This window comes from Grus americana, chromosome 1 (genome assembly GCF_028858705.1).
Source record: "Grus americana isolate bGruAme1 chromosome 1, bGruAme1.mat, whole genome shotgun sequence".
In the NCBI taxonomy this organism is placed as follows: Eukaryota; Metazoa; Chordata; class Aves; order Gruiformes; family Gruidae; genus Grus; species Grus americana.
In genome coordinates this window covers 37,292,127-37,868,842 of record NC_072852.1, presented here as the reverse complement: position 1 = coordinate 37,868,842, position 576,716 = coordinate 37,292,127, and the positions used below count along the sequence as shown (strand labels likewise).

Here is a 576,716-nt window from a genome sequence, read left to right as displayed (position 1 = left end):
GTTCCAAAATGTCCTTGAGAAACATGCTTTTTCAAAAGCAGCTATTCTTGATGCAACCACTAGTTTTGACTGAAATGGCCAGGTTAATGGTAACGATGGAGTTTAAGTCTCAGCTACCTTAATCTCTGGGCATGCTTATCAACTGAAAATACCACCAGTAACCTCTCAAAGGAAAATGTCACTTTGATCTGGGTGGACTTCATTAATCTAATCTTTTGGCTACTAAACAGTTTTGTTGTACAAGCTATTTAACTTGTCTTTTTGGACTCAATAAAACCAATACAAAGTCCTGGGATCCAATGTAAACTCTATGCCATCCTTTCAGACATGTTTTTACCACATCAGGCCTTTTTTTTTTTTTTTTTCTTTTTACCAATTTCTCAAATCATACATTGCTTATTTTGGTCAGCATGACAGCTAGTGAAACACTGCTTCAGCTGAAGGGCTGGCATTAACTTTTTTCATTACAGAAAGTTAGTATTTTTTATGGAACAGATGAACATTAAAAAAGTTTCTGCTCCTTTGCAGTCTCAAATTAAGACAGATATTCTTCTAATGTTATTATTTTTGATGGATCACTGTTCTACTTCCCTGTTGGTTCTTTTTTTGTAAGAAAAACTATACCCTGATCCAAATTCTCTACTGGTTTCAAAGGTAGTCTCTACTTTATTTCACAGTGATTCCTTCATTGCTATTAATGGTTCTCTGAAGATATATTCACTTTGTTCATCGTCCCAAATTTTGATGGAACAGTCCTTTCCTAGTTCTTCTATGTGATTAATATTAATTTACTTTCAGAAAACCATTTTTTCTTCATGCCAAATATTTCTGCAGGATTCTACATTTTTACTTTCCTATTCACTGGGAAAATCTGGCACATTTGCATAACTTTAACCACAATTTTTACAAGTGTTGGTGTGCAAGGGCTGCAAAACTCCATTCTGATATCTGACCTATCTTTCTCCACCCAGCTTTGTACCCTGGTTTACTGTTGTTGTTTTCTATTATCTGTCGCCTTAATCTTGGCATCTCAAAACTCAACTTCTTTTTGCTTAGGAACTTCCAATGCCATCAATGCTCTGACACTATCAAGAATCCAAATTTACTGTATTTCAATGACACTGTGAGCAAGTTCAAGTTATGCATAAAAACTCCATACAGTTTGCCAACTGGCTCAATACAGGATATTGAATTCAAATTCAACACAAGATATGAACAAAATTCTGTATTCTTTTTATCTTATATTACCATAAGTAGCTAAAACACCATTAACTCTGTTAATAAGGAGTAAGGTGGAAAAAAACATATCTAACTGAACCAAATCTTTATCTACTCTACATAAATAGTTTGAGCAGTAAGTATAACAAAAATGTTTTTGTGAGTAAGCAGTTAAGCCAGACTACATTACTGCGATACTGTAGTATATGAATTCCAAATGTAAGGCATACAATTTCCTTTTGAGAGCCACAACAGGGGTTAAAAAAAATTACCACCGGTACCATCCCTTTCCTTTCCTAAACAAGCAGCAGTTGGAACCTAATTATATAAATATCTTTTAAATTCCCATGTCACTGGTACATATTATGTCAGCAGTTATGATGAATCTCAAGAGGAAAACCTACTGCAGAAAAAATAAACCAATGGAAAACCCCAGCAGATACAGTTTCATTTTTTAAAAGCTTCCTAAATCCTAGTATTGTTTTCCTCTATTATAATTTTTATCGCTAAATGCAATTTCCAAAGATTTCAATGCTTGATTTAGAAAATCATTAATAGGATCAAGTGCTACAATTTACTTACTGTAATTGTTTCGGGTATCAGCAGTAACATTCAGATGTATTTTCCATACCTCATGCATAACAGTTAAATTTCAATTGTAATTTGTATCTATAGCACTTACGTAGCTACTCCTAAAGGCCACTGGAAAATATCTTCCTCATTTACCAACGCATAGTCATATGTAACAAAGAGTAGATTTACAAATCCTCCATGTCTTTTCAGGTATGGTTGAATCCATTCATTGTTGCACTGCTCATTTCCAAGCAGCACAACCGCTACATGCTGTATTTTGTGAGTCTGAATTAATGTTTGTGCGTAATGCAACCACTGAGTGGCGTAAGCGATCTTTGCTTTTTCTCTTCCATTCAGAACTAGCACAACATTTTCAGCTTCAACTGAGAAGTAGCCAGGAACTACAGATGGACCAGTGACGAAGCTGTGAAAACCAAAATACAAACAGTAAACACCCTTAAGACAAATTATTGACCTTACTCCTCTAAACATCCTTACTACACAGTCTGCACTCCAGAGATACTTTTTTCTTCAATAAAGTAAATGCAATATATTGCAAAGTAACTGTGCAACTGTAATCGTTTCTGTTGTTAATATCTACAGCTGTAACACAGGAATAAAGCTGCCTTCATCTTGATTCAGGAAAAAGGAGATTTAAAGTTAAATGAAAATAAGGTATTTTGTAAATAAATCAGGACTACTACCATATTCAAACATAAATATGTGAGTAATTCAATCAACTTTAAAAGAAGGATGTACTTTGATGTTCACTAAAGGCCAAACTTTTTATTAATTCCAGTAATAATCAGTGAATACAGTATTAGACCAAGAGAGATGCCCTCCCAAAAATCTGTAAGAGTATACTAAACCAGGTATCATTATGAGGGACAACTGGCTGGTCTGGCATACTACTTTTCTCTGTAATTTTGGTTAAGTTAAGGTTAGACCAAAAAAAGACTGCATCATCTGATACTGAGTAGAATCTATAACACAAGAGCTAGGTATCTAAATGTAAACTTAAGTTGCTTGTGTGACCCAGGTCAAACTTGAGGCTTTCATACAAGCTAGTTAGCAGAAACATTTTAGGTAGAAAATTGCATTTCTAGATCTTGCATAACTTAATTATTTAACATAGGGATTTCAATTATATAGCAAAATCATTACATCACTGATCCTTTACAAGTGTCTGACAACAGCCATTGATGAACTGCAATGAAGCAAACTAGTGTTTGCCAGCTCTTGCTCTATAGTTAACTGCTGTGTTAACAGACTGTTGACTGAATTCAAAGGATTAGTGATTACACAGCTTGGGAAAGAGAGGGGAAAAAAACTAGCAATTTTTTTTTCAGGAGTCAATGAAATGTTAGTTTTCTAGGTCTTCTGCATTACTGCAGTTTTTCAGCTGCCAAACAAACTCAATTTAGAATGAGCATAAGCTTTAACTCACCAAGTGCTGAGATTGACAGCTAGTTTCAGTTCAAGTGTACCTCATGAAGAAAAGAAAATTTACAGCAAAAGCTGTAAGAACTACTCCAGTCAGGATATCTGAAGCAGACTGACCTTAGGCAAGCATACTCTAAACCTGAGTTAAGCTGACATGCTGCTGGCTCAGTGGGAGTGGCATAATTTGGAACCCAGATTCATGAGACTCATGATTTGGAATCAAGACTTTTAATAGATTAAATGTAAGTCAGGTCAAGACTTAAATCCAAAGTTTAACAATGAGAAAAGATCACTGGGATTCATAAGAGAGAACACCTTGAGCATCAGAACACCTAAAATAGTGAACAGGTTACGTAGTTGATCCAATGATCGCCTTGTAAAAACAGACCTGAGGAAAAAGGGTTTTATCTGTGGACGCAGTGCTATGAGGCTATCAACTTTACAGGAATAATAGGATGTACAGGTGGGGAAGCAATGACCTGTGTGTAAGAAAATATGAAGCTTAACAGCATAAAACTACAGTGGGGAAAAAAGAAACCCTACAGAAATCCCATACTTGAATAATAAAAACATAGTGCTAAGGTTGTACTATTAACTCCCAATCTGAATACAGCCTGGATTGGGAAATGTGAGGGAGATTACAGAAACTGCAAAATTAAGAGAGTAGTACTAAGAGATTTTCACTACTCATATGGCTAGATCGATGCCTCATCAAGATGATATGTGGAGATTACATTTTTGGACTCAATAAATGACTTGCTTCCTATAAAGTCCTTGTATTTCCTTACTAGTCTTAGAGCCCATACAAAAAGATGCTACTCCAGACTGGGTCTTCCAGACCTAATTGCAAAGGTGTTAATCAGACAGCTATTCTGCAATAGCAATATGATTAAGTTTAACACTGCAGCAGGAGAGAACGTACCAAATACATCCAGCATACAGATACTTAATATGCAATAAAGAAATTACTTAAAAATGAGACAATAAAGAAAAGAACTCTGAAAGGAGTAGCCCAAATAACAAGAAGCTTGCAAGCAGCTTATAGGTTGTTCAAAAACACTAAGAAGCCCGGGCACGTTGTGTGCCTCAATCCAAAAAGGAAACAACACGACGTGTCCGTGTGTCCCCCCCCCCCCGCCCACCCCAAACCCATATGGCTTAACAGAAAGGTTAGGGAGGTTGTCAAAGGGCAAAGGTCAGCACTGAAAACAATGAAAAGCTTGCCCAAACAAGGAGGACAGCAAAACTCATAAAATACTGCTGACAAAATGCAAACAGAAAATTAAGGCTAAAAAGTAATTTGGAAAGCACCTTGTAAAAGGACGTTCTGGCTGACAGGTAAGTGCTCTTTAAAGATATGAAAACCAAAATATGAACCAAAAAATAAACCAAAAAGACAACTACAGAACTGGACAGACTACTTGCTGACAACAGTTTAAAAAGGGTTTAAAGAGGGATGGCAAAGCCATAGCAGAGAAGATTCCCACAGCTAACTCATTCTTTTCAGCAAGACATGCAAGGTAAAATGCCACAAGTATTATATCAAATGGAGAATTTGGACCCGGATGGGATTCACATGAGAGCTCTCAAGGAATGCAAATAGGAAAATTACAGAACCGCTGGCAAAGATATGCAGCTGTCATTATGAGGTGACATTGCGTCTGATGAGAAGGGGTCTGCCAGTGTCACTCTTGTCTACAAAAACAACTTGAGAGGATTCTGGAGCAGAGAAGTATGACCTCCCTCTCCGGCAGAGTATATAATAAAGAGTAAGATCACTGGATCTTATCAGAAGGTATGATCACTGATCACGTACGTGGATAAACGCTGCTGGAAATGAGTAATCCTGTCTTACTAATCTGATGGAGATCTATGAGAGTGTCAACAAGAACAGAGATAAAGGGGATCCAGTAGACATAGCGTATTTGGATTTTCAAAAAGCTTCAGCAAAGGCTATTAAGGAAACTAAGTTGCCACAAGCTACGCTTGGCAGAATCCTTCGGCAGGTAAAGAAATCTTTGCTGGCTAACTTTGTTGACCAATATGCTTTCATTCTGGCATGAATCAAGACAGCTGCCTTTTGCATAAGGAGGACAGAAGAACGGGACGGAAGAACTGCTCAACAACTGAGGCTAACAGGGACTGGGGGAAGGCAGCACTGAATGTTAAAACAGAGGGTGTGACTCTCAGTAGAACAGAAATTTAGGAGTGCTCTTACTTTATGATTAGAGATAACAAATTTGGCACTCCCTGCTCTATAACATCCTCCTAGTTGACAGGAGAGAAGGATGTGAATTGCTTCAGGCCAAGGAAAATGTTAACCTCTGCTCTCCTACTTCTTGTATGAACGTGCCAATGTGTCACTAAAATCCACAGCTATGCAGTTCCTTCTCCACCCGTGTTTTTAAATAAGTGTCCCTGCATTTCATGTAAAGTTGATACTTTTAGTAGTCTTTAGGCAACTTCTTTGGTAAAAACTTGAAGCCATCAAAATCTATATTAAGTATGTGTATTCTCTATCATAAATATACAAAATGAGTTTATTAACGCAACTGTGTTTGATACTTTGGCATTTTTGTGTCTTTAGATTTGATATTCTTTAAAAACATTCATGAGAGCTCTAGGTTTTAACAATCATTAGACTTACCACAAAAAACTGCACAGCAGCACATATTCTCCAAATATGCCACCTCAGCTAGTCCCCTCTAGCCTCATCTAGTAATCAAATGGAGATAATTTACCTCAGCCAGACAATAAAGAAGTCAACAATTCTAGAAAATCTTATAACCAGTGAACAGCCAAAATCATGTACTAATTCTTCCTCACAAAAAAATGCAAAGCAACATTTCCAATTTGACTAAAAAGTAGCACTTCAGCTATTTCATTTCAGAATCCTAATCATTAAAATACCCTTTACATTTGCATATTTTCTATATTTTGCACAAGTTCCTACTAACCTGTCAAATTTTAATCTCTGTTATGTTGGTATCAAATTTCAACTTTATATTTTTATAGGATCTAGCATCCGAGTTGGTTAAAATAAAGACTCTATTATCCCTAGTTCCCCTAACACAACAAGAAGATATTTAAATGCTAGTATAGAAGTCTTTCTTTGACAGATGAATACCCTAAGGAACCATGTGAGGTTATTATTCATCTGAAACAGGCACACCAGAGAGAAAATAACCATAATCAGTCAAGTGACAGACTCATTAAGTGCAGCAAATTATTTTCATATTATAAACATGAAAAGCAAGGGTTTGGAAAAAATCCTCATGTCTATACCAAGAAGACAATTTATCTGGTAGAATGTCATTGATTTCTATAGCTTCTGAGATTTTAATTCTAAAACCAAAAAAGTCTCTTCCCACCAAGCTAACACTACAACCACTGCTCCCTATTGAAAGAAAATATTGCACCCTTTCTCCAAATCCGTGAATGGAAAGCTCTACTGCTCTGCCAAGGAGACTACCAAGATGCAGTAGCATCATTCATAGTTGATTCTCTAATCTTGTAGGATCAGGTTATATTTGGAGACAAGGAATACAGCTATTTTTAAAGAGTATGTAATTTCATCTATTTCCTTAGATGTAAGACAGACTCTTTAGTAATTGCTACGTTTAAATCAAGCCTATGTGTCTTTCTAGAAAATGTTTTTTGATCACTTATGAATGTGATGTAGGCATCACTGAAAAGATTTTATGGCCTGTACCATGTACACAGTCAGATACATTGATAAAGAATTCTAAGTGATAAAAAACTTTTGTGATCACTTAAAAAAACCCTTTCAATTCACAATCACATATTTACTTCAAACATCATCAGCAAAATTCAGCTAGAAACGCCTGTCTTAATTGTGCGAGGAAAAAACACCCTCCTGAAGCAACACATTTTTCAGAAGTTAAATCCACTTAAGTGTGTCATTTATGCTTTTAAAGAAAACTTTTTTAACAAATGGGTCCTGGTGCAAGTGACTAAATGTAGGAGAGCTACTACTGCAAACTGGTTAAATGGATTAAAAATCCTTCAGCTTTCACTGTATCTTTACAGAAAGCCTTAAAGATGGTATTAAGTAGGACCTTAGATAAAAGTTCTATATCATTCACTAAATAATATAAAACCCATGACAACAGTTTTAAAACATGCATGATCACAGATCAAAATCCATTTTTAAAGCAAACAACACTTCAAGTGTCATCTTCCTTTCTATATAACATTTTGTTGCAAATCAAGTAGTTAACCAGATGCTAGGTCTCACAGACTGTTTTTGTTATAAATAGAAACAAATTATGGTTTTGATACAATCCTATTTATGAATGAATGGGTGAAGTCCCTTTTCCCTGAATACAACAGAAACCAAATAGCAGGAGACATCTTCTTGTCTCACAACCCCAAGCTTCTTTCAGTCAACTGTCAGCCCCAAACTCTAGGTCTTAGACTTTTCTCAGGGTTGTATTTCCGCCCCCCCTCCGAGGTCTTTTGGCTGCCCTCCCTCTCAGCATTTGTAAGTCTTTCCATATTTCTTTCAAATACACAAGTCTTCATAAAACAGCAGATGAAATTGCTCCCTAGTTTTCTATTTTTTAATAGTGACATGTTCGGGCTAGAATTTGCTGGTTTTATTAAGTAGGTGTTTCCATGAATAAACGTAACCGTCCCTTGTGATAATTTTGAATGAGAAGTTGTGTGCATATTCCTTAGTTATCAAAACATAAGAAAATTAAAGTATTTGCAACTGATATTAAAGTAACTGCAACTCTGTGATAGACAAAATAATGCATCTGTGCATCTTACCATGTTCTTTAACTTTCCAATGCATCATCTGTTAAAGTTAACGCAATTGAAGTCAACATCATGCAGCTAGTACCTGAAATATGTTTTTCCTGCTTTTTGGCTTCCTTCTCTCCATTGTGCAGTCACATCAGCTGGCTGAAGGTGCCCTCCGAAAATATGCTGCCAAAGGTAAAGACCTACATAAATGAAGACATGATGGAGAATTTGAATGCATGGATCTTGCCTACTCTATACTCCCAGCAAATAAAGAAAAAGTATTTCTGGGAAATGAAAAAGCATAACAACATAAGGACTTGAGCAAAAAGTGTCAGAGCTTCCTATACAATATGGACATTGTTTCCCACATTCTGTATGTGTTGGAATTAATTAGGATGAATTTTTCACACATTGGGGCATTTAAAAAGATTCTTTGGCTGTCAAAATATCAGTAGATGAAGATATACCATACTACCACATATGTTAGCATCTTTTTCTGGTACACCTGCCACTTAAAAATGAGCAAATATTAATCAGCATTTTAATGACAGGCATAGTTCTCTTAAGCTTTTGTGAAGCACATCAAATTTTTGTGATAGAATGCATCGCCATGTAATATATCAATGTGTTCTACAATGCCACATGAAAGTTCAACTGAAGCTTGAAATTTTACATTTTCAGAAAAGCTAAAATAAGAACAATGATATGTCTTCAGCAGTAGTTAAAGAGCTTGAGAGGACCTCGGCCCGCAGTTTATGTAGAGATTTGGTGTCTTCTACAACAAAAGAATTCTAAGTTCATCAGTGGCAGAAGTACTGCAGTACAGAAAATGCCTTATTTCACACAGTGTAAACGTGACAAAAATAAATACTCTGTTATGGCCAAGTAGGAGGCCTGCCCTTGTGTTGTATTGTAAGGTAGACTGGATTAAAAAAAGTAACTGTTTCTCTGGCATTTGAACCATTTTCTTGAAAAGAACTGATACAAAGAAACTGGAGTCTAACTTCTCTTATATTGGTATTAACATAAGTTTGAATAACAGCTACCACTTCCTTAGTGCTCTTCATGTACAGATACCTATAGCATTTAATCATATACATAAATTTCAGTCATTAAAAAAAAGAGAAAATTGCTATATCAGAAAGGTTAAGTGATTCATAGACATTGATTACATCTGCTTACCAATTGCTGCTTTGCCCCAAATCTGTACTCTAAGACTGGTTTGTTCTAGGTGAGATCTTGCATTTTTTATCATCTTAAGATTAGCTTCATATCTCTGCTGAGAAGCAACCAGTTCATTTTTCTCGTCCCCTTCCCATGGATTCCACTCTTCATTTCCCAAGGCGACATGATCTAAGAAACCCCAAAGCGTAATTTATATAAAAAGAACACATTTACAACTTTAGAAAAATGACGAATTTTCTTGAATTCAGAATTTCAAGCGGCACCTGACAACCCCCCCGCCTCCCCCGCCGGCCCCGCGGCCCAGCGCCTCACAACGCACCGGGGAAATGGCCGCCGCAGCGCAGGCCCGGCGGGGCTAGGGGAGCTGCGGCCCCACTGTCCCTGAGGTGCTGCCTCTGGGCCCCGCCCGCCATGGCGCTCCCGACGAGAGGCGCTGGGAGACGAAGCGGTGCCCTAGGCCTGGCCCAGGCTTTCCAGGCCGGGGACAACAAGGCGGGAAGGCGCCGCCGCTCCCCCACGCCGGGGGCGCCAAGGCCTCTCTGGCACAGGCAGGAGCTAACAAACCGCGTCGGCCCCGCATCAAACCCGCCGCCCCCCGTCCCCGCGGGCTGCACCGCCGGTCGCGGCCAGGCCGGCCCGCCCGCGGCAGGACGGCGCGGAGCGGCCCCGTTGCCGCTCTCACCTCGCGGGCCGCGACGGTCCCGGTGCGACGGGCGGCGGGCGGCCGGGCGGCGGGGCCGGAGGAAAACGGTGTAGGCCGCGTAGAGGGAGAAGAGGCCGTAAGCGACGATCAAGGCGGAGCACAGTCGCTTGCGAGCGCCCCGCATCCCGCCCGGCGCGGGCGGAGGCCCCGGCGGGGGGCGCCGTGAGGCGGCGGCAGCGCTGTGAGCCGCGCCCGCTGGGGCGGGAGGAGCCTCCGCCCGCGGCCCTGGGCTTCGTCCCCTGGTGAAGAGGTGTAGAGCCTCCCGCACCATGACCTGCCCCTGCCCCAGCAGCCCGCCCTGAGCATTGCCGTTACAGCCTCAGGTACGCGGTGAACGCGTGAAGACACCTGGCGGCAGCTCGGCCCCTGGAGCCGAGAGCTAAGACCTCCCGGCCTGGTCCTTCCACGGCCGTGCTGATGCACGGTGTCCGGGTGGTGCCGGTGCCTTCCTGGCTGTGGCTGCCACCCCAGAGGCTCGGAGCAGCATGTTCTGCAGTGTGCTCTCCTCCTCCTCCTCCTCCCCTGAGGGCTTCCAAAGGCTTTTGAAAATAATCGATACGCACTGAGGATTGGTTCAGGACCGTCAAACATCTTCAGGCTGTTGAACGTCCATAAATTGACGTCACCTTTAGCATGCGATATATGCAGTCCCAGCCTGGGCTGAAGCTCCTGTGGTCCATGCCCGGTGGTTCGGTGCCTCGGTGGGGGAGGAAGGGTGGTCCTGACCAGCAGCTGCTTCTGTGGGGAGCTGTGGGATGGTGGTGTGTAACCAGGTTGTAGGTGGATAGGTCAACCGTGCTGTTGAGTCATGGGAATTTTATATGCTACGGGAAGCTGCGGACCAACCAAACTGAGTCATGCAAGAGAAAGTCAGGATTTTTAGGTTATCCATGAGTGCTTTCCAAGGCTAGATGTTACAACTTCTGTAAAGCCTCTACCGGCCTGTTGACAAACACTATGATCCTAACAACAGCCAAAAGCACAGTGACTGTCACCTACCCTAAGCAGAGAGTCAGTCTAGTACAGTATAGATTGTAACACAATGCACAGCCCCACAGCCTGCTCTGGATCTGAGTGTTCAGGGGGTTTTTCTTGATCAGTTTTTTTACTCCAATGAACTTTGCTCTAACCCTAACTCAAAATTTATTCAATGGACCTCGCTTCCTCCAGACTAAAATGTAACTAGTTACCTTAGCGGGCCTTCTGAAATAGGCTTACAATCACAGCACTGTCAAATCCTAAACCTGATTTAATGACCTATAGACTCACTGAACTAGAAATCTAGCCTGATGACCTACAGTGGCAGCAATGAGTCCTTTATTCAGACATCCCTCTCAGATTGTCTGCATTAGCCCGACTCATCACTTTCTTCCAGCCCAGCTCTTAATCCTAAAAGTAACCCTGATTTCATAGAATCACAGAATAGTTTGGATTGGAAGAGTTGGAAGGGAGCTTTAAAGATCATCTAGTGTCCAACACTCAGCCATGGGCAGGGACACCCTCAACTAGACCAGGTTGCCCAAAGGCCCATCCAACCTGGCCTTGAATACTTCCAGGGATGGGGCATCCACAGCTTCTCTGGGCAACCTGTTCCAGTGCCTCACCACCCCATTGTAAAAAATGTCTTCCTTATATCTGATCTCTTTCGGTTTAAAACTATCGCCCTTCTGTCACTACAGGCCTTGATAAAAAGTTTCTCTCCATTTTTCTTATAAGCCCCCTTTATATATTGATTTCCTATTCATTTAAAACCTGCATATAATGCAGGGTACTCCTGACAGTATTAGCAGTAATCTGTTGCAGAATTGAAGGTCAATACACTTGTTCCTGTTATGCACCATGGCCACTTTGCTTTGTTTATAGTGATTTATAATTTTTTGCAAAAATTTCTTTTGAAATGAAGACTGAGCTTCTCTCCTGCCTTTCTAGCTTAGTGCATCTGTGTGAATGCGCAGTGAAGTGGTACAGTCACAAACTTCAGGAAGATTAGAGACATGATATCTACAGTGATTGATATTAAACTATGTTTCAGATTTAACTGCAGTCTGTTTTCTAGACTGTATCAGTAACTGGATCTGTGTGCTGAGTTGCAAAAATTCATAGAAAACCCTTGTACAAAGACTTCACTACTTCATTTAAAACAGAATACGATAATGAAAGTATGATAAACATACAAGCAAAAGGAAAGAAGAGGGTAATAGAAATTAATTAAGGGCAAAGAAGAAAGTAAAATGTTAAATCATTTGGGACCACAGGTTTCCTATTGCAGAGCTTCACTGCTTTGAATGATGATTAGAAAGTTCTCTCTTGTCCCCACACAGATGCAGTTAATTTCTTATGAAAATGACAGAAGAGGCTTGGAAAGCAAAGGTCAGGAAGGATTAATCTAAGACTTTGGATTATAGGCCATTTCATAAATAAAGTGTCTTGAAAGCCTGCATTTGAATGTGTGCATTTTAGAAAAAGATGCAGAAAGCAAATGTAATTTGGAAGAATAGTGATCATGGCTCAGCTGGTCTTTCACAATAGTGATGATACAGTCATCTTACTGACAGCAGAGGAGAAGGCATACCAACCAGAGATAAACAGCCAATATCAATCAAAGTCTTAGAACAACCATAGTAGATTATGGCCTCATAGTAGATGATAATGATTGTTTGGAAAGAAATTCAAATGCAGTGAAAATGTAGTGAAAACATGTGTGAGAAGGAAGAGCATATACTTCCTGAGCATAATACCTTAGTCTTATATTTTGCAAGTTACATTGGCTCATTTCTTGGGCAACACAAGATGATAAAAGCTATACATAATGTAAAAAAGGGCATTCATTTTATAAAAAGAGCTTTGGCTCCTGTTCAAAACATCCAGCCAGGTCAGGGCAGACTCAAGTAAATGTTTTTCCTATAATGCAAACTCAAATCACATAGAAACTAGTGGGACTTAAGAATATATTTAATGTTAAGAATGTACTAAGGAGCGGTGTGAGGGCATTAACAGAATGCCTACATGAATTTGGATCTTAGAGTAGGAGCTTTGTCTATGGACTATAGAGGTAAGGCTTATAGGAACATAAAACTGGAAGGAACCACCTTAACCACCTTGAGTTGCCTGAAATCACTCAACAAATACCAAATTTAGGAAATGTTTGTACTTCATACAGTGTATGTGGGGGCCTGCAAAGGCCTAGCAAGTACTTCTTCCTAGTACTGGAAGAGCACCTAGTACTGGCTGGAGCACCTCTCCTATGAGGACAGGCTGACAGAGTTAGGATTGTTCAGCCTGGAGAAAAGGCAGCTCCGGGGAGATCTAATTGCGCCTTACCAGTACCTGAAGGGGCCTACAGGAAAGCTGGAGAGGGACTGTTTATCAGGGAGTGTAGTGACAGGACAAGGGGTAATGGGTTCAAACTGAAGGAGGGTCGATTTAGATTAGATGTTAGAAAGAAATTCTTTACTGTTAGAGTGGTGAGGCACTGGAACAGGTTGCCCAGAGAGGTTGTGGAGGCCCCCTCCCTGGAAGTGTTCAAGGCCAGGTTGGATGGGGCTTTGGGCAACGTGGTCTAGTGGAGGGTGTCCCTGCCCATGGCAGGGGGGTTGGAACTACATGGTCTTCGAGGTCCCTTCCAACCCAAACTATTCTATGATTCTATGATTCTATGATTCTATGATTCTACTCTATAACAAACATCAGATATGTTGTAGAAGACCAAAAGCCAGGTGATATATCACAAGAAGGGAGGAGAGCTCAAGAGCATCAGTGATGTCTTAGACCTCTGTGCAAACAAGATAATTGTATCTTCCAGATGATACTAAGAAGCAGATGTATCCTACAGTGTAGGAGAGGGTGAAAAGCCCAACACTAGCAGCTAATGAGACTTGGACCCGGATCTGAACCCAGATCTGGTAAATTAGGAGGCTTAGATTCTTTCTTAGCTCTGAGATAGCTTGCTGTATGATCGTGGGACAAACTATCTCATCTTATGGTGCTCCAACTGATTCCTTGTAAAATGTTCATAACAGTGAACTTCTGGGAGTGTTATGAATCCTAGTTGATATAAAATAGTTGAAGTTTTCTTTGAATGACAGGTACTCAATAAAGACAGGAAGAGATGTAACAAAAAATTTATTTAATAACAAGGTCTTTGAGCAGTAAACAGTTAAACATTACAAGTTCTTTATGTTATAAGGCATCATAAATTAGGAGATACAGGGGAAAAATGTGTCATCAGGCTCAATAACTGTGTTTAGAGATAGGAAAAAGAACACAAAAAAGCATGGAAGAGTCAAGTACATTAAAAAATGCCTATTCTGTTCAAGCTTTCATTACAACAAATGAAAATTAACCTGGAGGTTCAAAATTAAGATTATGACTGTGGCTGGATGCCTAAGTCAAAATACACTCTGCTATACGACAGGTAATTTGAGCCATAAAAGTAACTACTTTTGTCTATGAAAAGTATTTTTTTCTGTACACATTATGATAAAACCAACAATTTCTGCATTTGTTTTTACTATTCATGACTGCTTATACACCCTTCCGACAAAACCTGTTGTTAAATTCTGTGGCATTGCTTGTCTTATCTTAGTCTCAGCTCAGTGGCTGTTGGATTGGAATTGATTGACAGATGTCACTGGGAAATTCTAGAGAAGTGTATTGACCAAAACATAACATTTGCAGATCTGAGCAAGGTTTTAGGGCACAGCTAGGAAGGAAAGAAAGCATCGGTTAGACATGGAATGAAGACAGTTGTTGCCAGAATCTCTGCAGAAAGGTTAATTAAGAAGTTTGCTGGGTTTCCTACTGCCACCTGCAGAATGTAGTAGGCAGCTGCCGTTACAAATTTTTTTTCTACAGCAGCCCAAGTCTCCCGTTGGGCTGCACCGTGCAAGGCTGAATGAAAGGGAGAAGTCTGCAGGAGGCAATTAAAGATACGTAGCCAGAGAGAAGCTTCGCTGCTGGCAGCAGATCACAGCACCCATTCCTGGGCTTTGACAGAGGTTCTCCTCTGGATAGGTGTCTTGTGATGAGAGACATAACGGCCCCTGCTTGATTAATAGGAATCTTCTTTGCTCTACTGGCTCTGGTTCGTGCAGCCTGACATCACCCTTCAGGCAGAATCAGGCTCAGATTAACTTCGCTTTTACCTGAAACTAATTATGGTGCCTGAACTGTAACCTCAATGGGGTGATTGCCTGAGGCAGAGAGGTGATGGTAAGGGACTGAGTAGTGGTGAAAAATTTAGGGCAGTGACCTCTTTTTTTTGGTACAGTGGGAACCTATGGCCTTACAGATTCTTAGTTTAAATGAGAACAACCTCTTCCTGAGAAATTAATGCACTGCAGGAGCATCCAAATAAAGTCTTCTTTCAGCCTAATGAAATGACAAAACCAACTGCTGCATTTAGTTCTGCTGTTTGTCTCAGATACAAGACATACCTATCTGAAGACATTTTTAGATGTTCTCCTCCCATGTGGCACATGGCACATTTAGAGTATCTCCAGGCTGTTGTTTGTATAGACAACTGTTCTGTTTTGTTCTGTTCTGTTCTGTTCTATTCTATTCTATTCTATTCACCTGGGGATGGATGAGGAGTCCTCCGAGAGCCTATGGGTCAGGATTAAAGGGAGGGCTGGGGCAGGGGACATCATAGTGGGGGTCTGCTACAGGCCACCTGACCAGGGGGACGGAGCAGATGAAGCCCTCTACAGGCAGATAGGAGCAGCCTCATGCTCACAAGCCCTGGTCCTTATGGGGGACTTCAACCACCCTGACATCTGCTGGAGGGACAATGCAGCTGAGTGCAAGCAACCCAGGAAGTTCCTGGAATGTGTCGATGACAACTTTCTCCTCCAAGTGATAGAGGAGCCCACGAGGAGAGGTGCCATGCTGGACCTTATTCTCACCAATAAGGAGGGCCTGGTAGGGGACGTCAAGCTCAAGGGCAGCCTTGGCTGCAGTGACCACAAAATGGTGGAATTCAGGATCCTCAGGGCAGCGAGGAGGGTGCACAGCAAGCTCACTACCCTGGACTTCAGGAGAGCAGACTTTGGCTTCTTCAGGGATCCGCTTGGTAGAATACCATGGGACAAAGCCCTGGAAGGAAGAGGGGCCCAAGACAGCCGGCTAATATCCAAGGGTCAACTCCTCCAAGCTCAGGAGCGATGCATCCCAGCAAAGAGGAAGTCAAGCACAAACACCAGGAGGCCTGCACGGATGAACAAGGAGCTCCTGGGCAAAGTCAAACACAAAAAGGAAGCCTACAGAGGGTGGAAGCAAGGGCGGGTAGCCTGGGAGGAATACAGAGAAACTGTCTGAGCAGCCAGGGAGCAGGTTAGGAAAGCCAAAGCCCTGATAGAAATTAGTCTGGCCAGGGATGTCAAGGACAACAAGAAGAGCTTCTATAGGTATGTCAGTGATAAAAGGAGGATGAGGGAAAATGTGGGTCCCCTCCGGAATGGAACGGGTGACCTGGTTACTCAGGATATGGAGAAGGCTGAGGTACTCAATGACTTCTTCACCTCAGTCTTCACCGGCAAATCCTTGAGCCACACTGCCCAGGTCACAGAAGGCAGGGACTGGGAGAATGCAGAACCGCCTACTGTAGGAGAAGATCAGGTTCGAGAATATCTAAGGAACCTGAAGGTGCACAAGTCCATGGGACCTGATGAGTTGCATCTGTGGGTCTTGAGGGAACTGGTGGATGAAGTGGCCAGGCCACTTGCCGTCATATTTGAGAAGTCCTGGCAGTCTGGCGAAGTTTCCACCGACTGGAAGAGGGCAAACATAACCCCCATTTTTAAGAAGGGAAAAAAGGAAGACCCAGGGAACTACAGGCCTGTCAGTCTCACCTCTGTGCCTGGCAAGATTATGGAGCAGACCCTCCTGGAGACTATGCTCAGGCACATGGAAGATAAGGAGGTGATTGGTGACAGCCAACACGGCTTCACCAAGGGCAAATTGTGCCTGACAAATTTGGTGGCCTTCTGTGATAGGGTTACAGCATCTGTGGATAAGGGAAGGGCAACTGATGTCATCTACCTGGACTTGTGCAAGGCATTTGACACTGTCCCGCATGACATCCTTGTCTCTAAATTGGAGAGACATGGATGCGATGGATGGACCACTCGGTGGGTAAGGAATTGGCTGGATGGTCGCACTCAAAGAGTTGTGGTCAACAACTCAATGTCCAAGTGGAGAACGGTGACGCGTGGTGTCCCTCAGGGGTCGGTACTGGGACCGGCACTGTTCAATATCTTTGTCGGCGGCATGGACAGTGGGATCGAGTGCACCCTCAGCAAGTTTGCCAATGACACCAAGCTGTGTGGTGTGGTCGACATGCTGGAGGGAAGGGATGCCATCCAGAGGGACCTTGACAGGCTGGAGAGGTGGGCCCGCGTGAGCCGCATGAAGTTTAACAAGGCCAAGTGCAAGGTCCTGCACGTGGGTCGGCACAATCCCAAGCACGACTGTAGGCTGGGCGAGGAATGGATTGAGAGCAGCCCCGAGGAGAAGGACTTGGGGGTATGGATTGATGAGAAGCTCAACATGAGCTGGCAGTGTGCGCTTGCAGCCCAGAAGGCCAACTGTGTCCTGGGCTGCATCAAAAGAGGTGTGATCAGCAGGTCGAGGGAGGGGATCCTGCCCCTCTACTCTGCTCTTGTGAGACCCCACCTGGAGTACTGTGTCCAGCTCTGGGGGCCCCAGTACAGGAGAGACAGGGAGCTGTTGGAGCGAGTCCAGAGGAGGGCCACGAAGCTGATCAGAGGGCTGGAGCACCTCTCCTATGAGGACAGGCTGAGAGAGTTGGGATTGTTCAGCATGGAGAAAAGGCGGCTCCGGGGAGATCTAATTGTGGCCTTCCAGTACCTGAAGGGGCCTACAGGAAAGCTGGAGAGGGACTGTTTATCAGGGAGTGTAGTGACAGGACAAGGGGTAATGGGTTCAAACTGAAGGAGGGTCGATTTAGATTAGATGTTAGAAAGAAATTCTTTACTGTTAAGAGTGGTGAGGCACTGGAACAGGTTGCCCAGAGAGGTTGTGGATGCCCCCTCCCTGGAAGTGTTCAAGGCCAGGTTGGATGAGGCTTTGGGCAATGTGGTCTAGTGGAGGGTGTCCCTGCCCACGGCAGGGGGGTTGGAACTAGATGATCTTTGAGGTCCCTTCCAACCCAAACTATTCTATGATTCTATGATTCTATGATTCTATTCTATTCTATCCTATCCCATCCTGTCCCATCCCATCGCATCCCTTCCCATCCCATTCTATCCAGTCAAAGCATAAAGCCATTCAAAACACTGTGTCTCTTCCTGTACACAAAAAAAGGACTCATAGCTGCTGTTTCCAAGACTGTTTCACATCTTACACATTTTTTAATATCTGTGTCATTTATTAATATTTGTGTTTGATGCTAGCCATGCCTACCTTCAACCATGTTCCCCATTGTTCCCATAATTGTTGCATCGCCAGTATTTTGTTAAGTGGGTATAAAATGAAGGAAGGCAGTAAAGTCAGTTGTTTGCTCCTTCAAGATTTCTTTGGATGTTTGCATGCAGATAAAAGCTTTATGGCTCATTTTCTATTGCAATAGGCTAAATACACCCTCTTAAAAACTATTTTCACAATCTTTTATAATCTTAAGTACAATTCTAAGACAGATAAATGTGTTAAGTATATTTATAAACCCAACACCATTACATTGGCCTTTTGCATAAATCTTCAAGGTTTTTCGATAGTATAAATGATTTCTTTGTGGATAGATGGGATAATAATCTTTCCTCCCCCCCATTCTTGCTTTGAGTAACATAAAGACACATATTTGTATATCACATTCATCTAACAGATTCCAAGGGGAAGAATTTATTCTTATAGGAAGAACTGTAGTAGGTTTTATACTAGCAGGAATTTTGGCCATATTTTAAAATAAAACTGTATTAGCATATCACACTGTGGTGTGAGTCACTCTGAGTTTCTGATTCACGACTTGCATGGGAAAGAAGGGATCATTTAAAGTCTACAGTGTTAATTGAGGTGGTTGCAGTGCCATTTAAAAATCACTTGAAACTGCAATTTCTTTAGAAAATTAATTTCTGGAGAGCAGCAATGTAATCTCTCTAGGAATTCTAGAGCTGTAGTTCGTGGTTCCCTCTGGCATGTGAACAGTTGTGGTTGTGCTTCTGGCACTTGATCAGACTATCTCCTGTGATATTCATGTATGGGCCTCATTTACATGGCAGTTACGCAGGTGATAAGAAAAGGAACATAGAGCACTTGGCAAAGAGCGGCAGTGTGTGGCCTGTCTGAACAATTCAGATGAGCTGCAGTTTATTCACTGCCTGTGTCCGGGGACTTACCAGGAGACAGGGCAGGTCTGTGTGAAAGTTGTTCTGGCTCAAAGGCTTAGAGGTAGGGTATCATGGATTTGCAGTAGGCTTCATTCAGTGTAGGTTTGGAAATTTCATTTAGCTGTCAGTGGAGAAATATTTCATGAAATAGATGAATTTGTGAAATTGCATCCATATCTGGCTTGGAACTCAGTCAAAGTTTCTGGATTTTAGGACTCAATACTTCTTTGGCTGGTGACTTCAACACTGAAGAATTTAGTCTATTCTTCAGCTCAAGTTCTTTTAAAAAATGGCTTTTGAAAATTATTTAGAGCAATGAATTGCTTAAAAGCTGAATAAAGGCTAGAATGGTGAGCTGTGGAGTTTGGACTCTGATCTTCAGCAGAGCAGACTTCTGTTTGTGTAGGATATTGCTAGACAGGCTCACCTGGGAAGCTGCCATAATGTGGAAAGGTGCCTCGCTATGGCAGGCTAATCTTTAAGGAAAATGTACTAAGCACTTAGAAACAAACTATCCTCTTGTGCAGGAAGACTAAAATTCAGCAGAGGGCCTTCTTGCCTAAAAGTAAATTCTTAACTAAAAATCAAGGGAGGAGCATTCAAGAAGTATCAATCAATGATTCTGTGCCCAGTTAGTGTTTGATAATGAGCAAAATTACCCAGGGATCCATGCCAAGGACTGTACTGTTCCATTTCTTAATCAATGACCTGAATGACGAGATAGCAAATTTGCAAATGCTACTGATCTGGGCAGGAGGATGGGTGGCAGGCTGAACTTTCAAACGCCAAATTGACCATCACTCAACTGAATGTTTCCCGTACAAACAAGGTGAACTGCATACTGGGCAGCTCTAGAGGCAGTGTGACCAGCAGATCTAGGGAAGTCATACATTTTCTTGACGTTGATGAAGCCATGCAAAAGGGTAAAGGGAGATTTAGTAGCAACCTACAACTACTTGAAGGGTAGTTAGAAAGACGGTGGAGCCAGAATGTTCTTGGTACTGGCAGATTACATGGAGAAGGTGAGAGTGCTACTGGCTGCAGCATAGGAGGTCCAACCTGGACATTAAGAGAAACCATTTTGTTAGAAGGGTAGTGCAGCACTGGAACAAGTTACCCAGAGAAATTGTGAGTCTTCATCCTTGGAAATTTTCAGGACTCAACTGGGCAAAGCCCTGACTGATCTTACAGTCCTGCTGTAAGCTGGAGACAGGACTAGAGAACTCCAGAGGTACTTTCCTACCAAGATTTTTATTATTCTTCCCACCAGCGTTTCTAATGATTTTCAGGTGGAACATGTAGGGAATGCCCCAGATTCAATTTTTATCTTAAAATCCAGACCTCATTCTTAAGTGGTGACTTCTGATTTAACGTTTCTTTAATGGCATCAGTAATGGCAGTTTTGCAGTTTGGGGGAAGGGGAAGAATTAGCTGTTGCTAATTGGTCAGAGTCTGTTGTTGCTGGAATCTGATTTCACTCACATAAAAACAGACACAGGGGTTGCATATATGGCACCATGTCTTATCCAAAACTTCATTGCCAAAAGTTGAATGAATTAAAGTCTATTGGGACCTGAAGACAGGCTAACAGAAGTTGTGGTTTTGCTAGTCTCAAGCCTGAGCACAGGGCTCTGTTGTAGAGATTTAATTTAACTCATCCTGATTTCAATATGCCTGGTCTCTGGAAAAAAATACAATGGAAGAAGTTAGGCGTTCAAGGGCTCCCTGCCTCCTTATTTTAAACATTCTCTTTAAGTTGCTGTCTTTACATTTAAATCAAAATCTTCTGAACTAGATCTGATCTGAACCATACCTTCCTTAGGCTTCTTCCAAATCTTGCGTACTGTTTGAGTGCGACCACATTCTCAGAATGAAGTGTGATTATTCCCCAACACCGATGTTTTCACCGGTGCCTGTTGACCATGCAATGAACCTTTCAACAGATGCAATTAGAATAAAGGCCTTTGGGAGTACTGAGCATTTAGAGACCTTGGACTGGATCTGCAGCAGAGGTTAAGCTTCGCTTCCTTCATCAGGAAGGGTGGGAAAGTGATGATTTGGTTCATGTTTGAGCAAGGAATGAAAAATATATCCAAGCATCAGCTTTCCCCCATGCTATTTACAGCAACTTTAAGTTAAGGCAATCACTTTAGAGCTTAAAGGAAATTCTGGTACCCAGCGCTGGTACAGCAGTTCTGCCACTCCTAACCAGTAGGTCTTTACAGAGCCAGCCCTGGGTGTAGGCAGAACTGAGTTTTGCTGACCCCAGGAAGAGGACAAATTAAGGAAACAGTTCAACTTTGCATTGGCAGCAGAATGGCTCCTATACCAGTCTCCCAAAACAGTCTCAAGTACCAACTCAAACGTGCTCTTTGGCTCCCAGTAATGGTCCTGCTTTTTGTGTGCCTTGCCCTTGCCAGTACTGAGTATTTTGCAAACGGATGGCATCCTGCAGCTGGTGGAGGGGAAATGAAAAGGAGAACGATCAGGCACCTCATTCCTTCTTCAGCTCTGGAGCAGGGTACTCTCAGCACAGCCTCTCCCTGGGCTGGAGCGCAGCCTGACGCAGACAGATAGCTATCCACGCCTCACCAGCTGAGTAGAAATGATGGTATCAGAAGAAGCTGCTCCTTCACTAAGTTGATGTTAGACAGGCACATAGCCATTACATTACATTACATGTCAACATTGCTTGTTGTAGTGCCCATATACAATTACCAGTATAAGGTGCTTCTCCTTTGGGTTTTAAATGAACAGTTTATTCTATAATTTCAAAATAACAGTGCAAAGAAATAAAATAAATTACCTTCTGGAATGAGATTGCTTCATTCTGGGCTCAATAAAAATTTATTTTGAAGAGAAGCTATTTATTTGTGGCTTTTTTTTTTTTTTTTTAATCTGTAGTGATAAAACAGAAGAAAATCATCTGAGATGAACCAAAATAAACTTCTCTTCTTCCTTAAGCATAGTAGGTTCACTCCTCCACGCGCTAGTTGCGCTAGCTACCAAGAAGAGTTACTGTCACAGCTCTGTCTGAGTTTCATGTTAGTGGTCAGCCTGAAGGTGCTTGAAGTGAATCTTGTTTACTTCCCACTGCGTAAGTCTTAAGAAGACACACAAAATCAGTTAGTTACTGCTTCTTAACTGACAAGCAGCAACTTTCAGAGGAATAAAGATAATTTTCTGAAACACTAACTCATCTTTTTTGTGATTGTGAGCATTGCTGTCAGTTATTTATACCAGAATTACCTAAGGAAATGCAGCTGTGCCCTTCTTCTTATGTATGCAGTCTAAATCAAATCCTTTGTGTCTATTTTATCTTCCTAATTTTTATATTTTTTTCCTACTAGACATGGAAATAATGGAAGCCCGAGGCTTTCTGAATATATCCCAGTAGGAAGTGAGTTAAAAGAACCAAAAAAGAAGCTAATTATGAAAGCTGTAACAAGTAGTATGATTTTATATTTAGAAGCCACCTTTTTATTTTTGAGCATCTGATTTTTCCTGTTGAGCTCTTTCATCCCACTGAAAGGTTTTAATTATATGGCAAATTCTTTCAGAGTCCTCAGATAGTAAATGGAAGACTGTTAAAACTGCTCTTTAGCTTCAGAACTGCTACTCTTCTGAAACTTTGAATATGAATCTGTAACAAAATTAATTTGCTCCTATTTTCAGAGATTTGTATGATTCTCGTATTATTGGCCCTTTACATGACCTGCCATCTACTGTTGCTTCTAAAGCGGCTTGCTTGGCCTCCAGGCATCTGGCTGTGTGCTGGGCTGAGAAATTATGTGAATTGTACTTTGAAAGTCTGCTTTCAGCAGGGTAATTTATTGTTTGTTAGGATGGAATTTCAAGATATGTTATCTTTGCTTATCATCCTTTCAGATGTACTCTGCCACAAGGGAACAAATCAAAGTGACTTCAGTGTTTATATTCTGAATGGCATCTATTTATGCAATCTCACAGTTCCCTAATGATTTAGTTAGTTATGGGGGAAGTGAAACTATTTATATCAGAATAAAATGTTTCTCTTTTAATATGGGGCCTCTGCCTGTCTTCTCTGTCCATCAGGTGGGGCATGCTCTAGCAGTAGGCCAAATCTGTTCTCCTGTTGAAGCTGCTTAGGCACCCTGGCATGATGAATATACTGATTTTTTGACACTGCATCTTTTGCACGGGCCAGAGGTAACAGGATTTCTTCTCTGCAAGGACCTAATAGGTGCTGCTGTGAGACTTGTCACTCAGGCTTCGTTGACAAGAAGGAGATCTGATCGAATGAAGCAATCTACCACATTTCTAGCAGTTTAAGGAGAAGCTTTTGCTACATCTCTGTGACAGCCTCTTTACAGACTCCAGGAAGTGGTTAAATCTCAGATGTCCACATATCAATGTTTTAAGTTTTCCTAAATCTGAAGTCCAGTTCTGATCCTCTGTGAATATTATGTGTCTGCTCCAGAGTGAGATCCTAACCCACCATCTGCTGTCATGAGAAGGTAAAATCCAGCCCAGCACACTGGACCTGAGGAAGGGCAGTCTTTGATCATACCATCCTCAGGTGAAGACAGCTCAGACAAGTCAACAGTGCCATTCCACTTTTTACAGGCAGTGAGTTACACAGCCAGCACGTAGTGCCCTTCAGAACGGGAAAAGGATGAGAGTGAAAGTGTTTGTGCACTGATTTCTAATCCATTGAAGTGAGCTTATGCACCAATGTTGCAGTCTTTAGCATATGTTTGATCTACTCATTTTGTATTTTTGATTATATGTTTTTGATCCACCTGTATATATTTGCCCTTAGCCTTCAGATGGACATGTCCACAGTTCACTGTGCAGGGAAGTAGATTGTTAGCACAAGGATATTGCCTATTGATTTAATGGGCCTAATGCATATCAAAATACCCACATTTGAATACAGATTTATAATTATTGGTTACAGAATTTTTATTTCAATTGCCTATGGGGGTGGCCATGTCAATATGGCTGACATTGCGGGTGCTCGTAGTAATTCAAAAAGGACAATTGCCATTTTCTGAGAGATTAATTCAGCCAGTCACTGTTGGTGGGAATATCCATAACCTCTGCTGGCTTGAGCAAATATTTAAGGAGAATTAGATTACATGCTGTCAGGTGCCTGATGTCAGTGCTTCTTGTCTGAGGCCTCTACAGGGAAGTGGTCCAGAGAGGAGACACAGGATGAGCACTGCTGTCGAGGGAGAAGCAGATGAATCTGATAAAATATTTAGGGAAATTTTCCAGTGCTGCTTGATTTGGAAGTCCTTGGGACTTCTGAGAATAGCATAGTTGCAAATTTGGTAAAAGAGCTGCTCAGTGGTTGTCATAAGAAATGAAATGATCAAAACTCAAGAAAATTGGATAGCAAATATACAAGCTAGGCAGCCAAGATAGAAAGCAGAAGGAAAGATATTGTGTTAGCGCTGAGTCTTCTAACACATCATGTTGAGGGTGATCAGGGATTTATTCTAACCTGTTTAACACCTTATTGTTCTCTATATTAAAACATTTTTCAATAAAAGAAGAGGGAAGAATCCATATCCTAGTCACTGTCTTGATCCCCATGACTGTATATCTGGTCTACCTGCTAGGGCACCATGACCTGCATAAGAGAAATCAGCAGTGTTAAGCATTGCTGCAACAGGAGTAGCAGTTGACTTTTTCTGCTAGAAGGTAGTATCTGGCATATATTTTTTCTCTTTTTATTTTGCATGGTAGCAGGAAGTCGTATGGTACATACTCATTTACTAGGACTGAAAGCAGTGTGGCCCCATAAACATAAAAAATTTCGGCTTGAAGCTGGCAGAGAAGTGCCAGTATGGGGTCAGTGACAGTGTCCTTCAGTCACTGCTGGGACTGATTGTTTTAAATGCTTGTTCCCTTATTTCCTCATGCAACCAATAAAACAACCTTTTGAACATTTCCATTATTATTAACACTTTATTTTTATCAGTATTCAGTAAGATACAGCTTTCTGAGAACTCTATAGATTTTGTTCATTAACAAATACTTTATAGCATGAACACCATTTATCTATCTTCTAACAGTAAAATGAATAGGGTTTTATTTCTAATTTTTTTTCATATGAAGTAACCGAAGGAATGCAGCTCATTAAATTTGAAATGTTTGGTGATACTGAGAACAGCTTGGTGATGTTTTTGAATATGAGATCCTCTTCTGGAATATTCTGTGAAAGAGAGAAATCCACCAGGTAACAGGAGAGAAACAGTGAGCGAGTGAGAGAAAAACAAAGATATATCTTTTTCTTTGGGTTACATCATGTTCAGTCCTTTGAATGACTATAATTTGTGTTGAGACTGCAAATTCCTACCTTTGGTTCTGCTGTGTTTTACATGATGTCTCTACAATGATGTTATGTAGTATTGGCTTGTTTGCTTGATGCGTTACAATATGCTTCATTTAAGGTAGAGAAGACCTCATCTGAATAAGTGCACAGCGATATGGCAGATGAATTTCAGTGCCAAAAAGGGCAGTTAATGCTTTTGGTTTGAAAAAAGAAAGAATCTTTCTAACTAGAGATGCATAGTGATTGTCTCTGAATAAGTTGTTATGATTCATGGAGAAAAGATCTGGAGTTATCACAGCTAGTGCTCTAAAAACATCAATGTAATGCTCAGAGAATGTCAAAAAGGCCTCACATTAGAGATCGTTAGGGAAGAAGTAGAAAACAAAACAGTACTGTCATTACCACTGAATAAATAAATGGTACATTCACAGGAATGAATCTGTACAATTGAACCATTAATGATAAAAAATACAGGACTAGGAACCTACCATGATTCCTCTCCGGGCATCCGCTAGCCTTTTTATCAACATAATTTTCAGACTCTTGTTTAGTGACACCCCACCCCCCCCATGACAGCAGGAATCATAAGATGACAGGGATAATGTACACGCATTTGGAGTGCTGCATGAAGCTCCACAGTGTCACAAGACAGAAACCATTCTGTGGAGACACAGAAGCCAAATAGATATTGGCAACCTCTGACTGCCACAGGAGCCTGGATGACTCATTTCAGAGTAGCAAGTTGTCCGGTTTGGCTGTGGGTGACTGTCTGCAATGTGACTTTAGAAATGGATTTTGAACTTCTAAAATACTTTTTTTTTAATCTTGTAGTGCTCATAAGTAGTCAAACTAGGCTGTTGGCAGAAAACTTTTGCAGAAAATTTTTCTATGGTTAATGCTGAGACCACTTGAACAGACCAACAGGATGTAGGTAAAGACTTGCTTGTTGATGCTTCTATTAAAGGAAATTTCTGTTTGCTAAAAAGCATTTGTAAATATTGTCTGTGGCAAGAGAAGCTTTGAGACTGGAACCTGCCTAATTTGCTCATTCCAAAAAAAAACCCAAACCAAAATGGGGAGACTGACTGGAGGCAGTCTGTTTTGTAAGAGACCCCAGAATCAGATCAAAGCATTGGTCATCAGACACTCCTATCTAGGGGCTGACCTGTTTTTTCAGACTTTCTTCTTCCAAAAAAACGCTGAGGACGGAGTCCACAGCAGCTGGAGCTGCTAGTCTTGGGAGGAAAGACAGAGACTTAATGACTGTTGATAGGTTTCTTAATCAGATACTGAAGCCCCACCACAGGCATTCACTTCCCTTTTATAATAGTCCTACAGCAAACTCCCCAAAACAGTTATCTTACTGCTCATTTATTTATTCTGCTTAAAATTAGTGTTCTTGTTACTTGATGCTATCCTAAGCAGACTGCAAAGCAAATTTAATGTAGTGAGCAGGATTTAAAACTTAACTTCCCAACATGTTCCTTATACCACATGTCCTGCCCTTACACTGATGACATCTACATTGATATATGACTTCTACTTCCAAATTTATCATAGAATCATAGAATGGTTTGGGTGGGAAGGGAACTTAAAGATCATCTAGTTCCAACCCCCCTGCCATGGGCAGGGACACCCTCCACTAGACCAGGATGCCCAAAGCCCCATCCAACCTGGCCTTGAACACTTCCAGGGAGGGGGCATCCACAACTTCTCTGGGCAACCTGTTCCAGTGCCTCACCACTCTAACAGTCAAGAATTTCTTCCTCATATCTAATCTAAATCTGTCCTTTTTCAGTTTAAACCCATTACCTCTTGTCCTGTCACTCCATGCCCTTGTAAACAGTCCCTCTCCAGCTTTCTTGTAGGCCCTTTCAGGTACTAGAAGGCTGCTATAAGGTCTCCCTGGAGCCTTCTCTTCTCCATGCTGAACAACCCCAGCTCTCTCAGCTTGTCCTCACAGGAGAGGTGCTCCAGCCCTCTGATCAGCTTCGTGGCCCTCCTCTGGACTCACTCCAACAGCTCCATGTCTTTCTTGTACTGGGGCCCCCAGAGCTGGACACAGTACTCCAGGTGGGGTCTCACAAGAGCCGAGTAGAGGGACTGAATCACCTCTCTTGACCTGCTGGTCACACCTCTTTTGATGCAGCCCAGGATATGGTTGGCTTTCTGGGCTGCAAGCGCACACTGCCAGCTCATGCTGAGCTTCTCATAAATCAACACCCCTAAGCACCTCAGGGCTGCTCTCAATCCATTCCCTGCCCAGCCTGTATTTATGCTTGGGATTGCCCTGACCCACATGCAGGACCTTGCACTTGGCCTTGTTGAAATTCATGTGATTTGCCTGGACCCACGTCTCCAGCCTGTCAAGGTCCCTCTGGGTGGCATCCCTTCCCTCCAGCGTGTCAACCACACCACGCAGCTTGGTGTCATTGGCAAACTTGCTGAGAGTGCACTCAATCCCATTGTCCATGTTGTCGACAAGGATGTTGAACAGCACTGGTCCAAATGCCGACCCATGAGGAACACCACTCATCACTGGTCTCCACTTGGACATCAAGCCATTGACTGCAACTCTTTCAGTGAAACCATCCAGCCAATTCCTTATTCACTGAGTGGTCCATCCTTCATGTCTCTCCAATTTAGAGATGAGGATGTCATGCGGGGCAGTGTCAAATGCTTTGCACAAGTTCAGGCAGATGATGTCAGCTGCTCTTCCCTTATCCACCAACACTGTAACCCTGTTGTAGAAGGCCACCAAATTTGTCAGGCATGATTTGCCCTTAATGGAGCCATGTTGGCTGTCACCAGTCACCTCCTTATTTTCCATGTGCCTGAGCATAGTTTCTAGGAGGATCTGCTCCATGATCCTGCCGGGCACAGAGGTGACACTGACTGGCCTGTAGTTCCCTGGGTCTTCCTTTTTTCCCTTTTTAAAAATGGGGGTTATGTTTGCCCTTTTCCAGTCAGTGGGAACTTCACTGGACTGCCACCACTTCGCAAATATGATGGATAGTGGCTTGGCAACTTCATCTGCCAGTTCCCTCAGCACCCACAGAGGCATCTCATCAGGTCCCATGGACTTGTGCACCTTCAGGTTCCTTAGATGGTCTTGAACCTGGTCGTCTCCTACAGTAGGCGGTTCTGCATTCTCCCAGTCCCTGCCTTCTTTGCCGTCTGCGACTTGTGTGGTGTGGCTAGAGCACTTGCCAGTGAAGATTGAGGCAAAAAACTCATTGAGTACCTCAGCCTTCTCCATATTCCGGGTAACCAGGTCTCCTGTTTCCTTCCAGAGAGGGTCCACATTTTCTCTCATCTTTCTTTTATCACTGACATACCTATAGAAGCTTTTCTTGTTGTCCTTGACATCCCTGGCCAGACTAATTTCTATCAGGGCTTTGGCTTTCCTAACCTGCTCCCTGGCTGCTCAGACAGTTTCTCTGTATTCCTCCCAGGCTACCCGCCCTTGCTTCCACCCTCTGTAGGCTTCCTTTTTGTGTTTGACTTTGCCCAGGAGCTCCTTGTTCATCCGTGCAGGCCTCCTGGTGTTTGTGCCTGACTTCCTCTTTGCTGGGATGCATCGCTCCTGAGCTTGGAGGAGTTGACCCTTGAATATTAGCCAGCTGTCTTGGGCCCCTCTTCCTTCCAGGGCTTTGTCCCATGGTATTCTACCAAGCGGATCCCTGAAGAGGCCAAAGTCTGCTCTCCTGAAGTCCAGGGTAGTGAGCTTGCTGTGCACCCTCCTCGCTGCCCTGAGGATCCTGAATTCCACCATTTTGTGGTCACTGCAGCCAAGGCTGCCCTTGAGCTTGATGTCCCCTACCAGGCCCTCCTTATTGGTGACAACAAGGTCCAGCATACCACCTAATTCACAGATTCCCCCATTCCTTTATAAAATTTTGGGAAGACCTCTCTTGCAGTACGTTGTAAAGGTCAATATGTCCAAAGGCAAGATTGCCTATGTATGGATCAGACAAAAGATTCACCTTGTCAAATATCCTGCTGGTGATGAAGGTCATCAACTGGGACATAGTAAGACCCCGCAGTGGATAAGACCTTATCAAGTTGTCTGCAGCACTCAACAGACCACCCTGAAGAGCAGTATGCAGCTTAGCCTCTTCCTGAGCACAAAAGCACATGAGAACTTCCTGAATTCAGCCTCAGCCCAGACTGCCTGTAAATTATAGCCCTTCCAGCAGGAGTGGCCAGGGACTTTCATGGAAGGACCCTTTGTCACTGAACTATCTGATATTGTCACCTCCAGGACAGGTGGCCACCACATTGAGCATCAGATGCATATGTGGGGCAAGTAGGGAAACCCTAGAAGTGCTGTAAAGCATGCTCTCAAATTCCCTCTCTGTTGTCACCATGTCACGACATACCCTGCAACAGACAGTAGACAGCAGCAGCTAATTTGGCTCTGAGGCCATGTGTGCGGCTGGCTATTCTGCACAGCAAAGTGTTTGTAGCTGCATGATCCAAGGTGGCAAAACTCAGTAACCTTTCAGCATAAAGTGCACACGTGCCACCTTCTTCGTGGCTGTACCAGAGGCAGGTGGCTTCAGCAGCTGTGGGGGCTGCAGCTGCCAGCACATCCTGCAAGGAGGCACGCAGATGTGCACCGCCAGCGTCTCATCAAGGAGAAATGCAGGTAAGCAGAATTTAGCTGCGTGTAACTTAGCAATGTAGAGTTTACAGCTTTTCGTGTCCATCAAGCATGTGAGCTTGTCTCCTTTGTGTACCACCAAGCTGTGGAAGTTATCGCCTGGTTTAAATGTTAAAGCCACCATCTTTCAATATATTCAGAATCCAAATGGCAGCTGGCCCAGCTGACAGGGCACAGAGGCCGAGCACTTGCAGTGGGAAGCATCTGTTAATATATAAGACAAGGCAGAAGAGTCTTTGCTGATGAATGCTATGTACAAATTTCAAATCATTACGCTGATCATGAGGAGTCTCTCTGTGGAGATATTCCAGCAGCAAGAAAATAAAAGCTTCTAAATTGCTACTTATTTTAGCTCGTGTTGTTAATAAACTGTAGGAGCACTACCATAGCCTACTGGGTGGGAAACAGGCAACATTAGTATTTTTAAATAGATTTTCACAATTGAATACTTTAAGGTATAATTATGGAGGGCTTGTTTTATTTACAGGTATCAATATCTGTTTACCTGTCTAACCTGTCAGCTGTGGTCTATACTTTTTGTTTTTCCAAATAGATATTGAATCTATAAAGAATACCAGCAGGATCCTCCACAATACCATTTTGACCTTTCCACAAATAAGATGAAGAAACATTATCTTTTTGAGAACCTCTATGAAGAGAATAAAAAGCTTTCGATAATAAATCGCAATACTGATATTCACACAGTCATTAAGTGTTGATTGAAATACAAGTATCTAGAAATACTGAACATGTAAGGACCCAAATGGCATATTAATTAGATAGCAAATGTCACGGGAATGTTTTTGGGGTGGAGCATCTGCCCTCACGACACAGAGTGCTTTGCTATCGCAAACAACCCTGATCTAAGCCATCCTCACAACTCTTTGGCCAATCCTGTCTGCTTGAAAGGTCCTTGGAAATCATGAAGCTGGCTGCAGAGCAGCACCTCTGCATGTGAGGTGATGACGAAGGACAAGGCAGTTGTAGCAAATCCAGCCCTACAGTCTGCGAAGCCGGGTGTTGATGGAGCGGAAGCATTACTGGTAACCAGCAGCTGTTTCCCTGGCTGCTCGGGTGAAGCCAGGCACGCCGCTGCCACAGGGTGAACCATGGCCAGTGCCACAGCCTCGGCAGTGCTGCCTGCCGTTTCCATTGCTACCCTCTGAGAAACCACACTGTCAAAGGGGTAGATTTCCCTTGCTTTTGTCAAGGTCGATACAGAGGATTTTGTACCAAATTTCTATTTTATTTTTTTCTGTCTCCACACCCTCTGCAAATCCTGTCTCCTCCCACCTGCCTCAGGAGTTTAGCAACATCAGACAAAAAGAGAAAAAAAACCAGCCCAGTATAAGATGTCTTGCAGGAGCAGGCTTGCAATGCCGTCGGCAATTTCAGGGGCACACTTCTGGTAGAAAGACTTACAAAAGGCCCCCTTGCAGGCGGGCCTTTGCTAATGCATTACAGTGATGCGGAGCCTCTTAATTAATCTTGGCTGTGAAGGCATTGACCGCTGATTACAGTTCCTTGCTGGAAATGGACTTGCCAGGACAGCCTGCCAACTCCCGGTCCCTCACAGTTTGCAGTAGGCTTACTGCTCTAGTTGCAAATGATCAGCATTCCTCTCAAGCCTCTGCCCTCTGTGGTGGGAACTGTTCTGGGATAGATGATGGAGAAATTCTGATTCAAAAACAACAACAAAAAAGCTTTTTTTACTTTTTAAAGACCTTAAATGCCCATAAATGAATACTTACTGATAATGTTTCCATTATTCAGCTTCATCGCAGAAGTTAACTCTTGGAAATTAAAGGGTTTTTGGGAGGCTTGTGGCTTTTTAGTGCAATATCATAATATTTCAATATTCAGGAGATGTAAGAGGATTATTATATGATGGAAAGATCATGTTACTGTGGTCAGGAAAAGCAAAGTGTGTGCACCACAGTGTACACAAAGCACTGCAGGAGGGAAAGGTGTCTCAGAGGAATACCACAGACAGTAGATATTTAGGACTGAGACTGCTTGGAAATGTGTTCACATTTTGGTTTTACACCTTGCGTTGGATTTTATACTGTTACAAAGGCACTTTCTAATTCTTAACTGGCAGCTTGTGTAGGCTTTGTCTCACCTTGATACATCAGTTGATTCAACAATCTGTTATTTCTGTACTGTGTCGTCTGTCACCCATTCCTTATGAGGAAATTAATTACTCTGTATTACCAAAAGATTTCATTGCGCTATCATAAAACACAGAATCATTCATCAAACTAAATTATATGAGTCCCCATGAGTCAAAACCCGCAAATACAGAGATTTATAGTTAAATGGATAGAAAGCACAGATAAAGCCTTTTGTCAATAGGGACTCATAAAATTAGTCAGGCACAATATACTCCCAGTCTCTTCCCCCCAGGCACATCTACACTATTAAAAAAACCCAAGTGCTATGCAAAGTAATTAAGTTAAAGCATATCTGGTGAGTCAGGCCAGGGTGGCAGAGCAGCCTGGCGTCCCCAGCCTTGTCGCAGTGCTGCCGAAGCACGGTTCGACTGTGTGCGCCCATACGGCAGGCATGTCCGCAGCCCGCTTTGGGAAGCATTTGCTGCTCGCCTCGCAGACGCTGTGCAGAGCCTGGCTTGCAGCAGTCTTGTGGGGATGGCTGCCAGCCGATGGCCTCCTGCAGGCTCTGCCCAGCCTTCAGCCTGCTCCATGCTCCTGGTGCATCCCTAAGTGCTTAGAAGCCAAGGGAATTTCTTGGAGTACAAAGCTCTGGGGGCTGGTGCCTGGTTCGGTTCCCAGGCATGCCTTTCCAGCGGGAGTGGTGTCCAGAAAAGCTATTTTTCAAGATTCCTCTCTCTGCTCCGCTGCTCCAGCTTTCTGTGGACTTCCCTTTGGTTTCCTACCTTTCTTGCACACAGACACACGCATGCCGAGAAGATCCGTCCCTTAGTTTCTGCACCTGCAAGAGCTCATGGTTATATCTCTACCCATGTGCAGACACAGGGATGGACAGGCAGCCGTGGGTGAAACCAGGAGAGGTCTAGGCCAGCGATATGTTGGCAGGGACTGGGCCATGCGGAGGTATGAGGGAGAGTGATCTGTGGTAGCAGATCCAGTGTGAGGGTAGAGAAGGATGGCAGCTGCCTTGTGTGAGCTCATTCCCGCTCTAGCTCGTACAGTACAATTCTGCATACTGAGGTTGAATTTTTTTCTCCACTAAGGAACCAGCTGGTAAAATGGCAATGATACTTTTTTCTGCTTAAAAGATAACAGGAGAACCTAGGAATTGACACATTTTTAAACTGAGACTGTTAGAAAAAGCACCAAGATTGCAAATTTAGGCGCTTGATAACTAGGAAACACCAGAATTGCAGAAAAACTCTATACAACCTCATGGATGTGCATCATACCATACATTTATTTCCTCACTCTGCATCGTTTTCTCATAGGACCTTTACAAGACTGACTGTGGTGGCAGGATATATTCTAAGGATGAACTGGGGTTCTGCAGTGAAGGAGACTGTTATTTATTATCCCTACCTCCTATGCTACAGAAGCAAAAAGGTCTCTACTGATCCAAGGAGGGGATTTCAGAATAGGAAAGGTTGATGTCACAATTAATTAAGTCTTTGAACGTTGCCCTGTAGAATTGGGTTTGGACATTGAGTTCCTGCAGTTCTCTACTGCAGGAATCATTTGAAATAATTTTTCATCCAGAAGTGGCCATTAACTGTGTGATATTCATTTCTGAGTTTCCATGTGAATTGCCAGGTTTTGATTTGTGGAAGTACAGAGCTTTCAGAACCGTGACTGATGCCAGTAGGAGCTTTGCTTTAAATATGTGAAGAGAAGTGCAAGGTATTTTGAAGGATCAGGTAGAAGCCTTTCAAACTCTGCATCCACAATTAACAGGTGCTTTCAAATGTAATCTCTCTAAAATACCAGTAATTCCACTCCTCCATCTCAAACTGGCCTGTTGTACAGATTAATGCTGGTGCAGCACCCTAACAATACAGTAAAAGAAATTCCATGAAAAAAAAAGAATATTTTATAACCATATGAGGTTTTGAATAATGCACTGTAAATAAGACATGCCCCCCTGCCCCCCCCTCCAGCAATGAAATGAAGCAACATAATCTTAGATCCTAAGTTCAGAGATGATAGTTTATTCTGACCTCCAGTGTAGCACAGGTCAGTTCTTCCCTGAATTGTTTTTTGTTTAACTAGGCTATCAGTTTTTAAAAGATAGAAAATCTCAATTTAAATATTTGCAGTATGGACAATCTGTCATTATTTTTGTTAAATTATTGAAGTGATTAATTTTCATAATACTAATGCATGTAATTTCTGAATGTCTCTACTTTCAACTTCTGGGCACTCGATCTTGTTATGTTTGTGCTTTTGAGACTGAAGAGCCCTCAATTATTGAATTTCTATTCCCCCTAGAGGTAATTAGAGACTGTGATCAAGGCACGCTTTAGCCTTTTCTTTAAGGTAAACATACTGAACTTCAGTTTTTCACTAAGACAGGTTTTCCAATCCTTTAATATTTCTCCTGGTTCATCTCCGAACCAGAGAGATCAAATTTATTCCTTCTTGAGCTGCGGGTGCCAGGACTGTGCACAGCGTCTCGGAAGAAGACTTGCTAGTGCCAGGTTGTGTAACCTTTCTAACCCTTTTAGGTATTATTTTGCTCGTTTATCCCAGGACTGGGTTTTTGTTTTGCTGTTTTTCCCTTTGCATACTGTACAAGGAGCTCATCTCCAGCTGACTGACATGATGCCCCAATTATTTCACTTACTGTTCCCAAGATAGTGTCTCATTATAATTCCTGAATATTGTTGAAGTACAATTATCTGTATTGATTCACATGTCGTTTGCTTGCAGCAGCTTATCAACTCATTTGTTTCAGTGCACCCTCTTCATGTGTCACATGTACGCTTTAATCCGTAAGGATTCTCTGATTTCTTCCACACCATTAATAAAAATGTAAAGGGCAAGAACTGACCTCGGTGTGGCCTTAGGACTACATGCCCTTAATGAGGCTCCACTGTTTACAAATGCATTTTGTGCCCTGTCAACAGCTTTTTAAAATTCATTTTCCCTGTACAGCATTGCTTTTGTTTTAATTATCAAAATGTTGTATCGTACCAAGTTTAAAGGATTCTGACTATTCCACATAACCTCTCTTCCCTTTGTCACTCACTGAATGAGAGCTTGTTAACTGTGCATGGAGTGAAGGAGGCATCTGATGGGAAAAAAGGATGTGATCCTGTAATTAAAGACTGTATCACTGTGCATTATGTAAGACAGGCAAATTGAAGATGCTCAAGCCATCATAATTCCCACATATCTAAATTTTTGGATGCTGGATTTTAGGTCCCAATTTTCTAATATAAAGGGCTTTTGTGCGTGTGTGTATGTGAGAGAGAGTGTTTTGATATACACAAAAAAAGAGGGAGGTGCATATCATCAGCTTTAAATATTTACAGATGAGCTAGTCACGCAGTCTCCCGCTTACCTAATTGAGGGAAATAGGCATTTCCAGAATATTGCTCACTCATTCAAAAGTAAATGTATAAAATAGATTGCATGAACTGCATTCCCTAAATGCATATTTTTTGTTGCTCGCTAGAGAGAGACTGTACAACCAACTCAGATGTAAATGCTGATGTGAGATAGCCCAGGTTAGATAAGATCAATCCCAAACAAAGCACATGGACTTCCATCATGATTCTTTTCCATTTTGATAATGAAATCTGTATAACAAATTCAGTTTTATGCAAACTACAAAAAAGAATTCAGAATGTTTTTCTTTACTAAATAGGATTTTTTTTTTTGTTAATCCAGCAGCTATTTACTTTAACAACTGGATTAGTTAATTCATCACCATTCATTTTAATTGCAGATTTAGGATGTTTCCGATAACCTCCCTTGCCTGCTGTATAGCCCCAGGGCCCACAGCAAACAGAGGTGTGCCTGCCTGTAGAGCTCCAGCTCCCTTTGATCATTCGGGAACTTGGGCCAAAGAAAAGAATGACCAGGTTGAAAAAAAATTTAGGAAAAAAAATTGAAGGTCATAGGATATGTACTTTCCTAACTTTTCTAAAATAACTCTTGAATTCTTGAGTGAGAGGTGTAAAAAAAAAGAATTGAAATTTTAAATATCTCTTTGTCTTATTTGTGGGGATAATTTCCTTTCTCTAGCAGGGTTTCTGTTTTCAGTAGCTTGATTAAGGAACAATATCTCATGAGATGGAATGATCTGGGCACATTTGCATATGAATACTAGATGACATGGCATAGAAACTGATTAGGCCTCATCTGTCTCACATGCCTGGAGATTAATGCTAATAGCACTTAATACATTAAGATTTGGATTAAACTTGACCAGAGAAAATTAAGTGAAAAAGAACTTTACTAAACTTTTTGGAACCTCATGAATTTTTTTTTTCTTTCACTTTGGATATGAAAGTTTCTTCATCTCAGCTATTGCTAGTTTACACATTCTTAGAAATAATAACCTTCTAATCACATATGCAGTCTAGAAGTGACATGAGGAAGATAACAGTGTTTACGATGGGAAGGTCTGTGAACATATCTCTGACTTTTCCATTCTTATGTTAAGTCAGGCAGTAGGAGTGAGGGTACTTGCTTTCAACAAACTTCTCATTTTCCTACACACAAGAGAAAGCAAGATTTTTAATTTTCAAACCTTGACAAAAAATGCTGAGGAGTTACATTACATCTTCGATATCATGATAATTTGTTTCTGATTTAAACTCTTGAGGTGCTTACAGTGGTGTGTACTATTCGACATCAGGATGCCCTGAAAGTTTGCTATTTGAAAATTCACTGGACAGGCTTCAGAAGAGCGAGCTCGAATAGAAACAGGTTTAGATTAAAATTAATCAAATAAATTGAACTGCACATGGCTCTCACCAGTGACCAAACTTTACCTCTGCAGACTGCTTCATGGTAAGAACAACCTGCCTTCACTGACATGAGTAGCTCCTCTGTGACCTCTGAGGCTCCCCTTCTAAAGTCCAATCTTGTATAAAAGACCCGGCGGCTGCTCGTGTATTAAACTTGGCTTGAGCTCAAAACACCAGATCTCATCACTCCTGAATACTCAAGCAGTTGATGTGCGTGCCTGGCATTCATCCCTCTCTCTGGATAAGCTGAAATCTTGGATGCAAACATCTTAATACACAAAAAGTTCAGATACAGACAAAATTCAGCTGCTCATTAATTCTGAGATTTTCTCGTGTTCTAGCAGAGATGATTTTTGCATTGCAGCATACGTGTACCATGCAGCATACATGTAGCCTACACTCCAGTGCAGAAGAGCATTGGTCTCATCAGGGTTCTCCCACTGAAGTTAATACAGCCTGTGGGGAAAGGTAATTCACATTTTAACTATTATAAGCCTAGTCACTGCTGACGCAGTGAAGAAAAAAATGCCTGAAATATCTTTAAGTAAAACATTGATTGTTTTGTGAAACACAAAGCACTAAAAATATTTTACAGCAGCAATTTAGTTATTTTGAGCATAGAAGTGTATGTTATTTATTTATTTTATTCAGGTTCTGCAAGTCTTAACAGCTATAATGGTGTTTTCAGTGTTACTTACTTTTGAAGATTTTGGGTTTTTTCATTCTATTAAACCTTGGTCACCTTTTAATAAAATGCAGTGTCCTATCTTAATGTGACGTGAATTAATATGGTATCCACAATTATGTGATAAATATGCACCTGCTTTGTATATTTGAAGTACTGTTGCTATTTTCTTCTTCCTTTGCTGTCCCAGTAAACTGTCCTTATCCCAACCCACAAGTTTTACTTTCTTCTTCTGATTTTCCTCCCCATCTCACTGAGGAAGGAGGGCTGAGCGAGCGGCTGCGTGGTGCTTAGCTGCCGGCCAGGGCTAAACCACGACACACGTATTTGGACGATGCAGAGGACACTAACAGCTGGCAATACTCTGGGCGAGTGTCTGTGCAGCCCTGACGCACAGCCCTGGAGGATGAGGAGCCCGTTTTAGCCTCTGTGCTGGCAGCTGAGGCTGGACACGCTCCTGGTGCGAGCTGTGCTGCTCCCTTTGTCTCTTCGGCTGGCAGCAGTACTCAACATTTTGCAGAGCCTCATGCCGTGGCACTGCCATGGTCCCTGAGGGCTCCTTTGTGATCTCCATCCTTCTTTTGTACCGTGAAGGGCTGGAGAAGAAGCAGAGATCTTAGCGTGAAACTATGAAGTTCGAGTTTTTCCTGTGTGATTCAACTAAAATTGCAGCATAAACAGAACGCTGCAGACCGATGGCAGAGTAACGAAGCTGAAGCAATCATCCTCAAAGCTCAATGGCAGGGCATGAACTCAGATGTGCCCTGTAGTCCTCAAATGGCTGACAGCAACGATGCAGGCACAGAGTCAGTATATTTCTCTGAAGTCCGAGAAGGGTTGAGCATCCATAAATGTATCATGTTTAACCAGAACACAGCATTTTCCACATTTTCCTGAAAACTTGAGGCGAACTCATAGCAATTGACAGGAGACTGTATAACATTCTGTGTATACTTTTATATAACTGCTTTTGTACGCTTGCATATAACTCCTCTAACCGCAGCTCTAATCAAATGAGAATACTCCACTGAAGCTTCTGAAATAAACATATATATATATATATATATATATATATATATAAAAAATTGGAAAAGATAGTTTCTGGTAGATAGATAATAAAGAAATGAGAAGGTTTCACAATAGAAATGCAGACAGTGTGTTTCTGTGTGCCACCTTTCCATGACCCTTCTTTCTCTTTCCCTCCTTTCTTCTCTCCTCCCCCTCACTGTCAAGGAAAGTCATTTGAACCAGCAATAGCAGGGACTTGCAACTTGTCAGGGCTAGTGAAAGAACTCTGAGCAAGAAAACTTGCCCACTTTTTCCAACCGTATCAACTGGTTTAAAAAACGTAATGTCTCTCCCTGAAAAACCTGCTTAAATGACAGGAAGCAGTTTAAAAAATATGTAGTATACCCTATGAATAAAACATGTCATGTGGTAAAACTGGAACTCAATTACGTTTGTGTATGCTATGTTCTGTCTCTCATCATAGCAGCTGTGGCATTTAGGGGATACCTCCCCACCTCGTAAAAGTCCTTCTGGTGTCTCCAGCATCTCCTGGTGACCTCTGTCATTTCTGGCATTGGAATGACAGAGACAGAGGACTGGAATCAGATCCTCGCAAGAGGCTGGAAATACGTAGGCATTTATGAGAGAGATTCCCATCTGTCTCGCACCAGCAACTCCCAATGGTCTCATCTTTTTCTCCCGGAGGCAAAATTACCCGAGCAAAGCGATGGATGCTCTTGGAAGCTTCTAGAGTTGTGCAGAATCAGAAAAAAAAGAAAAAGTTTTGTCGATTTTCACATTTGCGTCTTAACACTCGAAGAAGTCTGGTAGTAAATGGAACAAAATTACCCTTCTACACACTCTGGGGTGATCACTTTTGTCTTTGCTGGAAGGGATATGAGAATTTACCTGCGTATCTAAGATCTCTGTGTGAATTGATTTCAAAAGCAATTATGTAAATTATGGTGATATAATGAAATAGCCCAAATCATCTGTAGTTAGAGCAGTATGGTTTTGGTCTCATAAAAGTAAAATAGTAATTTCTGCCTTGTTTTAATTCTGCATTATGCCAGAAGTAAGTTATGAAGTAAATGTTTACTCACCACCATCAAACTGGGCCCTTAAGGAGGTGATGTTAAAAAGATCTGGCTTCAGGCAGTGAGCTACATGCTCTTTCCATAAGCCCTGCGACTGACTGAGGGAACAGACCTCAGAGCCAGAGCCCTGATTACGCTAAACCCACTTTACATGGATCTAGCCACAAAAAGAGGCCTAAGAATATTCACCCTCATTGATTGAACAGATTTTATTCTCTAGGAAGCAAAGCAAATTAATTACAAAGAGGTGCATCAGGCGAAAGGCGGTGTCCAATGAAAAGCAGAAAAAAATCCCTCTAAGGTAATTTCTATATCAAAGGTATGTGTCAGAAACAGGCTCAACGTTTTTTATCAGTGTAGACAAGAGCAGATAAAAGCCACACACTTCTTCAGACTGACTTTCTCCCATCCAGCAGGTCATCCCAAATCCCCTCTGGGGTGCTTCTCCTGCGCTGGTGAGCGCTTGCGAAGAGGCACTGGGATTCCCAGCCAGACCAGCTCCACACGCCTACCGCGTCGCGCTGCGCCGGCATCTCCTCTCACCCTCCCTGAGACAACCCCCCTCCTGCCTGCACCGTGAAGTGGATCTGCATAGCGGGGACTGTCCATAGCTGCGTGATAATGATAACGAAGGAAAACTCACCTGTGGGAAACTCGTAACTGGTCTCTGTAAATCACCACATTAGATGTGGAATTAGCTGCGTGCAGGCAATGGAGCTGTTCCTTTAGCAAGCACAAATACAAACAGGATGTAATTTGCACAGCATGTCCCCAATCCTCTTAATAGTAACGCAGCTACTGGGAATGGGGAATAAAAATAATCACCTTGATCCATACCTTTATATTTAAGAAAGCCACAACTGACATGTTTGGGATTATGCCTGGAAAAGCAGGCTGGTGTCTGCCTCGAAATCTTCAATGACGTACTCAAAGGCTACAACTACCTTCAACTACCTGCTATCTGCACTCAAGCATCACATGCATCCTTATCAGCCCCAGTCTCTTCTTTGAGAAACACTGGTTTAGATAATGCAGGCATGAATGATACACCACCCCTTTCAACCGGAGGATAAAAAAATTCTTGTCTGCCTTCAGGAAACAAATACTGATCCTTATGGTACACCCAAGAAGTCAGAGAATAATACACGGTAGAGAGGAAAGGCAAGTAACAATAGTCTGGGGACATAATGGAAATGTATTAATTCACAGATGCAGCTTTCCTTAGAACAAACCAGAACACTGTATAGATTTCCTCATCTTTTTTAAATAGTTCTGTTGAGTTTCATTATTCCCAGGGCAGTAGAAAATGTGCATTCTGAAATTCAATAGTAAATAAAATCAGGAAAATTGAGGCTGTAATTCTGTGACCTCATTGCACTTTGACATCTCATTATGCATTTCAAAACAATGTACAGAAAAAGGATGCATACAAAAATGCGTACCAAAAAAAAAAAAGGAAAAAGTAAACAAAGAAACAAATACCACAGAAGCAGCAGCATAGCATTTTATGTAGGCTACTAAAGCACTAAGCATCATACACTGCTGCAATCATTTTCAGGATTCAGCTTCAAATGAGTCAGGAATATAATTAAGGAATGAAGTGGGAGAATTGGTGGCACTTAACACATTTGATTTCTACTGGAATGAAGCGTGGACTACCTGCTCTCCTAAGATTCAGGGTGCAGTCTCCAGCTGTCTGCTCAGCTGACTCCCATTTTCCTCACCGTATCTAGTGATGTGCTGTTCATATCATCAGCTGTACATTCATACAGCAGCAGCTCTGTGTCACTGGAAACATTGACCAAAAGCTGATACTAACTCCCATATGCAGATTTTAAATATGATATCTCTGGGCTTGTCTGACATTCATCATGAGAGTGGACTACTGAAAGGGTTGCCTGTTGTATTGGGTTTATGTGCCAAGGTTTTGGTGGTGGGGAGGCTATAGGGGTGGATTCTGTGAGAAGACATCAGGAGCTGCCCCTAAGTCTGACAGAGCCAATGACAGCCGGCTCTGTGACAGACCCACTGCTGGCCAAAGCCGAGCCTGTCAACAATGTTGGTAGCACCTCTGTGATGACATATTTAAGAAAGGGTAAAAAATGCTGAGCAGCAGCTATAAGGGAGAAGAGTGAGAAAAATGTGAGAGGAACAACTCTGCAGATGCCAAGATCAGTGAAGAAGAAGGGGCAGGAGGTCCTCCAGGCGCCAGAGCAGAGATTCCCCTGCAGCCTGTGGAGAAGACCATGGTGAGGCAGGCTGTGCCCCTGCAGCCCATGGAGATTGATGGTGGAGAAGATATCCACCTGCAGCCTGTGGAGGACCCCAGGCCAGAGCAGGGGGATGCTCAAAGGAGGTTGTGACCCCATGGGAAGCCCGCGCTGGAGCAGGCTCCTGGCAGGACCTGTGGCCCCATGGAGAGAGGAGCCCATGCTGGAGCAGGTTTGCTGGCAGGACTTGTGACCCCGTGGGGGACCTGTGCTGGAGAAGTCTGCTCCTGAAGGTCTGCACCCCCTGGAAAGGACCCACGCTGGAGCAGTTGGTGAAGAACTGCAGCCCATGGGAAGGACTCATGTTGGAGAAGTTGGTGGAGGACTGTCTCCTGTGGGAAGGACCCCACGCTGGAGCAGGGGAAGAGTGTGAGGAGTCCTCCCCCTGAGGAGGAAGGAGCGGCAGAGACAATGCGTGATGAACTGACCACAACCCCCATTCCCCGTCCCCCTGTGCTGCTGCGGGGAGGAGGGAGAGAAATCAGGAGTGAAGTTAGGGCTAGGAAGAAGGGAGGGGTGGGGGGAAGGTGTTTTTAGATTTATTCTTATTTCTCACTATCCTACTCTGTCATTAATTGGCAATAAATTAAATGAATCTTCCCCAAGTCGAGTCTTTTTTGCCATGATGGTAATTGGTGAGTGATCTCTCCCTGTCCTTACCTCGACCCACAAGCTTTTCATCATGTTTTCTTCTGCCATCCTGTTGAAGAGAGGGAGTGAGAGAGTGGCTCGGTGGGCGCATGGTGGCGACCCAAGGTCAACCCACCACGCCTGTAGAGCCTTTCTCCCCTCACTTTACCATTACCATCGTCTGTGCAGGGCACAGCCTGAACGGTGTGCAAGGGAGCACAGTGCCCTACTCCTGTGTTCTCAGCCATAACCTCCTCTGCAAAAAAAAAAGAGAAAAGATAAAAAAGGACAATATGGTGACTCGTTCCCATGCTTTTTCATGTTTCAGTGAGCATGATGCAGCAGAAAATGCTGCATGGCCTGATCAAAGGTACCAGAGCCTGATCAAAAGAGTTTGTCGAAGTATTTGTTAATGGCGACTTTACTGCATTGCATAATGCCTGAAATCTGGACATACTTAACTGCCAGGATACTCCCTAATATATACTGAGATCACTGGGCAGAGTAACCTGTCATTTATTATAGACGCAGGAAAGGTGCTACATTTGAAATCTTCTTGTTCTCATGTAGCTCATTTACATTGAAATTGCCTTTCAACATCACACCATTGGTTATATTTATGTCATCCATTGACAGGCAAAATATTCTTTGGGGAAAATAGATGCTGGGCAACATAGTGAAAACAGCACCTCATGACAGAAAATTAAAATTTTTTGTATCCATGGTCGTATGAAAAATGTGTGATGTTCAAGGAGACTGTGAGAAGGACAGGGCAAAATGAAACCTGCATCAAATGTCTTTTAGTTCTGCGTATCTACCTCCCCAGCCTTTGAAAATGTCAGATCCACATGGAGTATTATCTATTTTGAAGAGGAATCATTCCTGCTGGTAGTGGTATTTTTAAAAAGATGGGACTAGATGCATCACCACTGCAAAGCAGGAAATTTCCATTGACTTCAGAGAGAGTGGGAAGATAAGGAGAGGCCCCTTAGAATATTGTACAGGAAGAACTGAAAGGATTTTTCTGGCTGTATGACTGATGGATAAGAAGACAGAAAATCACACCGCAAGGTTTGTGAAGTAGGGATCTGGTATTTCCTTGACATGCCTTGCCTTTTGGACTGATGATCAAATATTAACTGTAAATAATGACTGTGATGAACGTTGATGTTTCTCAATGCCTCCTCTGATGCTGCACTGTAAGTCATCATTAATAATACATAGCTTGAAATAAAACCCCTTTCTCTTCAATAATTAAAAATAATAGACAGGAATTTTAAATTGGCTGATCTCCACTAACTTACCTTTTTTCTTATATACCAGGTTGTCTTACTCATTTCACCGCAAATGTTATTTTTCCTCCACTGACATTGCCTTTGCGGATCACCTCAAGGTCTGACCTTCATCCTACCTTTCAGGTATCTTTTATGTATGTGTAAAACTGCTTTTGAACTATAGTATTTGTGAATAAAGCCGGGTGTCACTTCTTGTACCAGGATTGTCATTAGAGTGACTGGCCCAAATGCTACGCTCTGCTGTAATTTTTTTTTTTTTTTTGTTGCTCGGCCTTTGCACTGAGGCAGTGCAGGGAAACGCGACAATCCCTACGCTGGTAGCCAGCTTCGGGTCTGTGACCGGAATGCATTGCTGGTTTTCTGCCTCTGAGTAGTGTGTGGGTAATAAATACGTGAAAGGATTCTCCCATTTTTTTTCATCCTATTGCGATAAAACCCCAAACAGAATGCATTTCAAAATTATTTGGTGAGTGAGTGGTAGTGAGGGCATACCCACGCTAAAGGTCAGTATTTCCAGCATGTCTGGGCAGAGCTGGGGGTGCTGGTGAGATGGGGCCCAGGGGAAGACGATGGGGGTCTGGAAAGTTGTATGTCCTGGAGGAGCCGTTCCACTCCCCATGTCTGAGGTGATGTCCCCAGTGACCTTGTCCTAGAAAAGGAAAAACATAGCAAAATGCCTCTTTGCAGTGTTTTGACATGTGCATTTTGCTCTCTCTACTTTCTTTGATGCTGATAGGGCTAAGAAAAACAACTAGGTATATTTTTTTCCAATGTAGAGAGAGTCAGGGAGCTACAGCAACTAGTAAAAGGCTAAGGCAGTCCCTTCCAGCCTAGACACACTGCTTCAGTGACAGCAGGAATATCCAATGTGGTCAAAGGATTTTCATTTCATCTCAAGGAAGCAAGATTGAAGCTACACAGAAGCAGCATATATTATAATAAAATTTTGGTAGTGTTTGCACTACTTCAGAAATAAAGAATAACATAGGTTTTTAACCCAATGAATATATCCAGTATATCACTAACATCCTTGTTTCTTAGGTATTTTGAAAATGAGCTCTTTCTTTACGGCGTACAATATCTTCCTAAAACCAGGAGATGGAGCTCTGCAGCCAAAGCGTATCATCAATTGCCTTTACATCCAGAAGAGATAATGCTTCGTGTTGTGTTTGAGAAGAACATACATCGGTTCTGCTTCCCCATGATACGATTTGATGTGTGCCGTCGCTCAGCACATTTGTGACTACTTGGTAAGGAAACGGGCTGATGGGCTTCTGTGCTCAGCAGACGGCCAGCATCTGGAAGAGCGAAGGTAGCAAACTCTTCAGTTTTATACACGTAGCTTCTGACGGTGCTAATAAATGCTCTGGGTAACGCTAACAGGGCTGAGATGAAGCTATCTGCTGGGTGAGAGAGGGGAGTAGAGCAATCCCCAGTGCCAGGGCAGCGGGAGCCCTGGGCTCACCCCCCCAGCCCCCCTCTGGGGGCTCTGGCATGGGATGCCTGAGGGGGCATCACCCAGCACCAGGGGGGTGGCACAGCTGGGCTCACTGGCTTCCTTGTGTGTGTGCGTGCGTGCGTGTGTGTGTGTGTGTCCCGGGCTTCAGGGTCTCTGAACCCCGGGCACCAGCTGTTTGAGGCTCTGCTGTTGGCATGGCATTTATATTTGGCCACGCCGTGGCAGTTTAATCCATTAGCAGGGCAATCAGGCTGGGGGGGGCCAGGCTGCGAGCATCTGGCGCGGCCTAAAAGCCCTCTGTGTACTCAGTGCTCGATTTACCCAGCTTGTCAAAGTCTGCCAAAAATTGCGGCTTCCCTTTTTTGCTTTACTAGTCAGTTATTAACGAGGACGGTGCTTAGCAACTTAATTCAGCAGCTTTAGCCGAGATCTTCCTGGAATATAGGTGCCTAAGTCCCACTCATTACCTACGCTACTTGATTTCAGTGCGGGTGATGCACCTCGGTAGAGTTTGCTGCCCAAACAGTGCGACCAGCAGGGACTTTTCATGGCATATATATATACATATACATATACAGGCACACACACTATTTCAAGGAAAACTATTCACTTCATTGAATATATACATGCAAAAGAATCTTGCAAAACCATTTGCTTCGTGGACTACGTATATATACAGAAAAATACAAAGCAAGGAAAACCATTCACGGCAGTTATTTTGCTTTGTTTCGGCAACAGAAAAAGCTGGATGCTAGCTGGCTCTCTTGCCGGTTCAAACGAGTGCGGGGCTGCCGGAGCAGTGCAGAGCGGCATTTAGTGCACCAGTGACCCTCAGCTAATTCTGCAAAGGAGGCAAAGGACAGCCCCAGGGTCAGACTCCAAACCGACTGGGAAATTTTCAGCTAGTAATTTCTTCTGTTTGAGTAAGGTCTTCAAATTCACAGCAGTTTAGAAGAACACTTTCAAGATTGTACTGCTACTGGTGTTCAATTAATCAATTCCTCGGTCATACCAATACACTGTATGGCAGCTTCCATTGTGGTATGAATAGAAAACAGTGAAAGGTAAATTAAAAAATGGAAGCTTGAATTGTGATGCTTGCAAGACCCACAGCTGGGGCCTCCTGAGCCTGATGGCACTGGAGGTTGCCAGTGTCCTAACTGCACCAGGCTTCCAGCTCCTGCAACGCTCGTCAGCACGGCACAGAACTAGGACGTGCTGCGCAGAGACTTTTCCTGAAAACGCTCTTTTAAAAGACAATGAAATGTTACATTCTGGCTGCTGGTGCCCACGCTGGGTATGGAAAGAGTCCGGCGGCACCGAGTGGCTGCACTTCTCCGCACCCTGCTTCCCCCTTCTGCAGCCGGCAAAGAAATATGGCACAGGGAAAAGAACAAGGATGTAGTTCATCAACCATTATTAATTAATATTTAAATTTCTTGCCTCTGTCTCAGTTTTAGAAATGAGTTGTTGGCAGTCGTGCACAGAAACAGACTTGATTTAATTGTTTGAGTTTGAGGATTTTACTTAACTTTACAGCCTGTAAAGGGCACTTCCCCCGCAGACTCGCCGTCAAGAACACCCCAAATATTTGAAGTGATGCTTCAAATTAATTTGGGAGTGGGGAATTGTCTCAAAAAATAATGCTTAAAAGCGATTGGCACAACAGCCTTCACATACCAACTTGTACCGTCTGGCTGTAGAATAATTAACTCAATAATCAGCTCAGGTCTGCGCGTGCCAGACTGACATCCAGAAACGACAGGGCGTTTGCAGTGCTCCCTGGATGACTCTTAGGAACCAGGAGGAGTTCGTCCTCCTCTTCCCTGTTTATTTTGGCTGTTACAGAGATCAGCCGGAAGGATAAAATTACCCTCACAAATAGCCCTAACATGTACCATTATGCATAAACTGTAAAGATTTATTGTGGGTAGAGGTTGGGAGGGTCTTTCAAAAAGTGTGTTTATCATATGTTTAGTGGAGTTGGAGTTGCCAGGAGAAGTAATATCTTTTATTGAGTCATCTGACGCAGCTGGATAAAGAAGATGAACTTTTGGCATACAAGCCTTTTTTCACTTGGCCGTTCCCAAGTTTTGATGTAGTCTCAAGGAAGAAACAACAACAACAACTAATCTTTAAAAAATGGATATATAGTGTATGAAATATGTACTCTAACATATTTAAAGAACATGGCCTCATGCTCCACTTCTTGACATATTTCATGGGAATTTTAAAAATGAGGGGGTGCTTTCTCCATTGGTTTGTTGGATTTGTGTCAGATGATTTAAAGCAGCCTTGTCAACTGTGGGGTGTTTCTATTAGAAATAATTGGTCCATAAACGCAGCTCCACAGCATATGGATTTCTTTGGAGAGTGTCAGGAGAAATTCACTAAAACTGACTGTTTTGCAACTGAATAATTAAAACCTGTGCTTTGAAAAGGATGATCTTGTCATCAGCCAAGACAAATAAACCGGCATTTTAGTTAGTTGATACAATGATCAAATGCTTTTCTGTTGCTATTTATAAAGTGCCTCTAACCCCCATTTGATCGTTATCCGGGAGGATAAGAAGAAAGAGCTGCCAACCCCCTTGCAATCCCCACAACTTCCAAACAAACAAAAATTTCCCTTTGGCTGCCTTGCTGTATTTTTGGTAAGAGCACATTAAATTTAAGTGAATGGCTTTGGGCTGAAAGTTGTGGATTTAATACATTTAGCTGCAATGAACTCTGTTCAGACAAACGTATGCAGTGAATAATGTCATGCCGTAAGGTGTTTGGATTATCCCAGATTTACAGAGAACAAATCTCTCCTCCTTTTGCTAGGTGGTCCCTGGACATCAATTAACAGCTGTTTTGCTTCAATTTCAGAATTAACCGAGTGGAGCTCTTCACCACCTCTTTTTGAAAGTCTCATAAAATGCCAATCCCTGAAATGATTTTCTATCCATGATCATGTTTAAAATGGATACATGTTAGTATATATAGGATATATTTTCAGTACTGGACTATAAATGCTATTACTTGTTCTAACTTTCTTGGCCAAATTCCTCCATACCTCTTTCCGAATTACTAATACCTTTATTTACATCCATTATTGAAAGTAAAAGTGAGCATAAGCATTTTCACATGATATTTCTGAGCGGACCATGCTAGGAAACAAAAGGAAAGCTAATGCAACTAGTATGTGATGCTCACAACAGAGCTCTACGACTTTTCAGAGCACTCTGCCACTCTACACTGAAGGAAGATGCAGCCCCCCAGCTGAGTTCACGGTGAGAGCAGGTAATATTGAACTACATGGGATTTTCAGCTTGGGGGTTCATCTTTATTACACTACATTAATTTTCCCGAGAGAAGAAGGAAGGCATATTCTTGCCAATATTAATTTGGAACAGTGAAATTGATTACATATGGGAGGACACTGCTGGGAGCTGAAGAAGGGTGAAGAAAGGTAAGACGAAGAATGAATGGTCATAGATGTGGTCTTGAGTTGCTGTATGTGGTCTCATCATGGAAGGACAAGTGTATTGGTTTGATGCTGGGTGAAAGTTTGTCGGGGTTAATAATAATTAAATATATATATATATTTAAAAGTCTTTCCTTTATTATTCCATTCACAGCAAAAGGCAGTCTAAAGTTTCCTCTGACACAAATTCAGGCAGAAGACTTTTTTAAAAAAAGATTTGTTAAATTTTCTTCAGCTTCTTTGTTCTTAAAAACATCTCTCCCACACCTCACCTCATTTCTGGGTGCCACTGTAGCTACCTGGGCAGGCAGCTGCTGGTCCCAAGGGCCTTGTCCTAGAGATCATTCTCTTGGCTGAGACAGGGTTAGATGAGTTGCCTGGGTACTCTGAGAAAAGCAATCAGTACAGAAATCCTCCTCCGAGCTCGTGAGGCTGAATGCCCTGCCCAGCAGGCGGGAAGGAGCTGCTGCTGCTGCTGCCTCACTGATTTCTCCTGCCGACATGTCTGTGCCTGCCCATACTTATGATAAAAGTCTGATAGCAGGTCTTCCAGGGGTGTTACTCCTTCACCATTAAGGTTAATGACATAGTGCTCTGCCCTCCCTTTTTTGGGTCTGATTTCTAGGATAACATTTTTTATTCTAAGGGGTAGTAGGGATTGTGAGACAGCATCCAAGAGGAAGGTTGGTCCCTCCATATGGCAGATGATTCAGACTGTTTTGTCTACATGCAGACTTAAAAGCCCAAGAGCATGTGTATCCGATGCCCTGATACTGTGCAAGGCCTGGGATATTTAGCAACTCTTGCTAAAGGTTACTTGTGTACATTGAGGAATCATGAACACTGTTTTGGAAAACTTTTGATGGTGGAAATGTTATTTTCCCTTTTTTTTTTTTTTCTCCTCATTATAAGAATAAAAGAACAATTTGTCTACTGTGGTCTAGATTACATGGTTTGGAACAGTGTTTTTTGGTGATAACCAATGTGGTATATATCGTGTCATGGTTATCAGTGATTATGTTGATATATTGGCTCTACTTATGTTGATTTTCTTCTTACTTTCCTTTGATTTCTTAACGTTGCTCAGGCACTGACTGCAGTATGAAGAAAAATGTGCAAAGTGGTGATATGTGCCTAGGACTGATATTTAGCAAAGTTTTCTTTAAAAATGGAGGAAAGGAAAGAAATCTCTCTACTTCCTTTGCTTGTCATACCCCACAATGCTAACCTTCTGAGTTTGAGAGAGCACATAAATAACAAACTCTGCCAGTCATGTTTTTACAAATCTGCTGGCAAATTATGAAGACACAATATTGCATGTAGAGACTAGGGCGGTTTAGTTAATTGCCTTTTATATACATTTTATTTTCCCTACTTTTTATTGAGTTCAATAGATGTTAGATCAGAAATTTCATATTTGGAATTATTTCCTCCAGTCCCTCTTGGATATTTCTTTGAGATCTTCTTTCTTATAGTGATATTTTTCTGTATATATTCTGTAAATATTTTTATTATATTAAGGTAAGACCTAAAGGTGTCAGTGATGGTTAGGATGGCACTGAAGAATTTGCACGCATTGATTTCAAAGCCCACGAAGATCACTTTGTCATCCAGCAAGTGTAGGTGTTAAGGGGCAACAACATTTCCAACAGGAGCACATGCAACAGTTGGAATCATTCTGTTGGGCTCTGAAAGTAAATGACATAAGCCTAATAACTTAAGGTTGAAACAAATTAAACATGTTATTGCCTGATAAAATATGCTAATGGTGCCCTTCACAAATTAAAATTATGTTTCTCATTTCCATTTGAATGTCCTATTTCATCTTCTTGTGGTTAGATTCTTCTTTGTATCATATTATGATCAATAAGGCTACACAAAAAGAAGTATCCCTGTGGACCGCATGTGAAAACAGAAAAATAAAATTTCAAAATACAGTTTTTGTTGGTTCCCACTATGCTTCTCATCTTGGGTCATAGGTTAGTGTTAGACTAGACAGTGTGTAGACTTGACATTATATGCATGCTTTTTATAGAGAAGGGACTACACATACATATTTCAACAGTAGTCCACAAAACGCTATGCAGGAAAAAACCCCAACACATTCCATATGTTTTACCTTCTAAAAATATGCCTGAATAATGAAACATGAAGTTCTTCAGTTCTGTGCATTCTCCTGTAATGTTTATAGAAAGTTAGTATGAAACATTTTACAGGGACAAAGTGTGAAAACCAATCATATATTAATATTTTGGGGTTTCTATATATGTAAGATAGCATAGAAATATTTTAAAAGTGTAAAAATACTTACTTTAACAGTAAAGCTCTGTCCAGTCTTAAAGCCCATTTTGGAACTGACCTCTCTCAAAGAGAACATACTGCATATTTGGATTTGCCCTGGAGTTACAATCTGACTTTCTCAAAGCTAACATTGGCAAAAGGTTGATAAGGAAACACACTAGCTTTGAGGAACCACTGGTTAGAATTTATTCTAGAGGTCAATGGTAAAAATAATTAGATTTTAAAATACTGAAAGTCTCATGCTATGTAGAGAACAGTGAAAAAAGGTCTTGCACATATGAATTAGGATGTTGTAAATTTTACACACCCCGTGATTAAATGCACTAAAATCCCATATAAATATAGAGGTCGTGTTGGACTGCCAGTTTGAAGTGACCTTTCCCAAAACACTCAAAATGGCATTTAAGGTGCAGCTGGTATAAATAATCTCTTCTGTTTACTAAACTTGCTTAGTTTTTTTTGTAAACCTGGAGTTCATGTCCAGCCTGCAGCTGAAGCCCAGAGAGGCTCCCTGATAAATGAATACCTGTACTGAGAAGGGAAAGAAGAGAAGAAATGTTTGAAACTGTGGCATTCCGTGCTTTCTGCCGGGGACGTGGCCTGCAAGGGAAAGGGCTGATGGAAAATAGGGAGAAACATCTGTGATGAGAGGGATTTGTAAGGGCTGGACAACACTGGAAATTTCCCCATCATGGTCACTCTCCACACAGGGTAAGCAGCTGGAGGGGCTTTTCAAGTCACCAGGGCAGATACCCAGGGTTTTCATCAGTCACAACCCACATATTTTTCCAACTTTGACTGTTTTGACCAATTCCCTCTAACTACCCCTGAGTCTGGCTGATTACTCTGGGAGATGTTTCTCAATTAGAGACTCTGTTTCCAGCAACAAAATAACTTTCTCCATTTCCCCAACCACAACTCCAAGTGAGTTTTAGTGAAGCTCAACAAATGCACCATGCATGTCTTTTAAAGACTATAAAAACCCAAACAACCACCAAACCCACAACTGTACACAGTTGTGTACAGTCAACTTTCCTTGCTTCAGATAGCCTTAGTCAGGGAAGAGACATGACTTTTTCCTCATGCTATAGTTGTTAACATTTAATTATCTATTCTGAATGATGAGGACTTGAGTTGAATTATCTTTACAATGGACACAATAGGGGAGGTGCCAAGCTAACCAAATTAAGCCTGAAGACTTTCATCCTTTATAAAAAGTTGTATCTGTTGTTGGCACAAAAAAGAATCTGCGAATCCTTCCTCCAACTACCAATGGTATTGTTGAAGTGGTGCTTCTAATTAGAAGAAAGGTATTCAGTTTCTTAGAATATTCTTTTAATATTTTTATGGAGCAAATCCAGTCACATGCATAAGAAATACTAAAAAGAGAAGAATCAAACATTATAATGTGTTGTAAATACAGTCTTGCACTTGTGAATTTTAATGAAGTTTGGCTACAGATTTAAATGGAGTATGAATTAGGCCTTATGTACTCTACTGAGAAGATGTGGATAACTTTTAATGTAATGGTTATGTTCAAATATATCTAAAATGTTTCACAAGAGAAAACAGATTGTATTTAATTAGTATCTTTGAGAATCAACTGACTTCAATCGGTGATTTATTGTTTAATCGTTATTACTCAGAAACACATTTCAGAGCTAATGAGGCATTTTCATGTTCAAAGAAATTTTAAATAATATTTTTCAAGCATAGCCTACTATTTTTTTTTCTTAAAGGCATACTTCAATCAAATTAAGAAGCTGAAAGAACTAATGGTGATTAGAAGTCCAATGCATCACAAAGTTATATTTGCTCTTTTGCCACAAAAATCCAATAATCAGTGTTTGGTCTGCTCTGACACTTAGTCAATAGTCTTTAAAGACTTTCATCAGAATTCACATATCTATCAGTCCAAGTTTACTTTGAAAATCCTGGCTGTGAAAAATACATTGTCTTCAACATACTGATGGAGAAACCAGGAAATAAGTAAACTCAGAATTTATGTACTTCTTTTGAAGTCAAAAAAAACCCAAACTTATTTTTGCCACATGAAAATGTTACAACTGCTAGAAAAAGATAGAATAATTTCAAGTTTTAGGAGAGAAATTAAGGAGAATTGAGATGGGACAGAAAATAGAAAACAGTATTTAGCAACGCAGATTTGCAGGAATGTTTCCTGACAGCCTGTATTCTTGTTTTTACCAGTAAAAGTAGAATTCTACATAAACAGTTAAACAACTGTGATTTTTAGTTACTGACATGAACTATTGCTATTTAGTACTACTTCAAAGGCATTGAACTTCAAAGTTACTGATCCTTCAGCCCCTGTTCTGGCATCCTTTTTCTGCACCATCTTCTTCTGTTAGCTTGTTCTGTTTTTGAAATAAAAAATAATTTAAAAATAAAAGAAAGTTGGAAAAAAAGTCTTCAAAATATTGCTGTTCAGATGAATTTGTAGTTCTCTTGCCAGCCCAAATGCAGTTTCTAAAGACAGTACTTTGCAGTTTTAAGGCAGTGTTTTGTAGCTCTTTGAAGTCACTCAGTCCAATCTGATTACTAGATTAGTTATAAAGGATGAAAACATAGCATGCATGAGTACTGAGAGACCCTAATTTTCCTTGATGAGCACATAAACTGCTCTTACTGTATACTAGAAACTCTTGCATAACTTTTCCTTTGCGAATTGTGGCCTTTATACAGCAAATGGAATGGGATACAGATGCAAAGATACTATATCAGATGCAAACACGTAACAAGAGGATATAATACGAACATGAAAATAGAGAGGATCATAAAATTGAGAATTCTGTGATTAAAGATGAGTGTCTTCTGGTAGTCAATACAAATGTGACATCTAGGGCACCTGCTCTGTCCTCACCTCAAAGGAGAACTACAGATTACTACGCCCCATACTTCCCCTACACCGTATAAGGTACTTTTGTATACATATACATTTGTGCGTTAGTACCAAAGACCAAAGGAAACTCAGAATACTGTGGTATAGGAAAAAAAGCAGGACCTAGGTGTTTCCAATGCCTTAAATCCCCCTGTCCCTAGAGGTGTTCATCATCGGAGTATACCCTACATTGACGTGTGGGGTTATCATACTAATACAACATAAAGGGTGTTGCAGCAAGGCAAGTATTTGGGTACACTAGAAGTTGCCTGAGCACCAGGATGGCTGTCAGTTTCTGCGTGAATGTTAAGATCTTGACCCTAAAATCACATAAGAATGATAATCCCACCAATTTGAATGGGATTTTGAAAAAACTCAACATAAATAGGATAGAAAGAAAATTAATATTTGAGGTATTTTTGAGCTTAGATGATTATAATGGAGAGGAATATTTTAGTGACTGACAGAGATTATCATTGCGCTTTGTGCTAAGGTCCACAGGCCATTGGGATATTTCAGCCTATTTGCAGCTTGGGATGAAAACCAAACCTGCCAGTCATTGTAACTGAGTTGTTGCCTCCTGCCTCCACTGTGGCTACCAGCTTCACCAACCTCCACTGCTACAAAGACTTTCTGAGGAGCATGCAAACATTTTTACTAATTTAGATTAAGACTGAGTTCAAGATTTTGTCTAATGCTAAGGCAAATCCTGAAACTGCAGGTCATTTTTAAAAAAATTGTCCCCACAGATGTCTCTTTGCTTCTTTTCTGTGAAGGGCTTATGTTGGCAAAGGCCATAAAAGCTCTGGGGAGAGACCCAGTTTGATGATAGCTTAAGACAAAAGAGGAAAGGCTTTGTAACTCCATCCCAGACAGAGGGAGGGAAGTTCAGGTGCTGTAGGTGCTCCATGTCTACACAGGTTTCTCTTCTCCAGCAAAGCTGGCAGAGATCAGTTTTGGTAAACAAGGATGGATCCATCTGGGTTGGTGGGTACGTACCCACCCAACAGGGGAAAACCAGCTCTGGGACAGGCAGCTCTGTTTCCCTAAGGGATGTAAAGCGACAACAGAGGGTTGGGAACATCATGCTTGAGGCCAAGTTCTGTGGCCACATCTTACTGGTCAGTCGCTCAACACCTGGGAGTCAGCTGAAGGAGAGCATGAAGCTCTGGAAGGTCCTGCCCATGGCAGAGAATACAACAAAGGTGTTGGGTTGAGCTCCATCCTCCTACTGCCAGCTGCACCGTAGATGTTGCTGTCTCTGGAGTTTCCCTACTTTCATATTGCGATGACACGTCTGGGAAAGTTCAGTCTATTTTTCTCCCCAGGAGGAAAGGCTCAGCAACTCAGAACTGGGGGCGCAAACCATTGGATGTGCAAGATAAATAAAACAAGAACAGAAGGACAAAACAAAAAAGACAGAATATACTCTTTCAAACCAGCCCAGTGGTTGAGAAAGTCTGCTTAGAAAATCTGCACAGACTGTAATCAAGCTGTGGCTATATATTCCTCCATGTTGAGAAATTGCTTTAGAGGAAAGGGGTTTTCTGTCTTTAATTTTCTCAAGATATTAAGAAAGTTTTGTGCTGTTGTCCTAGTTCCTGCAACAGATTGCTACGTACTTAATGCTCCCAAGCATTGGAAATCATTCAGGCATAAATAAAATAACAGTCAGTAAGGGATATTGTAGATCATTTCTCTTTTTCTGACCCTCTCTAGACCCTCATTTTGTGAGACCAAAAGGTTTCTCAGTGTGCATTAGCTGAAACATATCTTGAAATCATGAAGTATCCATCTTCCTTGTACTCATGGCTTGCTATTTCTAAGGGGAGAACTTGTCACCTAACTGTAGAGGCTCTTCATAGGTATCCAGTCATAATCTCCCTCCTGAAAACGGGAAGAAGAAATAAAGAATAAGAAATGGAAGCTTTTTATTTTTAAGCTGAATGTTCTTGCATGCTTTCACAAGTGAGCTAAATTTGAGTAGATGATAATGCAAGTTTGATCCCTCCCATCCAAAAAAAAATTCATGACCTGAGGGCTTTCTTGAGAGGAAAAAAAAAAAGAGAAAAAAAGTATAATTTTTATTTTGGGTGCAGTTATGATGACAGAAACTAGTTCTAAGCAAAAATGCCTCCAGTAGCTCCGTTAATATTTGTTCTCCACTGCCTCCGATCTAACAGCAAATGTCCCAGCTACCCCTGGCTGCGTGGTGCCAGGCATTGCCAAAGAAGAACCAGAAAAGCCAGCTCTGCTTTTGAACAAAGAGCTCGCTGATCATTTCTGAGCTTGTCAAAAACTACCATTAGGCAAAAACTCTGGAAATTTCAGGAAAGGCCACAAGATGTGCAAAATCATCTATGGTTCATTTACTGTTGGGACTTTACAGCCTGCTCCATATTCTTTCTCCAGCTTCGGAAAATTGAGGACAAAGGGAGTAAATTGTATCTGAACATTCAAGAGGAGGCTTGTTAATTGATACATCAAATGAATTAAATATTGCCTTAAAGCCCTTTATCTGGGCTGTACTGTGATTTAGAGCATCTTCCAATTAAAACCACGAAGCAAATGCAGACAGCCCGTTCCCTGCAGCAAGCACGGTGCTATACGTGGTTAGTTCCGGAGAGAAGCACAAGGTGGGGGCTGGCAGCTGAGGGTCTGCGTGAATTTTTCATATGCAGAACTTGTTAAACTGTGCCCCACGAGAATGAGCACCTTTCCATTAAATATTTTCACTGTTACCTCTGTAAGCCTTGGACATCCCTGCCTGTGGGCTTTGTCTCCTCTGGAAGGACCCTTCTTTGGGTGAGCACTCCTGGGCTGCCCAACTATTTAGTTCAGTCTCCCCAGCTGCAAGAAAGGGTGATTGTAATTAACATTGGGCTCTACTCAAAGGAAAAAATAGTTTAAGTAAGGTCCTATACATTCATAAAAGCCTTCTGTAATGATTTGTTTCTGCCATGATATTTTAAATCAGTCGCTAAGGCAGAAACAGTCTTAGGTTTATGTGGACTACCATGAATGCCCAGCGGTCTAGCGGAGCTCCTGGGCGATTTTACCTTTGGGGGATATATTTCACTCTGACATTCATGGAAAGGTCAAGTGGCTGTCCTGCCAGCACAGTCCCACTGGATACAAAATTTAACATACAAATTGCAGTTTGATTTGATCGAAGCATGGACGCAAGTGAGTCAAAGTATTGATGAGGAGAGACAGTATGTCATTTGGCTGTTTGTTGCATTTATTTCTGACATTCAAAGGGTGATAGCTTATCTTCCCACAAGGACCTACTAATATGTTAAATCAATAAAAAAAGGGAAAGCGCCAACCTCATTATTTGTGTTTGCTATAAATAGCTTGGCCCAGGTTAACAAATCAGTCAGTTGGATATACAGTATCAATTTCTCAAATATTAATATTTACTCACAATGGTAGGCTTTCTCTCTATAATTAGGCAAGAAAACAACCATAATGGCTGACATACCAATATAGGTAGCAATAATTAGGAAATATTGTCTTTTTAAATTTTATACAGCTAAGTGATTAGATTGAATGGAGTTAATGGGCTATTGATTATAAAAATCAGTGAGGCTTAAATTTTGAGTTATCTTTCAGAACTGTGTGCAGTCAGTATTTGGTGACTTGTACAGTCACTGAAAACCTAAGCCTCTACGGCTACAGCTACTAGAGAAATAAAGGCAGTTTCTAAAGACTTCAACAAGTTGCACACAATATCAAAGGTTCAGGAAAAGCACCTCAGGCTCTACAAAAGAAAACCTTGCTGACCACAGAAGGGAAAAGGATTCTGAAAACGGCTGTCAACACCTGTCTTTATCACCACGACCAAGGAAAAGAGGGATAATGCTCATAATTGAAACTCAGCTGAATCACAACCAAGGGCGTGGCAAAGATCATCCATCCCAGCACTGCTATCAGTCCCTGAAAAGATGTAAGTTACAGTCTCTAGCAAACAATGTTACCTAGTTCCCATTAATTTCAGATGGATAATTGGGCAGAATATAGGCTGTGTAATTAAGGGGAGAGAAGAACATATGCTTTTAAATGCCTTCCGTTGCACAATGCTGCAAGATACAGTAATCTTGCTGCTCAGCGTGACCCATCTCATAATTTTTTCAGACAAATCAATGAGTGAAAAAAAAATGTTAGCCTTTTTAGTACTACTTACTGCCTTTTTAAAAAGAAAAGGTGGTACATTAACAAACTGCCTGCGTGTTGACTTTTTAGTACTATACAGCTTTTAGGTGATTGATGACACAAGGAATAGGTACTTTGGGCCGATCACTGGGGGGGAACTTAGGAAAATTTCCCTGTATTAAGTAACAGCAAGCATTTATAGTGGATCAGTTAAACTGCAGTATGTTCTGTATGTCCTACTGAAATGAAATGGCTATATTCTATTTCCAAAGCAAAAGCCAAATTAATTCAGTTCACTTTAATTCCCATTAAAAGCACAATCTCCCAAGAGGATTTGGTTCAGTTTAATCAGCCCATTCTAAAAATTAATTCTGATCAATTTCATTGAATGTCTTCATGTCAAGAAGCCCTTTCTTCTTAATGAGTAGCTATAAAAAAAAAAGTATGTAAAATAAATTGAAATCAATAATTAAATCTACACAAGTAATTAAAAGCAAGACATATTTATCTCAAAATAATACTGGATCTAGGAATATATAGGCAGTAAAATGTTATAACAGTTCAGTGACTAACTTCCACAGAGTTTAAGCCATCACTGTCTCAATGACTGAATGCCGAAGAACCTTGATTTACCAACAAAATCCATAGTGTGACTGTGCCACTGAGAGTCTTGGCTCTGTGGAATGAAACTGTTTTTTCATTTGCTCCCTGAAGTGATACCTGGAGAGATCAGGCTCTCTGGGCCATGGTGGGAATGCCTGATCTCTGCCCATGGTCTGGAAAGGAGCAGACACGGTGATCTGTCAGAGAGAGAAAGAGAATGAGAAGCTCAGGGTGAGAAAATAGATCCCAACCAGTTAATTTGCAGTTGATCTGCTCAGGGGACTTCTCTTCACAGAAGCAAGAATAATTAATTTTGTCATTTCCTCTAAGGTTTCTTCAGACACTTGCTAATGTTGTTTTGTACGTCACCGTCTGTGCCAGCAAACGGCTCGCCAGCTTGTCCTGCCCCTTGCTTGCGCGCAAAGGGGAATGCTGGAGGGGAATGCCGGAGGGGAATGCATTTGGCCATGGGGGCTGCTGCTACTTTGCAGGACGGTAAGCCAAACAGGCTCTGCCTCTGTACTGTAGCTTATTGATGAAAGCATTTGCTTTGGGCCTCTGCACGTGATCCGGGATCAACAACAGAAAACAGTTACTCAATATTACTTGTACTGCTGTTTTCTTGAGGGTAACTTAACGAAAGTTTTGTAAGAACTACTTTACCCAAGTTAATTCAGATGAAGTCCCAGTAGTCATTTTGCCCAGTGTTCACTTCATGACTTACAGTCGAATTGATATTTTTGCCCTATGAACTTACACGTAAAGACAAATTACTATCGCATAACATTTTGCTCACAGAAAAATTACCTGCTTTTAAGAATAACTTTGTTTAGGTTGCACCCTGGTGGCTTTCTTCTTGCTGCTTAAACTTCTGCTTTGGGTGTAACATTTCCAAACTAGAGTAACCTTTCCTCAGTTTTAATAGAATTTGAAAATAAAGAGAAATGGCTTATAGCTAGGAGTTCACAAGTGTTTTCCTCCTAATGCCAGGGCTGAGGCCATTACAGCCATCAACCTGCGGGATTAACAGCATCATAATAACGTTATTAGTTTTCTGAAAGATCTATTTGTAAAAAAAAATTGATGTAGTGAAAAAAAAAGGTAAAACTTATCTGTTATAGTTATGGATACCAATGCAAAACCCTTTGATAAAAAATAAGAGCTTCAACTTCAGACTTAAAAATTATATTCATATTTCGATCATGAAAAATTTGTATTGGGAAGAGTATTGGCATACTTCTCTTTTAACTGATTTTGGATTCTAAAAAATTCTGACCAAACTGCAGAGGTCTTGTACCACTTTCTGCTAAGGTACAGAAAACTTCTGTCGCAGATGAAAGTGTTTGACACAGTTACGATTTAGTTGATTCAGAATTTATTAACAGTATAAGGTAAATCAGAGGTTAAATGTTAGCAGTACTTAATGACTGACTAATTGTAAAGATTTATAAGTAATTCAGTAAAATATATTATGATCAAAACAGCGACTTAATTACAGAGTCAAAGATGACAAGATTCACACTAACTCACTATAAAGTATCTTAAATCAGACTGTATAGATACGTATATATATAAACATAAAGCATAAGACAAACAGATACAAGCAGACAGAAATATTTGGGCCCAGTGATATATGCCAGCCACACTCGTAAAGGCAAATGTATGGATTTAAACACACATGTAAGTAGAGAAGTGGATGAAGGAAGCTGGCTAATAGTTAAAATTTCCTTTTTCGAGTTTAGTGTAAATACTCACAACGCATCGGCATCCCTCAGCAGGCGATGGTTGGGACTGGAGAAGGCTGGCTTCGCCCCGGCAGATGATTCTCACAAAGTTTGTGCCTGAGGGGTGTCCCAGCTCAGGGGGGTACTGGTCACAGCCTGCTGCGATCCAGGAGAGCTCTAAGGGTCTCAGAATCTCTCTTTATAAGCTCCGAGGTAATTGACTTTTATAAGGTACTTTTCCACTTCGGCACAGATGGGATGATGAAATATTCTGTTACTTTCCACCGGTTGCACAGACTCAGAACTTTTCTGACATCTCCCTATTTTGGGCCACGGCTCACGTACAGGTATGCCAGCTTGTCAGGAGGTGATCGATTACACTATTGTTCCCAAGTAATGAGGGAACAAGAATGTTACGGTTCAAGCACAGATGTACCAGGCCGTTAATGTGACCAAGGAAGCAAGAACCAGGCACATCAAGGGGGTGCCTCAACACTCCGGTCTGCTGCTGAGGTATGCGGCCCAGAAAAGGGGGGAGAGATCGCATCAAGTGCCAAGTGGCTCAAGAGAGGGGTGGGGGGTTGCACCACCATACCTTCCAGAGACATGCGCCACATAATTCTACAAGACACATGCGTTCTGACGTGGTCTTTACAAGTATGACCACATCAACCAGTTTGACTTGCATTCGGTAAATGAGATAACATTTACGCCAACAAAGGAAAAGTTCAAAATTTTTTATCAAAGCAAAAGACTGAGCAAGACAATAACAAAGTTTAAGGCATTTCTGTCATCAGGGTTTTCAGAAGCCAACTTGTTTTGGACTGTTGGGGGAGCTGCAACCCATGGTGGCAGTCTGAGAATGAAGCAGGGTCAGTCCTGCGTGGCTCAGGAACATGTTTCAAATACTCGTCTCAGCTCAGCAAATGCTCTTTGGTTTAACAGTGAATGATCTGCACTGTTTACTTGTGTTACTGGGCTATAAGATCTAGCTCTGCAATAGAGAAGCCTGCAGAGACTGAGAAAATAATTGGATTTTAATTCTTCAGAATGTTTTCCCAATCATTTTCACTTCTGTTGGGACCCATGCATTGCCAGCCCGATGTAGCTTTGTGTTGCAGCCCTGTGTGCAGGCGGCCAGAAACTCGTAGGTAATTACTCTTGCCGTGGTGGAAATGCTCGAGCCGTAACTGGGCATTGCACCACCCAACTCAGCTGAGGTGGCAGAGAGATTAAAGCAAACCAAGTGAGGATGGAAGCGAGTGAAGTTCTCCCTCGTGCTGATTAGGGAATCAAACTGTCACTGCTGCAACATTGTTTGGTTTCTACCCTCTTCCTGGAGCAGCATGGCTTCTCCACTGACTTTGCAAGGGTTTTCACCATAACTGCTTCTTTCTTTTATCAGCGGACAGCAAGCTTGCTCCAGAAAGCCCTGCACTGTTGCCATCAGTGCGTGTCCCTGGGGTGCGGCTTTGCGGGGCAGTGGGCTCTGCTCCCTGTGCCACAGAAGCTGGGTCCCCGTGGGGGTGACTGGCTGCCGAATGCAGCACCCCGTGTACAACACCGACGCTGCAAAGATGTTCATTTGCAGTCTCAGACCTGGAGCTGTTATGCTGGCAGTCACCCAAGGCAGATTTTTTTTCAGCAAAATTACACCCTGTATGAAATGTATTTTTGCTTGCTGCTACTGAAATCTCAAAGTTCTTCTTTGTTTGTTAATTTTTGCCCCCTCAGAAGAACGCTTCAGAGCATCACAGGCAGTAGGCTACCAGCTATTTCTCATTGATTCTGTCCAAACGTGGAAGCAATCAGAATGTAGTAATCAAATGTATTGACCACCACAGAACATAGAATTCAGCAGTCAAAAAAAGGTTAAGAGAGTCCTTATATACAGCAAGTACTCTAATACTATTCTTTCTTTTATAACTTCTGGATGAACTGACCTTCCAGAACTTGTTTAAAAGTACTGTTTGATTCCTTTGGGTATCACACTGTGGCACAACTGGTTCAAATGATGGTTCCAAAAACTTTTGTTATTTCTCTTTTAGTGTACTTTAATGTAAATAGTTGTTGCAGAAACCCTCAGAAGGTTTATTTGTGCATGTCTGTGAACCAAAAGAATAACACTGCATGATGTTTTGTAAGAGACTGAACCAGAGGTTAAAGTTAGTAATAAGGAGATTAATTTTTTGGTTGGATAGAAGGTAGTCTGACAGAAATGTGAAAACTGGGCAGGTGATATAGAAATTAAGGAGGGGACATGGAAGGTTTTATGACTTTGCTATTACTTTCAGGAACTGCTCAGCGTACAGGGCATATACTGCACTTATGCAAAACAAACCAGGGTTACTTAAATTTGAAGACAGAGATGTCTGTTTATTACAAACAGAACTGGCCAGGTGTTTCATGAGAGATGGTTCATGTTGAGCACTGAAAGTCTTCCCTACCATTATTTTTAATGAAGCATTGAGCAGTAGAAGAAACATTTATATTTAGACACAGCAAATCTTAAAAACACTATCTGTGCTTCAGGGCTGATTGAAAGAGAATTGAGTAACATTACAAATGTCTGTTTCTAAACATAGTCATTGATCTTAGTGATATCTCTCTCAAACTGCCTTCACCCTCCCTTACAAGGTCTTCAAACATTTTAATTGGTAAATGATATTATTTATTACTATTTTTTTGCAAGGATGGTTCAATAAAACAACCTGTGGAATCTCACAGAGCTGGTCATCCACAGTAACTTTTATAATGGAAAGATTCTCATTTGTCTAAATCATCTTCCCTTTCTATTTCATATGTTTTACCTCCCTCCAAAATAAGAGCTGTATTAGAGTTGTGGCATTGTAGCAACATCATATAATCAGTAACAGCTTGTACGCATACTAACTTTGCAAATATTTAAAAGACAGTCTGGCGCCAGCACAAATAGGGTGATGATGATGGCCAAATTTACCAAGTTCTAGGTAGGGCTTCACTGTTTTTCTCTTCTGCATTACAGCCTAAGCAGATTCTTCTCCTTTGGAGGCATGAATTTGGAGGTAGGATCATGGGATATTAAGGTTATAAATGGTTTGTAAAGAGATAACCGATGATTAATAACTGTTGATAGCAAGTTGCAAATTTCAGCAGCATGTTTTACATGCTTTAGTGGAAAATGCTCAGGGTCTGTGGTGGCCAGCCTTTTGGCCAGGAAAGCATCAATATTTTTGAGTGGCAGAAAAGAGCCACGTGCCCGTTTGCGGTCCCCCCCCCTGCACGGGGGGCTCGCTGGCTCCCGTGGAGCAAGGCTGCCACCCTTCCCCGGGGCTCTGGGCTGCTGCGTGGTCTGGCCCGGGAACCCTGCGCCAGTGCCGCAGGACAGGGGCTACTGGGGAGAGCTGGTTTTGCAGTATGGCTTTCTTCTGTGCTGGCTGCACTGGGGGGGGAGGGTGACTGGGGAGAGGTGGCTGCTACCCACCAACGTGGGCATTTTGGTCCTGGTCCCTGTCTGTCCTGGGGGATCTCCAACAGTGAGCAGGATGGATTCCAGACCCGCAGAACTGCCTGTCAACAGCTGCCCAGGCTGAGACACCATCTTTTCGTGGATCCTTTGGGATTTCCAGTAGAATCTATTGCTGCTGGTTATCCCCTAAGCAAAACATATTAATTGGCTATTACTCTTCAACTCAATTTTAAATACACATAAAAATAGAAACTTAAATAGGACCCTTTGTTGCTATAGCATTGTCTTATTTCCGCAATATATAATACATTTATCAGATCAGTCTGCTATATTATGATTAATAAAATCACCTGTCAAAATGAATGAAGAGAATATACTTTTTGCGTATTACACTTGTTTTTCTAATGATCTTTTTTTCATCAGTTGTGTGGCTCAATTATTATAGTGTGCCTTCTAGTCCTTACTGTTAACTATACTAAGATCCTATTGTTCTTTTCCAGAGAGACTTCTTAGAGTGGGTAGTCAAAATAGTCCTAAGTGATATTTTCATATATAAGTAGGAGCAGCAACGAAAAGCTTTTCAGAGTAGCCCCTGAAACAGTGCTGTGAATAATCCAATGAAAACTGTAGCATAAACCAAAGTGGTATCTGTACTACCTTGTAAATTATTGATTTGATTGTAAAAAGAACTACTTTGCTATAAATCACAATGAAAATGTCAGCACTGTAAAATTTAATTTTGAAATAAACATCTGGTTTTTAGCTGTGCCTTTGCACAGAGACTCCAGCTAGCAGAGTTCACTTTTGCGGCAGCATCAGGCTCCGTCCTGAGGATGTGAATTACAGCACAGGATCCTTATCAAAGGGCTGGATTCTGCACAGAGTGTCTAGACAGGAGACCCATTAACTGCATTTCAAAGAAAGAAAAAACATTAAGTCTCAATATCTAGCAGCTTATGGGTGATAATATTTTCATATAAGTGTCTGAAATTTAACTTTCATATAGAAAAGTCCCCATTCTGACATATCCAGAAAGATAATGCCTAAATTTAAGCACTTGCATAGCCCCACTTCAGCACATACAACCAAGCACTTATTTACATTCTCTTCTGAACTAGTATCTCCATTACTATTCTATCTCACTGTTTTTCTGCCCTTTTTTATGCCATCTATGGTTTCTCAAAATCTTTACCTTTTTTTTTCACCTCTTGATGGTATTGATATCTAAACATGGAGCTGACTACAAAACTACCTCTGTGGTTATTCCACATATAAACAAAACTGGTTATTTCAGATTTAACTGCAGATTAGTTTGGAAAAACTGTGGCATAGGTGTCAGCATACAGATGGGCTTGCATGCTTAAATTGGCAAAACTAGAAGCTGCAGGACAAAGTATGAATCCAAATAGCCACCACACAGCAAAGTATTAAAGCATGTGTTTAAACATAAGAATGAATTTGATGCTTTGCTGAACTCGAATCAAAAAAGAGCTGTACTAGATACTTGCTAGATCAATTCCTTTTACGGTGACTGTCTGGCTAAGCAACATAAAGACAGTCTGATCCTTGTATTATCTTCTTGCTGACCTAGTAGTGCCACCTTCTTTTCCACATTAAATAAGCTCCTCTTACTTGACATTTGTTCACCTTTTTTGGCTGAACAGCCATCTCCTCTCCATTCTCAATTGAAAGGGTTGGGGATTTTTCTCCCAAGAAAAATTTCCAGACCTAGACAAAAACAAGGTACAATCACTTTATCATTACAATTTACAGGATGCTCTACTGCTGAAAATTATTGTGTGTTTTAATCATCTTAAGTAAACTTAATTTCTAATGAATGACAACATAAACCTCAAGGAATTATTTTCCTTAATTATCTGCATCTGTTTCCCAGATGGTGATCATTACTAGCTCTTGCACAGCTTTTCATTCAGATGACTCAATAAACTTTTTTATAGTGAAATCTTAAGGGCTTTTTTTAATCCTTAGCGTAACATCATCCCAGTAAAAATGTTACAGAAAACACTTTATCAATGTTTGTTCTGCAGTCCCACAACTTGGTATTGTATTATATGCACAGTAGTTTTTGCTTTAGTTTTATCATCTGCTCATTTTCTGCTTCAAAGCTGCTTGTTAATTGTAACTGAAACAGTTTGTTCATAGCCCAAGACCACTTGTGAAACCAAATCCTACTCTCCATGCACAAATAGTGCCTTTCATTACACGGACAGATCACATTTTCAGCAAAATAGCAGCTTAAAGCAACTACACTGTTGAAATTATTGGAGTTGCTCTTGAGAAATGGGTCCTAAATAATTTTTGGCACTTTAGAACATTCTATACAAAACTGTGTACTAAGCCCATGGAATTTTTTTAGTATCTGAATAGGTGACTATGCCATATCAAGGACAAATGTGCAAGGTGGTGAAGAGGCATTCTATTAGCATATTCGTAGAGGTGGCAGTACCTTGAAATGTAATGATTGTTTCATTTCCTCCCCAGTGGATTAATTTAATCTTTTTCTTGATTATTGTGGATATTAAAACTAAAATAAACAGCAGCGAATTCCAGTGTGCCCGCAGTCAGACTGACCAACATTGCAAATCCTGGATTGGGCTAGTTCTCGAATGTAACATTTTTATGAATGATGACTATCTAATTCCCTTGGGGAAAAAACTGAGTCCTTCTGATGTTGGGTGAACTAATTCTGTTGTTTTACCTGCCTACGAACCTAGATGGATTATGAGATGAATCAAATGCAGAGCTTCTTTCTTCTAAGCCTCAACAGTCATTGATCCAAACGATTACTTTGCTTTGAGCTGTAGCAGAGAGGTGATGTCAATATCTGTTGATCTTGTGGCGCATAGGCCATGAAAGTCTTCACCTAGACTTCAAACTTAATTATTATGCTCAGTCATTGGAGTCCTTTAAGACTCAGTTTTATTCCACGGAGTGGTCTCCTCAGTAGACAGCAGGGATGTTTTTAGGGTGGCACCTGAATGGTTCCAGTCATCCCATCTGTACACATTCATGGGGGAAGGCACAGCAGTCCTGCAGGCAGATGAAAAAGCCACCATCAGAAAAACATGAGAGGTCTTCCCTCTCCTTTTTGACCCACCCCAAGCAGTGGGAGCTGCAGGAACACAGATGCAGCTCTGTCTGGAGGAGGAAGCTGGACCAGCAGGTTCTGGTGACTCCTGGACCCAGCTGTGCACCCCCTCCCATGGTGTGTACCAAAGATGGGCCTCCTGCTCTGACCCTGCACAGATTTATCACTGCCTGACACCCCTCCCAGGGTAGCACTGAAAAAAGGAGATGCCTTTGCTCACATGCCACACATACCACACCAAACCCGGAGAAAGGAGGTTGGTGGAGTAAGTAGGATGTCATCCCAAAAAGGTTTTATTCCCCCCAATGTTCCTTTCTGATAGTCATTTTTATGTGTTGCTTTATAATATTGGAATGATGTGAGATCATGATGGGAAAGAGCAACGTTTGTACGTCATGTTAATAAAAATGTTCTGAGACAAAGCAGCTCTGGTTTGTTTCTGGTGTTTCTCATATATCTTATGTGTATTATTTATTCATATATAGCCTAGGCTGAGGAATTTTCTAGGTTTCTTTCTTGGAATGTGAAGCAAGAATAATAGGATCATGAAAGTGCCATTTATTTTTTTATTACCTCCTCTTAATGTAACTGGGAAGAGTAATCAAAAAAATACTTCACATCTTCTACCTTAGGTTTAACACTGTTGGGTAGGGCAGGGAAGCAGGGGGATCTGCTGCTCCACATTAGTATTGTAGGAATCATGATTTTACAAGCAATGTCAATTTATAAAGAATTTTCCTTAATTTTATTGTTGCCATTGGTCATGGTCAAAGCAAATGCTTCAGATGATAAGCACAACTATCAGCTGCAGCTTTCAGGGCTGTAGTTTATGCAGTCTGAAAATGATACAAAATGAAGTGGAAATGAGAGATAGAAGAAATCTTCACTGAAAAGCAAAGGATCACACACATTCACTCACCGAAAAAAAGATAAAATTACAGAAATTTTTACCTGCTATTTTATTGCTAAAGTTAATACTACCTTTGTTAGTCCCACCTCCCCAGGCATTTGTAATGCCTCAGAATACAGCAGTAAAACAGGGTAGAAGGAGCTGGGTAAAATAAATGGAAGACCAGAAGCTCATGAAAGAACTAAATGTTCTCCAGACACAGTGGTGAAATTTCTCTGCTTATGCCTATAACAGACAGCAGGCTCCAGAGAAACCTTAACTGGCTTCACTTAGTACAGTGACCTAATCAGTTGTTTGTCAAATCTGTGTTTTCATTTCAAGTTAACATTAAACTTTAACTTGAAAGTATGGTTGAAGCATATAGAAACTTGTGGTGAAATAGCGCAGCAGCCAGAGCATCTTTGTGCAAATGGGAGCAAAACCTCAGCCCAGGAAGCTTGGGTCAGTCTGCAGTAGCTTCAGAAAAGGCTCCATGCTGCAAAGACTGTAATTTTCTAAACACCCTTGACTGTGAATGAAGTGATATTTATAAATCTTTGCTTTAAAAATCTCAGTGAAATTTCTGCAAATGCTCAGCATTGGCCCAATCTTATTCCTGCAGTTGCTGAGTTGTCCCACTGAATGAAAGCCTCACCGAGCAGCTTTGGACAGCAAAGCCCCAGAAAGACAATATTGCCTTCTTTATAAGGTCCTGCACTACCTGCCAATTTTCATGATAAAAAGTTTATGACACCCTAAATCTGAGATTCTCCTTTGAAACAGGAACTACAGGCTGGTGGGTTAAGCTTTTCCAACAGTTATCCTCTTCAGCTTTGTGCTCCATCCCCGATTTCCCACATGGACGTTGGCGAATCACCAGCACCGCACGTTGCATGCACACCATGCAACGGGGTCGTGCTCACCTGAGCTGGCAAGTCCCCTGCACTCAGGCAGTGCTGCGTTTAAGCTGTGCTGCTTGGCTGTCTCAATCCTGTGAGCACCGAGGTACTGCTTCCACAGCCAAGTGCTACACGTGGACACAGCTCTGGCATCTTGGTGTGGTGCTCCCAACGTGTCAGGTCACCTTTCTCTGTCCCAGCCGAGTAGACATGCCCTACTCTTTGGCTCAATGGGGGCTTTGGTGCATTGAGTACAGAGCTGAGAGTCTCCAGGCTCATGTAGGGTGATGTTTGAATGATAGATGCAGTAAGAGAGTGCTGTTCTCAAAGAACCTGGCCTGCACAATTGTTTAAAGGAGAGCAACACATTTTGGTAATGTCAAATGTCATTTTAACAGAATTTAATAAGCTGTTTGTGGATACACTGAATTTATCAAAAGTACTTGCTAGGTCTGACTAGAATTGTAATGGCTGGAATATTCACAGGGGAAGATCAGATCATTAAATAAACTCTTGCGCTTGTAACCATCACTTGCCAGAAGAAGATACTAATGAGCATCTGTGTCATGGAATAAATTATTACAAAAAATGAAATCGACAATATTAAATGTGACTAACAATTCAGCAAGTGAATAGATGGTACTTTTGTTGCCTTGCTGGTAGGGGCATAGAGCATTATTCAGGAATAGTAAAGCAAAAGAATAGTGGCTGTGCCTGTTTCTCATGCATGGATTAAGGCAGAAAGAACATCCTTATTTGATGTTGGAATAGTCTCTTCCCAAAACATCATATTACTCATTCATTCTCAAAATATCAGTCACATTAATTATATGGAGACATAGAAGGGCTTCACATTCTTTGGATTACTACCTAACATGAATTATAAAAGAACATGTTACTGATGTTCTATAGCGTAAATATTTTGATTGATAAGTCACATTTAGATTTCAGAATTGAACTGGTTATAATTCTTGTTTCACTTCCAAAAGATCCTGTAACGCTGACTTTATGCTGGCCAATAGCAAGGAGATCAATGGGTCAAAGGACATCCTGAGATGTTGCTGGAGGACAATCTCAGGTGGCAGGAATGAAATGTGATTAATTCACAAACACCAAGTTTCCCTTCTGGGTGCTGTCTGGCTTACCCCAAATTCAAGTGAAGTACCACTGTGGGTAGTCTGGTTGACTGGGGGATCTGTAGTGAAATAGAAATTGAACCAGAACAAAGATCTAACAAGGACGTTATTGCTTTCAAGAAGAACAGGAGTGTTGTACAAAAAGTAGCAATTTTTGCATAAAACTGTGATCTGGGTCTGACCCAATATTTATTCTTCATGTGGGAGGGTCTAGGGTATTACTGTGGCAGGAGTTTTCACGGTTCAGATACATGCCCCAAAGGAGGACAGAGAGCACCCTGCCAGGTACTTTTTATTAACTTAAATCTATTTAAGATCATTTCACTGTCTAAAAGAGAAATTCTGTAATCCTTAAGTGAGGCAGAAATTAAAATCCTCAACGATGTGTTTTTTTCTGCAGTCCATGTGCTTCACTGCCTGTTCTACTTGGTCAAAAGATTTTTTTTTCCGCTTTAGGCAAGAATGAGTTTGTGTTTACTATGCATATACTGATATGCTTTTGAATGTCTGGGATCAAACACTGCAAAGATAGCTTCTCAGCCTCTTCTCGGTGCATAAGAACAGGGTAAGTAGACATGTACACAGAACCTAAAATACCCTGAAAACTTTTTTTTCCTGAAAATTAAGTATTGTTCAAGGGTCTTCTTACTGCACTCTACAGAAAGTCAGCAAACTACAAATCCTGGTTTATCTGGCTGGACATAACCCTGATATACTCACTTTTCTGCATTTGCCAAACATTTTGGCAAGAATCTCCGTGTCAACATTTATTAATAAAATTGGCTTATGTAGAAAGCAGCTAGTCCAGTTTCTCCCCTCTTTAGGCATCCGAATCATCCAAGCTGCTATTAAAGAGGACTAAAGCAACTTCTTATTGTTTGATTTTGCTAAATAAATAACTGAATGTGCACATTAAAAAGCCTGTAAAAGCCTTGCTTTTCTTTTCTGCAATAGAAGCTATGCAGGCATTATATATCTTCTGTTTTTAAATAAAGAAAAGATAGGTCTTTGAGGTAGTAATTTTCTTTGCTATTCTATTATTGGTTTGAGTATTACTCTGCGATACCCAGGTTTTTATTAAATTTTCCAAGAGTGTTCTATACCTCATCTGTGCTAGCTGTCCCTTATCCCTATGGGCTTGTCATCCTATGAGATTTTTTTTTTTTTAACGTTTTCTGCCTAAGCTCTTATCTGCCCTCTTTATATTGGCACAATTTCATGGGAGATCCCATTTTCTTCAACTTCCAGTATTTTCTCACAAAGTTTGGGAATTCACGTATTTTGATGCTTAATTGCAAAACTGAAGGAACCTGATTCCTTTTCACTTTGTTTCATTTACCAGGACAGAAAGCTTTAGTAATAATACTTCATGCTATTGCCTTACTTTTTCTTATCTCTTGGGTCCTTACTGTTTTCTCATGGCCATTTTTAAAAGTCTGTAAATATCTTAAGCAGCGTAAGAAGTTACTATGTGTAGGTTAATTCCTGGCTGAATAATGCCAGATATAGTGATGATTAATTAGATCACCTCACTCTCTGAAGGTTGCAGCTGAGTGATCTTCTAAGGTGCTGGAGAAATGAGGTATATTGATCCTGGAATATGAGTCACGTTGTTGTATCCTGGCAAACACAGTCCCTTGTGTTCAAAATCCTTCATTCTCTGACCACCATTCAGGTTCCGTCCTAACAATGTGCCAGCTGTCGAAGTCCACCTCTATGGCCTCATTCAAATTCTCTTCCTTTTCCCTTTCCACTTCCAAAATTTACTATGACTCCCCCAAAAATATTAAGACGGTTGTCCTTACGTATGGGTGCATGTAGAGGGGTGATTGTCAATGTTCTCTTCAGGGTACCTTTGATACAAACCCACCTGCTATCAGTATCTAACAGCTCATCTTTTGCAAGAAAGGGCAAATGACAAAATAAAGAAAATTTTGCCCCTCTCTTACTGACAGTCCTGAGGATTGATATAAGTGCTGTGTGTGTGTCATCTTCAGGTATTTTCCATCACTGGTCTGGGAAATTGGTTTATTGTAATGGGTTACTGCTGTATTTACGTTGCTATTATTTATTACTGTTATTTTAAAATTCTCTTTCTTTCTGACAGGGTCCCTTAGTCCTTTAATGTTTATAGAAATAAATGTATGTTGGCTGACTCACCGCATTGGAGTTTACCAGGCTTTCTGCTTTCTGTGTAGACTTCTCTCCTGTTAGCCACCCAGGATGGTTATACGTTGGTGAATACTGGCACCTGTAAGTGTGCTGGTATTCACCTCGTTGAATAAAATGGCCTTTATCCCCTTTAAAAGATAAGAGATAATTAATATGCAAGGCAGCTTTTGGTATGTTGCAAATACTGATATTAGTTTTTGGTCCCTGTTTATTGAGTAGAAAGGAATGTTTCACCCTTCCTTACTGTGTAAGGAAGATTTTCTTGCAGTGCCAGCCTGGGTTAACTTGAGGGAACCTGCCTGAATATTCATCAGAGATTCATTTCTCAAGACCCTTGCTTAGAGCCATAACTCAAGTCACCTGAATTATTAACCCAATGGCACAAGATAATTAGAGATCTTTCAAAAATGACATGCTTATGTATCCTTAATTAATGTAATGTTGCTCAAGACAGGGAAACAAAGGAATGAATTATAAGGAGCAATAAAAAATAGAAAAGTGTAATCATTAAATTTCAATCTATTTGAGTTACGTGCACCTCTCAACCATGTTCAGCTTCAGGGTGACGAGAGAAATGCATGCCATTCTGTGCCCTTCCCTTCAGACATCTTGGTTCACACAAATTTGACTCTCTTTGAGCTGGTTCTGGAATTTCTGAAGTGCTCTGTGAAACTCAGCAAAATCCCAGACTTGACTGTTATTACTGAGACAATGTGACATTGAAACATTCTCCTTTGATATAAAGGTTTGTCATCCAAATGTAAAAGTGGCCGTGAAAATTTTGGTGTTCAGTGGTAAAGCCCTAGGTACCACTAGGTACGGAGCTGACACTAAAGAGACTTGCTATCAGAAGAGAATTTAACTTAGCATCCTCTAGTCTCCAAATGATGCAGGAAGAAATACAGATGCGAGTCAGCTGCTGGAGAGAGAATTAAAGCAGGTCATGTTACTGGAGGTTAAGAGGTAGATTATAAAGTCTACTTGTTTACAACATCCCTGAGAATTGTCTGAAACGGCAGGGGTCATGGTCAGACCATCAGCTCTATTCAACAGACTATCCTGGCCTGGATCTTTCTTTGTTTATTGCTTACATCATTGGCAGGCAACATCTCCGAATAGATCAGGCTCTGTATCGTACGCTCGGTATGCAGCTGGTTGGTTTAGCAGCCACACAGCAGGAAGCTTAGCTTCCCGTTGATGCGTGTGTTGCATTCAGATTCTCCAATGTGTTTAGCATACGAGTCCCAATGAGTATTCCCCTGCAGCTGGTCAGTCATAGCGTGTCCCTCCTAGATGGATTGTTTCTTATATGGTCTCAGATATTTATCATGCAGATTGCTTTAAAGGTCTAGCTACCTATTTACAGGACATGAAGAGGAAGGTAGTATCTTTGAGGTCTCTATTCTGCTGCCAAACTTGCCATAATTGGCCCATGGACTAATTTGGGAGATAAACAGGTAGAGAGATACATGCAGCATGATCCTCCCACTCCTCATTTCCTTTGCAATCAGTGCTAAAGAGAGCAGCTGCACCAAGGAACGTGCCATCTCATCTAGTCAAGACAAATCTTATTTGTTAGTTTTCTCAGAAGTGCCATCTGAGACATCTTTTCTTCTTTTTCCCCTCAAACTCCTATCTAAGAGCAACCCTGGCTACCAGCTCATCAGGGTGTCTGAGTGATCAGTGCTTCCTGAGCTGGCTGCATGTCCAGCAACACTGTTTGCCAGGTCCCACAGAGGGGACCTCCTCAGCATGTTGATCTATGAGCCCACTTGGGGTGCATGTCCATGCTGGATTGGGTGCTGCCGTAGAGTGAGGCATCCTCCCCTGGATCCTCCAAAAAGAATTGAGATCTCCTGTATGGAAATGGCTCTAAGACCTGAACCCACACACAAGGCACTTTGAAATAATCTGAGGGCTTGTGTTTATGCTCACTTTAGGTCTGAGCCACCAGAGTACCCCAGGCAAAGCAACAAAAATAGACTTCTCTAGGTTTCAGAGGCCTCTAGAGCTTCACAGAATGCATAGTGATTGCATTGAGATCTGTGGGTGCTTTCTAGTTTTAGTTGTAACTCATTGCATATTATTTACGTGCATACACATTATGTCTATGCATTATTTATAGGTAATAATATGCATATTGCATATTATTTATTTATATATATTGTATTCATTGTTATGAGATATTCATACTGTGGCTACTACAGAGTTTGATGGAAATCCAGAATAGCACTGTCTGTATCATTTTTAATTGGACAAAGAAGAGTCTTCAGACTCTAATTAAGAAAATGGAAGCTCACTGTGTCTTATTAGTAATTCCAGAATGAACTTCACTAATCTGACAGCCCGTGCCTATGTCTCATCTTTAGCTTTATCAACATTATTTATAATAGGCTACATATACTCTTCTTTCAGACACTTCTTTCTTCCACTTTAACCAAGGTATAGCAAGATAAGGTTTAAAATATCTTTTCAAGAATTAAAGAAACCACAGCTGTTTGCCCTATGTACCTTACTGTCAAGGTAACAGTACTGTAAGGGTCCCCTTACAGTATAAAAGACCAAGATTTCTGATTTGATTTGTGTCAAGATGTGTCTGGAGGACCAGAGGAGAAGGTGACTGTTATGTGACAAAGTTTTTACTAGCTTTTGATTGCCTTGAGTCCCGCCTAATCATTTAATTTAACAAAAGAGCAGAAGATTAGGAATAGCTGTAGACCCATACAGCTAGGACAGATTTAGGGTAGGCATTCCAGAATTGCAAGGCAGTATGAAAGGAATTGCATATCTTTTGAGCTGGAGGTGAAGACACTAAAATAGAAAATATGGTTTATAAAAGAAGGCAAGTTCACTACCATAGACATATGCTGCTACACGACAAGCCTTCGAAGCAAGGGCTCTGGATCTGATGTACAGAGCACTGAGGAGCTAGAAGAAGTCCAAAAAGAGGGGTGCGAGGGTGAGTTTGGTGCTGTGTGAATAAAGAAAAGGCAAAAGAATGCTTAGCATGAACCTCTGGAAAATACATAACTTGAGGAGGATTGTAATAGCTAAATAAACAAACCTTCAGCATAATCACAAGGCCTGGACCCATTTCAGAGGTGATTTTTTGATAATATAAACAGGCTTCTGATGATTCACAAGCTAGCTTGGACAGAGTAGTACGTTACCGCAAGTCACATTTGTTAATATTTGGATTATTCCTTTTAACATAATCAGGTAGTGAGGTACTATGGATTTACCTTAATAATCCCAAGAGAGCCGTGCATGTTCTTAACCGGCTGTAGAGCTTACAAACAACCATATATCACATCCATTTTGTGCTGCAGTGTGACAAGGGATGGCCTCTGTAGCAGCTGAGGGTTCTCTCTGACTTGGAAAGCCCAGGCTTCTAAAACAGCCTCCTGTCAGGTCTGTGTGATGCTTACACCAGGGTACAAGTGGTGTGGAGACTGGAGGCTCTAATTAGATGCAGTACCGATGCAGAAAGGTACTCGACCTGGTATGCCCTGTTTTTCCCATTTTGAAAGCTGTTGTTTCTGTGGGAAATCACAGCCTTGTATTGACATAGTGGAAATGGCTTTTCCATAAAAGCAAAAAGCAAACAAGGATCTCTCAGGGATAGTTGCGTGTCTTCACAGCAGAGCTATGAGTAGGTGACGCAAAAAAAAAAGTAGTGAATGAAAAGACCCAGTTGGCTAGCAGAGCCTCTCATTGATCCGAAATAGTAGGATGAGATCAAGGATGTTTGTCCAAGGACTGTTGTAGGAATGTTTTTCAGAGTTCAGAAGAGCTCTTGGTCCTCTGAAATGAGCTAATGGAAATATCCCTTGGGTTTATTTAATTTGTGCCAACATTGCCATAAGAATTGCTTGTCTTTTTCCACCCAGCACCTCTCTTCCCTTCACAGTTTAGCAAAGCACTTAGCAACCAGAGACAGAGGTAAGTTCGGAGAGAGAGAACTGAAGAACATAATTGCACAAGCTTCACATTTAAAAAGACTCAGTGAATTTTATGCTGTAAAATGCTGGAGAACGAAGACTGATTAATTCAGTAACTATAGCCCAGAATTTACCAAATCTGCTGCTATAGCTGCAGAATAAGCAATGCAGCACATGCACTGCAGAACTCCATCATTCTAACATGTCCAGCTCAATGTACGATCCTCTTTCTGAAGGATTTTCTTTGCCAGACTCTAAATCCTTCCATCTAGGACAGTTGTAATGACTTTAGTTTACAATTAGAAGTAAAAGGCTCCTGATTAATGATATTTCACTTACGGTGAAAGATTTTCTTGTGGAGGAGAGTTCTTCTGGACTTAGGTCTGACAACCAATATAAAGAGCTTCAATTAGAGGCAGAGAAAGCAGGGCCATTCAGGAGAGAGTTTTCATTTCCATTTTAGTAGAGAGAGAGCAAATAGGAATGCATTTGTGGAGAAAGCAACAGCTGAGATCAGCTGGGAATGTCTAATGCTTGTGCAGATGGAAGTAGAAACTGGGAGATAATTTAGCTGGTAGAGAGCTGTCCTGTAGCTCAGAAGTTAGGAATTTTTCTTTTCTTCTTTGGGGGAAGTAAGTTTCTTTCTCAGAAATTGCAAGCACAGGGACACAGGCGCAAGATACCCTGGAGTCTCAAAAATGCCAGTTTGTGTGTCTTAGCCACAAGCTTTTCATTTAAATTAATTGGCAGGTTTTGGGTATGGACAGAGATTTTCCCTGAGGTTAGGCAAGTAGGTTTCATTGTATGTTTCTGTCTTGTAAAACTCATTCTGTAACTGGAGGTCTGGCTTGTTCCCCAGTATCACCTGGGAATATTGTGCTTGTCAAAACACCCACAAATGCATTTTAATAGATCAAGAACCTCCCTCCCCCTATAACCTTGTTCTCCTCTCATCTGCTCCCACTTGAGAGTTTGTGAAATGGTCTTGTAAGAAAAACACTTTTATTCAGTTTAACAGTTTTTAAAACTATCTCTGATGTGGCAACCATAATTACATCCAAACATCAAACATCCTGCAATGCTCTAGAGTGTGAGGGGAAAAGAAAAATGAGTCAGACAGAAAAGAAGTGGTTTCATACAGCTCAAGTTAAGGCAATCATCTAATAGATCATGACCTCTACTCTAAGCACTTAAATGTTAATCAAGGAAGTAATATTTCCAAGTTTCCAGAGTCAGAAGGCTTTAGGAAGTATCAGTGTTTATAGTGATTTCTGTTCACAAAAATTATTTCCCTAGAATATTTTGCTGACCCCTGACATGAAATTGAAACCATGTTCAACTGCTCAAGGACTTAGCTGCAGAGAAACCGGGTGCTGGAAAGAACTGATTTATAAAAAAATTTTGTTGAAAATGTTATTGATGGGCTACATCATAGAATCATAGAATCATTTAGGTTGGAAAAGACCGTTAAGTCCAACTATTAACCTACTACTGCCAAGTCCACCACTAAACCATGTCCCTAAGCACCACACCTACATGTCTTTTAAATACCTCCAGGGATGGTGACACCATCACTTCCCTGGGCAGCCTGCTCCAGTGCTTGACAACCCTTTCCATGAAGAAATTCTTCCTAATACCCAATCTAAACCTTCCCTGGTGCAACTTAAAACAATTTCCTCTCATCCTGTCACTTGTTACTTGGGAGAAGAGACCAACACCCACCTGGCTACCACCTCCTTTCAGGTAGTTGTAGAGAGTGATAAGGTCTCCCCTCAGCAGCCTCCTTTTCTCCAGGCTAAACAACCCCAGTTCCCTCAGCTGCTCCTCATAAGACTTGTGCTCCAGACCCTTCACCAACTTTGCTGCCCTTCTCTGGACATGTTCCAGCACCTCAGTGTCCTTCTTGTAGGAACACAGTACTCAAGGTGTGGCCTCACCAGTGCCATCACATCAAATCAGTTAAAACCAGTTTTAAATTATTACGAAGATTACATGAAAAAGATTCCTAACTAGTATAATTGTTATAAATTTAAGAGAGATCTGTATTATGATTTCCAGATTTTTTTTAAAGTGCTGGAGAACCATCAGGTGTTCCGAATAAATCTCATCCAATTTTCAGATAACAAGTTGCAGGGAAGAAAAAGTTTTTCTGTATGGGTAGGCTGGACTGGAGCACAGACAGCTAAGCACGGAGAGGAGTTCCATATCAAGGCAGAGCCCTTCTGTCAAAATTTAATTACTAATGAGGAAAAATGTATAACACAAGTACAGCAAAGGAGATGTATTTAATTTATCTTCCTACTCTGAAGGGACTAGAACTAACCTTTAGCCTATTTTCAATACCTGAACCAGTGTGATCTTTTGTGATCATTTCTAGATGTTGAGGTGAAAAGTTCATTGCTTTTACTGCCTGTCATCCGTGATCATTTTTTTCAAGTCGTTTTTCTTTCACATTTTTTGTGCGCAAATTACACTAAAAATTCTAACTTAGAAAGCAAGATTGTTATATATCTCCTAGCAGGATTTAGGAATAAGGTTTAATGCTTTATAAAGTGTATTAACATCGCTAAAACCCCTCTAGCATTCTTTGTATACATTTTCTCTTTGATGTCTAGGTAAGGAGCAGTCTTTTATCCCTGTAAAGCACCCAGCGTACTGAAGCCGTGGGGTATGCCTGGAGTCTCCCACAGAACTCCAAAGAGCCTGCAGTATAGGCCCTGATGCTGGCTGTAGGCATCACTCTCTTTAATTCCTCTTTTGGTGTTCAGTTTTCATGGTTTGCTCCTTTTTTATTGAACTATGGGTTTCTGGCAATGCATTATTTCACATATAAATGCACAGATCCTGAACTGACTGTTCCTGCCTGTCCAAAGTTTAGGAATTAATACAAAGCCTTCTGCTGGCTTCCAAAACTTGAGTCAGTGGGATGGACATCATTTGATCATCCCTACAGGAATTTTGTTTTTTGATATTGCTGTAAACCCCAAAAAATTGGCACAGTGGAGCTGTCACCAAGGCTTTAATATGCCTTCTTCTCTGGGGAGCGAGTCTCACTGCCTGCCACATTGAGGGGAGCATGCGTTGCCCAAGCCTGTCCCTTGCCTGCATGAGAGAAAAATCTGTGTTAGCTGTTCTGCCCAGGAAACATTACCAACTTCTCAAACTTGTTGCTGAGCCTTTGTGCTGGGGCCAGGTGTGCTGCCACAAGGTTGGTGCCATAGGGTTGATATATCTCACCACCCTGTAGGCACTGGTTTTCCACAACGTGGAGGAGACTGATGGCCACCAAGTGATGGACCAGTATGTCTGATTTTCTGTTCCTGAGGGACAGCCCTGGCCACCATTTATGGCCACCTCCCCATCAACAAATGGGCATTTTGGGCCCAGATAGCACTACAGAATGCTCTGCTGGGAAGTGTTCCTGCTCCCCTACAGTAGCATTGCCCCTCCTGGGGCCTGTGCCAGGGGAGAAGATGTTTGCCATACCGTCTGGTGCCTCATCACCCTGACCCCACAGAAACCTTGCTGAGATGGAGGCCTGAGAGGCCACCAGTTGCAGCCACTGTGGGTGGGAGGCCTGCATTTCACAGCACTGCTGGGACTGTATGGCTGTCCGATGATACTGTAACAGACACTAAATTAATGGTGGAAAACTGTAGACTTAATTAACAAGAGAAATTGCTGATTCAGGGCGGATGTCTGCAGGCGAGACTGAACCACCTCCAGATGTAGTGTTCATATTACATGACAGCAAAGAGTATGTGTAATGTGCCCAGAGGCACGTCATGAGGGTATGGAGCATGTGAATGTGCAGAGCCCCTCAGGATCATTTCGGAGGCCTGTGTTTGGTGGAAGAAGTCAAACTGCTGTTATCTTGACTGTGTTGTTTATAGACAACAGTTCCCGAAAGACCCCTAAATTTGTCATCTCTGACACAGCTAATTGGTTTGCTATGAAAGGACCCAGGAGCAACAATTTGTCCTCACATCCGAAGTTTGCTCTCTGGTGCTGCCACACCGTATCACATCCTGATATGGATTCCATCTTTTTTTCCAGCTGATAAATCTCAGGTTGCAGCCATTACTTCCTCAGGAGGCCTGAGCAGATCCAACACTTCTGGCATGCTCTTCTAAATTACTGCAGAGATGGAAGATTGGGAAGACCAACTAAAATCAACATTGTGTCATTTCCAGGTAGATGAGAATGCTGCTTTGCTAGCCCAAATGCTGCTTATGTTTGTTTGGCTAATAAATGGTTGTTTCACTATGTGGGACAAAACATCCTCTTGCATGTCTTAAGATTAACAAAGCATGCTCCATTCAGTGTCAAGTCTCTTTTTCTTTTTTTTTTTTTAATTTATTTATTAGCAATCTACACATTAATAAACATCAAACAAATTTAAGACTAGTCCTCAAAGAGAAGTTGATTACCAAATCAACCCTCCTGCATGTAATTTGATTAACTGCCAAAATCCCTCCCACACTTCTCTTCTGAGGATACTGTAACAGACCCTGTTAATGATGGAAAACTGTGGCCTTAATTAACAAGAGAAATTTTATTTTTGCCATTTCCCCATTTAATAGGGGCTCTTATCAACAGGAGACACATAAGAAGCTCAGATATATAATCTTAATCAGCTTTTATTTCTGTATTATGGACAATATATGCCAGAAAATCCTCTAGGATCCTACATCTCCTCTAATCTTTATGGTATTGCCTCTTCAAAGAGACAGTGGCAGCTCTGTGTTGTCTGTAACACATTCCAAGTGATTAAGAGCAGTTTGAAGATGATCACTGTCATAGGATATTCTTACTGTGCAGGAAAGATGTTAGAGCCGTTATACAACTTGGAAGAAGATGGTATCAGCTGGACCCCAGAGTCCCTTAGGAACTTCTTGCTCAAGGGACTGCCCTCACACTGCTGTCTCTCCTCTGCCACTCCATCTGGTTAGTCAGCACGCAGGTCCTAAAACATCCTCCATCTTCACAAAGAGAAGTGAGCTCTGCTATGAAGAGATGGGAGACAGGGTGACTTTATGTGTACAACTGGGTCAGTCTGACCTGACTTCCTCAGTCTCTGATGGCTATTTAGGATCATGCTTTCTGGAGAGAATAGTTATAGGACTCTGGTCATAAATGCAACATAGGGCGCTTACAACAAAGTGGATTGAAGAGAATGACAGATTATAGGAGCAGCACAGCTATTCTGCTCCCAGCTCAGGTGAGCTAAGAGATGGCCTCAACAGTGGCTTGCAACTCCTTCCTGAGTCCTTTTCAGCTATCTCAGACTGGTGATTTTGGAAAGGTGATCCGGCAGTATGGCAGCCCCTAGATCATGGGGAGACAGGCAGAGCAGTGATACCATTATACAAGTCAGCCATCCAGGGCAGCTGAACAAACTCATGGTAACTATGAGAAGCTGCACTTGTTTGATGCTTTGCATCCCCAGCCCACACACAGGCCACTTAAATTTTTGAAATGTGCTCCTGCACAGCGCTTGTGGAATGACCTGCATCCACTGCCTGGAACATGATTTTCTTGTAGAGAGGATCCAGGAGGAACGTCCTATTTCTGGGCCATGTCCTCTATATCCCAATAAAGCATCTGCCCCTCTGGGGCATCACATATCCCTACAGTGTCCTTTGGATAAGGTTTCTGTTGCTAACCCTGAAATCCACACAAATAACAGAAGGGCTGCTTTGCACCCCTCAGAGCATTATTTTCACAGCGCGGCACTGCATGTGCATGCAGTGTGCTCTGCGTGGTTTGAGTGTGTGTATGGGAGAGATGTTGGTATGAGAGGCTGCAGCACTTGCTGGGATTGCCAAGGGAAGAGCTGATAATTTGTTAATAACAATAACAAAGTCTTTAAGGTGCATTGTTCTCCTCGTAGTGCCCTTGCAGCCATTTGCTGTTCTCTGGCTAAGGAACGTCAGTGACTGCCTTTGAACCCCTGGTATCTCTCTCTTTTCCTGTAAGGAGAAGCCTGTGAGGCTGTGTTTCTCCCCAGCCTTCCCACAATACTGGGATGCAGTCCCATATGTATGTGGCCCCCAGGCAGGCAGCTGCCCCACAGTGCCTCGTGCCAGCTGGGCTGCCTGCTGCCCCTGGCCGGCTGAGCTTCTTCAAGCAAACAGCCCACCGCCGCTCGAGTGGCATGGGGAAGCAGAGAGGGAGTGGGGGAGAAGGAGGTGTCCTTTGAGGGACACAGGTAGGGTAACTAGCTGCAGGCAAGCTGCCCCTGGCCGCCCCTGGTCTATCCAGCTGCAGTGGCGATGGGGACCGTGAGCCGAGTTGCCAGCGAGGCACCTCTGCAGGCTGGACTGAAAGTGTCTGGCCACATTGAGGTGGTGGTGGTGAAGGCACTCGAAGCTCTGTGAATGCAGACACGTGCTGCTGCTAGCTAGCTGGGTTGGCATGAGGGACCCAGCTGGAGCCATGTGCCCCCACTTCTGGTGCACAGACACTGGTGACATGCCCTGAGTGGTCCAGCAGCGAAGGCTGAGACTAAACCAGCAATTCTGCAGTGTGGGTAACTGGGATTTTGTGCTCCAAAGCACAGCCTGGTGCTGTTTTACTCAGCAGTGTGGAAGTGTTCATGCATGCACCATACAAATTTAGTGGAAATGTCCATAGAAGACATAGCTGGTTATTTAGAGATTGCAGAGGTGTTCAGTGCTTGCCCTGTGTAAAGTCAAAGATGCTCTGGCTGGCTTCCAGACATTGATTTGTATACTCCCTACCTCCCAGAAAGCTCTTTTGTAGTATAAACCGTGCAAGGTCTGGTCTGAGACCTCTAGATCATGGGGAACTGGATAAAGCACTCTTAGCTACCAGTAGATGATGGACATGGGGACATGGGATGAGACGCCAGCAGCCTGACTGGCATGGGGCAGCCAGGGAGCTTCTGAGTTGAGCCGGGAGCCTGCTCTTCAGGGGAGTGAGCATGCCAAGCATTTTGCTTTGCTTCTGCAGAGAGCTGGCTGCATCCCTGGACTCCCTAGCAAGGTGAGTCATCTGCTTTTAGACTGTATTCTGTGAGGAGTCATTTCCTCAAGCTGAAGGGAGCAGAGCTGGAAAATCAAGGAGAGAGGTTGAGGCAGACTTTCCAGGGACCTGCCCTGCTCTTTCCTAAACACGTTGCTGGGGCAAACATTGCTGTTTGTCTCAGAGCTGTGCAGGGGAATGGCTCCTACTTGAAAATCGATTCCTGGAGCTTTTTGGCGCCCCATTAAGCAATATGGGAGACCAGGGAATAGAGATATCGTGGTTGTGTTTTCATTTTGGGACCAAATAATGAATAATGTCACCGCTGTTCCTGTGCTGCTGCTGTTTCCCCTAATGGCATACTGATTTAATAATGTTAATGGCCTTCTACCTAAAATAAGATTTACTGGGATTAGAATCAGTTTCTACTCAGGATGTATAAGCTATATTTTGGCCACTATAAAAGAATATATTGTGGTTGCCCTCAACTGTATTCTTAAAAGGGGTGTTCAAACTTTGCCTCTACAGATTAATTGCATCCTTTGAGAATAATATAGAAAAGGGTACAGTTAAAGCAACATGTTTCGAAAGTTAATGGCTTAAAAATGGAAGATCACAGTTCCTTCAAAGCATTTTGCTATTTTGGCTGTACTTATGAAACATCCATGCAGTATAAAAGGAGCAAAAGAGATAATCCTGTAGCCTGACTGTAAGCTGAGGAGACATCAATTTATTTCCCTACTTTGTTTATCTTGCTGCAACAATTAGTCTGGTAATATAAAGTTTCTTCATCAGCTTGCAAAGTTGATATGTTAATAATGTATTTCAAACACAAGATATGCACTCAAAATGTTTATAAATTATTTTCACATCAAAGTGTCAAGCTTCCAGCAATTATGTACAGAAAGCTACTAAATCCAAAATCCCAATAGTACTGGAATTCATGTCAGTAGAAATTACTTTGCTAGAGGACTCTACTGAGGAACAGCATAAAGTTCAATACACAAAGTTCAAAACAAATTAAAATTTAATTCTGTATGAGCTGAAAGATCATATGTTAAAATACTTTACTCCCCTTCCCTCAATATGTATGTTTAGTACCTTCACAAATTTATGCTGGCTGAATCAATGTTTGCTGATGGAAAAAAATCACATTTGTTCCATTACACTTTGGGAACCATCTCTGTTTTTTGGAGTAAGGCAAATGTTTCAACATGACACTTTTTGCTGTTTGCTTTCTGGTTTTCCCGAGAGCCTTCACTTGACACTGCTGTGAAGTGGATATCTAGTAGCATTTGGGTTGTCAGTGTCAGCTGGCAGGCTCCTACTCCTGTATTTGCTGGCCTAACTTTTCGCTCTGCAAACTTACAACCGGCTATAGACTCTGTTTGTGGACAATGAGATGTGTGGCACTTTCATTTTGCTGTACTAGCCCATCTGCCTAGCAGAAGATCTCTGTAGGAAGCTTTAGCCAAATGTCCAACACAAATACCCATCACCAGGGTGGGAGCACTTGGGTGCTATGTGCTGGAGGCTGAAGGGCCGAGGGATCCTGAAGGGTCGAAGAGCAGGTTAGATATAGCCAGTAGGTGAGGTGACTACTGGTTGGCCCAAAGACTTTGTGTTGATGATGGTCACTATTCTTACAGGTTCCTCTATGGGGAAGTTTTGGATGTGGACAGGAGAAGTGATGCTGTACATGGGATAACTCACAGTGGAGCTGAAACTTCCTTATGGAGAAATGCATTTTACAAACTTTTCTGAAGCTGCTGTGGTGAATGAGTCCATTCCTCTTACTAAAAGAGGAGCCATTGTTTTATGGAAACTTGCAAACTAAAGCTGCTGCAACTATAGCAACAAATTCATATTGAGCTAGAGAAAGCTGCGATGACTGTAACTGTAGGATAAGAACTGTAGAGAAATATTTTATGATGGCTCTACTGGCAATTAAATAATTGTACTTAGCACACTGTAAAGGCAAGTAGTAAACAATGTAAAGATTTCTTAGTCTTACACTTGTAAGTTTTCAGTTCAACTGCAATATGCTATGTAATTTTTTCAGCAAAAATGGTTAGGTGAATCATTGGTTATTGAAAAGGAATGAAAAAACTCAGCCTTGTTGTGTATGGTCCTTCATGTAGCTGTGAATCATTAAATTATACAGACAAGACTGCTTAGTATAACCCTCACAATGTAGAAGCCTTTTGCAGACAGCATTTCTATGTTAAAAGTTATGATTATAGCTCCTTTAGTTGAAAACCCTGGAATTACTGGACCAGATTATACAAATTTTACTTAAGAAATGTAGCCATTGACCATAGAAATGTGTAGGTGTCAGGAAAAGTGGATTTTTGAATGGGAAGTCTAATGGAGTGAAAAAATGAAGACATCATTTTTTTCTAAGAGATTTTTAGATGGGATTAGTCCACAGCAGATGCTATCAGAACAGATCAGTACAGAGAGTTGTCAGAGATGTCCTGGAGGCTTGATAAAGGTGATTCACATGTCTGAATTTGACTGTTTCTCACAGGATTTATTGCTGTCGCCCTACAGGTGGCCATTTCTGCTCTTCCTCTCCCTGTCACACTCTCCCCTCTCCCCAAACTGTCCCTTGGCACTGCCCTGCTCAGGAGATGATGTGGCCTGGCTGCCAATCTGACCCTTCTTTGGCTTCGCCTTGTCTCCACGTTTGCCTGGTTGGCTGGAAGCCATTTTGTATTGCTTTGTCAGAAGAAGACACATTGTACTTGTGTAGGTGCCTTTGTGCTCATCACCAGAGTTTTGAAATGAGTCACTTCTAAATAAGATGCCTACAGTGTGATACTGTGCCAGTTGTGTGGACTAGACACCTGGTGGTGTCATCTATGCACATTCCTGCCTGGTGCTCAGGATCCTGTCTGAGAGAAACTCTTGGGTTCAGATGGGACTGTTTGGTGAGCACTCTCATGGAAAACTCATGGTTCTGTGTTATAGGCATGAAAGAAAGAGAGAAGAGGGTGAGGTTCAGGAAGTGCGGGAATGCCTGGCCAGAGGTTGACTTTTATGGTGCCAATGCTGAGTTTTGTGATGGGGGGGGACACAGATGTGTGATGTGCATCTATGTGTTTCATTCACACATGTCTGATACCTGAAGAGTGCTGCTGCTTCTCTGAGCTCTTCCCTTGGCCCTCCTCTCTCTCATCACCCAGATCTCCTGTTTCTCCTTCCCAAATTCTGGAAATACTAGTGAATCTCTCTAGTGAGCGTGTGCAAGAAGAACAAAAAAAAAAAAGACAAATTCACAGTCCTGCCAAAGACAAAGCAAAACAAGTGCTTTAAGAAAAAGATATATCCTCAATGCACATTCTTTCACTCAGGACTCTAGGGGAAAGTTCAACCTAAGACCCTCTCAAGCATAGAAGGCTGCATGAAAGAAGAAGGATCTATATAGTTGATTCCTAAATCTTCAATAAGATGGATCACACCTTACAAAATGCTTATTTTGCTCTCTTGACTAGAAAGGGATCCAAAGTCTTTCCTGGCAATCCTGAAATCAACCATGCTATACAAGATTTCCTATTCTTCATTCAAAAGAGTGTGAAATGGGTGTCAATGGTCCATTGGCACTTGCATCTGTTGCCTGAAATACAGAAGAACAGGTCAAGTCTGGTTTAGCAAATGAAGTTCTTACACCATACCTCTTGCCAAATGGATTGCTTAGACACTTAATGACTTATGAGCTAGCAGAAATGAAAATAGATTCAATACTCCAGACATCAGCACAACCTTCTCCTAGGAATGGAAAAGTGTCTATCCTTGAATATGCAAAAAATATTTTTAATTATGCTGGAACATTACAGTAGGTAGTTGAAATGCTTTTGAAATGAAAAACAATTTGGATATCAACATTTGTAGGAAATTACTTTAATGCCTTAATTGTAACTCACTGCCCACTAGTTATTTATATATCTCAAACTAACCAGTGCTTTACAAACCTTTAGACATTAAGAAATGTCTGGCTGAAGTGTCTGAGATTTGGAAGTTGCAAGCAATGGTATGGAAATGCATTGTTCACTGTTAGTGCCATGGTAGATAAAAATCTTCCCTGTGCTTGCATTTAGGACAGATTTTTTTATGCTGTGTGATTTTCTGTAAAATTCGCTATGACTTATAAAAGTTGTTTCTTTCCATTTCCCCACAACAGCTTATGATCAGAGATATTACTGTTGCTGTCTTATCTTAATCTTTAATTATAAAGATAACAGCAACCTAAATCTGCTGTAATGAGGAATGGAAAGGAAGTATTTTTGGCATGAAGATGTAGGGAAAGCAGGGAAGGGAGAGCTCCTTGTGCTTTTTTAAAATGGAGGACATCTTGGCATCCTGAAGCATGCCAGTGCTATGCAGGGCAGACGATGCCTGCGCATATTCAGCAAGGAGCTGTAACAACTCCATTTGCTATACATAAGAGATTTTTTAAAACCTTTCTCAAGTCTGTAACATACAGCATCATAAAGATGGGAGGTAGGTTTTACCTGTGAAATGAAGATTTTTGGCTTTTAACATGGTTTGTGGTTTAATAAAGAAGTTGGTTTCAGTATTAATATATTCTGTGAGACTACAAAAAATAGATATGTATCTCCATAGTCTGACATCTGACAATGTCTAGACAAACTTTTATGTTCTTATTAACTTTCTCTCATATAATGACTGGAATTTGATGCTTATACTGTATTAATTTTAAGCTAATTGTAACTTGTCATAACTCAGCTGTATTTGCTTACTTGGTAGCTTCTTATAAGATAAATACTATGATTTTTTTATTGCTTCTAATAAAACCTTTAATTTCCACTTTTTATGGCTCTGGGTGACTAGCTGTTTTTGTCTGGGCCGAGAAGAGAAAGACGCCTGGGGGATACTGAGGAAGTCTTGGAGTCTGAATAATTCCAGGGCCCTGCAGCAGGCGAGGGGAGGCCTGAGGCTGGCTCAGGTATCTACCAGGGGTGCAGCACGACCACGAGGAGACAGGACCACAGGACCAGCTCTTCCCTATGCAATGGTTAACTGCATGGTAACTGGTGCAGTGCAGCTGGTAGGACCATTGCTAAAGGAATGGGGGAAAGGATGAGGAGGGGCAGGTGAATAGTCCCTGTCGCTTCCTTTGAGCACCCAGCAGCATTTCAGATTTCAATGTTCTGCTTGTCGCCCATCTGCCAAAAGCTGGTTGGCAATTTGCTGGGCAAGGGACGTGACAGGAGCAAAAATAGTTTGTTTCTTCCACTTGAACACAGTGGATGCTGCAGGAGCTGGTATTACGTCATGTGTCTGCAAGTTGTGGCAGCCCTGTATGCGCTGGCGTACTTCTTGTATCCATGGCCAAAACCCAAATTCAGTGCAGGCAAGGCAGTCTGGGCTAACTCCAGCAGCTAAGACCATCAGAGCACCTTGCATGGAGTGCTTTCTTCCTGGTGATTCCCAAGAAACAGATGTCAGAGGGATTATCACTTCAGCTGCACAACCACAGCCCAAGTTCAGAGTCTTGACAAACTCAATAACTAATCCATAAGACTTCCCAGTGGTTTCTGGCTGGGATTCATCTGGTCTAACTTAGGCACTCAGAGATGGCGCCCTTAAAGTGGTCCTCTGCATTTCTCTGCTGTGTGCTCTGGGATTAACAGCAATTCCTCCACATATTCACAAGGACCTGTCCCAGTTCCTCATCCCTCTGACACGACTCCCTTCAGTCTTATCTGGGCCTATGTAACCTATTATGCCTTCAAAGTGATATTACACACAGTCCATGACAGTGAAGGTCAGCAAAAGCTGCTCTTCACCCAGACCAAAGATATCCCCTCCATAGGAAGACCAGGGAGGTGATGAATTCTCAGAGAAGGCAGGCAGCCGAGGCTGTATCAGTGTGGTGCAGTCCTGGAAAGTGCTCATGGATATTTCTTCACTATCTCAGACTGCAATTCAGCATTGCAACTCTTGCTGCATGATTGAGGTTGGAGACAGGGGTAGCTGAGGTGAAGGACGTGGGTCCTGTCTAGCTTCAATTCACTGCATGAAACTCTTTTCAGAACAAAACATGACTGGTTCATTGTCTGTATCTGCGCTTGCCTTCTTACAGTTGCTGCTGTAGAACTGTAAGCAGCAAAGCGAGCCTCTTTCCTTGGATGGTGGCAGCCTGCTTGGTTTTGCGACCCTGGATATCTTATTAGGGTTTTTTTCCATTCAGAGAGTTTTAATCTCAGGAGGCCATCTCGCCCCCAGTGTTGTCCATTCTCCTTTTCCTTCTGTCCCTTGGTATTGTCCATGGGCAGAGGGATTTCCCAGGTGCCCCACAGAGTTGTTGTATGTTGCATACCTATGTCTTGGCTGAGGATGTGACTGAGCTCTTTGTGGCAGCCGCAGGACAGCCTGCTGCTCTTGGTCATGCCCTCAGGGCACTAGCCACAGCCCCGTCTAGTTCGCAGACTTCTGTAGGGAGGTCTCCATTTGCACTGGAGTAGTACAGTAAGTAGAGTCTTAATCACACAAGCACAACTTGCATGAAAGATGCTTACTTTAGAGTCTGAGTAGGCCCATTACTCCTAGATGTAGTTGGGAATGCAGGAGGTATTATTTGAGAAAGAGGATCTCTGAGAAGGCATCTGGCTAATTGACAGTGCCATGCTTTTGTTGGGTTTGCTTAAATTAAACTGTTTGGTGCTGAGATGGTTGAGCCAGGTAATTGGAAAGTGAGCGAAGAGATGGTCAACTGTAGTGAACACTGAAAGAAAAGACTGACTATGTAGCCCAAAGTCATGTATGAGAAATGATAGCAGCATTCAGGGAAGGAAGCTGGCATGCACACTCACAGACTAGCTGAGGGAGGTTGAAGCAAAGAATGGGGAGAGTGCTTAGTACCTGTTTTGGTATGAACTGCATTGGACTAATTACCTCCCTTCAAAATGAGAGCTTCCGCTCTGTAGTACAATACTGAACTCATAAATTTCTTAGTATAACTTCATGCCCTGGTTCCATTACCAGCAGCTTTATGAGAACATGCCTTTCTCCATTGAATCAATTTCAGTATTTCTTGAATGATTTAAGGAGGTGGCCAGTGCTCCAATGATTGTGTGAACTTCTACACACTGTGTGACGATTGTGCAATGACATCTATTTTTAAACTGCATTTCTCATATATTTTGCAGGAAAGCAGCCTTCTGCAGCTATCTGCCCCATGCAGAAACACTTGGGTGTCATTAGCAGCAGTAATTCCTGTGTTACCTAGGTGGTTTATACACAGTTCGTCAAGTTACTGGATTTGGCCAAAAGGAAACATTTAAGAAGTCACTTTTGAGGATGCAGTTTTACAACTGGCCTAACTTAATCTAAGACTGCTCTGCTACTGTAAGTGGGAAATCCTGGGCTACCAGGGTTGGGGAGGGCAAAGCTGCCCCTTTTGTTGGCAGACTGGTTCAATACAGGGTACAGTTTCATCATTTTCCTAAGCATAACTGCACAGATGAGACCAGAGTTCCTCTCTTTGGCTTCATTTATCCCATCATTCACAGTCAAAGAATGAGAGAATTTCTTTGACACTGTGCTTTGTAGACATAAAAATAATGTGCACCTTTTTTCTTCTTTTTTTTTTTCCCTCTTCCAAGACTTCAGGTAGAATTTAATTTTATTATAATCAGCATGTTAGATGTAATATCTTGATAGTTTTCTGCCTTCATCTGTGTCCCAAAGGTTCTTGTCTGATCAAAATTCTTCATGATGCAAGCATTCCTTTATCTGTCTACTATTTATTACACATGATGGAGTTCCTGTTTAATTAAGTGCACTAGTTATGTCACTTAATAGACTTTAGTCATTCTCTAATTGCCCTCTGAGAGCATCTTTTATCTTGTGCGTGAAAAACCCTCTGCTAGGTATTATGGCTATGTGATGAGAACAGACTATGTGATCAGACAGACTTTGTCACATTTGATCAATGTAACAAATCAATGATCATTTGTTACATGAGGAGCGGCTGAGGGAACTGGGGTTGTTTAGCCTGGAGAAGAGGAGGCTGAGGGGAGCCCTTATTGCTCTCTATAGCTACCTGACAGGTGGTCGTAGCCAGGTGGGTGTTGGTCTCTTCTCCCAAGTAACAAGTGATAGGACAAGAGGAAATGGCCTCAAGTTGTGCCAGGGGAGGTTTAGATTGGATATTAGGAAAAATTTCTTCACTGAAAAGGTTGTCAAGCATTGGAACTACCTGACCAGGGAAGTGGTGGAGTCACCATCCCTGGAGGTATTTAAAACACACATAGATGTGGTGCTTAGGGATGCGGTTTAGTGGTGGACTTGGCAGTGTTAGATTTACAGTTGGACTTGATAATCTTAAAGGTCTTTTCCAACCTAAATGATTCTATGATTTCATATGTCAAATCAGTTTAAGTCCTTTTCTTTAAATATATCAATATTTTACAGTTTAGAATTTAAAATACTGAAACTGTAGATGAACATCAAAACAGGGCAGCCAAAACTTTCTGTTTGCAAATGTCTATTTTTGGATTAACAGAGGCGAAAATACTTAATGCTTGTCTACACTGCTTACAGATGAAGGCTTATATGATTACCTTTTTGCACTTTCATATAAAAGTTACTCTTGTAAATGTATTTTGTATATTGAGTTTGTATACTGTTTATTTTTTCCCAAACTGTGTTGATTTCCCACTGGTTTTTTTCTGCAAGAATTGACTAGAGCCACAGCTAAAGGAGAAGAGGGGAGCAAAGTTATATGTTAGCTATTACAAAAAATTGATTTGAAGAGGGAAGTTTTTATATTTTATAAGGCATGATTAAATTTCTTATGACTCATTTTCAGCCTGAAGCTTTTTAACCAGACTGATGTGAAGTCTGACTGAATGCTTTCAGTCTTCCTCTTTGTAGGATGAAACAGCATCTCCAAAAAATGTGATACGGGTCATCTGGAGCCATCCTGCCATGCCGCTGCAGAACGCTTTCTGCGTTAAACAGGGGCTGGTTTCACTGCATTGTCCTAAACCCAGGCTAAAGCCTTGTTATAAGGGCAAAGCCCAATTATAAATAAATCCCCTATTTTAGTAGGAAGTTTGGTTTGGGAGGAGGAGGGAGAGTTAATTGTCGTTAATCTTTTTTCATGGAGGTCCTGCTAATTTAACTCCAAGCATTTCAATAAAACAAGCGTTAAGAAAAGTTGTTGGCTCCAAGCTGGTTAGTCAGGAGTAGTAAGTAAGGTGTACACAAAGGGACAATACGTATAAGCCTGAAAGATCCCTCTAGGTGAAGAGCGTTTTCCTGCTAATGAAGAACAGAGGGTTTTCTGCGCATCTCATTTTTCAACCTACATGTCTGCTTACCCATGGTAGTCCCAAGAATCTAACAAATGACGAAAACAGGGAACGCCTGTATTCTGTCTCCAGTCATGCCTTAATTTAGAGATTGTATGGTTGTTTATAAAGGTTGCTTTAAGGGTGTTTACAGACGTGCACACAGTTAAACAATCAAGGTTGTTTCTGATGTCCCCAAGGTTTTCTTCCTCCATAGACTGCCACAGTTATCTGGAAGACTTAAGTGCTGGACCATAATGATCTCCTTGAGCTGTGGGAACCCTTGGCTGTTGGCTCTGTGCACTGGTGACTGGAGGAGCAGTTCTTACATGCATTGCCAATGGGTACAAATTATTTGCCAGACACTGGTGTGGACAGGGACATCAGCATGAAGGTTATGAACCAAAGGGAATATCTTGTGTATTCAGCCTAGATGTGTGCAAGTTGAGTCTGTCGTCCTCTAGGTGCCATTCTTAACTTCCAAAAAAACAAGTTTGTGCATCTTCTGAGAGCCACCATAGCTTATAAACTGTTATATGCATGGGGTTCTAAGACTATGGCTGTCCAAATATACACCAAGATGTATTCTTCTGGCAATATGTACTTTGCCTGAATTACAGGCTATAGGGATGATCAGCCAGCTCTTTTACTCATCCTACATGTTCTTTCTCTCACATAATAAATGTGTATGTATAGTCCATGGTATGCCTACTTTTATAACATGACATAACACTACTTTTTTATTATGAATATTTTGTGTTTTACAGCACTTGCACATAATGATCTGTAGTTTTACATCTGTATGAGTTTTGCCTTTACAAAGTAGGGGGCTCTCAAACTGAGCCCATAATTGACCTAGTAGAGTAGGATGTGCACTCCTGACAATATATTACAGAATTTCAGCGCCGCAAAGACATTAGTACCTGGTGCAACAAGGATTATTTAGGCTTGAGTTCACTTAAATTCCTTTCCTGAGGGTGTATCAAGGGAACGAATTGAATGATTCACTGGTAGGCAACTATCAATAAATACTAATGGAAAAATACAACAGTAGTGGGAAGAACAAACAAAAGACCCTTTTTAGGAATGTAAGTTGCTGAGGGAGAGAATATTTTTCAACAGTCAGCTTTAAATTGATGCTGATTCCCAAGTGAAATATAGTATACACTAGAGCTGCTGGATTAAATGTCAGGTCTCAGCTTTAATTCACAGTAATGTATTTGTAGTAATATAGCTGGTATATGCATTCACACAACCTAGAATTGCAGTATTATGAAACATTCTTGGTTTGGTTTAATTAGGAAATGTATTAGATTAAAAAGGCAAACAACACTGTTCTGCCTGAAACCATAGGTCTCCTCTCCAAAGGGACACGTGTCCAAATTCAAGGTCTCCCAGTCAGTTACTGGATCACACCTCTTTTTACAGTGATCTTTGGCCATGCTGTCTACAATAGACTTCTGCCAGATGTACCTCATTCCTCATGCCATGCTTTGCCCAACTCATTATGCCTAGGCTACTAGCCACTATATTAAATCATAGCTTATGATGTACAGAACCCCTAACCTGGGGGCTCAGCGAGATGTAGCTATTTGCTTGCTTGTTATGCAGACTTTCTGACCCAATTGCTGCAAGAAAGAATGAATCTTACTGCTTTTAAACATATCTTGCCAGATTCTCACCAAGAGGGAAAAGTCTCTTATAATGTTTTTGCCTGCCCATTAATATAGCTATCTTTGTAGTCACCATTCAATTTTCTTTCTATAACCCAGAACCTGACCCCTTGATACACCTGAATGAGCCAGGAGTATCCTTTTTCCTTTGTGAAATCAGTGCATCACAGCAACTTCTTTAAATGGCTCCTAGAAGGAAGCCTACACACCATCAACCTCCTTTCTGTGCTTTTTGTAACATTGATGTGTTTTTCAGCTCCTGCTGCTATTTGAGTTTTGACAGGTTGCTGAAACAGCCACAGTTGAACTGCCTCCAGAGAGTTTGGGGCATTTTCCTTTGGATCCTCCTAGCTCCCTCTCCCTGAGCACATCCTGAGTTCACTCAAAACCACTCTTGACCAGTTGCTTCCAGCAAGGTGGGAAAGGGGAATTACTTTGTACTCACTGCACTCTTCTGCAATAGCACTGCCTCATCCTTGTAGGACTCTTTCTCCTGGTGTAGCATCCCTTGCACACTGTCCCAGCCTTCTCTTGTCTCCATGAACCAGCCAACAGGTTTTTGGGAGTATCCTCCTTCAGCAGTCAGACTATGTCTGCAGTTGGTATCACAGTAATCTGATCTGTCCTGGCATCATATTTTCCCCAGAGTAGGCTGGGAAATGCATGGACAGGCAAAGAGGTCCACATTCCTTCATTGACAGATGAGGCCAAAGAAGACCTTGTACATGTCACTTGAACAGCAAGGAAAATACTTGTGCACTTTTTTTTTTTTTTTTGAGAACTTGCCTTTTCTCTTTCAGGTTGGTTGGATCCTTCTTGAATAGTTGCCCTTTTATCATTAATATACTTAGTCTTGATGATCCTTTCCGATGACATATTGAGGTCTGACAAATATAGGCCCTGGAGCAACCCAGTAGGACTAAGATTTGTTTGGTTCTCAGATCTGGAGGCAAATGGCTGAGCCTGGAGCTGAAGCTAAGTAAATCCCACCTGGGTGAAGACATAGTGGTTGATTCAGCTAGGGCTGTATTACCTGAACACTGGGCGATCACTATGGATGTTTCACCTACTTTAATCTTGGCTGGTGAGAGAACTGCTTACCCTTGAAGGCAAGATTTTTCCAGAATACACAAGCAGAGCAATGCCAAAACCATTACAGGGAATCTGATTGGTGAAAGCAAAACTCCAGACAGTAAAACTCACCTTCCAGTGATGGATGATACCTGTACATAGCAGTGGGGGACTAAAAGTACTCCTGCAATGCCTCATGGCTTGGCTGGATCTCAACAAGATAAACATTCATGCTATTGCTGCATGCTTGATATAACAAAATGCTGCTGAAGTGCAAAAGGAAAGAATTACTGGCTAGGCAGAGAGTAAAGTGGAATAATACGTCTGGCTGTTTAAGGTCAGCAGACAGACAGCAATTCCAGCTATGGCTGAGGAGAGCATTGAAAGTGTTTTTAACAATGGGCCATAGAATTGACTGTTTTTCCTGGTGCCTTATTTGGGAGCAGGGTTTGATTTAAATGCCTTCTTACAATAACCACTTACTGACCCGTCAGAAGCTGTGGCATTCACCAGTAAATCTGTTGTGAAGCTGAACATTGTTGCCATGTACAGGTAAAAGGGAAAAGTAAATGGAGAGGGTAGTAAATGTTGTGGGGCATTAGGCATCACTAAAAGTGAAAGGTGGTTGTTGGCTCTATGCTCAGCACTCATGCTTGTGCTGTGCTTTCCATCTACACAGAGGACTCTTAAGGATATCTGACATAGTTCTGCTTTGTGTCAAGGAAGGTACACAGTTCTCTGAAAAGTGCCTTGCGCATGGGGTACAAAATGTGCTGGGAAGGGGATATATTTACTCCAGTGTGGTCAGTTTTCTGTTCTTACCAGTGGTCACTAGTGCAGAGGGAACTCAAAGCTCAGCCCTTCAAGAGCTGTGGTATGCTATGTCCTGACCATGCCTGACCTGTCCAGAACATGTGAAAGAGATCTCAGGTGATACATCATGGCTCGAGCTTTCCCTTTGACATTCCCCCCTTGTTCTGGACCTTGGTTTAAGTTTATATCAGAGCAGAGGTATAGGGGTAATCCACGTTTATGGGGGCAGGTATAGGTTTGGGAGTGGGTTATTTGCCACTGTTGACCCTACTACCACCATCTCCAACAGTGCAGTTCAAGTTAGCACCAGAGTGGTCATCACTTCACAAAGCAGGACATTATCGTGTGGTTATTGAAAGGCTGTTACAACCAACATGGCTAATCCTGCCCTTTCCATCTTACGCACATGCAGCTGAGGCCTTGTGCCTTTCTAGGAGGGAGTCTTGCAGGATGTAAAGGTTATTTTTACAAGCCTAAATCAGATTTGTCTGTCTGCCTGTGGTGACCATAGTTTCATCTATTTCCTAGGCCCTTCGATGACTATAAGGCCTGTGGGAAATGTTCACACATTTTTGAACATTGCAGCCCTAAAACCTAGCAACTGCTTTACAATAAAGTTAGAAAAGCTTCTGTAGCTCTAATTGGTGATTAGAATAAAAAAATCAAATGACAAATTTTAGTCAAAGCTTTTTTGTCATAGATTAAATAGTTGGTTTTTTTCAATGCTATATTTCTGTCAATCTATTTTGAGGCTTTTGTGTGCTTGTTTTTTTAATTCAGCACCCTTTCAGCAGAAACCACTGAAAGCATTGCCCCTGCCCCCTCCAATTTCTTCGTGTTTTAGGCTGGTCTTATTTTCTGAACCTTCTTTTTACTGACTGAAATAATTGAAGCACTTCAGTGGGAAGCTTACTGCATCTGTAGCTCACGCCTCCATTAGTTCCCATCACAAGTGTCCTCTTCATATAATAAAAAATCAGACTTTTCTTAAGAATAGCTTTAGGTAGAATATGTCACTTACATACATAAATGTCATCAGTACATAAAAAAATCCTTGTCTAGTGAGTGTAGGCAGAGGGAAAATGCCCTTACAAGGGCATGTAGTGATAGTTCAAGAGATAATGGCTTTAAGCTGAAAGAGGGTAGAACTGGATTTGGATAGTAGGATGAAATTCTTTACTGTGAGGGTGGTGAGGCACTGGAACAGGTTGCCCAGAGAAGCTGTGGATGCCCCATCCCTGGAAGTGTTCAAGGCCAGGTTGGATGGGGCTTTGGGCAACCTGGTCTAGTGGAGGATGTCCCTGCCCATGGCAGGGGGGTTGGAACTAGATGATCTTTGAGGTCCCTTCCAACCCAAACCATTCTATGATTTTGTGATTCTATGAAAAACTGGCATGAACAAAAACCTAAATGCAAAAATGACATCTACTTTACTGAAATGGTGAATGTCATAATAATTGGACAGCAGATAAGGCAGTTGATATAAGAGTATTTCAAAGAAATCCCTGTTCTTTCCAGTTCCCCTCACACCCACTCCAGCACTGCCCTATGCAGCACCTGTTCAGGAACGACTGAACATCTGGCTGTTGATAAACTGCATGACTCATATCTGAGCTTATACTCCTCTTCATTTTGGTCATTTGGGTACCACTATGCATAAGCAGTTGCAGGACAAGGATTGCGTTCTCCAGATTCAGTGATTTCCCCCCCCCCCTGTGATTTCCGTATCTTCATTGCAAACTTCAGGATTTTCCTCCAGTTCTGAGCAGCTTCTCACAGGCTTTTGGGGAGACCCCAGCTAGTGAAGAGAGAAGAGGGGATAGAAGGAGAGCACATTAATTCATGGGATTAGACTAGAACAGATGTTAAGGATGGGACTAGCTAAGGGGAAATGAGGGCTGTAGATGGAGGGGTTTGGGGGAAGGAAAGAGTGGGAACAGGAAAGAGCTTGTGGGGAGCATCTTATCCCTGGGAGCTCTAGCGAAAAGGCTAAAAGGTGCTGCTCACTGGAGGTATCCTCAGAGGCCAAACCTACTACAAGGCATTGCAGCAGTGAAGAGATAGTCTGCTGCATCCAGGTGCTCTGAGAAGTTTGAAGAGTTTTTGCATGCTGGGCATTTACCCCAGCTACTGACATATGGTCTGCAGCTCCCTGGAGGAAAAGTGGGAGGAACAAAGCTCAGAAAAGATGACTGCTCTGCATTCTCTGCCTTTCACTTCAATTCACCTGCCATGTGGCAGGAGGGATCTGGTCCAGCCACCACAGAGGACTTGATAAATGCAGTGTCCACTCTTGATGGCCAGCTCCCCCATCCACCAAGCTGCTCTGCCTCCCTCTCCCGCTGCAGTGACTGTGGCCTGCAATGCCTTTCTTGCCTCAGGCTGCAGGCCCCATCCCTCCTACCGAGGTCTTGAGGACCTGAGGTCTTTCCATACCCCAGTGCTCAGCTTCTGGTCTGATGCACTCTGGGCTCTTGGGTCCCTGGGCTGACCTGGAAGGGGCTAAGTTCCTACATAAACAGGGAGAGATCCCAAGCACCTCCCTGACCTTGTCACTTGCCCTGCAGCAGGCTGCCCTCCAGGTGCTGCTGGCAGTGGCTAGGTGCAGAGGTTGTGGTTGGAGATGGAAGTACTTGGTGATACCCTTGCATTGCTTATCTAGTCCCAGTTTTCATATCCTACACTGGTTGCTTTTGAGTGTCATGAATCTGCTGCTCTGAACACATTGTTCCTTCACTAGTTGCAAAGTTTATACATAGTTTTGTCCAATTTCATAATTGCCAGTTAAATGTCTATGAGTTTTGAATCATTTGGGGTTTGGAACTAGATGATCTTTAAGGTCCCTTCCAATCCAAACCATTCTATGATTCTAAGATTTCAAAGCAGCATAGGGAAGGTCCTAATCCTGGCCCAGCTGCATGTGCCCAGCACACATTGTCATTACCATTTCTGGAAACACACACAGTCAACATGCAATTGATTGGGCTAAAATCAAATCCAGGGGAAAAAATATCCTTTGCTGTTTCTGTTGAATGACCCTATTGTCTTCTGGAGTCTGGCAGGAACTGAGTGACAAGTTGTGCTTCCAAAAGGATTTAAAACTAAGACTTGGAGGAATAAAAGGGGAGGTTCTCACATGGATAAGTGGTTGGTTAAAAATAAGAAACAAAGAATTGGAATAAGTGGTCAGTTTTCACAGTAAGTTATTCTTGCAGGCCCATTGGTACCTTTATTGTCTCAGATATTCACAGCGATCTGGAAAAAAGTGTAAGTAGAGAGGTGGCAAAGGCCTCTGAAGACATTATACAGGACAGCCTTACACAGAGATGGGCTAAATGTGAGGAACTCCAGAAGAACATTGTGAGATTGAATGACTGAGTGATAAAAAGGCAGATGAAATTCAATACAGATGCACATACTAAAAATAGTCACGAATTCACATACATGGTGGTGTGCCACGATCTGGAACAAGGTTTTGGCCTTACAATGATCCTAGAAAACTGTTAGCTTAACTATTAGGTATTAGGATTGGTCAAAAAACACTTGAATGTTAGGGGTGATTAGAAGAGGAACAGAACAAAACAGCTACTCCACTGTAAATTGATGGTGTGTTTTTATCTGAAATGCTATGTTACATTTCTGTTCTTCCATTTCAAAATGGGCGATACAAATGGAAAAGTTATAGGGATAGGCCACAAGAATGATCAAAATACGGAATATATTCTGTACAAGGAATGACCAAATTGACTGGAAAAGACCAGTCGGGGGCATGAGATTACAGAAGTTTCTGAAATTATGAGTAGCATTGGAGAAACATTCCTTCAGTGTCTATTGTAGTACAAAAATGAAAGGCACTGAGAGAAACTAGTCAGTACAATACAAAATAGTCCCGGGTTTTGCTTCTTCCTGCATAATCAAGCAGCAGATGCCTGGCCACCCTAGGAGTTTATGGAGCTTGAATGGCAACTGGACAAAATTCATAGTTAGTACAGGCAACATGGGGAAAAACTATAAGATATATATGGATATATGCAAGATATATGGACAAACCAAGACAGAAGGCTAAGCTAGTTTAGCCTATTTTCACAATACACCATATAATCTGTGCAGATGGTTACCAGGGACTCATAGACTGTCAAGCTGCATGAACTTCTGGTATGGTTTCACACAGGAGAGTGGAAGTTATATGTAGGTAGACTTGTTATGACATGTGAACCTACTATCCTTCTAAACGAGCTGCATGTGCTAGTACTTGTGCAAATGAATCAGAAGCATTTAAGTTGAGAGAGACCTTTTAAGATCATCTGGTTCAACCCACCTGGTCAAGTAGGATCATCTAAAGCATGTTGCTCAGGACTGTGTCCAGTCAGGTTTTGAACCTCTTCAAGAATGGGGAGTCCACAACCTCTCTGGGAAACCTGTTTGACCCCACTCACAGTAAAAAAGTGTTTTCTTTTATTCAGAACACCCCAGATTGCAGCTCGTGGTGCCATGTCACGAGTTTCTCTGTGTTTTGTGTGTGTTTTGCTGCGGTGCATTTGTTTTGTATCCAGTTGTGCAGATGTTTCAAATATAAACACTTATGATGGAGCTATATTTAGCTTTTGCATCCTTCCTCCTGCAATAAGTTAGCAGGTAACTGCTCTGCTGGCAGACAGCACAGTGAGCAGGTGGTCTGGAGAAAAGGCTCTCCAAGTTTTTATGCCAGGTAGATAGCCTACCAGCTTATTTCCAAACTTCTCTTGAATCATTCATTTGTATGGGGATTTATATATATGTATATAAAATATGATATTATTGGTAGGAAGTTTCTTTCCCCCAAAAAAGTTTCAAGTTATTAAATCATGCTTGGTTTTGGTTTCCTTCCCTGCTGAAAATAACACAGAGAGAAGCGACGACTGTATTAGAAGTGAGTAGAGATATAAATGATTATCCTGCTTGCTTAGTTTCCTTGTGTTGACAACAGAAGTCCACGTGCATAATTGCACCTACAGCAAAGTCAAGGCAGTACTACCTGGCATAATAATGTAACTTCTTGCTTAGGCTCGCCTTATGGCATATCATGGAAAACAGTCTTCCTATTTTGCCCTGACTGTAGAAATCTGCTGTAATTTGTGGTCTGTTGTGCACGCTTGCACTGATAGAAAAGTGCTGTCTTGTGAACTTGGCATTTTAAACCACTCTGTAACACACTCATGGCTTGAGAAATTCAGCTGTGATGTGCTGGTTTTGTTTCTGCCACTGCCAGCTCAGGACAGGCAGGTATTTGGGTATGTCCCTTACTCCGAAATGCCAGGTCAAATTCAATCAGGAAAGTCTCTCAGAAGTAAGATATAATTGTTTCTTCCAATGACCAGGTCTCATAATTTTCACAGCCACCTTTCTGAACTCCAACGTCAGCACCATCAGCCTTGGAACAACAACATACTTTTTTCTTGAGTCATTCTATACTGGCAAAAATTAGAGCATTCAGCTACTTTAGACACAAAAATTGTCCTTCATGCCAGAAGTGTGGTATCAGATTTACCATCTGCGAAGAAAGTGTTGAGGATATGTCTTGTCCTTTGGTTTGAAGGTCACGTGGAAGCAAAGTAGGTTTAGTGCCTCGTTTAGTTCTTAGAAGCTACAAGTACCCTGTTTTCAAATATTCTGATGTAAATATGAAAATTAATTGTAATCTGCTGCAGGGTTTGACAGGATGGTGTAGGTTTGCTGAAGGGTATGAGAGACCTTTGGCAGTTTGCGGTGTCATGAAGTGGAAAGGGTACATAAAATTCAAACAGGTTTCCTACATATGCGAAAGAAAACTACAAATACTGCAAGGCAGCAGTATAGTACAAGTGCCCACGGTGTTCTGCTTTTCTCTTTTGATATCTGGATAAACAAGCAGAAACTTCAGGTCTGACAGGCACCAATACTGGACACGATGTGAACTGAATATTTAACAAAATCCTGGATGAATGAGGACAGGAATGGTCTGGCATTTCTAGAATTTCTTTTAAAGCTTGGGAAACTTGCTTCTATCATGTTTGATCATACAGAGAAACTTCAGTGCAAGATCCCCCGAAAGCAGATGAGGAGATGCGTGAGGGGGAAGGGGTGAACACAGTCCCATCCCCTGAACTAGGTTGGTTCTGGAGCTACAGGTGATAACTCTGCATGGCAAGCCTTGATTTCACCAAAGGAAATGAGTAAGAGCGCAAGAGGCATGAGCAAGAGCCAAATCCTGGGCTCCAAACAAATCAGCCTAGAAGATCTCTTCCATGCCAGCCCAGATGGCAAACCAGTAACACATTGGCTGAACCCTTGGATGGCCACAGGCAGAGCCCCAGGTGACACGAAGGAGTGTCATTGCATCCAGGTCCCAATTGTTTTTGCAAGAGGGATGTTAGGAGCATTTGGAAGAACGTGTGGGTTTATTGGTCCTTTTACTCTTCTCCATTGCCCCTTCACCCCATGAGCAGTTTTTCTGAGAGAAAAACCGGTGCTGCACACTGTCTGGGGAGAAGCATCACCCAGCTCTTCCCCCTCAGCACCACACAGAGACTTCCCACCTTTGGAGGGGCTCCTGAGGAGGCAAAAATCTCCATCTCCATGTGCGTAGGAGTCCTGATGCTTTGTGAGATGCTCTTTACTGAGACCTCTAGCAGATTCTCTGTGCTCTGTGATTTAAACACATCTTGGGCCTAAAATTTGAAGCTGGGAGATTTCTTCTTCTGGCAGTGGTGCTGGTCACAGCATAAGCCCTGTTTTTCTTTGGGACAAGGGTGAGAGCCAGCCCTTGTGCATGCTATCTCCAAATACACAAGCGATGGATTTAAGCTTCTGTTTGTCTTTATTTCCCGGGTCCCAGCAAACAGTTCAGGAAAATGGTTATTATCACCTGACAGCAGAGAAACAGGCAGAAGCAGGGAATGGGTGAGTTAGCCAGGAGCTGTAGGCCAAGGAAATACAGGGACAGAGACCTCAGTTTTTTCAATATGTACTAATAGAAAACCAAAGGTTGCCTCTTTTCTGGTGGTGGAGGAGAAATGAGGAAGACTGTAACTTTAGTGGAAAAAAAATGTAGGAATTTTTATGTGTGAAACAATCTGCCTTTCAGTAACAAACCGTTATGTTTCTGGTATTATTAATATGAAATCTTACTTAAAATCTTCTAAGTAAGTCATGCATATAAGTGTTAACAGTCTAGAAACTGCAGGTGCATCTCAAACCCCAGGAACCTGGGTTGAGGATGCTCATGCAGAACTGGAAGGTGACCAGGAATACTGATAGGGGAATTAAAATATTATTTAGTGCTTGTCTGCAAAGTTATTTAGATAATGGATGGATCTGCCTCTCCTTACTGTGGCAGTTATCAATCTTTCTAACAAAGCATTTGGGTGTCAGTGAATCTGCTGAAACTGACTGAAAGAAGAAATCTGCGTAAGAATTTGGGACGTGGCAAGCATTGACTTTGCTATATTTATTGATGTTGAAAGGGGTTTCTACATACAAAGGGCATATTTGATCTTAGCTCTTCTCTATCTAGAGCACTGACAAATACTTGTTTTATTCCACAGTGCAGGAGGATAACATTAATTTTAATTTAAATAGCACTGACTTGAAGTATTTCAGCTTATTTTAATGCTAACTGAGAAGCTATCATACTCCTACTTGAACAGCAAAGGAAGGAGATGAAATATTGTGTTCTTGGCATAAGTATTTCCTCTCTGATCCAGCGGAGTTGCTCCCTGTGAGCCAAGCCCTGCACACATTTCCATGATCAATGTGTCAAGCAGAAGAGAAGAGACAAGAACTTGAAAGAAAGTGTGTGGGTGCATGTTGTGTGCATGTGCACTTGACCTTCACCTGCTATTCACAAAGTATCTCCTTTTTTCCCTCCCTCCCCTTCCTTGCCTTTCCTGGGTTCTGAAAGGCTGATGTGGAGTAAGACAATGCTTTCTGCTGCGATTGCTGCTACAGTAGTGCAACACTGTACGTACATACATTGCTGTCACTTTCTCTCCAAGCTCTACACTGACACAAATGGGATACAGAGCAGAGCTCACAATCACTAAACTAACCAAAAACTATTTTATATTTTATATTCTATATTTAATTTATTTTTTATTTATATTCTAGATTTTAACCCCTTTGGAGCTCCTAAAGAAGGGACAAAGGTGATGAGAAGTTCAAGGCAGCACTTTTTCATAGGTGATGACTGAAGTGAGCCAGCAGAATGAGCTTGGTGGCCCCCACACAGGTGGACCAACGTAGGGATCTACTGAGAGGAGTTAAAATCAGCCACGGGGTGGACTGGAGGGTGATTCTTTCCCAGGTAAACTCAGCTGCCTGCAAGGGGACCATCTCTGTAACCATACTGGTAACCAGAAGGAGCCTGACAGCGATTTCTGACCATATGGCCAAGAGGTGAAGCTTAGCCTATGTCTATGTACTGAAAATTGCTGCCCCCAAATGAAGGTGGCTACATCCAGACTATGTGTCAACCTGGCAGTGACCCTGGCAAGAGTCCTACCAACTTCTGAGCCCAGGCCACTCACACAGTGAAATTGGACCCTGCATCCTGCAGGGTCTCAGTAGAATGGAAATTTGGGCAGCCAGACACAGACACTGGAGGACAGACATGCTGTAGTCACTGCTAATGCCTGAACAACCTGTGGAAGCACCTCATAGCAGAAGCATTTCTAATGCCTTCCAGACCCTGCACACCTTCTCTGGCCTCGCTTTCCTCCCTTGTCTCAGCAACAGACACCACCAAGAAGTTCATGAAGCCACCTGTTGCCATCGCAGCCCTAGCAAACACTGCAACAGAAGCCACAACGTCCTTTATGCCTTGCCCTAAGAACAGCCAGGAAACAGATCTATTTTGTCTCCCTTGGTCTGTATTCTCGACATGTGCAACCTCAGCCTCTCCTCACCCTGCCCTGTCCTACTTGTGCTGTACTTTTTTTTAGGCAGTTTCTTGCAGCCCGCCATGGTCCCTCCATTCCCACCAGACTTTCCACTTTTAACTCCCTGCCTGCTTCCAGCTATTTCTCCCCCTCACTATTTGCTCTCTTCCTGCACTTTCTGTGATGATTCTCTGAACTACACAGCAAAAGCAAATTCACAAAATATTTCCTGTCCCCTTCATGTAAGACATGTTTTGCTTGGCCTACTGTCATCACCAGCTTGCTGAGTTACTTTGTGCCTTGATGGCCCCCCAGGATTCTTTGAGCTCTGCACCACTGCAATCCCCACATTGCACCTCCTGATCACTATTGCAGCCACCCCTGCGGCTTGTCCTACCTCAAAGGCTCTGCCACAGCAACCAACAATTTTTCATGCCCTCTGCATAGGCACTTCAGCTGAGGGAAAGGGATGAGGGAGAAGGGCGGCAAAGCAAGAATAAAGTGCTCCAGACTCACTTAATCAGAAAAAAAAAAAGAAAGAAAAAAGAAAAAAAAAAGGAAAAAAGGAAAAAAAGGAAAAAAAAAGAGGGTGGGGACCTACCCTAGTCTGTGGGTCCCTCTCCCTTGTTGGGACATGGTATCTGAGGGCCATAGTGCATTAAAATAAGCTGAAATACTTCAAGTCAGTGCTGATGGCAGGGATGGTTCAACTGCATGGTGCTCTGGGGACACCCTTCCTCTGGGAGGTAGAAATGATCAAGCAGAAGAGGACATCTAAAGAGGTTCCTAAGAAGTTTCTGCCGCTCTTCCCTTCTCCAGCTCTGCTCCCTGTCTTGCTGGAGGGCTGCCATGCAGGCAGCCTCACATGCCTCAGACACAGCCCAGTGAGCTCTGCTCAGGACCAGTGTGCCTGGAGGATGACCTGGCATGGGGCTGTCATCTTCTTGCCTGCTGCCATGCCTCACCAGGAAAGCCTCTATGTAGTTGGGCTCTGGCTTTCCACAAAGTGCCCTCTTCAGAGGGCTTTTGTAGGGAAGTGTATCAGAGGAGACATGTCACTCCAAAAGAGTGTCTGGAGGCACACAGGATAGCATGCTGTACCTTTATTTATTTTTAATATCCCAAGGCAAAGGGGGCCCAAAATGTCCCAGTGGAAATAGACTTCTGAGCCTTGTCTTCCCTGGACACTGAGCTTGCCACATCATCCACAGGGAGCCACATCTTGCTCCAGGATGACGGATCATGTGCAGACATTCCCTCTTTGGTATGCCAGGGCAGCAGAAGCTCCACAAAGCCCAGATAAAGCTGACTCCGACTCTGATCCTGAGTATCATTGGAGGATGGCTGGGGCTTAGAAGATCCCCAGCCCCAGCTGGGGAAGAGATACTAAGTAATCATCTGCCTTTGGGGTAACCCTGAGCAAAGTAGGGGTGCCTGATGGGATCAGTCTTGTTTGGGAGATTGATGCACCCATCTGTGTTCCCTACATGCACTGGGGACAGCATCTTGGTGGCATATCTGGTCACTGTTTGAAATACTCTTCAGCAGCTGGTTTCATCTGCTGTAGTTTCTGTAAGAGACTTTGTAAAGCTGCAGTGCAGCTCCTGCCAGCGGGACCCCTATTGCACAGCTCTCGGGTATGTTTAGGGTGATGCCCCTTCCTCTACACCTTTTTCTCTTTGTCTTCAGAGGTGGTGGTAGGAAATGGTCACAAATGAGTACAGCAGTTGGGCAATAAGAGAAGTTATGAGCCAGGACAGTCCTTTCAGGTAAACAAAGATCTCTATTGATTCAGTGAAGTTAGTTGCTGATATTTTAAACTTTTTGCTTGATAAATATTGTCATGTTTGATGTCACTCAATGGAAAAGTATATGTATTGAAATTATTCAGCAAAAGGGGATGTTAATTTTCAGTGATTTTTTTTTGCTGCCATCACTGTTAAGTTTTTCATAGGAAAATGAAAAGTTTGAGGGGTTTAGGTTTAAGCATTTTCCACAATATCATGAAAAAAATTTGAGATGAACATTTCCTTAATATATCCTCAAAACCCAAAAGCAAACAGAAAAAAAACCCAAGCCAGCCAAACCTTCTGACAGAAAACTTTCAGCTATCTCTGGTGGTTATCAATATGAGGCCACATTTGTAGGCAAACGTAATATGATTTATTAAACCAACTGATATAAATCATTAGTAATGATATCACCTACAAATCTTGCCTCTCCTCTATCCTTTGGCCATTACAGCTACAAAGCCACAGCTATTTCATCATTATGGGCAATGCCCTCTATTTGTGTTTGATCTTCCCTCACTTCCCCTATTCTCGTTGCCTCCCTCTTGCCTGTTTCTTGTCTCCTCTCCTGTCACTCCTGCATTTCCTTTGCCACTGCACTCTTCATTCCCTCCCTAAAATGGACTTCACCAGAAACAGCTTGTTATCCCTTATTAAAATGATCAACAGTGAAATGCTTGCATATTGCCCCTTAACGTCATAATTGGGCTTCAGATTGGGAGTCTTTAAAGACAAACTCTCTTCTCCAAAATCCGCTGTTATACACTGTCCCCAGACTCAGTTTATTAGTTAATTCCCATGCCTGAATAGAATATATTCTCATACCTACAAAATCTATTAATTTTTTATGTGTAAATGAAAGCTTGAATTCTGCAAACTCTACATTACAAGCAGGACAGATTTCACTTGCTTATATAAGTGGCATTTGAGTTAATGTATTAGGCACAAGAAAGGAATTAGGACATTATATTTCTAAATTTGGTTCAGTCCCCGAAATGCTAGGCATATGTCATTCTGGCAAGTAGTTCACATCTCTCTGTAAGTGCATTTCATCTCTACCATGCTCCTTATCTACTGCATGGCGTCGGTTTAGAAAATAAACAGCATTTATGTAGGGGTTGGTTATCAGAGTTCCTGACTTGGGAAAGCACCTCTGTTCTACAGGAGCGTTTAGACACCTGTCCCACTGCCTTCTTGAATCAGGGCACAAATGATAAATAAGAGATAACAATTCAAAACTCTTGGTCTATTCTACATATTCTTCTGCAAAATGCAGGCACACAAGGAGGCTGCTCCTGTGGCATCTGCAATGCACATACCAATTGATCCAAGTCCTTGTATGGTTTTTTACAAAACCAGAGAGATAGAAAATCTATGCAAGAGAAGCAAAGGGAAAATGCTGCATGCATTTGTTTTATTAATGGTTGTATACATTTATTAATTTTGTTTGAGGAAATTAATTTCCTTGTGAATTCTCATTCAAAACATTTGGATGTGGTCACTGTATCACATGAAAATCTGCAATGTTCCTTAGCAAATGTTAGACAGCACATACATGGGACAGCTCAGTCTGCCTAGCTTTGTACCTTGTGCAGTCACCTTTTATGCAAATGCTCACTTTGTATCCATAGATCCCAATTCACTCACAAAAAATTCAATTTACAGTCTAGGAAGTGAAACAAAACCACCGAGACTTTAACTTATATTAAACTCCATTCTGTTTCTTCCTATTGCCCTGCATACCTGCATGTTTCACTGCAATGTGCAATATGCACAACAGTTCCTTGGGGATTGTCTTATCATTTGGTTCCAGAAATCTGTATGTTCCAACATAATTTTTATCTATGTTTATTCTTACTACAGAAGATATAGATGCATTCTGCAGGTAAACCAAATCCTTTCAGAAATATGCTTTTGTTACGCACTGAACCTGGTAACGGACACCTGAGAATCTTCCTCTTCATGCAGAGCAATCAGGCAATGATCTTGCACAATGCGCTTCAAAATCGAACTTTTTGCATATTGAACTGAACTGCGTAGAAGAAAAGTGCATAATAATGCTCTGAAGGACTGGATTGCTTAATTAATCTACAAGCCAATACTAATTTGGCTATCTGTCGTCTTGAAAGAACATCTACAGTACAATCAAAGAAGCTAAAATTTATGAAGACTAAACGAGCCCTTACTGCACATTCTGAATGTATCTGGAGTAGTTCTCTGCTGATTTCAATAGAAATAGGATTAAGGCTGCCAGGCAGGTGAGGATGTGTTAATGCAGTGCAGAGTAATTCTATTCACATGTAGGAGCAGCATCCAGAGAAGCAAGAAAGAGCAAACTAAATCTTAATGACCTCTCTGAATGCCTATTCAGGCACATGTCTCTCACTTTGCTAGTTATAACTAATGTTCTCCAAAATATCTATGGAACTGTGTAAGGCAGTCGTTCCAAAGGAGATGGTCAAAGAGCTTGTTCAGCAAATGAATAGCTGCTGAGAATTTCTGCTGAGATTGGTTTGTGTCAGCTTTCAAAATATAATTTTGTTAATGGGCATTGCTATTCAGGCTTAAATGAAAGTGGTATCTTTTACATCATGCTACAATTGTTAAAGGAATTATTTAACCTAATAATTGCTGTACTGTGTTTTGGCAAACTCATCTGGGATGTTGCAGCCTAACTAATACCTCTGAGCTGAAGAAATAGTGCCAGCTCAGGTATTTGTCTCATCTTGGTGTTCCATAGTTGTCCTCTCTTTTCCTGCCTTCCTTGTAGAAACAGGTTGTATAAAGAGGAGAAGGTGTGATGAAGAATCACTTTTTTAGCTCTGGAGTTTCTGTACCTTTTCATCTCACAGTATTTTGGGAGTTGAAAGCTCATATTGATCTTATAGCTTGGCTTGATTTTAAAAAGTCTCTTTTTGCCCTTTTTGTCCTTTCAGTAGTTCAGTACCTCCATGGGAAGCTCATGAATATGCAGTCTGTCACTAGACATTCACCAGACTTGTAATTTTTCCTCAAGTTAATGGTTATACTGCTTTTATCCTTGCAACAGGAAATTCTTAGGATGCTTTAAGCTTAGCATTTTCCTTATTCCAGCCTTTTACAGTTCTGCTGGAAATTATTATAGCTTAAAATTCTGGTTTAAGTAAGTCCCAACACTTCTAGATTCTTCAGAAATTATAGAAACTTTGGCATAATTTTTCATTAGTCATCAAGATCTCAGCATTTTAAACTTGAGTAGTTGCTCCAAATTTGTAAAGCCTTTGAAAAGGTGGCTCTGGCTCTCGTCTCTCTGAGTTTGGTAAAAACTTTTTCCTATTGTCTTTTAAAAACTAAAGACTTTCCTAAAAAGTCTTTCCATTCCCTATCAGATTTTCTTGACATAAGAAGCTGATATTATCTTAAAAAACCTGAAAAAGAGAAAGATATGCCTCAAGACCAAAAGTAACTGATTTACAGCCTACTATTTGCAGGTTGCATTCAATTTGCAAATGAAGCTCTCTCTTACATATTTTTATCAAGCAAATGTTCTCTAGTAATACATTTTTCTAAACAAATCATAAAAGAGTATGATATGGAAGGTAGCAACAAAATGTGTCATAAAAGCAAAATTTTCAAGTCTATATATGTCAATGAGTTTTATGGGAAAATGAAATGTAACCTTCCCAATACTTAGCTGTCCTAGTATAAGGCAAAGGTGATTTTTTTTAATTAGTTAGAATAAAATAAGTAATCAAAAATCATGCAAATGCAAGTTGTTATAATGTCCAAGCATCAGAATATTTTAGTACAAGATTGTAGAAATGTAGAGCTGGGGGAATATCAGGAGTCTGACATGAAACCACAGAATACTGTAACAAAAAGGTCCCAGTTCCTTGTTAAAGAGAGATTTTTCCCAAACCGTACCTGTGGACTTGCTATATACTCCTTTTCAGAGCTTTGGCAGTACTCTTTAGTGCTGCACACAGCTCATGTAGCGACTTAAATCTCTATCTTGCAATGTAGTCATGACAAACATGAATTTGCTGTAGGAAACATCCAAGTTGCAAACTGGGTGCTAATGTGGGCAGGGTGCTGTAAACCTTTAATGCTCTTGCTTATTGAAGGGCATATGAGAATCTGGAGTAGATGGCATGACGGACCATGAACATCTGTGTGATATTTTAAGATCCATTGCGGCCAGTCATTCAGGATGAGAAGGAATCGAAATGAAGATTTCTCGGTATTTCAGGTAGTCTTTTCCAGGATTTATTGTATCCAAAGTATGTGACCAGGGTCTTGTCCAGAAACATTCACTAGCAATGAAGTTCTTTACATCATTCATACACGTGAGTTACCCAGTCACATCTCTAGCCACCACCACCAGCTACATTTATTCCTATAATTTCCAGCCTGAACTAGTTTAATACTATAGATGGTATCCAAATCCATTAAGCCTAAAGAGTAACAACATCTTCATGTTTAAAAACATGACTTAAAGCACTGTCAACATAAGGTTTGTTTGTTTATGGGACTAGCAGCAGCTGCCTGGATCATCCTTCAGCCTGTTGTTTCAGGAAATCACAGAGTCCTTTCACAACTGTATCATATTACTATGTTTGGTTTTTTTACTGTTCTATTGTGACACTATTCCAAAAGTGCTGGCAGAGATAAAAAACTGTTTTCCAAGGACATCAGCTGGTATTTTAGGGTCTCATTGATGACTGAGACAGCACTACACTATCATAAGCCTTGGAAGTCTTCCTGAACTTGGGATTACGCTTCTCTGGCCTTTTTTATTCCTGAATTTATTGCATATACAAATTAACTTGTGAATTGGCTGATCAAACCTTTTTCTAGAATTCCAGGTAAATTGATATGTAACTCTTGCATTACCAGCTCTTAGTTCCTTAATTTGCCAGATTTAGCTCTGCTAATTTCAGAGAGCAAGCCCAAGGCTTCCTTCTGAGAGCTTGAAAGCTGCAATAATTCACAGTTTGAAAAAAATAATCTTCTAAAGACCCTTCACTAACCATTAAGCCAGCAGAATATAAACTTAAATGACTTAATCACTTGTTGTGCTAGGTTCTTTGGTTATACTAACTCAAAATTAATTTGGGTCATGATTATCGTATTGCTTCAGTCCGTAAGGTGGCAGCTTGACAGTTCTAAATTCCTTGACAACCCATTTTAAGAAACTTATCCTTTCTGGTTGTTGATTTTGCTATCTTCTGTAGCTACCCTGAAAGTTTAGAGTTCCTCTAATGAGTTGGCCAGAAAAGACTTACTTCTCTACAGAGCTTCTTATTTCTGCTGGTAAAGTGCCTGGTAGTTCCGTAACTCAGCAAGGTTTGTTATGCACAAGGTAATAATGAAGCGGCAGAGGGAGAGGCTCTATCAAAAGGGCACTACACTAAATCACACTCCACCAGGAGCTGTATTCTTACAAGGGCTGGAGACATTGTACCATGTCCAGGAACTGAAAATTGCAGTCTACTTATCTTAATCAATTTGAGGAATTAGTAGGTAAGTAACATTAGTACAAATTTTAACCAGAAATACATTATAAATATTAATTGAAAGTACTAATGTAATAGGCAGTGTAATTACTTTACTAGCGATAGGCAAGAGAATAGCTGTGTTCTGTGGCAGCTGTAGGGATACACTTGCCCCCCAAATAACAGTCGCAGCCTCCGGGGGAAGATCAGATCATCTCTCCTTAGCTGGATCTCCTCTCATAATGGTGGTGGTGGCGGTGACAGCTGCAGAAAGAGATGAAGGATGCTGACTTGTTCAAAACAGGAACAAACATTTCCTTGAACTCACTTGAGGTAATAAGATAGTGATGACCCATATTATTCAGGGTGAAAGAAGTAGAGAAAATCAGGATTGTCACAAGTAGGGGCATAAGTGTTAAAAATAAAATATAAGGTTCATTGCAATGTTGTAGACAGAAGATACGAAGGACTGAAATAAAGAAAAGCAGCTGATTTAAATCCAATATGTTAAATAATTTTCTTTCGGATTGTATATTCAATTTGTTCAAGCTCTGACCTCTCTAAGAACTTGAGCACAAATGTGGTTTTAGATCACATATTTTATTGCCATTCCTGTGGTTGTAATGTCTTGAAATTAACTAGTGCAATGTTTGAAGGCTTGTTCTGGATGTCGTTGCTATTGTATTTGTATGTGAACTACACTCTTCCTTATACATACTCTCCTAATTCCCAGGGCTTCCCTAGATGAAATATGTAACACAGTGACTTCCACACCACTTTTAGAAAAGATTAAGAAAAAAATCACAGCCAGTATGAAATAGTGCCATTTACTTTTCAGGAAATGATGCAGGTGTTCATGAGAGGCCGTCGAGAGCAAACACTGATGGAAGCCTTCCATAAGGATCAGTTCTAGGAAGATTTCATTTTTAGTTTTGGACAAATGCAATTAAAAGTTTTCTCTCCTTTCCTTTTGAAAAGGATCATATATAAATCCTCCTGGAAGCCTAAGAAAATTTCAGGAAATCTCCATTTGCTGGCTTCTAACTCCAGAATTCTGTTTCAAATTCTCTTTACTCCTCTGCCCTATCTGTATGCGAAGTGGATCTGGCTGCACTACTATCATCACCTGTGTTCCTCCCTGTACAGCTGGTAGAAAAATGAAGTTATAAAACCTATTTTCTGCAGTCCAAACAAGCCTTTTCACATGGTTTACTAATCCTGCTATTGGCAAATTAAGCATAAGCGATGCAATGGCAAAACTTACCAAGAAACCATTAAAAAATGTTTATTCACTGGACATAAAATTATACACTTTGGCTTATAGCTTGGCTGTATCTCAAGGGAGTGCTTTTCTTCTCTTGCCATGCTAGTTGCTTCATTAGTACCTCCTATCCCCTCAATTTATTGCTTTATTATCCTTCTTTATCCTAGAAGCACAGAAATTTTCCTCTGGTCATAAAGGGAACAAGTAAAATGTTATATGATACAGAGCTGCTAAATATGACGATGATGAGGGAAGTGCAAAGAGAGACTGCTTAAAACTGTCAGGTAGAAAACTTGTTTGGAGTGAAGATTATAAACTGTACTAGTTTAAAGTATAAAGCGAGAATACCTCAAAGGGTCCTGAAGCTGCAATAATTAACATCAGGAAGTTCTCCCTGTCTAAGTACTTGCCATGACACAATTTAACTTCCAGCAGTTTGCATACCTACACAAAAGTCTTGCCACATTTGACCTAGGGATGCTAAGCACCATTCTCCACCCACATGCATTTAAAAAATAACAGACAAGGAAATAAGCAGCCAAGCTACTCAATGCACCATCTAAATACCATTAATACCCCTTTTCCTCTCTGCTGCTTCTGGTCGTCTTCAACTCCCAAATCGACCTCATCAGTGTGAGAAACTAAGGCTGAGGCACCAGGGCATCTCTGCTGTGCCCGTGCCTGAGACACAGGGCTGCCTCTCATCGCCCAGCTTGGATTCTCCTTTCACGGTCTCTTGCGTTACCCTGCAGACTCTGCTCCATCTACCTCCCTGCCCTGTATTTCAGCTTTCTTCTCTCTACCTTTTAATGTCTGATCCTTCTCTGCCCTCCTCAGTACCACTATTTATTTTGTTTTATCTCTGGAGAAGCCTGAGCAGAGGAGAGCCTGTGCTGTCGGCATTGCCAGCTTGTTGCTGGCTCAGATGGGGACAGCAGATGTGATAAGAGAAGACACACGGGAAGCAGGTAGGGAGTGTGCTCTTTGCTTCTTTTGCATGTTGAACACGCTGCCGGCCCCAGCTCAGGTTAAAGACTGCAATGCATCTGCAGCCTTCAGGGTCCTAAGCCTGTGTGTTAAGGCAATGATGAAATATACTCTGTATTGCCAGGTCTCATCCATCCAAGGAATTTATCACACAGCTGCAAGGGCTAGAACAAATTATGCATTACACATTATATTTGGATTTGAAGAAGCCTGTGCCAGTCCGTACAATTATCAAAGTTTTGAGTAGAGCTGTGGCAAACATGGACTGGAGTCCTTTTCTTTTGGGGACCCCCTGGAGGCACAATGATCACCATGAGCAAAACCTGGATAACATCACGTGTGAACTCTACTGAGCCAGCTGGACTGCACACCTTGTTCCTCCACAGAGGTTTCCTCAGTCAGCCATGCAAAGCACCATCCCAATAAAGTAACATCAGAAGATTCTGCCTGCAATATGGAAATGATAAAAAAAATTACCCTTAGGGCATATCGACACCTCTTTCCATCTCCCTCAACCTTTTCAATTTTGTCCAGCAATACGTGTTGGAAAGAAGCAGTTTCTTCCCAAAGCCATTATACAGATGCCCATGAAAAACTGCTGCTTTGACAAACTGGTATTCTAATGAAAAAGCATTTTGATGAAAACATTTTCAGCTAGCTCTGTTCCAGAGAGGACTGGGCTTTAGACTGAGAGGACAGTCTCACAGAGGATAGTCCCGTAGATACTGGAACAATGAATGTCCCATAAACATCCACAGGACTAGCCGGCATTCGGACCTCCTCCGGTGTGTTAGAAATACTGGAGGCTATTTCTGAGTAATGCAGTGATAAAATGACTGTGGTGTTAGCGCCCTGAACTACCAAGCTTGTGAGAATGCAGCTGCCACGATATTTTCAGTACAGATGATTTGAGCGATGTTTTCTTTATATTAACGGTTGCATCAGTATTCTGCATCAATCACAAATATTCCATATTGGCAGACTCTTTGAAACGATTACCACGAGAATACTGACATAGGCGGTTTCAAAAACCAGTTAATTTTAAAATGTTTTAGAATATGTTTCTTACGGATAGCTACTAAAATAAATTTTGTCATGATCAGAAGCATTATTCCCTTTATTCTATAAATGTTAAGCGCCTCTGTCTTTCAATTAGAAATATGAGGCAGTAACACTCTGCCAGCGTGTTCTCAAATACAGTATGCTTTCAGTTCTTGGCATGGTTCCAGGATTAAAAAAAGGCAATTTTGTACAATAACTAGCTTTTACACAAATATTTTGGAACATTTCCTAGAATCAGTTGATAGTGTCGCTGTCAGTCGCAGTTAAATCCCTCTGAAAAATTATGTCATGCACAGATTGTCTGTATTCCTTCTGACTGATTTAAATGCCTGAAGAGAATTTTTACTAGTGTTAAATATTTCTTTAAAAGACTCACATCTCACTATGTCAATTGTTTTCTAAGAAGAAATCACATGAATAACTGTAAGTGTTCATTTCACTTTGTTTTTACTTATTATTCTTGCCACCAAACTTTATAAAATGTTTTCCTTTGGTTTGGCTTAGCATATGTTAACTAGGAGACAACACAAAGATCATTATTAAATTGCCCCTAGATGAATCAAAACGTGTAAAAGGCATAAGGAAGCATAAGGTAGGTGTTAACACAGTGATAGAAACAGTAGGTTACAGATGGAATGAAACTCGAGATAGGAGTAATTTAAAAACTGGCTCAAGGCATACGAGATCATAAATGAGAGCCTTTAATGTCTCTGAAATAAGAGAACTGAGAGATAAAACCACCGATCATGTGCTTAAAGCAATAACACTGATGCAGTATCCGTAGAAGTGCAAAATGTATATTAAGTCTCTGTCACGTCTGGAACGTCTGAGCTTATACTATTTCACAAGGTAGATACAACATGGGAAAGCTCAGTTCTAAATTCTTCCTTTTCTGCCAATGACAGCATTGAATGAATCTGTGGATTTATGCCCCGATGATTTTAAACCTTGAGATTAAATGAGAGATTGCTGGCTGGGCCTCTAGTTAAACTGTCTCAGAGAGATTTTATTGTGCCGCGGATGCACTGAAAGTCTGAGCAACCTGACGCAAGGGGGAAAGGCAGAAGCTTTCACTGTGGTTTTTGGTCCATTCTTTCCCCAAGGTTATAAACGTGCAAAGGTCCATCGTCCCTTCAAATGCCCGTTTCCTTCACCACCTTCAAAGCCAGCCAGGCTGGGAAGCTGCTGTGTTAACATTCCTGCGAGGGAATGGCTGAACTCTGAGACTCCCAAAGGCCCTGATTGCTATCAGGCAGGTCAGCAAGGCTGCAAGGAAGGAGGCAAAGGGAGAGGGAGGGCAACGCGCTGCTGCGTCTGGTGACATTTAGCCGTATAGGCTGCTCTGTGGTACTGCTCTGGGTATAGCACTCGACCTCCAGTATGGAAAGAGAGAAATGCCGTAAAACAGAGATGGTCTGATACGATTTCCTATGTGTAAAAATACTAGAATCTGGATGCGGTTTCAGTTAATAAGCAAAGGAAAACTTGGAGCGTAACCTTAAGGTTCTGTGTTTCCTGGCCACTTTTAGTCATTTCCAGACAATGAACTGGGTTTTTGCAAACTGCACCCTGAGGGCTAATCCTGAAGGCCTGTCTCCTGCGGCAGGTGTCTTAATTCCATGTTTTCCAGAGTGGGAGTTTGTCCTCAGTCTTACTCATTTCTCAGTCTTGTACTACAGCCTTTTCAGAACCCAGAATTCGGACGTGTAATCTGTTCTGAGAGTCGTTTGCGGGCAATTCTCCTCTTAGTTGTGCTCCAGTAGCCAAAAAGCTAGACCAATACAGGTTTTAAACAAGGCATTTTTTCAGGAGGCCGCACTGAGTCCCAGATGTCCTCCTGCCTGCCTTCAGGTGACATTCCCTTCCTGGGGATGGTAGATGGACGGGACACCAGCTTGCCGCCCTGGTGTCCCCAGCTTTCAGCAGTCCGTCACTCGGCACACAGGCTTTCTCCCACAGTCGGTTCCCATAGCTGTGATTTTAAAGGTTGGGGTCTGCAGTATCTAAGTCTTGTGGCTCTGGGAAGGGCTTATCAAACTCAGCTTTACTTACTAAATAGTGTGTGTGGAAGGGAGCAGTACAGATACTTCACACTTGGAGACAGATCAGAGGAGACAACTGTTTGTATCTCTGTAGATGGTTTATATACTATTTAACGAGACAGCTGAATCCTCTACAAATAAACAGGCCTCCTTTTTTTTAGCAGTGCTTTAGCCCTCATCCTGCATGAGGAATTTATTTGATAAAAAAGCTTGACCTTCTTTTTTTTGCTTATATTGCTTTTTTGCAATTCTAATGACTAGAGTAACTCTTTACAAAAGCTGGCAGACAATCATGTTTTGACTATGAGTAGCTACAATTCGAAACTGCCAGTTTTCCTGAAGAAGATTATGCTGAAAGCCCCCTACTTTTTGGTGGAAAGTTATCCAGCAAAATACAAAACATCATCAATTTCCCAGGATTAAAATCCTGAGCTTTTGACTTGCTCAAAGCATTTCTTTAGCCATGGAAGAAGAGACTAAGACTGTCTAAAGGCAGCAAAAGTCACCACCACAGCAGCAAGGGATGAACGTCAAACAGCTGCTTTTGGCCACAAACCAGGTCATATTCCAATTAGGTTTAAGAGTATTCGACAGTCATCAATGAATTCAACATACAGAAAGATATCTGCCAACCTTTAAGCACTTTTACAGAAACCTATATGCCAGCAGAGAATACGCTAGAAACCCTTGCCATCCTTAGATAGTTTTATAGAAAGCTGTGTGCCTAGCGAGAACAAATAAAGGCTTCTTGTAACAGCAACTTCAATTTTCTTTACTGAGACTTCAGCTCCAAGCTGAGCTCCAGGTGAATCACAGGGCAAAGATGTTCATTTTCTCTAGCAGCATTCCCAGTTACAATTTTTCTCTTTAGAAGGGTATTCTACAAGTTTTCTGTTTCTGCTTTTTCCCCACGTTGCTCCCTGTGTTACAGCTTTCTGTGAGCAGAGGGACGCTCTCCATGTCTGGTCAGATAGGAGAGCATTACTTGTTCAGCTTGATAAAGGACACCTACCTGGAAAACTGAAAACTCTACTGATTAATTTGAACAACAGCATTTTATCTAAGACTTACCCTATCTACACACTGATACTGCTAGAATGGAGTAAACAAGACCAGGCTGGAAACCTCAAGAGACCTGAATTTATTTAATATCTAAAGCAGGGAGCACATTTTTTAAATACCAGATATAAATAAAATTCCCCACTGAATTACCTAGATCTCTTGAAAGAAACAAATTTGCAACAGTCTGGTTAGATATATTATCTATAAAAACATAGTGACTAATTTGGGGATGGGGAAAAAAAGGCCTAAGACTAGCCCTAGGCTACTTCTGTCTGACAGAGTACAATGCAGCAAAAATCAGTATCAATTTCATGCTTAACACTGCACGTAATCACCAGGTGCAGCCTTGTGCAATGATGCTGAGGCAAGTTTCCAACCCTTTGCTCTGGAAACACTCTTACAAACACTATTCAGAGGAACTGAGTATGCCTTCAGAAGGGATATATCTGAGATGATGTGGGCTTGACAGACTCTCAGTACTCTGAACTAGCACAATCACCCTTATCTCACTATTTGGCTGTTACAAATATGTTTTTCTTAGGCCTGAATTTTTCACCTCTTCTATTAATGGAATTACATACCCAGTAGTGAATAGAGCTTTATGATCCTTACCTGGTTTGCACAGCAGAAAACCTGTCAGCAGAGTTTCCTGAGTAACACCATTCGTTTATGCAGTGTTCAGCTCCTGTAAAGCACGTTGGAGAGGCAGGCAAGGAACTCTTCTCATGGCAGGGTATGATGCTTTGGATGGGAAAGCAGCCTTGCTAGCTGTGTGGTACTGTGAGATTTGTGGTATGTGGTTTTAATTTCCCTCTGTATTTGACCTGAAACCTATAGTCACACACACTGATGTGCTGCGTGGTTCATGGGGTTTCCTAGGTCTAATACAATGTGTAGCTAAGGTAACATAGGGATCTGTTGAAAAGTTGTGAGTGTGTGTGTGTGTGTGTCTATGTCTGCATGTGTGTGAATGAATGTGAGTTTGACTTACAAAGTTTTTGACTCCACAAAGTTTTAATTTCTTACCAATACCTGCAGTAATGTTCACTGTGTAAGATGGAATAAGCACTAAGCTGTGAATAATACACTGAACTGTTCATAAAAAATTAGGCTTTGGAACCAAGGCATCTTTAAAGAAAGAAAGAAAATTAGCACAGCCACATGTTTTGTCTGTATTCCATTGGGGGGGGGGAGGTTTGCAGCTTTTTACAGAAAACCTCATGCCAATTATTTGCACTGTTGGAGCAGGTGTCGCCCTAGACTGCTGCCACTGACCCCCAAGCAAAGGAAGGGTAGTGGCAGGCTGGTGTGGGTGCATGTACGCTCTCACGGGCTAACAAGCCCAGAAGGCGGCCTGGGATAAAGCCTTGCACAATTCTAGCATGTTCAGAAGCATATCAACATCTTGTATGTTAAGCTGGAAGACTCTCCTGGAGTCAAAATTTTTGGAAACATCTTTTTAATCCAGAAGTATGAGTTAATCTTTAATTCTTCACCCTTTTTCCTTCTCCCTGTAAAACCGGTAGGAAAACCCCCACATCTTTTCTGCAGCTAAATTTAACTGCAATCACATATGAGCAGAACTAGAGAGTTTTATTAAAAGTAAAGTAGGATAGGCATCTAATGTACTATTTCTTTGTTCTAATCTTAGGCATTTTTGTGTGACTGAAGGAAACAGTTGCTAAATGACGGTGCAATCAGGGTGCAAATCCACACTCATGGCAATGGGACCAGAATTTGCACCAAGTCCACTCTACCAAGAGGAAGAAACCTCTTCAGCTCAAACATGTTTAAAGTGGACATTTAATTGGCCTGCTGCCAGGAGTTCGCTAGGAAATGAAGAGATTTGGATTGTACTTGCAGAAATGTCTGGGGGATATTGTCCCAGATGAAATCCTGAAACCTTTAAAAACATTAGCTTTAGCGGGTTGCTTTCCAAGTCCGTGCAATTCTTCTAACAATTCACCTCGCTGGGGTTTATCCCAGCAGGACTGCGAAATGCGAAAGGCCCTGCTGGGATTCCTTTTGGAGCCAAAGCTGCACTTACAGACCAGCCCCTTTGCCTTGGGGAGAAGCAGGTTCAGGGACATGCAGACCGATACCGACAGACCTCCATCTGCTCTGCGTGGTTACAGCAACATTTCGATTCTCAGTTAAACTTTTAAGAGCTGCTCTAGGTGGCCGTGAGGGAGCTCTCCGGGCGCAGCGGTTCGGCCCGAGCAGCTCTTCCCGCTGCCCCTCGTTTCTTCCCCGCCCCGCCGGGCTCCGCGGAGGCAGGGAAGGGGCGCCCGACCCCGTTCCCGCTCGGAGCAGCACTTTCCGGGCGGAACGGCCCCGGTGCCTCGGCGGGGCGGTCCCGTGCAGGGCGCGGCGGCACGAGCCTCCCGGGCCGGCGGGGGCGGGCGGGCGCGGACGGGGCGGCGGCGGCAGCCGGGGAAGGAGGGGGCTGGCGTCAGGCGCTGGGCAGCCACTGGCACGGGAGCTCCCCCCCTCGCCTCGCCTCGCCTCGCCTCCCGCGGCGGGGGGATAAAGGCACCTGGCCCGGCGCTCCGGAGCGGCGAGGCGGCGGGCAGCGGCGGCGGCCGAGCGGGCGTGCGGGGGTCGGGCCGGGCCGGGCCAGGTCCCGCCGCGCAGCCCCTTCCATGCGCCTCGCCGGCGGCGCCGGCTCCCCCCGGGCGGCTCCCTCGCCCGGGAACGACAGCCGGTGGCGGGCGGCGGAGCCCGGCGGCGGCAGCAGTCCCAGCCCCGAGGCGTGGTCGGGGTCGCCCAACGGCAGCCTGGGCGGCTGGGACCCCTTCGGGCGGGACGAGGAGCTGGCGAAGCTGGAGATCGCCGTGCTGGCCGTCACCTTCGCCGTGGCGGTGGTGGGGAACGGCAGCGTGCTGCTGGCCCTGCGGCGCACGCCGCGCAAGGCGTCCCGCATGCACCTCTTCATCCGGCACCTCAGCCTGGCCGACCTGGTGGTGGCCTTCTTCCAGGTGCTGCCCCAGCTCTGCTGGGAGGTGACCCACCGCTTCCACGGCCCCGACGGGCTCTGCCGGGTCGTCAAGCACCTGCAGGTCTTCGGCATGTTCGCCTCGGCGTACATGCTGGTGGCCATGACGGCCGACCGCTACATCGCCGTCTGCCACCCGCTGAAGACGCTGCAGCAGCCCACCAAGCGCTCCTACGGGATGATCGCGGCCGCCTGGGCGCTCAGCCTGCTGCTCAGCACCCCGCAGTACTTCATCTTCTCCCTCAGCGAGGTGGAGCGCGGCTCGCAGGTCTACGACTGCTGGGCGCACTTCATCATGCCCTGGGGGCCCCGCGCCTACATCACCTGGATCACCGGCGGCATCTTCGTCGCGCCCGTCCTCATCCTCGTCACCTGCTACGGTTTCATCTGCTACCACATCTGGCGCAACGTCCGGGGCAAGACGCGCCCGGGGGAGGCGGTGGCGGCGGGCGGCGGGCGGCGGGCGGGCGGCGGCGGCGGCCCGCGGCGGGGGCTGCTGCTCGCCCCCTGTGTCAGCAGCGTCAAGACCATCTCCCGCGCCAAGATCCGCACCGTCAAGATGACCTTCGTCATCGTCTCGGCGTACGTCGTCTGCTGGGCGCCCTTCTTCACCATCCAGATGTGGTCCGTCTGGGACCAGCGCTTCCCCTGGGTCGGTAGGTGACGGGGGTGGGGGCCCGGCGGGCACCGGGAGGGCTCGCCGCCGCTTTCCCCCCCCCGGCAGCACTGGCAGTCGGTGGGGTGCTCCGGGGGCGCAGCCGGCTTTCCCGGGGCGCCGCGCTGTCCTGAGCCGAGCGTGGGGGAGATGGGCGCGGCAGCCGAAAGCGGGACCGGGACTCCCGAAAGCCGAACGGGACTCCTTTGCCCCCCCCCCCCCCCGAGGCGTAGCGGCTAAAAGCTGCCCGCCCCGCAGGCGCCTTTGTGCGGCCCCGCCGGCACCGCTCGCACTCCCGGACGGGGCGGCCCCGAGGAGCTGCGGCGCTCGGCTCCACCTGTCCCGGGAGCAGCCGGAGCGGAGCGGCTGCTGGTGGCAGCCGGGGCCCCGGAAAGGAGCAGCAGCCGCTGCGTTCTCGTCTAGAGCAAAATTAGAGGATGGGGACTGAGATATTTGCTGTGTAAATTTGAATCAGCAACATTTTCTTCCATTTGAAGCTGCCGATTAATAAAACTTTAGAAACCTTTTGTGTTATTATTAAACATACGCACGTATATGTCACGAGTAATTGCATGAGCAGGGAACTTACTAAACCTGCTTCCCTGTAACTGCTTTGCATGTGCATTCCCTGCTGTCTAATAATGGGGTTGAGCACACCCCGAACCCTTCATCTCAGTAGGACAGTCACCGCTGAGTAGCTCCTTTAGTCAGCCACCAGTTCTCATGAAATAGCGGCAATTTAGTGTTTTGGAGATCCCTGCCCCTCTATTAAATCTGACTGAAAATAATTTATGAGTTATTACATCGGTAATGACAGGCAACATAGTGATATATACCCTGTTTCCTCATAATGAAAAAGATGCAAGTCAAGTTGGAATTCATAATTTCTTGGGTTTTTTTACTATCCCCCAAATTATCACTTACTATAGTGAGAGCATTGATTGCCCCTAATAAGGGACTAAAGGCAAGCCTAAAATGCAGGTTTCTTCAGAGAAATAAAGACAGTAGACAGATTTATTAATTTTTTTACTTCAAGAGAAATGCAAACATAAATGAACAGATGGGTATTTGGTAGGTTTGTTTGAAGAGATTCTTTAAATCTACGGAACTGCGTAACACAGCAATTACACTTCTTTGGAGATTCAATATTTACAAAGAAAGGTCACTAATAATTGATTAGACTAAATATATATTTAGAGTATTTGATAATTTAACTAGTTATTGAAGGTAGAAGACCATAACTGTTTTATGGCATAGTGCTAACTTCCATTTTTCCTTTAAGTGAAATTTGTTCAACCTCTGAAATCCAGATTTGATTCACAAGCCAGTAGTTACTTGAGCATTCAACACTTTTCAGCTTGCAAATGTATGCAGCAAAATTCAATATTATTGTAAGCAGTGGGAAATCAGTGGGAATTTTGCCATTGCCTCCCAGAGTAACCAATTTTTAAAACAAAAGTCTCGATAAAAACTGTTCAGTATTTAAAGCATAAGCATCAACACGTGGATAAACATCAGTGGAAACGGGACTAAAGCATTATTTTGGATGGATTGCCCCATAACTTCTTCTGTCACAGCTTTTTGAAGACTGTTCGGACAAATTCCTGTTGACTTCAATGGCAGCCTTATATAAATAAGAACTTTCCTGATTATGTCCTCAGTATTCATTTCAAATGCTGCTGCTCAGCTTTTAGAACTAGAATTATTCAGGAAAATAAATCCAACAGCTAATGAAGCAATTGACTGAACGGTGTGAATGTTCTTTTGATGATTAAACCGCTTTCTTCCCCTCTCCCCAGATTCTGAAAACACTGCGACTACCGTCACGGCTCTGTTGGCCAGTCTGAACAGTTGCTGTAACCCGTGGATCTACATGTTCTTCAGCGGGCACCTCCTGCAAGACTGCATACAGAGCTTCCCTTGTTGCCAAAAAATAAAGCAAACGCTGAGTAAAGAAGATTCAAACAGCAACAGCAGGCGACAGACTTCTTTTACCAACAACAGAAGCCCAACCCACAGCTTGAACACCTGGAGAGAGTCGCCCCACTCCAAATCGACCAGCTTCATCCCCATTCCGACCTGAGACAGGCCCCGGGGCAGGCAGGGCGTGGAGCCCCACAGCAGCGCTTGGGAAGGTTACGGCATAGCGCTTTACGCTGGTCAAAGGCACCGGTCGTGGTAACAAGGAATGACTGAGATGGCCGTAAGACAAAACGTGCCGCATTGCTCACTAAGCTATTCTGCAGCGTGTAAATTATTTTCTGAAGGGTATTTAGGACTTGGGCAACTGATTGGGAAGGCGTGACAACAATAAAGCAATTATTTTTCTAAATAGAATTTATTATTTTAATTTTTGTTGTTGTTGTTTCCAAAATGTTAAGTGCATTGTTTGCTTGTTGTTCAAAGCAGTAAAAATAGTGGAGCTGGCATGTGTTGGGGTAACTCCGCTCTCTAGTGTTAATGCCTAAAACTTCTCATCGTTGTCACATGAAGTCACAGGAAAAGAAGATGATATGAGCAAGATCACAATTTAGTCTTAAACACAACAAGAAAAGAGTTGGGAGAAAGGCCTGACTGTCCAGATAAGGAACATGGCTAGACAGGTGCTGAGTTATTTGGAATTTAATTATCATACTGCTTTGTCTCGTAAAGGTCTAGCAATTCTCAGTTAAGGAAATTTAACAGCCCTTGTGAAGGCAAATCCTTAAGTGCTGTTGATGTCTATTTGAGTACTGTGGGGTTTCATTTTTAGGGTGACATTTCCTCTTCACTTCATGTTGATGTAAGTTATACAGCATTTTTTTGTGTGTGTTGTTGCACCTACTTTGATTTTTTTAAACTAATTTAAAAAAATATGTTGACAAATAAGTATGATAGTTTCGGACTAGCTCAGCACTGTTACAAACAGATGCACCAAGAAAACTCATCGTAACTATCAGAACCACTTGCTCTGTGGGTAAGAATTGCATCTTTTCTTTTTTCTTCACTAAGACAGCTAGGATCAAGTCACATTTGGTTGTCAAGCAAGTAGCCCCATAAATTTGGGAGAATGTGGCCATTTGGTAAGAGCTGAAGAATTGGCATATTCCAAGTCACAGATTTGAGAATCAAACTTACAGGTCTTCTGGGAACATATAAAATTTGTCAGTGTTGTCGGTTTGGGGTTTTTTTTGGCAGATCACGACAATATAGGCTTCAAAATTGGCAGTAAACTGCAATAAAAAGTCATCACATTTGCTAATTATAAAGCATTCGAGGTGTGCTTGTTTTCACTACAATGCATTCCGAGCCAAATGTAGTTCCTATGGCCGTAAAGAACCCTGTTATGTCCTGCCATGGAGTCTGTCTTTTACCTGGAGGCTGGGTTTTGAAGCTCCTTGAATAAGTTTTGCTGGGGTTTTAAATTCCTGAGGATCTCTTTGAGAAGTGCAGCACCCTGTCCGCTCCATTTTCCTGAGCTCTCTGGGTGCTGAAACCCGGGCGTTCCCCTGGCAGCGCACAGGGCTCCTGACGCAGTCCCAGCTGGATCGCTAGAGCCACGGGACACGTGCAGGGCTGCACAACGTGCACGCTTATGTTTGCAAGGAGGAATCTCAGCAACAGGTTTCTCTCTTTCCCACTAAAACCCGGACAAACAAGATTGCTTTTCTAATTGCTTGAGGACAGAAAAAAATTGGGGCCACAACTGCAGCTTTCACCGAGGATGGTGCTGGCCCCGTGCCTGTCGCAATAATGGGAGCAGGGACTGATAGAGCTAGATGCAGGATACGATCATATGCAACCTGTTGTCCACTCCAGAAGCTCCCAGACATATCACTGACTATTCTGGGCAAAGAATAGGGAAGATTATAGTTAAAAAAAAAAATTGGATTTTGTTGTCACTAAAGAAAATCTTAACTCCTCTCTCTACATTTCTCGTTATCATTTTCTGCTCTTCAGGAGAGCAATCTGCTCTAATGTTTTGTTGTTGTTGTTCAAAACACTAGAACCCAAAGGACAGCACGGCGGAATGGCTTGTATTTAACAGACTACCTTTTGGACCACCTTTAGTACACAGATATGACTACAGCTCTCACCAGTTCTGGGTGAAGGTTTGTGAACCTGAAGTTAGATTTTAGTCCCAAAAAATGCATGCAGTGGAGTTGCATGTGTGTGTATTTGTGCTTATTATATGTACTGCATATATTTCGCGAGTAGGTAATTCACAATTACTGAAATTGCAAATGTTTCAAGTTAAGTACACTATCCTTTGCCTCGTTTTCTGTTTGTGTTACTAATTTCTTTGTACATAAAATATATATTAAAAAGCAATTAGCTGTACTAACAGAATTTTCATGTTTGTGGAACTGAATTATTTTTCTATTACACGTTATATTCAAACAGAAAAGATGACAACAAAACAAATGTAGAACAATATTGATTATAAAACTAAGCTGGATAATGACCAGTATGTATATAAAAAAAAGTAAACAGACTCAAAATTATAATTTCAGTTTCTTCCAAATATGTTACAAAATCTAGGCTTGCACTTGGCGTTTGTCAGCAGAAATGAACCCTGTGAGTGTTCTACAGTTTCTGTAATTAAATCGATAACATTATTTAGCAGTATTTGGATTCCAGGCATTTTTTGTAAATACTGACTTTGGGGTTGGTTTGGTTTTTTTTCCACATAATTGTAACATTGGAAGATACAGCCCATATTTTTTAGTTGTTCAACTGTGGAGATTTTTTTTTTAACAGCTGCTTTGGGTTATCATGAGGGCACACTAATGAAAACAGAAAGAAACAAGAAATTGTGAAACCACTGCACATTTAAAACATGGAAACCTGCTCTAATAAACCTGTATATTTGTTTGATGAGAAGCACTTTGTTTCTTTTGCAGGGCCACAAACATTTGGTGATGCTCCATATGTTTTACAAAATGTTAAATTTCTTCATTAATTTTGATGAGTTGTTTCCATTAAAAGCTTTAAGGAGTGAACAAAACCGAAATGTTTTTCTATTACACATACTGCATGAAGGACATGTGCGAAGAAGTGCAGTCGGCTTTCCACTTTATGCTGCTAGTATTGTTAAAACACATAACATAGCACTTATTCATGTTCTAGAGGGGCTGTTTTGATATTTTTGTTTTAATTTTGGGGAACAAAATATTTAGCTTCTAATGTAAAAGAGCGTGCACTCTGCTGTTTGGGCTGGTGTTACTAGAATTGCAGCATTTTAAAGACAATTAGGTGGCAGAAGTGGAGCGCGTGGGATGATACAGAAGATGGAAACAACTTTTAAATAAGAAACATAAGATGCCCAAAAGCTTTTTTTTTTCATTCATTTCTTTTTAAATTTGTAGGCAAACATTCGTTGGCTTAGAAAAAGGTTTTGTTTTTTTCTGTATTACCACATCAAGACTAAAGTCTACAAGAAGACGAGTTCATGTGTGCCCAATCCTGCAAAGACAGAGGTTTAGCCTGCAGCAAATCTTGTGGCCAGTTCCAAATTGTGCAGATTGAAGGGCCTTATCCAAGTGCATGTGTGCTCCTTTCCAATTCGTGCATACAGAAACCAGAGCAGAAGAAGGAAAGGAGCTGTGCAGCTGGACGTCGCCCCAAGGCATGTACCGGTAACCCAGCTTTGGGAAGTGAACCCAGATCTTAGAGTACAGCTATTGCTGAAATACAGATTTACTTGCTGCATAGGGAAAGCTCTTACAGACTTGTCCCAGACTGAGTTCCCCACTTACACAAAGGACTAATTAAATACAACGTCCTCTTCTAAAAAGTGTCTGCATGAGTTTTGGTTGCACAGTCCCTTCTATACAGGATGGGAAGAAGTCCCTTCTGTACATGGAACACTGGGGAGGCAGAAAGGAGTGACTTAATGTGCTCAAACACTAGTTTGGAGCTTTAGTTACTGTTACGAGATAGTATTACGTGTTTTTCTTTAAGAGTGATATTTACTGGAAAATGTAGCACTTGCTACTTGGGTAAAGGAATTACAGGGGATATAAACGAACAGGTTTCAAGGTCCAGGAATAGATCACGGTGGCTCCACTGAGAGCAGTCCCGACTGGTTCACGTAACAATCCCTCACACAAGAGTAGGTCCAACTAGTCTTGAAAAAGGCAGGGAACTGCCAAAGGTAATATAAGTCATGCAGAATGGTTTGTGCAAAAAGCAGTCACGACTAGTCCCTGCTGAGCTTTGTTAGAGCCGGCCAGCATGGGTCTGCCTCTCCCAGGACTGGTCCTGCAGAAAGTCCTGGATCGGTACCGTGTTAATGGATTAATACTGTATCACTGTTTTGGTACAACTGCTCAGTAATTTGCCATGTCTTAGTATAAACTTGCTTGGAGTAACACTTTACATGCAAATTAGCCTTAGGTCTTCATAAAGACATTTTTAGCTGAATTCCTGACACAGTCCATTGGGTTACTCCGTTTCTGAAAAGCAAGGCGGTGAGGCAGCATCGAGAGTGTAAAGCTCTTTTCCCAGCTGTATGGCGAGGAGACCAGCAAGTCTCTCTAGTTCCAGGTGGACCATGCTATTGTTGGGTACAGGTGGACTTTCTTCTAATCACAGAAGATTAGAAGAATCTTTTGCACATTTCCAATAATTTGCACATTTCCGACCCATTGACCATTTTCAATTTTATTTTATTTTTTTTGGAGGGGCGGGGGGCAGGATTAGGGATGTTGCACTTCATCAGTGTTCTGCAAGCAAAGGATCGTTTTGAGAAAAATTTGTCAGGATCAGCAGAAGGTCATCTACAAATTTCCTGCCTCTTCATTGGCTTAGGTTTTTTCCTTGTACTGATAAAGTAAATGCAAGCATGCCTTCCATTTCATGCCGAATTAAGCCATTCCCAAGAACCGTTTTGAACAGATGTGGTTCATTATGAGTTTCTGTAAGGTGCTAATACTATTAACAACTGCATAAGCAGGAATTAAGATTTAATGCTCTCTGATTGCAGAAATAAGGTCTATCATTTCATGACTGTCTATTATTAAATTGTGTTCCTACTCTGCAATAGGACAAAGTGCTATTGAAATCACCATCCTCTTTCCATGGCAGTATTTTATATACTTAGGACTATAACATTTTCTTTTTCCTGCTCAAATGTGGCAGGCCTGTGTGTCATGGTTTTAGCCCAGCTGACAGCTGAGCCCCATGCAGCCGCTCGGTCACTTCCCCCCCCCCCCCCCATCAGGATGGGGGAGAGAATTGGAAAAGTTAAAGTGAGAAAACTCATGGGTTGAGATAAAGACAGTTTAACAGGTAAAGCAAAAGCCGCGTGCACAAGCAAAGCAAAACAAGGAATTCATTCACCACTTCCCATGGGCAGGCAGGTGTTCAGCCATCTCCAGGAAAGCAGGGCTCCATCACGCATAATGGTTACTTGGGAAGACAAACGCCATCAGTCTGAACGCTTCCCCCCCTCCCCCCCTTCCCCCAAGCTTCTTATAAACTGAGCATGACGTCATATGGTATGGAATATCCCTTTGGTCAGTTTGGGTCACCTGTCCTGTCTGTGTCTCCTCCCAACTTCTTGTGCACCCCTAGCCATCCCATCCCGCTGACAGGGCAGTGCGAGAAGCAGAAGAGGCCTTGGCTCTGTGTCAGCACTGCTCAGCAGGGACTAAAACATCCCTGTGTTATCAACACTGTTTCCAGCACAAATCCAAACACAGCCCCATACCAGCTACTATGAAGAAAATTAACCCTCTCAGCTGAAACCAGGACACTGTGAGACCTGCTTAACCAGATTTATGAGCTTTACTTCTGCTACTGGTCAAAAAAACCCCAGCCTTACCAGAACTGAAGAAAAAGAATCCACATGATTTGGATCCCATTTTGACTTAGGAATGACTTGTTAGGATATGTTTCTTCTGTGTTGCCCCATTTGACAAGAATCATTCCAGGCTGTTGCCATTGAACCAAGGAGTTTTCAGTCTAACTCAGAAAAAACCCCAATAGCTGAGCCTTAGAACCAGGCTAAGAAAGATTACTCCCGCAGGGCATGAATATGCTGGGCAATGACATCATATGGACAAAAGTTTACCGCAGAAGCCATGCTACCATTGCTGTTCCCCTTTGTGTTCACCTGTCTCATTCCTCTCTAGCCCGGCTGGCCGGCACAGGTAGGGAGCAACTGCTCATCCATGTTCTCTGTTGTCTATTCCCTCTTACAAAGGCTGAGGCACTGGCACCACACTGGGAGGTCTGGACTGTACCTCCAAGTGACAGTGGCCACATATCCAGTACTGGTTGAGTTAATTTACTGGTGCCTGATTTATCCATCAGTAGTTCAGAGTAATGATGTTTATCTCCCTCCGTAAGTTCTTATAGGACGCATGGATAGGCAGTGCTATGTACAAGTTCAATATTCCTTTTCAAGCAAAGCACTGGAAATGCGGGCTGTAGGTGGCCCATCAGCTTTTACACCTTGGAAGCAAAACATGACAAAATTTGCATTATAAACTAATTGGGTCTCCAGAGCATGAAGCCCATTCTGGAAGATCAGGAATAGGTAACCAGAGACTGGCACAGTGGTTTCCCTGGCCTCTTCCACCACTACCGCTGCAATTGCTCTTGCCATAGTCTCTTCTGTCCCTAGTGATGATGGCTGCATCAAGAATGGGGACAGGGACCACGGGAGCATCAGCAGCAGACAGGGTTGTGATTAAAACACATTCATTTTAAACTCCTTTTGGAGGGAGGAATGTGGATCCTCTAAAATAAAGAAAGATACAGTGAATATTGGGAGAGAGATGAGCTGGTGACTCAGAGAGCAAATAAAACATGTCTTAGATCAAAGATGATGTGAAAGTATCAAGCTGCTTTCCATTTTACAATTGTAAGATGTGTTTTATACATTTAGTAAAGGAGCCCCTTTTGTCCTGGAACTGTAACTACATGAAGCTCCTTGCAAATCTAATAAGTATCTGTGTAGCTGTGGCTAGCTACCAGGCTATGTCTAAAAAAGAACAACGATCTCTTCAAGTTATGTATTCAACATGTGACTTGTAGGGTCTTGGCCCCCAGAATACAGATGTGTCCTGTGGGAAATGTGGGCAGCCACAGAGCTTTCAGGGAGGAGAAAGGAAGAAGCCTAAATACCAATCCCCTTTTTGGAAAGAGGTGATAAAGTCAGGTTAAATGTCATAATAGATGCCTAAATCTTCAAGCTAAAAGGCAACAGGCTTCCTAGCATTTTAGAAAGCTTTTGGTTGGAGATGTTGTGGAAGGAGGAGCAGTGGATGAAGAATCCGTAGGATTAGGAGGCATTTAATGTTGTAACATTCTTATCAAAAAAAGAAACTTGCCTAGGCACTGCTCAAATCTTTTTCTAAGTAAGAAAACTAACTGTACAAAACAGTGGTAAAAGTAACAAAAAATTGGGTAGCAAATGCTCTCTCCTGGCTCACTGTAAAGCAGGCAGAGTTCTGCAGTAGATATCCACCAGCTGGGGTAGGCACAAAGGCATCCTCTGAAATATTGCACGTGTTGGACACTGCAGAGGAAACCACTGATAACGATTCGCTCTATCGTTGGCTGAGATCAGAAAAAACAAGGAAATCAAATCATCAGACTAATTTGCCACGCACTTCATCTAAATAATTTCTTCCAGAGAAGGAGAAAACATTATTAAATAGCCGCCATAATATTTTCTAAACGTGAGACATTTCAGTGTTTCCATGGGAGCAAAGGAGGGCTTCCAAGTATTACATGAGACACTAGAGCTAAGGACTGAGTTTAGTAAAACACTTGGACATTCGTGTGGATTTCAGTCCTTCTGCACTCCCATTATCTCCAGTACTCCAACACTGTGAGGGCAGTTGGGGCAATACAGAATTATATGCAGTAAATAATAAACAAAAGGAAGAGATACATCTGTGTTTCTATATATAATCTCATTTCCCAAACCAAATTGTACTTGTCTTTTTCAAAAGAAATGATCAGGGATTAAGTTATGTACCATGATAACCTAGTTCACCATGAAGCTGATGTTCAGAGGCTTGAGAATCCTGAGTTCAGATATATGGTTCTTTATTAAAGTGATAGGTTTAAGGCTTATCAGATAGCAACATGTTATTAAATTGAATAGAAGCTCTGCCTTTGTTCTCTCTCTCTCTCTTCCCCCCCCCCCCCCATCTATTATGGCAATTTCCCTGAAAAGCTGTGTTTTAAATATGCTGTACTGGATATGAGATGATCCAAAGCACCATGAAGAATCTTGGCTTGACTCACTCTTTCAACATAAGATTTATTATTAACACTTGCTCTTCTGTCTCACAGAGACCATGGTGTGAGGCATAGTGTAATTAGACAATGGATTCTCATTTCTTCCCCAATTTATGACCCAAGTGCCTCAATATAGGCACTCAAAGGTGGAGGACACAAAGGTGGAATTCATCTGTGTGAAGGTACCTACAGTGCAAGTGTGTCCATCTGAGCAAGAGTGATTATTTTTGTAGCCAAGGCAGAGCTAGTTTTTGGAGTTCAAGGAGTCATCATATGGTGGATGTCAACATCTGATCAGAAGAACGCCGCCCTTATCTCCATTGATATATAGACCAGAAGACTATTTATTCATTGATTGTAATGGCAGGTAGACAGCTAGCTCAAATTGGTACACCTGTACTGCAGATAGTTGTCTACAAGTACGATTGGTTTTATTGTCAGATCTCAGGAGACACCTCCACGTTACTAGTTCAGCATTTTACTTGATTTCAGGGCAACTGCAAAATGTTGCCATCTAATAGCATCATATTAATCTGAATGGAGCTGATGATGCTATCAAAGGGTGGCTCATATTGCAAAGGTTCTGCCAGCTGGCTGCCTTTGTTAGTCATGTCACAAGAAAGACCAAAACCAAAATGAGCCTAGAGATCAATTTACCTCCTTACATCCAGATGACAACTCTGACCTTACAAAGAGGGAATGATCTCTACATCTAATCTCTCCATGTGTCCCATCTGTGTGTGCTAAACCTTTTCAGGTTTCATCTCCTTTGTGCTTAAAGGTGGATTTGCGAGAAAATCCTTAATTAGGCAGAACTCTCGAGATACTCAGTTAATACAATCCTAAGGGTCAATGTACAACATAGAAAGATATATCTTATTACACAGAGAGTTAGGACTGGAGAAAAAACCGTCAGGATAATACCTAAAATTCTTAGTAATATTGTGTGGAGAAAAAAACAATAATAAGGAAAGCGAGAGTGGCATGTTAGGTATCTCTGCCACGTACAGCACGTGAAGTCCTGCTTTCCTAAGAGACTGCACAATTATAAAAACTTTGCAAATATAATATGTGCGAAATGATTTGCACCTGATGCCGCCAATGACTCTTTTCCACATGAGCAGAAGTACTGCAAGAAAAAAGGAAGCAACGATTCTGGTCAACACCTTTCCCTCCCAAGTATTTAAATGAAAAGGGAAAGCGATGTAATGATTTCATGGAAAAAAACAGATTTGACCCTTTTGATGAAAAGTGTCCTTTTTCCATCAAAGACGTCAGGTTCACGTAAAATAAAGAAACAAACTCTGTGTGCCTCCAAGTCCGTGTACCCTGTGGCCTGTGTGGGGAGGTCAGGGGTGTCTCTGCCTTCCCGGGTGCATTTCCCGAGTGTAGAGAAAACAGGGAGCATGAACCAGCCGCCCCAGGAGCCTCCTCAGCACACGCCAGCTCCTGCTGGGAAAACACTCTGGTTTGACAGTATTAATTCTGCTTGTACCAACATAATTGAGTTCCTGAGTGCATCTTTCCATTACAATTTTTAAATTATCCTGAAGGCAAGGATACAAGGGAATGCAGAGACTCACTGGGACACTTGCAGAGTACTTGGCATCCTTCTCCCTAGACCCAGGAGGAGGGTACGAGCAGGGGTTACCTGCACCAGCTGCTGGACTGGCAGAGGGCATAGGACCCGTGCCATCCTGCACTCCTCCAGCTCCAGGTTTGCAGGCTCTGGGAAACCAGGCAGGCTGTCTTCCCACCCTGGGAGTACGCTGGAGTACCTTCAAGTGAGGTCTTCCAAACCACCAAGGTAGGTACCCATCATCTCTTCCCTGGATGTGGCCTTAGAGGGAGTCTGGGTCTCTTTTGTGAGACAAGTGGTTAAAATCCCTTTCCACAAGCTGCTAGCTGGGATGGGAACATTTCCAAAAATGGGGGCTGAACCTCCTCAGCAATGAGAAGCTAGATCATGGAGGGATAGGTGTATAAAGTAGAAAAATAGCTTGGAGATGAGATGAGAAGTAATAGGAGTTTCTTTCTCATTTTTTATAGCACATGTGGTAACTGAGACTCCTTTCAGTGAGCTCGTTAGCAGGAGCTGGGAAACACAGCGGCAGTAGGCCTGTCTCTTGATGTCTGGTGTTTTATAGGAGAATAACAATTATTCTGGTTCAAAACATAGCACTAACACATCTCAGTCTTGCTGAGCTCTGTGCTTGACCTGGCACCATTACAGTATCACCATCTTCTCACATTAAGAGCTGCCTAAAAATGAGTCAATATATCTACACGTACTTTCACTTTAACCTTTTTGGGTTTTTTTTACCAGCCCTAATCATGACACTTTCAATGTAACATTTTAAAGCATCATTTTCTGATGATAGAGGTTTATCATAGGATAATTTGTTAAGACAAGAATATAAACCACTTATTTAATAATAATCTCCTCTAATGTTAGTGGTTTATGACTAACCACACCTTAGTCGTCTGGTTGCTTTTTCCTTTATTTTGATCTCTCCAACTTGATCTGGGAGTATAATTTCCAGCAGGTTTGGAAATGTTCTTCTAACTAGACTACAAAATAAAATAGCTGGTGTTTTAGCTGGTATGAATCCTCAAGCTCAGATGCCTGCTTTCATTTAAGTGAAAAAGCCAGAGCAAACCAACATTTTGCTAATTAGCAGAAACACTGTGATAACATATGTCAAACATTTGGATTAATCAGTTATAAAACAAATATTTTAAAATGTGCTTTCTTCAGACTCTGTGATTTATAAGTATTATACGACAGAAAGAGGGAACTCATTTTTCAAAATTGAATTAATCTGAAATGAAGAGCATTTGAAACTGTTCATTCTTTGTCTTTTTATTAATCTTCTTAACTTGAAATTCTTTTCTGTCTTGCAATCGTGTACTAAGCATGACAGAATACTTCCATCATATTACAGAAATATTTTCCAAGCATAATACAATGATCTTTATGCTCATCTGTCCTGTAAATTACAGAATCCTGTGCATATTGGAGATACCAATTATAAGAATTAAGCCGTGCAAGCACGCCTTCAGTTAATTTACCTTTGATCTTTTGTGTAACTATGTTTGTCATCAGAAAGGATTCATCTCTTCATTTCAGTGCTTTTCACTGAAAGCATTTGCACAAAGGACACTCGCTCACGAGACAGACCTGTCCCTGCCATATCGCATAGGCACCCTTGTCTGCCTTCAGTGCCTGTCTCAGTGTTACGTGCAATGAGGCAACAGCAGAGAAGGGATGAGAAATCACAAACACTCTTTGTCACAAAAGGAAATGGCTGCAATTCTGTCGCTTTAATAGTGGGAGAAGAAACACATGAGAGAAATAACACCAGCTCCGACACTTCTGCGTGACCCCAAGGACTAGAGAAGGCCAGCACACAGCTCCTCCCTGCAGCAGACTGTGTCCGATGAGCCAGCCCTAGTGTTCCTGGCTTCTCAATTAACGCTGTTTTGGTTTTGGGCAGCTCGTGTACCTCTGGAGAGCAATACTAACCCACTAAAACCATGGCTTTACGTAGCAGCCCCTTAGGCTCCCAGGATGGGCATCTTCCACTTCTCTGGCAGGCTGTCCCAGTGCAGTTCGTGGCTGTTGCTCCTCTGCTGGGAGTGTGGCAATCCTGAAATGAGCTGGGTTTCATCCTCTCTGCAACCAATCTTTCAAGGATGTCAGAGCGCCATGTGCTGCTACTGGAGCACCCTGTGGCTCCTCTTTGTCAGAAGAAGGCTCTGGGGAGATCTAATTGCGGCTTACCAGTACCTGAAGGGGCCTACATGGAAGATGGTGAGGGACTGTTTATGAGGGAGTCTAGTGACAGGACAAGGGGTAATGGGTTTAAGCTGAAGGAGGGTCGATTTAGATTAGATGTCAGAAAGAAATTCTTGACTGTTAGAGTGTGAGGCACTGGAACAGGTTGCCCAGAGACGTTGTGGATGCCCCCTCCCTAGAAGTGTTCAAGACCAGGTTGGATGGGGCTTTGGGCAACCTGGTCTAGTGGAGGGTGTCCCTGGCCATGGCAGGGGGGTTGGAACTAGATGTCTTTGAGGCCCCTTCCAACCCAACCCATTCTATGATTCTATGAAGAAATAAACCCACTCCCTCAGCCTCTCCTCACACCACTGAGTACCTTGGCAGCCTGCCACTGGACCCTCTCCAGTTCCTCCACATCTCTCTTCAGCCAGGGGCCCAAACAGGACACCATTCCAGCTGCGGCCTAACCTGCAGCAAGCAGAGCTTGATCTGCAGACCACTCTTCCTAACATAGCTCAGTTCCCCATTTCTGCTTGTTCCCAGTCAGAGCGCGCTGTTGGCTCGTGTTTGCCCAGGGCTGACCACCCTGGGCAGCATTCTGCATCTCTCCCTCCTGAACTTGCCTTCTCTCTGGCAGGGTCACAGCAGCCCCCTTCCCCAGCAGGTTTAGGTAGCCGTGATGGCATTTCCCGGAGACTGGAGCACAGCCACATGGCCCACAGCCACAGCCAAAGGTGTCCCTATCAACACTGCCCTCCCACCAAGGACCTTTGTCTGCTCTACAGTCACATTGGGGCACAACCCAACAGTGACAGGGCTGAAGCAGAGCTTCCTCAGGCCACCTCTGTCTTGCCCCTGTGTTGGGACATCCATGCTCTCCCTCAGCATTGTCACCTGTTCTGCTTGGAGGCAGGGGGAAGGGTAAAGGGCTGTTCACTCTCACAGCGGCACACATGGCCACGCTAAAGCTTGGGGTGATGGGACAAGAAGTGTGGGGAAGGTTGTCTCACGTGGATATTCACCATGAAAGTGCTTCTACTCAGCTCTGTTTCTACTTGGTACCTTCAGCATTTGCAGGTCAGGGTAGAAGTAATGAGGTTGCTGGGGCAACTAGAAAGGCCAGAGGTTTTGCAAGCAGGTGATCTGCTTTTCTGGCTTCCTCTGTGTCGGTAAAAAAAAAAACCAACAAAACATATCAGGTATCTCTCTCCAGCCCTAAGCTCTGCCTCCATGGTGAAGTTCATACAAGTAAATTTGCTTTCCCTCCAAAACATCCATTGTGCCTCTGGTCCCTGACTCTTGCTAATCCCTGAGTTCTTACTGGGGTTGCCACAGACCACAGTTGTGTCAAGGTCAATGGCACCAATTTCCCCGCACAGGTAACGGTGTGTTCGTGCTAGCGTCCCGGCACAGGATGGCTGACAAGGGCAGACGGGGTCTCTCTGCAGACCTGCTTGCCTCGTATCCTCCTTGGACACAGCTAGGCTGTGCCACAGCACTGACACTGAGATGGGACCTCTGCACCAGTCTCTGCCTACAGGCAGCGTGTACTGGGGAGCTGTTGAGATACCCCAGCACAGACACCCCCTGCTCTCTGTGGGGTGGTTGGGTGACCCTGCTCCTCACCTGTGGCTTCTGCGAGAAGAGCAAAGGTGTTTTGTGTTGGGCAGCCTCTGAAGAGTTTTATCTCTGGCCACAAAGCAAACATATGGTGCTTCAAAACACATGGCTGATAGGGATGTGTCTGGGGGAACGAGCTGAACTCTAGCTCCCAGGAACAACCCCATCTGGGATCTCACCAGGCTGGGGGTACCTGTGGGTGCTGGTGGTGATGGTGTGGTTATGGGAGCGCGTGTGGGTACTGGCAACTGGGAAGGAGAGGGGTAACACCACGTCAGCACTCAGCATTTCTCAGCGCAGGCTCCCCCTTTGCCCCCACCCTGCTAAGGGGTGCTAAGCGTGAATAGCTGGGGCGTATAAGAGAGTGCTGCAGCACTGGGAGGGAAAGTAAGTCCTTGCCAGAGATGTGCAGGAGTCTGTGGCTGTGCTGGAAATCAAACCAAAGCGTCTGATTCCCAGTACAGTGCTTTAAACTGTCAGACAGTCTCCTCTCCAGAGAGCTAACCTATTGTTTGGAGAGAAAATGCCTGAGAAGCTACAAATAAGCACGGAAGGGTATTCTTGACGTTTTTTCCCATAGGTTGGTAATTTTATTTTTTATAAAATGGCACTTTGAGGACAAAATTATCTTTCTTCTATGACATGCACTCTCAGGGGTAAGTAAAACTTCAGTTTTGATGACCTGGCAAAGAATTAAAGGGATGCAATACGTGTGCTGTTTTCATTTGTTCTCAGAGTTGTTCTCAAATGAGTGTCATCTGAAGTGATGCAGTAGGTAAATATATAACTAACAGGCCAAAGGGCTTTCCAGTCTGTTGTGTACCTAGAGTGAGGACAGCATGAAAATTCATGCTTACCCACTGACCCCTGACACTCGTGATAAAGCTGCGGCAGTGCTACGAAGCACAGCCTTCCTGATAGGGACTTCTCCGTTTCCAGTTTGATTGCCTCAGTGCTATCTTTTAAAGATGTTTTAAAGAATCTTTTAAAGAACAGTCTTTGGTATGTTACTTTTTAGTATACTTATTCTTTTAGCCAGGCTTGGCTTAAGAACTGAATAAAAGTATATGGCCAAATGCAGCATTTGCCTTACTGGTTCCAACATGATGCATTTTTCTGAGCTTTTGCTCAGCTGTAGCTGTGAACGAATCACCAAATTTTAGTGCTTTTCTCAGCCATCTGAATCCAGGTGTGGTTTTATATGACCTTTTGTTTACCTTACCTTTAATGGGGAGTCATTTCCCTACCTAAATCCTGTGTGTCAGGCCTATATCCTGTACATAGGCCTCTTCCTGAAGGATGTTCCAAAATGAGCAAATCGGTCTCCCACAGTCTTCTGTATTAAATCAATTGGGGATTAAAGAAAAGAGATAATATGACAAATTCAAGGATGGAAATGCTCCTCGCTTCCTACTGATTTGTGTCTGGAGGTTTGCCGAGAAAGTCTCTTCTGGAGTGCAATTTGTGGCCACGCAGATCTGTATTGCACAGTCCCTTCATCAGCCAGGGTCCATGAGGTCACATTGGCACGAGGCAATGGGGTGACACGCTGCAACCAGCAGCTGGCTGCAGTCCTGGGTGGGACATAGCAGCATTAGTGCAATACTGCAATCAAGTGAATTTGTGGAGATTTGTAACAGAAATATTAAGATTGATATTAGTAAATTATGGATTGAAATGTTTGTATGAAAGCCACAGATGAAACAATAGAATAGAGTTTAGAAGGAGAGGTAAGATTAATAGCTCTATGTGTGTGATTTCATTCAAAGGAAGAGGAGGAACAAACTGACCTTAAGATAAGGTGACAAGAAGATGAACAAGAAGACTGGAGCCATAAAATAACCATAGAAGGAAAGCAAGACTTATGAGGGGTGAGTTAACATACTGCGGCAAAAGATCCCAAACAACATCCGCTTCTAAAGGGCACCAAAGCAAACCCACATCGGTTCCTGATTGCTAGCCCTGGACATGTATATCTTAGTGCTTCTGAGCACATGTGTGTGAACATGTGAATGGGTAAAAACCAACCTGGAGATTTTGTAAATGAAAATCACCTTTCCCTTCCATAAGATCTCACAGTGAATTTTGTTATAGTAATTTGCTCCAGATTGGCCTTGCTGAGATGCAGGAGTAAAAAGCACTCAATGATTCAATAATTCTGCTTTCAAAAGGATCTCTCTCTGGGCCTACGTCACATGTGAAGGTATAGCAAGTTGATAGGTGTCACCTCAAGGGTCTGGATGCTATATCCCACTGAGTTTGGTACCTGTGATCTGAAATATTTGAAATAAGGATTAAAAGACTTCTGGATAGTATCTGAATTTTGTGCTGTCTCACTGAATATTAAGGGTAATGAAAGGATACCAATGTCAAAACAGGAACAGATACCATACTGTGCTGGTTTTGGCTGGGATAGAGTTCATTTTCTTCATAGTAGCTGGTATGGGGCTGCGTGTTGGATTTGTGCTGGAAACACCCCTGATAACACAGGGATGTTTTAGTCCCTGCTGAGCAGTGCTGACACAGAGCCAAGGCCTCTTCTGCTTCTCACCCCACCCCACCAGCGAGGAGGCTGGGGGTGCACAAGGAGTTGGGAGGGGACACAGCCGGGACAGCTGACCCCAACTGACCAAAGGGATATCCCATACCATATGATGTCATGCTCAGTATGTACAGCTGGAGGAAGAAGGAGAAAGCGGGGGGATGTTTGCAGTGATGGCGTTTGTCTTCCCAAGTCACCATTACACATGATGGAGCCCAGCTTTCCTGGAGATGGCTGAACACCTGCCTGTGATGGGAAGTGGTGAATGAATTCCTTGTTTTGCTTTGCTTGTGCGTGCAGCTTTTGCTTTAGCTATTAAACTGGCTTTATCTCAACCCACGAGTTTTCTCAGTTTTACTCTTCTGATTCTCCCCCCATCCCACCACCGGGGGGAGTGAGCGAGCGGTTGTGTGGTGCTTAGCTGCCAGCTGGGGTAAAACCACGACACATAACCAATCTCCCACAAAACCATTTTAGACTTGAGAAATAACAAAGACACATTGTCATGGGCCTTTCCAGTAACCTGCAACTGTTCTCTGTCAAATTTAATTCAATCCAACTGACACAGGCCAAATTCTAATTTTGGCTAGTTATGTTCTGATTTTGCTGAAACCTGGAATGATTTTGGTCCCTCAGCTCCAAATTTTAGGTTTCTCTTAATTTATAATCAAACTGGAGATATTAGCAGGCAGTCTTTTAAATGACGTCAGTTGCAGAATTAGTTACTGAAAAGGGAAGAATCTGGGGACAAGAAACAGACGGAGGAGAAAAATTTTGGGCCATGTGTCTGACCAATAAACCCCTACAATTGAAGAAGGCTCAGAGGAGATGGTCAAGGATGATGTATCTATGAAGCTCAGGGAATAATGTAGGATGTGACTGGAATAATGTAGGATGTGACTGACCGCAGCTGTTGCAAAGAAGCTGACTTCTTTGCAATAGGACTCCTTTGCAAAGGAGGGTGGCCTTTATTTTAGATAAACAGCTATCAACAGTTGAGTGGAAATGTTTCTTCTGGAGTTAATTAAAAGAGCGTGAACGTCTCCCTGAGTTAGCCAGACCACCATGGGAGAAGCAAATGCATGGCTCAGCCGAACATAGAGTATAAAAACTAGATAACTAGAAAAAGTATTTCAAAGAATGCAATGGGCTTGTGCTGGCTTCAACCCATGTATTCCTTCCTGGCAACTGGGGATGCCCAGGGTCATGATGGTGAGCATGTTACAGAGACTGATGATGGGAATCACATTGGTATTGTGATTAAACTGTTTATTGCAATTGCTAGATATATTTTGCTAAGTATTACTTACATTGGTATTGTGATTTCAGTATATTTTGTATCACTCTGCTAAATCAGAAATCCCATGTAACATCAACTATCTTTAAATAAGTACATTTGATATTAAACATTACAGCCTCCACATGTGGAATACCTAAAAGAACCTGTTCAGGGAGAACTGGATTCTGACAGGCCATTCTTGTCTTTTCCCAGTACTGGGTTGCTGTGGGGATGCTGTTAATCTCTGAGAAAGTGATAAGAAACAGTGTTAGCTTGCCAAAGCTGCAGTAACTTTGCTGTGAATGCAGTCCTGCGCACTCTGTCTCAATAACCCTTGTAAATGGACCAAGCCAGAGAAATCATAATGTTCTTTCTAATGCATATGATATGACTTTTAAAGGGATTTTTCTGCCATTGTAATCTTTCTTTGTGGTATCATGATGATGATGATGATGATGTGCTTCTCTTTTTAAATTGATTACATTTAATGTTTGGGCTCTTGGGAAATCCTAGGACAGTGGATTTGGAGATGCCTACTTCCTAAATTTTCTTGGTAGTTTTGAAAATTTCTTCTCATGAGTATACTAAAAGCAATTCTTCTGTTAAAAGTTTGCTGGAATACAATCAAACTCTTACTCTTGGGTATATCTCTTTTAAATGGATGTCAGAGAGTACAACTCATTGCATGCTGTTCATTGCAGTATTCCTTAGGTGAAGAGAGAGAGTTTTGCCTGTCTGATCCTGCACATTTTAGAACAAGACAGAATCAAATAACATGTTCTTTCTTCAAGACTGTAGAAGAGGCCTATAAACCTTTCAGAATATATAGCATGGACTGCAATAAACATCATGCACCAAAGTGTTATGAATGAGTTTTTCATCTCCTGTGATGAGGCGTGTGACTCCCATAACCTCATGGAGTATTAAAAGGATCTGCCAGTGGAAGGCACGGGGGCTGTTTTCCTCTGGCTGTGTCATCTTAATAACCAATTCCCTTTTCAGTGAGGATAAATTAGAGAGAAAAGACTATTTTGAATACTGTTTTTCATAAAACCTCTCAGTCCTGCTACCTCTGGGCCAAATTATGACTCCCAGGTACACTGCATTATATATACATTGCACACCTTTGCAGTATAAATAAAGTCAGTGGTCTCTTCCTCTCTGTTTTTCTCTTTAGTTTAAGATGTAAAAACTGGGGTAGAAATTGCTGAATTTAATCTGGTTTTTGTATGCATAAATCTAAGGGTAGATTTTCTTTCCTTACCCTTTCTAAGGGTAGATTTTTTTTCCTTTAAAAAGTGAGTTTCCTTTAGAAATCATAATCTAGTAGTCCCGGTTGAACCAGCACTGTTTGACAAATTACAAATGCCATGAAAGCAAATCATAATCCACTAGGGAACTCCCCTCTCCTCCCTGTTGTAAGGATATTTATAGTTAGAAATAAAAATGCACACACAAAAAAGAAGATATAAATGGCAAATGATAAACAAGTGCTCAAGAACTGAAAGTCAGTAGAAATTTTTAGATGACCCCAAATGATTTCCCATTTTTTAAAAGAACGGTCTGTCCACTTCATGACTTGACCAAGGTAAGACAAAATAAAGAATGAGGCAAGCGCTTGTATGGCACTTGTCAAAAACCAGGAAAGGAATGTGTGTGAACTTTTAGGGAGTTTCGCTATTAAGCATTAATATCTCTTAGTTAAAATCAGTCAGTCATAAGTGGGGGTGGAAATTTATGGCCTACAGATATCTGCCTGGAAGGGATGCTAATGGGAAATGGGCTGCAAGTCACTTCACTGCTGGTACAGAAAACACTGTAAACCATTGAATTTGGTGACATCTATGCCCTCAGCTGTTTTTGTTGACAAGGATAAATAGATACTCCCTGTGTTGTTTGTAGTGTCTAGTGGCAATATGAACCAGAGACCCATCTGTCTTGCAATATCTGACAAGTTTTAGATGCCCTGGGAAGGCTCAGAGGTAGACATTTGTGCACATGGGAAAACTGCTATACTTAGTGTAAAATCTTTAGACTTACAAAGATTTCAATATTTAACAACTAAGCGCTCGATTCAGAATAAGTCCTTTACTGTAAGATAGGTAGTGCAGGAGGAAAGAAAAGCTCGATGGCCAGGTTGCCTCCTCCTGTCTTCTGCAGCTAGTGACATGGAAATGGAAAGCAGAGGGAAGGGAAGGGAAGGGAAGGGAAGGGAAGGGAAGGGAAGGGAAGGGAAGGGAAGGGAAGGGAAGGGAAGGGAAGGGAAGGGAAGGGAAGGGAAGGGAAGGGAAGGGAAGGGAAGGGGGAACGTGTTACCACAGCAGTACAGGTAAAGGGAAGGGCAGCAGAAGGATGCAGCCTTGAAAGGGTGCTGATTCCCCTTCTGCCTGCTGTGTCAAATATTGGGGTGAGGTGAGCTTGTACCCAGTGAGTGTATCGCTCCCTGGGGCACAGGGTCAGCATGACAGCAAATGTTTTTACAGTGTGTTTGGAAATTAATAGAGTCTGTTATATGTGTTTCAAGGCCATGTTACAGAAATCAGTGCAATTTCTTGGTTCTGTACAGCACTGAGCTGAGGACTACATGATGGGCAGTGCTGAGCAACATAGACTACAGCCTGGTACTGGGACTATGGTGGGTAGGGACTGACCTGCTGCCTCCAGAGGGTCTCAGGCTCTGGGGATGCCCCTGCCAGCCCTAGTCCTAGTATGAGACTTCATGTCTCCACGAGCTTCTGCCTCCTACTGCCTCCTGTGATGCTGGATCCTGATGCAGTACCAAAACATTTGAGGCAGGGGCTAGTGGAAGAGAGACGGTTATGCCCTCTTTGGGTTTTCCTCAGTAAAACTGGGTCTTCTCTGCAAGACAGGGGTGGCTTTCACCAGCAAATGACTTGGGATGCAGGTGTCACAGAGCAAGTCACTGGGAGGCAGTGAAGATCTGAGAATTACGTGCTCTGCTCACTATTGGCAGCACCACTGTGGGTGCGTCAAAGGTTAAGGGCTGGAGATAGGTACAGGTGTGAAAGGGGGAAAAATCCCACATGCCAGTGCTTTGCAACAGCAGGTCGTGTGGCTGCTGGCTCACTGCAGAGGTAAGTGAAGCTTACATGGTCCCTGGTTAACAGAAGCAGCCTTTGGGTTATGAAATGATATTCTTTTCAGTGTCCTCACATGAGTGAAGAGCCTTGAGGGAATAAGGTCATCCAAATCAGTGTGAGACTTCAAGAGAAATTCATCTACTTTTGAAGCTGGAGATCTAAGCCAACCTAAAAGCCCTGCTCTTTTTAGCCCCCTGCTGTATTTATTACTTTTTTTTCTTTTTTCAGTTGGGCTTAGCTTTTAATGTAAATATTAAAATAACTGACTGTCCCTAATTTCTTGGGTCATGACTGCTAATAGGAAGAAGACTACAGCACAAACATGAACTTTATAAACTCTTACCATGAGCTCTCCCTCTACTCTTCACCCTAGGGACAATTCATCTCTGACTTACGAGTATGGTTCTCAGCAGACAGCTAATCTGTTCCATAAATAAATTGCTTTCTATTCCCTTGGGAAAAAAACCCAACAAATAAATGTACAATCTATGAAATCAATGTTCCAATCCAAAAGAGAAGCAAACAGCCAACACTTGGCATCTGGGTTAGTTTTCTTTACTTTTATGTCCTCTTGATGACATCTCTGCAAATCATCAGCTGTTTCAATGAAAGGCCATGCACCATTTTTTTTTTCCCATGAAGGAGAATGAAACAGTTAAATTTGCTATTCGAGAATCCAGGAGAGTTACAGCTTATCTAAAGGCTACATTTTTATCTATTCTAGTCAGTGGGAATGTTAGAAAGGAGCAAGGAAAAACTCATCAGTGGTATTTTTCACATAAATAAAAGCTAGGATTTAGTCCTACTGTATGAAAGCCAGTAGAGTAATTATTTTATCAATGACTACAGCAACCAAAGTCTCCTGCTCTGAAGTCCGCCCTAGCTACAAGGACTTGTAAATCCTATTTTGGCCTGGGACTTGGAATTCTTCCTCACATTCTGCCACCTGCCCAAGGACTACAAGCTGGTATTTAGTGGAGCCCTTTGTAGGTGAGGTACGGCGGATAATCCCCATCAAGTCATCCTTGGCACTCCACCAGCCATTTGGCTATCAAGCCTGTATGCACCCCACAGTTTCTAGGAAGGCTCAGAGGTGCTGGCATGTGAGATGCACCCTCTCAGAGCCATTTCCACCCCTCTCACTAACTACAGTGATTTTCAGGACCATAGATATTCCCCTGAACATTATTGCTAATCTCTCAATTTGGCATAATATGATCATGCTGTTATAATATTGATGTGACATTTGATATAAGATTGAATCTGCTGAGCTAGATGAGCTGATTTTCTCAGACAGAGAACTTTATTGATGCTTTAGGCCCACTACTACGCTGTGCTCTTGACAGTGAAGCATAATCCTAAACAAGTTTTTGTTTAATTCATAGAAAATGCTATGGAAAAAAAATATGTCTGATTTGTAATTCTGTTTTGGCAAGGATGAGCTAAATGTAGAAAGAATACTCCATGGAAGGCTGAATGATCACAGAGTCATGATCATCTGTATAGTAACCTAAGGGATTTAACCCAATTCTTTGATCCAGAGGTCCGTCCTGCCATGACCCCAAAACCTTCACTTGAAAGGCTGCATTGAGATCCTGGGGTTTGTCCCAGGACCACGCTGTCCAGTGCAGTGGAAGTGACAGGATGTGATTTGTCCTATGTAATCGCTCCCCACACTGAACCGGCTGTTACCAGGCTGTAGTCCACCCCAAGCCCAGCACTGCGTTTCTCACCCAGGAGGGGTGTTACAGCCTGCCTTAGAGCACAGATCAGGACCTCCCAGGACAGAGGAATGGTTGCAGACCTCTGGGTCTTCCCTAGCAGTTATGGGGTGAGACATTTAATTTGGCTGTGAACAGACCTTGCCCAGAAAATGGCTCAATGATTGTTCAGGCATCAGCACTGCTCCAGAAAGTCTCAAGCTCTTATATGTTTCTGACACGTGTGTAACATGAAGGGGAGGGAACAGATTTCCGCACTGTCCTATAACGAGCCTGAGTGTTTGGTGCACTTTCTAGGATATCCTGCAAAGAAAACGTCGTGTTTGCAAATGTGCTGCTTAGGGACATGTTGTGGATCACAGCTTCTGCCCAGCCTGTGTTTGGAGATGACAGAAGTACATTATAAAGACTCATAGGTATGAGCCAGTCTGCAGATTCAGATGTTCAGTTCACAGAGATGGTTCTGAAGACCAAGACAGAGTATGGTCTATTAGAGGAGAAGGTGATTCTGAGCATCTGTAGACACTGCTGCACATTTTGAGCTACAACTGCATAGGCAGATGTAGACAAAAAAACCTTTGCGTAGTGAAAAGTTTTGGTCCATAGTGAGGAATGTACATTGATAAGAGCTAGCGGCAGGTCAGTGATATCCAGACTTACTGTCTCCTCTCTAAACCTTTCTGTCTCTGGATGAGACCTCTGTAGGTACTTTTCAAATACTCTGGCTATAAATATACAGTGTTGTAGAGGAAAAAAAAAAGGTCATGAGACATTGGATTTTCTATATGTGAAAGTTCAAGAGGAGACAGGAGGAAAGACAGAATGTTTTCCTGCTAATAAAAGGAACAAACTTTAATCAACATGACGTTTTTCATCAAAGAGGAGACATCAAATCTCATTTAGATTTGTTTTGAATTATGCTGGCACAGTCTGGCCTTGGAAAAGTTGACATATGAAAAATTTCCTTCTCTATTGGCATGAAACAAAACAGGATTTTTATGCAACGGGGATGGCATAGACTATCAGGATCTTAATTGCATGTCACTGTATCTTTGTTAAAAAATTAGAAAAATAGATAGATCGATAGAAGGATGGATAGATAGATAGACAGGCAGATGTGTAGGTGGGTAGGTAGGTAGGTAGGTAGATAAAGGAGTGGGCAAATTACCTGCTAGCCTCCATTTTCAGTCAGTTGCATGACACTTAAGGAGATTTTCACAGGACACAAAAATTCCTATTTGCAGGTATACTTACAACTATAAAAGTACAAAATGGTGAATCTACTGAGTAGGTCACCATTCATTTTTCTGCCTGTTCCATGAAAATGACCCTAAGTAGCAGATTTGAGCAGGAGGGTCATCATTTCTAGAAGATAAGAGAGCAGACCCCAGAGGGCCGCTCAGATGAAGTCCTGCATTGTTAGGAGTATTAATAACCAATCCTTTGTAAAAGGAGATTCCTGCTGTCATCCTGCAAAGAAAGATGTCTATGCTGACTCATCTTACTGAATGTTAGCACTTGGGATTTCCAAATAGCAAAGCAAAGCTATAGGCCTTGGGAAGCTGACGTTATGACAGTCACAAAGTCTGTTTCTCTAGAAAGAGAGAGAGTTAATTTTCCTTTATCACCCTGCTTTATACATGTCAGATATCTTTGAGGCATGGGAATTAAATGTAGCTGTCGAGCTTCTTTTATTTGATTCTTGCAGAACATCTTATGCCTCAGCAGCAAACAGGGAAATCTCTGTGGGTCTAACATTTTCCTCCTCTGGAGAAGGGCTTTTTGTGCTCCATTTGATGATTCAGCACCAGTACTTTTTTTTTTTTTTTTTTTTTTTACTTTCCCCCCCCAAAGTCTGAAATCTGAATTCAATTACTACTTAGCCAAAACCCAGTGATCAGAGTAATAGCTAACTAGTCCAGTAATTCTCCTCAGACTCTCTTACCAGCTGTTTCTCTCTTTTAAAAGCATTCATATTCTACTCAGACTTTTTATGAGCTATTCCACTTGTTCAGGACCCCAATTTGCAATTAGTCTAAAGGATATTTCCTTTTAAGGTATTGAGGCTATTTCTGAAATGGCTGCTGCTAAATCATGTGAAGCAGAACACAACACAGCTTTCTTCAGTTGCAGGGAGTACTGGATAGGACACTTGAAGAGGTCATTTTCCTCTTCACTTTAGCTGCTCATGTTTTCTTTCAAAGTTTTTAAAAAGGGTCTGCTGCTATATCCTCTCATTTTACAATTGTAATTTGCTTTTTTTCTAAATACATACTGCAACCCAATACAGAGAAAACTATCCTATGGAGCATTTTGGTCCTACACCGAGGATCCATAATACATCACAGTAGCCCCCACATAGAAAGCAAGATGCTACCTGTATATATCTATCTTACCAGGTTTGCAAACTGTACCATATTCCAAGTATTTTAAAGCAGTGTTTTAAAGCAGAGTTTCATGTACTGGCCTTTTCAGCCCAATAGGATACACATGATATTCCTGTACTTGTCGTTCATGGACTTAGCAAAGGCTTTCTCGATATAATTCCTTTCAAAAGCAGAATCCATCAAATAAGCTATAATGGCACAATTTGCCCTATTGCTTAAAATCAATTCTCCATGAGTATGAGCGATAGGTAAACTTTCCACAAAACTGGGATTTACCAAGAAATTCTTTATGCAGAGGTTGCCACCAACTGCATCACTGCACATCGATTATGGTTTCAGTTTTTCAGTAGGACAAAATATTCCTTTCGGTTTTCTTTTTAAAATAAAGTTGCTTCTATTGCTGTTGCTGGACCCTGTGAGAATTAGAGAAAAGTAAAGTTCCTACCTCTATTGATTTCCCACAGTTTTGGGAGTAATGATTGAACGTTTCTGTGACACTCTCTTGTCGTATGAACAAAATCCTGATAAAAGAGTCGATGTTGTCCGTAACAACGAAGGAAGCCATACATGGGACTTTGCAGGATAACTCCTTGTAGGGTACAAGCTCAGGCTTGCCTGGGGGCATTGCCATGCTGGTCTGTGCTGGAAAACTGTGGGAGGAACAGTTCCTGTTGCTGACTGTGCTCTGTTGCAGCTAATGTGGCCTCCCATGACTTTTGGGCACGCTTTGGCAGGCACCATGCCCAGCCGGGCCTTGCAGGCAACTGCCCTCTTCACTGGTGCAGGCAGGCTGCCAGTGTTGCTGCAGTTTTGAAGATGGTCCAGCGTTGAGCAGGGGTGTGGACTAGATGTTCTCCAGGAGGCCCTCCCAACCCCTGTTTTTCTGCAGTTGTAGGAGCTGGATCTTTTCATACTCCCTGGTCTCAATACCTGGCAAACTGAATTATTGGTATGGACATACCTATAGGGCCTCTACAGTAGTCTAGAAACTGGGTAGCATTTTTTCCTAACAGTTGGTCATTTTCAGGATATTCCTCTTAAATATGGTGGAGGCCCCTCCTCTTGGCAGCACGCATCCGTCTTTTTTTAGACTTGCTGACACAAACTCTGGGATGTATTAGGCCTGCTGAGATCTTGCTTGTGAGTTCTTCCAAAGGCTGTGGAGAAGAAGGGTGTGCTTTCCTGCACATTGCATGGGGAGCACGGAAGCAGTGGCGTGGTCCAGGCAAACATCTCACGACCTGCACAGCAGTCTGTGCATTGCCAAGCGAGCCTCAGCAATGGTGAAACAGACTATTAAAATTTTTGTAATGCCAGAGCATATGTAATAGTCTTTGGCAGGCTTTCAAGACACGCAGGGTGTTACCATCAGTAAAGTTGCGTACTGAAACCTCACAACCTGGGGAAAACGAGTCTTGAAAGAGTTGCTCAAGGTTTCTCTCAGTGCTCATATTAATAAAGCTTGTACTTTGGCCTAACTTAGCCCAAAAGGAATTTGAATATATTTCAGTAATTCACCACTTTGTGGATTTACCCTGTTCTCACAGCTGTGGGAATGCACTTTTTTCCTGGGAGAAGGTCCTAACTGTCTCTTTTTCTTTGGGAAACGAAACAAGTGTCTTCAAGCTTCATGCATCTGCTAGGGATGTAATGTTTTGTTCTCTGAAAAGTGTATTTTTATATTTTCTCTTCAAAATGCCAGTGGTTGTACATTTTAAACAATCTAGGCCCTTTTCACTATAAACTGTGCTAATCCAGGTCCCCAGACTGCTTTTCTGTGGTTGTATAGTTACATGTCTCCTTCTGCCTTGTTTTCCCACGCTGTGGTGAAGTGAGGTTTCCATTCAAAATGCCAATAATGTGAAAAAAGGGGGCCCCATTAAGAGCATGTTTTTGCTCAGACAGTCTCAAAGTTAACTGGGAAGCAAATGTCTAAGTGTCCAATATTGTTTTCCTTGGTTTTCTTTAAAAAATACATGGTCGTGTAAAATCGTAATAACAGTTTCTTCACCAGGTTTAAGTTTTTAATACAAGGCCAATAGCACTAACTAAAGGAGCATTGCAAAGGCGACAAAAAAAAATAATTACTTCCATATTTTTCATCTTCCTAACAAATATTGAATCCTTTTTCCTTTAAGAGATGGCCAACACAGAATAGCCAATAGTGTCTAAAATTGTACACTGTGAGAGTTTTACTCCACCACTCTGTTTCTAAATGTCTTAAGAAAACTGAAGAGATACTCTTTGTCCTTAAATTCCCAAGATTTTTTCTACTTTTGATTTTGTTGTCATTTAGGCTTATAGCAAAACAAATAAATAAGATGGACATGTTGTTCTTTTTGCTTCACATTGATGGTGAAGATCATACTTGAGGATCTTTAATTTGGAACATAAAACAAAAGTGGTGGTACACAGAGAAAAGCTTAATACTATTTACAGCAGTTTCTTTCATGTTTGTCATTTTTGACTATGCAAGAGTTTTTTAACTCAAGTTCATCAGCTGCCTGAGCTGCGTTTATATACCTGTGGGTCAACAATACAGTCTACAAGCAGGACATTTCTGCAGCAGTTCAAGCCATCTTGCACTCAAACAGAAATGGTACTTGAATTTGTAAACAGACTATGACTGTATCGTGTCTCGATAAATTAAAACCAAGCAACTTTTTCAGATCTAGAACTCCACAATAATGTTCACTGTGCAGAGAATTAAAAAAGTTTGGGATACATGAAGATGATGTCTTCCGATCTACCTGAGCACTAAACTGTAAACACTGGTACACCAAATCGACCTTTCTTTAGGTCTGATCATCCCAATTCCATATGCAACCACATTTTCTTCTTCCTGAATTTCCAAAGGAAATGCAAAGGAGTGAGAAAGGGTGATGTCCATTTCCCCAAGGAACCATCAGGACACAGCCAGGTTGAGGACCCACACCTGGCAGCTAGGAGACATTCTCACATCGCACAGTATTGTCATTACCACCGGTAGCCAATTCTGTATCTTTGCTTTCCTAACGTACAAATAATTTGCTTTCCAAGACTCTCAGTCAATAGGTTTTACTCAGAGTTTTCAGAAAACTTCTCATTTCCTTGGCAAAAGTTACCCTCTCTTAAACCCTGAATTATTTAGACATCCCACCTCTCAAGTAGACAAGTCTGCTTAAGATTTTTTTTCCCCTGGAGAAGACAACCATTTTCCAATTTCATGTGCAATTCTTTCGAGCAGCATAAAAACCTTTTTCTCGTGGGGTGCAGAAGTGCTGACACATTAAGGGCAGCATTTGGCAACTCTGGATGACAGTTTTCACGTTTTGCAAAAATAATAGCAAGGCATCTCTGCACCTTCTAGAATGCAGCACATAGCATCCTTTCCTGCAGTTTATGAGTTATCATGACTCTGTTTCTTATTCATGGCCTCTGAAATCAAGCTGTGGATGCTCTCATGGCTGGCTGCTGCTTTCCTGATCCCCGTACCTACACATGTCCACAAATGGTGCACCTGTGGACAGGAGTTTCTGGGAAGGTTCCCAGCAGAATTTCCAGATGTTGTGCAGCAGCAGAATTAAAGGTTTTAGTGGTGCTTTTCCTTCTCTGATCTGTTCTTGTGCATGTGTGTGTGCTGTGTTGAGTGTAGGCTGTGGGTGTGTATATGTATACACATGAGATATGAACATAGTAAAGCTCAATGGACTCCAGCGTGGCCAGATCCGCAGTGATTATCTTACTATGTATAAGTAGATTGCAAATAACAAAACATATAGAATAGAGTATTATAAACTTGCCAACTGGAAAGAAAACCTTTACTACCTCAACAGAAATGGGAATGTAAAACATTTGAACAAAATGTACCATCAGCATTTACATCTTTACAGAAACGCATGTAATGTCCTCTTTTCCCCTCTACTGAAGCACTCATGCACATTTCATGCATTTTACCTCTTATTATGGGTTTAGGACTAGCCTCCCTTCCAGTGTTCCTCCTCTTCTTTAAGTCTTTTTGCTAATAAACAGATGAAATGTTACCCATATCAGCTTAATTTACTGTAATTTTTCAAGTAGCATCAAAATGCTTGATAGTTTAAAAACATAATGCAGAGCAGTGTTTCTTGCAAAGTCTGCTATGGGGAAGTAGATTTGTCCTGGATGATTTACAAAAGATCACTGCCTTTTATGATTATGCAGACCACTCTATAAGCAAGACACAGACCCTAGTTATGAAAAGGCATATGGCTGAAACAGAAAACTGTGGGCATGCTCATTTACAGTTATAAAATAATTTATATCTACTTCTTGTCTATAATTGCCACTCTGTCCAGGAAGCCATGGGCTTTTTAGATTTTTTTTTTTAAAGAAGTTTAAATTATGATGGTTTTATGATTTTACTTTGTTGCAATTAAATTAAACCTTAACTTTATAGTTCACATCATCCCTCCCACTGCATGCAACATGAAAAAGAACCATTTTGCAACATGATAATGAAATGAACATTCCTCCAACAACACTCTTACAGCAGCACACAACGGAAATTTTTCTCCTTTTTCTTTCAAACCACAAGTTTCCTTTCTTACAACTTCTAAGAGCAAACATGAAAATACAGTTTTTGGAAATGAGCCTCATGTTTTGTTCAGCTGTTGTGAGACTGGATTCTCACTGACATCATGAGAGCTTGAATCTTTAAGAATGGAAAATTGAGGTGCCTGAAGTCACAGGTGTCCTGAACATCTGGCAAAGGAAAAAAGCCCTCCATGTCAACACCACACTCCATGTCAAAATGTTAGTGGTAAAGTGGTATTACCTGGGGAGGGATGTTTTGTTCTTTGGGGCCACACCACAAAGCTCACGTGAGCATCCTAACATGCAATGCAGTGGCCGTGACAACTGGTTTACATTTCCAATCAGCAGAAGACACACTAGAAAAGATCCTTGCTTGGCTTGCATTACAGATGCAAGACACTTCCCCACCAGCCCTGGAAGAGGATTCAAGGCCTTGTCGGACAAAGAAAAATGACAAATTACATCTGTGATTGATGAGATCTCTTTAAATTGCCAAAAGCATTAATTTGAGTCCCCTGTGTCTCATAAGCTCATGGCTGGCTGCTTTCAGTTGTTTATTCCCAAACACAGAATTTTAATTTCTATCAGAGTTCTTCTACAAACATTTCAGATCTTACTTCTGCAAAGCCCTGTCTGCACTGAAATTCCTTCGTGTTATGCACACTGCTTTACTGTTAAAAGATTCCTCTTCACCTTTTCCTGCAACCAGCATCCACCCATATCTTCCATTAGAGCTGCATGCAGATTTTGGTATTTGATGCATATGCCTTCATAGTTTACACAATGTCATGATATTCTATCTATATTTTCCCCATATTTAAGGGCCATGATCTAAAATGTATTATCTGAGCTGAATTGTGAATGATACAGATTCATTTCTGTCAGACTTTAAATGCTCAGACATTTATTGTTCCTACAGAAAACCTTCATGCAGCTACCCCAGTAACAAAAATATCGATAGCCCTACATTAGATGTCTTCAAGTGATGATGTATTACTGCGGACACTTTTTATTATGTTACAGCTTGCATGAATTCCTCATTACCTTCCAATTTTTATTTTTATTTTCATAAACAGCTCTTCAGTTTAGAAATGTGTTGCAATCTATGTCCCAAAGCATTCATTCTTCACACTGTACTGAGGGGTTATCAGTCTTCTGGATTACACTCATTAAAAATCATGAGGCTTTTGCAGACTCTTACATTATATCTAATAGGGAAATACCATGCACTTGATATTTTGGGGCCAGGCAGACGTAGTGTATAGTGTAACTGACAGCTGTAGTAATAACAAATGAACTTTCCAAATACACGACAATGTGTGAGGTGGGGAACGTTATGGTTCATACTGGTGGTGGCCCAAAAGCTACACAATCCTGGGGTTACAATCTCTCTTCTAGGCAATGATTAACCCTGTAAAGTGAAGGTCTGGGAGACAGAGGTACAAGTCAGCCTTCTGTAGCTACATAGGCAACAAGCTCCTAAAGACAAATAGCACTTATTAGCATTGCTTAAGATGCTGTCTACAGAGCATTACATTAGCTCAGGAAAACCAAGCTGGGCCTCTTTCCTCTATGTCTGTTAAAATCACTGTAAAGGATTTTACTAACTTTGTTTAACTCACTGTCCAGAAAAGCTCGTTCAGACCTGAAGAGATCTTGAACGAGAAATACCAGTAAGTCATTTACTTGTAGTTTGTTCCAGTCCTTGACGCAGCTGTTTGTGCCTTGCAGGACACTTCAGCAGATTGTGTCAGTCCATCCAGGATCCATCGTCATGACTTTGGCTCTGCAGAGGGTTTTCGGCACCATTAAGAACAACTTTCCTTTAGCAAAATGTGAAGAGGCTGTGGGTCTCCCAGGCATGTCAACATTCATTTTTCCCTCTAGACCTGAGGCCGAAGTGCCCTTAGGTAAAAGGTCTGTCACTGGTAGGATATTCCTCAAACCGCATCTGGGTTTGGATAACCCGCCTGTTCACCTTATGGGGTCTATATCGATGAAAACAAACAGACTTTGTTTTCTGACAAAATTGTGGTTTTCTGCAGAAAGATGAAACTCGAGGTGAAAGTGTTTAGAAACCCATTTTGCCACCAGAAAGAGTCTGAAAACTCACATCCCACTCTCCTCCGGTTCTCCTGCAAGCCACTAGTGGGAGCGGGCATCCCAAGGGGTTTTAGTGGTGCTGGGGGAGTCCCATGTATCCTTCATCATTGATGGGTCTTGTACTTGACCTTTCCACAGGCGCTGACCCTGCTAAAGGACTGGTACCCAGCTAAGGTGGTTGAGCCACACTAGTTTAGGACCATGTAACACTGGAAGAGCAGAGGCAAGTCAGCCTGAAAGAGCAACATCTTAAGCTATGTCAGTATTTGGACATCCTGAAGAGGAAGACTGTTTGCCTCAGTGTTTTTAAAAAAAAAACACCAAACAACCCAGGCACTGGCTCCCCTCAGAAGCTGTCACCATTGCCACAAGGAGGCCCAGATCACCATTACACTGGCACCACACTGTGGACATTTGCTACCACTGCAAAAGCACTTGTGCTTCTGAGACATATTTTATCCTCCGGGGTAAAACATTTTAAAAATACATATTTATCCTCTGGGATAAAATAATATGGGGGTTCAGAAATGTCAGCTTCAAGCTGCCACCTGACACACCTGTGACAGGCAGTGGGTAAGTGACATTTTAGGTGCCAGGGCTGGGAGGAAGTGAGAGGCTGGTGGCATCCTGTCTTCCTGCAGAGCCAGCAGAGAAGGATGTGGGCTCTAAAGGGGGAGAGTCAGCTCCACGAAAGATTAAGCGCTTCCTTCTCTCCTGGGTGGAGGAACTTGGGCCGGTACCTTCCTGGGAGCAAGGCCTCGCACTACAACCCTGGGCCTTGGCAGCGGCAGCCATCTCACTCCGTCCGGGCTGGGCTTGCTGGAGCCCTGCGTTACCTCCTCTCAGCTTTTCTGTGCCAGCACACATCAGTAATGCCCGCTGGTGAAAGCGCCTTTAATTCATATCAGATAACACCTGCGCTGACACATGTTCACCTTTTCATTCAGAATGTGCCAGAACAGAGAGATTTCTGAACGCGTACCTGCAAAGAGCCTCCTCACCTTTTCCAATATAAATACAGGTTTTAGGGCAGGACAGTAAACAACTAAATGAAGTAGGATATATTTTTCTGCAGCATAGCTTCACTGACTCTGAAATGTTAAAATCTAGTAAGAAGTTGTATCTGGAAACTCAAAGTTGCTGTGGCAGAACATGCTCCCATTTTTGACTGGGCAAATACTTGCCATCAAGACCTATTTGGGACCTATGCAGCATGTTAGCCATTTTGCACGTTTGAATATGTTGCTTTCCTGGATCAGGATACATGATCCCTGTCTAGCAACAACATGGAGGTATGCACCGGTAGACCTTGGTTCTTTAATCCTTCACTTATTTTGCATGGTACACTGTGGGAAGGAAGCTCCGAGTGTGCATTAGCAGCTATTTTTGATTTGTCTTCCTCCCAGGCTAGCGAGGCTGTGTAAGGTGCAGCCGGGCTCTGCTGGCCTCGGTCTCTCCATCAGGGCTGGGTGTCAGCTGGGGCCTTCAGCATCTGCACCTCACCCTGCAGCAACCTCACTGCATCTGTCTGATTTTCACAACCATCAGAATTCAGGGTCTCTAAAAACTCGGGCACATTTTTTGGAATATAAATATGCATTCACATATCAGACTAACAAGGTTGTCTTGTTAGCTTGTCCTAGTAATTAAGAACATTAATAATGATGATTTTGTAAACTTTTCTGTAAGATATTATTCTTTATTCTCCAGTATTAATTGCCACAATTTTTGACCACAGCATGATATAAGTAAAATGAAAGAAAAACAGGTGAAGTGAAACAGGTGACAGATCAAATGCCATCAAGGTCTAACCATTTCGCCTACCTGTGTTTAGTGCCGATGAGTCCCTGTTCTTTCCCCCTCTCCCTCCTCCAAGGCAGCGGAGGGCCACAGGGTGCCTTCCCAGCCCTCTGTGGGGCTGGTAGATGAGAGCTGGCTCAGCGGCTGCTTCAGAGGAAGATAAAAGGAGCAAAACCCAGAGCCAGAAGTTTCCAGGAGTACTATTCAAAAGGCCTGAGGGCAGCTGGCTTTCCAAGCCAAGATCTTCCCAAGAAATGAAGAGAGCTGCTCACCATTCCTAGCATTTTCATAACGATCCCTAATTGTTCCGCCATATGGCACGTGCTCACTCACTACTGTATTCAGACATGCACTGGACCATGATTTTGGCTGTCCATATAATAACTGTCCATCCCCTGTAGTCTTTATGTACCTCACAAATAGCATGTGTAAATAGCATATAGATGACATATGACATCTTGCACACTGCCACCAACAAAGAAATCTATTGAGCATGAGCCATTTAGGAATTTCCTTTCTGTCTAAGGCTTGTCTTCCTTAGATTTCTGTTATTGGCACTCTACGAGAGTGATAGGATCCTTAATGTCAAAGCCTGATCTTTTAAGATCAAAGTCTTATTTCACTAAAATGTATTAAAATGAGTTACTCATCACTGAAAACTCTTGACAGTTTAAGAAATATCACTCTATTGTAATTAAACACCAGCTGGCTGCTTGTAATTTAGAAAAATGGTAACTGTCTGTTTCAGATCACATATTGTAACTAACTGTGATTCACAGGGGCTTTTTTAAACATCATTTTCCAGTGACTGATCTTGCCATGTGCTGCAGGAACCTTTCTGTGAAACTGCAGGTATGTCAAGCACTTAATGTTCATATATGCTATACTGCTTTCTGGTGGAGTAGATGTTTTATTGATTGATTGATATATATTCTATGTGACTGAGATCTTATTTCCCGTAGTTCCCATTTACTCTTGATATTATCCAAATATTGATTTAATTAATGCACTGTAAGCAAGTACAGCAATGCCCCCCAGTCAGTAGCATCTGATTCACCAATCTGATATCTCTTTCTGCATTTTACAGTTGGGGAGATCGAAGTGCTACTGACATAAAAGGACTTCTCAATGTATGTTAATAACTGTGTGAGCATTGCCAAATAACTAATTATTTTATCATTTTATGAAGCATAAACTGAGGAGTGAATTCTTGTTATTTGAGCAATTACTGATCAAGTTCAGAGAGAAAACATGGAGAAATTTCCTAGGATGCTGCTTCTCCTTTCTTGATGATTTCTTACAGTTAGAAGCTGTCTTTGCAAATTTGAATGAGTCACAGAGATTTTTCCAACAGCTGAAGGTTTTCTTTTACACAGACATTGAAAGTGTCTGAGCTGCTTTAAAAATGAAAGCTCACTGCGTGGAAATAAGTAGGCTTAGAAAGTGGGTTAACCTACACCAAGTAAAACTTGCTGTCCTCTTGAGAGCTCCCTTGCTCAGTCATGTAATAGGAGCAGAAAACCAGACATGCAGAGGTCCCATCTCCTCCAGCACCCTGTTCTGGGCAATAGCAATGGTAGTGACTAGGATAAGTCAGAAGAGCAGGCAAATTCCAATGTGATCCCACAGCTTCCCCCAGCCTGTAGCTCATAGGCCTCTTCACTTGGTCTTATTGTAATGATTTATCTTCTTGCTTACACTTGTTGTCTCTTGCTAATGTGGTTATGTTCACTCAATGCACCTGGCTCATTTCAGCTCGCTGCCCCTGCCAGGCAACACTCCCACGGACTAATAAGGAAACAGTAGCAGGAAGAAGACAAGGAGGAAAAGGCTTCATAACATAATGAGGAAAAGCTCTCAATTTGTAATTGTTCTTTCAGAGCCCTTGTAACAGGATTTAAATATTAAAGCTCATTACAATGATATTGATAGAAAGCTGCTCCACCAAAATCCTGCTCTCAAAGGAGTCTGTTGGTTACGGTGAAGTACAGGGAAAATATGCACTGATTCATCTTCATGTTCTTGTTTTTGTTCCACTTCCTAACTGTCCAAATAATTATTATTGCTAGAAGCAAAATGCTAAAAACATTTTGGAGGGGGGCTACAGGGAAGAATTATATACAAACTATGACGAGCAGGAAGAGTGGTATTTAGTTAAAGAATTATAGTTTACCTGTCTCCAGACTACTTACTGAATTGCTTCTTTCCAATTAAATACTGTCATTTGTTTCATATGGCTTCATAATAATCTTTTTTTTCTGTCTCGGTGTAAAATATTTATATAAACTCAAGCAAGATCAATCAAGTTTTAGCTGATATTTCTTTGTTAATCTATGAACTGCTTTATTTGCATGTGACACACACTGAGATAAGGCTCACTGTTGATATGGGAAATGTTACACTTAAATCCAGAAAAGAGTGGTCCCAACAAGAAACTGATGAAATAGCAGTTCTTTACCACTTGCTTGTATTCCTTGTTACTCAGTTTTTAAAAAATCATATACACTAATAGCCAATAACAGTAAGCATTATTCTCACATTGTAATTTTTGCAAGGTTCCGGTAGATTAACGTCCCTCTGACTAAAATAATGGAGGGCACATACCTGACTTGACAAAAGAGAAAATCAGACTCTCCCTACCATTTCTTGTTTACTATGTGATCCTGATTTAATAATATTTGGAATAAAATTACTTGCTGTTTTTGTTCATAAATTCCCTTTTCTTCCTTACACAGAGAATCCTCATGCAAAAATTTTTTACTGCTTAAAGAAGAGCAAACAGAATCTAAGATCGCGGTCTGGAATAATTGCGTCAGTCAGCAGGGAATAGACTCCTTCCGCTCTTCCCTCTTGAGATTGCCCTTAAAAGCTGCTTATAGTCCTAACCACTTAAGCAGAAGAAAGATGTAAGTACCCTGAAAGTAATGGAAAGAGCAACAGGGATTAAGGAGCTGCAGGGATTCATTTACAAAGAACTATTTTTAAAGCATTGCACTTCATAGACAGATGATTTTGTCCCGGGTAGAAGTGCTTTACATCACCACCACCGCTGTAGTCAGCCATGCAAAACCACTTCTCTCACCATCTTTTGTAACCTGTAGGTGATCCTCCCATTAGATTTTCATCAATTTTTCTTTTTTTTACTTTGCTACATCTATGAAGTGTGTAATATTTGTAGTCCATAAACATCAAGGTGAGTGACAAACTGCTGGAGCTACAGGGCAAAGTTCACCCATGAAAATGGGCCTGGCTATCTCAGGAACTGCCTGGCGCAGAGATTTATTAGACTGTGATACAGCCTCCCAAAGGAAGCAGTGTAAATTTTGTAATTTAAGATATTTTAAATAAGACCAGACAATGCTTGAGGGAAGGTACTCCAGCTGTTTACATTTATGTAGTATCCTTCACAGCTGGGTCTCAGAGTACTGAACCAATAACTACAAAATAGAATTATCAGCACTTACTCTGCAGAGAACCAATATTTCTTTGGTCTTCTTTTAAGTGCCAAGATACAGACTGAGCAGTGAATTTCATAACTTAATTCAGAGCGCAGAGTTGCCACATGCCCCGTCTCCAACTGACCCGAGTTAATAACTGAGGCAAAGCAAACATGGCATTCTGCTGCTTCAGACCTTAATGCAACTGCCCTCAGAAACATAACCAAAGGGTGGATAAGCTGGAGACTGCTCTGCAGCCCTGGCTCAGGACTTTGAATGTGAATGAAGCAGACGACTGTGAAATCAGTAAGTAATCTTATGGTAAACCAATGAAAAACCAACAGGACTAATGGTACATGTCTGGTAAAAGAAGAGATGTTGTATTTTGACTGAAGATTCATCTTAGACACAGTGCAAAGCAGAAATACAGTAAATAAGCATTACAGCTACATACAACAAACCCCAAAGAAGTTCTTTTTTAGGGTTACATCTCTTTTCTCAAGAAATTAGCTCAGCACTGGGTGGTTTTGTAGGCAGTAAAAAAGGGACTTTTTGGAAGCAGATCTATGCATCAAAAATCTGAGACTCAAACCCCCCAAAATTAAACATGTTCTTCATTGTGATGTAGGCAGTGAAGCACGGCTGAACTACAGGAGAAGGGACCGCCTGGCCTGAAATTTTTTGTTGACTGATATAATGAGTCTACTGTTTGACTTTGACCAGTATCACTTCAGGTACATGTTTGCCAGAATGCAAGGACCTCACCAGAGCACAAGGTGAATTTTGCAGACTGCTTTTAAATCCAGTAACTGTAGAGAGCCTGCAATAGGCAATCTCCAACATATAGAGGCTTAGTGAACATGCCATGATGACAGGTAACCAGAGTTGGCCATTGTTTAGAATGTACAAAGAGCTACAGAAAAACCATTGTTTCTCTACTGTGGTACTGGTGCTGGTCTCCAGGTGCTGGTCGTCTTCTGCTTTTCTTCATGCAGAAGACTGGGACCAAACCGAGGAGAAAAGAGCAAAGTGAAGAAGCGCAGTGGGCTTTGCTGTGCTTGAAAACCCCTGCTGTAGCTCATCTTGCTGCTGACCAGCTTATCATTTTGCTCCGTCCAGGTCTGCATTTCCTGCACAGTGACTAAAAGGAGAGAGAAACAGAACATAGGTGGCAACTGCTGGCTCCATAATCTTTACTCCTGTGGCTCTGGTCACATCCCATTGACAATATCATACAGGGAAAATTGGTGATACTGAAAACATGAAGCACTGAAATGGGCAACCCCGGGAGAAGCTGTTTCTCTTCAGCAATTTGAAGAGCACTTTTAGAAATACGGGCAAACTTCCACCCTGCTGATTGGAAGTAAGAAAGGTCAAGAAAATCAGCTATATGTCTTACCAAAAAAGAAGACCTCTCTCCCATCAGTCTTCAGAGGCCTTGACAGTTGGCTGAACTGATGCCAGACCCTGTGGTAGCACTGTTTTGCACCAGGGGAGGCACTGCTTTAGCAGACTAAAAATGCAGTGACCCAGCTGGAGCTTGACAACCTATTAACCAAAAGGACATTCAACTTGTCCCCACATGGCACGGAAACATGGAGACAGGCCTATTCCACTGCTGCCAATGTCACACACCAATGTGGACGTAGCAAAGGTTCACCGCTCACAGCATGCATGGCTGGTCCCTCACCACCACCAAACGCTGGAGACTAAAAGTAGACAATTACAGAGCATAGCTGCCTGCCTCAGAGGAGGAGCTCATTTAGTCCTTGCATCCTAAAGCAGATGCCCCAAACAGGTGAGAAGCCTGTACCCTAAAAACACCTTTTGTTGACTGCAAAAAAAAATCCTAAGGATCTGCTCAGTTGCAGACGTCTGTATTGTAGGTTTCTGCAAGTTGTGTAAGACCATCACCCTATGTTCACAAGGAAATTATAGTTCAATGAATGGTCTTGAGGGCCTTTGCTAATGAATAGGTATTAGTTTACCTGTGGGATCTGACGTGGGTAAGCAGATCTGTGTGAAATCGCTCATCTGTGAAAATCTGATCCTCAGAGATGGGCAAAATTCAAAACATGAGATCTTCTGCTCCCCTTCTTTCCATGAGAATGACACAGGATCTCCAGAACTACAAGGTTACCAGCGTATTGCTGACTCTAGAAGGCCATCTTAAATAAAATAACTGACAACTTAGATGTATAATGAATGATATTTTGATAAGAGCAGGGGATTTTAATCCCTATGCTAAACTAGTTTATCATATGATCACACTTTTTGCCACTCTAACTCGTTAATATACTGAAATAATAAAGCACCCATATATTACATGGAAAAAATGTTGTTAAGGCTTTGCCATAAAAACAGTAAAAGCACATTGATAGTTGAGGGTAATCTATGATTGACTGGCTCATTCCGACTATGCAGTTAAACCTTCAAGAGGAAACACAATGCTTTTCTTGAAAAATGATGGTGCATGTTAAATAGCATCCAGCTATGGTGTATAATTTGTTATCCCATTTTCAATAATATTTATCCATCTATTTTGTAATCTTTTCTGCCTGCTTCCTTGGCAACAGGATAATATCTTATGAGCCATCACCATAAACACAAATGATAGCTTGTGATTCTTTGGACTAAGGAGCATGAATGGCGGTCCCATTGGTGGCTATTTTTCAGCAGCGGCGGAAATAGTAGACAAGGGCCGACCTGTCCTTGCCTGACCTTGATGGGGAAAATGCAGCTTGAGCTCAAAATACTAGCAGCTAGCTAGATCCTATAATGATATCAAGCCTTATTTTTAATCTATTTTAATCCAAGCAGGTTAAAATGCCTTCATCTCCCACCAGCCTCCTCCTTTGCCAGCAGCCAGGGGTCGGCAGGACGCAGCAGCTGACAAGGCTCAGCACTGAGCTGCCTGGCATTTAGGTTTTCATCTTTGGTCACCAGAGGTCAGAATAAACCACAGTCTTCATAAATCCTGCTCATGATGCAAACCTCACCTCTTCCAGTCCAGATTTCCCATATGAATATTTTGTGAAACTGCCCAGGTAATGTGCTTATACAGTATACCTAATCTGTCCACAGGTAAACAGTTTAAAATTGCTGAGGGCAACTGCTTCTTTCACATTAGTAGCACATGGAAAACTGATTAAAACCCACTAAGCCAGGCACCCCAGCTTCTTGTTTTCCCCTTATCATGCTAATTACAGGGAATGGGAAAATGACTGATAATTTACTCATATCATTCAAAAAATATTATTCAGCCCAGATGATAAGTGATTCATTGCCACCAGAAGAAGGAGACATGTTTTTGAAGCTGGAATGTCTTGACTCAAAAAAGTAACAGATCCTGAATGTATTTTTTTCATTTTAGTGGCATGTTTCAACAAAAGGTGGAAGATTTTAATTTAGCCATTAGAGGTCACTAAATCCCAGGTTATTAATCGGTTTGTTGGATTCAGTTATTGAAAAAAATTAGAAGCAAAGGAAAAAGAAAAATAATTACAGTATTTCTGAAGCTTTTGGGTTAAATGCTGGGTGAAATAGAGTCCTGGAATAGAGATTTTAAGAGTAAAACTGTAGTTTTCAGCTGAAAATAAGCACAGCTGTAAATTGTCTACATCCTTCAGAATTTGTTGGTGCTCTCTTTGTAAACCTTATTTCAATCACTTAAACAAAAATTTAAATAGATGACTGCTTAATACAAGATGCAGAATCAATACAGGGAGCAGGAGACTGGAAGTAGAGGATGCTTTTCTTATACGTGGACACGTAACCACTGTGCTGTGCGGCAGAGTTACATTCTGGTGTACTGCTGCCCTCTCAGCCCAGGGATTCATCTCTCCTGCTTCACAGCAGCCCAGCTGCAGTGAGAAAGGTGCAAGAAAATACTGACTTCCACCCATGTACTGGGGGACAGGAGGGTTACATGATTGCTCTTATACTACTGCCACTAACGAGAAATTGTCTTTATCTATATAAGGTAACTGCACATGATTTAATAATGTCTGATCCTAATCGATGCAACTTCAATAATGCATCTATTGACCAGCTAAAACTAAGCTGGCTTTCTGACCCCTGCCAGAGAAAAACTTGGGCTCATTTCTCTCCTGAATCAGTAACAAGAAGACTATCAGGCTGCCAATGGGATGTGCCTGTCAAAAAGACAAAAACCAGCCTGAATAGAATATTCTCAGTGAAAAAGTCTTTATAACATGGTATAAGGCCAAGGTAAAACTTCCTCTGGAGTTGCCTACAATCCTGTGCTAGACAGTCTGCCTTCTGGTCAAGGAAGACCACCCAAAAAATGAATGGATACAGACAGGGCCACAGTGATGATCGACAGAAAAGCAAAGAAGCTAAACCAGCACAGCTTGTCTAGCCTGGCAAAATAAAGGCTGGGAATAGTTATGACAGTTGACTATAAATACGCTGAGGGGTCAGTGTAGAGGAGGGAGAAAAGCTATTCAGGATGAAGAATGTACTTTGCACAAAAACAGATGGGTATAAATTGCCAGTAAATAAAATTTAGACCGGAATTCAGGAAAAGATTTCCATGTCTCTCAAACGCCTCCATTTCTCATGGGCAGCAAATAATTAATATAAATGTAGATCTTTGTTAATTAAAGAAATGACAAGACATGTTTGCCCATGACAGCAGGGGACTGGAATGGGTGATCCAGCAGGCCTGTAGGAGTGCTAGCTAGCCAGACCTCTTTAAAAGTGCTTTACGAATAGGTCTTCCAAGACTAGCTCCAGGGGGTCTGGTTCTGCCATGTGTGCTTGCACAGCATTTTATGGGAATCCCTCACAGTGATGAAATTAAGGCTTCCAGCCGGTGACTGCCAAGGCCTGCATGCAAGACAATTCGAGGTGACAGTTTGCAGATCATGCAAGCTTTATGTCAACAAAGAACGTGGGCCTTGGATGGGTGAAGAACCCCCTTTATTTCTGACTCTCAGATATTTGCATTGAAAACTGTGGTCCTGGAATGAAAGGGGGAAAAAAAAGATCAGTCTTCTCTAAACTCCAGAAGACACAGAGCAAGGTTTCTGCTGAGCCTGTGCTCAGCACAGAAAGGAAAGACATTGAGGATATGTTCAGCATGTGTTCAGAAGCTTCTTCTTTTATTCCGAAGAAATAAAACTGAAGCAGTAAAGTAAAAGGAACTGAGTCCTGTGGTTGGGGATTTGAACTCGGCCTGGTGAGTCAGCCCTGTGGCATCCAGAAATAGTCTTCTGCTTTGAAACAAAGCGTGTGTCAGCAAGGGGTTCTTCCTTCTGAGGAGAGACTGGGCCACCCCACCATGTCAGCGACTGTGGCGTTGGTGTGACGAGGGAAGACTTTGCCATCACCTCCAGGAAAGTCAAAGGGAGTGTAGGGGCTTCCACAGCCCTGCAACGGCAGGTCGTGCACAGGTTGAGAATGGGGTTGATGATCTCAGAGTCACTGCGCAGCCCCTGTCCCTAAAGACAACATACTAACAGATTTTGTTCTTCAATTTAATGCTCTTCTGTCCAGGTTCAGAAACAGTCTGATTTATGCAAGTCTTGAGCATTCAATAACTTTCCTTAATTTCACTGGGGTTTGGGTGCATTTTTTTGTAAATAATGTATCACTCTGTGTTAATAGAGAAGAATGCCGCAAGACTGTCAAAATAATAAAGAGCTTGGTGTATGTGACATTTTAATAATTCTCCTCCTTAAGTATCATGGCCCTTATCATCATCCTAACTCAATGACAAATGATTTGATCTTTCATTTTCTCTAATCAAGAGCTCTGGAACTAAATCATTTTACTTAATGGGAACAGCAAAGTCACTTGAATAATACAGATTCAGAACCCAAGTCAGACTTTTGAGCAATGTGCTATCTGGGTCAAACTGTGGATTAAAAAAAGGAAGAGTAGAGACTAGGATGAAAAAGACAGAAAAATAACTAGAGACAGAAGCAAAAATTTCATCTGTTTCGGTTTAGAACATAGCACATCACGTTAAAAGGCTAGAAGATAAACACATCATCAGCTCTGTGTTTTCATCACTTAGAGTAGATATTTTAAGAAACTTCATCAACTAAGTAGGAAGTTGCAATGTGGCTAATAAGGAAGATTGGATGAGATAACAACACAAACAGCCTCAGGAAAAACCCCATGATATAAACTGATGACTACAGCTAAAAGCTGCTATTTAAACATTTTTTTTATTGATGTAAGAGCTATCATGTGCTCTTCATGCTGCAGTGTCCACCATGAAGGTCATATATGAAACAATGCATATTGATCTGAGCCTACGTAAGAGAGACATTGTAGATGCAGAATAACAATTTGGTCCCTGCATCATGCTCTCGCGCACTGAGACTGTATGTATGGGCACAACGCAAACCACTTCTGACATTTCTCTGCAAACTGCCCAGCCCTTTCTTTTAGCAGAGCCCGCCATGAGGCAGGCTGGCGGCCCTGCAGGAAACTTTTTGCTGGGAGGTGTGCAGCAGACATGATTCTCCAGGCATTGCTTGTGTCCAGCTCTCACTGTGCTGCAGCATAAGAAGTCCCACAATACAGTGTAAAGTGATGTGAGCAGACCTTAGCTGCAAGAGCTGAAAGCTACTATTCATACCAGCCTTCCTATTGATTTAAAAGCAATTATTTGCCTCAGTAAGCCCTGCTCATCTGAGAAAGAGGTTACAAAGTCATGGCCAGAGGCTTCTGAAAGCTTCTATCAGTCCCAGATATGTGCATTGTGAGACTTGTGCTCTACTTTCATGAGGTGCTTGCAGTCCTGAGTCTTTAACCAAGTCTTCTGTGCCCTCCTGTTTTGGAGTTATTCTACATGGCTATAGCATTCTTTGGTGTCTTTTAGAAAGATTTAGGATGTTACTAAGTTTGGCAAGCTTTCTACATGGTCCTGAAGTACGTAGTCCTGCCAAGGGTCTTTGCTACTAGCCAGCCCTTGACATGGTCTAAATCCAGCTTGGACTTGTGTGGGGCTGAGGAGAGGATAGCCCTGTGTCCAATTTGGCTGCAGGTCCCCAGAGATGGACCAGCCCTTTTCCAGAGTGCTAGAAGAGGGTCATGAGCTGAGAGGATTCCCCATTTCTGGACTCTCTGGCCTGCACCATGTATTAGGACTACCTGAAGGTAGGAGTGGAGGACACAGCAACAGCCTGGATACACTGAGAGAGGGATAGCTAAAGAGGCAGTCCAAGAACAGGCTGTAATCACAGCAGCCTTCTCAAACAGACATGTGCAAGTTGCATCCAGCTCAGCTCTGGGCACATTTTAACCTGAATGTGCTACATCTGGACTGCAACTGGCCATCGGGTTGTCCGTTTCTTACTGCCTACAGAGTGGAAAAGGCAACAGTAAACATTTTGCTCCAAGCAATAATGAGCCTTTGGTCCAGGAGGGAAAGTCTTGAGAAGCAATTTCCAGCATATGATTCCTAAAACTCTATAGCTGTGGAGAGGCTGAATGACTCAGTGGACTAAGATTATGCAGGCAATAAAAATTAATTCTATTCAGCTTCTGGTTTAGTACATAACTTCTGGTCAGCCATTTAATCTTTCCCACTCTCCCTTATGTGTAATACTGCAGTGGTAGGACCCAGTTCAAGGCATGGTCTGATATTCTCTGGAGCTGTAAAGGCAATATAACTGCTGAGCATCACTTGTGTCATGTCAGTTATATACCTTCGAGGTTTAAATGGTAGTGCTGACAGATCTGTAGTAATAAGAGTGATACAGGCATTAGCACGTCTGTAATTACAGTTAAATCCCCTCTTCGTGTTTATTTTGCCCTCAAGTGGATCACCAAAATCAATCTCTTGCTTCACACACATTAAATAACCTGTCCTGATTCTTAAGAATTTGTGGCTTTCTTTAGCACAAATCCTCTGCCAGAGCTTGCAGATGGCATGAGTTAAGCATGATCTGATTTGCTTTCTTTCCATTTCTTTTCAGAGGTACAGGTCTATATGCTGAAATCATGAAGCTACATTCTCATGTTGCCCAGCTTTTCCTTTCTTTCATATACTTGGTCTGTTGGGTGCCATTAACATTTAAAGTACTATGAGTATATTCAGTCAGTAATTAAAGTCTTCACAGCTTTCTCAGCTGCTGTTCATCATCTAACTCATACTGAAATGTGAAGAATGCACACTGCTTGAGCTTTGCCATTTGTTTTTAAAAAAATGTGGGTTCTCAAACAGCACGATGGAAAATTCTGTAGGATCGGTATCTTGGTGATACATAGAAGACAACAGTCATGTGCTCCTCCAGCACCTTTTTTCCAGCTGCTGAAATGGAGATGCTGATTTTTATCTCCATAACACAGATCATGAAAGAGGACAGAAGAAATGGCTTTGACAGTAGCAGAATTGCAGAGAAATAATGACAAAATGACTTAGGAGTTATCTGCACTCTGGATACATTTGAGAAGCCCATAATAAACTCTTTCCATTAGAATGCTCGGGGTTTTGCTAAGCATGAAATGAGTGAAGATAAGGAGTTTGTGGCTGATGCAAGGAAAACACTAGCTGTTCTCACAGATTAATTGCAGTCCTACCACTGCAGATCATAAAAAAGCAATTAATCTGTAATCATAAAGTTCTTGTACTCTATCTGAAATGTTGGGGAAAAAAAGAAATGTAAATCTTGACATTAAGTGGAAACTGAAGTATGCAATGTGATACTTTCTATTTAGGAAGGGACCTTGAGTGGTCTTCTAGCAAGACCAGCCCAATGCAAAACAGGCTCTGTCAAATAAATGCTGATGGACATTTGTCTCATCTGTTCTTAAACATCTCCATAAATAAAGATTCTCCACCCTTCCATTGTAAACTTAGATTTGTTTTCCACAAAGAGAAATTTAGCAGTCCAGACCTATTTCACTGGAACATGAACTTTTATCAGAAAGGTTTCCTAGCAGTGGTTGGTGCTCTCCCACTCCACTTTGCCGAAGAAACTGCCTGCATTCAAGAAACTTTCTGACTTCCCAAACCCAAATATTGTCCTTCCTGGCAGTGGAAAGCTTCTTGACCAAAGTAGCCAATGCATAACCCAGAGAAGAATTATAATCTAGAAACCTACACCAAATTGAGATCTATACCAAACAGAAACCCAAAGTAGATATTCTGGGTATTTAAATCATCCTCCCCTTGCCAGCATGTTGTTTGTTACCAACTCAAAACATTTTCCTACCTTTGCTCTGTTTATGATGGCCTTCCTCTACTCCTTCCCTACCTAACTCCCTGACACTGATAAACCTCTCCTTCTTCATGGTCCCTGCCCTATTGTAGCTCACCTAAATGATATTTCTAGACCAGACTTTGTGAAAGGCAACTGAACACTGAGGAGGATATTCTAATATCCTTGGGTACTCCTTCAATACCTCAGAAACTCTTCTGGCTATGCAAAACATGGAGGAGTAGCAAGTAGATGTGTCCCTCTGGACAGGGCAGTCCCCATGACCACAGCTAATCCAACAGATGAAGAAACTGTTTGTTCGTTTCATAACTTCTACCAATACAGTGTGATTTTTTTCTGCTGTGACAGTGATTTTGCAGCCACTGCCACATGCCAGTGGCCCTCCTGAGTCCCCTGACCGGCAACTGATAAACCGTCCTAGCTATGCTTTTGTGGAAGTGGCAGTCTATGCCTGGGGTCTGTGAGGAGGTGCTGCTGCGATGGACTTAATCCTCACAGGCAGAGGGGAGCCAACACGTGTGGCACTGCCCATAACCTCACTCGCAGATCATGCTTTTGCTTTCTGAAGGAACAGCTATCAATAGCCATTTGCTGATGGTTTTTGCCTCTAGGATGTTGAAAATCCCATCCAGGAGGCCTAGACCAGTCCACTGCTATTGCTGACTGAGAAAGGTCAAGTGTCTGAGCCCTGGCACCCATCATGCTACCCTCTCTTATCTCCTTATTTATGAGGTTCCTCACACTAGGGCCTCATATCTAAAATCTGGCCCACATATTGCAGGTCCTCATAATCCATTAATCCCTTGATTTTTTTTTTCTAGACATCAAGGCATAAGACATTTCCTTCTCTCTTATCCCTTCCCTAAGATTAATACTAGAATGGAAAAAATATGATGCATTTTCTCCTGACATGTAAGTGTTACAGCTGACTCACGAGTGTTCCTGCTCTTCCAGGACTGTGGCTTCTCTGTCCTATTTCTGCCTTGGAAATACAGCACTGTTTAGGAACGACCCTCCCTTATATATTTAAGTAATATAATGTGCTAACTTTAAAATACTCTCCCTCGTGTTGTGTCCCCCCTACATTTATTTAATCTCTTCCCTTTTTCACTCCTACAATTTTTGTATCATGAAAGACTTAGAAAATCCTTCAGGCAACTTTCAAAATACCAGCCTTTATCAAGAATGTTTATTCCACTGATACAGCTTTTCTTTAATTTTATTTTTCCTTTTCTGCATTCTCTAGACCAATTCTGTGTGAAGGAGGAGGAATGCATTTTCCTCCTGTGCTCCTCTTTTAAGCCTTTACAGATGGCCTTCACTGTACTGTAAAACAACCTTATCAGGAAAGGGCCAGAGATCGCTTTGCTCGGGGCTCCCTGTGCTTCCCTCCTATTCCTCAATATCCCCTTTCCCTAAGACCTTCACAGCCCTTCTCTCTGTCTCCTTCGCAATGCTGTACCTCTGCTCCCTTGCTCAGTCGACATGTCTCTGCTTTGATCTGCCTCAGACCCTCCACACCTCTTCTCTCCTGCTCTCTCCATTAGCACTTTCTTTCCCCCCGCAAGCACCCAGAGAAGTTCTCTCCTTACCAGCACTTTTAATCCCTTCGGCTGCCCCTGCATTTGTGAATCTACTGAAGGCCGGGGAAGACAGTGACTCTAGTTATGTCCCCAACAAAAAGCCTGCAAAAAGCACCAGTGTCCCAGGTCTGCTCAGTGAGGACCCCGCTGACTTCTGTTTGTTATTGCTGGCCTCTGGCCAGGCCAGCCCAGCCGGCGGGCTCACTGGCAATGCTTGTTCTGGTTGCTCCGGGTGGATGAAGAATCCCCCTGAGGAAAACCCGGGGACTGGAGGAGCAGTGTGCCTGCGTGTCTGTGTGCGCACACGTGTCCATCGCTACCCAGAAGCAGCCCTGGCTCCTCATGCAGGCTCCTGCATCCCTTTCATTGCTAAATTTCCATTTTATTGCTCCCCTGAAGGGGCCTCTGACTTCTGTATACCCAGCCAGAGCTCACTGGAGTCTCCTCCAGCATTCCTCCATGTTTCCTCACCAGTGCAGGGGGAAGAATAGCACTTACTGAATGGCCCATTCACTCCCCGGTAGACATAGAAACCACACAGAAAACACCGAGGGTGGCTCTGCAGAGCCTGCTCAGGCACAAGCACCTGAGTCAGCAGGGAGACTCAGGACTGAGCGGGCACCACCAAACGTCGGGTTGGCACGGCAGACTGTGTGGGCAAGTCCTGTGTCGGGATGAGGCCACCGTCCCTGGAGCTCATTGCAGACCTGGCAGCAAATTAACATGCAGCAATGGCCTCTGAAAGGAGCATTGCGCTTCTCCTTCAGCTCCAAGCGAGTAGCTGGATCATTTCCAAAGGCAATGTTATGTGTACTCATCTGGAGGTTGTGTAAATAAATCAGTTCATGGAATTAACTGGGGTTTCTGAGTAACTGCAGCTTCTTCCCACCGGACCCTTGGCAAGGCAGTGATGGGCTCCCCTCACTGCATTCCCCGTGCTGCCCCGGTCCAGGCAAAGCTCTCTGCTGCCCAGGAAAAACTGCACATGGGACCAGTGGCTTCAATCACTTGTACACATCAACTGGGGAATATTCGTACCTTGTTTCGTACGAGATCCTTTTGTGCTTGGTTGTATGTAAGGAATTTGCAGCCTTAGAAAAGGCTGGGAGTAATTTTCAGCCTCTACAGACAAAAGTTTATATGATAGGCCTTTAATTGCATTTTCTGCTGGCACCACTGTTGGTGGCCTCGGTACCTGGACTCTCACCGTGCTACTGGTGTCCAGAATCAATATTACCTTACATTTTGAAAGTTGCTTTGGGAAGTTCCCAACATGGAAGAACAGGTGAACATAGCAATGGTGCCATTATCCTGTGCCGAGTATCCCGAGCTGTGCAAACAGCTGCCTTGTCTGCCTATTTTGACAACAGAAAATGTTGAAGAAACATAATCCTGAGTCTGGTTGGTTGGCGAAATGTTCACCTCTGGAGTTCTACATGTTGTACTTTCATATCACACACTTTTTCTTAATTTAACTGAACTTCAAGTTTTGGCAAAGGAAGATAGCATTTTAGATACGATCCATCACAAGAGTGGAATGAGGAACTTTCGTTTCCAAACCTGAGTGGACTTCTGTAAATTTTAGTAAAAGATCCCTTTTCACGTTTTCATTTTTAAAACCGAAACAAGGTTGTTTGGGTGCACACCTCACAAAGGATTAGGAGGTGCCTCAAAGGGCTTTTGGAACTGAAAATATTTTACTACTCTTCATTCCTCTTGTGTACTTACGTATGGCTTGGAGGCTCAGACCATCAGAGATGTTGGGGTGACCCTTGTTATTAACAGGGATTAAGCTAAATAGGAGTAACCGAGGGGATCAGGGGGTTCATAATGCCCCTGAGGCTATCAGCAGTAACTGTTGATCTTGACTGCAACTGTTCCCTGTGCATGCAGTTCAGCGAGGGCACGGGTATGTCCAATACACACATTCATAGGTACACAGATTCAGATACGCAGATGCATAGATATGAAGGTAAAAGGGATTTTGGAATACCCAAGATATTGCTGCTGTCCCTTCAGAATAAAAAACAGATTAGTAGCTTGATCTTGTTGTCATTACACAGGTAAGAAATTAATGAAATCAGTGTGACTAATCCTGTGATTAAGGACTGCAGATCAAGTTTGGGACTTAATTCTTGTGAGAAAATCCCAATTTAACAGGAGGAGTAAAATGATCATAGTATCAGGTCATGAAGGACAGTGCTTCAAGCATGTGGAAGAAGAAATTATAATTAATTTTCAGTTTGGAGGGATATTTTTGTGTTTAGGTAAGTTTATTATACATGTGAAGCAATTGTGTGTTCGACTCTGCAGCTGTAAAATAATGATAATTTTTATTAGAAAATTAAGATAATCTGAATGCAAGGCTCGCTCTTTGAAGCACAAAAGGAAGAACGTGGTTGATTGCAGAAAATGCAGTGACAGAGAGGGGATGGTGTCCTTTTTCAGGAGCCACATTTAAAGAGTAAGATTAGAAGTGCATTATCTTGATGCAGGATTACAGAAAGCCCACTTGCACAGCTGGTGCAACTGGCACAGAGAGGAAGACAATCTGCCTGCTCTTCCGCTTCTAAGCAGTGATAACATCACGCTGTTTTCAACATATTGTGGGTTAACACTGGGGAAGGGTCTTACTGAATTTTAAAATAATTGTTATATATGTATATATGTGTGTGTCTGTGTGTGCTTGTGTCTATGTGTGGCTAACCATTGTCTTTTGCTATGTCCAGTTTCTTAAATATCACGCAGAGCTGTTTAATTCAGTGCAACCTTTTTTTTTTTTATTTCCTTCAACTCTTATTTTTGAATGTCCTTCTTTCAGTGTGCTTTCCAGGAAGGGAGGGAAGAGGGAGCAGAATAAACATCCACAGCTAGGTCTTGTTTTCAGAGCAGTTCAGTACATTCCTTCAGTCCGGGTGGAAGAGGAAGAGTGCTGTGTTTTCTCAAAGTTACAGGCAGCCCAGACGTTTCAGAGGTGATTCATTTGGGGGAGGGAACACATGTTGCCCGTCCACATATACTGAGTGCACACGGAAGAAAACGAGGGCACAGGCAGATGCAGCCAGCACGCCTTCCAGGTGGGGGTCAGTGAACTGAGCCATTAGACAGCACAGTTTGCCCCCCCAGTTTTACGAGAGCATCATGTGCTGCCAACAAGGCTGAGACAGAGAGACCTTTGCAAGTTATTTCTACAGATAGCCTGAAACTTGTAACCAAACAGTTTGTAGCCTTTTGTCTCAACAGTTATTGCGTTTGCAGGTATCTAAACTGCCCAAATAGAAGTTGTGTCTGCAATTAAGCATTTGCAGGCTCAGAGCCTCAAAGGTCAGGAGATAACTGAGCTAAACTCTTAGCCTGGTTAGCCCACACCACCCATCCCCTAAAATATACCTGTAGAAAACAGAAACATTTAGAAACTAAGGAACCTGTTTTTATAGAAATGTCCAAAGTGTTGAAGCCAATCTCTTTGAATGGTGGATTTGGAGTATTTGTTGGAGATTTTCTAGAGTGTTGCTGCACCTTTGTAACAGTGCAGGTCCCCTGTGATGCTGCAATGTCCAAGCTGGCTGCTGAAGCAAAAAAACTCTTAGCCTGCTGTAGAAGGTAACTAATAAACCAGCCCTAGCAAAATAAGAGCCTGCAAGACAGTTCAGATGGACAACTGTTCCTCCTTTTGTCATATAAAATGTTTTCTCTTTTGTAGCCCCTCAGTATGTACGTTATTTTTATTCCACGCAACCAAACGATAACAACCTGAAAACGCCATTAGCAAAGAAAGCGTCTTAGAGCTAGTAGCCTGTCACTGCTCAGCTTCCTTGCTGTCGGTTCGGGTTCCCAAAGACAGGCTCCCAGCATGCTTCTAACCAATAAAGGGAGTTTGAAGAGATCAGAAGGCATATTCATAATCACTTATTACTTGGTGCCAACTGGGAGCATAATAAAAGCTGCAAAGAAGGAGGCCACTGATTTCTTATTGCACTCAGTGAGTTACTGAGAAACCAAACGAAAAGTCATACTCCAATAACAGCTAATGTCTCTGCTGAGCTCCAAGCTTGTTTCATGCTCGCAATTTTGCTGAAACTGACTGGTTCAAGTAATTATCTAATGAGTCAGGCAACCGAGGAGCAGCATTTGACATCCTGGTGGGGAAAATATAGCTTTAATTGTCAACATTTCGTAATCTGAAATTTCAAATGCTAACTGATCATTTTGAAGCTGCTGATCCATCCTGACAAGATATATATTTCCCTTATGAATGGTATTTCTTTTGATCTTTAGGATTTCCCTGATGTACCTCTGGCTGCACTTAACAGGGGTTATCACTCGCTTGCTCTATTATTTTATTTTCTGGAGTGCTCCAGCTGATTTACCTCTTACCATCTTTTCTTTTGAAAATGAAGCTTCTATTTGTTTAATTGTTGGCCCACAATAAGCTTCCTCATTATCCATCAATCGCTATTATCAAGCAATGCAAAAAAGAAAAATTCCCAAACAAAGGCAATATATCTTTAGTGCCATTTGATGTGTCTGAGTCTAGTTATAAATAGAGACACAAGAGGGAAATATTTTATGTAAAGAACCTGCAAATAACAGCATTGCACAGATCCTGTTATATATATCTGGCAGAAATCCCTTCTCTAACTCCAGGGCTTTGTTATGAAGGAGAGGGAGTGAATCTGCTTTTCTGTATTCTGTCTCTTTTCTTCCCTAAATTGGATACTTTTGGTTGCTTTTTCTTCCCTGAGAAGAATTACTGGCTGCCCTAAACCTCCCTGATTTGTTCCACTTAACTTGAGATACAGAATCATTAGCATTTCTCCTTTGGCTGTTAAGCAAAATCTATCAATTACCACAAGCAGTTTTTGCTAGTTTGGGCAGAAGAAATACAAGAGTCCTTTCTCCTCAGCGTTTAGAGGACTGTCATAGAAACATAGCTAATTCAGAGTAAAGTATTAAAGACTGAGTTTGAGCTTTTCAGCACGCCCAAGGCAGCGTGAGGACCTAGTTGCACTGTTCAGGAATGAGCCAAGTCAGGGATCAAAACTCATCTGCAAAATTCAGGGCAGGTTTGAAAGCAAGGCCATGTGCATCAAAGCCCGTTGCATGACTATTGCAGCATCCAGTGCTGCAGCTGAAGGCTGGAGCCAAAGCCCCACGTCCATGCTCCAGGAGAGCTGGGTTCAGACTGGCTGGTGGCTGTGGAAGTGTCTGTTTCCAGCGGCACCGGGCGGACTGGGGTCTGCCCAGCGGTGCCAAGCACCCATCTGTTCTCCCCATGGACAATGTCCCCAAGCTCAGCTGGTGTATGCACTTGAAGCGGGTCAGAATTGGCCTTACTCAAACTACAGGTTAGGCAGACATGGCCGTGACTCATCCCTCGGACTCCCCTTGCCGCAGGGCAACAAGCGCTCTGTAGCCAGCCCATAGCTGGTGCCCCGGCAAATCTTCAACCATTTAGGGGCATTACAGTCCATGAGAGCTATTTGAAAGCTAATGAAAAAAAATCCCTCATCCCAGGGAGCAAACAGGTTGTCACATGGATCACAGCAACAATAAGCAGGAGCATGGATGCTCTGCCTCCAAAAGCACATACCTCTGCAGCCTGGCCAAGGGGAAGCTTCCTCCCTGCATGGCACCACTCAGCTCTGACGCCTGTAAGCAGGTGCCTGTGACAAACTGGCTACCTAGAACACTACAGCAATTGATTGGGAGCCTTTGAGTGGCGAGAAAAGTCATATTATCCTAGATGTAAAGTGGAAGCATCCTTACACCTGAGCAGGAGCTCTAATTTAGGATGCCATCAGAATGCAAGGTGCCATTTAAAGGGTAATCAAGCACTATTTCTGGTTTTCACAGTCAAAAGGAGGAACCTTATTCATCTGCTTACTTAAGCTAGTAAGATTGTGGAGGTATTATTTCAACAAGATAAATTGCATAGGTATATAAACTCTTCCAGTTTAATGCATCAGTCAGGGCACAAGAGAGAAAACGGAAGATGCCCATAAACGGTGACATCTGAGTCCTTCTGGTGACCACAGCTGCTCGTGGCAAAGGCAAGTTTTGGCCTCCTAGCTCATGTCATGGGCTCACCATGAGGAGAGGTTAGCCTCTTGTAGGCATTTTACTCACTGCAATTAGTTTTCAAGTGTTTTATCCATTCTGCTAATGAAATGTTTGCCAGGCATGCCACTCTTGAAACACTTTTTCATAATCTATGGGTAAATTGCAAACTTGAACCTGGTATGACACTTCTGAGCTCTAGTCACTCACTTCTTGCCAACAGGCAGTCTGGAAATGCAGACATCTGACGGTGTTGTAGAAAAAGCATCTATAGCTGAAATCACATTTTGGCAATAATTACTTGGGCACCTAAAAATTGCCTCCCAGTAAGTGTGAATGGCGAGGATGTGGCCCAGAGCGTAGCGCTATAAAAATGCATCTAGAAATGCAGCAGGATGCAGTTTAATTCCAAACTGTTCATCACCATCTGTTAAGAGCTACATCTTAGAGAAGAAAAAAGGCACCGCGGTATAAATCCTTTTTATTTAGAAACACTAAATTTAGCATCCAGAAGGGATTTGTGTTTTTCCCCACAGACTTTTGTGCTTGTTTGTGTCTGGATGCGGCTTTACCTCTATGCCTCCGCAGGTGCTGCAGGGGGAGGTAAGGCGAGGAGGTCAGTGGTGCTAAATTACAGCATCTGTGTCGCGCTCGCCTGCATCAGCTGTGCCCGCAGCAAGCAGCACGCTGCTGTTCACTCCCTGCCGTGGTCACTCCGATATCCCTGCCATCGCCGTAAATGAGGATGGAGAAAGGTGTTCCTGTTTCAGCTTTAAATTCAAGTGGACCAAAGAAACCACTTAATTCTTGTAGCCTTGGGCACGGGAGGTCAACTATAGCATGTTGAGGCAACAGCAATACTGTAGTGAGAACCCTATTTTTTCATTAATATATGGAAAAAGCATCTTCCCCTGTGTAAGAAAATCTCTCCAGCTGCTTCTCTGTACTTAGTGAAACTGTCTAGAAGGTTAAATACCAATCTCTAACCCAGTAGGAATTTGCTAGTCACCACATTAAATGATCCAGTGTTTCTGAATGTTGTATGCTAACAGTCTTTCGAAACATGAATCAAAATCTAAGTTGATATTAACTATTTCTCAGTGCTCAGTAGCAGCCTGTACTGTTTGCCAGGTGGTAACAGTTTTGACTTCCAGCGTTTTGCCTCTGTATCCTCGCAAAAAAGAAGCTAGCACAGTTCTCTCCTACATGTATATATTTGGCAATCTCAACATCAGTTTTTGGTACCCACACTGATCCCAGCTGCTTAGCACGGACACAAGGGGCTGTCAGCTCAGTGCCGTAAACAGGCCTGCAATCTGTCTTGCCCATATAAGTAATTAAAAAAAGCATGGTAGATGACTAAGAGGCAGGCTATATGGCAAATCTCAATTTTTGGTGAATATCCTGAGTTGTTGGGGCCTGTCCTTTGGTCCCAGTTTGTTTCGGTCCAAACAAGACTCAGCCAGTAGCAGGAGGCAGTTTTGCAACCTTCTTACTTGCGCCGGTAGCAGTGAGATTCGGCGGCTGCCAGAGCAGGTGCTGTACCCAAACCTGGATGTTAGTGTCAAAAGCTATAAGAAACAACTCCACTGTCAGTAGGGACAGACCAGTGTAAAACCAGTGAAAAGGTAAGAATTAGGACCCTTGGCTCACGTGAGGAATCCCAGGCCATGAGAAGTCCGGGCTATTACTCCAAATACCATTTTTACAATACAGAGCGGTTGTTCTTGGGAGAGCTGGTTGTCACACCGAGCCGGTGCTTCTCCTTGCATTGAGCTGTTAAGTCACAGCAAAAGCTACAACTTTATTGTGTGTACTTTCTAATATTATTATCCCCTGTGAACAACTGCTGCACCTGCTGCAGAGATTTTTATGATTTTACGTGATAGCTGTGCCCAGCTCTGAGCCACACTGCCACGTGCTGGGGCACCCGAGGGAGCCGTCGGCTCCATCCACTTGGAAGAAGCAATTTCTCCCAGGTCTGCTCTTTGCGATCTGCTCTTCTCTGTTCATTAGGAGGGACCGGGCTGTTCCTCATGCTACATGGCCGCCTTCTTCCAGCCAAGCAGGGCGGAGGTGGAAAAGACCGGCCAGTTCCTCTTTCTTTGTCGTGCTCTTTTCCACTGGGAACAAGAGGCAACCCATGAAAATGTGAACAAGTAGAGTCTTCCTCTCCATCCACAGTCCTCCTCTGCAATCAACAGGTGGTGGCATGCTTATCTTGCAGGCACCCAGGCCTTAGAGCTCCCTATCGAGCTCATGGGTTGCCCATTTGCTTGTGAGGTTCATGTCTGTTATCACTGAAACAAAAAGGAAGCCCCCCTGCCTATTAACTGGTTCCTCTTCTCTCCTCAGAAAATGAAACCTAATTTAAAGTATTGTACATCTCCACATTGCCCAAAAAGCTTTCCTCATGCAGAGGTAAAAGCAAATTAACATCTCCAGTAGTTATATCATTATAATGAAGCAAAGAACAAAATAAAAATATACTTAAAATTAATTTTTAAATTGTAGTTAGATCATCGTCATTTTGAAATACTGGACTAATACTTGGATGTAATAGCCCTTCCCTGTGGAGTTTTCTAGGACATGGGGAAATTTAGGAACATAGCAGGGTCACTTACTTTCACTTCAGTATAGTGGATTTCCCCTGAGCATGGCCTTTGGTTTGATTAAGTTATGAGAAGACTGCTACTGGCTGATAAAATACCAGTGGCCAAGGCAGCAATAAAAATGCCTCTTTTTTATTTGACTAACAATCTAAATAACTTGATACAGTAGCTTAATACTTCCCAAGTGAGAATGAGGATGATGATGGATAATGATGAGAAATGCTTTTCTGCAGTATATACAGTTTAATGATAGCCCCGATTCAGTGCCATGACTAATCTGAAATACTTCTGCTCGTAACATTACGCTAAACCCCCGCTAAGGGTTCTGTTTTCACAGCCAGCTGTCCAGTAAGTGGCCACCAAGATGAATTTGGCTCCACAACACTGACATTTGGCTGGGTTATTCATTGCTCTTATTTTATTTCGCTATTTGTCTCAGGCAGGCAGGTAAGAAAATATGTCAGAATGGACCACTTCAGCTAATGGTCTCAGTCCTGCAAACATTTGCCACACATACTTGTGGCAAGTCCAAACAGTTCAAAATCATTAGTCACAGAATTTGCTTTCAAATAACAGGGTTAAAAAAAAAAAAAAGACAAAGGATAGCTCTTTCAATTTGCTGTTTTGCTGTTGAACTACGAGGATGCACATTTCCAAGTTTCTCTCTGCAGTTATAAGGACTTGCTCAGCTTTTAATAAGATTTTGGATTCTCACATAATCTGAGGTTTTCAGAAACAAAGAGAAAACTGTTCAATACTTTGCAAGTTGGAATGAAATTCAGACTTGGTAATAAGTTTTGTTCTCACATATGACTCTCAGGGTATTTAGTAGCACAGATTATTTTTTTATAAAAGTGATTCTACACATTGTCATTTATCTGGACTCAAGATGAACAGCGGGCATCAGTTCACCATTTAGGCATTCACTTTTGACTTTGGTAGCTCAGTTGGGATGATTTGTGTTTGCAGTTAGATATCCTGCTGAATCAGGGACATAGAAGTGTCCCCTGCTATAAAAATATTAAAATGACATGACCTTTGGCAAGAAACCACTCTTGCGTTGATGAAAGCTGGGAGGGTACAGTGTGGTTATGGTGTTGTTGCGTTGTTGTATTTTAATAAGGTTCTTCTGTACCATGTACATAGTTATCCAGGCTCTGCCTGGTACCGAATGAGGAATCGTTACTAGGAAGGTTTGAGGACAGCCATACTTCGTTAGTCTAAGATGTGCAAAACTGGCAGCCTGCCGAGGAGAGAGGCTGAAGGTGACAGAGGAGATGTCTGTTTGCAGATCTAACCCGGCATCCCAGAAGGTACGGTGCCTGTCAGGAGCCTGGATCAGAGCTGTTAGAAAACCTCTCCCATTAAACGAGCCCCTGGGCAAACTGAGTGAGCGCTTCACTGCGGGACTCGGGGAGGAGGCGTGAGGATGGCTGTCCCCGGCCATCCAGCCGACAGCAAAGGCTGGGGCAGGAACCAGCCTCTGGAGAGGACGGGGCAGGCAGGAGGCAGCACTCGGCAGCGACTGCAGCTTCCCAGCGAGGAGGCAATAGTACCTGAAGAAAGAGAGAGTCCGTCTTGCACAGGGAAGTGAGAATGCTTTCAGGCACAGGCTGAGCAGGCGGATAATGCACATCCTGAAAACAGGGCTCTAAAGCCCCCCCCGGTGTTGTCCCAAAAGTGGGATCATTTACCCGGTGTGCAGTACACCAATATACACACAGAGCAGAGGTATTTTATTTATTTCATGTCTGCGCAGAGATGGGTGCCAGGTGGTAATTCCACAAAGCTAGCACACCACACACAGAATCTACCACATATTTATCTTGTTACAGGATTAGAAAAACCCACCTAAATTTACGCTAATTGGTTATTAATTACTGCATCATCTACTATTGGTCAAGCATCTTTAAATCAGCAGGCATGCTCCTCGAGGGTGTGGGGGGTGTAACTTGCATAGTCCTTTAATTGGGTAGGTGGTGGTAAACCTGCCCCCCCCACCCCCTTTCCCATCCCCTGGTTACTGGTGATTCTTGTTGACTTCAGGCCTCGCTGGCAATCGCCCAGCTCTCAGCGCCTTCTGGGGCAGGATGTTTCCTCTTTATCGGTTTTTCAGCTCTCCTTCCAGGATACTCTTTAGCAAAGCATGCTTTTTATCAGTCTTTCGGCTCTTCTTCAAAGGTACAGTCGTCAGCAAAGCAAGTAGTGCATTTAACCCTAAATTAAACAGTGTCTAAGCACTAACCCAAACACATTTCTGTCCCTGTAAAGTAGAAAATTCTACTTTATGGATATCACCGGGAATGAAAAGGGACAAGAAAGAAAATAGTGTGATGACTACTTTGGATATCTGTATGCTAATATAAGAAACATGAAAAGCAAATTGGAATAATTTAATTCACAATCAGAATTATTCCTTAACTGATTTGATAGGTTAATGGACATGATACATTTATGATTTATTTTGGGCAGGAGGAGATGAATGTTTCCAAGGTATGCATGCATGGTGGTTGCGCATGCCTGCTGTGAACGCCAGCAGTTGAAGGCAACAGAGCTGCTGAAAGTCTTTGAGCATAAAAGAGGAGGAGAAGCAGCCCTGCTGCAATGGAGATTGTTATCTGGTCCTCGGAGAGGAAAAGGCTCCCTTGGATCTCATTTCTGCTGAGCGAAGAGGAGTTGGTCCAGAGTGTGAAGGGAGATGGCAAACCCTGTGACAGGATGATAAAGAATGGTATTCCTGACATCTAGCAATGGAAGAAAGGAAAGCAGTAAAATAAAGGTAAAGGATTCCAAGAAAGGGAGCATCGCTTGACTTGGAGAATTCAGAGAGAATCAAGGCAGGAGGGAAAAGGGATGATCTTACACAGGCAGCCTCAAAAAGACAAGCACAGATTATTTCATACAAAGGAGATACAGGAAGCATAGTAAGAAAATACTTTTGCTAACTCAGGAGCTTTTCAGTGACCTGAAAATTATTCGGTGTGGAAAGTAGGTCAAGTTACTGAGAAGATATATGTAAGACTAGCACAAACCTACAAGGACAAAATCAGAAAGTCCAAGGCATAGAATTAACACAGGAGGTAACAAGAAAAAGGAACAGAAAAAATATCTTGAAAGAACATTTGCTAGAACATGAAGGCAAGGAAAAAAGTGGTTCACTGCCAAGGGCAAAAAAAGGTTAATATCGTATATAGATAGGAAATGAGGGGAGAAGCAGCAGGTTTCTTTATATTGGCTGTAGCACTGCTTTTGACTTTGCTTCCCAGGGGACTCTCATAAGCAAGTTAAGGAAACAGTTTTATTGAAACCACTGTGAAATTGTTGTACAACTGGCTGGAAAACCATACTTCTAGAGAAAAGGACAAGTACATCTGTGCTAGGATTTCCCCTGGGTCTGGTATTATTCAATATGTAATGGTTTGGACACTTGGCAACGTAGCTCTCTTGTACAGGACACAAGCTGGACGACATGACTGGAATTCAAAATTATTTTGAAAAATTGAAGTGGTCTGGAATAAACAGTTTAGGTAGTAAAATTCACTGTATGGATACAACATGGGAAATAGTGGATTAAGCAACTGCTTTTTAGTAAAGGCTCTGGAGTGCACCAGAGCACTTGGGTGCGTATGACCTGAGTCAGTAATGTTGCTGTGACAATATAACTTCACAGCAGGATGCACAAACAAAGGAGCGCTGTGGAAGATACGTTCTGCCTTGTTTGTCACTGGTAACATCTCAGCTCTACTTTAAGACAGATGGGGTCAGCTGGAGAGAAGCGAGGGCAGAAGCAACAAGATCAAAGGTCGAGAGTCCACAATCTTGGAGGCGAGACTGGGAGCACTGGTGCTGCTTAGACAAGAGAAAGCTGAGGAGAAATATGATAACAGCTTCGGCATTTGTAAAATTGTTCTGCAGAACATGGATCCAGGATGAGAAGAAACGGTCTTTAAAAGTGCCACACGGAAAATTTAGGTTGAACAACACAGGTTTTGAATACCTTCACACCAGGGCTGTTTGCCAGGGGAGGGCTGCGAGTTGTGGGCACGGGCATGGGGGACCTCAGGCTAGACCATCCTCTGCCAGGGATGACCTGGCAGAGCTGAGCCTGCCTTGGGGTGGGGGGGTGGACTACATGACCCCTCAAATAACCTTCCAGGGCTGTTTTCTATATTTCTGCACCGACTTAAACACTCCCTGTAATGAGAATGGTTGTCACTGAGAGATTTCACAGAATTGACATTTTCCCTGTTAAAATCATAACTGCATCTGTAAGAGGAGTGACCAGAATACCTAATGACTCATCCAGTTAAAAATATCTTAAGGAGCAGAAATATGAGAGCACTTAACATCATTTAATGTGGCCTTGAGGGGGCACAGGAGCAGATTTATTTTCCAAATGTGACACGTGCAAAAATGGCCTATTTCAGACACAAACAATACGTCTGCTACACTGATATTTCAAAGATGAGAAAACATTTATCAGAACATCATTTTAAAATTAAAGTATTGGCTCATTAGGGTTCATTCCAATTAAATATAGGCAATAAATATAAAGGACAATAATCAAAGCGTCTGTTTGACAAGGCTTTTAGATCTGTAATGATCTAAAAGTGAGGATCCTGATTCTGCTGCATCAAACCCACCTCAAAACGGTGCTGCCTCTGAGCGCTGAGCGTCTGTCTCCCGTGTAGGACCAGGCGGGATGGTGGTGGGCGAGTACCCAAAATGAGATAGTTAGTTTTGTGCTTTGATTTTGACTGAAATTATATTTGAGACTCACACTGAAAATTTACTGAAGCAAGAAACTTGTTCTGATGTCCTTTTTACTCTCTATGTGAGAAAAAAAAAAACAACCCTCTGCCTTTTTCCAGTTATGTGGTACATATGCACATATTGGCACTTAAATGCTAACATAAAATATTTTGATAACTCTCTGTAATAAAGATCCACCCGTGTCTAGGGAAGGCAAGCAACTGAATGATCAAAATCAGTAGACTAAAGCTGAAAATATGTCTTGGACTTCAATCGTGTGAGCGGCTCCGATCTGAAAGACGGGATTTTTCTCTTTTTTTGTAAAAAACAAGCTGAGAAAGACAGATGGAAATCATGTCCCTGCCTTACTATGGTATTTTGCTACAGGCAAATATTATTAGCATGATTATCTATACCAAAGCAAAATGCAATAGCTTATGTAGTTGCAACAGCTCAGACAGAATTCCTCATTAGGATATTATCTGGAGAGTTGTTTTAGGAGATGAAAGCCATCATCTTCACCATTTATTCTCATTCTCTTTTCCTGTCTGCTGCGTAGATGGATAACTTTCTCTTGAACTATATCTGCTATGAGTCCAGATCTGATAAAAGCACAGTGCATTTGTAAATTTAGGCACAGCAAGTATTCCCATTTATTTCAGTGGACTGTCTGGTATATAAGGACACACAACTCCTGGTACGATTAGAGCTTTACGATGGTCCTCAGCCTTACTGGAAAGGAGAATAAAGTCTTTTCTCCCCTAAAAGGTTTATCACTGGTCATAAACAACAAGTTAGGCTTTTATTGCTGTGTATATTCCCTGCAAAAGAGATGATCAAAGGCTAGCAAAGAGCCAGGAAGCACGAGCTACAGCCATGCACATTATTTATAACGTACATGTGTGAGTAACTTAACAAGAGTCCCCCACTAAGAGGAGACTCAGTGTATTTTTCTGGTTGGGAAATTATTCCCAGCAAATAGCTCTTAAACTCCAAAAAAAGGCAAATTTCCTCACAAAACACAGACTTGCACCTTGATGCCCAGCAAGGAGCAACCTCCCAGGATAACCTTCGTGTGTCAGCCATGGAGGAGATGTTGGCAGCCTCTTGGGAAGGCAGCAGAGATGAGGGGGCACAGGGTGGGCAGCGTAACGTGGGGCCGGCTGCTTGGGGGGGCTGAGACCCTCCGTCCCGGGAGGCCCTCGGCAGAGCCACGGCTGACCTGATCACCTCGGTGTGGGGGTCCTGCCTCAAGTGAGGGGTGGCTGCGTGACATCCGGGGCTCTTCCAGCCTACATTTCTGTCATTTTGTGATGAATACTGGAGCCAGAATGCTGGTTTGAACCAGAACCACAAAGGACATTACCCTTGCACTTGCAAAGGATTGTGTGTTTGTGCGCTTAACAAGGTTTTCAACTTCCAGGATGGCTGCGCATATATCTGCACTTTGAATAAATGCAGCAGGACTATTACTCTGTGCCCTTATATATGAGAAAGCATTCGCTGATTGTCATGCAGGTTCTAAGGACTTCGGACAGCTGGACACATTTTGATGGTTGTTTGCTTCTGGATCACTCGTGGTGCTGCCAGCATCATTGCTCGGTTGGGTCTGTCCTCTTGCCAGGTAGTCAGTAGGGGAGGATAAAGCAACGGCCAACGTTATCTTGGCCTCTTGCACCACTTGCAAGGAAAAGAAGTAGCACTGAGCCAAGAAAGTTTGGATATCTATTCAGGCTGATAATATACCAATGAAACACATGTATTAATTATTAATACAAATGGCATCAAATAGCAAAAATTTGTGCATATAAAATTGACTTATATTTACATTTGAAATGTTTTTGTTTTCTCCAGCATGAAAGTTTGTCTTTAATGGCCTATTAGTGTTTAGTTAATGCTACATTAGCTGATTTTTAATGTACTGAACTAGCAACAAAGAAATCACAATCCAGACATTACCTCAAGAAGAAAATGTAGAAGGAATCATGCATGGGAAAAAGGTACTCACTTGTTTTCTTTTCGCTGTCTGTCTCATCAGACGAAATTCATTAGAAATACAGTCCATAAAATAATGCTTAGCACGTTACAGAAGATCATGTCGAGGGTGATTTTGTAGTGTGATAGCAAGGGAATTAAACCAGCCATTCAAATTAACAAGTATTCAACATCTAATCACCTATGCACCATCTGAAAATTTTTCTCTGAATGAGCATGTCAAAGTTTTACTCCTTTTTTGTAATGAATTTGCCCAGTCAGGAGAGGAAAAAGAATTTTAATGAAATGCTAATGCAGTACCAATAGCTTTATTTGCAATTTTGCATAAAAGTTTTTAAATTAATTATTTGAGAGAGCTATACATAGGTGGTATAAATATAGTAAATGTTTATTTAATATGTGGATAGCTGACAGCCTCTAGATTGCATTGAACTATATAGTCTCCATAGAGATGGTTACATTAAGGTTATGTGCTGTAACAGCCTAGACTGGTATAAGTCATGCTAATAGGAACTTAAGTAAGTGGCAAATAGTGTCAAAGACAATAGGTATGAAGAGACTTTCTTCTGCAAAGCCTGGCTAGAAGTAGCCTGATCACAAATTAACAATCCAGGTAAACTGCTAATGGTGTACGGGCTGAGGCAGTGGCAGAGTTGACATCAGGCCCTGGCTGAGATGCTCCCCCCAAGGTGTGAGCCCCCAGAGCAGGGAGACGTGCTGCATGGCAGGAACACCACGGCCACCTCCAAATGATGCCCTGGATGGACGGCCTCCAGCCAGCCACCAAGCAAATTAAAAAAGCAGAACTCACTGGAAGTAAGATATTTTTCTATCATACTAAAAAACTGTGTAGATGAATAGTGTATGTATGTGTACTCTTTACTCCTTATTTGCATGCTTTACTCTATTTACTTAATGAGCTGTATGCTCAAGATTTTCATTAACAGACTTTTAAGTACATTACTTCTTAATATTTGTTTCTCTGGGGAAAGATCCTTGATTTCTCCTCATTTATATTTTATATTCAATTCTTCCCGTATGTCTATGTTATGTTTTAAATGATTTCCACTAAAACACAATCTTTGTTCAAGAAAGGTAGGATTTCTATCACTTAATTTTAGCCACTTAAAGTTTCCTATCTTTTCTGAGTTCCCTCTGTTATCAGTGGAGAGACAGAGGCCTCTCCAGGGGGCAACTCATTTGATTTGTCTCAGATGCCTTCTTTAGACCAGGATGAATCACTCAGTCATGGGAGGGCTCACATCTCTCTGCTTTGATTTTAGAGAATGCCCCTCTAACTCCTTTACACCCAGCATCTAGCTTTCAGATGACCGAAGCCAGGGGAGCTGGATTTCATCTCTTCCTGCTATAATGACGTTCCTCTACAGAAATGGTTGCTTCAGAGAGTCATCTCATGCAGTTGCTGAAATAAGCCGTGATATGTATTTGATGATATGTACAGCTAATTTGGACTCCTTGATTTTCCCTGGCTGGATAGGCTTGATAAAATCTGTGTGGTGGTCAAAACCCCACAGTGGCAGGGCTCAGATCTTACTTAAAGGACTTCTTCACAGCCCTGACTACTGATGCCTCCAAGCATAGAGCCACATCCAGATGCAACACGACCTCCAGAGCCGTCAGGGCAGCAGGTATTTCTGTAGCAACCACTTGTCTTCGGAGAGGCTCTGCGAGGGGCTGGGTGGGACCTCAGCATAAATGTGTTGCAGTTATACGATGATCCTTCTGATGATTTCTGCCTGCCAATAACAAAGTATTTCATGGACTCAGGGCAAATTCATTCTGTGCAAGGGCATAATGTAAGGTCCACGTGCTGCTTAATTTTCACTCAGGCTTTCTAAATAACACTTAAGGAGCACTTCAGACAAGCAAAGGTCCTGGCCTGTCCTTTTGACTTTCACTGACTAATTTAGAATCAACCTACTAAATAGTGCTTTTTAAGGTCATTGCAAAGTACAGGGAAGGTCTGAGAATAGAAGCCAGTTCTTCTCAGTTCCTAAACTCCAGGACCTTAGGTGCTCTTATACATAAAGATACTCACTTCCTATGCCGAAACTGTTAAACATCCTATAGAAGTTTTTCAGATCTCTTTTTTAAAGCACTTCTACAGATTTCAGGAGGTTCTTAATACCTTGTTAGCATTTTTTCAAATTGATCTCTGATGACTTTTTCCCTGGTTATATATTCCACAGCTGCCATCTTGGCAAGGCAAACAGCAGGAATTTGCTCGTCTTTGGGCTCCCTTAACTCTTTACAAGGTGCATTTCATTCATTACAGAGATGTAATTAGCCACCTTCTGGTTTCCCCACACAAACACACCTTCTAACAGATCATTACCAGAAACAACAGAGTGTTCTCCCTAACAATCTCATTTGCATTTAATTATGCTGTATTAGGCAACATTGAAGGTGACGCTGGAAAAGGTAAAATAGTTCTGTATTGTTTCAGGAAGACGGTAGCAGTTCAGTCGTTTTTAATGAGGTAGATTGTGCTACATGGATGTTTCCAAATGCATATTTAGTACTCCTTCTGAGAGGTGGGAAGTTGACTGGTTTTCACTTTCAGTGTAACCAGGATGTACTAAGCATTGTCATTTGCAGAGACTTGCTCCATTTACCTTCCTTTAATTCCAGGTGGGGTATTTTTTCCAGCCTATCTCTTATTTTCCTAAGCAAACATCACTGTGTAACTCTACAGGAAATAGTCTTCATGCTAACTTTTAGCTGGTGATGCTATTGGTAAGATAACTTTCTTCAGCAGAGATGTAAGCTACAAAGTAAGGTTTCCTTTAAAGCAGTTTCTCTTTTACCTTCCCTTAATGATCAGTGATCCAATATCCCTCTTATTTTGGAGCCTTATCTAAAGCCTGCTAAAGTCAATGAGTCTTCTCATCAATATCAGTGGTCTTTGGCTAATGACTCGAGTCATTTAGTACTTAAAAAACGGTGAAATCGATGTGTTTGTACCAGCGACTCATCCCTATTATTTGCTTATTACAGTGTCAAAGATCTAGAGAGCCTGGGTGATCCCAAAGCAGCATCCCACCGGGCTGCTGGAGTCTCTCTGCCCCACAACAGAGGAGCAGTCCCTCGCCACCGCTCCCTCCAAGAGCTCCAGCAGAACTTACTGATAGACATTTGCCCCATCAAAGCCACAGATTCACTTACTGATCTTTGATGTCATTCACGTACCATATGGTGTATGTGTAGTGGAAGGAGAAGCAGAACTGCACCAAAGGGTGTAGGAACACTGAATGCAGCTGTAGAGTTACGGTGATTTTGCAGGATCTACTGTTTTCTGCTATTTCTCAAACACTACTTGTTATGTATTATTCCCCATTCCCCAAGATAAATAAAATAGCAGACTACTTTAAAAAGTAGCTCCACTGAGTAATGCGGTTGCAAGAATAATTTTTAAAATGTATCAGAAGGATTGGGATCAAAAAAAAGTCTGTATTTTTAATGATGTGAATATAAATGAGAACTCAGGAACACAGCAGATTTGTATTAGGAATATTCATGCAGGAAAACTCAGTATACTAAGTGAAGCAGAAAATATTTTCCCAAGTGAAACAAAGAATTCTTTCACAGTTTGTAATCCTCCTCTCTTTACTAAAGTCCATGATCAAGTGCATGACTGAGTATTACTCTCTATCTGAGCTTTTGAATTTCTTCATACCATTTGCAGGGTAACCAGGAGTGCATCAGTTAGAAACGTGTTCTCTTTTTGCTTTTTTTTTTTTATGAGCTGTGGTGGCTCAACAAAGGAATTGGGAACAAATTCTATAGCTTCTTTTACACAATGTAAGTAGAAGCTTTCTTCCAGCTAGTTCTGGCCTGACATTTACTTCAAGAAAGTACTTATCTCTGGGAGCATATCAGGAAGGAAACTATAAAAATGCATTTGAGGACCTTGTCAAGTTAAAAGTGGGCAACAAAGAATAAGCCTCTGCTGATACTTCAGTGCATTCCAGAAACTCACCCTGTTGGCCAGGTGTGTGTTCCTTATATCAGAAAGACCAAGACATTATTCTTGGCCTTTATCTGTAAATTTATGAGTCTATTTTCCCTGTAGCTTTCCCGTTACTGCACTTTTCTGTAAGGTTCAGAGAGAGAACTTCACCATGTATTTCAAGAGAAGGAAAGAAAAGCCATCCAGTTCTTTCTTAGGAAATATCTGTTGACCTCCAGTTGGCCCAGACGTATGTGCGCAGAAGAAGCGGGGCTTTACAGCGCAGGAAGTCAAATCAATAGAGAGTCTGTTTCAGAATTAGCAAACAAAGACTTAACTCATATAAGCTTCAGTTCTAGAGGCATTTGTAGAAAGGAAATAGAAATTACTAGACAGCTTTAATGACAACAAAATCGACTGTTTTCCTTGCAGTCTTTGTATGCCATAATCACATGTACATGCTTATACTTGTATACTTCACATTCTTGCTCACTTACCTTATTCTGTGTGTGGAAAGAGAAAGACACACATCGTAACGGTGTGATGCAATCGCAATATGTGAAAGCTTAAAATCTGCGGTCTAGTAACCATCCTGTGGCATGTAGCTAGAAAGCTATGGGCCAGACAGACTTGGTGAATACAGCTCAGCTGAGAGAGCTGGAAGATGTGCTCTGCACCTCCTGGACTGACTCGGTACCCTCTGGCCAGGCACAGCCCAGCTCTGACATTCAAGGGAGAGGTTCTGGCCAGCTTTTAAAGAAGCTGATGGTGAGATGAGAAAAAATGATCCAAGCACCTAGGTGTCCACTTCAGGTGGACTGAATTGCTGTTCAGGCCTTCTTGCCTCTGCACTGAATAAATGTCCACTGACTTCAATGGGGACTTACATACCTACAGGTTGATTCAGTTGCTTAAACATAGGCAATTCATGTGACATGCACTAGGTTATCCCACCTGGCTTCCCCCTGCCACTCCAGGGGTACATGGGGCTCCCACGGGTCAGAGCTGCCCAGCCTGCATGGGTGGGTGGCTCAGATAACAGCAGCTGAGCAAATCTGCTCCAGAGACACGTAGTCAAGCAACTGCATCATGCCCTTAGCTCACACGCAGATGCTTAAATTTGGAAGTCGTTAAGTTTGAAGAGAATTAGATGAATTCCATATTTTGTTGCAATAAACCATACCCAACTCGGCCTGTTTGTGAAGTGTAGCCAAGGAAGTGCCAGAGCACTGTTGACTAATGATGAGTTTCCATTTCAGTGCCTACTGTGCAGAACTAGATTGGGTTTATTGAGGTTTCAATGCAAACCAAATGTAGGTGCCACATAGATTTCTGGCACGACTGCTGAGCTTTGTGGATAATGGGTTTTACTCATTTTGTAGAGTAGAATGGATATGACATGATATTTTACAGGGACTTAGAGACAAATCCCTGCCCCAAGAAGCTTAAATGATGTAAGGAGTTTAAAATGGATTAATTTCTATTGCTTGTGGGAATCTTAAGGTGTATAGCTTTTGCTTCTCTGTTCATTTTCTACCCAACTAACCCTTATCTTTCTCTGAGAGCTGACACATAATGCGCTACCAGTTCCTGGAGAGCAGAAGCTGGTTGCAGCCTGCATTGCTGAAATCCAGTGTGTTGAACTAAGCTGAGTCTTTTAAACACAAACCAGGTGGTGGAAGGTTGTGGGAAAAGAAGTAAAACAAAAACTGGACCTTTAGTGGAAAGAAAATCCTGAACGTGACTGTGAAAGAACTGCAGACGGGAGGGAGCTCTCACATGTTCATGCAGGCTGCAGTGCCAGCCATTCCTGTGCTGAGCTGACAGTCCTCTGCAGTGTCTGCAACCTCCATTACTTATGGCTTAACATGTGGTGGTGGTTTAACCCCAACCAAAAACTAAGCCCCCCAGCCACTTGCTCACTCCCCCTCAGTGAGAATCAGAAGAGTAAAAGTGAGAAAACTCATGAACTGAGATAAAGACAGTTTAATAGGTAAAGCAAAAGCCCCATACTAGCTACTATGAAAATAACTCTATCCCAGCCAAAATCAGCACATTCTCCACCTGTTATTCCATACCATTCATGTCATGCTCAGGTCCCACACTACCCAATACATCCTCATTAACCACCCCCACCTTCCCATGCTTTGGGATATAATACACAGATATCATTCCCCTAGTCTATGGACAACCCTTGTAAAATGTCCACAAATGTCCACAAAATGTCCATCGAGTTCATTTAGCCCATGACTTTGAGCTCCATCTATTATGGTGGTCACTCAGGACAGGAGAGGTGGTGTGTTGTGTGGAGTTACTGGGCACCAAAGCCAGCTCAGTTTGGGTCACTGCTGCACCTGCACTGCTTCTTGTAAGGCTTGTCCTCCATTGGTTGGGGTGGTTCCTGCTACAGTAATTCCCATAACGTGCAACTCAAATCCCGGGTTACAACAATTCAAAGGTATTTCCATTACAATCTCCACCCCTGGTCCCTTTGGACCAGACCATTGGGTTTAGCATGGCAATGAACTCCTCCCCTTGCCCCTGCTCTGGCTTGGACTTATCTAAAGACTGCAGTCCCTTAGGGGTGTACCTGCTCCAAGTGGAGCCTTATCTATAAGCCACAGTCTCTTCAGGGCTATACCTGCTGTGGCATAGCCACAGTTGCTTTGAGGTGCACCTGTTCCAGCATGGCCGTATCCACAGGCCACAATGCCTTCGGAGATACACCTGCTCCACCGTGGCCTTGCCCACAGCCACAGTCCCTTCAGAAGTATACCTGCTCCATTCATTGTTTTCCTAAGACATCTACTTTGAGATGCTCCAGTATGACCTCATGCACAGCCACTGATGCTTCACCTGCTGCAGCATGGACTTATCCACAGCCACAAATGCTTTGAGGTATACCTTCTCCAGCATGGACTTATCCTTGGGCCACAATTTCTTCAGAGCTATACCTGCTGCGGCACAGACACAACCACGGCCACAGGCACTTTGAGATGTACATGCTGTGGTGTGGACTCACGGAACAGCAGCGATGCCCTGGCCATCTGCCAGCCCAGGCGTATCAGCATTGCTGTTATCAGAATGTTCCCAGGCACAGCACAGTAAGATGATAAGCAGCACAGCAGTACAGCGAGCGGCGAAAGCAAAAAGCAGCCACTGATGAGCACTAGACCCTACCGCACAATAAGGCAAGCAAGCCCCATGGCAAGCACAGGAGCCTGACAACTAATAGCTAAACAGCAATAACAGCTATAAATTTGATCTAGCACATTCCAATCAATAACCTGTCGTTATCTCGAACCCTTTGAGCCCCACATTGGGTGCCAGAAAGGACTGTTGTGGTTTTGCCCCAACTGGCAGCTGAGCCCCACGCAGCCGCTCACTCGCTCCCCCCGGTGGGATGGGGGAGAGAATCGGAAGAGTGAAAGTGAGAAAACTCGTGGGTTGAGACAGTTTAATAGCTAAAGCAAAAGCCATGCATGCAAGCAAAGCAAGACAAGGAATTCATTCACCACTTCCCATCACAGGCAGGTGTTCAGCCATCTCCAGGAAAGCCGGGCCTCATCACACGTAACAGTGACTTGGGAAGACAAACACCATTATGCCGAATGTCCCCCCCTTCCTCCTTTTTCCCCAGCTTTCATTGCTGAGCATGACATCATGTGGCATGGGATATCCCTTTGGTCAGTTGGGGTCAGCTGTCCCAGCTGTGTCCCCTCCCAACTCCTTGTGCACCCCCAGCCTCCTCGCTGGTGGGGTGGGGTGAGAAGCAGAAGAGGCCTTGGCTCTGTGTCAGCACTGCTCAGCAGGAACTAAAACATCCCTGTGTTATCATCTACACTGTTTCCAGCACAAATCCAAACACAGCCCCATACCAGCTACTGTGAAGAAAACTAACTCTATCCCAGCCAGACCCAGTGCACACGCACAGAGCCATAAGATGAAAGTGCTCTTTATTCACCTGAACAGCTACAGAGGGCCCCAGCACGCAGCCTGTTACTCTAAGGTCTGTGTAGCAGTCAGCTTTTTAAAGAACGCCATAAATAGATGTGCTTGTCAAAGCAATGAAAACGTTACATTGGAGGTGTGGCACCTATAGAGATTCAAGTCAGGCACCTGGGGGAGAGCTTTGGCCAGCAGCAGCCAGTCACACAACCATTTCTCAGATTTGCCAAGATGCCAAGACTATTATAATTAAAATGTGAATTTTCAACTTTGTCATACTTAGGATTCGGATCTATACGTAAACAAATGGTGCAGGCAATATGTACCTCTACCTCACAGCAACTGCCTTTCCTCTCTCCCCTCATTCTTATAGCAAAAGTAGCCAAAAGCAGATCGAAGGAAGCATAACAAAATATTTCCTAATCAGGTATTCAAAGGTATTTAAAGGTTTGTTTGATGAACATCTATTTTAAAAGTCACTTGCTGTTCAAGAAATCAGGTTTTTATCCCACAAAATGCTCATTTGAAGTGAATTAAAACATTTCATGCTTCAATAAAAATAGAATGGAAGTGTTAGGAGACCAGCAAACTTCACAGGCGTCTGACAGCACTCTTCAGGATTGGAAACAGTCACCCTCACCTTCACAATAATCCTGAGAGAAATTTGCAAACTGGTGACAACTGTATTTTCAGAACATTTTGTATGGAGAAACATACCTTTCACCAAAGCCCAGGGTGACCTAAGCTGTAGGACACTCCCACCAGGACTACGTGCACAGATCCAATTACCCTGTGTGTAAGTTATCATAAGAAATTAAAATTTGGTAAGTAAATAAAACAAATCTGACGGTAATCTTCTTTATTTCAGAAACTATTCTTAAAAAACCTCTTGTATCTAGCCAGGGTTTTAGGGAAAATGTTCTCACTCTTTTTTTTTTTTTTTGGTCTCTACCTAAACTCTTACCTTCTGAGCAAAATTGTCATGACATTTTTCAGCATCTTCCGTTGACAAAATAGAGAAAACATGATGTGCCTTTATCTACCTACACAACAAAGTAATGGCCCTAGAAGTGGAGTACTGCATACCAAATACTCACATAAAATTGCTCATAATCAATCCCCCAAAGTCATTAACATTTTGAATAATTAATAAAGTCAAGAAAATTACAATCTGTTCAAAGACATTCCATAAAAAAAGCCTAAGACTTCCAAACAAGTTATTCATTGTAAATTATTGCTCTGCTGATGCAGTTACACCACATAAAATGAAGCACTCAACCCTTCAAGAACCAAATGTTTCGCTCCCCTTTCTAATGGGTGGCAAACAGATGAAACGAAGCACGCAGAGAGAACTAACAGAGGAGAAACCTTGCAGTGACGGGAGATTATCCTCAACATATATGGCGTTGCCTATATCTGGAGCGCTGAGGTTCCTTGCAAGTAGAATAATAAAAAAATAATAAGGTAACACCAGAGCAAGGGGGATGCTGAGACCAGAATGAGTGTCAGTATGAATTTTCATTAGGCACAGCTGGAAGGTCTGAGAATGTGTTGTGTAACCAAGTCTATTAAAATTAAACAGTGTGATAACTGCTGACACAGCAATCGAGCGGCTGATACCAAAGGCAGCCCCGCAGCTGGTGTACAACAGCACGCATCCCCACACAGACCAGTGAACACCAGTTGATTCAGAGGTCATCAGAAGCATTTTTTTTAAAGAATCTTTAGAAACTGAAAAGTGGGCAACGCTGAAAATTACCACTAGGTTTATAAACTGCTGCCAAATCCTTTGTGGTATATGAATGACTTTAATGAAATGTGGCATTTTCTTCCACAATATACTATCAAAAATATCTGGTACAATAAAGGTAATATCTGAGAAGCTTTCATCCTCCCAGTCTTCTGTTAATAAAACACAGACACTAATCAGATGTTGCCTTTTAAGTGCAAATCAGAGCAGAGATTCACATTCTTAAGGGTATTTTTACAGTGCTTTGTCCTACTGTCAGATATGAAATGTGTGCAGGCTGTAAATGAGTAACTCAAGATACTTCTTCCCTGGGATCATTTCAGTGTGTTTCTATTATTCAGAGCAGATTCCAGACGTACTCAGCTATCCTTCCCACACTGGCTTTATGCATTAGAAAAGTAGGTATTTGCAGAGGGGATCAAAGTGTTAGGGGTGGCCAAAGAGCCTTGTCCTCTCTTCACTGCCTGGTGAAGCTAGAGCCCTGGAAAGCTCAACTGGCTTCTACTGCTGAGAGAGGGGTGGACAGGGTGGAGAGGTGTTGGAGTAGCTGCTGCCCCTCCTTCCAGCTGTTCAGTGGCAGCAAACCTACCTCCCAAAGGCTCTTCCCCCTAACCCAGTTCACCTTCCATATGAGGTTTATCCATAGGCTCGTCCATCCTTCTCCCCTGGGAAATGCCCCAGCCCACTCCTCCTTTCTGCCTGTGCTGCCGAGGAGCCTTCAGTGCTCTGTGCTGTTTCACTGGACTGCAAAACGGAGTTGGGTGAGGTCCTTAGGACTCGACTTCTGTTTCCAAATCTTTGAAAAAAATACGTTAACATCTACTTTTCATTGCCAAAGCATAAGACATCATTTTTGCAGTGGACTTTACCCCTGACTAATAAGATTTAACCTAAAGTAATTTCTCCAGAATAGCATCAAATGCATTAAAACCAAGAAAGAAAGATCCCTGGCTTCTTTCCCATCTAACATCAGTAGTAAATCCTTTTATAAAATTTCACATGGATGTAAGATAAATGGTTGATTCTTCCAAAGGAAGAGAGTTCTGTGAGGGTTATACTTCCTTGTGAAGGGAAACTGAAGTCACAACTCAGTGATCTTCATTCCAAGTAGCCATGTCTGTGCTGTGTGGACCAGAGGATCCACTGCCATCCATCACAGCTCCCTCCTTCCCGGTGGAACCAGATTTCCTTCCAAAGCAACTACTGGGCACAGAGGGGATGGTGCACACCAACGCAGGATGCCACCTTACAGGCCAGATGTTGTCCATACGTGTACCTCAGCACTGCACTGAGGACCACCCCGTACAGCAGGAGGGATGCAGCTGATGCACCTGTCCTACATTTGGAAGCAGCAGCCATAGAAGATAGCACACGGACATAAAGGTGTACTTCAGAAGTCACCAAATCAGAGATTTCAAAGGGCTCCAGCAACCAGGTTGGGCAGTGAGGAAGAGCAGACAGCACCTGAACACGCCACAAACCCAGCGGTGCTTTAACATGGGTACTGGTTAGTAAGTTAGATTCCTTACTATATATAAAAAGGAAACCTCTTTGCCTCATAGTATTCTTTCTGTTAGCAACTTCCCTCAGCACCTGTCACCATCAGGTAGTAGGTGCGTGCCTCCGTGGCCCAGGGACAGACCAGTGTTGTTGCTGGGGGCTCCAAACCTTAGCCCTTCCTGTCTGCACATCTCACAGAAAGGGATTTTCCACTCCCCCCACCCCAACCAGTTAGCACTGAGATGATAAACTGATATACAAGAACCATATGTTCAAGTGTTTCCTTACATAAACATTTTTGAGGATTTTAAATGATAAGGAAGCCATTTACCAGGCTGTGGTAAAGAAGGTATTGGGTTGTTGAAAAGAAGCAAATAATCAGGGTAAGAAACGCTTTGTTCTGCTGTACATCTCTCTCTTCATACACTGCTGGGAGACGGCAATGAGCAGTGAGTCATGAGTAGATTTTCACTGGAATGAAAAGGGGCAGAAACAGATCAGAAAGTACACCCTATACTTTCAAGATCCCATAAATATCCAGATCTTCATTAATTAAGGCTTGCATGTAAATTATTGTGATTATTGCAAATTAATGCTGGGAACCAATCCAACAGAGTTGTCCAATAGATGTCACTGAAATGCCGAGGCACATTTGCTGTTCCCCACAATGCCACCGGGACCCTCGTCTCCTTCCATGGCTCCCAGCATGTGCGTGCTCCTGGCGAGGCACTTAACATCATGCCTCCAGCACCTTTGAGGCCTTAAGGCGTAGAAAGAACAAGGTGAAGCAATTCTTAGGTTTATTCCAATGTAGCAGATCTTCAGAGCTTTAGAAATAGTCATTTGACACTTGGCAAAACCTTTGCCATGGATACAGAGGACTCAGACGAAATACTAGGAAAAGAGTTGTCTAGTTGTTGAAAGAATAACTTAGAGAAGGGTTTCTGCTGCAGTAAAACATCCTTTCTTTGCTGTCTCACCCATGTGGTTCTTGTACGGTCAGTTTTGTCTCTAGGGAAGAACAGCAACTACAAAGACCCACCAGAGGCTTTTCTAATTTCCTTTTATCATTAAAGCTGATGTTATCCAGATGAGAACACACTGCAGCTATCTGAGTAACACTGAATGGCATATTATTCACCACTTCTGTAGCACTTGGATGTAAGCTAGGTATTCCAGAAGAACTCCAGGTTAACTGAAAGCATCAGCACCTTAAGTTACTATTTGTATTACGATAGCAACAAGAGGCCAGTGATCCAGGATGCTGGAGACTGTAGGAATAAACAGACTGTCCCTTCTCCATAGCTTCTCTTCCTGCAAGAAATAAAATGTCCTCGGCTCCTTGCGTGAAGGTCATGTTCTGCCTACGAGGCCAGGAGTACAGAGGAGGCTGGGAAGCCCCACTGGACAGATGCTTGCTTCTCAAGCTCGGGATGTTAGAGCAGATCATCCTGGTTTGGAAAGAGGTGTCCCTACTTCCAGAGCTCAGGTATTTTCTTGAAAGTGTCACATTGAACCCTGAGAGCTGGTCACGCCTGAAGTGCTCGTCAGGCCAGCGTGGGAGGAGAAGGGAGACTGGATCTATCGCTGTCCCTCTGCTCTGCATTCTTTATGTGAACTCTTTTAGCAGCAAGTTCTTCTCTGTTTGCGACAATTCTTTCTGTTGCCAGATAAACTTGACCTCTGTTTGTCGCCTGATTTAAAAGTGATGTACAAGACCGCCAGACTACCCTATGTTGTTGTATGTATGTATTTTTGTTCAGGTACGCCACTGACAGGACAGCTAAGCTTTCTGCAACGTATCTTCCAAGCATGTTCATCAACCTGCAAGGCATCCTTCTGTTGTAAGTACCTATAGAAGCTTCCTAGATTAAATTTGTCAACGTCAGTTTCCCTGACTGCTTACATGGCAATCTAATTTGTCTCATCAGGACCCCAGCCCCACATCTCTACCTACTTCCCAGACTCTTCCCCATCTTTTGCACCTGCGTGGCCCCATCTAAACTCTGTAGTCTTTCATTCCTCCTGCTTTACTTGCATTTCTACCACCCAGGCCCCTGCCCCTTCCCCTCATCCGTGCAAGACAAGCTGCAAGTCCTCAAGCCATCCTCCCTTCCTCATCCTGAGTTGGCCCATGTCTGGCATCCTGAACCAGAAGCACAAATACAGACTTCAAAGCGATGTGTGTGTGAGGCCACAGCAGCTGCAATGGCAGCTCTGAGCTTCCTCTGAGCCCTTCTGCTAGCAGATGGAGGTGCCTGTGTCACATCTCCTGAAAAGCCCCTCTTACACAGCGAGTTGGGAGACGTTGTGGCCGCTGCTTCCCATTCAAACTTCTCACACAGCACTTGAGCAAGGTCTGGTCAAGTGTGATAGTTGGAAGAGCCACCAGCATGTGGTCTGTATTTCCTTGCCTGCAATGAACATCTGGATGTGATCTGAGAGCAACCTCTGCTTCTTAACTCCATGTTGTGATTGCTCCCACCTCTGAAGGGACAGGCTGAGAAATCCCACTCTGCAGCTGACCTGCTGGTCACCAGCACAAGTAATCTTATGTGCTTATAACAGATGGCTGCTGTGAAAACACAGCATTTTTCATGAAGCTTTGCAGATCTCCAGGGAATTAAGAGAATGATGTGGAGAACCATGCCAGCTTTTACCAATGCGCTGGGTTCAGCAGATTGCTGACTGTGAGCAACTGGTGGGATCACTTTCACATCTAGGGTTCGGTCCTCCGAGCAGGACGCAGCCTGACATGTGGCTGACGCAGCGGCAGAGCTGTGTAACCTGCAGGTGACATCTCACTGGGCTTGCCAACACCCAGGCTCTGAGAGCAGGCCTTGATCCAGACGCCACGCTACGTCTGGGAATACTGTTCAGCCATCCTAAATAGGCATCCTTGGCACCGGATGTCCAGCTGAGACGCTGTTTGGAGACACAACTGAGAAAAGCTGGTAACTGAGGTAGCAGAGATAGGCCAGTTCTCACAAAGCCAGACAAGAATTCACATTTTTTTCTGTTCTGCTCTGTACCTTGCATTTCTGAGATCAAGCCCACACCTCCCCATGCCCGTTGGTTGGTCCAAGAGGCCTTCTCCTTTTTGTGGGCTTCTCAGCAGCACATCCTGACTGCAGGCGTGAGGCATCTGCAGGATGAAAGGCTTCAGATCCATTCTTGAAGATGAAAAGAGGGAAGATCAAGTGCTTGTTTCCCTCCTGCATTTTAAGCTCAGCTGTGTCACTTACAGAGGTGGACAGAGTATATTTCTTCAGTGCTGCTATTTTTTAAAATGTGGTGCAATATTTTTTTTTTGGTGTCTGTTTTTATCTTCTGGTCTTAATTCTACGTTAATTTTGGTCTTTTCATACACCTTACCTATAAAACTTGCACCTTAGATTCATGATTTTTGGGAAGGTTTGATCCCAAACTTTTGCAGGACTATTTAAAAAATTATTAAAACCTGGAAAGAGAGACAAGCTGATTAAATAGCACACTCCAAAAGCCAGCCATGCGGTGCGACATAGGAAATGCAGATTCTTTCAAACCCATGTTGCTTCATCATTTTGACCCATTTGATTCTACAATTATCATTATTTTAGTGTTATTAGGGAAAGAAAAATTACGACCATAGCACAATGTGCTGTCAGTGTGATCCAGACACCCATTTACTGCTTCATTGTGCTAATTCTCAGTGTTTCTAATAGTTTCATTGTACTTATAGACTGTGATAGCAAGTACACGCTGCGTAGCAATCAGAATTATAACTAATTTGAGTTAAGTCTTTAACTGCATTGTTCCAAGTGTTCATTAATCAATATGCTTATCAAGTTGGTTTTTTAATGTGCTCTTATTTTTCTGGCAGCAAGTGCATTTTACTTGCATAAGGAGTGAAAGATTTATCGCTGCCGAATAATATAAAAGCAAGCGAATGGTCTCCATCGCCGTAACAGCCAAATAGCCAATTTGGCTTGCAGTCCTTTTGTAGGACTCTGATGGAGCAATACATACTATAGCTATGAAAAATATAGCTAAATGCATGATGTGGAACAGGGAGCGCTGGGAATGCTACACACAGTCGTTCGTATGTGAAACAACTATGCTCAGCCTTGAACTTTCTTGCTTGCTGAGTATCTGCAAGAGATCCAGTCTCTCAGCATAAATGCAAAGTAACTTCAAGGCTGCTGTAATTTTCATCGGCATTGAACAAGCGCAGGAAAACCTGCAGAGCTTGAGATCTTCTGGGGTTTCTAATACATGTAGGTTTTACCAGAAGAAATAACAGAAGCTTAGTGAATGTAGGACCAAGTCCCTTGCCAAATCTCATATTCGTCCTCCAACCTGGAGGGTTGCTTCAAGTACTTTATAGTGGAAAAAAATATTAGGTATTGAGAAATCTGCCTCCTATTCCTAGCATTCCTTTCAATCACGTCTGAACTTTTTGAAATCACATTTGACATTAAAATTCAGTAGGAGGTAGAGATCAGATAGAAAGTACGGCTGAATCAGTTGAAGTTTCTCAAAGAAGAGCAATTGAGAAAGGAGGGAATATAAAAGGCTTAGACAGTCCTAATAAAGGCATCTGAAAAGCACAGTTTAAATAAACAGATAAATGCATGACGTTTTCAGTACAAAATTCAGTCCAACTCATCCCATAATAATCAGTTTTCATTTTAATGTAACAAAATATTTGTAACACTCCCACCATTGCCTTTAATTCCCTTGTAACACAAGATCAGTTATACTCCTTTCAGGCAGCAATTCTTTTACTTCATATTTTGCTTCAGAAGAAATCATTAATATCTTTCATATAGGCATATGCTCAGTTCTGTTATAATGTTGTTATCCGAAACAGATTACAGAAGCAGGTTCATCAGCTGAACAATCTTGGCTTCATAATATCTTTTTCAGTCTACGAGAAAATGGTCTGGGTTATTAATGGCTGCTGTTTACCCTGAGTTTTTCTGCAGGGGAAAAAAAAAAAAAAAAGGAAAAAAAAAACCAACCCAGTTATATTGATATCTCTGTGGCAATAAACAATATTTTTTTCACAGAGATATTCCAGAAAAAGGACTGTTCTTTTCTTTATCATTTATTGTATCTCCATTATCAAGTCAAGTCCCAGCTGAAGTAAGGACCTTGGTGTACTGGATTACAATCATGCAATAATATCTGTCTCTCATGTATTATACCTACCTGTTACGTATTTTCCCTCTCAGGGTAAGTATTGAAAGAAGAGATAATGAGGATTGCATTCAGTATCTCTATTCAAAAGGGAGATGTATAAAAGAGCAGCTATCCCATTAAGTAGTTGTTTATTTCAAAGAGATGAAGAGGAGTTTGCATCAAAGATATTTCTACTTTCCTTTGTTACCACTCTATTTCGGCAGAGACAATAGCTTCTAGTAGTTTTTATAGTTAACATATTGCAAAAGCATCTGTTTTAGTTTGAAACGTTCATTTGACAATAGCATTTACTAACATACCCTGATGACCAAAAAGAATATATTTGAAGCACTTCAAGAAAATGTATTTTATTTCCTAATAACCACTGAAAGGTGATGAATGGATTTTTCCAGGCTGCATTCAATACAAGGTAAAGTCTGTAGGGCAAAGATCACTTCAGGCCACTTTTGTAGTCCCTTTGTATGAATATAGCAGTTCCCAACATGTATTAAAACAGATTTAGGAAAAATGTTGAAAAACATCGTAAATAGATGCTGATGTTCTCTTCAATCTGCTAGGTCATGCTTGTCCCGCTGCTATTTCTCTTTTCACTAATTTTATTTACAGTTTCATTGGATAGACATTTGCAGGAAGGAGAGCTGAGCAAACAGCATTTTCACTCTGAGCTAATTCAGACATTTTAATATTTTGTTTCAAATCAGATTGAAACCAGTTTTTATGGGAAGAAAACACACGGAGAATTTCAGTTGAGAAATGCAGCGGGGTTTGCTGGGTGTGCAGGCACGTAACGGCCAGGATTTGTTATGGGACTCGGCAGAAGGGATGCCCTGGTGCATGATAGCAAGGGAATTTATTCCAAGGGCCTGAAGCACTGAGGTTGTAGCTCAGATGAAGCAAACTCAAATCAATCTATTTTATTTCAGTTCTCTCACAGCAACAAGTTTGCAAATTTAACATTTTCTTATGAAAATTTGCCATTTTGCAGGACCTTATTAATGGTTAAAAACCTATTCTGCTGGGAAAATCCACAGTCAGGTCCAGAAGCAAGCAGATCTTAGAGCTGCACACTGACATATTCAAGGAAAATTAAGTTTTAAAGAAACCTAAGCAGGTTAACTACACACTCGCCCAGGCAATGAAGAGTGACTGCAGCGTGTGGCTCGCCCCAGCAACACCAGCTGATATTTCAGCCTTGCTATTCATTCTATGGGATAAGGCAATTTGCAAAATAAAACAATCCAAGAGACTTCACCAAACGAATTTGAGGAAATCGTGATGTGCTCATAAAAATTTTGTGAAAAAAAGAAAGGCTAAATTAGTCACGAAATATATACTGCTGCTATTCCTTCTATTGACTTGGATATAAAGTAGTTTCAATTACAAGATACTGAGGATATCATTAAACTCCCTTCCAGAACAGAAGTTACTCTTCCTCAGCTCATTCGACTGTTTTTGTATTATCATTCAGGAATTCCAACACAAATATTTAGCCATAAGGAAACGTTGCAAGCAAAATACAACTTGTGCACAAAATGTTTCAATTTAAAATAGAAACAGTCCTCCTTTGACAAGGTTAAACACAACTTTTAACACTCTAAGGATGCCAGCAGATAAAACATAGAAATAAAAAACAGGGAGCCAAAAGACGCATATGGAGTTAACAATGCTCTTTAAAACCTCAGCAGAGACGCACTTTTTTAAAATAGTAAGCCTGAGTGTGCGTATTAATGCGAGCATCTTGTGAAATCGGGGATGGCATGACAGGACAAGGGGTAATGGGTTTAAGCTGAAGGAGGGTCGATTTAGATTAGATGTTAGAAAGAAATTCTTGACTGTGAGAGTGGTGAGGCACTGGAACAGGTTGCCCAGAGAGGTTGTGGAGGCCCCATCCCTGGAAGTGTTTAAGGTCAGGTTGGATGAGGCTTTGGGCAACGTGGTCTAGTGGAGGGTGTCCCTGCCCATGGCAGGGGGGTTGGAACTAGATGGTCTTTGAGGTCCCTTCCAACCCAAACCGTTCTGTGATTCTGTGATTCTATGCTCACCCATGGGAGCACAGTCAGTGAGCCCTGCAGGGCACGGGGCCACAGCCCAGGCTTGTGGGATGAGACACAGACGCTCCCTTGCCCTGCCTCTGCCAGAGGTCCTCCCTTCTGCACGGACTGCTCCCGGGCAGACTACAGGCATCGGGATTCATCCTTAAGGCTGCCATGGTGGGTGCTCCTGGGTCCGGCCAGCTCAGTTTTGCTGAGCCTTGTGCAACACCATGAGATGATACAGCTCACTCTGCACACCAAAATCTTGGCCAGTGCTTGAGGAGACAGTACTCTGACCTCTGACTTCCAAGTTATTTGCATCCCAGCAGGGCATGGTTTGGCATTCAGTTGGCTGGGGAATTTGAGAGCTAAACACATAAGAAACATCTTTTGATCTCAAAAGTCTCCTTTGTAATTACAGCTAAATCATCTCTTTTCCACTCTGGGGGACACTAGCGTACCTGTAACTGTGAATCACAAAGCAAGAAGATGGATAGGGGCTACAAGGAGCTGGGAGTGGCCCCAACATTTTCCACAATGCAACAGCTGTGATTTTCAGGACAGCCCACACTTGTGATAACTTCCCCTTGCAAATCATATTGCTTCACTGGCAACGACACCAGGGGAAATTAGAAATTGTGCGTGATTCTGACCCGCTCTGTGCTTGTGCACCCACGCATCAATCCACTCGCATTGCTGGATGTAAGCCACATCCACTTAGAGGAGAATGGGGCCCATTATACAAGAGCGAGCCCTCTGCAAGACAGCACGTACACCAGAACGGTGCCTTGACCGGTCCAGTTACTTATACACTGAACGGGCATCTCCATGGTGTCTGGCAAGAGGCAGCGCTGGGGCACGGCCCTGACCCCCGGGCAGCCTGGAAGGCAGCCGTGTCAGTGCAGGGGCAGGATGTGTGCATGCAGGGATCACTCTTTCAGACTGACACAGTCAGTCATACCAATCAGACGGGAAACCTCCGTCCTTGAATCTATGTATGTTACAGTGTCATATGCCACCTAGAAAAGTTTAAGATGGATGAAGGGAGAGCAGTGGATGTTGTCTACCATGACTTCAGGCTTTTGACACCGTCTCCCATAATATCCTCAAAAGCAAGCTTAGGAAGTGTGGGTTGGATGAGTGAACAGTGAGGTGGGTAGAGAACAGGCTGAATGGCAGAGCCCAGAGGGTTGTGATAAGCACCACAGAGTCTAGTTGGAGGCCTGTAGTGTGCCCCAGAGGTCAGTACTGGGTCCAGTCTGGTTCAACACATTCATCAATGACTTGGATGAGGGGACAGAGTGTACCCTCAGCAGGTTTGCTGATGATACAAAACTGGGAGGAGTGGCCGCCACTCCTGAAGGCTGCACTGCCATTCAGCGAGACCTGGACAGGCTGGAGAGTTGAGCAGGGAGGAACCTAATGAAATTCGACAAGGGTGAGTGGAGGGCCCTGCACCTAGGGAGGAATAACCCCAAGCACCAGTACAGGTTAGGGGTTGACCTGCTGGGAAGCAGCTCTGCAGAGAAGGACCTGGGAGTCCTGGTGGACAACAAGCTCTCCATGAGCCAGCAGTGTGCCCTCATGGCCAAGAAGGCCAATGGTATCCTGGGGTGCATTAGGAAGAGTGTGCCCAGCAGGTCAAGGGGGTTTATCCTCCCCCTCTACTCTGCCCTGGTGAGGCCACATCTGGAGTTCTGTGTCCAGTTCTGGGCTCCCCAGGTCAAGAAAGACAAGGAACTACTGGAGAGAGTCCAGCAGAGGGCTACAAAGGTGATTAGGGCACTGGAGCATCTCTCGTATGAGGAAAGGCTGAGAGACCTGGGTCTGTTTAGCCTGGAGAAGAGAAGGCTGAGAAGGGATCTCATCAATGCTTATACATGTCTAAAGGCCAGGTGTCAAGAGGATGGGGCCAGACCCTTTTCAGTGGTGCCCAGTGACAGGACAAGGGGCAATGTGCACAAACCGGAACACAGGAAGTTCCACTTGAATATGAGGAAAAACTTCTTAACTCTGAGGGTGACTGAACACTGGAACAGGCTGCCCAGAGAGGTTGTGGAGTCTCCTTCTCTGGAGATATTCAAAACCCGCCTGGATGGGTTCCTGTGCAACCTGCTGCAGGTGATCCTGCTTTAGCAGGGGTGTTGGACTAGATGATCTCCAGAGGTCCCTTCCAACCCTTCCAACGGTAGTTATGTGATTCTGTGAAGGTGTTTTATATGGACTATGTAAGTAGGCACATGAATGCATGTGCATAGTACAGCTATTGTAATGTTCCTACAGAGAGAATACTTTCCCTGTACTGGCTAAGAAGAAGCTGCCAGCCTTGGGGCAGGTTTTTTTTTCCTTATACCACATTGCTATTCAGATTTCCTTATACAAAGTTGCTATTCAGATTGAATTTTAGTGTGAATCATATGATCACATTGATTCTTCAGAATGTAAGTGCAGAATTCCCTTTTGGCATTAATGGTATTTATGAAAGAAACCAGAAGAACTTGTTCAAATTTAAAATGTGGTAATATTTTGCCTTCTGGCTATTTTAAAAATTTTATTTTCTTTCTGCTAAAGGAAAAGAAACAACAGTCTGAAGAGATTTACATGAAGAAATATCAAAAGATCCACCACCCTGAAGGAGATTCTCGCATAAAGTTTCTCTCTGTTGTAAAGGCAACAGTTTTCCGCAGAGATTTTGTTCTTGTTATTGTTGTAATGGAATTAATCTATATTTTACCAAGAGCATTCTGAACTCATACACAGTTTTCATTACATAAGATATGCAACTACTCTGTCAGTGGCTGGCTAGAAGTGATCCACAGAGACACAGAGAACTTGTTTGGAAGAGACTGAAGAGGGAGAACACATATGACTCATAGAAAAATGTATTGAGCATTGTTTTTTCTACAAAAGGTAACTGTCCACAGGCCTGAGGAGCACAAGCTGCTGGGATCTCGTGTTCTCCGTCACAGAGAGCCCGTGCTGGCTCTGCATCTGGGCTGTGCGATTTCATCAGGGCAGCCCTAGCTGAGAGCGCTTCACTTTAGCTGGGGAGAAGCAATGGCCTGGGCTTCGGCACAGGTTGTGGGGAGATTATGAAGAATGACGGATATTTCCTCTGGCACCTCTGTCGTGCTGGCACCTGCGTTACTTCATTTCACTGTGACCATTGCTGTTATCCAAGCTATCAAAACTAAATCGACATGCGCTGCAAGTCCCCTTCACTGCTTTGGTATAATGATAATCATCAAAAAAAAAGGACAGAAAATATGATTATGTCCTAATCCTGCCAATGTTGGCTCATCACTAGTTTTACATGGGTGAGAAATTCAGGCAAACTGACATGTAAAAATGTAGTTGGGTTTATGCATTCTTGCACTAATACAATTGTGACACAGTAAGTTTATTTTTCCAAATCAGTGCTCAAGATAAAATTGATGATGTGTGCATTAGAAAACAACAGGAAAAGATGAGTGTTGAAGGCAGCAGTATGAACTCCTATTTTTGATGAATGACAATCACCAGCACTTTTTACAAAAGTCAGAACGTCAAAGCCAAGTGCTTAGCTCTAGATCCTAAATGCAGCTTTGGGTACCTGATGGAAATGCACTGTTTTTCAGAGCTGCTAAGCACACACTAATTTTTCTAATGCTAAAAGGTGCCTGCAACAGAAGCCAAGTGGAAGAAATTTCTAAAAATCAGGTTTGCTTTCCTTGGCAGCTTCAGGAGCAGTTGGAACCAACTTCTACCTCCGTAGTTTCCGTGAAGCTCTCTCATGGCTGTGTTGCGCAGAATAACAACATCAAGGTGGCTTAAATGGCTATGAATTTCCTGCAGCAAGGTCTCCATTACAGTGTTTAATTTATGGCTATAAAATTACAGACAATGTTGTTTGCATCAATAGCATTTACTGTGACCTTCCAAATTACTCTTTATTCATTAAATCAATAGTTTCCAAACTTCACTTTCACCAAGGACTGGAGTCTCTGCTGAAACATTACTATGGAACTAATAATGGCATTATTATGATGATAGTCCAAAACTATCATAATCTGTATTACTGAATTAATATCTTTATGATTCCTGGATGCCTTTCCCCACCTCACCCAGACACCTCTTTTATTCCTACTGTGCTTCAACCCTCTGCTGCCCCATCTTAAAATCTCAACCATTTTTCCCTCTGGGGTAGCTGATACCCCCCAAAAACTACTTCTCACCATGTCTTGAGCATCTCATTCCTTTCCCGGGAGGGGTAGAGACCTGTGACCCCACAGGGGCACCGTTCCCTGTTTCTACCCTTAGGAGGATTTCTGGTCCTCCGCAAGAGACTCCCCCCTCATTGGGGCAAAGCCCCCCCCAGGCAGAAGGTCACTGGTCCCCTGGGGTGAGCACCCCGTACGCTCCCTGAGAGGAGCAGCAAGCTCAGCATGCCGCAGTGCCAAAGACCAGTTTCAGTCCCTCGTTAAAAAACCCCCTGGATGTAGACTCTCACTGAACGGCTTCAGGGCATCTAGAATAAAACGATAATTGTGTGTGCGAGCTGTAATCCCACGTCACAAAATCCCCTGTGAGGAGCACGTGAAAACAACCCGGGGAGCAGAGCGGCACAGCGCTTGCACTGTTTTCCTTAAACATGTTTGCTTAAACTTCAGGGAGTAACTGGTTTTGACTGAAAGCACTGACAGGTCAAACCTTCCTGAGAAACTTCTCTCACAGAACTTCATCCTTGAAAACCTGCTACATCGATGTAGCTGCCAACAGGGTCAGAGAGATACCTGCTTATCAGCAATTTTAAATGCTTCCTATGCAGTTTGTACAAGCCTTCCCTACCAGCTTTGAATTTCAGGCTTCATCAGATTTAATGGCGCACCGTAGCCATCTTTGTGGTGTCAACACTTTTCTTCGGTCTCCTCTCGAGCTGCGGACTCCGGCCCTGCTATCACGCCAGCAAACTGTTTGACCCCGACTTCCAGACCTGCATCTCTCGCTAATTGCTGCTGAAATGGGGGTCTGCCCAGAGCCAGGTTGTTTCCAGCAAACTGTCAAGGGGAATATCTTACAGTGCTCCCCACCCACCTAAATCCTTTATTGTTAAATAATACATAAATATAGACAATACATTTCCAGATTTTTCTTAACTAATACATGTCCAGTTTTGTCTTAACCATAGGTCTCTTTATGGGACTGCATAGCTCAGTAAGTTCTGTTACCGAAGTGCAAATGGAGATACACTGAAATCCACAGAGGGAACCCCTTTTTGGTTTGGGATGGCAAACTGCAGATACAAAGTGCAAAGGACAAGCAGGCGTACCTGTGACCATAGTTCCTGGGTTTTGGTGCAGGTAAATTGTTGTCTGAGGGCTGGAGGCACCAAGACTGGGATGAGCAGCCCCAAAACTGTCCCACCACCTTCACTGTTAGCCCCACACTGTGCCTGGCTGGGCAAGGCAACAAGCAGCGGCAGAGTTATTTTACTTTCATCTTCAGGGAGACCATAATCAGTTTTACTTAGGCAGGCAACAACTTTTGGACCAGCCATGGGGTACCACAACTGCCCTGCAGCCTCGGAGGCCGTGGGGTTTGCAGAAGGCCGTTGTGCCGGCCGGGGACAGTGAGCTCTCAGCATCTCCCCGCTTCAGGCAGGGCGCAGCGAGCGGAGGGCAAAGGAGTCCAAAAACACGGGGTGAAGAGAAGTCCTCTGCACCACGGTGAGAATTGTTTTCAGTGGCTAAGTCAAGAAATGATTGGCAATAACCAGCATTAGGTTATGGCATACTAATTATTTAACTCTCGTTACTTAAGTGTATTTGAGGTGCATGTATCCCTCTCAAAAGGGGCTACAACTTGAAAGAAATAATTGACTTTTTAAAAAACATTTTATATGAAAAAAGTTGTAAAAACAGATGTTCAATCACAAATAATTATATTTCCAGAAGGTCAGCATATTTATTCTACGTCAGCTATTTGGTGGAAGATTATGATGCTTGCTTTATTGTTTTGAATCTGTTAAAAAGCATGTTTTCTATCTGGCTTCTTAGGTTGATCCACACAATAGTTGAAAGGCCATGACCCATAAAAGTCAAAGGTTAATTTGATTTTCAGATACATCAGCTGGAGCCAGCAGAAGGTCGTGCAGATTGCCTATTGTTGTGGCACTGTGTTTGCTTAGGGCATTTCCTGCTGCTGCCTCTGCCGCGGAAGCAGAGATGTTCAGACAATCCTGTTTGCACTTTTTCCCCATCAGCGTGCTCCAGAGCCAAACTGGCTTCTCCCTGATGCAACCTTTTCAGACTGATTTTAGGCCTCCAGTTTATTCTTTTTTCTTTTTTTTTTTTTTGGGGGGGGGGGGGAATATTTGAAGAAGCCATGGTTTCTGCAGTCGCAGAAGAGCCTTTAAGTTAGCCTGATGGGTGTATTCCAACATAACTGAAACGGGTCCCATTCCCAACCATCGAAACTCCTCAGTGTCACTATATGCAGGATGGCCATAACTGGCAAATTGCTTACGTGTCTGTCCCTCGGCTGGCAGCACTCTGGTACTGTATGAAATCCTGGGTTTAGTCACTGATTCAGTTCAAATTGGGAGAAATGAAGCGGTTGAAATTGATGCATTGGGCTATCTATTTTAGGAAGAAATATAAAAAATATTCCTTTTCTATTAGTATTAGTATTAGTATTACTACTGCTACTGCTACTGCTACTGCTACTGCTACTGCTACTACTATATATTTTAAATCCACTCTGTGGAAGACTGTCTAAAGCCATAGCTTCTAGTCCGTAAAAAAAGGAAGTAAACCCCAAAGACAAATCAAGACAAAAAACCTCTCAATAAATAAAACAAGGTGAGGAAGAATCCATTTAAGTGAAACTGTCATGAGCATGAATCAAAGAAATTGGTCAAGTTATAAAACAAGCATGGGGGAGAAAAAAAGCAATGTATACTTGTCCAAGCTAAAAATGGTTTAGGTCCCACACTACTGACGAGCAGGTCATTGCAGAAAAAGCAGCGGATACTATAACAAGAGACCTTTGCAGGATGCTGTAGAAGAAAGGACAAAATTTGTAGTATCTTATTACACAACTGAACCAGGAGAGCTCTTTTGTTTTTTTTTAACAACTCTAACATAACTTAATAAATATTTCTATACACACTTTTACCTCCTTGTAAGACTTTTGGAAGTTCCAATATATTCTAAATACTTGGGTTTGCCTTGTTCTTGTTTCTTTGGCTACTGACAAGATTCTGCATATTATTCATCGCATTCTGAATGACAGTGTGTTAAGATCAGAATGGCACATATTTGGGAAAGCAGATAGCTAGGCTGATGATGCAGGGCCACAGGCACCTCACGAGCAGTGCTGGAGAGAAAAAACTGAATGGGAAAACCAGCTTCCTTATTCCTGCTTGCAGAAGATGAGCAGAAATCCAAGAGCTAAATACAAAAGTAGTATAATTTCTTTCACTTTCTCTGCCATCATTCAGTATAGCCAGGATTGTGATTTCTGACAGCATAAAACATCTGGTAAATTCAGCCTGAAGGCTAGAAGCCCCAGGGTTTTGACAACCTGCTCAAAAATCCCACTTCCTTCCTTGGCAAGGCTGGCTGAGAATGAGTGCCACGTAAGGCACCTGGGATTTCGTATGCCCAGGCTGACATTCAAACATTGACGTTTCACCAGAACTGTTCATTTAATTAATATTAAAACCCCACAACTGTCCAAAATGAAAAGGAGAAAGAAAAAACAAGAGGAAGAAAAAAAAGAAGTACTGTCAAACTCTAAGCAGGACATGATGGTAAAGGCTCAACTGCACTGCAGACAAGACCCCGGCCAAGAAGGAGCTGAAATCCGGTGCCCGGCTGGCCCGAGCTGCAGGAAAGCTTGTGCAGCAGAAGCCACAGCCCAGATGTGGGGAGAGAGCCCTTCTTTGTGTTCACCATCCACTCCTGAGCCACCATCGGCAGACAAGAAGCCCCTCGCCCATCCATCCTGCTTACTCTTGAAAAACCCTATTTAAGGAGCATCTGCAGCGAAGGTGGCTAGCAGGTTACTCAAAAATTCCCCACTGCTTGGTATATACAAATCACTTTCCTGTGTGTTTAACTCATACTTAACTCAGGCACGAGTCAAGACCATCTTATACTCTGCAACACGCTCCTACTCAACCCAAAATGTTGAGGCAGCCAAAACACGTGCATCTGCGCCTGTGCTCAGCCAAGCTTTTAGTGCTGCCCCATAACTCTAAGCACCTTCAAATACCCACACGTCCTTTTACCTGCTCGCTTTCTGGTTGTCTTCTGCATTGCAACCTACTTGATTACTTCCAGGTTTTTTGCTGAGACTGCCAGCAAAAGTGTTGTTGTCGCTGACATTTTGAAATGTCTCACAACATCATCAGGGCAAGATGTTCTTTCGCAGGAGCCAGGGCAAAGGAGCCCAAGAGAGGATATAATCATTTTGCTCCACCTCCCCTATGAAAAGCCGCCAACGGAAGCACATAAACAAGCTAATCCCTATTCCATCCCATTATTAGCAGATTTAGCTACGGCATTAAAAAGGAGCAGATAATGGAAAGTAAGAAGAGGCTGTAGAAGCAAAATCATGATGATGATGTTTATTGCAAAATTAGATGTTTATTTTCAGGATACTTGCAGATAGATTCTTGTAGAAAAAGTAATTCTGTGGTTTTTGGCAAATGTGAAATTCTTACAGGCTTATGGGCAGCTTACACTGAAGTATTTATTTATATTTATATAGATTGCAAGCAGTTACGAGGTTTTGTGACATTTCTTACTCTGATTGCCAGTCAATTAAGATCCCTCCTTAGGGCCTTTTTCCTGCCCGGCTACCTAAACCAGGGTTGCTGTTGTGCAGCTCAGGATGTTGCATTTATTAGTCCTCCACTGGGAGAAGGTATATGAACCCACTTTTCTGGCATGAATGTTTTCACCACTCAGCTGTACACAGAATTTTTGAGTAAGGAAAGGGCTGTCACATGCTTTGCATGGCCACCTAAGTATTTCTGGGAAGGGGCAGAAAGAATGAGTCTGCAAAAGCAGGAGGGAGAGACTGTCCTGGAGAACAGGACACCTGGGTTCCAGCCCCTATTGACTAGAGGACGGTGCAGTAGAAATCAGGTATAGCAGAGGAAACGTATCACTCCAAGTATGGCCAGTATTTATTTATTTATAAATTTACTTGGTGCTCTTCCTTGCAAAGTGGCAAGAGCACCAATGGCTTCGTTCTTGTCAGCTCTGATAAGCCTAGAAATGCTGGGGGGTGCTGCAGGCATGGACGGGAGATCCAGTATTGCAGGAAGGAGGATTGATGTCTTAATAAGTGGCATTTTCTCCTCCACATCACTATGATGCCTCAGGCACTGTGCTTCTGAGGGGCCTTTCTCCAGAGATAAAGAGCTTCCTCATGCTTATTAAAGGTTGCACAGTACTTTTGAAAAGGTAAGAATAACTTCATTGATTGCCACATGACATGGTGATCTTCCTAAGCAGAATCATGTGCAAAAACAAGGCTCTAAGTGGGTTTGTTTGCTTTTATTCAGAGCATGAAAAGCACAGGAAATAAAACTTATAGCAAGTAAGCAACATAAGATATAAACAAGGTACAAGCAAGTAAGAGTTACTCTGTTGAAATAAATTCCATACTCCTACGAGGCAGAGCCCCAACTATTTCCATGTTCTGCAAAAGAAACAAAAAAGGGCCTGCACCAGACACAATATTTATGATCAGAAAACGTGTAAGCATGTTGAGTCAATGCACTTTCATTGGACAGGCTTCCAGCTACTCCATATAATATACCCTTTCCTTAAGTGCTCAAGAGCCAGAACCAGAGCCCTCACACCCAAGTGGATATTACATCTTGCAAGCTTTTCCTTTACTTTAAAGTGAATTTTGTTACAGTTCTTTAAAAAGTGGCTAGAAAGGCAGAAATAGGACAGGAGGAAATACAATCATGGGAGGAAGTTCAGGTCGGACATTAGGAAAAGGTTATTCACTGAGAGCATGGTGGGTCACCGGAACAGGCTCCCCAGGGAAGTGGTCACAGCACCAAGGATGTCAGAGTTCAAGGAGTGTCTGGACGATGCTCTTAGTCATATAGTTTAGCTTGAGGTAGTCCTGCCAGGAGCAGGGTGTTGGACTCCATGATCCTTATGGGTCCCTTCCAAATTGATATTTTCTGTGATTCTATATATATGTAGTACCTACAGTGAGCTTATAATAGCCATATGGTTTCTTTGCTGACTGTAAGTATTCGTCTCCTTTCCCTGAGGTGGTGGGGGACAAGTGGATAGCTGGAGGGCAGGGCTGTCACTCGGAGGGATCTCAGTGAGCTGGAGAAATGGGCCGACAAGAACGTCCTGAAGTTCACCTAGAACATATGCAAAGTCCTGCAACTGGGATGGAGTAAGTCCATATTGAGGGCTGAATATCAAGAAAGCATCTTTACAGGAAAGTGCCTGAGGGACCTGGTAGACAACAAAATTAATATGAGTCACCTTGCAGCAATGAGGGCTAACCACATATTGGGGTGTATTAGCAAAAGTCAAGGGAAGGGATTATACCCCTCTAAATGGCACTTGTGAGAGCATTGTGTTTAGTTTGGAGCTCCCCAGCTGACCTATTGGAGTGAGACCAGCAGTGGGCCACCAAGATGGTCGCAAGAAGATGCTGAGAGAAATGGGTTTGTTCAGCCTTTAAAGGCAAGGCTAAGGGGGAGAAACCTTACTGCTGTCTTCAACTACCTAATAAGAGGGTATAGAGAGGAAAGAGTCATATTCTTCTTGGAGGTGAATGAGAGGCAACAGACACAAACTGCAACAACAGAATCCCAAATAGATAGCAGGAAAAAAATTTTCATGGGTGGGTGGTTGAAGATTGGAACTGGTGCCCAGAGAGGCTGTGGTATCTCCATCCTTGGAAATATTGAAAGCTTGATGGGACAAGATTCTGGACACTGTAATATAACTTGAAAGTTGGTCCTGCTTTGACAAAGAAGTTGGAGCACATGATCTTCAGAAGTCATCTCCAATCAGAATTATTCTATCATTGTATAAAATTTCAGAGTATTCTCTGTGTACATCTGTTTTCATCGTGATTAAAATGCTCTTGGATTTGCTGAATGCTGAAAATGATGCACGGCAAGGTGGTATAACACAATTCAGATGCTTCAAAGAACTCATATGAATATGCTTCTAGCCCACATGCAGCTTCACTAGCTCCACAGCATGGTTAGCCATTCAGAGAGAAAAGTATATTTATCCCAATATCACAAATAAGTTTACATTTTAAAAAAAATCCAACCCTTCATCTTTCCTTTGCATTAGTCACGGCATTGCTGAAGGACACAGAGTCAATTTTAAAACAATTTAGTAGAGAATTCAGCCTCAAAATTTTATCTCGAGTCAATAAATAAACCTTTAGAGGTTTTCCCACCACCAAAGAAAGATGTCTGGCTTGGATCAGATGGACCACGGGCTAGGAGATTAGAGGAACTTGCTGAGATCTGCCAGGCTTGACCATTACTTCCTCTGAGAAGTGGGACTTCACCTTTGACTCAAAAGAGAACAACATGATCCTCTTTCCCAGACGGAACTCAAATGAAAGCATCTCTATACTTTTCAGTATGAAGAGGCCATATCATACCTGTTGTATCCTTTCAGTGTTCTTGTGCCAGAGGCAAGCATCCACAGAATTTCAAACAGTGCACGGATTTGTTTTGAGTGGTGAGCCGTTAAGCTGTCTCCCCATATGTCTGATCTGAGCTTTTCCTTGTCATCTTGCAGAGATAATCATTTAAACTCTAACAAGTCTATATATACTCCCTTATGTTTCTCTCTCATGTTTTGTGCAAAATGGTGACCGCAGGTGGGGCAGGAGGACAAACGCTGCAACCTCTCTGAGTTTCAGTCAATGGTATTTTACAAAGTCTTGGGGTCAAATAAAATGCAAAGTTTTGTCTGCTGGCATAGCCTTTCCAGGAGTGTATGAGAAAACCTCTGAGGGGCTCCACTTTTATACAGAAAAAATGAGCCTCTCCAGGATACATGTCCAGTTCTGCTCATGCTCCTCTTTTCACTCCTGTCTTCTTCAGGTGGAAGGTCCATTAAAGCATTATTGAGGGAAACGGTTGTTGGAGTGCCTGTCTGATGAAAAACACTAGCTATCTAGCAGACACAAGATAGCATAAGGAGATTATCCTCAAGTGGAAGGGGCTGGGAATGAACTGGGACCAGACAAATCAAATATGGTTCAGGCCACTGAACAGAGCAGCCAAGGGGCTCTGGGAATCCCACCACCTCAGGCTTGCCTTCCCCCATAACACGAATGTGGATGAACGGCTGCCTGTTATGGCACCCAGACACAGGGCCTGTGAAAAAAAAACCCCAACACTGAATTTTAACAAGCCTTTTATTTCATTTCTTATCATTTTTCTTTAAAGTAATGACCTCTGCAACATAACTGGGAAGCAAAGCAAAGCAAACAGAAATGCATGAGAGAACGAACTACAAGGTTTCCATTATATTGTAATCAATCAGTGAGTTATTAATGTCAAGTATTTTTTGACCTAAGACAGGTTTACCGTTGCTCAAAATATCTATACTATCAGCCTTGGAACAAATAAAGAAGAGATAGGAAAAATAACCAGTTCCTCCCAAAGGAGGTATATCTGTAATGTTTCATTTGGGGTGGATATTTTTCCAACTCTACTTCAAGTAGCACTTAACACACTCTTAGCCTCCCTGTTCACTAATCTACTTTTGGCTCCGTAGACTTTATTAATAGACAGCTTTATCATACAAACTAGTAAGCGTCACAACATCCTTATGTTTCTCTTGTCCGCACACAAGGAACCTGAAGCAGACCCAGGGATTGTTGAAACTTGGCTCTCAGGATGTTGTTTAATAATCAGAAATCGAACAAGCTCACAGAGCTTAGCCTCCAAAACTGTGTGACTGCGTGTTCAGTGGTACGCCAGCTGGTTTCTAGTATGAGCCAGCTAGATGACAGCCGATCATCCCCACTAGCCATGTATGATGACTAAACAGCTTTTCCCTGCTAAATCCCAGTACTGTGCTATGCTCATGGCTTGCTGTACCTACCTGCTCCATTTCGCAGGTCACTCTGCCTTTCAGTGAGACTCTCAGGAGTACAGCAACATCACAGGGCACAGATGCAGCCTTGCTGTAGAGGACAGACTTCCTAAATGCTCTTGCTACCTTCCCCTCACTCCCTTTTTCCTGAAGCTCAGCACACCCAAACCTGCAACCTTTCTGTGCATTTAGGTGACTACCACTTGCAGCAGACCTGCCAAGGTTGGGGGGGTTTTTTGTGCACAAGTATGCCGTGGTCAATATGACACAGCCAGGGAAGGAGGAGTTAAAACATCTGTGCCATCAAACCTGAAAACATTCTGGCTTGTCCTTTCACTCTTGCTCCACAGCAGCATCCTAAACGCCTGGCTGTGTGCAGAGGCACCCGGGGGGCCGCCACACTCTCCCGGCTGGCTAGCAGGCTGGCTAGCAGGCTGGCTAGCAGGCTGGCGTGGCCCCGGCTTGCCCAAGCAGGCAGAGGGAACCCACAGCCGGCTGGCTACAGGACTCATTTTAGGCCACTGCCCGCTGGCCTGCCCTCACGGCGAGAGTACTTGTAATTCTCTTCTATAGCAAATGATTTTGTAGGAAAAATACCTTTGACATGTTTAAGGGGGAGAAGGATGGTACACCCCTCAAGCGGGAGCTCTGTCCCACTGCCCATAGGATCAGAGGGCTCTGCCGGGGCCGGGCCGGGGCGTCCCGCTTGGGCTGCGCCGGCTCCAGCCCCGGGAGCAGCAGGGACGGGCGCACTGCGGGCAGCGACCTCCCGCCCGCCAGTAACGGAACCCCCGGCGCGCCGGCGCCCCCCGAGCGACTCCGCGTGAAACGTCTCCCGGGCAACTCTTCCCGGAGGCGGCCGCGGGCAGGACAGACGGACGGACGGACGGACGGACAGACCGCCCGCCGTTCCCGGCTCCCGGCCCCCGCCGCACCGCTGCAGGCAGCCGGGGGAGGCCCCGCCAGGCCCCGCCCGCCGCGCACCTGCCGCGGGCCGCCCCCCCCCCCGCCGGCGCAGGAGGCGGGCGGGGGCGGCGGCCGCCCGTGCCCGGCGTGTGCCAGGAGCCCGCCGGTGCCGCAGGAGGAGCAGGAAGCGCCCTGGCAAATCCAGCCTCGCTATCACATGACTCAGCAGCCGCCGCCGGGCTGAGTTCACCCAGCGCCGCGCCGGGAGGGGGAAACCTGCCGCCGCCGCTGCTGCTGCGATGAGCCCGCGGCCCCGCGGCTACCCCTGAGCGCGCCGATCCCTCGCCCGGCTCCTTGCGGCCCGGCGCCCCCATTGCGGAAGCGCGGCGGGGGCTGCCGGAGCCGCCACCGCAACAGCAGCGCTGCCCGCCGGCGCGTCCCGCTCCCCGCCCTGCGCGGCGGCTCCGGCGCTGCCGCCGCCGGCGGGGGTACTATGCTCACGCGGGTGAAGTCCGCCGTGGCCAATTTCATGGGCGGCATCATGGCTGGCAGCGCGGGCGCCGACCACGGCAGCGGCGCGGACTTGCCCCTCCGCTTCCCCTACGGGAGACCCGAGTTCCTGGGACTGTCCCCGGACGAGGTGGAGTGCTCCGCGGACCACATCGCCCGCCCCATCCTCATCCTCAGCAAGGAGACCCGGCGTCTGCCCTGGACCACGGGCTACGCGGAGTGAGTACGGACCCCGGCTGCGGCGGGCAGGTGGAGCGCGGCCGGGCCCGTCCGCCCCGCCGGGCTGACCCCGCTCCTGGGCGCACCGGCGGCGAGGGGCGGCGATGCCGGGTGACCCCCCCCCCCGCGGCGGGTGCCGGCGTTGCGGAGGCGGCGGGGGCGCCGTCCCGGGCCTGCGCGGCGCCGCTGGCAGCGGGAGCCGGGGGGGGTGGGGGGGCGCGGGGGGGGGGGCGGCATCCGCGGCGCCGTGTGCCCGGCCCGGCCGTAGCGTTGCACTTGGGTAGCTCGTTTCTGGGAGGCCGAGGATGCAAACGGTCAACTGCGATTGCAGGTCCCCGCGGAAGCGGCCGGTAGCCGGGCGGCCGAAGGATGGCAAACGGGCAACACCGGGGCTCCTCCGCCCGCAGTGGCGGCTCCGGGGGCGCTTGGGCCGAGGATGGAGTCCCCGCCGGTGAACAACTGTCTCTGTTCTTGACTGGGAAATGAAAAGGGCTATTGATAGGAAACCCGGTTTGATTTGTGCGTGCGTAACTGCTTCCCACTGCCCAGAAGTGGTGAAACGTGTGGGGTTTGGGGCACCTTCCTGTGGGTCTGGCAGCCGTCGCACTCGCTGGTGGTGGCTGGTCACTTACTCCCCAAGCTTATTCTGCCCGGTTTGGGGAGGCACTTGAAGAGCATGAGCTCCCAAGTGAAAAAAAACCCCAACCATAATATCCATTGGCCAACCCCAAACCTGGGCTTTCCCAGTGGTTTGTCGCCCTGACTCACTCATGTCGTGGTATTTGCTTTAGAGGGTGTCTGGTCAGGACCTGGTTCTAGCCTTGAGCCCAATCAAACTAAATGATTGCACGCAGCGCCTTGAATACCAGCCAGGCAAAGGACAGTGTTTGGATGTAGATTCTCATCCCGCTGGGAGTGGGAGTAGCTGCGGAGCCAAGGCATGTCCTTGCACTTGATTCCTGTATCAGTACACACGTTTTCTTTGATGATACTGGGAGCAGGACTCAGTGTTTAGTTTCTCTCTGTTGCTGTCTCTAAGCCTTGAACGTATCTGGCCATCCATGTTGCTACCAACTCACAGATTACAGAAGTTACACTCAATGAGCTCTTCCAAGCTGCAAGATGTTGCGCTGTAGAGCGCTGTCTCTTCGGACATACGTGAATTCCCACGAAGCTACTGCAAAAACTACAGCGAAGGCTTCGCATTGTTAACAAGTAATCGCTAGCTTTATTTAAAAGGTTGTTACATCATTGGGGACACTGAAATGGGAAGAGAGATTTGAAGTACTTTAAATTGGATTGTTCTCTTCAGATTATTAACGAATTGAATAGAGTATTGAGCAAATTCCCCAGGAACTATAAGTTTAAATGTTTAAAAGTAAGCTCTAATTGTTCTGCTACTATAATAGTCCCTTAAAAAGCAGTGCTTTACCAAAGCAAGTAAGTGCTGCTATTTTTAGCTTATGTGAGGTGCTGTGGCTTTCAGCAAGGAGCTATAATTACAAGTTGGTGACAAAGTGGAAGGGAGGTTCTCAGGCTGCCAGGTATGTGCATCCGCTGCTGCCCGCGAGCTTTGCTTGAGACTGTCAGGGGAAGAAAAACACGGCTGTTGCAAAGTGAAAGCCCAAGTAGACCCTGTAGGTGAAACCTTCAGTGAGGGGATGTTTGGAGATAAAGTAAATGGCTCTGGTGATTCTGAAAGGAGAAGAACATGCCAGGATCATTTTCATAGGCTTGTTATTCTTACCAGCGTTGAGCACTTTGGTTAATTGGGAGGCGCAAAAAAGTCACTGGCTTTCTCAGTTCCTATTATTATCATCTATTTGAAAATAGGTTGGCCTTTTGCTTGATCTCTCTTTTCTTTTTTTTTTTCTTTTTATCTCATTCCCTTCCATTGCAGTTACTGGTTCCAGCACCAGTGGAGCAGAGCTCAGTGAAAGGTACTCCTTAGAGAAAGAGAGAGAACTAGTGAGTGTGTTACCAGGCTCTTCCCAAAACCATCTATATGATCTTCCAAAATGGGGTTTGGTTGTAACTGGAGGATGTCAAAATGCTTCCTGTGCTAAGAGGAAAGCAGTGCTACCAAAATTGCAAAGGCGAAATAACCAAAGGCAAAGCAGTGCAGCAGTCATTAACAAATAAAGAAAAGGAAGGAAATACGGATGAACTCGGGTTTTGCCAAAGATTACTTTTTCTTTTTTTCCCCACCTCCCCTACTGAGCTGTTACCAGGCTTTCTGAAAATAATTGTGAGACTTGCTTGGAGGTATACGTTCAAAATATCTGTTTTCTTATCTGGAACACATTTGAGTTATATCGATAAACAGAAAAATACTAGGAAGGTCAAATTACTCTTATGCATATTCTGAAGTTTATTTGCTTGGGGGGAAGCAGGGGATGAAGTACTTCTTTTATGCTATTATTTAGCATTGTGTTAGCATCTATATTAAGGAAACTTTCAGAGTGGTGTTTGCCTTTTGTTACAGTACAAGTCAGTGCTTGCAACAATGTGAGGAGGAAGTTTGGTGTCCTCGCAAGCAGCTTGTGACATAATGCAAAGGTCGGCCATTTAACTCACATTTTACTAATTTGCTTTGGTACAAAGGAATCGGAAAATACATGTCGTACTCGCGGTGCTGTGAGGTCCAGCTTCCTTGAGCTATTTGCTTTCCCACGTTTCCATGTTGCAGCAAATCGGCAAAAGTGATTCCAGTGCTTTGTTGGTGGGGATGCCTTTGGGCGCTGAGATTTTTACTTCTTGAAATTAAGGAGAGGTTTGTTGTAGACTTAGAAGGCAGGGATTTGGCCCAGAAGATGTAAGGAGAGAGTGTGTGCCGCCTTTATTGTGTCTGCCCTGATGTCATGGGCCGTCCGCACAGCGGGACTTGAGTCAGGGGATTTATGCTCCACACCCAGCACCAGCATCTGTCTCACTGGCTTTAGGAAGAAATCTTGGCTCTGAGAACAGATCACCTGGAGGCTTTGGCTGAGGAAAGCGCTTGCAATGTTCATGTTATTTAGTTGTAAAATGTGTCAGTTTACAGATGATACTGGAGCTTCTTGATGTTGTCATATCAGTGTTTCGGCCAAGCTGGAGAAGGCATTCTGGGGTTAGACCTGGTTCCCATGCAGGACTAAAGCAGTCTGAGTCTACAAAAAAAATTTCCAGGGAGTTCCTCTTGTTCCTTTGATTCCTGAGGACAGGGATTTCTTAATAACTTAGGTAGTGATAAAGAAGCCCACGCTGCTCATTATTTCTTCTCCTTAGCGTCTGTGGTATATGCCTGTTCATCTGACTTGTTCCCCTGGAACAAGCACTTCTCCTCCTTCCCTTTTGCTTGCTTTTCTCGTACTGAGCTTTTTTGTAATGGATATTTTTGCAATATTGCTCATCCATGTCATATATTTTAACTTATTTTTAAAATTACCTACTTATCTCTCTGGTATTATTCAGTGAAATGTAAATTAGCCTTTATTTTTTATTATTAGCTTCCCTTCTTTTAATAGTGTGATCATTATGCAAAGCATGTAGGCAGGCAAATGAAATCTTCAAAAACAGACTCGATGCTGGGATAAAACATCATTGCTTCCTGATATTTCAGTGGGAATCCCATAGGGACTCAGCTTTCCTTAGTCAGTGAGCAGCCTGAAAATTGTCTTCTGAATTGTCTTCTGACTGTCCTGCTGTCTCGTACTTGCGTGGGAGATCCGAGACCTTGAATTTCAGTTCACCTTGTACTACAGGATGGCAAAAGGCTGGTAGATGTCTTGAAGAGATTCTCTTATACCGCAGGCACTTTTCTAACTGTTGCCAAACTCTGTGGAAGCAAAATGAAAATAATATCCTCATCCAGTAAGCTTTTTAATTGTCTTTAAAAGTATCATTTTATTGAGAAATAAACTTTTCCTTTTTAATCAAGGGCATTCTTAACATAGTTTTACTGCATGTGGCTAGCTGATGTGCATCAGGAGTGACCTAGGGAGAGGGTAGTCTGTTAACAAACATTCCTTTAAGTCTGCTTTTAATCCGGAGGGGTAAGGAGATTTGCTGCTCTCTGTAAAGTTAACTGATTTATTTGAGTAAGGGGCATGGGGGAGATCCTGTGTGACACTTTATTTACTCCTTGTCCTCCCTTCCCTCCGCAGGCAGCTGTGCTCCCGAGGCCACAGGGCTCTTCCAGACCTTTCCCTGTCTGAGCTGTAAGCTGGTTTCTGAGCTGCTGCTTGAATTGCCCTGTTACCGGGAGGGAAATTTCTTCTGTAGTCCCTTTCTGTGCTGTTTTCAGTGCATTACGACCTCTTCCCTGCAGAGCCTCTGCCAAGCTGCCCTCAGCCCTTGCGTTCAACTCTAAAATAACTGGCAAAGTAGAGGTGGTAGCATAGATGGAGTATATAATGTGAAATGACTCAGATGGTATTCACCTGCATCCAAACTTTGCTCAGAACATTGTTTTTCACCTTTTGCTCTTTTGCTTTATCTCATTCCCCCTGTGAAGGTACAGGCTGATCAGGATGGAGCAGAGCCTTCCTCTCTCTCCTGGTCGAATTCCCTGGACTACATATGCCACGACAAAATAGATGCTAAGTTTGCAAATGACAAAGGACTAGCCTGCTGCTATGCTGGTGGAGTTGCAGGGAAACTGCAACTGAGTAGCATTTCATGGTAGAAAAACAAGACTAGTCATTTTCCATCTATTTTGAATGTGTATTCCTGGTAGTGCGGGATTCAGTACTATAATTGCTTTTCTAAATAGTATAAATCCCAGGGATGGGACCATAGCTAACTGCTTCTGTATCGCGTGCTCTCCCCTCTTTACTCTTACCTTTCTGCTGTCTCTTCAGAGAATATCAAAAGGTACTATTAAATACACTTAAGGGAAATGGGGAAAGTCAATTGTATGTTGTCTGTGACTTTATGCAAAGCACAGTTTTGTCTGCTGCTTTTTTTTTTTTTAAATTTTCTAAATGACACTTCAGATATCTTTGCAGTTGTTATAGATAGCCAGAAACTTGACTTTTGTGGTGTGCGTGTTTCTTCACTTATAAAGTCAATTTATTATCCCTGCGGTGCCTTTCGTTCAATGAGACACAAAGTCCCGGCTCTTTTTCTGTAATGTTGCATTTTGGAGATATTGTGGTTTCTCTGCTCTGCAGGCCTGCAGTAGCAATTACATTTTCTCTGTGGTGTGGTGACTACTGACCTATAATTAATGCAAAGTTGTAGGTGAACTATGATGACTGTGTCCTTGTGCAGCATTATTACAGTGGCATGTTGTTACAGCAATAACTTAAGTTCAAAATGAAAAGGGGGGGGGGGGGAAAGCTTATGGATTTTTTTTTTTCCCTGCTCTAAGTACTGGTTGTTTTGTAAGGCTGATGATGTTGCATCATATTTTTCTCATGCTGTGTTACTTAGCTTGTAGGAAATGAATGTACGTGAGAATTGACTGCAGTGTTTATTAAAATTATTTCCAGCCTCAGTGATCATGAATTTTAGGTGGGCACAATCAACATAAAATTTGTTGATTTTGTGAGTTAACACAGAAGTATGTTTTCAACTGAAGTACCTTTCATCTTCTGTCTAGACCAAACTATTTAAACAACATTAAACGTTGTAATAACAATCTGAAGCAGGTGAAAGCTTACCACATCTGTGAGATGAGGTAAACCAAAGCACAGAAATTGCTTGTCCTGAATTGGACAATATGTTGATGTCAGAAGATAGGGTAGGGTTTGCAGCTACTGATTGCTTATTCTAATCCCCATTGCCTCCTATTAACAGGAGATAACACCGCAGTCATGCTCCTGTGAATTGAAAGTTACGTTTCTGGGAGCTACTCTTTCTAACCCTCAGCTGGGAGCATGACTCATATCCCATCAGTAAACATGTTTTTTGTACGTATTCTGTTTGGTATAAATTTCAGGAGGATGATGTGCCTTGGAAAAGGAATACCTTTTTTTATCTTGTTCTGTTTGGCTGTCTTCTCAGGTTAAGTACACAGAAATAATGAATTACTTTCCTTTTTAAATTTTTAAAAATTTTGTTTATACTTCTCTTTGGATAAAATTATGTTTCTTTATTCTTTCTGTAGTTCAGAACACAAGACTGAGTAGGACCTGATGAATGAGCTAAAAATTCAAATCCCATATGTGTACCTAAGGACAACTAAACATTCTTCCTGTGTATGAATTATTCTTCTATGCATAACGTGATGCTAACTTAAACAAGAGTCTGACAATGTATATTAAAGCCAGGGCTCATATAAAACAGCCTACAGAAACCTCATGATAGTTTTAAGAGCTTCAGAAATCCCCTTCCTTGTGTAAGAGCTTATATTACAGCATCTAATATTTATGTAATGCCTCTAATCTGCCAAGTGTCTTGCAAATAATAATTTCGGAGTAACCTTGAAGAAAAATGTGTAAATGTTCTGATTCCATGGGTGAGGAAACTGAGGCAGTGAGGATAAGCTTTGGCAAGAAGTTTCATACGAATGTGGAGAACAAATCCCGAGTTTAAAGTTCTGTGTTTGGACAACTTAGTTGTTTTTCCTGCCATTGTGTGCCTGGCTTTTCCTATGTGATCTCTGATTTCTTAGAACTAATGGGGGTAAGAGGAGAAGAAAAAAAAAAAAAGTAAATCGTGTGCTCTGGTATTTTTAATGTAGTCTAAGTTGCACACACATGATTCCTAATAAGGCAAGTATGAAAATCATCCCTCTAAGCTGTCTTGTATCACTAGTGCCCCAGGGGCTTAAGGCTAGTGGTGTCCAACATGTCAATGAAAAGCTCCCTTGAGCGTGGTCTCAGCTTGTGAAACCAGAGGGTGACTGTGTCCTCCCAGGCAGCTTTCCTTTGGCCCCTTCTGCCTTGGCACTGGGGGCAGTCGGCAGATGTTACCTGCAAACACCCCAGATTTGTTCCTTTGTCTTAGATGCAGCTGCATCGCTTGGGAAAGGTGTAAGTGGGAATGGTTTGGAGAAGTTATCATAATGATATAAAGTAATCTGATGGGGCTGTGCCCCTGAGGGTGAACAGCTTTGAGCCTGTGAATGTGATCAAATGAAACCCGCTCAGTTCGACCTTGAAAGGAAGCAGTGCTGCAAAGCGCGGGTCACTCCTGTGATGGGATCCGTCTGTCATGTGAGGAAGAAATACGGTTTGTGGGTTTAAGGACAGGTTAAGTCAGTTCTGTGTTGACCTGCATCCTGAGTAAGACTTGGAGTAGGGGAGCACTGAGTGGAGGGAGATGTCTTTGGGTGGATTTGGGCAGAGCAGACACAGTGTAGGGCTGGAGTAGGAGTAAGTGCTGCATGTGTACTGGAACAGTGTTTGCAGGGGGAGATAGAGGCTCCTGAATCACGTCTACCCTGGATCTTTATCCCCTCTCTTTTGGATTTGTGTTCTTACTGAACTCGCTGCTCTAAAATGCAAGAGGTTCTACTGGGCAGCAACAGCTTGGTATGAATTGTGCATTTTGTTGTCTCTTAACTGTCTAAGGATTTTTTTCTTTGTCCCTGTTAAACAGAAGGAGGAGGAAGGTGACTTGCAAGACTTGGTTTCCATTTGGCCAGTTATATACCCTACACCAGGGAAATGTATTTGGGATGGCCAGGTACAATACATGGTATTATCCAGAGCAGTTTCCCTGCTTGTATGTTACGTAGAGTAGGAGGGGTTACAGTTTCAACTGCTCAGAATGCAAAACAGCTAGTACAGCTGGTGAGAGAAATCCCAGCTTGTGTATAGAGCCCCTCCACCCCTCAAATCTAACAGATGTGGGGTGGGAGTTTTATTGCATGGTAATTACAGAGAGTCAAGCATGTAGGAGGTGGCCAGCAGGTCCATTGCAGCCATTTGGCTGGCTTCACCCGTAGCGCCTCCTGCCCAGCTCCCCCATCCAGCGGCATGCTTGCTGGCTAGTAGACACTGCCAACGGTAGTTGTGGTTGTAAGTGGCAGGGTGCTAAATGGTTGATGCTGCATGAGCTGTTCAACAGATGAAGCTCATAAAATGGCTGGAGGCAGGTATGACTTCTCCTCCCAATACTGTACATAAGGCAAATATTTGTCTGCAGAATTGGCATTCTCTAAATAAATACCACACCCAGGATTTCTTCAGGGGGAAGCTGTGCTGGGGTAAAGCTAGTCTAAGGAAAATATCTGGTTCTTGATCACAGCATGGTTTAATTGCTGGAGTCGGAGAGGGGGAAGGAGAAAAATAACCTGAAGCTGAGGCAGCCAACATTGGCAAGTGCAGCGGTTGGAGCGGGAGGGGGTGTGGGCGATGCATAGTTGGGGAACACCAAGATATGGACCCTGTACATGACTCAGCACTCATGCTGACTAGAAAAAAAAAAATAAGAAGAGGTTATCAGTGTGCTGTGGTGGGCAGGCCTTTCTGGCATGAAGCAGGGTGGCAAATCTAGAGCTTCGTTCATTGTTTGGGATCCGTATTCAACACGGTGAGGCTTAATGGGAAGAGAGTCTGCTAGGGGAATCCAAGGCTGCTGAGGTGCAGGGGTGCGGGCAGTGCTGTGTCCTCAGAGGATAATTGTTTAGCTTCAAGTCACTTCATTCTCTTTCTTTTCTTTGATACCAAGGGTTGCATGAACACCTGAATCTTGTGTGGCCCTGACCTTGATGGCCATGGCAATGCTTCTCCTAAATGGTCCCCATCCCCAAGACAAGCAGGAGTTGAATGGGTCTGGTCCCCCAAGACGAAAGAGAGCAGCGTTATGTCAGCCTCTGTTCTGTGCTGTGGGGAGATCTGTCTGTCCATCGGTTTCACTTGTCATAATGTCAAGTTGTTTTTAACTCTACTGGGCATCGCCTCTGCTGGAGGAGGAATGATGTCAGATCCTGTAGGCTCTGCACCTTTCTCATGAAAGCAAGTCCTGGTGGTGACTGCGGCTGAAAGGTGAATAACCATTTCCAATCTCTTTTTTTCTTTCCTCCTCTTCCTTCTTTTTGAAGTGTTACCATAAGGGGTAGTCAATCTTGACCGATTGTTTTTGATGCTGTTCAGGCTCCTCTCTAGGCAGTGATAATGACACTGCTAAAATTATTCAGGGTGATGAGCTTCACCTGACTTCAGGGAGAGAGGGTGGGGAAGAGAGTGGGAAACCTTGTACTGTTACCAAAATTCAGGAATAAAAGAAAACTCCTTAACACCAATTTAGCATTAAGAAGCAGGCATTTCCTTTTATTTTGGTGCCGGATGCATGGGGGATAGCTCTGCCTATCGTGCATACCCTAAAACAAAAGTTCATCCTTTATATACCTTAAAAACATGAATATTCATACATTTTCTGAGAAGTCTCCACCTCTCTGCCTATCTACTACACTTACATAATGCTGGCGTTGCAAAACTACGCTATGCATGCACGGGGGTCTCGGGTGGTCATCCGTGGTCGTTTGGGGAGTTAGCCCCCCACTCCTTTTTCCCTTTTATGGTCACGAGTCTTGAGGACAATTTCTTCTCCTTGGATGTTTCCCAACTCTGTTGTCTGGCCAAGCTGTTCTTCCTTATCAACCCTGTTTGGGCAATCCTGCCAGGATGTTTCTGTTCTCAAGGTTAGGATATCTTCTCCATACACATTAATCACTCATAGGCCTTGTTAAATTTAAAGCTAATCATTGTTTGGTAAAAGAATTTCTCAACAGTATGCTATGTATATGCTTTCCATGGTGGTTTTCTGCTACAATAAAAGAAGAAACAGATTAAGCTTTGATTGTGTCTTTTGCTACTTTTATTTTGCACCATAAACAATTGGGTTTTTTAAGGGGGGCACAACACAATAGCATACGTGTGAGTTGGAGTGGAAGAAGAGTATATGCTGTTTGGATGTTAGCTTAAGGTGGTTTTGTGGATCACGCTCTGATGTCCTGCATAGCACCGCTTCGGAAATTCTGTGGCAGTGTCCTTGGACTGGCATTAGAGGTCTGTGAGACTGTTTAGGGATCCTTTCATAGCCATAGCTCTGTTTCCAAAGTCTTCCCAGTTAATTTCTCCTTTTATTAAATCTGTTGGTGCCATAGCTCAGTGCCTTTTGTGCTGTCCTGTCTATGTATCTGCCTCACTGCTTAAAGGTACCAGCAGAGGCGAGATCTTTCCTTCCCTCTGCTCCCCCCGTGAGCCCTTCTGAATTTCCCTGATTTGTTCCTCTGTCCTTTATGGCCTGTTATGATAATTTCTACTCTCCAAACTCCCTGCAGAGAGGCAAAAGAGATCCAACTCCAGCCAAGCTCCACAGCAGATCTTTTTTATTTTTTTTTGGCCAACATTGATTCATTCAGGCCAAGTATGATTTGTCTATCTTTAGGTATGTGTTAGAGACCTCCTCAGAAACAGATGATGTGTAGCACATGTTTGTAATGCCGTAAAATATCTGTCAGCCAGAACTAACAATCTGGTCCTTGATGGAGTCTTGCACTGGAGGTGGGACTGAGGATGGGTCTCCAGCTCTTACATCTTGAACAGTGGTCCATTTTGTGGAGAAGTCTTGCAAAGAAAAAAAAGTTACCTTGCTGTTCTTTAGAGATCTCTGTATTTTTCAGATGTAGCAGGTCACTGTGTGGACAGACGCGCTGTGCGCTCTCATCCTTCAATTCTTCCCGAAACAGCAGTTTCAGCCTGTTACCCAGCTGTGAAACACTTGATACCCATTCCCTGGGATGACGCAGGATCCTTTCCATGGCAAGCTACCTGGGCAAAGGTTTTGTCCTTTTGTTCAGGTGTGGTGTGTAAAGACACAGCTCTTTGAAGGCTAAGAAAATACCATAGGCATTGCTGCTTTAATTTCAGATGGGTTTTTGTCGGTTTTGAAACAGTTTGAATGAAAGGGAGGCTAATGCTGGAAAAAGAAGTTGCCCAAAGTGCCACTGATTTTTTTTTTTTAAGTATTATTCTTTTCCCATTCTCTCTTGAGAGAAGTTTCTTTTTATCCTTGTTTGTGGACTTTTTTCTTTTTGATTCATAATCCATGCTGCCAGTCTATGAGGAGGAGAAAGCAAGAAGCTGTGAGACTTAATAGTGGGAAGGAAACCTTCCTTTAATTTCTGGTTGGGAACAGCACTCCTGAAATCACTTCAGGCCCAAGTGGTGTGACTGAGAGCAGGGTCCTCTCCAGTGGGTTCAGGGTTATGTTGCATGATTCATTTCAAAGGCAAGAGCCACCCTGTGAAACCCAGCACATCCCAGCCTTGCTGACTGGGCTCATGAAGCAGCTGAGCAGCTCTGCTCATACCTGGGAGTGCAAAGTGTTGCACCTCTGTTGGTTTTGGTGGCCGTGCAGGGAGCTTAGTGCCTCTTCCCATGTTCTGTTCCGTCCCATCCCCCGCCGTTAGTTCCACTGGCTCCACGTCTGTGCAAGTGCCTTGGCAGGCTGAGTAGAGGTCTTGTTTTTTTTTATTTGTTCAGTAGTATGTGATGCTTTGCAGAAACCTGTGCAGTAAAACTAGGTTCCTTAAATTGCTAGTTTTAAGTGTGGGGGGTTTTTTGGGGGTTTTTTGGGTTTTTTAAACAGCATTTTGGAGAAAGTGTTTTTTCTTCCGAATCTGTATTAAGGGCCTCTGTTTCATGAGTGAATGCTAAATTTTGGAGTAGATATTAGATTTGTTTGAACTATTTTTTGTTTCTCTTTGCTGAATTTATTTGTAGGTGTCTCGACTGAAAAAGGAAATTAAAAGTTTGGGGTTTTTTCCCCACTTCTTTCCAAGGACTTGATCTACGTTCAAACTTGCAATGTTTATCCTTTAGAAATTTTAAGAGCCATACAGTGAAACCTGCATTGTATGTGTGGTGCTGCTGGGGTTGGAGTATGCCTTTAGATGCAGGTATTTGGTTAGGCGTTTAGGAATGGAAAATACTGATCATAAAGCTAACCTCAGTGATTATTGTTGCTTATATCATCACATAGATCATAAAGTTTTGTGGGTACTTGGTCTGAAATGAGTGATTTGCGTTTTGCAGAATGTAAGTAGAATTTTTTCTCCTGTCTTCCTCCTGTTCTTTGCACACACAAAAAAAAGTTTTTCGGCCATTTTCATGTGTCATTTAAAGGTGAGAAATTAAATCAGTCACATGTGTTCTCAACCATAATGCAGGAATTGGTAAGACATTAAAACTTACACTGATCTTTTTAAAAATTAAAGAAAGGTATGTCAACATCAGACTTAGAGGGTGATTCCCTCTCCCTTACCTTGTTACCTCTCTCTTTAATCACATCTCCAGTCCTGTGCTTTCAGTTCATTTCTTAATTAAAGTTTATTGAGAATAATAAAGATCAGTGTCTCCACAGCCCTTGCAAAATGTAGGTGACAATTTCTTCAGGCTGGGACTCCCTCTGGCGTACTTCTCAATGTCATTTTAAGGTTTCTCTGTCCCTCTCTGGTAGTGCAAAGCTGGGAATTACAGCCCAGTGAGTTCCTTTGTCAACCTCTCCAGAGTAATCCCTGAAAATCCTAGGTCTGGTCTTGGTAATTCTATTAGCTGCTCGGCAAGCTGAGTCTGGAAGAATGTAGCTGGTGTGCGGGAATGTGGGAAGTTCCCCATCTCTGCCTTTAATCCTGCTTTTAGAGGGAAAATAGTTATAGGCTAATGTGATTAGCTGTAATCCCATTCTTGCTTGGTTTTAGAAGAGTGTCTGATTCCTAAATCACAAGTGCTTTCATGGAGGGGACGGGGAATTATTTTGGTACTCAGGTCATTTGTCTTTGAAAAAACACTGGAAGCAAGAGAAAAAGAAACTCTTATAGCTGGCAGTCAGTTTCTAGTTTTTGTTGCACAGCATGATTTAGAAATCTGAAACCAAGAGAGTGTAAATGGAAACACAAAAGGAGCATAATCCTTTCAGGTATCTAGGTATATGTATAAACACAGGCAAGGAACAACTTACACGTACACTGCAAATTGCCCTTCAGGGCTTTGTAGGCCCAAAGGGCTGATGCGTTGCTGCTGCTGGAGCTGGTGGTGTGGTTGGTTTAATGTGGACCAGGGAAAGAGCTGTCTCCAACAAAAGCCGCAGCTTCTGCCTGAAGTGAATGGTCTGGGGACTTTTTTCCCCATTGAGGCACTTGTTTTTCTTTTTAATGCTAAGGGAACGAAAACACTGACTTCTGTGGGAGCGCTAGTGTGAAGTGTTAGAAATGCTGTTGGCTGCCAGCAAGGGGCAGAGGCAGGAGCCCCCATGACAGAAATGAAACACACCGCGGCCTGCTCCTGTGTGTGAACACAAACAAGATGCTGCTTTGAGGACAAAGGGTATCTTCTTGTGTGAAAGGTAAAGTGCAACCTGAGATCAAGGTCTTTCAATGCCGTCATTTACCCGTAGCAAATTAGTTGTGTTTAAAGGTTTGGTGCTCCCTGCAGCCCCTGTTTGGGGAGGAGGAAGCGTTTCCCTCATGGGCTCGGCCTGTTTTCTGTTTCCAGGGGAAAGGAGGGAGAAGGCAGAAAAATACCGTGTTCGTATTTTGTTTGTTTGCTGGAGAAATTGGAAATAAGCGTGGCTGGTCTTGAAGTCAAATGCTGCCTGAACCCTCTGGAGTGAACGGCTCTGGAGAGGGATGAATCTGAGGACTGAACTTAGAATCACAGAGTGGTTTGGGTTGGAAAGGACCTTAAAAATCATCTAGTTCCAACACCCTCCACCAGACCAGGTTGCCCAAAGCCCCAACCAACCTGGCCTTGAACACTTCCAGGGGTGGGACATCCACAACCTCTCTGGGCAACCTGTTCCAGTGCCTTGCCACCCTTTTAGTGAAGAATTTCTTCCTTGTATCTAATCTAAATCTACCTCCTTCAGCTTAAACCCATTACCCCTTGTCCTGCCACTACTTGTCCTTGTAAACAGTCCCTCTCCAGATTTCTCGTAGGCCCCTTCAGGTACTGGAAAGCTGCTATAAGGTCTCCCCAGAGTCTTCTCCAGGCTGAACAACCCCAACTCTCTCAGCCTGTCCTCATAGGAGAGGTGCTCCAGCCCTCTGATCGTCTTCATGGCCCTCCTCTGGACTTGCTCCAACAGTTCCATGTCCTTCTTATGTTGGGGGCCCCAAAGCTGGATGCAGTACTACAGGTGGGGTCTCGTGAGAGTGGAGTAGAGGGGGAGAATCACCTCCCTCAACCTGCTGGTCACACCTCTTTTGATGCAGCCCAGGATACGGTTGGCAAACTTGTTGCTCTTTTGTTCGAGCAGCAAATTTGAGATACTGCAATTTAGAGAAATTATATGAATTGAGGCTTTCCCTTGTCTTCCCATCAGGTTCCCTGTCCTTTTAATGTCTTTCTTGCCAGCGTGGCAGTGGTGGCATAGGGACCCTGGGCAGGGAGGTCCCAGCGGCAGCTGCCCCCAGCGCCCCGGGGAAGGGAAGGAGTGCAGGCCCTGCTGGAAGGCACTGCCACCTGGCCTCAGCTCTAACACAGTTTTTTGCTTCGGCTCCCCGAGGGACTGCAAGGTGGGAGCAAATTTTCTGAAAAGGAGTGTTACTCACTTTTGTCTTCTATGTCAAGTTGGCCTCTGCTATCAATCCTGTCACAGTAGTTCAAATGCTGGGGAGGGACGGGAGAGAAGATGATGTAGCAATAAAATGCTGCAATACTAATCTTATAAATTTATAGGTTTAGTTAAGCTGGTGTTTTGAGAGGTTGTGTGGGACTGCCTTGTTTACAAATAAAAACTATCACTTAGTTTAATTACAGTATAAAGCATACAGCACTTGTTTACAAGCCTGATGTTTTGGCTTGTGGTGTAACTGCTATGCTTCCTCAGAGCTTGCTTTAAGGCCAGAAAACTTCTTTAGGCTATCAAATAAATAAATGAGTGCCTTTAAAACAACAACAAAAAACCTAAAAAACCCCCACCAACAAACCCAAAACCTATATCAAATAATTGAAGAGGAAATTTTTGTTCTTCTTTCCCCTTTGAAACTGTGTCATCCTCCTTGAAGAATTTGGAAAGACTGGATGAGGAACTAGATGGATTTAATCTAGGAGAAATGTAGTGGTGTTTGGCAAGGATAATTTGAACTAGTGTTACATAGGTACACATTTCAAAATTACTGTAACCCCTCCAGCATCCTTCTGGAGAGCACACCGGAATGGTTGCTTGGTGTGTAGTCAGAAAGCCAAAGAAAGTGTTAGTGTACAAGGGAAGCGGGATGTGATAGTGGAAAATGGGTTCCTTCTGTAAAAGTCTGCAGTTAAAACACTGTCCAGAAGACTGTGTTCACCCTTAATTATGGGCAAAGCTAAAAAGGAGGAGTAATGACTGTGGAAAAAAACCAAGTAGGAAACATAGAGGAGTTGGAAGAGAAGGAACAGAAATGAAGCCTACAAAAACAAGAGAGAGCACAATGAGAACAGGCTAAATATTTTTGTATTGGGGAAAGTTTAACAGGAATAAACCCCGTTATGACAGAAAATGAAAGGCTATAAACAGTGATAAAAGAGAATGCTTCCCCACGTAACTTAGAGTTTATGGGCAGAATTACTTTGAGGACATAACGTGAAAGGAAGGTCAGGGCCTTCTGTTTCAGGATGCTCTGAGACCTTGGATCTAAACATATTTAAAATAGAGACAGGTGTCATGAAAACCTAGAGGTTTGTTTTTTTTCTTTCTTTTTTCTTTAAAATAAAGAAGAGAGAACCTCTCATGCTTTGCTGCATGACAGAGGACTACTGGGCATTAAGGGGATCACTCGGCTATGGTTGGGTTCATTCCTGAATTAACCTGGTATTTCTCCCACTTCCACCTGGAATACCTGGAGTCATCCCTGCAGCAGAAAGCAGTGCAATTAGTGGGGCAAAAACTGAGCTGTTGAGAAATTTATTCCAAAGGTGGGGTTTTGTTTTGTGTTTTTGTTTGGTTTTTTGAATGATAACCAATTCAGAGTGTTGTGGTTTAACCCCAGCTGGCAACTAAGCCCCCCAAGCTGTTCACTTACACCCCCCAGGTGGGATGGTGGGAATCGGAAGAGTAAAAGTGAGAAAACTCGTGGGTTGAGATAAAGACAGTTTAATAGGTAAAGCAAAAGCCATGCATGCAAGCAAAGCAAAACAAGGAATTCGTTCCCCACTTCCCATGGGCAGGCAGGTGTTCAGCCATCTCCAGGAAAGCAGGGCTCCATCACACTTAACGGTGACTTGGGAGGACAAATGCCATCACTCCAAACGTGTGTGTGTCCCCCCTTTCTCCTTCTTCGCCAGCTGTATATGCTGAGCATGATGTCATGTGGTATGGGATATCCCTTTGGTCAGTTGGGGTCAGCTGTCCCAGCTGTGTTCCCTTCCAACTCCTTGTGCACCCCCAGCCCCCTTGCTGGTGGGGTGGTGTGAGAAGCAGAAAAGGCCTTGGCTCTGTGTGACCACTGCTCAGCAGGAGCTAAAACATCCTTGTGTTATCAATGCTGTTTCCAGCACAAATCCAAAACACAGCCTTGTACTAGCTACTATGAAGAAAATGAACTCTATCCCAGCCAAAACCAGCACACAGAAGGAATACCAAAATGTGGAAGAAGGCCCTTCCATGGAGACCACAACAGAAATTGAAAGCGGCAGCACAAACTATCCTAAAAAGTGGTGTGTAGATTTTCTGCATGGGGAAAAAATTCTTTGTAAAACAAAAGCTCTTTTAAGGGTGAGGAGTCTTTTCATTTTAGGAGTCCATATTTCAGTACTGCAGAAAGCAATGTTTTGTTTGTTCAAGGGTGGATGTGCTTATTTTATGGTATTCCAAAGAGCTTTTCCTCAGTTAAGAATTGAGGAAGGCTACCTCACCAAGAAGAAAAGTAATCCATTTTTTCTTCTCTTTCTGGATCTCCTGTTGAGAGTCGCAGCCCTCCAGAAGCATCACGGAGCTGTGGGGCTCTATACTGCCTTCTCCAGCGTTGCAGGAGTACGGTTTGGAAAAGACTTCTCAGAAATCAAGTGAACATACTGCTACAGTAAACAGTTGAGCGTTATTACAGGCAGGTTACAAGGCACAAAAGATACGTGAGTAGCAAATGGATTAGTCATAAAGAATCTTTGAACAAATAGCTCAGTCTGGAGGAATGGCAAGGTGGTCTTGCCTTTGAAAATAAGAATGGAGTTTGGAAATTGTTTCCCATGTGAGGGCTTTAACAACACTTGCAGGAACTAAAATATCTACAGCGAAATAGTCATACTTGCAAGCAATGTGGAACAGGTAGGATTTGTTCTCAGTGCAGAGAAAGGCACTTGCAGTACAAAAGCACCTGGTGTTCACAATAGTGTGTCATGCAGCATAGTCAGGGCGTAAGTCGTATAAGGAGCTGACATAGCATTTAGCAGGAGAACTTATCTTAACCAAAATTAGAAAGATGTTTGTGAATGTATAGACAGAGATGGGGGTTTTCATATAGGAGGCACGAAGTAAGCTTGTTTGGGAATGCTGCTGCTAGAACATCTTCATGAACTATTACTCTCCTACGTCTGAAACAGTGAAATAGTCATTATGCGTATCTGCAGATAAGAGCTTACACAATAGTCTTCAGCACACTCAGTTGTACATCAAATAGAAAGCAAACCTGGTAAGCTGTGTGAGTTCAGCTATGTAAAAAGTAAATCTATGGGGATATGGGAGGAAGCATGACTGGAGACTCAAAATGAAGGTGAAAGAGTTCCACCTTGTTTTAGGAAACAGCGCGAAATCTCAACAAATACCTGAGATGTAAGAAATAATACAGGTAGCTGTGTAAGCTGTGGAAGTGTATTATTTCAAGCTGATCAAGTCTCTGTCCCTTTGCACAGGACTTGGCTTTGGATGGGTTGTAGGAAAGGTTCTCCCTATTTCCTATGTCTCTTTACCTGGTACTCTGCTGCCCTGCAGCAATGGGAGATGCAGAGCTACAAAAGCTTTCATTTTTCAGCAGCAGTATTAATTTTTGTGGACAGGGGAGCCAGTGGTAGCATGGCTGTGGAGTGGGGGACTAGATCTGTCCGTAGTGGTCAGCAGCTGTCGGGAAGAAGGATTCACTATGGAAAGCATTGGCTTCTCACAGTCTCTCCGTGTAGTGTGTAGGATGTCTTCAGATCTCCTTCAAGTGTGAAGGGGTGATGTGAATACAAAGTTGACTTCTATCCATCTCGTCTCCCATGTTTCATGGGTGCAATTCCTATTACAGAAGAGTGAAATGTGGCCCCCAAACGGCAAAGTAGTCTGGCAAGGTACTTGAGAAAACACATTTCCACTCGATCAGCTCTGAATAGGAATTTAGTGTAGAAATCTGAAAGCAAGAATTTGGCAACTCATTGAAGTCTGGGACCATTACTAGTGTTGCCCCATTACAAATAGAGGCTCTGTGTTTGAGCAGCTGCCTTACCTGGTGTTAGCAGCTGGGGAACGCATACCACAGCTGAGAGTACAGGTTTCATCTATATGTGTTGACAATGACCTGTTAGACGGTGTCTTGAGGAAAGCCATTTTAGACGGGTTTTTAAAGAAAACAAACCCATGACTTTTCTCTGAAATAAAGCCTTTCCTTACTCGGAGCGTGTCCAGCAGGCTGCCATACTGGGAGGCAGTTATGTTCTTGAAAGTGCTTTGTTTTCTTTTGCCTATTACTTTCCTTTGGCCCTTCCCATCAAATTGCTCACTTGAAATCCCCTGCTGTTTGTTTGCAACAGTTGAATGAAATGGAAAACTTCTAATTATATCCTTATCTAGGAGTGCTGCCACTTTTTACTTAAGTACTGTTTGAGATAAAAAAGCCAGATTGCTCTACTTTTCAGCTGGACTAATCTTGCAGTGTGACAGGTATATTTTGTGAATTATGTTTCTCTGTGATCATTGATCCTTTTAATTGTGTGGCAAATCAGCATGAAACAGAAGAGTTATGCCTACAAAGAGCCAATATTATGATTTTCCTCTGCCAGCTTGCAGTCTGATGTCCAGCGTAGCTGTGCTGTCCATTTGACCTGTGGAGAGTTAGGGGACAAGAAAGTTGTCATCACACTTTGATTCCTCAGACCTTGCCAAACTTCTGAGGTCCATCCCACAGACCAAGAAACCTTCATCCCTGTGTTGGGTTTGCGTGGCAGGGTTTTGGTAGCGGGGGGGCTACAGGGGTGGCTTCTGTGAGAAGCTGCTAGAAGCTCCCCCTGTGTCTGATAGAGCCAATGCCAGCCGGCTCTAAGACGGGCCCGCCGCTGGCCAAGGCCAAGCCCATCAGCGCCTCTGTGATAACATATTTAAGAAGAAGAAAAACACTTAGAGAGGGAGAGCTTTTGCAGCCGGAGAGAGGAGTGAGAAGATGTAAGACACTCTGCAGACACCAAGGTCAGTGCAGATGGAGGGGGAGGAGGTGCTCCAGGCGCCGGAGCAGAGATCCCCCTGCAGCCCGTGGTGAAGGCCATGGTGAAGCAGGCTGTCCCCCTGCAGCCCATGGAGGAAGGATGAGGAGGTGTAGAGATTCCACCTGCAGCCCGTGCAGGACCCCACGCCGGAGCAGGTGGAGGCACCTGAAGGAGGCTGTGGCCCGTGGGAAGCCCACACTGGAGCAAGTTCCTGGCCGGACCTGTGGACCTGTGCAGAGGGGAGCCCATGCCAGGGCAGGTTTGCTGGCAGGACTTGTGACCCCGTGGGGGACCCCACGCTGGAGCAGTTTGCTCCTGAAGGTCTGCACCCCGTGAGAGGGACTTCATGCTGGAGCAGGGGAATGATGAGAGGAGTCCTCCCCCTGAGGATGAAGAGGCGGCAGAAACACCGTGAGATGAACTGACCGTAACCCCCATTCCCCGTCCCCCTGTGCCGCTGAGGGGGAGAAGGTTGAAGCCGGGAGTGAAGTTGATCCCGGGAAGATGGGAGGGGTGGGGGGAGGTGTTTTAAGAGTTGATTTTATTTTCTCATTCCTCTACTCTGTTTTGCCTAGTAATAAATTAGATGAATTCCCTCTCTAAGTTCGGTCTGTTTTGCTCGTGACAACAATTAGTGAGTGATCTCTCCCTGTCCTTATCTCGACCCACAAGCATTTCGTTATGCCTTTTCTCCCCTGTTTAGTGAATGAGGGGAGTGAGAGAGCGACTCTGGTGGGCACCTGGCCTCTAGCCAGGGTCAACCCACTACAATCCCCAAATCTGAAGCACACCAGCAAAGTGCTATATGCAACTCAGGTGGCAACATAGCACTCTAGGGAGAGCCCTGTTTCATCCGAAAAACACTCTGTTGTTTTTCTGGACCAGCTGTTCCCATCTCCTAAAACATTTGGAACAAAAATTCTCATTAATTGTTCATCCTTTTCTTTACCATCCTATTCCACGACCATGATAGATCATTGCACATTTTACAGCCAGAAATGGAAGACCAAACCTTGAAAGAAATTTGTTCATTATCCTCAACACCCATTCCTTTTCTGCACTCACTTCTTGAGCCTTCATAATAGCTATCAGCCTTACCAAAGTCTTCACAAGGAACAAACTTCCAATGGACTATAAAAAAAACCCCAAACCAAATCCAACTGAAACCAAGCTGTGCCAGAATAGCATGTGTTTATATTAAATGCTTTGGAGGACAGAGCTGTAGGAATTCCTGAAACCTATGTATGCTTTGAATACAGTAGACTCCATCCAGAGCAGCAGTGCCATCATGGGAATTGTGTGGGTGACTCTACACTCAGATGCTTTCCTGCAAACAGTTGGTGAAGGGCTGGAACACTGTTTTCAGCAGGAGACATCTTTCATATCTTCCCATCATCTTCCTGGCCTTGATCCTTCTGAGTTATTTTAAAACAAAACCCCCAAAAATCCAGAACAAAAAAAAAAAAAAAAAGCTTTACAAAGATGATGAACCTGTGAAATCAAACTTGTAACTCTCGTGGCTATACATAATGGATAATGGTAGAGGTGAACACATGTGTAATGGTAGGGATATCACTAGATATGTATAATGGCCTTATGGCCTGACTTGTAATTATACCCTGCTCTCCTGCTTTGTCCCTCTCATTCCTAGTGTGCCCTTTTTTCCATCGTCTCACCAGTTAGTGCCCTTCTTGTCTTATGACGTGCACCACGTTCTACCAGCAACTTGTTTCTTTATGATTTATCTGCATTTAGTTTGAGGTTTTCTGAATTTCTTCCTTTCTGAAGAAGTTTGTGCATACCTGGGCGAAAACACTGGGCAAAGTTTCAGCTCTGTCAGCTAGTCTCATAAAAGATGCTATTGCTCTCTGGAGACCTGATCTCACTAATGTTATTTTGGTAGCGGGCTATTTTAAGCCACAGTCAAAACCAAAATAAACCCCTCATTTGATTGTTAAAAGAAAGGCATACCACAGACTTACCATAAGTCTCTTGGAAAAAAGCCAGTAGGATTAAGCGCTGTCTGTGCATTCCCAGATGGTGAAGCTAGCAAAAGATTACACTTAGAGATTTTCTGAAACTCTCCTAGTCGTCCAGAAATAGTTATAATATGTGGGATGCTTGAGTAATATTAAAACAATTCTTTGCATAATACTGTAAATTCCATTGTCAAATGTAGTTGTCACAGCTCCAGATTTTAATGATCTTTATTTGTGCTGCACCTTTAAGATCCTGTTAAAACCATCAGAATTTCCTAATTTCAGAATATGGTGGTATTTGTTGAGAGTGAAACACTAATGTGATTCTTACAGGTTCTGCTTCTGCTACGAAAAGAAAATGGGTATTTTCCTCTTTTATCCCAATTTCAGAGTCTGTTTCCAACCATTGCTACTGTGCCTTCTGTTTTTCTCAGGACCTGGCAGAGGGATGGGAAGTGTAGGAGGACAGGCAATTGATGTTTAATCCTTCACATGTTTTCTAATTTATACTAGGTCTGATTATACATGCATCTAGAGCAAATAGGCACACATGCATATTCTAAATAGAGATACATTATGATTTTCTTGCTACAGATAAACACTGTATCATCTTCCATGGCCTCTGTGTTTTAGGCCTGGTAAAACTCCTTATTATGTATTTTCACTTCTGCACTGTTCTTGCAGATGCAAAAGCTTTGATAAAGATTCATTGCTTGAAAAGTCTTGTTTCTTAGGAGATTTTGTTAAACTGTCTCTGATCAAATTTGGGCCTTTCTTATACTGAATAATTAAAAATGCTGTACAAACTATAGAATTCCCTGAAGTGGTTGTGATAATTGCGTGGTTGAGTGATCATTTTTTGTGAAGGTTTCAAAGTACCGAATGCTCTGTTTGAAAAATAAAAATAAACCCCTGTGGTGTTGCAAGAGCATCGCTGTCACTAGTGTAAGAGCATAGCTGCTGCTTTGTTACAGGGCTAAATTTGGCCCTTGTATCTCTTTGGTCCCTATAGGCAAGGTATCTGCTTTGCAGATTTGCCCTTTATTCCAGGATTAAATGCCTGGAGAAGTCTGATAGCTGCTCCCAAAGGGTGCTTTGGAGGTTCCCCAGCTCCCTGGTGGCATTTACCAGCAGTGGGAAGTATGCAGAGAGTTTCATGCAGTTCTGTTGTTTGGGGCGAATGTTTCTCATTTTTCCATTTGGTAGTGTAAGAAAAGGGTAAAAAGAAGCATCTCTATCTTCACGTGAAAGATATGCATCTGTAATGACAGTGAATTTCCGTATTATTGAGTGTTTCCTGCTTTGGTGGTAATTATTGTTGTATAGCAATGCTGTCACTGGAGATGCTGCCAAATTAGTTTATAAATCTGCAGAAACAGCAGCTAGCAAGGGAAGTCTATTAAAATAACACAGACTTGGTTTACAGGGGTTTTCACATTTCAGATTTCCAGGTTGCAGGGTACAGACACAGTGCTTACTACTTAATACTGTATTTCAAAGTCACAAACCACTCTATTATCTTGACAAAATTCAAGGTGGCCATCACGCTTCCTGGGACGAGAAGGGGAAGGTACAGGGACATACTCGATGGGAGTGCGTGCAGGACAGATCAAGTCGTTTCCAGTGGAGACTTTTCAGCTCTCCAGGAGTGTGAGGTGATCAAGCTGGTGTGCTCTGAAAGAGAAGAGGGCAAAAGAGGAGACAATGCAGAAGGTTTTAGAGATGAATCACTGCTCTGCATAAGTGGGCAGAGCTGAAGGCTTTGGGGTTTTGATAGTTTGGGCCCTGCTTTTAGGTTGAGATGTCTGTGAAAATACACCCTGTGCTTTACAGGCAGCCTGGCCATATCTCTTTGCTGCATCCATAGTATGCCCCAGAACTGTACGGTGGATAAGGTTTTGCCTCTGCATATCATGTTGCAGGGGCACTGGGCAATGTTCTGGTGTCAGCATCCTTTGAAGGATGCTGGAAGAGCTGCAGGGTGAAGAAGAGGGCTGTGGAAGTTATTCCAAAGATGGAGAAAGTGCCTTACAGCAGGAGACTTGAATGTAATCTATCTACTTGACAAAAAAAAAAAAAAAAAAAAAAGGTTGAGGAATGAGCTGATTAGAGTTATGAAAATATTTATGGGGAAAATGTGTTATGAAGGAACTCTTTTATCTAGTGAAGAAAAGCAAAAAAAGAGCAGAGCCCTGGAAGCTAAAACTTTGAATTCAAACAAGAAATGAAGCACCAATCTTCCATGGGGTGGTGGGTAATTCAAGGCTCTGTCAGGGGAACGGGTGAACCTCCTATCTTGTGGTCCTCAGTTGACAAGTGAATACTCCAGAGACACCAGATATTTCTACAAACACAAGTGGCTGATGTTAATCCTGAGATATTTCAATCACATATACGGATCTGTGATAGATAAGAGATCTGACTAGATAATTAACTTTTCTCCTCTGGCTCCAAAACTTTTTGTAAATATAATTTTAAAAATACCTGTATTAATAAAAAACCTGTAACATAAGCAATTGGCTACATTGATCATAGCACTTGGCTAAAGTCTTTCACGTGTAACTACTCAGTGTTGCTTACACTCCTCTGATTAGAGATTGTATCAGCCTTATTAGTAGCTATGGAGATGCTCTGCACTTTCACCCATTTAGAAAAGATTATCTCAGATGAGGTTGTAATTAAGCAGGTAGCCAATTAGTTGAGCAGTGGCTGAACCACCCAAATGCCATTTGCATGCTTACAAAATAGGTGTGCTGGGTAGTCCTTGTACCTGGTGGCAGAGTTGTAAAAGCCTGAGTTGTAGAATAGCCCTTGAGAAGGAGCTGGGGAGTGATGTGGTGGCAGTGATGCTTGCGGCGTTACCACTTGCAAAGTACCAGCCTTCCCACTTCAGAGGAGCAAGCACCCCACAGTTTCAGACTAGCAAGGCTGAGATTTAAATGTGGTTCTTGAAGATGGTTTCTCACAACTGGTCTGCAAAATACCCAAAAGGATTCTGCAAAAGCATGTATTTGGCAGTTTACAGTCTTGAAAACAACATTTTAATTAGGAGGTGCCTGTACTTGGAGCATTTATATTTCTGCTGGGTTATTTACTATATCTTCACACCCTGGTGTTGCTTTGCTAGAAGAACACTGACTTGTATTTTGATTAATTCTGATTAATTAAAGGTGAGCATTTGCGTCACTACATTTCCTTCTCCTTTTGATTTAATTTTATTCAGCCTCCGAGGAGTTATAAAATATCTACCAGCTTTGTGCAGTATCTACATAAATACTTAATTGTGAGCTGACTGTATTAATAGAATTTCTTGTTCCTTATTTTATTTTAATGTGTGTATGTCATTTGGTAACATGAGCAATGAAAAGACAAGCTTGCTAAATTTTATGTGTAAAGAAAGCAATGATCCCCTGTGAGAAACATTGTGCAGGGATCTCTGTGTCTTTGTCTCCCCTCTCTAAATATATATGTATATGTAAGTATAACTATATATTTATAGATACATAAAATATATGTGTGTCTGTGTATTTATATAGATATAGATACACTCATGTTTTAGAATAAGTTTCCACCAAGATATGACAGACCATGTGAATCAGCTATGTGGAGACCTCATATGTGCTGAGGGCAGAGAGAAACCTTGGAGGACATCTGGCTCCAGGCAAGGCCGACATTTTAACTTGCCTGCTCTGCTTAGTCTTACCTTTGTGCTGTCATGGTAAAGACTAGTATTTTCACGACCAGTCTTTCTTCCCGTTATCTTACTCTAGATAACTGGGGTTGGAAATACCATAAATGAGGTGAAAAGATCCAAGTGTAGTATCCTTTGCCTGTTTCAAAATCTGTATTAAAATGAAACTGATTTTACAAAACAGGCAAAAAAACCCCACATAACTTTATAGGCAAGATGAAGCCCAATGATTGGAAGGACAGATGCAGATTTGTTTATCCTGTCTCTCAGTCATCAATCCATGGCTTGAAGTTTTGTAGAGGAAAATTTCAGCCAAACTTGTCTAAGGGGCAGGGCTGTGAGTTGAATGCTCACGGACTTCTTGAAAATATCTTGATTTATCTGTTCTCTTTGGCCAGGTCTGACTGTCATTCAGGATGGGCATATTGGCCAGTGAGTCAGCACAGACTTAGCTGGGAATAGGGCATAACACAAGCTGACTCTTTCCCTGCAAGGAAGGATGTGCAGAAGGAGCTGGAAATAATCTTGGAAGATTAAGTATTGTTTCATAAGAGGCGGGGAGAACACAGGAGCTGTGGTGATAGCTGATGGTGTTACTGTGCTTCAAGAGGCATGAGGATGTGAGAAACGAAGTTTCATTAGCTCTGCTGCTAATGGAGCATCTTGCACCTCCCCAAATGTGAAGGCTCCTGGCACTTCTGCAGTCAGTTCAGGTGGCCCACTGGTGGCACTTGGCTTGAGCCTCCTGCACTACAGTGTGTCTCTGAAAGAAATAAAAAAAAATAATTTTAAAATAAAAATAATTTTAAAAAATAATTGTACTATGAACAGGGGGATTTAATGTTCTGCTATTTAGAACTGCACGAATATTTGGTTTCACGTCAGAGTTGCTGTATCTGTGTTGCTAATAGGGGAGCATTGATGTTATCATTTCAGTCTTCTGAAATGCAGAGGAGACAATGAAGCCATTTATTGACCTTCAAGGGAGCATCAATGTCCCGGTTCCTAATTATTGATGTGTTAAAGCAAGGGCTGGTTGATATCACAGAGCAGAAATAAAATGTATTGGAAATAAGCTTTTTTAGCATTATTTTGAAGTGTAATCTGTTCTTAATGGAATTCTTTTTATAACTTGCTAGGCTGTGCATTTAAAAATATTGATTGTAGGACTTTAGTGGTTCTAACTGAAAAGATTCTTTATATGCTACAAGATAAGGAAGAAAGAGTACCCATTTTGTGTCCCAGTTTGTTTTATGGTGTTAAGAAAATGCAGAGATTGCCGTCTCCCGTCTCTTCCTGATGAAAAACTTTGAAAGGAAGTTATAAAAAGGGAAGAAAACCCCAAACTCACAGACATAAAAAGTTAGTGATAATTGCTTATAATTACTTCTGTTAAAATACTTTATGTTCCAAAGTGCTGTTTGGAGCATTTATTTCTGAACTCAGAGATCAGCTAACTAGAAGCCTAAACAGTTTTACTAAGAGTGTTTTTTTCAAGTGTCGTAGTTATTGCTCGTGGGCCATGTAGATGATTTTTGAACACTGATGTTTCAGGTGGTTTCAAAACCAAATGTCCCACGCAGCACCCAGCACCTTTAAATTTTTAAAAACAAGCTAGCAAAATATACAGTAAAAATCCATAGTGTCCCTGCTAGTCTTTTTATCAAAATTTACCAAAGGTGATGACATCCATCATCTAATACAACATAGTAGTAAGGATTTGAAAGTTTAATGCTACCAGACTTCCTTCAAAGTCTGGACATCAGGGACGTTAGGTTAAATCTGATCTCCTCCAGCAGGATTTGATATTCATGGCATCTCTAAATTTCAGAAAAGATGCAAGTCTAACGTTGCCTCTTAAAAAATCACTTACACCAGTGGATTGGAGTTTATGTATGATCTAAGACAAAGATGTTGGTGTGCTTTTCTACATTGTCTTGCTATTCTTTGCCTCCATGTAAAAGAGCTGGGATATGACTGTTGGGGGGTTGAGGGACTAGCCTTGCTGTGTGATAAACTACTGAGGTATCTCAGCTTGCAGTCCAGATGAAGTATCAATTGTTCATATGAGTTATTACCTTAAGGTTTAATTCTACTTTTGTTGAAGTCGTTAAGTGCCTTCCCTTTGGATTAAGCTGTTTGAGAAAGTGAGTCTTTGGGAATATATATGAATTGGAGGGGGAGGTTCTGAAATAATGAATCTCTCCTGTGTGTATATCATTAGTGTGGCATAAAGCTGGTTTGACTTTCAAATAAGAGAAAATAATTCTCTAGATATGTATTTATCGCTTTGATCCATGCAAGTAAAAATTTTATTAAGATGGGGAAATGTGGGAATAAATATTTTATACCTGTATTACTTGGAAAATCAGCGCAGGAAAAAAAAGTGTTTTGAACATGTGGTAGCATCTGTTCTAGTCACTGTACATTAATCCTCAGTGTTTCTTTTTTTTTTCCCCCTAATGGGTTGCTATTATAAAGTGAGTGTTTAATTGTGAGTTTGGAAAAGGATGTATGTAGCCTAATATTAAAGTCTCAAGGCTATACAGGAGCATAATGTTAATTGTTCCAAAAGCGATGCTCTGTCTGATGTCGCAGGGCCTGGTTTATCTGAGGCTGCTCTCGTCCTTTAGGGACCTTCCCTGCTGTTGGGGTGGTGTATCTTGCAGCCTGGGTTTGAAACCAGTCTGCTGTGCATGCTGAGTTACAGCCTGGTAGCACAGTGTGCTGTTTGGGGTGTGAACACGGGGTGTGTGATGTTGCTGGAGGCCTAATTGTGGTCGTCTTTAGAAAGTTGGAAGCCCACCCTTTTTGTTTTGTCCTCAGATCTCTCTTGTTTTAGTGAAAGTGGTAGAAAGAATCTCTTGAGTTGCAACCAGAAGAGCCACAACTGACTTGGAAAGGACAGTGTAAGGAAAGTGGTGCTGGAAGGTGTTTGGGAGGACTCGGATGACAAACGGCACCCTCATAGCTGTTGGCTGAAGACCAACTCATGGCCATGGGGGCTGGAAACCCTCCAGGTAAGGTAAACCCATGTGTCGGCTGGGCTGTTGTGTACTGCTGTTTTCCTTCTCAGTGCTTTGTCCTTACCACTGAAGTAAATGCTAGCCTGATGTGAACGTGAGGGTTTGTCCTGGGGTGGAGGAGGTTGATATCACAGATATCACTGGCCAGCCCAAGTGTCATACCCTGGTCATGCTCAGTTGGAGAACTGGTGAGAGGAAAAGCTGCTCATCAGAGGCAAAACAAAACCTGCCTAAAATCTTAACGATTGGTGCCAGAGACCAGGCAGGGTTCACAGGTGAGACTAGTGCTGTGGTTGTAGTGGGGAACATAGCAGGCCCGATGGGAGCAGGAAGAGATGATGAAAAGTGTGGCTGAAGGGGCTGAGCCCCCCTGGGGCTCCCTGGGTTGTGCAGCTGCAATGGCTGGGTGCCTGCATGGTCCCTGCATGTGTGTGGAGGCTGCCTTAGCCCCTGGGAGCCAGCGCCAAGTACTGTAGTAACCATCTGGTAAACTTTAGGGTTGGAAGCTAGATTTTAAAAGCATACTCGTGCTGGGAAGTATTTTCCTTTCTTTCCACTGCACGTCCAGCTAACCTGGTATTTTGTGTCAGAGTGGAGACATGTTCTGAAATTATAAATGATGCTACAGGATCCACAAGTGAGCCATACCTAGCCCAAAATGTGGTTCATGTCCCCTGTTCAGCTGGAGTAAGAGCTCTGGCCAGGGCTGTGGGACGCTATACACAACTGAATGAGGCGGGGGGAATGTTTCCTGGAAGAAATGGGCTGTGTTTTTCCTAATATAGGATGAAGACAAATAGTTAATAATAACTAATAATATATGTAGATGTAAGTAATAAAAAGAAGAGAAAACTGAGCAGCTGCAGATGGAGGAGGTAAATGGAGTGGCTTGTGGAAGCCTTGCTTTGGTCAGTAGTGCCTGAGACTTGGGTGATGGCCGTGGGAGGGAATGTGATGCCCATGAGCAGTGGTGGTGGCTGACAGAAAGGTGCCATCAAGGGTAGCAAGCAGCTGTTATGTGGGAGCAATCAACAAGTTGGGTTGATGGCCAGTGATTGCTGGATTGATTTGCTAATTTCTGGTTTTGTTCAGTCTGTGCTGGAAAAGTCTGTTTCAGAGCAGATGCAATCTGTTATTCTTAACGGCAAATGAACTGGTTCATCCCTGAAGGCTTCCTCTGTAGTACCTTGCAGGTGCTGTGCCAGTTGAAAGGAGAAGTCTTGCTGCAAAGAAGTCACATCTGTTTATCCCACCTTGCTTTTGAGGTCATAGGCATTGTCCTTCAAATCACAATGCACAAGTTAAATGGTTTGCCTGGCAACTGTGTGATGTGATAGCAAAGGCAGACAGACACAGAGGAGCAGTATGATGCAGAGCTATAGGAGCAAAATTAGAAATGTTCTGACTGAGGTGAGGTGCTAAAAACTTAAGTCTGTTAATGCTATTGTAAGCCTGCAAGACAGGCTGGATGGAGGAAGAGCCTGGGTTTGCTGTCATTAAAGAGCCAGGGAGAGAAGAGGAGGAAGCAAGTGGATGCAGAGCAGGGAAAGAATTGAGCGGCCATGTGGTATGCGTTAAAATAACTTGAAGGTGATGCACACAAATGGGGAGGCAGCCTGGTGACTGGCACAACCAAGTCAGCAGTGATGCCTTGCAGACACAAGGCTCTTGCTGTAGGCAGTTCATGCTGCTGAGTGGAGTGGTGCTGTGGCATTGGCTCCAGGCCAAATGCCACAGTTTTTCGGACTGAGAGGTTTGGGCCACGCTGTCTGGTGCTCTCAGGCAATGCTTTGGTGCAGTTCTCCAAGTCTCTTTCAAGGCTGTTATGAGAAGATGGCTGCACACCACTACAAGAGCTGCTGAGCCTGCCATACTTTCAGATTTGCCCTTTTCTGGGTTTAGTTTAGAAAGGCCATATCCTCCTCATGCCATGTTCTTACCTTGAAATCCCAATAAACACTGAGAGCTTTGAGGTCAGAACAGCTGCTGTGATACTGTGCCTAGATGACTGGGGTAGTGGTAGCAAATAAATCAACAAAAGGAGTGGAGGGTCTCAAAAGTCTAAGTTGATCTCTTGTGAAGTGGGGAAAACCCACTATCTTTCATACCTTACAAGTCCAGAACCCGATAGGATTTATCACTTTGATATTGCAGAGATCTGGGATGGGAATTTCAGATTTATGTGGTACTTATAGTGACGCACGGAAAACGGACTCCACAACCTGTGAAGTTGTAAAGTAGGTATGTTTATTCAGCGCTGGGCAGCACGGGGGGTCGTCCCACCGAAATCGTGCACGCCTTGCAGCACTTCCCTTTGAGTTTTATACGATAGAATGTTACATATTCAAAAAGCACCTATACATATTCATGATCTTTCCGCGGAAAGGTGGTCTTATTACAATGAGTTCATTTCCATTGTCTCCGCCTTTAACTCCTCTCAGCTGCACACGCGCACTGCCTCTTGGTGGTCGTGAGCCGGGGTCTCAGGGATGAAGGCCGTATGTCTTCCTCACTGTGCACTTTTCACCTTCACCACAAAACTTACTCAGACCGGTTCCTAATTAGCAGAGAATCCTCCGTGTTCATTCCCTTCTGATTTACTACCTCCTTATCTTGTGATTGGTTACAAAAATGCAAGCAGAGCGAAGGGTCATCTTGACCCTTCCTTACGCTAGTTCTTGTTAAAACATCTTACGTAAGGGTTAAGATTACTAGATATGTGGCTTAAGCTAGTTAATGATCCTGCCATTTCCTTTAAGTGTTAGTTCTATCAATAGTCACTTGATCTCAGTCTGGGTTTAGAAAGTGTTTACAAACAGATGTCTTTACTCAAGATACTGAGAATAACCTTTTCAAATTCTTGTTAAGAAGAATACAGGCCACAGAGAAACATTCATCAAGCTGTGAATGAATCGTTTCTTGTATAAGTCTAACAAATGCTTCAGTGAAGTGACCTGAACGCTTTTCTGGCTGTTACTGGAACTCAGAAGATTAGCTGATCTGTGGAAGCAGGAATAGACTTACAGTATGCCACAGGAAGTAAATCCTTCAGTGGGGACTGTTTATTATGGAGAGGCTCCTATTAGATGACTTGACTTGCAAATATCTGTAATAACTGTTTAAAAGAAATAAATCCTTGTTTAAACTTGAACAGTCTCATAGTCGAGACTAAATCTGTATCTGAGAGTTCACTTCAAAAGGGTCATTTCTGTCTGTTCTCCAACTGAAGAATTTGAAAGGCATCATTATATCTTCAAAATGCTGTTCATTTCAAGTTGGAATAAGTCTGAGACAAAGAATTATAACAACCTTTTATTCTCAGGAAACAAACTAGTTATGAAAATGAATTGTAAATGCTGATAAAGACATCAAAACCTTAGATGAACCCTGTACTCAGGACTATCTGATGACTTGCAGGGCTCATAACTCCTCTTTGCATTAACTGTACAGACACAGTTCTCTGCAACAGTCAGGCACTTGTCCCAGGGTCATCAACTGCCGTTCACCAGCAGTTTTCACTGAATTTCCTTCTGTTGCCTTAAATGTATTTAACTGGTATTGTTAGTTTGTTATTCTTTGACTAGGATTTCTGTGCTTTCTTCTATAAAAAGAGTTTTTCAGTTGTTGAGTAAAAGGAAGCTTTGCCATTTGTTTCAATGGAAGCAGGATATGGCCAAGACTAGCTGTGCGTGTCCAGAATGTCAGTCTGCACGTGCAGTTGTTGCATCTGAAGGTCATTTTATGTGGTCAGCTAAAAATGTAACCTAATTATATGGTTCAGTGAGAAATTGTGTAGTAGAGCCATAGCTAGTGAAATCCTATGTCAAAGGAACATGCAATTTGAGAACAGAATAATCTGTAAACCCAAAGAAAAAAGAGCTAAGTGAGGATTTTGTTTTTCCTAAAAACCACAAATACAATGATACAGCACTTCAACAGGTATGTTGAGTCCATGTTTGTGTTTTTGTGTGTTGAGGGGTTGGGGTTTTTTTGGCTAGAGAGCAGTGGCTAGCTTATATGTACTGTCCCTTTGCTGGAAAAACTTTCAGTTTGAGTGTGTAGCGTTTCTGGGACCTGTGCTTTGGGGAGAGCCTGGGTCTAAGGCCTTATAGGAACTCTGTTTTCCAGAAGTTTAGGCAGTATTGCAGAGGAGAGATGAATGGTCTTTAGTTTTGGTGATTTTGGGGACATTGGCTTTGCTTGTTGGTGAGTCCTGGAAAAAATCTTTGTAGGATCAGTGTTTCTGTGCAGAAGCTTTGGAGAAACTGATATGCCTGTAGAAAAAGGGTGCCTTGTTAAATACATTTTCATCTTAGTATGTGATGTCTTTGGAATGTCTTGAATAAATGGCTTTTTGTAAAATTCCCTCTACTAAAGCAGTAGAGGTGTGTGAGATTATCTCATGGTGTGCAGGAAGAAAATACTAGAACTTCAGTAATAGATGTATTTAATTTATAAATAAATATACATAAGTTGTGGGTGTGTGGTCAAATTTATTTATTTTTTTTTTTTACGGATGGGATGCACGATCAAAGTGGAGATCACTGTTCTGGACACTGGTGTATTACCTCAAATAAATACATACAAATTAAAAAATAAATTCCTGTCAAAGATCTTGTGGGGAATTTGAATGTTGTCCATCAGCTTGGCAGTCAGCTGACAGAGTAGGCACTGTAGTTACAGCAGTATCTCCCATCCTGTTCTTCCTATAGTAGACAAGCTCTGAATTAAAGCTTTACCATTAGCAACAACAGTTGAATTCAGGGGAAGACTTTAGAAGTTGGTTGGGTGGTTTTTTTCAGTTTGATTGCCCTTACTCAGGACTGATCACATAGTGGGTGGCTCAGCAGTGTGGGTGGGCTTCAGCATCAGTTCTAGTATATAGAGAAAATGTCCTTGGTCAAAAACATTTCAGTTTTGGTCATGATAACTGGAAAGTCCTGGTGGGGAGGGGAATGGGTGCTTCCTTGGGCACTGTGGGGAGGTGCTGCTGAGCACCTGGAATGAGGGGAGCATCTCAGCCTGAATTATGTATAAAAACCTAAAGAAACCAAAATGGCTAAGTGGAGGTCCATAGAGGTGATTTTTTAAAAAAATAAATAAAAAATTTGAAAGTATTTATATCATTTTACTTCCCTTCTCACTTTGAGGTTGTGGTTCCCACTCTGTGCGGGCATCTTTCTTAGTCTTTCTTGCGTGGACAGTGTCTTGACTGCTTCAGGTGGCTGTCACGTCTACGCACATTTGTGTTCCAATCTGAGATTTTAGTAAAGCCTTATGTTTTGGGATGTTACTGGGTTAACGAAAAAGGAAGAGTGCTGCTTCTCCATCAAGGATGATGCCCAGACCTTTGTGTGGTCAAGAACGCAGAGGCAGACATGGAGGGAAGGAGCCCAGGATGAATTGCATTGTTTCACTTGCCCTTTTGGAAAGCAGGCGAATGAGCCAAATCAGCCTTTCTCTTCTGAAGCTCCTGCTGTGATTTGAGGCAATGTTGTGAGCATCCTGATTACAGATGGCAATTCCATTATAACTGGAAATTTGCTTGTTTTTCAGAGTGCTTGTATTTAATGAAAAGTCCTAGTACTTGCTTTTTGTTTTTTGTAAGGTTATTTCCTTTACAAACTTGGCACCTTCAGAGTAAAGTTTCTGGTATAGCTCTTGGGCAGAGAATTTGAGTGCATCACAGAAAAGGACATTACTTCAAAACAGGTGCATCTTGTACTTCTGAACATTTTTTTTAAAGGTGTGGGAAACATCCATTTCCATAGCCCTTTCTGTGGATAGACACTTACTTTATCTAATGCACATTTTTTTTCTTTTATGCTGCTCCATCCCTCCTTGCCCTGCAGCTGCAGGCACCCAACAGTTGCAGCCAGCCTCCATCCTGGCGTGTTCCCTGCCCATGTGGGAAGTCCCAGGCAGTGAGCTGTGCTGCGCTATCCCAGGCTGTGTGTGTGATGTTCAAGAGGCTCAGATTATATCCTTCTTGGTGGTGTAATGTTTGATCCCTTTTGCCTAGGACTTGATAATAATGATTAATTATACTGCTTGTTCAGAGCTCTAGACTGTGTATTACTTTTTCCCTTATGCTAGAGAGCAAGCTTAATAGCAGTATTTAAGACTGTTGACCTCCCCACTCAATTAGTGTTTGACACTGATTATAGCCATATTAATCTGGGGTTTCTGAAATTATTAGAAAGATGACTTTTCATCTGGAAGTTGTGTGCTAGCAGACTTTAGAACTGGCTGTAGGGCTATGGATGTAGATCTTTCTTTTCTATGCTTTCAAGGGACTACTGCACCACGTATGGTCATTTCTGAAATCATAACGTTTCCTAGGAAGGAACCTGTTACCCTGGCTGAGATCCACTGGTTCATTTAAGAAAACAAAAAAGGAGGTAGTGCAAACTAACGCATGTCAGTACTTTTTTAAACACCTATTTTAAAGGCAATTTATAAAAAGAGAGGAGATGAAAGGAAACTTTAAATATTTATCTAATGAACTCTTTTCATAGGTGGCTGGCTGAGTCCGTACACTGTAATCCAGCTTTTGTATTGTATGTTAGACCTGATTATTGAATATCTTGTTTTCTTTAATTCTACACAGTTGCATCCCTGACAGCTATCTACTGACTTCACTAATGACATTCCTTTTCTCCTCTCATTTGTTGTGAAGTCTAGATAACTGATCTCTGGAAAAAAAATGGTGATAAGTTCCAGTTGTGACTGTTGCTGACATTGCCAAAGTTACTGTGTGAGATTTACCCTAGACATGGCTGTCTTGTACTACAGCACTCTAGTGTTCGTAGGCAGGTATCAGACCGGAAAAATGGCACAAAGGTAGAGATTTATTTTAACCTGCACAACTACCAACAGTAGTGCTTTCATGGGTTGGCACTGGCGGTTCAGTGTTGTCTTTAATACTGAGTTCTTGACTTATCTTATATCTTTAACTAGCTTGAACCTGTTTAATTGCATGGTGAAGGACCCATCAGAGGAACTGGAAAGCCTTGTTCAGGTAGTATCCGGCTGATGTAATGTGCCGAGCCTGGACCAGCCAGGCTGAAACATGGGCCACGTGTACCTGGGGTCACTGGCCTGAATTTCTGCAGGAATCTGAGTTTCACTGCTGCCGCTTATTTGATTGGTAGTGCTTTTCTTGACTAACTGGCATCTAGTAGTCTTCACTGTTGCTGTCTGCTTTAAGTTGATTACTAGCAATGATACTAATTTAGCTTTGAAACTGAGCAGTTCTTTTTCCAGCCTAACACCATTGTTTTTAGAACACAGACAGCTTTAAAAAAAAAAAAAAGGCAGAGACAGAAAACAAAAACCTTCTTCTCCCAGTATTCATTTTCAATTTGAAATCTGCAGATGTCCTCCAGGACAGCTCTTCCCCAGTGTAGATGCCATCCCAGGCAAAGCATGAAGGTTGTCTTCTCTGTTTGGCATGAGCTCCTGCTTACAGCCAGCTGCAGGCTTCCTGAGCTGGAGTGAAATTCAAAGGGAGTTAGGAGGCTTAGTGACAGATCCAGATCAAGTCAGCCCTGGAGACGTGTCTTCCTGAGTCTGTATTTAAGAGCCCTGTTGGCAGAACTAACGTCTCGTGACTGGGCATCTCCAGTGAGTAAAAAAAGTTGATTGAGCTGTTTGGGTGGGCATGGAGAGGACAGATAAATTCTGTGTAGCCCAAACTTGAAAGAGTGAGTTCCATGTATCCATTTTTACATGCCTGATGCTGTTGGCTACCTCACTGGTCATGCCTACGTGCAGCTGAGAATCTGTAGGATTTGGTATTTTTACAGTAGGAGTCAGTGCTCGTTGTGTGTTCCTGCGTCCCAAGCAAGAATCGCTATACTGCAGTTGGTATATTTGCAAAGGGTGTTTTCCAACCAATTTTACACATTCAGAGTGGAAACATCTTCCAGCAGGAAGAAGCAAATGTAGTGAAGGAAGCTTCCGGCGGCTGTGCACTTGCAGCGCGCTCAGGTCGGTGCACAGAATGGAGGGGCGGTGCTACGGTGGTGCCGCGTGTTCCCAGGCCCAGCTCATGGACTGGCCCAGGCAGCTCGCAGCCACTTACTGCTTCTTACCCAATAGATATAAAAAGAGTCCTAAAACCCAGCATTGAAGTTCATGGCTTGGAAGGAAAGAAGGAATGCTGCTCTAAATAAATTTATTTATTTATTACTTTATTTTTACCCCTGTTTTTGCCTGCTGTCCTTACAGGTAGAAGCAGTCCTGAAATTTTTTTGCTTTGCTATATGTATCTACTGTGTGGGTGTTGCTGGGAGGGACAGAAACATAGAGGGAGAGAAATGATCCACAAATACTTTTTTATTAAGATAGTTGTGTGTATTGTTTGGCTGGCTTGGGGACAGATGTGAGTGGGTGGGTGTGTACATTGATTATTTTTTTTTCTACTGTTTGTACAGTATCTCTAAACTGATCTGCTTTAAGCCTGTGAATGCGTCCCTTAGGTATTTATGCTTATGATATATGAAACATATTGCCTAACATCATTATTTGAATAATAAGAAGGATAAAGTTCCCTGTTCAAGTCCTTATTCATGGCTTATTACCGAAGCCTTTACATGTAAGCATGCAGTGTGTGTATGTGTGTTGGGTGTTAGGTGAGAAGAGGCTTTTTTCTTCAATAACAAGGATATACCTGCAAGCAGGTACAGAGAGCTGGGTGCTCCTCCGTCTGAGCTCAGAGAGTCATGGATGAAAGCATTACTTCTGCATCGTGGAAGGGAGCGGGTGTTTGTACAATTACTATGGTACACTTATAATTGGCAAGGAGAGGCTGTGTGGGCAGCTTCCATCAATTCTGCTCAAATTAATGAAATCCTTCACAGAGGACCTCTTGATATTTCAGTATAAAGTAAGAGCTAAAAGGCCTCTGTTCATTAATTTTTAACAGCCTAAATGCCTTCCAGGCTTTTGATTTTTAAGGCAAATCATAAAGCAATAATTCACATGGGAAAAATTTGTCAGGTTTAAGCAGCAGCAGAATTTTCTGGGATTTTGTAGAGGAACACATTTCCTGATGTTTGATGACTTAAAAATTGGTGTTAGGAGGTGTGGTTTTCACCCTCACACTGCATAAACCTGGGACACCTTCATCGTCAGGTATGCGTTTCCAGATTGGAAAATGCTTTATATCATACAAGATACAATGCAGTAGTGGTGAAGTGAGGTGACTGCACTGTAAAGCTTTGTAAAGCTGTAAGTTTTCAGGAAAAAAAAGCATTTAGTTTCTAACTAGGCTGTTTAGCCCGGCAGCTTTTTGGGATAGCTGTCCTCCTAGGTGAGGCTTTGGTTGCTCTCTAGTCCTCTAATGTTTGTCCAGAAGCAACACTGGGACTGTGAAACCCAAATTCCCCATAGTATGGGACAGTGAGATGGAGAGCCAGATGCAAGGATAACATGATGCTGTATCTCTTGGACATGAGCACTGGAGATGAACTGCCAGGATATGTCATTTCCACTGAATGTTTTATATTCAGTGATATCCTTAAGATATTAATCAAGCAGTAACATATGTTGCATAATCCAATATTCCGTTCTACTGGAATTATATGTTGTCTTGATTTCTTACATGGTTACTTAGTACCAGCAAAGAATGGTTTGAAGCTTGGCTGTAGCTTTAAATGAAGCCTCTCACCTTCTCTTTGTAAAATTTCTGTAGTTGTTTGTTAGGATTTTTCTCATTAAGTTTTTAAAAAATCTAGATTTAAAGTTGGAAGGCTTTCTCTTGAATTTTCTTCACTTCTTGAACATAAAGAGAGGAGAAAAATTCAAATTATGAGAGGTGGTATATAGTTGGGTGATGAAAAGCAGCACAGATTGATAACCTCTTAAATGTTTGCTTCAATAATTTCAAATCATTTAAATGAAACTGGTATAATTAGACAACACTCTGCAGTTAAGACAAAGCAAAAACGACAACCCACTGAATCACTAAGTATGCTCACAATGTAGTTTATAACTTCTCAAAAAACACCAGAGGTGAATCCTGTGAAAAGCTTGAGGTTTAAATGACTTTATTTCTTAGGACTGTAATCCTACAGAGCTGTAAAGTCCACTTGAATTTTCTGCGTGTGCAGTCTGAATGGGCATATATGTCTCCATCATCACTAGCCTTATGAATTCTCACTTCAAAGTTGTATCCTCATGAGGTTTAAAAAAAAGACAATTGCTTAGACAATACTGGATCATGAAAGCATGAAGAGAGACGAGTCATTTCCTTTGAAAACTGTTGGGGTTCTTTTTGTAAGAAAATGTGAGTTCACTTGTTACCTGCAATCCCTGGTCTAGAAGTTTGTTTAGGAATGAAATATGGGGTCATTATGCAGGGATCTCACTATTCAAGTTAAATACATGCAAAGGATGCACACTGCTTGTTTTTTGGTTTCTTCCCCATAGTATTAATCTGTTTGGTGCAAAGAAATTAATCTGTTGCAGGATTTTGACAACTCACAATCAGTAAATGATGCTAGCTGGATTTTTTTTTTAAATGCATTATTTAAAGAGAAGGTGATGAGAGCGGGTTTCTCCACTTGCTGAAGTGTTGTAAACAGTCGTGGAGGCTTCTTACTCTTCCAGGTGTAGAAAGGTTGCATTTGTCTCTCCTCAGGTCAGCATAGGTTTGGGCTGAATATTAAAAACAGAAACCCAATCTAAAGGTATTAAAAGTAACCTCCAAAAGAAGGAGACTCTTTCTTTATTTCATCTTTCTGCTGTGACAAACAATAGGTGAAGTCCCACCCACCACCATTTCTTGAACTCAATCTTCTTGCTTCATAGCCAAGCCCTCTGAGATGATTTTGCAAGGCTGTTTGCTTATTGCTCTGCTCTCCTTCCTTGTGTCTGAAAGCAGTGGGCTTTAAACATACTTCCCCTCCTGAAAAAGAAAACAAAACAAAAAAAATTAAAAATTGAGGGGCAGATAAAATTGAGGAATGGACTTCTCTTTTTACCCCAAGACTTAAGGTTTTCTTGGATGTCTTCAGATAATGCTTATTAGTCATCTTCAGGACTGGGAGTGTCAGTGGGGCTGTATTTGCTTGTCTCTTTTTAACAGTTTTACAACTATAAAGCCTTTAGCTTTTGTTGTTTTACACTGGATTTCATGTAAGCTTGTCAAATTATTTTTGCTATATATTTTAGGAGTAGATTCTGCTTTCTGGGAGCATTGAATATTGATAGAATTTGCTTACTGTTTTTAAGTGGAAATATACTATTTACAACAGTGTCATCCGATACAACCACTTAGCTTTAAATTCAGTCATTTGATTTATTGTCTGTTTTACCCATCGTATATGTTTTGGAGTTACATTTTACTTCTTGAAATGCCAAAGTTGTGTTGGGACTCATGATAACTCTGCTTTGGTACATCTTGGCTGCACCCTCTGTGAATGGCTGTTTTCTCACCCTGGAAGCAGAGGTGGGTTTTTCGAGGTTTCTTCACGAAGGGGGTCATCCCACTACAGACAGGATTAGCCCTCTACTGACCTGACTTTGCCGTGTAACACTGCAACTTCCAAATTTAGGATGTTTATTTTAAAATGATTTCCAATGGAGAGCAGAGGCAAGAGATGATAAGATCCAAAATTTGGACTTAATTAGAAGAATTTCAGGAGGCCATATTCAGCCATGCTGTTCCTCACGCTCCTCTGCAGGCATCTGCTGCCAGTCCGACCAGGCTGGGCCTGTGGTAGGGCGTGGTGAAAGGCAACTGCTGTCATCAGTGCTATCAGTTAGGTGGCTTTGTACAACCTGATGGCTCTGTTTCTCTCCAGCCCCAGCTGTGTTTGCTTTATGTGGTTTAACCAGGGGCTGGGGGGAGGAGGAAGGTGGAGGAACATTTATAAATTAAACTGCCCTCCTCCTGGATGGGGCCATAGTTTCAATGAGTTCCCAAGCGCTCATGGTAGAAAAAAGTTTAGTTTAAAGTAAGCTTTTTCTCATGTTTGGATCATGATGATAGTTTTGCCTCTTGTTTTCCTTGCTGTGGATGAAGAAAAAGCGAACATACCATCCAGGATAACTGCATGTTTCAACACTGTCAGTTCGATGCTGAGAATTCTTGCCTGGGAGGATGCTGTTCTGAAGGTTTGGTGGGTGGATGGTTATGTATCGCCTTTGAAAATCCTGGGGTTTTTAGCTTCTCATCAAATTAATCCATTATGTCTTGATCTAACAGTGCTAATAGTTTCCTTTATCTGTCTGGCAGGGGGTTGTTTGTTTTAATGTGATCTCATTGGTATTATTAGATGAGTTTGAATGCTGAAACTTTTTTTTTTTCATTTTATTTCACTGCCAAATATATTTTATGTGGTTTTAAGATGGAGAGTATGCATCAGAATTACAGCGCAGTATAAGTAGTAAATGCTTCTCAGCTGGCAAATGAAAATAATTCTAGTTTATATTCTGCAATATGCAGTGTCTTAATGATTTGAAGCATCTTATTTTTACAGAAGAGATTTCAGATATAGGTGGTTGAAGCATTATGTCATGTTCTGTTACTGTCTTGGTTTAAAAGATACATATTGCTTTATGATTTTTCCCTAGTTTTGAATATTACTCCTGCAAAGAGTTTATGTATGTTACTATTCATATTTTGTGTATTAGTAATTCTGTTGAATGTAGCAATGAGGCCAAGAAGTAGGGAAGACTGAAAGCGAGATTGTACGCTTACTTGGATAAAAGGGGGTTTTTTTCAGGCAGAATTTAAGAAAATCACTAATGTAGAGAAGTTAGAATGAGATTCTAATCTGAGTTTAAAACCTGGTCACTGGAGAAGGGACTGTTTATCAGGGAGTGTAGTGACAGGACAAGGGGTAATGCGTTTAAACTAAAAGAGGGCAGATTTAGATTAGATGTTAGAAAGAAATTCTTGACTGTGAGGGTGGTGAGGCACTGGAACAGGTTGCCCAGAGAAGCTGTGGATGCCTCATCCCTGGAAGTGTTCAAGGCGAGATTGGATGGGGCTTTGGGCAACCTGTTCTAGTGGAGGGTGTCCCTGCCCATGGCAGGGGGTTTGGAACTAGATGATCTTTGAGGTCCCTTCCAAACCCAAACCATTCTATAGTTCTATGATTCTATGATCTGTTCTTCCTTGGGTTTCGTGTGCCTTCTCTGATGAATATTTTCCTGATTTGTGTCCAATTAATGGGGCATGAACAGCCGTTTCTCAGGCTCCTCAGTATTGCTCATGAGGCTCTGTAACCAGGCCTTTGACAAGTATTAAATCATGTCTTTATGGTGGTACCTCTGTGGGAATTTATGTCAGTCAGGAACTTTGATTGTCTCAATGATTCTTACTTGGCACTGGATGTTAGCCTAGGTTCTTCCCACACCACTATATACTGCAAGAATGTTGAAAACTGCTTTTATCTTTATCCTGGGGCATGCTTTAATGATGACCCTATTGTTGTTGTTTGGTTTTGTTGTGAGGTTTTTTTTTGTGAGGTGTTTTTTTTAGCTTTCAAGGTCATTGGGACAAGCCTTCCACCACATCAAGGGACAAGCATCAGAAGAGGATTTTGTCTAGTAGTGAGGGAATCTTCTTGGAGAGACGAGGTATCTCCTGACAAGCTGGGATGTGACTCTGCTGTCACTAACCAACCACTGCTCACATGCAGTGAGTGTGTGAAGTGAGTGTTAACATGCTTGCTCTTTGCCAGGCACGTGGTATGGACCCCAAGAGCAGAAGAATTTGGAAATTTTCCTCTTCTGGCAGATTAAACAGTACACTGTGTTCAACCAGTCTACACAAAGTACTTGAACATTTGATGCTAACACCTGTTAAGTTCCTCTAGAAAATGTTTTGGCTGTTATGGAGAGGAAAAATATATGTGCCTGTTTTCTGTAGCCCAGAAAGGAACTCAACGCTCAAGACAAATGTTGATCCAAATCACCAGTGAAAACTTTTCTTGGAGGGGTGATGGGAAATCCTCCCTCGAGTTTTCCTGCTGTTGTGATTGCTGTGCCATTCCCCTCAGCAAGCAATTTTAAACATGATTAAATATGACTAAAGAAAGACACATCTACATCTGTCTCATCAGTGTATGTTGATGTACATTCATGTTTCTGAGTAGACCCTGGGATGACTTTTTGCTGCAATCCAAATGTTATCTCGAAACAAAAAAATTACCTTTTCTCTTTTAATTTTTTTCTAAACTGACCATCATTTCTGGACTGTGGCAGCAACCCATTGGAAACATAAAGCTATTCAAGGTAAAACTGATGTAGATCTTGGTCAAAAATATAGCACATCTTGCTATGATCACCAAAGTAAAATGGCATTTCTGTCAGTTCAAATCAGGCTGCAGCTGATTTTAAAAGCTTAACTCCTGCCCTGTATTTTGATGACTCATATGCCAACTTCATGCTCAATTCAGAATTCCTTGAGCACTCTTGGAGGTTTAGATATGCTTGGAGTGAATTGTTGAGTACCAAGGAGGTGGCCTGCCCAAGGCTTGTCACATAACCCCCTTCTCCCCCCGGATCCCTGCAATGACCCGTGCAATCCCTGCGTGACCCATGCAGTTTAGTAAAGGAGGATGCTGATATCCTCTGAGAACCCTTGAACTCAACTGGGACTTGAGTATCACAAGAATCATTCATGTACTTGGTGGTGGGATGCCTTGTTGTGTACCAGATGTCCTGTGGTCAGACTGGTTCTAAGTAAAGGTTTAGGGTTAAAAATATGTTTCTTTGATCCACTACAAGAAAAGTTTGTTTTCAAAGTTGTAAAAAGATGACACATCGAAATGTAATTTTCGAGTTATGCTTAGACATAAGTTGTATTTTTTGTTGGGGGGGGGGGTTGGCTGTCTTTTTGTTTCGATTTTTAACATAAGGTTCTTTCTTAGCTACTTCAGCATCTTAACTAACTTGTGATGGTTGCTAATGAGCCCCACAGCTGGGTTGGCATGTCCCAGAGACTCCCTAAAACTACATCTTCCTTCTGTATCCTGCATCCTTCTTCCTGGTAATACGTCCTTCTGAAGGCACTTGCTAGAGCTGATCAGAATGACTGCTCTGAGTTTTCCCATCCCTGCCTAAAACATGAGGAATTGTCCTGACTTTCCCGTCCTCATTTCTTTCACTAGACACTGGCCTGTTACCTCATGATGTGGGAGATGAAGTTATTTCCCTCCATGCCCTTAGGCTCTCTTGATTATAGTTTCTATTGAGTATCTCACCTAGCACATCTCCCATTCTGGACCTCAGATGCTTACAAGGCACATTGTGCATTTAATGTTTGTCGTCAAATATTACATTTTAACAGTATAGAATGTAAAGCAGTGTAGTAGATGTAGAGAAAGATTGAATATATTGAATTTAACTTAATAAGTCTATAGCTGTCGTCTTTGTGAACATCATATAAAAACCAAACATGCTACTGCAGAGCTGAATTTGAGTGTTTATATTAAGTATAACTGCCATATGCAGTGTTAGTTTTGAAAAGAGGAGGAGGATCTTCTAGACTACTGTTAAGAGTATTTTTTTTAAGTTAATAGCGTGAAAAAAGTGTGAAACTCTCAGGTGCTTTTCTTTGAGTTATCCAAATTTATTTTTGGTCAGCCAATATTTCTACATTATTTAATTGAGGTACAAGATAGAGTCTGTACTTGTTTAGGAGTATGTCTTCAACAAGGAGGTGTGCAAATGACTACCGGGAATTAGGATAAATTGCATCCTGCTGTATCTATTGTAGTACTGGTTGTGTATAGCAGTGTGTGGACATCAGCTTTCTGATTAAAACCTTTTTAAACTTTAAAGAAAGCTGAAACCAAAGCATTGAAACCTGTTGTTTTGGGCATTGTCTCTGTTATGCCACACTGGAGTTACAGTGCAGCTTTGTATGATTCTTCATTCTGTAGTTATCTACTGGGTAAAACAAGATTGTTTCTTCTGGTTCTTAAAAAAAAACCAAAAAAACCCCTGAAACCCACCACAAAGAAACCAATTTGTCATTCCTGTTGAGTTCGATAGTCAGGTCTGCACTAAGTATTCTTCTTTTTTTGTTTAATCTTTGTCATTGTTCTGATCAATTATTTACTGAGTTTTCTGTGGAAACAAGGCCTGTGTGAGTCATCTGTGTACATCTCCTTCCTTAGTTGAAAACAGACAACGGGTTTCAAACTAAGTTTGACAGTTGCTTCATGTTTTGTAGAAATACTGGCTGGATAGGGAGTGGTTACTGGTCTAGTAACTCAGTGGGTATCAGATGCTGGAGCTGTCATGTCTTTCAGCTCTGGGCTTTCCGTGGCATTCTTTTTTTTTTTTTTTTTTAAAGCATTAGAATGGGCTTTTAGGGAGACACTATTGCTCAAGCTCTGCTGCTGAAAGACCCCAGAAAACAGATGCTGGTTTACTCTGAGGAATTGTTCAAACTCCTTAGCTTGCAAAATGGCAAAGCCACTTGCCATGTCGCCTCTCAACAATCACAGAATGGTAGGGGTTGGAAGGGACCTCTGGAGATCAAGTCCAACCCCACTGCTAAAGCAGGATCACCTACAGCAGGTTGCACAGGAACCCATCCAGGCAGGTTTTGAGTATCTCCAGAGAAGGAGACTCCACAACCTCTCTGGGCAGCCTGTCCCAGTGCTCTGTCATCCTCAGAGTAAAGAAGTTTTTCCTCATATTCAAGTGGAACTTCCTGTGTTCCAGTTTGTGCCCGTTGCCCCCTGTCCTGTCTGTGGGCACCACTGACAAGAGTCTGGCCCCATCCTCTTGACACCTGCCCTTTAGATATTTATAAGCATTGATGAGATCCCCTCTCAGTCTTCTCTTCTCCAGGCTAAACAGACCCAAGTTTCTCAGCCTTTCTTCATACGAGAGATGCTCCAGTCCCCTCATCATCCTCGTAGCCCTCCACTGGACTCTCTCCAGTAGTTCCTTGTCTTTCTTGACCTGGGGAGCCCAGAACTGGACACAGAACTCCAGATGTGGCCTCACCAGAGCAGAGTGGAGGGGGAGGAGAACCTCCCTCAACCTGCTGGCCACGCTCTTCTTAATGTACCCCAAGATACCATTGGCCTTCTTGGCCATGAAGGCACATTGCTGGCTCATGAATTGCCTCTTGTAAAAATTGAAAAGTACCCTCTGAAAGAAGCTGCTGCTTAAAGTGAGGACCAGGAACCTAAAAAGACACTCTAACCACTTCAATATCTTCTCTCTCAAACTTGTTTTCCCCTATGGGACAAGATTGTTGACTTGGACAAACCCCTAAAGCACTGCTGACAAACTGGAAAGAGATCCTGTGCCATAGCTGCTTTGATTTACACTTAAACATCTTGGCACATGAAGGTAGATTTATTAATGCTATCTACACTGAGCTGAATGTGAACCAGAGTGGCTGATGTGCTAGCATGTGCTCCATTTTTTGTGGACTGTAAAGTGGCAGATGGGATAGCACCTGGGACAAGGGTGCAACGAGCCTGAGCATGAAGTTTCAGCTAAAAAAAAAAATAATTAAAAAATAACCCAACCCAAATCTGAAGCATCCTTTTCTTATTATCTTTAGTTTGTCTGTCTTCATACACCTCTGCTCTTGGAGTCTTTGATCAGACACTGAATTAACATTATTAATAGCCTAGTTCACCTTCTCACATCCTAGGAATTCTCCAGAACAACATAGGTGCTTTCTGCTACTGAGTGCAGCTGTAGAGAAATAACCATTGAGACAATACATGGAAGTTGTAGTTTGACCTCCTGAAACCATGTTTTGGTAGAACTTCAAGAAGGAACAACAGTTTTAAACCACTTCTTCCTTTTAATGCCCTCTTCCTGTGGTACCTACAAATACTACTGTCCAAAAAGACAAAGTTGACAAAATGGCAAGCTGTTAAGTTATCCTAGTGCAAATTTCTAGGTGATTGAAAGGAGACTTTTGTATTTGATCTGCTGACGTTTTTACTTAAAAGTCTTAAGAGTCCTCACTGGGAGCGAGATTCTTCTCGTGCCTATTTTATCTAGGGCCTACTGATACAGTTTTTGTCCTTTTTTGCCAAGATTATCAATTGGACATTTGTCTTGAGTGGAAACAATTTCCTGAAAACCTCACACCCACTGTATGAGGGAGTTGGGAATGGGAGCAGGTCTCTGAACCTGACCTTGCTTTGTGCTCACATCGTGCTGCTTCGTGCTTTGGTGAGTGAGGCAAAAGCTTTCAAGCATCTCCCCCAGAAAAACTGGCATATCTAGCTAATGTAGTTTTAAGATAGTGTGCTTTGAGCTGCCTGCCTGTGCTGTCCACCAGATTAACTCTTTTGTAACAGTCATCAGGATAGTGTGGTGTCTGCGGCTTGAACATGTTGGCTAGTGATTCAGCGTCGGTCGCTGGAGGAGGTTGGTTTGGCTGCAGGCAGGCAGGCAGAGGGCTGGAGACGGGTTGTGGAGAGTTGGCAGGAGCCGTAAACCCCGGCAGAGGTTTATGCAGTGGGTAAAGACACCCGGAGGGCAGTCAAAGCTCAGCCAGCCACCTCTTTGCTCGGCTGATGAGTTGGGTTCGTGAAACCGGCTCTGCAAGGGTTTGTTGCTTGAGCTGAACCCCGAGCCTTTGGTTCAGCACAGGTTTTTTTTCTTGATTTGATGGGAGGATAAAAGCCTGACATAGGGGCTTTTATTGACCAAAAATTACAGTTTATCTGATTCAATACCTGGGTTATCTCTTCTGCTGAGGTAAAAAAGGCAGTTGCCTAAGGCAACCAATATGCTCAGTGTGATCGCAGGCTGTGATTGGTAAACCTCTGTGGGCTTGACTGATGGGACACAAAAAATTGTGTTGCCTTTTTCAGTGCAGTGCTGGTCACAAATACATATGCATTTTGCTGATTTTATCCTGCTTCGCTGATGTATGTTAAGAACATCTGTGATCTCCTAATAAAATGAGATGCTGAGTGGGAGCCAGCTTTTCCTTTTTTAAAAATAGTGCTAATATTAGTTTCTGCTGCATTGGAATTTGTCCTGGGTGCACAGATAGAGCTGGATATTGAAAATGTTTGCTGTAATCCTTTCTTACCTTGGCTTAACTACCACAGCTGAAGGCCAGAGGTGAAGAGGGTGAGATGCGTGATGTAAACCAACCACATGTCCTTTCTGAGGAGCAGAGGATGAGCTCCCTGTTTGGAGGGATGAGGGGGAGCGGTAAACTCAGTTTGTGTCTTGGGGATGTGGAACTGCACCCAGGAAAAGCACTTTCTTTTCCAGGTTTACTCAAAGTTAGTCTTCCAGTTTCTTGCAGAAATAAGTCCAATTTGGGTACTAGGGACCCGTCGCAGGCTGGGGGTTCGTTCTGTCAGTCCTTTGCCTAGAGATGGTCCTTTCTGAGGTGATGAACTGTCCCTACAAAATGGGAGGATTTGAACCTGCCGTTTGTATTTAATGCTGTACTTGTAATTCTTTTTAGTGATAATTGGGGGAAGAGAAACTTTTTGTAAATGGATAAGCAGCCATATACAAAGAAACACAAAAGATTGTTCTTGGGTATGATATAGGAAAACCTACATTTAAAATACAAGTATCCTGTGTCCTCCTCTTCTTGGCTTTTTCATTGCTGCTTTTGAGGCTGTTGAAGGTTTACCCCACAGTCCTTGGCAGCTTCATCTGCAGAATCTTCCTTTAAGGCTGGCCTGTGGAACTGGTTTCCCCGGTCTTGAAAGCAGCAAACCTTGTGTTTGGTGTTTGGGAAACTGCTGTGGGCTGAGCATCAGCCCTGTGTCACTGGCCCCTGCGTGTCCTTGCTTGGCTTAGGGACAACGACAAAGTGTGACACCAAAGGCTACAGCTGCCGTCAAGCGGGGACCTAAGCTGCCGAGGAGCAAAACCCTAGTTGCCCTCAAGCTCCTTTCCCAGCTTGGCTTTTTCAATAAACCCCAGGGAACAGGAGCAGCCAGTAGAGATCTTCAGCCTTGAGAAATATGTTCCTGAAAGAGTCTATTTGGCTAAACTGCCTGTCTGGAGGCCTCACTGCAGGTGAGGGAAACTCCAGGTAGTGTAAAGCAGCCTTGCTAGTTTTGTATGAGGTCGGAGGGGAGGAGAGGTGGGGTGGTGGGATTTAGAGTAGGCAAATATTTTTCTGCCCCTTATCTAAGCCAGATGACCTTCATGTAGGTGAAGAAGGCTGTTTTAGTCTAAAAGAAATATGCATTTTTACAGTTCTGTTTCACCTGAGATGTGAGAAAGGGATTATTTTCTGATTAATACTATGTATTCAAAAGTAACAAAAAGATACACATTGTTAAATGCAAAATTGCAGTCTCTACTGCTTCCTGAGATACTTGTTTACAGATGTACTCCAAATCAAAAACCATGACTAAGCACTTTGAAAGACTGTACTTCATTGTTGGGGATGCCGATAGATGGCACCAGTCTTAATCTTACTTTCTACTTCAGAAGACCTGTAAAACCTGGAAAAAGTCTTTTAAACTTTCTCTTCTTCCACTCTACTTAATGCATTATCAGATCCATTCATCTGTCACTTTCCTCTCCCCAAGGTAGCCTTCCTCACGCTGCTTGTCCTCCGTACCGTGCTAGCTTCATGTCAGAAGGTTCTGTTTAGAGATTGATTTTACTGTAGCAGAATGAACTTGCACATGTTCTGCTGCATTTTAGCTGACTGGGAAGTTTTTGTTACTGTGCATGAACCATTGCTCGCCAGTGGGACCCCTTGTAGATGTGTGTGCCATCAGTAAGGCTCGCCTGTGGTCCACGAATGAAGCTGACGATGGGACTGTCCCCAAGCTGTGACATGAGCTTCCACAGGAGCCTCACACCTCAAAGGATGATCTTAGTGTTGGCTGTGCTTGTAAGCTGTGTCCTCTAGTGTTCACCACTTTCTCTCAGCCGTAAATATAATTGAAGCTGTGGTCTGATTTTACAAGACAGAGATAGTTGGAAGATATTCTGAAATCAGAAAAAAATTAGCACGTTCTACTGAGCAGCAGACCTGCCTGTGTCATTGCAACCTGCATCAGTCAAAACGCTGTGAAGTGTATTGCAGACTATAGGCCTGCATCACTGGGAGGTAGATGCAATAAGCTAATTTAGAAGGGAAACATTTAATTTCTGGGTTTTTTTTATATAGGGTTTTGTGCATTTGTTCATTTATATAATTGCCCATACCAGTTGGTGGGGTTTTATTAGTATTTTTCACTTAGCTACCAGATGCTTTGAAACTTCATTATTCTTGTAATCTACCGGGGCTGGAAAGAAAAGCTTTTTGTCCTATTAGGCTGTTTCAGGCTTCTGTGCAGTTTTTTACTTGCTTTTGAAGATATGAAGAGCTGTGAGCTTTCTGCCTGAGAGGTGTGGAATCAGCACAACGCAGAGATGACTCAAGCTCTGTATGTATCTCTGAGCTGTTGCTTGTTTCCATTAACTTCTGACTGAAGTGATAGTGCTTGAAAGCATGCCCACCCTTTCACTTGACTAAAGATAATGAATACTCTCTTTCCTCACATGTTATCAGAATTAATCCTGTCTTTGATTAAACGGGCATCACAAAATTTACTGAAAGTAAAGGTCGTCTCCTTATTTTTCAAAGAGCAATTCTTCAGGTAGATAAGTTTAGTAGTCTTAATGTTTTTTGCAGACCCAAAATAGATTGGGTTGAGTAGTATCCAGCTTGTGGCGTGTACCTCAATATGTTATGCCCCACAAACTGAATATTAATTTGACTGTATTATAATCCATTGAGTCTCATAAATGCCTGCAGAGAGGTGATGATGCAGAAAATATTCTTAAAGCAAATAAGCTGAGCATGATCCTTGTCTCCTTCCTTTCTTGTGCAGTTAATAAAGTGATACTGCCTTTGTTACAGAAGATAACCCTCTTCATGTTTTGAAGACAGTTTGTGAAGGACAAAGCCTGAGATGATTAAATGGTTCGAGGAGTATTGTTCCCATGTCCAAACAATGGATTTCTCTGTTAATATAGAGTAAAAATCATCAGTCTTGCCTTAATCAAAGATATTTTTGAAAGTCTGTGTACTATTGAGAATTAACTGTAACAGTGTTCTTGTTTAATTTTTTATTGTGATATTTGAAGCCCAGTTGAAGGCCACTGTGGAGTCATAGGCAGATAAAGATGCTTGAAGTGCAGAAGTCTAATGGATACAATTATCATTGTAGTGGTCTTTGCAGTAGTTATCAAGGCTATTCAAAATGTTAATTGGACACTAAGTTTCATCTCTGGAGAAAATGTCTGTTAAATGTTTGGGTCACATTCAAAATATACCAGATCCTGAGAGGATATTAGTTGCTATGCTTCACAGCACATTATACCAAAGATCTGTTATCTGATGAAGAAAATGCAAAAAAATATGATACACAATGATGCTGACGACCAACTAGAATGTTTGATAGTTTTAATTAGGCATTTAGATTTTTTTTTTCTCTTCCACGTAGTTCAGTTTGTGCTGGTAGACAGGAAATAAATTGGGGTGGGGGAAATAAAGCTGCTGTCATAGAGGTAAGAAAATAGAGTGCAGTGAAGTTCTTGCATGTGTATATAAATGGGAAAGGTGAGATGTTTGTCGCCTAATCCTCTGGCCTCCCATTGATGTCTCTCTGGCAGAAATTCAATTTATATTCAATAGGTAGTTATGGTCTAAAAAGTACTGTAAATCCAGAAGACTGTGCAGAGTTTCATGCATGTGGAAATAAGAGGATTAAACAATTTTTGTACTTTATTTTTTTTTGCCGTAATTGAAAAAACCATGCCTTCTTAAGCAGAAATACTGCTTTCAAAACTAAAAAAGACAGGCAATTTCCCTTCAGCATCCAGCCTCCTGGAAAAGCCTCTTTTCTTCATAAGAGGCAAAAGTGCCAGCCAAAATAACTTTCACAAGAAGGCACGGACTCATATATGTGGGAGCCATGTCTATCTAAGCTCAAGTGATAAAATGTGATTAACTGAGATTGGAGCAACTGTCATGTACACTAGAAGACCATCGAGCAGGAAGCGGGCAATTCTTTTGACATTTACCACAGGTGCCTGGTCCCGGGACTACAGCAAGAAGGTAATGTTCCTTTGTAAAATGTTCTACTATTAGTAAAGTGCGTAATTGTTCTACCCACTCCCTGCTGTCTACTCCAAAATGCTCCCTCAGAGTCCTGAGACATTGGGGACATCAGAGCTGTGCTGAGGCAGTTCTGAAGATGTTCCAGAAATCAATTTTATTTAAAAAAAAACCCTATTTTTTTTTTTGTTCCAGTTTATATATGGAAGCAGATTATAAGGACCATGGGGCTGTCAGATTGAAGGTCGGCATCCTTTCTTTCCCCTGGAAAGGCACCACCATCCCCCAGTGGGTAGGGGAGCAGAACGATGTAGTCACTGCTGTAGTGTGCCACCAGCTTTTTTCTTTGTAGGCCCTGATGGGTAGCCTGCTCACCCCTGAGTGCATAATACTGCTCTGGAGAAAGTCAGTTAACTCACCTTCTCTTGGGTGCACTACTTTCCCTTGTTTGACACCATGGAGCCACACAATTTTTAATTTATGCATTACAGGAAGGAGATGTGTAAGGGCAGGTAATGCGGCAGGAGACTCCTTTGCCCTGTGGCAGCCACTGTCCATTCCTCAACCACGGAAGGACGTATTTCTTCTGTTCAGAAATGCATTACTCACTCTTTTCTTTGTAAGAGTGAATTTTGGTACTTACTGATATAATCAGTATTTCAGAAGAATGGTGGGGTTTTTTTCTTTCCCTTCTTCCTGGTAGAGGAGGACTCCTCTGTGTTTTGAATCTTTCTTTTCTAATTGCTGTGCTGATTATTCCTGTGTTCTGTGGGGCATTTCACTTCAACACTCTGAGAACTGCAGAGATTGGATTTCTTAATCTCTGTGTGGTAAATAAAATCTGTCCTAACCAGATAAGTTTATCCTTGTTTAAAATTCATGTTGTGTGTATATATATACATCTCCAAGGGTGACAGAAGTAAAGGAAGTGGAAGGTGTCCCTGCCCATGGCGGGGGGTGGAACTAGATGATCTTTAAGGTCCCTTCCAACCCAAAGCATTCTATGAATTATGATGATTTGACTGGCCCTGAAAACCCCATTTAAACTTGTCCAACAGGTGGTATGATCATATTTTGTGGCTATTTGAGTCTGTGGAGTAAAGGATCTTCTTTTTCTCAGTTGAATGGACACAGTCTGATGGGAAAATGTGGGGGTATTCTAAGTTGATTGATGGGTAAAGGGAAGGAAAATTATATTAATGTCATGATCTTGCCATGTAGGAGTGAGAAATCTGATGCAAAGATGGAAGGTTCTGGCTGCTTCACTAGTTATTTTGAAGATATTTTTATTTGTGTGTGTGTTTGTGTATTTGTATATAAGGTACAGTACAACTCATTGGTTATGTTTAGATGCAGTATTATTTAAAGGGTATATTTTTTATTAAGCAATTGTCCTTTGTGCTTAAAATATTCTTTTCTTTCTTTTTGTTCACTTACTGTGTAGGTGCTTCCAAGTTTTTTGTTTGCTGTATATGTAAAACCCATTGGATGTTATATCATTCTACTATCTTGCACAATGCATTAAGAAATTTGGAGGCAAGAAGTAATGTATTTTAAGCTGCTATATTGTCTTATATTAGGAGACAATCTTGTGGAGCTGGAGGATAATCTTGAGCATCATTTGAAGAGTAATGAGTATATTGGTTTGCTATGAAGTTTCTGTTTACTGCTGGTTATTAAACTACATGGCTGAGAGTTTTTATTTTTCTTTGTTTTTGTGGCAGTATCTTTGGGCAGTGTTGGCTGAAAGTAAGAAATATCTCCTTCAGCTTCCCTTCAAGGAGGGTGATGTGGGAATAGAAAGTTCCTAGTAATGCAGAAGGGAAACAAGTTTTATGGTGGTGGGATGAGAACCAGCTAGAGAAGGTTGAAGAATTGGGTCAGAAAGCTTGATGCCATCCTGAGGACTGAGGAAAGCGACGTGGCCTCACCATACCATATCCCCTTTAACCAAGGGGCCTGGCAGGAGCAGAGGAACCCAAGACAGAGTAAGTTTAAAGAAGAAAAGAAGAAAAAAAAACCCATTGCAGTTGTATCTAGTGGTGAGGAGACCTCAGGATGACTCTGCTTGAACCCTGAAGAACTTGCCAGGGAACTGATAAAGCCTAACCCCGCCTCACATTCTTCAGTGTTATTTAAGCTAATAGGCTTGGAGAATCCTTTAGGCTAGATGGCTGATTGCATGGACACCTTAGTGCTGCACGTCCCTGAGGAGGAGGCTCAGGTGTGGCACTGGGAGCATGATCAAGCAGAGCCAAGCTGCAGCCAGGAGAACGCCTGCGCAGGATTGGCAACAACCAGGGCTTAGAGCTGCCCAAGATGAAAAGGTGCTTCAAGCATCTCTGCCAGTGTCTTTGTGATCCAAAAAGGTGGTGCTCAAAAAGGAATGGCTCTCACCCTGCCATCGCTATGACACCATGATGCTATGCTGTTGTCTCCGTGCAGACTTGGAACTTGCCAATGCACTGTCCTTCTCAAGCTGCTGGGACTCATAGTTACCGATATATCCTGGTTAGCTAGTTCAAAAACTACCATGGGCTTTTCTGCACTACAAAACAGTCTTTGTATTAGTAAATTCTCTTGCTGCGGAAGAATGGTTAACTTTATTTTTCCCCGATGGCAGTAGAAGTCTTTTCAATGAATAATACAACACGTTTGAAGCTTTGGAAAAAAGATCTTTTGAAGATAAATGATTTTTAATTATGATGTTTGTGGTGCATAACAGCAGCTACCTGTACTTATCTTTTATTGCAGAATTATATTTCAGGTGGATCATGGTGAAATAAGAGTGGGGTTTGTTTTTCTTTTCAAGAGAAAGTGTATAGGAAAAATAAATTCATTTTTGTTTCTGTGAGGTTCCCGAGAACTTCTCAACTAGAAATGCATAGCTGAGCATTCTGTCTGGCAATATCCAGCACTGGAAACCTTACAGGACTGTGCAGGAATTCCCGAGTCTGCAGGTTGGGATAAACTGCCCTTCACTGCAGGTCTTGTTCTGGCTGCCAGGACAGCATTCCTACTAGGAAATAGTACTGCAGCAAGTGTTGGCTTCAGTGCTTGTCCTGCATTTGTGCATGTTGTTTCTTAGCGTGTCCCCAGCATGTCTGGGGCCTGTGTAATCCAGCATTTTTCCAGATCGTACCTAGGAGCAGCCTGGGCAGTGCTGGGCTTGGATGCAGACACTCAGTTCTGGGAGTAGCCCATGCCCCTGGGCTGGAGAAGAGCCAGTTGTATATAGTATTACAGGTGTAACCTAGGAGCAGGCTTGCATGGTGGAGCAGGTGCAGAGTTTGCTGCTGCCCAGCTGGAGCAGCTGTGGTGCTTCCCCTTCACTGGGCTCAAGGTCTCCAGGTCTCCAGCTTTCTACTGGGCTGACTGAACTTGTGAAACCATCAGGAAATTAATCTGACAAAAAATGAATTCTATTTTGTGTGCGTGTGTTTGTCTGGTAGGTGAATGAGCAAAAAGTCAGCGTGATGGACCTGGTCCAGGGAGAGGGCAAAGCCTTGAGGCCGAGAACAGGACCAAATATGTTGACAAGCTGCCCTTGGAGCCTTCTGCAGCATGGTCTAGTCATAGGGGTGGATGTAAATGTTGGAGAGGGAGCTCTGGTTCACCTTCTAGCCTACAGTTAGGGGAAGTTTGCATTTCTTCTATCGGGCCATTCTGTCAGAGTCCTAAATAGATTTTTATTCTTATATAAAGAATATATAAGAATTATATAAGTCAAGACTTATATTTTAAAAAATATTTTAAAAGTTACTTTCTGTAAAGGAGCGGATGGAAGCTGCATGCAGGCTTACCAAACAAAAGACTTTTGGTCGCTCCTCCACATTCTAGCCTACCCTCAGTCTGGGTTTTGCAGGTGTTCAGTCAGGAGAGGGACGTGTTCTCAGATGAGTTAAAGGGATATTTTTTTCCCCTCCTTCAAAACAGATTTCTTATGTGCCTCCTTTACTGCCCCTGCCCCAGCTAGCATGAACATTGGTCTCTGGGACATGTTGATGAACACAGGACAGCCTGTGCACTGCTTTGAAGATCCTGGTGTCACCTCTTTGTCTTTTCCCAGTCTAACAGCTGTCTTCTGATGCTGCTCTGGAGGTATTTTATCAGTATTTTGTCCTTGGCAAATGATTTGCAAATCCTTTGTTGCCACTTGTTGATCATTTTGAATGGAGAGTGGATTAATGATTGTTTCTCCAGTGGCAGTGTTGGCCTCTTAGTAACAGTTATCCAGCTTTCTTGTGCCTGTCTAAATATCATGTGCTCAGATGACTCCAAAGGAACATGTCGGGGTAGTGTGCAGTTGTCTAAATATAGCAATAATAATTTCTAGCTTCTTTTCAATTAGCTGAAGAAATTACTGGATACATTTCCATTTGTGCAGAGTACACACTGAGATAAGTCTATGTTGACATCTGTTTCAATACTAATTTCTGATGTCTCCCTGGTACTTTTGGAAGAGGAGAAATTCTTCTTCTGTAAAAATCTCTGAACTTGTCTTTGCTCTCTGGTTGTGGGTTGGGTTTTTCCCTGTTATGCCAGAGAATTACACAGTTTTCAGCCCCTTTCCGAACTGCCAGTTTTCTGCTCCACTAAAGTTACTTCTGGCTCCAATCCCGGTAATTTGGGGGAACAATAGATCCTATTTTAGCCTATACAGATTTAATTGCTGTGAATAAGGTTGACAATTATCTCCTTTTGTGTCTGAGAATCCCACCAGCTGTTTTAGATGCATTTAAGTTGCCTCACCATGCTAAATTCACTTGTCACATCAGGAGCTATAATGCCAAATTTCAGGCATCTGTCCTTGGCCTTTATTTTAAAAATAATTTTTGCTGCATTTAATTCTGTTTCTTCTACTTCCCCTCCAACCTTGGTTCTCTGCACTGATTGGCATTATTTAGTCATACCAAGGGACTTCTATACCAAAGAATCATTTTGAGGAAAATGCATTTCAAATAGCAAGAAAATCTATTGAAAGAGAAGTCGGTGGGTACTTTTGTTGTTTTTGTTTTGGGTTTGGTTTTTTTCGGTCGCTCAACCCCCATAAGCTCAGGCACCTAAGGTGGGAATCGTCTGACGACCTGCTGTGTAAGTGTCTAGGCTCAGCTTTATTGTCCATGAAGAGGAACAGACATCTCATGCTAATGTAAACAACTAAAATAGGTCAGATGAGTCATGCCCCTAGATGTCCCCTTTCTCTTTGCTTATAAATAAAGTCTGGGTGATTAGCTCAGACTTAGCTGTCTGTACTGTAGACGTCCAACTAGATCTCACCTCTGGGGACAATGCTTGTAGCAGCAGTCACATGTAGGTGACTACACACGTGTAGACACCTAAGAAGATTAAAAGTACTTGGCTTCTTGATGCAGAGCCACTGCAAGTGCCAAGGCGGAGGTGCTCTGGGCTTGACTTCACGAAGCCGAAGGCAAACCTGAGTGGATTTTCCCAAGGAAGAGACAGATCAGTATTTGATGTCCGCAGTTACATAGCACTAAACTGTGGTGGACTATCTCTTTTTCATTGCTAGCTTCCTAGACTGGAAAGATACAACTTCATAATTATTTTTTCCAGAAATGTTAGTTGAAGCAGGACCTATCTTCCCTATCATCTGCTATTTCTGCCTCCATATTGTCTCTTCAGCCTTGCTGTGGCAATATATTGATTTGGGTTTAAAAAACATAATAATTTTGCTGCACAGGTGTCCCTGTGGAGCAGCATGTGAAGGTTGGAGGTCGCTTACACTGGTAAAAGCCAAGAGAGGGGATGCTTGTGAAAGTTCACCTTTCATCCTTTGCCTGAGAAGTTGGCTCTCTTGCTAATCTTCTGAATTGTTCAACTGTTGAATTCTGCAGGGTTTTCTTTTCTGTCTGCATACAGCTTTGTTTAATGTTTATGTACAGTCTTGTCAAGGGGTTAATAAATTCAAACTTCCAGTTTCAGTGCATATTTTGTATTTGTGCAATTGTAATCATAATTTCTGAAAACAAATTGTTCCTTGGCGTAGCAGGATGCAGGGACACACTAATACTTTATTATTTCCTGATACATATTTTTACAGATCTTGACACAATTTTAATTTCCCAGTGGTCTGAGAGGAATGGAGAGGATTACATACAAGTTACAGTAGTCATTTGATTCTGGTGTTGACTCTGTTCTTGTTGAGATTGTGAGTACCTTTGATCATGCCCCACAGGATTCATCCCATCAGTGCTGCTTAGGTCTGTTTGTGCTGGGCTACCCCATCTCCTGTGGGCCTCTTTGGACACAATCGACTCTCCTTAGTTATAGCTCTTCTTAAAATATTTGATATTGGCCCTAGTTACTATGTTTGTGCTAAGTATTTGCTGGTCTGTAGGTTTTCCGGTGTGCCTGGATGTGTTTACAAGTGAAGACTTGGACTGAGGTTTTATAGGAGCCAGTGGTGCTTTTGCTATTGACTTTGGAAGAGGTAAGATTCATAATGGAGGCAGATTTGCAACACAAGTAGAAGAAACAGTAGTGCTGGCGAAGCATGACCTGGTAATAGCTGCGGATTTGCTCCCGCTCCTGTTCAGACCAGAGCTGGGTCCCAGTGCAGAGCCATTTGCTGTTTCAGGCTTCACAAGGTGGCAGTGAGCAGGTCCTGGGAGGCTGGACCAGATGACCTTCAGAGGTCTCTTCCAACCTCAACTGTTCTGTGATTCTCTGGTATTGCACCTTCCAAAACTGCTCCTTAACCTTGCTGTGCCTCCTCTGCTTTTGGGTGGGGGCACATCTCTTCATCCCACTCCCCCTGCAAGGGTAGCAGGAGCCTGTGGGGAACAATTTGCCCTGAGGTTCAGCACCCCCTAAGACATGTGCCATACCATGGTAATAGGTGGTGTGCAGACCCCAGAGCTTGAATACCTTTCCTCTGGATAAAGGTAGTGGATGGGGCTGGAAAGGACACCCTTGTCTCTGACCCCTACACAGACAGACAGACACTCATTTGCTGACTGGGTAGAAATTCTGCATGTAGGTGTGATTCTTCTTTTTACTGGTACTGATTTTACCAGGGTCCCTATGTTGACTTTGTCTCCAAATTATCACTGCACTTGGTATTTTTGCATCTGTGATGCCTGAACAACTGAACAAAGATATTAAGCACTTCAACCTATATTACATGAAAAATAGATGTTTTCAATGACTTAACATTTAAGTGAACTTTGAAATGCTTGCCTGAAAAGTACTATAGGTTTTTGTACAAAGATGTAGCTGTGTATGTATACAAAATATATCTAAAAGTACTGCAATATTTTCTTAATCCTGTTTTGCTTTAAATACTCTGGTTTTTTTAACCTTAAATTTGGGAAAGCTAATTTTGGAGTTGGCTGTTACTCCCAAGCAGAATGAATGAACACTACACAAATGTTTTGATGGATCATCAAGATCTATCAAGATTAAGGGAGCTGCCATTTTTCTGCAACCTTTTTTTCAGGGTCAGGATTGCTGATATTTCATTGGCTTGCATTTAGCTTATATTTTAACAGCTTCAAAGATGAGGTCTGTGAAAGTAATTTTAATAATAGAAGTAAAAGATTGGCTTTTGAGGCACGTTTCTATGGCAAAGAGTCATTGTAGTGTTTTTTGCTCGTGGCCTGTTCCTGCAGATCTGCCATTTAATGTTCTCCCAGAGGAAAAGTGATGGATGTAAAACTCCAGCAGCAGGGTGTAGTTTTTCTTAAAGCTATTCTTAAAAATTACCAACATATGAGTGGCTTTGAATTAATTTTCTACTTGTGGATTCTTGGTAATAAAGCTGTATGTAATGTTTTCTTTTTTCTTTTTTCCTTGCCTTGCATATGTGTGCTTTCATACATATACAGTTATCTATAATGACTTTTTAAGAATAAATTAGCAGATTGACTTCTTTCAGGTTATAGGGCTTCACAATACCTGCTGCAGTAGAGGGATATTGTGAATAAGGCATTAATGGTTATCTGTGGAAATGTGTACGCTCTCTGTCACACTTGCAAAGATTAGCTTGGGGCTAATTTAAGTTGACAGCTGTATAAAAGGGATTAGTACCATCACTGCCAAACTCTTGTGGTTAACTTTCACACATGCTAAATATGAGAGATAATTTTTTCTAAAGCTTGGACCAGTTTTGCATAAGCCATTTATCTTGATTTCTCTTAACCCTGAGAGAACTGAGACTGCAGTCTACAGTGTCATAGCCTAATAGTGTAGGATTTTCTGAAGTACTTTAAACACATAACTTCATTGTAAGCATAAGGAGAGCTTTTATTTGCATATAATTAGCATTGTTCTAAGGAAGAAAGGGCTTATTTTGGATGTGCTTTCAAAAGTAGAACTTTGGGAAGGAAATTGGTGGGGGGAAGTGGCATCTTGTTTTCTTCATGCATCCTTGCCATGTGCAAACACTCACTTATGAGTCTACAATAAAACTAAAATATTTTTAATTAAAATTGAGCATTTGATTGGGTTGGTTTGGGGTTTTTTTTGTGTAGTGGTAGTAGTTGGTGTAGTAGTAATAGCAATGTTGAGCGTGTAGGCAAAGTATTTCTGAGGCCCAGATGCCCCTTGCTGTAGAGAGTAGGAGGAAGCTGCTGTTCCTGCCCTTTCATCATTTTAACTAGTGTGATTTGTGTATTTCTGGGACATAACTGTGTGGGGACAACTGGACCATTCTTTCTTCTATCAGACTTGTGTGTCTACTGTGTATTACTTCTGAGAAATGCTCGCATTCAAGACTGCCCTCAGGCACGTGTGCACAAGGAGTTGTACAGCTCATGGGAACAGGCATGGAAGTGGCTACTTTTTCCCTGCATTAGAGGGAAGGGAATGGCAGAAGTTGGGTTCTTGTCTTGAATGTGAGCTCAAGGTTAGATCCAAAGCTGTTTCTCATCTAAAACTAGCTCAAAACCACTCTCCATAGATGTGTTTCTCAGTGTGCAGCCAAAAGCCAAGTATTGTTCATCAGTGAACTTTCAGTATCACTCTTCAAGGCCAAGGCAGCTAAGTCACATGTGTGATAAGATGATTGGGAACAAAATGAAGGAAAATCACTATCATGATGTGCATCTTTTTTTAAGTTTGAATCAGGTGCCTCAGTTTTAAGAGCTGTCAGTCCTGATGTGTAAAGTGAAGTCAAAAGACTATTCACAGGCTAATGAACCGTGATGAAGTATATTCCTGTAGAAAGGTTCCTTTCCTTTTCTTTTCACACCTGTTTTGTTGTTTAATGCTTTCTGCTTCAATTTGAAGCTCTAAACTGGGCATACCAGCCAAAGCTGATGATAAGCATTCTTTGCCTTATCAACAACAAAAATGTAGTGATGCATAAAAATCATAATGTTTTTGTGCAAATATATCTGTTTGAAGGCAGACTTCACCAGACTAAAGATGCCCTATTCATATAAGAAGCATCACCTGAAGAACTTTCAAGGCAACGTCTTCCTGTATACCATGGAAATAAGTTTAGATCCATTTTTCCCAGATCAGCAGGAGATGACGTACTTGAAAATTTGCCTATTAAGGAGGAGAACAAAAAGATGTAAGACAACATGTTAGTGGAAATTGGACTAGAAGGACACTGGTCAACACAAAGTTGTTTGTCCCCATTATCCTTCAGGTCTCTTGCTTAGTTTTTTCAGCAAGCTTTGAACAGACAGCCCAATTTGCTTTAGGTAGGATGATGAGCAGTCTGACCTGGCGCTCTCTGCAATTTCATTGTGCTTTGTGGGAAAGAAATGGTAGTTCTTTCTTACAGCATCAGGGTCATCTTTGTTTTTGCAACCCCTTCTCACCCCATGCTGATAGCCAGCACAGAATGAGTGAGGAAGGAGAATTTGGCAATTAGTATTGCCACCTCAGCCCTGAAGTGAGATCATGCTTAACCACATTTGTGTCCCACAGGTCTGGCTCAGCATCTGCTCTTGGGCTCACTGTCCATTGCTTTTCTCATGTAATACCTGCGTGCTAATTATCAAAAAGAGCTGCTCATCCCTGTGCAGCAATCACAGAGCTTGCTCCATTACTGTGACCTACAGCTGTCTTGTTCCTTGTAGTCACTTAATATTTGGAAGGTGTAGTTGGATGATAGGCCCCCCAACAGCATTTAGGGAAGTGTGTCTGCAGAGTTTCTTACATCTCGCTCCTCTCTCCGGCTGCAAAAACTCTCCCCAACTTGTTTTTTTTCCCTTCTTAAATATGTTATCACAGAGGCGCTGATTGGCTTGGCCTTGGCCAGCGGCGGGCCCGTCTTAGAGCCGGCTGGCATTGGCTCTATCAGACACAGGGGGAGCTTCTAGCAGCTTCTCACAGAAGCCACCCCTGTAGCCCCCCCGCTACCAAAACCTTGCCACGCAAACCCAGCACAGAAGTGCATGCAAATAATGTCAGAGAGGACTTCCCTTTGGAGAAGTTATCAACTTCAGTCCAAGGACAAGCTGTGTTACCAGTTTGTGTTCATTTACACTGAGCTTGTGGCAGAAATTTTTACAACTTTTTCTTGCATTGTTTTTTGACTAATGTATTTTAAATTTCTAGCATAAATGGTATTCCGCTTTTGGGCCTTGCCTATTTTAATCCCATGTTTAGTTCTTATCAGCTTGGCAGGTGTAGTAGCTTCTAGGAGGATCCTAAAGTGAACTTGGCCCAGTATACCAATGTGATTGCTGGTACAAGAACCCATATTTTTTCACACTGGAGCATTGCAAGGTTCATCTTTATGGCTAAACATTAACTTCCTCCTTGGTTAATAAAATGAAGGTTTTATTCGACCTTACAGATTTAGAGAACAGATTCAGGGATGGCTTCAGTTTCTGCCTGCAGTGGACAATACTAGTGGGTGTTTTGGTTTTGATGTGAGCAATATCACAGTTACAGTAATGAATGAATGAAACTGTTTAGTCTGCTTGAAAAGCTGCCTTTCATCTGCTGGAGGAGGTGAACAGCTAGGAGGAAATCTCTTTCAAGTTGATTCCCAGTAGAGAAATAAATCTTATGTGGGTGAAGGGGGGGAAACAGCCACCTACCTGGAAATCTAAGACTATAAATGAGATGTCACAGAAAAGCAGTGGCATCCACTCACATGCTAATCCATTAAGGCGTGAAAAAAAAAAAAGAGGGTCATGAGAAAGAAGAAAAGCCAGCAATACTTGCATGAAAGGAGTTTTTATGGTATCTTTAGTCATCATTCTAAGACTGTGGAAATTATAACGCAAAACTGTAGGAACATATCATCTGTTGTTTATAGCTATGGTGTTCATTCATCTGGGTTACTTCTGTGTTATTAGCTGGGTTGGATGCAAGCTAGCATCACAGTCTTGGTTGCAGGGTAGCGCATGTACCACAGCTGGAACAAGGAGGGAGGCTGGCTGTAGCTCCTGTGAGCAGCTGGAGGCTGTGGGGGGAGAGAAGGGCTCTGTGCTCCCGGGTGGATTGAATTATTCAGTGTCTAAACAACTACAGGTGCCCGCTGCTACTCTGAACCCCCAGCCTTAAATTGAAAAGCACAATAAACAGCAAACTGCCCATGGATATAGCTGCTTTTGTTGACCTCCTTTTTCCTAAGCCTTAAGGAGGAGATGAATAGCGTTTGCATTTGCCTGGGGGTTAACAAAGTGAAGTTTTGGTGGATCAAATGAGAGCAGGTTCTCCAAGTAAAGACATCTTACAGGACATCTTGCAAGCAATTCTCCTTCACCTCAGGTCTGCTTTAAGCTTCTGCTGTGGGCTATATATATGTTCTTCCAAGTATGTAAGGCAACTGCGTTAGGGATTTTTTGTTGGATTTTTGGGGGCGCAGGGGGTGACATTTTGCCATTATCTTCTTTTCACCTTGTGAACCCCGCAGGAAGGTCGCTAATGTATTTATTTCAGAAACTTGTATATGCCAGAATTTCAGAAAGTCGCTTTTATCCACAGCAAATGAATAAAGCACCTCAACAACAGCCCATGGTTATCATTGCTTAATTCTTGTGGTTATTGAATACAGCAAGTATTTCCTAGAAGAAATGTCTGCTTCCCCAATGGGCAGTATTACTCTTTGATATTGTTAGAAACCTGGAAACTGATAATGGAGAAATGAGGAGCATGTTCAAAATTGTATAGTTCAATAAATGTTTAAGATTGTATGTCTGCTAATTAGATAAATGATGGAGTTACAAAATTTCCTTGAGGAAGAAAGATAAAGACATGGTTAGTAGAAAAATATTGTTTTGGTGATTGAAAGATATATTTTTTTAGTTTTATTTTTGAAATGGATTAGTTTTGAAGCAGATAACTTGTTTGCAGGGCTTAATAGATATTTTTAATATAAGGGTTCAAGGTGGATGGGGCTTTGGGCAACCTGGTCTAGTGGAGGGTGCCCCTCCCCATGGCAGGGGGGTTGGAACTAGATGAGCTTTGACGTCCCTTCCAACCCAAACCATTCTGTGATGCTATGAATATCGTATGGGACTTTCAGCTTTTCTTTGAGCAGTTGGGGTCTTTTCTTATCTTTGTGTTTACAGAATGTTGAGGTTTAACCCCAGCTGGCAGCTGAGCCCCACGCAGCCGCTCGCTCACTCTCCTCCTGTGGGATGGGGGAGAGAGTCGGAAGAGTAAAACTGAGAAAACTCGTGGGTTGAGACAAAGACAGTTTAAAAGGTAAAGCAAAAGCCATGCATGCAAGCAAAGCAAAACAAGGAATTCATTCACCACTTCCCATCACAGGCAGGTGTTCAGCCATCTCCAGGAAAGCTGGGCTCCATCATGTGTAATGGTGACTTGGGAAGACAAACGCCATCACTGCAAACATCCCCCCGCTTTCTCCTTCTTCCCCCAGCTGTATATGCTGAGCATGACATCATATGGTATGGGATATGCCTTTGGTCAGTTGGGGTCAGCTGTCCCAGCTGTGTCCCCTCCCAACTCCTTGTGCACCCCCAGCCTCCTCGCTGGTGGGGTGGGGTGAGAAGCAGAAGAGGCCTTGGCTCTGTGTCAGCACTGCTCAGCAGGAACTAAAACATCCCTGTGTTATCATCTACACTGTTTCCAGCACAAATCCAAAACACAGCCTTGTACTAGCTACTATGAAGAAAATGAACTCTATCCCAGCCAAAAGCAGCACACAGAGAAAAGCATTTGACAGCATCTTTTTGTAAGAGATCTAACTAAGAAAGCAGCAACTTGGGATTTTCAACTGGTCTTTTGCTTATGGCTTTGTTTTCTGTTGCCTTACCAGAAATGTTTCAGTCCTTGCAAGCTGGTTTTGTGTTCTTTCACTCGCTCTCTTGTCATGGTTTAACCCAACAGGCAGCTAAAACAACCACACAGCCATTTGCTCACTCCTCCCCCCTCCCCACCTCCCCTGCAGTGGGATGGGGGAAAGAATTGCAAAGGAGATAAAAAAAAAAAAAAGTAAAACTCATGGTTTGAGATAAAGACAGTTTAATAGGGCAGAAAAGGAAGAGAACAATAATGATAAAAAAATATACAAAACAAGTGAAACAAGCACAATTGCTCACCACCTGAAGCCAATGCTCAGGTAGTTCCTGAGCTGCACCACCTCCAGCCCCCAGTTATATACTGAGCATGACATCATATGGCATGGAATATCCCTTTGGCCAGTTTGGGTCAGCTGTCCTGGCTGTGTCCCATCCCAGCTTCTTGGGCGCCCCTCGCCTTGTGGCGTGAGTATGATCAGTATGAGAAGCTGAAAAGTCCTTGACTGCTTGGCAACAACTAAAACATCAGTGTGTTATCAACATTATTCTCATCCTAAATCCAAACTGCAGCACTATACCAGCTGCTAGGAAGAAAATTAACTCTATCCCTGCCGAAACCAGGACTTCTCGTCTGCTTTCAGCTGACCTTTCCTGCTGGGATGGCTTCCTGCCCAGCACGGCTGCTTCCTCACTGACAAATGCAAGTTGCTGCATTTCCCCCTTTCTCTGCAGCACTTTCTTTTTAGAAACATTTGTAGATATTTTGATGTTCCAGTGTCAGACCCTGTGGGCTACACAGATAATATGCACAGTCTCAGCCTTAACCTACATGGTACAAGTGTAGGTTGCTCTGACCTGTGCTCCGAAAGTGCTTGTGTAGGATGTGTGGACCCTCAGAACTGGGAATGTTCTCCACTACTGCAGAGAGGAACTGTGCCTTGGTGGAGGAGAAGCAGATAGGATTTGGTGTGCCCTCCCATGGTCGCAGGTGGTTGCCAGTTACCCCACAGCTCAACGAAACTGAGGGGATAGGTCAGGCTCTCTGCTTACAGGTTTTATTTCTTAGGTCTGGCAGGTCTAGAGTGTATGTGTGCCCAGTTCCCACACTTCTCCAGGTGCAACTTAACTCCCCAGGCTCTTGTAGCTCTTGTAGTCCTTACATTTCAAAAAGCATTTTTTTGTGCACGCTGCTGTTGTCATACATAATTCAGAATTTTCACTGAGCTCTTTGCCTTTACCTGTTATTTTTATCTGGGTATGTTACATACAAAATTTTGCTAGACTTGTGAGTTTAAAAAATGCAAGTACTTGAACAACTACTTTAATTTTTTCAGAGTTTGAGATCTAGACCAGGGTAAAACTCTTCTTCTACAGCACAGCTTGAAACTTTTGCTGAAGCAAATACAACTTAATGTAATCTCAAAGAGCATGATATAGGAAGGAGTAAAACAACCAAAGAGTGTATGTATTGATATTGATATGAAAAATTGAGAGTTGAATAGAAACATGTCAAAAGACCTGTTTTATTGGGGTTTTGGTGTTGGGGTTTCTTTGGTGTAGGCAGTTTTTTGTCAGAAAACTTTTATCAAAACCCATTTTGGATTAGTTCATCTGATCTGTTTTGGTTCTTTTAAGATAAATTTGGGATTTTGTAATCAGTGACCTTGGCACTGGAGTTTGAGCTCTGCTTGTTGAATGAAGAATAGAAGCACAGCGTGACCTACATTTCCATTCGGTCGGATGGGATTTGGGGTCTTGTGAGATACCAGCAGAATGCTAATTGTGAGCCAAACAAACTAGCTGGCTCCTATCTGGAGGATTTACTTTCAGCTCAGGACATGTCAGAGATTAGCCTCAAAGTACTGAGGCATCTATCAAGGTTGATGCAAGTACCTCTTAAAATGTGACCAAACCCCACCGCCTCACTGTGCAGGCTTCATGAAGTTCCTGTTTGCAAAGTAGGATGTATTTTTACTAGCACTACTATACCATGAACCAAACCTTAGGATTATTTATTTATTACTGAGTAATGTGTGTTTGACATAATGAAGACAGCTAATACTGTAAAAGAGGAGCTTCTAGTCCAAATTAGATACATTATTTGGGTTAAACTTTCTAAAAGATTGTATAAGAAATAAATGGGTAATGGGGGAGAGGAGGGAAGGGATGGAAAGGAGTTGATCATGAATAGGTCTAATCAAACACTTCCTTGAGGAATTGTTATAGGGAGAGAAAACAAAAGCAAGAATTCCTTTGAAAACATGTCTTTGAATAAAATTATTTATTATTATATATAATAATTATAGAATTATATAGGCCTAATTTTTTTTTAAATTCCTTTCTCTCTGAATTTTTAGTATTATTTGCGTCCATGGTAAAATGGAAGTGAGTACAACTGTATGATAGGAGGTTGGTTGTTTTTTTGGTGGGGGAGGGTTTTTTTCCTATTAAATGTGAGAAGGTAGTGCTTTATCTCATTCTATTCACTTTACTGGAGGATAACTTATTTTTCAAGGCAGACAGAAAGAGAGATATGAAGGGGAACCGAAAATCTTAGGGAGCTGAGGTCCTTCCTCTGTGGAAGGAGAGGGATGGTAGATTTTCCATAAAAATTTTCGGAGGTCTAATTAAGAATTGCCTCTTGGAGATATGAACATCTTGTTAGTTCTGCTTTGTTATTTGTATAAGCAGCTTAGATGTGGGTTTTGTCCTGATAAGTTACAGTCTGTAAGAGCAAGGAGGAAAGACAACAGTAAAATCAGCATTGGAAAGCTAGTTGAAAGACTTGCCTCGAGGAGGGATTTAAGAAGCTGCAGAGAGAAAAGGATTTCAAAAGGCAGTAAAGACAGAGAGGTTTGAAGCTGAGTAGAAGGTGTTACCAGCTTCTATGCTGGGCATGAGGCACCAACACATAGCTCAAGCTTTGAGATTAAAATCACAGGGCTTCACTGCAGCCCTTTCCCAAAGTTTGTGTATGAGATGGGATGTGAGAGTAGAAGGGTGCCCATGTGAGGAGAGGGGCAGCTTTTGGCACCTAGACCCTGTGTTACCTGGTAGCACCCATAAGCACTGTTTTGACATTATGATTAGTTCAAGTCTTCAGAAGGATTTCCAAAGTAAATTTAATTATCTGCTGGAGAGAGGAAAACTGGATTTTTGGGAAATAAAGTGAAATTCTGGGAGGGAACATATACTGACACCCCAACTCATACATCATCTCATTATTCAGTCTTGCCAGGTTCCTTTTGACCATATCCTCTTCTAGCAAGGTATTTGGTAGGCAGGTTCAACTTCCAGGCATTTCACAGTAGCTGACTGCCAAGCTAGTCTGTTAGGTCACTTTGTTCTTGTAGCCTTTCTAATGTATTCAGTGCCTTGACAAATTTTCTTGGCAAGAGCTTTATAAAATGATACCGTATTGTGCATAACTTAACACGCCGTTAAACATCAGAACATCTACCATACAAGTCCTGAAGTCCATCACTAAGCTTAGAAACTAGAGCAGCTCCAATGCTTGAGGGATTTTTTTGTAAGGAACGATAAGCAGTAAGGAAGGAAGTGATTTTTGTAAGTCGCTTTTCTCCCTATTTGTCTTCAGCTTTTTTTTATTTAAATGGGGTTGCAAACAGCTAGCAGCTTCAGTGAGGAGACTGATCAGCTAAATTGAATATTAATTAGCTCTTCATATGATAAAACTACACTTTCTGTGCTGCTGCAATATTTTAATCATGTTTGTAGCATTTAACACTAGAGATATTGGTCAGCTGATTTAAATTCTTTGGTATTTTGGGGTTTTTTTTCCCCATTTCTGAATACATGCTTCCATTTTTCCCAGTATGTCAAGGAAATGTTGAGTTTCAGACTAGAAGCTTATTGTGTCTCAGTGTTTGGTCTCCAGTTGCTCAAAGGTTAGGCACTACAGGGGGTGAGTGGTTAAACTGCTCACAGGTGCCTTGCAACTAGATGCTCCTTCATCTCTGCTCTCTGTGTGTTTCACAAAACAATTTTATCCATAGTCGGTGTTTATTTACAAGACATACTTGTAAACAACTGGTGGTGGTGTGCATACAGATGTCAGACTGCAGTGTGTGACGTTTGGCGCTGTAAGGAAACTTTTAGTTTCTGGAAGCAGTTAATTGTAGTGGATGCACATTTTCTTAGAGTAAGACTGTCTTTCCCCCCCCCCCCCCCAATCAGAGGCAGGAATACTCATTTGCATGTCACAGTATCATGTTGCTCTTAGAAAATCAAAAGAATATATTACCTTTAAGCAAGGCTGACACAGAATTGACATTTCAGCAAGAGCAGGCAAGCTGGCGCAGAGTCCCTTGCAGGCCTGCCTTCGGTTTTTGTTTTCGTTTCAACAACCTTTAGCAAGTGCTCTCCTGTTATGTAAAATTTTACTGTAATGAAAACATTAGAGATCAAGAAGTTAGGTATGTCTTAAACTTGCCATTGGGATTATGATGTGCCTTCTAGCTCTTTTACTTTGGGGGCAGGGGCCGGGTAGGCAGCAGTTGTTTTTAGAGACATTGTGTGCCTGATGCACACCTCGGTGTTTGTCCGGTAGTGGAAAGGCTGTCTCTAACGGTCAACTTGTTAGGTGACTCACACTTCGTCATAAAGAGGAGTGGTTAGGTAGTGTTTGTGGAAGAAGACATGCTTGCATCAGAGTGGCAGTGTTTTTGCTTGGTTGGAACAAGACATGATCCCAACTTGCACAGGTTTTTCCTGTGTGAGCCCAGGACTGTCAAAGCACGTATCTTACTGAACATGGTGTCAACTGATGTAAAATTAATCAGTTTGTGATAAGGTTCTCATGTAGAAAGTGGAAAACATGTTTCAACTTGATTGTTCTGAGACAGATGATAGCAACCACAGTATCTTGGATTGATACTTGGATGATGGATTGAGAGCAGCCCTGAGGAGAAGGACTTGGGGGTGTTGGTGGACAAGAAGCTCAACGTAACCCGGCAATGCGTGCTTGCAGCCCAGAAAGCCAACCGTGTCCTAGGTTGCATCAAAAGAAGCATGAGCAACAGGTTGAAGGAAGTGATTCTGCCCCTCTATTCCACTCTTGTGAGACCCCACCTGGAGTACTGTGTCCAACTCTGTGGTCCCCAGTACAAGAAGGATATGGAGCTGTTGGAGCGAGTCCAGAGGAGGGCCTCTCACATGAAGACAGGCTGAGAGACTTGGGCTTGTTCAGCCTGGAGAAGAGAAGGCTCCGGGGACACCTTATAGCAGCCTTCCAGTACCTACAGGAAAGATGGGGAGGGACTGTTTGCAAGGGCATGGAGTGATAGGATGAGGGGTAATGGCTTTAAACTGAAAGAGGGTAGATTTAGATTAGATATGAGGAAGAAATTCTTGACTGTGAGGATGGTGAGGCACTGGAACAGGTTGTCCAGAGAGGTTGTGGATGCCCCCTCTCTGGAAGTGTTCAAGGGGCTTGAACACTTGAATGGGGCTTTGGGCAACCTGGTCTAGTGGAGGGTGTCCCTGCCCATGGCAGGGAGGTTGGAACTAGATGAACTTTAAGGTCACTTCTAACCCAAACCATTCTATGATTCTATGATCTTGGATAATGCAAACTTCTGGTTAGAGTTTTAAAATGGTGGTGGTGGAATAGCTGTTATTTCAACTTCCTCACTGGTGGAGGGAAGATGAGCAGTTGTGAGGCAAGTCTCAGGATACCCTTGGCTGCCCGAAGCTTGTACTGAGCTCTTAGTGCCAGTTTCTGCATGCCTGCAGCTCTTGGTGCAGATGTTCTGCTCTCTATGCTGCAGGTGGGACAGAGGTATGAGGGTTTGAGTTTTGGTTTGTTTGGTTTGGATTTTGGGGGTTTTTTTTGGGGGTGGTGGTGTTATATTGTTCTGCAATGCCAGAGGGATGTATTAAGTATGCTTCTCTCTGTTGCTGTGGTAAAAGCAAGCTTGACTTGCATGTTGGAATATAAGGCAAAGCCTTTCCTTTTATTTCTGTCACAACGTTTCTAATATATGCCCTTTAAAACTAACAGGAGTTGCATATTTTTCTGTGCCTAGAAGCAGTAACAACTTTTTAGATTTATAGCAGGTATTTTGTCTGTGCAAGACTTGGAACTTGAGAGAATGCACACCCTTAACCAACAGATTCATTGTTCACCATACAGAGAGGCTGGCAGGTAGAAAAGCAACTGGGGATCTCATGTTTCAACTAGGAGGCATAAGTGTTATCAGACTTGACCATCAAGTAGTCCCTCTAAAGAAAAGTATGGTATGCCTAAAGGGTAAAATATGCTCATGATATCATTGGTTCTTACTCACATAGTTCTGTGAAAAATGCTTGTTACGCCATGTGTAGGTGTATGGAAACAAACAAATATGCATGTATGTATGTGTAAGAGGTATTTTAATTCAGTTGGTATTTGAAATACTTCTGGGCTATGGGTCTGTACATCTTGAGTCACTTATGAGATACAGATGGAGGCTTCTGTGCTTTGCTAACTTGGATGTGTCCCTTGTTTTCTTTTTCTGTTTTGTCTTTTCTTAGGGTAATAAATGCAGGGAAGAGCACGCACAATGAAGATCAAGCCAGCTGTGAAGTCCTCTTTGTCAAGAAGAAAGCTGGAGGCCCTAATTCTACACCAAACAAGAACTCTTCTGCAAAACGGAGGTCATCGCTGCCCAATGGAGAAGGTCTCCAGCTGAAAGACAATTCGGTAAGCAGACTTCTGTCTCTTGTCAGTGGAGAAGTACAAAATAAATATAAAAGGATGTGGCAATGTGACACTAAAAGCTGTTTACTGAATGTTTCATATATTTTCAGTTACCACTTAAATACAGAACACTTAACTATGTTTTTCTTAGCTCTGCTACTTGATTTTTGATTTCTTGCATTGAAAAATGCTCCTTGCATCTAAGGCATTTTAGTTTAAAGATGGGGAATACTCCTTGGATTTTCTTTTTTGTTTCATTTCTGAAGGTATAATCCTCAGAAACTTACTGCTGCAGAATACTTTGAGTTTGATGGCTGTGGTTGACTTGTCCAGTGATGGTCACTTCAAGCATAGCAGTATCACCATTTATACGGTTATACTGTTTTATTAAGGGTTAGACAATCATTTGGGTTTTCTTCACTGAAGCAGTATTGCATGTAGCAAGGTTGGTTTATGCACGTAGGGTAAGGTCATACAGCACACTGAATTCAGTGATTTTGCAGACTGTGGCTCCTCTCTTTGTGTGGAGAGTGATGTACATCATGCGCTTGTGTACTGGCAATCATCTGCTATTCTTCATCTGTCTTGTTTCCTGACTGGCTAATTACTTCATCTGCTCTTTAAGCACGAGCTCAGGCTCCAGCAATGATTGATAGTGTGTGTTCGATTCAGACATCTAACCATGTAACACTTAATGCCCGATCTGAATGTTGGAGTCAGACAATGTGGATATGCAGTCTTTCTGCTGCTGGGAGAATACAAGTTCTCCCTAAGTGATAATTAGTCTTTCAGTGGACTATAAGTACTCTTTTTTTGGGTTTTCTGTTTTTGTTTTAAACCAGGTTGTGATTAGCAGTCTGCTTTGGTCTCTCTCCCAAAACCCCATGGCGTGGTACACCTGATGGCTGCAGGGGTCATCGATGTCCTGAGCAGCAAGCATTCCTCTTGCACTGTGTCCCTCCCCACCTCTTGCTCCTCTGTTCTGTTTCATATATCATTGCTGCATCATTTTTAGACTCTGACAGATTTTCCAGGTTTGCAAATAGCCCTGTTCTTTCCTCTTTCAAATCTTTCCTTAAATCACCTGTCCCAGTTCCTGTGTGCTGATATTCCTCATCATATTCAGACAGTCGTAATTGTTTTTTCAAGTACATGCTTGCACTCCTGGATAAAGAATTGTGCCTGTACTTGCTGGGACTGAGTTCTGCATGCAGTCATGCAAGGCAAAACAGAATTTGTTTTAATAGTCTATGTTTTAAAAAGTCTTTCCTAGAAAGTCCATGCAACTGTCTGCTATCAGCTCATGCAGATGCTTGGTTCCATGAGTGTATTTAATTTTGTAAGCATTAATTATGTTAATGAAGCAAGCATTTGGCCACAGTACTTGTTCGTGTATATAAAACACACCAAGATAATCAACAGTGTGCTTGGTCCGGGCGATGGGTCGGTTTGATGCAAAGGGCATGCTGTGTCAAGCACACAGCACGCTGCAAAGACCCCTGTGCAGGCACCAGCCTGGGTAGACACTTCTTGCTGCTGTGCGGAGGTATTAGCTTTGGTCTAACACCACATTTAAGTTCCACGCCTACCATGTGAGATACCTGGTCAGGGGCCTCTGCATCTGGGATGTGGGTGAATGTAGCTGTACTGAATTTGCCTATGTTTTCATATTTTGGGGGCAGGCCTGGGACAAAAAGCTTTGTAGTATTGTTTCACAAAGTCCAGTTGACTTCCAGCTTTGGGTAGTATCAAACGCTTCTCAAGAGCAAAAGGCACACTATGTTGTATGCACTATACTGCATGGCTAATCATCTTCCTCAGAAGGAACTTCTTTCCAAACATTACGTAGTTAATGCTTAGATTGCATTAAAAACACAGGGATATAAAACTATTTCATTATTGGAAGTGTCTTCACTAGTCTTGATGGTATTCATCATTATGGTCATCATACTGTTATGATATCGTAATGGTAGGGTCTATAAACTGACCGCATATTTCTGAAAGCAGTTTTTTTATCCTTTATAAACTTAATGATTGTCGGCCTCATTAAACATCCCGTTACCCTGTGTTATGTGAAGTATGTCATGGAATTTTCTGATTTCTCTTCCTCTCTTCACTAGTGTATTTCCTACTTTGTATCTTTCATCTCTGTTTTGGAATAAACAGCCACTCCCTTTCAGCTTCGAGAGAAACATTTTTATTGCAAATCTTCTGTTCTTTCTTCTGTTCCTGACATATTTTGACCAAACATGAGCATAATGTCTGAAGTGAGGAGCCAGCTGATCCGTATAATATAGTATACTGTTTTCATGCTTCTTGTTATCGTGTTCTTTATATGTTCTCTTCTAATCTACAAACTTACTTCTGTTTTCTACATGACACTTGAATGAGTGCTATAGCACTCATTATTTAGCTGTGTAAACCTATTCTACCATGTTATTAGACCACAGCTTGTGAATTTAAATTTGTAATAATTTTTTTCTAAAACAGGCAGCATATTTCTGGAGAAAGTTTTCTACTAGAGGGCAGTCTTACACTAGCAATTAGTAGGATTTTTTTCCTTGGTCAATTTTTTGCTCGTTGAATATATCTAAAAAGAAAAAAAAAAAAGATGTACATGTTTCTATAATGTGTCATATTTTTATGTTTTCATATTTTTATACTGTGAAGTATAATATTGTGTTTTGCTCTCACATAGCACTGTTAGCAAATAGTTTTTAAGGAGTGTATGAGTTGATGTTAAATGTGATGAGGGTGCAACTTACACTAGGATGTAGGAATGCAGGCTTGAGACACTCCAGTGAATGGTATAAAATCATCCTGACAAGTATGTAGTAAGAAAGCCAGAGGCTGAATTCTGTAAGTGCCTCATAGGGAAATCCCACCATAACACACAATCTGAAATAGTCTGAGTGGTGAGGCACCTTGTAGAAATACTGAAGGAGGAAGGGATGAGGGAAGCAGTTTATTGAGTATTTGTCCGATGAAAAGAAAGATTTCTTCCATTCTTGTTTAGTTTTTTAAAATGTGGAGCACAAGGGAAAGAGGAACTGGGCTTAAACTGTCTCTTGATTTAACAGAGTCCATTTCATTATTCTAAGATTTTTCTTTTTTTCCACAGAATCTTTGAGGAGGCCACATGCCACCTTTGTTTTACCCTGCTTTCTGGGAAGTTTGTGAAACTTAAATGGCAGCTGCACCTGAGGTTGTGATTATTGTGGTTTAATGCTAACCCCATCAGTGCAGCCCTGTGCTTTGGCAAGGCAGCATAAGGGAGTTGGAGACCCACAAGTTGAGCACCATTGTTGTGGCCTTGACTCTGCAGAGCTTCCAGGGGTGGGAAGAAGGAGGTGATGGGTCAGAAGTGAGGAGAAGGAGAAGTGAATGTTTGTTTAGCCCTGCCACACACAAAAGTCCAAGGAAACCTCTTAAATAGCATAAATACGGTTTTCTTGTTTAAAAGAGTGGATGATAAACTGAGCAGAGCTGCAAAAGGAAAGATTCTGCAAGTTCAACCCTAAATTAAATCTCTCCTCGCCACCCCATTCCACTGCTGCTTGATTAATTGTACTTGCTCTCTGTCCCCATTCGGGAGCATTTGCTTTAAATTGCGCAGCTTTTTCACTGGCACTATTTTTAAATGCCTTTAACTATGGGGTACCTTGGTGATGAATACTGAAGACCATCAGTGAGTGAAATGGGAATCCTATGCCAGGATATTGTCATAGTGACAGTCAGGTTGCAGGACTTAATGTGATGTATCTTCACATTCCAATGACAATTAATAATGCATAATTACTATTTCTGCAGTTTTCTTTGTCACAAAGATGGGATGGAGTATTTGTTTTGTGTGACACAAGGCTAGTTGCCTACCACAGGTAGCTGAACGTATCAGTGGTAACGTGAGGAGGCTTTTCCCTAAGGATGAGGTAGCAATTGCTCACTCAGTTCAGATTTTATGAGAACTAAAGATGCACTCTAATGCATTTTATGAGTGTAGTTCATATTTGGAACAATACCAGTAAGGATGTGTTGTGGTTTTCAGAATAAATCTTTAGTGGCAACATGATTTATTTGCCTGTTTAGAATTAGCTTCATTTAAAAAAAAAAAAATCTGAAGGTTTGCAATGTAGGATCATTGTCTAGCTTACCTGAAAAATTTGTCCCAAATTGATCACTATATCATAGAATGGTTTGAATTGGAAGGGACCTCAAAGATCATCTAGTTCCATCCCCCCTGCCATGGGCAGGGACACCCTCCACTAGAACAGGTTGCCCAAAGCCCCATCCAACCTGGCCTTGAACACTTCCAGGGATGGGGCCTCCACAACATCTCTGGGCAACCTGTTCCAGTGCCTCACCACCCTCACAGTCAAGAATTTCTTCATAGTAGCTAATCTAAATAATATATGGCTAAGGCTGTCAATTTTTTTTCTATAACTGAACTCCAATTATGTGTATATATGCATTTTCTTTCATGATTTCTCATCCATTGCTTGACCCAAAACTTTGCATGTCTTAATTATATTTTACAATTACAAAACCCAAGAGACTGCTGAACCTTCCTGAAAGCTAGGTCAGCAGCTGAGCCTGAAACTTATTAAATTTTCTAGTACGTACTGGAAATGAATTGTAAGGTCAGTGCAGTGAAGGATCTGTTTGCTCTTCGTGTATCCGGTAGTTATTTAGAATGCTGTAAAATCTGAATCTTTTGAAAGACAATCTAAAATAAATCACTTTGACTGATCATACTCCCACTTAAGGGCTCTGTCCAGTTAAAAGTATGGATGGAGATCGATGATTGAAAGACTGCTTTTGACAGAATACCACCAGAGCTAGTAGAAATAGATGTCTTTTTCTCTGAGAGTTTGCAGAATGTGGATACTTCTGGGAAGAAGGTCAAGCTCCCAAATGTGAGAGATAGAACAGCCATGTATATGCACGCCAAAATAGGTAATATCACTTGGTGGCTACGGAGGTCTTCTCAGTTGTGGGAGGAAAGCAAGGACATTTTTGTGCTTTTTGTCTCATCTGTGTGCCCTGACTGCTGGTCCTTGTTCATTCTCTGAGGTGCCGCTTTATTTGCACCACATGTTTAATTCTCATCAAATTGGTATGGTTTTGGAGAATTAATTTCTTTCAAATAGGGGAGCTGGTTTTATTCTCAGGGTGGGGGAAAGGAATTTGTTTCTTCTTCCTTTTTTAGACAGCTTATTTGACAGGTTATTTGTGGTCATACTCTCTTTGGTAGTTCAAAAGTGAATGAAGCTTTATAGGAATACATAGAAGTTTTTGGAGACTAATATTTAGATTACAGTAATGCCTGCAGATCCCATCTGAATTTAAGGCCCTTGAACATCTCACAAGAGCAGCATTGTAGTAGTGATCTCCCCTGACTGTATGTGCTTATAATACAGACCTCTCAGTTATCTGGGGTACTTCTGCTGTTGATAGGGAGAAATAAATCTACTTTGGAATGAGATGAGCATAATCTGAAAGTGCAGGGTTTTTTTTTCTCTCTGCTGAGTATAAGGGCAATTTAGAGAACAACCTTGGAGGTGTGCAATGTAGGTGTCTGAACTTAGCTGAACTGGTAGCAACACCCTCTTGTTGAAGAATTACTAGTCCAAAAAGGACAAGATCAGGGAACTCCAGAAGAACCATCCATAGCTGATGTGGCCGTGCCGTGTTCATGTCAGTGACAGCCCGGGAATACGGCTCAGGCCCCTGGGAGCTTCTCAGTCCTAATTCGTGCTGCCCATTGGCCTAGAGGAAATAAGTGGTAACGTTTAAATTTCACTTTTTGTCATGGGCCATTGTTCTGGTCTGTTTTAAAGCTTCCCAGTCTCTGATGGCACCTTATTTGACTACCAAGTTCACATGAGGCTTGTTCAGTGTAGGACATACCCGGTGTTGTGCTCATAGTAATGAGAGTGAATTTTGTTAATGACTGTTCTCCTTTATCACCTGAAAAGCTCTAATACAGACTTTGGTGGGAGATTGCTTTGGAAAACTTAAGAAAATTAGTGCCTGTGTGTGGTTTAAACTTGTATCTTAATTGTTAGTTTCTGTTACAGTTTGGGGGCAGAGGGAGGGCGATGACAAAGTATCTTCTTCCTCTACATGGAAGGTAAAATATTTCCATTTCAATCAGAGGTGTAATGCCTTTGTGTTTTTTTCCCCAAAGGCAGCACATCTCCAGAGGAGTAGCACCTTTCAAATGACATGAGGACATAAGCTGTGGAAGCATTCTCCATGGTGCATCATGAAGTGGATTTTGGCCAGGGAGCCAAACCCTAAGAGAAGATTGAGAGCAGTAGTAGTTTGATCTACAACTCCCAGGAGGCACAGTGTTGCCATTTTGAATAAATGGTTTCAGTTTTCAGTTGAAATACTTTCTCTTTGGGATACTTGTTTCTGTTGGCAAAATACTTCATGTTTTGCATGAATAGCAATCTATTTTTACAAACAGGTTTTTTAGCCAGTAATTCCGTTATCTGTTAAAAATGGCTTAAGCAGAATTTTACAGCCAACTGTTGTATGAACTTGGAGGGATTCTGAGCCCAGAGCAAGCCAGTACAGCTGCCTGTCATGCCTTCAGGGATGAAATTTCACAACAGGTTTTTGGTGAATTTACCAGACTGGGTAAGTGGGTGGGATTGGCTAAGGAGCCGCATTAGGAAATGTGTACATTTGTTGGGTTTTCCACCATTATAGGATGTATCTTGTATGATATTTACTGTGGTAAGTAATCCAGTTGTTGTAGTTTAGCCCCAGCTGGCAGCTGAGCACCATGCGGCCACTTACTTGCTTACTGCTTTTACCCCCGGCTCCTGGTGGGATGAGGAAGAGAATTGGAAGAAAAGGGTAAAACTTGTGGGTTGGGATAAGGGCAGTTCACTAGGACAGCAAAGGAAGAGGAAAATAACAAGCGGATGATACACAATGCAATTTGCTCATTGCCTGGAACCTGATGCCCAGCCTGTCCTGTGACCCTCCCTCCGTGGGCAGCTCCCCCCTTATATACCAAGCATGACGTCATGGTGTGGAATATCCCTTCAGCTAGTTTGGGTCAGCTGTCCTGGCTGTGTCCCCTCCCAGCTTCTTGCAAAATTAACTCTGTCCCAGCCAAAAACCAGGGCATGAGTATTGTAGGGACAATACTCCCTTTTCTCAGCGTTTCAATAATGAAATGAAGAGTGCACAATAGACTGCTGAATTCCTTCACTTGGAGGAACTCAGTACTCTGTGGATCACTGTACTGTTAATGCACTGCTTAAGAATATGTTTGAACTTTACTACAGCAGCTATGCTATAAGCTACAAAAATAGACTTTTATGTAATGTTTATAATCAAGGCTTTTAAATGTGCATTTCAACAAAGTAAGTTGTGAGTAGTAATGCTCGTTCAGCAATGAACTGCCCTTTGAACAGCATGAACTTGTAGTGATGGTCTGTATACATGTTGCTAAAAGAGACATTTTGCATTGACTTTTGGATTTTGTAGCTTGGGGCAATGATGAATGATGTCTTTTGGATCTGCAAATGACAATTCATAGTGCTCTTACTCCAGTCTGTCTGCCCTGCCCTATAGCCAGTGGTTGGCACCTTTGTGGTGCAGCTGAAACAGTAGAAAGTAAATGGAGCTGCAGTTCACAGCCCTGTCCATAAATGTGAAGTAAGCAGTGCTTTGGGCATGAGGTGATGGGATGCAGGTGGTGCCTAGACTGTATGCTGATCTGTTGCGTGAGGGAGCAATGTTCGGCTTACTGAAATAAATCATGTCTGTCATCCTAAATTAGACCACAGTCAATGTGACATGCAGATATGACTTTTAAGTTTTTTTGACTGCAGTGAGATTATGCTTTCTTAGTCTGAGGTGTTTTGCAACAGTATTGCCTGATTCCTATCCCTTGCAAAATGATTTCTTTCTAAATCTGTATTAGTCCACCCACATCTGACTTGCGAGGCAGCCCCACAACCAGCTGTTCCAGCATAGCTGGGAGAAGGTGCAGGATTAAGAAGAAATGGAGGGGAAAGGAAAAACTGGAAAGACTCTTTCCACATGCTGCTGCCAAATATGCTATCATGCAAAGACAGGTATTGTTATGCCTTAAAAGTTTCCCTGAGGATTTCTAGGTGAATTTCTCCCCTCCAAAAAAAAGTTGAGGTTATCTAGGGTATGGCTTCTTGGTACTTTTCAGGCAGATCAGAGCTTGTGCTGCCCCAAACTTAGTCTGCCTCCAGCTGTGGGTTAACGGGCTCTATCTGAGTGAGAGATAGATAACCCCACCACAAGAACATGGTTTCCTCTCAAATCAGAGCAATAGTGGAGCTGACATACATCTATCAGAGGAGACTGTGTGGAGCAGAAAGGGAGAAATATTTGAAAATCACATAATTGATTAATAGCCGCTGAAAAAATATATATCATTACCACATATACCTTAATTTTAATTATGAGGTCTACAAAATTTACCTTTTCTGGATACTCTGCATTTATGAGAGCGGTTGTGCTGACCAGCATGCTAGGAGTTGAGCTAAAATATAAGATCTAAAAGTATACTACTATGCTGAGAGCTATACCAAAACACTTGCATAGCTCTTCCAATCAGGAGGTATGTAACTCTAGCACTGTACAGGAAACTTTTCAGAGGACTGGGAAGAACGAGGAAGTGAACATGTAGGCTAGCACGGGTGGAGCGCAGCTGCTCCCACTTATGTTTGCCATCCTCGAGGATCTCTGTGGGTTCCGGGGTTGGCACAGGCAGGGAAAGCCTGAGCTGTCCTATCTGCCAGCATGGATGGGCCTTATCTACCAGTCATGGAAGTGAGGATCACGTCTTTTTACTAGATGTCAAACTGAGGTCCTTCATCTCATGCCTAGTGAAAAAAAAAGGTCTATCACAAAAGTGTCAGGTGCTGTTTTGTGTAGAATTTTGGTCTCCATGGTGGTAGGTCCATCATTTAATAATGGTATGATTTTGGAATGCTTTTCTTCTGATCTACACAGTCACTAGGAAATTAACTTATTCTCATGGTGGTAGCCGTGATTGATCAGTGCATCCTATTATGGCTGTAAGGTAAGAAAGATTGCAAGTTCAGCTGCTTTTCTTTTTTTCTTTCTTTTTTTTTCTTTTTTCTTTTTTCTTTTTTCTTTTTCTTGTTTCTTTTTTCTTTTTTCTTTTTTCTTTTTTCTTTTTTCTTTTTTTCTTTTTTCTTTTTTTTCTTTTTTCTTTGTTTTCTTTTTTCTTTTTTTTCTTTTTTTCTTTTTTTTCTTTTTTCTTTTTTTTCTTTTTTCTTTTTTTTCTTTTGTTTTCTTTTTTTTTTCCTAGGGGGTTAATGAAAAGAAAAAAGAAAAAAAATGGTGGGGGTGTGTGGCAAAAATAAACATCTCCTTCCTGCCAGAGCTGTATTAATACAGTGGGTATTTCTTCATTTCAGAAAGAAGGTTACCTGTGGGAAAGTTACTTGTGTTTTACCTGCTGCTCCTGTGCTGCCAGCAGCTCCATCACCTCACTCATGGCTGTGTAACACTGACCATCTCTTCTCCTTCCCTTTCTTCCCCTCCTGCTTTTCCAGGACACAGATGGCATCAACCTGTACTACTGGTCCCTGTTTGATGGACATGCTGGGTCAGGGGCAGCTGTGGTTGCTTCCAAACTGCTGCAGCACCATATCCTGGAGCAGCTGCAGGAGATCGTGGACATCCTGAGGAACACGGCTGTCCTCCCACCCACCTGCCTGGGAGAGGAGCCCGACAACCCGGCCACCAACAGCAGGACGCTGACACGGGCAGCCTCCCTGCGTGGTGGTGTGGGGGCCCCGGGCTCACCCAGCACCCCTCCAACACGATTCTTCACCGAGAAGAAGATCCCACATGAGTGCCTGGTTATGGGAGCCATAGAAAGTGCATTTAAGGAAATGGTATGTATATCTCGGGACTCTGAAGTCCTTGTTGCATACATTGAGTCACATGGCCTGGAGAAGATGAACATTTGGGGATTTTTTCTTTTTCTTTTCACTTTTTTGTTTTCTCCCCTACTTAAACCCCATCTGAGTGTGGACAGAATTATTTTGAGACCCCCAACAGCTTACCTGGTACAGGTAACTGCATCTTAAGTTCTTCCTCCTTTTTTAAGATAAAAATTAGTACTGCCTCACAGTATCAGATTTCAGCATTTGCCGTTATCATAAGGCTGTATATTTAGAAAGCCTCGTTGCCCTACCGGTGCAGCAGCAAAGGCTCTTGGCATTCCTTGCACCACAGACCGTTGTTCGTGTTGCCCACAGCTACATAAACATGTCATAAAAGGTCACATTGGGCACATGGACAGGGGGCAGCATCCTTGATCCAGTGACCCCTCGTTAGTGTTGGGGTGGCTCATAAAGCACAGCACTGACTGCAAAGAGAGTGTGCAGCTCTTGACTGAGGCGGGTTGGGTGTGAGTGAGTGGGCCAGGAAGTACGTTCCTATCACCCACCTGACTTGTGTACAGCATGAACAACTGGGAGGAAATCATGACCCTATGGAAGCAGAATATCCATCAAAAACAAATGGAAACAGAATATCCATGAATTTCCCTATGGAAGGCTGGTTTTTCTCTTTTGTAATTGATGTAGCTGCTCTGCACTTTTCCCCTTCACTTCTCCACGTTATTAAAAATAATTCTTGTCAGGCAGAAAAGAGGCTTGGCCTGCCAGTGAGTACATGAGGATCAGGTCTTGGGAGATCTGATCTTGTTCTTTTTTCATCTTTTTTAAATTTTTTTATTGTTGTTTTTAGAGAAGCCTCTTATTTCAGCAGAAGGTTTTTGAACTAATGAGTGTTTCCCAGAGGTTTTATTTGTTGTCTGAAAAGAAGTATTCAATCATTGTTTTTCCTGATACATGTGAATTTTGTTTAGTACATGCATCTAATTAGAGACTATCGTTGTTGTTACAACAAAGCAGTGCTTCACTTTGACTTCTGAATAGCAATTATCATGCTGGTTTGTCCTTTCTTCACAAGGCTGAAGTTCATTGTCTCTCTTTGCTATATAAATGACTCTCTGTCTACCACAATGCAGTACAATTTCAGCATTAAGTTTTACATTAAAAGGAAGTCTTATAAAAATGGTCAGATTAAGAAAATCAATAGATAATTATATCTACTTTAAACTCTTGGAGTCTTATGCTTATTGTTTTAGGCAAAAGAGTATTTTCTTTTATCTGTGTAAGGGAGCAGGTCATAAGATCAACACTCCTTAGTTTGTCTGTGCTTGCAATGATTGATCTTCTTCATACCTCTAACTTCCTGCTAGCTTCTACTCCTAGTAGTCTTTCGGTGACGATTTTGGGCCTCTTCCACAGCACATTGTTTATTCAGCCCTATTTTGTACAGGAACAACATGGATGTTGTTGAGTTAGGTCAATGTAGTTAAGATGTGCATAGTGTACGAGGGTTTGTGCCAGCAGAGTATTGTTTTACCTGGCACTTGGTGAAAGCTCATGTTTCCTGGACACGTAGGCAGACTTCTTGGTGATGTTTCCTGAAACACCCATTGCTGCAAAGGAGCCTTTTGAACCTCATGAAAGGCTGAGAAGATACAGATACCTTTTTTGCTTTGTTTTTTGAACAGTCCAGCCTGACTGGTTTATCTAATGATGGTTTTGTCCCCTTTTCCTGGGAGCATTTTGCATACTGTTACTGTTTTCCCCCAACTGCCTTTAGAATTCTAGTTAAGCTCTTCCTGGTTTTGCTTCAAGTCTCAAATAAAATGCAATTCATCCTTTTCAAAAGGCTTTTAAAAATTATTTTTCCTGTATTGTATGTGATTTCTTCTGGGCAGTGCTTGTCTGACAGCTACATGCAGTAAAGCACTGTGGAAAGATGACACAGATCAAGTCATTGCCTGACTTAGAAATTTAACAATTAAGCTGCTCCCTTTTTGAAATACTTCTAGATAGTATGCTCTGACTGTGTTGGAACTGGGATTAGCAAGTTTCTGTGTTGTGTTCTCAGATAACTGACTGTCCCATTTAAAAAATAAAAAATGCTCAATGATGTCAGTAATTGTCAGTGGTCACAGTTATTCCAGTTAAATGGAAATAAATAAGCTCAAGTTCTGAAGGTATCTTAAATCCTCTAATTTTCATCTCTTGAATTTTTAGATGTGCATTTATAGATTCAGTTCTAGGAGACAGGAGGGATGTTTCCAAGTGCTCTTCTGTACTGGTTAGAAGCATCAAACTATAATCCCTTCCCAGTATTTAACCTTGTATACGTGTGTGTGATGTCGTATGTATTTTAAAGAAAGATTAAGGGGAGAGAGCACCTATTGCACACTGAACTATGTTTAATTTTAGATGAGGGAAAATGCCACAGAACTAGTCTGTATGATTTATTGGAAGGTTATAAGTTTGTATATGTTGTATCACGATTTTCTACTTTATTGAGATTTTTTTCACTCAGAAGAAATCTAGACAGGTGCTTTTGCAAAATTGGTGCCACTTTAATTTGAACAATCTTGAGAGAGTAAAATACATTGTAGGGTTTTCCTTTTGAAAAAATGCCTCTGATTAAATAGCCAGTAGAAATAAGGAAGGTTAAAGCAGTGGTACTGGCATGTTGATGCCTTTTTGACAGAGGTAAAGCAGATTAAGGACTTAATTTTGACTTTATGCCTTCTGAAACATGATTATTTTATTCTTTTTAAGCAGATACCTGTGTGTAGGAGTAAAACTATCTTCTGTCATAGCAAGATGGAAAGGCCCCTACTCAGAGGATGGCAATAGATGAAAAATAGTTATTTTAGTTGTTGTTGCAGTACAACTTTGTAGTAACGATGATACTGCAATTAGATGAATGTACCTACTTCTGTTTCCGAGGTTCTTAGTTTCTAAAACTTAGCATCAGGTGCAGCCGCCGTTCACTGTTTGTGCCGCTTGCACGCTCCCTTCCCCGCGCCCTGCCTCGGCCGTGCACCGCGGCCTGCGTGCGGGAGGCGGCTGGCGGCCCGTGTCCCGCCGCGTTTCGCGTGCCCAACACGCGTGGGTCGAGACAGGCGGAGGGAAAAGCTGGGCGGGGGGGGCGCAGCACCCCGAGATCCGCCGCCCCCACGCCGCGCCCCGCGGCTGGGTGAGGCGGCCGAGCCCCTCCGCAGGGTCTCCACGAGGTGGCACGAGCAAGCCGCCGTCGAGGGTGCGGGAGCCTCCGACAGAGAAGGTGGTGATGGCTTCGTGGCGTCATCTTCCTCCTTTTTCGGAAGAGATTGTTAATTAGCGTGATTAACTGCTGCTTTTGCTGTGGGAAGCCCAGGTCTGAGCCTCGGCGAGGCAGGCGCTGAGGAGACCTAAGCGGTCAGTACGGCGGGGACGGGCGGTCCTCGGGCAGCTTTTGTGATCGGTGGAGAAAGCGAGCCCTGCGCTCCCTCCCCCGCTCTGGAAACGGACCCCGCGGCACTTCGTGGTGTGCTCTGCAGGCTTTGCTCCCTCCGCCCCGCGCCCCCTCACCCCGGGAAGGGAGACCTGGGTGACTGGGCGTGAGGCAACCCTTGTGGGCACCCTGCTCCTGGCTGCCGCTGCATCCCAAAAAGAGGGGCAGGGCATGGACTAAACTAGCTGCTGCCCTGGCACTAAACGATAGCCTTTTGAACAGAGGATATAGAAATCCTTTTTTTCTTTTTTCTTCTTAATTTTTTTTTTAATTCTGTCTGGGTCTGAGTGGCACACGCTGCCCTTTGGGCTGGAAGGCACGTCGTTTGATTCTGCCCAGCATTGCTCAGCTCTTCCCCTGCACGCAGATTGCTGTGTGGGCAGGAACTGCATGCTACAGAAAAGAGGAGGGAAAAAATGGGGGGGGAGCGGGGGAGTTTGCTCTGAAATCTTTCTCCAGGTGGAAAATGAGGAAAGCTTTGTACACACTCAGACTTCATCTAGAATGAGCCCCTTTATACCCATAAAGACTTCAGAGGTGTTTGGGGGTTTCTGCCCCTGTTTGTGCTGCATTACTTTCCCAGCAGCACTGTTAGAAAGTATTTCATTAAAAGCCGGTGTCTCTACATCAGAATGAATTAGTGGCAGCGGTGGGCTTTATTTTATTTTGGTTTATTTTTTTTCCTCTCAAATCTTGTTGAGCTGTAGGAAAGCCTCCTCCTTCTTTCCTACCCTCCAAAAAGGAACTGTCAAACAAAGTATGTTATATCAAATTAAACATGGCACTGAATATACTCTGGCAAGTCATGGTAGTAAATTCAAGTTCTGAACAACGACTAGATGGAAGAGCCCGTGAACAGCAATGATTTGAAAAAATCCAGTACACAGATCTAGTTTAAGTCAAGCAAACTCTGAAAATGAGGCCCTAAGGATTATCCCGCTTCTCTCCTATAATAGATGCTACTGAATTCTGCTTATTGAAAGAAATAAATTTTAATGTAGGCATTCCAGCACTTGCAAAGTGTACGTATGACAGAGCTGAAACCAGGTGAGGAATTGTACATTGTTTGAGGGTCTCAGAGGATACTCTGAACTGCGGAGATGAAGGTTTTTTAAAATTCCTGGCAGTGTCTGGAAAATCCACTGTAGTATTTGTAAGTTTAAATTATTTTGATGGTTAGAAATGTCTCCTTCCTTTGAACTGTTCTTTTCAGCTTAATTTAAAAATATATAGAAACCATTGGGAGGAAAATCAGCTTCTCTATGGCAAGATTAGATAAAGTGGCATTTATAACAGGCACATGGCTGTGACCAAAGGTTCTGTGAGACTTGATTTTTAGCTTGGAGGTGGTTTCCTCCTGGTCCTCACCCCCTCCCAAAAATAAAATTAAAAAAAAAAAAGGAAAGGAAAGAAAAAGGAAAGCCACAAGTCAATGAGAGCATGGGCTAGGAGCCAGCAGTAAAACCCCAGTCTCTCCGGCAGCAGTGCAGTTCCCCGGTGCAGCAGAGGATGGCCTTGTTGGGCAGCGCTGCGGTTTCTTGCTGTCCCCGCCTCACCGCTCGCCTCAGAGCTGTATTCATGGCACAAATGGGATTGGGCCCTATGAACACCGGCCAGCGAGGAGTCGCCTTATTTATGACAGACACCTTTGCCCAGCCTCCTCCGGATAGCGGCTGAATGCTGCTGAGCATCCCTCCTACTGCCCCGGGTCACCTCCCTCTCCTGAAATTTGTAGGAAACAAAGCGCGGTCCCTGGACGCCTCCAACTCTGCAGATTTTCAGTCAAATTGCAGCTGTCATGGCTTGCATTTGTTGTGGTGCTTTTCCTCAGATAAATTTAGCTCTAAAATAAAGTTCTAAATCCCATACCCTAAGGCATGTACAATTTGAGCTGTTTGTTGCTCAGTGCAAATACGAAAATGGCTCAAGTGTAGCTCCGTGTGCACACACAGAGAGGCAAACAAATTTATTCATAATAAAAACCACATACAAGTAGGCAGGGTTTAGCTGAAAAGATCTGCTAGTACTTGCAATAGCAATACTATTATTATTATGCTTCCTGTTCGAATCCAGTATTACAAGGAAAGACCAGTTTGAAATTGGATTTGATTCTGGACACAGGAGAGGAGGGTAATTTGTAACGTGTTGTGTTATTACCCCAAACTAAACTAAGAGCAGAATTAATTCATTGGCATATACTTCAATTTTTGCAAAAATGTATGGAGTACTGGAAAATAGCTCATTTACTTGTGTCCTTTACGTTCTCCAAGCTTTCCTAGGACATTCTATACACACACACACACGCACGCGCACACGTATATATACACATACATATATATGTATATAGTTAAGTATTTTTTCATTCCTGGGCTTGATTGATTGTTGGTGACAGATATGACTTGTGTTCTCCATTTCTGTTCAGTAGGAGGGCTTTTTTATATACACTATTTCTTACACTCAGAGTCAGCTGGAAGCTAAACGCAGGAAGAACTATTTGAGGGGTACGTACCTCCTTAAATTTGGGCCTGTGCTCATGCATAAAAAAATAAGTCTTTTCAGGACCTCATAAAAGCAGTGAGATTAGACACAGGATCAAATACTGTGGTTCATCCTGGGAAGTCTGTGATGCCCAGTATTTTTCAGTAAATACTGTTCTACTGACCTCTCCCCCCGCCCTTAACAAGTTTAGCATCCACACGTTCCCTGTGTTTCTGAAACGCGTGTGTCTTGCTGCTGCTCATGAAGGTATATGCTCTACAATCCTAGCGTCCCTTTTGGGGAGCAGGTAGTTATTCATGTCGTAGCTAGGTCTCATTAATTATTTGCTGTCTATGTAAAGCACTCTCCAATTGTACCACCAGATACCTGTTGTTAAGCTACATTAATCTTTGCCTTTATTGTGCTTTTTGCATAGGAAATTCCCTTGCATCCCTCAGAGTTGCCAATTGTTCCTTGGTGCCTGATGTTTTACAATCTCCTGTCCTGATTCTTCCCGAACATCTTTGTATCATAAGTAATAGGTACTCCTCAACTTTCCGTTCTTCTCCCTGACCATGTGGCCATAGCTGCGACAGTAAGGAAAGCCAGGGGGACATGCAGTTTAAGAAAGACTCTTTTTTTTTTTTTTTTTTAGTGTAGTCTTCATTTTCTAAAACATTAATTGCAATGCTGTCTTTATAAACCTTGTTCTCTTTTCCCGTAGGATTTGCAAATAGAACGAGAGAGGACCGTGTATAATATTTCTGGTGGCTGCACAGCCCTTGTGGTGGTGTATTTATTGGGGAAGCTTTACGTGGCAAACGCTGGCGATAGCAGGTAAGTGTGGTGTTTCCCCAACTATTCCTTCACCACAAGCTCCCCAGATCTGGTATTATCAAGTTCCTTAGTTGCAAACGGTATCACAAGTGGATTCTATTTCTTGGGTGGACGCTTCATGGTTCTCACGGAAATAGCAATGATAGGCTTCCAGTATCCTGTCAAGTGGTGGTTGCAGTCAGGGAGGTTGATGACACTTCTGGCCCTGTAGCAGTTTCTGAATGACTTGATGGTTGCAGGGAAGTGGAAAGAGGCTAAAGAGCCAGAAGAGATGTTGAGTGTGTAGTAGAATTGTGTGTTGAACACTGACAAGGTGACTGCATCTGGAACAGCTGGTAGGGCTGGACTGATTCAGTAGGAAGTCCTGTGGTCCCTGTCGCCAGCTTTAGTCTTGGAAGGCCACCTGGCTCTCAGATTTTGATATAGTTGAAGGTAGTCATCTGTAAGCAATTAGCTCCTACTCTGTCAACGGGATGGGAGAGGAGGGAGACAGACTATCGCAGGTGAGGATTTTTACTTTGTGCTATTCTGGCTCATGTACTTGTCCATTTTTCAGAACTGAATGCTGTTGTTCAGAAGTTGTTACTTTGTTATATTTTGAGGTTGGATGCCTGAAGACTTGTGATGAGAATCTTTTTCTTTGTCTTCTGATTTAGCTAAAGCTAGGAGCATACTGGAAATCTCTCACTTGCATTCTTTCCTCCTCTCTCACTCTCTTGCCTATACAACCATCACAAAGAGATAATAAGGCTGTTCTTGTGAGACTTCAGACCTTCACATGTTTCTTTTGGCAGTGCTCTGCATAAACAGGCCAGGGAGAATAGTTCTCCACATGTTATGGACTGCTGTTGTGTTCTGTTAGTGAACAGCTGAGTATTTAAAGTCTGCAAAGGTACCGAGCCATGTTGTCTTTAGGTGAAGACTGCTATGGTTATGCGTTTGTGTTTGAGGTTTGTGCACACACAGTTCATGTTTGTAGTGTGTACACTCATGTATTTACAGAGACAGCACTCAAGGGCAAAGAGTTTTGTAGTTTAAACATAACATTTTTATTGTCTCTTGCTGCTTTAAACTGTATAGGAAGTCAGATATATCTTTTGTGCATAAAGTTCCTATTCTTCTAATGTTGGTGATTGTTCTTAAGATGCTGAATTTGCTGTCACCTCTTGACAAGTGACATATTTGAATCTCCTTTTCACATCAAATGTCAAGTGAGTCCTCACAGAGGGTAGCTGCAAACATGTTTGAGCAGACCACCTATCCAGTCATCAGAACCACTAACTGCACTGCATTCTCCCTCTCTTACCATTAAATCAGAAATAATCATGTTTCCTTGTGCTATTGCACTTGAAGTACTGTTGAGTCTCTTCCATCAAGTTGGCTAAATTGCTTTATTGCCTCTTAAAAGCATGCTGTGTAAAACTGGCCATGCAGGCACTACTTCTGAGTACTTGAGATCTTTGTTCTTAAGTGACTGGGACTGGCAGCTTCCAGTTCCCCCAGGATTCCTCCTCTGCTCCCCAAGAGCAGCCTCAGCTCCATTGCAGCCTCTGACACCCAACGGGGAGAAACTCTTGGTGACAGTGAGCTTGAATTGGCACCGGTGTCCACTAAAATTAAAGACATTAAGTCTTCAAGAGGCTTTGAATGTTCATTAAGCCCATCCAAAACATTACTTCAGAAAAAGAGGAAGAGCAGGAATTAGAAGGGAAGCCATTGGCAAGGCTGGGTCTTATTTGAACCAGGACTCAAATTTTTCTACTCATACCTCACATCTTGTAGGTAACAGCCTCCCTCCAGATCCAAAATATTTTGGTTTCGCACTTTCCAAATGAACATCACAGAAACCTTCCTCACACTGAGCAGAATTCTCTGGATTCCCCAAAATCTTTCACTTTCAAATAAGCCCACTTCTAGATTTTCCTAGCTCAAGAAAATAAAAGCTTTAAAGCGTAGAAGATCATTTGATCTAGATCTCTCTCCCGCCAAATCTCCACTTCCCATGTTTCAGGGGAAAAAACAGCTATTGCAAAACATCTAAGCTGCCCCACATCACTAAAAGGACATTTTAGGACTAGAAAAGCAGCTCTGAAGTTGTCCGCCTACTGCCAGGGTGCACAGTGCATTCCTGTATTTTTTAAGAGCCCAGTCACGTAGCCAAGAAGTTTTATTCATCTTAGTTGGAAAAATATGTTCCTTTTTGCTGTCTCATGCCTTGTGTGGTCAACTTTGCAGTTTGTACAAATGAGGGCTGTGAGAAATACAATAAGGAAACTACTTTAAAAAAAAAAAGTTTGTCTGCTCTTGAAAAGAAAGGTGGGGTTTGTTTTTTTCACCCAAACAGGGGACTTCTGCTTGTTGCTGTTGGAACTAGATGCTGAAACCCTCAGTTCTTCAGCAGAGCTTTAGTTTCTTTGACTTTACCTACTCATTTGTGCCTCTTCTCTGTCCTCATTCTCCTTCTCCCCTCTCTGGTCCCCCACTGGAAAAAGCCTACAAATAAATCAAGCTACATTTCCCACAGACAGAAGTCTGCGAGAGAAGGTTTCGTGCTGCAGGGGTGGGAAATAAACATTTTGGGTTCATTCAAACCTCATTTGTACTGCCTCTGCCCAGAAGGTTAAGTCTTTTAATTCCAGGCAACTTCAAAACAGCAGAAGGTTTTAAAGGTGGGTTTTGAACAGCTTCTGCTGTCACAGGCCCAAGGTATGTGCAACAAACTGTTACTATCACAATGAGACTAAGGAAACGCCAAGTGTGAGACTTGAATAATAATGTGCTATGCGGTGCCAGCTATACCTCAGACTTATGTCTGTGGTATTCAGTTTAACCACCAAAGCTTCTCAAATCTAATCATTTCATGCCACGTACCCTGGCAGTATTGTATAGCAGCTGTCCTTTTGTAGTTGATGTGTAATTACATCATGAAAAGACTTTAATTACCATATTACTAAATTACCAGCCAGCAATCCTTTCAGGTTCAGCCCTAGCTCACTTCTGTATGGACTATTAGGCTTCTCCAAGCTGAACACTTTTGGTTGGTGTAAAAGGGAGGAAAAATTGTGCTAATTGTAGGTTTTGTTATGAACTATTATTGAGCTTGATGTTATGGCATCACTAATGTCAATGATATAATTAAACTTCTGCTAACGATGCAATCACAGTTCTGTAATAATTATACGTTAACTGCACATGATACCAGAACCCTACTAAAAATGAGGTGATGTATTCAGAGCCTGATAAAAACAACTTGGAGGGAGCCGCTTTCATTCTCTAATGGCTTGTCTGATCATTCTTGGACTGCCATAAATATACTTACTTGTACAGTCAAAATTAATGTCTGAATATTGGCCAAAGCTTTTTTTAATGTTTCTCTCTCTCTCTTTCTTCCTCTAAATGGTTAGCATTGTCCATGCAAGGTTATCTAATTAGGGACTGATAGTGCTATAGTTAGCTATCCGATATATAGTGCTTTTCTGGTGAGCAAAGCACTGTGCTTTGCTTACCAGTTTGACATATATACTATGGCAACTAGGCCAGGCTCTCGGAATAGCTGCTTTTTTTTTTTAAGTAAAAAATAGTAAATCTTCTCTGCTCATTCTTTTAAATAGTGTTGTTCAATTTTATATTGCTAAAATGACTTTTACTTCTAAACTGCCGTAACACACCTTGTTAATCTCAGTTCTTTTTAGTTTTATGCTCTTTATTAGGATGTTATTTTATAGCTACTGATGAAGCAGTAGTAAAACAGGGACTTAATGTTTTTACTGATTACTGCCCAATTATTGCATAGTGTCACGCGACATAACGTTTGCCCAATATCACTACAATCACTACAGTGACTGTAATGCAGTATGATTGTATTAACTGTCTTTGGTGCGAGTGTTTTTCTGGCTTTCATGTTGTCTGGCTAAGGAGCTGCTTGGAGACTGCAGGCACTGCCATTTTGTGCTGTGCTTGGAGCCACGGAGGGTAGCTGTGCTTTTATCATTATACGAGAAGCAGAACACCACAAGTTGATTTGACTTTTCCATAGGCCCTGAAACACTCACTAAATCTGCAAATGGGTTCTTGTATTTTTTTGATTTATTGACAGAAGATGGGATCAAAGTAAAGAGCCTGATGTTTCAGAGGCTTCACAGACTTGCAGGGTGACTGGATTTTTTGCTTTGCTTCATGTTGTGGTTTAACCTGGCCAGCAGCTAAAACAACCCCATAGCCATTCACTCACTCCCCCCCTACAGTGGGATGGGGGACAGAATCGAAAAAAACCCCAAAACTTGTGGGTTGAGATAAAAACAGTTTAATAGTACAGAAAAGGAAGATAATGATGATGATGATGATGATAAAAGAATATACAAGTGATGCACTGCACAATTGCTCACCAACTGCTGATCAATGTTCAGCTAGTTCCGGAGCTGTGGCCCTCCCCAGCCAACTCCCCTCAGTTATATGCTGAGCATGACATCATATGGTATAGAATTTCCCTTCGGCCAGTTTGGGTCAGCTGTCCTGGCTGTGCCCCCTCCCAGCTCCTGCCTCCTCGCTGGCAGGGCCTGGGAAGCTGAAAAGTCCTTGACTTAATTGTAAGCACTGCTTGGCAACAACTAAGCATCAGTGTGTTATCAACATTATTCTCATCCTAAATCCAAAACACAGCACTGTACCAGCTACTAGGAAAAATATTAACTCTATCCCAGCTGAAACCAGGACACTTCACCAGCTTTATTATCATCTTTTTGCTTCCCTGTGTTTGTGTTCTCAGGGCATATTCACCCTCTGCTTGAACATATATCCTCATGGCCAGAATAGATTTTTCTCCTCCTTTTTCCCAGTGTAGAATTAATGCTAAGGCATTTGGTATTGTTAAATGATAGGAGCTCGTTGAGTGAATGTTTTTTTGGTGCTTCCGAGTGCGGGTTAAATAACTTGGTGTTTCAGGTGCCCTGATGTGGGAGGGTGTGTTTATAACACTGACTTCTCCCATTGTAATAAAATAGTGAATTGAAAATTGAGTTGTACTTTGTTTACTGTTTCAGTTCTTTCCAGATTTGCTGCTTGTGTTGAATCTCACTACATTTATACTTCCTCTTCTTCTGTGTCATGGTGTTTGTCAGCTCCTTCCCTCATGCATAGTTCTCATCATAGGAAGTCAAATTTGGGGGATTAATTTGCTTTTATGAAGTAAATGAGAGAGGCTTGGAAACAGCCATATATCTTCTGACTGGCACTGTAGCTTAAATAGAATTTCTGAGAAGTCAGAACTGATGATTCTAACCCATTTTTGTGGTTCATGGTGTCTGACCTCTTCCTCAAGGCAGTCCAGCATGGTGATTTTTGCCAGAAGCTCTAACACTGTGTGAGGATGGAAACCAAAAAGTGTTGTAGTATATTGCTATTGTAGAGGTAGTTTGCTTTAATCTTTGGTTTACAGTATTTTTAAGAACCTTTAATTTTCTGATTTTCTTAACTACCCATCTTCTAATCTAAATGGTATATATTTTTCCTGTTTTCCTTGAGTGGTCTGCCTAAGCCCTCTGTCTCCTTACATCTGTGTCCACATAAACCACAGTAACTGTGCTTCGGACTTAGTGCTTGGAGATCTCTAGAGGAAAGACTAACTCAGTTACTGAGCTTCTCCAGTCTGCAATATTTGGAAAAGCGTCCTTTTTCCTGTCTCCTAAAAATGGCACAAAAAGAGCTGCAAATCTCTGAACCACACAGAGGGCCTTTTCACCCTGGGACCACCCAGTCCCAGGACTCCTCTTTGTCCTCTGAAGTTCGAATTCCTCCAAATCCTCAAAAGATGCCTCCCAAGAGGCAAAAGCAACACTTAAGGACTGTATTTTGGGCAAGCTGTGTGCACCTCCCCTTTTTAGATTCTTATTAATTCTTTGAGGGAATTACTTGAAAATAATAAATGCTTGATCATTTCAGGACAACAGATAACCTAAGCCTGGTCTGCTCAGGAGCCTGTGTAGTGAGGAGGGACTGAATTCAAGATGAAGCGAGTCTCTCCCACGCATTCTCCTTCACTGACTGCAGTTTGGTAGGTGGAGAAGTCTGATCCTGCCTACCCGAAAATGTTGGAAAGGAGCCTGACATCTTAGTCACATTCAGGAGATATGGCCAAGTCCCATTTCTTTGTTCCCCAGCTTCTGTTCCTTGGAAGCCTGACTTGTAGGCCTGCAAAAAGCACTTCTGCTCCCCTTCTGGCCTCATTCCAGGGAGAAGCAAAAGCACAGGATTCATAGGAATAGCAGCTACCTCAGATATTGCAGGATTTTGTGCTGGGTAAAGCGTTTGGAGGCACTTCAGGAAACATTTTAGCTGAGATGTGGAGAAGAAGTGTTGGATCAGAAATATGTCATTGCACGCACAGTGCAGTGACCACCAGGTCGAGGGAGGTTCTCCTCCCCCTCTACTGTGCCCTGGTGAGGCCACATCTGGAGTTCTGTGTCCAGTTCTGGGCTCCCCAGGTCAAGAAAGACAGGGAACTACTGGAGAGAGTCCAGCGGAGGTCTACGAGGATGATGAGGGGACTGGAGCATCTCTCGTATGAGGAAAGACTGAGAGCTGGGTCTGTTTAGTCTGGAGAAGACAAGACTAAGAGGGGATCTCATCAATGCTTATAAATATCTAAAGGGCAGGTGTCAAGAGGATGGGGCCAGACTCTTGTCAGTGGTGCTCAGCAACAGGACAAGGGGCAATGGGCACAAACCAGAACACAGGAAATTCCATCTCAATATGAGGAAAAACTTCTTCGCTCTGAGGGTGACCAAGCACTGGGACAGGATGCCCAGAGAGGTTGTGGAGTCTCCTGCTCTGAAGATATTCAAAACCTGCCTGGACATGATCCTGTGCGACCTGCTCTGGGTGATCCTACTCTAGCAGGGAGGTTGGACTTGATGATCTCCAGAGGTCCCTTCCAACCCCTACCGTTCTGTGATTCTGTGATGAGGAAGAGCGTTTTCTAGCGATCCAGTGGATGATAAGTTCTAGGGTACTAGCACGTCATATCCAGCACTGACTTGGTAGAAATTAATTTGGCAGTAAATGTGCATAGGCTTTTGAAGACAAAACAAATGTCCTGTCTCTTCTTCAAACTCGTTTTTCCTGGGAGAGTGTATGCCTTAGCAATGTCTGTGGTGATCTAGCAGGTTTCAAAGCCATTGTAAACATTTTCGATGAGGGGTACATTCAGTCTTTGGTCCTAACCACATAGACATCATCTACCTATGAAGTCCTTATGCTCCAGATTATGAGAAAGGAGAGGAATTTTGGCTATTCAAGTAATCTCAGTAAACTGGCAAGCTTCATTGGTGTTAGTTTCCAGGAGTGATGAATTCTATTAACTTTAATTCTCATAGGTTTTCAACCTTTAAAAAAGGGAAAAGAAAGAAAGAAAAAAACCCAACCAAACCAACAAAAACCAAACAAACTAATCAAGCCAGACAAAAGAAAATGTTGGTTGTTGCCACTGCAAGTAAAAATACCCTTGCTGTCTATTTTTATTGGTGAATGTAAGCACTGATCAAGGAATAATTCCTGCTGTAATAACATCCTTGCACGTATGTTGCATGTGTAGCCTGTAGAGCTCGTAGTGTCTGAGGCAAGATGGGCAAAGGATGCCAAGATGTAATTTTAATCACTCTTTTATCAGTACTTTACTGATGCGTGAAGAGCCTGTGACCTCTAATAGAGACAGCTTGTGGTATAAGTGAATATACCAGAATCCAGATCTCCCAGTGCAATGCATTAAGCTCAAAACCATCTTTTTAATCTGTGCCTTAGTAGCTGACCACAGAGAGACCCGCAGGTTTTTCATTCCAGTGTTACAAAGGCCAGGGCCAAGGCACGCCAAGCAGGCTGGGCATCTTAGACCTCTGGCTTCAATCCGTACTATGGGAGGAGGGCCAGGGGGAACACCCCAGGCTTGCTGAGTGAGGGTTTCAAGTCTGCTGCGGTCCTTGCTGTGTTGGAAAGCTTTTCTTATCCCCTGAATTCAGTGAGCCTGCCAGGCAGCCCAGGCCATTCTGTTTCAGCAGCAGCTATGCAATGCAGCTCGAGCCGTGCTCCTGGGGCTTCTAGTGAGGGCTTCCCGTGTCACTTCTGCATGGGTGAATGAAGCAGGGCTTGGGTAAAAATTCACTGATGCAGAGTGTGCAGAGAGTGCGGCTTTCAGTCTGCTTTTGCCCCTCGGTCCAGATTGTTCCAATATCCTGCAACTGCCGCTGAGTTAAGTGGAAAAGCTGAGATCAAAGTAGATGTGATGCTTTGGGTCCTAAAAGTCATTCTGACTTCCTCAACAGTAAGACACTGAAGAGTAGGGGGGAAAAAAATCTGTGCTGCTTCCATCTTACATGGTCAGCCATATCCCAGCCATATTACTGGCAAAATAAACACTGACTTGCACAGTGATGCCTTCATCCACTAAGCCCAGGTTTAGTTGCCATAGTAACTCGTCCTGGAGATGAATGTGATATCCTCGACAGCAGGGAAAAAGACTTTGATTCCACAGATACCAGTCCTGAGGCTCAGACCTGGCCACAGAGACGTGACTGCACTTCTTTGTTCATTTCCTTGGCACAGCCTGAGTAATTGGTGGCATGTTGTTCAGCTGTGATACAGAAATGTGGTGGTGTATCATCGTTGCAACCCAGGACTTAGCTGTGTTCAAATGAAGGATACACTGAAATCATCACAGGCAAAATGAATCCCATGAGGGCAGCAAATTTCCAACCTAAAGATGCTGGAACTGATGGTGGGCAGTTTTCGTGTGCTAGCAGTGTCGCTATAAACTTACTATAAACTGGCTTGTAATAGCTTCCTAGCTGCCAGCTGAAATCCTCTCTGAAAGATCAGTGGGTTCAGATGTAAACCAACAGGAAAGTACACACCATTAATTACAGAGCATTTCATTGGCTTTTGGTTTAGTGCTACTGGAACCAGAGTAGACAATACTAGAAGTGTATAGATAAACGTATAAAGTCACCACTGGTTCAATAGCAAAAGTTACTTTCCTGATTAAACAAACAAAAAAAAAAAATTGCATACAGATAGCCAGTGCCATCCCATTAGTGATGGGGTGGGAGTACAAAAAAAAAATGTTTAATTAGCCCTAAAATGAAACACTGTTAATAAAGCCAACTGCTAATAATAGGCCAACTGCTAATAATAACTCCATACTTAGATCGCATCAGATAAGCAATACACTTGAGGATCTAAACTAGAGCAGGGAATTCACGGGAGAGTCCCATGGGAATAGAGCTGCAGCCTGCCAAAGAGGCACTGAGAACTAGAAGCACGCAGCTCCTGGGGTCAAAAATGACCAGGCAATGCATCTTCTCCAAGCTGTCTCCTCTGTGGAGAACCTGCAAGCTCGGTATTATAATTAATTTAAAACTGTAGAGTGAGTAGTGATGCAGAAACAACTGAAGTAATTCAGTTACAGTGTGTTGGCTCACCATTGGGTGCAATATATAGGGCAGAGGGAGGCTGCCAGGAGTAGAAAATCCCTTTATCTGCAGCTTACTAAGTTGTCAGTTGAATACATGGGATGGAATGTGAGATCAGTTCTAAAAATTAAGATTTTTATTATTTTTGGTGGCAGTAAAGAAGATGCTGACTGGCTCAGGTGTTAGTGTAGATGAGAAATAAGCCCTTCCATGGAAATCTATGAATATTATTTTGCTTTGAGAAACAGTTTCTACTTGCCCATTTGTGATCCTTTATTAAAAATAATACAATTCATTTAGTAAAAACAGACCAGCAGAATAGTGGCTTTAGAGTATACCAGCAGCCTCATTTTGCCCAGAGGCCTTCTCCACAGGAACCACTGAATAAGCATTAGAAACGTAAATAGGAATGAGTTGGATGACTGGAAACAACGTAAAGCTCTACACGTGTGTGCCCAGGAACACCTTTCATGCAGTAGGTGCCTCTGAAAGACAACTTTCAGGGTTTCTTGTAGGGACTGGATTTCATAGTTTCTTTCCCCGGTTCTTTTCAAAGGCAGGAGGAGGTTCTGATTTTGCCACAAGAGCAGTGTAGCATGCTTAGCTCCATGCTGGTGCGATGACATTGAAAAAGGCCCTTGAATGAAATAACTGAGAACAGCCAGTGTCGAAGTCCTGCCAGAGCAGGGCTGTACGCACGGTTGTGCTGCTGAGACGTCGGCCCTCGGAGAAGCTGGGGTGGCTGACAGTCTGCTAAAGCCCTTAGCAGAACTTTGGGAGGGTTCTTCATTGTTCCTGCAGGAAATGCCCAAGCACACTCCTGTAGGAAATCACTTTAACCCAACCTTTGTGCAATACTTCACCAAGGCGAGTTCTCGCACCTTTTATTGGCTTGAGGAAGCTGAAGTTCCCCCAAGTGATGAACAAACGAATGCGTCTGAGCAGCCGCTTTAACCACGGCATACACGATGAGGCTGCGTTGTCACAGGAAGAGCCACGGGCAGGGAGAGTGCATTCCCTCTTAATGTTGGCTTTGTTTGGCTGAAAGAAATATGATCCAGTGTTTCTGTTCTGTCACAATGCTTCTGTGGACAGCCTGATGTTTGCACTGAAAAATATGAAAAAAAAAAAAAACCCAGAGTGGCAGGACTGTTGAGTGGCAGTAGATGGAAAAGGAAGACAGAGGTAATTTTCATTGGCTTTACCCCCTCCCCAGTTTGTTGCTTGTTTTCGTGTTGGTAGCGATGCTATGTAGGTGTTGGGGCATTTTTGAAACATCTCTCTGGTATTACGGGTGGGAGGCAGCCAGGGGTTTTTTCCATTGACGTTGCTCAAGTTTGCTCCTTTCACATCTGAGTTTTATGGTGATGGATATGTCATCGCTGGGACCTGTTTTAATGCCAGCTAAACATTATATAATGGTTTGTTTCACTATCCCCAGCCTGCCTTAATTCATAAAATTAAGGAAATCATTTAAAGGCTTTGCACTATAGTTCCATGATTATTGCCAGTGCAGTGAGGTGTTTGTTCACCTGGTTTCTAAAGAAACATTGAGAAATTAGTCTGCGTGGGACTAAGGGAGAGTAATTCAGTTTGTAATAAGTAAAACCAAGGTGCCAGGGCTGAATGTGTTAAAAGTTGTCAGTAATTATAATGGCTGTAAGTTCCAGTACTTCACTTAGAGAGGAGAAACATTTTTTTTAATCTTTTTATAATCACTTCTTCTTTCACTTCTTAGCAATTAAGAAAAGGTAAATAAACAAAACTGGTTTGAAGCTCACCAGACTTAAGCATTGCTTTTCCTTGACTTCTTTAAATATATGCATTTAGTTACCATAGTAAACAAGTACCCATCTAGACTGATTCCGTAGTTCTAGGATTTACTTTTTTTTATTCTCAGCTATTTTGTGACACACCTAATTAAAATTTACTGCTTGGATCCCCTTTGACTGTAATAAAACCCTGCCTTATTCTTTCTGTCAGTTTAATCCCTCTTTCTTTTCCATTGACACATTTTTAATACCTCTCCAGACAGGCCAGACACTTCTGCTTCATCTGTACCGAATCCACAATGCTTAACACCTTTTGACAAAATGGATACATCCTCCCTGTGGCTTGGAATTGATACATGCTGTCAAAAAGGGTTTTCCAAACGGTCTCTCTTTGTCACCTTTACCAGATTTTTATCCTCTGTTGTAGAAATGTGCAGTTTAATGCTGTGTTTCAAATAATTTTTGGCTGAAAAAGTGTGTAATGGAATCAGGGTGTCCCCTGAATACTCCTAACAGTAGGAGATGCCTCTTTGTTTTGAAAACCAGAATCCCAATAGACCCATGACAGCAGTGAAATTACACTTTTTACCTTGTTCACTAAAGTGTTTCTTTCTCTGTATGATTAAATGAGAGTAACCAACAATAGCTTCCTCTAAAATGTATGAGTTTCCCTCTGTTTGTTTCTCATAAGAAACTCAGAAAGGATGCTGTGCAATTCTCAGCTGATGGTGTTCTCCACAAAAGAAAAAAAAAAAAAACAAAAGAAAAACAAACCCTGCATGATTCAAGGAGAGGTGGCTGTTTTATCCGTATTAAAAATGCAAAAGCAATTGATATATTGATATTTTCCTTAAGCCAGTGTTGTTGCTACATCCTCAGTACGACAGCAGGAGTACAACACAGTGGCAGATTTTTACCCTTTTATTGCTTCATTCACCGCATACTTTAGAAGGGGATGTAAACTAAAGCACCAAATACAGTTCTGAAGTATTGAATCTGAATATAGGAAATAACCATATACTTAAGATTCTGCATGAATTTATGTGATCATGGACCACGCAGTTATGTCAATCCAAAAGATAAATGTAGTATTTTCTGTAGATTTACATGCAGCCTTTTAAGCTCCTGGTGTTTCTTTTCGTTTGCGTGTGACTGAGTGGACGTAGCCTGCTGCAGGGTTTGCTGTGACTGCCAGTCCTGCCTTACGCACCGAGGCGCTGGTACGTCTCTTACTCCACATTTAGTTGTTCAGGGCACGGCTCCTCTGGACCAGAAAAACTCAGTGAAGTGGCCAGAAGAGAGATACAAAATCAGATTCTTGTTTCTTCCATTTTAGGCTATTTCAGCTGTGTTTTGGGGACTTTTTTTCCCCAATATATTCCTATTTTCTGTGAATATTTACCAGCTCCCAATTAGTGAACATACTTTCTTTGCTGTGCAGAGTGAAACACGAGGGCAAGTACAATCCTGTAGTTTGCGTGGATGGGGTGTTAGGTAGCTGGGTTCAAAAGAGGAGAGAGGACTCAGGGAAATCTGTAGTTTGTTTTTAGAAGGGATCAAAATAAGTGACTTAATGGCCTGTGTGGCCTCAAGACTTGAGAACAGTTTCTCCTGTTTCTTTGCTCGCTGTGGATGATGCTGCATAGAGAGGGCATCAGAGCCATAGAGCTTGGAGGGGCATGCACCAAGGGGGCTGCCAAAAAACCTTTTGCTTTAATTACTACTTCATTGGTGATATAAACTAATGATTGGTATGGGTGTGAAGCAACTTTGTCATCAGGGAATATTTGGTTAGTGTTGACATACTTGTTCCCTGCAACAAGAATCACGCGGCTGCCTTTGGCAGGCTTGCCTTGTGGCTCTGCTATACTGTGTTTCACCAGTGTGGCTGAAATTAAAATGTCACTATTAAACATGGCAGAATCAGATGTTCTCTGGGCGCTGAATCTCTTTGAGTTCTTGCTTCCTGTGTAGCTATTTCTGACAGTTTAATAGGACAGCTGTATTCTGGTATAAAATAATACATTCGTATTTCCACAATGCATGGGGAGCTAAATGCTTCAGAGCACTATTTCATTGCATACATGCATCTTTCATGCATGGTAGAAGCAGTAATGTTCGCGTAACGTGATGTTGCTTGTTATTCCGTTAGGAAGCGTAAAGTCAAAATTAATTGTCCTGCCAGACCATATAGGGCAGGTCTCTAAAAGCAGTTGCTGGGCTGTTTGTGGCTGCCGTGGCAGCCAGGCTCCCTCCCTGTGAGCAGTTATTGACTTGGGGCTATTGAGTTCAGGGCTCTGGAGGTTGCTCAGTGGGAAAAGCCTTCAGTCGGTGCTTGGCAGGTCTGTCACTGCGAGGTCACGGAAAGGGCAGTTCAGTCTCCAAACCCAATTAGGGCCTGATCCGGCATCTCTTCAATCACGGGAAAATCCCACCGAGCAGGGTGGCTCCTGAGCCGGGCTTTTGCACCCAGCCTCTCCAGTGAAACAGCCGACGAATGTGTCCGGTTTTGTCACTTAGGCTGTCAGAAATACCCTTTGTGGTGATGAAACTGCTAAGCAGCTGGTGTGGAAAGGTAAAGAGCCTGGTAAGAGGATAATGAGCCCACCGAAGCTGAATTCAGACCAGTGACCTGTATATGTACGTCTGTGTCTGTCCCTCCCGTTACTCATATCTAGAGCTGTCTAATTCCTCGGATCAAATCATTTGACTCTTCTGAGCAGCTGTAACTTTCAAGTTGAATAAAGTCCAACGGCTGAAAACATTAATGAAAAACATAAAACTGGGGCTCTGTTTTATCAGGTATCAACAACATTGCTTTACTCCCCCCCCCCCGCCCCCGATATTTTTTTGTGCTGGGTTGTGCTTTCATCCCAGGTGGCTGCAATTTCTAGTGAAAATAAGTTGAGCCATGAAAGGTTGACCCACTCGCCTCTGAATTGCTTTTTATATGATGTGAGTCCCTCAGGGCCCAATTCTACCCGTAGAAGTGAGAATGATAGCTATCAACGGATATAGGAAATATGTCAGTGTGCACAAAGAAAAAGGTGAACCCGAGACTGGTCTGAGTGGTCTTTAAAATATGGATTTCCTGTGAAATGGTGATTAAAGGGGAAGCAAAGGATAATTAAAAAATTAGCCTGACGTGCTAGCAGTTATATCAATGCGTGGGTTTTTATACTAGCTCTTTCAGACAAGCATAGGATCAGTAGATTCCTTATGACTCTCTTAAAACTAGTGTGTAAAATTTGGTTAGTGTCTGATCAGCTCCTTTGATCAGTGTGGTCTAGACTGTTGCCAGAGTACTTACTCTGTACTAAACCCACAGTCCCCTTAAATGGAGGCCTACTCAAATGAGTCAAATTACATATGAAAAGCTTATAAAAGCTGTCCACTGTCTTTGAGTAAATGAGTCTGGTTCAAAGCTGAATACCTTGGGAATTGCAGAAATAAAAGCAAAGGTGTTGCAGAAAAGTGGTGGTGAAGTTCTTAATTCAGTTTTTAAATGACTGTCTCAGAAACCCGAAAGAAAAATTTTCAGCAAATCTTTATTATTTTTAATTGGACCAGCATTTTTGTAAGCCTGTAACGTATTCAGATCCCATAAAGGGGAAAAATATTCCATCAAAAATTCCGCATAAACTTCTCTTAAGAAATTAATGAGTTACAACCACCCTGTCTGTCTCATTTCAAGCACACAATATTTTTTTTAAGTATAGCAGTGGAGGGCCAGCGGGACCCTTCAGTATGTAGGTTGTACTCTTGCCATCTCTAATTTCTACACAGGATTATTTGCAAGGGAGTACTGGAAGTCCAAGAGCAGTAAATTTGTTGTCTGTCAAAGCAGAGCTGTTTTCCCCTCATCACTAAAGCCTTTTCCCACCTCTCCCATTGTAGCGCTGTCCTGTACCTGTCCTTTGCCACATGAATCTCAAATGTGAACAGTTCCTTTCCTCTTTGATAATGCTCCTTCCTTTTGCATACTAGCAACAGCAGATGATCATTTGGAGACAATTTTAGTCCAGTATCATACCCAGAAGGTTTGTAAAAGCTTATCCAGTGACACTAATTTTACAAAGCTGGTTTGTACCCGGGCTGGTTTTTTCAAGATGCCTGTGTTTTTTGAATTTGGAGGTTAACTTTTCAGTCTTCTTGTGCCTACCGTATGTGTTGGTTCCCTTGCAGTGCCATCAGAACACCTGGCATAGAAGCAATGCCAGCAAATTGATCAAATTATCAAGAGAAGTAAGCTAGCATGTAAATATCACATCAACAGGATGAAAAGATTACAGAAAGGAGACCATTTAAAACATAGAGAAACTGGAATCCAAGTGACAGTTGTTTGTTTTATCTACACCAAGTTCTGTGCAAATTCAAGAGGAGAGCTGGTACACTGCTACTATCCAAACACTGAATTAATCTGCTGATGGTTGAGAAACAGCTCCAAAACAGGCATTAAAATCTTTGGGATGATACATAGTTCATCCAGCTCTTCGAAAGCGCCAAGCGTTACTATACTTACAGAGCTGCGTAAATAATGGGAAGATAGAAGAACATGGTTCTGTGAGTGAATACATGACCACAGAATGCGGTAGGAATAAAGGGGAAATCCTTCCCTCTTGTGACTGTGTATCAGCCAGTGGCATTACACCAGGGAAGAATTGGACCGTATTTTGTATGCAGCATAGCAGATTGTTAAGAGGCAACAGGCAGGTGTTTGAGAGCATTTCCTCTCTGCTGTTTGCAGAAGTGCTTATGAAATCTCCTGGCTGATCTATAGTCATTCCATTACCTGTTGTCTTTCAGCAGGTAACTAGTTAAATTTGTGTTAAACAGGATTTGCTTTGCCATTTCCATTTGCTGTTGGAGTAGAAATGTTCTGACATGACATATGACCAATCAATAACTGGAAAGTGCTTGCATGAGTCATTTGAAGCCAGTAGTTTAGACAGTGTCAGCCACAACTGGGATTAAAACCTGCAAAGAGTTGTTCTACAATCAGTGATTCTGCAGCACCTCCTCTGGGTGTCTGCATTTCACTTAATAAGGATACCCTGTAGACATCAACTGAAATAACTCTTGCCTTTGTTGCTTGGATGTTTTTGTGAGCTGTGAAATGAACTTGGCATATACAAATATACTTTGTTATCCAGCCTAAAGGATGCAGGGCAGGAATTATTATCCTGTTTTGCTGACAACTTCAGTAGAAAAGAAATGGCTTTATTTTACTGTGACTCTGAAGAGAATAAGAGTGACTGTACCCTATGGTTTTCTGGGTATTTTTTACTTTTTTTTTTCTGTACTGATGATGTTTTATTATTATTACAGAGCTATAATAATCCGAAATGGCGAAGTCATTCCAATGTCTTCAGAATTCACTCCAGAGACCGAACGTCAGCGACTTCAGTATCTGGTAAGAGACCTGAGGACCAAATCAGGTGCTGCTGATGACACGCATTGCCTGGTAACATCTAAGGTTCAGACACATGCCGCTGAGGTACTGCAGCTCAGTGAAGGACCACGCGTCTGCTGAACACCCGTGACTGACCATGTATGTCTTTTAGCCATTGGCAAATGTGGAGAAAAGCCTGGTGATGCAAATCCTGATGAAAGGAGTCTTATCTCTTCTGTGAATGCCATCAATTAGCATGGCTGTGCTTGTGTACTGTTCAGCCGCAGACCTTCAGCAGCTCATTGGTGTTGGATAATGAGAGCTCAGACATAAAGCTAACAAGCCACAAAAATATTTCAATCCATTCCAGTGTTTACTGTGTGACAGCATAAAATACCACAGACTGCTTTTTGTGTGCATGTGAACAATATTGCAGGGTTTTGTTCATTTGCTCTAATAGTATGTCAATAGTATCTCGATCAGGGAAAAGATACCCAACTGAGAGGTAATCTCAGTGAGCATTGGTAGCTGCTAGATAGGATGGGTGAATAAAGGCTAGTTTTATTTAGTGTAGCAGCACCCATAAAGCTGGGACAGGGTGACTAGCTGAGGAGATGTGGGATGCTTTATACACCAAGTTGCATGGGCTGATAAGCTGCCCAAGAAACAAAAGTCAAAATGCATGGTGTTATTTTTCGTGCAGACAATCCTGTTACTTTTTAAGTTTTTCATCAATGGCCAGACCAGTTGATTGAAGTTGGTTGACCATTTGTCAAAACTTCGTTCCTAACATGGCTGAGAGATTTATTTTGTGCTTCTTCTGGTGTCCTGCTTTTTCCTCTTAGATATTTAAGCTTAAGCCAAGGCAGGCTCACTGTCAGCTTTGCCTGACATGAGGTGGACAGGCCAAGGCTGGTGGCATTCCCTGCTCTTAAGGTGTCTCTTATCTTCGGCCTGGCCCAAGCACTGTGGTTTGAACCTAGGCAGAATGCCGGTGGTTGAAGGCAGGGATGGGTGGAAGGTTTTAAAGAAAAATTGCAAATGTTTCCACAATTGTCACATTTGATTTTCAGTCAGGTTTGCTGGCTTGAAGCTGAAATTTCAGAGGAAATACTGTTTGGGGAGCATTCTTATTCAGTGAACCAAATGGAAAAGAGGCCTAATAAATATTTACAGTTCAGTTACATTTAAAATAATTTGTTTGCCTTTAAAATAAAAGGTATCTTTAGTATCTAGGGAGTCTGCTACTTCTGTAGGAAATATGAGATAAAGCATTGCCTACAAGGGATTTTTTTCTCTTTTGATGTCCTTTGTGGCTTATATTTGAAAACAGCAGCTGACCTGAAAAGCATTTCTGCTGTTTCCTTTAGAAAATTCCTTTACCTTTGTTTATTTTAATTCTATATGTAACAAATATGCCAGGGCTATGGGTTGTCGTGTTCAAAGAAAATACATGCAAGACAGCAAAAGCGTGAAACAAAATTAAAGATGATTTCAAACATCATTCTGTAAGTAACACTTTTACTCTAGTGTTGGGTTTTTTAAAGAAAAAAAAAAGTCAACCCCAAATTTCTTACAAGGTTGGCATAAACACTTGCACTCCAAAGGTTGCATGTATCTTGCTGATTAGATCCCAAATAATTCTCCTTACTCACCTTGGCTGTCCCCAGGTTCTGCTATCAGTCTTTTGCACCACCACCACCTCTCTTCTACTGTTCTTATCTGAAAGTTACTTACTTTGGATTTATTTTCTTATATGCAGTTAAAGCTGAGTTTCTTTGTTTCAAACATGTTGCACTGCTCTTCCTCCACAATAGGCAGAAAGTCACTTAGTCATTTTAGCATGAATATTTTACTGGGTAAATGCAGAGATACTTTTCACTGTGGGGATGTTACTGCACAGGCAAAGGGAGGGTATGGATTTACAGCCTGCAGGCTCCTGAGCGTTGGCTCCCTGTGCAGTTGACGCTGTTGGCACAGTCAGGGCGAAGGAGCTTTCGTCTGCATTTAGTGCCTGTTGATTGCTTCAGCCACACAGGACGTTGGTATAGGTTAACTGACATCATCTGGGTTCACGTCCTCTTTTCTGGGCCCTAATTTCCATGTGCGAAGAAATCTGCGGGATAAGGAGTTGTTCAGGCCATGTGAGCATCTCCATATGAAGTCCTCCAGCTTGGTCATAGACAAAACTCTGCTTCAGCTAGTATTGGTTGAGTAACTGAGAGAGGAGGGGAAATAAATGTTTCCCCTATCCAGCTCCCATTTTAATGCAGGTTTTTTGCCATGTATCCAAGAATGGCCTTGGGCATAGGTCTCTGGCATGGCAACTTCAAAAGAACAAGTTGACCACCCAGTCATTCTGACTTTTGAGCAGCTCTGGGCATGGTCATCCCTCTGTCTGCATCTGCACCCCCTTTTTTTGCCGTGGGAGAACATCGTACACATAGCTGTAGATTTCAGGCAGGCTGTATGGCAGAGGCAGACTCTTGTGTCAGGGGACTTGTGAGAGTATTGCAGAAGGCAATCGATCCTTCAGTCAGAGAGCCGTTTTTAAGATGTAAGGCTTGAAAGCCTTGCACTAGTATTCCCTTAGTCCTTCAGCTTCTATAGAGGTTCAGTGCACCATACTGCTTGCCTTCCACTGGCAGGCCTTCATGAGCCTCCTTTTCTTTTGAATTTTTGTGTCTGTCTTTTCTTTTTAGCAGTGTGGCAGGAGAGCTTATACAGTGCCTACTCCAGGAAAGCCCTGGCTTCCTGTATCAGTGTATCTTGAAGGAGAGCAAAATCCAGCATTGACTGGGAACTGCTCTGGTACATTCAGCAGTTGTGCAGGCAACGACTGCCAGCGGCGAGTTTCCTTTCATCTTCTGAGGAGACTATTAATTTCAGTCATGATAGTCTAAATTGCAACAGTAAACAGCATAGATTTTGTTACTTATTCCCTTGGAAAACTTGTTTAAAATGAATGATGAATGAATGTATTGTAGATGGGTGTATTTCTATTAGTTATTAAAGTTGCACTTTGAAGATGTCACGTGAGGTCAGCGTGGTGTCACTGCATGCTGTGTCCATGTGTGTAACCAGGCAGTGCCCCAGAAGTTCACAGTTCAGACCAAAGATGGTGCACTGCTGCTACCAGGGCAGGCTTTACTACTACTAGAGACTGGGTGGCCATCAGTGACAGCGAGCCATGGATGTTCTTTATGTTTGGCACCATTCAAAGAAAGGTTCATGAGCCCGGACAGGTATTGGTTCAAAGAGGACCTATTCTTTATTTCATTGTTCAGGTGAGGATTAAGTGATACTAACTTATTTGCTGAAGGATGCTTGGGGAACCCCAGCCTGAAGAGGAAATGAACCTAGATTTCCTAAATGTCAGTTCAGTGCTTCAATTGCAAGTCAGGTGCGTCTTAATTCTCTCACACTTTGTGGCTCCCTGCATCACCCAGCGTAGGACTGCTTTGGCCATCTGACATTTGCACGATGCTGTGGTAAGAGATGTATGGTTTTATGGAAAGTGTCCTGGCCTTTCATAAGAGGTGTGACCAATCCAGGGATGGATTTGGCTCCCACTTCCCTCTTTCCTTCTACCACCACCTCCTTTAGTTTTAAGCTCTGTTTGGCTTAAACATATGTGTCCATATGATAACGGCTGAGTAATTTGCAAAACTTACAGATGCATTGTGCTGTTCATGAGCGGTAGTCCCCTATAGTAGAATATCCTATTGGAGAGAATGGCACAATATGATAAGAGGATTAAGTTGTAAGATATATTTGACGTAGGGGAAAACAGCAATTCTGAAAATAACACAGAATACGGTGAAACCGCTAGTGCTGGTGATGTCCCAGAGCAGTGCGTACTGCAAGAGCTGGAAAAGGCATCAGCAGGCCTTATCAAGGTACAATAAGATACATGCAGTGTTCTCCACTGCCTAATTAACTGACACACTAGTGTGTAAGTCTAGGTTAATCTTAATTTCATGTCTGCTTTGCTGATCACCAGGAAACACAGCAGGAAGTAAATGGCCTTTTGAAAGAAACGTGACTAATATTTCCTTGAGCAGACTCCATTTTAAACAACTAATGTTGAATATATTACATCCAGCACAAAATATACACCATAAAATGGCAGAGTACCAAAAACACACGATGCAGACTATGCCAGATTTATGCCAAAAACTGTAATAGCTTCTGAAAGAAAAATGTTGGAAAATATTCCAGTTCTGTAACACAGAATAACAATGTTGTCTGAACATACCTCGTAAGGATATAGAAAGTGTTTGATAGTCTCTCTTTTTATTAAATTTTAAGTTTTGTGAATTGTTTTTCTGATCTGAGGTTCTTGCAAATCAAGACTAAACAAATTAAAAAATGGAAAATTCGGTGGTGCCTCATGACAGATGAAATTCTGGTTGTCAGTTCACTTATTGTTTTTGTTTCTCATTTGATCACTTGAGGGGATTTTATGGTATCTGCTTGTATATCTACTTGAAAGATCTGTAGATTTTTAAAGCGTTGCTTTTTACTTATTTTCTGGTTCTGCTGCCCAGCACAGTTTGATTGGGGTGGAGAGGGAGAAGAGCCCTGCCTTGTAATAAATGGAGAACAGCTCTCAACAAACCCGACTGGAAGTCACAGCTGAGTTTTATAATAGAACATCCTTCTCTCTGTAGAACCACCAGAGCAGCATCAAAAATAACTGTTAAAAAAGAAAAGGGTAAATAGTATAGAAAAATTTAAAAAAAAAAAAAAATCCCCTTTTCTTCACATTAGAATTCAGTTCACAGGCACCAGAAGCTTCCAAATTGCTCTTTTCCCTCTGTTCCACTGACGCCAAAAATATTAGAATCAAGTTAAGATCCCTGGATTGTAAATCAACCATTGAGGCTTGGCTGCGGAAGAGAAATCTTATTTGAACATTAGCAGTCCACTGGTAACTCTGCCAGCTTTATTAATCTTATTTCACTTGTGACCTCAGACTTTCCATCTGAGTAAATCTTTATGAAATGCAGTCTCTCCCAATCGCTTTACCTTTTCAATAAAGGAAATTGTTGTTTTCAAGGGGAAAAATGCTAAAAGCCTGTAACTTTTTTCTTCTGGACCTGTGATCCAGTCTAATAAGTAATCTTCTAATCTAAAGGTTAAATAACTTCTTTTTGATGTCAGGTATGAGGTTTTTTTGCTTTAAAGAAGGCTTCTTGTTTTATAGGCAAGCGACAGTAGTCTTTAGCTAGAAGTGGTTTGTAATGATTTAATCAAGATAGGCTGTGCATTTTTAAAAGTGAACTGAATTGCACTTTCAAAGCAGACTGACTTCATTGTTTACAATATCATAGATGAGAAAGAATTAAAAAGTACCAAAATGAGTCCAGCTCTCTGCTGTCAGCCTGTAGCAATACATCAAATAAACCATAAGGGATGTTCCATCTTTTTTGTGACTGGAATGAAAATAAATAAAAATAAAAAGTTTACATGTGCTTTTAAATAAAGAATCCAGAGTTCTGGAAGTACGAAAAGCCTTGTCTGGACTAATACTGCTAGACCTCTCAAAAGTCACTATAGTGCTTCTCAACCATTTCTGTAATAAAGAACAGTGATTCAATTAGAGGGTCCTTGAAAACAATATTTGGGTGGGGGAAGGAACCTTGGCTGACTGTAGACTGCAGGAAAAAAATTTAATTCCCTTAACTGTATACGGAGAGAGAATTTGATGGAGCTTCTGTTCCAGGAAGGGATCACAATGTCAAGATCACACTTTGCGTGCTTGAAAGCTGCCTCTTGAAAGCAGAATCCAGTCTTGTTGGCTACCCACAGCAATCTCCCTCAGCCCCGTTTCGGCCGAGCTCGAGGTGTTTTCTGGAAGGATGTCTGGCGATGGGAACGGGGGCAAGCTGATGGAAGGTTAGCACTGTGATGTGCTGAGCCTGATCCAACTCCTATTAAATTGAGTGGGAGCAGGCTCGGCCCTTAAATGCAGGAAATATTTTATTGTGAACTATCTGCATGATAGCTGCCCGGTAGATCAATAAGGGCTTCCACTGCTTCCTGCCGCTCACCTTTGATGAGCGCTAGATTTATGACAAACCCATGAACTAAAGCCAGCTCATTTGGTCTGCCCTGACAGCAGCTGCTGCTGGAGATAAGACAGACTTTATTGCCTTAACTGGCTGGATAAGGAAAAAGAGTTATCTGCAGAAAGGTTAAGAAACGCAACTTTTTTCAGTACCCTCACCAATCTGACTGTGTCTTCACAAGAGCTTGTTCACAATGTGGCTTTGGTGAGGGAAGGGGCAAGGCTTGTTTATGCAAATAAAGAAAAATGAGTGAGGTTTATTTTGGAAAGAAGAAATACAGTGTGTTTAGGATTAACCTGTCGTGTCAGGTGATGTGTTTCAATCCAAACCAAAAATCTGTGTAGTAGACAAAGAGCCTTGCGATGCTCTTGAGTACGGTCAGCTCTGGAGAACATGAGCCTTGGGCATGGCTCTGGCAAAGGGACCTCCTGACATCGCAGAGCAGCACACCAGAAAGGACAGCAGCATCAGCATTCGAATGTTAACACCATCAAAAACATCAGTTGTTGTTGTGACACAAAATTGCAGCTGCTTTTCTTAAAGTCTATTTTGCATGAAGGACATTGTTTTGAAAAAAACAAGAATATAAAGTGCTCTGCAACTCTTGTTTATTTGCCATGTCATGTGTGATGGGGTGCAGCACACTGAGCAGGTAAAAGGGAACATTTTTTCGAGGCAGTGACAATTAAAGTGTGGTAGCAATATTAGGTTGTGTGCCTTGTTGGCTTAACTGAACTGGGAGTCAAAAAACTTGAGCTTCACTCCAGACACACCCTTCCAAGACTCTACTTGCTCTATGGCTTTGTCCTTTGATCGTTCCCTTCTCTCAGGTGGCTGACTTATGAAAGGAGATATTTTCTGTTTTATGAAGCCCTGCAGACTCCTTCAGGGTCAGTGCATGAGGCGTACATTAGAAATCCCAAATGTTGAGGAGCAGGGAAAACAACTGAAGGATTTTGAGGGCAGGAGGACTGATCTCTGCAAGGCTGCTGCCGGACACCAGGCAGTGTCAGAACTGGTGTATATGCACATAGTTTGCTGACAAGGAGCTCATCATCTTCCTTGTTTAAAAAGCGGGGGGGGGGGGGGGGGGGGGGGGGGGGAATGTGTGTGTGGGAAGGGAGCAGGAAGGGATGGTAATGCTGCCTCATTAAAAATAGATGATGTCTTGGTTGCTGATGTTCATGTGGTGTCTGTGGCTTGGTTTCTGCCCACAGGCTTACATGCAGCCCCACTTGCTAGGAAATGAGTTCACGCATTTAGAGTTTCCACGGAGGGTGCAGCGCAAGGAAGTTGGAAAGAGGATGCTCTACCGTGACTTCAACATGACTGGCTGGTAAGAATGTGTCCTTCTCAGCATGGGTTTAGCCTTCTCCCCAACCAATGTCTGCTTTGTACATGTCTTTGATTAGTGTAAACTGCATGAAACATGAGGTGTACGCCTGTGTACTAAATGGAAAGTTTTTTCCTTCTTTCAGATTTTTTTTTCTTTTAGAAGTTGACCTTTTAAATAAATTGACCTCCCTCCAGAGCCAGGACATCGGTTCATTTTAACATGTGGTCACTCAAAACATAAAGGGGAAGATGTGCCAGGGGATCTTCCTGAAAGCTAAACAACTTTCCTATCTTGGAAGTAGGTTTTTATAGAATCTGGATGAGTGGGCCATCGTATCTTTGCGTGCTGAGGAACGCTTGCAGAAGGGAAGAGCTGCCTCCCATACTGCAGTGCAGCCGACCCCTGATTTGGGTAATCCTTGAGAAATTGTTTTAGAGACCAGCCTATCTGAATAAAAGCCATAGCCAGCCTAAAATGGAAAGGCTTGAAGGAACAGCATTGACTTAATGAAGACAGGAAGAACGATGAGTTTTTTGTCTCTGGCTAAATGTTTTCATTGTTTTGTGTCGGTTCAAGAGGCTCCTTCTGAAGTGATTTCCACTCAGAGAAGCCCTAATCCTTGCTGTTGTGGGCTCCATGTGTGACCTGTAAAGGCAAAGGCCCTATATATGCAGATGGTCTTTACTGCCATGCTGTTTTGTGCGTTAGCATCTTTACCAAATGTCCTTTCGGGAAGGAAAAGAATGGAGGGGGTTAAAAAGCCTGAACTCTTGTAGGTTTGGATACTTGGATGCTCACAGGCAACTACAATTCCACATGCTTCTGATTTGTCCCATACTTTATAGACCATAAATATAATGATGTTTTGATGGTAGAATAATGATCTAAGTTTAATATTATCTGGAGTGCTTGTGCAGAACATGTTAATCTGGGAATAACCATCATTGTCATCTTGAACAGCTGCTAGTAGAATATGCAGTCTCACCCTGTGAATGATGACTTCACATTTTAAAAAGGCTACAGGCATGAGCAAAAGAATAGGAACAGAATGAGAACATTGGATCAACTGAGGACTTAAACAGCAAAACATTTGGAAGATCATGAGACACTCACCCAGTTTCTGCAAAGGGAGTTTACTTATTAAACTCCCGGATGTCTCTGAAGGCATCAGTAAAGAATGGCTTTGTGTAGACTTCCAAAAGCTCTTTTTCAAGATGTGAGATGCTATTGGGAAAATAAAAAAAACCCAACCAAACAAAAAAAACCAAACACAACACCCCCACCACCACCCCCCAAAAAAAACCTTATAATTTGAGGGAGAGCTACAGAAGTATCATAGGCCAAGAACTTCCTGAGAGGAGGGCAAGAGCAGAATTCTTTCGTTATGGTTGGAAGGCAAAGAGTGTTTCTCCAGGTTCATGGGAGCTGGTTTGCATTTCCCCAGTTGGTTAGTGGTTTGGGAAGGAAATGAGGTTAGAATGATTGAAGTTGCAGTATTGGCAGGTGACACTACAGCTCTTTTTCTAATTAACAAGAAGGGCCGTGAGGAACTGCAAAGAATTAAGTGATTTAGATGAATGGGCATCACAGTGATCAAATTTGGTGTTACTTGGTATAGTAAAGCATTAAAGAGGGAAAAATAACTATTTGTGCACACTAGAGGTTCCAAATTAACTTGAAAGCCATGTCAAAAAGCTCAGCGGAAGTTCTGCTTACTGTGATTTTTACAGTCAAAATCACCAGCGGAATGTTGGGATGCATACAGGGTTGGAATGGTTAAAAATTAAAGAGATAATTCTGTATATCAGTTTGTACCTCATTTCTGAATCTGTGCATAGCACTTTACCTTATTCAAAATGCTTATTGCATAGCTAATACTGTTTGGCATTAGAAGAAAGATAAATAAGAAGGAACACAAATTTTAAACGTAGAGCTTGGGTAAGTCTAAATGGATGGCAGATTTGATTCAATGTATTGTTTTTCAGTACTGGTGTGTGAACTCTGTTAAGTCTAGCATATGGCAGGCGAGAGGAGAGAGTTGATTTTCCTGTCGATTTTTCTGAATTTCCTAAAGTGTAGGACACATGTTGATCCAGTTACAGGTTCTAATATGGTCAATGCAAAAATTACCACCACTTTAGCACAAATATGCCTAGCTGTAAGCAGTTATTCCAGAATAAATACTTAAACCGTGACTTGAAAATTCAAGTCTGAATTCACCTCAGTGTTGTCCCAGAAAGAGGTGGCTTGTGCCAAGCAAAAGCATGTGGAGACTGTGATCAGGCTACCTCTCCCTGCTGTTCCTTTTGACTTCTGGCTGGAAATGGAAAATGGGGGCTACATTTTTGTCCTGAATAAAAGAACCAAAATCTTTTAGCTGCTCCATATCCCACAGCTAGTGCATCATTTACCTCTTTGTTTGCCTCAGGACAATAAAATGGTGAGGGAATTGCTCTATCGCCATACATTTATCTAAATCAGAGCCCTTCTAAATAAGGATCCATTTATTCTTGCAGGATGATTGCTCAAGGGAGTCTTGTTTTCCATCGAAGTGTGTGCAGTAGAGAAGCAGGAGAGAAGCAATCTGTTTCTATTATCCAAAAGTCTGAGTCAGTTTTAATGGTTGAGACTGTGGACAAGATGTTAGACTTCCAGCTTGGTGGGCCCTCAGAGGTGATGGTTTGAGGTGGCTGGTGTTCCACAGTGGTCATTTTTCACTGCAAGGGTTTCGCTTCTATTTCCTTCCCTTCTTAGTTTCTGGATTTAACTGATGTATCAGGGCACGGCAGCCAAGGACATGTCTGTTCTGCATTTATTTCTAAGGACAGTATCTATCATGGAGAATAAATTAGCATATATATTCCTTTTCTAGAAAACATCAGATGGAGCTTTGGCTAGCCAGATCTTGGTACGCTAAAACGCTACCAAACCTTTATCGCTTACAATGCAGAAGATGAATTGTCTGAACCTTTTTTTGGTCAGTGACTACACTGTGTGTTGATGTTTGCATGTACATGTAGAGAGGTGCAGGTGATGCTACGAAGAAACAGCCACTCTTTTACACTTAATTACTGAATCTTTTAGTGAGAGGGAGTAAAACTCTCTCTGCTCTGATGCTACTTCAGGAAAATGAACAGTTTTATTTAAAATTCAGGACACTTTCTGTGTTTTCTGTTAGAAACTGTAGGATTATTTTTTTCTTCGTTTTTACCCTTGTCCTGTGCTCTGGAGCTTTTCAGATTCTCAACAATGGCTTGGCTTGCCCAGCTTGTTTGGATTACAAAAGGTTATTGTCTTTGGGTCTGTCATAATACATTTGGGCTTTTTTTTTTTTTGCTTTTTGCTTTTTCTTTCTTTTTTTTTTTTCATGTGAAGTTTCCACACTGGCTTTGTCTCAGCAGCCCACAGTGGTAGCAGAGCTGCCAAGTTTCCCCACAGCATTAGGACAACCACTGATCCAGCAATGTGTACTGCATCACTAGTCCAGGCTGCCTGTAACTGCTTTGAGACGAGCCTTTCCCTTCTCCCTCCGGCTCTCACACCCTTTCTCATTTCTCCGCAGTGGCAGTTGGGATGAGAAATCCGCTGTGCTAAATGTATCTAAAAGAAATCCCATTTAGGTGGGAGCTGACTGCGAGCTGTGCCCCCTGCACCCTTGCCCCACGTGCGTTGTGGTTGAGCGACCATTGCAAAATGTGTACTGTAGCTGGCAAGGCATCTTAAGAGCTGTGTCTCCTGCTGAACGAGCCTCCGAGCTGTCTCGAGCTGTAATTTGCTGGCAGACATCTGTGTTACTGACAGTCTTTCACAGCTGGGTCTCTGGGCTGGGGTTTTCAGGCCCGTGGCTTGCAGTGGTTAAATTTGTATCAGAAGGAGAATAGTTCTGGTGGCTTTGACAAGTCCTGGCAACAGAAGCGTCAGGGCAGACTTGGTGGTCACGTAAGCAAAGTGCTGCCAGCACTAAAAAGGGGTGCGGGTAGCCTGAGGTAGAAATATATGGAGGAAGAAAGCAGGCCTGATGATAACTGCTCCTTCAAAGGACTGCACAGAATTAGTATTCTCTGTCTCTGTCTTTTAATTAAAGTTAAGATACGGTTGGTCAGGTTTTCCTTACTCATGGGTAAATCCAGTGTGAACAATTTTGATGTACTTTGCTCTGACTATATGCTAGGCACCTTCCCAAAACCTGGTTTTCTGGCTTACTGTGTCCCTCACTGGCTCCTTCCAGGGTTCCCCTCTCAGCCTCCTATGGGGCTGGAGGAGCCGTATGGTGCTGCACTGAACCCAAGGCATCCAGAAGGCACTACCAACTGGCGTCACCTTTGGTGGCTTCAAAGTTAGTTTTTTGCTCCTACTTGGAATGCAGACAGTGGCCCTTCTGCTGCCTGCGTTGAAGTGGAGATCTTTAAAGGCGTGTTTCCAGATCACAGCTTTAGCTTTTCAACTTGATTTTAGAGTGGCAAAAGGGCCCTAGATTAAAAGTCCATTTTTTTGACCTGCAGAGTTGAGCTGCATCCCATCAAAAATGGTCCGAGCCGGTCCAGCCCCCGCCGTGTGTCATGGGCTGAAGCCCCAGCCGGCAGCGAGCGGTGGCATTGGAACAGAGCCCTCGCCAGCTCCGTGTCCGTGTGTCTGGCGAGGGGATGCTGTGGCACACAGTTAGCCACCCCAGGGTCAGCCCGTGCCGGGGAATCGCCCGCCTGCCTGATTTATTCCAAAGCAGGGAGACTGGTGCCCTGGGGCGAGCACTAAGCAAAACCCATTTTATTCTAGAGTCAATATTGTCCACTGCCTGGAAAGCCGCCAGCCTGGTCTGCGCTCGCCCTTTTCTTTCCAGCAGGGAATGTCTTTCAGCCTCTAAGCATCTGATTAAAAAAGCAACTTCACTTTTCAAGCCATTTTATTTTGTTTGGGATGGATGCCTTTTGCTTTCATTGTGCAGCCCGCCTTGCCGTCTGCGGTTCAGACTCCGGCTCACAAAAACCAGGCTCTCATTAATCACTTATTGGGGATCCAGAATACCCCAGTGAGAGCCAACGTACATGTTTTGCTTGGTAATGCGCGAGCTGATTTGAACAAATATTACCAATGCGGCCGCTATCTTATTCTTTATTGCTGGGCTCGATGTCCTTTGACAGTGCATTCAGGTAGCTGCCCGAGGAGTGCCTGAGCAGATTGAGAAATGCCACAGAAATGCTTTATGGAGCAGGCGCCTGCGCTGCGCCCCCCTTAATATAAATTGATTTATTGAATCAAGCGCAGAAGCCCTGCTACAGAAACCTCGGGCTATATCCTCTGGAGAACCACCTAATAAAACAGCCCCAACTGACACTCCTCATTAGCTTTTCCACCGATCCCAAGGCAGTATTTAAAGTGACAGTGTCCCTCTTTTCAGCCTGAATTTATCTGCTGGCTAATGCCTGTGGGTCTAATTAGCTTAGCATTATTAGTCTTATTCAGATAAGCTGCATTTCCTAACAGCTTGATTCCAACTTGTAAAAAAGTAATTGGAAGTCTGCAAACCCTGTGCCGTAACCTGCTTGATTGCGCCTTTTAGGCAAATTCATGTAATTTACAAAAAGTCATCCTTTCTTCCCCCCCCAGCCCCCCTTTTTTAATTGAGCTTTTTTGTCTAGTGAAACCTTCTGTGCTTCTTCTGTTGAAATCCTGGCTGTATTGTTGTGTTTGAGACCTCAGCCGTATCCTTTGTACAATCGCCAGGGAGAGATCAAATTTTAATTTCATAATTACTTCACAAGAAAGCAGCCTTTTCCCCAGTCATGCCTGGTATTAATTTCCTCCCAGCAACTTACATTTTCATAATTTAATGATTATGGGCCACCTTTGCAGCACTGGGCCTTTCTGGAGAAGGGAGAGATAAGATGTCATTTTTTGCAGCAGAAACCATAATCCACAGCCACTTGCCTTGCTTTTTTTTTTTTTTCCTTGTGTTTGCTTTTGTCTCTTGTTGCAAGGTAGCCAGGAGCGGGACAGGATGTGCCTCTTCAGTGCACGCAGCCAGAGCAGCTTGCTGGGTTGTGCCTGGGTGTCTGAGGCACAGCACTGCGATGATGAATGGCTGTTTGCAATGTGCATGTTATGCATCTTTTCAAGATTTGCAGCCCTCGCTGCAGGAGCAGCGGGAGGTGAGAGCTGACCTGCTGCGTACAGCACATCTCCTGACAGTGACGAATGGCTCTGTTTTCCCCAAGCGCACACATGCCACAGGAGATGAGCTGGTGTCTTCGGGGCAGGAAAAAGCAGAAACAAGAAAGTAATAGCGCTGCAACAAAAGAGAAAACTTAAGTCTGGGGTTAAGCTCTTTGTAAATGACCTCTCTGGGGCCAAGTGAGCCGGATAAGAATGAGGTTGGTCTGAGTCATGTCCTGCAGGAGCATCTCCTTCTGGAAGCAGTGCGGCTAAGGCCTGTCCCTGCATGGCTGTGCATCTCCGCTTGGGCTTTGCCTTGGCACAAGATCGGGTGCCGCATATTCAAGGGCAAACAAAAGGTTCCCGGTCTCTTTTATCAGAAAGAAACTAAACTGAAATGAGGTAATCTTCAATCTGAAAACCCAAGCAAAACCAACTCTTCCTCCTGGTAAGGTGAAGTCTCTTCCCCTGCTCCTGCTTTCTCTGGCTTCCCCAGCTGCACAAATTTGACATAACCTCAGCTGGGTCCCTAGGAAATCCTCTTTCTTTCCCTTGCCACCCCGGATTGACTCATGGCTCTGCTTCTGGCTGGGAGGAGGTCCCTTGCTTCTTGGAGTAGTTTCCAGCACTGCTGTGGGATGGTGAGGTCTCTGCTTGCTGTGTCTCACTGCTTGCCCCAGCCTACGCTACAGCGATCTTTCCCAGAAGAGTTTGCTTCATGATTCCTTCTTAACAGCAATCCTATTTCCTTTCAGAGGATCCCAGGTAGCAAGTGTGGAGCAAGCACTGTGAGGTTAACGTGCACTCTTTCTCCCATCTGCCTCACCACATCCTTTTAACAAGAAGTACAGCAAAATGTGAATTTACAAACGGTTTTTCTGTCCATCGCAGTGCATTAAGCCCATAGGGTGTTAACAGCCCACTTCCCTTACCCTTTTATCTCCAGAGAAAATTGCTCACAAGCCTTCCTGTTTGTCTTTTAAAAGTAGAAGAGATGAAGTAAATTTTAAGCAGCGCTCAAGACAGCAAATTCTCTGGGGAAAAAAAAAAAGACTTGGCCTGGTGAGACTGTTGCAAAACATGGATCCACTTGATGTGCAGCTGCAGTATCTGCACAGTTTCTGCACTTGTTGATAGTGGAAGCTCAGCTGGTTACAAGCAGAGAATGACAGCGCTCACAGTACACTCGCTCTGTCCCTCCCAGCGTCCTGAGCATAAAAGCAGCAAGAGAGGGTGCTTATAAGTACCCTCAGTTTATTTTTTGTCATGATTTGTCCTTTCTTTTTGGGCAAGGACCTCTCTAGGTCCTTTGCCACCCTCTCCCTGACTTTTCCGTCCACCAGTTTCTTTTAATGCTCTGTTAGAGGTGAATAGACTAAAAAATCAGCTGTGTTCTAGGAGGTACCTGAGAGAAGATGCCAGTGCTTGAATCTTTAAAATGGGCTGGGCAAGATGGATAGAGTTTGTTTTGTTTAGGAATTACTTCCACAGGAATATGTGGTGCTGGGGGATAAGCCCTCTCCAAAGTCCAGACTCTGTCTGAGGACTGTACAGGACAGTGAAGGCTCCCTGGAGGTCCAGAGCTCACACGCCAGTCTGATTTGACCAAGCCAGAAATTGTATGTTTGTACAAGTCATGCTAAAATACTTTAATTTTTATTTTTTTTTTAAATTTGTAGATAGGTAGACAGAACTGGGATTTGCAAAATGAAGCATTATACAGTTTCAGGTTCAAAAGAAGGGGTTTCTGAATTTTCTGGGGAAAACACATGTTTTAAAACTTCTATGTTTTCCTCTTTACCTGAAAGAAACCCTATGAGACTGTCTTGGTTTAGAGTAGATCTTTCTCTAAAAACTGTTTTGTGCATATGTGCACATGCGTCTGTCATCTTTAATTGATTTGGGTTTGCAATCATCTTTTCTCATAACAAACATTACTATAGTTTGTGTGCTTTTATTTTCTTTGTTTATCATAGTTTTTCCTCATTAAACTATATGTCAGACGAGTAATAGGGGAAAGATACTGAGGCAGTGGAACATTAAAGTTAACCTACCTAGAGGGTACTTAGTATCAGGCAGTGCTGTCTGGATTTAGAGATCCTGACTCTGCAGAAGCACATATGGGTAAGGACATTTTTAAAAAATTATGGCTGGATCCAGCCATAAATTGCATAATTTTCAGTGGCTCTGTGCCTAACCTGCACTACACGCTTTTTCTTCTTGGTAGTAAGCACGCACTGATACTGGTTTAATGCCTGGAGTTCGGTAGACAGTACAGATAAACAGTTCCTTTTGGGTTGGTGATTAAGCTCTGTTATCCAAAGGGTTAGCTCCAATCCACTGATTCCTTGTGTGGGAGAGGGGGGAAAAACAAGTTTCTGTCAAGTTTTGTGTTGCTCAAAGATTAGAATCTGACTTTCTATTGGTATCACCAGAGAAAGTTGAGCTTGGGAGAAGGGAGGTTGGTTGGTTAGCTGGGGTAGTTTTTACGGGGATTTTCTTGGCGGGGGGCGGGGGGGGAGGGGGCAGTGCAGGATGTTTGGGGATGGTTCTGGGTTTGGGTTTTTTAACAGAGTGGTAGCAAATAATGCTAGAAATACACTGAATCCACAAAACAGTCTCAAAGGAGAGCCTTCATCCTTGTATTCAGTATGAACTAGGACATTTCTGAAGCCATAGTGCTTTTTGTTGTTTGCTTGCCACAAGTGGCTTTTGCTCTATGCTTCAACCTAAGCCCTTTGATTATTTTTTTTTTACTTTTTTTCCTTAGGTTTAATTCTCAGTTTACTATCAGGTGTCGCTAGCAAAGATGGGAAATACAGACAAACTTTTTAAAGCCAAGTGCTATGGAAAAGCAGAGCACAAAGTCTGGATTCCCCTGTCGTTCACAGAACTGAGCCTTCCAGGTCAGGGTAGATTGCGTTTTCACCACCATCTGTTGTGCCTGGCGATGCCAATGCAATACTTTTCATGACCAATAACCTTACACAGTTTGCTGTAAAAGAAAATATAATGTGGATTTTGTTTTTGATCATCAACTTCTACTTTTACATGAATTTGTATGTGCTTTCAGAAGACCAATTTTAAGAACAAATTATATGGCAGGAGAATGCATAACACATGTAAGAAATTATCTAGAATTTTGGCTCTGAAATCTGTATTTGGGAGCTGACCAGTTTTTCAAGTTCTGACCCAGCAATATGCAGGTAACTTTGATAATCTTTTTATTTAAAGAGTGCCTAAAGCACTGCTAATGACCTCAGCACTGTGGGAAACTTCTTCCCTAGATTGTCTTGTGCATTTAACAGCTTCTGGTGATTTTTTTGCCATGTATTTAGAGCAGATTCCAGTTAGCATATGAGTAACATCATGTCAGTCCTAGTTCTTTCGTTCTGACATCTCTTTTGGCTCCTGGTGCGATTTGGCCCAGTTTTCCAAAATGTTGATCCTGAGTCCAAATGTAACTTTGTGGGTGGTACATATGTCAAGCCCTAGTTCAGTATTTTTGGACAGCAGTAGCATTTCATAATTCTTTTGAAATTAAAAGAAGAAACTAAGTTAACTGAAAAAAAATGCAGCTAGATCTAGCTGGGCACAAGCTCGCCTTTTCTACTCCCCCCTCCACCCCCCTGTTTTTCCATTTGGAAAAATAGAGGTTTACGTGGCAGAAGCACTTGACAGGATTCAGGCTTATTCAGAGCAGCAAGCAATAGCATAGCCTTGTCTTTATAACCTGCCTTGTCATGCCTTGGTGGCCACTGAGACCTCCTGGGATGTGGATGAGGAAGATGGGGAGAGTGGAGGGTTGCAACCCTGTGTTGAAGTTTGTTAAAACAGTGAGCTAGGCTGAATTACATAGATGGCTGAATAAGGCCATGTTGGCATTAAAAAAGCCAAACCCCCTCAGGTTCTCTGTATGTCTGTGTTTGATATACCTACTGCCATATTATATCTTTATATACAGCACACTCTAAACAGCACAGGAAGGTATAAATGCAACTTTATTACATAAAATCAAGTTAAATAGTCCAGAAGGTTGTAACCTGAATGAAATAAACACACCTACAAAGTGTGGGAGGTTTCACAGGGCATAAATCAAAATGAACTTCATAGCTTCCTTCCGCCCTTCTCCCCAGTGCAGTTGCTGAGCTGCTAGCTGAAAAGCTGTCCTTCATCTTTCTCTTGCAGCAAACCACACGCTCATATATTATTAATTCTGTTTCACTAGTAATGCAGGACATAGGTACTTTTCTAGAGTGTCTCAGGTTGCTCGTCAGTGTGTCTGTGCCAGCCCTGCTACTGCGGTTGCAGTTCTGAGCATTGTTTTTCAAGTGCTGGTAATTTTTCAGGCAATAGCAACATGAACAGAAAAAGCATGTTTGAGATGAGTCTGGTCACCCAAGTTCTGAGCCCAAGAGGTGATTTGCTGTGAGAAACCACAAAACAAATCACTGTAGCCCTCTGGGCCTCCCTCAGTCGCATAGCTTCAGGAGGTTATAAGCTAGCCAGCTGCCCTTCCTGATCTGCTGATGAAACAAGTTACCTTCAGCCCTTGCAACACAGCCTCTTCCAGAATCCTTGCACTGTTGTGTAACAGTTGAAGGCCCTAGGGACAATGGTCCTTATGGTGGTTCCTTAAAAGATGCTGAACTCGGCAGTGGGGACCATTCTTTTGAAGGACACTGGCCTAAATGATGCCTTTTTCACCCCATCTTTTTTTTCCTTCTTCCTTCTTCCTAAAGCGCAGTCAGTGTGAGGTGCTATGCAGGAGAATATAAGGAAAGGGGAGAGAGGGAAGAAAACTTCGTCCCTGTTTTTGGCTACTTACAGGGCAGTGTAAAGTGGAGGCTTTAGTCTTAAGTATTTGTAGTTATCTTGCAGATAATATAGATTGTGGGTAAAGAATGGGTTTATTTTTTCCTTTAAAAAGGGGGTTGCAAATAATTCAGTCACATCAACTTAATCTTGTTTGCTATTTGTAACAAATACATGCAACAACTTGAAAATCCAGTAGGAATGGTTGTCTTGTCGGGCTGGAGGGTTCGCCAGGGCTCCCAGCACTGTAGGTCCAGCTGAAAGCTTTGTGACACATTCACAAGCAGTCAGGGATAGTAAAATTCTTCCTCCACATTCAAACCAGGATATCCAAGTTGGTGAGTGAGGCAGAGACATTAGCTATTCCCCGTTGGAAATAAAGGAAGGAACAAGAGCAAAGTCCCTGACTGACTCATCCTTCCCAACAAAATGCTATTCCAGGATTTAAACATCAGGGAGGTATTATCATGCCGGCTACTTGTAGTGATTTGTGCCTTTTTGTTTGGTTTATGAGCTAATCTGTTTGCCCTCCCTAGTACAAAATGCCATTTAAATGCCTTCACTATATTGTTTCTTACAGAGCTGCCCAAGTATCATGGTAACATACCCACATTGTTCTTGACTACATGGTCTCCCATGAAGCACCCACTGTGTTTTGCAAACATCACTTGGTTCCGTTTTGGGATTTCACACCTGGTAATGTTTTGTAGTATGGGAGTGGAATCGTCCACTAGTTTCTTCATTGCATTTTTTTCTACCCTTCCCCTAACCCCCAAACATTATTATGGACCATTGTGTCTCCCCACTTGGTGGGTGATGAAGGAGGTGAATCTTTATAATCCCCCGAAAAGGGTATCCCTGCACGGCAGGGCCGCAAAGGCGGTAGAGTCATAGAATCATAGAATCGCAGAATGGTTTGAGTTGGAAGGGACCTCAAAGACCATCTAGTTCCAAACCCCCTGCCATGGGCAGGGACGCCCTCCACTAGACCACGTTTCCCGAAGCCCCATCCAGCCTGGCCTTGAACACTTCCAGGGATGGGGCATCCACAACCTCTCTGGGCAACCTGTTCCAGTGCCTCACCACTCTTACCAGTCAAGAATTTCCTTCTAACATCTAATCTAAATCGACCCTCCTTCAGCTTAAACCCATTACTCCTTGTCCTGTCACTACACTCCCTGATAAACAGTCCCTCTCCAGCTTTCCTGTAGGCCCCTTCAGGTACTGGAAGGCCACAATTAGATCTCCCCGGAGCCTTCTCTTCTCCAGGCTGAACAATCCCAACTCTCTCAGCCTGTCCTCACAGGAGAGGTGCTCCAGCCCTCTGATCAGCTTTGTGGCCCTCCTCTGGACTCGCTCCAACAGCTCCATGTCTGTCTTGTACTGGGGCCCCCAGAGCTGGATGCAGTACTCCAGGTGGGGGGTCTGACAAGAGTGGAGTAGAGGGGGAGAATCACCTCCCTCGACCTGCTGGTCACGCTTCTTTTGATGCAGCCCAGGACACGGTTGGCTTTCTGGGCTGCAAGCGCACGACAGTGACTCAGAGGAACATTTTGTTGGTTGTCTTAACAACAATCACAAAAACCCACGGCGGATAAAGGTGCTATGGCACAGGCGTTGTTTCCTTATCAACTACTTTAAAGGCAAAACTAGGCAACATCTATCAAGGAAAAAATGAGTAGAAGAAAGTTAAGAGAGAAAAGAGAGGGAAAAAGAGGGAGAAAAAGAGATAGTAAAATGAAAAAGTGTCACCACCCTTTGGATCCAGCATTGCTGTCTCGAGTTGGAGTCTTGATCTGTAGGTGGTGGGTCGACAAAGGTAAACGTGCGCGCTCACCTTTATATAGTTTAGTTGGCCCAAGTTCACATCTGCGCAGCTGACTGTTCTAGAAGGTTCGGGGTGGGGGGGGTGTGACAGCACATGCGCCCCTTCAGCGAACACCTGTCAATCAACACATGGCCAGACTGATGCTTTCGCAATCACAAGAGGGAGTGAAGAGAAGCAGCTCACTGGTCTGCTTCCACAGGGCTCTGTCCATCTCTCTTCTGGTTCTCCTCTTGCAACATTTCCTGCTCGCGTTGTCTGGGACAAGACAAGCCAAGTCTCACGGCAGTCTTAGACAACCATACCTGTGATTACTGGGAAATGTAAATGTGGGGCTTAAATGTCTATGCTACTCTCTTTAAGCCTGATGCTTGCCTAGGTGATGCAGCTTGTATAGCTATGTAATACAGCACCATTTATTGATCCCAGATCTGTGCCATATTTTGGTGAAGCAGGGGGCAGTTTGATTACAATATAGGATTTCACCCTTAATTTTTAATTTCCTGCTGGTTTATGTCATAGCCTGAACATTGCTTAAACCTGATCAAATGCGAGTCCCTGGAGCTCAAGCAGCCAGCCCGGCTGTAGGGGCACGCAGCGGGGGCTGGCAGGGACCCGCTGTGGCACCTTCCCTCCTCCTGCTTTTCCCTTCTGCTTTGGCAGGGAGCACTGACTTGCACTCTTGGAGGATGATTTTGGTGTCACCCTGAGGGCTGAGGGCAGGGGTGAGCTGGGAGGGAAGGACAACATGCAGGGGAAGGCTGGGAGGGACAATTTTTGTGGTATGAAGGGAAGCGTGTCCCTCTGGGGTGACGTACTTTAGCCAAAGAGGCTCCCCAGCACCTCGGCCCGATCGTGTGTTATACGAGCCACAGGACTTTACAGCTTATGAGAATGACAGCTGTCTATTTATCTATCTTTTTTTTTATTTCTCACTGGCAAAATTGCTCACCTTCTCACCTCATCAGTGTCAGCAGCTGGATGTGTAAAAGGTAGAGTATGCAGGCATGCGGTATATAGAATCAGAGCATAAGTGTTTACTTCTCTTGTCTCGACCATGGGAAAACTGCTGTGAAATGCGAAATCTCTGACAACCTTTACTGTTGCAGTCAAGGTCAAATGAACACTAAATATCCTTCTAAGACTCTTCAGCACATGAAGCTTGTCTTGGTTTAAGCGGTCCTGAAAGGTGAAAACAGGATCGGAGAGCTGTTTCACACTTTGACTGTGTACACGTCCTGCCGTTGCTCACCATTTCACGTTAACAGTGTGAATCTAGTCATTGGTTAGCTTCTTGGGGGGTTTGGGGTGGTTTTTTGTTTGGTTGGGGGTTTTTTATGACACTTTATTATGGTATAGCTGCTGCCATAGCCAAGGATATCATACCTGATCAGGATGTTATTCCAGTCCACCTCTTTTTTCCTCACAAGCAATAGGAGCAGCTTGGCATGTTAGATATTTCCTCATGTTCACTTTTCCTTTCGGTGAAATGGATAATTCTTTAGGGAAAATCTTTCCACAGAAAAAGAAACATACATCTTGGTTCAAAGACAGTGCCTAGGAAAAAGAGTGTTGTCTCTTGTGGTTTTTTGTTTGGCTTTTTTTTTCTTCTTCTTAAATCACAGCTGTTTGTTTCAGGGCACTGGGTCACTAATTGACTGCAAGCTTTATAAATGTTGTTTGTCCTCTCCTCACAGGGCATACAAAACCATTGAGGAAGATGACTTGAAGTTTCCCCTTATATATGGAGAAGGCAAGAAGGTGGGCATGTTTGGTTTCCTCAGACCAAAGGAAGAAGGAAGTCTGTGCTGTTTACCACTTGGTTTAGCCTGTGGCAGTCCAATGTTTTCCACTCAGTATCTCTTTATTTTATCGTTTTGACAGCTTGAAAGAATATCTTGGTTCTGTCATAAATCAGTCTCATGTCTGGGGGGTGGGTGGGGGAGCTCAACATACTAAAAAGCACTTTTATAGCACATATAGTCATTTGCTGTTCAATTTGCTTTTGTTTTTCCTTCATTGTAAGTAGGCTACAATGAGACCGTCTTAAATAATTGACTTTAAATGTTCCTGATTTCATTGTGAAATATAACTATGCTGGATGAAGATAGCAAAATACCTCACGCTTGCTGAAAACAAAGCAGGAGGATATTTAATAACATTTTAGAGTGCTCTGAGACACAAAATGCTAATTTAGGAAGGGGAGGGATCAGGGCGAGATTTGGGAAGTATAACACCCCTTAACTGTATCTTCTTCAGCTAGTGTATGTGAACTCACTGTTGAATCTTTTTGATGTGTGAATGCTGATAGTTTTTGTTGAAAGGGAGAAACGAACCATTCCATTTGGGTGTACTTTGTTTCCAGCTCTGTGATTAAGAACAGCGAGATCATTAGTGCTGATCCCAGCAAGCTTAGCTGGATGCAGCAATAGGATCAATATAAGGACGCAGTGGTGTCAGTTTGCTGATATTGGTATGCTTGCTATGCTTCTAAATATTGCTCCCCTGCTGCATTAGGTTCTTATCTCAATGCAAAAATACACGCTTTTCAAAATTAGTCCAAGTTTTGAAGGCTCAGACCTGCAGCTTATCTCTGAATTTGGTTAGGTTTATAATTATTTGCAAAATGTTTCATGCACATCTTTTTAATTTACTTTCTTATTGCCTTATGGAGCCAGGGGTTAGCGAGGCAAAATAATTTTGAGTCGGTTGCTCACTGTTATTGATGCTGTGAGCTCTCTTGTTCAGAAGCTGCTGTGGCTAAACTAGAGTTTGGGGGGAGCAATATGCAGACAGCAGAGAGCAAGGTTCCTCGCGAGGCTGTCTGCCTGATCAATCTTTGGAGAAGCATTAATGAAGAAGAGCCCAGCACCTCTTGGGAGACAGCTCATGTCACAGAGGAAGGTGCCTGGGGAAGGAAGTGGTAGACCTGAGGAAACAGCAGACCTGCCCTAGACTGGCTCTCCACGGAGGAGAACACTGTGGTCAGTGCCACTGTCACCTGTGTGTTCAGCAGTTTAAGGTGGTCTTTGGCACTTTTCTTGGTGGAGGGGATATACAGAATATGTCAATTGGAAGAGGCCACAGGTTTCTTAGGTGAGTAATTAGGCTCCTGTGTTGGGTTTGCGTGGCAAGGTTTTGGTAGCGGGGGGGCTACAGGGGTGGCTTCTGTGAGAAGCTGCTAGAAGCTCCCCCTGTGTCTGATAGAGCCAATGCCAGCCGGCTCTAAGACGGGCCCGCCACTGGCCAAGGCCAAGCCAATAAGCGCCTCTGTGATAACATATTTAAGAAGAAGAAAAACACTTAGAGAGGGAGAGAGCTTTTGCAGCCGGAGAGAGGAGTGAGAAGATGTAAGAAACTCTGCAGACACCAAGGTCAGTGCAGAAGGAGGGGGAGGAGGAGCTCCAGGCGCCGGAGCAGAGATTCCCCTGCAGCCCGTGGTGAAGGCCATGGTGAAGCAGGCTGTCCCCCTGCAGCCCATGGAGGAAGGATGAGGAGGTGTAGAGATTCCACCTGCAGCCCGTGGAGGACCCCACGCCGGAGCAGGTGGAGGCACCTGAAGGAGGCTGCGGGCCATGGGAAGCCCACGCTGGAGCAAGTTCCAGGCCAGACCGGTGGACCCGTGAAGAGGGGAGCCCACGCCAGGGCAGGTTTGCTGGCAGGACTTGTGACCCCATGGGGGACCCCACGCTGGAGCAGTTTGCTCCTGAAGGTCTGCACCCCGTGAGAGGGACTCCATGCTGGAGCAGGGGAACGATGAGAGGAGTCCTCCCCCTGAGGATGAAGAAGCGGCAGAAACACTGTGAGATGAACTGACCGTAACCCCCATTCCCCGTCCCCCTGTGCCACTGAGGGGGGGAAGGTTGAAGCCAGGAGTGAAGTTGAGCCCAGGAAGATGGGAGGGGTGGGGGGAGGTGTTTTAAGAGTTGATTTTATTTTCTCATTCCTCTACTCTGTTTTGCCTAGTAATAAATCAGATGAATTCCCTCTCTAAGTTTGGTCTGTTTTGCTCGTGACGATAATTAGTGAGGGATCTCTCCCTGTCCTTATCTCGACCCACAAGCATTTCGTTATACCTTTTCTCCCCTGTTTAGTGAATGAGGGGAGTGAGAGAGCGGCTCTGGTGGGCACCTGGCCCCCAGCCAGGCTCAACCCACCACAGCTCCTCATCCTTGTTAGTAAACTGGTTTACTAACAGTATGATTTGCTGAAGGAATGCTCTCATAGACTGATGTGGGACAGCGAGACAACTGGGTGAGATTTTCATAGTCCCAGTCCCTTACAGATAGGCACAGTGGTTGTACGCAGACTGGAATATGGATGAATACAAAGCTTGGAATAATGAGGGAAATGGAGATGACATGAGTGTGAAAAGCTCTGAAGTTGATTAGCTGTGTTAAATCTAGAGTTTCTGGGAGAGAAAAGAGAATTTATGCCTAACTGTAGCAGTTAGGGAGTAGGAATGTTATCTCTTTCCCTATTGACACAGTGCATGTAACAAGATTTGATCCCATTGCCTTTCTTCATTTCCAGGCTCGGGTTATGGCAACAATTGGAGTGACCCGAGGACTGGGAGACCATGACCTGAAAGTGCACGACTCCAATATATACATCAAACCTTTCCTGTCCTCATCTCCTGAGGTAATACAGCCAAGGTTCAGTTATCTGATTTGTGGGAGAGAAACAAACATACTTAGTTTGCTTCTTTTTTCTTCCCAAATTGTCCATTCTGATTGTGATCCAATCCAGATAACCTGCTGCTCTTCCCAAAGGTGCAACATTTTAGTAACATCCACATAGTGGGACCGTTGTAAGTGGCTCTGTTTGCAGAGCATTGGTGCCTTCTCACTCCCTGGTCTATTGTTATACCATAGTTTCATCATTCAGTGTGACAGACACCCATCACTCCCCACCCTCATGTGCTCCACCTCCCCTTGAGACCTGGATCATGCTGCCTTCACAGAAGCTGATGTAAATCTGTGTTCTCCAGAAGAGAGCAATGGATGTCTTCCGTGGTAGCGTAGTATCCTGCATTACACAGAGGATACCAGATCAACTCTTAAGCAGGAAAATGCCAAGAGCGATTGGAAGAGTGCTTTATGCTTCCATCTGTCTGCCCCTTCACCTCTAGTTCTTAATTCTTGATGAGGGTTTTGTGCAAACACCAAATAATGGCAGAAATGGCACTATGCCCTCCCAAATGGTGGCATAACGAGGAGATTATGCAGCATTTGTTTTAGAGGTAGTTTTAAATGCCTCCATCATTTTGACTTGCCTCGCCACAAACAATTCTGGTTTTTGACCACCAGAGACCTTGCAGTGAAGGATATCAAGCCTTCCAAAGGGATTTGAATGTATTTGTTAACAAGAAACATGCAAACCTCGCTTTTTTTTTTTCCCTATATAACTGCATTCCTGTTCCTACGTCAAGGAACAGATGACGCATATTTTTCATAAAGTATTAAGTAAGGGCAAACCATCTGATGACAGCACAAAAAGACGAGGCTTTGCTTCCATGGCCCAAATGCTGAGAGCCGTCCCCTGTCAACTGGCTTGCTGGAGTTTTGACCATACCCAGTAACTGACCTTGAATTTATTGCTTGCTATAGCAGTGTGAGAGAATGAAAATACACAAATGACATAATACTGCTAGGAAGGAACTGAATTATTAAATTAACCTTACTTAGAACATCTTTGAGAATTTAAAAATAAAAATTAAAAAAGATAATCTGGCCCTGAAGAAAAGGTGTAGATCTAGAGACAGCCCCTTCTTCATGTTTCCTTGCTGTCAATCCAGTACCTTCCCTCTCCCCGCTTTGAATGTGTGGTATCTCTCACTTGGGACCTGCTCCTGTTCTCCTCAGCCAGCCAGGCAGGCAGCAGCTCTGCCCTCATCACTCTGATGGATTTGTTTAGTGCCAGTGAAATGATGCAATTCTACCTATTTATTTTTCTTTCTGGCATGCTGAGACCCAGTGTTTCTGGGGTATGTAATGGCCTCAGCACGGTATCTCAGCAGTATCATCTCTGCCAATTGCTGCTGCAGTATTTGTCTGTGTGTATAAACCAAAGCTTCTCATGGGCTTTTCTGATTTGTGTGGAGTGTGTTTGTACGTGTTCAAACTCTGGAATATGGCATCCAGTTCATATGCTATCCACGTTTCAGGATCTCTTAACTGCTTTGCAAAAGGGAAGCAAAATTGGCTTTGTTTCCACATTCCCTTCACAGCTAAATTCAGCAGAAATGTACAAGGGCAGGAGGAGGAAAGACAGAGCACCAGCAACCTCAATTTAGAGATACTGGCAAAAAAAGACCTGAATTTTATTAGGAAGTAACATATGCTCCAACTTGCTTTCCATTGCACCTCCTTCTCTTAATCATCTCTTCCTTCTCTTACCAGAGATAGTCCCAGTGCTTTATCTCCTCATGTATTTGGTGGTTTTTCCTGACTTGTTTTGTCCGTACATGGACAGTGCACCTTGCACAGAAACCAGCATTAAGAAACAATGCCTTTATGCTGCCATCTGGGAAGCTTGGCACTTGGAAGTAAAGGCAGTGGCGTCAAGCAGCAGTCATATTTGGCCTTTGTGCAGCATTGGATTTCAAATTGTTTATATAGAGGTAGGGAAGCACAATGTCTGGTTTCCAGACCTGGAAAAGGGGAGGCACAGGAAATTAAGGCATACAGTGAGTCGTGACAGAGGGAGGATCCAAGTCCTCTGGCTTCTCTTTCTGAGCCGTAGTTACAGCAAGTTGGGGGCAATGTGATGAGTTTTCAGAACATTTTACTTCCAGTGTGGCAAAGCTCTGGTATGCCATGTCCACCAAAATTTAACTGAAGGAAAGGTAAGCATCCCTGAGACTACATCCAGAAATAGGCATATAAAGGTAATTTGAGGGTAGTGTGAAACGATACTTTGATAGAGTGCCAGGCTATGGGAGGAGAAGTCATGTAGCCAAGACTGACAAATGTAATCAGGATTCAGTGGCTCAGCTGTTACGAGACCAGATTTGGAGGACTTCTGCAGGTTGGTGTGCTCTAGAGAATTGAGCCTTTTATAATGAACTGGAGTAGCACAAAGCAGGCAAGCCATGGCTGAGGCTCTCTGGCAAGGGATTAAATATTTATTTTTCATAATGGAACAGTTCATTTGAAAGCTTTCAGCAGGAAATTCTGCTTTTTAAAGCTCAGCAAGAGCCGCCTTGTTGCAGCTGAAAAGCAGAATTTCATCCTCAGATTTTTTGGACGGCAGCTCAGCCATTTGGTGGGGAGAGGTGTGACTCCGACAGCAGCATTTGGCCCTTGCCAGTGATGGACCTGAAGCCGGCCACCACGGCAAATGATAAGCTAATAAGGGAGAATTTTTCTCATTCCAGTATGTTAGTAAAATCTTTCTGACAACTCCACAAATATGTCAAAGGAGACCATTTTAGATTCACATCTGCCTTATGGAGAAATCTACAGGAATTACACCGTTGAAAGGAACAAGCAAGGCAAATACTTACTTAGAGAAGTACAGTATGATCAAAGGGACTCAAGGTGGTTTCAAGAAGCAAACATCACACTTCAGTGGCTTGAAATCCTTCAGGGTTATGTCTACCAAAGAATTAAAAAAATAATAATAAATGCAGTAGATGGTCTTGCATGAGCACTTTGATTTCTCAGAAAACGTTTGAGAAACTGTTCTGCATCACAGGTTATTAATATAAAAGATATGAAGCTACAGACTAAGTGGAAAGTTGGCACAGTCTACTGGAAATTGGCTAAAGGGCAGGAAACAAAGGGTGGCAGTAAAAAGCTAAAAGGAGATTAATTGGTGAGTGCTGCAGGGAGCAGTGTTGGGACCCGCTTTTTATTATTTACATATAAATTACTTGGAGGGTGGTATTGAAAGATCTCGTTGTTTGCCAGTGAAACTGCGCTGGATAACACTGCGCATAAAAAGGGACGATACAATTAAGAAAGGGCTTAATTTATTGAAGTAGCCGAGTTGATCAATAGTGCAGGCGAGTGAATGCGGGCTGTTGTTTGGCTTGAATTCCCCCGGGGCCGGCTGCTGAGGAGCACCTCGAGTGGCTGCTGGCTCGCATGTCACTGTTGTGAACGGTTTTTGAGCCACAGAGACTGGCATTGACTGCCTCTTAAAAACAAACCTGGCAAACAAGCTGCAGCACCTCCGCAGAGCTGCCGTGGTCCTTTTCAGCAGCCAAACGCAGGTGTTGTCAGGTGGGTAGATCCGTTTGAAAATCAGCCCACCTGTTTGTTCATTGCTTGCCCAGAGCATTTTTCTCAGCGCTCTTAATTGCATGTAGGTGAGCAATATGAGAAACAAATATCTGGACTGAAGAAAGGCGTTATGTGACAAACTGCATTATGTATGTTCAGAAAGATGTTGTGTGTGACTATGGGCTCTAGTGATGTGTATCCACTGTTACCCACCAGCAGACTTCTGTAAGTACCAGTCAGGATAAAATATAGTGTAACCCAACTCTTATTGTCATGGATGTTTATGCTACCAAGGTGATGCTCCTTCCTTATAGTTGGCACTTTACATTTTCTGGTTACTAAAGTCAAGTTTAGCTAGTTAACAGCTCAGCTGCTCCACATCAAGACATCAGTGGTTGGTAGAAGTATGGTGACCAAACTGGGCTCCTCTGAGGGGTGCCCTGATGCTCCAGAGAGAGGTTACTGTGCTGCCAGGAAGCTGGGGGGAGTTGGTGGCAAGGCTCTTGTGACAGCATGGGAGGCAGAGGACAGAGTGCAGGTAGCCCAAGGCATTTGGGGCAGAGGACATGAGTTCTGTGGAGCTCTATCAGGATTGACGTCTGGCTGCAGAAGCAACGAGTCATGAGTGCTGTTGCAGGCACTTAAGTAACTCACTAGATTTCTGCTTGTTGTTCCAAAACTCCAGTATATCACACTCCCTCGCCTTTTTTAGTACAGCATGTGTGGAGTATGCTACAGGGTGTTGCACAACGTGAGGTGTGTGAAGTTGGATGTTCAGGGAGCCCCACTGGTCTGAGCATCCATTACATGCACCCTGGTGATGCTGCCCAACCTGGGTGCCTCTGGGAGCTCTGCTGTCACGTTGCTCCATGTCCAGCTGAAGACACATGTTGCTACTGCAAGAGACCCTCATTGACCCAAGTAAGAACTAGAATAAAGCTGCTAGCAGAAAAGTGAAGGGTTAGGAGCTGGCTTGTTTCTGTACCTGGGCAAGGTGGTCTGGAAGCATAACCTGAGCCTATGATAGCTCTAAATTAGCACAGCTCTAAATTAAGTCATTTTTGTCAGCTAGGTACTGGGAGCATCTACAGTTGTATTTTAGAAATCCAAAGACAGAAAGAAAGAGCTTCAGAAAAAAATATTCTGTGGACATGGCTGCCCTAATGTATTGCTGCTGTGGTAATTGGAAGGCAGACAAAGCTGCATTTTGGTGAACATTTTGTTGCATGTCCAGCTGGTCCTTGTATACAAGAATCTTCCCTGAAGTTACCCCAAACTTGCCGCCTCTCACCTTGGCACTCTCTTTTCCTTAGCCTGGGTACCAGCCTAGCATCCCATATTGCTCACTCCACTGCCCTTCTCTGCACCACTTCTAACATCTAGTTCCTTCTCAGTTGTAGCCCTTGCATTTATTTTACCCATAAAATCAATGATTGCATTTTTTTTTTCCCCCAAAACTAAATATGTGCTTGGTAAAATGATCTGTTCTTGGTGTTGCCCTAGCATTGTGCCTGCACCAAGGATTTAGACCTTTTGGGCTGTGGATTGGCCGCAGATAGCTTTGACAAGTTTTTTATCAGCCCCAGTGCCGCTCCCCAGTCAGACAAGACTGTTCATTTCAGGAGGATTCAAATCAGTGATGGTTTCCTGCCTTCTCTCCCACCTCCAAAAAGGGCTCTTGTGGTTTATTGTGTGGGAGAGCTGTGGTAGATGTGTTTTTCCTAGCACTGACTTTCGAAGCTTGGTTATTCCTACGAGGGGCTTGCTGCTGAGTGCATCCCTGAGCATTAACCCTGATGGTCTCTCAAATATTTGTCCATACCCAAGAGATCTGACCAGAACATGTGGTGCTTATTAATGACCGTATTGGCCAACTTACCCCCTGCAACCCAGTGATTTCTGAGTTGAAACCCTGGGCTGTTACAGGCTGAACTAAATTTTGAGGAATGGGGACTATGACAGCTACTGGTTTCTGTGCAGTGGGCTTCAGAGAAGAGCTGTGCTGCATATAGGGATCTTTTCTATAACAGTGTTCCCACTCAATCTGAATAAGGAGATATGCTCTAATGAAGAGAGTATCCTTCCTTGACTTTAATCCTCTCCAAAGTCCTTATTCAGCTGCTACCTTAGATAATGAAGTGAAGGTTACATTTTACAAATGACCTTCTTGTGCTTTTGAGTGAAAGGCGAACAAGTAAGGATTAGCAGTCAGGTCTAGGTGATTTTTTTTTCTTTTTTCCTCTGGTACTGGTTGCAGTCCCATAAAATCATAATTACATTAAAAGGTCCAGGCATTTTATGTGCATTGCCTGCTCCATGGCTCCTAAGGGGAGAATGCACCAGGAGGGAGAATAAAACAGCTCATATTTTCTAGTTATGCCAAATGCTTGTTCCAACAAATTCCCCGACTGGTGCTGCTGTTAGTGGAGCCCGAGGCCGGAGCAGGGTGCGTGACGAGGTGCACCATTTCCAAACTTCAGTACATATGATCGTTTCCTCCTGTCTGCCTTGCCAAGGTTGTTACCCTTCTTTCAAACTGTGGTTCTTGCTGCGGTAATTGAAGTGCTCCGTGAGTGCTTCATAATGGCTCCCCATCGCAACCTGGAAATTGCAGGCGGTTTATCAGCTGGAGTACAGTGTGTGCTGGAAGGAGAGTTACACCCAGCTAAAGGCTCAGTTTAAAACACTTGCCATGACTTTTCCTCATATTCTGGCTCAGCCGATGGCCTCCTGCCCCCCTCTCTGTGTCTGCCCCCTCCACTCCCGGCTTTCCTCAGCCTTGTCGGGAAGAGGACAGTGGAAGTTTCTGTAAAGGTGCCAGCAGCAGTGGTCAGCCTGACTGGGGCTGCAGACTGACAAGGTGAAGCCAGTGGACATTTTAATAATGTGGATAAGCTTGAGGGTTCACTTTTGTGCAGATCTTGGATCGGTTTCTACCTACTGAACTCCTTACAGATACACATAACTGAGCAGGTAAACAGTTTTTCTCCATATTGTGGAACTACTCACTTGCTCAGGTGTAATTCTTGAGTGCAGTAGCTGCCTCAGGTCTAGAAAAGTGAATGTGATGCTGTATTGGGTTGGCGTGGCAAGGTTTTGGTAGCGGGGGCAGGCTGCAGGGGTAGCTTCTGTGAGAAACTGCTAGAAGCTTCCCCCATGTCCGACAGAGCCAATGCCAGCCGGCTCCAAGACGGACCCGTGGCTGGCCAAGGCTGAGCCCATCAGCTGTGGTTGTAGCACCTTGAGGATAACATAGTTGGGGGTGGGGTGTGGGGGAGCCACCAAGGGCAATTGTGGCCAGAGAGAGGAGTGAGAATATGTGAGAGGAACAACTCTGCAGACACCAAGGTCAGTGCAGAAGGAGCGGCAGGAGGTGCTCCAGGCACCAGAGCAGGGATTCCCCTGCAGCCCCTGCAGAAGACCATGGTGAGGCAGGCTGTCCCCCTGCAGCCCATGGAGGTTGATGGTGGAGAAGATATCCACCTGCAGCCTGTGGAGGACCCCACGCCAGAGCAGGGGGATGCACCCGAAGGAGGCTGTGACCCCATGGGAAGCCCGTGCTGGAGCAGGCTCCTGGCAGGACCTGTGGCCCCATGGAGAGAGGAGCCCATGCTGGAGCAAGTTTGCTGGCAGGACTTGTGACCTCATGGAGGACCCACACTGGAGCAGTCTGGTCCTGAAGGTCTGCACCCCGTGGAAGGGACCCACGCTGGAGCAGTTGGTGAAGGACTGAAGCCTGTGGGAAGGACTCATGTTGGAGAAGTTCATGGAGGACTGTCTCCCATGGGAGGGACACCATGCTGGGAAGAGTGTGAGGAGCCCTCCCCCTGAGGAGGAAGGAGCGGCAGAGACAACATGTGATGAACTGACCACAACCCCCATTCCCCATTCCCCTGTGCTGCTGGGGGGAGGAGGGAGAGAAATCAGGAGTGAAGTTGAGCCTGGGAAGAAGGGAGGGGTGGGGGGAAGGTGGTGTTAAAATTTGGGTTTATTTCTCATTACTCTGATTTGATTGGTAATGTATTAGACTAATTTCCCTGAGTCGAGTCTGTTTTGCCTGTGATGGTAATTGGTGAGTGATCTCTCCCTGTCCTTATCTTGACCCACGAGCCTTTTGTCATATTTTCTCTGCCCTGTCCAGCTGAGGAGGGCAGTGATAGAGCAGCTTTGGTGGGCACCTGGCCTGCAGCCTGGGTCAACACACCATAGATGCCTTCTGTGACACAGGCCTTTCTGAACATGTGCAGTTTGTCTGACAGAGTTAGATGGATGTGGACAAATAATGAAAACAATTATTTGTGAATATTTTATTAGAAAATATGAAAAATTCATCAAGTAAATTATTCAGCTTCCATACGACTAGGGAAGAACCTCACGTGCTGGGTGGGGGAGGCTTCAGGCGCTGCTCGCAACACAGTGCTTCACAGCCTGGCTTAAGGACGCTTGTGTCCATCCCAGTTGGGGTCAGCACGTGAGCCGGGGCAGGAACGGTTGCCATCTCGAGGGCTAAATTGGAGACAGCCACCAGCAGAGCTGTGGGAGAGGTATTTCAGTGCCCTGACCAAACCTGCTAACTCGCAGCCAAACTCAGCAATGTCTCACAAACAGGTCTGACACTCTCCTCCTTCATGGATGTCTCTTGGGGTTTTTTTGTTTTAGGTGAGAGTCTATGACCTCCTGCAGTACGAGCATGGGCCAGATGATGTTCTGATCCTAGCTACTGATGGACTCTGGGATGTGCTGTTAAATGAAGAAGTGGCAGAAGCTGTCACTAACTTTCTACCAAACTGTGACCCCGATGATCCCCACAGGTTTGTGCTCATCCCTGTTTTTTCTAGCTTCTCGTGGAAGACCGCTTTCTGGTGATGTTCTTTTGTAGAAAGTATAATATGAATACCATTAAGTAAATAAGCAACACTTAGAAGAAGACGTTCTTATAAGTTGGATGGAGCCTCTGCAAGAAATGTGGGGGGTTTGGGGTGGGAGGTCTGTTATAACTCAGAATTGTCTCCTTTCAAAGGCACAATGGTGGGATCACAGTATCTTGGCATGAGATCCATTTTGTTTGCTGTATGAGGTCCTGTGAAAACTGTAGGAGGCTTAGGTCTTAGCAACAGGTCTCTGTCTCCAGCAGTCACAGGTTTCCACTTAACTCTCCTCTGGGTAGTGCCTTAACACTGAAGATTGTTTCTCACAGGACATCATCAGCATGTCTCTATGTATGTATGTATGTATAAATACTGCACAGTGTGGTTCCCACTCATTCCTGGTCATGCTGTGACCTTTAAACCCACCTTCAGTAGGGGATGCTCAGTGCTACCAGCTGCAGGACAGGTGTGGTGACAAAATAGGTGAGAAATCTGACTCTATTTAATTTAGTTGAATTCTGTTTCATTTCACAATTTTAACCTACCTCATCCTCTTCATTTTCCTGTCTTTATCACCTCTTACTTGATCAGTTTCTCTCTTTAAAACATACCATCAAGCAAACAAACCAGTTCCCAAACAACTGGCTAGAGCCCTGTCTGCCTTGAGTGAGTCCATCAGTCTGTCTGCTGCTGAGTTTGGTGTTGCCGTGAATTAAAACATTACACTAGAGATCAGAAGTCTCTTGCTTGTGACTGTGAAAGTGGAAGGAGCTTTATCCTTCCCTAGGGACTGTTCAGGAAGGGCAATGTGTGTTATTCCTGAATTCAGGCCTGGCCATCACTGTCTTCTGCCCTCGCCCTGGGCTGAAAGTGCTGAGCGGCTTTGTACGTATCCGCAGTTGGCCCGCGGAAAGGGGAGCTTCAGAAATCAGCTCCGGGATATCTCGGCAGCCAAGTGAAAACATGCGGGACGGTGCGAGAGCTCAAGTTACAGTTGTTTAGACATGACAACTCTTGAGGACGTGGGGAAACCCATCTCGAAATGCTTGGTGTTTCTCATGTTTCCAAGTGGCCATCTTCACAGGGTCAGCGCTGTTCTCCATCAGCAAACGAAGATAACTGGGATGCCCTGAGAGCCACTTGGGTTTTGAAATGAGAGGAGCTCCAAAGGAACTTGTGAGCAGTATTTTCTTGCACTGACACTTACAAATGCAAAATGAAGTTTTGCTACAAGCACTCAGTCTTCATGTGAATGATTGGTTAACATGGAGCTGCAACTGCAATGTTTTAACCTTCCCCACCTCCTTGCACTGAAGAGAAGATGTGGAATGAATGACAGCCAGGGCTGTCTCTACTTCAGCAAGACATGGAAGTGTCTCTGCCCTCTCTTGGGGAGATCAAACAGGATTAACAAGGGGCTCTTCCAGGGCACCCGACACTGTGCTACGCAGATATGCCATTAATTTAAGGTAGAAGGAGATGACCCACCCAATCTACTTTCCGTTCAGAGGTGCTAGGGAGCTTTCGCTCTCATTTTTGCACCCTCAAGTCTCGTCTTGCAAAGGCACCTGGTCAAATGTAATACCTCTGCCCCGCTCTGTCTCCGTTCTCATCTAGTAATTGAGAAAGGTTGGCTCTTCCTACCATCCTTGCGGGTCCTACCTCTTAGTTCTGAATGCAGCCTGGGTACGCTCTGTCTGGTTTGTTCCTCTTGGTCTTTTCAAAGCTGGTGATGGCCACCACATTTGCTGCAGTAGGAATGGCAATCCTTTGTTCGATCTTTTTTACTTGTTCAGTGAGTAATTTTTCATCCATTATAAAATACTCATAGAAACCAGAGACACTGAAGGAAAAAGAGATTTTCTTTGTTTCACTTAGATTCGTTTGTGCTGGTTTAGCCCCAGTAATTGTGGGGGATTAGTCCCTGTTTGTGCCAGTGTGAGTACAACACACTCCAGAACTGGGCCTGCTGTGTTATGAGTTAGAACAAACACATTTATTAGTGTTTGACCTACTGGTCTATGAATGGACATCTGAATTGAAAATTAATTTGTTCTTTTAAGTAACTTTGTGCCAGGTCATTTAGAGGCTTACAAATAGTGGTGGCAAGACATTTCTCACACCAGCTTGCAAAAGGTAATTAGAGCAGTCTCTCATATAGTTTACAATGATATTTATGAAAATTACCTTTGTGGAATTGCTCTTGCTGTGCGGTTGTAAAGAATATTTAAAGAGTTTAAAGTACTGTGTGAGAGGTTTTACGTAATTACTTCACAGTGGTCCAAATGAGGTATAACTAATGAATTTACAATAACATAACAGCTCAGACTGTGGATCTGCGTTCATTCCTCTCACTAGTCAGTGACAGGAAAATCTTGTTTGCCGTATTATCAGTGTTATGTTTAAAGGAAATGTTATCCCAGAAAATGTCAGGTTCTGTGATGGGTGTAGTGACATAGTCTGTGGTGAGGTGATCAGCTGGAAATGTGAAATCTCTAGGGATGTAGAAAACTTGTCAGAATGTAAGAGACTTGCCCCCTGGGTTTGATAATGCTGTGGTCTTCTGGAGAACCTGCCTGTGGAGCAGACTCTGGATCCGCCTGACCCAGTAGCCTACTTATTCACTGGCAGCAGCATATTTAAAAAAAAAAGCTAGAGAGGAAGATTTTACAGCTGCAGAGTACTTATCTGTTACATAATTAGCTCTTTGAGGGAACAGTATCCCTCCCATTTGAATTAGAAGTCATTTTATAGCCTGATGGGTAAGAGCTTACAGCCCTCGGCAACGCTCTTGGGACTCTCTCCTGCTGATATTTACTGTCAGAACTGTGAGTGTTTCTTACCCACAGAAAAACATCTTTGAATCCTGTCAGACATAGCATGTGCCTGGGCATCTCCGAGTGCAGGGAGAGCAAAGTCCTCAGGTCTGTCTTCACCCAGACAAGCAGACGCAGCCTCAGGGGATGTGGGCAGCAGGTGGTGGGCACAGACTTGATTAGAGAACAGTTTCTCCATGGACTGAAGAAGCTGGAGTGGATCTGGATTTCTTAGCCAGCTCATTTCTTATGGGTATTGTGGCAGACAAGAGCATGAAGGGCACCCTGAGTGAAGAACAGGTGGTAGCCACACACTGCTGCTTTCCGTACATCATCTCTCTGAAAAGGTATGAAGATAGAGAAGCATGAGACTTGCCCATTTCCTTCAGCTGTGCTTATGCAGGTTTACCCACTGACCTTGGGAATCTTTTATTTCTCATCCTCCCTCCTGTCCTTTCTCATTCCCTCTCTCTCTCCCTCATGCTAGCTAGAGATTTCTGAGGATGCTGGGGAGTTGTTCCACCTCTGTTGGGTGTGAGAAGATAAGAAGCTGCTCAGACAGCAGCACGTTTCCCCCACTGTCACCATTTCTCCTGCAGTGCTTTTACTGATCAATACTGAAAGCTTCAGCAGAAGGAAAAAAAACCCCTATATATTTATTCTTAAAACACAAAAGTTGTATTCCAGCGAGGCTGTTCATTAGGAGGAAGTGGATACTTTAAAACTACTTCAGCAATTCTCTAATGCTGTCTCGACAGCTGAATCCCAAGTTCACAGTGCTGGAGAATAAAGCATTTGGTAATGAACTGCTGCTGCTATTCATCTCCAGGTACAAGAGACTCACCCTATCTCCTCTAGTGCCAAGTTGAACAGCGTCGCTTCAATTCAGCTCTATACAAGGAGAAGAATATGTTACCTTGCTGTTGCCTTCACCTGTTCCTTTGCCTTTGCTTCGATGGGCTGGTTTTCTTGTGTACCTCACAGTCTGTCTACGAGAGAATTTCTGGTTTATTAAAATAGCTCTTTTTTTAATCTTGCCCTCTCCAAAAATTAAGCAGCAAAAGCCTTACACAACCAAGAGCGATACCCATTCCTTTGTACTCTTTAGATGTGGGGAGCCTTTGTTAATTAGAAAAAAGAGGAAGGCAATGTTTTCTCCCAGAATGATGGGTGTTTTCTTTTAAATTCTGACAATAGCTGAGAAATCCTTGGAAAAGATGTTCTAGCCAAAATTCACTCAGCATCAGACATACTGTGAGTAAACATTCCAGCTTCTCACTTGCCATGTGGAGTCCTTTTTTTCCTTAGCCATGCATCTGATTTGGGGATTTGGAACTGGGGAGTGCAAGTATGTGCGTTTGGGTTTTTTCCCTTTAGAAAACACAGTTTCCTGTTGGATTAGGACAGTAGGGGCAGTGCTTCTTGTTACATCCTGCTGTTATACCTCGAGGTCATTGGTACAGACTTACTTGGAACCTGCAGATAGCGTGCACGTGTGTGTGCAAGCGTATGCATTAGAGTTCATGCCTTGGGCCTTTCTCTTACCGCTAAGAGTAAATCTTCTGTCAAAACTAGTGAGAACTGGAAATTTTATCACTCAGTACCACTAGAAGTAGTGAGTGCATTGCTTCTGTACAACATTACTTGCATTTAACTTCAAACCTTTTGGGTAGTCAAATGTTGGTTTATTTGCGTTGAAGAAATCTTTCTAGTAGAGCAAATAAATCTATTCCTGGTTCAAAGGAGTCATTTGAGTTTAAGGCACCAAAATTGTAGAAACAGAACCTAATTGGGTTTTTTTTTTTCTTCTTTTATCCCCAGAGACTGAATAAAGTCTCTACCAATAGAAATTACTGTTTAATAATGCATTGTCTGGTGAAAATTTTTGGGGTTAGAACAGTCCTGGATCCTCACTTACACTTTCCCCACCACCTCCACCACTTCTGATCAATGGAGCTACTGTTCTTTCCGTTCCTCAGATGGGATCTGGGCAGATCATTTCTGGCCAGGGGTCTTCCCTAGAAAAGGAGGCCTTGAAATGCAAACCCTTCTTGTCCCTCCTGGTTTCTGGAAACTACAGAGGTGTGCTTTGCTTCTGGTGGCTTGTGTGTTTGGCTTCATAGAGCCCCACATCATCTTGAAGGTTGATAATTATGTTTCAAATAAAACACAGGCAGAGACAATATTGAACTGTTTTTTCTTGTCAGTCTTTTAACTGTTCGATTAATTTTTAATTATCAAATCATAGAAAAGCTTGCCTCCACCCAATGAAATTCAAAACATCTCAGCCAGATGTTGGACTGATGAAGAAAAACACATGACAGTAGCTGTTCACCCATAATGAGATTTCTTTCAGAGGAAACTTCTAAATGAGTACACAGGTGTGTTGATGTAGAACTGCAGGTAAAATGATAAGGGAAGACATGTTGGAGCACGTGATGGAGCACTGTCTATGCACCACCTTTTAGACTCTGGCAGCCTTCTGCCCCCAAGCAGCATCTGTTATTTTTTCAGGACAGCAAATAGCTCCCATAAATCCCGTGCCACTCAGCCCAGCACAGGCTGGGAGTTTTGAAGCGTCATGACTTGTTTTTTCACTAAATTAAGCACTTGACAACTCACATTCACACAGTTTACATTGAACTCATAAATGTGAAAGGGCTGTGGGACTCTGTTAATCTGGTTATAATAAGTGTAAGTTTTCTTTTTCCAGTTTCAGAATAAAAGATGCTTAAAAATCATTCTCGCAGTCAAGGAAAACAGACAAGTTAGTCTACTTGGTTTAAAGTGTAATTTGGATTTTATTTTTAATGCTCTATTACTTTCAAATCATTTTGTTATGGTTTGCCTCTGAAATAGTTGACCCGTATTTACCTTCAGATGTTTCAGTCCACAAGGGTGTCGTTTTCAACAAGAAGTAGCATTATTTTGGGTCCTCGGATTTTTTCAGACTACTCCTAGAAAGCAGATTTGTTAAGGCAAGTGTTTTAATATTTTTCTGAAAACATGTGAAGCCAGGCACCCAAAACGATGGGTGACTTTTTGATCAATTGGTACCTGTCAGATACCTTCAGATTCTGATGCAGGAGCCGTCACTGAACTGAAAGGGGTTGCTTTGCAGGTATGCTGTGGTTTGCATTTCTCCTGCCTCCTTTGAAAACACTGGTCAGCTTGTCCTGGTGGCTCCCAACAGTAACTCTGGCAGGCTGTGAAACCCACTTCCCTCGTGAAGACAAGCACTCCCGGGCTGTGTTCTGCCTTTTCCACAGGTACACGCTGGCGGCACAGGACTTGGTGATGCGAGCCAGGGGAGTGCTGAAGGACCGGGGCTGGCGAATATCCAACGACAGGCTGGGCTCTGGAGACGACATCTCTGTCTACGTCATCCCTTTAATACACGGGAACAAACAGTCGTGAAATTAGCATCAAGAGTGGTTATAGGATGGGGATCATTTTGGGAAGGGCCTGTAAGAGACAATATGTTTTTCGTGACCTGACCAGGACACTTCCAATTGATGTAATCTATTCAAAACTAATGCTGGAGGGGTATTCTTCTGCCCGAAAGGTAGGGCTCTGCACATATACTGTATATGATTAAAGATAACCCTTAAGATTACAATTTCCCTATAGAAATGGTTTTGGTGCTTAACAGGAATGGGATTTAAATGCTGCTAGCATATTATGGATTCTGTTATCGCTCCAGGGAACTTTTTTTTTTCCCCTCAGTTTACCATGTAGCTTGGAAGAGCCATTTCAGTTGTGAAAGTAGAAGTAGGTATGAGAAGTCAAGGAGGCTCCTGAAATCTACCCCCAAATATTCAGAAGGTGACTTGAGTCACATCTCATTTAAAAATACCTATATATACATATATGAGAATCAAGAGTTTTCTTCTTTCAAAAAGTTGCATTCATGACTTACCTATGGACAACCTATGTGTAATCCTTTGAACCCCCATTTTTCTCTCCTGTCTCTTCTTCAGTAGACTATAGTCCTGTATTTTAGTAGGAGAACTGAAATTGTTTTTTCAGCGTGACTATGCCTGTTTACTGCAGCTAAAACAGCCACCTGCAAAATTGTCCAGGAGAAATAGGTCACAGTCCTGTATGGCAAGATTTGTTCTAGTGTGAGGAGTTATTTGTCAAGATTCCCTGTTGTGTGTATACCATGATTATACAGAGCACGTAAACTCAGCTTTGTGTGATGTTTACCTGGAGGCCATGGTTTCTTTGGAATCGGAGATTTTCATTCATTGAATGGTTCTGCCTGCTTTATCCTGTTGAAAGGATCCCTGACCATACAGCTTCTGCATCAGTTGGGATTCAGTAAATTTATTTGGGCTCCTGAGTGTATTTTTAGTTGGATTCCTACTTGAAGTGGTGGTATTGTACTCGTTATCAATTTGGATACCCAGATAGTGATCTATTTAAAAGTCATTTCACTTCTTCCTGCCTCACTTATTATTCAGTACACCTTTGTCTGCTTGAGTTGGTGATCAGAAAGTGACAGCTTAAAACTTTGTCCTCTTGGTATCGAGGACTGTAGTCAAGGATTGAAAGATCACTGTGATAGATATAAGCCCTTGACTAGCTTCAGCAGTTTTTTTTCTTAGCAGTGCTGAATCAATTTAAATAAAGAAAATATGAGTAAAACATTATCAGAGTAATAGTCCAAGAGGGAAACAGCTGAGTGAACCTGCAGCTTAAACTGGCTGCCTGGTCTTCAAGCAGGCAGCGCTCACTTCATTGGCAGGAATTGAAGAGAAAACAAACCCAAACAGAAGGCTCTAGCGTACAGGCAGGTGTAGTGGCTGGGGAGACAGATTCAACCTGATTTGCCCCCCTTGAGCTGCTGATCTGGCTTGTACTTCTTGGCTAGCCAAAAGATGGGGGGCTGACATAATTGTAGGGCACTGACTAGGCAGCTCACAAATGTTGCGTCCTTTCCAAAGGAGAAAGAGGATGCTGTGCCCTTTGCAGACTTTCTCCTGAGCAGGCATGGCCTAGAGCTTGCCAGTTTTGTAATTTATAACGTGCTACATAAACACCGTGCAGCGCATGTGTGGTACAGCTGCTGAGATGCTTTCTTTGATTGCATCCGGAGGTACACGTGCAACAGTCTCGGTGGATTCAAACCACCCTTGCTCTAAATCTGTAGACCCGGTAGGATTTCAGGTTGAGAGGAGGCAATGCAGAGTGTGCAATGGCTCAAACGTGCAGCAGGCTGCATGGGTTTAGCCTGGAAACTGTTCCGTGCATTCCCCAGTGCCTGCATGTGATAAAGCTGTGCAGAACACGGATGTTTTATATTCTAGAGCTTCAGCATAAATCAATGGCATATCTGATTATGTGTTGTCATGCTTTATCTATTCTTTCCTTATTTTTTTTTTCCCCTTTACCTCTTTTTCTATGTGTAGCTGGGTGAAAAGAGAGGTTTGGAGCCTAGAATATTTTTCACGTGGCCCCTCATATGTTTTAAAGTTCAAGCAAGAGATTTTCTCTTGCACTTTTTTTTTTGGCCTAATAAACTTGTAAACATGCTTTTCATGCTCTGTGTAACTCCTGTTGTCTCTTCGCAAATGCAGTTGTGTAATCCTCTAGCAATTCAAATCCTCTTTCACAAAGAAACTAATGCTGGCAATTCTGGCGGAGTCATCTGAACAGCAAAGAAGCTGATGTTTGCTGGTACCAACTACAAGCTTGAGTCAAATATTTCATCGCCCATGCAGTCTTCATTATTTGGTAACATGGTGTCTAGAAACATACCAGTCATTGTAAAACCATTGAGTACAATGTGGTGGAAATAAATTTCCAGTGTAGCATTTGCCAAAATTTAAAACTGTGCTTTCAAGCCAGTGGAAAATGCACCTTCTTTTTTAGGGGTATTTTTTAAACGTACCCCTGGAGAGATGGGTTAGCAGAGTACATGGCTTGGTGGGAGCAAACTGACTGGTGACTTCTTAGAGCAAAATCTCGTGGGCGCTGGTGTGGCCTCATGAATTGGCCTCCGATACGTGGTTTGCTCATCTGAGGCGTTACTGTCAGTCAGCCTGCTTCTCTGCAGCGGCTGTGCCCAAGTGGAGGTGTGCTAGCTGTCAGCCCCTCTCCTGGAAATGGTAGAAGTACAGTATCAACAATTAACATCAATTAGCATCAATTAATACATTCTGAGAACTTTAAAGGATAATAAAAAGCTTCCTACTCAGATGTATGTGATTGAAACTATGCAGTGACATATTTTGTTCTGCTTTTTTACAGAGTATCTGTTACACATTTACATGCTTGCCCTCCTAGAGTGTCTCTGGTACGTCTCTGATACGCTGCGTTAGTACTTGGGCTTTCACTTCTATCTGCTTTCACTAGGAGCTTCTTACATGCCTGTGCTGCGTTCTGTGCTCTGCTTCAAGGCATGGTATAAATACATATACACCCCAAAGCATCATATAAATAGGAGGCAGGAGTCATCTATTGGGGAGGTAAGAAGAGCAAGAATAATTAAAAGCATTCCCAATTCCTTTTATAGGTTGAATTCTTTTGGGAGTCACAGCGTTAGAAATCCCTGATGGCGGGGAGGATCCATGGTGCACAATAGCATTTTTCAGACAGGCATGGGATGGGCATTGCCCTGCTCAGACTTGCAGCTGCTCCAGGGCTCAGTGATGCTCCTGAGTTAGGAGCAGGCAGCTCACCTCCTCAAACTGGAGCAAGTTGGGCACCAAATCCAAGTTCTAGATCCTTGGTATGTCATCTTAGTTTTACTGCCTGATGCCAGCAGCACGACGGCGTTTTGCCAGTGAAGTTCCCTTAGTATCCACAATTGTTTTAAGCCTTAGTAGCAAGGAACCTCAGTCCTGAGTTGCACCTGTATTTGTATCGTTATTGCACAGCGCGGTGCCCTTGCCCCTGCCTTGGCACTGCTCAGAGTCAGGCAAATTCTCGTCCTTCCTTGGACAGTGGCAAGGGAAGGAAGTAGCATGCACATAGTTCAGGTTAGCTGACAGCGCAGTGTAACGCTGTCTTCTGGTGCCTACTCCTACTCCAGTCCAATTTCTAGAAACTCAAACCCAAGAAGCTTTTACCATTCTCCTGTGAATACTATTGCAGAAGGTAGTACAGCCATTTCGGACATTTTTCTCTTGCACTACAGCCTAATTTCTTCTTTGTTTAATTTGATGAAGAAGGTAGTTACAAATTTCATTTACACCTGAAGCGAGGCACAGAACCGTCTTTTGATCCATTAATGCAATGATGCTTCCTTCATGAACACGGAAGTGTATTGTCCAAGAGGGCTGATGTTCGGTGGCCTCATGTGGGAGAGAGTGAAATTTTTTCCATGAATTCTAGAAAACAACAGGGCTAACAAGCTAAAGGAAGAGTGGTCGGAGTCTGCTGTTAGCAGTGGCTTTCCTTGAGAAAGTTACATCCATGTTAAAATATGACAGGAGAGGTCTGTGAGGTAGAGATGACTCTGTGCCTCCAGGATGTTTTTGAAGAACTGCACTTGATGTTTGGTCAGATTTTGGCTTTGAACTTTTGCCAGGTTTTTAAAGAACACTACACACTCCAAGCAAATCTGCTGCATTTCTTCATGCCTTCACGTTTTGCTTTCATTTTACATTTTATGTACAAATACTTTCAACATTTTTGTATCAAACGTGAATTGCAAGCTGTGTGGAATTGTTGTTCCTCCCTGACATTTTTGGTGTGTAAATAGTTTTCCTCCATGTGTCTTAGATGAAGATACAGTGCTGTGGCTGCCATAGAGAGAGTGACCAAACGATGCTGTAACTGTGCTGCTGTACTTCTACCTGTGCTGTACTTGAAGGAGGATGCCGTTGTCCACCTCCACTCTCATTCTTTTTTCTTTCTCTTGTTTGGTTGGGGTGGTTTTGGTTTTGTTTTTTAAACCGTTGCTGGTGGTGTTCTCTCATAGGTGTCTTATTTTGGTTTGGGATTTTTTTTGTTTTTAAATAGCTGCCACCTTTTTCCTTCCTTCCTTGGACAAGTCATCTTGTTTCGAGATCTGTACAACTGTCTAGGTTTTATATGTCCTGAAGAATGGAGGACCTGCTGGAAGAAGAGGTTTTGGACCAATGTACTTCTGCTTTGTGACTGTGAAATGTTAATCTTTTTGTAACCTAAGAACAAAAAATGTTTAGTAAAGGGATATATTTTGTGTTTTTTGAAACTTTTCAGTGCAATGAACAAAAGAGGAGGATGCTGAAGAAGTGTATGCGCAAAGTTTTAAAATAAAATTTTAAATTATATATTACATATATCCATCTATATCTATAACCATTATTATTCTGCCTTTGTCCTGAAGAGTACCTAAGTTTGTGTGCGTGTGTTACTAATTGTGCAATACGGCCAAGTAGCATGCTCTGCTTTGCAAGGGAATGGGTGATTGACAAAAGGTCTCACTCTTGCTATACTGAAGTAAATCCCTATGAGGTGCATGAGCGTATGGGTTGATCCGGAAGAGTTCAGCTGCAGGATAACTGAGAGAGCTGTGTGCTGCCATCAGATGATGATTCATTGCTCAGACTGCCAGTTGCCGTGTTCTGACTCAATGATGAGCTACGCAAAGTGATCAGCTATCTACTCTCTGTGGCATGAGAAACTGGGTGTAATTTTTGACATGACAACACAGTTGGAATAAGTTTTCCCTCCTCCCCAGTTTCTTAGGAATCACAGTCTCAAATTCTGCTCTAAGTTTAGACTAAAACCAAGGGTGAATTCATAGATTCCACCAAAGCGAGCTGTCATGGTTATTTAGTAACCAAAGATGTACTTGAAGGTACCAGAGAAGCAGGAACTAACACCGACCCCTTTGCATTGTAGCAGCCCAGCGCCGCGGGCAATATCCATCCGGGTTGCCAGCAAGAGAATGAGCACTAGGCATATATCTACTGTTTATATCTTTGACGTACTGCACTGTAGCACAAGCGGTTCTCCCGATTCCTATGTCACCTCACACTTCATAGAAGAGCAGTGAAAACATTTGTTCTAGTGTTACCCCAGTTTTTAAAATGCTGCATGTGCCCGTTGTGCTCACTGAGCATAACGGAGGGCGCAAAGAGAAGCAATTTGTTCCTTTCACTCTGGTTCTTCTCACTCTCCTGTGAAGTCCCACAGTTTATTACTGCAGTCCGACCACTGAGTCAAGTTTAAAATTGCTGTGCAAATAAACTTCAGCACAGCTTTGCCAGGCTCGCTGGTGTCAGCTGAATAAACAAGTGTTGGTAGCATGCAGTGGTGGGAGATGGTACACATCAAGGGAACCTAAGGGAGCTTGTTCCATGTCATCCTATTGCTTTTGCATCTCTTACACCCTTAATTCTGTAAGATTGTAGGTCAAGTAAGGCTTGTTATTTTCATTTTTTTAGGTAACAGATACAGCTTTTCAAATTTGGCATCAGTTCCTGTAATTCCTATATGCAATAAATCAGTGCTTAGCCAAATAATATATTCATGTTATTCCACTGAATGTACTCAGTTTACTAAAGCAACATAAGGGAACAATCCCAGTAATTTATTGTATTTTGTGCAACTACCGTAAAACTGAGGCCTGAAGTTTCATCCTCTTAATGTATCCTCGTGCAGCAACGTACCTTCACAAAAAGTTTACTTCTTTATACTCTTACGCTGCAGCTTTTATTGATTCCAGAGTTTCTCTCATGCTTTCCAGGAAGGCTTATATAAACCAAAGTTATTGCACATCCTGTTCTTGTTAGAAGGAAGGATGAAGGCTTTTTTTAAAATCCTCCACTTTTTGCAAAACAAAGGATGCCATAACATTTTAGGGACATAAAATGATTTCAGGAGAAATTGTACTTTGAGGACAAGGTTAATAAAAGGAGTACAATCGAGGTAGACAAAACGTGTCTACAGGTAGATAAAGAAAAGATGATTCAGAGACTTTTTTTTAATAATTTAGGAAGAATTAATCACAAATTTGAAACCGCAGAAATAGTCTACAGCACTCTGCCACAAAATACGAAGGAGAGAGGGAGGAAGCTGCAGTAGAAAAAATAATCAGATCTTTTCTGCAGCTAATTTAAGGCTGATTATTTTGATTCATAGATAGAGGAAGTCTCTGAACCTTCATGAATTTTAGGCCACCTCAGATTAGAATTACAGCCTTTTTCTTGGGCGTATAGTGCATAATTTCTCAGGCTGTAAAGAGTCAAAATGTCCCTGATCTTTACTCCTGAGCATTTATTCCCTTAAGCAACAGAAGGCAATCCCTCATGGCGTTCTTCTGTAAAGACGGCACTACAAGCACCTGTAATGGTTTGGCGTCGTCCCTGAGCTTCACAGGCATCCCTGCGTTTACCTGTCTGTTGCTTAAGGATTTTCCCTTGTCTGTGGTAAAGCAAGGCATTTCCCAACAGGCTGTACCCCAATAGAGCATCTTTCTGGTTCATTTATGCTTTGGGGGGTATTTTTCCTTCCTTCTCGTTACCATGCTCCTCTCTGATTTAAAACATTTTGGAGTAGTTCACTGCTGTCTCAGATGTGCCACCGAGTCCCTTGGGTGCTTCCTGTGGGTGCTGGTACAGACGGCATCACCGCATCACCAGCAACACGGGAATCGCTGGTAGCCAAAGGGGAGCCCTGTAGAAAGGGAAACGATTTCTTCATTAACCTAATGTTGCTCATTACCTGAAAATGAAAACTAACCTGCATGTAATATGTGAATTCACCTGTTTGAAAGGGGAAACTTTAATGGCTTTAAGTTGATTTTAGAGGGTTCTACTTTGGCGCAGTTACTCTCCAGGGAAAATGCTGCTCCTCAGCAAATGAGGAGCTGGCTGGAAGATCTAAAAGTTATCACACCAGCTCAGCTGCAGCGTTTAGCTTCTGGTGTGGCAGGCGTTGCTTATTTCTGTAATTATTGCTACAACTTTGGGGGGGGCTAAGGAAACAAACCTGAAATTTTGCTATTTTTTGCTTTAGGAAGGTAAGACTTAAGAATATGGAAATCCTGCGAGATATCCATGAGTAAAATTTCAAGAAGAAATACTGTTTTCCCATGAGAGTAACTCTTGAAGACAAATGACTCGGCAGTGACCTCGTCAAATAGTGCAAATTGTTCCTAAACAGAGACCCTTTTTCTGCCCTGTATAATATTCAATAAAGCTCAGGGACGTAAAAGCAACTGATACACCTGCAGTCATTTCAGTCTCTTCAAAAATTTAGATGGAGTCTGCCCATCCAGAGCTCTTAAATGTGTATTAGTTTAATTTTTAATCCCACAGCCCTTTGCAGCTGGAGCGCCCCAGCGGCTGTGGGCTGAGGCAGATGTTTCACGGTACGGTGCGGTGTCACAGGACGTCCTGGGATGCGGAAGGGGAGGCAGGAAGCAGCCAAATCCAGTTGCAGTTCTCCAGGATCTAGAAGCAATTACTCAAATAGGGAATGGCCAAAGAATGCACAAAAAGCGGGGAACTGCTGCATCCTCAAGCAGTTTAGACCTGGGTTCTGAAAGAGCCTCTCATACCCGCGTTGTGCCTGTTTACTTTCGTTCCTGGGTTGGTACTGCAGTGAATTGCACCAAATGTCTTCTTTCTTACCATCCTCCAGCTTTCCCCAGAGCTTTGTCAGCCAAATGTCAACTGCATCTCATCTAGCGGAGATCAAGGCACTCCATGAACAAGCTCCTAATACAAACGTCTTATACTGCATTTTCTGAGGATTGAGTTCACTTTGTTCCCAATTAAAAAAAATAAATTTACTTTGCTGGTCTTTGCGCCCTCTCTTAGTGCTTGTTCTTCACCAGCACTCATGCAATTGAATTTTACATCTGGGAATTTAGAATATGTTAGAAGAGCTGGAACATCATTCTTACCCCTTCTCTACTTGAGCACTAACATAGAAGCGGTTTAAATGAGCCAGACAAGAATCAAAACACACCCTTCAAACTAAGTCTCATGTCCAGACATACAAATATTTTATGAATGAGAAAAATATTCAACACAATACTCAGACAGTAAATCTTGCTGTGGTTACATTTTTCTAAGAATGGTGTTTTAGGGAAGGTCTGTTTAGCACAAAATGAAGGGGGGAAAAAAAAAAAAAGGAGAGAGGAAAAAAAAAAAAAAAAAGATTTATGGTTATGTAAAATTTCCCAGTCGTGCTTCTCTGCTACCGCTCCTGCAAGATTTCCCTGGTGCTGGCTTCACTAGGAAAGCAGGTAGCGTGGGACTTAGGGACTCGGGCAATTAGGAAATGGGGGAGACAAGTAACCAGCACTCTTGAAGTTAGCTATATGGCACAGACTGAGTTCTAATAAATGAGTTCTTGTAGAATATTGAAATTGGGTTTATAACTATATATATGTATGTATATAGGAAGCAACTGGCAAGGAACTTTGAGCAGCAACTAAGATGTTGGAAGCATGATCTGTTTGTGCCTGTTCCAGGAGGTGAAAGCAAGTGGTGGTCTGTACTACACCTCCTTTAGCTGTCAGTTATCCAGAATACAGCTAAATATATGTTTATGTTTTTTGTTAACAAACCCTCCACCTTTTAGGAGGGCTAATGGGGAAGAAATAGCAAGACACTCCTTTCTCCAGGTGCCTCATCCTCAACAGAAACAAAATTGAGTTTTAAAAAGTGAACTGGGAATAATTCAATTATATTCATTCTTTGGAGACTTCAACAGCTACCTCTATGTTGAAAAGCATCCTACATCTGCAGGTCCTGGGAATGCACCAGCCTGCGGCCACCAGACGGCTTGGTCCCGTGATGCTGCCTGCCCCTGGCCAGCAGCAGGCACCTGAGCCTCCTGTGATGAGTGGAGACAATGATTCTTGGGGAGCTGCAAGGCCGAGCAGTGGCTAAACAATGGCAGGGCACAACCATCTAAGTAGAAGGATAAATCCTTCAGGAGATATCCTTCTTTTCTTTCTTTCTTTCTTTCTTTCTTTCTTTCTTTCTTTCTTTCTTTCTTTCTTTCTTTCTTTCTTTCTTTTTCTTTCTTTCTTTCTTTCTTTCTTTCTTTCTTTCTTTCTTTCTTTCTTTCTTTTTCTTTTTCTTTTTCTTTTTCTTTTTCTTTCTTTTTTTCTTTCTTTCTTTTTTTCTTTCTTTTTTTTATTGGATGAAAGCTGGTATTTGCATGCTACCCAAAACACAGCTCAGGAGCAAGAACAACTCTTGTAAATCTCTCAGTAGAGCCACTGCTCCTCCGCTCAGGAAAAATGGAAACTAAATGCACTCGTCTCTCCTTCTGCCCTGGAAGAAGGCAAAGAGGTAGCCCAGTTGTGGCTCTGCTAGCAGTCAAGACCCTGCACTACTGCTGCACTTAAGGTCATGGTCTGCCTCATAAATGGAGCTTGGTAGTGAGTCTTGAGGTTCTGGGGTCTCCTCCTTGCTGTGTTGGGCTATAGTTGGCACTCAGCACTGTTGGTTATTGTCTTGCAACAGCTGAGGTGGAGCCTTTTCACCCGTCCTGTGTTGCTCCTAAAAACAAATGTGCTGAGGTTTCTGGAGAAATAGTTACTATTTTTATTTTTTAAATGCATCCAGGGCCATAACATGATGATAGCATGCCAGCCTCCCCCAGCAACTCTTCATACTTTCCCTTGCCCTCCCTCCGTAACATAACACACGATGTGCAATGAGCCACTTGCTCCCAGGAAGGTGATTCATTTCTGAGAGGCATATTTGTAGGAAAAAAAAAAAAAAAATGCTTTGAGGGTGTTGCTGTGGCTCTGTGTGACCTGCATCGGGGATGAAGTAGAAACCTCAACATTGCAGACATATCCCAGGGTCACGTTCACAAGGCACAGGGAAGCCGTGGGGGAAGGATGCGAGCAGAGCATGAGCAGCTCTGTTGCTGCATGTGAAAATAAACTGTAATAGCAATTAAGGGAAAGGAGTAGGAAATTAATAAGGCAGTAAAGATTTTTCCAAATTGGTCACAAACCATTGGTTTATCCCTTGAAAAGCTCAGCTGACAAGGATTCTCTCATCCCTTTGTCCTCCTATCTCTTTCAATAATCATCCTTCTTCATGCAAATATAGATGGAAAGGGGAGAACAGTGAAAGGTTAAAATGGAAGCAGGCTATCTTTCATCGACATGGTAATTTTGCTGCTTGGCTCAACGCCAAACGCTCACTGCAGCCACTAGCTGCCATTCCAACATGAGTGAAAGGATCTTTAATAAGAGTGTAAATAAAAGCCAGGCTGAGAAATGAGTTTTCCATCCCAGCAATCGCTGGCCTAACCTCTGCTGTAAATAGTCTCTCGGAGCAGCACAGATGGAGTACCAGCACCTGGGGATCAAGGCAATCTCTGCGCAGTGCAATTTAAACAGCTGGGTACAATTGAAACACGAATTAGCAGGGATAGACAGAGGGATTCCATTTTGTGCACTAGGTAAAAACAAATAATTCAGTCCTTTTTCCCCTTTTTTAAAAAAAAAAGTGGTGTGTGTGTGGGGGAGAACTTTTGACATGATCTTGTGGGAGGTGCTCTTCGCTGCAGCTGTTAGATTAATTTAACCATGAGAATTTCCCACAAGGCACTGTAAAAACAGAGCCCTAATTTACGATCATTGATTTAACAGCTTGAAAGTGATTTATCTGACCTCAGTGAAGATAGCGAGGACACCAGAAGAATGATCGGTCATTCTGGGCTTTGTGTGGCTGTGATTGGCCTTATTAATTTAGAGCAGAAGGTCTGTTTCAATGTCTTACTGAGACAGTCAAAGGCAGTTGGCAACTGAACCATTTTAAATACTTTTTTTTTTTTTTGAAGCATTACTAATGCTGCTAAGTACTAAGAATTTATTCCACATGGAAAAGATCCTCATTAGTTAAGAAATGGTAAGGCTTCATTTAGAACTGCACACAAACAGACGCCTGGTCTTGGATTTGCAAGGGGTTTTTTTTCTTAGGGTTTTTTTGTTGGTTTTTTTTTTTATGCTGTTGTTGGGAATCTAAAGCACACTGTGAACTAGAATTATTAAGCATTACAGTAAATGAGAAATAACTTTAGAAGAGATAAAAAAGGTTGGCACAAGGGGCTTTTGTTCTTTTTTAAGCGTAGGTTTCAGAAACTCCTAACCACTTTGTATATTCTACCATTTTTATCATTCAGTCCTCTTTATAGAAGTTATAAAGCATAGCTGTTGACCAGTAAATACATCTAGGTTTTGTTTCAGAAGAATATGCTTGTGGTTAAAATGAGTGTAGCATCCACTACTGAAATGTCACAACTGAGTGATGCAATTTCTTCGCACAAGTAAGAGGAGAAAGGATGAAAGGCAAAGGGAAAGGTGAGTGCTCTCTCTCTAGAAAGAACGACTGTTTTTAAGAGGAAATAAAAGAGAGATGCTTTAGAAGTTTACCTACACCAGAAAATTTGAATACAGGATAAACTGTGTTTGCACAAGTGTGCACACACGTACAAAAATCACATAGGAGGTGCCAAAGCTGTTTCTTGTATTTTAGAGGAAAACCAGGAAAGTGGGCTGGAAACAGGTGAGTACCGCTTTATCTTGCCACCTGGACTGACATGCGGTTGGGTTGAATGTCACCGATTTGGATGGGTCTGCATTTCATTCACCACTGGATTATGCCCAGCTTTAAAGCCCATCTACAAGGCTCTCAGTAATTGTCTTGCCACTTTTCAAGGTGGGAGACAGAAATGCTGCAGGCTAGGATTTCATCCACAGGGGATGAACGCTTACAGTCATTTCGCTATCCTGATGAAAAGCTATCTGACCTGAAACTAAGGTAGTCCACTTACTTTCCATACAACATGGGGAAAAAGCTGAAAACAATATTTCAGCCCTTCAGAATATGAAATAATAACAGTTATTTTAAAAAGTGGAAAGACAACATAAGACAATAGAATAAATTATGAAATATGTAGAAAAGCCCTCATAAAATCTCATACATGTTGTTAAGACATTGAAGCATAAACAGGTCTCTATCTGACTGAAAGGATTGGGGGGGCAATTGTAACTATAAAAGAATCCCAAACCCCCATACAAATGAAACAAAGCTGAAGCCCACATTATGGGCCTGAAGAATACAGAAAGCTGTATGTCAGCCTCTGCAGCTTTTTGCCATCGTAGCATCGTTGTGGTGTTCCCTATAGTACTCTACAGAGACATTAGGAGAATCTGATAACTTATGTGCAGTATTACTTTATTTAAATTCAAATATATGGGAAAAAAATTAATAATGTGAATAGCACACTAAAATGTTTCTACACATTGTTTTTACCCATGACAAGAGTCTCCTAAATAAATAAAATAAAGCTGCTTCTTCAGAGTACTGACCCGCACACCAACACATCTTTGTTCCTCCCAAAAGAATGCTAGATATTTCTTCCCACTTAAAGCCCATTCTGGATGGGTTCAGATCTAATTCTGGAAAATTACAAATAAGCAGAGATGTCACGAACACTTCTAAAGGAATGGCTGCTTTTTACCAGATGGATCACCTTCTTTTTTTTAATCCCTGAATTTACCACTGACTTCCTTCTAACACTTGACACTATGGCATCCATAGGTGTAAATGAGTCTTAGAGGTTAGTTTAAAAGCATGACTATTTTTCATTTATCTTCACAAGAACAGCAACCTAAAAGACATTCTCTTTTAGGGGCTATATTCCACAGGACATCCTGGAACATTGTCCATCTCAGAGTTCTCTTGTTTAAAGTTCCAAAGGATGGTTTAATTGGCATCTCAGGGTCCAAACTATGTGACTTGTTTACTGCTGAAGCACTGGCAGTTCAGGACTAGAATATACAGAATCACATTTGGCTGCTTTTTTTTTAAACTAAAAAAATTTCTGTTACTATGTTTGCAAAAGTATTCCCGCTTTAGCAAGAACCAGAGAGACCATTTGAGATGGCTGAACGTTGAGGAAAATTCTAATAACTGATGAACCTCAGTGAAGTGATCTTTTACATCTCCTCCTCCTTTTTTTTCTTTGAACTTCTAAGAACCATTTGCATGAAAAGATGTCTTTAATTACTGCAAAAGTGATCTGCAGACAAATACGCTGAAGTGCCAGTGTGTTTACCATTAAAACAAGGAAAGAGCCCCTTCCTCTGATGCTGCATTGCCCATCCCAGCTCTGGATCACACCCACAACCCTCCCCAGGTGGGCCTGCCCCCAACAACAAAGCCCAGAAGCAGACTTCCCTTGAAGAACACTACAAGGAAATCATTGACTGCCCAAGGCTGCGATTAAAGCTACTTTTAGATGTTTACATACAAAACACAACAAAAAATGGTGGTGTAAGTCTCTTAAATATGCCCATAGCTTAAGAAAGGATATTGCTTGGGGGTTTACTAGACTCAAATTATGTGCTGTGACCAGGAAAAGGCCAGTCGTGCCCGAGGAGGGGACAGCATAAATGGAATAGGCTTCGTCAGCAGCTCTCTGCAATCGTCTACTCAAGATGCTATACCTTACAGCAAAGTGTAATGTCCACAGAAAGCCATAAAATGCACGTGAGAGTTAAAATTGTGAGATAAAAGTACTGTGTTCACTGATCTGGCAAGGGCTACAGGCACAAGGAAGCGTTTGGAGTGAGGTCAGTACTCGCAAAAGCTCAGTGTGTGCTCAGTGACACCCACCGCTGCAGGAACACGAGCCGTGGCACAAGCCCACCCAATGCCATGGCAGCACAGGCAGAGGCACAGGTCAAGGGCACCCATCCTACCTGACCCTCAAGGCAGAATGGTGGGCACTTGTCTGAGAGCAAAGGCTGCAGTTCCGGCTGGGGGGTCTGCACCATCTACCTCAGTGGTGGCCGATGCCTCCACCCAGATGGAGCTGCTGAAGGAGAGGCTGCAGTGCAGACCTCAGGCTGCAGGAAGAGCCCAAACCTTTCTCCCAGGGCAGGGACAGGCAGCAGACCTGCCTGCCCTCTATAGACAGATAGGAGCAGCCGCACATTCACAAGCCTTGGTCCTCATGGGGGACTTCAACCACTCTGATATCTGTTGGAGGGACAACACAGCAGGGCATAAACAATCCAGGGGGTTCCTAGAATGCATTGATGATAACTTCCTTCTCCAAGTGATAGAGGAGACAATGAGGAGAGGTGCTATGCTGGACCTTGTTCTCACCAATAAGGAGGGCCTGGTGGGGAATGTGAAGCTCAAAGGCAGCCTTGGCTGCAGTGACCACAAAATGGTGGAGTTCAAGATCCCCAGGGCAGCAAGGAGGGTGCACAGCAAGCTCACTACCCTGGACTTCAGGAGAGCAGACTTTGGCCTCTTCAGGGATCCGCTTGGTAGAATACCATGGGACAAAGCCCTGGAAGGAAGAGGGGCCCAAGACAGCTGGCTAATATCCAAGGGTCATCTCCTCCAACCTCAGGAGTGATGCATCCCAGCAAAGAAGAAGTCAGGCACAAACACCAGGAGGCCTGCACGGATGAACAAGGAGCTCCTGGACAAACTCAAACACAAAAAGGAAGCCTACAGAGGGTGGAAGCAAGGGCAGGTAGCCTGGGAGGAATACAAAGAAACTGTCCGAGCAGCCAGGGATCAGGTTAGGAAAGCCAAAGCCCTGATAGAATTAAATCTGGCCAGGGATGTCAAGGACAACAAGAAAAGCTTCTATAGGTATGTCAGTGATAAAAGGAGGACGAGGGAAAATGTGGACCCTCTCTGGAAGGAAGGAAATAGGAGACCTGGTTACCCAGGATATGGAGAAGGCTGAGGTACTCAACGACTTCTTTGCCTCAGTCTTCACTGGCAAGTGCTCTAGCCACATCGTGCAAGTTGCAGAAGGCAAAGGCAGGGACTGGGAGAATGAAGAACCACCCACTGTAGGAGATCAGGTTCAGGACCATCTAAGGAACCTGATGGTACACAAGTCCGTGGGACCTGATGAGATGCATCTGTGGGTGCTGAGGGAACTGGCGGATGAAGTTGCTAAGCCACTATCCATCATATTTGCAAAGTGGTGGCAGTCCAGTGAAGTTCCCACTGACTGGAAAAGGGCAAACATAACCCCCATTTTTAAAAAGGGAAAAAAGGAAGACCCAGGGAACTACAGGCCTGTCAGTGTCACCTCTGTGCCTGGCAGGATCATGGAGCAGATCCTCCTGGAAACTGTGCTAAGGCACATGGAAAATAAGGAGGTGATTGGTGACAGCCAACATGGCTCCATTAAGGGCAAATCATGCCTAACAAATTTGGTGGCCTTCTACAACAGGGTTACAGTGTTGGTGGATAAGGGAAGATCAGCTTCTGTCATCTGCCTGGACTTGTGCAAAGCATTTGACACTGCCCCGCATGACATCCTCATCTCTTAATTGGAGAAATTGTTTACAAGGGCATGTGGTGACAGGACAAGAGCTAATGGTTTTAAACTGAAGGGGGGGTAGATTTAGATTAGACATAAGGAAGAAATTCTTGACTGTGAAGGTGGCGAGGCACTGGAACAGATTGCCCAGAGAGGTTGTGGATGCCCCATCCCTGGAAGTGTTCAAGGCCAGGCTGGATGGGGCTTCAGGCAACTTGGTCTAGTGGAGGGTGTCCCTGCCCATGGCAGGGGGGTTGGAACTAGATGATCTTTGAGGTCCCTTCCAACTCAAACCATTCTGTGATTCTATGAAATACCACTTCGGGATACCAGCCACCACCATGGACAACAGCAGCACGGGCAGGAGAGGAACCACACAAACTCAAAATAAATCTGCCTGTTATGGCAGGTCAGAGATGCACTGCTCTGCATACCAAGCTCTAGAGCTAACTCTGCAGATGAAATTAATCCTGTGCTCATATTTGCTTCAATGTTAGGAAATTCACTAGAATGAACCTTATGGAACTGAATTGAGATAGACAGGGTTTTTTGTTTGTTTACCTTTGCAGATTTAACATCACTTGAGATGTCCTGTAGAAAGGATCAATTCCAATAACGTACCCAGCCTGATTTGGTGCTCATAAAAAAAGCTGTTCATTATTAGTCAGGTGTACAGCATATTCCTTATGAATGCAGAGGTAAGAGAAAGCCACCGAGTAGAGTCTTGAAGCTGCAGGACCGCAATAAGGAAAGTCATTTGCAAATCTCAGTTTTGCTTCCACAGAATGCATCACAAAGTCAATGGCAATTTTGTTCAACACTGAGTGATGCCATCAATAGATACATGACAGGAGGGGTCACTGGGGGTTTTGCTGGACAGAGCGTTTATAAGTCATCAGTTGCTAGTGCGCAAAGGCATGATGTTGCAACAGATGGAAAGCAGTACACAACTGGCTGGGGATTAGGAAACAAAGTGGGGGTTTGTGAGATCAAAGATGTATGATCAATTTCATTTATCTTTAGGATGAAGGTGCTGACTCCAACTCATATGCGAAGCACCATCCTCTGGATTACAGCTATTACCTACAGGTATAAATGTGTTGCAGAATATATGCATGAGTTATGCATAAAAGTCTTTTAGATGGGAAGAAGGAACTAGATTGTTTACATGGAATACATTTGTGTAACAGAAAAATGCTGAATACTGTATTTCCTGCTTTCAGTCTCCTTCCTATGGAAAGGAACTAATTGCTCGTTATCATCAGTGATAAATATAGTCAGAGCTATTTAACTTAAATTTCAGTCTTTAATGGAAACATGCTTCATCTGTAATGTCATTATTCCTACCATCGGTGCATCCACAGTCATTTCTCATGGCTAGCATTAGGCCACCTTCTGTCATCTGCGTTGACAGGCAAAGGTAGACACATAGGTTTTCAAGAAATTACTGAGAAGAATAAAATTTCCAGAGTCATAACTTCAACATAATTACCCGATGTTCTTAAAAATTGCACTTCATGAAAGAACTACCATGAAATACTCCTGTTCTCACCATGTTCTCTTTTCTACTAACAGCAGAATTTTTATTTTTGAACAGAGACCGTCTGGCTATATGTTCGTCATCCAGTATTGCTGAGAAACCCTGTGCTAGTTTTTTTAGCATGCTTTCTGTAGATGCTTTCTTTGGTGGGGGTGAGCAGTAGTCCTTCAAAACAAGGACCAAGAATGATTCGTGCAGGTATTCCATTAATTTCATACGTTTTTCTTACATTGCTTTTTGTGTCTTCATCATGTTTTCTGCCCCATCAGACTACTAAATTTGGAAACTACAGAACAGTGAAACCAGGATTTGTCAGGAAATAGAAGAACATGAAAAAGAGTGTTGTTATAGTAGTCACATTTCTGAAAACAGGAGATGAAAACCACCAGAATCTGGGGGACAACAGCAACAGAAACTGTAGGACAGCTGAAGAAAGTAACAGACACTCAAAAGCACAATCACAAAGACTTCGTTTATGCTAGCCATTTTCATTATATGTCCCACTATTGCACTAATTATCTACACTAGCATTACGGTAATAGTTAAGTCAGGCACCTGGCTGTCAGCTGAGGTTTCTCAACCATGTCTTGAAAGAACCGGTTGTCCTAGGCTAAAGTCCTATGAATGCCACCACTGGGTGCCACTGCATGGCAGGGGCTCAGAAGTTTGAAGGATCTGAGGACCTGAACCAGTATAGCCTGGTTTCCTCTGGATTTGTGCCTATAGGGTGCGTTCTCATGTGGATTTTAAGGTAACATAAGAGTGAGTTCTTACAGTCTTTCCATTAATAGGTTCTCGTCTTTATCCAGATGCCTACATAAAGGCATAATTTGGCATAATTTTTCCAGAAAATTAATATTTTTAATTTCTCTTCCTGTCGGTCAAATCTGGATGAAATAGGCGAATGGATTCAAAGTTCGTAAGAAATTATTAGCAGATCCACAATCACATAAACCTTGTTTTCTTAAAAAGTCAGGTTAAAAGTGTTCAGCCATAGAAAAGTAATTGGTAAAAAAGCAAGTGAAATTACCTTATAAAGCAGAACAAGCTTTTGAGAAAGAAAGGACAACAAAAGAGCGTGTGACTATGGATTTGTTTTACCTTCCTCTTTCAAGAGACATGGGGAAGGCTGAAATGCTTAAAAACTACTTGGCTGCAATGTTAAGTGCATAACAGTGGCATGACACCACAAAATGATGGTTAACAAAAAGAAGTTGTCATAAGACAGGATCAAGAGAAACAGTTGGAGAACATCTAGATAAACATTTCAAGGCATACAATAGGAAGGGGCTCTTGGAAACTCAGATTTTAGTCCTTGCTGGTTTTGCAACTGTCTCACATAAGCCATGAGCTTACAAATTCTTTCTTAAAATTAGTCTTTTTTTTTTTTTTTTTTTTTCTCCTGATCCCAGGAGTCTGTTTAGGATGACTATTGCCCTAACAGCACTATGTCTGTCTTTCTCCAGGCCATGCTCTGTGATGAGCTCTCATAGCCTATGTCCTTTCTCCCTCTTTCTGTTCATGTAGGCATGGATTGTATGTAAATATAGCTCTGTCTCAACTTAATTGCCCCCTGCATGGGTCTAAATTGAATCTCAGAAAGTACCCATAATACAAGCATATGCATTAAGAAATATTCTCTTTCTGTACTGTTCTCAGTGATCCATCAATCTTAGCACCAACTCTTGATGCAGCTGTTGATGATCACACCTTTGCCCTTCCTTCTTCAGGAAATGGGAAAATTCCACTGAAGTTTCTAGGAAATCTGTATACTTCTGTTCACTGGATCATTATTGTTTTCAGATCCAAATATATGATTTTTATCTTATCAAACATACTTCTGGATCCATTCCAATTTTTCTTCAGAAGGGAGTACCAGTTACGTACATGTCCTCTTTCTGATGCTAATTGCATCTTCCTTAGATTCCCCATCTTTTCTTTCTTCTGTTTGCAGACCATTCTGTCATCTGTTCTTTTTCACCGTCCATTTATCGTGTTCTCTGTTCCTTGGGCACCAGACACTATCATCACAGTTATTTCCTCTTTTCTGCTGATGCTGCCTTCTCTCCTCTACTAATTTGCTAGTGTGTTTTCTTCCTTCTTTCTCTCTTTTCTCTCCTTCAGTAAAGGAAACTCGATCCACAACTTTATTTTTCCTTCCTAGCCATTCTTGTCAATTTGAATTGTGCATCAGTTATTCAAAAGATCACTTTCACTATTTTCTTGCCCTTTTTTCCAAGTGTTCTCTTTTGGTAAATACCTACAAAAATTCACCTGTCTAATCTTCTCCTCCTCCACTCCCATCTTGCTGTTCTCTTCAAGAATCCATCTAAACTTATGTTGTTGTCACAAGCTGTAGCTAGAATTTCTCTTAGAAGAGATCTGTGCTTATACAAAAGTAAAGGAAATAGAAATATTTAACTGGAATTATCCACCATTATTTCTACATAATCAGGTTAGGTGAGGTGAGAGACCTTTGGGAAACTGCAAGTACAGACACTATTTCAAAATGGGTGTATAAGGACTTACAGTTCAGTATTTCTTATGAAATACTAAGCTTACTGCCAGAACTTCAAGCACCAGTAGCACAATACTTAAGTAGTCAACTTGATCATCAGAACTCAAGTGCAACTAACTAAACTTGCTTTCTTTGATGGAAAATAAACCTAATGGAGAGAAAAAAAGCACTGGTGTTAGTATTAACTGGAAGAAGATTTAGAAATGTGTTCTACTAGAATCCATTCCTGCAACACACTTCTCTATGTATTCATTAACAATTGTGGGCTGGTGTAGGGAAAACAAGAGTCTTACCAGCATTATTTGAAAAGGACGAGAGCAAAAGTCTAGTTACTATAAATTCAATATCATTTATCAAACAAACAAGTCACCTTAAATAATCAAAAGCATCATAAGAGATGTGGAGTAGTCCTGAAAGAAAGAAGTAATCAAGTTCAGAAAAGGAGGAAGGGGTTAAGCTATAGGAACATTGAATCAGGAGATATATTTTATATTCATTACATAGTAACGTAATACTGTTCCAACAAAAATAAAAACCATGTATTTTATGCAAGACAAATGAGGTCATTAGTTTATGTTTGAAACTGGTCTGATTTCAGTCATAGACCTAGGATTCTCTCTAGTACAGTGCATTTTTTGAAAAGGCTAATGAAAACGGTCACATGAGAGTGGTCAAAATAATAATTAAAAAAAAATGGAAAATAAGATCCATCAGGCAGAGTTGTGAAAAAGTGCTTAATAGATGCATTCATTTTGAGAAAATTATTTTCCACATTTATGTAAAGATCTGTCCCTTTTTTCAAACTGCAAAATCACTTGAAGGAGAATGGAAGTTACTTTGTAAATACAAAAAGAAAAAACAGCCAAAATGAAAACTCAGTAAAGAAGTGGAATTATTGTTAGAGAAGATGATCATACTTTCATCTTACATTTGTGCAACAATTAAAGACTTTATTATTTACAAACTTCTTGATATGAAATAGCATATTCCTACACGAAGCAGTATTCATTCACTATCAAGTCAAACAGTGTAAATGCTCCAATTTCTTTCCATCAGTCATTTGAAAATGCCAACATAAATGCAAGGATTTATAACCCATCTTGCAGACTTCCAAATTCAGATTATATTGGATAAAAAAAAAAAGGGAGGTGAGAGGGGGAGAAAATATAACCATATGTTGTGTTGGGTTTGTGTGGTAAGGTTTTGGTAGCAGGGGGGCTGCAGGGGTGGCTTCTGCAAGAAGCTGCTAGAAGCTTCCCCCATGTCCGACAGAGCCAATGCCAGCTGGCTCCAAGATGGACCCACCACTGGCCAAGGCCGAGCCCATCAGCAATGGTGGTAGTGCCTCTGGGGTGACGTAGTTAAGGCAGGGAGGGGGGGGAACCACCAAGGGCAATTTTGGCCAGAGAGAGGAGTGAGAATATGTGAGAGGAACAACTCTGCAGACACCAAGGTCAGTGAAGAAGGAGCAGCAGGAGGTGGTCCAGGCACCAGAGCAGAGATTCCCCTGCAGAAGATCATGGTGAGGCAGATTGTCCCCCTGCAGCCCATGGAGGTTGATGGTGGAGAAGATATCCATGGAGCCCATGGAGGACCCCACACCAGAGCAGGGGGATGCATCTGAAGGAGGCTGTGACCCCGTGGGAAGCCCATGCTGGAGCAGGCTCCTGGCAGGACCTGTGGCCCCATGGAGAGAGGAGCCCATGCTGGAGCAAGTTTGCTGGCAGGACTTGTGACCTCATGGAGGACCCACACTGGAGCAGTCTGGTCCTGAAGGTCTGCACCCTGTGGAACTGGAGCAGTTGGTGAAGGACTGAAGCCTGTGGGAAGGACTCATGTTGGAGAAGTTCATGGAGGACTGTCTCCCATGGGAGGGACACCATGCTGGAGCAGGGGAAGAGTGTGAGGAGTCCTCCCCTTGAGAAGAAAGGAGCGGCAGAGACAACACGTGATGAACTGACCACAACCCCCATTCCCCATTCCCCTGTGCTGCTGGGGGGAGGAGGGAGAGAAATCAGGAGTGAAGTTGAGCCCGGGAAGAAGGGAGGGGTGGGGGGAAGGTGGTGTTAAAATTTGGGTTTATTTCTCATTACTCTGATTTGATTGGTAATATATTAGACTAATTTCCCTGAGTCGAGTCTCTTTTACCCATGACAGTAATTCCCAAGTGATCTCTCTCTGTCTTTATCTCAGCCCACGAGCCTTTCGTCATATTTTCTCTCCCTAGTCCAGCTGAGGAGGGCAGTGATGGAGCGGCTTTGGTGGGCACCTGGCCTGCAGCCTGGGTCAACCCATCACAGAGGTGTTGCTGTTCAAGCAGTTCCTTCTTTTGTTTTTCTAGTTACCAAGCACAGGCATTTCTGGTAACCTCAGCTGGGACAGTGAGACAGAGTTAGTTTGCTCCTTTATCTTCTTCCTTTAGGTTTTAAGACAAGTAGAGCTTTGCAGGCACTTACTAGAATTACAAAGGCAGCTAAACAACTTGTATTACACAGCAACAAGAGACCATGTTCTGGGTCAGGTTCAATATCAGGATTGTTTTAGAGTACCGCCTAACAACACAGCCATTGCACCAGTCTGTGGTTTAGGTGACAACACTGTGGCTGCAGACTCCTCAAACGAGTACCTACAACAGGTTCAACAGAAAAGGTTAGTCATTTTTACTACAGCTTCAGACTACTTCTTCCAAATCACCAGACTCATCTGTGTACCATCTTGTTCAAGTCCTAGTTCTCTCACTGATTCCCCAAGTTCACTTGAGACAGCTGAAAAATCTCAGTCCGTGTTTCCTGAAAAATTCTGTAAATGGGTCCTTTCAAGTGCTGAACAAGGCAGAGATTAAGTTTAGCTGGTTATGCTGCAGTAGACCACAGAGGAGTGTCCTTGGAGAGGAAGAGCAATTTCTCAGCACTAGCTTGAGAGAAAAATCTGTTGGCACAAACACAGATGCTTAAAACTAAGTATATCATCCATGTAAAAAGAATGAGGAATCCAAGGAAATTAGCCTTTATCACAACCTTTCTGACTTTTTCTTGATGAGAAGCAGACCATATCGTAGACTGATCGGATGGCCCACATTAAGTGATAGTTTCTTGCTGTAGCAGCAGCTCAGATGCTTCCATAAATGGAGCATATGATCTGAAATGCTTCAAAGGGACACTTGACCATACCAGTGGATCCAGCAATTCCCCAGTTACCTTCTATAGCCAAAAAAGACTAAAAGACTATTTCTAACACTTTCAGTAATTTGGAAAACAAAACCTGCTGGAATTAAGATGAACCAAAAAAAAAAAAAAAACCACCAAACCAAAACCAACCCCAAACCAAAAAAAGCCAAACCCCAAAAAAACGTGTTTGAGAAGACTTTCCTGGTGCAGAGATCTTGGTTTTGTTGTTTTTGTTTTTCAAACCAGTTTAAAAATTAAAACCTTTGCAGCAGCGGTACTTGAATAAGCAACCGAAGAGAAGCAATGTGCTATCCACAACCAATGCCAGTGATGATAGCAAAGAAAGCTAAGCTTCAGGGAAAGTGAAGAAAACTTAGCGTTCTGTGACAGCCATGTCATAAAACTAAAATGATTGCAACCCACTTGCCAAATCAGTTCCACTGTCAGGCAAGTGAGTTTTTCTTATAGCATACAAACTCTCCATTTACGAGAAATAAGTATTTAAATTATAACACCAACAAGTATTTACACTGGGTATTTGCCACTGAATGCTTAAAAAAACCCACCAAACCAACCAACCAACCCACCCACAAAACAAAGCCAAAAAATCCAACCAAACCCCCCACCCCACCTACAGATCAATTAGTGCTGCAAAGACTGGGGCTTGCAGAGCTTTTCTGAGTAGCCCTCTTCCTTTAACATGGCAGCACAGCACTTCCGGAGTCTGTTCACGCTCCAATAGATAAAACCAGGCAAAAAGAGCTGCCGGGTTGTTGTGTAAAAATGCACAGAGTCGGTGCCTTTCAGCAACAGCCACTGCTCCTCACCCTTCCCAGGCCACTACAGCAGTAGTTCTTTAACCTTTTGGGTAAGCTTGCAGCAATGGGCCAAGCATGGAGGGGCAGTGGGTTTCATTCACTACCAGACTAGTAGTAGGGGCCGAGCCTGGCTTTTGGTAACAGGCAGAAGAAAATTAGATCAGTGGCTGCTCATGGAAGAAAATACCTATCTCTGTACAAGTTAGGATGGACAGGTGTTGCTACAGCTAGAAGAAAAGAAGACTAAAGGACCCCAAGTTCTGCAGAGAAAGCTATGGCTGGGTGCTGTTGCCAGCAGGAGGGCTGAAGGCTGTCCAGATGCAGAGAAGGAAGACAGGACCCAGAAGTGGGTTTGGTGGTTGGACAGCTCTGGGCATATTCCATGATGAACATATCTGTGAGATACGTTAAGATGACCCTCAGAAGAGTTATATCCAGCAGAAAGGATGTAAAGATGACTCACTATGGTTGCAGAAAGAAGCAACTCGTTCCAAAGGCCAAAAGAACGTCCCTAAGCTAGAGGTGGGCACGTGCCTTCTGAACCAGAACCAGGAACAAGCTGATTTCTAGGAATGGCGAAGGCAGCAGAACACAAAGCCAAGGAAACACTAGTGACAGGCACGCAATAACTGTACTCCACAGAGAAAATGGTGGTGTGTGATACTGCAACAGTGCTGGCCTGGTTCCAGCTGAGAGTTAATTTTCTTCATAGTAGCTAGTATGGTTTGGCTTTATGCTGGAAACAGTGTTGATAACAGAGATGTTTTTATTACATAGACATGTTGTTGTTGAGCAGTGCTTACACAGAGCCAAGGCCTTTTCTGCTTCGCCCACCGCCCTGCCAGCAGGATGGCTGGGTGTGCACAAGAAGTTGAGAGGAGACACAGACAGAACAGGGTCCCCAGCTGACCAAAGGGATATTCCAGACCATAGGACATCATGGTCAGTTTGTAAGGGGCTTGGGGAAGAGGAAGGATGGGGGGGTGGGGGGGGTGGGGTGGCAGCATTCAGAGTGATGGCTTTTGTCTTCCCCACTAACTGTTACACATGATGGAGCCCTGCTTTCCTGGAGATGGCTGAACACCTGCCTGCCCATGGGAAGTGGTGAATTAATTCCTTGTTTTGCTTTGTGTGAGCGGCTTTTGCTTTACCTATTAAACTGGCTTTATCTCAACCCACAAGTTTTCTCACTTTCACTCTTCTAGTCCTCTTCCCCATCCCGCTGGGGGAGAGAGCGAGCGGCTGCGTGTGGCTCAGCTGTAGGCTGGGGTAAAACTATGACAAGTGCACTGTTCATGATTTTATCTTTCTTGAGCACGGGAGAAGAGGAAGGAAAATGCTGGCTTTGAATTTTCAGTTAATAGCCATAGGCATTCTGCAGATTTTTGCACTACAGAAAGAAGAGAAGGACCATTATCATGATCATTGTCCTTTTGGACTCAGTGGAGCTGAGGAATGTAAGTACAGTAAGGATTGCAGAATTACTGACTCCTAAGAAACAGAGGTCCAGGGCCCACAGCACCAAGTCAAAAGGGCTAACCGTTTTGATGACCCAGCTTTGAATCCTGCTTTGAAATCATTGCAAAAGCTTAGCCACCGAGTAGACATGGAGTTTGATGCTGAAGACAGCCACTCCCAGGCACCATTTTGGCCTAGCAGTACCACTGTCATCACTTGCTCTCTACAATAGCCATATAATTTTTTTCAAGTGTCAAACATCACACATGGATCAGTGTGTGTTGTTTAAAGAGACAGCTGCAAGACCTATAACACATTTCAAATGTTACCACTTTTCCCCGTCAACTGTTGAAATGTTTAATTATTCCTAGCACTCAAACTGTAGAAATAAATGGCATGACACAACTGCATCTTCTGTGCCTCTATAATGTATTATGAAAAGCTGCCCACAATCAGTTTACTTTGCCATGTGTAAATGCTGTGTTACCTTGAATCCTTTTCTTTGATCTTCTGAATATGTATACGGCTTGCCTCTTGAGACTTTTTCCCCAAACACTTCATTCTTTGAATTCTCTCAAATAGTAACATTTTCTTTCCAAATTTAGATGACCAGTCCATCAATATACAATAATCAAGTGCTATATGAAGGGAAGACCACTTTGTTCAGCTTAAAAGCTTTCCTTCTGTATACTGAAGCACTGTAGCAGAAGTCCACTTCAAGAGGACTGCAATGACACCAACCCCTTTTCTAAATCTTTGCTTAATAAGATGTAGTCCCTGTGATGACCACCTTGGTCTAAGTATACTGCCAAAATCAGTACAAAGTGGTTAACATGATGCTGTCTTGTACCATATTAAACGTCAGGGTTATGAGACCAGCAATCTCATGCTGCTTAATTCTATCACAGACAATCATACCAGAAACATACAAGCCCTTTAAAAAGCATCCGGGGGAGGCAGTAACAAATCCTACGCAGTTAAATAATTTGAAGGGTAACCTAAATCTTCAGTTGTATCCTTTTCCCATTTTTGTATATTTTAGATATACAAAATATAAAATAAATACTCTTGTTTTGACATTTTTGACAAACTAAAATGTTGATAATAGTGTTAACAGTGGTTTTAGAGATGGGAAAACAAATTGAAATAGCCTAGAGATTCACATTGTGAAGCGGAAAGGGACATACAAACATAACAAGAAGGAAAGGGAGAAAAAAAAAATCTAAATGCTAAACAAATAAGAAAATGCCATTTGGTCTTGCTAGGTTCTTCCATACCAGCCACTCCTAATGAAGGGATAAGTATCATCTTTCGGTCGCTTTAAGCTCTGCCAAAACTATTACCACATCAAAGACACTGCTTTTTACCTGGTCACAGGACTGCAGAAGACAAGCTTTTGACTAATTAAGCAAGACTTGATCAGCATACATGCAAAAATCAGGACCAGAGAAGAGGGAGAAACTGAAGAACAAAGGAGCAATCAGAAGTAGCCAAATCTTGGTATTTTGGGTAATGGTTGGGACTACAGCAGTCAGTAAAGATGGTAAGATCACCTCAGTCCTTCTGCCTCAGCTTAGTCTGAGAACTTTGGGATTTCAACGCATCATGATTGAACCCAGAAGCCTCTAAGTGTGGTGACCCACACTGGTGGTGACTCTGCAGGTAAAAGCTGCACATCTTTTTACTCAAACAATGAATTCCAAAGGAGATGTGGAGAGGGGAAACCCTCCTCTACTACCATTTAGGCTTAATTTTCAAAACACCGGGTCCACTACAATTGTTTTCCTGTCAAACACTCCTATTATTCACCAGGCATAATATCAATATGTTCTTTAAACCAGCAGGAATTTTTGACTGAATTAATTCTATTTTTATTTTTTTTTCCCCTGACGTTTACAAATAATTTTATATAACAGACCAAGAGTTGCCATCTGTTACCTCAAACTACTTTTAGGTCTCTATACAACACATCCTGCAGATGTAGCCTACTTTTTTTGCTAGTAGATATGGTACTTCATGATTGACAGTTGGACTGTGACTAACAAAACATTTTGGATTGCTTTGTAACAGTTAAATGCTCCACGTGTACCATTCTATCAATCACTGTCATCTGCAGCTATCGTTATGGATGGTATTTCACCTTCTTGAGCATTGAACAATGCTGGCATCCATATACAGAATTAGAAATTTTGGCCTCGGGATGCATGTGCGAGTAGATGGGCCCTGGGAAACAGCCCTGTACACGGCTCAGTTCCAGGGGTTCACTCTCTCTGCCTCTGTTGGTTCTTCTGAAGGTGGGCCCTGCTGCTCTACAGCTGCCTGCAACAACTCCTGCCACACAAGTCAACAGCAGCCTGTGGAGGGTACCACAAAGACCTCAGAATTACCATAAAGAATCTTCCGGGCAAATGCCAAGCCCAGCCTGGGCTGACCACAGCCATCTGGCCAGGTTTGCACATGATCATTGTGACCAGCTGAGCCACTTGCATTAGGGCTTCCTGAAGCAGAAGATCCTAACGGCACCTGAACTGTTTGCATGCTGCCTCCAGATTTAACTTCAGCTAGCTGCAGCTCATGTGGTGGCTGTTGGGAGTTGTGGGGAGCCATGTGATATCCTAAACACTCCACCATCACGTTGTTACAACGGCAGGGCTGTAGGTAGTAGGAGCCTGGGGAAAGTAAGGGAGAACATATTGCATAAATATTTAAGGACCTCTGTTCCTACTAGACCTTGCACTGATCATTTTATTTGGGCTTTGATTAGTAGCACTGCTGTTTACCTACTTTAATCCTTGCACTTTGTTGCCTTTTTAGACGACTTTTATTTTTCAACCACTAAAAAAGGGTTAGTAAACTTAAGCACTTGCTTCCTCTGCCATCCTTCCCTATTTTCTTTTCTACTCTAGCTTATAACCATGTACTAAACTAGCCAAAGACAGCAGCTGGGTACAGGGTGCATGACAGACTGTGTACGACATCAGGGACTAACATGACTAGAAAGCAACCCCTCAGTTGCTGCAAAGATGACAGACGTTCATGAAGCTGGGGAGTAGTGGAAAAGCTAGGTCACAAGAGAGGGAAGAAACCTGAGGGAAGACGAAAATAATAGCATCATAGCTGGCAGCCTGGCACACCTATAAACATTTAATGTATATAGTAGTGCTAGCTCTCACATTGTGCATTTGTACCATTTCAGACTTACCTTACATCTAGGCATTCTAGCCAAACCTCTATGAAATTATATGAAAGTAACCTACTGCATCCATTCTGACAGAAGCATTAATTGGATCCAAGTTTTGCAACGTGAAAGGCCACCACGACCCTGATGGCACCAGCAACAAGCCTAGCTCGAAGGATTACTATTAGACTGCCATGCTAGATCTCCAGGCTGCTGAATCTCAGTTATCTGACTGAAATCACTTTGTAAATCAGATAGGGTTACACAATACCGAGCAGCACAAGATAGATGTGGACAGTGACAATGCATGTGTACATCTTGATAACACTTATGATCATTGCCTTGGGAAAGATGACCTCAGGAAGCACAGATATCATATATTCAGTACAGCCCATTGTATATATAGATACTGTCCCCCAATGAGGTAAGGCAGGTAGGTAAGTGGAGGTAAGAAAGTGATTTATTTTCTGCTTAGCCTGAGAACTCTAGAGACATCATATAGTAAGTTTTTGCATCATCATGATACAAGCCACCCAGTAACATGGATTCAGACATCAGATTTACCCATTGTGAAGTAACTGTCCACCAGGTGATAAGAATTGGATGCAGCAAGGCTCCATAGAGGGTAGCTGCCCTCCTGAAAACAGGTGTACTGGTGCAGTTGGGAAAGTGACAGCTCTTCACCCACAGTCCTGGAAACAGGACTACTCATGCAGCTGTCCTGGATCTGCTGGCAATTTCCCCCTTGTTCACATAAGCCAAAACCTCTCCTCTATGACGGTAAGTCGTAGTTTGACCTAGACCTGTAAGGAGGTGCAGGCAGATTTCCAGATGAAAACGCTTTTGAAAGCTAGGATGACAGAAAAATCTAAGATCCAAACTCCAACCAGATCATTGCAGACATCCTTATTCCATCCTGTATAACAGAGATGGCCTTGAAGCAGTCCTAGCCAGATGCAAGCAGCAAGAACTAGATGCAGTACAGCAAGTGAATCGACTCTGCAGGACATGCTAAAGGGCTGTAGTTTATATAAGACCCTTATATAAATTATGCATGCTGGTGTAGCCCTTAGGCATGCAATAGATGTACAGTCTCCTCACTACAGCAGCCTGCATTGCCAAGAAATTTAGGAATAGGTTTCATACTGTAAAGCGTAGCTGCTGACTTGCAGTACAGAGGTGACCAGTTAATCTGGACAAAGCCCAGGGCTTCATGAACAAGAGTCAGACTGCACCATTTAGCATGCGCATCTATTGCACACACAATGTTTCAGAGGGGTGTACTTTAGCCCTACACCTCTCTCAGCTTCTAATACATGTGTTCGGTTTAGGAATAGAGATAACAAGAAATAATACATGTCACATCTATGTCCTTGGCTTCATCTTCCTCCTGGCATAACTTGGGGTTCAGCTACAACACATCTAAAAATTGTTCAAGGAAACACACAATTAGTGGGATCTGTCCTGTCAACATAGGGGGAATGGAAAAATGAATCCAGGCAGTGGCTTTCTTACCTGAATTGTACCTATTACATAGGTCATTGACATAGCAATAGAGTTTTCAGAGGGTTCTGAAGGTCCCGTGCTCCAATACCAGGAGTGGAAACACCACAGAAGCTCTCAAAGAAATGTCTCAGATTTTGAATTCATTTTTGGCCCCTCTGTGTTGTTTCTGTTAGACATACCACCGCACTTGCCACCGCACGAGAGATGAACGTGTCTGTAACAGCTGCACACATCACTACCTGATGAATCTCATGGTACTCCACAGAAACACAATTCATCTCAAGTATCATTTTATCGGACAAAAGCGATATAGCTTTCACACCTACTGAAGAAAAAAGGCATCACTTCATACTTCAAATACTGAAATGTAATTCATTATCATAATCAAAACTTTTAATGGTAATTAAAATATACTAAATTTTAGGTTTATTTTAATCTTACAGAAGCTTCTGGAAGCTCCTCAACTGGACCAACCTCCCCTTTAAGAGCATGGCATAGAAACTCTGTGAGTGAACAAGATTTCTTTTAGACTGAAAACCAAGCTTCAACCTGAAACACAAGGCCTCAGCGAAAACCACACACACAAACCACACTGATTTTTACCAGATAAACCAGAAGCCATATTAAAAAAAAAAAAGTAGATTTCAAAGCAGCTGGAAGTCTGTCACCATACTTTTTTATTTGCTTCCACACCTACTATTTTTCTTTGCAGGTGGCATACAAAGGATGGTCTTGCCTTTCCAGTCAAAAGTCTTGGCAATGAACTAACATATTCTTCCATGAACATGTGCTACAGGTAATACTAGGTCACTGGGCTATCACTTGAACAGTCCCCCCTAATGTGGTACTTCAAAAGTTAACCAACGGCAAAACTATCCCCCCTTCTCCTCCAACACTCACAAACCTTCACACAGAAGGTGGGATAATTTGCAGCATTTTCATACCAACTCCTTCATCTCATTTTTTGTGGGGCAAGGCTTAAGACGTATGCAAAGTAAAATCCTTGCTTCTTGCAAGGGACGAAATGAAAGCAGAAAAAGCACACTTCAGAATGGGATGAGGCATTACTCTGAGCTGTCTTCAGGTGTAAGGGGGAATTGTGGAATATCACACCACATTAGTAATGAGATGTTTAAACATTTTCATGAAAGGTAGAAAAATATAATTTTCTTTTAAAACTTCAACCTTCTTTCAAGTGGCTGAAGACAGTTCTTGGCTTCAAATGTTACTGTGGAGAGTGGAAAGAAGGAATAAGGTGATCAAGGACCAGGAAGGGATCTGATAACCAGACATCACAGATGCTATTTTCTTAGCTAGCCTAGAATAAAAAACTTACAGCATTTATGAAAGATGGTGCAAGATTGGATTTTTTCCCATTTATATACTGAAATACTGGCATCACTAAGTTCTGGATGAAGTTAAACTGTTGCACCAAGACAGTTCTTTGTTGCAGCCATTGCAAAATGCACCAGATGCCTAAAGCAAGCAGGCAAACTTCGAATGCTCGTAACTGCAAAGACAGGGGCAGTTTTGCCTGTGTTGCAGAGCTAAGGGGGCAAGAGGGATAACTTTGGGTACAAAGAAACTTCCCAGACTGAACATACCAGCTCTTTTCACCATGATGTAGCACTTTCTGTGCCCCAGGATACACTCCTGCCCCATCCTATTAAATACAATCCTTTCACTTCAGCAATTCCACTAAATCCCCAGTAAAGGTAACGTTTTCTGTTACATTTCTCATCCGTCCCCACCTTTCACGCTTTCAGTAGCAAGGGACATGTTCTTTTTTTGACAAAAATTCACAAAGCCTGTACAGTAACATAGCTGAGGCTAAAAGACTCAGCTAAAAACTCAACTAGCTCAGCTAAAAAGGTTGAGTACTTTCTCAAAAATAAATTTATAAATTTGTATAAATTATGACCTAAATATATATCTTAGAAGACCAATATTAAAGGTACTCTATAGAACTAAAGTCTAGGTATTTAAGTTTCCCAAATATTCACACTTAAGTGTTGAATGACACTTTATTTCTGCTACAGAAAAATCTCTCTAGAGGCATATACCATAAAAATATATATAATATATATAAAACCTCCTCTAGAAGCAGTGTTCTAGAACTATTTTCTATCACTTCATTGAGTAACACTTAAGCACAGGACAGTGGAATATGCAAGTAAACTATTTAAATATAAAGAACACAGTCCGCTTTCATTTATAATTACTAGTGTAAGCATCTCCTCATGTTAATTCAGTACTCATTCTTACAGAGCAGAAAAGCATCCAATGAAAAGCCGCACATATAACTTGTTAAATGCATTGATGTATTTTAAGTAAGTGCTTATGTATTTATAGCAGTAACTCTCTAGAAACTGGCATTTCCTCTTACTGTCTTAAGCTGCTTCCCCAGAGAAGTGGGAGGTCTCACTCATTATGTGCATGGCCCAGGATCTATTAAAGCAGAAGAACCAAGCCAGCCTCCAGTGAAGGCAAGTTTTCAAATATCAATTTTGTTAGCATGGGAACACAGCACTCTCCTTGGTGACAGAGAGGGCAACTGCACCCTGCAGGGAAGCAACTATCTTGAATCTAAGATTTTAGGTTGATGTGTGCCAGTATCTTTAGAAGCAGCACTGACAGACAGTAGCTGGAGGGGTGAGCAGCTGGTGACTGTTCTTCACAAAATAGGTAAGACAATAGCGCAAAAAGACATCAAACCAGGGAATAAGAGCATCTAAAGCTTAATCGACTATGCCGTGAATCTCAATGCATTTTTATTATTCCATGAGTCAAAAGAATTGCTCAGAAAAGCTACAGAGGAACATTTCTTGCAGTACTTTCTCACCCAGCACAGCAAACAATACACAATAGGGATACTATAAACTAAATAACTTTGTACAGAAATTCCATCAACTCAGCCATGTGCCTATTTTAATGTTTCTATAACAAATTCACACAAGAAGTCTGAGTGAAACCTCTGAAGAATAAAGGGAGAAAAAAAATTCAGCAAGCAACAACGCCATAGACAATAACATGCCAGCAGTACAGCTTTTTAATTGGCATGATGTAATTTTTCTTTCCAAACTAATTCATCAAATCACAATAAAGGATCACTGAATTTGCAAGATATCAGCTACTCTTTCCATTTTAGGTTTTCACAGTATTTTCAGAATTACCAGCTTCTACTTTTACATCACTAAGATAGGGGTCTCCTTTCCACTGAAGAATCAATTATTTTGCTTCAAAGTGGGATGTCGCAGCCACCTTCATATAAATAGACTATGAAAGTTGGACAGTTAAGCAGTAAGGACTGAGTCAATGCTAAGGACGGAACTTGTCTGGACTAATTTCTGTACTTCAGATGGAAGACTGAGGAGTGTTCTGAACTAAGAAACATCGATATCCCTAAAGCAAAGCAAAGCAAAGCTAAGCATCTTGAATGCAACTCCTCAAGCAAATAATTCACACGTATGCACCTAAAACTTACCAAGCAATACATAACTGAAACCTATACGGACATGAGGACAAACAACCTCATGCAACACAAATCTCACCAGTAGTACCCCCACCTGTGTTATTTCAGTAGCATGATCTTATTTTAGTACAGGCTCTTACCATTCTCCTGAACTCTGAAGTCACCATCCAGAGCATAAAACTGATTGCTAAGGTGGCAAGTGAAGTTTAAGGGAGGTATTTTACACAGCAGATAAACAACTAAGTGCTTAATGGTAGCATACTTGAACATGTCTTCTCCCATTGATTCTCTCCCTCAAACCCAAAAAGCTACGAAGGGAGTCAAGTTCTACTTCTACCCAAGTTCCCTGAGCATAAGAAGGTAAAGCAATAGAGAGGACAATTTCACACCACCCACCTACAGGCATTTAGCTCAGCTGAAGCTCTTTCACCTCCCTTACAATCAACATACAGAGACAAGCTCCTTGAAAGGATAATTCAGATCAAATAATACTAAGGCACTTGAAAGCATGATTTACATCAGTGATCTCTCTCTGCCTCCTCCACTGAGGAGAGAGGGAGCAGTGCATTAGCTAGCTAAAATAGATGCCTAAAGGTAGATGGTGAAAATATCACCCTAACTTCCAGATCAAACCTCAAGGGTCTCTGAGATGTGTAATTTGTTAGGACATGAAAAGCAGGCTGCTATAGTATCCTTTTGCCCCTTCCAATTAAGGTGGGCAAAAACCGACAGTGTATGTTCTAAATTTGTAGATAGTCAACAACTATGATCGCTGGTTTACTTTAAAGAAAATCCACTAGTAATAACATTTAATGTGTTTATTAGCAAGCATGAGAATACCTAGCTTTTAAAAAGTTTAGTTTACGACAGTTTGAATTATCAGAATAACACATTGCATACTGTAGAAATGAAGCATCCTCAGATTAAACTTGTCAGCAAGTACAGTGTTCCCTATGTTCTGCAAGGCACTTTATATTCAACAGAGGTGCAAGAGCAACCTTTGCGCATCTTCTAAACACACAATGAGTTCAAACAATTCAAAAAATAGGCAAAGTTACATACATGTAACTTCACCCAACTCTTCCTAATATTATCAATGTATTAGATCTGAGAATTAGAAGCAGTACTAAGACACCAACTTATTTTCAAGTGTTTAGCCAGAGCTTTAACTTTCACTACAAACTCAAAAGATTAACCACAGCCTATTCACAGTTAGGTCTTATAAAGACTGAAAAATTAACTCTCATTTTTAAAAATGTAAGAGACAGTTATGCACATTTATTGTAAATGTTTTAATATATTCCAAGTTTAAGCCATTGTGATAAGTGATCAACACACTACAATTCACATCAAAATGATACCTTTAGCCATCACTATAAATATAGCAGCAATTTTAATTAATTCACAGTAGAAGATTCATGGGTTTGCTTTTCCACAGTAAGTGAAAATATACAGAAAAAAATCTCAGAAGTTCACCTAAAAAACTGTTAGCACCAAGCAGTACAATTTCTCAACTATACTGTAAAAAGACTATCTTATCAAAGTAAGGACAGCGGTAATTACATATTTTTGCTTTTGTTAGGTAAGTATTCAAGATTTTTTACCATTCAAACAACACTTAATATCACACACACAAGTTTTGCATGCTCAGAACACAGAAAATACAAGTCAGACATTGATCTCTGTCTTCACAGAATAGAAAATCCACCTCTTTCAAGGGTACCATGTAAATAATAAGGTCTAAGCGCGAGAAGAAATGCAGACACTTGCTCTTCAGCCCAAATTCAGGTGCCCTCCAAACAGTGTGAAACTAATGGCTTTTCATCCAGCTCCGCGAAAGAAGCAGCATCCTACTGACAGGGTCGAACCCCACACGTCTCAGTGGCCAAGGCTAGACTCCTTCTGCAGAAGTAGGAGGAGAAGTAATTGTTGCCACCTCAGCAGCATGCAATCCCGGCAAAACAAAGGGGATTCCCATTGTCATTGTCTTCATCTGCAGCTGATCATCACCAGCACTAGCAAGGCAGTAGCTTGCGCAGTTATCTCCACAGCGGGCAATGTCACAACCCGACCAACAGCACAAACTACTACCTCAGCCAGGGCCCTGGTGCACCCGACCCCTTCTGAAGGGGGAAACAAGCAGACAGACAACACAGCAACGATAAATGAAATTAGAGGGAAAACCAGCAGAAAGATAAAAGGGCTGTGGGGTCTTTTGATGATCCTCTTGTCTCCTTTATCTGCTGCAGACATCAACCAGACTCCTCTCGCCTGACTGTGAAAGGCAAAGGGAAACCCCGCCCAGCTCCCTCCCCAGCTTTGCCCTTTTCCTTGCATGACCTGAAACCGACGGGAAGAGCTTCATTTATCAGATACATTACAGACCCCAGCTGGTACAGTAAAGATCACGTTTAATTTCAAACAGCCACAGTTCCGCAAGCCGATAACAGATGGGGCGGGGAGGGGAAGGAGGGAGGGAGGGAAGAAAGGAGAAGAACGGGGTGGGGAGGAAGAGACACAGCAGACAGACACCCCCCCGCACACACACACACGCATACCCGACCCCCCCCAGCCCGCTCCAGCCGCCCTCCTTGCCACCCTCCGCAGAAACCGCACCACCCCTCCCTGCAGCACGGCAGCCCCGCCAGCCCCGGGGCGGCCCGCGGAGGAAGGGGGTGCGGGGCGGAGGAAGGGGGTGCGGGGCGGGGGGGGGGGGCCGCCGCCGCCACCGGCAGCCCGCCCTGCCCGTCCGCCGCCGACCTCCCGCCGGGCCCCGGCAGGCCGGTCCGTCCGCTCCCCAGAGAGGCGGAGGCGATGGGCTGGGGCGCTCCAGAGCCAGCCCCGCTCGCCCGAGCACGCGTCATGCCGCCGCCCAGGGCGAAGGGGCCGGGGAAGGACCCCTCCCGCCCCGGCCACCCCAGTGGGGAGCCCCCGCCGCCTCTCCCGGCAGGGAGGAGGGAGCCGACCCCTCAGGCGAGGGCGTCGGGGCGCACCCCGGAGGGTCGGGGAAGGGGAAGCGCTCGCCTTGCCGAGGCCGCAGACAAAGAAGGCGCCGGGCGGACGCCGCGGCCCCGCTCCCGCCGCGGCTCCCGTCCCTCGCCGCCGCCGCTGCCGCCTGTGTGTCCGGCTGAACCATAGAGATCATTTAAGGCGGGGGGAGAGAGGGGCTCATCCACTGCCCACGTGACTGGACATGTCACTCACCCGATCAGCGCCATCTTGAAGAGGGAGGGGGAACGCTGCCCCCAGCTAGTATTCAAGATGGCGCGGGACGGCAGGAGGCCGCTATTCACAGACGGACGCTGCGCTACTCCTCTGCGGCTCTCCCTTCGATTCCCGCCGGACTGCGCAGGAGGGAGTTACGCTAGTCCGGGGGATGCCGGGAGCGGGAGAGTCTCCCGCTCTCGATCCGGAGCTCCGCAGCGGGGCCCACGGGAAGTGTATGCGGGGCGGGGCGAGGGTGGAACAGGCGCCCGTGAGCTGAGGCTTTTTCACTGGAAAGGCGTTTTGAGAGAAGCGCGGCACGAGGGACGGCCCTCTCGCCCCTGGTTGTTGAGGGTTTTTTTTGGTTGTGGGTTTTGTTTTTTTTTTTTAACCTCAAGCCTTTACGGCTGTGGGCGGACGATAGAGCAAGAGTAGCTCCGCCGCCCGGGGGCCGCGGCGCTGATCGGAGCCACGGCCGGCAGGTCGGGCCGGAGAAGGCACTGAAATGGCAGCCTACTTTCTGATTGCTGGTGTCTTTTAGTCAGAGGAGTAAAGATGAGCTCGCACCGGCTCTTAGTGCAGCGTGACGGTCTCGGAGTGAGCGCGGGCGGCAGAGCTACCGCTTCCCCTCACAGCGTGCTGGGCCAGGAGGGCACCGGCTTTAAACGTACAGAGTAAACATGGCAGTCTTTGGTTCTGGGCTTTAACTTTTAAAAGTTAATCAGTTTTGCACTCTAAAGGGTTTTTGTGTTGTTTTTGTTTGTTTTTAATACAAACCTGGAAGCTCTTTTATTTCTAAATGGAAGTAGACCTCAGGACGACTACTTCATACCAGAAGTAGACTGTGAACCTCATTACAAATTCACAAAAGTTACAACCACAAACATTTTCATCAAGTTTGTTTTGGCCTTCACCACCAACAGATTTTATGACCAAATCTGTTGAAAAAAACAGCTACCAATACACAAGAGGAATTGGCTGCAAGTGTTAAAAAGTATAGTTCAGTTTACAAAGACTATGAACACCAGGGATGCAGAATATGGAAATAACCCAGCTTGCAGCAAGATCTCAAATGAAATACAATAGCCTTGAAGTTTCCAGTGCAAAACTACCTACAACATGGGTTGAGAATAAAACACAATGCCTTTAGAGATAACTTGGGACAGATTTGTAGTTGAGAAAGTCACGCTAGAAAGTAGCCAAAACATTGCCATCTTAAAGAAGAGACAAAGTACTTCATGATCGTGTAGTACCCCATTTTTAAAGTTGCTATCTATATTAAGCATCAGGCATAATTAGATCACTCATTTCTTATTTAAAAGACATTTAAACCAGTGACATTCTGTTGGAGAAAACATGCCATGAGTTTCTGTATGCTTATAAAGTACGTATGTTTTTGATACTGACTGAAAAGTTAAAGAACATTCTATAGCTGAGAAAATGGCAGTACCCGGTAACTCAGAAGTCCCTTGCTTCTAGTTCTGGAAGGGACTGCTTAATCTCCTTCAGACCACTTTCTCCCAATTCCTGTTTTCCTCTGTAAAGCTGAGTAATACTATTTCTCACAGGGACAGTAAGACTTAATTGTTATGCAATCTGAGGTCAGCTCAGGAGAGGCAAAGTATTACAGAGAGATGGATGCACCAAGGAAATGTATGTTCCATTCCTACTCAGTTAAGTTAGCATATACCTGAAAACCCAATTCTGAAAAAGAAACACAATCTAAAACTGGGAAAGTTTTAAGTGTTTAAAAAAAAAAAAAGAGCAAAAGCTAGACATTTTCACACCTTTTTTCCTATCAAAACCTTCAGATTTATTTAAACTAAGATTGCATTACAAAAGGTATTAATAGTGGTAAAAAATCCTCCATGCTTAGTCAGAATATTGAAGTTTTTAGTTCATGCTGGGTGAATTTTTACCTTTTTTTTTCTGTGCTCCCTTCTGTTCGAAGGCCTTCAACTATATTATGTAAAGCAAGTTCACACAAGGCTATCAGTATTTCATGTCTCAATGACTTGTTTTCATAAATTAAGGTCTCTCATATTTATTAATTAGCAGACTGAAATCCATCTTAACATCACGAGTACAGTTAGAAGTCTTAGACAAGGAGTTTCCAGTTTTTATATGAAGAAAATCAGCACTTCTAGAAGTCCCAGAAGTTATTAAAGTAGATCCTGGAAAGCACTGAAAAAGGAACTACAAGGTTAGGAAATATGCAAGGCTGCAGATGGATGCAGGTACCAGATCTGCAAGCTCCCAGACCGTTATGTTTGTTGGAGCCACCCACCTTTGTGATTCTCTCACACTCTCCCACACCCAAAGATTTTGAAGATTAGTGCCCTTAGTTACTTTCAGTAATTCAAGTCATGTTTACTGAGAATGTGAATGTGCAATGACTTTCAAAGAAGTTTACTAGCCAATGTTTTCTCTTTTTCCTCAGAGATGACAAATTCGAATGCCAAAAATAAGCATTCAAGCACCAAGTTATAACTATCAGAAGCAACTGTAACCTTGCTGACCTGAAACAATTGGGTAGAAAGCAGCAGTTAGATGTTGTATGAAGAAAAACCAGAAAAATTCTCTGCGAAGGAGTGTATAAAAGTGTAGCAGGACTGGAAATGTTGAGTTCAGTTTACTTGGTTGGTGAAGACAACAATGTCATGTACTCGTCCAAATTGGGGAACCTATGGAAAACCAAGACAGATCAGCAGCAAGGAGACTTTAAAGTTCAAAAGGAGCTCTATTTTCTACACTAACAGTAACTGCTGAGCTCGAGTCTTCATCTAAGTATTTAGATTAATGCTATGACTACAAGGAAGTCATAGCATGTTGTCCCTTGCAGAGCTACGATACACTAAATAAATACTTGAATACGATCTCAACAAGGGGGAAAAAACAGCCAAGCTTCATAGCAGGCCCCTGCAAAGAACATGTAAAAAAACCCAAAAAGCAAACACCACCCCCACCCCCCCCAAAGAAAATGCTTAGGGGAGCTCAAAAAAACCCCTACAGCATCATGAGCACATTGCAGTAGCAAAAAGTCAGTTGTATTTCCTGTGGCTGGCTGAGCCACTGGCAGATTCATCTTCCCCTTTTTGAGATGTCTAAACTAAACTGAAAAAACCCACAAAGCATCAGATGCCTAAACTAAAGTAGTTGTCCTATGCTCCCGTAGCGAGAACTGGCACTAACCCACAGCAACTTAAGTGACCTCTTTTAGGATGCAATGGATCTCCTGCTAGGCCTACCTATTTGTCTTCCCTGGCCACAAATGAAAGCCAGGCTACTTAATCTTGGGCTAGACCTCAAAACTTTAGTTACCTAAATCTCAGAAGAGGAATCCAACTTGCACCTCTCAAAGGAAATACTCCATACTGCCTCTCATGAGTCTGATTACACGAGGAATGATTTCTGTCAAAAGTGACTTGTATTTAGTAATGATTTTAATAAGCAGGGAAGTATGTTTTAAACCTTATCTTGCATCTGTATTTATCTCTCCTAAAAGATTATTTTTATTACCTCATTAGCAATTATTTAAATGTTTGTTTGCAATTAAATATAGTCATTGCACTAAGATTGACAACCTTTTATAACCAGGAAATACATTTTACCTAATTAACAATTCTGTATCTTATTAGATGCTACATTTTATTATATCAGAAAATAGTTGAGTACATTTTTTCTTGATTATTTAACACTTCATTAATTTCCATAGAGATCTATTTGGATGCAAAGTAGAATAATATGAAAAACAACATTCAAAATTCTTAGATTGAACTCTTTTAAATGTGTTGGATACATTCATGAAATACATTTTGTTAACAAAGAGGATAGAACTGATTGTTTCTGGCTGGCACTGCCTTCAGCTTTTAGATACAGCAGATTTCACCTTCACAGATCTATCCTATGTTTGGAAGGGGAAAAAAAAACCCAAGCTTTTTCAATCCCTCATCCATTTCCAAGTTTGAACTAGTTGTTTGAATTGAGCTGGTTAAAGTGAAATTGGACTGCAAGAAGCAGCTACTGCTATCAGACTGTGGTCTAGCACTTCAAAAACCTGCTTCCTGATTCTTACTCTATAAAGAGGAAGGGTTTGTGCTACTCCATTCATCAGTTCAGTGCATTCTCTTTAAGACTTTGGCAACACATAACCGCTTAAAATTTTAAGAGATTATATGGTGCATACAGCTATAACAGAGGTTACTGATTTCATATTTTAAGAGAAAAATATTTAAATGAAATCAGTCTTTTCTAAAATAAATGTTTATCTTTCCTCATTTGTTCTAGGGCAGTACTATGTGCAGACTCTGGGGCTCATTTTAGTGGTAAGGTAGCACCGTATTATGCTACAACGCCAAGCCCTGAGGCATGAACAGATGTTCAGTAAGAGGATCAGCAAGTAATAGTTGCGATGTACTCCAGAAACCAGTTTTCTGTACACATACATGCCAGCAGTACTATGCACATAATATTCCTGTCCCCTTCCATGTTTTCTTATAAGAGCGGTCGATCAAAACCAGACTGCTGTCCCTGCTTTTTAAAGGTCCTCTGTTGGTAGCAATTCAGTTTTGGCTGCCATTTTGCTATGGAGCCTCTTAGTCCCTCCCCTCATGACCAGGCATTAGTCTGTGATGTGATGTGATGTGGGAAAAGAAGTGTGAGTCTTCTGGCAAGGAAGCCAGAAAAATCAGCAATTCCTTGGCAACTTCAGCAGTTCCAAGTAAGAAATAGTTAACATTGAAAACAACAGACCAGGTGATGTCATGTTTCAAGTTTTCAACAGTCTTTTATCCTTATCGGCCTCTGCAGTCTTGAAGCTGTCAACTTCAGAAATACAACTGGTCGTGGAGACTCATGCCAAATCTAAGGCAGGTATTCTGTACACAGCAGCAGTTATGATTCCAGTTTGAAGATCGGGGTCTTCAGTAACAAAACTGTGAAGATGCCAAACAGATAACCTGACTTACAAGGGATTTTCTTGCTTACTTATCTATTGGCAATCCCTTCTGAAAACAAGGCCAAAAAAACATCAACAACATTAAACTGACAGGCAGTTGAGCGTGTTTCAACATTGCAGTATTTTTTATTGAAGAAATAGATGGAAGCTGTATTTAACTCGTCCCTTCCGTAAGGAACATGCTTCAGGTGAAAAGAGGATTACGGTGCTGACAAAGGAGGTTCCTTAAGAAGTTCTTAAGGTAGGCATGTGGACCACCAGTTGGAATAAACATGTTAAGATGGAGAGAAAAGCATATCATACTGATTTAAAAAATAAGCTTATCTGAGAACTCCTCTAAACATAGATTATAAAGGAAATTCGAGCAATGAACACTCTCATCTGTTGCTAATGAAATGCTGCAGTTAGCATAGTAAACACGCAGATATCTTACCCTTTTTATCAAATCTGTTTCATAATCAAGACATAAATGCTTAAACAAGGACCTCAAATATGAAGATCAGTTTTTAGCATGTTACTGCCCAGCTGTTAGGACACAAGGACTATTACATTCTGAATCAGAAAGTGGATGGTAACTAATGCACGGTAGTTCTATTTGATGCATTCCTCAATGCAACACAAAAACCCTATTCTGCTGGTAATATCAGTCAGTACTATTTTTATGGCAAAAAAACCCATCCTGTCTTTAATACGCACCTTAATTCTTTAAGACGTAACTTACATTGTTAGTTGAAATCTTTTAAAATGGTGTGAGTAGAGATCAGGTGTTTGATACCTAACTGAAAAATGAAGATTTATTTAAATAAAGTTTTGACTGGATGCTTTAAAGACAATTATACAATCATTGTCTAGATTAAATGTTATAAAATTATGGATTATGCACAGAAATGTATCAGTTTAAAAAGCTGATACAAAATTTTATTTTTTCAATTGCTTAAAAGATGTTAAGACTTGTTTTATACTTCTGTTATTAGAAACTGTTGCAAAACATGTTTTCAGATCTAGTTCTTGATGGTGTTAATGACAGCTGTTTGCACTGACAGCCATTTTAACACTGGAGCAATTTTCTAAGGAAAACCATCAAAACTGTTTTGAAATTCAAGTCTCCTATTCAAGCAAGCTGGCAAAATTAAATGGAAAAAGCTGACTGCTGCTTAACAGCAGCATCTTACAGTCATGTTGACAAACTGCATCCTGGTTTTTGGGAGACCATTTCGCCAGTTGAGATGTTGAATTATAATCCTGTTTTCTAGCATACTTGTAATATATCTGTCAATTTACTACCAATTTAGTAAGCATGGTCTCTTATCCTTATATTATATTCAGAGAAGCTACACGTAGAAACCCAATCTGCGCACTCTGATCAACTAATACTTGCTTTTAGAGTCCTGCCTGATCGGCTAGAGTTTGTTTCCTTGGTTTACTTATGAGAGAGTCATGTGAAACAGTGTCCAAAGCCTTACTAAAAATCAAGATTTAGCAACTAGTTCTTATCCCCATCCCCAAGATCCTTCACTGTTTCATAGAAAGAAATTAGACTGGGTTTACGTGACTTAATCATAGCAAATACTTATCAGTTGTACATGTCACGGATATCTTGCTGATGCTAGTAACTGCTTTTAATTTTTACTTGTCGGGGCCCGGGCGGGGGGGGCAAGAATCAATGGCAGGCCAGTTGATCTATAATTTCCATCTTCTCCATTTTATCCTTAAAAAGTTATGGCACTGTTTTTGCTTTTTTTCAGTCATCTGGTACTTGTCTTGTTTTACATTACTTTTCAAAGATGATCTTAAAAATGCTGAAGTTCTTTAGATTAGTTCTTTAAATATCAGGAAGAAATTCTACAGGCCCAGTCAATTTGCCAACATGTAACTATTTTCTATCCTGTTTTTCTAGGTAAGCTTCTTCAACCTTTGTCGCTCATGTCAATTGCATGAGCAATACACTAGCAGTTGGTTTTTGACTTTTTGGATCAGTCATGATTATAACAAACCAAAAAATTCAACACACGAATTGCAAATCTGAACCAAACACACGATCACTTGGTATGTCAATAGCCATCCTCTTTTGAGTGGTCTGCACTTTTGTTAGCACAAATCTTTTACTACTTTTGTATTTATTCTCTGTCAGTTGACAGTTGTATCTCATCTACTTTCATCCCTCTCTGTTAACACTGTTCTCTAGTGGTATCTGAATTTCCACCTTCTGTAGGCCTCCCCTCCTTGTGTCTGAAGTCAATGAAATGCCTCATTTAACTGAGTTGGTCTCTTATTACAGCTCCTCTCCCTCTCCTGCACTAGGATATACTTTCAGTCATGACCTTTGCATCTCCAAGGAACTGTCTTATCTCCTCAGTTCCTCTCTTACCTCAGACCTGTCTTCTGTGAGATCTGACCTATCAATTTTCTGGAGTCTGCCCTCTTGAAGTCCAGTGATTTTTATTTTGATGTTCTCTCTCCACCCTAAGAATCATGAATATTTGATTTCACTATCTTTCTCACACAAGTTGTCTTAAACCATAATTTTTTTTCTCATGCGCTGCCGACGTAGTCATTCTTGATCCCAGCAACTGGTTCCTAGAGAGTGTAACATTGTCTGTCCTAAATTAGACAGCAGATCCTTTGAAGATGGCATAAATCTGAACACTACAACTCAGCTATGAAACAAGATTTACATTTGATGAGTTCTTAAAATATGATGCAACCTTCATGTAAGGAAAGTATTCTTATCCAGGAAGCGTGCTTATATGCTGGTACACAAGTCCTACTGAAGCTCTCTGTGTGAGCTCTTTCCTGAGACTTGAGATAAACTAAATACTGCACAGACCTTACTCACTAAATTTATTCATAACCTGCAGCCAGGAAAAACTGTCTGTATCCCGTTAGTCTTGTAATAGACAGAGTTATTTAGTAAGCTGCAGGAATCAGTGAGGTGTCAAACAGTTTACATCCCTACCTAAGCATTTTTACCTAAAGATGCTAGAGATGAAAATTATGAATCTCACCTGCATGTGCAAACACTAATCATTGAATGTTTTTTTTGTACCAAACCAGGCTCATAATGAGCACCCTATATTATCATAGAATATTTTCTCGATAAGACTAGAAGACATTCCTGAGAATTCTTAAAGCAACACAATCTTAGTTCACTAAGCTAAAGGGGGAAGAAAAATGTTATTCATTGGTACCACACAAGTCACATTTTCATAGCTGACTCCTTCACAACACTATGCACATACTATGCACGTGTACACAAACAGTAACATTTTGTGATATTCCCCTTACCCCTTGAAAAGTGACAGGGAGAGTAATGACAGAATGAAAGATCAGAACAGATGGACAGAAAGTACATACAGTGTATTTTATTTTCTGAAATTTCTGCAACCCTGGAAACTAGGGGCATTTCTGCTAACGATAATTTAGAAGATGTTGTAGAAGATGCCTGCTTACATAGGAAATGAGTAGCAAGCTGCAGTTTTGAGGTGAACAACTAGTGAAAGACACAGAACTGAGCTGTAGAGAAACAGATGAGGAGAAAATATGTTGGGTTCCCCCCCGACCAAGAACAGTAGTATCCTGAACTTCTAAATGAATTGCTGGAGAATACATTGATGACTAGGACTTGTAGCTGCCATGTGCTGAGGAAAAGAAAGGCATTAACCTCACTAAAAATATCTTCCCTGAAGAGTTCAAGGCCAGCTATAAGAAGGTTTGCTGTTTGGCAAGAAGAAACAACTCAACCTGGGTGAAACCAACCCCAAACATCTGCAGAATATGATGATTAACTACTGAAGTTTCAGACGTACACCTACTTGCTCTTGCAAATAACTAACAGTGACCATGTATTTCCTGTGGCTTAATGTCCAGTAACATTTCACACTTCTCCAATAAAACAGGGAGGGAAGCAGGCACATGTACAAGGGAACAAAATGGATATCTGGTTAGATAAACATCTCTGGATGATAAGCAAATAACTACTGTAGGTTACTTGTAAGAATAAGACTTTTTATAAGAAGTTCCTAGCTTGAGGGTTACTATGTAATCTTAAATCCTTGTGTACATTAAGGCAATGGTCATGGCTAAGCAACCCTACAGACTTGAAGAGAACTTGGAAATGGGGCTGCTCAATAGGTAACATTAAATTACATTAAATTTCTTCAGGAACAAGATTTACCTTGCTAGAAACATGTAAAAATGCGAAATTTAAATATTAAAAAATGCTGTTTGCATCAAAGCAGCCCTAAGAGTATTTAGCAAAAAGTACAAATAGAAAAAAGAAATTGATACTTCAAGTTAGAAGAAATATTTGAGTGCTGGACAAGAAGGCACAGTAAAGGGAATCATTCTTATTCACAGACAAAAGTAGTTAACAACCCCCCTCTTTTCTAAACTAAGTAGCTTTGGTTTTAGTATAAATAGTTCTTCAACTATTTATACAAATTACAAGAAAGCAATTTGAATATGGTCAACATCAGCTTGCATGTTCAAAACATGCCTCAAATAGCACAGATATTATTCATTTTGTAATTAAGAGGAAAGGAAGGAAAGTTAGTTAATTGGTAGTTTATTTCAAAACCTTTTGAAGATTAATGTCCATAGGTGGTAAAGTATTCTAAGATCTAGAGTCAGGAAAGACTTATACAACCTCTTTTTAAAATATGCATAAAGCTGAGGATTTATTGGACAGAATGCATCTGTGTTATCACTGAAAAACCAATTAGAAACTAATTAGAAACAAACTCACCCACAGTTTGGTCTGCACACCTCTTTCCAGAAATTCCAGTGAAGATAATGTATTCTAAACCAAACTAATACCCTTTTTTCCTGTCCTACACTTTGTTTCTTTAATGACCTCATAGACCTTGACTACCTCCCACTAATTATGACAGCAGTTGCCAGGTTTTCACTTTCAGAGTATGGATACTATTGGTATCTGTATGTGGAACCCAGTTCTGCATTATACTGGAACAGCTCCTCCAAAGGAGCTATTTTGACATAAATTTTATTAAGGAAACAAATGGTTCCCATTAATGTAAACTGTGTGTTCTGTAAAAACTATCCACACTTGACAATTAAGTTCCATCCAACTTTGGTCATAGAGCAACGTGTAAGATCTTGAAGCCTCTTTAATATTTACTGTACTTTGAAACAGAAAGCTTTTGAAAAGGACCATAAACTGCAGCCTTATGGGAGCAAGCTGTTCAAAGCTGTGCTTGTATAGCATTATTCACACAGGGTATTTCTAACCTGGCCAGTTCATCACAACTTCAACTTGAAGCTCCTACAACTTCCACATCTATTTGTATGTACCAATCAATGTCCCGTTAGTCAGGGAAGTGTAAAGCAAACAGATATAATACCATTTCTTATGCATGATAATCTCTTTTAATATCTACAAAAGACTTTAAGGAACAAAAACCTAAAGGTAAGCTCTGAAATTCTGAAATCTATAGAAAGGCACCTGTCTCTCTTTTGTTGTTTTTTTTTTTCTTTTACATTTGGCCTTTGTGCTTTCACATCACAGGTTAAAAATATATGAATACAGGTGAAACATCATTGAAATCATAATTAATTAGAGTTTAAGTGCTAAGTCACAAACTTTAAAAACAATACTATTAAAAGTGTTTTGCTTCGATTGTGTATTACGTGAAAGTGAAACAAATTCGATTTACTTCATGACAAATTTTACTGCACTTCTAAATGAGTAACTGTCTTCAAAAATACACTTCTCATGGTTTTATATCAGACACAGTTTATAATTAAAAGATTAGAACAATTTGTTTGGGTTGAAAAGACAGTACAAAACAAAGCACTTAATATTATTGAACAAAATATTACAGCCAAGTATTTCAGATATTTGAAATCACCTTTCTTGGGTCACGATTCAAAGACTGTGATACCTGCCAAGAAGGTCAAAAAAGGCTAACAACCCTCAAATATGTATTTTTTTTTTTTAAAGCAGGGCTGCAACTAGAAAAACAGAGAGTTGAGTAGGACAAACATCTTGAAACAAATATGTTATGAAGTGAGGTATGGTAGTGTTGAAGTGCTACAGCGGATTTCTGCATATTCCAACTTATTTCAGGTCAACTACTTTGAGATCAGCAGACTACTGACTGCTTCCTGCAATCTTTTGTCATATGACCCTTTGTTAGATGTCTGATGGCCACAGAGAAGATACATTCAATTAAGCAAAAACTAACAACATGAGCAGATATGAATGAGCATATCTGGCAATTTAGAAGGCAAACTGTAAGTAAAAATGCAAGCATACAACTTATTCATAATAAATACATTTTCAAGCATTTAACATTATCAGTATTTTAAAAAGAATTTAAATAATAAATGCAACTATTTTATACAGAACTGTACCATTTATTATACACACAAGTATATCAGTTCCCTTTGTTTACAAAGGCTGGTTACAGATATATGGAATGTTACAGTACCATCTTGCATAAAATTTTAGTACAATTCGTACTTCAAAAAAAGGGTGCAAAACACCAGCCTAATAAATCTGACTGAATTGAAATATTTTTAATTACATCATTAACACATACACAACAAGCTGTACATAAGCCCACTTTTCAATCACCACTTCAAGATACTGTAGCAAGTACATTAGATTATAAATGATTCCAACTATTCAGTTAAATTTATTAAAGGTTTGCACTGCTACTCACGCTGGAACCTTTGAGAGATAGCCTGTATTCATGAATTACTGAGCTCTTGGTAGTACAGTTAAAAGGCAGTCAGCCCTGGTTGCCCAAGTACTAGTCACAAGAGATCTCCTCAGAGAAACTTCACTCGGGAACAAACATTTTTGGATACTTTTTTCCTTCAAAAATAATAAAAAAATGTTTTATGGGGTCAAGACTCTCCATTCTGTACCTTGGATGCTGGTGGATGCATGAAGTCCTTAAAGGGAACGAGAGCCTCTTTCAGAGCAGAGCACACTTCCGAGGATGAGCAGGTGATACATTCTACTAAAGTCGGGTACAAGGCAATAACTTGCGCCCATGTGTTTGCATCAACTGCAATGAAAAGAAGAACAGACTGAATCACTTGCTCCTGTCCAAATTCTTACAGCAGATTTTTTTCAATACCTGTATAAATAAGGACACATTTGGGTGCCTAAACATAGGTACCTAGTGCTATCTAGCCACTACGACATCTGCACTAGGCTCTCAGATATGATGGAGGATTTTTGCAGGAGAGCCACACTCTTTTTTGCAGCAGCAGCTGGAAGCCAGATGGGATAGCCATAACATGGTGCTACACACCTGTGTTCTACAGAGGAGTCATTCACTGTGTTTTCTGGATGAACAAGTGACAAACTGAAGATACTACTTTTACTAAATCCATAACCCACACACATTTTCCATCTGCTTTTCGCAGCTATTGACAGAAAATTGAATTGGATGCACATTTTGCTTTTGGAAATTTGTCAGCAATGAGGCCTTTATTAATTTCAAATCATTCCCGATTACAAGAGCTATAGAAAGCAGAGGGAGAAATGCTGGACTGAGACACAAAAATATCCATTGTGAAATTAAACATTGTAGCACAAATCTTATTTATTATGTCTTTTCCTTGCTTAGCTCTGGTTTAGCCCTGTTTTCAAGAGTACAAACCCCTGATTTCAGACAACATTAATAATTTTCTTAAAGAAATAAAATTATTAAAAGCTAGAAGAAGTGGGAATAAAGTGATTCTCTACATCATCCAGTGGTTCTCTTCATAAGAAAGTATGCAGGAGGTTTGGCAATCACTGCCATGTATGGACCAGGTGAAGAATTTCTCTCTGCAGGAAGAGGGATGTGGGGAACAGTCCAGCTGAGTTGGCTGCTCTACCCCTCTAAGAGAAAGGCCCCCCAAAGTAGCACTTCAGGGCTCACCAAAAGACTTTATGTATCCTGGCATAGTTCTGCCCTCAGCCTTTTGCCATCAGCCTTGAAAACACGTTATCGTAAACCTGGCTGCTCACTGATGCTGCGAGTGAGGCACTGCCTCTTTCAGGAAACCCACCTGCCTGCGTCTTTCTGCAAAGGCTGAGTTTGTTTCAGGACTGACAAAGGCTTTTTCTGTTCCTCATAATATCAAAAGCAGGGAGGTAGAGGGAATGTTGTATATGCAATTCTGTCACAGTTGCAGGGTCCAGTACAGCTGGTTAAACTAAGACTTGTAAGTTTTCCGGTGGGAACTCTCTGTGCATACAGTAGGTGCAGCTTAGAGGAGGAACAGGATGCATGACTATAAATAAAATTGAGGTCTTCCATCTAATTCAGCCCTTCAAATACATCTGTCAACCATTTACTTGGGCACCAATGAGCTAAGGCATCTTTCTGAATATGGGGGACAGGAGGTGCTAGAGCAGAGAGAGAGGGAAAGCAAGGCTGCAAGTTTAAGTATCTAACAGCCTGCCCATTTGTTTAACTGGTACACCCCTTTAATTGCAGAGTGCACTGATGTGAACATGATCCACAGCAACCTATAAAGGTATCGTGAGAAGAAAAAGGATCTAGAAAGGCTATGTATATTTAGGAATTCTATTAACATTTTATGGAAATTTTTTGTTTGTTTTTAGAAGACAACAAGCTCTAATAAAAGACACCATAAATTGAAATTCTCTATGTTATTAAACGTATCTTAGGACCTTATACTTTTAGGTATACTGGAAAAACTTTGTGGTTTTGTGGGGGTTTTTTTGTCTACCTACCACCTACGTATACACAGAATTATAAAATACTGAATCTTACAGATTACATTTTTCTTTCAGATTTGTGTGAAAATTGCTACAAGAAAGAACAAATATCTCTTTGTGTCAGATATAATGCTATCTTGTTTAGAACCATGTTGTTTAACTAACTTACCATTTTCAGGTTGAGTTTTCTTAAGTGAATCTATGAGAGTACTGACGGCTTTTAAAACAAATATGATTTCTGTTACTTGTTGCCTACAAAGGGAAAAATGCAAACAGTCAGCTACTCATTTTTGTCTCAGGAATACAATTGTTCTTTGAAACTTACGCAACATTAAAAAAAAAACCACCATGTAATGGAAACAGCTGCAATGAAAAAAAAAAAAAGGATATTTAGAAATTAAGGTTATCACTTGTCTTTAATTTTCCCACCATCATTGCTGGTGTCTCAGCTAGGACAGATTCAAATTTGATACTGGAAACAGTAACAGCATACACATCTCAATCTGAAAATACTCACATATATGATTAACATGAAAATAATCGGGTTAATCACTGATGATCAAAACCTTCAGAAGTTAAGTGAAATTTAAATAATTTCACACTTTAAAGAATTTCCTAGTACTTTGGTCAATTTTTCTGTTTTGAGAACAATTACTCCAGTAATGATTCACAATGTTGCTGTTTGGATATTTTATCTTATTTTCGAGGAGACCTCGAAATGTAGAAACTATACATAGCTCTACTGGGAATAAAGGGAAATCAGATCTCAGAAATATTATGTTACAGATATCAGAAACATTGTTTCACTAACTGAAAATGTTAGTTACTAAGTCACACTCCTGTTGTCTATGTGACAGCACTGAATACGACCATTATTATTGAAAGCTCTTTCGATAAAAAAATAGTATCAACATTTTCTTTGAAATATCTTCCTCACAAACATTTCCCTGGCTTTAAATTTCACACACCCCCCCCTCCAACACTATTTTTTTAAGGACTGGGTGATATTTTGAATGCAACTTTCTTCTCACAAAGAACTGGTAATACCTTTCATTTCCTAAAGACAATGTACATACCGTGGAAGAGGACATTTGCCACTCAATCTCTCATCTTCTATGTAGCGATGCAATACATCCTGTGACCTTTTCAAGAGCACAGAAAGCGCCATTCTAGAGATGTAGCCTTCCTGAGGAGTTGTGACTTTATTACTGAATGAAAACTGGAGCAGTGTTTCAAAACACACCTTAGAAAACTCCTCTCTCATTCGAATATCTATTTCGGCTTCTGTCAAAATAAAATGTCATATTTAATTGTGCAGTGTGCATGCCAATACACTAAATGTTGCATTTCAATCAGTTTATTATATTTTGCAAAAAAGGTTATCACTCCTCTAGTATTAACAAAGATTATCAGCAGTAAGAACAAATATTAAGAATACATTCTAAGAAAAGGTGACTGTGCAACAATCACAATAGTTCCAAAAATAGAAGATAAAATATGCAACACATTGTCTGTCTTACAATTGTCTGAAATTATTGTTAGAACTATTTCACCTGGCACAATGCAAAACAAACTATGTAGAAAATATCAAGTAACACAAGTACAATAGTATATATGATATTGACCAAGAAGTAAGGAAATAATTTTTCTAAAAATTGCAAGGAATGCTTAGCAACGTCGATGAAATAAAATGTAGTTTATAAAAACAAGGTGGCTATCAAACAGTCTATACTGAATACATGCCATGGAACTTCAAGTCTTTATCAGAATAAGTGTTCTCAGCATTTTCATTAATTTCTAGTAGATACAAACATCATCTCTTTTGTCATTCAGGTACCATACCTGTAAAGGAGGATGACTGAGAATGTATTGAGCCTTTATTGAGCATAGTCATTATTTGACCAACAAATTCCTTAGGAATAAAATTAGCATATGGCAGTATCTCTGTGCTGATAAGCTGCACCACCTAAAATAAATTAAATATATTTATGTTAGTGTTCTGAATATTGAAGTTGTAATTGTAGTACGAAGAAGACAGAAACATTAAACAAGAGACATGCCTAATGAAACTTCATAAAATCTTCCAATGCTAGCTTTTAAAATTTGCAGATATGTTCAAAAATTGTAGTCTTGCATGTAACATTATTATTTCAAGTTTAAACTTCTTCCCCCACTTTTATCAGTTTCTGAAGCAGTTATCACTCAGATTTCCACTGACATTTGAAGTATATTCTTCAAATTGAATTTATGGTTTTGGAAAGAGAAGATCTAACATTAGGAATCTCCCTCTCCCTCCACCCAAGCAACACCCTCACTATGACATTAACACATCTATCACATGCTCACAGTGTGACATCCACCAAGCAGAACAAGTGAGTTAACGGTCTAAACAAGCTTAAGGCAATGCGCAGTAACCGAAATGCTTTCTTTCCCTAGTCTTGATGCTTCCATTCAGGAACAAAGTGGGTTTAGATCTCCATAAATGAATGCATTAGATCTCTGAGTTCTGCTCACTGCAGACAGAACCGCTCCCACTTTTCATCCAGAAATCTCTGTGTCCCAGCTACCACTCTGGAGAGATGACAGGCAATCAAACCGACAGATATTGCCACGTCTTCTCTGCAACTCCTTTTCCTTTGCACCCCTAAGCCCTGGTCTGCCCCATCTCTTTGTCCTGGAGTGAAAGGGGACCAGTCCCTCTTCATTCCAAGTATCTTCTCTTATCTTCTTCCGCCTTATCCAACCAAACATGATCTCCTTTACAATTACAGCGGTCTCCGTATTGGACAAACAAGACATCATTTCTTCATTTATGCACAAGCTTTTCAGTATTGAGAACACATCTGGAGGGCAACAACATCGTTGCTGACTCAATGCCCCTCTCAACACAGAAAGCACTCACTTTAGGTTTAACTGTCAGCTTACTCCAGGGTTTACAATTACCTGTGTAATTGCTTGGCAATAACATAATAAGTAAGAATGGGGTAAGGGGTTAGAAGGAGAAACACATTCTGGTTTAGCTTTGAACTTGAGTGGACAAGAAGTAGGTTTTGGAGTGCTGCTTCCTACTCTTTGCATAACTCTGCAGCAGCTGAATTTCAAGCCTATGAATTTCCTGTCTTGTTTTCAAAAAGGAAAACAGTATCACAGAAAAAATAATGAACAAGTAACTTTTCAAGAAATTATTTCAGAACCAAATGCAGTCTGTGAATGTCACCATCTTATGTTCAACAGTGTGTTATAGTCTCCTTACCTCAACATCAATACTCTCATTCTTCTGAAATTCTTGAATTGAGAGATTATCAGGAGGTGTACTAAAAATAAACATACTACGTTATACTTTTAAATTTACAACATGTGTAAGGACATAAGTATGGGAAAATGCATTACATTTAAAGTTATTACATGCATCAAGTTGGTAATATTATATGGTAATGATTAGCATTTTAGAATAAAATCTTATGAATAACCATGATAAAAATGATTCAAAGGAAAAAAGTAGTAAAACACTAAAATTGCAGAGTTACAACTGATGGACCTGATTCAGGACTTGCACCACCAACACCATTTTTCATATGCATCTCAAAGTAACCTCTCTCGTCTTATATGTGCGAAAGTCACAATATCTGTTTAGACGAGTCTGTGAAGGTGTCATCAGGGGACCAGAGTTTATCACATTTTATTTTTTCTCTCACTATGCAAGGTAAGAGACTTTTGATTTTCAGCAGTACATCTGTAAAAAACGTAATTTTAAATTTTAATTCTACATTTTCTTCTGCATTAATGAAACACACTTTTAATTAATGGGACATTACTTTGTCTTTTTCCGTGATAATTGTAGTGATATATTTGTTCTCATTCTTAATGAATTTTATGAAGAGACAAACCCATTTCACAAACAATGATTTTGAAGAAATTCAGAACTTTCTGCAGTTCTGTTGTATATAAAAAATTATTTACAGATTAAATGTCCAGAAGTGATTCACTTTACAAGATCCTACCTCATCTGCTTCTAAATTTGGAAATCTTGTACCATTTAATTGGAAATTATATGTCCGCCATTAGTCATGCATTTTTCTCTGGTGAAGTTTTATCTCATTTACTGAGTCCTTCCTTGTACTTACTGAACTACTTGTTCAGTGAATTCAATTTCCTTTCCTCTGCTGGATTATGCTTCTGTGGAGTTACTGGGCCAAGTTCCTCAAGGCCTCTTACTTAGACAGCAGTCAACTACTTCAGCTGACGTGCCTACATCAGTGTTTTAGTTTCAATCAGATGTGGGCTTTTCAAGTTAAACTTCTAGACATCCTTGTTTATAAACCTTGGTTCATGTCTGGTCTAAGAGTGCACAGAACTGAATTAATTTTTGATGAAACTAAACCAAAAGATGTACTCCAAGCTCTAGTAGATGCTTGCATGACAGGAAGCCAGACTAGAGTTACTCTGAAATAAAACACCTGAAGTGAGCACTCTGCGGGTCCTGGGTACTCATCGTGAACTGGTTTGCTTTACAGATCTGCTTCTACTGCACTTTGAGGGGCAGGGGAATCAAAGGAGGTACTTCACACAATAGATAAACTCTGAAATGCCTTGCTTATCATCCCGTAAGCATAGGATTGCCTGCTAAAATCTACACAGATTCAACATGCAGTTAGTGAAAGGATTAGAACAAAAATCAATTATGAGCCAATGACAACCCGTGGTACAAGAATTTTCTGAGCTACGTAAACTGTGAGGCTGAAGGAGCATATTATGAAGATATCGCTATGTAGTCACCTTGCACTCTTCCTTAGGTATCCTACTAATCCAACGGAAACAGCAGATAGGTCTAGAGATGTGCCTCTTCTGACCTAGTTACGCTGTTGTTGTTTTTCTGACATAGAGCAGAAGATGGAACCCTCATGCCTGTGTCTGAAATTTAAAGACAGTTGCAAAACCCACTGGATTGCACGTTCAGTTTCTCCATAGTGTCTGATTGGCACTGAAGGTAACCGGTTACTAAAGCTAATGGAACCACCAGTAGCATTAGCAACAAAAATCAGAGACAAGGCGCTATAAAAGGTCAATATAATTTCATATATTAAATTCTCTCCTTTTCCCCAAATTTTACTTTTTGTCTTTTTAAAATAACTATGTAACATCTTCAAGATGAGTTTGGAAATTTGATCACTTGAAAGGAACGGTTAGAAATATTGGAATTCAGATTGCCTGTGGTACTTCAACTTGCTGCTATTGCGTATGCTTGTGGGTTACGATGCATCTTAAATTAGACTATGCTTCCCCCCCCCCCCCCCCAGAGAAACCATCTGATTAAGCACACAGGATGACCACTACTGAGAAGGAAAGAAAATGATAGGGTCAATCTGCCACAACATTCTCTGCCTAATTTATGGCAGAATAGGCAGATGCAAGGAAAACAGAGCTCTGGACTGAACAAAGAACCAAGCTGTTCTGCAAGCAGCGGAATCGGTGCAGGACTGTAGTGACAAGCAGACTGGCATCCTTTGGCTTATCTCCAAACTCCCTCCCCACCCCAGGAAACAAGAGACATGTGGTTGGTAGTTCAGAGCTAAGCACGTCCTCACTGGCAAGGCAGCTGCCAAATACGCCATTGTGGACCTGTGCCAGCCTTGTCCTCATAAGGGTATCCGTCTGGGCCTGTCTTCTCCATCCCACTGCCAATTTTAATGAAAGGTTTAAGAACTTTGGAGGCTTCAAAATCTTATTCAAATCTGGTTAGTTTAGCTAACAGGTTTGGTTGGTTTTTGTTTGTTTGTTTTTCCCCAATGCTGCTATATGATGCTGACCAAGTCACGTAAGATTTTTCCAAGACAGGCTTTCTTCCCCCCATCTTCTGGGTGCTTAGCATAAGACACCTGAAGTTCAACCTGCACACCTAGCACTAATTTTCAGTTTTGACAATTTCATAATTGTATGTACAGTATGTACTAATGGTCCTGCTTGAAAAAATAAATGTATCTCCCTTCCTCAAAGGGATGTTATGTAGATAACTTCACCACTGTCTGTGAAACACTCAAGTGTTAGGTGTATAACTAGAAAAAAAAACCAAAGAAGAAAATAAGAAACACTGTATTTATTACTGGTTTGTGTGCTAGGCAGTCAGAAGTTTGGAGTTACGTGTTGAAAAGAAAGAATAAAATAAAATATTAAGTAGCTGTTCAGTCAGTACCTTTTGTAACACAAAGAAGTTAACTACACAAAATCTTTAAACAGTAATGTAAATGATTATGACACATACAAATGCAGGTCATGTTGAAATACATGGGAAGCTTTCATTCTGACACTTCCCAATTCATAAGTGACTGACTTTCTGAGCCGAGTTTCACTTTAAAGAGGTGTTAAGACCTTTTCGTCCAGTCATCCATATCTGATCTGCCATGTATGCTACAGATTATGCTACATACTTGTTCATGTAGCAAATTACTCCCAGGCAAATAGATTTTTGTAAGGTGTCTATACAAAACATCTATCTAGGGGCTCTGCTGGCCTGATGCAATACAGCCAAACTGTACCGGGTCAAGATCTGCAGAGGGTTAGAGGCAGTGCGATGCACACTGCTGCTATGTGCAGGCTCTCCGAGGTGCAGAGCTCCCAGCCGCTGCCCACTGTCTCGGAAAGGCTTCAGAGCCTCACAACAAAGAGCTAACAGCCACCCAGAGCCCCGCCGTGCACAACAGCGCTCTGCTCTGAAGCATCTTTTTGGAGAGTATTGATTTAATTCCCTCATGTGAGCACAGACTTCTGCTCTAGTAAATTATATATACACACATGTTTGTTGAATTTTATTTTGTTTAATGGCTTGACATGCTTCCATGAGAGCCTCTGGGAAAGAAGGATGGTATGAAATAATAAACAGACCAGCCTCTTACTAGAAGACAATTTTGTATAAATTAAGTTACATGAAATGAATTAATTTTTAAATGTCATTTTGATTTATAATAAAAATCAAGATTATTGAGCCTCCTCAGCTGTAGCTTGCTTTAAAAAAAAAAAAGCTGAAACATATTGCTTGGAAGTTGTTAATTCTCTATGACAGTAACCTTTTCCTTTTTCATTTACCTGCGCTCTTTTGGCTATATTTGAAATTTCTTGATGTACAAAGCTGCAGAGACCATTTCTGCTGTGCTTTGTACTTTTTAAACATCAATGAGTATCTCCTCTCATTCAGCCCCACAGCTGGCTTGAAATCCTGTTCCTGTCCAAAAGACAGAGGCAAGACCATGCAGAGGAGGTTCGCTATTTTAAATACAGAGATTCACAGAGCTTTAATTTAGGGGTTCTAACCACAGTGACCTCTTGCCTAACCAATGCCACCTCAGTTTCACTGGTGGAAGCAATATTAGGCTATTTACACATGCGATTTCTAGGACCACAGTGATTAGAAGAATTATGAGTTAGACTAGAAAAACATTTAAAATGTTGATTAAAAATTTAGAACATCAGTGAAATAGAGTTTTATCTTTCTACTCTATCCTCAGCCAGGTAGAGACTTGGAGAATGTGCATACAAAAATGAGACAATATGCACTAGGATATTTTAACGAACAAAGCCAAAAGAAAAAACTAACCAAATCTATTAAGCAGCATTGCTAGGAGGACTGACCACAGTAAGACATTAGCAAGTTTTACGGAGATGCAGGTGTTTCATATTTAGAACCATCCCAGCATTGCTAAATCAGCTTTGAAGAAGAAAGGTTTGAAGAGCAGGTACAAAAGGATGATATTAATCTAGCTTTGCATGAAGCCTGGACAGATAACAGTATGGAACACGTAGAACATTAAATAGTGGAAAGTGTGAAGTACAAAAAGGTGTACAGGACTGAAGGAAGAAAAGTAAGTTTCTTTGTGACAAAACATTTCCATTACCTTGAAACAGAGCGCTTAGGAAAAATTACACCATACCAGCATAAGAAAGTCAGTTTTCAGTTCTAAGTGTATTCAGGTCTAACTGAATATATCTAACTGTATTCCTGTCATGAGGGGTGACATGTTGGATAATGGTAAAAATCCAGATAATGCAGTAATGTTGTTACTCCGCCTCACCGATAGCCTTTTGGGGTGTCTCTGAATTGCATTTTCCAAATTCTTTGCACTCCAGAACCTTTTCAGTCCATGCTGGTCTTCAGCAGTGCAGCCAGATTTGTACACTTCTGCACCTGGCTTAATAAAGCCCCTGTCCTGTGTGGCTTATCTGCAAGTTGGAAAGCCACCAGGCACAACTGACTCACAGTCACAGTAAGCCACAGTTATGGTCAGCAGGGTCACTAAAACCGAGTCAAGTTTACAAGTCACTAATCTAACTAAGAGCACAGGGTGCTCTCATCTTCTCATTTGTGGCTTGGTTAATTGAGTTTGGTGATACAGATAAAAAAACCCAAGCACTGCCAAAAGTTTTAAAAAACACAACTCATTGTTACTATACGTAAACCAGGGAACACACTGAAAAACAGTTTTTATACCACCTAGTTGGCCTAAAATAAAGGACCAACATGGACAGTTGGAAAGTACATTCCCATTGCCTTCTATAATCTGAAGGTTGACATGCACCTCAACTCAGTGATAAATTTTAGCTGTTACTTTCAAAACAGTGAATAGGTTCTCCCAAATTACTCTGGAATAAGACCTATATTAGAACTATATATTAGAACTATAACAAAAAGAAATTGAAAGAACACAGTAAATTTGAAAATTCTGAATTCAATTTACTTAGAAATGGAACAACTACAAATGTAAGAAACTGACTATACTGCAATTACAATCCACTAAAAGATACAATTTAGAAAATTTTAACACAAAAGGGACAGGTTGCCCTATTTGCCAAGGCTAGTTTCACAGCATCTTGCACAGAAGTGCAGGACTTAACCAAAGGAAATCAGAAGAGAATTACCTCAACGTGGGGAACTTCCACAGCTATCTCTAGAGCCCTCCTTGCATCACAGCGAGAGAGGCATGCCTCAGGAGCATTGTGGGGAGGAGGAGGAGGAATAGGATGAAGAAAAGGAGAAATGACTGCTATTACTAATTGTCCTGACTACTGGCATGAGGGAGATGTACTCCCTTCTTAGCTTTAACTTTTTTTAGGATCACAAGGCTCAGGCTGATGGAGGGAACAGAAAGGGTATCTATCCTAAAGCGACTAAGAGATAGGGCTCTGGGTAGGAGAACCATGCACTTGGGCAGACAAACTGCTATTTAGAAAAAGATGGACATTAGGGGGGCAAAAAAAACCCAAGCCCAAACCAGACGTTCAATAGCCATACAACGTACAACTATGTAAGCAAAAATCATCTATTCATAAGAAGCCAGGAAAGAGTAATGATAATGGCCATTAATTATAACAACAGGCCAAATTATCCTGCTGTAGCCATATGGTTCTATAAACCATCAGCCTATTTTTAATATTTTCAATTCTTTTGAACCTTAAAGCTTCTAAATGAGAACATCTTTAATGGAGTGGTTCAGCCTGGAGAAAAGAAGGCTCCAGGGAGACCTTATAGCAGCCTTCCAGTACCTGAAGGGGCTACAGGAAAGCTGGAGAGGGACTGTTTACAAGAGCAGGTAGTGATAGCATGACGGGTAATGGCTTTACACTGAAGCAGGCTGGTTTAGATTAGATACAAGGAAGAAATTCTTGACTGTGAGGGTGGTGAAGCACTGGAACAGGTTGCCCAGAGAGGTTGTGGAGGCCCCCTCCCTGGAAGTGTTCAAGGCCAGGTTAGATGAGGCTTTGGGCAACGTGGTCTAGTGGAGGGTGTCCCTGCCCATGGCAGGGGGGTTGGAACTAGATGATCTTTGAGGTCCCTTCCAACCCAAACCATTCTAGGATTCTATGATTAGATCCCTAAAACTCACTTTGTATGTCAAATTATAGAATACACTCCTATCTCTAAAGAGGCAAAACCAGACTTAAGTGAAGACAGACAAGTTTTAGGGCATCATAAATATTCACAGAAGTACTATTTTTCCTTTACCTCCAGAGAATATTCGCCCATGTATGACAGCTGGCAAAAGCTATTAGAATTAATGCTAACAGTGATTGTTTCTAGCAAACAATGTGTTAAGATGGAATTTCTATGGTTGGAACAACTTTCAAGAAAAGTATAAATCACTCACTGTAAATTAAGAAAAACGAGCAACATATTTGGCCAAAAAGGTCATGCAGATGATAGTGGATTATCTTGAATTACATTGAAGATCTGTGATAATCTTACTTCCCTGGATTTATGAGTGATTAATAGCCAAAAATTGTAGCAGTGCCAGTCTGGGTCAGCTAAAAACATGCAAAATTGATATGCTTCATCTATTTTGCAGATATTGAGGAATAATTCATTTACAACAAATAGTAGTACGTATTCCCAAAATAACTTCTAAGTGAACAAACAATCTTCTATAATAACTTGAAAAACCTTCATTTTAATCTTGTAAACCCAATGATGATATTGATTATAGGGTGTTAACTGATGTAGATTGCCTGCCTCAGAACGGCAGCAGGACTACTAACTGCAGCTAAAAACAAAACCAAACAAGATACTGCAAAAATTATTTTAAATTAAAGAAACAGTGAAGCATCAAAACAAAAACTTGGATGATTACAGTGTCTTTTATGTAGACTTGACAAGGTTCTTATTTATAAGGTCCTCCTATCTAATATTTCTTTGAAATAAATGCAAAATCAAAAGAAAGTTTTTTCATTCAATTGTCATGTAACCCTATTAATGAAATTCCAAAACCATTCATTATTACAAACATTTTCACTAACGGACGTGCCTCAAAAAATAAATACCAATGAAACTTAATTTTAATCTGCTTTGGGCAAGCTGCTATTTAGTCATCATTAGTAAATACAGCTGTGTTTGCTTGCTGATTTGTTTGTGTTGAAAAACTATACACACACAAATACACAGCATATTAGCGTTAGGTACAGAAGAACTCTACTGTTTTCTATTAAAAAGAAGATTTAATTAACAAAATCTAACACACACAGAAAGTTAGGGAATTAAATATTTCATATTCCACGTTGTCCTTCAGTCTGAGACACTATTAGATATACTTAAACTACTCCTAAAAGATGCTTACCCACAGATGTTCACAGAAGATGGAAATTCCATACCGCTCCCAAGCAATATTCTACAATACTTTTCATGTCTAGCCTAGATAATCTTTGCTGTACTGAAATCCATTTTTACCCATTCTCAAGGGACAGTAAAAGATTGCTCCACAGAAGAATTTTTACCATATTCTGAAGATTTATCATGTCTTCCTAATGATACATTCTTTTGGTTGAACAAACTAATAGATCAGATTGTCCAAGTCCCTGATCGTTATTATTTTTCCCTTCTGGACTTTCTCAGCATGCCCACATCTACAGTGTTCCATTCTTGAGAGATTATGCAAGTACTTATAGATCTGCCTGTCTGTCTAAATCTGACTATTTAGCTATAGTTTTCACAACATATTATAAATAAAGCATAGCTAATTATTAAGGCGCAGTCAGTTCATCATGGGTAGAAACCAAAGCAAGATAACTACGGGCTTCTAAGTGAAGAGCAATGCAAGAAATAATTTTCCAAAATTCGTAGTAAGTGAAATATTTCAAGATGGAACTCAAGAGAAATACATATAGCTAATGGTGTTCATCTTAACTAAAAAAAAAAAAAAAAAAAAAAATTATTGCTGCAATTCTGTTCAAAGTGGAAAAACGACCAAATTGAATACACATCAGTAACTCTATCAAATCTACAGTAAATGTCCTTGGAAGTCCATACAGAACTCCTTGCCTGGTCAGAATGGCTATGACTTGTATTTAGAGATCCATGGAGCTCTTTCTTGCTCTGACACCTTTTGAATGAAGTTTTTTCTACTACTTTCTAAAAGTATACCTTTTTTGAAGTAGACAGACTGGTTACCTTTTTTTCTTCATTCATCAAAACAGTTTTCAGATATTAAATATCTCTAAAGATAAGGCTATTTTTATTGAACTTTACTGACACATTTACTGAACAAATTACTTAAAAATATTTTCCAGTAGAAAAAAAAAAAAAAAGGAAATTGTCTTTACCTTTTGGTGAATAAAAAGTCTTCAAAAGTATTTGCTAGCTCCGGCCACATACTGTCAAATTTTCCAGAAGATGCATGCTGCCTCGCAACAGGTAGTCCAATAGAGAGAACTTTGAGAAGAGAGGAAACAGCTAGCTTCCATGTGCTTTCAGAAGGACAGGAATATTTCAGACTAAGAGGTATTCTTAATGTCTGCAAAACGAAAATTAAAACAAAAATTATAGTTGCTCAGGCAAATCTAAGAACATGACTGGTTTCTGCAGAAGCTCTTGGCAGACACTGTCACAGATGATAGTACATATCCCTACCTTTTCTGCTGGTATACAAGATGCTCTTTTAAAAATATAAAGATGATTTACCATATACCAGCTGGCTAAAGCACACACCTGTTGCCAAGTACAAGGTTAGAAGTCAGAGCTGATCCATTACCAATTTACACTATGAAATTACATACTGATTTTCTTTTTCTGTATTGCCATTCACTTTTCTGCTAAGCCTGACAAATGGGCTTTCTTCTCACCTAACAGACTGCAGACAGTTCATTATCATGAGTGTATTCTGGAGAGTTTAGTCCCATTCCTAGAAAGCTATCCCTAGTCCTTTAACAGTAGAGAAGAAAAAGCCTCAACTTTTCCTAATATGCAAAAGTTGAACTGTATACATAACCACTGCAAGACACCTGGTCGTTGCTGACTGTTAAACCACATGAAGTTTAAAAGCAAAAAGAGTTAGTGAAATTCTAACATAAAGGCTGCAATACAACTCAAATGTATAGCAGGTGAAAACACAGGAAAAAATTAAGTGTTTTAGATAGAAAGACAGCTTCGATATCTATAAAAGAAAGCCATTAATGAGTTGAAAAACATTAAGCATGTGTATTATTTACACTATATGTATTCCTTTTAGCATTGTTAGTCAAACCAACTAGAACCTGACACCAACTTATCTTGGAAAGCTAGTTATTTAATTTACATTTCAAATACACAGTGACTAAATTCAGGTATTACACATATGCCCCCCAGTGCTTTTAGTGAAGTCTCTGATTTGAGGAAAGCAAAGGGAGGAAAGAGGAAAGACTCTTGCTCTCAAGACCGAGTCAACTGTAATTAACTCTCTATTGCCAAAAATTGTGAGCGCTAGGATCTAACCCTAGAGATAACAGAATATTTTATTCTGCTGCTATTGTTCGTAGGGGTCAAATCTAATTCCAACATCAACATGGGCTTTAGAGACGTGAAAAATAATTTAAAAACCATCTTCATCTACTGCAATAGATCACATTATTATCTACTGTGAAAGTTAAAGAAAAGTGGTGTTTATATCAGTTTCACCTATCCTATTAAAACAGGAGTGGAAAACAACTGCATCAACTTTGAAATACAAATTATTTACTTCATAATAGATTCCAAATAATACCACAACACTATTTTAAACAGATTCAGGTTTCTAAATTTCTATACAGGAACAACCTGATGTCAGCCAAGTCATTACAAACAAACCTAGGTCACATACTCTTTTTTCCCCAGACATTTACTATTACTTCTATTATTTACCAAAATTATTTGCTAAAATGGAAACAATCTCAAAAAAAGTTAAGAGTTTGGCGACTTGACCTTAAAGGCACATTTGTGCACCTGCAACATTTCATAGTGACATCAGTGACACACAAAGTCATTAAAAGCAAATCAAAAGTAATAGCTAGAGTACACGTCCCCGAAGTATATATGCCAGTCTACAGAAATTGGTCTTTGGCCTTCAATGCCATATTTACTAAGGGGCCTGCTTATGAGATTCAGGTGCATAATACTTTCAAAGATTAATATTTTGTGGCCTAACACATTTGTTAATTTTTATCTTAACATTGAAATACTGATGCTGACATTATCCAGCTAAAAAGCAATACATATAGCCCTATCAATAGCCTTGCAGCTTCAAAAGAAATTACTACCTGCTGCTTATCTTCATAAAATATCAATTTGTTTACTGAAGCTTTAAGATTCCCAGAAAGTGTTTATCAACAGTAGTTCAAAATAAAACTCATGATTTTCAGTATAAGCTCATTAAATAATTCACACGTAGGACAAACTTTTACCTTGATAATGTTCTGAAGAACTTTCTCTGTTACCACAGCTTTATGGCAAGCTGTCTTTTGGTATAAGTCCACAACAACTTCCAATGATCTCTCAGCAAACGGCACATAATTCAATGCTACCCATTCCGCCTAGGAAAAGAAATTAGTGAATTACTGAACTACATGGGAAAATATACTAATTAAGGAACAGGAAATGTATGTTTTGCGTTGAACTCTCAGTTTAATGCATGCAAAGTTGGCTAAGAATATAGTCCAAGCAACAAAACTGCAAATACAACGTAGTCTTGACTATGAAAATGTACTCTACATTGAGGTAAAGTACATTTAAGTAGGACAAATGTTGCAGTCTAGGCAAGACAACTACATTAGGACAATCTTTAAGGAAATTTAACTCACCGGTGCAAATAGTTGTATCTAGTGTGATTCCATTGTGTTGCAGGACAAATAGAATAAGAAGAATTAATACATACATAATAGTTACCTCTTGGATTACAGTGAATCAGACGCTCATGCTTAGTGAACAGCAGAGTACACAGATATTGAGTAAGTCCCATTTCCCTACAGCACGTGCAATTAAAAAATTTGCAGCTTGAGGGGATTTACTCCTTTCAAAATTATCATGTCTTTTCTATTAAATTTGGTATCATATGTAGGACAAGTTATTTTAGATTAATACACTGGACAAATTCAGACACATTCACTATGTCTGGTGTCCAGGCAAGACTTTCCTACATGGAGGAATACAAAGTATAAAAACAAAGTATAACTCAAAGGGAGCAAATGAAGAAAACAAAAGCATGTAAAAAATACTAATAAATTAACTTATTACTCAACATGCACAATGCAGTTTTTACAGATGGAATAAATGCATCTTGCTAAACAACCTGTATCTGAAGCTGAATTGGGTTCACCAGCCAAGTGAAACAAGTGAGATTTCTAATTGATTACCTGATTATACTTTGCATTTGCAATGTGCTTTGTTTCCAGCTGTCCATACTGCGGAGGCTTGCAGGAAAATTCTACAAAGGCCAACAGTTGGTCGAAGATTGCAGGATACATTATCTGCATACTTTCTGAGCCCACACATATAGCCTATACCAGAAGAAAATACAAAAGCTTAATATATATCTTGAGCTTCTGCATTCAAAAATCTGCATCAATACAAGGAGCTCCTAAAGAAAATTTCCCATAGAAGTCTACGCAAGAGTCATGCTGTATAAAAGGCAGCGTATAGTTCTAACAGTTTAAGGAAAGTAAGTTTTGTTGTTCTATTAAAGTAAATTAAGTGGCAAAGTACCTGGGCATATATAGTTTAGTAAATACAGCTATCTCATTTCGTCCAATAAAATATATCTTTTCTTTACAAACTCTGCTTTGACGTAACAGCAAAACATAAGTCTCGTATCTTGTCTGTGGATCTCAGCCGCATCTTTAAGTTCTACCTCAAGTAATATTTAAATCTTGGAAGTAATTCATACAAGGTTTTCATAAGTAGTTAAAATTGTGTCTTACAGACAGGAACATAAATAAAATGAGAATGGTATGATTTTGGTATAGCTGAAACTCATAATCTTGCTTTAAAATGGAAAACATTTCACGAAGGGTGTACTTAGAAGATGTCAGTGAAATATCATGCTGTCATAGGCTAATGATTTCCTGTTGCTATATAAATCCCAAGGCAATGTTAGGGCATTTATTTTCAAAAATTCAGATACAACGATTCTATGAAGTTACTCCAATTATTTTCTGTCATTTTAAACGTATTACTTTTCCTCCCAAAGTCCCTCCTCTCAAAACTTCGAGAAACAGACTATTTATTGCTCCAGAAAAAGATCTGCTTGTACTGCCATTCTTCTCTGGGGAGTAATCAACCTCTCCTTCCACTAACCACAGATCATCCATGATGAGTTGTGGCTGAACTCCAGGTGCCAACAGCTCCAAAGGTGTTTGAGCGCAGCCTCCATGCTGGGGCTGTGTCATGAGCTGTGGCAGTCGATGGGCTAGTAAATATCCTGGGTCTACAAACCACGAGAGGAAGCACGCCAACAGGGCTGCAGGCAATGTCATCGCTAGATCACCCTAAGACCTAGCTGCACCTTCAGGCAACCTACAATCTGCAGCAGAGCACTCTGAATCATCAATGGCCTTTCCCTTCTCAGCTTCCTGCAATTCAAAATGCATGTCTAATGCTCAAAAAGCTTAATCAACATCACGAACATAGTGCAGCACTCCTAAAAAGCCATACTTCTTTTCTGGTGCTCAAGTTCAAGACTGTACTGAACTCTGAAAAGATGCTTTGATGCTAGATACTCACCTGTGTGGCAGAAGACTGAAATGTTAATTGCTGATCTAAAAGTATTCAACATCCCATAAAACAATTGCAGCTGATCTGCTGCTGCACTAAAGTCCTTGCACTAAATTGTAACTGGTTAATGCAAGATTACATAACTATTAAGAGAAAGTACAAAAATATTTTATATACCAACACATAGATTAGAAAGGGAAAGAGAGCATCCACTAGTCCCTGGATAACTTTTGTATAGGTGCAACTTACATCACCCACAGAAGACTATCTTAACATCTACAAAGGCAAAACTTCAAAATACATTTGCCATTCAATACACAGTCAGATTTTTATTATTATTATTATTAATTTCAGGATCAGTGGGAATTAAATTTCAGATGCTACTTTTTCTGCACTGGTGAACAAAAGCAATAACTACTTCCTATCTGAAGTTTGTGCATGAGTAGCTTCTTATTCTTAGTATTTTATAAAATGCTTGTAAAATTTTTATTTTACACACAGAAGCATTTTCTATCCAGTCTACCAGAGTATTTTCAACTCTAAAAATTATCCATATAATATTTAAAAAAAAAAAAAAAAAAGGATTAGCATCACTTAGTTTTGAAAACAAATCTAAATAGATTTCCCTTTCAAAGAGGTTTATGCTTCTGACTGACACCAGGTACCTTTTATCTGAGTGTATGAAAAACTCAAAAACAGCCTAAGAAAGCATGTGACAAAGGATGTTGAAAGTATCTTTAAGAGCTGCTTATAAAACAGAGTTGTATTTACTGCATTAAGTGCACTTATTTACATACTTAAGTAAACAGACACATATAAATCAAAAAGTAACGGTCAGGCAACAACAAAACACAAACAAACCCTAAAATAAAATACTCTGCAGATCATTGTTTGTTGTAAAAATTGACGCAGTACTTTAGTTTCAAAAATTTATGCTTTAAAGCATTCTGGTACTAACCTTCACATTTTTTAATAGTTCCGATCGATCTAACAACTCCCAGTGCAACTATTGTCATGGACTACTGGGGTTTTTTATAGCTCTCTGTAGCTAAGTTTTTACCATCTCTGTCGCTGTATGGAAATACAGCCTTGAGTTTACCACGCTCACAGCTCAAGAGGTTTGCATCCATACTGCCTGCAGAGGCAGAAGTCAAATGCATGTGATCCCCAAGTACGTATCTGTGTTCCTCTGTCTGATGAGCCATCCGTATCACTGCAGAGTTGACCCAAAGTGAATGTAGGTAGGAAGAATATTCAGAGAATTTGGCCTTGAGAAGAGATTTTAGCTGAGCTACAATGATGAACTAGGCACTTCTACTACAGCAGTGAAAGACTACAAAGCAAGTTCTATGAAGAATAAAAAGAAAATGAAGAACAAAACAAAGGGTGTAAAATGGGCTCAACAGATGGACACCTGAAAGGAGAACCACGGCTCCCTTCCAGTCCTACGTTCTTGAGTTGCAATGTCCTTTGCTAGTGCAATCACATCATAAAATCTCTATCAAACCAGTCAGGGGCTCAGTCTTAAAAATGTCAGGTTTTTTTCATGCAATTCCAACTGCAAAGTTGTTCCAGAATTTCTTAAAAAACCAGAACTGACCCAAATCTTCCCGTATCAGAAAAAAACAGAACTTAATCTGATCCCACATACAAACATGTAGGAAACATTTTGTTTAAAAGAAGGCGGGAAATATTTACATACTCCTTTAACTGTTCCACTGGCTTCTGTGTGTACTTCTGAGAATACTAATTCATTTCAGAGGAAGAAGACACTGTGGCCTCCAGCAAAACCATCTGACAGATGGCCTTTTCTCCGCATCAGCACTGGCTGGCTGCCTTGTGATGTGAATTGTTCTGTGTTATATTGCAGAGACGAGTGGTCACGCGACTTCACAGAGCTTACTAATGTACAAATGTACTTTAACAAATTTTTTTAGTGACTTCAGTGCTGTTCTGTTAATAATATTATTATAGATGGGGTGGGAGGTACTTATAAATTGAGGTACCTAAGACTTCCTATGTAAATCTGTATTTGCAGAGGCTTGTAAATGCCCTGCTAACCATCGCGATTGGGAGAGGGGAAGGGAAGGACGTCTCTGTTTCTCATGGGGAGTTACTGCTTTTGCTATTGTTTAAGAAAACTTCAGCTAAAACAGTTTAACATCTTGACAAGAACAAGAGTATAAAAATATGTGCAGTTTTTCCTCATGTTAAAAACTCTGGTAACCCCTGCTTTGAAAAGCGCCAATGCCTGAAGCCTTTGGGAGCTAAGAACATCTGGATAAAGAGACTGGCAAAGAAATAGAAAAATCTGATTAATATATGGAGTTATTAAGTGGAGAAAACAGGACTTGAGCAGGGCTGAGCTGCTGGAAAAGGGTACAAAAGGGTAAAGCGTGACTGGAAAAGGATGAAAATGTTGTGGATAGGATTGGTGTTAAAACTTCATGTTATTTATATCCCCACATACAAAACAGATTTAATAACAAATTCTAATCTTATACCTCTGTTCTAAAAATACATTCATGGATATTTGTTAAACCCATAAACTAAAAGAACGGCTGCAAGATAATGATTCTGCCTTGCTTGTGGGGTTTAAATAAGTATGAGATAAGTCAACCCACACCAAGCAAAAAAGAAAACAAGATACCGAATTGCTGCTCATTTAGTAGGGATCATGCATTCCATGAGTTAAATGAGGCAGGATCCTGTCTGGGGCGGGAAGAGGTAAGACCACATAGTTCAGCAAAGCAGTCGTAACATGAAAGCCCAAAGGTAATGAAGTCAAGTCACATATATAGATTTAATTCTGGCATTTCTAGAGTAGTTTTTTTGGGGGGTCTTAGGGTTTGGGTTTTTTTAAAGGCATACTTAATATAAATACACGATCTCATTCATTATCAGCTTTGCTTCTTTTCATAGACTCATAGAATGGTTTAGGTTGGAAGGGACCTTAAAGATCATCTAGTTCCAACGTCTCTGCCATGAGCAGGGACACCCTCCACTAGACCAGGCTGCCCAAAGCCCCATCCAACCTGGCCTTGAACACTTCTCCAGGGAGGGGGCATCCACAGCCTCTCTGGGCAACCTGTTCCGGTGTCTCACCACTCTCACAGTCAAGAATTTCTTCCTAACATCTAATCTAAATCAACCCTCTTTTAGTTTAAAGCCATTATCCCTCATCCTATCACTACTTGTCCTTGTTAACAGTCCCTCTCCAGCTTCCTTGTAGGCCCCCTTCAGGTACTGGAAGGCTGCTATTAGGTGTCCCTGGAGCCTTCTCTTCTCCAGGCTGAACAACCCCAACTCTCTCAGCTTGTCTTCATAGGAGAGGTGCTCCAGCCCTCTGATCAGCTTCGTGGCCCTCCTCTGGACTCACTCCAACAGGTCCGTGTCCTTCTTATGTTGAGGATCCCAGAGCTGGACACGGTACTCCAGGTGGGGTCTCACAAGAGCAGAGTAGATGAGGAGAATCACCTCCCTCAATCTGTTGGTCACGCTTCTTTTGATGCAGCCCAGGACATGGTTGGCTTTCTGGACTGCAAGCGCACACTGCTCACTCATGTTGCGCTTGTCATCAAAAAACACCCCCAAGTCCTTCTCCTCAGGGCTGCTCTCAATCCATTCTCTGCCCAGCCTGTAGATGTGCTTAGGATTGCGCTGACCCATGTGCAGGATCTTGCACTCGGCCTTGTTGAACTTCATGAGGTTCACAAAGGCCCACCTCTCAAGCCTGTCAAGGTCCTTCTGGATGGCATCCCTTCCCTCCAGCGTGTCAACCACTGTTGTGTAAATGAATCATTTTGCAAGGAGGTTTTTTACAACTCCAGAAAAAAGAAGCAATACCTTTTTTCCTTTTTTTAACTATCCAGTAAAAGGGCACCCAAATTTGTTGTTTACAGATTCACCTGCATGATGGGTGCTCTCTGAGGATTAGTTCTATAGTCAGAATTTCTCAAGCACAGATGCAGCATTGTTCTTACATAATTGATTAACAAGAGGTAAGAATGTGGTCTGCATGAACTCAAAGTTCTCATGATCACCATTCTTCTAGACTTCGTTTACATCATTACTTGGGCAACATAAGGAATACTGTTTGTGGGACTATTCCCTCAACTCCATGTACAGACCTTCATAACAGTGCAATACTTTAATATTAGACAGACAAGTAAATAGCTACAAACAGAGCACCACAAAAAGTATTTCTGCAATCACGCAAAAAAAAAAATTACACCATTCCTTTCAATGCAGAGCACCTGGGTTGCACCAGGAATGGAGATCTGATTGTTCTAAGACAGCACACTGTGCAATTACAAATAATTAAAAAATTAATGTTTAAGTCACCACACTATAGTTCTGAGAAGAAGAATTGAGACACAGCATAGCTTACCTTTCACCATGCATTTGAAGTCACATTCTTACCTTCTGTAAAACATCTAAAGCTGTAAGAACTGCTTCCTGTAAACTTGTCAAAACTGCTTCAGTGTAAGATGGAAGGATGAAAGGGGAAGCATCAGAACTGATTGGAACTGAAACAGCACTGTGCAAAATGACACCCAGCTTGTGGAGATCATCCATGCTGAAACCAGTTTTGATGTGTTGGTAAAGAGCCGGGAATATTTGAATTAAAGCTGTAAGAAAAGGCTGGCTGGGAATGAAAGTCAATTTATCACAAGTAATTGGAGGCCTTGTACTTTCTGAACCAATCCTATACCAGCTGTTCCAGGCTGCCCACCAAAGATTCAAATCTTCAATCTCATCTGTTATTACAGGTGGTTCAGATCCACTGTATCTTCCTATTCTTTCTCCTATGGAGTCAGTTCTCATGAACGATCTGCCAAGACTGGTGGCAGTTGTTGTCCCTACCACCACAGGTACAGAAACATTGATAGCAGGTGGTGTGTCAGGCTTCTCTGAGTCTCGCACAGGAGAAACAATCTGTAAGATCTCCTGGAAGCTTTTCAGAGCAGCCAAGGAAACTTCATTATTTTTGCTGAGTGCTGCTGATTGGATGTGATCAAGAAGAACATCCCAGGCTTGGGAAAAGTCTCCTATTTAAAAAAAAAAAGAGAGAGAGAAAAAAAATAAACTTTGAACTGGCTTACTATTCCCCTTCCCACCCACCCTGTCTCTAAAAGGCTGTTCGTATACTCGTTACTCTAATGCAGAGAAATTTCATGAGGTTAGGTGATAGCTTGAATGACTTTCAGAATCTATCAGTTCAACCATAAGAAGAAGGAATGTGACACAGAAACACGCAAATATGAAGAATGAAATAATATATCAATGTTTATGTCCAATTTGCTAGCAAAAAAAAAAAAAAAAAAAAAATCACATACCACATCCCATACCAGAAAAACACATTTTCTTTATTCAGGATAATGAAACACATTTGTTCTTACACATACCAGATGCCTGTTGATTTCAAAAAGTGTTAAGCACACACAAGGAATTAATGGTCAAATCTATAGTCATGCAATGCATTAATAAATAATTGATTTTAAAGTGTTCTGCTAATCATACTGTGGAGAAAGATTTCATTTTTGGAGTTTGAGTTTTTCATTAAATTTAGCTTTAACATTCAATTTTCTATGTTACTAATTACTGGGTTTGAATAATTAAAATAGCTCTGTAATGTTTTAAATTTTTATTAAGTTTTAACTCAAGTTTAACATAGTCTAAAATCTACTACATTTCTGCAAATGACCAGTACTCTTGAGAGCTATTAATATGTCAGTATCTGTATCACAAATAAGCAAAATGCAATAAAACAGAACTTATTTCTAGTTATATATATTAATTACATACTATGGAACGGTGAAGGTATATTAATGTAATGGGGAATTCTCTTTGCAAACTATAAATTCCTTCTATCACATTTTTATTTTTGAAAGTAATGTATTTAAGTGGTTCTAGTTACCTAAGCTAGGAAATGAAAAGCTGTTTTGAAATTATATCAGAATATCTCTGTTTAGAAACCTAAACTGAAACAAAACAGGCATCAATGCTGAATGATATTATCTAGTTCAATACACTTACATTGTTCATTGTATGCAGTAGTATTTTACAATAGCTTGGCAAATGACTTAATGTTTTATTTCTATAACGAGTAAGCAAAAAAGAAATAGGGAAAAATCAGAGCCTGAGAAAAAGGAAGAAAAAGAAATAAAGATACAAAGGAGTTATAAAAGAAAAATAAAAAACTTCAAAGTGGGAAAGGTAAGATTTTAAGGAAGAAGAAAAGGGGAACTCACTTCAGTTAGCTACATTAGGGACAACAGTAACATAACTCAAACTGAAATCTCTGTACAAGACAAACAGTGGAGGAGTATCGTGAGGGGAGAAAAAGACTCAACTGAAAGAGTGGGTAATCTCAACATCTTTCACATCACAAGTCCAATCTTTTCATTTAAAATTTCCCCTTCTTTTCTAAGCTATATACTTCAGTGACTTTACAAGTGAGTGCTCTTTACATTGTAAGAGCACTGTTAAACTTGACACACTGATGCCACAGCAGAGTTCTAGGCAAGTGTTGCATAACCTTAGAAAGACAAGAGGAAAAATACGTTCTGACAACCAAAAGAACAGAAAAAATATTACTGTTGTCAGGCTACTATCTATTAAAGCTGTCTGGCACCCAGAATTGTGACTAGTGAGATTTAATCTCAAGTACCGTGATACAGAAGATGAACTTGGTAATTACAATTTTTGGCTCTAAGAGCATGAATTAAAAAGTCCATAATTTTCATCACATTTGGTGTGAGACACAACAGAACACAGTTTTAAGCCAAGTTTAAGGTTCTTGCCCAGTACTTCAACTGAAAAAAAATATACAAAAGCAGAAAGCTTATTACTCTATCCTTCAATAACTTTAAACTATAAATTTTACCTAAAGGCTGCAGTAAGTATCTCCTGGTGTTAAATATTCTTGCAACTCCAGCCAGTGTTAATACCCATGTCTCAGCCCACTGTTTCTCAGCTGTATCCCTTGAATGATGGATGAGAATGTTGCCTCCTCCTGATTCAATCTTCTCTTTGTCAGCCGTGGTAGAAGATTCTCGAACCCTATCCAACAGGTGAAATAAAACCTGTAATAGTCAGAAAAGGAGGAAAAAAGTAACTTTTCAAATAACATAGTTGCATTCATGGCAAAACAACAAAAAAATAGTAATTTTTCCATTATCCTTTCTGTCATTGTGTCACCCTGAGAATTCCCTTACTCTAAACAGTCTGTGCAGCAGCTTCACTTGAGAAGGGTAAGAAACAGCACGATCAAAACCACTGAGAACAGTCTTAGCACTAACAGAATGCTAAACTCGATGGACCTCAGATCTCTCACAGGTACAACAGGCAACAGACTTAACTACAGCCTAACTTTTTCCATAAGGTACAACCAACATGACTGTCATCTAGAACAGGGCATTTGATGGATCCTCTCAAATGACAGTGCCAAAACAGAGTGCAAAGTAAAGCTCAATCTAATATCAGGTCAATCCAACCACATGACCCTCAAACATCACCAGATTTTCACACAAAGAAAGGAGTTGTTCATCTTCATAGGAAGGGAGCAGCCTTTTTATACAAGTCCTGAGTAAGAAAGAAATGATCGAAATACAAAAATTACATTTCCTAAGAGGCTTTAAGGGCCAGAGAAAAGGAAGCATGGGGGGAAAAAAACCACCCAAAAATCCAAAAGACGGTATCAGACTTCTGCCACCATATCTTATAAGTCTTAATAAACTAGTTAACTAATATTAAAGTAGCATGTCAACGGTTATCAAAATGTGAATGCAATTTAAAAAACCTTCAGTGGAAGCTTATACATCATACCTTCCATATTACTGTGTGCCATGTTGAATGTTGCAATAAAGTTCCATGAGCACCAATAGTAGAAAACAATGTCTGCCCAGCACTCTTTCTAACTGCAGGTCGGGGATCCACGCACAGTTCTCCAAGTTTGGCATACAGACATAACCAAAGACAGTCAAATGGTGGTGCAGGATGAAAAGGTCTATTCAGCATTACTCCCTTTTCTTCTGCCTGTTTCTGCAACACTGCTTCTTCTTTGTTTAGCTCCTTTTCAATTATTTCACCTCTTTGGAAAAAATAATCCGAAATATTCCACTACAAAATAAATCAGACATACACTGTTGTACAATAAAAATATTACAATGTTCTTAATGATCATGAAATAAATTATTTCTCATTTTCACATTTAAAAGCATTTTGCAAAGTACGTGAAGATATTGATTTCCCTACACTAATGAAAGAAGATCAGTACAGAAACACTGCAAGGTGCAGAAAGCATTTTTCTTACCCTCAGCTTTTAGGCCTCAATTATATATGAAGTACTGGAAAGGGAAACAATGTATTAAAAATAAGATACTGATGAACATAGTTACAATGCAACACTATTTCTTTACCTAACTCTGGAGTCATGCAGATTGAAGATTAATTGTGCTCACTCAATTTACATATGATTCCAAATAACAGCATGGGAGTTCAGTAAGAACTCAAAAAATAGGTTTTGGCTTTCACTTGTAGACAACTACAGATTAATTTTCATTTATTTAAAAAAAAAAAGAAGAAGAAAAGAAAATGAAAGCCAGAAGCAGCATCACTGTAGATTAATATAAAACTCACCAACAAACCAATTGAAGTTAAGCTAATATTTAGCTCTTGATTGTGAAGTCCGAAGCTTCCTGCAACCTCAACAACTATCTGTAGACAAGTACATGGCATTGTTGGAAGAAAGTCTGTCACAACCAACTGAAGACACTGGAATGCAGTCCGTATTAAGGACTCTCTTAAAAAAAACAAAACAAAAAACAAGACACAATGCACAGACTCATTTCAAATTTCTTCAAGAGCACAGGAATATTTTTAATATAATAGCTCAGGAGACAGAAGTATTTAAAAAAAATCCATTAAATGCTTTTGAGATTAATGTGCAACATTTTAGATGTTTCAACTAAAGGGTTTTTTGAGATATTAAGTTGAAGCTTCAAATTCTGATGAAGTATTTTAGTCCATGTTTACTAGCTAGTGAAGTTTAGACTCTCCAGTGGTCCTCAGCTAGTTTTATATAGTGAAGGCCACTTCTCTGTTTAGAGTTCTAGGACTTGTTAGTTCAAATGTGTCAGCTAAAACATTCTAAAAGAGCCAGAACGGTCAAAACAAAGCTTAAGTTTAAGGATTATAATCTTCCAAAGAGTAAGCTGTTCTCAACAATTTCTTGTATCAGCAGTTATAAATTACTTAAAGTATGCCAAACAGGTGGGCAAAACGTATTTTTCTTTATGAGAGAAGATGCATGCTAACATAATGGTAGTCTTATCTGCTTCAATCCTATATTATGTTAGACAAAATCTTTTCAAAATATCTGCCGTTAAATAGATCTTTAACAAATGCTTTGCCTTCAGAATTAAATTCTGAATACAAACATAAAACAAAAATGTAGTAAGGAAAACGTTTGTGAGATGGAGCTCTCAGAAGCAGCAAGGTCATCTAGAAATAAAACCTTGTTTAGTGAGAGACAAAACAAAGGAATCAAAAGGAGTGGTGAAGTGTAGATAATACAAAATAGGGAAGCTGTATTTAAATTTAACTACAGGTTTGCTTTTTTTAATGTTTAATGTACAAAAGAAAAAATTCTGAAAGGTTTGCAATACAGAAACTTAGTGTCCTTCAGAATACATAACCCAGGAAAAAATTCAGAATACAGATATGTCAGTTACATATTTCAGAATCCTAAATAAAATAATAATTTTCTCAATTAAATTCAAAATGAAAATCATAGGTGGGCCATTTCCACAGCATCGTAACAGCCAACGTGATACGGAAGCCAGAGGAATGCACAAGAAACTTCACATGGACAATAATGATGTAACTAATAATTCTCTAACACGAGGCACACTGCAGAGAGACATCCATCCTACTATATCAGATCAAAGGATTTATCCTTGCTATACTTACAGAGGAAATGCTCACACACTACTTTCTCCCCTATTCGTTACACAGGTCTATCAAGTGAAACACACCCCAAACTGCTGCAGTTCCCTCTCTACTACAAAGTTCCAGAGGTTATGTGACCTTCAACGACTCTAAGAGAAGGGAAGGAGGCAGGAAATTATAGTTAGACTACATATTTTGAAGAGCTGAGTTAATGGGAAGGTACCCTCTCTTTCTAACCTTCACATGAGAGGCTGCTAGAACAAATTCACTTCCCAATTAATGTCCCACACTACTATGTGTTTGGAGAAAGGTTTCAAAGTACTTCATGCAAGTGACAACAGCAATACAGCTCTTTAAAATGTGAAATTGTCCTTAATGTTACAGATGGCCACTAAAAAGGTAAATATAGACACAAGAAATTTAAGCTTAGCTCGAAAACTTAAGGTCATATAGGACTTTATCTGTCCTTAAAATGAACAAGGGTATCCCATTGAAAAATTCTTCAAAGACAGACCTCCTTTTGGTTACAGGCTAGTACTGTACAATCAAGAAATGACCGAAGTATCACTGGCTCTCAAAATAGCATCTTCTGTATTTATAGCAGCCTGGCAAGAAGTTCTCCTGGATTTCTGTCCTGGAATCCAGGACGTTCACTGACCAAAGGGAAGACACTTGCAAAGAAAGTCTCATGGTCAATAAGTTTATATTTAAAATATGATAATAGTGCTCACATCTTCTGCTCACAACTATAAGTGAGACAAGAAATTCAGTTGTTTCACAAGGAAAAGGAGGCTTGCTTAATTTCTTTTCCTACTGTAGTTGATACAATGTGGGCAAACAGTACTATGTAGTTGAAGAAAAGTAGACTATTCTATTATATATTCTGAAAGGAGGTTGCAGTGAGGTGGGTGTTGGTCTCTTCTCCCAAGTAACTAGCAATAGGACAAGAGGAAATGGCCTCAAGTTGCATCAGGGGAGGTTTAGATTGGATATTAGGAAAAATTTCTTCACTGAAAGAGAGGTCCAGCACTGGAACAGGCTGCCCAGAGAGGTGGTGGAGTCACCATCCCTGGAGGTGTTAAAAAAAAAACATGTAGACATAGCACTTCAGGACTTGGTTTAGTAGGCATGGTGTTGGGTTGACGGTTGGACTTGGATGATCTCAGAGGTCTTTTCCAACCTTAACAATTCTATGATATGCTATGTAGGAGGAGATTAAGATATAATACAAGATCTTAGTAACATCTTGAGATCTCTGCCAGTGATGTTTGGGTTTGAGATGTAAAGATATCTGAACACTGTCTCGAGAAGGAATCTGTGTTGTTTCTCATCCATCAACAACCACAGTGAAAAATCAAAAAAGCGTGTAGGAACCACAGAACATACTGCACCACGTGTGGAAACAGCAGGTAACAAAGGAAGCGTGGTTACCAAAAAGAGGATGCTCACAACCAAGAATGCAAACATCCCTGGGGACTTCGGTGAGTACTACTGCCAGACCAAACAATACTAGTACAAAAGGGAAAATCCTTCAAGCATTTGAAGGGGCTTTAGGAGGTGTTCATATGGCCAGAAGACAGAAGCTAAGGCGGAGTGAAAGGAAAGATCAGAACAATTCACCTTGGCGTCTATCAGAGTTATTTGATGACCTATCCTAGTGCTAGTCTTGACTACCACCAAAGAAAGAGTAACACGCTCTAAGCACGTGGGTATAGTTCTTGGTGCTTTCAGTTCCAGGGCCAGATATTCATTTCACTGCTCACTGCAGAAAAACTCCTTGTAACGTCACCTCTCACTTTCCCTTGTGGGCAAGAAGATCAGTCCAGTAATATTCCCTGTCTGTTGGCAACAGTCATCTGTGTTAGTCAATAACAGATTCACCCACAGCAAGTAAATAATCTTCCATCCTTGTGCTATCAGCAGCCATTTAGGGAGGAAGGCTTCAACAAAAACAGAGAGCGTTCAGAAGATGACACACACTAGAGACTACCCGAAGATTTAAGAAGAAAAAGAAACAGAGGAACTGTGAGCAACAGCTACGTCATACAGAATTATCTGCAAGCACCAGAGATGTGTCCAGCAGATGGTTAAGATCAAATGAATTGGCACAAGGAGTACTCCTCAGGGTATACTGCATGCTGACCACAGGAGAGGGTAGAGGTCAATAATCTGGTCTTCTGAAAGATTAATTCAGTAAAATAAAAATGTGCTACAGGAAAAATTAAAAACTGTATATTTGTTGAATAAAATTGTTCATAAGCTAAAAATGAAAATTATGGCTATTATCAAAGTGGTTATTAAAGTAAGAAAATAAAAGCAGAAATCTTTCTACTGTTCTTATTTTACATGATTTTAATATTTTATTTCCACCACTTACCCCTGATCACTTCGAATTGCCCCCATGACTCCAAGCACCAATGGCCAACCAGGTCCTAAGCTGTCACCCTGACTTTGCAAAATCTGTAGCACACACTCCAACTGCTTGATCCTGATATCAGGATGACTAATGTTTGACAGTTCCTTTAGTGGATTCAATAAAAGCAACTGCAGTCTCTAGAAGTAAACAATAAAGCATATTAAGAATGCTAAATTTAATTGATCGTTATATATTTTTATACATAATAAGTGAAAATATACAGTACCAATTGGATATTCATTAAATGAATTCAGTAACTCATGCATTAAATGCTCACATTCAGTGTCACAGTGGCCTTTCTAAAAACTGTTTATAAAAGATCTCAGCAGGAAATCTAAATTTTTTCTTCTTTTTCCCCCCCACCTGTTCTCCAGGTCCCTCAGGAAGTAGCTAGAGAATGCTGTCACAGTTGCATAAAAACCATCACGCAACTTTACACTCACCCAGCAGGGCTAGACTCAGCTTCCTACGAAAGAGACCTTGGAAAAAACTGTCCATTGAACCTCAGTAAAAATATTAGAATCTTTTATTCATTATGGATTTAATAGCTGTGATTTAGAAGGTTAGGCAATTTCTTCTTTAGCTGACACCACATCACACATATATTTCTAAACATTCTGGGATTGTTGTACACTCATGAGGGTGATCCATAATTTGTTCTAACAGACAGACATAATATGCCAGCATCACCACTTATCCATGTGAAAAATGAAGGAGGGTGGTTCATTAGAATGCATGAGGTGATTCTCAGTAGTTACATCTGAGTGTTACAGCTGTAGGCTTTATAAACTCAATAGTAAAGTTGCTTATGAATGCCTCCTATTCATTGAACTGTAGAAGACTTCCTCTAGGGAAGATTTTGATTTCATGTTCATTTTCAGTTCCAGAAAAGGAGGAAAGCAGCTGCTCTTAAACTTACTTTACCTGATTTTGTGATAATGGAGGATCATGGCTGAATGTCAGTCCTGCTTTAATGAGAGACGTTAAAGCTTCTGCTCCCCATTCTCTCATTCTGGAGTTTGGATGCTGACAGACCTGAAAATACAGCAATGTTTTGTTTAAAGTCACTTTTATTTAACCCAGATTTGAATATATGTAATACAAAAAAAATGGGTATTTTAATTATATTAGAATTTACATACAATATTATAATATTTTTTTCAACAATACAATAAATCTCTGGATGATAAAATTAGGTTTAATAGTAAATAACTTTTTATCTTTTGGACAGACATACCTTCTGAAGAAGGAAGCGACAGGAAGCAGTGAAAGACACAGAAGGAAACATAATGAAAACCACAGCAGTTCAAGCCAATACATTTCTCAAAATGAATACACTAACTGCTAATTCAGATAATGACCGATCAAAAACCACCAAACAACTCTTCAATGAATGCCTGAAACTCTCAGGTTTAATTTAGCCTTAAGCTACTAAAAATCCAAAGTTTCATCTTTCATGCACAGCTTTACATAACCAAGGGAGGAAGCATGACAGTAGCCAACACAGAAAGTGTCTGCTCTTCTATATTCTCAAATACAAAAAATAACTACATAGTGAATATAAAATAAGCCTTACACTCCATTATTTCAAAAACTTGACAAAACAGCAAACACTATTTCAAGCTTAAGTTTCAAATGCTTATCTTCATTTCTCTTCGTCTCCTAATTATCTAAACCTAATAATTTTGCTAACTGCTTTTTTTAGAACAGAAAAATTAAAAACATTGTGCAAATCCATTGCATAGATATCTAGTATGAACTGTACTCCCATATGCAATATATTACCCTCAAACAAATAAAGTAAGTCTGCAGTTTCATCGACCTCTACGTAATTATTTCCACCCACACTTCCAGCCCTAGCTCAGATGGTGCGAGAATCCAGAATCAAAGTCCAAGGCAGGATCATAAGTAATGCTGATGGTTTGGGTTGGTGGACCATTCCCTTATCAGCCACTAGCCAAATCTACAAAGATTACGATGCAGAAGAGCTAGCTTAACGTTAAAAAATGCAGACAAGAAATAGATGCTCTCCTGAATTATTTATGGTTTTGTTACCTCATTAAAAAAAAAAGAGAGAACTTGAACTACTTTATGATGCTCTGAATCTGTTCCAGAGACAGGGAACGAATTCTTCCCTCAGGTTGTGTTTAATTGAAGTTGCAGTTGGTGTTTTCTCCTTCCTTATTGTACCTTGACAACTTAGGTTTAAAAGGAAATAAGGCAGTACTTTAAAAGAAATCAAAATAGACTGTGTATTTCCTACAAAACAGTGACAAATACCCACAATGGGTAACAGACTGAAACAGACTCCTTACTAGAGGAAAACACAGAGTCTCGAGATGTGGATGGTGAACCTCACTCTACTGGAGGGGAAAAAGAGACAAGAAAGATATTTGTGCTGTAAGTCTTTAAACCCATAAGCATCCAAATTTCTTCTCCTAGATAAAAGATTATGTGGAGACGATCTCCATAAATAAGGTTAGAGCTGGCCAATCCTTAATACTACTCGAAATAATGCACTGGTTCTAAGGAAGTGTCTGATACTTTCTGGAAAATGAGGAAGAAAAGCTTCCTCCTTTACCCACTTTAAAATCAAACCCTGTTCTTGTGTTTCACTCTTCTACATATCTGTGTAGAGAATTAAAACTTTACAATTACATTCCGTCACCTGTTTTTAGTTTCAAATTCAAAAGTTAAGATATTTTTCCTTGATGGAGCACATTTTTCATGTTGAAGTTAAAATACTTATGAAATTGAAATAGGATTATGACACCTATTTGTATATTTGTACAGTATTCCCATAAAGAGACCAGTCAAAATGTTAGCTTAAACATTCTTAAAACCAACAAACCCTTTGTTAGTAAATCTAATGGCTTCCATCTATCTGGTAAGGATACAAAAACACAGCTTAAAACCTTCCTAGATATTTGTACTATGTGAATCCAAAGTGAAACCTATTTGTATTACATTAATTATAACAAATACATGAAGTATAACAACTTGATCACTTTAAACATTGCTGTGTTTAAAATGTATAGAGACTGACAGCACGCTAAAGACAAAGTCAATACGGAATATTAAAATATTGGAATTTAAATATTTAAATTCACTTTTAAATTCAAATTATGATGTATTAAAGTTGCAAAAAAAAAGTGCATAAACAAGAACATGTAAATACAACTTAGAATATTTTGAAATTACACTTTAAAAGTGCATTTCCACGAGATCTTTATTAATACAAACTAAGTTCTAGTACAACTGATAAAAGCAATTAGTTACCTCCAGAAGATGACCCGTTAGAGGTCTCCAAAGAATCTCAATCCTGTGCATGTTGACTAGTCCTGTTTCCAGTAATTTAGCAACAGCAAAAAGTGATGGTTCCTTAATAAAATGGAATTTGAACACATGACTTTGAGGTAACTCAGATAACGTCAGAGCCTTTTGCTACATTATGATTTATAAATTAAGGTGCAACTAATCTCATCAAAGTACTGTGTTTTGTAGGCTGTGAACGCTGTCCCAAGTGCTTAGGTAGCATGGCTGGGAAGTTACCACGGCATCTGCAGTACTTCATAAGAAGCCACAAGGGGGTAGCAACAGCATACCATGAAGAATGCTTCTTTCATAATTTTTCATACAGTTTTCTCTAAGTTTGACAATAATCAGAACACTGATATTCCTTTCAAAACTCTCATTTTTACTTAGTCCTCCCTCCAATAGGTTTTATAACGTATTTTACTAGCAAAACAGCTTTTTTCCCATCACAACTTCTAAAGTTAAAATTATACATGAACAAGCAATACAGAATATTTAATTTAAGAATCCCCTTACGCTTTATCTTCCATCAGCTTCATGAACGTCCTGCAGGAACACAATACACTTCCCATTCATCAAATACATATGCAAATATTTGTGATAAGCCTCTTTTTATTTTCTTTTATTTTTTAAACCAACATATAGTCAAAATGACTGTTGCGCTGGAATTCTCTGTTCCCATTTCTGCTGATTTTTTTATTCTCATTTTCAAATGATTTTAAACACAAATTTTGCTTACTTTAATTCATTCTCTGTTGCTGTAATTGTCAAATATTATAAAGCATATTTTCTGTCATCATTAGCTCTAGTGTAATAGATCAAGGAAAAACTTTCAGAAACTCTCCTCTGGAGACAACGATCAGGAGAATACATACTCAATCTTATTCAATCACAGGGTCTTTAACCTTTCTGGGCTAAAGATTGTTTACTGAGGCTGACAGGAACACAGTCATTCATTTTCCCAAGTAAATATGAATTATCAGGGTTTTTTTAATATCTAGATTGTCAGGCTTTTTCTGAAGTATATTATAAAAGAAAACTGAAATGAGAGTGAGCACCTCACAGAACATACTGTGCTATTCAGAATCCCTAACCTCTGAAATTACAAAGGCTTTTCCAAGTTTTATCCACCCACAATCTGATTAATAGAAACACATGACATTCCTTAGTTAACAATAAACGTAAGAATGAGAATGTTCAGAGAATTTAGTAACCGTACGAACCATTATAAATAAGACCTTCTCTGGTTCATAATTTGTTTTTTTACTCTCGAGTATCAAATGTATTACTGTCTTAATATTAGAAATAGCTAGCTTAAAGGATAAATGTACAAGTCTTCTGCCTGTTTCACAAAAACATCTAAAAAGAAAATAATCTTTTTATACCTTATTGTTTCCATAGGCCATATCCATCGCTTCCAGAGACAAGGAGCAAAGGGCATTTATTAAGTGATGTAAAGACACATCGTCAAGGTACCTGAAAAATAACAGCTATCAAAACACTGCCAAGTTTGATATACACACATTATTTTAATTATAAGATAAGGTTTCTTACTGTGAGCTTTCAAAAAGCCTTGAAAGTATGTTGGATATAACTGGCAGATCAGTCATAACTGCTGTAGTCAGAACCTTGAAAAAGAGACAGAAATGTGTCTTTATGGATTGCAATAGAAAATACCGCATAATCATTAACTGTAAAATGAAAAATCATGCTCACTGTGCTGGGCCCTTCTACAGCTCTTCCAGGTTTTAAAGCACCTCCAACACCAGGCTTCAGTCCTAGAATCCACACAAGATGCTGAAATACAAAAGAATCATTTTCAGCAGAAAAACCTTTTCAGGCAGAGAGGAAACTAACATTGCACTCAAGTTAGCCGGCAGCCTTCCAGCCAAACAGAATTCAAGAGAAATGCTACAGTACTTACTCAAGGCAATTCAAAGTTCACATAAAGACTCAAAACCAAATTATGGCAAAAAAAATAAGGCATAAATATTTCCTATTATACCTGAAGAGTAGCCAGGACAAGTTGCCATGATGTACCAAGAACGGCTCCATGGCAATGAGCTAAGTTGAGCAATGTCCTCATACACTGGATATTTTTTGAAGTCAGCTGAAAAAAAAACAAAACAAAAAAAACCCCAACCAAATGACCACACATTTTTTATTATTCTACAATAATAGTGTTTCTAGGAAACTTACAATTTTTTACTAAATAGCTTAATATATTTAGTAAATTATTACTAAATAATAGTAATTATTATTTAGTTATAATTACTAAATAAATTAAAAACCATTAAAAAACCCAATTTCTTTTCACTGGTGCAATGTATCTTTTTTAGAGTAGTAGTTCAGTATCTCTCCTCCTTCTTTCAATCTTATCTTGCTGGGGTTGAATACAATTTGATCACTGCCCTCTCCTCCAAGTTTCACCTTATTATCAAAGACATAAGTTCAAGTACTCCAGCTTTAAGTGCATCTTCTCCACAAAATCAAAGTCTATCTTTAAAAAACCCAGAAGTGAACCTTCAGACACAGGCACATGACAGAGCTGAGACCTAGGGTTTCTCAAACAGAATGCATGGGAGCTGCTGAACTGAGTCAGATAAAAAACAAGGGTAAGTCTTCTTTATAGTTAGAGAAGTTTGCTGTCCATGGCTGTTCCAAATTAAAAGTTTAGGATAGTATTTCAGATAGACAGCATTCTTATGAATAACAGTTATCTGTTGCCTATTTTTGAGACACACTGAGATGCAGAAAGAAGCAGTTAGGTGGGATGCGATCACTTACAAGTTGTACTTACCATTACTGTTCCCTGTGGCTGAAGAGCTAAGGGTTGCCCTACTGCTACAACTTGCTGATGAGACTCGCTCGAGGGACTGATCATTTGAACATTCTGTCCCTGAATGGAATATGCTAGAGGAAAATTGAAAAGAAAAAAAAAATATATCTTGTACTTACGTGTAGTAACAACCACCTTCTGACACACACACTCCTGAGAATTTTTTCACAGTATTAGCTTTAAGGTGGCCCACTTTGAGACCTTTAGTTACATTTAGATTATTATGTCATTGCCTTACAGAGTTAAAGGACCCAGCAATTACTCCCTCTAACTATTAGATACTGCTTGCAATATATTAATACATTTTATGTTGAGACTGATATATTTGTGCTAAGATACAAGCATTAAACTATGTCTCAACTCAGTTATCTGTGGTAATTGTGTATGAACAGTATCACTGTGTGCTACCATTGTACCAGTGCACTCAGAAAATGAAGGTCTCATAAGTGCTACGTCATGATGTTTTTCCAATATAGTACTTCAGGACACTATTTTTATAATTCATCTGTAAAAAGAAGAGTAACCTATTTAAGATAATTTAAGTTCCCAACTTATTTGCATAGAGATTCGTGCAGCTCAGTCATGCGTACTGCTCACAGACTTATGATCTAATAATACGCTTAGCTTGTGGGCTGGAGTAAAGGTCCCGGTCCTTGTTCCCAGACTAAGGTATTTTTGTTTTATATTAAGAGGTCTAATGTTAAATCCATCTGCATATTTTCCAGGTAGCTGTGTTTCTTGGTACATAGTAATTAATTTTCAAAATTAGAAACAGAGTACACCCTCAACTGGCATATACCATGAATTACAACATTCTGTCAGGATGTGGGAAGCATCAATTCAATCCCTTGTAAACTGAACAGAGCCCAGAACTTACAACCTTCCATTTATGCAATAAGTACTATCATCACTACACAGTTGTAGAAATGACTGTAGTACACCACAAATACAGGATATTCCAGCCAATTCCTAAGTATCTGAGTTGCCCAGAGCCCTTTTCAGAATCTGAATGCCTTAATTACATATCCAAACAGATCTTTAGGATGACATGCATATCTCCTTAAAATATGAACTTCTGATATATACTAAGCATTCAGGAAGCTTTAGGTTTACGGAATGTTGCTAGTTGCTAGAATGATACCTAGCAGATGCTGCAAGACTAACCAATTCTTGAAAGCAGGCCGTCTAGATTCTGCCTGAGGATTCTAAGTAAATTTAGTATAGCCAAATACTACAGTTGCATATCTTTGCAATTACATCCTGAGAAAATCTGAGTTTAGAGTTACGGGCAATACATGGAACAAAATTAAACATTTTAACAATAAAGGAAAATCTATATACTTACATTTGCTGGACAGAGCTGCAGTTGTGCTGTTTAATACAGTAAGGGCATAGTGAGGGGGCAAGGATCCTTTGCAAATGGCAGTGATAAAGGCATCTCTTGATGTTACAAGACCCAGTCTTCCACAAAGTGCAGCCATTGTCAATTCTGCTTTTAGAATATTTTCAGTGGCAGCTTCATCAGTACTGCAAGAATACACATAATTTAATAAGAATTAATCGACAGCACAGAAGCAGGCAGCTAACCAAAACTGAAAACAATGAGAACATACACTTTAAAAACTGTCATGGCTATAAATACTGAAGAGCAAGCATAACCAATCAACAAAAATCTTCAGAACTGTTTCCTATAAAATTGGTCTTTAGTTCTGAACAACTTGGCAAAGGAGCCTATGAGGGTATATTTAACACTAAATTAAAAAAAAAAAAAAAGGTGTTTGATAACAAAAGACTCTTTGAAAGAGACAATTAAGTTATCAGAGTTATTACCTAGTAAACAGCTTTTCCACTTCAAAGACTACATTGTACTTACAAGTACTGAGACATTATTCAGTCTCTTATCAATGGTAATCAAGACACAAGTAGAATCACTTCAATGTGTTGAAACATTCAAAGGAGAAAGGAACAAAAATAATTTAAATGGCTTAAATGCAATCCTTTGAAAATGTAATTAATTGTTCTATACAGAAGTAAATTAAAGGTTTATGCTAGACTTTTGGAGACTTCCGTGTCGTTTACTCTTAACAGATCCTCGCTCAGTCTAGCCATCACTAACCCACAAACCTCTCTGCTTAGGTACTATGAACAGTGCACTCTCGTACAACTGTCAACCAGTATCAAAAGACAGTTAAAATAAAGCTGGGAATATCATCTATGAAAAAATCAAGAGAAACCAAAGACCAAATACCTTGCATCAAGTAGGAGGGATAAAGCAGCCAGAAGACCACACCAACAAGCATTCACCATTTCTTCCCAGACAGCTCTGCTAACTTGAAAGAAATACATATTATTGTTTATAGCAGAAACACATATTTTACTTAATAACTTTCAATTATATCTCAAACAAAACACTTGCTGCTGCATCTTTTAAAGTGTGTTTTTATATGTATATTTACAGACACACATATATGTATGTACCTAAACACACTCACACCAGTACCATTTAAACAGTTGCTCTTAAAGTAACACTGCTAAATAAAAAATGTCACCAAGGCAATGCTGCTTCTAAATTACATTTAAAAAACCAAAATCTAACAAAGGTGTATATATAACTATTTTTAGTCTTTGTCTATAAAAGTAAACATTCAGAAGTGCATAAATGTGGGGCATCAGGTAAACAAGAAACTCACTGAAATTTTGCGGTGAAGGAAAAAAAACCCCTCTCTCCCCCCTGGCCTTTATAATTCTCCATATTTTTTTTCATTAATTTAATAAGAAAACCGCACATATCTAACAGACCTACAATCTGCCCGTCCCGTTCCCACACCTCGCTCCCCCGCACCCCGCCAAGGGGCTCGGGCGGCGCTGCCTGCAGCACCACGGAGAGCGGCCCGGGCAGCGCTGGGGCCCAAGCCCTCTGCTCCCGCCCCCAGCCTCCGTCCCTGCCTCTGGACAAACTCCTGCACGGTCGTCTGCGTTCGTGGTACGCAACTCTGTATCACTCTCGAGACACAAGTCTTTCTGCTTTTAAAGAAGTTCTTCCTTAAATACTTCCATATTATTTTATATATCTCCATTAAAACATTCATCTTTGGGTCTTGTTACTAGAAATCCATTTTTCTTTTATATATGGTTGTAACTGCCACATTTCTTGCAGTCAGGTTGTCTCTTGTGACCTTGGATCTCAGTGTTAAGCAGAATTAAGGACACAGGAAGGCAGAACAGTAGTTCTGGAGAACAGAATGCCTGTTATTTCTCCCTCAGATCCCGTGTACATACATGTAAAACAGTGTTAACAGACCATAAGGAGATTATTGGTAAGGTGCTGTATGACAGAAGCAGTAGATCAAGTCAAGTATTTTCTTTTTAGAGACTACTGCTGCTCTGTTACAAAAAAAATATCACAAACTCCACTTCATTAGAAGTTTTTATATACGATTTAGAAACAACAAATTTAAGCAATAAAACATGAACTATTTTAATCTTGCTTTATGTAAAACTGCTATATTTTATATAGTGTTTGCATTTTCAAATACCTAGTTCTTGCTCTGATTGGTCAGATGCAGACTGCAAGTCTTGCTGCTCTGAAGACTGTGCTGGTAATGAAGTTGTGTCTGTTGTGGTTTGACTGACTGTTTCTGCCTCTCCCAACTCTCCTTCGATCATGGTAGTGATACCACGGACAAGATCCAGTAAACAGTGAAATGCCACCGACATGGCGTAGCCTTCAGGAATCGTAGGTGGCTCTACTTTGTCCAGCATTTCCAAACTAAAAAATTCAAAGCATGACAACTAAGTGTGTAACAGTACCACTGTGATTGAAAACAATAATAAAAAACCCAAGATTCCAAATAAAGTAAGTTAAGTACAAACAGGCCCCAAATACCATCCTTCAAGATTTATAGCAACTCAAGATAATAAACTTCTTGATTAAGTCATTAAGAGTAAATGAGTCACTAAAAATAGCAAATGAAAGGGTACAAACCCAGAGCACAGTACTTAGATCTGCAAATAAATATGTTTTTTAAAATTAACACATATAAGCAAGCATCACTGAATGAATTAGTCTACTTTTATTATAATTTTACTTAAAACCACAGCAACAGAACCTGTTCAGAAGAACATAAGTACATAGGAACGACAGAGGAAATAGGTCAGAAAGTCATGAATATAGTTATAACAAACTGAGAACAAGTCAGACGTTCCATTATCGTTATCTTTGAGTCCATATGACCGGAAAAGCCTGTCATAGCTAGGTAATATATGACCAAATATTCATCGCCTACATGCATATGTAAACCAAGTAAGTTATTTGTACAAAAAGGAAACGTCTACATGATTCACTGCTGAAAACCATGCAATTAAATCCTCACTGTGCTGGAACTGCAGCCTCATTGCCACTTTTCTTCATATTTTACCTTAAAAGCACATAAAGAACTGCTGAGTTACAAATCCAACAGGAAACAGATTGTAGCTGCCACAGCAGTGGAGTCTACACAAGGAGAGACAACCTGTTACAAAAACTACCTGCTACCTCAACAACCACTATTTCATCATTTACTCTACAAACTACTCTTAAAAAAATATAGGCATTCCAACCACAATACACCAAAGATACTTTTACACTGTAGTGTCACCGCTTTTTTCTGCACAAAGGATTTTCCTTCTCCCAAATGTGTAACACTTCAGTTATTACCTCTAATTTCCTGAAGATGGCTGCCTTAGATATCTGGGGGCACAGGTAGTACAGATAAATCAAATGGTCAACATTCTACCACCTATCTACAAATAAGCATGTGTATATATATGGCTCTAATTAAAATTGTTAAAGAGTTTTTGTGTAGTTACAACGTACCTGTGAGGTAGAGGTCATATACTCTTACTTTTGGAAAGCAAACTACTGAATAGAGGAAGTGAGTTGTTACAGTTACATGGTCATAGCCCAAATCCTGGATAGTCTTTGTCTATTCCTCTTAAAAATACCTACTTCCTCATGTAAAGAGGAAGACAAGGCATAGTGGTCTGCGAGGAGACAGGCCCATACTGGCAAAAAGACCTCTGCTGGCTCTGTTCACAATTCAAATCTCCAATTAAATCACTGTGTAAAAGTGTAAGATGTGGCCACAGTATGAAAATCTAATGGCAGCAGTAGGAGAGAATCAATGCTAGGATGTGACCCAAATCTGCGGTTACAGTAGTTACGGTCCTTACATGCAGGGACTACAGATAAAAGTACAAGATAGGAGAAAAACTGCTGACAAGACATGCTAGCAACAATTCCATAATCTTACACAGAAGAAAAAAAGAATGCAAAAACTACTCAGGGGGAATCATGGAGTCACTGGAGGGATCCAAAGGTAAGACAGAAGTAAGTTCAGAGCAGCACAGGAGACTATGATGGTGGCTGCAATGTTCTTGAGCCAGTTAAGAATAGAAGACAGACAGACGAAAAGGAAGAAAGCAGGAGGTTGTAGTAGCTGGCCAAAGTATGAACTAGCTTTCATCCACTTTTGTAAAAAATTTGCATTTCATGAGAATAGTCAGGTAACCTAAAATAACATTCATGGCCACTGCCAGAACAAAAAATCATATGTATGTTAAAAGATTGAAATCTGAGGATAGATTTGTCCTTCTGTGTCTCAAAGGCAGATAAAGGAGTTTCTACCTTAAAAAAGTATTGAGATACAAGCTATTTGCCGATTTCACTGAGTATTAGTATGCCAAAGTTTCATGGGCTGTACAAATAACGTCCAATTTGGAAGAGATTGGCTCTCAATGGTCATGACTGACATAGAAAAACTTCCACTACTTCAAAAGTAAAGTAGTATTCACAGCTCTAAACCGAGAACATGATCACCATTATACAAAGTCATGACAAAATAATTGGTCATTCTAAGAAGTATTCACAGTTTAACCTTTGTATATAGGTCAATATATTGTTTGGAAAAACAACCTGGCCAATATCTACCACAATATCCTGCTCAATAAAAACTGTAAATACAGTAAAGCTGGTGTAAGAAAGCTGTTTTTCACTCCCACTGATGTCCCATTTGCTTAATGCCCCCCTAATGTTTGCCATTACACAACCTAGCAAAAGATATTCTAAAATTGTTATATTCTGTAGTGAGGCCTAAAAGTGAAGAGTTAATACAGCAGCACTATGGTAGGAAAAAAATCCAACAGATGCTAAAGCCATAGGGGATATTTGGATCAGAATCCAGAGCATTTGGAAAAAAATAGGGAAAAATCACAACACCTCATGGCACCGACTAAAAGGAAATCCATGATGTACCTCAAGCCAGTGAAATTAAGACCTCAATATTCACTAATAAAAAAAACCTTAAATCATCAAGTTGGCAATAAAAATATTTGTTATATAAATTTTCAAAAAGATAGAGATACTTACTAGGTAGCTTTAGCACTGCCTTGTACTGTTACATTCAGGATAGGAATCCAAGTGCCTCTGTACTCAAAGGCAGGTAATACAGTTGCACCTCCTCCCATTCCAAGCACTCCTGGGTTAGTTTGTGCTGAGCCAGTATTCCCCGATGCATTGCTTCCTATTCAGAAAAACAAAGTGATAAAATTAACCAATCTAGTCCTAGTGATCAGCAAACATCCTTTTTCTATATTTCGTTGAGATATGTGGATTAATCCAAGATGCCCTGCTTGATAATAAAAACAAACCACCAACACAAAAAACTATTTTTTAGCTCCCTCTGCTGTCTAAAACACAATCCTATGTGCAAAGTAATTAGTTTAAAAGGCACAGTTGATTGATGTCAACTGCCTTATTTTCAGTCAGAATAAAATGTTTGTGTGAAAGCTATAGCAGCATTCATAACATTCTGTGAATGAACTAAACTTATACAGTCTCGATAAAACAATATATACTATAGTGAAGAGTCAGACAGATATTTTAAGGATTATTTGAATAGCTGCACCTAGAACTCAGTAGTAGCAAACAGATGTTAATCATTCCAAGAACAACATCACAAACTTTAAAGATTTCAGAAATGCAAGAGCCACAAGAAGAAACTCAAAGAAAACTGCAATGTTTGAATCTGTTCTATTCCAAGGTAGAAAAAACCAAACCACATCAGGGTAGTGCTGACAACATGCCAACCAACAGCTAGGAGGGAACAAATTTTGGATCCAATTTAAGAAGCCAAAAAAAGCAGATAAAAGGACAAGGAATTCTGTATATATACAGTTCCTACATATAGAAGGAGGTCTATACTTACTACCAGTAGGTACAAGTTCAGACTCTCTCTATACAGACAATGGGAGAGAAGGGCAGTCCCCAAGAAGACGACTCACAGCACCCAACACATCAGTGTAACAACCACCATTTTGCTGTGCTTGCTTTTAATATGTAGAGAGACTAAACTACTAATTTAGGCAATATGAATACAGAAGCCTATGTATACACTTTAACACAGGAAAGCTTAACAGACTGAAACAACAAAATCCTACTGCTGAACAGAAACGGTTAACCAAACACTGCCACAAAACACAGTTATGCTGGTGTCAGTTTCTGTGATCCCACCAAGCAGTCAGACATATACAACTATTTTTGCATCAACATAACTCCTTACACCAGTTTAATAAAAAGTGACACAAAACCTAAGTAGTGGTAGATGCATCTTTCAACTTCTCCTATGAAACAGCTACCTTGTTGCAAAACTGAGGCTCAAAGCCAACTACAGGTGTGTAAGACAGCCTGCTACAACAGGACTATCATTATAATCAGAAGACTTAGTTCAAAAATTGCATTGACCTGCTCTTTGCATGTTAGACATGGTCATAGGAGGAAAAGAGGCAGAAACGCATGAGAAAGAGACATGAGAAACACTCAGGCAGAAAGAAGTGAAAAGGTAAAAGAGAAAAACTGGAACAATAAGCCAGAGAAACAGTGACAGCACAAAGGGTATGACCCTACTGCAGGGCTGCTTCACATGAAGGCAAAATTTAAGTTCTCAAGAGAATGAGTATGTTAGAATGACTTCTCATATGTGTATGTTACATGATGAAAAGTGCTTTTCTGATTTACCCTCAGTGGATTAAACTAACCCAGAAATAATACTAATAGAAGTACTCCATCAGCTTCTGTGCAGAAAGCTACTGAATAACAGCTACTGACACAAATTTCTTCACATTATCCAACCTGGAATTCAGACTTCATGAGTGAACCCTGAGAGGTGTGAGTCTAAACCCAGATATTTTAATGTTTATTAATTTAATAGTAGATATGATAGATAATAATTATACTTTGTTTATCTGTTTATTATCACCTGGCCTCTGCTTCTGGAACCATGGGACAAAAGAGAGAGCCTTAACTCAGACATAAATATCTGCAAAGGCATTAACAGAAGGACCATTTCTTCTTATAGAAATAAAAATACACCTAGTGAAATGCCAAACCCCTGGCTGCAAGAATAGACAATCAGATTTAGTTTCAGTAAGTGAATGTTTTCAGCTTACAGAAAAAGCAAAGATGATCTGTAAAACACAGATCTTTCTACCTCTTGGCTTCCTCAGTCCAGTTTTGTCCCTAAACATCCAGAAGAATTAGCTATTGCCTCCCAGGAGGAAGCAAACACACACAGTCTTACTACTTCAACTGCACACTGCCATAAATGACATCTCGCACAAGGAGACAGAAATCAGACAAATTTGTTATAGTCAGAAATTAGAAATAATTTCCTCAGAATTTCCCTCAGAAAAGTTGTGACACAAGCAGCTCGGTCACTGTAGAAGCCCATACAAATGCAGGAGCACTGCTCTGCTGACTGGGGGCTATGTCTTCCCCATAATACAGGTAGATAAAAATCACCTGTTGTACCAAACCTGAAAACGCTAGTTTGTCTCAAGTTAGCTTTTCACCTCAATGAACACGGAAGTACAGAACTGTACCAAGCCAAATACATATACTGAATCAAATGAGCATTTATTATTACAAGAAAATGCTGGAAAATTAAAATGATAGTAAAGACAAGGCTTTACCAGTTTGGTTTGGTGTTGCTGATGCGTTCCCCGTACTTGGTACAAGAAATAGTGATTGGATGAAGGACCCCAGTGCATTCACAATATCACGGAAAACTTTAGTGGAATGTTGCTTCATATCATACGATTGACAAAAGGACCTGGAAAGTATTTTATAAAATATAATGAGTATTTGACAAATTAGGGACTAAAAGTATATTTTAACAGCCACTTCCCATTCCCTCCAAACTGTAGACTAAAAGCAAATATTCTAACTGCAAATATTGAGGTAAATAGTAGTACTTAGTTTCAGGTAAATAATCCTTTGACACTGGTGAGGCAGAGAGGGTTTGGAATACTCAAATAACCATAATTGAGCCCTTCCTGGATAATAAGCATTGCCTAATGCTTTACAAAAAATTATATTGAGGAGTTTATTGCATTTAAGTTTCTACATATTTACAATGTTTTAGGAAGTATTTTCCACCAGAAAAAAATAAAAAGATTTCTTACATTTTTTGTAAAAGTGACATACAATATATTTAATACCTTAAAAGCTGAGGCTGCACACAAAGCCTGTGAATAGATTCTACTGCAACAGCTCTTAGCCACTGTGGTTTGTCTGCATCCAGAAACTTAACCAGCAATGACAGAAAGATTTCACATTCTGTTACCTGAAAGATACAGTTTATAGCCATTAAACTAAAAGAAAAAGCCTCCTACAAAATTTTTTCTCCAAAAAACTTTTGTTTCATCTTAGGAGTCCTAAGCAAGTCCCAGCAAGTTTTGCACGTGTTCTAGAAAACTCCTTTAACAAGCATTTATGCAAAATTATGTAAAAATCATACCTCATAATCATAACATTTTGCCAAGTTAACATCACATATACAATTGTATTGAAGGAGTTAAATTCCTCACAAACATTGCATTAAAGTTCTTATATGAAAAGGAAAAAAATCTTTTTTAGCAAATATCTAAAATTCAGAAGATACGAACAGCTGAATGTGTGGGTTTTTTATGCACATTCTGCCAACAGCTTTAGCAACACAAGTCAAAAGCCTCTTAGCAAGTATTAAGAAGGCACAGCAATCAACATTATCTAAAGATAGGCAAACAACGTAAGAAGATCAAAAGGTTCCCAAAACCTTAACTGAAAGGCAGTGAAGTACAGAAAATACAACAGCTAATCAACTCTGAGAATTTATACCAGCCCATGTTTAATAAAATCGTACATGCAGAATACATGTAAACACAAATGCACATTAAGAGGAAAAGAACATTTAGACTTTTCTTCCCTTGGTATACGTCAACAATTCCCAAGAACTAATTAATGCTGTTACTGACCACAGTACTGGCATATAAAGATACGAAACCAGAATTGCGTAAAGAAAATTTGAAGATATTCTTACCAGCAAACGGTAAAACTGCTTAATCAAAACAGAAACTACCCTCAGCAAACGCATACAGATGGGGAAGTATGGTTTTTCCACTGGTGCTGGGGAAGATGACGTGCTGGAACCTTGCCTGAATTTGATATTTGGGGAGAAGAGCTTTATAACAAGGGGGCATACCCTTTCTTTAAGAAGAAAACTGAATTCCTGATGCTGAAAAAGAAAACAGAACAAATTATATGCAGGTATTCTTTAATTGCTACCAGTAGCTCTGATTATGCTTCTTATTTACATCTACTGTTATGATCAAGCACTCTGAAGTCATGTAAATCTTGGTATAAATTACACGCTCAGGAAATGAAAAGGAAGAACAGCAGACACCATTGCAAAGCTGCCAAAAAGCATGATGAAATGACATGGTCAGGTTCATACCATGCACCCTCCTTCTTGTATTTTGCAAATTGAAATAAGCTGCTAATACGTAATTTATTATATATTTGGTTTTTTTTAATTTAGCTACTGTCTGCTAAAATGTGTTACTGTAGGAAATGATGCATTTATATGCAGCAGATCTGCACAATTCATAGTCTTGGGGTGAGGTTAATGTTTTCATAGAAATAACAATGCCACAAACTAAGTTACAGAGCTGTCACAAATCATGCAAGATAAGAAAATGCATCTTTGGAGAAGATATAAATGGCAAAACAAAAAGTGAAACAGAGTACAACATGCTCGACAATATTCACAAACACAAATAAAGTGCATGGCAATAGGAAAAAAGTAGACAAAAAGCACACAGCACTTTCCTATCATAAAAACCCAACACGTAAAAGCTACAAGTCCTTTTGAAAAGTAGTACTCATGCTAAATTAAAGAGAAGTTAGTGAAGTGTAAATTTTACTACTCATGTGAACAAGCGTCTTCCTCTTTTCCCTCCAAGAACTACTTACTTGTAAAAACACTTGTGGAAAGTCATTGAGGACTGACTCAAGAAGTTCAAGGCCAAATGTCCGGGTCATTTCCGTCATACCCACGAGCCAGTAGGGAGCATCAGCATTAACTAACTGACAAAGATCCTTAAAAAGAAATACAGTAATATTTACATTCTCTGTCCAGTCCTGTACCAGCGTAAGTTTTCTGAGTCTACAAAATCTACACTCTCTCCCTCTTTTGTAGTGAGTAATTTTCAAATTTCAACATAATTCTTCCTCAAATACTTCTTTTACCTAAATTACTAAAAGCAAAAAATTTTTAAGAAGAAATGTTAAACTTTGCTGGTATCCTTGTAGCAATTGTGTCCAATCCTGCCCTCAAAAATACCTCAAGACCAGTGAATTTGCTAAGTCAAGAAGATTTTTAATGGTGTGATGAATTCAACTACTACTTTTTATTATATACTTGACTTTAATATACAATACCAAGCACAAGAAGCAAGGCTCAACTATAGTAGCAGTGTTTGGCTCAAGGAAAAAAGAATCTTGAATCCAATGCAGACATGCATGCTTAGCTATTATTTAAGATTTATAGTAAAACATTTTCCTTGGCCACTTTGCCTTCCTTTTCCAATCATCCCCCTGGGATATAGCATATCATTGCCAATTACAACAAATGCGCATAAGAAAGCCCGAGGCTCTGGTTAAGGACCCTGTCAATATGCCAACAGCAAATTTTTAAAATTTCTTAGAGATGTAGAAACAGCCAATCATAACTGAAAATGTACAAATATACGCTCCCCAACTACCTGAAAAAGCATATATGCATCTTTAGCACATGGCTTCAGTGTACTGACAGATCTTCTGTTACTGTTTCCTTGAACTGCAACTGGCTGGTCAATAGTATCTGTGTAAAAACAAAAACCAGTTTTGTAAACAAAGGAACTGTTCAAAATCAGTATGTGTTAAGTGTTCTTACAAAAATATTCTAGGACAATGGCCAGGTAATACTTCTGCAATTTTTACGTCTACAGAAATAAACATTAAACTGAATACCAAAGATCATCAATACAAAGCACTTCTTTCCAATAAATGTTCTCTTCAAAACTACTACCACCATGTATTTCACACTCAGTAATCTAAGTTACCTTCACCTTAAATGACACCTTCACCTCATATTCCTTTGCAATACCAACCTGAAGACCAGTTCTCACAGCCTGAAAAAAAAATCTAGGTTTTATATATTGCTGGACTGACTTGGACTGACACAAAGGCTAAAGATTTAATCTCCTTTGAATCAAGTAAACATATAAAAGACAGTAAAAATGAATAACGTCTGTAATTTTTTTGTACCGTTTATAGACTTTTTACTACTACTTCATCTGATAAAAGATAAACGTTTGATGGGTGTCCACAAAACAGGTTAAAACAAGCAGAGTAAGAAGTATGCCCACCTTTGTATCGTTCATCTTCAGCAACCACTCTCTCAAATACAACAGTAACTACCTGCCGCACTGTAGCTGCCGCAGTGTTATTTGTGATGTTATCTTTTGTAAAGTGCAATCGAAAACAAAGTACAATTGCCTGAATGGGAAAAAAGAAAAAAAAAAATCACCTTACAACAATATATTTTCATCTTTTAGCTAAGAGTCAAGATAGCTGATTGAGGAATGCTTTCCACTATAGTTTGTCAAAAGGTTGCCTGACAAAAAATTGGTTTAATCATTTTAAATTTGAAGAACCAGAATAAGTTTTATGGATTACCCTAGCCAAAAACCTCTTTCGTAATCCTCCCTAAAGGTAATCTAGAAGTGTTATTAACTGAAGACATTATGATATGCCAATAAAACTACAATCATCATACAGAGACTACACAGTAATCAACCACAGAAAACAACTTGTATGAATATTAACGTCAAAAGGGCATTAGCATTATATGGTTAATCACAGAAAAATCAGGGAACTCCAAAGCTAAAATGCCATTCCTCTCTTACATAAAATTACAATGCCTTTACAACCATGTTGCCTTAACTGTTGTTATTTTAATGTGTCATTGTGCTGGCAGTGACCTGAATACTGTTTCCCATTGGATTTCATATTACCTCTAACACATAATTTAATACTTACTTATTTTATAATGAATTTTGAAAATTAACATCTGTATGTGTAGTGAAACCTGTATTTCTTGTTCTTTTGTCCTTATTCAGTGTTCTTGCATGAACCTCAACCACACCCAACCACAGCGCTACATGCTCTAAGCCATACAAGATTCAGAATTTTCTTTTGCTTCTTTTTCTTGTAAATGATTTGTGGACATCCCCATGTTAGTTTGAAGTTTTACAACACAAACATGCACCTCTGGACTTTCAGAAGATACTGCATGATTCTCTAGATTAATCTAACAGCAATGCCTGTATTAAGGGTTTTTTCAAGATGGTTTACCAGTAATTAATTTAAAACAGTCAAGCTGAAATATGAATATGTAATATATTTCTGGCTTAAACTGATCTTCTCTAAGAATGTTTCAACATGGGGGAAAAAAACCCCAAATTTCAGATATTCGTCAAAAGAATCTTGGGGGGCAAAAAAACCCCAAACGAACCATTTGCACCATTTTACCCATGCCAAGTAACGCTTATATTTGCTCAACTGAGAAACTTTAGTAATTTCAGGCCTTGGACAACACTAAGAAATTTTACAGGATATTATTCTGTCAGAAAGGTTTTTTTTCTTACCCCTGTCAGAGCCTGCCCAAATTTGACTATACATTTCTAAAGGTACTAGATTTTAATGTGCACTACACAAATTGTTAGAAGTACAGCAATTAGATTCTCAAGTAATTGTATTAAATGAGCATGCTTCTAGATCAGGATACAAGGCAGGAGAAAAACATGCTGGGAAAGACCTTCCCTACATGTTTGACACTACTGTGCCCACACGCTCTTGTGGCTGGTGTCCAAAAGGAGAAAATTTCTAGGCATTAGAAAGATGAACAAATAAATGATGTTGGAAAATGTGTTTGGAAGAGACACACAAAAAAGTGAAATAGGATGTAGATACCAAGAACCTAAAAATAAGGGGGGGCAGGGGGTAGAGAGAGGGTATATGGAGGCAAAGGAAGAAGAATAAATGAGGGAAGTGACGAGAAGCAGATATATGATCTGTAGAAGGGAAAGGTACAGTGGACTTCACCAGCACCTGTCTTCTTCTACAGCCTAGATTCAAACCTGATAAAATGACAATGTTGCAGGTTGTTAAAGAACATCTGCTACCCAGTTAATGACTGACAATCCCACTTTGGAAAGTAATTCTGTTTTCTTCAAAAATCATGCTTCTGCCCAAGAACATAGCACCTCATTTGGAAAATGACCGTTATTTGGAACAAAAGAAACAACATAGTGCTGAAGAGTCTTTGACATAATTTGACTACTCAAGGCAAAAAAGAACCTACTGACAAACTGTTCAATCCTTAGCAAGTTTCTATTCTGTCATTTATAGGTTTTATATTTTTTCCATTATCCCCCTGCTTTCAGCAGTCCTTTAACTTAGCTTTATTTTCCTTTCATGTTTTTCCTTTCCTTGGTTAAGTACATTAATAATGATTTTAATACCCACGCATTTAACCAGCTAGGAAGTTATTTCATTAAAAGCAGAAGCAAAGAAAAACTGAAAACTTTCTACCAGAAAAAGAATGCCTTCAAAATATTCTTCAATTCTATCCTCGCTCTCTCTTAAAACAAAACAAAGAAAGAATGATTTGTTTAAAAACAAAAAATCATTCTTAAAGAGAAATAATTCTAAGATGTAATCTAGAAGAGGAACTTACTTTAAACAGAACTTCGTAAGTCACAGATGGGTAAACAATGTTGCTTCTTCAAAGAGAATTATCTTGTGGTTTAAGATTAAAATGGATTGGAATCCTTATTTTTTGTCTTAGATGAAACATAATATCCAAAATGGTACATGTTTAAATTTATGCAATAAAGTTATTTCAGTTCTGACTGAAAGACAATAATTGAACTGCTTCCGAAAGAGATTTAAGGCAGGGGGGCAGGCAGCTTCTTTAATACTTGCTTTATTAGCGACAGCTTACACTGCACTATGTGCTCTGATTTCAGATCAAAAACACACATACAACGAATTTAGCAGATGAGAAGGACAGGCATTAGCCCAGTGTTTTTATTTAAAGTTCCCATTAAGTCAGAAATGTATTATTGTGGAGGAATTAAAAAATAGATCCAAAAAGAAGCTAAAAGAAATCCTGTTTTCAGAGTCTAGGTATAAAGATACAATAGAATCAAGAAACCCTCCCTCCTCTTACATTATTTCCAAATACTTCATATGTAAAACTTCTCCCTGCTTTTCCTCTTGGATATTTTAAGTACTATAGTTGGCACTAACAAATTCTTACCTTGGACAGTGCGTCATCATGCACGACTGTATTGGTTGTTAAAAGTACAAGTACTGTCTGGAGCAATTTAAGTTCTTCAAGACTATTTTCCATCAGTTGCCAAAGCATATTAATAATGTTTCCTGCTGCAGCCTACAAAGAAATATTTTTTGCCAACAATTAAGATGTTTTCACACTGGTATATCATGTGTACACATGTAAAAACAGCACTCTTATAAATGCTTATCATAACTGAATTTGCCTGTTTGTCTATACCATAGGACTACATTGAGAACATAACGCCAATTTCATTGTCACCAGCTTCACAAAATATTTTTTAAGAATTGACGGCAGAAATCTCTTACTGTGTAGTCCAACTTAAAATGTGTACTTCATTTTCTACTTGGAAATATAGAAGAGACAGTACAAAGACATTTTACCCTCAAAATTCATTCAAAACCAATGTAATTTTACATTATGCAAGCACAATTGAAGGTATATTTTAACAGTATTATTTTCACCAGCTTCTTAACACACTATATACGCAGTACCATAATATATCATGACATTTATAGTTGCAGGAAATGTGCATCCATTTTATCTCATTTTTAAAAGTAACATGTAACAAAAACATTACATATTATGTTATCACACAGAGTAAATTTTGTGGATGCAACCTTAAGAACTACATTTATCAAGGACCATTACGTGTTCTGTTCCTGTGGTATAAGAATGCAAACTAAATGAGCTAGTTTGAATTTTCATTAATTTCTTTCTAGAATTTACTAATGTTTCCTCACCTGTTTTTTTCTTTTTCTTTTTTATGGTCAAAAAAGGTTTTCTTTTAAATTACATCTTTTTAAAAACAGGTACGAGTGAAATATTCTGCAGACTATGCTCACTGTAATACGAACAGCCTCCTAAATAAAGCATTCACCTTCAGTTTGAGGCCTGTGTTTCTCTCACTGAAACATTTATATACTTATAAAAAGATAGATCTTACCTCTGAAACAACTTCATGAGACATGAGCCTCTGTATGGCTGCTAGACACAGCTGAGTGATCTTTGGTTCCTTTGTTCCACAACCCATTAGAAAAGGCTGAACTACCTCTGAGCTGTTCTCTTTCAATGCTTTCAAAGAGAGATATGGAAGCAGTCAATGTTTAATACTTTGAAGAATACAATGCAAAATTTGCTAAATCATACCTATTAACAAAAAGCAATCTCCAGTCTTGGAAATTTGGGATTTACTCTTGCACCACAGGGAAAAGCCAGGTGAAGATGGACATTGGGCTGCCACAGCTCACTGCCACAATTACCCTGGCTGAGGCTCAAATCCCAAGCACCTTCTCCCTTACACACTCCAGTGTGTTTCTCTTTCCAAATCCAAAATGTCCACTTTGAGTCCATTTGGTTAGTAAGAAGCTGCAAGGTTCTGCCCACCCCAGAGCTCTCTCTGGCCTTGTGGCGGTGACCAGCCTCAGGCTGGTAGCCTTCTCCTGCTCTGCTTCACCTCAGCACCCAAGTCAAAAGCAACACAAAGCATGGCGCAAAGAGACAGATCAAAGCACATGGAATGAAGGGGAATAGCAAAATGCTACCGACAAAACAGGAGGAGAAAGAGACAGGACTGTTTGTATCCCAGGTATGTACCCCGGCTGTGAATTTTTCAACCAGTGTTTCAGTGAGAAAGGGCAGCTTCTGAAAATGAAGCCTTGTCAGGTGAACAGACAAGTTTCATGAACTTTTTTTTTTAATTTTATGAAATTTATCTCAGATTTCTAGAATTAATTTTATGGGGAAAAACTTTTTAAAATGTCAGTGTGAAATGCTGTATTCCTTGTGAAGATTTTTCTCCTTTAAAAAAATATTTCTGAAAGATGAACAGAAAGCATGACTCAGAGCAATGACTGCTTTTCTGTTTCTGTGTTTGGCTGTTAATTCATGCAAACTTTTGATATTGTAGCTGCGCATCACCATTTCAGATATTAAACATTTCCACACAGTTGAAAGTTCATTTTGTGTGTTCTTACACTGGATGTCATCCACCATGTTTTAGTCTATGTGTAATAAGAGAAATGTGTTCATGAAGAAGTTTTACACACATTTTTAGAGCACAGATCTTACCACAAACAAACAAAAGATACATTCTCACATAAAAATGCAAACATGATCAATTTTATTCTTCTTTTGCGCAATTTGAAGTTTGGCTCTCAAGAGAGTTTATTATTAAGTATCACTACAACTGATTTGGAAAAAAAAACCCAAACAAACATCAAGGTAAAGGGCTACAAAAATATATTTTAGTGATATTTTTAAACTGAAGTACTAGCACATGACTAACAAGTTTCTATGAAAAGAATAGGCTAGTATAAATTATAGATGCCAACTTTCTATAAGGTAATAGTTCTTACAGGGTGATATATACTGTCCATAGTTTCATCAGCCTCTTCAGAGCCAGTACAAGCTCTGTGTCCAGTTGACAGACGCTAACCTTGCACCAAATCCCTAATCAAAAACAACTAAAATGTCAGCATAAATGTGAATGAATACATAGGTTCACTGCCTGTTTAACAATCTGCTTTGATTTCAACAGGTGTTTTAACTACAACGCAAATAAACCTGCTTTTAAAATACACAGTAAAACCATATCCACCAATACCATTCGCTTATGAAATACTCCCATGATTTTCAGATTAAAAACAAAACACTGACTACTTCATCAAAAACATAAGTTTGTTCCCAATTAAGGCTTGTAATTTAGGCATCTAATTGTCAGTGTCTCTACTTGTGAGCTAGATGTCCAAGCTGCCTTTATAGTCTATGAAAACCTACAACACGTGGCTGACAGAGCCTAGAGAGCTCACTTTAACATGGGTACAAATGCTTCTTCACTCATATAAATTTCTGAATTGCCACCAAATTCTAACCATGAAGCAGAAAGAAGAGAGCAAAATTTAAAAAAAAAGATACCTCAAAACATTTATCCTTAACATAAGACTCATGATAATGTTCTGAATGGCAAAAATGGCATGAGAGTTAATAAATAAGACAAAGAAAAATTTATACTTTTTACAGTATTTTTCCTATAATCCATTGAAAACAATAATGTCACAACAGGATCTATACAAGGATTTTTACTTTATGAAGCTTAAAAATTAACGTTTTGTAGATCTGGTTTGGTACCAATCATTATATTAGCTTCAGTCTTAAAATACACAATATTTTCTTATATCCAGGTCTGCTTCCATTTTGCTACCAAAATTATGTAAGAATACATTAAAAAAAAGAAATCTATCATAATATACCACATCAAGAAAGAAGTTTTGGGAAAGTAAAACTTACTCCTCCATTCCATCAGCAAGATTATAATGGTAATTTAAAAAAAAAAAAAACAGCTTCTAAAACAAAAGCATGAATTGCACATCTCAGAGCCATGTGGAAATAATTTCTCACATTTATCTCTTGTGATATAAAGCACAAGTTGACTTCTCTTTTGGAATGACTTAAATCCTCATAAATAAATGATAAAGCTCGTACAGACTGCCAAGAACGAAGACTTTGAAACTGCTCAACTTTTCCAAGAGAGAGAAAGAAAGAGTTAGATCAATGACCTCAGAGTTCTGGCAAGTTAAACACCTCTCACCAGACATATTACCTCTGTGTATTCGTCATTTTAAGATTGCGTCTATTTTCCTTATAATCAGACACAGTGTAATGCTTCAAGAAAGCATCAGGTCAGCTTACTCAAACCAATCTGATACAGTTGCTCTATTCTAGTGAAATGACAGTTTACATCAAAATATAAAGAAAAATCATATCCTGATCAAAATATTTATTTGGATAACTAGAATGTCTAGTAGATGTTCCTAAATCATCTAGCAGTCAAATAGTATCTACTTCACTAGATTTCACAGTTACAGTAGCCTTTTGCAGCTTTATTATTACTAAACTATACATACTATCTTCCTCCAAAAAATTTAAATAGCAGGTAGGAGACAACAGAGATCTTGACATTAACTTATCTACGAGATTAGGCTACAACTGATACCTCAGAAAATACAAGAGTTCACAAAGAATTGGAACTGTTTACTGGCATTATGTTTCATCTGTGAAACGTTAGCATAACTTGCAGGCAAAGTATATGTTCCCCTCTGTTCCGCAGTTTCTTACTGTGAAAAAAGTTATTATCCTATTAGCAACAATTAACTAATCAAAATAACTTCTAGGACCTGCTCCTTTTCCAAACCTCGTAACAACAAATCTGTACAGTATTTTTGATGAATGAAATAAATACTAACTACAGTCTAGCTTACACCTTCCAAAGGAAAAATTATTTACAATATTTACAAATTTGACCAACTACCAGAAAGCATTCCCTCAAAAAGACAAAAGTAAAGACTGCCTATCCATCCCCCAAATCAATGATCTTTCACATCTCTTCACTTTGAAATTAAGATTAAAAAGCAAAGAATTTTCAGGATTATAAACTAGCTTTCTAAAATACAAAGTTCTTTACACAGTAATATGCCAAAGAATGTTGACAGCTTCCCAAATGGCTAACTTGAGACTTCTCTTACTTATTTGCGTATTTTGATGCATAGCTGACATTACCTGGCATAGTTTTCCCACTTATGTCAGCATTCATGACAGCAGTAAAAACAAAGAAAATAAACAAATAAAAAAGAGGCATTAAAGTGAAATATTGAAGGGTAGGACTGCTACTTCAAATAATTCTAGGAAGTGCCTCCTTACCAATATCTGATTTACATACCTCAAAACAAGAAATTGTTATACATCTATTTCATTTGGACCTTTCAAATAATTTCGCATTTTAAGGATTTTGACTACAGCTGGGGTAGACACTCACATATTAATACAGGGATGTTCAAATCTTGCCAAAGGCTTTACCAGCAATTGGCAAGAAGCCATCAATTTACACACTATTTAATAAAGCTGAAGAAAGTCAGACATACTGTTTGAAGCACTTACAAAGCTGCAACTCACAAGATATCTCCTGTCCCTCAAGGCAACGGTACATCTTAAGTTGAATGACCTTGTCTCAGATTAAGATGGAATTTTGCCTGCTAGGTACAAGTCTCCAAAGGCTAGACTCTCATACTAAACACACAGATGAGGATGATACTGCAGAACTCCACACAGAGCCCTCAACAACAGCTGTGGTGAATGCAGATAGCAAATAAGATTTTGAGAATTTGGAGCCTAAGCATTTCATCCTATTTTTCTAAGTGGATGGTTACAGAGCCACAACTGAAAATGGAGACCTTCCTCAGCATCAGTATAGCACTAACATGAAAAAGAAGTAGTATCAAAAAAATTTTCATGCTACTGGATTTTTTGCTAGGTGCCAAAAAGTAAAGCATCACTAATATAGCACATACTAAAAGACATGTAGGATTATTACACATATCCAAGACATTTCTGACATTTTGATCTGTAACTCAAGGTTTTTTTTCCCACTGCATTGCAAATAATTACCTGCCAAAATATCAGTGTTCCGCGCAGCTATTGTTTTCACTTTTATTATTCCTGATTCAGCAGCCTGTAAGAGAAAGAAAATAATTAGATGACATTTCATATATCAATATCTGGAAAGAAACGAGCATACCTATAATAAATAAAAATATATAGTCTCAGGGCAAAAAGGTTTTTGTAGTGTTTTCATTAAGCAGATCTAATGCAGAAGTGAATTCTCCGTAGCTTCTAGAATTCCTCTCCAGAATTCCACAGGAAGGAGTATATTCTGTGGTTCAGAACTTTTAGAAAACACAATTCTTATTATATTACTTTTCTGTTTATGAACACTGGAGAAAAGTCTCCAGTAAACGTAAGAACTGGTAAGTAGCCTGCACAGCTTCAAACTGTGAAACAACTACCACAACATATAATCCATCACATTCATCAGGTTGAAATACCGAACAAACTGAGAGTATCAGTAATTACATTAATGTTTAATATTTAATACTTAAGCAATAACATCCAGTTTGTGATACACAAAACTTGAATATTATCACTGTTCTTCCAGTTGCGTAGCAGTATTTTCTGTTTGAAAACTAATACTGAGTACCTGAATGAACGCGATTTTCCCATAGACTTTGTATCCCAAACTCCCTATACAAATTAACCAAGGGCAGTACCATGAAGATGCCTTCCTGCCAACACTCTCCTGAGATGCCATACAATCCGCACCAATGCTTCCTCTCCTTTCCCAGCCAGTATGACCTGACAGACCAAGAGCATCCTCCTCTCCCTCACGTGCCCATCCTGCGGGATCTGGGGCTGCAGACCTGCAGGTGGGGGGGAAGCGTGTGCACAGACTGCCTGGATGCCAACCAGGTGCTGCTGAGCTGAGCAGCCCACTGAGGAAGGAGATCATAGAATGGTTTGGGTTGGAAGGGACCTCAAAGATCATCTAGTTCCAAACCCCCTGCCATGGGCAGGGACACCCTCCACTAGACCCCATTGCCCAAAGCCCCATCCAACCTGGCCTTGAACACTTCCAGGGAGGGGGCTTCCACAACCTCTTTGGGCAACCTGTTCCAGTGCCTCACCACTCTTACCAGTAAAGAATTTCTTCCTAATATCTAATCTAAAGCTACCCTCTTTCAGTTTAAAGCCATTACCCCTTGTCCTATCACTACACTCCCTGATAAACAGTCCCTCACCATCTTTCCTGTAGGCACCTTCAGGTACTGGAAGGCCGCAATTAGATCTCCCCAGAGCCTTCTCTTCTCCAGCCTGAACAAGCCCAACTCTCTCAAGCCTGTCCTCATAGGAGAGGTGCTCCAGCCCTCTGATCATCTTCATGGCCCTCCTCTGGACTCGTTCCAGCAGCTCAATGTCCTTCTTATGCTGGGGGCCACACATCTGCAAGGCAGTACTGTCCACAAACACTTCCCAGCATAAATCACTGAAGTCGTGTTCTCTAATGAAATCAAGCCAAAAAGAAAATATAACATTGAGGCTTTGCCTTCCAAAATTATGATTTCTGACAAGTTTTGTGTACAAAGCACAAAAATACATTGCAAATGGTGTCCTTCCATTTTTAATTCCATTAATATGCTATAAACCTCTGGAAACAATTAAAGAAATCACATTCGATCCACTGTGCACCAAAATAAATTGAACAGTTTTTCCCAAAAGGTAGAACAGAAATTGCTGGAAAATACTGTTCTGCCAAACTTGAAAGTACATTTCCGCTTTTATTTCAGCATTGTATTTCTGCCTACTTCCCACACTAAACATTTCCATTTTTCCTCTGATACTACTATTTAAAGAAGCGTGTCATCACTATATAAAGAGGATTAGAGAAGCAGACAGGCTGTGGCAGCAGAAATATGAAAGCGACAGTACATGAAGTTCTACCGAGTAGTAACATTCCCCCTTCATCAAAACACTCCTCCAACAAGATTTCCCAGAAAGTCAGGTTAAGATGACAGTATAAATTCATAATCAAGTATTTTAATTAAGAGTTGATATACGTATTTCTCAAACCAGCTAAATTACAAATGCGGAACTGAAATTTTCAACTTCTTTTTTAATTTCCCAAAACAACACAGAAAGACTAAATGCTGACTTAAGATAATTGAAAAGATCTGTGAAATTCTGGAGAATTATTTAAGCTTTGCTGAACATAGCGTTTCTACTTCAAAAATATAAACAGAATAATATCCACAGTGCCTGGACTAACATACAACATGCTCAAATGAGCACAAAGCGACATGCAAATATATCTTTTGCATAATTAAAATGAGGAGTGCCAAATGCAGTTCTCATTAATTTTAATTACATTAACTTAATGTGTTGAATTGTCTTAAGTTTTAAGTCAAACCCCGTTCTTCTTCAGTTATAAACTGTCAGCTAATTAGGGGGGTCTTGCCATAACAAATTGTTCGTATTAATCAATATGAAGGATTTGTCACAGTCCAACTTCAATTATCTTCAAACTAAACCTTATCACATCTACTGGCAATCGATTTCCTTCTTGCCAAGAGTGACAAACTCACTCTGAATCAAAGAAATATTAAGCCTGCCCACATGTGTGACATTAGCAAACACCATGCTCTCTGCATGAAGAAGGAAAAAAATTTCCAACATAAAGTCTCCCAGTTAGTTGTTTCCATGCTAGTTTTATATAAAATAGCATATATTTTTAAAAAAACTAAGGTAAAGCAAACCAACAGCTATTAGACTTTTTACCACCACTCTGAATATACCAGTTTTCCTCCATGAGATATGGGAAGTTCTATTATTATCTGCATTATGCTTTGGTTTCTATTTAGAATCCCAATTCAAAATGTTTACAATTAAAAACTAATTACACTGTACACATCCTACCAAAAAAACCCCCAACAATAGTCCACTATATATATATATATATATATAAAAATCACATATTAACATTTACAAAAAATTACCTCAGTTGATCACTAATAACCCGTAGAAAATAATGAGACTATAAACAGTTATCTGGCTATTCTGTATAAAAGTGTATTTGGATTGCATTGATTTAACTTAGCAAGTTAGAAGAGATATTAATAGATTTTAAGTTTACAAATTCACATCAATTACTGCAGCACTCTCCAGGACAATGCCTCATTAGAAAAGGATCTTATCAAAACACTGGTCAAGGAGATGGCCAGCATCATACTGCATATGTAAGTAACGTTACCAGTTTCCCTTAGCACCACAGTTAATAGTAGTCTAATGAACAAGTTATCTCTTTAATTTTAAAAAGAAGCAAATACACATAATTCCTGTAACACAACAAAGCTCAAGTGTACCTGAAACCTTCAGTCAACTACATTTCCTATTCTGCTACTTTAATAACCATGAAATGAACTGAAATAAAACGTCTCAAACACACACTTGCCATTATTGGAGTTTGTTTCATGTTTCTCTTGAAGCAACTACAGCACCCAGCCTGGGAAAGGGAAATATTGATGCAGAACAGAAATTGTCTTTCAGTGACACCACATACCCAATCTCTTCTGGATACTTTGATTTGCCTTTAATCAGTCAGTCAATAATCCCACAGAAAAATTCAACAGGACCCTCTGGGCTCAAACACTTGCCCCATCATCTTTCTGCTTCCTTGGAACTCACCAACTATTTTCTGATTACATGGAAATCACCCTTCACAGAAATTCAAGTCGAGCAAATGGAGAATTTATGTACAAAAAAATGAAAACACACATAGTGCCATTGCAAGTAAACTGAAAATAAGCCTAGGCATAGTATCTGCCTCCTGGCCTCAAAGTTCCTCTCCCATGGTACAGTCTGACAACAACATTCACAGCTCCCCAAGAACCTCACCATAAAGCTACCTTAGAGACAGAGGCTCTCTGCACAAGAAAGACCCGGAGGTGGAAATTTCTAGAGACTTTCAAACCCAGCTTTAAGTGTTTTTCAGATGCAAAACTCTTCCCCTCCTCACAGATTTCTCAGTCCTTAGTTCAAACAGGGAAGAACTTCAGCTCTCCTGTCATCAGATGTGCTGTGCACATCTTCCAAATTTTTGGAAATTTTAAACCTTCTGTAGGGCCAAAAGCACCAACCAGGTAACGGAGACAAGTAATTTCTGCTCAGACACTCAGCAAGCAAAGACTTAACCCATCCTCAAGCAGAGTCAACATCTTCCAACATCCAGGTAACATTCAAGAGGTAAATTTCTCCACATTAAATACGTGCACACAGATTACAAAGATCTGTAACTCATAAATAGCATATGGAGGTATTAGGATAACTGGGGTATGCTATTCTACTAGCTACTGTTCAGGAATATGTAAAGGCAAGCCACCCATAGCAGCAGCAGAGCAGTAAATGCATCTGAAAGGCACCAGTTCCTCAAATCTGTCTTTCGGGGACACTGTGAAAGCTCTCAAACCCAACTGCAGTGGATCAGTCCACATTACCAAAAGATACCACTATAGCTAACTCCATGATGATGATGATAATGTTACCTGGCAGCCCAAGAATGGCCACAAGGAATAACAGCACGGTGTATGCTTGAGCACATAACTGTATAATTATTTAGTGGTTTACTTCTCACAGGAAAAGGCCTCATGGAAGCCCTACTGCAATGTGACAATGCATATGGACGGGCAAGCAATGCACCAGAGGGTCAGCTGGGATGGGATCTGACAGCACATCAGTTGCTCCACGCTATGGACTTGCCCTTACTCTGGGGTAAATGTGAAAGAGCTCCCCTTCTTTCATGGAAAAATAAAAAGTTAACTTTTCATAATGGAAAGATTACACAAAATGCTAATCTTGAATCTCTCTTACCAGTGACCCTTTTCAGAAAGTGAAAAGAACATCCACTGGCTCTACTGTATAAGCAATTTTCAAAAGTTTTAAAAAGGGTTTTTAAAAAAAGTTTGAAAAAAGATTAACATGATGATCTTCAAAGAAACTGGTATCTCATAATTAGGACCAGAAGTCACCACCTTTTTAAGAAAAAAAAAAATCAAAAATTATATACACACATAAAGATATTTAATGTAACAAGGAGGCACGTGCTAATTTCTACTAAGGCTTGATCTAACTTTAGATATATTTTTCTATGAACTCCTAAATGTGATAGTATGGTTACCAAAAAGTAGTAAGATAAAGAATTTCCACCACTAATGCTTTGAATGACCATTTGTGTTTCAATTGTATACTCAGAGCAAATTACTACCTCCAGAGATACCAAAATTGCTGCAAGGTTTACAGCTCTTACTACACAATCTTTTGATTTCTCTCTTCTAAAAAGAAAAACATTCAGAAATGCTTTCAAGAATGATGGTCTGTGTTGGTATTTACATTACATTGTTTGCCAACCTTTTACTAAGATTGGATAAGAATAATCTATGGCCACTTCCACATCTATTAGGTGAAATAAACAGCAATTTTTTTCTGTTCATCATTATCTGCCCTTCCAACTAATCCTATATCCAATAGTGTAGATAAGAGATCCTCCTGTCTATAGTAGTTTCACTTCATTGTTATTCATGCTTGCTTTGCAAAAGCACATTCTGGACCATTACTGTCCTGCTTAACTATTATTTGGAGGAGGACACACTCACAAAAAGCTCCACGCTAAATCAGCCTCATGAAAGCACTCGAGTATACCACATTTGTGTGAAAAAACACTGTACTTGCCTTCTGTATTTTTATCTTCCTCCCCAGGAGTACAATCTCTACTCAGACCCTTCTCTTTTATATATGCTCATTCTACCTGTGATTTAAACTGGTGAAATGACAGTTCCGATCTGACAGCACTGTGCACTCACAGGGATTTATTATATTGGATGATTTAATGTATTTGGATCAGGGCTTGCTCACATTCTACTGGCTTGGAGCAAAGCCCACCAGCAGTCTCGGGGAATGGAGTACTACATGCTGTAAAGGCAGATACAGGGAGTACATGAACTAAGTATTTAAGTCAACTGGACACACAGAAGCCCATCCACCCAAGGGCCAATATCATTGAAAGTACAACCTCTATCAGGGTCACAGTGACTGGGGAAGGTTATTGGTAACTGGGGAGAGGAAAATATCACATGCACCTCAAGGGAGGCCATGGAAGAACATTCAGGGCACTACAGGCCAGTCAGCTTCATGTCACTCCCTGTAAAGGTTATGGAACAAATCCTCCTGGAAGCCATTTCTAGGCACATGCAGGACAAGAAGATGACTAGGAACAGCCAACATGAACTTAGCATGAGCCTCACCAACCCGACTGCCTTCTACAAGGAGATGATGAGCTGTGTGGGTAAGGGGAGAGCACTACATAATTTATACCTTGACTATAGCAAAGCCTTTAATCTCATCTCCAATCATATCCCTACAGTCAAATTGGTGAGATATGGGCAAGTGGACAGTAAAGTGGGTGGAAGATCGGCCAAAAGGGTCACTACAAATGGTATAAAGTCCAGCTGGTAACCAGTTACTAGTGGTGCTCCTCAGGGATGGATACTGGGGCTAATACCATTTAACATCTTTATTAGCAGCCTAGATAAAGGCATAGAGTCTGTGGACAAATATAAAATTCAGGGTACCATTCAATATTGGGTGGGGTGTGTGTGCGTGTGGCACTGTATTCAAAGGAACACAGATAAGCTGAGAAATGGGCTGCTATGAACCTCATGAAGTTCAAAGACCGCTGCAAAGTCCAGCCCCAAGCACCAGTAAGGCTAGGGGCTGGCTTTGCAGTAAATGACCTGGGGCCCTTACAACGAAGGTGGCCAACTGCATGCTGGCCTGTACTAGCAAGAACATAGGCAGCAGGTTGAGAGAAGGGAGTCCTTCCCTCTCTTTGGCTCTTGTGGGACTGCTGCTGGAGTAATACGAGGAGTTTTAGCCTCTCTAGTGTGAGAAGGACATTGACGTGATGGACGAAGTTCACTGGAGGTCTACCAAGACAGCTGGGGGATGGACAACAATAGATAAGGAGATGCAGTGAGAGCTGCACTTGTTCAGCCTGAAGAAGACTAAAGGGAGGGCTTGTTAACGACCACAGCTTCCTAAAGAAAGGCTGCAGTCAACACAAAGCAATTTGCAATCACTGTTCAGATGGGTGCTCCATCCTGGATGTATGTACAAATAGAGAAAGAAAGCAGGCAATACTGAAAGCAATAATGCTCCTCTCAAATCACTTCATATTCTACAATTCCTGCACAAGTTTATCACTGTAATTTTATTTCCACAGAACCTTTGCAATCGTGGTAAAACAGTATTAATTTTCCTATAAATTAAAAATTGTATTTTGGTAAACCACGTTCACTATAACAAAACCTTCAATACAAAACCAGCTACAGTTTCCAATTTTTTAAGTTTGGAATATGTGATTTACATGAATTGTTGAACAGCCTGGTTATTTTTTTTTTAAATCAATAAATTAATATATTTGCTGGTTTTGTTTGTATTGCCTTTATTTAGCATACAAAGATAAGAAATTGCCAACAGATCATCAGTCTGTATTTATATACAAAGTACCTTCTTCAGCTGTTCACACTTTACCCGAGACAGAAGCAAAATTACTCTGGTTTATTCCGCATCATGATCTACTTGTGGTCAGTGAAGGAAAGGAATAGTGTACATTTTTGATCCCAACAACAGGCACAACAACAGTTGAAGATACTAAACTAATTCCTGCTAGACTTGACTCTGTTCAAGGATGGTGCCATTCTCAATTACCAGAGCTCCAGTGCTTTGAGAGAAAAATAAAAGCATTAACTGATTCTATTATCCACTTTCTCTACCAATTCAAGATTTATGATATTGCAGGTTTTGTTTTTTTAAAAAACACACAACCTCATTCACTTCCAGCTTTAGTGTAACTATATTAGTTGCCCTCATATTAAAAGTGCTCTTTCGCTTGACAGGAGTGACTGCTCCTCTGATCCATTAATCTTCTGAAATTGTCAGTTTGCAGTATCAAGCAGCCAATTCAGAATCCTGAAGGTTAATCGTCAATAATGCCAGGAGAGGTGCCAGTGTTATCTAAATTGCTTCAGAGCTATTGCCTCTGGAGGTACCTCACCTGATGTGAATGTGGAGGTAAAGATAATGAAATACAAATATTTAATATCAGGAGTTTTCATTTGACAATCAAAATATTACACCTCAACTGGAAAAACCATCACATATAAATCAACAGAACAAATCAGAACGAATAACATAAAACAACTCATTACTGAACAGCACTGATGTAGACAAAGAAGAAAAGCTAACCAAGACTTGATACAGAAGAAACAAAGCCAATTAGCAACAAATTCTTAAGTTATACTTCTCTGCCACAATCAGAGAAAAAACAGGGTACATCCTGATTCTATGTTACTATTATATACGTAGTGTATGGATATCTTGAGATCCCATGTCTACCATTAATAGATTTCTGAGTGATCCGTCAAATACAACATAACTGATTATAAATCACTGAAATAGAGCACTTGAATTTTCATGACATGTTTGTCACAACAATCATCATTCTACATTAAAAGAAAAAACCAACACCCTGTTTCAGAGCTTTAGGAGATTTACACTTGAAGTTCAAACTAACTTCGCCTTCAGCTTGTTGATCAGAACAGATGGGACCAGGAAACTCCTGAAGCTTTGCCACAAATACTATATTCAGAGTCACCCAGAGACAGCAATGCCTGTTTGCCTGGCACCTGGTAAAAAGAAACAACAGTCAACAGTTTGGGCACTACTTGAGAACTGGAGTCACCAAGAATTTCTACCTTCTGCTACAGGTTTCCTGTACAATCTTCAGGAAGCCATAGGAGGCAGATGAGGATTCAATCAAAGATTAAGATGCACCAATATTTAGACTCCCATTACAACAGAGATTTAGTCTCTACTGAATGCTCCTTAATTCTTAAAGGCGCTCCTTAAGCTAATTCAGCTGACCCACTAGCAGGGCCTCAACACAGAGGTCTAAGCTTAGACCTCTGTATCTGAGACAACTACATGCAGACAGCAGAAGATTCCATGCTCTTCTGGACCAGCTGCTGGAAGCCAAGGAAGAAACATTAACGTATCTCAAATGGCAAAGACACCTATGTGTGGGTGACAGCCTAAATCCATCCCCGGGCTACAATATCCTCTGAATAGCTATTCGGCTCCATTGACAGTGTTTCCATAACAAACCAAGCCTGCACAATCAATGAAGGGAGCTTAGATACCCAAAGTCAGGCACCTTAATCCTGCACTGAAGTCTAACTAAAAATGTTTACAGATAGACTGAGATACAGAAAGTTTTATTCATTTTTTTCTTCATTCATTAAATTGCAAAGTATTACACAATGGAGAAATTGGGTGTATATGCATGATGTGAACAAATTTTTGAACACCTAACACTTCTTATCAAAGACTACAGTGATGACATGAAATTTAAATTTTTTTATTATAAATCTTGAAGCTTAGAACACATAAACATAACAGTACACTTTTAAAAATATGATTTTGAAAACAATACTACTGTACACAGATCAATATTGAATTAAAAACACTGCAAAATTAATGGATTCCAAACACGAAGCTAGCAAAGGCAATTGGCAGAGATCAGGAATTATAAAAGGAACTGTAGGAAATATTAGGGATCACCTGTTTCAAGTTACCAGCTTAGCTACAGGCTAGCAACTAAAGAATGCTACAGAATAATCTCCAGTCACATGCACAAAACACATGCTTAAGTGCAAGCTGCATAATTATGGCAATATCCATTTTACAGAGCATAGTTTCTACATTTCAAAAGAAACTTCAAATTATTAGTTACGTGAATATCCATTAAAGAGAACAAAACACTCTATAGTATTTGCATCCTTCTGAACTAATGCTGTGAGGACCTGAAAATTAACCAACATGGAAAGTTCAGTGTAGGTTAAGTTCCCCGTAGGCTACAGTATTGGAATTATTCAATTCTTTTCAATCAAAAATAAAGTGGAAAACCCCAAAACTTGATTACTCCTACAGAAAATGGTCTACGTGCAAAGGGTTGTTCTTTAACAGGTCCATTTGGCTCATCTTTTTACTGCAAGAATAGCACAAATACACAGCCCTCAGAAACCACTGAATGCTAGCAATAAATACATCAAGCAACTCAAATGCCCAAATCACAAGGCATTTCAGCACGTCATTTTCTTTCTTAGCCTTCTCCAATTTGTGTACTGCACTACATTCAACAGATTTTCTGAAATATTGTTACTGTTACAGAACAAACAGCTAATATTCACACTTCTTTTAAACTGTTCCTTCCAGTTGCATTAGGAATCCTAATGATCACTTCAATATTATAAACCTAATTAACTAATCTGTATCTTTTTAACATATGTTTAATTTTTACAATACATCCTCATATTTTGTTTCTACGAAACAGCAGCTACTCAGTGACATCAGAGAGGTTCCCTAAAAGGACAAGCTTCCCAACTAGTTTTCTGGCATTAGCCCTAAAATGCGTTCAGGATCAGCATATCATTCCAAAATGAGAATGATTTAACCCAGGGGATAAAACTCTCAGGTATGTCACTCAGTGCAGACAGCAGTGGACTCCGAAGAAGAAAAGTATGAGTAAAACCTCTGTTCACAGAACACAACAGACAGCCCCTCAGAAAGGGCAAATGCTGTCTCCTGGCTCAGCTAGCCCACATCACTTCTACTGTAATTCAATAATTTAAAATTTGCTTTATCCAGAAGTCACTCAAATCTGGATTCTTTAACTTTTGCCCAAAGAATTTTATAAGAATACTTGCCTGCAAGTAGAGTTACTTATAAAAGAAGGAAAATAAGATTGCAAAATCAGATTCTATTATTTTTCCTAGATACAGCAAATTAATTTACAATACTGTTTCAAAAATATGTCTGTAAGCTAAAGGCATACACAACTCAATAAATAGTTAAACAAAAGCAATGCTGCTGTTTCAAACAAAGGTCTGGAAAAGAAACAGTACAGAGAGGCTATCAAAAGCTGTCTTTCAGGAGTCTCAAGAGAACACTTCAACTGACCAAAATATTCAAAGCTAAAGCTGCGCTGCTCTTCCAGGTTGAGGCAAGAAGAACGCTATTCCTTTTCCAGCCCTGCAATTCCAAATTACCGCAGCGGCAAACATCCTAAACCACACAGACACCTACAATCCATTACCCAACTGCTAAACAGAGGGCACGCCCCGTCCCACAGCTGATCTAAGCCAGGCCAAGCTGATCCTGCCATGGGAGGACACAGTCCCTGCCCACCCCAACCCCGCCAGCACTCTCCCTTCCCCTCTCCCACAAGCATGCCTGCAACTCTGCAGGGAGCTCGATAAGAGTTATTTTTTTTCCCCTGTGTTTTTTCAAGCTCATTTTGTTTTTACTGCTATTTAAAAAAAAAAATAATAAAGAGAAATAAACTGAGTCAATGTAGAAACTACAAGACTACTAGAAAGCTGAGACTGTTGGACTGGATCTGCGTAAACAACAAGGAGTTATATCTGACTGGAATTCAGGCTGAGAAGAACTTTCTGGGTATGCTTATTTTCCCTTTTAACTCGATTATTTCTGCTAAATATTTGTATTTTTCCCCTTTTATTTCTAAGGTTTCTTACACAGTGAAGTTATCAAACCAAATCAGATGCAGCTTACAAAACAGTATTTTGATTCAGTAATAAGAAACAGCAGGTAACCTACTTAGCACACTAAACTATTTTCAATTTTGTGATAAGACAAAATTCTTACTCCACTTCAGTAAAGAGAGCACTGCCAGCTTCCCACACACCCAGCACAGGATATCCAAACACCAGACACTAGCAGGTTAAGACAGTCTATAAAGCTTTACGCATGTGCCACACAATTCTGTCCAGAGTTAGAAGTTAAGCATTGCAATGCTCTAATACAGAGCAAAGTTTAGGCCCCATCGTATTAAAAACAAGGGTTTAATGGTCAAGTGGTATCATTTTCTAGGAGAAAAGTCAGATTCCGTAAGATAATATGAGCACAACTTACGCTGGTACCAAAGACTGCTTCATCCTCTGTAATTTCAAGCTTCACTGTTTAATTTATGTTTGCCCTGAGAGCTTCTATCACATCCCTGGTTGTTTTCTATTTTTAATAACTGGGAAATGTAAATATATTGTGAAAATAAGAATACATGTTTCAGCAATGTCATTATTTTGTACATCTGCCAATATAAACAGATTGGGCATATCACAGACATAACCACCAAATCACTCTTTGGTCATAGTGTACAGCTTTCATGCTTAGTATACTTCTGTAGTCAGTGCTGATTTGAGGAATATCACGCAGGATTTATCCACCTACCCAACAGAAACAGTCAAAACCACCTAGCAACAACAGACATGGGCCTGAAGTCTAATAGTAACTGGTATTTCCCACACCCTTATGAAAAATAAGTCTAGCACATTAGTTAATCCCCAAACATCGTCAGCAACACAACTTCAAACCCACAGATTCTGCAGCTCCCATTCTCAATGTATTAAGCAGCCACCACCTAGGAAAATTCTACTCGGGTATTATTTGTCACATGGAGCAAAGACAAGGTGTGGATTGCTTTGAGGACAACAATACATTCTGTTATTTCTTAGTTAAAAGCCCTTTCTAACGAAGGGGAAGGAAGTTTGCCACATATTTGTGTCACAAGTTTAACATTGGGAGAAACTCAGTAATTTCAATGTTTCTTAACAGATTATTAAAGAGTCCACAAAAACCTCAGAATCCACTGTTGTAAGTGACTGGACTTACAACTACATAATTTCCACATAAATGTGACCTATGAAGAAAACTTTAGAGACTCGGAAGTAATAGAAAATTATGAGATGAAAGTGCTTAAAACAGTGAAGAGTTCAAGTTCCATTTCCAGTAAGGGTTTAAGACCTTACTTCCAGTTCCTAACTGAGGATAAGGTCTAAATCCCACAGTCTGTGGGATCCCCCAGACAGCTGTCCCCTTTTGTGCTGCATCCCCCTCCCCCCTAAAAAAACAACTCCAATAAAGCACTTCAGTTGCATCATCTACCTGCCTGTTCAAAGAATCATTTAATATTGTTTTGGTCTCTCTGTACCTAATCAATATGGCATTAGTTTGTAATAACATATTGCATTAGACAGATCCTTAAAAAGTAAAATCTAAAACCCTATTTAATTTCTTAAAAAAGGCTCTATTTTTCTGACCATACCACTTTCTAACTCCTACCAATATTGATTCAAAAAAAGGATTCGCTCAAATTAAGCGCTTGAGCAACAAGTAGAATTGAGAACTACACTACTACTTTTATCAGCAGCATACCTATCAGCTAAATTAATTTTGCAGATTTTTAACAGTATTAATATTAAAATAATTAAAAAAACCAGAATAGACAAAACATTTTAGAAATGGCTGGCAATAACAAATAGCTGTGAGCAAAATTTTAGATTATGCCAGAAACTGAAAAGTTTATTAGAAGCCGTTTGCCTTCACAAAGTACCTATCAAATCTAATAACTGTGATACAGCTTACAACTATTAATTTTGGACTAGGAATTTTTCATTAGCTTTATCACAGTATGATAAGTTTATTAAGTGACATGGAAGCATACACATTAGCTGCAAGATAAACTCATAAATTGCACTGCATGTGGTTGTGATGAGAATAGTTACACTACAAGTAAAAAAAAAAGTGAGATTTTTAAGTAGTAGGAATGTTTTAAAAAGTCTATGTTTAAACATGGTTTAAAAAGCTGGTGCTGTTCCAAATCAGTAAGAAGAACATGCCATTCCCCCAATCATTCTAGCCAAATCCAATCATGATCAGACCAAACACATGTGATGAAGATACCTGTTTAGCAGTTGAAATCTGACTGAAAAGGACACTTGTTTCCTTTAAAACTAGAACAACAGGGGAAAAAAAGGCTTCCAGAAGTGAGGAAGTAAGATCGTTTCCTGTGACTGTATCATACATCCTACTTCAGGACTGCTCACACCTCAGACCTCTTCTGTAAGAGCCCACAACTCACAACAGAAAAAGTTCCATCTCTCTATTAACACCTTCCAGTGCTACTCCATAAACCTACCCGAACTCCAGACAACTGTGAAAAACTTCAAGTGTTTTTAACGAAGTTATGCAAATTGCTGTCGAGATGTAAAAGGAAACAACACAAAAGTCATACTTACACAAGAATATGATAAACATGCTGAACAAGTATCAAGAATTGCACATGCAATGGTTTCTCTAACCTTCAGCATGGCAAATGGAATGAAACAGTACCAAAAATACTAGCTTAAGAATTACACTGCCCATCTCCTTTATAGGAGAAAGTAAACATTAACACAGTGGGGAAACTTGTTCAGAGACTAACTTACTCAGACTCATGCAGTAATACTCAGGAGAAAGTGGAAGCAGCACCCCCGCCTCCCTCCAAAAGACACACAGATTTCTGTTCAACTGACCACAACTTTTTCTTATTTACATGTGACTGCACACAATTTCTCAGAACTGATCACAACTTTCTCTTGTTTTTCCGTGACCACACACAATTTCTGAAACACACCGGCATTCCTCTGAAACCTATAATCGTATATAACATGCCCTGCTACAGCATGATGCTTCACGCCTTTCAAAACACACAGTCATTAGCTGCAATTCATCTGTTAAAGTGTATAATAGTTCACACAGCATTAAACATGCTATCACTTAACTGGAAATAAAGTCATATTACATATGTCACTCCTTTCTTCCCAACTGACAGAGTCTTTTCCGTATTTTCCCAGGTACTTTTTCAGTTGCGCAGCTTAATCTGAGTTAATATATTTTTTTTCCCTCCCACTATAGCATAGAATAATTATTTTTTAAAAAGGCAAATGATGAAATTACTCATAAGGAAAAAGTTAAACTATGTAAACACATTAGATAAACACAAAGTTAAAATGTGTACTTTAAATTAGAAATAAATTTCCTTTCAGTTTATCTGGCTCATCAAGATTCCTAAAGTCTAAAGCTGCAAGCATAGTAAACTGAGGTTTGAAAAATAAAACACGCAATCTTACTGACATACATTTATTAACGGAGTTTTTAAAAAAGGGAGAAAAAAGTCACTTAAACTTCTTGTCTCCCAAGCCTCCTCGGTTGTAACCACACCATTGGAAAGCCACGTAACCCCAAAATCACAGAGCTCGCTAGCGATGACCAGCGATCCACACGGTTAATACCGGCAGACGCAGATGTGCAACAGTGACAAGTCGCGTACGACGACTCGGAGCCACGCACGCTTCGGACGGCGTGGGCATTCGTTGCACAGGTAAGGCGCAGACCTAACAGGAGGTTTGCGAGGCCCCGCGCCCCCGGTTACCGCACCGCAGCCCCGGCCGTGTCCCGGCGGGGCCGAGCACGGCCCCCACCGGCGGGGCTGCCTCTCCTCGCCGGCCAGCCAACCGCTACCGAAGCACTCGCTGCCCGCCAGGCACCGGCTAGGTGCCTGTCCGCCGGTGCGCCCAAACCCTCAGCACCGAGCACCCCTCGGGCGCGTTCCGTCAGGAGATGCCGAGACAGCCAAGCCAAACTTTGTCTCTTCCCTCGGGAGGGCGCCGGGGGGTGAAGCGGGGCTGCCCCCGTTTTGCCCCTGTCAAGGGATGAGCTATCTCCCCAAGCCCACTCCCCGAAGTGAACTAGCCCGGCCCACGTCCCCTGCCTCCATAGCGTATTAAAAACAACAACCCACAAAGACGACAGGCAAAGCCACGTCTCGGCACAGACAGCGCTCGGCAACCCGCGGCCATGAAGGACGGACCTCACCGGGAACGGCACCGGACTGAGAGCGCGGGGGTACCGACACCCTCCGCTCCGGCCGGGCCCCGCAACGAGGGAGGCCCCTGCGGAGTGGCGCCCGCCGCCCGGCCCAGCTCAGCTCAGCCCAGCCCACTCCTCACCTCCTTGACGGGGGGAAATTTTTTCCGGCACTCCAGGCTCAGGCCCCGCAGGTCTCCCTGCATGTTTTCCAGCAGCTTCTTCACGGCTTCGGGGCTGCTGGTCCCGGACATGGCGCCGCCGGGCCGGCCGCTGTTCCGAGCGGGCAGGGGCAGCGCCTCTAACTCCGCGGCCCCGGCCGACACGTCTACGCCCGACACCGGAACCCGTCAGCCGCGGCCCCTTCCCCTCCCCGGCACCGCCACCGCCGCCGTCCGCGGCCCCCCCGCTCCCACAATCCCGGGCGCCGCCAGCGCCGCGCGTCAGGCCGCTTCCGCACACACGGCCCGGGGGCGGGGAGAGCGGCGGCCCGCCGAGAGGCGGCACCCGGCCTGGCCTGCCGGGCCTGAGTCGGGCTGCAGCGGGGAACGGGGTCCCGTCCTCGCCCTGTGGGGCTTCGGCAACCAGCGCCCCGCCGGGCGGCCGGAGGAGTCCTGTCTCGCCGAGTCTGGCTCTCAGGGGCAGGTCGGCGCTGGATGCTTAAAAAAAACAAACACAAAAAGCGAGGCAGGCTCTTATGTTTTCCTTGTGAATCGTGAAGTTGTTCGCTTTCTCCTGCAGGAGCGAAGGTTTGTGCCCTTCGCGACCCGCGAGCGTGTGCACCCAGCTCTCCGTGGGTCTCTGCGGGCGAAGCCAGCCCGCATCCTCCGCTGAGGACTGAAGATAAACCCCGGCTGGGCAACAACGCGGGGCCCGGGCACCGGCCTTGTCGCCAGCAGCTGCGCAGCAGTGGCCCTCCGAAATCCAAAAGCTTTCCAACCAGCTGGGTTTAACCCGTTTCTTCAAAAGCGGGCAAGCGAACAAACCAACGTGAGATCTTCAGCCAGGTTCTGCCGGTTGTGGCAATGCTCCCTTGCTGAACCTCAGCCACAGCTGAACGCTGCCTGGGAGCTTCCTTCTGCAGGACACCATGCATCACCCAACTGTTAACCTCTCACGAAGGTTTTGGTCTCTGTTGCAATAATTGTTTCTCCATATTCTGGTTGCTGTAAATCCTGCACTGTGGCGGCTGCCTACCTGTAGTGCGGAGTGGTTCCGTTGCCCTTCCATAAACCCAGGGAGTTGGAAAACAGTCTTGAGTTTCTACAGTCTGTAGTTTTAAAACTTGGGAATCTTGGAAAAAATTATGCCTTACTATTTAAAATATTTTTATTTTAAATAATGGCTTTGCTTCAGACTTTCCTGAAAGCCTTCAGTATTACTCAAAGAATGTTCTATGATTTTTTTTTTTTTTGCATGTGTCTTGTAATGAAAAAGGGAAAAGAACTTCTCATAAATTTGAGCGTCCCTACTTGTGTGTTGGGGTTCATTTACTGTGAAATACATTGCAAATCATATAGTAAACAGGCTCCCACGGGCACAACGTTGTACACTGTACCCGTAGACATAAATCTTTAGGTGTGCTTTATGAGGCAAAAAATGCAGGATTGCTTTCTGAGTAATTTATTATTTTAAGATCTTTATTTTTACAGAATTTTCAAATTACTGGCTGTTAACTTGACAGAACTGGATAAATGGATGTGAGTTTTAAAAACTGCATGTAATACCGGCACAATTGAATTAGGCGGTCAAACTTTATGTGCCTTCAGTCAAGGAATTAGGACTCAACCCTCGTGCTGAGTAAAATCAAACATGATTCTGTCACATTGTTACGCTTTCAAAATGCATTGGTCCCTGTATTCTCAAAAGCTTTGATTTTTATACACTTACTTTAAAAAAAACCCCACCAAACAACGAAAACCAAAACGCGAGACTGTTAATCTTCAGTAGAACTATTTACATGCTTAACCAGTAAGCATTTTCCTAAGGCTTTCCCATCTACGTGCTTCCGTTCTGGGTTTCAATCCTGATGGCAATTCACAGACCAGTCCAAATACCTTCATATGAAACATGGATGATTTGCTAGGACAATGAGTCAATTAATTATTGACTATGCATAAGTATTTCTTAGGTAAGCTTTAATGATTTACTTCCTTTTTGTTGTTTGGACGTTTCCACCTCTTTACTGTACATGGTGAGCTGTGGGCATACTGGCATTCCTGGAAGCTCCTTGTCTGCTTAATAAAATGATTGAAATGTCTTGTGGAATGAGGGTCAGTAAACTGTTTTATAACACTGCCTTTCTTGCGAAAAGGGAGCAAATATTTTGGGTAGAATATGTCTGAATGTGACATCTTGAGTTAAAGCATCCCACTGTCGTTATCCCTGTAGTCAAAATGAGGAAGAGGAGGAAAACTGTCACATGGCCATATTTGCCTCTTGACACCGGTGAGACAAGTAAGAAGAATTGAGATTAATCGCATTTAAACCCAGCAAATTAGTAGCTATTAGATTGTATGTGCAGGCTCATTTCCTGCAAATCTTACTGTTTTCTTTAACCAAACAAGAATACTGTAAACATTCAGTTGGGGGGTGGGGAGGCTGCTCTTACATTGTGAATGCTTGATAAGTTAATTTATATGAAAGGTAGATGATGTTTTCTTTAATCAAAACCATTACAGTACATTTGTCCACCCTTCCTCACAGAATAATGCCACCTTCTAAAGTAAAAGTACTGAGGGAATAGATGATTACAGCATTTGAATAAAATTGTCAACTTGTTGCTGTATGATTTTTTGGTTAAGGATTGTGTAAAAAATTGTAAAAATATTTAAGAACGGCAGTGATAAATATTTTGGAATATAAACTATTATACTTCTTAGGAAGAAATGTTTTATGTATTGTTTGCTCGTGTTGTAATTTATACTATTTGTGTGAAATGATGGTTTCTTGAAGAAAAAGCAGATTGTTTCATTATGTTAATTATTTTTATTGTATTAGCTTGTACGTGCTGATTATCCGTCTTTTCTTATTCCAGGTGTGTAGTGGCATAGAACTGGGAGCATGCCTCAGGCTTTCCATATTTGTAACAGCTTGATAGCAACCCTGCCACCTCTATTAAGTGTAACATACAATTTTTTTTTAAAGCTGTTTCTGGCTGACTTTCCACCCTTTTTCCCTAATTTCAGTTTGCTCTGTGCTCTGTTCTGTAGATCAGGGAAAAAAAGGACCGAATGTTACTTCTCTCATAAGCAAAAAATATTAACAGTCTTGATTCTTAAAATCATTTTCTCTTCTTATTACATTATAGAATCTTAGATTTATTAGTCTGCTGAGATGCATGGAAAGAAATTTCACTGCAGCTCTTTAGTTGTCTATCACGGTGCCCAGTGTTCAGCTTTCAGTCATCCATTGTCCTCTCTGCAAAATAACAGCACCCTTCTTTAACTGTCTGACAAAATTGGACATACGATTGTAATAGTACCCAAGTCACGGGCCTGGAATGCAAAATTAATCTTAGAATATTGTAACAATATATTCTGGGCCATTTCCTCTGCTACTAAAATTGAGATTATTATAACTTTTTAGTATCCCATATTTTCTGTTTATACATTGTGATGCTTTTTGAACCAAGTGGAGCACTTGTGAATTTGGTGAGACCTGCTGTCACGATCTTAGGAAATTTAGTATAAAATTACTTTAATAAGCAACATTTCTACTAATTAAAAGCGTTTTTTTAGATCAAGTGCAGTCTCTGGTATATCTTCTCTGGCCATTCTCTGTTTGATACTTAAATCTCAGTGACTTAGTTTAAAAATTGTTCTATTTGCATGCTTCACTTTTTATTATTTACATTTATCATATGTATCTTTTTAACTACCAGCTTTGACACTCGTTCTGCTCAGCATTGCCCCCCAAATACAGCAAGATTGCTCATGGGTTTGGAAATGAATCATACAAGCGGTTGCAGAATTGAAAACTCTTTCAGATCTGCTGAATACCAGAATCGGGAACTACACACGTGCGTGAATCTCAGGCGCATCTCTTAAACACAAGATAATCTTTCTCACTGTTTTATGTATGCCTTTTGTAAATGCAGAAGATTTATTAGTTAAGCTAAACCAGAGCAGTTAAAGTATTTAAACTAGCCAGAATTCTTTTAAGTGACACTGATTTGAGGCCTTAGTTTCAAGTCAGAAAGCGGAGCAGTGTATGTGGACATGTCTGAGGGCACATTTTTGACTAACTAGCTAAAAATGCTAGTTAGCTGTTAACCTAACTTTGTATTGCACTGCAATTATTATATTGTTTGCTTTGTTATTAAATTATGTTATTTTGTGATGGGCAGTGGGTGATTGAAATCGTTCCCTGTAGCTTTATGGCCGTAATTGCCAGCAAAAATGTTCATGAGCCCTATTGTGATTCATTAAATTACCTCTTGGAACCAGTGTTCATGTTCATTCCAAATGATGAGCATCAGTCCTTTTGATTAGATTAAACATGCGATAGCGCTCGGCCGTATTAATTTCAGGTGTTTACTCCTAGTTGTAGTCCATCCAGATAGATGTATGCAGATGCAGGCTTCAAATATGAGAACAGGGTTCTGTCGCCGTGTTACACAGAGGCAAAATGATCAGATTTCACTGCGGCGATGAATTGGTTTCATGGTGATGGGAAGAATCATGGCTTTTCCTGAGTTTGCTTTACTAACGTTCTTGTATGCTTTTGTGACTGATATGAAACTACACATAGTTATAGTACTAACCAAAGTTCAGGTTATGAAATACCATCAATTGTGTGGTCAAGTAAAAGTGTTTGCAGACATACCTGGTGGGTTTTTGTGCTGCAGAGTTAAGAGTCACAATGGAGAAAATTTTGCCTCATAGTAGATTGAACATAGATAGTGATATCAAAAGGCAAAGTTAAATTTTAAATTAGAAGAGAGCGAGAGGTGGGTTAATACCAAATACCTCCTGTAGTCCTTTGTAAAAACCTATGCATTGTATTGGTCTGTGTAAGCACAAACAAGCCCTACACACATACTTTACTATGTCAACACTTCAAAAGCTCTTTCTTAAATTATGGACACAAGAAATGGGGCAAGACAGTATTTCTGTGGTGGCCACAAATGGGTTGAAAGGTGAAGTAATAACCTTCCCTGTAGAACCTCGTGTTCTTTTTTTATGGAATAGAGGGGAAGCCCTTGTTCCTTCAGAATGTGGCTGTATGAGGAAGTTACATCTACCAGCAGGCTGATAAATAGTTTCCCAGCGTGAACTCCTCGCGAATTTAGCCCGTGTTCCTTTCTGCAGAAGTGTGAGCATGTATTTACATGTTAGTACACATTTTGTTTGTATATTTGCAGTTAATACACATTTTATTTTGCTTAGTCAACTAAAAAAGTAATCCCAGCTGCTGTCTGTCAGTGAATCATCCTCTTTGTCATTAGCAAACTATCAGTGATTATGTCACATTATCTTTAAGGTCACTGACAAAAATGTTAAGTAGCAATGCCCAAAATGTGAGACCTATGACACGTATTAGATACTCGGCAATGATTCCCTGTTGAGTTAGGGTACGATCACTGGAGGGCCTACACACAAATCTCTCAAGCAGAGGCTTAGAAGCTCCCATGCCTCTTGTGTAACCAGCCAGCAAAGCTGTTTCTCCAATTTTTCCTGCTTGAATCTTGTCCAAACAGATTCTCAAAGCAGTGGGGTTTTTTTCACATTGCCCTTTTGAGTACCAGTAATTGAATCAGCCGAACCTGTTAACATGTTTTCTGAGAAAGAGCTGCTGTCTACTGCTCAAATTAATTTATTGCTGTCTTAGAGCTAGCAGCGTAACAACAGACAAACAGATACATGATATTCACAAAATCTTACCAGCAGCTCCCGTACCCTTCGTACTTAAAACTGAGCGTGAGTCAGGACAGATTAAATAACTTTTCCAGCTCACACAGGAAGTATGTGACTGGCCAGGGAAATAAACCTTACTCTGTGTGTTAAACTGAACCTGTCTTTCATTCCCTTACACAATAAATAGTATTTATTAGATAACGGAATTACTATCTATTCAGGCAGCACCTGTGATTTTCCCCTGCATGGAGTGTAATGCACTGCATTCATGATACGTTTTTTTTCCCTGCCAAGTGTAGGAAATACCAAAGCCATGATGGAGATTTTACTTGACAGCTGTTTACGCTGAAAACCCCCGCGCTGGCCGTCCCTGCTGCCACCCTAACAACGAGCCCAGCCTGAGGTCACGGGCAGAGGGTGAAGAAACTTCAGCCACGTTGCACTTCTGATCAGAATACACAGCAATCTTCATGTCCATTATTAGGAATTTTGGTTTAGAAATAAAGGCATAGATGTGTTGAAGCAAAGTAATTGTGAGTCTAGGCGGTGGTGTTTGATCCAGAGATCTTGCAGTGGCCGGTGGATCAGCTGCGCTCTCAGGAGAACTCTGTTCCCGGGTATCTCCTCCTGACTGCAGGATGTGTAACGTAAAAATGCCCATCAAGAATGTCAGAAATGTGTGTTGTGCTGCAGTCTGTTTATTTTCTGCTCTCTCATCTATTTGCCAAAAACCTTCCTACATCTTTTTAATCATTTTTATCTCTTCTTCAGTTTGTATGAAAATTACAGAAATATTTCCAGACACCTAGTAGCCTACAGAAAATCTACTAATCACAAAGCAACACCAGAGAGGAGAAGGGTGTTCCACTGTATAAAAATAATTCATTTTGGCTTCTGCAGCAGAGAGGAGAAGCTGCTGGATGCTTTCCCCAGGCTCTGGTGAATCCCTCTTTAAAATAATTGTTCCAGATTGCAGCCCGGGGGCTGCTGAGCGATACTATTACTACAGGAGAGTTTCCATCCACTGAATAGATGTTAGGTCCTTTGCCTTAGGGGTGGCCTCTGTATACACAGCCAGCATTGCAGTAACATCTATAAAATACAGAAAATATCTATAAAAATAGATATACTCACTATACTCACATAAGTAGCATGGAGGCCAGTGCACTACTTAGGTATTCTTCTTTTCTCACACTGCCACGGCTACACTGGCGGCACGACCAACTTAATTTGTAGCTAAGTCAGACTGGTCTAGAAAAGACTCAGTATGGCCATGTACTTCTGAGAGCCTCCAGCACAACTGTTGTCAAGGATAACTGAAGTGTGACCACTCAGTTATTTTACAGGCAATTCTTTCTATAAACCGTAAGGATTAGAGATTTCTTATGGAAGAGATCTCGATGAAGAGCTCTTTGGTATAGAGACCTTGATTTACCTTACACGATGCACTCATCTTTGCTGCTTTCTGAAGATTATAGACCCCTTTTTATTTCATTCAAAGGACTTTGCCCTTGATATAAATATTTGTATGGCTGCGTGTGTGGCTGTGTTTATAAGCGACAGTTTGAATGAAATGTTGTTACTCAGGTTGAGTCAAAACAGATAAATGGAATGAACATACTTCTCAGGGAATTTGGAAGATGTCCAAAGAAATCCAATCGTAAAAAGCCAAATGCTTTCCTTTGTAGTAAAACGACTACACAGCTCACCTCCCCTTGTGAATATATATTCCCAATATAGCAGGGCTATTCCATAGGATATATCTACATCCTGGGTCATGTGTAAGCAGGTATGTCCGTATCCAAGGATGTATGCCTGTGGCAATTTCATGGATATTACTGGCATTAGGGGAGCATTTCTAGATGATGTATTTCATCTTTCCCAAATGGGAGCCCCTTTGGAACCCGCTCCCAGGGCACAGTGGATGAGCTTGTCTGTCTCCTCACACGGGTGCGTGGGTGCGCCTTCGGCTGACTGCTGGCTGGAGCATAGGAAATTCCAGGTCTGAACACTGGCTGTTCCAGCTGAGAGCCAAGCCCTGGAGCTACTGAATGGATCATGTGAGACTTGTTCAGCCAGTCGGAGACCTTATTTTCCTCTGGCAGCATGGTCATCAGTAGATTCCTATGGCTGTTTATTTCTAGGGGCCTTACTTCTCTCCTCCAGTCTTAACTAACAAAACCATGCCACGATCTAAGATTTGATAAACAATTTAATTATAAAATTATCAGTTAACATGTACGAAGTATTGACAAATTCTTTACCAAAGGGCTGTGTTCTTGCCCAGCTCAGCCACACTTCGGTTTGGGCGATACATATGTCTGGTGGGCTCGAATGTCTTATTTTGTTGGAGGCAAGATCATAGAAAGCCAGGACCAGCCTTACCGACAGAGTTACAGTAGGGTTTCAGAGAACTTGACACCTCATTTTTTTTCCCCTTCAGGACATTTGGAGCCTTCCTTTGTAAACGTGTTCCGCAAAATTATTAACACAGCTCCTGCTCTCAAGACATTATCCAATACTTGGACACATAAACTGCAGTTTTCCAGGTAATGACTAGGTGAGGACTCATGCCAAAAAATAGTATGACTCTTCTATTACTGTCTTATTTCAAAATGCCCTCAGAATGTGCTAGAATCACCTCTAGGTTGTTTCCTTTCTTGTTGTTTTCTGTATCTTTCACTAAGAAGTTAAATCCATTGCTAGAAACCAATTTTTTTTTCTTTCCCAACAAGGCGACCCACATCTATCAAAGATTTTAATTCTCAGTTGCCTGTTAGTGACTTTTGCAGTATTTGATTTTTTTTTAATCATAGGACTCTGCTTTTTGTTAGAATGTATTTGAAATCCTCTATCACCTCTTTATTAGTATCCTACAGCTACTTTCTCATTACATTAATCTTTTCTGTTCATGCAGTATGGGCTTTTCCATACTCCTGCCTTCATCTTAGCTGTGATTCATCGCTTTTACATACATTCACGATTCTGCACAATTTCTCCCTCTTTGCCATGAGTTCTTTTGCTTTTGTCTCCTACTCACATTGGATTACTTGATAAGTTTGTTCTGGAATGGAGTATGGAAATTTAAATCTTAAATCTGGTTTGCTTCCTTTTATTTTTAACTGCACATTTGTTCACAGAAGTTTTGGGAAGATTGCTGTTGGTTAAATAAATTAAGTTGGTGTGTCTATGTGGGCTTTTTATTTCAAGGAAAGATTATAATGTCTGTCAAATTCTAATAATGTTGTCAAATGCTACAGGGAAAATGGGGACGTTATAATCCATCACACTTGATATTAAGGGAGCCATTTACATCATAAAAATGAGCTTTCTAAATGACAATCTCAGACTGAGCATGATGTTAACCAAACAGAAATCCAAAGATTAGAGAGAGAGGATAACCAAATGCCAAACACCAAACATAGGAAGTAGTTCTACAAATGTTTTTGATTTATCTCTTAATCTTTGCCACTTTATCTGAAAAATATTACAGAAATGTCTAAGGCTACATTTCCTGAAGACAACTTCTGAGTTATTATTTCCTATACCAAATATCAACATGTATATCTAATTTCCTCCAATTGTGTAAAAATAAATTAATTCAACAATTCAGGATATTTTATGAAGAAGGTTCTATTGTCTCCATCCCATCAGTTGATCGTGATTATTGTGTATTACAGGCATCAGAAATTTGAATATTATTATTATGCTTCATCAAAACATTTCCATTGGCTTTATTGCCCAACTGTAGTTCATTAATCTGTTTACAGCATTTTTTAAATTGAAAATTTGGAAAACAAAAAAAAAATTACTATATATATTACTTTATTTTACAGTAAACCCCAAAAGCATTCACATATTGTCAGAGGCAAGAAACTCACTGGTGGCAGAGAATTTTTTAAAGTAAAAGATGTGAAAATCAAACTGCTGTTGTCAACAGTCCTAGTACACTTTTGAAAAAGGTGTCTGAATCTAGGTCTCAGCTCTACAAGTTGTAGTTAGGATCCATGTCATAGATGGCAAAGTTATTCAGGACATCAGTCTCACCAAATAAATAAGTTATTTAGACACTGCATTAATTCATTGAGCAGCTATTACGTAATGCAAAATTAGTCAACATGACTAATATGTTTTATTTAATTTGGCAAATGCAACTGTAGGGTCGCAATGCTGTGTAACTTGTATTGACCTGTTGCCTTGCAGCTGAATTATATTAGGGTTTATGGAAGCTGCTGTTTCCCCACTGGAATGGGGGGTGCAGAACTCAAATAAGATCCAAATACCTTTTCCTCTTGCTCTGCTCATTGCCCGAGGAAACCAGTCCTGTACGAGCAGTCCTAGACTCTGTATTTCCTACCACTGAGAGACATACATCTGAGTTGGCAGAAGGGACGTTCTTTGTATTTGTTTTTAAGAGGTACAGATGATACAGAGTTAGTAATTACTGTCCCTTCTGTTTGCAGACTTTCTCCTCGGCTGAGAGACACGCTCACATTCACAGAACACCCACGGCACAGTATGTATCTTATAACATTGACAGATGTTGAAAACAAGCAGAGCTCATCTAAATTCTTTCCAGACACCCTTCATTGTGTTCTGGAAAATGACTTTGTGCCCCCAGAGCCAGCTGCAGACCTCGTTTCAATTGCACGATGTGTAGGTTTTAATTTTCATTTTTTGAGGAACGTTCTTCAACAGGAGCAATATCTGAGCTGGTCTCTGTGCTTTAACAGAAAGAGTCATGGAAAGGCAGGGATGCTCTTCCTGCATCACAAAGAAAGAAGGAAAAGGGAGATGTGTGTTTCAGTTTAGGTGGTAACCAGGGGGAAGTCACTTTGAGGAAACGACAATAAATTGAAGAGGTTGTTTGGACAGGACTTGATGCGGCTTCACGTGTTTGATTTAAGTCAGTAGCAATGGTGCAGGAAGGGGAGAAAGATCCTACTGTTTTCTACTCTGAAACAAGAGCATAGCATGAGTTTTATTCCCATATTAGCAAATTCTTAAAACGCTAGTGAGTGAAGGCCTTCCCTTAAACCACGCTGAGCTCAGAGGAAATACAGATTCAGGCCTCCATTCAAAACTTTTAAGTGATTTTGGTCTGAAGAGTCAGGAACATTCCTCTAAACAGAAGGGGCTATTTACAGATCCACAGATCTCAAAGCAGAAGCAGATGGCTCAGACCAAATCTCCATCCCGGCAGGGCAAGGGCCATGGCACCTCCCGGCTGCCTCCCTCCTTAGCCCAGGAAAGGTGTCCAGCCCCCACCACTTGCCTCTGCTGGTTGTTCCACTGGTATCTTCCTTCTCCTTGTTAAAAAGTAATTGCATGAAAGACTCCCACACTTACCCATTTTCAGATTGTCAGGTTTCAGTTTTGAACCATTAGTTCTTTCAGTGTTCCTCTCCACTCCAATACCCCCCTGTACACAGTTATTTCCCCCCTTCCGTAAGGTACCGCACGTAAATTAAGGCACCTCTGAATAGTCTTTCCAATAAAACACTTTACATCTGCTAATGCAGATTTATTTACTTTGGGGTTGTAACTTTTTTCCTGTAATGTCTCCCAGGTTACAATATGAACTTTTAAAAGGTAGTAACTCAAATGACGAAGCTGATCAGAGGGCTGGAGCACCTCTCTCCTATGAGGACAGGCTGAGAGAGTTGCGGTTGTTCAGCCTGGAGAAGAGAAGGCTCCAGGGAGACCCAATAGCAGCCTTCCAGTACCTGCAGGGGCCTACAGGAAAGCTGGAGAGGGACTGTTTATCAGGGAGTGTAGTGATAGGACAAGGGGTAATGGGTTTAAGCTGAAGGAGGGTCGATTTAGATTAGATGTTAGAAAGAAATTCTTGACTGTGAGGGTGGTGAGGCACTGGAACAGGTTGCCCAGAGAGGTTGTGGAGGCCCCCTCCCTGGAAGTGTTCAAGGCCAGGTTGGATGAGGCTTTGGGCAACGTCGTCTAGTGGAGGGTGTCCCTGCCCATGGCAGGGGGTTTGGAACTAGATGGTCTTTGAGGTCCCTTCCAACCCAAACCATTCTATGATTCTGTGATTCTGAATGGTGCTATTTTGCCAGGATCCTTACACAGAGCTAGGAAGATTAACTTAACTTTTTATTTCTGCTTATGCATCCAAGGACAAGTTCTTATTCCAGTGTTTCCCCCTGGGAGCTCATGCTGAATCGGTTGTCCACCACGGCTGCACAGGATTTAGGGGTACTTGCTACTTTCTGGCATAAACCCCACCTTATATAGAATCATAGAATAGTTAGGGTTGGAAGGGACCTTACAGATCATGTAGTTGCAACTCCCTTGCTGCGGGCAGGGACACCCTCCACTAGACCACGTTGCCCAAAGCCTCATCATATAGCTATGATCTGAATATTTTATACACTGAATAAAAACATTAATTTAAGACCAAGCACTGCCAACGTCTCCAATAATGCCCCTATTCCTAATGTAAACTATTTTGAGATTGTTGGTCAGCTCCTAATCTTGGTACAGGGTGATACTGCATAACACTCATGTTTTGCCAAGAGTAATATGATACTTAATGTGATAATTAACTGCCAAGCACTTGACTAATTCTAGATGCATCTATATTATAATCTTTATAAATTCTCTTTTTCAATTAAAAAAACCCATAATAACAAAATCGTGATAAAACCCACCAAAATAACAAATAACAAAACTTACGTTTCATAAAACTATACTGACTGGTGTGACTTCTTTGAGTCCTGTATCAGCTTTTGCATTATTTGGCCCAGGATGACTGTTAATGCTACCTGGCGTATAGTAACCCAGTTCATTCCCTAGTTAATGGGATAATAATGGGTCATAAATTTGTCACATGTGGACTCTTCTGCGGTTTCCATGCTATTCCAAGATTTAATTTCAGTAAGACAGGTGTCTCTGCCTGCCTCAGGAGCACACGGTGCTGGTAAAGCATGCAATGTTAGAACTAAGAAAGTGAAACTAGTTTCATAATTTGTTTAAACCCCCCCCCTCCCCAAGGAAAAAGGACTAAAAAATCTGAAGGAAAGAATGCAGTTTGCCTGCAGATTCAGAATATGCTTATTCTATCAAATCTAGCTTTCATATTTATTGTGTTTTACTACATTTATAGTGATTTTGTCAAAGAAACTAGTACTTAGAAACAACGAGAAACCATACCCTGAAATTACAGAGTCTGACATCAAAGAAGGAGGCATAATTTTTTGAAGAAAACTGGTGGGTTTGCCAATTAATTAATTCTTTGCTTGTCATACTGACTTCCCCTTAAAGATTTCAAAGCACTTAAAAACCCACATTGCACTCCGTAACAGCACAAACTTGCTGGGAAAGCTGGAAGGAGTTGTGGCCTTCCCATCAGCAACTAGCTGTAGAGGGAGATGTTCCTACATCATCTGCCAGGGTAATATCTGACAGCTTTCCTTTTCTGTCATCTCAGCTGTAAGTTGCAAACTCCACTTCAGTGTGCCAGGAAGGCAGGTAGGACTTGAGGTGGATGATAGAAGAGATCAGGGAATTGATCTGCACGGAAACATCTAGATTGCTGTTTGAAGCCAACTAAAAGAAGAGGTCCTGGGCAGCATCTCTTCACCTCTCCCTCCCTCCCAGCCAGGCTTTCCATGACATACTGCTGTCATAAAAATCAGACTGACTGGGAATTGCGAGCTGTCTTCTGCCTCCCACTCTGTTTGGTTTCTGTGACTCTCACGTTAACAAGGTTAATTCTATCTTACCATTTTGGGGTTTATGCTGACACTTATAGCCATCAAAAAGCGGGCTGTCATGCAATTGAAAAAAGATTTTTATCAGCCATGATTCATAGAGATGCTAGGACCCTTTTTCTTCTCCATAAAATGACTAGTTGAGTGACAATACCTTTTGATAGACACCGTGAAGAATAATATGCTTTCTGTAGTTTTCATTTTAAGCATGTCCACGCTGATGAATTATTATATCTTATGTGTGAATACATAATAGTTTTATGAAACTCACAGCTTGGCTGAATTCCCAGAAACCTTTGAGACAGTCATATAGAAACGTTATTGATTTTTAGATCTGATTAGGAAGCTTACAAACTTAAGTGTGTAATCTTGGCAGCCAAATTACAACAAAAAAAATAGAAGCTATCTATGCAATTTTTTCCTATTTTTTCTCATGTTCCAAGAATTTCCAAATTTTAGCCTGGACATGTTAGAAAAGGCCTCAGAACAAAGAGACCTCGTTCAATTTCTGCCTTCTCTCCCAAATTATGAAAGTTGTGTTCCAGAGAAGTCTTACTGGGAACAGGCTGCAAAAGTAAGTTTTGAATAGATAACATTGTTCCAAGAAGAAACTTATTAAAAAACCACCAAGAAACCAACTTGGTCAGGAATTTTGCTCGTTTTGCTTTTTGAGATTCCTTGTTTTCTGTTAATATACTGAATTATCACTAAACAAATGTAGATTGTCTAAACATTCTCATCAGTCTCAATTTTAGACAAGGCACAGATTCCGCTAGGTTAACTAAATGTTACTTTGATCAATACCCTTTCAAACTCTGTCTGGATGACCCAACAATTAGTAGGTAAGTACATTCCTTCAAATCCAACATCCCATATATATGTGTGTGCATATATATATATATATATATATGCATTTTCAAAGGGAGAGTGAAGTGCATTAGGAGAGCAAGGTGTCGGATATTAAAGCTCCAAAGCGAGGCTTTGGCAAGTCAAACCAGATCCTTTGCTCCTTCATGATTTTTCCAGGCAAGTTCTAGGCTAACATGACATGGGAAGACCAAGGGGAGTATGAATGTAGAGGGGCTCTTTCTGTATGATATTTGCTTCTCCAGGATTACTACTTCAACTCCACAGACAAATCTCATCTCTCAAGTGCTCTGATTAAAATAAGCAAGTTCAACTCACAAGCTGTTTTGTACATAGCTTTGTATTGAGTAACGGTATTCCACACCTAAATACAAAGTTTTAAGCCAAAAGATTGTATCATTTTTTCCCCCACCATGTCGGTTTGTCTAACCTTAAATATATTGCCTCATTTCACCAATCATCTGAGTTAGTTTCTTCCTATTTGATTAATTATTGCTACAGTATTACTTTTAAAACAAACAATAGGTTTTTATGACAATAAACATTTTTGCAGCCTTATAAATGTTTTTAGAGCCAGACAATGACAGGAGAGAATCCCTTTTATATATACTATCTTCTGGAAATGCTATTAATTTTATCCTGTGTTGGTCATTAAATAGCCATTTTGTAACCAATAATATAAGTCTTAGACAAAGACTAGCCATTACACAAACACTGTGGGAAAAGAATTTGTAAGAAAATGGAAGACTAAATAAGGCCTTGAATAGCTTTATTGAAATCTGTATAAATAAACATGCGCATTTCAAATGTAAACCCAAGTGAACTCAAGTGCAGACAAAATTTTAACCTCTGTCATGCAGGAGGTTAGTTTACATTTAAAAAAAACAAAATCTCAAAGCAGCTTTAAAATACCAGGATGAAACACCAGTTTTAATATCAAGGTATAAAGCAAAGCCATGTCCAACATACCTCATTTATATCCTGGTCAAATGCAATTTTTTAAACTTTTTAATGCTAACATAAATAAATAATTTACCAAAATGTGCACTCACAGAGTGAACTTTTATTTACAATACACAATTTATAACCTATTGTATTTGATTAGTTCAAGTGAAGAACATCATACTTTTTGCTTTTTTCTTTTTTAAATTATTTGTTTGAACAGTGGGACACAAAGCAATTCTCCAGGTAGTACATATGTGAAGTGTGCCCCCGCACTTAAGAGCCCCTCTCAAAGGCAGTATTGTATACAAACCAACAATACATTCTTCCAACTAGATCAAAGGGAAAACAGCAAATTAAAAAAAAAAAAGTTTCAAACTGTCACACTTATTTTGGCATCCTGGACCCCTGAACATCGTTAACTAAAATCCAATTCAAAGTTTGTATGCCTTATATACTGTACAGGTTCTGACTCGAACATGCAAAAGCCAATTCTCTTACAATGAGTTACCTTTTCAGATATGCTGTAAGGCTATGGTGAATTCCATCAGGAATACACAAAGAAAATTAACAGGCCTACCTTTAAAGTCATTTTGTTCATTAACAATTTAAAGGCAGGTTATATTGAAAAAACTCTCATCTAAGCCCAATACACAGTCATTACTATGGATACAGAATACTAATAACTCTGACCCTATTACAGAGTAGTTTGCAAGCTGTCAAACTACGAAAACTGGGGAGAGAGAACTTACAGCACAATTTTAAATTTTGGACTGACATCAGATTAAAATTATGCATGTCTTATAAGCAAGATAACAGGAATTATGTCTGCAGAGTAGATTCCAACAAGCAACAAAGGATACTTACATTTAATTGAAAAACTTTTTGTTAATGCAGCATGAAATCCAGAACCTGTTCCACAGCAGCGGTAAGATGAACATAATATTCTGGATGCTCAACTATATCACAAAAGGTTAAAACACCTTTTCAAGCTATTTCTTCTATTGTGATCGAATTAAAAAAAAATAATTAGGGAGAAACAAAAATTTGCTGTTTTAAGAAAACTACTGCTTATATATTTATGACATTTTTACTTGTAGTCTGTGTGACAGCCTAAGGAACATGTATATATTCATCCAGAAACTAGACTTGGCAGTAGTATTCTTGCAGTACTAAGAAAATAAACGTCAGAAGTCCACAGATTTAACATTTTAGTTATTAACTCACATCCAAAATAAAAGAAAACATAATCCATCAGAACAGCAGCAGAAAACTTAAAAGGGGTTTATTTGTGATTTCCTATATATAGCTTGTGAATACAAGACTGTAAATGCATTAGAGACAATTTCTGTTTAAGTTTTTATTGTTTCACTTCAAGTACTGCACATGTTAAAATGTAATAAAGATTTACATTCTGTTATCTGAAATTCCCCATCTCAGATTTTTATTCTTAATTTGGTGGGCAATTTCACTCTTTCAATAGATCCCCAGTAAGAAAGTCTCTTTTATGGCTTCTAGTTTTTCCATTAGTTAGTGTGCATACAATTTTCATTTTCTATATCGTTATCATTTTCATTGCTGTCTTCATCACTTTCTAGTGGGATGCCTGTGGCAGCTGAAGCACCTTGTTTAGTTTCCCGGTCAAGAGGGAAAAAGCCAGTTCCACTGATTGTGTCCTGCCTCTGGTAGAAGAGCACATATGCTGCTTTGGACTGTAAAAGAGAAAAGTGGAATATGCTCATGAGGCTCCAGACAAAACATTTACAATCCAAATTATCAATTTAATTTTTTTCTTTTTGCTTCCAAGTCTGTAAGGTAAAATTACAAAGAAATCCAAAGCTTTCGTATCAGTCATTTTTGCATGTTGGAACAAACCATTTTTGGTTTGCACTGTCCTTTGAAAGAACACAAATTATTACCTACAAATTTACTGCAAGGTTCATGATTTACTCTTCATTTTTCATCCCTCGAGAAGAAAACATCATTAACAGTCCCAATTTTAGAAACACAAAAGGTACTTGCCACTATTTGGTCCTCACATGCAGTGGACACACTACTGTCATCAAAGTAGTACCATTTTCCATCGTCCTTATTTTTTGCAAAAGCAGTATCTAGGACAAAAAGGTACAATGTCTAAGGGCTTTGTATCTTCATAGATGTAATACAATCAGTTGCTAGAGTCTGTTACTGCCAAATACTTGACATTTAACTAACCAAAACCTATTATCGCCATTAGACTTGAACTTTCACACTTTTTTTTTTTTAGGCAAGAAAAGCTTAACCAATAATGTTCCCCTTCTAAAGAGAATGTATAGTGAGAAAGGACAGTCAAAATAAAATTCCTCAGTCACTTTTTCATTTTTCTCTCTTCTTTCAAGGAGATGCACAATGTACAAAAATACAGACAAGTAAGACAAAATCAGCTGTCGGAGTACAGTAGCTCTTATGGAGCTCTTAGGTTTTCTCTTTTCACAATATGCATAGCTAGAAGTATAAAAGAATCTACAATTATCCTTGAAAGCTCATTCATATAGATTTTTGTGTTAGAATACTTGTGAAAGCATTTCAAGGTAATGAAAAAAATTGTCCCTCAACCATTAAAAACATGCCATTAATTCAAAGTGATCAGTACTTAAATCAAAATAAACAGAGAAAGAAAGCTGACATGTGGAATGATGATATTTGAAATCAACTTACAATGTCCTCCTCCCATTCCTCCATAGTGGTTGGAGACAGCAATCAAGTTGTAGCGGCAAGGCCCTGCATTGGGATTAATAAGGAACTCTGACATGTCCAAGTCGCTGTTTAACAAAAAAACAACACACACACACACACAAAAAAAAACAACCAAAAGAAGGTCATGTTAATAATATTCTTAACCATTTCACATTTTGGTGGTCTTTCAGCCCTTTATATTCCCCACCAAAACCACACACACCAGACTACACTGACAGTGCATCTCTCTCACTCTGTGAGAAGTGCAACAGGATCTTAGCCAAAACTAAGCCAAACTATCTCAGCCAAAACTACTGATAGCATTCTTCCATAGTTATCTACTGCTATTATTTTTCCAGGTTTATACTTTTCACCTACAAGCATTCTGTCATCAGTGTTTACTGGATCCACGCATGGAAGCTGAGAACAAAACCATTATACATAATTGCTGGATTAAATGTTGCCTTAGTCATGCCAACTTTAACACTTCCAGCACGAAAATATTTAGGTTTCTTACTTTATTGGAAAGTCAACCAATGTATCCAACTTGTCCCTCATATATCTGCTGTAGGAAAAGCGCTTTAGATGAACTACCAGTACGGGAGGCAGTGACCACAAGTCTAACTTCTTGGTAGCTTGCTGATGTTCTTTACAGTTTGGACAATACCTAAAAGAAAAAAAAAATCAATTTTAAATAACTGCAGTCTGTATGCATGTTAAAATACATTACCATAGAGAAAATAACATAGGAGGAACTGAATGAGCAAAAGCTGAAACATACACACATCTTCTGTTCCAGCTTCTGTTACCAACGCCATTGATATCCCTTCCAGTTTAAAATGTGAGGTGCTAGTGTGCAAGCGTGCTCACGGTGAAGCTCAACAGCATTTTAAACACAAAAGTTGCACCCCCAATAAAGGATTCTCATCTCCTATAGTAGTCCCTGTATCTTTAGTTAAAACACAGCTTTCTCGTATTTTATACAAAAAGATGAAAGCCGTAAATAACAGACAACTGTGGTTCTTGCAAGTTTTAATTTCCAAATTCATCCATCTTCCACCCCATCCCACCTACCACTAAAACCAGGTAACAGTGACTACCGGAACCTGAAAAAACTCCTCACCAAAAAAAACTTGCCTCCTTCATAAGCAAGTACTAAACAAGCTGTGACTTATAAATTTCTGTTCCCTGCAATGCATACTTGAATCTTTCAAGAACTAAGGCCTAAGGAGGAAGGTAAGTAATGCATGGAAACAACTCTTCTGTGAAGCGGTCTACCCATATTCTACATCTTGCTATGTAACAAGTAAAGATCTAGGGGAGGGGAAAAAAAAAAAAAAGGAGATAAGCTTTAATTAGAAAAGGCTGCACAAGTGTCTTTACATAGCAACTTCAGATAAAGACAAGAAATTAGGAGAACTGTAAGGGCAGGCTCGAACTGAAGAACTATTCCTAGCACTGGACTAGGGATGATGAGCTTTTGTAGATTAGACCTGTGAAGACCTGACACATGAAGAAAGAATGTAACTAATGACGTCTGGTGAGAAGTATCTAGTAGCAACTGCTTGACTTCAGCAGTAGTTGTATTTGGCAGTTTAAATACTCTGCTTAAAATGTGCTGTAAAAATGGAAGCACTTCAGCATACTTGAGTTATATGGTATCTCAAATAGCCTATCCAGTGTTGTATAATCCAGGCAACCCAGAAAAAACGAGAATTTCTAAGTCAGCTCCCTCCCCTGCCAAAATAATGGAGGATCTCTGGTGACAAAGTTTGGAAGTCTCCAAAACTTGTAAGTATCCACAAAATAAAAAGCGCAGACCCTCTTTTCAAACTTAATTCTGAGCTTCAGGTGTCGATGAAGGATTCTTATCTGCTAGAAAATTCCTGGAGAAGAAGGATCTTAGGGGAACTCCCTATAATTGTGAATATTCAGACATGATTCTAAATCGTAATTTGGAAGAACCATGAATCAGAATCGAAGTCTCTGCCAAAATCTTAATGGTTGGAACATGAATTTGAGAGATTCTACTGACTACAAACATCCTCCCATCCCACAAACCTGTTGTTTAAGCACATTCCTATTTCATCTATCAATGTAATGCAAGTTATGTATTTGATTAAAAAAAAACTTCGGTATGCACCAACCTTTCTCATTTCAGAAAGGAGTATTTGTTTAAATCACTGCATTAAATTTGGCACAGTATTATTCATTCACTGTGGATCACAGTTCACAGACCAGAATATCTTATGGATCCACCCTTCCTCGTAATTCTGAATGCATTAATTGTCTCCCATACAAACATAAATTGTTACCGTATACAGGCGGTTTAGTTAAGCAATGGATCAAAATAGAAAACATTTTGAGAATTTTCAATTACGCTTGAAATGACAAGCTTCAAAATACGATTAAGAAATCAGTTAGGTAACTCTGTTAATGGTCAAGTGTGGTTTTGACTACATTTTGAGAAATACACCATAGAACATAACAACTTTAATTTTTTGTCCTTACCATGGGTCTTCAGCACCTAGTTTTTCCTTTGTTGTGAACAGCTCAATGCAATCTTTTAATTTCACAAAGGGCTTTTTAGGAGGTTTATATTCCACACTGTCATGTTTTTCAAAATCCTAAAGAGAAGTATTTCTTGAGTTAAGAGAACAAATGAAACAAAACTCATTTTAGTGATGTCGTCTTACTATAAACAGTAACTACAAAGCTCCTATATACGGAAAAACTGATCAGAAACCGTTCAAGTGAAAAGTTTTCACAGCTTCAGATTTACCTCCAAATTAGTAAGCCTCAGATTTGCCAATCACTTAGATGAATAAATTAAATTTATTTATGACAACATATTACCAATAATGTGAAAAAAAAGATATACTAGCTTCTCCTTTTGAAGACTTACAATCTCTTATGTCACATGAATGAAGTTGTATTTTTCACTTTTAAGTTTCATTAGTGCTGGAAAGGGGAGCAACATAAACAGCTTACCTCTGCTGCACTATCATCAAAATATCTCTTCTTCAATTCAGGATCCCAATCCAAAGCAAGGAAGGATCTTTCTAAGATTAAAAACATGTTTTCTCTTAAAATTATTTCTTGCTTTAGATGAAATTGAATTAACTTCGGGCAAACACTCTTCAAAATCAATGAAAAAATGCTAGCATGAATTTAAGATGAAAAACTGAAGCACGCACAATTTCTGCATAGCTAAGGGTTAATTACAATAACAAGTTAATTATTTATACAGAATTTACTATTGGAAAAAGAATATATCAAATAGCACACAGAGAGAATGAAACACTATTCTATGGAAGTGGAGTCAGAAAAAACTATCAGAATCAAATGTTGCCCAACCTGTTCCCTATGACTTACCGTCAAGCCTAGGTTGCCTATCATCAAATCTAATGTGCCTGGTATCATCTTTGATGTAGTTTATGTCAGTATTGCCTAAATTATTGAACTGGAATGTAAACAATCGCTTTTTGTGTCCCGTGAGTGGTTGACCTTTGCAAGTATCCTCAGTACATAATCCATTTTCAGAGTCATTGTCACCTCCCACTGAGTCTTCTGACTGGCTGTTTTCATTCTCCGAAGGAAGTTCCTGATCCTGGCTGGATTCATCATCTTGTTCATCTGTTTCCATTTCACCTGACACAATTGGAAGAATAAGGAGGAAGAAATGAAGTAGCATAACAATAATTGAATGACAATAAGTAATTAACTTCAGTTTCAAATTGAACACAAAACACTAAACAAGTTTAGATATTCCACAGTCTTACTTGGAGACCCTTCTTCGTGTATTCCATTTGGGCCATTACCATTGATACCATGGTCCTTACAGCAATGTAGGGATCCTTCAGTGTCTTCACTTTCAGTACATGTTTTTACATACCGGCTAAATATAACAAATCAAAGCTACAGTTAGAATCAATGGATTTTTAAATATTTACATTGTTCAAGCCAGATAATCAAATGGTTACAGCAAATCCTTTCTAGTGTACTGTATTCCTACACTCCTTTCTGACCTATTCAGAATTAATAGTTTCATTGCCTAACATGTCTATATCTACATCTGAAATTCTGCTTGCCTATGATCCCACGTTTTTGGCAGTTACTTGATTTTGTACAACTTTATTCTTGGTATTAGTCTCTGTTTATCCAGAAATCACTTCTTATCTGTTCATTAACCATATCTTTTTTTTAAACACAAAAAATATATGGGTTTCCTTACAGAGAAAGTTGCATCAACAAAAAATGAAGCATAAATTTAAATTGGAGGTTATATGATTCTAATTTCTGCCACATAACGACACTTATTCCAGTCTAGTTTCAGAAAGTGTCTACCATGTAATTTTACAACATAAATTAGTATATAAACTTGTATAGTAGATACAGGAGGTATAACCATAGCAGAATAATTGGCAAAACATTTCCATTTTACCAAGCCCTAATGGACAGCTGTGTATACAGCAGAATTAATTCCCCTAAACTGACAATGCAGATTGACTCTCTGCCGTCTTCTCAAATAATTTTTGGATGAGGTCATGCTGACAACAACAACAAAAAAATCTAATTACAATCCACGCTAGTTCACATCTCAAGTGGCTAAAATTTTAGATTTAATATATTTAACAGAAAGCAAATAAAAAGACAAAGTACTCAAATCTAATCAGTTTGTTAATGCATGTAAAAATAAGTGCCTACTGATTCCACCTATTAGCATTATTCATAACAAATGTGTTTTTCTTTAAACATTAACCTTACCACATTCTTAGCAGCAGCAGGTTATACAGTTTATCTTCAGTATTGTTTCTAGGCACTGCTATAAGAAAAGGTTGACCAAACAGTGAAGAACCACTATGGCTGTAGCTAGTGTGCCTGCACTTTTCCCTTAAACAAACAGGAATTATAACTTGTTCTGTATCTTCTGTTCTATTGATAGCAATTTCAAATCTAAAAGAAAAACAATCAGAAATACAAAAGACAACTGTCATTTAAAAGGCTACAAAGGGGAAAAATTAAAAAATAGTAAACCCCCCAAGATTTGTCTTTATCTTATGTCTAGGTTTTAATCTTTTGCAAATAACTAATCAAACTGCAAAGAGCCATGAAGCGCATTATCTGTACTTACACATAAATGTCATCACGTTCCATAATACTACTTAGATTTTCATCCATGCCAAATATCCTATGGAACCTGTGATTGTATATATCAGTAACAATCATCTGAAAAGCAAATGGAGTATACACATCATTGAATAAGGTTAATATGTGTTTGAAATGTTCATTGTGCTTCATGTAAGACAGCACTCTTACCTTATCTGCAGCAACACCAGACAAAGCTGACAATGCTGTGCAAAGATCCAATATATTTCCAATTTTGGGAACAACTACTTTGTACTAGAAAAAATAAAATGTCACTTTAATTTCTTAAGAGAACAAATACACATGAGAATAAAATCAAACAACTTATCACATGTTCAGCATACTTCACGTACTTCTTTCAGATTCTTGAACTTAAGGTGTGAAGTATGTAAATCAATTGACACAAATTCCAAAAGCTGCTGAAAATGTAGTAGTTACTTTCACAACTTTACTCATAAAACCACACACACTTTGAATACTATACTTTACTAGTTTACACAATACTACTTTATTTTTTGATGTTATTTTACTTTCTTCATAAAATGACTAACAGCACCAATTACTTCCATTTATATTTCAACAGCACCTACTTACTGAAGCATTTAAATACTATGCATGCTATTGACTAGATTCTTGAATTTGGAATACAACACAAGTTGTTTATAAAGTATTACTGGGAAAAAAGCAATGGCAGGCAATGGATAAAGATTGAATTCTAATTTCACATGCAGAGAGAGAACCTGATGATTAACAGTCAAAGAAAATCTCTCTGTGGCTTCCCTTAGTGCAGTACACCTGCAGTTTGTAACGAAATTCCACACACGACTCTTACCTGTTATTTGCATAATAAATAAAGACAGGATTAATTAGAAATAAGGTATTACAACTTTGTAATTAATTGCCAAGTACTGCATGTGTTTGTTATCTCCTTAAGTCTTATAGTTATCTAGACTCACAAAAGCTCAACTGAACTCGTACTCTTCCCAAACTCTATTCATTCCTGCATAACCATCTCACATGCCGTACAGGGTCATCTTCAACTACTGTGTGCCTCTTGTGCAAACCTGTTCTCACAAATAATTAAATTTCTAGCAGGCTCATCTCCCACTAGTTAATACACGTCCCTTTATCTTTGACTTGCCTAACTCATATTGCCTTTGAGAACACTCCCTTTTTCCCCACTTCCCTTCTTACAGTATTCTGACTTCAGGAGTTAAAGCCTTTTTGCAAGTCTGCCTAACTGCCTGTGACTTACTTATTTCACCTACCCTCGCTCATCCCATAAGGTACAGCTAGAAACATTTCATCATGATTTTGTTACCATAACTTATGCACGTTGTTTCGTGCCATTCTAAGGTGTATAATACCATCCTTCCTAAAAAAGGCAAGACAGATACTCTTGACAAAGAAATCTCATCTGAAATTTTTTCTTTTGACTATTAAGTGATAGCACAGAAGAATTCAGGACTACCTACTATATTTAGTCATGGGGTTTTTTGCACCACTTATTACCAATATTTGCCTTTTGAGGCTAAGAAGCTCAGGAATTAAATCTGGATTAAATGTATAAATATTTTTTTATAACCATACAAGTTCATTATAGCAACACTAAAATAAAATATGAGGACAGCATACATTTTAAAGATTAAGAAGCCTTATTAACAGAACCACAAAGAAATTACCAATATCTTCCTTGAAACTGGTAGAAATATAAAGGGGTATGTATAGTCTTCCTTAGGCTTTTAAGTAGGATTTCCGAACACATATCAGAAAACTAAAGCTTGTTGGATTTGCTAATTACACTTCTAAATTTAAAAATGTAAATGAACTCAGGTTCATTGTTAATGCCACATGAATCAGGAGTTTTGTACATAAACTAAGAGGCTTACCTGCATAGGCTTTGCAAGTGGATCCATTCTAACTAAATAAACTTCCAAAGTTCGTTCTTTTTTCATGGGTAATGGAAGTGTCAAGTAACAAAAGGGATCAAAGGTTACAGATATCTTAGCACATTCAGGACAAACTAGAGTGGATTTAAAAAGGCCATGAAATATATCTACAATGATGGAATCATTTCTTTTTAAATGGTTCTCCCAGGCTTCTTCAGCAACCACCTGTAATTAAAGCATGACCTGGGTTATGACAAAGTAGTAGGAAATGAATAGTGAGAATTATTAGTAAGAGTACTTGATAGAACATTCTCAGTTACCACCTAAACATAGAAATCTCACTCCAAAGGACCCTGTAAGATATGTCACTATTCTCAGGATCACAGGTTAAAAGATGTATGCTTTTCCTAGGACACAGATTCTGCCAGTGGTATTACATAGTCTGAGAGAGACTTCAAGTGCCTTGGGGCAAGACAAAAGCAAATAAAACTACGACTTCCATCTGAAGTAACTCATATTCGTAACAAAAGAAATTATCTATATGCTTGTAGCCCACTGCTAGAAGAGTTTCCCTAAAGTAACAGTACAGGAGAGAGACAGAACACTGCATACTGTAGATATAAGAATAAAAGAACAATAGAATGGAAATTGTTTTTCCAACTGAACTCAACATTGCATTGAACAAAAAGGTCTTCAACAAAGCCTTAACACACAGCCCACACCTCCCCCAGTTATCTTCCAAATAAACAGAAATTTACACAGGTACTTGAACAAGATCTCCATTTTAAGGTCTTGGCTTATTTTCTGAAATCTCTTCCAGAAAAAGCAACACTTGATCAGTGTCCCAACCTTTCAGTGCACAATCACGCAGAAGTATCTTGCAACATATAGCCTTGACTAAAATGAAGATCAACACCAAAACCACTACCTTGTCTGGTCTCCCATCTGCATCCTTTAACTGAATGTAAGGCTTTTTCCTAATTCGATTCAAATCCTCGTGTAATCCATCCAAGAGAAAAGCCAGTAGCTCTTGACAATCTTGTTGCTGATAACCAGAAAATTGTGGTGCAAATCGTCCCACTTGTGTCTAAAAAACCAAACCAACAAATAGTTCTGGTACCTTAACTGTTATAAAGAATAGATACTTCCGAGATGCTACAGCAGAAAGTTGAAAAGGTAAAACCTATAAAGTTAAAAAGATAAGCTTTTCAATAGAGACAGGAAGCCAAAACTAATTCTCAAAGACCAAAGCACAAGAACAGTTGTGCTTACAGAACTTATTTAAACATACATCCAAGTGTTTCAGCAGTTAAATGAATCGACTGCATACTGATGAATATTACTTCAAATTCTTATTCTTGCATAGTTCCATAAGTTTTAAACTTAAACTACAAACCCAAAACTGACAACATACATTTGGGTTAAATTCCCCACTTACCTTAAATGCTCTTGGGGTAACATAGCTGTATTTTCCTGACCACATTTGCTTGATAAGCTCTGCATAAGATTTTGCTATTTCACCTCGCATTCCTAAAGGATTGTCAAAATTCAGCTCTTCTTGGTATTTATCATTGAGGAAATATTCTGTAAGAGGAGGTGTGTTGCTCAGACACTGTAAATAGAAATACAGAATTTTTAGGACAGTGATTTGAATTAATTCTAAACAAAGAATGTTTCAACTTTGTTAAAGTAGCCATGGACAATACTTTAAACTGTAATGCCTAGTGCCTGCAAGGCTGGGGGGGGGAAGTCTTTGCCAAGAAACAAATAATGGTTTTAAACCAAGACTGGCTGCAGCTATCATTACAAAGTATGCACAGATAATATTTTTCAAAAGCGTTATGTAAGAAATTATTAGACATTGTAGTCCAGCCAACCACTGTGTGACAGCACAATTTGTATTGAGGTTCAAAACAAACAAAAGAAGGTGGCTCTTCATACATGAACAGTAGCTTTATGAAACTCCTTGCTGAAAGTTGTTATAGATGCACAAAGTTTACAGGGCCTCAAAGAGAGGCTGCATACGTGCTTCAAAGACAGAGCCAATAGGGCTTACTGAATCAAATTACAGCACATTCAGAACAACATCTGAGCAGAAAATAGTTGAAAACAGAGAGGTTTTTTGTTTGTTTGGTTGGGTTTTTTTGGCAGGGGTGGGAGGGAAGGTGAGGATGCTTGCCCTGTTCCTTCTCTTCCTAGGCATCTGCTTATGGATGCTGTTGAAGATAACAATCTATGCCAGATGGACTAGACCTTGAATCAGAATTGGTACAGCCCTTCCTATGTTCTTTTAAATTTTGTGAAGCTGTTTAGAGCTGAAATTAGTTCAAGGAAAGCAAGGGCCTTGGTTTAGACTGACAGAATGATTTATCCTCTGTACCAGTTTGCCTCTTCTGTCAGCACTTAGTGACAGCAGGATGTAATCACTGAAGCATGATTTACAATTTTAGGAAACCAGTTTGAATTTGTGTGCTACTCCTCACACTCCTTTAAACAAAAACTCTTCCATCACTCTGAAATGATCCCCATGCCATGCCTTAAAATATAGATTTAGCAACGTTTCTTCATGCATATTATAAGCTTTTCTGCATTCTTTCCTCTATTAAAGATTCCAAGAAAGGTCAAATATTTCATCAGTCTCATCTGCCTCTCTGCAAACTAGGGGAAGAACAAAAATTTTACCTCCACATACGCTACTGCATAAGATGCAACAATTGAGACTAGAAGAATTACAATTCTATCAAACGGGGCAAAAAAAGTTATTCCTACTTCCACTTATTATACCTGTGTAATATTACAAAGCAAAACCAGTCATATTCAGTAGAGAGCTGAGTTTCACGCCCATATCACACTCCTTCCTTTCTCTACCTCCTCACCTAAAACTTTCAGGAGCTGTCAACACTGCAAAAAAATCCTGGTATCACAGGCCCTTTTGGACACTGAGGGTTGAAGAAAGCTCACTTTTCACTTGCTACTACTTTTATTCCTAGTAGTGGTGATCCCAAGCCCCACCTACCTCACAGATCTGTGTTGTCAGTTCTGAACTGATCCATGCAGCTAAAAGGAGAAACACCTGGTCTCTCAAATCCATACAGAAGTGGTCAATCAGGGTTTTTGAAAGATTATTTTTAGCATCAACCTACATGAATAGATGGACTACCAAGTTCCATCACACTAAACTAACTATAAATAAAACTACACTTTAGGTAATATTGCATGTTCAATCTGAGAGATGTGACAAATCCTACTGCCCAAAGTCGTCCTGCCCCTTCTCTGCTGATTCTCGTCTGACTGCACAATAAACATATTCATCTCACTAACCTGTCAAAAACCTATTTTTCCTCCTCTTCTTCTGGATTATTTTTGGGCTGGTTTAGGATATCAAATCAGTTCAGCTTAGTATGAGGAATGTCCAGAAAAAGGCACTAAATGCAAACATAGTAAATTTTCTATGGGTTCTTAGTCAAGCACTACACAATGTGCTGACATTGTATTGTTTCACCAAAACCCTTAAAAATTTTATTTATTTATTTATTTTTAGTTTTTACCCAATAGATTAGTTTTGACACTTTCTCAGAATATTAATTTATATTTGTATGTACAAGTCAGGAACATTACTACAGATAATCTCCCTTTTTCCTTATAACAGTTTCCACATAAGATGACACTGATGGCAGTACTGGAATGCACAAGTACCTATCTGAACACAGCAATTTCTGAGATATAGAGCTGACATCTTTTCTAAAATATCAAATGCCACAATCTTGAAAAGAGTAGCTGCTAAAGGAACTATTGCAGTTGGCCACATACCCACTGATCTTTTCAACATAACTGACAAAGCTAAATAATTACAAACATGTTTCCTCCTTGAAAAGGGCAACAACAGAGAATTATTTAAGATCATGATTAAAGGCACAGGGAAAAAAAGCATCCAGAAGCCAATTTGAAAGGAAGCTCACATGCCTATTTTCTCATGATGTGATATGTTGTAGGTTATCAAGGAAGCCTTATGGAAAGCATCAATAAAAAACCAAAAAACAATGAACTATTAGAACCAAGACAATCTACTAGACAGCAAAGTCATCAGATTTATGTGCCCTGTTCAACCTAGTGGGTTTTTTTTTTGTTTTAAAACACAGACATCGGTAAACTAACAAGTATACCAACAGATGAAACCAAAAAAGCTAAACAAATACAGTAAAACTACAGAAGAATATTTGTGAACTAAAGAGGTAGCAGAATGGCACTTCATTTCAGGTATTCCGCAAGTTTTCTTTAACCAACAAAACTTCTGTAAAGTGCTCAGTCTCTGAACCCAAACAGGTCGCTTAGCTAAACGATCATGGGAAAAGATGGAACACAATGTAGAAAACTCCAAGACCAACTATGAAACAACCTGCAGAAGAGAAGGATAGGTCTTCAGCATGACAGAGGTTAACATTGAAATTATATTCCATGTTACATATTATTACTTGGAAAAAAAGGGGGAAAAAAAGGATTTTTCTGTAGCAGAGAAATCTGTGGATAGCAACTATTTATCAAGGGATCATAATGAACCTCCAAGAAAATTAGACAAACAATGCAACTGGATGAAACAAAGCTTCACACAATTTGTGCATCAACTGTATTATGCAACACTGCATGCATTGTTGATGTACATCCACATGCGTACAAACACCATGGAAGAATTCTAAACTATTGAGTCAAAAATCACCTGTAAAGACAGATATAGTCTACTGTTTAGGGAGCACAGCTGTAACTAGTAGGGTGTGGGAGGCATTAAGATGCACACGAAAATGAACAATAAATAATCTTTATTTTTAGTATATATATCTCTCAATGCTGTAGCCTCACTGGAATATTCTAATTCAAATACCAGACTATGATCTTGTTAACAAGTCTATCTGTCCAATGAAACCTTCATATAAGTGGCAAAATAATAATAAAAATAGTCATGTTATACTTCTCTAAATCCATATAATTTAAGTATGGGAAAACTCTGATAAAAGAGTTTGCAAGGAGTCTGATTGTTTAATTGATAAAAAGAAAATAAAATGAGTGAAGAAAGAGGGCCACCAAGACAGTCAGTGGCTCGGGAGCACTTGCCCTGTGAGAAAAGGCTTAAGTGTCGGGGTTTGTTCAGCCTGCAGAGGAGAGTGTTACAGGGAAACCCAATAGCAGCCTTCTGGTACCTCCAGGGAAGTTAAGCAGAAGATGGAACCAGGGTCTTCACAGTGGTGCACAGTAGGAGGACAAGAAACAATGGGCATAAGTTGAAACAAGAGAGGTTAAGGATATAAGGAAACAAGTTTTCACTCTAAGAAGAGTCAAGCAGTGGAACCGAGAAGCTGTGCAGCTTTCCAGGAGGTTTTCAAGACCTGACTGGATAAAGCTCTGGGCAACCTGGTCTGACCTCAGAGCTGACCTTCCTTAGAGCAGAAGTTTCTAGTTTCACTAGAAACCTCCTGAAGTTCCTTTTAACCCAAATTATCCTATGATCCAAAGGTAATGAGAAAACATTTATTCACATCCCATAAGGGATATTACATGGAAATAATGATAAAAATAAAATTTCAAAGCAAAGAAAACATCATTACCTATTATGCTAGTGAACTGGGGAAATAAGAAGCAGACAATAAGATCATGAAATTGAGCTAAAAATTGAGGGTTCCTGTAAGTATCATGGTTCTTCAGCTGTCCTACTTAATAACAATTTTATGCAAGGGACATTGAAATTTCCTATTTCAGCCTTCTAATAAAAGACCAAGAGATAACGGACTGAAAGAAAGATCCAAGTAATAGGAGAAAAAGTAAATTACTTTATACCTGTCTATCCTACTTTTGTCTGAAGCACTTAGTGTCAGACATGGTAAGAAGCACTCAGCTAATACACCCCTTAAACCGAACTCCAACGAAACACAGCACTAAAACCTTAACCATTTCAGGTTTTGGTGAAGAGATGTTATGTTTTGTCTGGATAAATTCATAGCCACAAGTAATTAGAGGGAATGTTAATCAGCTTTTTGAAGAAAGAAAACTGCTGAAATACCCCATTGCAAAGCTTTCAATAGCTTTCAATAGCTGTTGTTCAAAGGTCAAGTATATATATTCACACTGATGGAAAAAACAAAAAAAAATGAAAATGTGAGGGGAAAAAAGTGTTTTTAATTAAAACATTTACTTTCATTCTTCTCCTATTTTTGAATTACAAAATGAAAACTTTGTGACCTCTCAGGTTTTCACTACAAAAAGAAAAAAACCAAAAACATTTCCCACAGAGCTCTAATCACTAGTATGCCACCAATAGGGCAAAGCAATACTTAGGAAACATCCACAGGTGGCAGCACAGCAATGCTCGAGGAGATTCATAGTTTTCTAATTTTTTTCAGCTTAGAATACAGTCAAGTACATGAGTGAATGTGAATAAAACATCTACTTGCCAAATGCTCTTTTTTTTTAATATGGGTTCAAGCATTCATAATAATATATTTTCATAAAGTCCACAAGCTCCCTATTGTCCTTCCTGTTTTATTTAATGCTCAGATCTGCAAAAGCATTTAGGCCTTAATGAAAAAATAATAATCAAGCCTTAGGTGTTAGCACTGAAGTAAGTTAGATACATAAAACAGCCCTTCAAAAGAATCCGAAAAATCTACAAAAAAGTTCCAATGCAACCAAAATATGAAATAATATTGAATTATTGCTTTTTTTAATAAGAAACAGTGATAAGACAAGAGCACTTGGGAGAAATACAATGGTATCTTAACCTTCCTGACCTTACTCCTACTCAGCTTGCAGTTGTTTTGTGGTACCACAGAGGATCTTACCCATCTCTTCACCATCTTTCCTCTAGTGGTCTTGAGCTTTGTAACACTGAAAGCCCCTACTTGGAAAAGCAAAGGTCTCTTTACAATAATCATTAGAAGCATGAAGGGGCAAGCTTCATCTTACCTATAGATGAACTTTTACCTATATTAATGAACTTGCAACAAAATTTAAGACACTGCCAGGATTATCATATTTCTATCTAGTATGGTTACAGGGCAAAAATCTTCAGACAAGTTTATCAGACTCTGAAGAGCAAGATGTACAAGGAACTGTCCCTCTTTTTCAAGGAACACTGATAACAGTTTGATGCAAACCATCTTCACTGTACATGAGATGAGAGCAAAGAGAAGCTGTCTGAGAAACGAAGTGGTTTCTGAAGCAGAAATGACTCATATGAACACTAAGGGGCCTCAACGCTGTCTGGGAAGGATGAATATCTGAGAAAACTGGTAATCAGCAGGAGAGTGGATAAACTAAGCTCTGCTTCTGTTGAAGGAAGCTACATTAATTACACTCAGCAGTCACTGAATGGAAGGGATCAAAGCAGAGCTTTTGGAATAGAACATGAATGGAACTGGAAACTATTTCAACCTAGTTCAAAACTCTACAGTAAGCTATTTTGTTTAAAGAAAACACATTTATCCTGACAAACCCTGTGTTGACATAATTGTGAAGAAAGACACCTTAAGGTAAATAAGCTAGAGTAGGTAACCAAAGCAAATCAGAGAATGACAGAATAGTTGAAGTTGGAAGGCACCTCTGGAGATGGTCTAGTTCAGTCCCCTGCTCAAAGAAGGGACACCTAGAGCAGGTTGCTTGGGACTGTGTCCAGTCAGGTTTTGAGCATCTCCAAGGATGGAGGCTCCGCAGCCTCCCAGGAAAAACTGTCCCACTGTTTGACAGCCCTCACTGGAAAACAGAATTTCTTATATTTAGACGGACTTGCCTGTGCTTCAGTTTGTGCCCATAGCCTCTTCTCCTTTCAGTGGGCACCACTGAGAAGGGTCTTGCTCCATCTTCTTCATTCCCTCCCATTGGGTATTTCTACACATTGATAAGATGGCTCTGGAGCCTCTCCACGTAGGTGAGATGCTGCAATCCCTTCATCACCTTTGTGGCCTCTGACTGACCTCGCTCCAGTATATCCCTGTCTCTCAGGTACTGGGGAGCCCAGAAGTGAAGCCAGCGCTCCAGGGGTGCCTCGCCAGCGCTGAGTGGCGGAGAAGGATCACCTCCCTTGACCTGCTGGCAATGCTTTGCCCAATGCAGCCCAGGAGCCTGTTGGCTGCCTTGTCCACAAGGACACGTTGCTGGCTCACGCTCAGCTTTTTGTCCAGCAGAACCCCAGGTGCCTCTCTGCCAAGCCGCTTTCCATCTGGTCGCCCGTCCTGCCACACCCCAGTGTGTACTGGTGCTTGGGGTTATTCCTCCCCTCGTGCAGGCCTTTGCATTTCCTTTGCTTGAACTTCATGAGGTTCCTGTCTGCCCATTTCTCCAGCCTGCTGAGGTCCCTCTGAATGGCAGTACACTCATCTGGCATATCGGTCCCTCCTTCCAGATTTGTGTCTTGCTGAGGGTGCACTCAGCTCTATCATCCAGTTCAAAGCCTACAGCATCCAATATTCCCAAGCAGAATACTCTAGTCTGCCATCCACATACTATCTGGGCCCATCCCTTTATTGCTTCCAAGATTAGACAAGATCAACTGCGTTCAAGAGTGCTTTGGCCAGAGGTACTGCACCTCTAGCCAGAATAATTCTGTGTTACTCTGGGAACAGTAGGAGGTAAAATTAATGGCAAATTAGCGCAGTGAAATGTACACTTTCAGTGCAATTGGAAAAAAAAGTAGAAGTTAAGTGACAGGAAGAGGACAGTAGAACTCACACTCTGCGAGACCTTAATGTGTTGAAAACATGTCATACTTTCACTAAAAAGCACTTTCATGGATTTCTTAGATAGCACTAAACTCCGAACAATACTTTGAGAGATATAGTAGGTGGAACTGAAAGATACTTTACACTTCCTTGCTAAGAAAGCTGCCAAATAATGCATTTGAAAAAACACACCATCAAGGACATACTAAAGGTATCATGCCAAACTAAAAGCTGTACTGCTCAATAAACACCTACTTTTCTGATCCAGGGCACTGTCTTGTGAATCAGCAAAATTGTATTTACTAATTTACACTACAGTTACTCAGAACTTATTTGAACACTTGATTCCCTAGATATAACTGAAAAGCAATGAAGTCAAAGCTGACATGATTTAGAACAGAGACCTCAGAGTTAAATCCAGTTAATGGGATACTGATGTGAACTGTAATAAGGTTGTTAAGCTTTATAAGAATCCTAAAGGCAATAACCCATGCTTATAATTCTCATCTAAAAGGTTACTTTTAAATCTACATATATGCAAATTAATGTATACCAGCTTACCAAGGTTTGACTAAGTAATCAAAGTTATGCTTGCTTTTAATCAGTCTAGCCTGACGAACAGTGCAGCATCATAAAAAATATTTCACTATGTACTAAGAACATTTTTTTAATTCAACTTTTAAAAGACAATTCTGGTTCACACACTAGACAGAAAATAATTTTTTTTTCTTTACAATAGCATAATGACGCAATTCTGTAATTAAGAGAGGTTACATATAGCACTTTTATTTAGAACGGACACTGCAAAATGTGTGTCCCTCCCTCTTTCAGTTTAGCCATCTTTCGTGCACCATGCTAAAAAAAAAAATTTGAATTACTTCCTGCACTGTTCAACTCCTCTTCAAGTATCCTCATGAAAACATTTTTAGAAACAAGAATAAACTGAGCTTTATGGATGCCTTACATAAATAAGTATGGAATAACCCCATACACCACTGCAGACTGGGGGCTGCCTGGCTAGAAAGCAGCTTTGCATAATATGACCCAGCGGTCCTTTTCTGGGGAAACATGGAAGAGCCAGCAGTGCATCCCCGTGGGAAAGGTGGCCAATTGCAAGCTGGCTGTATTAGCCATAGTAGCCAGAGGCAAAGGGAAGCAGGGCTTCCCCTCTATTTGGCACTTTGTGAGACTGCTGCTGGGGCACTGTCCCGTTTAGGGCTCCCCAGTGTAAGAAAGAGTGGAGGGGGGGCCACCAACGTGATTAGGGGGCTGGAGAACAACATGCAAGGAAAAGTTGAGAGCTGTATACATTTGTTCCATGTGAAGATGACAAGACTAAGGGGAGAGCTTGTGGGGGTCTGCAGCTACCTAACGGGAGGCTAGAGGGAAGCGGAGCCAGACTCTTCCAGGAAGCGCACAGTGACAGACCAGTGTAATGGACACAAACAGGAAGTGGGATCCATGATCATTCTGGGGTCCCTGCCAACCCAAATTATTCTAGAAAATCTGCACAGACTATGAAACTCTAGAATATGTCTTCTTTTGAACAAATTTCAACAACTTCATAAACTTAGCTTATAAATTTATCTGAAACTACTTTTTTCCTGAACAGGCTAAAGAAGGAATTCAACATTATTAATTTTTTTAATTTTGCCCAAAGAAATCACAAACATAAGTTGGGAACCCTTGTGATGACAAAGGAGGAGATTAACTCTGAAGTATGCTTGGTTAAGATCTAGTATCTTTATACTCAACAGGAAAAAAATGTGAACAAGAACTTAAATACACTTTAGAGTTTTTTGACATAAGACTATTTGATGACAAAACATGAGTTCCAGAACTAAACAAACTCAAATTAAACTACTACTTCTTTCTGATCATTAATTAATCTACCACTGCAGCTTCCACTTAAAAGTTGGGTTTTTTTGGTTTTTTTGTCTTGGTAAGAGTAATACTAGGTATACTAGTACTTCTCTTGCAATCATAGCAAAGAAGCAAGCTATTACATTCCTGTAAAATATCTCATCCATGAATTATGTTCAAAGGTTCCCTGCACATTAAGCACACGATAATTAGTTAGAAATGAGGGCCCACTAAGCCACCAGTCATCTACTTTCTGACACTTCAGCACTACAATATGTACTCAAGCGCATTTCAAAAGGAAAAAGTATTTTTTGTGACAGGCATGCATGGCAATCATTACAAAAAGCAAAGAATCCCACTTAAGGGTTGACTCATGTAGAATGCTGGTCAAATTTTCTGACATTGCAAAAACAGGGGAAACAAGGAACGAAGCTATGTAAACCCACTTTTCTAGTAAAAACAATATAGATGTATTACTTCCTCACTTTTAACACTATCCTGCTACTTAATGAAGTCTCTTAATATTAGTTTCCAAACGTGACAAAATATAACAAAATACCTTTCCAAATAATAAGACAAGCTCACCTCATTCTAAAGTACGTACCTGAATTGCTGAATTCATGAAACATGTATTCCCCAAGTTACTCAGGCCACACAGGCCTGGCTGCTCATTGTGTCTTCCTGGCTCTGAATAATCATAATTCTTATAAGCAGTATATGATGGGAGACAATAGTTTGAATTTTTCACACTGTAAAAAAACAAAACATCTTTCACAATGTAAACGTACTCCATAGTACTTTAATACATACAAGTACTTTATAAACTTAAACGATTAAAAATGTTAAAGTAACTTCTGTGAACAAGAAAGGATTTAAAAGAAGTATTTAACTTTGGTAATCACATTACTTTCAATTTAAAAGTCACCTGTGCAAACAACCAAAATCTCATATACTGCAATAACTGTAATTGTATCCCTACCCCTTTTCGATAGGAGTAGCTTCACAGCTTACTCTATTCTTCATTGCTCCATCAAATTTAATACACTCAGACTTTAGACACCACCAGCAGCAATCAATCATTTACGTCCCTTTTGCATCCTGCTACTGCAAGAGTGAGGTCGGTGGGAATGGGAACGCAGAGTTACAGGTGAAAGCTGAGATTTCCAAGGCCACTGTGGCATAGCTGCCTCACTGCATCAGAGAGTCTATTTATAGCTTCCCTGCTAGGACAGCACAATCCAGCATGCAAATGCAGGAAAGCCTTGAGAGGTAAAAGAATGCGCAAAATGCCTTGTAATAACTTCATTATAAATCTCTATGATGCATCTGTTTGGAGAAACTGGAGAAGACTGAAATAGGTAAAATGGCAAGATTTAAAGCAATGTGTTTCCAGATGAAGTCATGCAGATACTAAATATATAATAACCCTCAAAACAGTAAAGTAAGCATATCTGAGAACACTAGGAAGGCAAAAGAATCTTGTAAGAGGATGCTCTGTAATATTACAGATATTAGAAAAAACAACCAACCAGAAAGGTTAAACTCTTTCTTAAACTATTTCAGGCACTGATCATAATGAAATCTGTGTGATAGTAGCTTTGGCTAAAGTTCAAAAGTATTTCTGCAGTCACTTAGCATTATTCACATTAGAAGCAACTTGGACAAAAATTTGAAAGTCAATCGCTAAGAATGACAAGCAAAAATATGCAGTGCAAAAAGTCAATCCCAAAAAACCCTTGAGATTTATAATTATAAAAGTCTGAGGATTCAAGTGCCCAATGGCACACTCCAGCCATTATTCCTGAACAGTACCACACTCTAAATCCAACTGAATTCCAGCTGTCCCCTCAGTGCACAATTACTCACTTTTCATGAGTAACAGTTGTTTTGTTTTAATCACAAGAGTTACTGAAAATTTCAAATGGAAGGGGAAGAAAATGTCTCCCTCTTCCGATGGCCTCAGGAATCGGTAGTTTATAGCTCCGCTGTCCATAAAGCTGCTGTTCTCAAACTTTTACATCTGATCATTTCAATCCAATATGACTTTCCTGTCAGTCCTTCCCTTTTCCATACACACGCATTTTCTCTGCCCTCTGGCTTGCCCCCAAACTAGCTAAGTGGCATTGTGTTTACTGGTCATTTTCCATGAAAAATCCCTGTAAAGTTATTTTAGCCTGTTCAGCTTAATCCTAACTTAAATGCTTCACCCTAGTTTACACAAGATACTTGTGGGGCCCACACATCCTTCAAGCTTGCTTCTGCGGTCGACCCTTCTCTATCATTAGTCCCTGGTTCATGCATGCATAAGAGATCCCCAGGGAAAATCACCTTCCATCTCCCTTTGCAGCTGCAGTCCAGCTACTGCAATCAACCCTGATTCCCTTAAGCTGGCAAGCCTTAGTTCCCCCAGGAAGAAAAGGCACAAGCTTGCCACTGGTGCTAGTGTAACCTCCACAATACAACCAACCCACTGACCCAGCCCAGCGGTGCACAGCAGCAATAGAAACGCACATGTACAGGGTATACAATAAGCTTTTACTTTCAGCCCTGCTTGCTTCCTACTGTTTTCCTCACCTGATTCAGAGATTACTCTTTTCTCATGGTTAATAGAAGAGAAATCTCTTTTGGAAATTTAGGACAGTAGGGGTAACAAACAGACTGAATGTACTTTTCCTGGGGATTTTCACTCTTCTTTTTCCTTCTCTACAGCTTTCCCTCCTTCATGAACTGCCACCTTAGGAGGGACACTAGAAATGCAATTGGTGTCTTTTGGCTATAGTGCATTCATGACAAAGATTTCCTCAAATTACTTGAGTAACATCTTGATAATTTAATTCAAGATAATTGTAATGCAGATAGATCCTCAGTGTTGGTTTGCTCTAAGGGACAAACTGTCAGAGCTTACTTCTCAAAAGGGAAAGCCGTTTCTGAGCTCTTTCATCTTCCGTACCAGCCCACAGAAATACATTTGAGGGCTTTAGAGAATATGGTTACCACACTCATCCTGTGAGTCAGGTCTATTCATATATTTCTCTTTCAGGGTTCTGTGGTAATTTATCAAAAAATAACCAGCAAAATACTGTGCCTACTGTGTGCAGGAGACTAGGAGATGTCTCTTTACAGCTTTATCAGTCTGCAAACTTCATTTTTTCTGGAATAATTTTTATTTAACTTACATTGTGCCTCTGCTTTTCATGCTTTTGAGACTGGACAAAAAATAAAGTATTATTAACAGTCAGTTGTAAATGGCCAACAATAGAAAGCGAGTAAAGATGCAAGGCAAGTCTACATAAACTTCATTCAAACAGAAATGCCCTAGAAAAAGTAACTTGTGATAGCGTGTCCCCAACCTCCATCTGCTTTTCCTGCAAAGCCTTCAGAAAGTTGCCTTTAATGAAGGAACAATGCATGGAAAAGCAGAGGGGTAGTATTGGAATGCGGTGGTCAAGGAAGGGCAACAACAGAAAGAACACACTGATGGCTCTTAGAAAAAATTGTTGCTCAAAGTAAGGCAAGACTTGAAAAAATGAAACCATCTTCAGACCCTTGAACAGCTAAACAGAGTTCTTGAAGTAGTGAAAATGGTAAAGGGAGGTTTCCAAATGAGATTTTATTATCTGTAAATCTATACATTTTGAGTTGCATATGCCATATTTGAAATGACTTTCATGTACTGTCTGTATCCTGCCTTTGAACCTCAAAGCAGCTTTCAGATGATGAAGAACCCAGAGCACTCATTGTGTAGTTGGAGCTCTGGGAAGCTGGATTTCAATAGAGAAGTTTGGAAAAGCATCACTAGCTTTGGAAAGGACACAATTTGACAGTGGAGTGCCATATACCAACAATAGGTGCTGCAAAAGGAATCTGAGTTGCAAGAATGAGCCCAGGAAATTAGAAGTTTGTAACACTTACTGAGCTCTGTAATATTTCAACCACTTTAACACACTGCCAATGTGTTTTTGTGACCAGCCACTTTAACAAACCCTTAATTGGGTTCCATCAATTTTTAGAGATGCCTGAAGCAGCAGGAGAGACCCATGTCACTACACAAAGACTATTGTCTTTGTTATTGTTCATGATCATGGTCTGGAGAGCAAAAGTTAATATTATAATCTATTTAAATAAAGTTAAAAAAAATCTCCTTCCTCATAATATTTGCCTACGTGTCAAGTGCAACATGAAGAAACTGTTCCTACAGGTGATGCAATTTACATTTATACTTCTTCAAATAAGCATATTGAAATATACCAAGCATGTGAACAAAGCTACCAGCTGTTCATCTTCTGACAAGCTGACACTACTGAATGATGAAGCAAGTAATTTTAGGAGCCTGAAACGATGGTTACAAATGAAGAAAACAAAACAACTTTTCACTTAATTCCCCAAAAGCAAAATCCCTGTTCAACTGGTTTTAATCCCCTCCCCACATAATTTAAAAAATACCAAGTGACAGGAAAGGTATTGCTTTATAACAGCAATAAACAGAAATTCCAGTAAGACCTAAATGATGCGTGTGTCTCCCTGCTCTTCTGAATCCACTAACACATATTATGCTAATCCTCCTATGTTATTCTTTCAACAAGATCACCTGTAAAGGCAAAAGAACATCAATGATCAATTATTTGGAATCCTTCATTCCATCAAATGCAAACTCACAATTACAGAAACGAAGGCTTTGGACCTGATAAAATTTGCACAAGCTATTTCCATTATTTAATGTATGACTAGCTCAGCGCACAATTAAGTATTTACCAATTTGAGGCTTACTGTTACTCAGAACACTGGATTAGATAAGTATTACAGAAATGTGTACCATATAAAGAAACATGATACTTTTCAGAGTTTTAATCTATTTTGTACTCTATAGCCAAGCTATAATAATTGCAAAAACAGGCTTGCAACGACTAGCATTTATGACTATTACTACACGCAACCTGTTGTTTGCTTTTTCTGCCTTACAAATCAGCTTTGTCAGCTAAAATTATCTTCAAAACAAATGTTGGTATTTCTTTTAGAGTCACAGCCACTCACGTCCATATGGAGGTGCCAATGGATCCTGGAAAGCCACAAATGTATAATTTTGCTATCGCACTAACAATAACGTGCAATATAAGAGTCGGTAAGGCAGAAACATGAAAATAAATTCCAGGCAAAGCTGACATTAAGTCATTAATTAAAGAAGTAATGAAAAGAAGATAGCATTAATTAATGGAAAAGAAGTGCTTTCTTAGACAAGGAGATATTTGGGAGTAGAACATAGGAAGAAACTGATCTTAACCCAGAATGATGTAATACACTTAAATACAGAGATCTATCTTTCCATTTACCTTCTGAAGCCCAAAATTCTTAGTGCAACCTATGCACTTTAAAGTACATAGTGTATTAATGGAATGACTTCTCTATCACTGAACTGGTTCATCTTGAACACGTATTCTGACAGAAGTGCTGCTAAAGATTCTCATGTACTATATATATATTGCAGTGAATTATAAATTTGTGTTTTTTAAATATTTTAAACTCCTCATAATTGGTTCATTGCATTGTAAGGAAAACCATATACTTCTGCACTGAACATCTGCCTTATATAACATCCAGATATACACTGGTTTGAGTTGCAAGAGAAAAAGGGCTGGTATTTCATAACACTATAGAGAACATGTACCTACTATCTGATTTACAAACATTTAAATTATAATTAAGGCACTTCAATGGACCAATTCCTTATCAAATCTGAATTTTATATCACTTCCTTTTAAACACATATTTCTGTTGAAAATCCTGAAATTAAAACAAAACAAAAAACAAAGAGAAAACAACCCCAAAATTTTACCTTAAGTTCTAAAAGCTCCCATTTTGGCTCCAAAATAAACCAAGAAATAAAAATAAAATTGGCTAAAGCAAGTGAAGAAACTATCTTTAAAAGCTGCAAGAGCTGGCAACAGGTTTCATAAGTACTTCCTAAAAATAACTACAGCATCACTAGGGAGAGGCTAACATTAAAAAACAGAAGAGAAAAAATAAAAGAAGGAAAAAAAATTAGAAAAAGAGGACAGCCTTGCTGGCTTGATTTAAAATGGTGGCTCCCTAGGAAAAAGTAACTGTTAAGCTTTGGTTTTGGCATTACAACTGTCTTTTGCATAAGCAATGGGGGAAGGAGAGATTAGTTCTCAGCTGGAGGCTCAGCTCTGGTCAAGTAATTTTTCACACAATCATAGAGACAATATACTTTTTATTTACTACACATTCACACACAGAGTACAATAGACTGCAGTTAAATACATGGATTTCAACTGTTTAACAGTGAGAGTTGGGGCTACTCACAATTGGTAGAAGCACAAGTGACACTTCACCCCTTAGGAAAAATCACTTCTGATAAATGCAGTATTTAACTGGAAGATATTGTATAAGATATTTAATATTTATGTCACCTTTTTAATATTTAACATCTTCATGTTTGATCACAAAAGGCATGTTTGGAAATGTATTTTAAATTTGAATGAATTTTAAGAATAAGCCTCTTCAATTTCCCCCAGCTTGCATTAAAGATGAGTGCTCTCTCGTTTCAAGCATTTGAAAGATGCTCCATTATCTGTTAAAGTGAAATAATTCCATGTTTTTCTATATTCACCAACTTTTTTTACAGTTGTGTACAACAAAAAAAGATTACACACAAAGTTGGCCACTGGAATATGAAAGCTCTTCTTTTAGAGTTTTATCACATTCTTTATTAAACTTCTGTTTTGGAATATAAAGGAGAAAACCCTTAGAAGTGAGAAGCCTCTTTTACTAAGCCTCTGCTCATTGCAATATTCAAGCAAACCTATCAGACTGATTCCTCTCAAATCTTCTAGCACTAAGATACAGAAGTTAAGCTGCTGCTAACTAATCAATGGCTATAATCACTATGACAACCATTATAGCTAAAACAATTCAGCTGTAGTGGTCTCAAATCAACATGTGATATCACATATGCTGCTATAACACCATATCATCAATAAATAAAGGAAAACCTGACCACCATAAATGTTAGTAGTTTATACTTTTTTATTGTCCATCTAAATTCAGGCAGGATAATAACAACAACAATGTCTTTTTAGCATGACAAACTCTAAATGAAGTCTTTATATATTTTCTTACAATGCTCAACATTCTTTTTAGTCTATATTCTACTGAGGACTAAGAATTACCAAACATCTTTAACTGCGCTTCATTTCCTGTAATCATGCTTTACAATACCTACACTATGAAATAGTGACCAGTAACAATTCACAATCCAAATATTGCAAAACAAATCAAAATCCTTAAGCTAGGAGTTATAAAATATCCAACTTTGTTTATGTCACACTGGGGTGATTAAATTAAATAATGTTTTAAGGTATATTGCTTACTTTCTGTTGTTCATGTTGTTATAATTATTTGATAGAGATGGAGAGATCTTTGGTAAAGTTGAAAAATTGGATGCACCTGGGGACCTTTAAAAATATGAAAATGATAAATTAGATAAAAACGCTGAGATATTAAAAACTATGAAAGAAAGCTAACAAATGAACAATGCATATAAACAAGCATGGAAAAGAAATGTTTTTTTTAAAAAGTGGGCAAAGCACTAAAAATACCCAGGACATGTAGCCCTCAGAATCCATCTTTTAAAACTTGAAATGCTTCACAGTACTTTAAACTTTCATATCATGTTGAAGAAATAGAGTTATTAAAAACAAAAAGCAAATAAATAAACAACAAAAAAAATCACAGGCCACTGTGCTAAAAATTACTTTCAGTTTATAGCATGACTATAGATATTTTGATGTTCTAAAACCTAGAATGTAAAGTTTCTAACATGGAAATTTTATATTTTTTTCATTTAACCATAAATGGATGTTGAGACAAGATGCCAAAACAATGAAGATACATACTTCAAACTTAGTTTAATAGCAGCACGAAACCATTTAATTAAAATTGTCTTATTAATATTGTTAAAAACATTCCAGGATATTATGCACAATACTAAATAACCTTTAAACTCCATCTTTTTGCCAAAAGTAATAGCATTGCAACTCATCCTCACTGTTTAAGACTATTTTTAAATTTAAGAATACTGATCATTTTAATCACAAAGACCCTCTGAACGCAATAATTAAATACAACATACAACTACCTTGCAGTGTATTTTTCTGATCAAATCTTACAGATAACCATGGAAAAAGCTCTGAATACTCAAAGGATTTTTAGGCACCTTCATGTTTTTGTGAGGCCTACACAATTCCAACTGGTTTGCAAAAAGCTCCAGCTGTCACTGGAAAGCTTTGAAATACATTTCACAATATTAAAAGAAGAAATTCTGCATGTTCAGGATTTTTAAGCACTTTTCAAGAACTAAACTCTGCAAGGAGATGAACATAGGGAATTTTCCCAAGTATATTTTCAAATTTATTTTCAACTTTTTATTAATAAACTTTTTCCAAAAGAACTTATCACCATGTGAATAAAATGTTATTTAATTTTTATTCTGACCAACATTCATGAAGCTTTCCCATAGATTTCCTTTATCAATCTAAATCCTCTTCTTTTAACATTATCTTCAAAGAAGTAAAATACACAGAGCGTGTCCATGAGAAAGAGATAAAATTGAAGTCAATTTAACCCTAAAGTCAAGACAAAAGTTAAATTATGCCCATTCATACATGTAATTATTTTAGACGAAGCTATTTGACCTGAGCCATTTTGAACTGAAATTGAAGTTTTTAAAAGAAATTTGAAGCTTTTATGTAATTTAAACCAAATTCAAATGGAATATAGTTTTAAATTTAAAAACTCAATGTATAATTGTTGTCTAAAAAATTAAAAGAAACCAGAATAAGCTACATAAATAAAGGTCTGGTTTCCACTGAAAACTAAAACCAAGTTAATTTGTTTCTTAGAGAAGATGACAATCAGTAGTTTTACTCTTTGATAGTATTTGTTATCAAATACAAAGTGATAATAACAGGTAAAACAGTAAGTGATTCCTACTATGATGTGAGCAGCCTTTCTGTTTGCTTACAGCTGCTTTCATTGCTAAGTCCTGTGTACAGAGAACAGAACGCATTCACAGCTCTTATAGCTTTTAATACATTTCAATACTTGTGGGAAAGCTTTGTAACAACATTGGCAGAAATCCTCCCCCGTAATTTATGGCAAAATAGATCAAAACAAGGATCATAAAAAACCCTGAAAACACAGTAAATGCTAATGCTGAATGTTTTACTGTACTTCAGTTCTGCCTTTAAAACTGTACAAAAAGAATGACCAAAAGTATCTACTCGTAAAACAACTGCAATGACTTAGGAATCTCCTAAGACAAAATAAGTAATCAAACGTGCAACAAAAACTCAACTATGTTTTAAATGCAAGGTTCTAAGACAAAGCACTTTTAGTAGTATACTACAAAAGGACAAATCCTTTTAGTAGTATATTAACTTCAGTATGTATTAATGTTACTGTGGTGTTAAAACACCAGAGAAAGATGTCTTAAGAATATGGTTACTTGCTTGACAAAAATAATCAATTTTAAACTCTAGTTGTAAAGAAACCAATAATCAGTAAATGGCTCTGTTTCTCACATGCAGAACAGTAAACCACATAATCGACATAGCTGGAAAAACATCAGGAACTATGTAACAGATAACTTTGAAAGGTAACTTCATGATCTAACAAACAAAACCCCAAAAAGTATTTCATATAGTTTAGCATTTTAACAGTCCAGCAAAAGACAGGTTAAAAAACCACCTTTACTGTAGTCCAATGCCAAAAGAGATGATAACTCACATTAGATACTGACTTCCCTACACACTTCATTAACCCTACAGTTAAACTGTGCTATACTGTTGATAACTATGGGAGTTAAACTAGAGACATAAATATGGGCACCAGCAAAACCAACTGCAACCAGAAAAACTCTTTTCCTCCAATAATCCATGGGCATCTGCTATAGATTGCCTGATCAGGATAAAAAAAAGCAGACAAGGTTTCTTCAGACAGCTGGAAGAAGCCTAACATTCACAGGCCCTAGTCCTTACAGGGGACTTTAACCATTGTGATACCTGCTGGTGGGACAACACAGCAGGGCACAAGCAATCCAGAAAGGTTCTGGAGCTCATTGATGACAACTTCCTGACACAGGTGACTGAGAAGCCAAAAGGAGAGGTGCTTGGCTGGATCCGATACTTAAAAACAAGGAGGAACTAGTTGGGGATGTGAAGGTTGGGGCCTTGGCTGTAATGACCATAAATGGCGAAATTCAGGATCCCAAGAGAAAGCAGGGCAGAAAGCAGTAACACAACCCTGGACTTTCGGAGAGTAGACTTTAGCCTTTTCAGGCATCTGCTTGGAAGAGTCCTATGGGATATAGCCGTGGAGAGAAGAGAGCTGGTTGATATTCAAGGACCATCTCCTCTAAGCTCAAGAATGGTCCATCCTGACAAGTAGGAAAATCAAGCAAAGGCAGCAGGAAGCCTGCATGGATGAACAAGAAGCTGACCCAACTCAGACATGAAGAGAAAGTGTCTGAGTGAAAGCAGCGGCTGATAACCCAGCAGTAACACAGACATACTGTGCAATTGGGCAGGGATAAGGTCAGGAAAATCAAAGCCTACCTGGTGCTAAATCTGGCAAGTGATGTGAAGGGCAACGAGAAAGATTCTACAAATACTCAAACAGCAAAAGGCAGACTAAGGAAAACATGGGCCGCTGCTAAATGGGGCAGGGGCCCTGGTAACAAAGGACACCAAAAAGGCTGAGATACCCAATGCTTCTTTAGCCTGTCAGTCTCTACCAGTAAGACCAGTTTTGAGGAATACCATGCACCTGAAACCAAAATCTGGAGCAAGGCTGACTTACCCTCCGTGGAGTACAACTAGGTTAGGGAGCACCTAAACATACTGGAGATACATAAGACCATGGGGCCTGATGGGATGCACCAACTGCTGAAGGAGTTGGTTGATGTCACTATGATGGCACTCTTGTTTATTTTTGAGAGGTCCTGGGATAGGTTCCTGAATATTGGAAGAGAGCAAATGGCACTCAAATCTTCAAGAAGGCAAGAGAGAAGATCTGGGGAACTACAGGCTAGTCCGCCTCATCTCAGTCCCAAAGAAGGTGATGGAGCAAGTAATCCTGGAAAGCACTTCCAGACATATAAAGGACAAGAAGGTGACAAGAACTAGTCAGCATGGATTTATGAAATGGAAATGTTGCTTAACCAGCCTGACAGCCCTCTACAATGAGATTGCTAGCTCAGCAGATGAGCGGGGGAGCAATGGATGTTGTTTATCTCAACTTCAGTAAGCCTTTTGACACTGTCTCCTGTAACATCCTCATAGACAAGCAGATGAAGCATGGGTTACATAAGTGTACAGTGAAATGGACTGAAAATCAGCTGAATGGTTGGGTCCAGATGACTTTGACCAGTGGCGCAAAGTCCAGTTGGAGGCCAGTCACTAGTGGTATACTCCAGGGGTCAATACTAGATTCCTATGGTCTCTAACGTCTTTATTAATGACCAGAACATTGAGACAGAATGCACCCTCAGCAAGATTAGAGATGACACAAAACTGGGAGGAGGTGTGATACACTAGATGGGTGTGCTGCCATTCAGATGGACCTTGACAGGCTGGAAAATACGCAATGGGAAAGGATGAAGAAGATGGACTAAGACCCTTCGCAGTGGTGCCCACTGAAAGGAGAAAAGGCCATAGATATAAATTGATGTAAAAAATTCTATCTGAACATAAGATCATGTTCACAAAAAAAAAAAAACCCCAAAACACCTTTTTTTTTTTTTTTTCCTCTCTAGTCAGGGTGGTCGAAAACTGGAACAGGTTGACCTGCTATGAGTAGGAGGACTGGATGAGATTATCTTGAGAGGTCCGTCCATCCTGAAGGACTCTGATTCTGTGAAGGTGTGGTTATAATCAGGCTAACATACAATTTAGCATTTTAAAGGAAGCTTCAGTACATTTAACCTACTTCAGTTTACACTGGGCTCTTCTTACAAAACCCAACTAATTCAGTTAATCATACTTCATTGGGGGGTGTGCATGAAAGGTTGATATTTTAACATTCAGCTATCAAAAAAAAAGTAATGTTCAGGGCATGCATTTGTTAAGAGTTTCTCAACCCTGCATTAACTGATATTAATGAACATGTTTGTTAAACTAACTTGAAAATGTCTGTTGTACATTACCAATGTTTGATGTTTACCCACAGGGGCTCAGACACATGGTTACCACAGTCTAGCAAGTTATTATGCATCAGCAAACAGCAGTCCAGCTCTTGACTGGCAGACAAGCTGACAGCTCTTGTTTTTACAATGTAAGACATCAGAATAAGTCCCTAGTTAGCTCTATTCTCCACAATTATCTTTCTTACAGCAGTCAGTAGAAAGGCACACCTGTCTGCACATCAACTGCTTCAGGGAAAAACCCAGATTTTAAATCTCTTGATTAAAGATGATACTTTTCATTTCAGTAAACACACAGTTTTTCTTTTGAAGACTCATGGATTTTTTTTTTCCTAAAAAACTTGCATACACAAGCATTAAATTATTTCAAAAACGACAGCTAAGCCTCTTTTATTAATTTTTTTTCCTCTTAAAAACATTACAGGATCCAGCTCAGAAACAAAAAAAGAATCAAGTAGGAGCCTTTAGTGTTTTTCCAAGAAAAAAAGGCATACAGTTTTGAACCAGAAAAAAGAAAAAAAAAGAAAAAACGTACCATGTGACAAATATTGTATGAAAACATTCATTATTATAAGGAGGAAAAACTATGAATGTGTACAGTCTCAAATTTTTTACGGTAAAAAATATATTCCTTTTTATATCAAAAATTGTTAAAGTTAACAGCAGAGCATCTGTAAATTATGCAAAGTAGCCAGCTATTTTATTAGGATGATTTATTCCACAATGAAGTCTAAAAAAAACCAGATGAGAATTAAATCTGTTTATACACACAGATGCATATTGATAGATGAAGTAAAATCTTATTTTTTTTACCATATAAATAGCATTTTTGAAGAACATGATAGATCAATAAATTTAATACTTATTTAAGTCTTCTAAGAAAACAGCAAACAATACTTTTCTAAAATTAGAAGGAAATATGTTTCTAGTTAATAGCTTCTTTGTACGTTTCTCTAACTTGCTTTTATATTTGCACATAAACAGGTAACAACTTCTTAACAGAAAACTAATAGAAACCTTGTTCTGGCTATTCCTTTGGTAATTCATGGAACTTCAGAAGTTAAGCTCCTTCCTTTTCCTTGCCTCAAGTTTTATAATCCCAGATTAGATGAAAGGTTTTAAATGTTGTATAGTTTTTCCTGAACACAAGTAATTTGATTTTGTAGTACAGTTGCTTAAGTTACTTGAACTACAACCTTAGATTTCTTTATATCTTAGTGTAAAACATCCTCATGATGATAATAAACCATTCAAATAGGGTTGGTTGGTTGTTTTTCTGCCTGTGAAATCATGTCCCACAGAAGGATACAGATATGAATAAAAAAAATTGTCTGCACACAGATCACAAGTCATTCAAGGACTGGGATCAGCAGCAACTAAGCTACCAAAGCAACTGTGATCTCCATGTTGGGATGAGTTTGTAACATGTATGACATCAAGGAGACAGTTATTCACAGAAAAGTTAGTACAACAGAATTTTCTGCTGAACTGCCCATTAATGCTGAGTAATATCTATTTTGGGAGCAGATGACAGTGAAGACATTCCAGCAGAAGTCACTATGAGCTCCCTAGAAAGTTTCACAGAAGCCAAGCTTCCTGAACAAGAAACGTACCAGTAGCTGATATAAACAAAACCTCTCAAAGAGCCGAAAACCCAGCTGTTCCTAAGCCTCACTGATCTTGTGCACATTTTAAGAATGTACACTACATTCAGACAAAAAAACCCCAGCAAAACAAAAACCAACCAAACATACCAAAAAACCACAAGCATTTTAAGCGGCATTAAAATATGAGGCAATAGCAGCTATCATTCAACTTCAGTGGGGTTTTTACAGTGGATGTTGCAATTACTTCCAAAACTAAGTAAATTCAGAAGTTAGAACAACAGCGCACACAAAAGAAATCCAAACACTGAAAAACTTGGACACAGACCTGAAATTCTAAGTTGCACAGCAGGGTCTCTGCTCCTATATAAAAAGTATCTCAAACTTGAAATAATTCCTTCCTAGTTTCTTCAGAAGAAGAGATAATTATGATGATAATACATCTTTTTACTTGTACTGATTCATTATATCTTTAAAAGAAACAGAATTACCATCTTCAAAAGTGTTCCTTCCTATACTGAGCTGAGGTCCCAATATGGTCACTTTGAAAGTAAATATGTTCTTTTCTGGCAGTAGAAAAAGATGCTCACACCTTTAACATGTTTCTCATAAAAAATTGCCAACGTTCATCACCTGCAGTAGGAATAAAGAAGAACTGCCAAAAGAAGCAATCAATACAAGATTGCTGTTATGCTTCTGCTAACAAGAAAGAGGCAGGGAAAATGTGCAGAACATCTTACTATCTCTCATCTTCAACTGTCACAACATAGGTTGTGCTGGCATTCAGAGGGACCTCAGCAGGCTGGAGAAATGGGCAGACAGGAACCTCATGAAGTTCAAGCAAAGGAAATGCAAAGGCCTGCACGAGGGGAGGAATAACCCCAAGCACCAGTACACACTGGGGTGTGGCAGGACGGGCGACCAGATGGAAAGCGGCTTGGCAGAGAGGCACCTGGGGTTCTGCTGGACAAAAAGCTGAGCGTGAGCCAGCAACGTGTCCTTGTGGACAAGGCAGCCAACAGGCTCCTGGGCTGCATTGGGCAAAGCATTGCCAGCAGGTCAAGGGAGGTGATCCTTCTCCGCCACTCAGCGCTGGCGAGGCACCCCTGGAGCGCTGGCTTCACTTCTGGGCTCCCCAGTACCTGAGAGACAGGGATATACTGGAGCGAGGTCAGTCAGAGGCCACAAAGGTGATGAAGGGATTGCAGCATCTCACCTACGTGGAGAGGCTCCAGAGACATCTTATCAATGTGTAGAAATACCCAATGGGAGGGAATGAAGAAGATGGAGCAAGACCCTTCTCAGTGGTGCCCACTGAAAGGAGAAGAGGCTATGGGCACAAACTGAAGCACAGGCAAGTCTGTCTAAATATAAGAAATTCTGTTTTCCAGTGAGGGTTGTCAAACAGTGGGACAGTTTTTCCTGGGAGGCTGCGGAGCCTCCATCCTTGGAGATGCTCAAAACCTGACTGGACACAGTCCCAAGCAACCTGCTCTAGGTGTCCCTTCTTTGAGCAGGGGACTGAACTAGACCATCTCCAGAGGTGCCTTCCAACTTCAACTATTCTGTCATTCTGTGAAAAGCTTAGCTGATGTTCTGAAATGATCCTGCCCTTTTCAAGCATTATAAACCTTTCACACTTTCCAATATTCTATTTTTTTTCATCTTTCTAAATATGGCATTTTATTCCCTGGCCTCAGAATTCATGTTTACAATTTGTACTCTTCTAAAACAAGCACTACGAAGAGGTAGTCTCAGCATGAACTGTTGAGAGACCAATGTGTAGTCAATGACAGGAGTGTAGGAAGGTATCTGGATGTATGCTATTTGTGATGACAAACCAATACCCCTAATGCATCTCACACAGAAGACTCAAAAGCAAGTGTTTAATATTTCTACCCCTTTAAACATTCATTAAATTTTTCATAAAGTTTTAAACAGATGTAAAAACCTGTCCCCATTACTGCTTGTTGATAGCTCCTGTGTGAATCCACTAAATTTTGCAAACCTTCCACTATTACAATGCATTTGAATACCAAATTTCAATCAATCATTCTGATAGCTGCCAAACCTCAAAAACATACCCCAGCTTCACAGTAAAACGATTCATCCTCATTTGCTGGTTTACTTATAGCCTCCTCTGACACGAGTATTCTCAATTATCATTTTACTTGCCCCCAGATCAAACATTTTCCAGGAGATATTCTTTAATTTATATACTGCTCCTGAATGCCTTCCATAAAGTGGAATGGAAATTTGGCAGAATAAAAGCAGGTACCATCACCAAGAATATCTTCCTACCAAAACATCCAAAAGAATCCATGACATTGAGTTATCTAAATTCTTTTAACCTTCAAAATCTACATTTAAAATCTGACTCAGAATTTATATTTTGACTAGATGCTTTTTGAGGTCAGAGATTAAACTTCAAGTTTTTTGCATTCCACTCTTTCTGCTGCTCTGCCTTCTCAATTCTTTGTGTCATAACATCTTGCTAAACAAGATTATACTGTTCAAACTAAGCTTAAACTGAACTCAGACTTCCTTAAGCAACAATATAAGCTAGTGCTCCTAATAAAAGTGCTTGAGATAAAACACTAAAGATAATCTTTGTCCTTCAAATGATAAGCAATGATACTATAAAAATGTTTTAAAACAACAGTGAACCTCAATTACAGAATGCAGAATATCCAAAGGAATAAAAAGAAACTTAAAAGAACTTTTTATGAAAGATATGCTCAAGAACCAGCCAAAGGGAAAAAACACAACTATTTGTAAGGCTGAGATCATGTTAGTTTACTAGTAACTAGTTCCAACTGTTCTTCAAAATCAACAGAACATGATTTAGATTCTGGAAACAATTTTAAAAAAGTTTATCCATCTAAATGAGAAAACCCACACTCAAGTCCTTCTATTCACTTGCCATTATCAAGGTGCTGTTGATAATGGCAGCAGGAAGAAAAGAAAAATAACATCATACTCTTAATTGATGACAGCACAACAAAGAACAAAATCAACATGCTGCTAATGCACACTGCCATTTAAATAGTGTTTATGTGTAAATATTGTGCTCTGGAGAGAAAAGGACAAACTATCCGTGAAAACATTTACATATAAGAAAAATACTTATAAAATACATATATCTACGTTCACCTAACAGATATGCTATGCTTTGAAACTGAAATCTAAATAAAATCTGTTACGTTTTACAGTTTCTACTATGGATTTTTTTCTCTGTTTTTAAGCAGGATAACATATATCACTGGCTGAAATCAACAAAATTAAGCAACGTTTATGTAGGAATTCCCCTTTATTATGTCACATTCTACAATGTGCAGCACTTTTAACAAATACACTATTCGGCATATTTTCAGCTAAAATATCTGAAGGCCAATTTTCAAAATAAAATGCCACTTTTAAAAACAAGGGGTTTTCAAAAGCAAAATAACATGTGAAAATAGTTAAGCTATAGTGAAAAACATGACTTAAATTCACAACTTACTTAGGAGTTGAAGGACCTCTTGGCCATGTTCCATCCTCATTCTTCTGTTCTATCACCAGTACCTACCATAAAAAGTGTAACAGGAAAAATGAAATAAAAATATCAGTAGATCGCTTTCTGTTCAACTTTTTAAATGGATTTGCTGACATGTGATTGAGACGGAAGAGACTGATGTTTAAGTTACTATTCCCTGAGGTTCAAGAATATTCCATTCAATTACACTGTACCTTCCTCTTGCTCTCTTCACTTTTTTCTCCCCACATCTTAATTTCTGCAACTTTGGGCAAGCCACTTAATATTTCTAAGCCTCAACAATCCATGGATAAAATAGCAAGACCTTACCTCTCAAAGAGGTCAGAAGATGACCTGCAATGTCTAAACAGCGTCTATGAATCTACAGAAATTACATGTTTATACAACAGCCCTATTAAGGAAGGGATATTCCCAAAGTAATTTTGCCTCACACACAACACAGATCAGTAGGAAAAAAATCCCAAACCCAATTAATCTAATACCAATTTTCCAATGGGACAGTTGGCTAACGAAATTAATTTCATTCAAGTTGTTATTGGTACAAAAGGGAGTACAGAACACTCAGTCCTAAACACAGGCATCAAGTGCTATTTGAAACGCTTTTGGGTATTTGAGATATCTGCCCTATGCTGGCAGATATGACACAGGACCTACTAAAAGCTCATGCCTTTCTGGACTGACAGCCGGGATAGCCAGATCATTTGAAATGGCAACTAGACTCCAATATTTAAACTGAATCTAACTCAATTTCCAATGCAACTAATGCTACATAACTGCACACTGATGTTTCAGGATGCTGATTAACTGCCTTGCTGTGCCCGTGTGTGTCCCCACAGTGACATACATTCACATATGTATTTATGCCCTAAACCTTATACATAAGTCATGCTGCTTGAAGATGTCGTCATATTTTCAGTCTGAATACACTAAGACATGACATTGAAAACTAGCTTTCTATCATGACCAGCTTTTTATTTGGAAAAGAGTAGTCTGCTATCTTTGGTCATGAATGCTGCAAGACAGATTCTGCCATATTTCCTTCCAGAGACTCTAAGAGACTACTAAATAAAAGGAAGATTAGACTTCAATGGAACTTCTAAAGGCTCACTTCAGAAACCAACTCATAAATTCAAAACATTAATCTACTCAATCACATATATAGTTTAGAATTACACCATAAAAAATAACTATTAGGTTAGACAGACTGTAATAGTCAGAATAACTATTATTAGATTAGGAGGCTCAGCAAGAAAAACAACAACCTTACATGTCAGCAAGTGCAAATGACCAAACACGCATGGCCTACCAAAACATTTAGCATTTTCAGAAACCACGGTTAAACTCAGTTTTGAACAATATTTGTTTTGCTGAAAGTACAGATGTCACCTAGACATCTTTTTATGGCTATATTAGACCATGCTTGCTTCATAGTTAATGTTTCACTGGGATAGAGGCAATTTGCAAGTTACATCTTTGATGCTAATCTTTTATGGGAGATGTGGGCTCTTCCAGCAGGATGTCTGCACTTTTAAAATTACCTGTGTGAAGGTTTAAGTGCATGCAGCAAAAAGCTAAAGGGTACAGTAGTTCAAGTTGTTATTTTGGTGCACTGATGCCATAAAAGAAAACTGAAGTACAGCATAAATACTGCTGGTAAGTAGGTTAGAGTCAAATATTTCAAGGTAAAAGGAAATACTTGAATATAATCTCGCCTACAATTACTGCCATCAAATCTCATCCATTCATATCTGTAGCACGACAGCATGAACTACAGCTGTTGAAAAAATATCCAACTATTTGGAGACTAAAGAATCAATATAATATTCTGAAGAGTTATTCTAATGATAAAATTATTCAATCAGTTCACATTTATATTTGTGTAGTTTAACATTCAGTATTAGTTCTTTATATTCATCTGGAAAAATAAAAAATTATCTTGTAAAAATCCTCCCATAAAGGGATTTTAAAGTGATGATACAGTCTCATGCTAAAGCAGGTTTTCAAGCTCCTTTGTCTCTGTAGTTCTTATCTGAAATCTTTTAATTTTTTCTTAATTTCTTTCTGAAATCTGGACAGTTGAATTTGAGTAGAAGACATTATTTTTTTAGAATACCTAAAAAGTTCTTGAAATTTTGGGTTTCATTATAGGAACATATTCCAGATCCTAGGAATTTATTTTATTTCAGGTTTTACCAAATTGAAGTCAGCAATGTTATGTTCATTTACGTTTAATTAACCAGGAAAGTTAAATTCATCTTTAATCCTGAAAACACACTCAAAGGCTACTTTTATTTTGATTAATTTGTTTATAAAATCCTCTATCCCTAACACAATCTGTTAGGAAGCAATTTTCCTTTAAAAAGGAGGAAAATCCATTGGTTACAGCTACATTTTCATGAGCAAAAAAATAAATATATTATAAAAAGAAATTATATTACACTTTACCTGTCCCTGGTATAAACCAGCATCCTGTATGGTACTGTCTGGTTTATTCAAAGGTTCAAAAGTATTACTCATGTATTTGTTCCACAATCTAGTCTCTTTTTCACTTGGAATATTGAAGATCTTTCTTATCTCTTTTTCAATTGTATCTGTGTTGAAAGGGAGAGAACACAAGTTTAGCATTTCACTACACAAACTGTATAAGGCAGAATAAAGCACCAACTACTCTCTTCTTATATTCAAAATATGAATGAAACTGTAGAAATAACCATGCAACTACATCACATTGTAGGACAAGCGGGAAGTTGCTAGTTCACTTGCCTTTAAAATGGAAACAGTCAGAGGACTATTTTATTCCCTCCTGAATCTCTTAGCAAAGCAGACCAAATAAAGAAAGACAAGTTGATAAATAAGAAATGACAGGAGGTACCCAGGTACCCATCTACTAATTTCTCAAGAGTGTGGTAACACAGGAGTATGGGCGGGTAGGGAATGATTAGAAATGGGACTGGCAGCAAAACCACGTGCAGGCAGTGCAAGTCATTCTATTCCTCTCCCTAAATCAAACCCTTTTTGTTTTTCACTCCTCTACTACCCGTAACCCTGTGCAATTAACACAAACCACAACATACATGCATCAGGTTTAATTTACAGGCTCACAGAAATTAAAGACTACTCTGTAAAACTGAAGTGCATAAATTTATTTTAAAAGGATGATGAAAGATTTTACATCCTTGAAAGATTTAACATAAAAAGGTCTACCAGCTCCTATTCTACCTGAAAGAAATGTGATCAGTGTTACATAATTTTAAGGTAGTATAATCATTGTCTACAGCTGAAATTTAGAAGTTCATCACTAACTCCATTCTCCTTATGTAAAAGTAGCATTTATTAAAGAGCTTTTTAATTTGAACTAATATGTACAGTGCTATACAGTAGCAACCTCACTTAGATGTTTTATTTAACTGGTACACTCATAAAGCCCCACGGCAGCCAAGTCTCATAACAGCTAACAGAGAAAACAAAACAGGAGTCAAGAAATGTACAGTTTATTCTGGATGACCACTGAAAACACAGCTATGAAAATGGGCACTGTAAGCTCTTTCAGAGACATTCCCCTGAAGTCTCTGGATAAAACACCAGTGTTTCAGCTCCTCTAGCATTCCCCTTGCTCCCCTTTTACTTAAGATTATTATTTTCTCTTCCACTATGTTAAATATGAAAAGTCAAAATGAGATCTGAAGCTTAAAAGTACCTAGTAAAAATCTGGCCATTGGCTTGTGAAATGCATGACCACTGGCCTATATAATATTTGTAGATATAGGCAACTGAATACAATTTCCTTCTATACTAGTTAACGCACATTTTAGTATGAAAGCAAGTGTTAGACTGGATCATCTGTTCCTGTAATGGAGATGATATGTAGGCAAGGTAGGTGCTATAAACAAGGCATGAGGCTGTTACTTCATTTGTTGACTTTTTAAAAAAAATCATGTACTGTCTGAATCAATCCTCAACCAATGATTTCAAATAACTATATTCGAATGTAAGAATGAATCTAGTCAGCAACAATCTTAAAAAAAAAATCAGGATTTATCAATGGCTTTCACTAGCAGAATTTACAAAAGATAATTTTTCATTATCTTATTAATACTATGACAATTAATTATTTGAGCATTGCAGCTTGTATTCTTTGCAAGTACTAAGTTAACGTTTATTATGTTAATTTTTAATATATTCCAGCTTCACTAACAGAACTGTTATGAGACAGAAAGCATCAATCCTATCAGACGACTACACATTATGTCCAAGACTCTGGGAAGAGCATGTTCCACTTGACTGTTATGCTAATTTTGAGACTGTGAAACTAAGGTTCTTTTACATACTCCCATGAACATAATAAATGCACACTTTATAATTCTTCCCACTGCCCCCAGCAGGTATCACCGAGGTACTGGCTTATGATCTAAAGTGAAAGTGCCTGTTCCAGTATAAATGAAAAGATTACATTAAAATAGGTATGGTCTGAGGCATATTGTATACACGGTTCTCCTCTAGTAGTGTCACACACATCCCATGTATGAGATGATTAGTACTGGGATGATGTCTACAAGAGACAGGAAGAACTGCCCTTTAAAGACGCCTCTCACTCCATCAGCTATATAGCCACAATTTGAGATAGTTCAATTTGAGAGGTCTGGATCCCATATAGGATATATCCTATATCATTAAAAATCAGACAGCTCCTCCAAAAAAAAAAAACCCTGCATGATTTAAGTACTATTTTGCAAGACTACATGGAAGAGTTCTTATGAGCTGCTGGAGAAGTTCAGTGGATTCTAATACAAGTACATCCCGGCTCCTAAAGGCTAGTGCTATCACAAATATTGGCTAAAGGAAACTGTAGTTAAGATTAGTAGTTAATCTGTACTATGAAACAGTAACCCCAGCTTCCTAAAGAAGAGAAAGATGAATCAAAACCATCTGCCAAGATAATTTACTAGCAAAAGTCTAAAAGTCCATTCAATTCAGAGCCACTGGTGTAATCTTCTACAAAGTTTATCGGGTCAGTTTTGCAATTGTTTTATGGCACTGCAGACACAACCTGATGCCTATTTGTCCATAACAGAGGCTACAGACAGTCTTTCTGTCATTTTGTGGTTTGTAAATCTCTTGAATAAAGGTAGAAAAGGCCTACACATTAGCTGATGACTTAGTTTTATCATACTTTCATATGATTAAGACTCCTGAATGATCATTAACTCATTTTCAATCAGAAGCCCTGATGCTCTCTAGGATCAGCAACAATAACTAGACTGAAACACTGCCTGAACTACATCTATTGCTTAGCTCTTTTTCTTTTGAGAATTAAAAAGTCATCCCACCAAAAAGAGATAGTCATTGATTAGTCTCAAAGTTAATATGCATTGCCTCCAAGGCGAGAGTCCTCAATTGTAGGAGATTCCAAAGAAGATCCAGATAACACATTAGGTATATCCAGTATCGCCCCAAGAAAATGGTCAGCCAGTTCCCGAGCTGTGCTCCCTCCCAGTCAACTCCCCCATTATATACTGAGCATGATGTCATATGGTATGGAATATCCCTTTGGTCAGTTTGGGTCAGCTGTCCTGTGTCCCCCTCCTAGCTTCTCGAGCATCCCCCCACCTTCTCATTGGCAGGCCAGTATAAGAAGCTGAAATGTCCTTGACTACTTGGCAACAACTAAAATATTCCTGTGATATCAACATTATTCTCATCCTAAATCCAAAACACAGCACTATATTGGCTGCTGGGAAGAAAATTAACTCTATCCCTGCCGAAACCACGACAGAAGAATAATGTTAAATTGTTTTTTCTAAGTTTCGGTGTTTGCTTAGAGAATAATGATGTACATCTTCCCAAGTTAAAGCAGATCTCAAAAAGGCCAATTAACATGCAACACTGAAACCTTGTGTCATGGACAAATTTCTTAATTTTCAAGTTTTTATTCTGATACAAGCAGATGATTACTTGTTTAACTTAAGGATTAAACTTTAAAGAAGTAAAACAATTCTGGTTTTGAAGCAAGCAATCTGCAAAGAATTAAATGTTAGCAAGTACAAGTCATTATCCATAATGTAAAGAGAAGCAAAACCGGAAAAAACTACATTGTTGTCAAAGCATGTAAACAAAAGAGTAATGGCTGGGCATAAAGTGCCAATGGCATAAAGCACAAGTCTAACTGTACAAATATAGCTGATTGAAAAACTCTTATCTCAGATACATATGCACAAATACACCAAAAATTGAGTTTATGTGATCAATAATATCTTTGCATATGTTCTGATTGTTATTTTCAGAGACAAATATATTATCGAAATACGGTTTCAAACAATGATGCAATGCTCAAAGAGCAGGCAAAATAACTACAAATAAAGATAAGTTGAAGGTTTAATACAGAACCCAGTTACTGTAACAGATTGTGCCTGGCTTGCCACTTTGCAGTGCCCAAGGAATACTGCCTTTGTGAGTCACCTTTAGCCATTAATTTATAAATTCGGCTCATTCTTGTGTTTTCTGATATACCATTCTCTTTATATATATAGACTTAAAAGTGTTGGCTAATGAAAGACATCAATGAAAACACATGAAAAAAATGTATTTCTTACACACCAAAAGCCAAGAAAAAGTATCATGGAATCCAATAAAGATATTGAAAAACATCACACACTTCACTTCCCAAAAAGTGCAAACCTCTAGAGTTAACACAGATGCCTAGACAATAAAATGCACACTTAAAAAAAAAATCCTAAATATTCCAACTGGTTTAACTTTTAATTTTGACCCCAACATGACTGGTCCCATCTTTTTTAGTGGTTACAATACCCATCCATCCTTTTACCTAGAGACTTACTTATTCACAACTTGCTACCAAGTACTATTTAAATGAGTAACAATCATATACTTTTAAAAACAGTTGTGCATACCTATTGTATCAGCTTTACTAAATCTTCGTGTGACAACATTGTTCATATTTCCATTTTCACAAAGCTTTAATTCTGTTAGATATACTTCTACTTTGCAGTGCTTTACAAACATACCCTGTTCAACGACCTGAAAAATAGATTGGGATCAAGTATCAGTCCAAATATGTTTTCATATACACACTTCAGAACATTTCTGAGAACTCTTCAAGAAACTAAAGTTCAGGGAATTTAAGACACTTAATAAATGCCAAAAAATTAGAACTAAAATTTTCCTGTAACTTTTTAGAAATACAGTAAACTAAGAAGTAATTTTTCTTCCATGATGATGATGTCTTACCTGTGTATAACACCACCACCATAACTTTCAAAGTGTTAAGTACAGTGGAAATCACAAATATGCACACTTAACCAAAAGATACTTGATCAAAAGATAAAAATCACCAAAACTTATTTTTATTTCAAAATACATTTGTTGTATGCTACTTCCTCAAAACATGAAGAACTAGTTTTCACAATTAAAGAATACTTATCAAAACCAGAATATGCAGTAATAAAATCTGGATAACACATTTTTAGATAAAACCTACAAATCTTCCACTTATATTCCAATAACGAATACATCCATTTGAAATTTCACCTACCCATTACAGTTTATTATATGTTCACTTTTGTAACACCTATTACAAAACAGTTAAGTATACAGGATTTTTTTTTAATAAAAATAAAATGTAGAAAAAAATATTCAGGGTCACCTCTTAAATGTTTTTCCCTTTGATCTTCCAAAGTGTAACTGCAGTACTTAGTCATGTAGACTGTTCCAAAAATAATCATTGGCCTGATATGTGATACATCTGACAAATACGGTAAAAAAAAAAAAAAAAAAAGCCACCAGCTAATTGCTAGGAGAGATCTGCTATCTGCTGTACAAATACAACTTGTATGCATGTGCCACAGAAAAAAATAAATTAGTGAATGATTTCATTGCTGTTCAGTAGTTTGCCTTAGCTTTAATGTCTGCCAACCATAACATTTAAATAAAAACACATCTTAATTTGAGTGGTTTAGTAGGTTTTTTCAGCTACTAGAGTAACAATAGTTGCAATAAACAAAACTGTACAGTATGGCTAAGACATTTGTGAGAAATAAATTGACACTGTAGTGGTAGTAGTACCACATCCTATTGCATAAAGTCATATTGTTATTTGACATGGATCAAGTACAACATTGTATCAATTTAAAATTTGGATCCACGTTTCAAAAAAGCTGATATAACGCAGAGGATGAAAGAAAAGTATCATCCCACTTCTATGAAAAGACATTAAGGCAGACAGAAGAAAGAATCATGAACAAATGACAAAAGCATCAGAAAGAAAAGTTCTGAACTGCAATACGCATCTCAGAGGATAGCTACTGTTCATATCGGCAGAAAATAATGAAGCTATGCCAGTTTACCTGGCCGCTCATAATGCTCCATGTATTTTTCCAGTTAGGTCCTTCCAAGTAGAAGGCAAGTTACTCCAATTTCACTTCTCTCTCCTTCCATTTTCCCCCCAAAAGTGAAAAATTACAGAACTTTTACTTTACCATGATGATGGAAGAGCATTCAGTTTGCTGAAATCCACCTTCAGGAAAAACAGTAACAAGTTGATAACAGATATATCTTTAAAGAAGGAGAGCCATTTTAATGGATTTCAGCTCTTACAGAACTAGAGAAAGAGACATTCCAGGGATGTCTCTTTAAAAAAAGATCTCTTTTATTGTATTAAAGAGAATGTTAAAAAAATTCCAACAAACTACTTCTATTGCTGACCAAATGAATCTTGAAGATACAAAATTTCGTCTATAGCTAAATCTGGCATTTGTTTGAAGGGAATGTACTTCAAGTAAGCGACCAGCATGCAGGTAGTTAGACCATACTCATGTCATAGGAGGAAAAAAAAGTTATATTGCATCAGAAGTTATATCAAACTAAATTGTAATCATAATATTCTTTCAGTGTTTTTTCAGGAATTAAAATAGAGATCCCTGTAACTGAAAGAATATGCCATAATGGTCGACTTAGAAATGGCAAACACACCAAAATGTACTTAAGTAATTCAGTCCACTGAGGATGCAACTGTGATCACTAATCTGAAAATCTTAAGAAATAACACAAACAGAAAAGATTGTATGATCAATAAACTGGTAAAATGTAATATCATCTTAATAATAAGGATGGTATGTGCTGGAGCAAACAAAAATTAACTTAAAAATTAACATCTTTTGTGTATCTCATACTGACGGAGGGCCACAGTATTCACCATACCATGGACTACTACTTGTGTTGAGGTAAGCTTTTTGTTTGAAGAAAAAACCCTTAGCAAGCTGCTGAACACAGAAGACTGTGCTTATCAGAAAAGGAACTACCAATCACTCTGCCAACGTTAACATCATTAGAACTAGGCTTTTCACTAATATAGTCAATACAGGTTTAGGGTTTTATACTTAATTACAAAATCATTTGCATTAATACACTTAAAAGCTTCTAAAGCAAGTTCTTACTGAAATATTAGGTTTTACTTCCCCCCGCCTTCCCCCCCCCCCAAAATATTATATTCTTTGCATCCTCGTTTCTCAATATTAAGCCTCTAAAATCTGAATAAAAATTAGATATCTATAAGCAACTAAAGCAGGAATTGTCTATATGACTATCACAGGCCAGGACTTACAATCTTCTAATAAATTCCTGTGCAACTCCTGCATATTTGCAGGACTACATCTGAATCACATTTATCCCAGTAGGTAATTTAAGAATACCTTGCGTGCTATTGGCTCTTGACCTTCCATCAGTGTGTACCAGCTAACTAGCCTATTCCAGCCTTCAGTTGGCAAAAGGATGTAGTCCAGCTCATCGATGAGATGTTCCTTGAGAGACTGAGAATCACCATCTAAAAAAAGAGAAAGATATTTTACTTGAATACTGTAATTCTGTTACTTGAGGTTTTAATGTAACATTTTTCAGAAGATATTTTGCTTGCTATTTATATGAGTCACAGTTATGTCATCAGTATTATGGTGTTCAAAGCAAAACTCTTTTAAAACTATTTAGGCAAGTTATCCAGTTCATGAATAGCATACCTATTACAGGTAGTATTCTTACACTCAGGAACCCAAGTGACAACTCCATATCCTCTCGCAATCATAAGTGCCTAACTTGTTATCACACACCATCATAGCCTTCAGAGAAATCACTCCATTTCTCCACCCACTTTGTACATACTCCCACATCACCATGGACACTTCCATTTCATGCTACAGTTGCATCCTCCACTGAAAATGCAGGAATGGGTAGTTACAGTAGATCCAAGACGAAGTTGGAAGTCATTCACTCCGTGTCAGACTGGGAAAACAACATGGTACGGCCCTCCTACTGAAATGATCCTACGTGCTCTGGAAATACGGTCCCTACAAAATTCTTCACAGGGACAGTGAGATGCAGCACTTGTACACAAGCACAAGTACAACTTGGCAACCTCTTTACATAAGCAGCGTGCTTTTAGCTTTGGTTCAAACCTCATTACAATAGTAAGATAGCAGCTATCCTGTATGTATAAGAGGTGATTCCAGATCTGAGCCACTGTGAGCCTCAGACTATTAGGGCAGCTGTCTTTCCAGCTCGAAGTACCCAACTACAGACCAGCAAGCATCCTTCTGTACAGAGGGAGATCAAACGTGGAAGCCCACGCATTCAGCTCCAAAGAATGAAGCAGGGTGACAAACTTAATGAAGTATGAAAATAAATAGACCATGTATGAAGAATAAATAGACTGTAATAAAAATACAGTCTATTTATTTTCATTGTCCTATGTGAATGAACTACAGAATTACATGCTGTGCAATTAAAACTGAGTGTAAAAGTAACCTTAAATAATCTCAAACTGCTACAAGTATTGGCCTTCCTCTAGGATTTTGTTTCAAGTAATACTTCTAAGCAAAATTTTCTGCAAGGACAAAAATAAGTGCATGCTATGCACATATGAAAAGCACTATGGTCCTCTCATTTGATCACATTTCTGTACTTGTCTTGTTTCTCCTTCGCATAGATTTAGCAAACACAGCATAATGTGACTTCAATTAAAAAAAAACCAAGAAATTATCCTGACAATTAAAACAGGCACACTTAAAAATTAAAGCTGCTTTAATAATAACACCTATTCAATTTTATTTTTTTTGGTATAAGAATTTAACAAAACATATTTCAACATGACCTCTTCTGTAGGAGGGCAACACTACTGAGGGCATTTAAGAGATGTTTAAGAGACGTGTTCACTTCCTGGTGGGAACAGTAAACAAAATTCAGCTTACCAAGACTAGAAATCTCCCTATTTTACCTGCAATTGCTACACTTTCAGTTGGTTTAAAGGGTTTGTGATTTTTAAGGGAAAATACAGGGGAAAAGGCAATGCTTTTTTCTTTAATCACTCAAATAGCGAAAATATGGACAAAGAAGGATACACAGCTTTTTTCTGCTCCGATTATCACTGGTGCTGACTCCTTTCCTTCTTCAGCTAAGTACCTTGATGTCTGAGCAAAACATGGGAGATGCATATTGTTCTCAGTTTATGTATTTTAAATTTTCAATATCTGTTACTACCATTAGCTGCTCAGAGAGCTACCACTTCCATAATACGTAATCTGTGCAGTTTAGAGACGACTTCAAGCCATCAAGAAGGTATAATACAGTTTGCATGCCTTTTCTCTGATAAAAATTGTCAATGTGGGAAGAGCTGAACAAAAAAAATCCCTAACAACAACAAAACCCCCAAGAAACGGCCAGGTAAGTATCAGAATTATGAAGTTTTTTTAGAAAAGGGGATAATCAAGTTCAGAAATAGCTGAAGTATTTGTTGCAATTTTAGCAAGAAAAAACACAAGGGCAACATAGAAGGCCTCAAAATGGAAGAAAACCTCAGACTTTGGATTACGCTTTGGGAGCCATAGTACATAATTTTCTCAAGCAAAAACTAAAATGGAATTTCACATGAACATCTCAATGAACATGCAGGTAAATAAAAATTCAGTTCTTCATGGAGATAAATATAATTAATGTGCCCTAATAAATGAGACTTCAATCAATTCACCTGTTTTAAAAGGTACTTTCCTTTTTTCCCCCTCATTCTATCTGTAAAAGTAACAATTTTCAAGACTCAAATTTTGGTTCAAAACTGTCTTGATTGATTAGGAAAAAATCTACATGCAAGAACTATATCCAAAACACACTTGTTGAAACAATTCACGGCTTGCACTATCAATTCTTATGTGACCCACTCACTACTATGCATATGGTGGTTCCATTACAACAGGGAGCAAGGTGTGGGGAAAAATCCATAAACACATATTCAGGTCCACGTATCTCTTTAAAAAGCTCATACTGTACTTCTGCACTGATCTGATATTGCTACAGGAGTGTATAGTGAGCAGATATAATTTAGATTCCATTCTTTCTACAACCCCCAATAATTTTTCTAGTATAATTTTTTCAGAACCTTATTGCATCAAAGTCGTCCCCTGACTCTGATGACTCAGTTCCTCATACGCAACACCATTTTCTATGATAAACAATCAGCTAGTCTAAATGACTACTTCCTTGTGCTTGCTTTTTGCTAATCTAAAGTTGACCATGTATCTCTTGTTCTGAAGACTGCATATGTGCATTCCACTACATACAACAACATTTTTACATATGTTGAGATTAACTGAAATCTCTGCCTGTTACTTTTCACTGCTCTCATTTCATTCAAATATTCTGGAAATAAAGGACCAACATTTAAGTAACACAAGTCAGAAGTACAACATACTGCTTCAGTTTCCTGGAATCAGTCTTTCTCGAATTTAGTAATAGTTGTCCTTAACATTGCATTACACTGCAAATACCTGAGAAAGCATGCCCATTTTAGACTATTTTGTGTTTTTTAAATCAGGTGCAAATTTTCAGACTTAACACTTAAGAGCAGCAGTATGGGAGCAACTAGTGCATACTATATGCCAAAGACAGGATTAAACCCCAAGCATTTTCAGGTTTAATTTATGCTACATAGGAAGCCTCAAACAGAGGATTGCTGCTTGGCAGCAGGTGAAGACAGCTACTGTTTGCTGAGCACTAACGCCCTTAATTTTAAAACTGCCTTCACACAGGAATAGTAGATGTCAGACAGTAATTGGATGCATGGTATCACTGCTAATACAGAGCCATAGTTTTAGAACCATGAATGAGCAAAAAGTGAAGTTTATAAACCGCAATGCTGTGTTTATTTTGAAAGGGGTTTTGACAGTGTCAAAACAATAGTAAGAATATAGGTTTTTCAGGAGGTTTTAGTAAAATGGCTAACAACTAACCCCAATACAGCTTCACATACACAGTAACTTTAAATGTATCTGAACATGTATGCAGGTTAAGTTATAAATAATACAGATCAACTAACACAGTGCTTTGCACATCTAGAAATCACCATTTTTTTTAAAATGGGTAGACACAGAAGAGAGAATAAGCTGATGCTGCCTCACTGAGGATTAAAAGATCTTGTTACATCTGATTTGAACTGAAAAGTATCACCTGAACATGCCTGCCTCACTGCAAGATTTACTACGGGAATGTACAAAAGATCTGGATCCTCACACTTCAGAAAACAAAACACTTCACTCACCTGGAGCAAAAAGACCTTTAAGTTTGTGGATGGAAGAGAACATATAGACGTATATGATAATATAGCACCTTCTTCAAAGACACTGATACTAGTCAGACATGCACACTCATTCACACTGACAACTAGTGCAACAAGTCCTATGAAAGAGGCAATCATATAATCTTTAACATTTAACTTGTAAAATAATGAGCTATTCATTACAGTTGAGAAGTTTTGAATTAATAAAGTCAAAGTTCAACATAAACCCCATGAAGATGTAAAAAATTTGTATTACTATGTGCAAACAAATTATGCAATACTATTACATTACCTGTAACTGCAAAGAAAGAAACCAATTATCTGCTAGATTTTGTATCCACTAGATTTTGCAGATTAAATAGTAATGGCTCTAATGGTATATCAATGCTGGACATTAAATATAGAATTTGACCTAAAGACTAAAATATCGGAGAAAGTATTCTCAGATCTGTGGCCACAAATCTGACTACAGTTCAGCCAAAGTCAGTCAGACCTGAGTAATTTTAACAGTGACAGAATTTGACCACACTTAGAAAACCATATAAAATTAGGAAATTATCCTCTATCTTTCACAGCACTTTATATTATCACTAAACTGCATAATACCTTTTCTTCAATTGTTCCAGTGTCAAAATAAGGGCTTGGGGCTCATTTACAAAAAGATATTTTCGAGTTCAACTTAAAAAAAGTTATTTTAAATCAACCAATTTAGTTAAGCTAAAAAAGAAAATGAACTTAGTGACCTCAGGCTAGCTATTTGTCAACTTGACTAAATTTCGACTCCCAAGGTATCCCAAAAGATCATTATAAACCAGTAATTTGTACATTATTCAATACTCTGTTACCATTGCAAAGAAGTTCCAGTAATTTTATTTATAAAAATTGTAATTTGTTAGGGAAATCTATTCTAGTTCCCCTGTCACAGTCTGAAAACAAACAAACAAAAAGTTTCACCTTCACACATGCTGAGATTCATTTACACTATCAACTACAAAAGATGAACAATCTGTGACAAATCTGCACTAAATATTAGTATTGTCTTATTACACAACCAGAAGCAGTTACCTTTGAGAAGTCCAGAATTATCAATAGGACCAGGGTACACATTCTGATCTCCCATCTGGTATTTGTCCCAGCTGTCAAAACCAACATATTTTTTCCACTGTTTGAACCAGCGACTATCCACTAGATACCTTAAATGTAAGAAGACATACAAGTTAATTAATGGCATGCTACTACTTCCTACAGTACCAATTAATTCATGTTAACACACTCATATCATCAGCCTCGCAAAGCAGAGAATGTTTTTTTGTCTGGTCTGCTAACCATTATCAGCATCTCGTACCAGCAAGGACTTTATTGTGGGCAATTAAAGATCCCACTAATCACAGTTTTAAAAAAAACACATTTCCCTCTTTAGCATGAAATATCATCAGCTTTAATTCCTGTTCTTAATTTGTGAATTCAGGAGATTCAAGTTAAATCTTTATAATTAGGCAGTCCTTTAAAAATTGAGAGATAACTTATATTAAAATAATTTTTTTCCTGCTGGAGTTTTATTTATAACATTCATATGCAAGTTGAAAAACTTTAGAACTCTGATGTCCTGTCAAGAACCAGAGAGTCTAAGTGTTTTCTTCCTTTGAGTCAGCGTCAACACATACAGTAAATGTTCTGCTTTTGAGGCAGTACTAGATGTTCCTCCTACACATAATTATCAACTTCACACTTCCATGTGAAGGGATATCTCTACCCAGATTAAACTGTTGCCAGTCTGGCTTTTACGAAGTCCAGTGATACCTATATTTTATATCTCTTTGTCCAGAATTTCTTTAAGATATCAAATTTGTTCAGTGATCCTCAGATTATTATTTTTTTTTTTAAAGACACCACCTTCATTATGTCTCTTTCATAAAAGTATCCATCTCCTTCTGCCTGGTCTATAATAACCTTTGTGCTACTACCCTAGTACCTGTCAGAACACAGAATCATCGAACGGTTTGGGTGGGAAAGGACCTCAAAGATCATCTAGTTCCAACCGCCCCTGCCATGGGCAGAGACACCCTCCACTAGACCAGGTTGCCCAAAGCCCCATCCAACCTGGCCTTAAACACTTCCAGGGAGGTGGCATCCACAACCTCTCTGGGCAACCTGTTCCAGTGCCTCACCACCCTCAACTATCAGACATCGCTATCAGGATGAAACACCAGTTCAAACTAAAGATCATAGGTAATCCTCATCCTTTTCTCCAGTATTTGACTGCTGAACTCTTATTTGTAGCATACCAATAATATGCTATTGAATCTTTAAGAGATCTCAAAACTTCCTGGTGATTCAAACGCTAGCCTACTAATACATATAGCTTTATTAGGCAATCATTCTGTAGGAGTTACTCATAAACACCATGGAAAAACACAGAACAAAAACATTAACATCCACAACTCTCCTAACCAAAGTAGTACAAAAACATTGCTTGCGTATACACTTTACTGAATAGGTTTAAACCCCCACCTTAGTAGGGCCTTAATTTGTGCTTCTAAATGATGTAACTACAATAAGAATTAACAAACCTAAGACAGGCAGTCTTGACTTATTTCTTCTTCTCAAGTCCAGTTTTTCTCTCTAATACACATAGATCAAGGCTGGAGTCAGCCTCCAGAAATACTGCTAGTAAACCTCTGGTGAAGAAGGAATTACTAATGAGTAGTACTCAGTAAGTGAGATCTTTTGTGGGCAACTTATCAGAGTCTCTTCTCAATAAGCCTCAATTTTTCAGTTTCTACAGAATGTACTCTTAAGTGTGTGAACCTATACGTAAAAGACCTTTGGAAAGTAAGAGGAAGAAGGCATTAGAAAGCTGTACATAAGATCACCACAGGATTTTGCATGCTTACTTTCCCTACATTCTTTCAAAAGCATCAAAGACTAAGGTCTCAAAGGCAACTTTACAACATCTATGACAACGGCATCCTAATTCATGTGGTAAACAGTCTTGATTCAAAATATGATTACATCAACAGTAATAATGAGTCTGTGAACAAATTACTCCTAACCTTAGCTTGTAACTACCCCGAGCAAACATAAACAGCAAAGGCAGAGCTGTATCTCAACTGCTATAGACACAGTTCTGCCAGTGTAAGAACTTTGGTTAGGGACCAAGTTTCTCCCTTACTGCATCAATGCCAGCTGTACTCCAGCATGTACCTTGACCATCTCACAGTATAACACTTGGTCTCGTATCTATGCTGCTATCGTAACCTGTTACTACTGCTCAAGTGTCATCAATTACAATGAGATGTCATCTCTTCTGAAATCATCCTTGAACTTGCAACACACAATGTCTTTCTGAAATTTTAAATGCTTAATAAAGCGGTCAGAAAACAGCCTCAAACTGCTTTTTGAACCAAAATTATTTATTAAAAAAAATTAGTTTTAAACACTATTAACGAAATGCATATGAAAAGTATTTTGCTGCAACAATGTCCTTTTCTACTCTTACCAAACTCAGAAACAAACAGTGACTTAACAGAAATTACTAAATTGGTAACTAAGCAGTGCTGGGTCAGGCTACTTTAGAATGATTCAATAATGTAAAAGTTTTGTGGCAGAATTCCCTTGACATGTTTTGTTTAGAACATGTTTAAAATGTAATAGGAAAAAAGATTGGACAAGGCTAAGCTGCATTAAAGATGGTGAAATTTGGCCTAACACAATAAAAAGATAAAAATGCAGGCTATTACAAGCATAAACAGATGTAAACGTTATTCATGCTGAAAATAAGGTAAAACTTACCTAGTTCAAATCTGAGTAAGTTCCAGTCCCACACACATTTCACACTTCAAAAATCAAACTCATTCAGTTAGTATGCACTGATTTCTTGACCACTTTCCATCGTCTATTCTGTTCAGTGAAGTTCTAAGAACTATCTAACAAAGCAATGAGCTTCTCAAAATAATTCAGACCTTTGTGTACAGAAAACCTCATTTTGCAACACAAGAAAGTATCCAAGTAAAGTTTTACTGTCTTATGTAAAAGCCTTTTCTGAACTTAACTTTTCAGGTTCTCCTCACACAGTAGCAGATTCAGTCATCACTGCAGCAAAACCTATGAAACCACGAACCTCAAATTGTTGCAAAATGAAATGAGAAACAACTTCAACCATCAAAAATGATTAGCTTGCCACATTCATTTATTACCCAGAAATGGGAGGGGGCAAGAGAACACAGCAGACAGAAGCCTACAATAGGCAATTTAGCCTATTTAATTTAAAGATCTCATGAGTAAGAATTTAAGAATTCAGTGAGCACCACAAAGATAGTCTGCTCGAAAATTAAGAAAGAAAAATCAGATCTCTATAAATGAATTTTCACCAAACAATAATTAACCGTTGCAATTAAATGAGTGCTATTTTCTGTTTCCTGGAAGAAAAAACCAGATACTAGACTCTACCATGGAAGTCTGAATTGGTATGACCATGTTAAATGGAGTGACTTTATTCTACACAGTGCATATATATCTGGATATAGTCTGATATTAAAGATAATTTTTCGTTTACCCTGAGTCTGCCAGAACAAGCCTGATGTTACTATAATTGAATCATTGGCATTTCTGTCTTTTTCTTTTTAAAGTACAAGTAGCAGCAGTTCTCACATTTGCAAAAATCCAGTTCTTTCACTCTGGCTGTACAAATCCCAATTCCTTTTACAACAGCCTCTTAATATTTGACTCATTTTTCTTTAATAAATGGAAAAAGAAATATCGACTTTGATTAATGTGACATGCCCTTGCCTTTTGCTTTATACACAAAGTTTTCAGTCTTATGAACATACTCAAGGCCAACAGCATTCTCACCTTTCTCTTCTGCTGTGGTCATCCAGCACTACTCCCTAACAGCCATAACTGTGCATGGTTATGAATGTAGTCACCCTCAGGTGTCCATTCTACCACCAAACCTGACAGCCTTGTCCCCTACTCCATCCCATGGCCTCTACTTTCTGGATCTAAATTTGAATGAACTACGAATCTTAAAGAAGGAAAACTATAATTTTACACAGAAGGGAAATTATCATATAAGCAAAGTGCCCATTGTTTTAATTAATGCTTAACAAATTACTGCTCCTGTAGAACCGTAATACTTTTCAAATGCTTTGTGCTGAATGTCTGATCATACACCAGTAACACAGCGATTAACAGAAAATTCTGATAATTGGACTTAACAGTGCAAGAAAACTTGGGGTCTACTGTTCTAGGTTTTAAATGTGCACCATTACCTATTTCAACACTTCAATTTTATTCTTCCATGTCCAATTAATTTTGCCACCAACCAAATTTTGCTCTGCAATGTCTCTTTACAGTTCTCCCTAACTGAAAAGTTGTAACATTTCTGTTTCCCAACACAAAGTGCAAAAAATTACATTACTTCTCTTAATTTAGGAATTTGTACTTAAATGTTCAAGTAATAGATTAGCACAAAAAAGATGAAAGGCCACCTATAAATCATGCAAGTATGTAAGTGTGATAAGAACTAAACAGCACAGTCAAGTTCCTTCCCTGGAAAGAAAATGCTGAAGGAAAATCAAATCTTAAAAAAAATTCACATGAAGTTTCGGACTCTGTGAGCAAAGTCTGTCCAGCGGTACAATGGAGAAAAGCAGAATGAAGAATGCATGAACACCAAAAATTTGAAGGCTACACAAATTACTTTGTCTTTACAACTTCTCCTTTCCTGTTTTCTCACTGAAATTCACTAAGTAGTACTTTGTTAGACTGGCGTATTTTAGATATATCTGGACAAAGCTGTAAGGAACAATTGAAAAAGAAGCTAAATGGGTAAGAAAGCTGGGTCTGTTTAGCTGGGAGAAGAGAAGACTGAGAGGGGATCTCATCAACACTTATAAATATCTAAAGGGTTGGTGTCAAGAGGATGAGGCCAGACTCTTTTCAGTGGTGCCCAGAGACAGGACAAGGGGCAATGAGTACAAACTGGAACACAGGAAGTTCCATCTCAATATGAGGAAAAACTTCTTCACTTTGAGGGTGACTGAGCACTGGAACAGACTGAGCACTGGAACAGGCTGCCCAGAGAGGTTGTGGAGTCTCCTTCTCTGGAGATATTCAAAACCCGCCTGGATGGGTTCCTGTGCAACCTGCTCTAGGTGATCCTGCTTTAGCAGGGGGGTTGGACTAGATGATCTCCAGAAGTCCCTTCCAACCCCCACCATTCTGTGATTCTGGGTGCAAAACACTATTGTAAGATTGAATTCTGCAACTGTAAAAGAATAAGTTAATATCTGTAAAGCATAATTAAAAAGGATTACTTTCAAACAAATAAGAGCCTACATGCATTTTTTTGCAAGATGCATTCTACTGAAGATTAATGAAAAGACTGAAAAGTGAAGATCATGAAATCTCTGTGTACTCAAGGGCAAAGCTTAATACTTTGGTTAATACTGCTTGTAATATGAAACAGTATATATCTATCTCTGTGTACTCATTTTTAAAAAGAGCAAACCAGGAGGATAATTTTTTTAGGATAAGGAGTAAATGGGCCACTGCTAGTTCTCAGGATTTCTTACAGATCACATCATACTCTAATAATCAAACCTGAAACCAAAGTATTATAGATTTGATACAGCACTATATATATTTTACCAGAACCTAGTGAATTAGCTGCTGACCACCGATTATAGCTTAGAAAGTACCATCTTACTATCCCAATATTCAGCTCTTAATATCCTTTATAAACAAAGCAGGATACCTACGTAAGTCTGGTAATGAATTTATTTTCTGTTTAGAGGTAACTGCTTTTAATTGACTCAGCACCTACCAACATTGTTTAGCCTTCTTAAAGAAGTACGGAGTCTTTATTCTCAGACAGATATTCTTAAGGGCAAACTCAGCAGACTAGTTTACCACAATGTTGAGGTAACATACACTACATGCAAAAGAAGGATTTAGTGAATTTATATAGCCAAGAAAAAAAAAATTACAGATACAGATTTTGAAAAATACTAAGAGGCACTGTAGTTGTGAATTCTTACAGTGAATTACTGGTTATGTGTATGTATGTACATACATATGCTCACGTATATATCTGCTTTATACATATTAGGCATTTTAATGAGCATTCTGCTACTTTTACATCAATAGAAATCGGATACAAGTGAGAGAAGTTATTTTGAATTACTATGGAATACAATCACAGTAACTGTAATCTTACCCCTTTACAAGAACTTGTTCTTAATCAATAGATGAAATACTGCTTTTCCAATAGGATTAGGGAAAATGGAAATTTGCATTCAAATGCCATACACTTCCCTCATCCTTACGCAAGAAGGATATACCACATTAAAGATTACGCTGAAAAAATATGCAATTACACCATGCTCAGCTTAGGGGATCAATCTGCTAAAGCACTTGAAGTACGTAGCTAAAATCCAAAGTTCTTAGCATTAAGGGGAAAAGTAAAATTCAGAAATGTATAGAGTATAGCTTTTGATCCGACAGACACATTCAATATAGCATTCTCACCAAGATCAACAAGACTACTCATCTACACAAAACAGAGAAGGCAAACTGTAAGAAGGCAACTTAATCTATCTTTTCATCAATGTTATAATATCCATGATACAATCAACCACCTGAAAACTAAGTATTAGCTATGAGGGACATTCAGTAATTTAAGAGAAAAATACATACCTCAAGTAAACAGAACTACATCTGCTAAAACCTCATTTCTTAAACAATATTTGATCACTTTTTAGATCATGTTTTAAGGGAAAATTATTAAAAACTTGTAGCATGCACTTGAGACCAAATACACTTCACTGAATATGTGTTGTCCCAGATACAAAAATAGCATATCATGCTTTAGTAAAACAGAGACATAAAATATCTGTACATTAAACTTGGTACAATGTTTTGCTTTTATTTTTGTTACTATTTCCTAATATAGGAAGGAGTTCCAAATCGGTCTAATGTTACAGTAATTTTTTGAACTGTGGACCTGACTGAGAAAGCTACCCCAGGACACCTTAACAAAGTTAAAAAATATGGCCTATCCATTTTTTAAAACTATGATTAAGAAATGTTTGTTATTTAACTCCGATGGAATCAAGGTTTCACTCAGGCAGGAAACACAAATTTTGCTCTCTCAGATATCATCGGTCAAGTTACTGAGCAGGATAACCAACCTATGAAAATTATACTCAAATATTGTATTTTACATATTAATAATATTGGAAATATTTGTATGGTTTAATTAGTTTTAGGTGTTTTCTCTTAGTTGTATTATATATCCTTAAAAAGATCTAAATTTTCTTTGAGCAAGTAGAATCAAAACACTATAAAACATGTTCATGAACACGTTCCCAGTTCAAGTCTGGCCTACTTCAGTACTCAGCGTTTACTTCTGCGTGGAGCTTCAGATCACTTCATAGGATATATCTGCTCTCATCTATAAAATGTTTCTTGCCTGTCTGAAGCAGATTATAACATACAAGTTGCAACTTACACTCTCAAGTCCCCTGAAATGCCAGATACGGAATAAAACACGAGGAAATTGAATGAAGCTGCGTCAGGTGATGTTCAGATTGGACATTAGGAAGAGGTTCTTCACTGCGAGGTTGGTGGGTCATTGGAACAGGCTCCCCAGGGAAGCAGTCATGGCACCAAGCCTGTCAGAGTTCAAGGAGCATCTGGATGACGCTCTAAGTCACACGGTTCAGCTTTAAGTAGTCTTGCAAGGAGCAGACTCCATGATCTTTATGGGCCCCTCCCAACTTGAGATATTCCATGATTCCATGAAAACCTCATATCCCTTCAGAGCACAAGAGGAGCTTATGTAACCAAGGTCTAGGCTACCACTGCAGAGGTGCAACTATCAAAGTTTGCAGAATATCTTTAGAGCATTCCCTAACAATGGAATTTGTTCTGATAACAAAGACATGGAAAACCCATGCAATGACAAGTGGAACACATAATATATTACCAAAGTGTATGTTCTCCCTTTGATAAACAACAGGTTTTGATATCATATGGATTCAGTGTTATCACTGCAGAGGATGAAATAAAAGACGAAATTCTAAACCGTGCAAATATAAACTCCAACAACATACTCCTTACAGCAGCTGAAGACAAACAGCCTTATTTGAAGTCTGAGGGTGCTTACAGATTGCATTTGCTCATCTTCCAATCTCAATTCAGGCTAGTATGAGTCCGTTGATCATGCAAAGGGGTTGAAAAATAGAATTATAATGTTCCTTGATATCTTCTGATATTACATGTCACTTCATTTCCTCAAGAAGCAATAACTGTTGGTCATACCTAGCTCATTCCATACAGAAGCTATTTGCCAATACTATATTAACATCCAGGCATAACTTTTCTTTAAATAATTCTTTCATTAGAACAATTTCTTGGCAAAGCAGCACAATGCTTAACTTTTCAACCTACTTTCCTCTTCCTGTTTTCCTATGCTCAAGTTGTTTTCAAAGCATAGAATTCTTTTGACTTTAAACTATCTTCAGTTAATATTATTTTCTTGTAAAAGCATATATTCCTCAAACCTATATAAAAACATGTGATCTTTTACTTCATTCTCAGTTAGAAGCAAACAAGCTTTGTTTAGAAATATTGTAAACCAACATTTAAAAGTTAAAGTCATAGCTATTTTAAACATGCTTTAGCTGAAGACACTAAACAGACTAAATCTATCTTTAAGATGAGTTTACATCAGTTATTCCAACCTCATAGAGCCTCTACAGACAACAACACTGAGAAAACAGTTCACTGCAGGTGTTGTTATTCTTTGGGTCCCAGTGAAGTTGGATGAAATGGTGATTATTTCTGGCATTTACAAAGGACTGCTCATCTCTGTGATTAAGGGCCATTAGTTTGGTTCCTGGTTGTGTTCTCATCAATTACTGGACTTAAGAGTTTCTCCAATATAGTCCAAAAATTACAGAGTACTTATTTTATTAACTTTCCCAATATAGGCATACTAGCAACAAATATTTTGGTCCTTTTATTCCTACACAAAATAAATATTAAAACACAATTACCAGTTGATGACCATGCTTATATCTAAATATATGCTCATATTGGGTCAGTCAAATTACCAACAAAAGACTGTATCCTTTTGAATGATGAAGCGTAGAGAATTAGGGCAGCCCAAAATGTGATTACTTATAGCCTCTGCATGTTCACTTACAACAACAAAAGAATGAAGCTATTACAACACTTGTAAATGCACCTTCATTTCTTAAACAAAAATTCAACAAATAATAAAAATCAATAAGTTTATACAAGTTTTAAAATTTCACAGCTGCATGACCATGTATGGATGTTGTTCACCCAACAAAAGAAAATAATACTACTAGCAGAAAAGTTGCTAATTGATTTCTAAAATCCCTTCATGGTTTGTAACTTTTTCATATAATTTAACTTCACCTGTGGTTTACTGCACATTTTCATTTAATAAGCCTTATTAACACAGTATCAATGTCACAGAAGTACAATGGCATTCATTTTTTACCTTAACACTCAAGCTGATAGAAAAATATTTGAACAGTATGACTATGATCTTGGTATTTCTCATTGCTGTCAAGAGTATTCTGAATGCATTCCTCAGTTATATATACACAGAATTAAACAATATGTAACCTAGATTTATTTATATTGACTGATAGGTCAGCCCTTTGACTTCAAAATCAAACCAGTTAACTTTAATACGCAATAAAGACACTTCACAGAGACACACTCATTCCATCACTGTGTACTGCTGGGACATCTTATTTTCTGAACACAAGCTATTTCACTTTTAACAGCAAAACTGTGCAAATTGTCCAGAGAGATAGGTGAAAATTTTTTTTTTACCCTCCTCACTGTGCATGAGTACAGATTAAGCAATACTGAGGACAAAGTGGAACTGTGTTGCTGAAAGCAAATTAGGACTCCTGTTTAAAGCCACAGCACCCAATTTTTGTTCTTGCACAATTGCAACTATAAAAATAAGAAAGGTAAGAATGGGTTTGTACCTGTATTTCTAGTCCAATTAGGACAGCCAAATTTGCTTGACTAAGTACACTCATGATTAATAGATGCCTTCAAAATTAAATTTCCTTTCAGAATTAACAAGTTCTTGAAAGTCAATATGATGATAATTATTCTACTCTATCACATATAAATCAAAACAGCATTTTATTAAAAATGTAGGTAAATCCACATGAAAAAAAATCCAGGGGTCAGACAGAGAAAAAAAAATATTGCTCAGCTCCCATTTTTAAGAAATCTTAGTCTAAATATTTCACATCCTTCTTCAGAAATAAAAGCTTTGTTCAACTAAATGCACCAAGATAATTTCAAAACAACTACTCAGTCAAATTCTCCCTACAGCCCCCTATGCTTAGTTCCCACAACGTGCTGCAACAGGCTGAGAAGCACTTCACACATACCACCAAGAGGCTGACCAAAAAGCCTGATTCAGCCAAAATTAATGGACTAGTTTTTTATGTTAAAATTTCAGTGTGAACATTACATTAACAACCATCTAAGTATTCTGAATACCCTTACAAATTTTCCATTTAAGGAAGACCTTTTTTTAATGAAAATTCTTAACTCCTAAATCAATGTTTGACTTCCAATTTTCAGGCAAAAGCCTGACACAAACATGATTCTGAGTTTAACATGCTCTCACCCTGCCTAATCAATTAACAGAAGAAAATTGCACCTACACATTTCCATTGCAAGTATTCTCCCAGAAGAATTTAAGCCAGAACGTTTTGTATACCTTCATAAGCTGTTGGTGAAATGCTGTACCATTCCACATGAAAGCTGCAGAGGGACCGTTTACAAGGCCATGGAGTGACAGGACAAGGGGTAATAAAGCTGAAGAAGGGTAGATTTAGGAAGAAATAAGGAAGAAATTCTTGACTGTGAGGGTAGTGAGGCACTGGAACAGGTTGCCCAGAGAAGCTGTGGATGCCCCATCCCTGGAAGTGTTCAAGGCCAGGTTGGATGGGGCTTTGGGCAACCTGGTCTAGTGGAGGGTGTCCCTGCCCATGGCAGGGGGGTTGGGACTAGATGATCTTTAAGGCCATTCTATGATTCTATGCAATGAGACAAATCTAACATAAAACAACTTCAACCACAAGGCTTTGAAGTAAAAAATCAGCAACTTAAACCTCATTTGAGACAAAAAGCAGCCAATTCTCAATTCTATCCTTGGACCACTGACATAGTGTTCCTTGTTTCTCATTATATGAAGCCATCAGAACAGTTTAGGATATTATTCCAAATGTTATGGAGGTGCAGGTCCGTAACATCTCATCATGCTCTCAGCAAAATCAAGTAAAATCTTCCATTGCTGTTTAATCTAGATTCTGTTCATGTACAGTACAATGATGGATGATCAAATGTGGAAAACACTGAGAAGACCACAGTGTAAAATACTATTAAAGCTAAGCACTTCAGCATCAAGGTTATCATCAATGACAGGCACTGCAGGGATTTCAAGTAGGGCTATATATGCCTGTTCATCAAGATTCATGAGTTTTCATTGCAAGCAGAATTAAAATGTTTCTACATTTTTGGTGGGGAAATCTTTAAATACACTTCTGGAGGGGAAATTCTTTAAGGGTGAACTTTTCATATCTGCTGGTCATTCCCTGGGAACGATTTTTACCCCACTTAAATTGTTACTTATTCTCTTCAATGATTGAGTTTTACAATTAAACAGGCAATAAAATTCTCACAGTGCAAAAAAATAGAATATTTTCTTTACCTTCCAAGAAATGTACTCTTATGGATAACAACAGTACTCCCTCTGGACTCACCAGAACTTCAGAAGTGATGTGTATCAGAGACACATCTGAAAGAACTCAAAAGAGACTACTTCCATAGTTTTCATAATTTGCAAGTCATAAAAATCAGGAACAGATTAAGAATCTATCTCTGCAAAGTGATGACTGGCACCAAAATTCATTGGGTAGCAGGGATGGAAATCAACATCTTCCTTGTGGTCTAATCCTGACTAGCTTCAGTTAGTATTCTGACACTTCAGATAGTGTCTTGTATGTTTATCTGCTAGTCTAAAAATCCTTATCCTAAAAGACATCTTCTTATGTAAGTATTTCAGCAAAGGACTCAACATTCTATCAAAACAGACAAAGGCTCTCAAAGCTCTTCTCTGAAAGGCAAGGCTTCCGCCTTCTCTATTAAATTTTGAGATTTTTGAACTCATTCCAAATGAACACCTTCTGTGACATGTGAACACTAGAACTGAACAGTATGAACGGTTTCACTAACATATTACTGTATACAGTACATTTTTGTACTGCTACTTGGTATTCCCTATTCAAATATCTAAACTCGTGATAGTTATTTGTCCACTGTAACAGCCTAATTCTTTTCCAAGTTACTCCTTTTAAAAATACAAATGACATCTATATTCTCATCTGCTCACAAATTGCTATAGCAAGCAATAGATGAAAGAAGCACAGTGGGGAAATTCTGAGACAGAGAGAAAAATTGGTGAAATTGACTGCTAAGGCAGTGCTGTTAGCCATTATTAGTCGCTATTACCCACTATAAGTGAACCATTTATACGCAGGTGATACTTAAATGCGAGAAGCATGGTCCCACATTCTAGACCACAGAGGGTCAACGTGCATAAGAGGTAGCAAAGTAAAGAGTATGAAAGCATTTCTAATGCCTTATTTAAGTAACTGAGACAACACCTCTGACTAAGAGAGCCACAGAAGAACAGGAACTACAGGGAAAGCAGGGCTGAAAGTGGTCTAAAGGTAAAGGCAAGAAATTATACCTCAATATGGGTAGGAAATTAGAAATATTCACACAAGAAGTAGTCACACACAAGAATTTACAGTCTTCATCACCTCTTTAAGAAAACTGTTCCAAGATCAATAACTTTCAGCATTGAAAACTGCACCTCAGTGACACTGTAAAAACAGAAAAACTTGGCAAGGCTCTCAAAAATACCACTGCAGCTACAAAGGCATTAAATAACATCATCAAGACCAGTTGGTCATGCAAATTATACAGTGGCTAAAAAATGGATGAACATCAACAGCTTTTCCATTTCTGAGTGTAGATACAGGAAGACACCGATTGAGTTCAAATTCGTCTGCAGCTGTAACAACCAGTATTTTTTGTCTTTCTAAATGACAGGTTAAAATACCCACAAACAATAAAAATTCTCTTCCTTTGCCAAGCATCAGTAGAATTTCAAAACACTGAAAAGTAATCATATCAGACCCTAAAACTGTGAGATATACAATGAAATACAGCATTTCTTCTCTTTCAAAACAGAATTCTAGGTCTTTCAACCACAGAACCTGAAGGTCCTTTGGATAATATTGCAAGACAACAGACATATATAATTCAGGTTTCATGGAATGACAGTGTGGTTTTTATGCTGAATTCCCTAATAAAAGTAGTCAACATTATTTAAAACAAATGATAAACAAAGGAGGTTCTTCTTGGAAAAGTTTAATTTTGATATTTATTTAACGTATGTTTAGAAAAATAAGATAAATTGAGAGATGGAAGTATCCTCAATCTCTCCTAGTTTAATAATTTAATTTATTAACTGCCCATAAAAGAATGCAAAAAAGACCATTGGGACAAAGTAGCCCAAAATCTTGTCCCTGAGGGCTAAGCAGTCAAAAGCCACTGTCCATTGTCTGTTCACTGAAGCAATATATTTTAACCTATACTATTCCCAAGATACTCTTAAAAACATCCAATTAAACAAATTCTACAGCTTACTAAACTGCCTGTTCAAATGTTTCCTGATTCTACCAATTCTCTTCCAATATCTAACTCTAAAAATGTTGCATTTCAAGTCAGTTTCATTTCCTTCTCTCTGCAGTGCACATGAAGAGCTAATAAAGAAATTCAATGCAGTCTTTATAGATACTACAAGACTCGCCTCTCTTTTGCCCTATTCTTTAGTTCCTTTTTTCCTTAGAGAAAACCCCCAAAGCTTTATACTTTCCTTATATAGCTTATTGTTCTCTACACTCTAAATTCTGAAGAGCATGGACAAGACTTTCAGTATAAGCCAGTAATTTTAAAAGGACTGTATTTTACTGCTTTAAAGCTCAAACAGAACAAGCTGATATGGCACTGCTCACATTTTTTTCAGCATTATTTACTACTGAATGAATGAAAATTGCAATTCTGAATCATGATTTAGAGCACTTAACTGTTCTGTTTCCTTACTGATGTCCCAAAAGATCAAAAAGCTATTAACAAAATACCTCTGAAAAAAAAGCATTTGGACTAAACATACCCCTTAATTTGTGAAGTTAAATACACAGCTCTAAGTATTAATCCTATGAATGCACATGCATACACATTAATGTAGCTAGATTTAATAGTTCATGAGTCAAAGTTAATAGGACTTTGCCATAGCTTATTCAGTCTTAAACCACTTGTTTAAGATCAGTGTCATAATCACAGCTAGATATATTTATTTTCAGAGAATGTTTAGAAGCTTTTTCCACTTAACTGATTTTTTCATGTTAAAATACTTAATGTACTAAAAAAAGTACAGTGAACTTACTGGTTTAGTCATGATATGAACTTGTCATAAAGTTACTTTCATTTTGAAAAACAGTAACTGTTTGAGACATTTTTTTGGTACCTGGAAAGTACCCAACTGAACCATAAAAAAAACCAAACCATCTCTTAGAAGATTACAAGCCTGAGCACCCTTTTACTACCGCTGGTCATTTTCAACACTAGCATGTGGATTGATTTCCTTTTTCTACTTGCTTACACTTTTTCAGTTTAAGAGCAGTCTGTTCATATGCCAAAACTGAACATATACTCAGCAGTATTTGAATAATGCATCAGAATATATGCTTCTGACACATGCTGCAGTATCAACACTGTTAAATATAGTCTTTTATAGAACTGGAACAGTGAGTGATGACAGCTGAAATGAGGTGGGCAAGCTCTACTTTTGTGTATTCATACTTAAATTTTCAGTAAGTTAATGCTTCAGCTTTTGTCTTCTGGTGACAGTTTCACACAGGAAGAGATGAAGAGGTTGAGTGGTGGAAAAAGTGTCAGTTCCTTTTTCTTTTTTTCCTCTTCTAAAAAAAAGTCCCGTTTCCTAGCCTCAAAGAGCTACAACTACAGAAGCTCAATTAACAAATACATGCTAGAAAGAGATGTTTATTTAACCTAATTCTTTTCAACCATGGATTATTCCATTGACAATCTGTATGGCATACTAAGAAATAGTTCCTGACTGACCAGGAAAAAATATTTTTTTAAACGTTTCTTGTGGAATAGGTATCATAGGGGCCTGTTTGCATTCTCGGGGGCCGTTTTTTAGGCAGTTAACATGTTCACAATCAAAATAAAATTTAAACTTAAGGCTTATCACAGCCTCGGACAGGCTTCAGGACACCCCACCCAGGGTACAGACATAATTTCTGACAACTTGAAGGTGATGCCAGGGCCGTTTCCTCCTTTCAGCCTGGATACTGGAAGAAAAGCCTGGGAGCGGAGCTCTGCTCCCCCGCCTCAGTACTTCTCCCCGAGAGGCGAAACAAGGTCCCCGCGGCCTCCGGGCCCCTCGTTGTGCGGGGCCGCCATCCGGCTCCGCGCCCCGCCAGTCACGCCGCTCCCTCCCCTCCCCCCCCCCGCCGCTCGCCGCCCGGCAGGGAGCTGACCTCGGTGCCTGCCCCCGCCGGGCGCCTCAGCGGCGCGGCCCTGCCAACCGCCAACGGCCCAGGCCAAGCCGAGCACCCGCCGCACCGAGGCGCCCGGTCCCCTCCTGACAGGCGCTGAGGGACCCGGGCGGCGGGAAAGGGGGGTACTGGTGCTGCCTCCCTGCCCCTGTCACCCGCTTTCCCCTCCCCACCCCTCCCGGCAGCCCCAGGCGAACGCGGGGGGCCGAGCCGCTCCCGGGAGCGGGGGCGCGGGGGGGCTGAGGGAAAAGAGGTCGGTCCCTCCGCAACCAAGCGACACTGGGGGCGGAGGGAGCCGCCCGCGGCGATCAGCCCGAGCCCCTCCGCCCCTCCCTCACCAGGTGTCGCCCTTGCGGAGGGCGGTTTTGAGTAGCGCCGCGATGTCCGTGCGCTGGGTCTCCAGATCCGCCGCGCCTCCCTCCGCCATCTTCTCCCCCCGGCAGCAGCGGCGGCGGCGGCAGCAGGGGCAGGAGCGGGCCGCGCTGCATGCTGGGAGTGACGCCGGCCGGGAGACGCCCTCGTCCCCCTCCCTTCCCAGAATCCGCAGGGCGGGGACCGAGGGGGACCTGGCGAAGCGCCGTGGTGCGGCGCCCCCTTGCGGCCAGGAGGCCTTTCGTCTCACTACCCGGAACGGACGCGCAGCGCCAGCGGGGGTACGGCGGGGGACCGCCCCCTGAGCCCCCGCCGTGGGGAAGAGGCGGCCCCCTCCGCCGAGTGGGGGCAACGGCGCAGCGGGACCGTGCGACGGTGTCCCGGCACGGGTCGTCGGGCAGGGTGGTGCCTCGGAGAGTGGCTTGGCGAGGGGTCCGGGTGCCGGCCGCGGCTCAGGCGCGCTGTGCTGCGGCGCCGGCAGAGTGGCGGCCTCCTGCCCGGGTGGGCGCTGCGGGGTTACCTCAGGTGGCTTGGCCGCGCCGCCCTGAGGCCTGCGCTGCGGTGCGAGCGCTGCCGGTGACACACGGTGTGCCGGCCTCAAACCCACTTGGGCGGGCCTGACTGGGCCGTGGGCGCCGGGTTGCTGCAGCTCTGCGGCCTGGCGGCTGCCTGCCTCGGCATCCCCGGCCTTCCCGTCCCGTCCCGGCTTGGGTCGTGTCTTGTGAGACCGTGGTTCAAAGTGTGTCAGAAAGAGGTGATCGTATTTATAGAATAAGGAACTATGTCCTTTGTGATGCTCTCTTCGGTGTTTTAATTTAAGCGTGTGCATAATTAGATGCTGTATGCCTTGCTAATAAATGAGTGGTTTGGATTCCCATAATTCACTTAATGATATAGTCTGTATTATTGTGCAAATACTGTTGGGAATTTAAATAGGCTGTGTGACTTGCATTAACTTCCCCAGACCTTTGCAGAAACCAATGGATAATTTGTTGTGTTTGTTCCAGTCACTCTTATCTGAACCTTGTACAAACAGTGCAACCTGTCATTTGGCATTTCACCAAAAAAAAAAAAAAAGAGTCCATGTGTTACATTAACAGCGTTCTTTCTGTCTTCACACTTGTATATTGGTTTCATAAAATTGAAACTGTGTAGAAATTTTGGAGTGGAGGGTGGGAAATGCAGATTACAAACATCTGAAAACAAAGTTTGTTCTTGTAGATCTAGCTGGTGTATCTATAACGTGTGCAATTGTATATCTAGCCCCCTTCCTCCAGCCAAGTCATTATAGCATGCTGAATTGTATGACTAACACTAGAAATGTATCATAGGTTGCCAGTCATATATTATAAGCTATCAGGCATTATTAGCTATTAGCTAATTAGAACTTATAAGCTAGTAGCATGTTATAAATAGTACTAAAGATTGCTCTTTAGCTATACACAGAGCAAAAAGGAGAATGGAATTCAGGCTTTTATGCAGCCATGGTAGTCCAAAGCTAGGTAAATATTTTGCCAGGTTTATCAGTAAAGATGATGATGTTGAAATAGAGGCAAAATCAGTATTGGTGGCTGGAAAGGGGGTATGAAAGTCATACTGAATGTGTAAGTAAAACTGAAGAGCTCAGAGGAACTGGTGGTGACATTCATGGCTTCTCTAAGAGCTGGAATATGAAATTCCAGGAGGAGAGTCAAGTAAGTTAAAGACGTGTTATATGGAGAGTTATATTGAGAGCTGTGGATCTAATGGCTACATTTAATGAGAGGAGAGAAAGCTGAACGGGACAACAAGAAGAAGGTTTCCAGCCATTTGAAGAATAAGTTTCTGTATTAGAATCTCAGAGTCTGGAAAAAAGAACTGTGACACCTCCCCAGCCCCTGCACACCAGGTCTTGACAAATAAGGACAGTGTTTTAAACCCTGAAAGTTATCTGTGTGCCAAACTTAAATTTTTACAAAAATGATATTTTCATGGAAATTTGGGGGAAGATATTTCTCGATCCACTATGCTGGCAAACAGCTTCGTTGTTCAGCAGCCTGTAGTAGGACCATCAACAGTTTACTTTGCCAAAACATTCACCTGGAGCCACCCATGCTGCTACTGTTTGGGTCGCATAACTGCAGTTACTAGGTGAAAGATCTCCTATTCCTGAATTCAGTCTATTCGTGGTACAGAATTGGATACTAGACAAGTATTGCGTTCTGCAAATACTAGACAGAAAAGCATATAACATGCCATCTGAAGCAGTGCTTTGTTTAAGAATTGCAAAGGAGAGACAAGAGTAACTTAAGTGTCTTTCTGGGACTGACAGTGCTTCATAAGAAGCAATTGTGCCTTTCGTAATAGAACAGTATCCTAAGCTTGAGAAAACCTTTCCTCTACACAAAATTCTTGGAAAATGCCAGTTAGTGTTAAATCTGTATTTTTAAAAAAGCTTTCTGAGCTAGCAAGGAATTGTTTCCAAGTACCTCTATCATAGGCAGTACCTGAGGATCTTCAGATTTTAAACTACCTGGCAAACAGAAGCAGTGCTGGAGACACTGATGAATGACCTACCCTCTCTGATGAAAACCAAGCATTTGTAACATACATTTATATCTTACTGCTTTTGTTAGAATTGAATGCAGGATATTGTAAAGCTAGCTGAGGTGCCAGGCTTTCCAGTAATCGTTGGGCCGCCATCCTTACCTTATGTCATTGCTATCGGATGAGTTTTTATAAACATGTTTTTTGTGGTTCCAAACATTGATCCTAAAAAAGGATGCAATTAATACAGCGTATAGCAGCTCAGACATTCAGCAAATGGGCTGCAGATAACAAACTGTGTACACTGATGATTCTATTGATTCCCGATACAACATAAAGTTTAAGCTCTCAGTTCTTGTTTTCAAGTCAATTAGTGGACTTGGCTAAAGAAATTTAAAATACAACTTGATTTTCTGGGATATGAGAAGCTCTGCTTCTCCGTGGTGGAAACTTGTGTACACAATAAATTCTGTAGAAATGACAGACAACTGTAAGCCTCAGTCATGGGTACTATAGAAGAATTCACTTCACCACTTTTAATTTTCTTCCTAAACCTTCTACACCACATTTGTGAATTTATGGAGGGGGGAAAATAGCACTTCCCCACTTCCCTTTCCCACTGGTCTGGCAAGCACTCGTGTATATGTTGGGTTTAAAGCTGCTGGTGGTGGCTGCGTGAATTTCCTTTTTAGTTTGGAGCTGTGTCAGACACAGAGCCTAACATATCAGAATGGATATGATAAGTGTGTATTTTACATGCAGTATTCACACATACAGTTAGGAAAGCAGGTAATTTCACTTTTGGTTGAGAAATCTGATAGAAACTAATTTAGAGTGAATTTCACTAGCTTATTATGTTTTTACAAATTTAAAGTGGAGCAAAAGGTCGATTACCAGTGCCACCACTGCTGATTTTGTTCCATATCCTGCTTTTTTGGATGTATGGGAGTTTGTTGTTTTAAAATAGTGATAGAATTGTAAGCCTCTCTGAAACAGTTGAATAGCAAAAGCAAGAAAGCAGAAATAACAGTGGACTGAAGTTATAAAATGGCAAGGTAAAGCAGGGCTTCTGTAAGGCAAACGCGAGGGAAGAACTTGGGAAGAAAAATTCAAACTAAACGAAGATGGGGGAATGCAAGGAAGCATGGGATGAATGATGGACAGAAGCAGATAAGAATATCCATTTTTTTAAAGAGAGAAATACAGGATAAATTTGAAAGGCAGAGAGATGGGGAAATAACATGGAATTAAGACACCCATTTCTGTCTTGGACGTAAAACTACGACTACACTGAATCATATTCCTCCTAATCCAGTCTGTGCATGGTTTGCCTCATTCACACAGACTGAACATAACCATGTTAAATTCTTGTTTCAGCTAGGTGGAATTGCAATTACCAGATATTATTGCAATAACAGAGTTTCACTGAGATGAGAAAAAAAGCAAGATTTATAAATTTGATAGTTTTTTATTTAGTTGATTTAATCAGACTGTTACATTTTTTCTACATTTTAGTAATTAGTATTACCAAAAGGATCTTTGAAATGAGACAACAAGGGTATAGACTCTTGGAGAAGAGACTGCTATTTTTTAAAGTGTTTAACATTACATGCTCAGTCTTCTTTTACCTTCTTACCTTCAGGTACTAAATCTAGGACCAGGCATCCTTGGACAACTCAAGTCAGAAAGTTCATAGCTCTGACTATAGGGGAATGATGACAGAAAAAAGCTAAGTGGGATCAACAAAGGGTGTCCCAGAAGTCTTCCTAATTTATGACAATGGAAGAAAAGCCAGTGTTTTCCCCTTACTCCAATTTTGAATTTTTAAATATTGGGAAGTATTCTTTTTATTTTTTAAATTTTCTGAAGAATGACTTCTTAATAAACTACACAAACAAAAGAAATAATAAGCTAAATATGCTATGTAGAAATATTAAAATAATGTTTAAGAGTAACAAATGTAGTTAATAAATGATACTTTTATTGATTAAGCATTTGTTTAACGTACAGTGAAATCAATTCTAATAGCCTAGGACTTGAAAAAAGAACGTTTGAAAAATAGGCTTTTCCTAGGATCTGATTTTAATCAGATATTAATTTAAGCAATAATTACCCATTTTCAACAAGATAAAATTACTTTCCATGTCCTTAACACAATGCTTTTATCTACACAAAAAAGTCTGTTTTCAAATTATTACAAATTAATTAGCCTTTGTATATCTCTTTCAAAAATATTTTTCCTTCAAGAATTTTAAACACAGAAACTAATATAAATGGTATGATGGCAACAGGTTTTAACCATGGTTGGCAGATATGGCAAAACTTATCAATTTCTGTATTTGATTTGCACATCAGAATGGATTCAGATTTTCTCCTGTATAGTAGCTAAATGAACTGTTTGGTTTTGAAGGCAAGAGGTAAAATTAAATACATTAACTATGCACAAAACATGTCAGCTAATATAATTCGAGAGACATGAGTTTTAAAAGGATGATTCATAATGTAGGATTTAAGCACTAGCTGCTGAAGATGTATGAAATCTAAACACAATGTAGAAGTTAGATTTTGTAAGGTTTGCGCTTGGTGTGCTAAAAATAGGCTGCTGTTCGATAAAAATAGTGGGTGCTTAAATAGAAGAAGATAATAGTGAGATTTATAGAAGGATCTAATACAGACAACAGACAGGTTGCAGAAATAATGTTGTTGGCATAAGTACACATTTCAGCATATTCTTACTGTTTGGCTATCTAAAGCATGAATAAATTGGCATTCATTTCATTAACTCAGTATCTCTGAAATCCAGCAGAACATTCTGTTTACTGGAGGTTAGCTAATGTGACACCCATCCACAGGAAGGGCCAGAAGGAGGACCTGGGAAACTACAGGCCTGTCAGTCTGACCTCGGTGCCGGGGAAGGTTATGGAGCAGATCATCTTGAGTGCCGTCACCTGGCACATACAGGACAGCCAGGTGATCAGGCCCAGTCAGCATGGTTTTATGAAAGGCAGGTCCTGCTCAACTAACCTGATCTCCTTCCATGACAAGGCGACCCACTTAGTGGATGAGGGAAAGGCTGTGGATGTTGTCTATCTGGACTTTAGTAGAGCCTTTGACACTGTTTCCCACAGTGTTCTCCTGGAGAAGCTGGCTGCTCATGGGTTGGAGAGGTGTATGCTTCACTGGGTAAAAAACTGGCTGGGTGGCTGGGCCCAAAGAGTTGTGGTGAATGGAGTTACATCCAGTTGGCGGCCAGTCACAAGTGGTGTTCCCCAGGGATCAGTATTGGGGCCAGTTTTCTTTAATATCTTTATCAATGATCTGGACGAGGGGATCGAGTGCACCCTCAGTAAGTTTGCAGATGACACCAAGTTGGGCAGGAGTGTTGATCTGCCTGAGGGTAGGAAGGCTCTACAGAGGGATCTGGACAGGCTGGATTGATGGGCCAAACGCAACTATATGGAGGTTCAACAAGGCTCAGTGCCGGGTCCTGCACTTGGGTCACAACAGCCCCATGCAGTGCTACAGGCTTGGGGAAGAGTGGCTGGAAAGCTGCATGGTGGAAAAGGACCTGGGAGTGTTGGTCGACAGCTGGCTGAATATGAGCCAGCGGTGTGCCCAGGTGGCCAAGAAGGCCAACAGCATCCTGGCTTGTATCAGAATTAGTGTGGCCAGCAGGACTAGGGAAGTGATCGCCCCCCTGTACTCAGCAGTGGTGAGGCCGCACCTTCAGTACTGTGTTCAGTTTTGGGCTTCTCACTAGAAGAAGGACATTGAGGTTCTGGAGCGTGTGCAAAGAAGGGCAATGAAGCTGGTGAAGGGTCTTGAGCACAAGTCTTATGAGGAGCAGCTGAGGGAACTGGGGTTGTTTAGTCCGGAGAAAAGGAGGCTGCTGAGGGGAAACCTTATCACTCTCTACAACTAC

General features: G+C 41.1%; 5 protein-coding genes and 2 long non-coding RNA genes across 25 annotated transcripts in view; 3 read left to right on the top strand and 4 right to left on the bottom strand.

Annotated features, from left to right (window-relative positions):
- The window catches only part of RXYLT1 (ribitol xylosyltransferase 1), a 12,614-nt gene extending 2,513 nt beyond the window's left edge, over positions 1-10,101 (bottom strand). Inside the window, exons 1-4 of the mRNA XM_054813334.1 lie at positions 9,872-10,101; positions 9,187-9,357; positions 8,102-8,204; positions 1,901-2,215 (exon numbers count right to left, since the gene is read on the bottom strand). Coding sequence (XP_054669309.1) covers positions 1,901-2,215; positions 8,102-8,204; positions 9,187-9,357; positions 9,872-10,016 — 734 coding nt within the window. The 5' untranslated portion in view covers positions 10,017-10,101. The remainder of the gene's footprint in view (positions 1-1,900; positions 2,216-8,101; positions 8,205-9,186; positions 9,358-9,871) is intronic.
- A 111,248-nt stretch (positions 10,102-121,349) lies between these two features.
- AVPR1A (arginine vasopressin receptor 1A) lies at positions 121,350-127,254 on the top strand. 2 transcript variants are annotated; one of them, XM_054837682.1, is made up of 2 exons: positions 121,350-122,431; positions 124,230-127,254. In XM_054837682.1, exons 1-2 carry the CDS (start codon positions 121,423-121,425, stop codon positions 124,511-124,513), a joined length of 1,293 nt encoding a protein of 430 aa, XP_054693657.1. In that variant the 5' UTR covers positions 121,350-121,422; the 3' UTR covers positions 124,514-127,254. The 2 variants fall into 2 exon arrangements, with proteins under 2 accessions (XP_054693657.1, XP_054693664.1); XM_054837689.1 differs by having other exon boundaries at positions 121,350-122,427; positions 124,230-124,408.
- Positions 127,255-219,642: 92,388 nt separating this feature from the next.
- On the top strand, positions 219,643-369,002 carry PPM1H (protein phosphatase, Mg2+/Mn2+ dependent 1H). 5 transcript variants are annotated; one of them, XR_008579806.1, is made up of 11 exons: positions 219,657-220,322; positions 291,106-291,274; positions 300,853-301,197; positions 307,890-308,002; positions 324,561-324,645; positions 331,916-332,034; positions 346,522-346,585; positions 349,358-349,465; positions 357,712-357,863; positions 364,006-367,037; positions 368,468-369,000. XR_008579806.1 is itself a non-coding variant. In XM_054846958.1 (10 exons), the coding sequence occupies exons 1-10, from the start codon at positions 220,087-220,089 to the stop codon at positions 363,711-363,713; spliced, it is 1,488 nt and encodes a 495-aa protein (XP_054702933.1). In that variant the 5' UTR covers positions 219,643-220,086; the 3' UTR covers positions 363,714-364,148. The 5 variants fall into 5 exon arrangements, 4 of the variants coding, with proteins under 4 accessions (XP_054702933.1, XP_054702942.1, XP_054702918.1 ...); XM_054846958.1 differs by lacking the exon at positions 368,468-369,000 and having other exon boundaries at positions 219,643-220,322; positions 363,617-364,148; XM_054846967.1 differs by lacking the exons at positions 364,006-367,037; positions 368,468-369,000 and adding an exon at positions 361,566-363,610 and having other exon boundaries at positions 219,646-220,322.
- A 2,095-nt stretch (positions 369,003-371,097) lies between these two features.
- Positions 371,098-486,895, bottom strand: MON2 (MON2 homolog, regulator of endosome-to-Golgi trafficking). 9 transcript variants are annotated; one of them, XM_054813658.1, is made up of 37 exons: positions 486,637-486,887; positions 479,304-479,415; positions 470,735-470,798; positions 466,239-466,366; positions 465,257-465,388; positions 462,300-462,429; positions 461,655-461,752; positions 460,864-460,989; positions 459,932-460,126; positions 459,072-459,196; positions 458,544-458,683; positions 455,944-456,097; positions 453,074-453,306; positions 451,786-451,867; positions 450,883-451,064; positions 449,499-449,611; positions 448,704-448,808; positions 448,415-448,495; positions 448,253-448,326; positions 448,084-448,174; positions 446,663-446,764; positions 444,308-444,418; positions 443,345-443,520; positions 439,657-439,819; positions 438,844-439,137; positions 437,903-438,101; positions 435,436-436,064; positions 429,657-429,800; positions 429,105-429,122; positions 428,709-428,837; positions 426,618-426,808; positions 417,793-417,853; positions 416,382-416,505; positions 415,616-415,823; positions 414,709-414,791; positions 412,727-412,869; positions 371,099-371,350 (listed from the first exon to the last, which is right to left on the bottom strand). In XM_054813658.1, exons 4-37 carry the CDS (start codon positions 466,323-466,325, stop codon positions 371,246-371,248), a joined length of 5,028 nt encoding a protein of 1,675 aa, XP_054669633.1. In that variant the 5' UTR covers positions 466,326-466,366; positions 470,735-470,798; positions 479,304-479,415; positions 486,637-486,887; the 3' UTR covers positions 371,099-371,245. The 9 variants fall into 9 exon arrangements, with proteins under 9 accessions (XP_054668971.1, XP_054669633.1, XP_054669062.1 ...); XM_054813087.1 differs by lacking the exon at positions 479,304-479,415 and adding an exon at positions 471,922-472,181 and having other exon boundaries at positions 486,637-486,759; XM_054813247.1 differs by lacking the exons at positions 371,099-371,350; positions 479,304-479,415 and adding exons at positions 403,376-405,812; positions 406,557-406,614 and having other exon boundaries at positions 486,637-486,889.
- Positions 399,049-401,008, bottom strand: LOC129201905 (uncharacterized). Its single transcript, XR_008575534.1, has 2 exons — positions 400,879-401,008; positions 399,049-399,576 (listed from the first exon to the last, which is right to left on the bottom strand). It is a non-coding gene; the product is annotated as an uncharacterized LOC129201905 (long non-coding RNA).
- Positions 486,896-486,954: 59 nt separating the features above from the next.
- LOC129201878 (uncharacterized) lies at positions 486,955-490,934 on the top strand. The gene is made up of 2 exons (XR_008575525.1): positions 486,955-487,138; positions 487,235-490,934. It is a non-coding gene; the product is annotated as an uncharacterized LOC129201878 (long non-coding RNA).
- A 10,766-nt stretch (positions 490,935-501,700) lies between these two features.
- USP15 (ubiquitin specific peptidase 15) lies at positions 501,701-570,427 on the bottom strand. Of its 6 annotated transcripts, XM_054814567.1 has the most exons (22): positions 570,235-570,427; positions 554,238-554,365; positions 549,268-549,398; positions 546,472-546,598; positions 542,009-542,154; positions 539,531-539,592; positions 529,596-529,679; positions 522,812-522,956; positions 513,081-513,254; positions 512,571-512,729; positions 511,643-511,867; positions 509,925-510,008; positions 509,740-509,834; positions 509,373-509,561; positions 508,388-508,503; positions 507,981-508,256; positions 507,597-507,667; positions 507,117-507,232; positions 505,123-505,272; positions 504,588-504,691; positions 503,913-504,001; positions 501,701-503,602 (listed from the first exon to the last, which is right to left on the bottom strand). In XM_054814567.1, exons 1-22 carry the CDS (start codon positions 570,321-570,323, stop codon positions 503,417-503,419), a joined length of 2,946 nt encoding a protein of 981 aa, XP_054670542.1. In that variant the 5' UTR covers positions 570,324-570,427; the 3' UTR covers positions 501,701-503,416. The 6 variants fall into 6 exon arrangements, 3 of the variants coding, with proteins under 3 accessions (XP_054670542.1, XP_054670555.1, XP_054670566.1); XM_054814580.1 differs by lacking the exon at positions 554,238-554,365 and having other exon boundaries at positions 570,235-570,391; XR_008575653.1 differs by lacking the exons at positions 501,701-503,602; positions 503,913-504,001; positions 504,588-504,691 and having other exon boundaries at positions 505,240-505,272; positions 507,117-507,248; positions 570,235-570,392.
- Positions 570,428-576,716: the final 6,289 nt, after the last annotated feature.

What these genes read in the sequence shown, in the direction of transcription:
- AVPR1A (XM_054837682.1), top strand. Translation starts at nt 121,423, where the DNA reads ATGCGCCTCGCCGGCGGCGCCGGCTCCCCCCGGGCGGCTCCCTCGCCC. An exon ending in CCAGCGCTTCCCCTGGGTCG is followed by an intron (nt 122,432 to 124,229) that starts GTAGGTGACGGG and finishes CCCTCTCCCCAG; the next exon opens with ATTCTGAAAACACTGCGACT.
- PPM1H (XM_054846943.1), top strand. Translation starts at nt 220,087, where the DNA reads ATGCTCACGCGGGTGAAGTCCGCCGTGGCCAATTTCATGGGCGGCATC. An exon ending in AAAGTGCATTTAAGGAAATG is followed by an intron (nt 301,198 to 307,889) that starts GTATGTATATCT and finishes CTTTTCCCGTAG; the next exon opens with GATTTGCAAATAGAACGAGA. An exon ending in GCAAACGCTGGCGATAGCAG is followed by an intron (nt 308,003 to 324,560) that starts GTAAGTGTGGTG and finishes TTATTATTACAG; the next exon opens with AGCTATAATAATCCGAAATG.
- MON2 (XM_054812996.1), bottom strand. Translation starts at nt 486,747, where the DNA reads ATGTCCGGGACCAGCAGCCCCGAAGCCGTGAAGAAGCTGCTGGAAAAC. An exon ending in TGAAGATGAACGATACAAAG is followed by an intron (nt 461,753 to 462,299) that starts GTGGGCATACTT and finishes GTTTTTACACAG; the next exon opens with ATACTATTGACCAGCCAGTT. An exon ending in GTGCAGCCTCAGCTTTTAAG is followed by an intron (nt 458,684 to 459,071) that starts GTATTAAATATA and finishes AATACTTTCCAG; the next exon opens with GTCCTTTTGTCAATCGTATG.
- USP15 (XM_054814567.1), bottom strand. Translation starts at nt 570,323, where the DNA reads ATGGCGGAGGGAGGCGCGGCGGATCTGGAGACCCAGCGCACGGACATC. An exon ending in AAGAGCCAATAGCACGCAAG is followed by an intron (nt 546,599 to 549,267) that starts GTATTCTTAAAT and finishes TCTATTTTTCAG; the next exon opens with GTCGTTGAACAGGGTATGTT. An exon ending in ACACGAAGAAGGGTCTCCAA is followed by an intron (nt 508,257 to 508,387) that starts GTAAGACTGTGG and finishes CAATTGTGTCAG; the next exon opens with GTGAAATGGAAACAGATGAA.